The sequence below is a fragment of the Scyliorhinus torazame genome, chromosome 1 (assembly GCF_047496885.1).
Source record: "Scyliorhinus torazame isolate Kashiwa2021f chromosome 1, sScyTor2.1, whole genome shotgun sequence".
Lineage (NCBI taxonomy): Eukaryota > Metazoa > Chordata > Chondrichthyes > Carcharhiniformes > Scyliorhinidae > Scyliorhinus > Scyliorhinus torazame.
The window spans coordinates 99,160,188-99,712,727 of NC_092707.1; the positions used below are offsets into that span (position 1 = coordinate 99,160,188).

At 48.1% G+C, this 552,540-nt stretch overlaps 1 protein-coding gene and 171 non-coding genes across 178 annotated transcripts; 1 reads left to right on the top strand and 171 right to left on the bottom strand.

Moving 5' to 3' along the window:
* Positions 1–19,271: 19,271 nt before the first annotated feature.
* Positions 19,272–19,377, bottom strand: trnal-uaa (transfer RNA leucine (anticodon UAA)). The gene is made up of 2 exons: positions 19,340–19,377; positions 19,272–19,317 (listed from the first exon to the last, which is right to left on the bottom strand). It is a non-coding gene; the product is annotated as a tRNA-Leu (tRNA).
* An 809-nt stretch (positions 19,378–20,186) lies between these two features.
* On the bottom strand, positions 20,187–20,305 carry trnal-caa (transfer RNA leucine (anticodon CAA)). The gene is made up of 2 exons: positions 20,268–20,305; positions 20,187–20,232 (listed from the first exon to the last, which is right to left on the bottom strand). It is a non-coding gene; the product is annotated as a tRNA-Leu (tRNA).
* An 882-nt stretch (positions 20,306–21,187) lies between these two features.
* On the bottom strand, positions 21,188–21,293 carry trnal-uaa (transfer RNA leucine (anticodon UAA)). The gene is made up of 2 exons: positions 21,256–21,293; positions 21,188–21,233 (listed from the first exon to the last, which is right to left on the bottom strand). It is a non-coding gene; the product is annotated as a tRNA-Leu (tRNA).
* Positions 21,294–22,102: 809 nt separating this feature from the next.
* Positions 22,103–22,221, bottom strand: trnal-caa (transfer RNA leucine (anticodon CAA)). Its single transcript has 2 exons — positions 22,184–22,221; positions 22,103–22,148 (listed from the first exon to the last, which is right to left on the bottom strand). It is a non-coding gene; the product is annotated as a tRNA-Leu (tRNA).
* Positions 22,222–23,103: 882 nt separating this feature from the next.
* Positions 23,104–23,209, bottom strand: trnal-uaa (transfer RNA leucine (anticodon UAA)). Its single transcript has 2 exons — positions 23,172–23,209; positions 23,104–23,149 (listed from the first exon to the last, which is right to left on the bottom strand). It is a non-coding gene; the product is annotated as a tRNA-Leu (tRNA).
* An 809-nt stretch (positions 23,210–24,018) lies between these two features.
* On the bottom strand, positions 24,019–24,137 carry trnal-caa (transfer RNA leucine (anticodon CAA)). Its single transcript has 2 exons — positions 24,100–24,137; positions 24,019–24,064 (listed from the first exon to the last, which is right to left on the bottom strand). It is a non-coding gene; the product is annotated as a tRNA-Leu (tRNA).
* An 882-nt stretch (positions 24,138–25,019) lies between these two features.
* Positions 25,020–25,125, bottom strand: trnal-uaa (transfer RNA leucine (anticodon UAA)). The gene is made up of 2 exons: positions 25,088–25,125; positions 25,020–25,065 (listed from the first exon to the last, which is right to left on the bottom strand). It is a non-coding gene; the product is annotated as a tRNA-Leu (tRNA).
* Positions 25,126–25,929: 804 nt separating this feature from the next.
* Positions 25,930–26,048, bottom strand: trnal-caa (transfer RNA leucine (anticodon CAA)). The gene is made up of 2 exons: positions 26,011–26,048; positions 25,930–25,975 (listed from the first exon to the last, which is right to left on the bottom strand). It is a non-coding gene; the product is annotated as a tRNA-Leu (tRNA).
* A 1,040-nt stretch (positions 26,049–27,088) lies between these two features.
* On the bottom strand, positions 27,089–27,194 carry trnal-uaa (transfer RNA leucine (anticodon UAA)). Its single transcript has 2 exons — positions 27,157–27,194; positions 27,089–27,134 (listed from the first exon to the last, which is right to left on the bottom strand). It is a non-coding gene; the product is annotated as a tRNA-Leu (tRNA).
* An 809-nt stretch (positions 27,195–28,003) lies between these two features.
* Positions 28,004–28,122, bottom strand: trnal-caa (transfer RNA leucine (anticodon CAA)). The gene is made up of 2 exons: positions 28,085–28,122; positions 28,004–28,049 (listed from the first exon to the last, which is right to left on the bottom strand). It is a non-coding gene; the product is annotated as a tRNA-Leu (tRNA).
* Positions 28,123–29,004: 882 nt separating this feature from the next.
* Positions 29,005–29,110, bottom strand: trnal-uaa (transfer RNA leucine (anticodon UAA)). Its single transcript has 2 exons — positions 29,073–29,110; positions 29,005–29,050 (listed from the first exon to the last, which is right to left on the bottom strand). It is a non-coding gene; the product is annotated as a tRNA-Leu (tRNA).
* An 809-nt stretch (positions 29,111–29,919) lies between these two features.
* trnal-caa (transfer RNA leucine (anticodon CAA)) lies at positions 29,920–30,038 on the bottom strand. Its single transcript has 2 exons — positions 30,001–30,038; positions 29,920–29,965 (listed from the first exon to the last, which is right to left on the bottom strand). It is a non-coding gene; the product is annotated as a tRNA-Leu (tRNA).
* Positions 30,039–30,920: 882 nt separating this feature from the next.
* On the bottom strand, positions 30,921–31,026 carry trnal-uaa (transfer RNA leucine (anticodon UAA)). The gene is made up of 2 exons: positions 30,989–31,026; positions 30,921–30,966 (listed from the first exon to the last, which is right to left on the bottom strand). It is a non-coding gene; the product is annotated as a tRNA-Leu (tRNA).
* An 809-nt stretch (positions 31,027–31,835) lies between these two features.
* Positions 31,836–31,954, bottom strand: trnal-caa (transfer RNA leucine (anticodon CAA)). The gene is made up of 2 exons: positions 31,917–31,954; positions 31,836–31,881 (listed from the first exon to the last, which is right to left on the bottom strand). It is a non-coding gene; the product is annotated as a tRNA-Leu (tRNA).
* Positions 31,955–32,832: 878 nt separating this feature from the next.
* On the bottom strand, positions 32,833–32,938 carry trnal-uaa (transfer RNA leucine (anticodon UAA)). Its single transcript has 2 exons — positions 32,901–32,938; positions 32,833–32,878 (listed from the first exon to the last, which is right to left on the bottom strand). It is a non-coding gene; the product is annotated as a tRNA-Leu (tRNA).
* An 809-nt stretch (positions 32,939–33,747) lies between these two features.
* Positions 33,748–33,866, bottom strand: trnal-caa (transfer RNA leucine (anticodon CAA)). The gene is made up of 2 exons: positions 33,829–33,866; positions 33,748–33,793 (listed from the first exon to the last, which is right to left on the bottom strand). It is a non-coding gene; the product is annotated as a tRNA-Leu (tRNA).
* An 882-nt stretch (positions 33,867–34,748) lies between these two features.
* Positions 34,749–34,854, bottom strand: trnal-uaa (transfer RNA leucine (anticodon UAA)). Its single transcript has 2 exons — positions 34,817–34,854; positions 34,749–34,794 (listed from the first exon to the last, which is right to left on the bottom strand). It is a non-coding gene; the product is annotated as a tRNA-Leu (tRNA).
* Positions 34,855–35,658: 804 nt separating this feature from the next.
* trnal-caa (transfer RNA leucine (anticodon CAA)) lies at positions 35,659–35,777 on the bottom strand. Its single transcript has 2 exons — positions 35,740–35,777; positions 35,659–35,704 (listed from the first exon to the last, which is right to left on the bottom strand). It is a non-coding gene; the product is annotated as a tRNA-Leu (tRNA).
* Positions 35,778–36,817: 1,040 nt separating this feature from the next.
* Positions 36,818–36,923, bottom strand: trnal-uaa (transfer RNA leucine (anticodon UAA)). The gene is made up of 2 exons: positions 36,886–36,923; positions 36,818–36,863 (listed from the first exon to the last, which is right to left on the bottom strand). It is a non-coding gene; the product is annotated as a tRNA-Leu (tRNA).
* An 809-nt stretch (positions 36,924–37,732) lies between these two features.
* Positions 37,733–37,851, bottom strand: trnal-caa (transfer RNA leucine (anticodon CAA)). Its single transcript has 2 exons — positions 37,814–37,851; positions 37,733–37,778 (listed from the first exon to the last, which is right to left on the bottom strand). It is a non-coding gene; the product is annotated as a tRNA-Leu (tRNA).
* An 882-nt stretch (positions 37,852–38,733) lies between these two features.
* trnal-uaa (transfer RNA leucine (anticodon UAA)) lies at positions 38,734–38,839 on the bottom strand. Its single transcript has 2 exons — positions 38,802–38,839; positions 38,734–38,779 (listed from the first exon to the last, which is right to left on the bottom strand). It is a non-coding gene; the product is annotated as a tRNA-Leu (tRNA).
* An 809-nt stretch (positions 38,840–39,648) lies between these two features.
* trnal-caa (transfer RNA leucine (anticodon CAA)) lies at positions 39,649–39,767 on the bottom strand. The gene is made up of 2 exons: positions 39,730–39,767; positions 39,649–39,694 (listed from the first exon to the last, which is right to left on the bottom strand). It is a non-coding gene; the product is annotated as a tRNA-Leu (tRNA).
* Positions 39,768–40,649: 882 nt separating this feature from the next.
* Positions 40,650–40,755, bottom strand: trnal-uaa (transfer RNA leucine (anticodon UAA)). Its single transcript has 2 exons — positions 40,718–40,755; positions 40,650–40,695 (listed from the first exon to the last, which is right to left on the bottom strand). It is a non-coding gene; the product is annotated as a tRNA-Leu (tRNA).
* An 809-nt stretch (positions 40,756–41,564) lies between these two features.
* On the bottom strand, positions 41,565–41,683 carry trnal-caa (transfer RNA leucine (anticodon CAA)). The gene is made up of 2 exons: positions 41,646–41,683; positions 41,565–41,610 (listed from the first exon to the last, which is right to left on the bottom strand). It is a non-coding gene; the product is annotated as a tRNA-Leu (tRNA).
* Positions 41,684–42,561: 878 nt separating this feature from the next.
* trnal-uaa (transfer RNA leucine (anticodon UAA)) lies at positions 42,562–42,667 on the bottom strand. The gene is made up of 2 exons: positions 42,630–42,667; positions 42,562–42,607 (listed from the first exon to the last, which is right to left on the bottom strand). It is a non-coding gene; the product is annotated as a tRNA-Leu (tRNA).
* An 809-nt stretch (positions 42,668–43,476) lies between these two features.
* On the bottom strand, positions 43,477–43,595 carry trnal-caa (transfer RNA leucine (anticodon CAA)). The gene is made up of 2 exons: positions 43,558–43,595; positions 43,477–43,522 (listed from the first exon to the last, which is right to left on the bottom strand). It is a non-coding gene; the product is annotated as a tRNA-Leu (tRNA).
* An 867-nt stretch (positions 43,596–44,462) lies between these two features.
* trnal-uaa (transfer RNA leucine (anticodon UAA)) lies at positions 44,463–44,568 on the bottom strand. The gene is made up of 2 exons: positions 44,531–44,568; positions 44,463–44,508 (listed from the first exon to the last, which is right to left on the bottom strand). It is a non-coding gene; the product is annotated as a tRNA-Leu (tRNA).
* Positions 44,569–45,377: 809 nt separating this feature from the next.
* On the bottom strand, positions 45,378–45,496 carry trnal-caa (transfer RNA leucine (anticodon CAA)). Its single transcript has 2 exons — positions 45,459–45,496; positions 45,378–45,423 (listed from the first exon to the last, which is right to left on the bottom strand). It is a non-coding gene; the product is annotated as a tRNA-Leu (tRNA).
* An 882-nt stretch (positions 45,497–46,378) lies between these two features.
* trnal-uaa (transfer RNA leucine (anticodon UAA)) lies at positions 46,379–46,484 on the bottom strand. Its single transcript has 2 exons — positions 46,447–46,484; positions 46,379–46,424 (listed from the first exon to the last, which is right to left on the bottom strand). It is a non-coding gene; the product is annotated as a tRNA-Leu (tRNA).
* Positions 46,485–47,293: 809 nt separating this feature from the next.
* Positions 47,294–47,412, bottom strand: trnal-caa (transfer RNA leucine (anticodon CAA)). Its single transcript has 2 exons — positions 47,375–47,412; positions 47,294–47,339 (listed from the first exon to the last, which is right to left on the bottom strand). It is a non-coding gene; the product is annotated as a tRNA-Leu (tRNA).
* Positions 47,413–48,294: 882 nt separating this feature from the next.
* On the bottom strand, positions 48,295–48,400 carry trnal-uaa (transfer RNA leucine (anticodon UAA)). Its single transcript has 2 exons — positions 48,363–48,400; positions 48,295–48,340 (listed from the first exon to the last, which is right to left on the bottom strand). It is a non-coding gene; the product is annotated as a tRNA-Leu (tRNA).
* An 809-nt stretch (positions 48,401–49,209) lies between these two features.
* Positions 49,210–49,328, bottom strand: trnal-caa (transfer RNA leucine (anticodon CAA)). Its single transcript has 2 exons — positions 49,291–49,328; positions 49,210–49,255 (listed from the first exon to the last, which is right to left on the bottom strand). It is a non-coding gene; the product is annotated as a tRNA-Leu (tRNA).
* An 882-nt stretch (positions 49,329–50,210) lies between these two features.
* Positions 50,211–50,316, bottom strand: trnal-uaa (transfer RNA leucine (anticodon UAA)). The gene is made up of 2 exons: positions 50,279–50,316; positions 50,211–50,256 (listed from the first exon to the last, which is right to left on the bottom strand). It is a non-coding gene; the product is annotated as a tRNA-Leu (tRNA).
* Positions 50,317–51,125: 809 nt separating this feature from the next.
* On the bottom strand, positions 51,126–51,244 carry trnal-caa (transfer RNA leucine (anticodon CAA)). The gene is made up of 2 exons: positions 51,207–51,244; positions 51,126–51,171 (listed from the first exon to the last, which is right to left on the bottom strand). It is a non-coding gene; the product is annotated as a tRNA-Leu (tRNA).
* Positions 51,245–52,126: 882 nt separating this feature from the next.
* trnal-uaa (transfer RNA leucine (anticodon UAA)) lies at positions 52,127–52,232 on the bottom strand. Its single transcript has 2 exons — positions 52,195–52,232; positions 52,127–52,172 (listed from the first exon to the last, which is right to left on the bottom strand). It is a non-coding gene; the product is annotated as a tRNA-Leu (tRNA).
* An 809-nt stretch (positions 52,233–53,041) lies between these two features.
* On the bottom strand, positions 53,042–53,160 carry trnal-caa (transfer RNA leucine (anticodon CAA)). Its single transcript has 2 exons — positions 53,123–53,160; positions 53,042–53,087 (listed from the first exon to the last, which is right to left on the bottom strand). It is a non-coding gene; the product is annotated as a tRNA-Leu (tRNA).
* An 882-nt stretch (positions 53,161–54,042) lies between these two features.
* Positions 54,043–54,148, bottom strand: trnal-uaa (transfer RNA leucine (anticodon UAA)). The gene is made up of 2 exons: positions 54,111–54,148; positions 54,043–54,088 (listed from the first exon to the last, which is right to left on the bottom strand). It is a non-coding gene; the product is annotated as a tRNA-Leu (tRNA).
* An 809-nt stretch (positions 54,149–54,957) lies between these two features.
* Positions 54,958–55,076, bottom strand: trnal-caa (transfer RNA leucine (anticodon CAA)). Its single transcript has 2 exons — positions 55,039–55,076; positions 54,958–55,003 (listed from the first exon to the last, which is right to left on the bottom strand). It is a non-coding gene; the product is annotated as a tRNA-Leu (tRNA).
* Positions 55,077–55,958: 882 nt separating this feature from the next.
* Positions 55,959–56,064, bottom strand: trnal-uaa (transfer RNA leucine (anticodon UAA)). Its single transcript has 2 exons — positions 56,027–56,064; positions 55,959–56,004 (listed from the first exon to the last, which is right to left on the bottom strand). It is a non-coding gene; the product is annotated as a tRNA-Leu (tRNA).
* Positions 56,065–56,873: 809 nt separating this feature from the next.
* trnal-caa (transfer RNA leucine (anticodon CAA)) lies at positions 56,874–56,992 on the bottom strand. Its single transcript has 2 exons — positions 56,955–56,992; positions 56,874–56,919 (listed from the first exon to the last, which is right to left on the bottom strand). It is a non-coding gene; the product is annotated as a tRNA-Leu (tRNA).
* Positions 56,993–57,874: 882 nt separating this feature from the next.
* trnal-uaa (transfer RNA leucine (anticodon UAA)) lies at positions 57,875–57,980 on the bottom strand. The gene is made up of 2 exons: positions 57,943–57,980; positions 57,875–57,920 (listed from the first exon to the last, which is right to left on the bottom strand). It is a non-coding gene; the product is annotated as a tRNA-Leu (tRNA).
* Positions 57,981–58,789: 809 nt separating this feature from the next.
* On the bottom strand, positions 58,790–58,908 carry trnal-caa (transfer RNA leucine (anticodon CAA)). Its single transcript has 2 exons — positions 58,871–58,908; positions 58,790–58,835 (listed from the first exon to the last, which is right to left on the bottom strand). It is a non-coding gene; the product is annotated as a tRNA-Leu (tRNA).
* Positions 58,909–59,790: 882 nt separating this feature from the next.
* On the bottom strand, positions 59,791–59,896 carry trnal-uaa (transfer RNA leucine (anticodon UAA)). Its single transcript has 2 exons — positions 59,859–59,896; positions 59,791–59,836 (listed from the first exon to the last, which is right to left on the bottom strand). It is a non-coding gene; the product is annotated as a tRNA-Leu (tRNA).
* An 809-nt stretch (positions 59,897–60,705) lies between these two features.
* Positions 60,706–60,824, bottom strand: trnal-caa (transfer RNA leucine (anticodon CAA)). Its single transcript has 2 exons — positions 60,787–60,824; positions 60,706–60,751 (listed from the first exon to the last, which is right to left on the bottom strand). It is a non-coding gene; the product is annotated as a tRNA-Leu (tRNA).
* An 882-nt stretch (positions 60,825–61,706) lies between these two features.
* Positions 61,707–61,812, bottom strand: trnal-uaa (transfer RNA leucine (anticodon UAA)). Its single transcript has 2 exons — positions 61,775–61,812; positions 61,707–61,752 (listed from the first exon to the last, which is right to left on the bottom strand). It is a non-coding gene; the product is annotated as a tRNA-Leu (tRNA).
* An 809-nt stretch (positions 61,813–62,621) lies between these two features.
* On the bottom strand, positions 62,622–62,740 carry trnal-caa (transfer RNA leucine (anticodon CAA)). The gene is made up of 2 exons: positions 62,703–62,740; positions 62,622–62,667 (listed from the first exon to the last, which is right to left on the bottom strand). It is a non-coding gene; the product is annotated as a tRNA-Leu (tRNA).
* An 882-nt stretch (positions 62,741–63,622) lies between these two features.
* trnal-uaa (transfer RNA leucine (anticodon UAA)) lies at positions 63,623–63,728 on the bottom strand. Its single transcript has 2 exons — positions 63,691–63,728; positions 63,623–63,668 (listed from the first exon to the last, which is right to left on the bottom strand). It is a non-coding gene; the product is annotated as a tRNA-Leu (tRNA).
* Positions 63,729–64,537: 809 nt separating this feature from the next.
* Positions 64,538–64,656, bottom strand: trnal-caa (transfer RNA leucine (anticodon CAA)). Its single transcript has 2 exons — positions 64,619–64,656; positions 64,538–64,583 (listed from the first exon to the last, which is right to left on the bottom strand). It is a non-coding gene; the product is annotated as a tRNA-Leu (tRNA).
* An 882-nt stretch (positions 64,657–65,538) lies between these two features.
* trnal-uaa (transfer RNA leucine (anticodon UAA)) lies at positions 65,539–65,644 on the bottom strand. The gene is made up of 2 exons: positions 65,607–65,644; positions 65,539–65,584 (listed from the first exon to the last, which is right to left on the bottom strand). It is a non-coding gene; the product is annotated as a tRNA-Leu (tRNA).
* An 809-nt stretch (positions 65,645–66,453) lies between these two features.
* On the bottom strand, positions 66,454–66,572 carry trnal-caa (transfer RNA leucine (anticodon CAA)). Its single transcript has 2 exons — positions 66,535–66,572; positions 66,454–66,499 (listed from the first exon to the last, which is right to left on the bottom strand). It is a non-coding gene; the product is annotated as a tRNA-Leu (tRNA).
* An 882-nt stretch (positions 66,573–67,454) lies between these two features.
* trnal-uaa (transfer RNA leucine (anticodon UAA)) lies at positions 67,455–67,560 on the bottom strand. Its single transcript has 2 exons — positions 67,523–67,560; positions 67,455–67,500 (listed from the first exon to the last, which is right to left on the bottom strand). It is a non-coding gene; the product is annotated as a tRNA-Leu (tRNA).
* An 809-nt stretch (positions 67,561–68,369) lies between these two features.
* trnal-caa (transfer RNA leucine (anticodon CAA)) lies at positions 68,370–68,488 on the bottom strand. Its single transcript has 2 exons — positions 68,451–68,488; positions 68,370–68,415 (listed from the first exon to the last, which is right to left on the bottom strand). It is a non-coding gene; the product is annotated as a tRNA-Leu (tRNA).
* Positions 68,489–69,370: 882 nt separating this feature from the next.
* trnal-uaa (transfer RNA leucine (anticodon UAA)) lies at positions 69,371–69,476 on the bottom strand. Its single transcript has 2 exons — positions 69,439–69,476; positions 69,371–69,416 (listed from the first exon to the last, which is right to left on the bottom strand). It is a non-coding gene; the product is annotated as a tRNA-Leu (tRNA).
* An 809-nt stretch (positions 69,477–70,285) lies between these two features.
* On the bottom strand, positions 70,286–70,404 carry trnal-caa (transfer RNA leucine (anticodon CAA)). The gene is made up of 2 exons: positions 70,367–70,404; positions 70,286–70,331 (listed from the first exon to the last, which is right to left on the bottom strand). It is a non-coding gene; the product is annotated as a tRNA-Leu (tRNA).
* Positions 70,405–71,286: 882 nt separating this feature from the next.
* On the bottom strand, positions 71,287–71,392 carry trnal-uaa (transfer RNA leucine (anticodon UAA)). The gene is made up of 2 exons: positions 71,355–71,392; positions 71,287–71,332 (listed from the first exon to the last, which is right to left on the bottom strand). It is a non-coding gene; the product is annotated as a tRNA-Leu (tRNA).
* Positions 71,393–72,201: 809 nt separating this feature from the next.
* trnal-caa (transfer RNA leucine (anticodon CAA)) lies at positions 72,202–72,320 on the bottom strand. Its single transcript has 2 exons — positions 72,283–72,320; positions 72,202–72,247 (listed from the first exon to the last, which is right to left on the bottom strand). It is a non-coding gene; the product is annotated as a tRNA-Leu (tRNA).
* A 1,797-nt stretch (positions 72,321–74,117) lies between these two features.
* On the bottom strand, positions 74,118–74,236 carry trnal-caa (transfer RNA leucine (anticodon CAA)). Its single transcript has 2 exons — positions 74,199–74,236; positions 74,118–74,163 (listed from the first exon to the last, which is right to left on the bottom strand). It is a non-coding gene; the product is annotated as a tRNA-Leu (tRNA).
* An 882-nt stretch (positions 74,237–75,118) lies between these two features.
* On the bottom strand, positions 75,119–75,224 carry trnal-uaa (transfer RNA leucine (anticodon UAA)). Its single transcript has 2 exons — positions 75,187–75,224; positions 75,119–75,164 (listed from the first exon to the last, which is right to left on the bottom strand). It is a non-coding gene; the product is annotated as a tRNA-Leu (tRNA).
* Positions 75,225–76,033: 809 nt separating this feature from the next.
* trnal-caa (transfer RNA leucine (anticodon CAA)) lies at positions 76,034–76,152 on the bottom strand. The gene is made up of 2 exons: positions 76,115–76,152; positions 76,034–76,079 (listed from the first exon to the last, which is right to left on the bottom strand). It is a non-coding gene; the product is annotated as a tRNA-Leu (tRNA).
* A 1,797-nt stretch (positions 76,153–77,949) lies between these two features.
* On the bottom strand, positions 77,950–78,068 carry trnal-caa (transfer RNA leucine (anticodon CAA)). Its single transcript has 2 exons — positions 78,031–78,068; positions 77,950–77,995 (listed from the first exon to the last, which is right to left on the bottom strand). It is a non-coding gene; the product is annotated as a tRNA-Leu (tRNA).
* Positions 78,069–78,950: 882 nt separating this feature from the next.
* Positions 78,951–79,056, bottom strand: trnal-uaa (transfer RNA leucine (anticodon UAA)). The gene is made up of 2 exons: positions 79,019–79,056; positions 78,951–78,996 (listed from the first exon to the last, which is right to left on the bottom strand). It is a non-coding gene; the product is annotated as a tRNA-Leu (tRNA).
* An 809-nt stretch (positions 79,057–79,865) lies between these two features.
* Positions 79,866–79,984, bottom strand: trnal-caa (transfer RNA leucine (anticodon CAA)). The gene is made up of 2 exons: positions 79,947–79,984; positions 79,866–79,911 (listed from the first exon to the last, which is right to left on the bottom strand). It is a non-coding gene; the product is annotated as a tRNA-Leu (tRNA).
* An 882-nt stretch (positions 79,985–80,866) lies between these two features.
* Positions 80,867–80,972, bottom strand: trnal-uaa (transfer RNA leucine (anticodon UAA)). Its single transcript has 2 exons — positions 80,935–80,972; positions 80,867–80,912 (listed from the first exon to the last, which is right to left on the bottom strand). It is a non-coding gene; the product is annotated as a tRNA-Leu (tRNA).
* An 809-nt stretch (positions 80,973–81,781) lies between these two features.
* trnal-caa (transfer RNA leucine (anticodon CAA)) lies at positions 81,782–81,900 on the bottom strand. Its single transcript has 2 exons — positions 81,863–81,900; positions 81,782–81,827 (listed from the first exon to the last, which is right to left on the bottom strand). It is a non-coding gene; the product is annotated as a tRNA-Leu (tRNA).
* An 882-nt stretch (positions 81,901–82,782) lies between these two features.
* Positions 82,783–82,888, bottom strand: trnal-uaa (transfer RNA leucine (anticodon UAA)). The gene is made up of 2 exons: positions 82,851–82,888; positions 82,783–82,828 (listed from the first exon to the last, which is right to left on the bottom strand). It is a non-coding gene; the product is annotated as a tRNA-Leu (tRNA).
* An 809-nt stretch (positions 82,889–83,697) lies between these two features.
* Positions 83,698–83,816, bottom strand: trnal-caa (transfer RNA leucine (anticodon CAA)). Its single transcript has 2 exons — positions 83,779–83,816; positions 83,698–83,743 (listed from the first exon to the last, which is right to left on the bottom strand). It is a non-coding gene; the product is annotated as a tRNA-Leu (tRNA).
* An 882-nt stretch (positions 83,817–84,698) lies between these two features.
* On the bottom strand, positions 84,699–84,804 carry trnal-uaa (transfer RNA leucine (anticodon UAA)). Its single transcript has 2 exons — positions 84,767–84,804; positions 84,699–84,744 (listed from the first exon to the last, which is right to left on the bottom strand). It is a non-coding gene; the product is annotated as a tRNA-Leu (tRNA).
* An 809-nt stretch (positions 84,805–85,613) lies between these two features.
* Positions 85,614–85,732, bottom strand: trnal-caa (transfer RNA leucine (anticodon CAA)). The gene is made up of 2 exons: positions 85,695–85,732; positions 85,614–85,659 (listed from the first exon to the last, which is right to left on the bottom strand). It is a non-coding gene; the product is annotated as a tRNA-Leu (tRNA).
* An 882-nt stretch (positions 85,733–86,614) lies between these two features.
* On the bottom strand, positions 86,615–86,720 carry trnal-uaa (transfer RNA leucine (anticodon UAA)). The gene is made up of 2 exons: positions 86,683–86,720; positions 86,615–86,660 (listed from the first exon to the last, which is right to left on the bottom strand). It is a non-coding gene; the product is annotated as a tRNA-Leu (tRNA).
* An 801-nt stretch (positions 86,721–87,521) lies between these two features.
* On the bottom strand, positions 87,522–87,640 carry trnal-caa (transfer RNA leucine (anticodon CAA)). The gene is made up of 2 exons: positions 87,603–87,640; positions 87,522–87,567 (listed from the first exon to the last, which is right to left on the bottom strand). It is a non-coding gene; the product is annotated as a tRNA-Leu (tRNA).
* Positions 87,641–88,522: 882 nt separating this feature from the next.
* On the bottom strand, positions 88,523–88,628 carry trnal-uaa (transfer RNA leucine (anticodon UAA)). Its single transcript has 2 exons — positions 88,591–88,628; positions 88,523–88,568 (listed from the first exon to the last, which is right to left on the bottom strand). It is a non-coding gene; the product is annotated as a tRNA-Leu (tRNA).
* A 9,965-nt stretch (positions 88,629–98,593) lies between these two features.
* trnal-caa (transfer RNA leucine (anticodon CAA)) lies at positions 98,594–98,712 on the bottom strand. Its single transcript has 2 exons — positions 98,675–98,712; positions 98,594–98,639 (listed from the first exon to the last, which is right to left on the bottom strand). It is a non-coding gene; the product is annotated as a tRNA-Leu (tRNA).
* A 775-nt stretch (positions 98,713–99,487) lies between these two features.
* trnal-caa (transfer RNA leucine (anticodon CAA)) lies at positions 99,488–99,606 on the bottom strand. Its single transcript has 2 exons — positions 99,569–99,606; positions 99,488–99,533 (listed from the first exon to the last, which is right to left on the bottom strand). It is a non-coding gene; the product is annotated as a tRNA-Leu (tRNA).
* Positions 99,607–100,646: 1,040 nt separating this feature from the next.
* Positions 100,647–100,752, bottom strand: trnal-uaa (transfer RNA leucine (anticodon UAA)). Its single transcript has 2 exons — positions 100,715–100,752; positions 100,647–100,692 (listed from the first exon to the last, which is right to left on the bottom strand). It is a non-coding gene; the product is annotated as a tRNA-Leu (tRNA).
* Positions 100,753–101,561: 809 nt separating this feature from the next.
* trnal-caa (transfer RNA leucine (anticodon CAA)) lies at positions 101,562–101,680 on the bottom strand. The gene is made up of 2 exons: positions 101,643–101,680; positions 101,562–101,607 (listed from the first exon to the last, which is right to left on the bottom strand). It is a non-coding gene; the product is annotated as a tRNA-Leu (tRNA).
* An 886-nt stretch (positions 101,681–102,566) lies between these two features.
* On the bottom strand, positions 102,567–102,672 carry trnal-uaa (transfer RNA leucine (anticodon UAA)). The gene is made up of 2 exons: positions 102,635–102,672; positions 102,567–102,612 (listed from the first exon to the last, which is right to left on the bottom strand). It is a non-coding gene; the product is annotated as a tRNA-Leu (tRNA).
* An 803-nt stretch (positions 102,673–103,475) lies between these two features.
* Positions 103,476–103,594, bottom strand: trnal-caa (transfer RNA leucine (anticodon CAA)). Its single transcript has 2 exons — positions 103,557–103,594; positions 103,476–103,521 (listed from the first exon to the last, which is right to left on the bottom strand). It is a non-coding gene; the product is annotated as a tRNA-Leu (tRNA).
* Positions 103,595–104,476: 882 nt separating this feature from the next.
* trnal-uaa (transfer RNA leucine (anticodon UAA)) lies at positions 104,477–104,582 on the bottom strand. The gene is made up of 2 exons: positions 104,545–104,582; positions 104,477–104,522 (listed from the first exon to the last, which is right to left on the bottom strand). It is a non-coding gene; the product is annotated as a tRNA-Leu (tRNA).
* An 809-nt stretch (positions 104,583–105,391) lies between these two features.
* trnal-uaa (transfer RNA leucine (anticodon UAA)) lies at positions 105,392–105,510 on the bottom strand. Its single transcript has 2 exons — positions 105,473–105,510; positions 105,392–105,437 (listed from the first exon to the last, which is right to left on the bottom strand). It is a non-coding gene; the product is annotated as a tRNA-Leu (tRNA).
* An 882-nt stretch (positions 105,511–106,392) lies between these two features.
* On the bottom strand, positions 106,393–106,498 carry trnal-uaa (transfer RNA leucine (anticodon UAA)). The gene is made up of 2 exons: positions 106,461–106,498; positions 106,393–106,438 (listed from the first exon to the last, which is right to left on the bottom strand). It is a non-coding gene; the product is annotated as a tRNA-Leu (tRNA).
* Positions 106,499–107,307: 809 nt separating this feature from the next.
* On the bottom strand, positions 107,308–107,426 carry trnal-caa (transfer RNA leucine (anticodon CAA)). Its single transcript has 2 exons — positions 107,389–107,426; positions 107,308–107,353 (listed from the first exon to the last, which is right to left on the bottom strand). It is a non-coding gene; the product is annotated as a tRNA-Leu (tRNA).
* An 882-nt stretch (positions 107,427–108,308) lies between these two features.
* trnal-uaa (transfer RNA leucine (anticodon UAA)) lies at positions 108,309–108,414 on the bottom strand. Its single transcript has 2 exons — positions 108,377–108,414; positions 108,309–108,354 (listed from the first exon to the last, which is right to left on the bottom strand). It is a non-coding gene; the product is annotated as a tRNA-Leu (tRNA).
* An 809-nt stretch (positions 108,415–109,223) lies between these two features.
* trnal-caa (transfer RNA leucine (anticodon CAA)) lies at positions 109,224–109,342 on the bottom strand. Its single transcript has 2 exons — positions 109,305–109,342; positions 109,224–109,269 (listed from the first exon to the last, which is right to left on the bottom strand). It is a non-coding gene; the product is annotated as a tRNA-Leu (tRNA).
* A 9,150-nt stretch (positions 109,343–118,492) lies between these two features.
* Positions 118,493–118,611, bottom strand: trnal-caa (transfer RNA leucine (anticodon CAA)). Its single transcript has 2 exons — positions 118,574–118,611; positions 118,493–118,538 (listed from the first exon to the last, which is right to left on the bottom strand). It is a non-coding gene; the product is annotated as a tRNA-Leu (tRNA).
* Positions 118,612–119,497: 886 nt separating this feature from the next.
* Positions 119,498–119,603, bottom strand: trnal-uaa (transfer RNA leucine (anticodon UAA)). Its single transcript has 2 exons — positions 119,566–119,603; positions 119,498–119,543 (listed from the first exon to the last, which is right to left on the bottom strand). It is a non-coding gene; the product is annotated as a tRNA-Leu (tRNA).
* An 809-nt stretch (positions 119,604–120,412) lies between these two features.
* Positions 120,413–120,531, bottom strand: trnal-caa (transfer RNA leucine (anticodon CAA)). The gene is made up of 2 exons: positions 120,494–120,531; positions 120,413–120,458 (listed from the first exon to the last, which is right to left on the bottom strand). It is a non-coding gene; the product is annotated as a tRNA-Leu (tRNA).
* An 879-nt stretch (positions 120,532–121,410) lies between these two features.
* trnal-uaa (transfer RNA leucine (anticodon UAA)) lies at positions 121,411–121,516 on the bottom strand. Its single transcript has 2 exons — positions 121,479–121,516; positions 121,411–121,456 (listed from the first exon to the last, which is right to left on the bottom strand). It is a non-coding gene; the product is annotated as a tRNA-Leu (tRNA).
* An 809-nt stretch (positions 121,517–122,325) lies between these two features.
* trnal-caa (transfer RNA leucine (anticodon CAA)) lies at positions 122,326–122,444 on the bottom strand. The gene is made up of 2 exons: positions 122,407–122,444; positions 122,326–122,371 (listed from the first exon to the last, which is right to left on the bottom strand). It is a non-coding gene; the product is annotated as a tRNA-Leu (tRNA).
* An 882-nt stretch (positions 122,445–123,326) lies between these two features.
* Positions 123,327–123,430, bottom strand: trnal-uaa (transfer RNA leucine (anticodon UAA)). Its single transcript has 2 exons — positions 123,393–123,430; positions 123,327–123,372 (listed from the first exon to the last, which is right to left on the bottom strand). It is a non-coding gene; the product is annotated as a tRNA-Leu (tRNA).
* An 809-nt stretch (positions 123,431–124,239) lies between these two features.
* Positions 124,240–124,358, bottom strand: trnal-caa (transfer RNA leucine (anticodon CAA)). The gene is made up of 2 exons: positions 124,321–124,358; positions 124,240–124,285 (listed from the first exon to the last, which is right to left on the bottom strand). It is a non-coding gene; the product is annotated as a tRNA-Leu (tRNA).
* An 882-nt stretch (positions 124,359–125,240) lies between these two features.
* Positions 125,241–125,346, bottom strand: trnal-uaa (transfer RNA leucine (anticodon UAA)). The gene is made up of 2 exons: positions 125,309–125,346; positions 125,241–125,286 (listed from the first exon to the last, which is right to left on the bottom strand). It is a non-coding gene; the product is annotated as a tRNA-Leu (tRNA).
* An 809-nt stretch (positions 125,347–126,155) lies between these two features.
* On the bottom strand, positions 126,156–126,274 carry trnal-caa (transfer RNA leucine (anticodon CAA)). Its single transcript has 2 exons — positions 126,237–126,274; positions 126,156–126,201 (listed from the first exon to the last, which is right to left on the bottom strand). It is a non-coding gene; the product is annotated as a tRNA-Leu (tRNA).
* Positions 126,275–135,424: 9,150 nt separating this feature from the next.
* On the bottom strand, positions 135,425–135,543 carry trnal-caa (transfer RNA leucine (anticodon CAA)). The gene is made up of 2 exons: positions 135,506–135,543; positions 135,425–135,470 (listed from the first exon to the last, which is right to left on the bottom strand). It is a non-coding gene; the product is annotated as a tRNA-Leu (tRNA).
* Positions 135,544–136,422: 879 nt separating this feature from the next.
* Positions 136,423–136,528, bottom strand: trnal-uaa (transfer RNA leucine (anticodon UAA)). The gene is made up of 2 exons: positions 136,491–136,528; positions 136,423–136,468 (listed from the first exon to the last, which is right to left on the bottom strand). It is a non-coding gene; the product is annotated as a tRNA-Leu (tRNA).
* Positions 136,529–137,337: 809 nt separating this feature from the next.
* Positions 137,338–137,456, bottom strand: trnal-caa (transfer RNA leucine (anticodon CAA)). The gene is made up of 2 exons: positions 137,419–137,456; positions 137,338–137,383 (listed from the first exon to the last, which is right to left on the bottom strand). It is a non-coding gene; the product is annotated as a tRNA-Leu (tRNA).
* An 882-nt stretch (positions 137,457–138,338) lies between these two features.
* On the bottom strand, positions 138,339–138,444 carry trnal-uaa (transfer RNA leucine (anticodon UAA)). Its single transcript has 2 exons — positions 138,407–138,444; positions 138,339–138,384 (listed from the first exon to the last, which is right to left on the bottom strand). It is a non-coding gene; the product is annotated as a tRNA-Leu (tRNA).
* An 809-nt stretch (positions 138,445–139,253) lies between these two features.
* Positions 139,254–139,359, bottom strand: trnal-uaa (transfer RNA leucine (anticodon UAA)). Its single transcript has 2 exons — positions 139,322–139,359; positions 139,254–139,299 (listed from the first exon to the last, which is right to left on the bottom strand). It is a non-coding gene; the product is annotated as a tRNA-Leu (tRNA).
* A 2,346-nt stretch (positions 139,360–141,705) lies between these two features.
* On the bottom strand, positions 141,706–141,824 carry trnal-caa (transfer RNA leucine (anticodon CAA)). The gene is made up of 2 exons: positions 141,787–141,824; positions 141,706–141,751 (listed from the first exon to the last, which is right to left on the bottom strand). It is a non-coding gene; the product is annotated as a tRNA-Leu (tRNA).
* Positions 141,825–142,705: 881 nt separating this feature from the next.
* Positions 142,706–142,811, bottom strand: trnal-uaa (transfer RNA leucine (anticodon UAA)). Its single transcript has 2 exons — positions 142,774–142,811; positions 142,706–142,751 (listed from the first exon to the last, which is right to left on the bottom strand). It is a non-coding gene; the product is annotated as a tRNA-Leu (tRNA).
* A 1,802-nt stretch (positions 142,812–144,613) lies between these two features.
* trnal-uaa (transfer RNA leucine (anticodon UAA)) lies at positions 144,614–144,719 on the bottom strand. The gene is made up of 2 exons: positions 144,682–144,719; positions 144,614–144,659 (listed from the first exon to the last, which is right to left on the bottom strand). It is a non-coding gene; the product is annotated as a tRNA-Leu (tRNA).
* An 803-nt stretch (positions 144,720–145,522) lies between these two features.
* On the bottom strand, positions 145,523–145,641 carry trnal-caa (transfer RNA leucine (anticodon CAA)). Its single transcript has 2 exons — positions 145,604–145,641; positions 145,523–145,568 (listed from the first exon to the last, which is right to left on the bottom strand). It is a non-coding gene; the product is annotated as a tRNA-Leu (tRNA).
* An 881-nt stretch (positions 145,642–146,522) lies between these two features.
* trnal-uaa (transfer RNA leucine (anticodon UAA)) lies at positions 146,523–146,628 on the bottom strand. The gene is made up of 2 exons: positions 146,591–146,628; positions 146,523–146,568 (listed from the first exon to the last, which is right to left on the bottom strand). It is a non-coding gene; the product is annotated as a tRNA-Leu (tRNA).
* An 809-nt stretch (positions 146,629–147,437) lies between these two features.
* On the bottom strand, positions 147,438–147,556 carry trnal-caa (transfer RNA leucine (anticodon CAA)). The gene is made up of 2 exons: positions 147,519–147,556; positions 147,438–147,483 (listed from the first exon to the last, which is right to left on the bottom strand). It is a non-coding gene; the product is annotated as a tRNA-Leu (tRNA).
* Positions 147,557–149,353: 1,797 nt separating this feature from the next.
* Positions 149,354–149,472, bottom strand: trnal-caa (transfer RNA leucine (anticodon CAA)). The gene is made up of 2 exons: positions 149,435–149,472; positions 149,354–149,399 (listed from the first exon to the last, which is right to left on the bottom strand). It is a non-coding gene; the product is annotated as a tRNA-Leu (tRNA).
* A 1,797-nt stretch (positions 149,473–151,269) lies between these two features.
* Positions 151,270–151,388, bottom strand: trnal-caa (transfer RNA leucine (anticodon CAA)). The gene is made up of 2 exons: positions 151,351–151,388; positions 151,270–151,315 (listed from the first exon to the last, which is right to left on the bottom strand). It is a non-coding gene; the product is annotated as a tRNA-Leu (tRNA).
* An 867-nt stretch (positions 151,389–152,255) lies between these two features.
* Positions 152,256–152,361, bottom strand: trnal-uaa (transfer RNA leucine (anticodon UAA)). The gene is made up of 2 exons: positions 152,324–152,361; positions 152,256–152,301 (listed from the first exon to the last, which is right to left on the bottom strand). It is a non-coding gene; the product is annotated as a tRNA-Leu (tRNA).
* An 809-nt stretch (positions 152,362–153,170) lies between these two features.
* On the bottom strand, positions 153,171–153,289 carry trnal-caa (transfer RNA leucine (anticodon CAA)). The gene is made up of 2 exons: positions 153,252–153,289; positions 153,171–153,216 (listed from the first exon to the last, which is right to left on the bottom strand). It is a non-coding gene; the product is annotated as a tRNA-Leu (tRNA).
* Positions 153,290–154,171: 882 nt separating this feature from the next.
* trnal-uaa (transfer RNA leucine (anticodon UAA)) lies at positions 154,172–154,277 on the bottom strand. The gene is made up of 2 exons: positions 154,240–154,277; positions 154,172–154,217 (listed from the first exon to the last, which is right to left on the bottom strand). It is a non-coding gene; the product is annotated as a tRNA-Leu (tRNA).
* Positions 154,278–155,086: 809 nt separating this feature from the next.
* Positions 155,087–155,205, bottom strand: trnal-caa (transfer RNA leucine (anticodon CAA)). The gene is made up of 2 exons: positions 155,168–155,205; positions 155,087–155,132 (listed from the first exon to the last, which is right to left on the bottom strand). It is a non-coding gene; the product is annotated as a tRNA-Leu (tRNA).
* A 1,797-nt stretch (positions 155,206–157,002) lies between these two features.
* Positions 157,003–157,121, bottom strand: trnal-caa (transfer RNA leucine (anticodon CAA)). The gene is made up of 2 exons: positions 157,084–157,121; positions 157,003–157,048 (listed from the first exon to the last, which is right to left on the bottom strand). It is a non-coding gene; the product is annotated as a tRNA-Leu (tRNA).
* An 882-nt stretch (positions 157,122–158,003) lies between these two features.
* trnal-uaa (transfer RNA leucine (anticodon UAA)) lies at positions 158,004–158,109 on the bottom strand. The gene is made up of 2 exons: positions 158,072–158,109; positions 158,004–158,049 (listed from the first exon to the last, which is right to left on the bottom strand). It is a non-coding gene; the product is annotated as a tRNA-Leu (tRNA).
* Positions 158,110–158,918: 809 nt separating this feature from the next.
* Positions 158,919–159,037, bottom strand: trnal-caa (transfer RNA leucine (anticodon CAA)). Its single transcript has 2 exons — positions 159,000–159,037; positions 158,919–158,964 (listed from the first exon to the last, which is right to left on the bottom strand). It is a non-coding gene; the product is annotated as a tRNA-Leu (tRNA).
* Positions 159,038–159,919: 882 nt separating this feature from the next.
* Positions 159,920–160,025, bottom strand: trnal-uaa (transfer RNA leucine (anticodon UAA)). Its single transcript has 2 exons — positions 159,988–160,025; positions 159,920–159,965 (listed from the first exon to the last, which is right to left on the bottom strand). It is a non-coding gene; the product is annotated as a tRNA-Leu (tRNA).
* Positions 160,026–160,834: 809 nt separating this feature from the next.
* On the bottom strand, positions 160,835–160,953 carry trnal-caa (transfer RNA leucine (anticodon CAA)). Its single transcript has 2 exons — positions 160,916–160,953; positions 160,835–160,880 (listed from the first exon to the last, which is right to left on the bottom strand). It is a non-coding gene; the product is annotated as a tRNA-Leu (tRNA).
* An 882-nt stretch (positions 160,954–161,835) lies between these two features.
* On the bottom strand, positions 161,836–161,941 carry trnal-uaa (transfer RNA leucine (anticodon UAA)). The gene is made up of 2 exons: positions 161,904–161,941; positions 161,836–161,881 (listed from the first exon to the last, which is right to left on the bottom strand). It is a non-coding gene; the product is annotated as a tRNA-Leu (tRNA).
* An 809-nt stretch (positions 161,942–162,750) lies between these two features.
* Positions 162,751–162,869, bottom strand: trnal-caa (transfer RNA leucine (anticodon CAA)). Its single transcript has 2 exons — positions 162,832–162,869; positions 162,751–162,796 (listed from the first exon to the last, which is right to left on the bottom strand). It is a non-coding gene; the product is annotated as a tRNA-Leu (tRNA).
* Positions 162,870–163,751: 882 nt separating this feature from the next.
* Positions 163,752–163,857, bottom strand: trnal-uaa (transfer RNA leucine (anticodon UAA)). Its single transcript has 2 exons — positions 163,820–163,857; positions 163,752–163,797 (listed from the first exon to the last, which is right to left on the bottom strand). It is a non-coding gene; the product is annotated as a tRNA-Leu (tRNA).
* An 809-nt stretch (positions 163,858–164,666) lies between these two features.
* trnal-caa (transfer RNA leucine (anticodon CAA)) lies at positions 164,667–164,785 on the bottom strand. The gene is made up of 2 exons: positions 164,748–164,785; positions 164,667–164,712 (listed from the first exon to the last, which is right to left on the bottom strand). It is a non-coding gene; the product is annotated as a tRNA-Leu (tRNA).
* An 882-nt stretch (positions 164,786–165,667) lies between these two features.
* On the bottom strand, positions 165,668–165,773 carry trnal-uaa (transfer RNA leucine (anticodon UAA)). Its single transcript has 2 exons — positions 165,736–165,773; positions 165,668–165,713 (listed from the first exon to the last, which is right to left on the bottom strand). It is a non-coding gene; the product is annotated as a tRNA-Leu (tRNA).
* Positions 165,774–166,582: 809 nt separating this feature from the next.
* trnal-caa (transfer RNA leucine (anticodon CAA)) lies at positions 166,583–166,701 on the bottom strand. The gene is made up of 2 exons: positions 166,664–166,701; positions 166,583–166,628 (listed from the first exon to the last, which is right to left on the bottom strand). It is a non-coding gene; the product is annotated as a tRNA-Leu (tRNA).
* Positions 166,702–167,583: 882 nt separating this feature from the next.
* trnal-uaa (transfer RNA leucine (anticodon UAA)) lies at positions 167,584–167,689 on the bottom strand. Its single transcript has 2 exons — positions 167,652–167,689; positions 167,584–167,629 (listed from the first exon to the last, which is right to left on the bottom strand). It is a non-coding gene; the product is annotated as a tRNA-Leu (tRNA).
* An 809-nt stretch (positions 167,690–168,498) lies between these two features.
* On the bottom strand, positions 168,499–168,617 carry trnal-caa (transfer RNA leucine (anticodon CAA)). Its single transcript has 2 exons — positions 168,580–168,617; positions 168,499–168,544 (listed from the first exon to the last, which is right to left on the bottom strand). It is a non-coding gene; the product is annotated as a tRNA-Leu (tRNA).
* An 882-nt stretch (positions 168,618–169,499) lies between these two features.
* trnal-uaa (transfer RNA leucine (anticodon UAA)) lies at positions 169,500–169,605 on the bottom strand. Its single transcript has 2 exons — positions 169,568–169,605; positions 169,500–169,545 (listed from the first exon to the last, which is right to left on the bottom strand). It is a non-coding gene; the product is annotated as a tRNA-Leu (tRNA).
* An 809-nt stretch (positions 169,606–170,414) lies between these two features.
* Positions 170,415–170,533, bottom strand: trnal-caa (transfer RNA leucine (anticodon CAA)). The gene is made up of 2 exons: positions 170,496–170,533; positions 170,415–170,460 (listed from the first exon to the last, which is right to left on the bottom strand). It is a non-coding gene; the product is annotated as a tRNA-Leu (tRNA).
* Positions 170,534–171,415: 882 nt separating this feature from the next.
* trnal-uaa (transfer RNA leucine (anticodon UAA)) lies at positions 171,416–171,521 on the bottom strand. The gene is made up of 2 exons: positions 171,484–171,521; positions 171,416–171,461 (listed from the first exon to the last, which is right to left on the bottom strand). It is a non-coding gene; the product is annotated as a tRNA-Leu (tRNA).
* An 809-nt stretch (positions 171,522–172,330) lies between these two features.
* trnal-caa (transfer RNA leucine (anticodon CAA)) lies at positions 172,331–172,449 on the bottom strand. The gene is made up of 2 exons: positions 172,412–172,449; positions 172,331–172,376 (listed from the first exon to the last, which is right to left on the bottom strand). It is a non-coding gene; the product is annotated as a tRNA-Leu (tRNA).
* An 882-nt stretch (positions 172,450–173,331) lies between these two features.
* trnal-uaa (transfer RNA leucine (anticodon UAA)) lies at positions 173,332–173,437 on the bottom strand. The gene is made up of 2 exons: positions 173,400–173,437; positions 173,332–173,377 (listed from the first exon to the last, which is right to left on the bottom strand). It is a non-coding gene; the product is annotated as a tRNA-Leu (tRNA).
* An 809-nt stretch (positions 173,438–174,246) lies between these two features.
* trnal-caa (transfer RNA leucine (anticodon CAA)) lies at positions 174,247–174,365 on the bottom strand. The gene is made up of 2 exons: positions 174,328–174,365; positions 174,247–174,292 (listed from the first exon to the last, which is right to left on the bottom strand). It is a non-coding gene; the product is annotated as a tRNA-Leu (tRNA).
* Positions 174,366–175,247: 882 nt separating this feature from the next.
* On the bottom strand, positions 175,248–175,353 carry trnal-uaa (transfer RNA leucine (anticodon UAA)). The gene is made up of 2 exons: positions 175,316–175,353; positions 175,248–175,293 (listed from the first exon to the last, which is right to left on the bottom strand). It is a non-coding gene; the product is annotated as a tRNA-Leu (tRNA).
* A 746-nt stretch (positions 175,354–176,099) lies between these two features.
* On the bottom strand, positions 176,100–176,218 carry trnal-caa (transfer RNA leucine (anticodon CAA)). Its single transcript has 2 exons — positions 176,181–176,218; positions 176,100–176,145 (listed from the first exon to the last, which is right to left on the bottom strand). It is a non-coding gene; the product is annotated as a tRNA-Leu (tRNA).
* An 882-nt stretch (positions 176,219–177,100) lies between these two features.
* trnal-uaa (transfer RNA leucine (anticodon UAA)) lies at positions 177,101–177,206 on the bottom strand. The gene is made up of 2 exons: positions 177,169–177,206; positions 177,101–177,146 (listed from the first exon to the last, which is right to left on the bottom strand). It is a non-coding gene; the product is annotated as a tRNA-Leu (tRNA).
* An 810-nt stretch (positions 177,207–178,016) lies between these two features.
* On the bottom strand, positions 178,017–178,135 carry trnal-caa (transfer RNA leucine (anticodon CAA)). Its single transcript has 2 exons — positions 178,098–178,135; positions 178,017–178,062 (listed from the first exon to the last, which is right to left on the bottom strand). It is a non-coding gene; the product is annotated as a tRNA-Leu (tRNA).
* An 882-nt stretch (positions 178,136–179,017) lies between these two features.
* trnal-uaa (transfer RNA leucine (anticodon UAA)) lies at positions 179,018–179,123 on the bottom strand. Its single transcript has 2 exons — positions 179,086–179,123; positions 179,018–179,063 (listed from the first exon to the last, which is right to left on the bottom strand). It is a non-coding gene; the product is annotated as a tRNA-Leu (tRNA).
* An 809-nt stretch (positions 179,124–179,932) lies between these two features.
* Positions 179,933–180,051, bottom strand: trnal-caa (transfer RNA leucine (anticodon CAA)). Its single transcript has 2 exons — positions 180,014–180,051; positions 179,933–179,978 (listed from the first exon to the last, which is right to left on the bottom strand). It is a non-coding gene; the product is annotated as a tRNA-Leu (tRNA).
* Positions 180,052–180,933: 882 nt separating this feature from the next.
* trnal-uaa (transfer RNA leucine (anticodon UAA)) lies at positions 180,934–181,039 on the bottom strand. Its single transcript has 2 exons — positions 181,002–181,039; positions 180,934–180,979 (listed from the first exon to the last, which is right to left on the bottom strand). It is a non-coding gene; the product is annotated as a tRNA-Leu (tRNA).
* A 794-nt stretch (positions 181,040–181,833) lies between these two features.
* trnal-caa (transfer RNA leucine (anticodon CAA)) lies at positions 181,834–181,952 on the bottom strand. The gene is made up of 2 exons: positions 181,915–181,952; positions 181,834–181,879 (listed from the first exon to the last, which is right to left on the bottom strand). It is a non-coding gene; the product is annotated as a tRNA-Leu (tRNA).
* Positions 181,953–182,829: 877 nt separating this feature from the next.
* Positions 182,830–182,935, bottom strand: trnal-uaa (transfer RNA leucine (anticodon UAA)). The gene is made up of 2 exons: positions 182,898–182,935; positions 182,830–182,875 (listed from the first exon to the last, which is right to left on the bottom strand). It is a non-coding gene; the product is annotated as a tRNA-Leu (tRNA).
* An 809-nt stretch (positions 182,936–183,744) lies between these two features.
* On the bottom strand, positions 183,745–183,863 carry trnal-caa (transfer RNA leucine (anticodon CAA)). Its single transcript has 2 exons — positions 183,826–183,863; positions 183,745–183,790 (listed from the first exon to the last, which is right to left on the bottom strand). It is a non-coding gene; the product is annotated as a tRNA-Leu (tRNA).
* An 882-nt stretch (positions 183,864–184,745) lies between these two features.
* On the bottom strand, positions 184,746–184,851 carry trnal-uaa (transfer RNA leucine (anticodon UAA)). Its single transcript has 2 exons — positions 184,814–184,851; positions 184,746–184,791 (listed from the first exon to the last, which is right to left on the bottom strand). It is a non-coding gene; the product is annotated as a tRNA-Leu (tRNA).
* A 753-nt stretch (positions 184,852–185,604) lies between these two features.
* trnal-caa (transfer RNA leucine (anticodon CAA)) lies at positions 185,605–185,723 on the bottom strand. Its single transcript has 2 exons — positions 185,686–185,723; positions 185,605–185,650 (listed from the first exon to the last, which is right to left on the bottom strand). It is a non-coding gene; the product is annotated as a tRNA-Leu (tRNA).
* An 882-nt stretch (positions 185,724–186,605) lies between these two features.
* On the bottom strand, positions 186,606–186,711 carry trnal-uaa (transfer RNA leucine (anticodon UAA)). Its single transcript has 2 exons — positions 186,674–186,711; positions 186,606–186,651 (listed from the first exon to the last, which is right to left on the bottom strand). It is a non-coding gene; the product is annotated as a tRNA-Leu (tRNA).
* Positions 186,712–187,520: 809 nt separating this feature from the next.
* Positions 187,521–187,639, bottom strand: trnal-caa (transfer RNA leucine (anticodon CAA)). Its single transcript has 2 exons — positions 187,602–187,639; positions 187,521–187,566 (listed from the first exon to the last, which is right to left on the bottom strand). It is a non-coding gene; the product is annotated as a tRNA-Leu (tRNA).
* Positions 187,640–188,521: 882 nt separating this feature from the next.
* trnal-uaa (transfer RNA leucine (anticodon UAA)) lies at positions 188,522–188,627 on the bottom strand. The gene is made up of 2 exons: positions 188,590–188,627; positions 188,522–188,567 (listed from the first exon to the last, which is right to left on the bottom strand). It is a non-coding gene; the product is annotated as a tRNA-Leu (tRNA).
* Positions 188,628–189,436: 809 nt separating this feature from the next.
* On the bottom strand, positions 189,437–189,555 carry trnal-caa (transfer RNA leucine (anticodon CAA)). Its single transcript has 2 exons — positions 189,518–189,555; positions 189,437–189,482 (listed from the first exon to the last, which is right to left on the bottom strand). It is a non-coding gene; the product is annotated as a tRNA-Leu (tRNA).
* An 877-nt stretch (positions 189,556–190,432) lies between these two features.
* Positions 190,433–190,538, bottom strand: trnal-uaa (transfer RNA leucine (anticodon UAA)). Its single transcript has 2 exons — positions 190,501–190,538; positions 190,433–190,478 (listed from the first exon to the last, which is right to left on the bottom strand). It is a non-coding gene; the product is annotated as a tRNA-Leu (tRNA).
* Positions 190,539–191,347: 809 nt separating this feature from the next.
* On the bottom strand, positions 191,348–191,466 carry trnal-caa (transfer RNA leucine (anticodon CAA)). Its single transcript has 2 exons — positions 191,429–191,466; positions 191,348–191,393 (listed from the first exon to the last, which is right to left on the bottom strand). It is a non-coding gene; the product is annotated as a tRNA-Leu (tRNA).
* Positions 191,467–192,348: 882 nt separating this feature from the next.
* On the bottom strand, positions 192,349–192,454 carry trnal-uaa (transfer RNA leucine (anticodon UAA)). The gene is made up of 2 exons: positions 192,417–192,454; positions 192,349–192,394 (listed from the first exon to the last, which is right to left on the bottom strand). It is a non-coding gene; the product is annotated as a tRNA-Leu (tRNA).
* An 809-nt stretch (positions 192,455–193,263) lies between these two features.
* On the bottom strand, positions 193,264–193,382 carry trnal-caa (transfer RNA leucine (anticodon CAA)). The gene is made up of 2 exons: positions 193,345–193,382; positions 193,264–193,309 (listed from the first exon to the last, which is right to left on the bottom strand). It is a non-coding gene; the product is annotated as a tRNA-Leu (tRNA).
* An 882-nt stretch (positions 193,383–194,264) lies between these two features.
* On the bottom strand, positions 194,265–194,370 carry trnal-uaa (transfer RNA leucine (anticodon UAA)). Its single transcript has 2 exons — positions 194,333–194,370; positions 194,265–194,310 (listed from the first exon to the last, which is right to left on the bottom strand). It is a non-coding gene; the product is annotated as a tRNA-Leu (tRNA).
* An 809-nt stretch (positions 194,371–195,179) lies between these two features.
* Positions 195,180–195,298, bottom strand: trnal-caa (transfer RNA leucine (anticodon CAA)). Its single transcript has 2 exons — positions 195,261–195,298; positions 195,180–195,225 (listed from the first exon to the last, which is right to left on the bottom strand). It is a non-coding gene; the product is annotated as a tRNA-Leu (tRNA).
* An 882-nt stretch (positions 195,299–196,180) lies between these two features.
* Positions 196,181–196,286, bottom strand: trnal-uaa (transfer RNA leucine (anticodon UAA)). Its single transcript has 2 exons — positions 196,249–196,286; positions 196,181–196,226 (listed from the first exon to the last, which is right to left on the bottom strand). It is a non-coding gene; the product is annotated as a tRNA-Leu (tRNA).
* Positions 196,287–197,095: 809 nt separating this feature from the next.
* On the bottom strand, positions 197,096–197,214 carry trnal-caa (transfer RNA leucine (anticodon CAA)). The gene is made up of 2 exons: positions 197,177–197,214; positions 197,096–197,141 (listed from the first exon to the last, which is right to left on the bottom strand). It is a non-coding gene; the product is annotated as a tRNA-Leu (tRNA).
* An 882-nt stretch (positions 197,215–198,096) lies between these two features.
* trnal-uaa (transfer RNA leucine (anticodon UAA)) lies at positions 198,097–198,202 on the bottom strand. The gene is made up of 2 exons: positions 198,165–198,202; positions 198,097–198,142 (listed from the first exon to the last, which is right to left on the bottom strand). It is a non-coding gene; the product is annotated as a tRNA-Leu (tRNA).
* An 806-nt stretch (positions 198,203–199,008) lies between these two features.
* trnal-caa (transfer RNA leucine (anticodon CAA)) lies at positions 199,009–199,127 on the bottom strand. Its single transcript has 2 exons — positions 199,090–199,127; positions 199,009–199,054 (listed from the first exon to the last, which is right to left on the bottom strand). It is a non-coding gene; the product is annotated as a tRNA-Leu (tRNA).
* Positions 199,128–200,002: 875 nt separating this feature from the next.
* On the bottom strand, positions 200,003–200,108 carry trnal-uaa (transfer RNA leucine (anticodon UAA)). The gene is made up of 2 exons: positions 200,071–200,108; positions 200,003–200,048 (listed from the first exon to the last, which is right to left on the bottom strand). It is a non-coding gene; the product is annotated as a tRNA-Leu (tRNA).
* An 809-nt stretch (positions 200,109–200,917) lies between these two features.
* On the bottom strand, positions 200,918–201,036 carry trnal-caa (transfer RNA leucine (anticodon CAA)). The gene is made up of 2 exons: positions 200,999–201,036; positions 200,918–200,963 (listed from the first exon to the last, which is right to left on the bottom strand). It is a non-coding gene; the product is annotated as a tRNA-Leu (tRNA).
* Positions 201,037–201,918: 882 nt separating this feature from the next.
* Positions 201,919–202,024, bottom strand: trnal-uaa (transfer RNA leucine (anticodon UAA)). Its single transcript has 2 exons — positions 201,987–202,024; positions 201,919–201,964 (listed from the first exon to the last, which is right to left on the bottom strand). It is a non-coding gene; the product is annotated as a tRNA-Leu (tRNA).
* An 809-nt stretch (positions 202,025–202,833) lies between these two features.
* Positions 202,834–202,952, bottom strand: trnal-caa (transfer RNA leucine (anticodon CAA)). The gene is made up of 2 exons: positions 202,915–202,952; positions 202,834–202,879 (listed from the first exon to the last, which is right to left on the bottom strand). It is a non-coding gene; the product is annotated as a tRNA-Leu (tRNA).
* An 882-nt stretch (positions 202,953–203,834) lies between these two features.
* trnal-uaa (transfer RNA leucine (anticodon UAA)) lies at positions 203,835–203,940 on the bottom strand. Its single transcript has 2 exons — positions 203,903–203,940; positions 203,835–203,880 (listed from the first exon to the last, which is right to left on the bottom strand). It is a non-coding gene; the product is annotated as a tRNA-Leu (tRNA).
* Positions 203,941–204,749: 809 nt separating this feature from the next.
* On the bottom strand, positions 204,750–204,868 carry trnal-caa (transfer RNA leucine (anticodon CAA)). Its single transcript has 2 exons — positions 204,831–204,868; positions 204,750–204,795 (listed from the first exon to the last, which is right to left on the bottom strand). It is a non-coding gene; the product is annotated as a tRNA-Leu (tRNA).
* An 882-nt stretch (positions 204,869–205,750) lies between these two features.
* On the bottom strand, positions 205,751–205,856 carry trnal-uaa (transfer RNA leucine (anticodon UAA)). The gene is made up of 2 exons: positions 205,819–205,856; positions 205,751–205,796 (listed from the first exon to the last, which is right to left on the bottom strand). It is a non-coding gene; the product is annotated as a tRNA-Leu (tRNA).
* An 809-nt stretch (positions 205,857–206,665) lies between these two features.
* Positions 206,666–206,784, bottom strand: trnal-caa (transfer RNA leucine (anticodon CAA)). The gene is made up of 2 exons: positions 206,747–206,784; positions 206,666–206,711 (listed from the first exon to the last, which is right to left on the bottom strand). It is a non-coding gene; the product is annotated as a tRNA-Leu (tRNA).
* An 882-nt stretch (positions 206,785–207,666) lies between these two features.
* On the bottom strand, positions 207,667–207,772 carry trnal-uaa (transfer RNA leucine (anticodon UAA)). Its single transcript has 2 exons — positions 207,735–207,772; positions 207,667–207,712 (listed from the first exon to the last, which is right to left on the bottom strand). It is a non-coding gene; the product is annotated as a tRNA-Leu (tRNA).
* Positions 207,773–208,568: 796 nt separating this feature from the next.
* trnal-caa (transfer RNA leucine (anticodon CAA)) lies at positions 208,569–208,687 on the bottom strand. The gene is made up of 2 exons: positions 208,650–208,687; positions 208,569–208,614 (listed from the first exon to the last, which is right to left on the bottom strand). It is a non-coding gene; the product is annotated as a tRNA-Leu (tRNA).
* Positions 208,688–209,569: 882 nt separating this feature from the next.
* trnal-uaa (transfer RNA leucine (anticodon UAA)) lies at positions 209,570–209,675 on the bottom strand. Its single transcript has 2 exons — positions 209,638–209,675; positions 209,570–209,615 (listed from the first exon to the last, which is right to left on the bottom strand). It is a non-coding gene; the product is annotated as a tRNA-Leu (tRNA).
* Positions 209,676–210,484: 809 nt separating this feature from the next.
* On the bottom strand, positions 210,485–210,603 carry trnal-caa (transfer RNA leucine (anticodon CAA)). Its single transcript has 2 exons — positions 210,566–210,603; positions 210,485–210,530 (listed from the first exon to the last, which is right to left on the bottom strand). It is a non-coding gene; the product is annotated as a tRNA-Leu (tRNA).
* Positions 210,604–211,485: 882 nt separating this feature from the next.
* trnal-uaa (transfer RNA leucine (anticodon UAA)) lies at positions 211,486–211,591 on the bottom strand. Its single transcript has 2 exons — positions 211,554–211,591; positions 211,486–211,531 (listed from the first exon to the last, which is right to left on the bottom strand). It is a non-coding gene; the product is annotated as a tRNA-Leu (tRNA).
* An 809-nt stretch (positions 211,592–212,400) lies between these two features.
* Positions 212,401–212,519, bottom strand: trnal-caa (transfer RNA leucine (anticodon CAA)). The gene is made up of 2 exons: positions 212,482–212,519; positions 212,401–212,446 (listed from the first exon to the last, which is right to left on the bottom strand). It is a non-coding gene; the product is annotated as a tRNA-Leu (tRNA).
* An 882-nt stretch (positions 212,520–213,401) lies between these two features.
* On the bottom strand, positions 213,402–213,507 carry trnal-uaa (transfer RNA leucine (anticodon UAA)). The gene is made up of 2 exons: positions 213,470–213,507; positions 213,402–213,447 (listed from the first exon to the last, which is right to left on the bottom strand). It is a non-coding gene; the product is annotated as a tRNA-Leu (tRNA).
* An 809-nt stretch (positions 213,508–214,316) lies between these two features.
* Positions 214,317–214,435, bottom strand: trnal-caa (transfer RNA leucine (anticodon CAA)). Its single transcript has 2 exons — positions 214,398–214,435; positions 214,317–214,362 (listed from the first exon to the last, which is right to left on the bottom strand). It is a non-coding gene; the product is annotated as a tRNA-Leu (tRNA).
* A 4,821-nt stretch (positions 214,436–219,256) lies between these two features.
* Positions 219,257–484,894, top strand: depdc5 (DEP domain containing 5, GATOR1 subcomplex subunit). 7 transcript variants are annotated; one of them, XM_072498598.1, is made up of 42 exons: positions 219,257–219,404; positions 219,662–219,749; positions 228,316–228,362; positions 232,210–232,295; positions 234,539–234,622; positions 235,737–235,786; positions 239,062–239,131; positions 242,111–242,189; positions 243,973–244,034; positions 247,125–247,194; positions 251,261–251,333; positions 261,254–261,357; positions 264,951–265,025; positions 269,772–269,906; positions 286,902–286,963; positions 297,299–297,372; positions 299,923–299,992; positions 301,075–301,111; positions 303,731–303,857; positions 304,605–304,819; positions 308,853–309,056; positions 331,205–331,340; positions 333,446–333,543; positions 341,118–341,174; positions 346,415–346,598; positions 350,890–351,050; positions 359,845–359,965; positions 366,510–366,677; positions 367,749–367,968; positions 377,922–378,055; positions 381,779–381,902; positions 403,943–404,005; positions 409,514–409,689; positions 412,952–413,032; positions 414,462–414,594; positions 415,772–415,880; positions 417,011–417,235; positions 427,510–427,679; positions 436,554–436,725; positions 464,003–464,063; positions 477,448–477,530; positions 484,658–484,894. In XM_072498598.1, the coding sequence occupies exons 1-42, from the start codon at positions 219,347–219,349 to the stop codon at positions 484,666–484,668; spliced, it is 4,557 nt and encodes a 1,518-aa protein (XP_072354699.1). In that variant the 5' UTR covers positions 219,257–219,346; the 3' UTR covers positions 484,669–484,894. The 7 variants fall into 7 exon arrangements, 6 of the variants coding, with proteins under 6 accessions (XP_072354699.1, XP_072354665.1, XP_072354673.1 ...); XM_072498564.1 differs by lacking the exon at positions 484,658–484,894 and adding an exon at positions 479,758–482,222; XM_072498572.1 differs by lacking the exon at positions 484,658–484,894 and adding an exon at positions 479,758–482,222 and having other exon boundaries at positions 346,442–346,598.
* On the bottom strand, positions 221,712–221,830 carry trnal-caa (transfer RNA leucine (anticodon CAA)). The gene is made up of 2 exons: positions 221,793–221,830; positions 221,712–221,757 (listed from the first exon to the last, which is right to left on the bottom strand). It is a non-coding gene; the product is annotated as a tRNA-Leu (tRNA).
* Positions 484,895–552,540: the final 67,646 nt, after the last annotated feature.

Here is a 552,540-nt window from a genome sequence, read left to right on the forward strand (position 1 = left end):
CAGAACATAATTCTGTAGTCGAGGGCCCAAAATGAATCCGAGCACCTCGAACACACTCACTCAAGAAAGGCTACTGGTTAGGGATAAACAGTGGTCCCTCTTTCTCTCTCTCTTGTGAAGTTGCACTAGTGTGGCACTTCTGGGTGACATTTTACCATCAACAGGAGAGAGACTCACACAGGCGTAGGTGGCAGTCAAGGTAACTGGCGTGGCATAAGGACAAACCCATTGGTTAGGCATAAACAGTGAGACTTGTTCCCTCTCTCTTGCAAAGCTATCCCAGTGCGACAATTTCGGGTTGTGGTTTCAATATCTGCAGGAGAGACACTCACAGTTATCTGTGGCACCCAATACCAATCTGTTGTGGAGTAAAGGAAACCCTTTTACAATGCGGTTTCTCCTTGCTGCAAGTAAATTAAATTAACTATTGATATTAACCTGTATTTTGTTGTCTGATTCTTACTCGGAGTGGGATTTTCAACACGGTGCAGACTCAATGGGCCGCATAGCCTCCTTCTGAACTGTAGGTATTCTCTGGTAAGTCTAATGATGACCATGAAACCATTGTCAATTGTTATGAGGACGCATCTGGTTCACTAATGTCCTTTATGGAAGGATAAATCTGCTGTCCTTGCCTGGTCTGGCTGACTTGTGACTCCAGACCCACAGCAATGTAGTTGACTCTTAACTTAACTGTCCTCTCTCAAGCTGCTGTATCAGGCCCCTGTAGCGAGTGTGTCCACAAACCGGCTAAGGTCAGAATATTTCAGGCTGCACCGGGGGACGAGACAGGGGTGTCCCCTGTCCCTGTTGCTGTTTGCGTGGCAATTGAGCCGTTGGCCATTGTGCTCAGGACTTCGGGGGATTGGAGAGGGCTGGTGCGCGGAGGGGAGGAGCACCGGGTCTCCCTCTACGCGGATGACCTGCTGTTGTATATTTTGGACCCGTTAGAGTTGATGGGGGAGGTCATGCAGATCCTGGGGGACTTCGGGAGGTTCTCGAGGGAGAAGTTGAACATGAGGAAGAGTGAGCTGTTTGTGGTCCACGGTAGGGGCCAGGAGGAGAGACTGAGGGAGCTCCCGCTCAGGATAGTGGAGAGGAGCTTTCGGTACTTGGGGATACAAGTGGCCAGGAACTGGGATGCCCTGCACAGGCTCTAGTTAACCCGGCTAGTGGAGTAGATGGAGGGAGAGTTTAAAAGGTGGGATATGCTCCCGTTTTCCATAGCGGGACAGGTGCAGACTGTGAAGATGACGGTTCTCCCCAGGTTCCTCTTCGTATTTCAGTGCCGCCCCATTTTAATCCCCAAGTCCTTCTTTAGCGGGTGAATAGAATTGTTATGGGATTTGTGTGGGCAAATAAAACCCCGCGAGTCAAAAGGGTATTTTTGCCGGGGGGGGGGGTGGCGGACTGGCTCTGCCGAACTTCTGCAGTTATTACTGGTCGGCCAATGTGGCCATGATCAGGAAATGGATGATGGAGGAGGGGGTGGCATGGGGGCGGTTGGAGGCGGCGTCATGTAGAGGCACCAGTCTAGGGGCACTTGTCACGGCTCCGCTGCCATTCTCGCCGGCGCGATACACCACTAGTCCGGTGGTGACGGCGGCACTGAGGATCTGAGGGCAGTGGAGGAGACACAGGGGAGAGGGGGGGCCTCGGTGTGGACCCCGATACGGAATAACCACAGATTTGCTCCGGGTAGGATGGATGGGGGGGTACCAAGGCTGGTATAGGGCAGGTATTAGGAGGATGGGGGACCTGTTTATAGACGGGGTTTTCCCCAGCATGCAGGTGCTGGAGGAGAGGTTCGGCCTGCCCCTGGGGAATGCATTCAGGTACCTTCAGGTTCGGGACTTCCTTAGAAAACAGGTGGGGACATTCCCGCGGCTGCCCCCACGGAGGATCCAGGATAGGGTGGTGTCTGGCACCTGGGTAGGGGAGGGGAAGGTGTCGGACATATATTAGGAGATGCAGGAGGTAGAGCAAGCCTCAGTGGGGGAGTTGAAGGATAAGTGGGAGGAGGAGCTGGGCGAGGAGCTGGATGAGGGCCTGTGGGCCGATGCCCTGGGCAGGGTGAACTCCTCCTCATCAGGTGCCAGGCTCGGGTAAATCCAGTTTAAGGTGGGGCATCGGGCGCATATAACGGCGGCAAGAATGAGTAGGTTTTTTGGGGTGGAGGACAGGTGCCCGAGGTGTGCGGGGAGTCCGGCGAATCATGCCCATATGCTTTCGGCATGCCCGGCGCTTAAAGGATCTGGCAGGGGTTTGCAAGGGTGATGTCCAGGGTTTTGGACGCTCGGGTGAAGGCATGGAGACAAAACCCACCTTGTTCCGTTTTTTTTTTAAAATTCTGTTTGTAAGTAGTTTCATTGTAAGCTTTGGGCTATGTTTATTGTTATTTTTTATTACTATCTGTATTTCTATTTTGTTGTGTAAAAGCGCTCATTGGAAAACATTTTTTTTTTTTTAAACTTAACTGTCCTCTGGAATGGTCGAGCAAACCACTCAGTTCAAGGGCAATTAGAGATGGGCAATAAATGCCGGCCCTGCCAACAACGCCCACATCACAGGAATAAAGTTTTTAAAAAGATGAAGCAGCTTTGCGTTTTCTCACATACCGTTCTCATCAAAATTTTGAGATCCAAAGTAGTAGATCATGAATCTGGTTACACCTTTAATGCTAGAATGGTTTTCATTCAATACATTCAACTTTGGCTGAAGGTTTCTCAATCAAGGTGGTAGATTTGACTGTTACTGAGTTAACAAGTTCAATACATTAAGAACTGAAGGTGGTATGAGCAGCAAGACCTAGGCTTCCAATATTTACAGGAGGGTGAAAACAGCCAACAAATGAGGCTTGGGAGGTAAGCTTCCACGGCACCATGCAAACCCACGGCCTCTACCACCTAGAAGGACAAGGGCAGCAGATGCATGGGAACACCACCATCTGCAAGTTCCCCCCCAGCCTTTACTGTCATTGGGCCAAAATCCTGGAACTCCCTCCCTAACAACGTTGTGGCTGTACCCATGCCACATGGACTGTGACGGTTCAAGAAGGCAGCTCCCCACCACCTTCTCAAAGGCAATTAGGGATGGGCAACAAATGTGGGCCTAGCCAGCGGCGCTCAGATCCCGTCAAAGAATGCATTTTTTTAAAAGCTCAGCAATTGGGGCTTCAGAAAGTGAGAGCTTATCGGGGCTAGAGTTTAATGATTGCTGCAGTGGAGAGAGATGGGGAGATGGTGGTAATGTCACTATGGTGGTGATGTCACTAGATGGTAATCCAGAGGCTTAGCCTAAAGCTCAGAAGAAACAGACCCACGGCAACTGGTGTAATTTAAATTCAGTTGAGAAATGTGGACTACAAAGCTAATCACTAATCTCATAATTTTATAGCCATCATTAAGTGTTGTAAAAACCCATCTGGATCACTTTAGGGAAGGAAATCTGTCGTCCTTACTGCGATCTGACACTAGGCCCACAGCCATGTGGTTGACTTGTGACTGCCAACTGAAATGGCCCCAGCAAGTCACTGAGATGTTCCAAACTGCTTCATGAAAGGATTAAAAAGTAGATGGATCACCCCACATTAACCTAGGTGCCGGAATCCAGCTCTGTCGACCATGCAAAGTCCTCCTTACTAACACCTGGTGCTTTGTGCCAAAATTGGGGCGCTGACTCACAGACTAGTCAAACAACAGTCTGACGTAATCACATTCACAGAATCATACCGTACAGATAACGCCCCAGGCACCATTATCACCATCCCTGGGTATGTCCTGTCCCACCGGCAGGACAGGCCCAGCAGAGCTGGTGGCACAGTGGTATACAGTGGGGAGGGAGTTGCCGTGAGACTCCGCAATCTCGATGCCATGAAGTCTCATAGCACCAGGTCAAACATGGACAAGGAAACCTCCTGCTGATTACACGCACACCCTTCCGCCATGATGAACATCTCATGGAAGAGGCACTGAGGGTGGTGAGGGCACGTCCGGGTGGGGGAGCCTCAATGTCCATCACCAAGAGTGGCTCGATGGCCCCACCACACACTGAGCTGGCCAAGTCCGGAAAGACAAAGTTGCTCGACTGGGTGGTGAGGGAACCAACAAGGGTGGAAAATATCTGCTTGATCTTGTCCTCATTAATCTACCTGTCACAGATGCACCTGTCCATGACAGTATTGTTAGGAGTGAACACCAGGGGACTTCCGGTTGGGGCGATGACCAGCTAAGCCGCACGTTTCGGCACCTTCCGTTTCAACGGACCTTTGGGCTCTTATCGGGAGCCCCAACGGAAATTCTTTACTGCCAAACCCAGTGTGAGGTGACAAAGGAAGAAGCCCCCCCGGGTGTGGATGGAAAGAAGCGATAGTAGTGGCCAGGTTGCGGAGGATCCTCTGGAGCAGCGGCAGAGAAGAGAAGGGAGAAGCAAGATGGCGGCTGAGGGAGCCCAGATGGTATGGGGCCCGGAACAGCAGGAGCTCCTCCGACGATGTGTGGAGGAGCTCAAGAAGGAGGTGCTGGCGCCGATGTTGCTGGCGATTGAGGGATTGAAGGAGACGCAAAAGACCCAGGCGATGGAGCTCCGTGGAGTAAAGGCAAAGGCAGCCGAGAATGAAGACGAGATACAGGGCTTGGTGGTGAAGATGGAGACGCACGAGGCACTACATAAGAGGTGCATAGAAAGGCTGGAAGCCCTGGAAAATAGCTCGAGGAGGAAGCATCTAAGGATTTTGGGTCTTCCCGAAGGGACAGAGGGTGCTGATGTTGGGGCGTATGTGAGTACGATGCTCCATACTTTAATGGGAGCTGAGGCCCCGACGGGCCCCCTGGAAGTGGAGGGAGCATACCGGGTCCTCGTGAGAAGACCAAAGGCAGGGGAAACACCACGAGCAATAGTGGTGAGGTTCCATCGCTACAAGGACAGGGAGATGGTCCTGAGGTGGGCTAAGAGGACACGGAGCAGCAGGTGGGAGAACGCGGTGATCCGCATGTATCGGGATTGGAGTGCGGAGGTGGCGAGAAGGCGGGCGAGTTTCAATCGGGCCAAGGCGGTGCTCCACAGGAGGAAAGTAAAATTTGGAATGCTGCAGCCGGCAAGACTGTGGGTTACACACCAGGGCAAACACCACTACCTCGAGACGGCAGAGGAGGCGTGGACATTTATTCAAGAAGAGAAGTTGGACTAGATTTGAGGAATTGATGTTTGGAAAGAAGTAGCGAGGTGGTGGCAAAGAAATGCAAAGGGGGGAGAGGGGGAGGGTTTATCTGTAAAAATGTTAGACGGGAGAATTTTTCTCTCCCCCCCACCCCCCCCCCCCCGAGGGGGGGGGGGAACACGAAGAAATGTGGGCGCCGGTGGGGAAGGGGACAGGGAAGGGGAGAGGGAGCTGCGCCACTAGGGGCGGGGCCGAGAGGGAAGCGCGGGGTTTTTTCCCGCGCTATGGAAATTGCGGCGGGAAAAGTGGGCGCAGGAAGGAAGGGGGCCTCACACACAGGGAGGCCAAGGGTAAACAGGGGAAGCCGAGGTCAGCCAGAGTTTGCTGACTCCTGGAAGCAATATGGGGGGAGCAATCAAGCTAGAAGGGAATTAAAAAAGGGGATGGCTAGTCAACGATGGGGGGGGGGGGGGTAAAGGGCCCCCCAACCCGGTTGATCACGTGGAACGTGAGAGGGCTGAATGGGCCGATTAAGAGGGCAAGGGTATTTGCACACCTAAAGAGACTGAAGGCGGATGTGGTTATGCTTCAGGAGACGCACCTGAAATTGGCGGATCAAGTCAGATTAAGGAAAGGATGGGTGGGACAGGTATTCCACTCAGGCTTAGATACGAAAAATAGAGGGGTGGCAATACTGGTGGGGAAACGGGTATCGTTTGAGGCTAAGACCATAGTGGTGGACAGTGGGGGCAGGTACGTGATGGTGAGTGGCAGATTGCAAGGTGAGGCGGTGGTGCTGGTGAACGTATATGCCCCGAACTGGGATGACGCGGGTTTTATGAAGCGTATGTTGGGGCGCATCCCGGACCTAGAGATGGGAAATTTGGTAATGGGGGGGGGACTTCAACACGGTGCTGGACCCAGGGCTGGACCGGTCCAGATCTAGGACCGGGAGGAGGCCGGCAGCGGCCAAGGTGCTTAAGGGGTTTATGGAGCAGATGGGAGGAGTAGATCCCTGGAGATTTGCTAGACCGAGGAGTAAAGAGTTTTCCTTCTTCTCCCACATCCATAAGGTATACTCCCGGATAGACTTTTTTGTCCGAGGAAGGGCGCTGATCCCGAAAATGGTAGGAACGGAATATTCGGCTACAGCCGTTTCTGATCACGCCCCACATTGGGTGGATCTGGATCTAGGAGAGGAGAAGGAGCAGCGCCCACTTTAGAAATTAGACATGGGACTGTTGGCGGACGAGGGGGTATGTGGAAGGGTGAGGGAATGTATTGAAAGATACCTAGAGGTCAATGATGATGGAGCGGTCCAGGTGGGAGTAGTATGGGAGGCGCTGAAGGCGGTGGTTAGGGGGGAGCTGATTTCCACAGGGGGAAACAAGAGGGTAAAGAAAGGGAGAGACTGACTGGGGAGATTCTGAGGGTGGATAGGCAATATGCGGAGGCCCCGGATGAAGGGCTATACAGGGAAAGACGGAGACTACAGACGGAGTTTGACCTGCTGACCACGGGTAAGGCGGAGACGCAGTGGAGGAAGGCACAGGGAATACAATACGAATATGGGGAAAAGGCGACCCGATTGCTGGCCCAACAACTTAGGAAGAGGGGGGCGGCGAGAGAGATCGGAGGAGTTAGGGACCGGGCAGGAAGGATGGAGCAGAGAGCGGGGAGGATGAACGGGGTGTTTAAGTCATTTTATGAGAGGCTGTATAAGTCCCAACCCCCGGAGGGGAAAGAGGGAATGATACACTTCCTGGACCAGCTGGAGTTCCTGAGGGTTGAGGAGCAGGAGGTGGCAGGTTTGGGAGCGCAGGTTGAGGTGGAGGAGGTGATTAAAGGAATTGGGAACATGCAGGCAGGAAAAGCCCCGGGACCAGATGGGTTCCCGGTGGAATTTTACAGGAAATATGCGGACCTACTGGCCCCACTCCTGACGAGAACCTTCAATGAGGCTAAGGAAAGGGGGACACTACCCCCGACAATGTCGGAGGCGACGATATCGTTGATCCTGAAACGAGACAAAGACCCGCTGCAGTGCGGGTCATACAGGCCCATCTCCCTCCTAAATGTAGATGCCAAGTTACTGGCCAAAGTGATGGCGACAAGGATAGAGGACTGTGTCCCAGGGGTGGTACATGACGACCAGACAGGGTTTGTTAAAGGGAGGCAATTGAATGCCAATATACGAAGGTTGCTGGGGGTGATGATAATGCCCCCACCGGAGGGGGAGGCGGAGATAGTGGTGGCGATGGATGCAGAGAAGGCATTTGATAGAGTGGAGTGGGACTACCTGTGGGAGGTACTGAAGAGATTTGGATTTGGAGAGGGGTTCATCAGATGGGTTCAGCTTCTGTATGGGGCCCCGGTGGCAAGCGTGGTTACAAACAGGCAATGATCCGACTATTTCCAATTACATAGGGGCACAAGGCAGGGGTGCCCCCTGTCCCCGTTACTGTTCGTGTTGGCAATCGAGCCATTGGCCATAGCGCTGAGGGGCTCTAAGAAGTGGAGGGGGGTGCTCAGAGGAGGAGAGGAACATCGGGTGTCATTATATGCGGGTGATTTGCTGCTATATGTGGCGGACCCAGTGGAGGGGATGCCAGAGATAATGCAGACACTCAGGGAGTTTGGAGAGTTCTCGGGATATAAATTGAATATGGGAAAGAGTGAACTTTTTGTGATGCACCCCGGGGAACAGGGCAGGGGGACAGACGATCTGCCGCTGAGGAGAGTAGCAAGGGATTTTCGATATCTAGGGATCCAGGTGGCCAGGAACTGGGGAACCTTGCATAAACTTAACTTGACCCGACTGGTAGAGCAGATGGAGGAGGACTTTAAGAGGTGGGACATGGTGCCCCTGTCATTGGCGGGCAGAGTACAGGTGGTTAAAATGGTGGTCCTCCCGAGGTTTCTTTTCGTGTTTCAGTGCCTCCCCATACTGATTACAAAGGCCTTTTTCAAGAAAGTGGACAGGAGTATTATGAGCTTTGTGTGGGCTGGAAAGACCCCGAGGGTAAAGAGGGGGTTCCTGCAGCGCAGTAGGGACAGAGGGGGACTGGCACTGCCGAGTCTGAGTGACTATTATTGGGCCGCCAACGTGTCTATGATATGTAAGTGGATGAGGGAAGAAGAAGGGGCGGCGTGGAAAAGGCTGGAGATGGCGTCCTGTAAGGGAATAAGTTTAAAAGCACTGGCGACGGCGCCGTTACCGTTCCCCCCGAAAAAATACACCACAAACCCAGTAGTGGTGGCGACTTTGAAGATTTGGGGGCAGTGGAGACAACATAGGGGAGTGACGGGTGCCTCGGTGTGGTCCCCGATAAGTAACAATCACAGGTTCGTCCCGGGGAGGATAGATGGGGGATTCCAATCTTGGCAGCGAGCAGGAATTGGGAAGTTGAAGGACTTGTTCTTGGACGGGACGTTCGCGAGTTTGGGAGCATTGGTAGAAAAATATGGGTTGCCACCTGGGAATGCCTTCCGATATATGCAAGTGAGGGCATTTGCGAGGCAACAGGTGAGGGAATTTCCGCAGCTCCCGGCGCAAGGGATCCAGGACAGAATGATTTCGGGGGCATGGGTGGGTGATGGTAGGGTGTCAGATATATACAGGGAAATGAGAGACGACGGGGAGACGATGGTAGAGGAGCTGAAGGGTAAATGGGAGGAGGAGCTGGGGGAAGAGATTGAGGAGGGGCTGTGGGCAGATGCCCTAAGTAGGGTAAATTCCTCGTCCTCGTGTGCCAGGCTTAGCCTGATCCAATTCAAGGTTCTACACAGGGCGCATATGACGGGAGCAAGGCTGAGTAGATTTTTTGGAGTGGAGGATAGGTGCGGGAGGTGCGCGGGAAGCCCGGCGAACCACACCCACACGTTTTGGGCATGTCCGGTTTTGCATGGGTTCTGGGTGGATGTGGCAAGAGTGATCTCAAAGGTGGTGGGGGTCCGGGTCGAACCGAGCTGGGGGTTAGCTATATTTGGTGTTGCAGAAGAGCCGGGAGTGCAGGAGGCGAGAGAGGCCGATGTTTTGGCCTTTGCGTCCCTAGTAGCCCGGCGAAGGATTCTACTTATGTGGAAAGAAGCCAAACCCCCAGGCGTGGAGGCCTGGATAAACGACATGGCAGAATTTATAAAATTGGAGCGAATAAAATACGCACTAAGAGGTTCGGCTCAAGGGTTCACCAGGCAGTGGCAACCGTTCCTTGACTATCTCGCAGAGCGATAAGGGAAAACAGGAAAGACAGCAGCAGCAACCCAGGGGGGAGGGGGGAGAGGGGAGGGGGGGGGAGGGTGTATTCGGTGTTTGGGTTTTTTTTTGTTCTTTTCTTTCTTTCCATGCTAGTTGTTTATATTTATTTTTTCAGTATTATTATTTCTCTTTTCTTATTCTTTTTCTGCACTTGTTGTTAGTTTAATATATTGTTTAAATAACGGTCAATGTACATTTTGTTACAAAGTTGTAAAAATGGAAAATTCTTTTTGATCGAAAAACTTTAATAAAATATTTTTTTTTAAAAAAAGGAGTGAACACCATATTATCCTTCTGGAGATGAATCCCCTTCTCTTCACATTGAGGACACCCACCATTGTGCTGTGTGGCACTACCACTGTCATAATATGCACCCATGCACATCATGAGGTTAAAGCAGGCAGTGACAGGTGACTCACCCAATCAACATACAGAACAGAACACGACCAATCATCAGACAGAACACCAGAGGGGGGCTGATGCACAATCAATACTCTCGAGACAAAGAGGAGTCATATCTAATCGGCTTTAATCAGCTAGAACTGTACCCAGCAGCGATGATACAGAAAGTGAAGGCTGCTGGGACGGCATTGATTCTTATACCCCGCCTCTCAGGGCGGGGCTATGTACATTATCCAATGGTAGACCCCCTCGGTCTAGCCAATGGTCATTCACCTCTCATGTACTGCAATACCTGGTATTACCACAGGGGCTTCCAACTATAAAACACATGAGGCATCAGCACCCTGCCTCTTTCCACTGGTGACAACTGTGGTGACAGTCAGGGTGTACAAATCATTCAACACCTTCTACACGTGGATCAGAGCTAGCCTGGTCTAGATAGTTAATGTTAGTTTATTTAGAGTAGTAGAGAGTCAACCCACAGGCAGCTGTGTGCTTCGTTACTGAAGTTCAATAAATCTTATTGAACCAACGCCTACGTTTGGTGTATGCTTGATCATTTCACTGCATCGTGTTGCAGTCCGTGTTACCCCAGGGTGAATAACACGACAACCACCATGTTAAATGGGATAGATTCAGAACAGATCGAACAATTGAAACCGGGAATTCATGAGGTGCTGTGGAAAATCAGCAGAAGCAGAATTGCACTCAACCACTACCATGGCCCAGCATACCCCCACTCTACTATTACCAACAAGCCAGGAGTTAAGTGCAGCATGGTGGCACAGTGGTTAGCACTGCTGCCTCACAGTGCCAGGGACCTGGGCTCGATTCCAACCTTGGGTAACTGTCTGTTTGTACATTCTACTCGTGTCTGCGTGGGTTTCCTCCTGATGCTCTGGTTAGGTGGATTGGTCATGCTAAAATTAGGGTAGAGTTGCAGAATAGGGTGGGGAGTTGGGCCTAGGTAGGGTGGTCTTTCGAAGGGGTGGTGGAGACTCAATGGACTAAATGGCCTTCTTCTGCGCTGTAGGGATTCTATGATCTATGATCAACCCTGGTTCAATGAAGCGTGCAAGAGGGCATGCCAGCTACACCAGACATAACTAAAAATTAGGCTCCAACCTGGTGAAGCTACAACACAGGACTACCTGTGTGCCAAACAGCATAAGCAGCAAGTAATAGCCAGAGCTAAGAGATCCTACAACAAATGCATCGGAACTGAGCTCTGCAATCAAACAACTCACTGGAGAAGGAGGCTCAACAAATATACCCACCCTCAATGATGGAGGAACCCAGCACGCCTGTGCAAAAGATAATGCTGAGGCATTCGCATCAATCTTCAATCAAAAATGCTGAGGATGATCCATCTCAGTCTCCTCCAGAAGTCCCCAACATCACAGATGTCAGTCTTCAGCCAATTTGATTCACTCCACGTGTTCTCAAGAAACGGCTGAAGGCAATGGAAATTGCAAAGGCGATGGGCCCTGACAATATTCCGGCATTAGTACTGAAAACTTGTGCTCCAAAACTTGCCTCACAGATGCATGGGGATGCTATCACTTACAAGTCCCACCCAAATCACTCAGCATCCTGACTTCACCATCATTCCTTCACTGTCACTGGGTCAAAATCCTTGGACTCCCTTTTGGTGTTTTTTTAATTTTTCAATTAAGGGGTAATTTAGCGTGGCCTAACCACCTAGCCTGCACATCTTTGGGTTGTGAGGGTGAGACCCATACAGACACGGGGAGAATGTGCAAACTCCACACAGACAGTGACCCGGGGCCGGGATCGAACCCGGCTCCTCAGTGCAGTGAGGCAGCAGTGTTAACCACTATGCTACTGTAATAATAATAATCTTTATTGTCACAAGTAGGCTTACATTTACACTGCAATGAAATTACTGTGAAAAGTCCCTCGTGACCACATTCCAGCGCCTGTTCGGGTACACGTTGGGAGAATTCAGAATAAACAATTCACCCAACAGCACGTCTTTCAGGACATGTGGGAGGGAACTGGAGCACCCAGAGGAAACCCACGCAAACACAGGGAGAATGTGCAGACTCCGCACTGAAAGTGACCAAAGCCAGGAATCTAACCTGGGACCCTGGAGCTAACCACTGTGCTACCATGCTGCCCTTGGGACTCCAACATTGTGGGCACATCTACATCAAATGGACTGCAGCAGTTCAAAAAGGCGGCTCACCGTCACTTTCTGAAGGGAATTAGGAATGGGGGCAAGGACCTTACAAAATGCCACTTAGTGGAGGCAGCTGGAGATTGAAATGGTCAGCTGCCTCCGTGAATCGCACGCGTGCGAATCCTGGCCGACTCCTGTCTGTCGTCACCCCCCCCCCCACCGCCCCCCCCCCCCCCCCCCCCGCCCCCCCGCGTACATGGGAAATGCTGGTCTTGTGGGGTGGGGCTTTGAGATTGCGGCCATTTCCGGGATCATCTCCAAGACGGAGAATCTCTCCATCATGGTGAAAATCCAGCCTCAGTCTGTTTATGGAGACGGCCTTTATGTCAGAAACCACCAAAAAGCAGCACAAGCTAAAACTGCAATTCCTGCTGCAGAAAAACCTACTCATGTGCTAATGAGAGGAAAACTGAATTGGTGCCCCCAGTTAAAATTTCCATCGTCACATAAAGGCTCCTTGCATTAATTTGAATGGAGAAAATAAAGGACTGTTGGCAAAAGGGACATGAAAGTAATCTGAGCCAATGCTGCCCGTGAGCGCTGGCGGTTGTATCTGGAGAGTCTGAAATATCAGGACACTTAGCTACCCTGATAATTAGCAACACCACAGTTCCAATAGGGCTGTGTGGAAGCTGCAGTGGTGCTAATGTTAAGGGTGGGAAGCAGAGACAGACACAGCTCATTATCACAACGTTACTGTGTTGCACCAAATCAATTGCAATCCTGCAGGGGCCAGGAAGAAAGTTGGAATTGATAAACAGATGCTTTGAATATAGATCTTATTTGATTTCCAGAAGGTTAGAGGAGAAAACAGACAAAACAAATCACTTCTTGTCACAGTGCTGGGGACACGGCATTTGTGCTTATCTGAGGAGGCGAGCAGTCTAAAGGAATTGGCAAATATTTATTGCAACAGCTGGGCCTCAATCCTCTCTGTCCATTCTCCTCTTTTTAAAAAAAGACAAAGCACTGTTTTGTTATGCTGCATCGGATAACACAGGCTGCTACTTGATGCAGTCTTAACTAAAGTATGCTCCAGGCTCTGAAATGAGTTCAACGTGTTTATTGAACTATTAACACAGTTCTCAAATGAGTTCGACTCTCTTCTAATCTAACTGTAGTAACTCAGTCTAACTGTATCAGCTTGCTGACTGTCTTCGATTAATCCAGGGCGGCACGGTGGCGCAGTGGTTAGCACTGCTGCCTCACAGCTCCAGGGATTTGGGTTGAATTCCGGCCTCAGGTGACTGTCTATGTGGAGTTTACACCTTCTTCCCGTGTCTGCGTGAGTTTCCTCCCACAGTCCAAAGATGTGCAGGTTAGGTGGATTGGCCGTGCTAAATTGCACCTTCGTACCCAAAAGATTAGGTGGTGTTACTGGGTTACGGGGTGGAGGCAAGGGCTGAAGTAGGGTGCACTTTCCAAGGACCGGTGAAGACTAGATGGGCCGAATGGCCTCCTTCTGCACTGTAGGGATTCATGATTCATACGCGTTTAATTGATTTAATACCATCCCTCAGAAGGATGGGGTGTGATTGAGGAAGCTGGGCCTGTAGTCTATAGAATCATAGAATCTACGGTATGGAGTTGGGCCCTTCGGCCCAAACTGGTCCATGCCAACTAAAAGCCCATCTAAGCTAACCCAATTTGCCTGCATTTGGCCTATATCCCTCTAAATATTTCCTTTCCATGTATCTGTCTAAATGCCTTTCAAATGTTGTCAATGTCCCTGCCTCAACCACTTCCTCCAGCAGCTCATTCCACATATGTATCACCCTCTGTGTAAAAACATTGCTCCTCAGGCTCCCATTAATTCTTTCCCCTCTCAACTTAAACCTATGTCCTCTAGTTCTCCATTCCCCAACCCTGGGAAAAAGACCGAGTGCATTCAACCTATCATGTCTCCCATGATCTTGAACACCTCCATAAGATCACCCTCAGTCTCCTACACTTCAGAGAAAAAGTCTTAGCCTGTCCAATGTCTCCGTATAACTCAGTCCCTTGTGACCTGGCAAAATCCTTGTAAATCTCTTCTGCACTCTCTCCAGTTTAATAACATCTTTCCTATAGCAAGGCAACCAAAACTGAACACAATACTCCAGGTGCGGCATCACCAAGGTCCTGTACAATTGTAACATAACTTCCTAACTTCTATATTAATGCCCTGACTGATGAAGGTCAGTATGCCAAAAGCCTTCTTCACTGCCCTATCTATCTGTGATCCCGCCTTTATAGAACAATGCACCTGAAATCCAAGATCCCTTTGTTCCACAAGACACCCTAAGGTCCTACCATTCACCGTGAAAGTCCTACCTTGATTTGACTTTCCAATATGCAACACCTCACACTTATCTGTATTGAACTCCATTTGCCATTTCTTGGCCCACTTCATCAAGAACCTGCTGCAATTTTTGATAACCTTCCTCACTATCTACAATACCACCTATTTTAGTCATGATGTGGAGATGCCAGCGTTGGACTGGGGTGAGCACAGTACGAAGTCTTACAACACCAGGTTAAAGTCCAACAGGTTTGTTTCGATGTCACTAGCTTTCGGAGCGCTGCTCCTTCCTCAGGTGAATGAAGAGGTATGTTCCAGAAACATATATATAGACCTATTTTAGTGTCATCCACAAACTTGCTGATCATGCCTTGTACATTCTCATCCAAATCGTTGATATAGATAACAAACAGCAATGGGCTCAGCACTGACCCCTGAGGCACACCATTAGTCACAGGCCTCCAGTCCGACAAGCATCCTTCCACCATTACCCTCTGCTTCCAACCATTAAGCCAATTATATATCCAACTTGCCAGCTCTCCCTGGATTCTAACTAACTTCTAGAGTAGCCTACCGTGTGGAACTTTATCAAAGGCCTTACTGAAGTCCATATAGACTACGTCAACCGCCCTGCCCTCATCAACCTTCCTGGTCACTTAATCAAAGAATTCTAACAAATTTTTAAGGCATGATCTCCCATGCACAAAGCCATGCTAACAAATCAAACCCTGTCTTTCCAAATGCCTGTATATCTTATCCCTCAGAAACCTCTCTTGTAACTTACCCACCACAGATGTAAGGCTTACCGCTCTATAATTCCCACATTTTTCTTTGCAGCCCTTCTTAAATAAGGGCACAACATTTGCTACCCTCCAGTCTTTGGTACCTTACCTCTGGCTAACGATGATTCAAATATCTCAGCCAGGGCTCCTGCAATTTCTTCTATAGCTTCATGCAGTGTTCTTGGATATGCCTGGTCAGGGCCAGGAGATTTATCCACCTTCATACATTTTAATACGTCCATCAGCTCCTCAACTGTAATGCAAACTGTCTCCAATATATCGCCACTAACCTTCCCAGGTTCCCAAGTCTTCATGTCTTTCTCCACAGTAAACACAGAAGAGAAATATTCATTGAGAACCTTGCCCATTTCCCTGCGATTCCATGCATATGTGTCCATCTTGGTCTTTGAGAGGTCCTATTCTCTCTCTACTTATTCTTTTTCCTTTAATATTCTTGAAGAATCCCTTTGGATTCACCTTAAACCACTCAGCCAAAGTTACCTCCTAATTTCCTTCTTAAGGTGAAGGAACCCTTCGGGAGCAGTGACCACAATATGATAGAATTTACCTGCAGTTTGAGACGGAGAAGCTGGAATCAGATGTAACGGTATTACAATTAAATAAGGGTATCTACAAAGACGTGAGGGAGGAGCTGGCCAAGAGTTGATTGGAAAAGGAGCCCAGCAGGGAAGACAGTGGAACAGCAATGGCAGGGGTTTCTGCGGGTTATTCGGGAGGCACAGCAGAAATTCATCCCACGGAGGAGGAAACATGCTAAGGGGAGGACAAGGCACCCATGGTTGATGAGGAAAGTCAAGGCAGCATAAAAGCTCAAGAAAAAGCTTACAAAGTGGCAAGGATTAGTTGGAAGCCAGAGGCTTGGGATTAATTTAAAAGCGAGCAGAGGACAACTAAGAAATCAATAAGGGGAGAGAAGATGAAACATGAGTGCAAGCTAGCTAGTAATATAAAAGAAGATAGGAAGAATTTCTTTCAATATATAAAAGGTAAGAGAGAGGCAAAAATAGACATTGGACCACTGGAAAATGTGGCTGGAGAAGTAATAATAGGAAACAAAGAAATGGCAGACAAATTGAATAGTTACTTTGCATCAGTCTTCACAGTGGAAGACACCAGATGCCAGAGCTCCAGGAGAACTGGGGGGCAGAGGTGAGTGCAGTGACCATTGCTAAGGAGAAGGTTCCAGGGAAACTGAAAGGTTCGATGGTGGATATGTCACCTTGACTGGATGGACTACACCCCAGGGTCCTGAGGAAATTGTGGACGCATTGGTGGTGATCTTTCAGGAATCACTGGAGGCAGGAATGTTCTCAAAAGACTGGAAAGTGGCTAATGTAACACCACTGTTTAAGGAGGGAAGGAGGTAGAAGACGGGAAATTATAGGCCAGTTAGCCTGACTTCGGTCATTGGTAAGATTTTAGAGTCTGTTATTAAAGATGAGATTGCGAAGGACCTGGAAGTGCATGGTAAAGTAGGACTGAGTCAGCACAGCTTCGTCAAAGGGAGGTCATGTCTGACAATCTGTTGCAGTTCTTTGAGGAGGTAATAAGGAAGTTAGACAAAGGAGAACCAGTGGACGTGATTTATTTAGATTTCCAGAAGGCCTTTGACAAGGTGCTGCATAGGAGACTGTTAAATAAGTTAAGAGCCCATGCTGTTAAGGGTAAGATCCTGGCATGGATAGAGGATTGGCTGACTGGCAGAAGGCAGAGAGTTGGGATAAAGGGGGCTTTTTAAGGATGGCAGCCAGTGACTAGTGGTGTGCCTCAGGGGTCTGTGCTGGGACCACAACTTTTCACAATATGTATTAATGATCTGGAAGAAGGTACTGAAGGCACTGCTGCTAAGTTTGCAGATGACACAAATATCTGTAGAGGGACAGTTGTATTGAGGAAGCAAGGGGGCTGCAGAAGGATTTGGACCAGCTAGGAGTGTGGGCAATGAAGTGGCAAATGAAATACATTGTGGAAAAGTTAGGCACTTTAGAAAGCGGAATTTAGGCATAGACTATTTTCTAAATGGGGAAATGCTTAGGAAATCAGAAACACAAAGGGACTTGGGTGTCCTTGTTCACGATTCGCTTAAGGTTAACGTGCAGGTTCAGTCGGCAGTTAAGAAGGCAAATACAATGTTAGCATTCATGTCAAGAAGGCTATAATACAAGACAGGAATGTACTTCTGAGGTTGCATAAGGCTCTGGTCAGACCCCATTTGGAGTATTGTGAGCAGTTTTGGGCCCCGTAGCTAAGGAAGGACGTGCTGGCCTTGGAAAGGGTCTAGAGGAGGTTCACAAGAATGATCCCTGGAAATGAAGAGTTGTCATATGAGGAACGGTTGAGGACTCTGGGTCTGTACTCGTTGGAGTTTAGAAGGATGAGGGGGGATCTTATTGAAACTTACAGGATACTGCGAGGCCTAGATAGAGTGGACGTGGAGAGGATGTTTCCACATAGGAAAAACTAGAACCAGAGGACACCATCTCAGACCAAAGGGACGATCCTTTAAAACAGAGATGAGGAGGAATTTCTTCAGCCAGAGGGTGGTGAATCTGTGGAACTCTTTGCCGCAAAAGGCTGTGGAGGTCAAATCACTGAGTGTCTTTAAGACAGTAAGAAGTCTTACAACACCAGGTTAAAGTCCAACAGGTTTGTTTCGATATCACTAGCTTTCAGAGCGCTGCGACTTCCTCAGGTGAATGAAGAGGTATGTTCCAGAAACATATATACAGACAGATTCAAAGATGCTTGACAATGCTTGGAATACGAGCATTAGCAGGTGATTAAATCTTTAAAGGTGACTAAATCTGTAAAGATTTAATCACCTGCTAATGCTCGTATTCCAAGGATTGTCTGGGATCTTTGAATCTGTCTATATATATGTTTCTGGAACATACTTCTTCATTCACCTGAGGAAGGAGCAGTGCTCCGATATCAAAACAAACCTGTTGGACTTTAACCTGGTGTTGTAAGATTTCTTACTGTGCTCACCCCAGTCCAACGCCGGCATCTCCACATCATGGGCGCGATTCTCCAACCCCCCACCGGGTCGGAGAATCGCCGGGGGCCAGCGTGAATCCCGCCCCCGCCGTGTCGCGAATTCTCCGCCACCAGAGATTCGGCGGGGGCGGGAATCGCGCCACGCCAGTTGGCGGGAATCCCCCGGCGATTCTCCGGTCCGCGATGAACCCACGCCCCTAGAAAGGGACCAGAAATCACCAGGCTTAAATGAGGCAAGGAAACACACTCCTTGAGTCTGGCGCCTTAGACCACTCGGCCATCCTGACAAGTTGCTGCTGTGTCCACAGCTTTTGCACTGTGTGCTGCTTATTCTGTACTCGAACTGGCCTGGAGCACACCCATTTCATTTGTGCACAATCAGGCCACAACCATCAATACATCACACCTGTTTCAACAGGCAGTGGCAAACATTCACCCTTCCCGCACCATAAACAATTTTCAGGCACGCTGCATCTGTACGCCAAGAACATTTTACATCATTTTCAAAAACATCTCACTCACTTTTCCATCGACAGCTTCAACAAACCCAAGCAACGCAGCTGCCATCCAAAACACACCACAATCCAAACATCTTTCCCAATTTACATTTTACACTCTCATTCCCAGACCTTTCTTTCATTCTCAACACATTCAGGCGAGACATCTGTGAAGCCTGCTCCCCACACAATGAACAGCATGTCCTCATCTTGCCGGGTGTAAACTGTGGCTAGTGGCATTCGTCTGAATATTTTGCCTTGAAAGTCCCAACATTCATGGGCCACAATTCTGGCTAATCTGTGCCTCTGATATGGGAGTGACTTGAAATGTCAGCATCTCTGGCTACCTTGCAAGGAATCGCCAAAGTAAGGCAGTTGAATTCAGTTGTGTTTGTTCACAAGATGTCGCATTCTTGGACACTGTTGGCCCGTTGCTGAGAAGCAGCAGTGTGCGCAATGGGATTGAAAGGTAGATTGGTGGAAAGCAATAAGGAATGCAAGGTGGGAACAATGTTCTTTGCTGCCTGTGTAATGTAATCTGCATGTTTGAGCGCAGCAGTGTGATTGGGTGCAGAATGTTTGAGAGAGGCATGTTAGTTTTCAATCTTTGTATGTGAATGATACGGTTTGCATTGTTGATTTGCAAATGACGTTGAAGTCGGAAAAGGTGAATGTCAGGAGTGGGATTTGAACCCACGACCCTTGAAAGGGACCAGAAATCATCAAGTCCTCAACGGCTGCTTAAGTCTGGCGCCTTAGACCACTCGGCCATCCTGACAACTTATTTGTGCAGCTGCTGTTTTCCACTGTGTGCTACGTATTCTGCATTCTAGCTGGCCTGGAGCACACCCAATCCATTTTTGCACAAACAACCACAACCATTAATTCAGCGCAACCGATTGAAGTGGCGGTGTCGATCATTCTCCTTTGCTGCACCGCAAACAATCTTCAGCCACACACCTTTCTTTGATTCCCAAGACATTAACGTGTTATATCTGCAAAGCCCGCTCGTCACACAATGAACAGCATTTCTTCATCCTGGACATTGAAAGAGGTGAACATGCACCCGTGGCCGGTGGCATTGATCGAACCATTTCCACCTGATATTCCCAACCTTCAAAGGCATCAATTCTGGATAATCTGTGCCTGTGATAAGTGAATCTCTTGAAATCTCCAGAGTGCATCTCTGGTGTCCTTGCAAAGAATTGCCAAGTTAGGCATGAATTTAGTTGTCATTGTTCACAAGATGTCACATTCTTGGACATTGTTGATCCATTGCATCTGTTGGTCCATTGCAGCATGGTGCGCCATGGGATAGAAAGGTGGAGTGTTTAAAAGCAATGTGGAATGCTGCAGCGAGGTGGGAACAATGCTTTGCTAAGTGCGCTGCCTGTGAAATGTAATCTGCATGTTGGATTGGAGCATGCGATTGTGTGCATGATATTTGAGAGAGGCATGTTAGGTTTCAAGTTGTGTTTTTTTTATTTGTAAATAAATGAAGTGGTAAAAGGTGGCAAATATCAATGACAGCAGGGTGTTGCGGAGATTGTGAGGCTGGCGGTGGCATATTGGTGCTGAAAAGGACAATGTCAGGAGTGGGGTTTGAACCCACGCCCCTAGAAAGGGACCAAAAATCACCAGGCTTAAACCAGGCAAGGAAACACACTCCTTGAGTCTGGCGCCTTAGACCACTCGGCCATCCTGACAAGTTGCTGCTGTGTCCACAGCTTTTGCACTGTGCGCTGCTTATTCTGTACTCGAACTGGCCTGGAGCACACCCATTTCATTTGTGCACAATCAGGCCACAACCATCAATACATCACACCTGTTTCAACAGGCAGTGGCAAACATTCACCCTTCCCGCACCATAAACAATTTTCAGGCACGCTGCATCTGTACGCCAAGAACATTTTACATCATTTTCAAAAACATCTCACTCACTTTTCCATCGACAGCTTCAACAAACCCAAGCAACACAGCTGCCATCCAAAACACACCACAATCCAAACATCTTTCCCAATTCACATTTTACACTCTCATTCCCAGACCTTTCTTTCATTCTCAACACATTCACGCGAGACATCTGTCAAGCCTGCTCCCCACACAATGAACAGCATGTCCTCATCTTGCCGGGTGTAAACTGTGGCTAGTGGCATTCGTCTGAATATTTTGCCTTGAAAGTCCCAACATTCATGGGCCACAATTCTGGCTAATCTGTGCCTCTGATATGGGAGTGACTTGAAATGTCAGCATCTCTGGCTACCTTGCAAGGAATCGCCAAAGTAAGGCAGTTGAATTCAGTTGTGTTTGTTCACAAGATGTCGCATTCTTGGACACTGTTGGCCCGTTGCTGAGAAGCAGCAGTGTGCGCAATGGGATTGAAAGGTAGATTGGTGGAAAGCAATAAGGAATGCAAGGTGGGAACAATGTTCTTTGCTGCCTGTGTAATGTAATCTGCATGTTTGAGCGCAGCAGTGTGATTGGGTGCAGAATGTTTGAGAGAGGCATGTTAGTTTTCAATCTTTGTATGTGAATGATACGGTTTGCATTGTTGATTTGCAAATGACGTTGAAGTCGGAAAAGGTGAATGTCAGGAGTGGGATTTGAACCCACGACCCTTGAAAGGGACCAGAAATCATCAAGTCCTCAACAGCTGCTTAAGTCTGGCGCCTTAGACCACTCGGCCATCCTGACAACTTATTTGTGCAGCTGCTGTTTTCCACTGTGTGCTACGTATTCTGCATTCTAGCTGGCCTGGAGCACACCCAATCCATTTTTGCACAAACAACCACAACCATTAATTCAGCGCAACCGATTGAAGTGGCGGTGTCGATCATTCTCCTTTGCTGCACCGCAAACAATCTTCAGCCACACACCTTTCTTTGATTCCCAAGACATTAACGTGTTATATCTGCAAAGCCCGCTCGTCACACAATGAACAGCATTTCTTCATCCTGGACATTGAAAGAGGTGAACATGCACCCGTGGCCGGTGGCATTGATCGAACCATTTCCACCTGATATTCCCAACCTTCAAAGGCATCAATTCTGGATAATCTGTGCCTGTGATAAGTGAATCTCTTGAAATCTGCAGAGTGCATCTCTGGTGTCCTTGCAAAGAATTGCCAAGTTAGGCATGAATTTAGTTGTCATTGTTCACAAGATGTCACATTCTTGGACATTGTTGATCCATTGCATCTGTTGGTCCATTGCAGCATGGTGCGCCATGGGATAGAAAGGTGGAGTGTTTAAAAGCAATGTGGAATGCTGCAGCGAGGTGGGAACAATGCTTTGCTCAGTGCGCTGCCTGTGAAATGTAATCTGCATGTTGGATTGGAGCATGCGATTGTGTGCATGATATTTGAGAGAGGCATGTTAGGTTTCAAGTTGTGTTTTTTTTATTTGTAAATAAATGAAGTGGTAAAAGGTGGCAAATATCAATGACAGCAGGGTGTTGCGGAGATTGTGAGGCTGGCGGTGGCATATTGGTGCTGAAAAGGACAATGTCAGGAGTGGGGTTTGAACCCACGCCCCTAGAAAGGGACCAGAAATCACCAGGCTTAAACCAGGCAAGGAAACACACTCCTTGAGTCTGGCGCCTTTGACCACTCGGCCATCCTGACAAGTTGCTGCTGTGTCCACAGCTTTTGCACTGTGCGCTGCTTATTCTGTACTCGAACTGGCCTGGAGCACACCCATTTCATTTGTGCACAATCAGGCCACAACCATCAATACATCACACCTGTTTCAACAGGCAGTGGCAAACATTCACCCTTCCCGCACCATAAACAATTTTCAGGCACGCTGCATCTGTACGCCAAGAACATTTTACATCATTTTCAAAAACATCTCACTCACTTTTCCATCGACAGCTTCAACAAACCCAAGCAACACAGCTGCCATCCAAAACACACCACAATCCAAACATCTTTCCCAATTCACATTTTACACTCTCATTCCCAGACCTTTCTTTCATTCTCAACACATTCACGCGAGACATCTGTGAAGCCTGCTCCCCACACAATGAACAGCATGTCCTCATCTTGCCGGGTGTAAACTGTGGCTAGTGGCATTCGTCTGAATATTTTGCCTTGAAAGTCCCAACATTCATGGGCCACAATTCTGGCTAATCTGTGCCTCTGATATGGGAGTGACTTGAAATGTCAGCATCTCTGGCTACCTTGCAAGGAATCGCCAAAGTAAGGCAGTTGAATTCAGTTGTGTTTGTTCACAAGATGTCGCATTCTTGGACACTGTTGGCCCGTTGCTGAGAAGCAGCAGTGTGCGCAATGGGATTGAAAGGTAGATTGGTGGAAAGCAATAAGGAATGCAAGGTGGGAACAATGTTCTTTGCTGCCTGTGTAATGTAATCTGCATGTTTGAGCGCAGCAGTGTGATTGGGTGCAGAATGTTTGAGAGAGGCATGTTAGTTTTCAATCTTTGTATGTGAATGATACGGTTTGCATTGTTGATTTGCAAATGACGTTGAAGTTGGAAAAGGGGAATGTCAGGAGTGGGATTTGAACCCACGACCCTTGAAAGGGACCAGAAATCATCAAGTCCTCAACGGCAGCTTAAGTCTGGCGCCTTAGACCACTCAGCCATCCTGACAACTTATTTGTGCAGCTGCTGTTTTCCACTGTGTGCTACGTATTCTGCATTCTAGCTGGCCTGGAGCACACCCAATCCATTTTTGCACAAACAACCACAACCATTAATTCAGCGCAACGGATTGAAGTGGCGGTGTCGATCATTCTCCTTTGCTGCACCGCAAACAATCTTCAGCCACACACCTTTCTTTGATTCCCAAGACATTAACGTGTTATATCTGCAAAGCCCGCTCGTCACACAATGAACAGCATTTCTTCATCCTGGACATTGAAAGAGGTGAACATGCACCCGTGGCCGGTGGCATTGATCGAACCATTTCCACCTGATATTCCCAACCTTCAAAGGCATCAATTCTGGATAATCTGTGCCTGTGATAAGTGAATCTCTTGAAATCTCCAGAGTGCATCTCTGGTGTCCTTGCAAAGAATTGCCAAGTTAGGCATGAATTTAGTTGTCATTGTTCACAAGATGTCACATTCATGGACATTGTTGATCCATTGCATCTGTTGGTCCATTGCAGCATGGTGCGCCATGGGATAGAAAGGTGGAGTGGTTGAAAGCAATGTGGAATGCTGCAGCGAGGTGGGAACAATGCTTTGCTAAATGCGCTGCCTGTGAAATGTAATCTGCATGTTGGATTGGAGCATGCGATTGTGTGCATGATATTTGAGAGAGGCATGTTAGGTTTCAAGTTGTGTTGTTTTTATTTGTAAATAAATGAAGTGGTAAAAGGTGGCAAATATCAATGACAGCAGGGTGTTGCGGAGATTGTGAGGCTGGCGGTGGCATATTGGTGCTGAAAAGGACAATGTCAGGAGTGGGATTTGAACCCACGCCCCTAGAAAGGGACCAGAAATCACCAGGCTTAAACGAGGCAAGGAAACACACTCCTTGAGTCTGGCGCCTTAGACCACTCGGCCATCCTGACAAGTTGCTGCTGTGGCCACAGCTTTTGCACTGTGTGCTGCTTATTCTGTACTCGAACTGGCCTGGAGCACACCCATTTCATTTGTGCACAATCAGGCCACAACCATCAATACATCACACCTGTTTCAACAGGCAGTGGCAAACATTCACCCTTCCCGCACCATAAACAATTTTCAGGCACGCTGCATCAGTACGCCAAGAACATTTTACATCATTTTCAAAAACATCTCACTCACTTTTCCATCGACAGCTTCAACAAACCCAAGCAACGCAGCTGCCATCCAAAACACACCACAATCCAAACATCTTTCCCAATTCATATTTTACACTCTCATTCCCAGACCTTTCTTTCATTCTCAACACATTCACGCGTGACATCTGTGAAGCCTGCTCCCCACACAATGAACAGCATGTCCTCATCTTGCCGGGTGTAAACTGTGGCTAGTGGCATTCGTCTGAATATTTTGCCTTGAAAGTCCCAACATTCATGGGCCACAATTCTGGCTAATCTGTGCCTCTGATATGGGAGTGACTTGAAATGTCAGCATCTCTGGCTACCTTGCAAGGAATCGCCAAAGTAAGGCAGTTGAATTCAGTTGTGTTTGTTCACAAGATGTCGCATTCTTGGACACTGTTGGCCCGTTGCTGAGAAGCAGCAGTGTGCGCAATGGGATTGAAAGGTAGATTGGTGGAAAGCAATAAGGAATGCAAGGTGGGAACAATGTTCTTTGCTGCCTGTGTAATGTAATCTGCATGTTTGAGCGCAGCAGTGTGATCGGGTGCAGAATGTTTGAGAGAGGCATGTTAGTTTTCAATCTTTGTATGTGAATGATACGGTTTGCATTGTTGATTTGCAAATGACGTTGAAGTCGGAAAAGGTGAATGTCAGGAGTGGGATTTGAACCCACAACCCATGAAAGGGACCAGAAATCATCAAGTCCTCAACGGCTGCTTAAGTCTGGCGCCTTAGACCACTCGGCCATCTTGACAACTTATTTGTGCAGCTGCTGTTTTCCACTGTGTGCTACGTATTCTGCATTCTAGCTGGCCTGGAGCACACCCAATCCATTTTTGCACAAACAACCACAACCATTAATTCAGCGCAACCGATTGAAGTGGCGGTGTCGATCATTCTCCTTTGCTGCACCGCAAACAATCTTCAGCCACACACCTTTCTTTGATTCCCAAGACATTAACGTGTTATATCTGCAAAGCCCGCTCGTCACACAATGAACAGCATTTCTTCATCCTGGACATTGAAAGAGGTGAACATGCACCCGTGGCCGGTGGCATTGATCGAACCATTTCCACCTGATATTCCCAACCTTCAAAGGCATCAATTCTGGATAATCTGTGCCTGTGATAAGTGAATCTCTTGAAATCTCCAGAGTGCATCTCTGGTGTCCTTGCAAAGAATTGCCAAGTTAGGCATGAATTTAGTTGTCATTGTTCACAAGATGTCACATTCTTGGACATTGTTGATCCATTGCATCTGTTGGTCCATTGCAGCATGGTGCGCCATGGGATAGAAAGGTGGAGTGGATGAAAGCAATGTGGAATGCTGCAGCGAGGTGGGAACAATGCTTTGCTAAATGCGCTGCCTGTGAAATGTAATCTGCATGTTGGATTGGAGCATGCGATTGTGTGCATGATATTTGAGAGAGGCAGGTTTCAAGTTGTGTTGTTTTTATTTGTAAATAAATGAAGTGGTAAAAGGTGGCAAATATCAATGACAGCAGGGTGTTGCGGAGATTGTGAGGCTGGCGGTGGCATATTGGTGCTGAAAAGGACAATGTCAGGAGTGGGATTTGAACCCACGCCCCTAGAAAGGGACCAGAAACCACCAGGCTTAAACGAGGCAAGGAAACACACTCCTTGAGTCTGGCGCCTTAGACCACTCGGCCATCCTGACAAGTTGCTGCTGTGTCCACAGCTTTTGCACTGTGTGCTGCTTATTCTGTACTCGAACTGGCCTGGAGCACACCCATTTCATTTGTGCACAATCAGGCCACAACCATCAATACATCACACCTGTTTCAACAGGCAGTGGCAAACATTCACCCTTCCCGCACCATAAACAATTTTCAGGCACGCTGCATCTGTACGCCAAGAACATTTTACATCATTTTCAAAAACATCTCACTCACTTTTCCATCGACAGCTTCAACAAACCCAAGCAACGCAGCTGCCATCCAAAACACACCACAATCCAAACACCTTTCCCAATTCACATTTTACACTCTCATTCCCAGGCCTTTCTTTCATTCTCAATACATTCACGCGAGACATCTGTGAAGCCTGCTCCCCACACAATGGGGAATGAATTTAGTTGTCATTGTTCACAAGATGTCACATTCTTGGACATTGTTGATCCATTGCATCTGTTGGTCCATTGGAGCATGGTGCGCCATGGGATAGAAAGGTGGAGTGGTTGAAAGCAATGTGGAATGCTGCAGCGAGGTGGGAACAATGCTTTGCTAAGTCCTCATCTTGCCGGGTGTAAACTGTGGCTAGTGGCATTCGTCTGAATATTTTGCCTTGAAAGTCCCAACATTCATGGGCCACAATTCTGGCTAATCTGTGCCTCTGATATGGGGGTGACTTGAAATGTCAGCATCTCTGGCTACCTTGCAAGGAATCGCCAAAGTCAGGCAGTTGAATTCAGTTGTGTTTGTTCACAAGATGTCGCATTCTTGGACACTGTTGGCCCGTTGCTGAGAAGCAGCAGTGTGCGCAATGGGATTGAAAGGTAGATTGGTGGAAAGCAATAAGGAATGCAAGGTGGGAACAATGTTCTTTGCTGCCTGTGTAATGTAATCTGCATGTTTGAGCGCAGCAGTGTGATTGGGTGCAGAATGTTTGAGAGAGGCATGTTAGTTTTCAATCTTTGTATGTGAATGATACGGTTTGCATTGTTGATTTGCAAATAACGTTGAAGTCGGAAAAGGTGTATGTCAGGAGTGGGATCTGAACCCACGACCCTTGAAAGGGACCAGAAATCATCAACTCCTCAACGGCTGCTTAAGTCTGGCGCCTTAGACCACTCGGCCATCCTGACAACTTATTTGCGCAGCTGCTGTTTTCCACTGTGTGCTACGTATTCTGCATTCTAGCTGGCCTGGAGCACACCCAATCCATTTTTGCACAAACAACCACAACCATTAATTCAGCGCAACGGATTGAAGTGGCGGTGTCGATCATTCTCCTTTGCTGCACCGCAAACAATCTTCAGCCACACACCTTTCTTTGATTCCCAAGACATTAACGTGTTATATCTGCAAAGCCCGCTCGTCACACAATGAACAGCATTTCTTCATCCTGGACATTGAAAGAGGTGAACATGCACCCGTGGCCGGTGGCATTGATCGAACCAATTCCACCTGATATTCCCAACCTTCAAAGGCATCAATTCTGGATAATCTGTGCCTGTGATAAGTGAATCTCTTGAAATCTCCAGAGTGCATCTCTGGTGTCCTTGCAAAGAATTGCCAAGTTAGGCATGAATTTAGTTGTCATTGTTCACAAGATGTCACATTCTTGGACATTGTTGATCCATTGCATCTGTTGGTCCATTGCAGCATGGTGCGCCATGGGATAGAAAGGTGGAGTGGTTGAAAGCAATGTGGAATGCTGCAGCGAGGTGGGAACAATGCTTTGCTAAATGCGCTGCCTGTGAAATGTAATCTGCATGTTGGATTGGAGCATGCGATTGTGTGCATGATATTTGAGAGAGGCATGTTAGGTTTCAAGTTGTGTTGTTTTTATTTGTAAATAAATGAAGTGGTAAAAGGTGGCAAATATCAATGACAGCAGGGTGTTGCGGAGATTGTGAGGCTGGCGGTGGCATATTGGTGCTGAAAAGGACAATGTCAGGAGTGGGATTTGAACCCACGCCCCTAGAAAGGGACCAGAAATCACCAGGCTTAAACGAGGCAAGGAAACACACTCCTTGAGTCTGGCGCCTTAGACCACTCGGCCATCCTGACAAGTTGCTGCTGTGTCCACAGCTTTTGCACTGTGTGCTGCTTATTCTGTACTCGAACTGGCCTGGAGCACACCCATTTCATTTGTGCACAATCAGGCCACAACCATCAATACATCACACCTGTTTCAACAGGCAGTGGCAAACATTCACCCTTCCCGCACCATAAACAATTTTCAGGCACGCTGCATCTGTACGCCAAGAACATTTTACATCATTTTCAAAAACATCTCACTCACTTTTCCATCGACAGCTTCAACAAACCCAAGCAACGCAGCTGCCATCCAAAACACACCACAATCCAAACATCTTTCCCAATTCACATTTTACACTCTCATTCCCAGACCTTTCTTTCATTCTCAACACATTCACGCGAGACATCTGTGAAGCCTGCTCCCCACACAATGAACAGCATGTCCTCATCTTGCCGGGTGTAAACTGTGGCTAGTGGCATTCGTCTGAATATTTTGCCTTGAAAGTCCCAACATTCATGGGCCACAATTCTGGCTAATCTGTGCCTCTGATATGGGAGTGACTTGAAATGTCAGCATCTCTGGCTACCTTGCAAGGAATCGCCAAAGTAAGGCAGTTGAATTCAGTTGTGTTTGTTCACAAGATGTCGCATTCTTGGACACTGTTGGCCCGTTGCTGAGAAGCAGCAGTGTGCGCAATGGGATTGAAAGGTAGATTGGTGGAAAGCAATAAGGAATGCAAGGTGGGAACAATGTTCTTTGCTGCCTGTGTAATGTAATCTGCATGTTTGAGCGCAGCAGTGTGATTGGGTGCAGAATGTTTGAGAGAGGCATGTTAGTTTTCAATCTTTGTATGTGAATGATACGGTTTGCATTGTTGATTTGCAAATGACGTTGAAGTCGGAAAAGTTGAATGTCAGGAGTGGGATTTGAACCCACGACCCTTGAAAGGGACCAGAAATCATCAAGTCCTCAACGGCTGCTTAAGTCTGGCGCCTTAGACCACTCGGCCATCTTGACAACTTATTTGTGCAGCTGCTGTTTTCCACTGTGTGCTACGTATTCTGCATTCCAGCTGGCCTGGAGCACACCCAATCCATTTTTGCACAAACAACCACAACCATTAATTCAGCGCAACGGATTGAAGTGGCGGTGTCGATCATTCTCCTTTGCTGCACCGCAAACAATCTTCAGCCACACACCTTTCTTTGATTCCCAAGACATTAACGTGTTATATCTGCAAAGCCCGCTCGTCACACAATGAACAGCATTTCTTCATCCTGGACATTGAAAGAGGTGAACATGCACCCGTGGCCGGTGGCATTGATCGAACCATTTCCACCTGATATTCCCAACCTTCAAAGGCATCAATTCTGGATAATCTGTGCCTGTGATAAGTGAATCTCTTGAAATCTCCAGAGTGCATCTCTGGTGTCCTTGCAAAGAATTGCCAAGTTAGGCATGAATTTAGTTGTCATTGTTCACAAGATGTCACATTCTTGGACATTGTTGATCCATTGCATCTGTTGGTACATTGCAGCATGGTGCGCCATGGGATAGAAAGGTGGAGTGGTTGAAAGCAATGTGGAATGCTGCAGCGAGGTGGGAACAATGCTTTGCTAAATGCGCTGCCTGTGAAATGTAATCTGCATGTTGGATTGGAGCATGCGATTGTGTGCATGATATTTGAGAGAGGCATGTTAGGTTTCAAGTTGTGTTGTTTTTATTTGTAAATAAATGAAGTGGTAAAAGGTGGCAAATATCAATGACAGCAGGGTGTTGCGGAGATTGTGAGGCTGGCGGTGGCATATTGGTGCTGAAAAGGACAATGTCAGGAGTGGGATTTGAACCCACGCCCCTAGAAAGGGACCAGAAATCACCAGGCTTAAACGAGGCAAGGAAACACACTCCTTGAGTCTGGCGCCTTAGACCACTCGGCCATCCTGACAAGTTGCTGCTGTGTCCACAGCTTTTGCACTGTGTGCTGCTTATTCTGTACTCGAACTGGCCTGGAGCACACCCATTTCATTTGTGCACAATCAGGCCACAACCATCAATACATCACACCTGTTTCAACAGGCAGTGGCAAACATTCACCCTTCCCGCACCATAAACAATTTTCAGGCACGCTGCATCTGTACGCCAAGAACATTTTACATCATTTTCAAAAACATCTCACTCACTTTTCCATCGACAGCTTCAACAAACCCAAGCAACGCAGCTGCCATCCAAAACACACCACAATCCAAACATCTTTCCCAATTCACATTTTACACTCTCATTCCCAGACCTTTCTTTCATTCTCAATACATTCACGCGAGACATCTGTGAAGCCTGCTCCCCACACAATGAACAGCATGTCCTCATCTTGCCGGGTGTAAACTGTGGCTCGTGGCATTCGTCTGAATATTTTGCCTTGAAAGTCCCAATATTCATGGGCCACAATTCTGGCTAATCTGTGCCTCTGATATGGGAGTGACTTGAAATGTCAGCATCTCTGGCTACCTTGCAAGGAATCGCCAAAGTAAGGCAGTTGAATTCAGTTGTGTTTGTTCACAAGATGTCGCATTCTTGGACACTGTTGGCCCGTTGCTGAGAAGCAGCAGTGTGTGCAATGGGATTGAAAGGTAGATTGGTGGAAAGCAATAAGGAATGGAAGGTGGGAACAATGTTCTTTGCTGCCTGTGTAATGTAATCTGCATGTTTGAGCGCAGCAGTGTGATTGGGTGCAGAATGTTTGAGAGAGGCATGTTAGTTTTCAATCTTTGTATGTGAATGATACGGTTTGCATTGTTGATTTGCAAATGACGTTGAAGTCGGAAAAGGTGAATGTCAGGAGTGGGATTTGAACCCACGACCCTTGAAAGGGACCAGAAATCATCAAGTCCTCAACGGCTGCTTAAGTCTGGCGCCTTAGACCACTCGGCCATCCTGACAACTTATTTGTGCAGCTGCTGTTTTCCACTGTGTGCTACGTATTCTGCATTCTAGCTGGCCTGGAGCACACCCAATCCATTTTTGCACAAACAACCACAACCATTAATTCAGCGCAACCGATTGAAGTGGCGGTGTCGATCATTCTCCTTTGCTGCACCGCAAACAATCTTCAGCCACACACCTTTCTTTGATTCCCAAGACATTAACGTGTTATATCTGCAAAGCCCGCTCGTCACACAATGAACAGCATTTCTTCATCCTGGACATTGAAAGAGGTGAACATGCACCCGTGGCCGGTGGCATTGATCGAACCATTTCCACCTGATATTCCCAACCTTCAAAGGCATCAATTCTGGATAATCTGTGCCTGTGATAAGTGAATCTCTTGAAATCTCCAGAGTGCATCTCTGGTGTCCTTGCAAAGAATTGCCAAGTTAGGCATGAATTTAGTTGTCATTGTTCACAAGATGTCACATTCTTGGACATTGTTGATCCATTGCATCTGTTGGTCCATTGCAGCATGGTGCGCCATGGGATAGAAAGGTGGAGTGGTTGAAAGCAATGTGGAATGCTGCAGCGAGGTGGGAACAATGCTTTGCTAAATGCGCTGCCTGTGAAATGTAATCTGCATGTTGGATTGGAGCATGCGATTGTGTGCATGATATTTGAGAGCGGCATGTTAGGTTTCAAGTTGTGTTGTTTTTATTTGTAAATAAATGAAGTGGTAAAAGGTGGCAAATATCAATGACAGCAGGGTGTTGCGGAGATTGTGAGGCTGGCGGTGGCATATTGGTGCTGAAAAGGACAATGTCAGGAGTGGGATTTGAACCCACGCCCCTAGAAAGGGACCAGAAATCACCAGGCTTAAACGAGGCAAGGAAACACACTCCTTGAGTCTGGCGCCTTAGACCACTCGGCCATCCTGACAAGTTGCTGCTGTGTCCACAGCTTTTGCACTGTGTGCTGCTTATTCTGTACTCGAACTGGCCTGGAGCACACCCATTTCATTTGTGCACAATCAGGCCACAACCATCAATACATCACACCTGTTTCAACAGGCAGTGGCAAACATTCACCCTTCCCGCACCATAAACAATTTTCAGGCACGCTGCATCTGTACGCCAAGAACATTTTACATCATTTTCAAAAACATCTCACTCACTTTTCCATCGACAGCTTCAACAAACCCAAGCAACGCAGCTGCCATCCAAAACACACCACAATCCAAACATCTTTCCCAATTCACATTTTACACTCTCATTCCCAGACCTTTCTTTCATTCTCAATACATTCACGCGAGACATCTGTGAAGCCTGCTCCCCACACAATGAACAGCATGTCCTCATCTTGCCGGGTGTAAACTGTGGCTCGTGGCATTCGCCTGAATATTTTGCCTTGAAAGTCCCAACATTCATGGGCCACAATTCTGGCTAATCTGTGCCTCTGATATGGGAGTGACTTGAAATGTCAGCATCTCTGGCTACCTTGCAAGGAATCGCCAAAGTAAGGCAGTTGAATTCAGTTGTGTTTGTTCACAAGATGTCGCATTCTTGGACACTGTTGGCCCGTTGCTGAGAAGTAGCAGTGTGCGCAATGGGATTGAAAGGTAGATTGGTGGAAAGCAATAAGGAATGCAAGGTGGGAACAATGTTCTTTGCTGCCTGTGTAATGTAATCTGCATGTTTGAGCGCAGCAGTGTGATTGGGTGCAGAATGTTTCAGGCATGTTAGTTTTCAATCTTTGTCTGTGAATGATACGGTTTGCATTGTTGATTTGCAAATGACGTTGAAGTCGGAAAAGGTGAATGTCAGGAGTGGGATTTGAACCCACGACCCTTGAAAGGGACCAGAAATCATCACGTCCTCAACAGCTGCTTAAGTCTGGCGCCTTAGACCACTCGGCCATCCTGACAACTTATTTGTGCAGCTGCTGTTTTCCACTGTGTGCTACGTATTCTGCATTCTAGCTGGCCTGGAGCACACCCAATCCATTTTTGCACAAACAACCACAACCATTAATTCAGCGCAACGGATTGAAGTGGCGGTGTCGATCATTCTCCTTTGCTGCACCGCAAACAATCTTCAGCCACACACCTTTCTTTGATTCCCAAGACATTAACGTGTTATATCTGCAAAGCCCGCTCGTCACACAATGAACAGCATTTCTTCATCCTGGACATTGAAAGAGGTGAACATGCACCCGTGGCCGGTGGCATTGATCGAACCATTTCCACCTGATATTCCCAACCTTCAAAGGCATCAATTCTGGATAATCTGTGCCTGTGATAAGTGAATCTCTTGAAATCTCCAGAGTGCATCTCTGGTGTCCTTGCAAAGAATTGCCAAGTTAGGCATGAATTTAGTTGTCATTGTTCACAAGATGTCACATTCTTGGACATTGTTGATCCATTGCATCTGTTGGTCCATTGCAGCATGGTGCGCCATGGGATAGAAAGGTGGAGTGGTTGAAAGCAATGTGGAATGCTGCAGCGAGGTGGGAACAATGCTTTGCTAAATGCGCTGCCTGTGAAATGTAATCTGCATGTTGGATTGGAGCATGCGATTGTGTGCATGATATTTGAGAGCGGCATGTTAGGTTTCAAGTTGTGTTGTTTTTATTTGTAAATAAATGAAGTGGTAAAAGGTGGCAAATATCAATGACAGCAGGGTGTTGCGGAGATTGTGAGGCTGGCGGTGGCATATTGGTGCTGAAAAGGACAATGTCAGGAGTGGGATTTGAACCCACGCCCCTAGAAAGGGACCAGAAATCACCAGGCTTAAACAAGGCAAGGAAACACACTCCTTGAGTGTGGCGCCTTAGACCACTCGGCCATCCTGACAAGTTGCTGCTGTGTCCACAGCTTTTGCACTGTGTGCTGCTTATTCTGTACTCGAACTGGCCTGGAGCACACCCATTTCATTTGTGCACAATCAGGCCACAACCATCAATACATCACACCTGTTTCAACAGGCAGTGGCAAACATTCACCCTTCCCGAACCATAAACAATTTTCAGGCACGCTGCATCTGTACGCCAAGAACATTTTACATCATTTTCAAAAACATCTCACTCACTTTTCCATCGACAGCTTCAACAAACCCAAGCAACGCAGCTGCCATCCAAAACACACCACAATCCAAACATCTTTCCCAATTCATATTTTACACTCTCATTCCCAGACCTTTCTTTCATTCTCAACACATTCACGCGTGACATCTGTGAAGCCTGCTCCCCACACAATGAACAGCATGTCCTCATCTTGCCGGGTGTAACCTGTGGCTAGTGGCATTCGTCTGAATATTTTGCCTTGAAAGTCCCAACATTCATGGGCCACAATTCTGGCTAATCTGTGCCTCTGATATGGGAGTGACTTGAAATGTCAGCATCTCTGGCTACCTTGCAAGGAATCGCCAAAGTAAGGCAGTTGAATTCAGTTGTGTTTGTTCACAAGATGTCGCATTCTTGGACACTGTTGGCCCGTTGCTGAGAAGCAGCAGTGTGCGCAATGGGATTGAAAGGTAGATTGGTGGAAAGCAATAAGGAATGCAAGGTGGGAACAATGTTCTTTGCTGCCTGTGTAATGTAATCTGCATGTTTGAGCGCAGCAGTGTGATCGGGTGCAGAATGTTTGAGAGAGGCATGTTAGTTTTCAATCTTTGTATGTGAATGATACGGTTTGCATTGTTGATTTGCAAATGACGTTGAAGTCGGAAAAGGTGAATGTCAGGAGTGGGATTTGAACCCACGACCCATGAAAGGGACCAGAAATCATCAAGTCCTCAACGGCTGCTTAAGTCTGGCGCCTTAGACCACTCGGCCATCTTGACAACTTATTTGTGCAGCTGCTGTTTTCCACTGTGTGCTACGTATTCTGCATTCTAGCTGGCCTGGAGCACACCCAATCCATTTTTGCACAAACAACCACAACCATTAATTCAGCGCAACCGATTGAAGTGGCGGTGTCGATCATTCTCCTTTGCTGCACCGCAAACAATCTTCAGCCACACACCTTTCTTTGATTCCCAAGACATTAACGTGTTATATCTGCAAAGCCCGCTCGTCACACAATGAACAGCATTTCTTCATCCTGGACATTGAAAGAGGTGAACATGCACCCGTGGCCGGTGGCATTGATCGAACCATTTCCACCTGATATTCCCAACCTTCAAAGGCATCAATTCTGGATAATCTGTGCCTGTGATAAGTGAATCTCTTGAAATCTCCAGAGTGCATCTCTGGTGTCCTTGCAAAGAATTGCCAAGTTAGGCATGAATTTAGTTGTCATTGTTCACAAGATGTCACATTCTTGGACATTGTTGATCCATTGCATCTGTTGGTCCATTGCAGCATGGTGCGCCATGGGATAGAAAGGTGGAGTGGATGAAAGCAATGTGGAATGCTGCAGCGAGGTGGGAACAATGCTTTGCTAAATGCGCTGCCTGTGAAATGTAATCTGCATGTTGGATTGGAGCATGCGATTGTGTGCATGATATTTGAGAGAGGCAGGTTTCAAGTTGTGTTGTTTTTATTTGTAAATAAATGAAGTGGTAAAAGGTGGCAAATATCAATGACAGCAGGGTGTTGCGGAGATTGTGAGGCTGGCGGTGGCATATTGGTGCTGAAAAGGACAATGTCAGGAGTGGGATTTGAACCCACGCCCCTAGAAAGGGACCAGAAACCACCAGGCTTAAACGAGGCAAGGAAACACACTCCTTGAGTCTGGCGCCTTAGACCACTCGGCCATCCTGACAAGTTGCTGCTGTGTCCACAGCTTTTGCACTGTGTGCTGCTTATTCTGTACTCGAACTGGCCTGGAGCACACCCATTTCATTTGTGCACAATCAGGCCACAACCATCAATACATCACACCTGTTTCAACAGGCAGTGGCAAACATTCACCCTTCCCGCACCATAAACAATTTTCAGGCACGCTGCATCTGTACGCCAAGAACATTTTACATCATTTTCAAAAACATCTCACTCACTTTTCCATCGACAGCTTCAACAAACCCAAGCAACGCAGCTGCCATCCAAAACACACCACAATCCAAACACCTTTCCCAATTCACATTTTACACTCTCATTCCCAGGCCTTTCTTTCATTCTCAATACATTCACGCGAGACATCTGTGAAGCCTGCTCCCCACACAATGGGGAATGAATTTAGTTGTCATTGTTCACAAGATGTCACATTCTTGGACATTGTTGATCCATTGCATCTGTTGGTCCATTGGAGCATGGTGCGCCATGGGATAGAAAGGTGGAGTGGTTGAAAGCAATGTGGAATGCTGCAGCGAGGTGGGAACAATGCTTTGCTAAGTCCTCATCTTGCCGGGTGTAAACTGTGGCTAGTGGCATTCGTCTGAATATTTTGCCTTGAAAGTCCCAACATTCATGGGTCACAATTCTGGCTAATCTGTGCCTCTGATATGGGGGTGACTTGAAATGTCAGCATCTCTGGCTACCTTGCAAGGAATCGCCAAAGTCAGGCAGTTGAATTCAGTTGTGTTTGTTCACAAGATGTCGCATTCTTGGACACTGTTGGCCCGTTGCTGAGAAGCAGCAGTGTGCGCAATGGGATTGAAAGGTAGATTGGTGGAAAGCAATAAGGAATGCAAGGTGGGAACAATGTTCTTTGCTGCCTGTGTAATGTAATCTGCATGTTTGAGCGCAGCAGTGTGATTGGGTGCAGAATGTTTGAGAGAGGCATGTTAGTTTTCAATCTTTGTATGTGAATGATACGGTTTGCATTGTTGATTTGCAAATAACGTTGAAGTCGGAAAAGGTGTATGTCAGGAGTGGGATCTGAACCCACGACCCTTGAAAGGGACCAGAAATCATCAACTCCTCAACGGCTGCTTAAGTCTGGCGCCTTAGACCACTCGGCCATCCTGACAACTTATTTGCGCAGCTGCTGTTTTCCACTGTGTGCTACGTATTCTGCATTCTAGCTGGCCTGGAGCACACCCAATCCATTTTTGCACAAACAACCACAACCATTAATTCAGCGCAACGGATTGAAGTGGCGGTGTCGATCATTCTCCTTTGCTGCACCGCAAACAATCTTCAGCCACACACCTTTCTTTGATTCCCAAGACATTAACGTGTTATATCTGCAAAGCCCGCTCGTCACACAATGAACAGCATTTCTTCATCCTGGACATTGAAAGAGGTGAACATGCACCCGTGGCCGGTGGCATTGATCGAACCAATTCCACCTGATATTCCCAACCTTCAAAGGCATCAATTCTGGATAATCTGTGCCTGTGATAAGTGAATCTCTTGAAATCTCCAGAGTGCATCTCTGGTGTCCTTGCAAAGAATTGCCAAGTTAGGCATGAATTTAGTTGTCATTGTTCACAAGATGTCACATTCTTGGACATTGTTGATCCATTGCATCTGTTGGTCCATTGCAGCATGGTGCGCCATGGGATAGAAAGGTGGAGTGGTTGAAAGCAATGTGGAATGCTGCAGCGAGGTGGGAACAATGCTTTGCTAAATGCGCTGCCTGTGAAATGTAATCTGCATGTTGGATTGGAGCATGCGATTGTGTGCATGATATTTGAGAGAGGCATGTTAGGTTTCAAGTTGTGTTGTTTTTATTTGTAAATAAATGAAGTGGTAAAAGGTGGCAAATATCAATGACAGCAGGGTGTTGCGGAGATTGTGAGGCTGGCGGTGGCATATTGGTGCTGAAAAGGACAATGTCAGGAGTGGGATTTGAACCCACGCCCCTAGAAAGGGACCAGAAATCACCAGGCTTAAACGAGGCAAGGAAACACACTCCTTGAGTCTGGCGCCTTAGACCACTCGGCCATCCTGACAAGTTGCTGCTGTGTCCACAGCTTTTGCACTGTGTGCTGCTTATTCTGTACTCGAACTGGCCTGGAGCACACCCATTTCATTTGTGCACAATCAGGCCACAACCATCAATACATCACACCTGTTTCAACAGGCAGTGGCAAACATTCACCCTTCCCGCACCATAAACAATTTTCAGGCACGCTGCATCTGTACGCCAAGAACATTTTACATCATTTTCAAAAACATCTCACTCACTTTTCCATCGACAGCTTCAACAAACCCAAGCAACGCAGCTGCCATCCAAAACACACCACAATCCAAACATCTTTCCCAATTCACATTTTACACTCTCATTCCCAGACCTTTCTTTCATTCTCAACACATTCACGCGAGACATCTGTGAAGCCTGCTCCCCACACAATGAACAGCATGTCCTCATCTTGCCGGGTGTAAACTGTGGCTAGTGGCATTCGTCTGAATATTTTGCCTTGAAAGTCCCAACATTCATGGGCCACAATTCTGGCTAATCTGTGCCTCTGATATGGGAGTGACTTGAAATGTCAGCATCTCTGGCTACCTTGCAAGGAATCGCCAAAGTAAGGCAGTTGAATTCAGTTGTGTTTGTTCACAAGATGTCGCATTCTTGGACACTGTTGGCCCGTTGCTGAGAAGCAGCAGTGTGCGCAATGGGATTGAAAGGTAGATTGGTGGAAAGCCATAAGGAATGCAAGGTGGGAACAATGTTCTTTGCTGCCTGTGTAATGTAATCTGCATGTTTGAGCGCAGCAGTGTGATTGGGTGCAGAATGTTTGAGAGAGGCATGTTAGTTTTCAATCTTTGTATGTGAATGATACGGTTTGCATTGTTGATTTGCAAATGACGTTGAAGTCGGAAAAGTTGAATGTCAGGAGTGGGATTTGAACCCACGACCCTTGAAAGGGACCAGAAATCATCAAGTCCTCAACGGCTGCTTAAGTCTGGCGCCTTAGACCACTCGGCCATCTTGACAACTTATTTGTGCAGCTGCTCTTTTCCACTGTGTGCTACGTATTCTGCATTCCAGCTGGCCTGGAGCACACCCAATCCATTTTTGCACAAACAACCACAACCATTAATTCAGCGCAACGGATTGAAGTGGCGGTGTCGATCATTCTCCTTTGCTGCACCGCAAACAATCTTCAGCCACACACCTTTCTTTGATTCCCAAGACATTAACGTGTTATATCTGCAAAGCCCGCTCGTCACACAATGAACAGCATTTCTTCATCCTGGACATTGAAAGAGGTGAACATGCACCCGTGGCCGGTGGCATTGATCGAACCATTTCCACCTGATATTCCCAACCTTCAAAGGCATCAATTCTGGATAATCTGTGCCTGTGATAAGTGAATCTCTTGAAATCTCCAGAGTGCATCTCTGGTGTCCTTGCAAAGAATTGCCAAGTTAGGCATGAATTTAGTTGTCATTGTTCACAAGATGTCACATTCTTGGACATTGTTGATCCATTGCATCTGTTGGTACATTGCAGCATGGTGCGCCATGGGATAGAAAGGTGGAGTGGTTGAAAGCAATGTGGAATGCTGCAGCGAGGTGGGAACAATGCTTTGCTAAATGCGCTGCCTGTGAAATGTAATCTGCATGTTGGATTGGAGCATGCGATTGTGTGCATGATATTTGAGAGAGGCATGTTAGGTTTCAAGTTGTGTTGTTTTTATTTGTAAATAAATGAAGTGGTAAAAGGTGGCAAATATCAATGACAGCAGGGTGTTGCGGAGATTGTGAGGCTGGCGGTGGCATATTGGTGCTGAAAAGGACAATGTCAGGAGTGGGATTTGAACCCACGCCCCTAGAAAGGGACCAGAAATCACCAGGCTTAAACGAGGCAAGGAAACACACTCCTTGAGTCTGGCGCCTTAGACCACTCGGCCATCCTGACAAGTTGCTGCTGTGTCCACAGCTTTTGCACTGTGTGCTGCTTATTCTGTACTCGAACTGGCCTGGAGCACACCCATTTCATTTGTGCACAATCAGGCCACAACCATCAATACATCACACCTGTTTCAACAGGCAGTGGCAAACATTCACCCTTCCCGCACCATAAACAATTTTCAGGCACGCTGCATCTGTACGCCAAGAACATTTTACATCATTTTCAAAAACATCTCACTCACTTTTCCATCGACAGCTTCAACAAACCCAAGCAACGCAGCTGCCATCCAAAACACACCACAATCCAAACATCTTTCCCAATTCACATTTTACACTCTCATTCCCAGACCTTTCTTTCATTCTCAATACATTCACGCGAGACATCTGTGAAGCCTGCTCCCCACACAATGAACAGCATGTCCTCATCTTGCCGGGTGTAAACTGTGGCTCGTGGCATTCGTCTGAATATTTTGCCTTGAAAGTCCCAATATTCATGGGCCACAATTCTGGCTAATCTGTGCCTCTGATATGGGAGTGACTTGAAATGTCAGCATCTCTGGCTACCTTGCAAGGAATCGCCAAAGTAAGGCAGTTGAATTCAGTTGTGTTTGTTCACAAGATGTCGCATTCTTGGACACTGTTGGCCCGTTGCTGAGAAGCAGCAGTGTGTGCAATGGGATTGAAAGGTAGATTGGTGGAAAGCAATAAGGAATGCAAGGTGGGAACAATGTTCTTTGCTGCCTGTGTAATGTAATCTGCATGTTTGAGCGCAGCAGTGTGATTGGGTGCAGAATGTTTGAGAGAGGCATGTTAGTTTTCAATCTTTGTATGTGAATGATACGGTTTGCATTGTTGATTTGCAAATGACGTTGAAGTCGGAAAAGGTGAATGTCAGGAGTGGGATTTGAACCCACGACCCTTGAAAGGGACCAGAAATCATCAAGTCCTCAACGGCTGCTTAAGTCTGGCGCCTTAGACCACTCGGCCATCCTGACAACTTATTTGTGCAGCTGCTGTTTTCCACTGTGTGCTACGTATTCTGCATTCTAGCTGGCCTGGAGCACACCCAATCCATTTTTGCACAAACAACCACAACCATTAATTCAGCGCAACCGATTGAAGTGGCGGTGTCGATCATTCTCCTTTGCTGCACCGCAAACAATCTTCAGCCACACACCTTTCTTTGATTCCCAAGACATTAACGTGTTATATCTGCAAAGCCCGCTCGTCACACAATGAACAGCATTTCTTCATCCTGGACATTGAAAGAGGTGAACATGCACCCGTGGCCGGTGGCATTGATCGAACCATTTCCACCTGATATTCCCAACCTTCAAAGGCATCAATTCTGGATAATCTGTGCCTGTGATAAGTGAATCTCTTGAAATCTCCAGAGTGCATCTCTGGTGTCCTTGCAAAGAATTGCCAAGTTAGGCATGAATTTAGTTGTCATTGTTCACAAGATGTCACATTCTTGGACATTGTTGATCCATTGCATCTGTTGGTCCATTGCAGCATGGTGCGCCATGGGATAGAAAGGTGGAGTGGTTGAAAGCAATGTGGAATGCTGCAGCGAGGTGGGAACAATGCTTTGCTAAATGCGCTGCCTGTGAAATGTAATCTGCATGTTGGATTGGAGCATGCGATTGTGTGCATGATATTTGAGAGCGGCATGTTAGGTTTCAAGTTGTGTTGTTTTTATTTGTAAATAAATGAAGTGGTAAAAGGTGGCAAATATCAATGACAGCAGGGTGTTGCGGAGATTGTGAGGCTGGCGGTGGCATATTGGTGCTGAAAAGGACAATGTCAGGAGTGGGATTTGAACCCACGCCCCTAGAAAGGGACCAGAAATCACCAGGCTTAAACGAGGCAAGGAAACACACTCCTTGAGTCTGGCGCCTTAGACCACTCGGCCATCCTGACAAGTTGCTGCTGTGTCCACAGCTTTTGCACTGTGTGCTGCTTATTCTGTATTCGAACTGGCCTGGAGCACACCCATTTCATTTGTGCACAATCAGGCCACAACCATCAATACATCACACCTGTTTCAACAGGCAGTGGCAAACATTCACCCTTCCCGCACCATAAACAATTTTCAGGCACGCTGCATCTGTACGCCAAGAACATTTTACATCATTTTCAAAAACATCTCACTCACTTTTCCATCGACAGCTTCAACAAACCCAAGCAACGCAGCTGCCATCCAAAACACACCACAATCCAAACATCTTTCCCAATTCACATTTTACACTCTCATTCCCAGACCTTTCTTTCATTCTCAATACATTCACGCGAGACATCTGTGAAGCCTGCTCCCCACACAATGAACAGCATGTCCTCATCTTGCCGGGTGTAAACTGTGGCTCGTGGCATTCGCCTGAATATTTTGCCTTGAAAGTCCCAACATTCATGGGCCACAATTCTGGCTAATCTGTGCCTCTGATATGGGAGTGACTTGAAATGTCAGCATCTCTGGCTACCTTGCAAGGAATCGCCAAAGTAAGGCAGTTGAATTCAGTTGTGTTTGTTCACAAGATGTCGCATTCTTGGACACTGTTGGCCCGTTGCTGAGAAGTAGCAGTGTGCGCAATGGGATTGAAAGGTAGATTGGTGGAAAGCAATAAGGAATGCAAGGTGGGAACAATGTTCTTTGCTGCCTGTGTAATGTAATCTGCATGTTTGAGCGCAGCAGTGTGATTGGGTGCAGAATGTTTGAGGCATGTTAGTTTTCAATCTTTGTCTGTGAATGATACGGTTTGCATTGTTGATTTGCAAATGACGTTGAAGTCGGAAAAGGTGAATGTCAGGAGTGGGATTTGAACCCACGACCCTTGAAAGGGACCAGAAATCATCACGTCCTCAACAGCTGCTTAAGTCTGGCGCCTTAGACCACTCGGCCATCCTGACAACTTATTTGTGCAGCTGCTGTTTTCCACTGTGTGCTACGTATTCTGCATTCTAGCTGGCCTGGAGCACACCCAATCCATTTTTGCACAAACAACCACAACCATTAATTCAGCGCAACGGATTGAAGTGGCGGTGTCGATCATTCTCCTTTGCTGCACCGCAAACAATCTTCAGCCACACACCTTTCTTTGATTCCCAAGACATTAACGTGTTATATCTGCAAAGCCCGCTCGTCACACAATGAACAGCATTTCTTCATCCTGGACATTGAAAGAGGTGAACATGCACCCGTGGCCGGTGGCATTGATCGAACCATTTCCACCTGATATTCCCAACCTTCAAAGGCATCAATTCTGGATAATCTGTGCCTGTGATAAGTGAATCTCTTGAAATCTCCAGAGTGCATCTCTGGTGTCCTTGCAAAGAATTGCCAAGTTAGGCATGAATTTAGTTGTCATTGTTCACAAGATGTCACATTCTTGGACATTGTTGATCCATTGCATCTGTTGGTCCATTGCAGCATGGTGCGCCATGGGATAGAAAGGTGGAGTGGTTGAAAGCAATGTGGAATGCTGCAGCGAGGTGGGAACAATGCTTTGCTAAATGCGCGGCCTGTGAAATGTAATCTGCATGTTGGATTGGAGCATGCGATTGTGTGCATGATATTTGAGAGCGGCATGTTAGGTTTCAAGTTGTGTTGTTTTTATTTGTAAATAAATGAAGTGGTAAAAGGTGGCAAATATCAATGACAGCAGGGTGTTGCGGAGATTGTGAGGCTGGCGGTGGCATATTGGTGCTGAAAAGGACAATGTCAGGAGTGGGATTTGAACCCACGCCCCTAGAAAGGGACCAGAAATCACCAGGCTTAAACAAGGCAAGGAAACACACTCCTTGAGTCTGGCGCCTTAGACCACTCGGCCATCCTGACAAGTTGCTGCTGTGTCCACAGCTTTTGCACTGTGTGCTGCTTATTCTGTACTCGAACTGGCCTGGAGCACACCCATTTCATTTGTGCACAATCAGGCCACAACCATCAATACATCACACCTGTTTCAACAGGCAGTGGCAAACATTCACCCTTCCCGAACCATAAACAATTTTCAGGCACGCTGCATCTGTACGCCAAGAACATTTTACATCATTTTCAAAAACATCTCACTCACTTTTCCATCGACAGCTTCAACAAACCCAAGCAACGCAGCTGCCATCCAAAACACACCACAATCCAAACATCTTTCCCAATTCACATTTTACACTCTCATTCCCAGACCTTTCTTTCATTCTCAATACATTCACGCGAGACATCTGTGAAGCCTGCTCCCCACACAATCAACAGCATGTCCTCATCTTGCCGGGTGTAAACTGTGGCTCGTGGCATTCGTCTGAATATTTTGCCTTGAAAGTCCAAACATTCATGGGCCACAATTCTGACTAATCTGTGCCTCTGATATGGGAGTGACTTGAAATGTCAGCATCTCTGGCTACCTTGCAAGGAATCGCCAAAGTAAGGCAGTTGAATTCAGTTGTGTTTGTTCACAAGATGTCGCATTCTTGGACACTGTTGGCCCGTTGCTGAGAAGCAGCAGTGTGCGCAATGGGATTGAAAGGTAGATTGGTGGAAAGCAATAAGGAATGCAAGGTGGGAACAATGTTCTTTGCTGCCTGTGTAATGTAATCTGCATGTTTGAGCGCAGCAGTGTGATTGGTTGCAGAATGTTAGTTTTCAATCTTTGTATGTGAATGATACGGTTTGCATTGTTGATTTGCAAATGACGTTGAAGTCGGAAAAGGTGAATGTCAGGAGTGGGATTTGAACCCACGACCCTTGAAAGAGACCAGAAATCATCAAGTCCTCAACGGCTGCTTAAGTCTGGCGCCTTAGACCACTCGGCCATCCTGACAACTTATTTGCGCAACTGCTGTTTTCCACTGTGTGCTACGTATTCTGCATTCTAGCTGGCCTGGAGCACACCCAATCCATTTTTGCACAAACAACCACAACCATTAATTCAGCGCAACGGATTGAAGTGGCGGTGTCGATCATTCTCCTTTGCTGCACCGCAAACAATCTTCAGCCACACACCTTTCTTTGATTCCCAAGACATTAACGTGTTATATCTGCAAAGCCCGCTCGTCACACAATGAACAGCATTTCTTCATCCTGGACATTGAAAGAGGTGAACATGCACCCGTGGCCGGTGGCATTGATCGAACCATTTCCACCTGATATTCCCAACCTTCAAAGGCATCAATTCTGGATAATCTGTGCCTGTGATAAGTGAATCTCTTGAAATCTCCAGAGTGCATCTCTGGTGTCCTTGCAAAGAATTGCCAAGTTAGGCATGAATTTAGTTGTCATTGTTCACAAGATGTCACATTCTTGGACATTGTTGATCCATTGCATCTGTTGGTCCATTGCAGCATGGTGCGCCATGGGATAGAAAGGTGGAGTGGTTGAAAGCAATGTGGAATGCTGCAGCGAGGTGGGAACAATGCTTTGCTAAATGCGCTGCCTGTGAAATGTAATCTGCATGTTGGATTGGAGCATGCGATTGTGTGCATGATATTTGAGAGCGGCATGTTAGGTTTCAAGTTGTGTTGTTTTTATTTGTAAATAAATGAAGTGGTAAAAGGTGGCAAATATCAATGACAGCAGGGTGTTGCGGAGATTGTGAGGCTGGCGGTGGCATATTGGTGCTGAAAAGGACAATGTCAGGAGTGGGATTTGAACCCACGCCCCTAGAAAGGGACCAGAAATCACCAGGCTTAAACGAGGCATGGAAACACACTCCTTGAGTCTGGCGCCTTAGACCACTCGGCCATCCTGACAAGTTGCTGCTGTGTCCACAGCTTTTGCACTGTGTGCTGCTTATTCTGTACTCGAACTGGCCTGGAGCACACCCATTTCATTTGTGCACAATCAGGCCACAACCATCAATACATCACACCTGTTTCAACAGGCAGTGGCAAACATTCACCCTTCCCGCACCATAAACAATTTTCAGGCACGCTGCATCTGTACGCCAAGAACATTTTACATCATTTTCAAAAACATCTCACTCACTTTTCCATCGACAGCTTCAACAAACCCAAGCAACGCAGCTGCCATCCAAAACACACCACAATCCAAACATCTTTCCCAATTCACATTTTACACTCTCATTCCCAGACCTTTCTTTCATTCTCAATACATTCACGCGAGACATCTGTGAAGCCTGCTCCCCACACAATCAACAGCATGTCCTCATCTTGCCGGGTGTAAACTGTGGCTCGTGGCATTCGTCTGAATATTTTGCCTTGAAAGTCCCAACATTCATGGGCCACAATTCTGGCTAATCTGTGCCTCTGATATGGGAGTGACTTGAAATGTCAGCATCTCTGGCTACCTTGCAAGGAATCGCCAAAGTAAGGCAGTTGAATTCAGTTGTGTTTGTTCACAAGATGTCGCATTCTTGGACACTGTTGGCCCGTTGCTGAGAAGCAGCAGTGTGCGCAATGGGATTGAAAGGTAGATTGGTGGAAAGCAATAAGGAATGCAAGGTGGGAACAATGTTCTTTGCTGCCTGTGTAATGTAATCTGCATGTTTGAGCGCAGCAGTGTGATTGGGTGCAGAATGTTTGAGAGAGGCATGTTAGTTTTCAGTCTTTGTATGTGAATGATACGGTTTGCATTGTTGATTTGCAAATGACGTTGAAGTCGGAAAAGGTGGATGTCAGGAGTGGGATTTCAACCCACGACCCTTGAAAGGGACCAGAAATCATCAAGTCCTCAACGGCTGCTTAAGTCTGGCGCCTTAGACCACTCGGCCATCCTGACAACTTATTTGTGCAGCTGCTGTTTTCCACTGTGTGCTACGTATTCTGCATTCTAGCTGGCCTGGAGCACACCCAATCCATTTTTGCACAAACAACCACAACCATTAATTCAGCGCAACGGATTGAAGTGGCGGTGTCGATCATTCTCCTTTGCTGCACCGCAAACAATCTTCAGCCACACACCTTTCTTTGATTCCCAAGACATTAACGTGTTATATCTGCAAAGCCCGCTCGTCACACAATGAACAGCATTTCTTCATCCTGGACATTGAAAGAGGTGAACATGCACCCGTGGCCGGTGGCATTGATCGAACCATTTCCACCTGATATTCCCAACCTTCAAAGGCATCAATTCTGGATAATCTGTGCCTGTGATAAGTGAATCTCTTGAAATCTCCAGAGTGCATCTCTGGTGTCCTTGCAAAGAATTGCCAAGTTAGGCATGAATTTAGTTGTCATTGTTCACAAGATGTCACATTCTTGGACATTGTTGATCCATTGCATCTGTTGGTCCATTGCAGCATGGTGCGCCATGGGATAGAAAGGTGGAGTGGTTGAAAGCAATGTGGAATGCTGCAGCGAGGTGGGAACAATGCTTTGCTAAATGCGCTGCCTGTGAAATGTAATCTGCATGTTGGATTGGAGCATGCGATTGTGTGCATGATATTTGAGAGCGGCATGTTAGGTTTCAAGTTGTGTTGTTTTTATTTGTAAATAAATGAAGTGGTAAAAGGTGGCAAATATCAATGACAGCAGGGTGTTGCTGAGATTGTGAGGCTGGCGGTGGCATATTGGTGCTGAAAAGGACAATGTCAGGAGTGGGATTTGAACCCACGCCCCTAGAAAGGGACCAGAAATCACCAGGCTTAAACGAGGCAAGGAAACACACTCCTTGAGTCTGGCACCTTAGACCACTCGGCCATCCTGACAAGTTGCTGCTGTGTCCGCAGTTTTTGCACTGTGTGCTGCTTATTCTGTACTCGAACTGGCCTGGAGCACACCCATTTCATTTGTGCACAATCAGGCCACAACCATCAATACATCACACCTGTTTCAACAGGCAGTGGCAAACATTCACCCTTCCCACACCATAAACAATTTTCAGGCACGCTGCATCTGTACGCCAAGAACATTTTACATCATTTTCAAAAACATCTCACTCACTTTTCCATCGACAGCTTCAACAAACCCAAGCAACGCAGCTGCCATCCAAAACACACCACAATCCAAACATCTTTCCCAATTCACATTTTACACTCTCATTCCCAGACCTTTCTTTCATTCTCAATACATTCACGCGAGACATCTGTGAAGCCTGCTCCCCACACAATCAACAGCATGTCCTCATCTTGCCGGGTGTAAACTGTGGCTCGTGGCATTCGTCTGAATATTTTGCCTTGAAAGTCCCAACATTCATGGGCCACAATTCTGGCTAATCTGTGCCTCTGATATGGGAGTGACTTGAAATGTCAGCATCTCTGGCTACCTTGCAAGGAATCGCCAAAGTAAGGCAGTTGAATTCAGTTGTGTTTGTTCACAAGATGTCGCATTCTTGGACACTGTTGGCCCGTTGCTGAGAAGCAGCAGTGTGCGCAATGGGATTGAAAGGTAGATTGGTGGAAAGCAATAAGGAATGCAAGGTGGGAACAATGTTCTTTGCTGCCTGTGTAATGTAATCTGCATGTTTGAGCGCAGCAGTGTGATTGGGTGCAGAATGTTTGAGAGAGGCATGTTAGTTTTCAATCTTTGTATGTGAATGATACGGTTTGCATTGTTGATTTGCAAATGACGTTGAAGTCGGAAAAGGTGGATGTCAGGAGTGGGATTTCAACCCACGACCCTTGAAAGGGACCAGAAATCATCAAGTCCTCAACGGCTGCTTAAGTCTGGCGCCTTAGACCACTCGGCCATCCTGACAACTTATTTGTGCAGCTGCTGTTTTCCACTGTGTGCTACGTATTCTGCATTCTAGCTGGCCTGGAGCACACCCAATCCATTTTTGCACAAACAACCACAACCATTAATTCAGCGCAACGGATTGAAGTGGCGGTGTCGATCATTCTCCTTTGCTGCACCGCAAACAATCTTCAGCCACACACCTTTCTTTGATTCCCAAGACATTAACGTGTTATATCTGCAAAGCCCGCTCGTCACACAATGAACAGCATTTCTTCATCCTGGACATTGAAAGAGGTGAACATGCACCCGTGGCCGGTGGCATTGATCGAACCATTTCCACCTGATATTCCCAACCTTCAAAGGCATCAATTCTGGATAATCTGTGCCTGTGATAAGTGAATCTCTTGAAATCTCCAGAGTGCATCTCTGGTGTCCTTGCAAAGAATTGCCAAGTTAGGCATGAATTTAGTTGTCATTGTTCACAAGATGTCACATTCTTGGACATTGTTGATCCATTGCATCTGTTGGTCCATTGCAGCATGGTGCGCCATGGGATAGAAAGGTGGAGTGGTTGAAAGCAATGTGGAATGCTGCAGCGAGGTGGGAACAATGCTTTGCTAAATGCGCTGCCTGTGAAATGTAATCTGCATGTTGGATTGGAGCATGCGATTGTGTGCATGATATTTGAGAGCGGCATGTTAGGTTTCAAGTTGTGTTGTTTTTATTTGTAAATAAATGAAGTGGTAAAAGGTGGCAAATATCAATGACAGCAGGGTGTTGCGGAGATTGTGAGGCTGGCGGTGGCATATTGGTGCTGAAAAGGACAATGTCAGGAGTGGGATTTGAACCCACGCCCCTAGAAAGGGACCAGAAATCACCAGGCTTAAACGAGGCAAGGAAACACACTCCTTGAGTCTGGCACCTTAGACCACTCGGCCATCCTGACAAGTTGCTGCTGTGTCCACAGTTTTTGCACTGTGTGCTGCTTATTCTGTACTCGAACTGGCCTGGAGCACACCCATTTCATTTGTGCACAATCAGGCCACAACCATCAATACATCACACCTGTTTCAACAGGCAGTGGCAAACATTCACCCTTCCCACACCATAAACAATTTTCAGGCACGCTGCATCTGTACGCCAAGAACATTTTACATCATTTTCAAAAACATCTCACTCACTTTTCCATCGACAGCTTCAACAAACCCAAGCAACGCAGCTGCCATCCAAAACACACCACAATCCAAACATCTTTCCCAATTCACATTTTACACTCTCATTCCCAGACCTTTCTTTCATTCTCAATACATTCACGCGAGACATCTGTGAAGCCTGCTCCCCACACAATCAACAGCATGTCCTCATCTTGCCGGGTGTAAACTGTGGCTCGTGGCATTCGTCTGAATATTTTGCCTTGAAAGTCCCAACATTCATGGGCCACAATTCTGGCTAATCTGTGCCTCTGATATGGGAGTGACTTGAAATGTCAGCATCTCTGGCTACCTTGCAAGGAATCGCCAAAGTAAGGCAGTTGAATTCAGTTGTGTTTGTTCACAAGATGTCGCATTCTTGGACACTGTTGGCCCGTTGCTGAGAAGCAGCAGTGTGCGCAATGGGATTGAAAGGTAGATTGGTGGAAAGCAATAAGGAATGCAAGGTGGGAACAATGTTCTTTGCTGCCTGTGTAATGTAATCTGCATGTTTGAGCGCAGCAGTGTGATTGGGTGCAGAATGTTTGAGAGAGGCATGTTAGTTTTCAATCTTTGTATGTGAATGATACGGTTTGCATTGTTGATTTGCAAATGACGTTGAAGTCGGAAAAGGTGGATGTCAGGAGTGGGATTTCAACCCACGACCCTTGAAAGGGACCAGAAATCATCAAGTCCTCAACGGGTGCTTAAGTCTGGCGCCTTAGACCACTCGGCCATCCTGACAACTTATTTGTGCAGCTGCTGTTTTCCACTGTGTGCTACGTATTCTGCATTCTAGCTGGCCTGGAGCACACCCAATCCATTTTTGCACAAACAACCACAACCATTAATTCAGCGCAACCGATTGAAGTGGCGGTGTCGATCATTCTCCTTTGCTGCACCGCAAACAATCTTCAGCCACACACCTTTCTTTGATTCCCAAGACATTAACGTGTTATATCTGCAAAGCCCGCTCGTCACACAATGAACAGCATTTCTTCATCCTGGACATTGAAAGAGGTGAACATGCACCCGTGGCCGGTGGCATTGATCGAACCATTTCCACCTGATATTCCCAACCTTCAAAGGCATCAATTCTGGATAATCTGTGCCTGTGATAAGTGAATCTCTTGAAATCTCCAGAGTGCATCTCTGGTGTCCTTGCAAAGAATTGCCAAGTTAGGCATGAATTTAGTTGTCATTGTTCACAAGATGTCACATTCTTGGACATTGTTGATCCATTGCATCTGTTGGTCCATTGCAGCATGGTGCGCCATGGGATAGAAAGGTGGAGTGGTTGAAAGCAATGTGGAATGCTGCAGCGAGGTGGGAACAATGCTTTGCTAAATGCGCTGCCTGTGAAATGTAATCTGCATGTTGGATTGGAGCATGCGATTGTGTGCATGATATTTGAGAGCGGCATGTTAGGTTTCAAGTTGTGTTGTTTTTATTTGTAAATAAATGAAGTGGTAAAAGGTGGCAAATATCAATGACAGCAGGGTGTTGCTGAGATTGTGAGGCTGGCGGTGGCATATTGGTGCTGAAAAGGACAATGTCAGGAGTGGGATTTGAACCCACGCCCCTAGAAAGGGACCAGAAATCACCAGGCTTAAACGAGGCAAGGAAACACACTCCTTGAGTCTGGCGCCTTAGACCACTCGGCCATCCTGACAAGGTGCTGCTGTGTCCGCAGCTTTTGCACTGTGTGCTGCTTATTCTGTACTCGAACTGGCCTGGAGCACACCCATTTCATTTGTGCACAATCAGGCCACAACCATCAATACATCACACCTGTTTCAACAGGCAGTGGCAAACATTCACCCTTCCCGCACCATAAACAATTTTCAGGCACGCTGCATCTGTACGCCAAGAACATTTTACATCATTTTCAAAAACATCTCACTCACTTTTCCATCGACAGCTTCAACAAACCCAAGCAACGCAGCTGCCATCCAAAACACACCACAATCCAAACATCTTTCCCAATTCACATTTTACACTCTCATTCCCAGACCTTTCTTTCATTCTCAACACATTCACGCGAGACATCTGTCAAGCCTGCTCCCCACACAATGAACAGCATGTCCTCATCTTGCCGGGTGTAAACCGTGGCTAGTGGCATTCGTCTGAATATTTTGCCTTGAAAGTCCCAACATTCATGGGCCACAATTCTGGCTAATCTGTGCCTCTGATATGGGAGTGACTTGAAATGTCAGCATCTCTGGCTACCTTGCAAGGAATCGCCAAAGTAAGGCAGTTGAATTCAGTTGTGTTTGTTCACAAGATGTCGCATTCTTGGACACTGTTGGCCCGTTGCTGAGAAGCAGCAGTGTGCGCAATGGGATTGAAAGGTAGATTGGTGGAAAGCAATAAGGAATGCAAGGTGGGAACAATGTTCTTTGCTGCCTGTGTAATGTAATCTGCATGTTTGAGCGCAGCAGTGTGATTGGGTGCAGAATGTTTGAGAGAGGCATGTTAGTTTTCAATCTTTGTATGTGAATGATACGGTTTGCATTGTTGATTTGCAAATGACGTTGAAGTCGGAAAAGGTGAATGTCAGGAGTGGGATTTGAACCCACGACCCTTGAAAGGGACCAGAAATCATCAAGTCCTCAACGGCTGCTTAAGTCTGGCGCCTTAGACCACTCGGCCATCCTGACAACTTATTTGCTCAGCTGCTGTTTTCCACTGTGTGCTACGTATTCTGCATTCTAGCTGGCCTGGAGCTAACCCAATCCATTTTTGCACAAACAACCACAACCATTAATTCAGCGCAACGGATTGAAGTGGCGGTGTCGATCATTCTCCTTTGCTGCACCGCAAACAATCTTCAGCCACACACCTTTCTTTGATTCCCAAGACATTAACGTGTTATATCTGCAAAGCCCGCTCGTCACACAATGAACAGCATTTCTTCATCCTGGACATTGAAAGAGGTGAACATGCACCCGTGGCCGGTGGCATTGATCGAACCATTTCCACCTGATATTCCCAACCTTCAAAGGCATCAATTCTGGATAATCTGTGCCTGTGATAAGTGAATCTCTTGAAATCTCCAGAGTGCATCTCTGGTGTCCTTGCAAAGAATTGCCAAGTTAGGCATGAATTTAGTTGTCATTGTTCACAAGATGTCACATTCTTGGACATTGTTGATCCATTGCATCTGTTGGTCCATTGCAGCATGGTGCGCCATGGGATAGAAAGGTGGAGTGGTTGAAAGCAATGTGGAATGCTGCAGCGAGGTGGGAACAATGCTTTGCTAAATGCGCTGCCTGTGAAATGTAATCTGCATGTTGGATTGGAGCATGCGATTGTGTGCATGATATTTGAGAGAGGCATGTTAGGTTTCAAGTTGTGTTGTTTTTATTTGTAAATAAATGAAGTGGTAAAAGGTGGCAAATATCAATGACAGCAGGGTGTTGCGGAGATTGTGAGGCTGGCGGTGGCATATTGGTGCTGAAAAGGACAATGTCAGGAGTGGGATTTGAACCCACGCCCCTAGAAAGGGACCAGAAATCACCAGGCTTAAACGAGGCAAGGAAACACACTCCTTGAGTCTGGCGCCGTAGACCACTCGGCCATCCTGACAAGTTGCTACTGTGTCCACAGCTTTTGCACTGTGTGCTGCTTATTCGGTACTCGAACTGGCCTGGAGCACACCCATTTCATTTGTGCACAATCAGGCCACAACCATCAATACAGCACACCTGTTTCAACAGGCAGTGGCAAACATTCACCCTTCCCGCACCATAAACAATTTTCAGGCACGCTGCATCTGTACGCCAAGAACATTTTACATCATTTTCAAAAACATCTCACTCACTTTTCCATCGACAGTTTCAACAAACCCAAGCAACGCAGCTGCCATCCAAAACACACCACAATCCAAACATCTTTCCCAATTCACATTTTACACTCTCATTCCCAGACCTTTCTTTCATTCTCAACACATTCACGCGAGACATCTGTGAAGCCTGCTCCCCACACAATGAACAGCATGTCCTCATCTTGCCGGGTGTAAACTGTGGCTAGTGGCATTCGTCTGAATATTTTGCCTTGAAAGTCCCAACATTCATGGGCCACAATTCTGGCTAATCTGTGCCTCTGATATGGGAGTGACTTGAAATGTCAGCATCTCTGGCTACCTTGCAAGGAATCGCCAAAGTAAGGCAGTTGAATTCAGTTGTGTTTGTTCACAAGATGTCGCATTCTTGGACACTGTTGGCCCGTTGCTGAGAAGCAGCAGTGTGCGCAATGGGATTGAAAGGTAGATTGGTGGAAAGCAATAAGGAATGCAAGGTGGGAACAATGTTCTTTGCTGCCTGTGTAATGTAATCTGCATGTTTGAGCGCAGCAGTGTGATTGGGTGCAGAATGTTTGAGAGAGGCATGTTAGTTTTCAATCTTTGTATGTGAATGATACGGTTTGCATTGTTGATTTGCAAATGACGTTGAAGTCGGAAAAGGTGAATGTCAGGAGTGGGATTTGAACCCACGACCCTTGAAAGGGACCAGAAATCATCAAGTCCTCAACGGCTGCTTAAGTCTGGCGCCTTAGACCACTCGGCCATCCTGACAACTTATTTGTGCAGCTGCTGTTTTCCACTGTGTGCTACGTATTCTGCATTCTAGCTGGCCTGGAGCACACCCAATCCATTTTTGCACAAACAACCACAACCATTAATTCAGCGCAACGGATTGAAGTGGCGGTGTCGATCATTCTCCTTTGCTGCACCGCAAACAATCTTCAGCCACACACCTTTCTTTGATTCCCAAGACATTAACGTGTTATATCTGCAAAGCCCGCTCGTCACACAATGAACAGCATTTCTTCATCCTGGACATTGAAAGAGGTGAACATGCACCCGTGGCCGGTGGCATTGATCGAACCATTTCCACCTGATATTCCCAACCTTCAAAGGCATCAATTCTGGATAATCTGTGCCTGTGATAAGTGAATCTCTTGAAATCTCCAGAGTGCATCTCTGGTGTCCTTGCAAAGAATTGCCAAGTTAGGCATGAATTTAGTTGTCATTGTTCACAAGATGTCACATTCTTGGACATTGTTGATCCATTGCATCTGTTGGTCCATTGCAGCATGGTGCGCCATGGGATAGAAAGGTGGAGTGGTTGAAAGCAATGTGGAATGCTGCAGCGAGGTGGGAACAATGCTTTGCTAAGTGCGCTGCCTGTGAAATGTAATCTGCATGTTGGATTGGAGCATGCGATTGTGTGCATGATATTTGAGAGAGGCATGTTAGGTTTCAAGTTGTGTTGTTTTTATTTGTAAATAAATGAAGTGGTAAAAGGTGGCAAATATCAATGACAGCAGGGTGTTGCGGAGATTGTGAGGCTGGCGGTGGCATATTGGTGCTGAAAAGGACAATGTCAGGAGTGGGATTTGAACCCACGCCCCTAGAAAGGGACCAGAAATCACCAGGCTTAAACGAGGCAAGGAAACACACTCCTTGAGTCTGGCGCCTTAGACCACTCGGCCATCCTGACAAGGTGCTGCTGTGTCCGCAGCTTTTGCACTGTGTGCTGCTTATTCTGTACTCGAACTGGCCTGGAGCACACCCATTTCATTTGTGCACAATCAGGCCACAACCATCAATACATCACACCTGTTTCAACAGGCAGTGGCAAACATTCACCCTTCCCACACCATAAACAATTTTCAGGCACGCTGCATCTGTACGCCAAGAACATTTTACATCATTTTCAAAAACATCTCACTCACTTTTCCATCGACAGCTTCAACAAACCCAAGCAACGCAGCTGCCATCCAAAACACACCACAATCCAAACATCTTTCCCAATTCACATTTTACACTCTCATTCCCAGACCTTTCTTTCATTCTCAATACATTCACGCGAGACATCTGTGAAGCCTGCTCCCCACACAATCAACAGCATGTCCTCATCTTGCCGGGTGTAAACTGTGGCTCGTGGCATTCGTCTGAATATTTTGCCTTGAAAGTCCCAACATTCATGGGCCACAATTCTGGCTAATCTGTGCCTCTGATATGGGAGTGACTTGAAATGTCAGCATCTCTGGCTACCTTGCAAGGAATCGCCAAAGTAAGGCAGTTGAATTCAGTTGTGTTTGTTCACAAGATGTCGCATTCTTGGACACTGTTGGCCCGTTGCTGAGAAGCAGCAGTGTGCGCAATGGGATTGAAAGGTAGATTGGTGGAAAGCAATAAGGAATGCAAGGTGGGAACAATGTTCTTTGCTGCCTGTGTAATGTAATCTGCATGTTTGAGCGCAGCAGTGTGATTGGGTGCAGAATGTTTGAGAGAGGCATGTTAGTTTTCAATCTTTGTATGTGAATGATACGGTTTGCATTGTTGATTTGCAAATGACGTTGAAGTCGGAAAAGGTGGATGTCAGGAGTGGGATTTCAACCCACGACCCTTGAAAGGGACCAGAAATCATCAAGTCCTCAACGGCTGCTTAAGTCTGGCGCCTTAGACCACTCGGCCATCCTGACAACTTATTTGTGCAGCTGCTGTTTTCCACTGTGTGCTACGTATTCTGCATTCTAGCTGGCCTGGAGCACACCCAATCCATTTTTGCACAAACAACCACAACCATTAATTCAGCGCAACGGATTGAAGTGGCGGTGTCGATCATTCTCCTTTGCTGCACCGCAAACAATCTTCAGCCACACACCTTTCTTTGATTCCCAAGACATTAACGTGTTATATCTGCAAAGCCCGCTCGTCACACAATGAACAGCATTTCTTCATCCTGGACATTGAAAGAGGTGAACATGCACCCGTGGCCGGTGGCATTGATCGAACCATTTCCACCTGATATTCCCAACCTTCAAAGGCATCAATTCTGGATAATCTGTGCCTGTGATAAGTGAATCTCTTGAAATCTCCAGAGTGCATCTCTGGTGTCCTTGCAAAGAATTGCCAAGTTAGGCATGAATTTAGTTGTCATTGTTCACAAGATGTCACATTCTTGGACATTGTTGATCCATTGCATCTGTTGGTCCATTGCAGCATGGTGCGCCATGGGATAGAAAGGTGGAGTGGTTGAAAGCAATGTGGAATGCTGCAGCGAGGTGGGAACAATGCTTTGCTAAATGCGCTGCCTGTGAAATGTAATCTGCATGTTGGATTGGAGCATGCGATTGTGTGCATGATATTTGAGAGCGGCATGTTAGGTTTCAAGTTGTGTTGTTTTTATTTGTAAATAAATGAAGTGGTAAAAGGTGGCAAATATCAATGACAGCAGGGTGTTGCTGAGATTGTGAGGCTGGCGGTGGCATATTGGTGCTGAAAAGGACAATGTCAGGAGTGGGATTTGAACCCACGCCCCTAGAAAGGGACCAGAAATCACCAGGCTTAAACGAGGCAAGGAAACACACTCCTTGAGTCTGGCACCTTAGACCACTCGGCCATCCTGACAAGTTGCTGCTGTGTCCGCAGTTTTTGCACTGTGTGCTGCTTATTCTGTACTCGAACTGGCCTGGAGCACACCCATTTCATTTGTGCACAATCAGGCCACAACCATCAATACATCACACCTGTTTCAACAGGCAGTGGCAAACATTCACCCTTCCCACACCATAAACAATTTTCAGGCACGCTGCATCTGTACGCCAAGAACATTTTACATCATTTTCAAAAACATCTCACTCACTTTTCCATCGACAGCTTCAACAAACCCAAGCAACGCAGCTGCCATCCAAAACACACCACAATCCAAACATCTTTCCCAATTCACATTTTACACTCTCATTCCCAGACCTTTCTTTCATTCTCAATACATTCACGCGAGACATCTGTGAAGCCTGCTCCCCACACAATCAACAGCATGTCCTCATCTTGCCGGGTGTAAACTGTGGCTAGTGGCATTCGTCTGAATATTTTGCCTTGAAAGTCCCAACATTCATGGGCCACAATTCTGGCTAATCTGTGCCTCTGATATGGGAGTGACTTGAAATGTCAGCATCTCTGGCTACCTTGCAAGGAATCGCCAAAGTAAGGCAGTTGAATTCAGTTGTGTTTGTTCACAAGATGTCGCATTCTTGGACACTGTTGGCCCGTTGCTGAGAAGCAGCAGTGTGCGCAATGGGATTGAAAGGTAGATTGGTGGAAAGCAATAAGGAATGCAAGGTGGGAACAATGTTCTTTGCTGCCTGTGTAATGTAATCTGCATGTTTGAGCGCAGCAGTGTGATTGGGTGCAGAATGTTTGAGAGAGGCATGTTAGTTTTCAATCTTTGTATGTGAATGATACGGTTTGCATTGTTGATTTGCAAATGACGTTGAAGTCGGAAAAGGTGAATGTCAGGAGTGGGATTTGAACCCACGACCCTTGAAAGGGACCAGAAATCATCAAGTCCTCAACGGCTGCTTAAGTCTGGCGCCTTAGACCACTCGGCCATCCTGACAACTTATTTGTGCAGCTGCTGTTTTCCACTGTGTGCTACGTATTCTGCATTCTAGCTGGCCTGGAGCACACCCAATCCATTTTTGCACAAACAACCACAACCATTAATTCAGCGCAACGGATTGAAGTGGCGGTGTCGATCATTCTCCTTTGCTGCACCGCAAACAATCTTCAGCCACACACCTTTCTTTGATTCCCAAGACATTAACGTGTTATATCTGCAAAGCCCGCTCGTCACACAATGAACAGCATTTCTTCATCCTGGACATTGAAAGAGGTGAACATGCACCCGTGGCCGGTGGCATTGATCGAACCATTTCCACCTGATATTCCCAACCTTCAAAGGCATCAATTCTGGATAATCTGTGCCTGTGATAAGTGAATCTCTTGAAATCTCCAGAGTGCATCTCTGGTGTCCTTGCAAAGAATTGCCAAGTTAGGCATGAATTTAGTTGTCATTGTTCACAAGATGTCACATTCTTGGACATTGTTGATCCATTGCATCTGTTGGTCCATTGCAGCATGGTGCGCCATGGGATAGAAAGGTGGAGTGGTTGAAAGCAATGTGGAATGCTGCAGCGAGGTGGGAACAATGCTTTGCTAAATGCGCTGCCTGTGAAATGTAATCTGCATGTTGGATTGGAGCATGCGATTGTGTGCATGATATTTGAGAGAGGCATGTTAGGTTTCAAGTTGTGTTGTTTTTATTTGTAAATAAATGAAGTGGTAAAAGGTGGCAAATATCAATGACAGCAGGGTGTTGCGGAGATTGTGAGGCTGGCGGTGGCATATTGGTGCTGAAAAGGACAATGTCAGGAGTGGGATTTGAACCCACGCCCCTAGAAAGGGACCAGAAATCACCAGGCTTAAACGAGGCAAGGAAACACACTCCTTGAGTCTGGCGCCTTAGACCACTCGGCCATCCTGACAAGGTGCTGCTGTGTCCGCAGCTTTTGCACTGTGTGCTGCTTATTCTGTACTCGAACTGGCCTGGAGCACACCCATTTCATTTGTGCACAATCAGGCCACAACCATCAATACATCACACCTGTTTCAACAGGCAGTGGCAAACATTCACCCTTCCCGCACCATAAACAATTTTCAGGCACGCTGCATCTGTACGCCAAGAACATTTTACATCATTTTCAAAAACATCTCACTCACTTTTCCATCGACAGCTTCAACAAACCCAAGCAACGCAGCTGCCATCCAAAACACACCACAATCCAAACATCTTTCCCAATTCACATTTTACACTCTCATTCCCAGACCTTTCTTTCATTCTCAACACATTCACGCGAGACATCTGTCAAGCCTGCTCCCCACACAATGAACAGCATGTCCTCATCTTGCCAGGTGTAAACCGTGGCTAGTGGCATTCGTCTGAATATTTTGCCTTGAAAGTCCCAACATTCATGGGCCACAATTCTGGCTAATCTGTGCCTCTGATATGGGAGTGACTTGAAATGTCAGCATCTCTGGCTACCTTGCAAGGAATCGCCAAAGTAAGGCAGTTGAATTCAGTTGTGTTTGTTCACAAGATGTCGCATTCTTGGACACTGTTGGCCCGTTGCTGAGAAGCAGCAGTGTGCGCAATGGGATTGAAAGGTAGATTGGTGGAAAGCAATAAGGAATGCAAGGTGGGAACAATGTTCTTTGCTGCCTGTGTAATGTAATCTGCATGTTTGAGCGCAGCAGTGTGATTGGGTGCAGAATGTTTGAGAGAGGCATGTTAGTTTTCAATCTTTGTATGTGAATGATACGGTTTGCATTGTTGATTTGCAAATGACGTTGAAGTCGGAAAAGGTGGATGTCAGGAGTGGGATTTCAACCCACGACCCTTGAAAGGGACCAGAAATCATCAAGTCCTCAACGGCTGCTTAAGTCTGGCGCCTTAGACCACTCGGCCATCCTGACAACTTATTTGTGCAGCTGCTGTTTTCCACTGTGTGCTACGTATTCTGCATTCTAGCTGGCCTGGAGCACACCCAATCCATTTTTGCACAAACAACCACAACCATTAATTCAGCGCAACGGATTGAAGTGGCGGTGTCGATCATTCTCCTTTGCTGCACCGCAAACAATCTTCAGCCACACACCTTTCTTTGATTCCCAAGACATTAACGTGTTATATCTGCAAAGCCCGCTCGTCACACAATGAACAGCATTTCTTCATCCTGGACATTGAAAGAGGTGAACATGCACCCGTGGCCGGTGGCATTGATCGAACCATTTCCACCTGATATTCCCAACCTTCAAAGGCATCAATTCTGGATAATCTGTGCCTGTGATAAGTGAATCTCTTGAAATCTCCAGAGTGCATCTCTGGTGTCCTTGCAAAGAATTGCCAAGTTAGGCATGAATTTAGTTGTCATTGTTCACAAGATGTCACATTCTTGGACATTGTTGATCCATTGCATCTGTTGGTCCATTGCAGCATGGTGCGCCATGGGATAGAAAGGTGGAGTGGTTGAAAGCAATGTGGAATGCTGCAGCGAGGTGGGAACAATGCTTTGCTAAATGCGCTGCCTGTGAAATGTAATCTGCATGTTGGATTGGAGCATGCGATTGTGTGCATGATATTTGAGAGCGGCATGTTAGGTTTCAAGTTGTGTTGTTTTTATTTGTAAATAAATGAAGTGGTAAAAGGTGGCAAATATCAATGACAGCAGGGTGTTGCTGAGATTGTGAGGCTGGCGGTGGCATATTGGTGCTGAAAAGGACAATGTCAGGAGTGGGATTTGAACCCACGCCCCTAGAAAGGGACCAGAAATCACCAGGCTTAAACGAGGCAAGGAAACACACTCCTTGAGTCTGGCACCTTAGACCACTCGGCCATCCTGACAAGTTGCTGCTGTGTCCGCAGTTTTTGCACTGTGTGCTGCTTATTCTGTACTCGAACTGGCCTGGAGCACACCCATTTCATTTGTGCACAATCAGGCCACAACCATCAATACATCACACCTGTTTCAACAGGCAGTGGCAAACATTCACCCTTCCCACACCATAAACAATTTTCAGGCACGCTGCATCTGTACGCCAAGAACATTTTACATCATTTTCAAAAACATCTCACTCACTTTTCCATCGACAGCTTCAACAAACCCAAGCAACGCAGCTGCCATCCAAAACACACCACAATCCAAACATCTTTCCCAATTCACATTTTACACTCTCATTCCCAGACCTTTCTTTCATTCTCAATACATTCACGCGAGACATCTGTGAAGCCTGCTCCCCACACAATCAACAGCATGTCCTCATCTTGCCGGGTGTAAACTGTGGCTAGTGGCATTCGTCTGAATATTTTGCCTTGAAAGTCCCAACATTCATGGGCCACAATTCTGGCTAATCTGTGCCTCTGATATGGGAGTGACTTGAAATGTCAGCATCTCTGGCTACCTTGCAAGGAATCGCCAAAGTAAGGCAGTTGAATTCAGTTGTGTTTGTTCACAAGATGTCGCATTCTTGGACACTGTTGGCCCGTTGCTGAGAAGCAGCAGTGTGCGCAATGGGATTGAAAGGTAGATTGGTGGAAAGCAATAAGGAATGCAAGGTGGGAACAATGTTCTTTGCTGCCTGTGTAATGTAATCTGCATGTTTGAGCGCAGCAGTGTGATTGGGTGCAGAATGTTTGAGAGAGGCATGTTAGTTTTCAATCTTTGTATGTGAATGATACGGTTTGCATTGTTGATTTGCAAATGACGTTGAAGTCGGAAAAGGTGAATGTCAGGAGTGGGATTTGAACCCACGACCCTTGAAAGGGACCAGAAATCATCAAGTCCTCAACGGCTGCTTAAGTCTGGCGCCTTAGACCACTCGGCCATCCTGACAACTTATTTGTGCAGCTGCTGTTTTCCACTGTGTGCTACGTATTCTGCATTCTAGCTGGCCTGGAGCACACCCAATCCATTTTTGCACAAACAACCACAACCATTAATTCAGCGCAACGGATTGAAGTGGCGGTGTCGATCATTCTCCTTTGCTGCACCGCAAACAATCTTCAGCCACACACCTTTCTTTGATTCCCAAGACATTAACGTGTTATATCTGCAAAGCCCGCTCGTCACACAATGAACAGCATTTCTTCATCCTGGACATTGAAAGAGGTGAACATGCACCCGTGGCCGGTGGCATTGATCGAACCATTTCCACCTGATATTCCCAACCTTCAAAGGCATCAATTCTGGATAATCTGTGCCTGTGATAAGTGAATCTCTTGAAATCTCCAGAGTGCATCTCTGGTGTCCTTGCAAAGAATTGCCAAGTTAGGCATGAATTTAGTTGTCATTGTTCACAAGATGTCACATTCTTGGACATTGTTGATCCATTGCATCTGTTGGTCCATTGCAGCATGGTGCGCCATGGGATAGAAAGGTGGAGTGGTTGAAAGCAATGTGGAATGCTGCAGCGAGGTGGGAACAATGCTTTGCTAAATGCGCTGCCTGTGAAATGTAATCTGCATGTTGGATTGGAGCATGCGATTGTGTGCATGATATTTGAGAGAGGCATGTTAGGTTTCAAGTTGTGTTGTTTTTATTTGTAAATAAATGAAGTGGTAAAAGGTGGCAAATATCAATGACAGCAGGGTGTTGCGGAGATTGTGAGGCTGGCGGTGGCATATTGGTGCTGAAAAGGACAATGTCAGGAGTGGGATTTGAACCCACGCCCCTAGAAAGGGACCAGAAATCACCAGGCTTAAACGAGGCAAGGAAACACACTCCTTGAGTCTGGCGCCTTAGACCACTCGGCCATCCTGACAAGGTGCTGCTGTGTCCGCAGCTTTTGCACTGTGTGCTGCTTATTCTGTACTCGAACTGGCCTGGAGCACACCCATTTCATTTGTGCACAATCAGGCCACAACCATCAATACATCACACCTGTTTCAACAGGCAGTGGCAAACATTCACCCTTCCCGCACCATAAACAATTTTCAGGCACGCTGCATCTGTACGCCAAGAACATTTTACATCATTTTCAAAAACATCTCACTCACTTTTCCATCGACAGCTTCAACAAACCCAAGCAACGCAGCTGCCATCCAAAACACACCACAATCCAAACATCTTTCCCAATTCACATTTTACACTCTCATTCCCAGACCTTTCTTTCATTCTCAACACATTCACGCGAGACATCTGTCAAGCCTGCTCCCCACACAATGAACAGCATGTCCTCATCTTGCCAGGTGTAAACCGTGGCTAGTGGCATTCGTCTGAATATTTTGCCTTGAAAGTCCCAACATTCATGGGCCACAATTCTGGCTAATCTGTGCCTCTGATATGGGAGTGACTTGAAATGTCAGCATCTCTGGCTACCTTGCAAGGAATCGCCAAAGTAAGGCAGTTGAATTCAGTTGTGTTTGTTCACAAGATGTCGCATTCTTGGACACTGTTGGCCCGTTGCTGAGAAGCAGCAGTGTGCGCAATGGGATTGAAAGGTAGATTGGTGGAAAGCAATAAGGAATGCAAGGTGGGAACAATGTTCTTTGCTGCCTGTGTAATGTAATCTGCATGTTTGAGCGCAGCAGTGTGATTGGGTGCAGAATGTTTGAGAGAGGCATGTTAGTTTTCAATCTTTGTATGTGAATGATACGGTTTGCATTGTTGATTTGCAAATGACGTTGAAGTCGGAAAAGGTGAATGTCAGGAGTGGGATTTGAACCCACGACCCTTGAAAGGGACCAGAAATCATCAAGTCCTCAACGGCTGCTTAAGTCTGGCGCCTTAGACCACTCGGCCATCCTGACAACTTATTTGTGCAGCTGCTGTTTTCCACTGTGTGCTACGTATTCTGCATTCTAGCTGGCCTGGAGCACACCCAATCCATTTTTGCACAAACAACCACAACCATTAATTCAGCGCAACGGATTGAAGTGGCGGTGTCGATCATTCTCCTTTGCTGCACCGCAAACAATCTTCAGCCACACACCTTTCTTTGATTCCCAAGACATTAACGTGTTATATCTGCAAAGCCCGCTCGTCACACAATGAACAGCATTTCTTCATCCTGGACATTGAAAGAGGTGAACATGCACCCGTGGCCGGTGGCATTGATCGAACCATTTCCACCTGATATTCCCAACCTTCAAAGGCATCAATTCTGGATAATCTGTGCCTGTGATAAGTGAATCTCTTGAAATCTCCAGAGTGCATCTCTGGTGTCCTTGCAAAGAATTGCCAAGTTAGGCATGAATTTAGTTGTCATTGTTCACAAGATGTCACATTCTTGGACATTGTTGATCCATTGCATCTGTTGGTCCATTGCAGCATGGTGCGCCATGGGATAGAAAGGTGGAGTGGTTGAAAGCAATGTGGAATGCTGCAGCGAGGTGGGAACAATGCTTTGCTAAATGCGCTGCCTGTGAAATGTAATCTGCATGTTGGATTGGAGCATGCGATTGTGTGCATGATATTTGAGAGAGGCATGTTAGGTTTCAAGTTGTGTTGTTTTTATTTGTAAATAAATGAAGTGGTAAAAGGTGGCAAATATCAATGACAGCAGGGTGTTGCGGAGATTGTGAGGCTGGCGGTGGCATATTGGTGCTGAAAAGGACAATGTCAGGAGTGGGATTTGAACCCACGCCCCTAGAAAGGGACCAGAAATCACCAGGCTTAAACGAGGCAAGGAAACACACTCCTTGAGTCTGGCGCCTTAGACCACTCGGCCATCCTGACAAGGTGCTGCTGTGTCCGCAGCTTTTGCACTGTGTGCTGCTTATTCTGTACTCGAACTGGCCTGGAGCACACCCATTTCATTTGTGCACAATCAGGCCACAACCATCAATACATCACACCTGTTTCAACAGGCAGTGGCAAACATTCACCCTTCCCGCACCATAAACAATTTTCAGGCACGCTGCATCTGTACGCCAAGAACATTTTACATCATTTTCAAAAACATCTCACTCACTTTTCCATCGACAGCTTCAACAAACCCAAGCAACGCAGCTGCCATCCAAAACACACCACAATCCAAACATCTTTCCCAATTCACATTTTACACTCTCATTCCCAGACCTTTCTTTCATTCTCAACACATTCACGCGAGACATCTGTCAAGCCTGCTCCCCACACAATGAACAGCATGTCCTCATCTTGCCGGGTGTAAACCGTGGCTAGTGGCATTCGTCTGAATATTTTGCCTTGAAAGTCCCAACATTCATGGGCCACAATTCTGGCTAATCTGTGCCTCTGATATGGGAGTGACTTGAAATGTCAGCATCTCTGGCTACCTTGCAAGGAATCGCCAAAGTAAGGCAGTTGAATTCAGTTGTGTTTGTTCACAAGATGTCGCATTCTTGGACACTGTTGGCCCGTTGCTGAGAAGCAGCAGTGTGCGCAATGGGATTGAAAGGTAGATTGGTGGAAAGCAATAAGGAATGCAAGGTGGGAACAATGTTCTTTGCTGCCTGTGTAATGTAATCTGCATGTTTGAGCGCAGCAGTGTGATTGGGTGCAGAATGTTTGAGAGAGGCATGTTAGTTTTCAATCTTTGTATGTGAATGATACGGTTTGCATTGTTGATTTGCAAATGACGTTGAAGTCGGAAAAGGTGAATGTCAGGAGTGGGATTTGAACCCACGACCCTTGAAAGGGACCAGAAATCATCAAGTCCTCAACGGCTGCTTAAGTCTGGCGCCTTAGACCACTCGGCCATCCTGACAACTTATTTGCTCAGCTGCTGTTTTCCACTGTGTGCTACGTATTCTGCATTCTAGCTGGCCTGGAGCTAACCCAATCCATTTTTGCACAAACAACCACAACCATTAATTCAGCGCAACGGATTGAAGTGGCGGTGTCGATCATTCTCCTTTGCTGCACCGCAAACAATCTTCAGCCACACACCTTTCTTTGATTCCCAAGACATTAACGTGTTATATCTGCAAAGCCCGCTCGTCACACAATGAACAGCATTTCTTCATCCTGGACATTGAAAGAGGTGAACATGCACCCGTGGCCGGTGGCATTGATCGAACCATTTCCACCTGATATTCCCAACCTTCAAAGGCATCAATTCTGGATAATCTGTGCCTGTGATAAGTGAATCTCTTGAAATCTCCAGAGTGCATCTCTGGTGTCCTTGCAAAGAATTGCCAAGTTAGGCATGAATTTAGTTGTCATTGTTCACAAGATGTCACATTCTTGGACATTGTTGATCCATTGCATCTGTTGGTCCATTGCAGCATGGTGCGCCATGGGATAGAAAGGTGGAGTGGTTGAAAGCAATGTGGAATGCTGCAGCGAGGTGGGAACAATGCTTTGCTAAATGCGCTGCCTGTGAAATGTAATCTGCATGTTGGATTGGAGCATGCGATTGTGTGCATGATATTTGAGAGAGGCATGTTAGGTTTCAAGTTGTGTTGTTTTTATTTGTAAATAAATGAAGTGGTAAAAGGTGGCAAATATCAATGACAGCAGGGTGTTGCGGAGATTGTGAGGCTGGCGGTGGCATATTGGTGCTGAAAAGGACAATGTCAGGAGTGGGATTTGAACCCACGCCCCTAGAAAGGGACCAGAAATCACCAGGCTTAAACGAGGCAAGGAAACACACTCCTTGAGTCTGGCGCCTTAGACCACTCGGCCATCCTGACAAGTTGCTACTGTGTCCACAGCTTTTGCACTGTGTGCTGCTTATTCGGTACTCGAACTGGCCTGGAGCACACCCATTTCATTTGTGCACAATCAGGCCACAACCATCAATACATCACACCTGTTTCAACAGGCAGTGGCAAACATTCACCCTTCCCGCACCATAAACAATTTTCAGGCACGCTGCATCTGTACGCCAAGAACATTTTACATCATTTTCAAAAACATCTCACTCACTTTTCCATCGACAGCTTCAACAAACCCAAGCAACGCAGCTGCCATCCAAAACACACCACAATCCAAACATCTTTCCCAATTCACATTTTACACTCTCATTCCCAGACCTTTCTTTCATTCTCAACACATTCACGCGAGACATCTGTCAAGCCTGCTCCCCACACAATGAACAGCATGTCCTCATCTTGCCAGGTGTAAACCGTGGCTAGTGGCATTCGTCTGAATATTTTGCCTTGAAAGTCCCAACATTCATGGGCCACAATTCTGGCTAATCTGTGCCTCTGATATGGGAGTGACTTGAAATGTCAGCATCTCTGGCTACCTTGCAAGGAATCGCCAAAGTAAGGCAGTTGAATTCAGTTGTGTTTGTTCACAAGATGTCGCATTCTTGGACACTGTTGGCCCGTTGCTGAGAAGCAGCAGTGTGCGCAATGGGATTGAAAGGTAGATTGGTGGAAAGCAATAAGGAATGCAAGGTGGGAACAATGTTCTTTGCTGCCTGTGTAATGTAATCTGCATGTTTGAGCGCAGCAGTGTGATTGGGTGCAGAATGTTTGAGAGAGGCATGTTAGTTTTCAATCTTTGTATGTGAATGATACGGTTTGCATTGTTGATTTGCAAATGACGTTGAAGTCGGAAAAGGTGAATGTCAGGAGTGGGATTTGAACCCACGACCCTTGAAAGGGACCAGAAATCATCAAGTCCTCAACGGCTGCTTAAGTCTGGCGCCTTAGACCACTCGGCCATCCTGACAACTTATTTGTGCAGCTGCTGTTTTCCACTGTGTGCTACGTATTCTGCATTCTAGCTGGCCTGGAGCACACCCAATCCATTTTTGCACAAACAACCACAACCATTAATTCAGCGCAACGGATTGAAGTGGCGGTGTCGATCATTCTCCTTTGCTGCACCGCAAACAATCTTCAGCCACACACCTTTCTTTGATTCCCAAGACATTAACGTGTTATATCTGCAAAGCCCGCTCGTCACACAATGAACAGCATTTCTTCATCCTGGACATTGAAAGAGGTGAACATGCACCCGTGGCCGGTGGCATTGATCGAACCATTTCCACCTGATATTCCCAACCTTCAAAGGCATCAATTCTGGATAATCTGTGCCTGTGATAAGTGAATCTCTTGAAATCTCCAGAGTGCATCTCTGGTGTCCTTGCAAAGAATTGCCAAGTTAGGCATGAATTTAGTTGTCATTGTTCACAAGATGTCACATTCTTGGACATTGTTGATCCATTGCATCTGTTGGTCCATTGCAGCATGGTGCGCCATGGGATAGAAAGGTGGAGTGGTTGAAAGCAATGTGGAATGCTGCAGCGAGGTGGGAACAATGCTTTGCTAAATGCGCTGCCTGTGAAATGTAATCTGCATGTTGGATTGGAGCATGCGATTGTGTGCATGATATTTGAGAGAGGCATGTTAGGTTTCAAGTTGTGTTGTTTTTATTTGTAAATAAATGAAGTGGTAAAAGGTGGCAAATATCAATGACAGCAGGGTGTTGCGGAGATTGTGAGGCTGGCGGTGGCATATTGGTGCTGAAAAGGACAATGTCAGGAGTGGGATTTGAACCCACGCCCCTAGAAAGGGACCAGAAATCACCAGGCTTAAACGAGGCAAGGAAACACACTCCTTGAGTCTGGCGCCTTAGACCACTCGGCCATCCTGACAAGGTGCTGCTGTGTCCGCAGCTTTTGCACTGTGTGCTGCTTATTCTGTACTCGAACTGGCCTGGAGCACACCCATTTCATTTGTGCACAATCAGGCCACAACCATCAATACATCACACCTGTTTCAACAGGCAGTGGCAAACATTCACCCTTCCCGCACCATAAACAATTTTCAGGCACGCTGCATCTGTACGCCAAGAACATTTTACATCATTTTCAAAAACATCTCACTCACTTTTCCATCGACAGCTTCAACAAACCCAAGCAACGCAGCTGCCATCCAAAACACACCACAATCCAAACATCTTTCCCAATTCACATTTTACACTCTCATTCCCAGACCTTTCTTTCATTCTCAACACATTCACGCGAGACATCTGTCAAGCCTGCTCCCCACACAATGAACAGCATGTCCTCATCTTGCCGGGTGTAAACCGTGGCTAGTGGCATTCGTCTGAATATTTTGCCTTGAAAGTCCCAACATTCATGGGCCACAATTCTGGCTAATCTGTGCCTCTGATATGGGAGTGACTTGAAATGTCAGCATCTCTGGCTACCTTGCAAGGAATCGCCAAAGTAAGGCAGTTGAATTCAGTTGTGTTTGTTCACAAGATGTCGCATTCTTGGACACTGTTGGCCCGTTGCTGAGAAGCAGCAGTGTGCGCAATGGGATTGAAAGGTAGATTGGTGGAAAGCAATAAGGAATGCAAGGTGGGAACAATGTTCTTTGCTGCCTGTGTAATGTAATCTGCATGTTTGAGCGCAGCAGTGTGATTGGGTGCAGAATGTTTGAGAGAGGCATGTTAGTTTTCAATCTTTGTATGTGAATGATACGGTTTGCATTGTTGATTTGCAAATGACGTTGAAGTCGGAAAAGGTGAATGTCAGGAGTGGGATTTGAACCCACGACCCTTGAAAGGGACCAGAAATCATCAAGTCCTCAACGGCTGCTTAAGTCTGGCGCCTTAGACCACTCGGCCATCCTGACAACTTATTTGCTCAGCTGCTGTTTTCCACTGTGTGCTACGTATTCTGCATTCTAGCTGGCCTGGAGCTAACCCAATCCATTTTTGCACAAACAACCACAACCATTAATTCAGCGCAACGGATTGAAGTGGCGGTGTCGATCATTCTCCTTTGCTGCACCGCAAACAATCTTCAGCCACACACCTTTCTTTGATTCCCAAGACATTAACGTGTTATATCTGCAAAGCCCGCTCGTCACACAATGAACAGCATTTCTTCATCCTGGACATTGAAAGAGGTGAACATGCACCCGTGGCCGGTGGCATTGATCGAACCATTTCCACCTGATATTCCCAACCTTCAAAGGCATCAATTCTGGATAATCTGTGCCTGTGATAAGTGAATCTCTTGAAATCTCCAGAGTGCATCTCTGGTGTCCTTGCAAAGAATTGCCAAGTTAGGCATGAATTTAGTTGTCATTGTTCACAAGATGTCACATTCTTGGACATTGTTGATCCATTGCATCTGTTGGTCCATTGCAGCATGGTGCGCCATGGGATAGAAAGGTGGAGTGGTTGAAAGCAATGTGGAATGCTGCAGCGAGGTGGGAACAATGCTTTGCTAAATGCGCTGCCTGTGAAATGTAATCTGCATGTTGGATTGGAGCATGCGATTGTGTGCATGATATTTGAGAGAGGCATGTTAGGTTTCAAGTTGTGTTGTTTTTATTTGTAAATAAATGAAGTGGTAAAAGGTGGCAAATATCAATGACAGCAGGGTGTTGCGGAGATTGTGAGGCTGGCGGTGGCATATTGGTGCTGAAAAGGACAATGTCAGGAGTGGGATTTGAACCCACGCCCCTAGAAAGGGACCAGAAATCACCAGGCTTAAACGAGGCAAGGAAACACACTCCTTGAGTCTGGCGCCGTAGACCACTCGGCCATCCTGACAAGTTGCTACTGTGTCCACAGCTTTTGCACTGTGTGCTGCTTATTCGGTACTCGAACTGGCCTGGAGCACACCCATTTCATTTGTGCACAATCAGGCCACAACCATCAATACATCACACCTGTTTCAACAGGCAGTGGCAAACATTCACCCTTCCCGCACCATAAACAATTTTCAGGCACGCTGCATCTGTACGCCAAGAACATTTTACATCATTTTCAAAAACATCTCACTCACTTTTCCATCGACAGTTTCAACAAACCCAAGCAACGCAGCTGCCATCCAAAACACACCACAATCCAAACATCTTTCCCAATTCACATTTTACACTCTCATTCCCAGACCTTTCTTTCATTCTCAACACATTCACGCGAGACATCTGTGAAGCCTGCTCCCCACACAATGAACAGCATGTCCTCATCTTGCCGGGTGTAAACTGTGGCTAGTGGCATTCGTCTGAATATTTTGCCTTGAAAGTCCCAACATTCATGGGCCACAATTCTGGCTAATCTGTGCCTCTGATATGGGAGTGACTTGAAATGTCAGCATCTCTGGCTACCTTGCAAGGAATCGCCAAAGTAAGGCAGTTGAATTCAGTTGTGTTTGTTCACAAGATGTCGCATTCTTGGACACTGTTGGCCCGTTGCTGAGAAGCAGCAGTGTGCGCAATGGGATTGAAAGGTAGATTGGTGGAAAGCAATAAGGAATGCAAGGTGGGAACAATGTTCTTTGCTGCCTGTGTAATGTAATCTGCATGTTTGAGCGCAGCAGTGTGATTGGGTGCAGAATGTTTGAGAGAGGCATGTTAGTTTTCAATCTTTGTATGTGAATGATACGGTTTGCATTGTTGATTTGCAAATGACGTTGAAGTCGGAAAAGGTGAATGTCAGGAGTGGGATTTGAACCCACGACCCTTGAAAGGGACCAGAAATCATCAAGTCCTCAACGGCTGCTTAAGTCTGGCGCCTTAGACCACTCGGCCATCCTGACAACTTATTTGTGCAGCTGCTGTTTTCCACTGTGTGCTACGTATTCTGCATTCTAGCTGGCCTGGAGCACACCCAATCCATTTTTGCACAAACAACCACAACCATTAATTCAGCGCAACGGATTGAAGTGGCGGTGTCGATCATTCTCCTTTGCTGCACCGCAAACAATCTTCAGCCACACACCTTTCTTTGATTCCCAAGACATTAACGTGTTATATCTGCAAAGCCCGCTCGTCACACAATGAACAGCATTTCTTCATCCTGGACATTGAAAGAGGTGAACATGCACCCGTGGCCGGTGGCATTGATCGAACCATTTCCACCTGATATTCCCAACCTTCAAAGGCATCAATTCTGGATAATCTGTGCCTGTGATAAGTGAATCTCTTGAAATCTCCAGAGTGCATCTCTGGTGTCCTTGCAAAGAATTGCCAAGTTAGGCATGAATTTAGTTGTCATTGTTCACAAGATGTCACATTCTTGGACATTGTTGATCCATTGCATCTGTTGGTCCATTGCAGCATGGTGCGCCATGGGATAGAAAGGTGGAGTGGTTGAAAGCAATGTGGAATGCTGCAGCGAGGTGGGAACAATGCTTTGCTAAGTGCGCTGCCTGTGAAATGTAATCTGCATGTTGGATTGGAGCATGCGATTGTGTGCATGATATTTGAGAGAGGCATGTTAGGTTTCAAGTTGTGTTGTTTTTATTTGTAAATAAATGAAGTGGTAAAAGGTGGCAAATATCAATGACAGCAGGGTGCTGCGGAGATTGTGAGGCTGGCGGTGGCATATTGGTGCTGAAAAGGACAATGTCAGGAGTGGGATTTGAACCCACGCCCCTAGAAAGGGACCAGAAATCACCAGGCTTAAATGAGGCAAGGAAACACACTCCTTGAGTCTGGCGCCTTAGACCACTCGGCCATCCTGACAAGTTGCTGCTGTGTCCACAGCTTTTGCACTGTGTGCTGCTTATTCTGTACTCGAACTGGCCTGGAGCACACCCATTTCATTTGTGCACAATCAGGCCACAACCATCAATACATCACACCTGTTTCAACAGGCAGTGGCAAACATTCACCCTTCCCGCACCATAAACAATTTTCAGGCACGCTGCATCTGTACGCCAAGAACATTTTACATCATTTTCAAAAACATCTCACTCACTTTTCCATCGACAGCTTCAACAAACCCAAGCAACGCAGCTGCCATCCAAAACACACCACAATCCAAACATCTTTCCCAATTTACATTTTACACTCTCATTCCCAGACCTTTCTTTCATTCTCAACACATTCAGGCGAGACATCTGTGAAGCCTGCTCCCCACACAATGAACAGCATGTCCTCATCTTGCCGGGTGTAAACTGTGGCTAGTGGCATTCGTCTGAATATTTTGCCTTGAAAGTCCCAACATTCATGGGCCACAATTCTGGCTAATCTGTGCCTCTGATATGGGAGTGACTTGAAATGTCAGCATCTCTGGCTACCTTGCAAGGAATCGCCAAAGTAAGGCAGTTGAATTCAGTTGTGTTTGTTCACAAGATGTCGCATTCTTGGACACTGTTGGCCCGTTGCTGAGAAGCAGCAGTGTGCACAATGGGATTGAAAGGTAAATTGGTGGAAAGCAATAAGGAATGCAAGGTGGGAACAATGTTCTTTGCTGCCTGTGTAATGTAATCTGCATGTTTGAGCGCAGCAGTGTGATTGGGTGCAGAATGTTTGAGAGAGGCATGTTAGTTTTCAATCTTTGTATGTGAATGATACGGTTTGCATTGTTGATTTGCAAATGACGTTGAAGTCGGAAAAGGTGGATGTCAGGAGTGGGATTTCAACCCACGACACTTGAAAGGGACCAGAAATCATCAAGTCCTCAACGGCTGCTTAAGTCTGGCGCCTTAGACCACTCGGCCATCCTGACAACTTATTTGTGCAGCTGCTGTTTTCCACTGTGTGCTACGTATTCTGCATTCTAGCTGGCCTGGAGCACACCCAATCCATTTTTGCACAAACAACCACAACCATTAATTCAGCGCAACGGATTGAAGTGGCGGTGTCGATCATTCTCCTTTGCTGCACCGCAAACAATCTTCAGCCACACACCTTTCTTTGATTCCCAAGACATTAACGTGTTATATCTGCAAAGCCCGCTCGTCACACAATGAACAGCATTTCTTCATCCTGGACATTGAAAGAGGTGAACATGCACCCGTGGCCGGTGGCATTGATCGAACCATTTCCACCTGATATTCCCAACCTTCAAAGGCATCAATTCTGGATAATCTGTGCCTGTGATAAGTGAATCTCTTGAAATCTCCAGAGTGCATCTCTGGTGTCCTTGCAAAGAATTGCCAAGTTAGGCATGAATTTAGTTGTCATTGTTCACAAGATGTCACATTCTTGGACATTGTTGATCCATTGCATCTGTTGGTCCATTGCAGCATGGTGCGCCATGGGATAGAAAGGTGGAGTGGTTGAAAGCAATGTGGAATGCTGCAGCGAGGTGGGAACAATGCTTTGCTAAATGCGCTGCCTGTGAAATGTAATCTGCATGTTGGATTGGAGCATGCGATTGTGTGCATGATATTTGAGAGAGGCATGTTAGGTTTCAAGTTGTGTTGTTTTTATTTGTAAATAAATGAAGTGGTAAAAGGTGGCAAATATCAATGACAGCAGGGTGTTGCGGAGATTGTGAGGCTGGCGGTGGCATATTGGTGCTGAAAAGGACAATGTCAGGAGTGGGATTTGAACCCACGCCCCTAGAAAGGGACCAGAAATCACCAGGCTTAAACGAGGCAAGGAAACACACTCCTTGAGTCTGGCGCCGTAGACCACTCGGCCATCCTGACAAGTTGCTGCTGTGTCCACAGCTTTTGCACTGTGTGCTGCTTATTCTGTACTCGAACTGGCCTGGAGCACACCCATTTCATTTGTGCACAATCAGGCCACAACCATCAATACATCACACCTGTTTCAACAGGCAGTGGCAAACATTCACCCTTCCCGCACCATAAACAATTTTCAGGCACGCTGCATCTGTACGCCAAGAACATTTTACATCATTTTCAAAAACATCTCACTCACTTTTCCATCGACAGTTTCAACAAACCCAAGCAACGCAGCTGCCATCCAAAACACACCACAATCCAAACATCTTTCCCAATTCACATTTTACACTCTCATTCCCAGACCTTTCTTTCATTCTCAACACATTCACGCGAGACATCTGTGAAGCCTGCTCCCCACACAATGAACAGCATGTCCTCATCTTGCCGGGTGTAAACTGTGGCTAGTGGCATTCGTCTGAATATTTTGCCTTGAAAGTCCCAACATTCATGGGCCACAATTCTGGCTAATCTGTGCCTCTGATATGGGAGTGACTTGAAATGTCAGCATCTCTGGCTACCTTGCAAGGAATCGCCAAAGTAAGGCAGTTGAATTCAGTTGTGTTTGTTCACAAGATGTCGCATTCTTGGACACTGTTGGCCCGTTGCTGAGAAGCAGCAGTGTGCGCAATGGGATTGAAAGGTAGATTGGTGGAAAGCAATAAGGAATGCAAGGTGGGAACAATGTTCTTTGCTGCCTGTGTAATGTAATCTGCATGTTTGAGCGCAGCAGTGTGATTGGGTGCAGAATGTTTGAGAGAGGCATGTTAGTTTTCAATCTTTGTATGTGAATGATACGGTTTGCATTGTTGATTTGCAAATGACGTTGAAGTCGGAAAAGGTGAATGTCAGGAGTGGGATTTGAACCCACGACCCTTGAAAGGGACCAGAAATCATCAAGTCCTCAACGGCTGCTTAAGTCTGGCGCCTTAGACCACTCGGCCATCCTGACAACTTATTTGCTCAGCTGCTGTTTTCCACTGTGTGCTACGTATTCTGCATTCTAGCTGGCCTGGAGCTAACCCAATCCATTTTTGCACAAACAACCACAACCATTAATTCAGCGCAACGGATTGAAGTGGCGGTGTCGATCATTCTCCTTTGCTGCACCGCAAACAATCTTCAGCCACACACCTTTCTTTGATTCCCAAGACATTAACGTGTTATATCTGCAAAGCCCGCTCGTCACACAATGAACAGCATTTCTTCATCCTGGACATTGAAAGAGGTGAACATGCACCCGTGGCCGGTGGCATTGATCGAACCATTTCCACCTGATATTCCCAACCTTCAAAGGCATCAATTCTGGATAATCTGTGCCTGTGATAAGTGAATCTCTTGAAATCTCCAGAGTGCATCTCTGGTGTCCTTGCAAAGAATTGCCAAGTTAGGCATGAATTTAGTTGTCATTGTTCACAAGATGTCACATTCTTGGACATTGTTGATCCATTGCATCTGTTGGTCCATTGCAGCATGGTGCGCCATGGGATAGAAAGGTGGAGTGGTTGAAAGCAATGTGGAATGCTGCAGCGAGGTGGGAACAATGCTTTGCTAAGTGCGCTGCCTGTGAAATGTAATCTGCATGTTGGATTGGAGCATGCGATTGTGTGCATGATATTTGAGAGAGGCATGTTAGGTTTCAAGTTGTGTTGTTTTTATTTGTAAATAAATGAAGTGGTAAAAGGTGGCAAATATCAATGACAGCAGGGTGTTACGGAGATTGTGAGGCTGGCGGTGGCATATTGGTGCTGAAAAGGACAATGTCAGGAGTGGGATTTGAACCCACGCCCCTAGAAAGGGACCAGAAATCACCAGGCTTAAATGAGGCAAGGAAACACACTCCTTGAGTCTGGCGCCTTAGACCACTCGGCCATCCTGACAAGTTGCTGCTGTGTCCACAGCTTTTGCACTGTGTGCTGCTTATTCTGTACTCGAACTGGCCTGGAGCACACCCATTTCATTTGTGCACAATCAGGCCACAACCATCAATACATCACACCTGTTTCAACAGGCAGTGGCAAACATTCACCCTTCCCGCACCATAAACAATTTTCAGGCACGCTGCATCTGTACGCCAAGAACATTTTACATCATTTTCAAAAACATCTCACTCACTTTTCCATCGACAGCTTCAACAAACCCAAGCAACGCAGCTACCATCCAAAACACACCACAATCCAAACATCTTTCCCAATTTACATTTTACACTCTCATTCCCAGACCTTTCTTTCATTCTCAACACATTCAGGCGAGACATCTGTGAAGCCTGCTCCCCACACAATGAACAGCATGTCCTCATCTTGCCGGGTGTAAACTGTGGCTAGTGGCATTCGTCTGAATATTTTGCCTTGAAAGTCCCAACATTCATGGGCCACAATTCTGGCTAATCTGTGCCTCTGATATGGGAGTGACTTGAAATGTCAGCATCTCTGGCTACCTTGCAAGGAATCGCCAAAGTAAGGCAGTTGAATTCAGTTGTGTTTGTTCACAAGATGTCGCATTCTTGGACACTGTTGGCCCGTTGCTGAGAAGCAGCAGTGTGCACAATGGGATTGAAAGGTAAATTGGTGGAAAGCAATAAGGAATGCAAGGTGGGAACAATGTTCTTTGCTGCCTGTGTAATGTAATCTGCATGTTTGAGCGCAGCAGTGTGATTGGGTGCAGAATGTTTGAGAGAGGCATGTTAGTTTTCAATCTTTGTATGTGAATGATACGGTTTGCATTGTTGATTTGCAAATGACGTTGAAGTCGGAAAAGGTGGATGTCAGGAGTGGGATTTCAACCCACGACACTTGAAAGGGACCAGAAATCATCAAGTCCTCAACGGCTGCTTAAGTCTGGCGCCTTAGACCACTCGGCCATCCTGACAACTTATTTGTGCAGCTGCTGTTTTCCACTGTGTGCTACGTATTCTGCATTCTAGCTGGCCTGGAGCACACCCAATCCATTTTTGCACAAACAACCACAACCATTAATTCAGCGCAACGGATTGAAGTGGCGGTGTCGATCATTCTCCTTTGCTGCACCGCAAACAATCTTCAGCCACACACCTTTCTTTGATTCCCAAGACATTAACGTGTTATATCTGCAAAGCCCGCTCGTCACACAATGAACAGCATTTCTTCATCCTGGACATTGAAAGAGGTGAACATGCACCCGTGGCCGGTGGCATTGATCGAACCATTTCCACCTGATATTCCCAACCTTCAAAGGCATCAATTCTGGATAATCTGTGCCTGTGATAAGTGAATCTCTTGAAATCTCCAGAGTGCATCTCTGGTGTCCTTGCAAAGAATTGCCAAGTTAGGCATGAATTTAGTTGTCATTGTTCACAAGATGTCACATTCTTGGACATTGTTGATCCATTGCATCTGTTGGTCCATTGCAGCATGGTGCGCCATGGGATAGAAAGGTGGAGTGGTTGAAAGCAATGTGGAATGCTGCAGCGAGGTGGGAACAATGCTTTGCTAAATGCGCTGCCTGTGAAATGTAATCTGCATGTTGGATTGGAGCATGCGATTGTGTGCATGATATTTGAGAGAGGCATGTTAGGTTTCAAGTTGTGTTGTTTTTATTTGTAAATAAATGAAGTGGTAAAAGGTGGCAAATATCAATGACAGCAGGGTGTTGCGGAGATTGTGAGGCTGGCGGTGGCATATTGGTGCTGAAAAGGACAATGTCAGGAGTGGGATTTGAACCCACGCCCCTAGAAAGGGACCAGAAATCACCAGGCTTAAACGAGGCAAGGAAACACACTCCTTGAGTCTGGCGCCTTAGACCACTCGGCCATCCTGACAAGGTGCTGCTGTGTCCGCAGCTTTTGCACTGTGTGCTGCTTATTCTGTACTCGAACTGGCCTGGAGCACACCCATTTCATTTGTGCACAATCAGGCCACAACCATCAATACATCACACCTGTTTCAACAGGCAGTGGCAAACATTCACCCTTCCCGCACCATAAACAATTTTCAGGCACGCTGCATCTGTACGCCAAGAACATTTTACATCATTTTCAAAAACATCTCACTCACTTTTCCATCGACAGCTTCAACAAACCCAAGCAACGCAGCTGCCATCCAAAACACACCACAATCCAAACATCTTTCCCAATTCACATTTTACACTCTCATTCCCAGACCTTTCTTTCATTCTCAACACATTCACGCGAGACATCTGTCAAGCCTGCTCCCCACACAATGAACAGCATGTCCTCATCTTGCCGGGTGTAAACTGTGGCTAGTGGCATTCGTCTGAATATTTTGCCTTGAAAGTCCCAACATTCATGGGCCACAATTCTGGCTAATCTGTGCCTCTGATATGGGAGTGACTTGAAATGTCAGCATCTCTGGCTACCTTGCAAGGAATCGCCAAAGTAAGGCAGTTGAATTCAGTTGTGTTTGTTCACAAGATGTCGCATTCTTGGACACTGTTGGCCCGTTGCTGAGAAGCAGCAGTGTGCGCAATGGGATTGAAAGGTAGATTGGTGGAAAGCAATAAGGAATGCAAGGTGGGAACAATGTTCTTTGCTGCCTGTGTAATGTAATCTGCATGTTTGAGCGCAGCAGTGTGATTGGGTGCAGAATGTTTGAGAGAGGCATGTTAGTTTTCAATCTTTGTATGTGAATGATACGGTTTGCATTGTTGATTTGCAAATGACGTTGAAGTCGGAAAAGGTGAATGTCAGGAGTGGGATTTGAACCCACGACCCTTGAAAGGGACCAGAAATCATCAAGTCCTCAACGGCTGCTTAAGTCTGGCGCCTTAGACCACTCGGCCATCCTGACAACTTATTTGCTCAGCTGCTGTTTTCCACTGTGTGCTACGTATTCTGCATTCTAGCTGGCCTGGAGCACACCCAATCCATTTTTGCACAAACAACCACAACCATTAATTCAGCGCAACGGATTGAAGTGGCGGTGTCGATCATTCTCCTTTGCTGCACCGCAAACAATCTTCAGCCACACACCTTTCTTTGATTCCCAAGACATTAACGTGTTATATCTGCAAAGCCCGCTCGTCACACAATGAACAGCATTTCTTCATCCTGGACATTGAAAGAGGTGAACATGCACCCGTGGCCGGTGGCATTGATCGAACCATTTCCACCTGATATTCCCAACCTTCAAAGGCATCAATTCTGGATAATCTGTGCCTGTGATAAGTGAATCTCTTGAAATCTCCAGAGTGCATCTCTGGTGTCCTTGCAAAGAATTGCCAAGTTAGGCATGAATTTAGTTGTCATTGTTCACAAGATGTCACATTCTTGGACATTGTTGATCCATTGCATCTGTTGGTCCATTGCAGCATGGTGCGCCATGGGATAGAAAGGTGGAGTGGTTGAAAGCAATGTGGAATGCTGCAGCGAGGTGGGAACAATGCTTTGCTAAATGCGCTGCCTGTGAAATGTAATCTGCATGTTGGATTGGAGCATGCGATTGTGTGCATGATATTTGAGAGAGGCATGTTAGGTTTCAAGTTGTGTTGTTTTTATTTGTAAATAAATGAAGTGGTAAAAGGTGGCAAACATCAATGACAGCAGGGTGTTGCGGAGATTGTGAGGCTGGCGGTGGCATATTGGTGCTGAAAAGGACAATGTCAGGAGTGGGATTTGAACCCACGCCCCTAGAAAGGGACCAGAAATCACCAGGCTTAAACGAGGCAAGGAAACACACTCTTTGAGTCTGGCGCCTTAGACCACTCGGCCATCCTGACAAGTTGCTACTATGTCCACAGCTTTTGCACTGTGTGCTGCTTATTCTGTACTCGAACTGGCCTGGAGCACACCCATTTCATTTGTGCACAATCAGGCCACAACCATCAATACATCACACCTGTTTCAACAGGCAGTGGCAAACATTCACCCTTCCCGCACCATAAACAATTTTCAGGCACGCTGCATCTGTACGCCAAGAACATTTTACATCATTTTCAAAAACATCTCACTCACTTTTCCATCGACAGTTTCAACAAACCCAAGCAACGCAGCTGCCATCCAAAACACACCACAATCCAAACATCTTTCCCAATTCACATTTTACACTCTCATTCCCAGACCTTTCTTTCATTCTCAACACATTCACGCGAGACATCTGTGAAGCCTGCTCCCCACACAATGAACAGCATGTCCTCATCTTGCCGGGTGTAAACTGTGGCTAGTGGCATTCGTCTGAATATTTTGCCTTGAAAGTCCCAACATTCATGGGCCACAATTCTGGCTAATCTGTGCCTCTGATATGGGAGTGACTTGAAATGTCAGCATCTCTGGCTACCTTGCAAGGAATCGCCAAAGTAAGGCAGTTGAATTCAGTTGTGTTTGTTCACAAGATGTCGCATTCTTGGACACTGTTGGCCCGTTGCTGAGAAGCAGCAGTGTGCGCAATGGGATTGAAAGGTAGATTGGTGGAAAGCAATAAGGAATGCAAGGTGGGAACAATGTTCTTTGCTGCCTGTGTAATGTAATCTGCATGTTTGAGCGCAGCAGTGTGATTGGGTGCAGAATGTTTGAGAGAGGCATGTTAGTTTTCAATCTTTGTATGTGAATGATACGGTTTGCATTGTTGATTTGCAAATGACGTTGCAGTCGGAAAAGGTGAATGTCAGGAGTGGGATTTGAACCCACGACCCTTGAAAGGGACCAGAAATCATCAAGTCCTCAACGGCTGCTTAAGTCTGGCGCCTTAGACCACTCGGCCATCCTGACAACTTATTTGTGCAGCTGCTGTTTTCCACTGTGTGCTACGTATTCTGCATTCTAGCTGGCCTGGAGCACACCCAATCCATTTTTGCACAAACAACCACAACCATTAATTCAGCGCAACGGATTGAAGTGGCGGTGTCGATCATTCTCCTTTGCTGCACCGCAAACAATCTTCAGCCACACACCTTTCTTTGATTCCCAAGACATTAACGTGTTATATCTGCAAAGCCCGCTCGTCACACAATGAACAGCATTTCTTCATCCTGGACATTGAAAGAGGTGAACATGCACCCGTGGCCGGTGGCATTGATCGAACCATTTCCACCTGATATTCCCAACCTTCAAAGGCATCAATTCTGGATAATCTGTGCCTGTGATAAGTGAATCTCTTGAAATCTCCAGAGTGCATCTCTGGTGTCCTTGCAAAGAATTGCCAAGTTAGGCATGAATTTAGTTGTCATTGTTCACAAGATGTCACATTCTTGGACATTGTTGATCCATTGCATCTGTTGGTCCATTGCAGCATGGTGCGCCATGGGATAGAAAGGTGGAGTGGTTGAAAGCAATGTGGAATGCTGCAGCGAGGTGGGAACAATGCTTTGCTAAATGCGCTGCCTGTGAAATGTAATCTGCATGTTGGATTGGAGCATGCGATTGTGTGCATGATATTTGAGAGAGGCATGTTAGGTTTCAAGTTGTGTTGTTTTTATTTGTAAATAAATGAAGTGGTAAAAGGTGGCAAATATCAATGACAGCAGGGTGTTGCGGAGATTGTGAGGCTGGCGGTGGCATATTGGTGCTGAAAAGGACAATGTCAGGAGTGGGATTTGAACCCACGCCCCTAGAAAGGGACCAGAAATCACCAGGCTTAAACGAGGCAAGGAAACACACTCCTTGAGTCTGGCGCCTTAGACCACTCGGCCATCCTGACAAGTTGCTGCTGTGTCCGCAGCTTTTGCACTGTGTGCTGCTTATTCTGTACTCGAACTGGCCTGGAGCACACCCATTTCATTTGTGCACAATCAGGCCACAACCATCAATACATCACACCTGTTTCAACAGGCAGTGGCAAACATTCACCCTTCCCGCACCATAAACAATTTTCAGGCACGCTGCATCTGTACGCCAAGAACATTTTACATCATTTTCAAAAACATCTCACTCACTTTTCCATCGACAGCTTCAACAAACCCAAGCAACGCAGCTACCATCCAAAACACACCACAATCCAAACATCTTTCCCAATTCACATTTTACACTCTCATTCCCAGACCTTTCTTTCATTCTCAACACATTCACGCGAGACATCTGTGAAGCCTGCTCCCCACACAATGAACAGCATGTCCTCATCTTGCCGGGTGTAAACTGTGGCTAGTGGCATTCGTCTGAATATTTTGCCTTGAAAGTCCCAACATTCATGGGCCACAATTCTGGCTAATCTGTGCCTCTGATATGGGAGTGACTTGAAATGTCAGCATCTCTGGCTACCTTGCAAGGAATCGCCAAAGTAAGGCAGTTGAATTCAGTTGTGTTTGTTCACAAGATGTCGCATTCTTGGACACTGTTGGCCCGTTGCTGAGAAGCAGCAGTGTGCGCAATGGGATTGAAAGGTAGATTGGTGGAAAGCAATAAGGAATGCAAGGTGGGAACAATGTTCTTTGCTGCCTGTGTAATGTAATCTGCATGTTTGAGCGCAGCAGTGTGATTGGGTGCAGAATGTTTGAGAGAGGCATGTTAGTTTTCAATCTTTGTATGTGAATGATACGGTTTGCATTGTTGATTTGCAAATGACGTTGAAGTCGGAAAAGGTGAATGTCAGGAGTGGGATTTGAACCCACGACCCTTGAAAGGGACCAGAAATCATCAAGTCCTCAACGGCTGCTTAAGTCTGGCGCCTTAGACCACTCGGCCATCCTGACAACTTATTTGTGCAGCTGCTGTTTTCCACTGTGTGCTACGTATTCTGCATTCTAGCTGGCCTGGAGCACACCCAATCCATTTTTGCACAAACAACCACAACCATTAATTCAGCGCAACGGATTGAAGTGGCGGTGTCGATCATTCTCCTTTGCTGCACCGCAAACAATCTTCAGCCACACACCTTTCTTTGATTCCCAAGACATTAACGTGTTATATCTGCAAAGCCCGCTCGTCACACAATGAACAGCATTTCTTCATCCTGGACATTGAAAGAGGTGAACATGCACCCGTGGCCGGTGGCATTGATCGAACCATTTCCACCTGATATTCCCAACCTTCAAAGGCATCAATTCTGGATAATCTGTGCCTGTGATAAGTGAATCTCTTGAAATCTCCAGAGTGCATCTCTGGTGTCCTTGCAAAGAATTGCCAAGTTAGGCATGAATTTAGTTGTCATTGTTCACAAGATGTCACATTCTTGGACATTGTTGATCCATTGCATCTGTTGGTCCATTGCAGCATGGTGCGCCATGGGATAGAAAGGTGGAGTGGTTGAAAGCAATGTGGAATGCTGCAGCGAGGTGGGAACAATGCTTTGCTAAATGCGCTGCCTGTGAAATGTAATCTGCATGTTGGATTGGAGCATGCGATTGTGTGCATGATATTTGAGAGAGGCATGTTAGGTTTCAAGTTGTGTTGTTTTTATTTGTAAATAAATGAAGTGGTAAAAGGTGGCAAATATCAATGACAGCAGGGTGTTGCGGAGATTGTGAGGCTGGCGGTGGCATATTGGTGCTGAAAAGGACAATGTCAGGAGTGGGATTTGAACCCACGCCCCTAGAAAGGGACCAGAAATCACCAGGCTTAAACGAGGCAAGGAAACACACTCCTTGAGTCTGGCGCCTTAGACCACTCGGCCATCCTGACAAGGTGCTGCTGTGTCCGCAGCTTTTGCACTGTGTGCTGCTTATTCTGTACTCGAACTGGCCTGGAGCACACCCATTTCATTTGTGCACAATCAGGCCACAACCATCAATACATCACACCTGTTTCAACAGGCAGTGGCAAACATTCACCCTTCCCGCACCATAAACAATTTTCAGGCACGCTGCATCTGTACGCCAAGAACATTTTACATCATTTTCAAAAACATCTCACTCACTTTTCCATCGACAGCTTCAACAAACCCAAGCAACGCAGCTGCCATCCAAAACACACCACAATCCAAACATCTTTCCCAATTCACATTTTACACTCTCATTCCCAGACCTTTCTTTCATTCTCAACACATTCACGCGAGACATCTGTCAAGCCTGCTCCCCACACAATGAACAGCATGTCCTCATCTTGCCGGGTGTAAACTGTGGCTAGTGGCATTCGTCTGAATATTTTGCCTTGAAAGTCCCAACATTCATGGGCCACAATTCTGGCTAATCTGTGCCTCTGATATGGGAGTGACTTGAAATGTCAGCATCTCTGGCTACCTTGCAAGGAATCGCCAAAGTAAGGCAGTTGAATTCAGTTGTGTTTGTTCACAAGATGTCGCATTCTTGGACACTGTTGGCCCGTTGCTGAGAAGCAGCAGTGTGCGCAATGGGATTGAAAGGTAGATTGGTGGAAAGCAATAAGGAATGCAAGGTGGGAACAATGTTCTTTGCTGCCTGTGTAATGTAATCTGCATGTTTGAGCGCAGCAGTGTGATTGGGTGCAGAATGTTTGAGAGAGGCATGTTAGTTTTCAATCTTTGTATGTGAATGATACGGTTTGCATTGTTGATTTGCAAATGACGTTGAAGTCGGAAAAGGTGAATGTCAGGAGTGGGATTTGAACCCACGACCCTTGAAAGGGACCAGAAATCATCAAGTCCTCAACGGCTGCTTAAGTCTGGCGCCTTAGACCACTCGGCCATCCTGACAACTTATTTGCTCAGCTGCTGTTTTCCACTGTGTGCTACGTATTCTGCATTCTAGCTGGCCTGGAGCTAACCCAATCCATTTTTGCACAAACAACCACAACCATTAATTCAGCGCAACGGATTGAAGTGGCGGTGTCGATCATTCTCCTTTGCTGCACCGCAAACAATCTTCAGCCACACACCTTTCTTTGATTCCCAAGACATTAACGTGTTATATCTGCAAAGCCCGCTCGTCACACAATGAACAGCATTTCTTCATCCTGGACATTGAAAGAGGTGAACATGCACCCGTGGCCGGTGGCATTGATCGAACCATTTCCACCTGATATTCCCAACCTTCAAAGGCATCAATTCTGGATAATCTGTGCCTGTGATAAGTGAATCTCTTGAAATCTCCAGAGTGCATCTCTGGTGTCCTTGCAAAGAATTGCCAAGTTAGGCATGAATTTAGTTGTCATTGTTCACAAGATGTCACATTCTTGGACATTGTTGATCCATTGCATCTGTTGGTCCATTGCAGCATGGTGCGCCATGGGATAGAAAGGTGGAGTGGTTGAAAGCAATGTGGAATGCTGCAGCGAGGTGGGAACAATGCTTTGCTAAATGCGCTGCCTGTGAAATGTAATCTGCATGTTGGATTGGAGCATGCGATTGTGTGCATGATATTTGAGAGAGGCATGTTAGGTTTCAAGTTGTGTTGTTTTTATTTGTAAATAAATGAAGTGGTAAAAGGTGGCAAATATCAATGACAGCAGGGTGTTGCGGAGATTGTGAGGCTGGCGGTGGCATATTGGTGCTGAAAAGGACAATGTCAGGAGTGGGATTTGAACCCACGCCCCTAGAAAGGGACCAGAAATCACCAGGCTTAAACGAGGCAAGGAAACACACTCCTTGAGTCTGGCGCCTTAGACCACTCGGCCATCCTGACAAGTTGCTACTATGTCCACAGCTTTTGCATTGTGTGCTGCTTATTCTGTACTCGAACTGGCCTGGAGCACACCCATTTCATTTGTGCACAATCAGGCCACAACCATCAATACATCACACCTGTTTCAACAGGCAGTGGCAAACATTCACCCTTCCCGCACCATAAACAATTTTCAGGCACGCTGCATCTGTACGCCAAGAACATTTTACATCATTTTCAAAAACATCTCACTCACTTTTCCATCGACAGTTTCAACAAACCCAAGCAACGCAGCTGCCATCCAAAACACACCACAATCCAAACATCTTTCCCAATTCACATTTTACACTCTCATTCCCAGACCTTTCTTTCATTCTCAACACATTCACGCGAGACATCTGTCAAGCCTGCTCCCCACACAATGAACAGCATGTCCTCATCTTGCCGGGTGTAAACTGTGGCTAGTGGCATTCGTCTGAATATTTTGCCTTGAAAGTCCCAACATTCATGGGCCACAATTCTGGCTAATCTGTGCCTCTGATATGGGAGTGACTTGAAATGTCAGCATCTCTGGCTACCTTGCAAGGAATCGCCAAAGTAAGGCAGTTGAATTCAGTTGTGTTTGTTCACAAGATGTCGCATTCTTGGACACTGTTGGCCCGTTGCTGAGAAGCAGCAGTGTGCGCAATGGGATTGAAAGGTAGATTGGTGGAAAGCAATAAGGAATGCAAGGTGGGAACAATGTTCTTTGCTGCCTGTGTAATGTAATCTGCATGTTTGAGCGCAGCAGTGTGATTGGGTGCAGAATGTTTGAGAGAGGCATGTTAGTTTTCAATCTTTGTATGTGAATGATACGGTTTGCATTGTTGATTTGCAAATGACGTTGAAGTCGGAAAAGGTGAATGTCAGGAGTGGGATTTGAACCCACGACCCTTGAAAGGGACCAGAAATCATCAAGTCCTCAACGGCTGCTTAAGTCTGGCGCCTTAGACCACTCGGCCATCCTCACAACTTATTTGTGCAGCTGCTGTTTTCCACTGTGTGCTACGTATTCTGCATTCTAGCTGGCCTGGAGCACACCCAATCCATTTTTGCACAAACAACCACAACCATTAATTCAGCGCAACGGATTGAAGTGGCGGTGTCGATCATTCTCCTTTGCTGCACCGCAAACAATCTTCAGCCACACACCTTTCTTTGATTCCCAAGACATTAAAGTGTTATATCTGCAAAGCCCGCTCGTCACACAATGAACAGCATTTCTTCATCCTGGACATTGAAAGAGGTGAACATGCACCCGTGGCCGGTGGCATTGATCGAACCATTTCCACCTGATATTCCCAACCTTCAAAGGCATCAATTCTGGATAATCTGTGCCTGTGATAAGTGAATCTCTTGAAATCTCCAGAGTGCATCTCTGGTGTCCTTGCAAAGAATTGCCAAGTTAGGCATGAATTTAGTTGTCATTGTTCACAAGATGTCACATTCTTGGACATTGTTGATCCATTGCATCTGTTGGTCCATTGCAGCATGGTGCGCCATGGGATAGAAAGGTGGAGTGGTTGAAAGCAATGTGGAATGCTGCAGCGAGGTGGGAACAATGCTTTGCTAAATGCGCTGCCTGTGAAATGTAATCTGCATGTTGGATTGGAGCATGCGATTGTGTGCATGATATTTGAGAGAGGCATGTTAGGTTTCAAGTTGTGTTGTTTTTATTTGTAAATAAATGAAGTGGTAAAAGGTGGCAAATATCAATGACAGCAGGGTGTTGCGGAGATTGTGAGTGGCATTTTGGTGCTGAAAAGGACAATGTCAGGAGTGGGATTTGAACCCACGCCCCTAGAAAGGGACCAGAAATCACCAGGCTTAAACGAGGCAAGGAAACACACTCCTTGAGTCTGGCGCCTTAGACCACTCGGCCATCCTGACAAGTTGCTACTGTGTCCACAGCTTTTGCACTGTGTGCTGCTTATTCTGTACTCGAACTGGCCTGGAGCACACCCATTTCATTTGTGCACAATCAGGCCACAACCATCAATACATCACACCTGTTTCAACAGGCAGTGGCAAACATTCACCCTTCCCGCACCATAAACAATTTTCAGGCACGCTGCATCTGTACGCCAAGAACATTTTACATCATTTTCAAAAACATCTCACTCACTTTTCCATCGACAGCTTCAACAAACCCAAGCAACGCAGCTGCCATCCAAAACACACCACAATCCAAACATCTTTCCCAATTCACATTTTACACTCTCATTCCCAGACCTTTCTTTCATTCTCAACACATTCACGCGAGACATCTGTGAAGCCTGCTCCCCACACAATGAACAGCATGTCCTCATCTTGCCGGGTGTAAACTGTGGCTAGTGGCATTCGTCTGAATATTTTGCCTTGAAAGTCCCAACATTCATGGGCCACAATTCTGGCTAATCTGTGCCTCTGATATGGGAGTGACTTGAAATGTCAGCATCTCTGGCTACCTTGCAAGGAATCGCCAAAGTAAGGCAGTTGAATTCAGTTGTGTTTGTTCACAAGATGTCGCATTCTTGGACACTGTTGGCCCGTTGCTGAGAAGCAGCAGTGTGCGCAATGGGATTGAAAGGTAGATTGGTGGAAAGCAATAAGGAATGCAAGGTGGGAACAATGTTCTTTGCTGCCTGTGTAATGTAATCTGCATGTTTGAGCGCAGCAGTGTGATTGGGTGCAGAATGTTTGAGAGAGGAATGTTAGTTTTCAATCTTTGTATGTGAATGATACGGTTTGCATTGTTGATTTGCAAATGACGTTGAAGTCGGAAAAGGTGAATGTCAGGAGTGGGATTTGAACCCACTACCCTTGAAAGGGACCAGAAATCATCAAGTCCTCAACGGCTGCTTAAGTCTGGCGCCTTAGACCACTCGGCCATCCTCACAACTTATTGGTGCAGCTGCTGTTTTCCACAGTGTGCTACGTATTCTGCATTCTCGCTGGCCTGGAGCACACCCAATCCATTTTTGCACAAACAACCACAACCATTAATTCAGCGCAACGGATTGAAGTGGCGGTGTCGATCATTCTCCTTTGCTGCACCGCAAACAATCTTCAGCCACACACCTTTCTTTGATTCCCAAGACATTAACGTGTTATATCTGCAAAGCCCGCTCGTCACACAATGAACAGCATTTCTTCATCCTGGACATTGAAAGAGGTGAACATGCACCCGTGGCCGGTGGCATTGATCGAACCATTTCCACCTGATATTCCCAACCTTCAAAGGCATCAATTCTGGATAATCTGTGCCTGTGATAAGTGAATCTCTTGAAATCTCCAGAGTGCATCTCTGATGTCCTTGCAAAGAATTGCCAAGTTAGGCATGAATTTAGTTGTCATTGTTCACAAGATGTCACATTCTTGGACATTGTTGATCCATTGCATCTGTTGGTCCATTGCAGCATGGTGCGCCATGGGATAGAAAGGTGGAGTGGTTGAAAGCAATGTGGAATGCTGCAGCGAGGTGGGAACAATGCTTTGCTAAATGCGCTGCCTGTGAAATGTAATGTAGAGGGTGCCATCTCTGCTACTCCACTACTGGGCCGATATCTGGGGTTTGAGTATCTGTGTGTGTCTCTCTCCAGCTGGCACTGAAACTTCAGAGGCCAGGGGATGCCGCACTGGGACACCTCCACGGAAGAGAGCACTGAATCAAGCCTGCCGTTTATCCCTAACCGGAAGCCTGAGGCTTATATCACACAGATCTCCAGACCCCTACCAATGCCCAGGTGATTCTCTCTCTTGCCGGTGGTGCAACACCCACCCGGTTCCTACTTCGCTGGAGTAGCTTTCCCAAGAGAGAGAATAGGACACTGCTGTTTATTACCTAACCAGCAGCCTGTCCTGAGTGAATCGCTCAAGATGACCCTAGATTCTTGAACCCGGAATTAAGGTGAGGAATATTTTAACAATGACTTGGTCAGAGATCGCTGGTGAGAGATTGAAGAATTTAAACGACTCCAATTATCAGCAAATCAAGGTTTATTGCAAAACCCAGGTCAAAATCATCAAACAGAAGAAATTATAATAAAATCTTAAACTCTAACACAAACTAAGTCTATTCAGAAAGTACTATAACGGACACAACGAAAAATCTTATTGTTACACAGTTTTAGCAATGACACAGAACACAAATCAAGTCCCCTTCCCCAAAGCCTCAACCACTATCAAGGTCAAGGGAGTTTCGCAAGCTGCTGCAGGGTACTTACAGTCAAAGGTGGAGAGGTCAAGCCAAGAGTGGAGAGGTCGAGCCAAGAGCCCCTCAATCCAAACACAGCCCCTTTTATATCCGTTTTACCAGGCTTTTTCCTGTGTTCGGCCAGCCCCTTTTGCATTGAATTGGTAAGGTTTAAAGTTCCCGCTGGTCCCGCCCCCTTTGAGCCGGTCAGAGCTGTCGACTTCCGGGTTTTCCTCCTCCTTTGCGTTGTATCAGTCCAAGTTTAAAGTTCCCGCTGGTCCCGCCCCCTTTGAGCCGGTCAGAGCTGTCGACTTCCGGGTTTTCCTCGCAGGTCCGCTCCTTCCAGCCAGGCAGACCTGCCGCGATTTGAATTTGGCGCCGACTCCGCCCCCTCCTCCCAGTGAGTTCCTGCCGGTGGCTTCTGTCAAGATTGGAGTACCTCCCCCAGGTCCGCCTCCAACTTGGTTTTTTCTACCGTTTATCTTCAAGGGGCTTTTCCAGCGCAATATACTGAGCCCAGACAGTCTGCTTTTTAGGATAACAAGGTTAAGCTCTCTTGTGAAGATTTTCAAAAGTCTTCCAGCTGCTCCGGAGATGGCTGCTATTCTCACCTTGCTATGTTGATGGGGTGTTAATTGGATTCTGCTCTGGTGGAGGCCAGGTCATTTACATCTGCATGGGGCTATGACCATCCCATTGTCCTGCTTGCAGGCAGGCCCCCTGTGTATTCCCGTGCCCCTTTGTCTGTGTTTTGATCTTATCTCGTTGTCTGGCTCCTTCTTCCTTGTAGCTCCTAGGGGGGGGTTTGTAAATACCTATGCCCCTACTCAGCTCAGCGGACCAAGCCTGCTGGGAAATCTGGTTACGTTCTCTTGGCTGAAAAGTCAGTTTACAGTCTCTGGGTTTTATTCTTGGGCAGTCCAAAAAGGGCCGAATTGCCCGAAAACCTTACAGATGCCCCTTCGATACGTCCCTACCTGCTTGGACCGTATCGACACAGGTGAAGGGCAATCATTTCCTTTTGTGTGGACCGTAGGCCCCCCCCCCAACACCATGCGAAACTACAAGTCCCAAGACAGTTCCCTTAATCTAGGCTACCCCTGGTTTCAATGAAAGGGAAAGACAAGACCATACTTAATTCAAACACACAGTAACATACACACATTTCACCGGAACCCCAAACGTAAGGGTCCCTGTACATATATCACAATCAAGTAACTGAAACCCGCGAATCCATACAATTATTTACATGTGACTCTATTTATTACACGACGGCTTCTCTTTTGTGGGCTGCACTCCGCGTCTTCCCAAAAGCCCGTTGAAGGCTCTTCATTTTCCCCAGTCGTCGATACCTGCAGCTGAGGCAACATAAATATAAAACTACGAATACTTGTAATACCACTAACAAGTGGGAGGCTATTCGGATCCAGGCTGGGATCACAATCCATGATCCCATGTTCCACCAGTCAGGGGCTTTGATATCTGTTATTTCGTGATCAATGTTGTGGGTTTTTTGCTCTAAGGAGAAAAAGTGTCTTTGTGAAACTTCCACAGCTTGTAATAATACCTTTAGGTCTTCCTGGACCGGGGGAATATCGTACCCAAAACGGGCCACATATTCTAGTAAGTTAGTAGTGTTTTCCCGTACCGAGAGGTGAACTGAGGAGGGTTGTGGAATGGGCAGTATTCGTTGCTGTGCCACCTGGACCTCTGCCTTGGGTTTAAAACAGAAGCTGCTGTGCAGTATCGGACACCACTGCTGTGGCCCATGTTGATACTGCTGGGCTCCAGTGGTTACACAGTATGTCCCACTTCCTATATATGCCACCTGGGGCTGGACATGGCTCGCTGCCATCGCCTCCATGGTGCAGTTTATAGGTTCTGCCCCAACAGTCCTGAACCCGCACTGAGGTCGCGCCTCAGTGCCCAGGTGCTGAGGGCACAGGATCACCTGCGCTCCTCGGCTCCGACAGCCCGAGAGGTCAATGCCTGCCACAGCTCGCTCCCGCACTATGACATATGGCGGGACCTTTCCAAAACGAATGTGTACCCCCCCACGAATGACCCCCACATTCTCCACTCGGTACAGCGGCACCGGCCGTGCTGAACTTCCCAAGATTGGGATTCTTACGATGACCCCCAAGATTGTGTGGTTTGATCTCCCACAATCAACCGGTACCGGGTATGCCTCTGAGGCTGCACGGAGCTGGCAAGGACTCAAAACCCTGTGGAATGGGTGCAGCGCTGCCAAGTGCCTGTTGCTAATCCACGAGGGGACCTGACCCTGTCTCAGGTCCTCCAGATTACTCCTCCCCTCTCCTAGCAACCAGGCCCCATACAGCCCACACGCTTCATTCTGGGCAGCCTGATCCGATGAATTTCGATCTTCTTTAATTAGCGCGTTAATGGCTTTTGCATGCTCTTCCAATTGCGCGATTATCTCCTTTAGATGGAGGGTCATTGCCACCTCCTCGTGCAAACCCGACCGCACTACTGTGTTCTCATCTCTCAACACTTTTCTCAGCTGGCCTTTTAGCTGATTGATTTGCAAGGCCAGCTCCACAGTATCCATACTGTTGACAATGGATGTCCCCGTATTGAAGGCAGTGAAACCATCATTGACCAGCCCTCTACGTTGCCGGCTGGAGTCCCCATTAAATTCCCCTGCCCCATGATACAAATCTTCCACTTCAATGTCCCCAAAATCCAAATTGTGGAATTTCTGGAACATGTCCTTCAGCAGCGCCTGATACAATAGTTCAGTCTTGCGAGGGCACCACGCAGGTAACTTCACCTCGGTTAGATTTAGCACCACCGAGGCAACCGCGTAATGTACCCCCTGATATAATAGTTTCTTTGTGGGGACGAGCAGCAAACCATTTTCGGGCCCCCGGGTGGTGATTGGACAGTTGTGAGGGTCGATTGGTTGGGCTGTGGGTAGGGGCCTCTTTACCTGAACCAGCAGTTCGGTAGCTCTCACGGTTTCTTCCCCCCCGGGGGTTACACATCCCTTCCCATTATGGTCCCAATTTATCCCATGCCCGGCGTCTTGCCACCACCTCACAAAGGTGATTGATGCCCCTTGTGGACATGCCTTGGCCGACCCCCACAAACATAAATAAATGCCCTGGTCGGAAGCCCACCACTTATCCCAGCAAACGGTGATCCTACCCGGTGACCCCGTGATGGTCCGGTAGGTGTTGTTGTCCAGGCGTTCCCAGTCCGAGGACCGATCCCTCATGTCCAGGCTCAGCTTCCTGAGCCACCACCATCTCCCCAAAGGAACGTCCCCCTCACAGGTTAAACACACCCGCCTGCCCTCAGTCACCCTAACCCGGTCAGTCGCCACCTGTATCTCCTCGCAGAGTACAGAGGCCTCTCCATAGGTGAAGCTCTGGTGGCTGGAGTACCTGGTCGAGTTCGACCCCAGCCACCCAGGCCACCTCCCCAGGTGTGAGTAGCGGGCCTGCTCTGTGGCCACCTGGTTTCCCTGTCCGGTAGTGACAAGAGGGGCTCTGCCGCCAGAGCACCCATAGACAAAGGACTCTTCTGTCTCGCCTCTGCGTAGTTCTCCCGGTCCCACCATCGCCAAGATCAGCAAACTCCACATCGTCGGGTGCCCCATCTGTAAAAGAGACAAAACACATCCTTGCCTCTACAGAACTGCCTACCTTAAAGTGCATGGGTTCTATCCGGCGGCAGCAGCAGCTTCCGCTTTGAAGTTGTGAAATCAACATGAAATTGCCGCAGACTGTCTGTGGATCTGTGTCCACAGCCCGGCTCCACCAGGGTCCTAGTGCCTGCTGCTATCCGGCGGCAGCAGCAGCTCCCGCTTTGAAGTTGCCGCAGCCTGTCTGTGGTTCTGTGTTCACAGCCCGGCTCCACCAGGGTCCTAGTGCCTGCTGCTCCATCATTATACCATTGCACTAGGCGCTTCTGTGATCCCACGATCCTAAATAACCCACACACCACTAAACACTAATTAGAACTAACAGGGGGGAAATGCTATATACAATGCCACCCGTCTCCGGGTGGCCAAATTAAAACTGGGCCCCGCTATACTGGGGCAGTTCACCTGTTTGGACCAACGGCTCGGGCCAGACCGTCCCCTCCCGGGGGTTCGGGCTGCCCCTTGCCTCTCCTTCCCCAACAGGGTTCGGTGATCCCTCAGCGCTCCCTTCTACTCGGGCCCCCTTACTGCGGGACCGGGTTCTAGGGAGGTGTGATGGGGACCATCTTACCGGGGGCTTGGAGACCCGATTGCTCCTTCGTCCCCTGACTGGTTCCCAAGCCCAAGGTGATACCTCCACTTCCTCCGCCTCCTTAGCCTCTATACTAAGGCAGGCTACCTGACCCACAGGTAAGGGCTTGGGAATCGTTACTGTCCCTGGGCTGGGTGCTTGCAGCACTGTCGGTTTCTTTGGGACTGCCCCTTCGGGACAGCACCTTGTCACCGGTTGTGTGACCGTGGAGTCAGGGACCTCCCCCACCGTCGTTAATTCTACGGGGGGTTTCTCCACTACCACCCCCAGTCTTCCCCCCACCTTGCTCTTTCTTGTCCTTATGGGGTGGAACAATTTAAATTGACTGATGTGGCGTTCGCATGGGTCCCACCTTAAGGGATTTAAACTGCAAATAGCCGCTGAGGAAGCCTCCAGAATGGGACCCTGCACCTGGACCGGACCAGGGTCTGGGGCTAGAACTACCCCTGCGCTCCCTTTTTCCTGAGGCTGCTCCCTGGGTAGTCATACGGGTTCTTGTGGTGTGGGTGCGGGCAGGCCCTGGCCCGTTGCCATTGCCACCTGTCCTGAGCCTTGCAAAAGGGCTAAAATTTTACTTACCTCGATGGTTAACGGGGCAGTTGCTCCTGCCGCCGGGGTCTGACTCTCTACTGCGGGAGCCCTCTCCTGCTTGCTAGGGTTTTTACATTCCTTCTTGAAATGCCCGGCCTTCCCACACCCGTAGCATACCGGTTTCTTGTCGGAGGTCCGGGTGCCCTCATGCTTCCACTCTCTCTTAGGGGCTGCTGGCACGATTTCGTGCACCTTACCCTTAAGGGGCTTTTCCTCACTCCTTTCCCCATTGCGATATGCAAGGGTGAGTTTTCTAAGGACCTCTGCCTCATTAAGGTCCGGACTCTGCGGGTCGAACCAGTGTTCGGCCTTTGCCCTAACGTGAGGGAGACAGTTAGCTACGAGGGTCTTCAGCCAGTGGGCTGTTCTCTCATCTAAATTCTGCCTATCCGCGGGAGTCCCACACGCCTCCACATAGACTGTCCACAGCCTGTCTGCGAACATATTTGGCGATTCCCCTAGCTGCTGCTTGGTTTCCCCCACCCTCATGAAAGGGCTACCCAGATTCAAGCCCATTGCCTCCAGAACAGCAGTCCGTGCTGCCACCCATGTGTCAGGTCGTCCCCCATTCCCGGAGGTCACTGCCCTGCATAGTTGGGGATCTAGGGTCATCAGGAGCATCCTTATTTGCTCCCCCTCGTCGCAGTCATTAATGCTGGCTGCCTGCTCCACCTCCATAAAATGAAGCGACGGATCCCCTTTTGGAGTTAGCCTGGGAACGTGGGCCACCATCCCCCTGAGCGCGGATGCCCCATGAGGAATGATAATGTCGCCCTCAACCAGTCCCCTATCTGCCAGCCCCGCCGGGGGACCATACCTTCTCTGCCTGACAGGGCACATCCGCCCTACCTGGGGTTCCTGCTCCTCCTCCCCACTGTCCAGCTCTCCTGCCCCGTTGGGTAGCCCCCCTGTCCCCGGGCTAACTACCCATATAGGAGACGCCGCTATCTGGGGATACACCACTGACCCCCCTTGGACCTGCCCCTGACCGGGCGGTCCAAACCCTACCTGCTGACCCGGCCCCATCACAGGCATCCCAGGCAGCGGTCTGTCCCCATCCCATGGGGACCCACATACGAAACCAGGCGGACACGCTGCCAGCTGGGGGTACCCTGCCGACCCCCCTTGGACTTGCCCCTGAACGTGCAGTCCGATCCCCCCCTGCCGACCCGGACACAATCCCGGTGCCTCAGGAGGCGGTCTATTCCCCTTGGCCTTTGGGGAATCATCCGCTGCGAGGAGCACCTTGCCCCTAGGGAACCCCCCTGGACCTACCAGGTGTATCTGTCCCCTGAACTTGGACAAGGTCTCCTCCAACTCCGTTATTCGTGCCTGGCACGGCCCATGAGCACAGTCCCCTACTTCCTCGCGAGCCACTCGGTACGCTGCCTGGATGTCCCGGTACTTCCCCTCCAGCTTCCTACACTGCTCTGTACTCCGAGCATAGAGTTCCTGGAGCCTCCGTTCCTTTTCTTTACCCTCCACTATCTGGCAGTGGAGATAGTCCTTCTCGCACCGGTTAGACTCGCTTTCCTGTAGGCTGCCCCGTTTAATTTCTGCCAATTCCTCCCGCAGTCGTTCCGCTGCGCTAGCGCTATCCCCTGCGCTGGCCCTCACTTCTCCCAACTCCTGCTCTAATTCTTCGACCCTTTGCTCTGTTTTGACTACCTGCTGGGACAGGCAGACCAGCCAAACTGCCTTCTCCAAGTGCCTTTTGTGCGCCTTACTTTCTGTCCATGCAGCCGCTGCCATTACCGGTTGCTCCGCATTGATTAGTTCTGAGACCCAAGGTTTGGTGAGGTTGACCTTTTGCCACATATACGAGAAGATTCTCTCCTCCATTTTACTTCGTTCCCTCACCCCCTCTGCCAAGTCACATACTCCACGCCACCGGGGTCCTGCCGCGGTCGCCATTGTAGAGGGTGCCATCTCTGCTACTCCACTACTGGGCCGATATCTGGGGTTTGAGTATCTGTGTGTGTCTCTCTCCAGCTGGCACTGAAACTTCAGAGGCCAGGGGATGCCGCACTGGGACACCTCCACGGAAGAGAACACTGAATCAAGCCTGCCGTTTATCCCTAACCGGAAGCCTGAGGCTTATATCACACAGATCTCCAGACCCCTACCAATGCCCAGGTGATTCTCTCTCTTGCCGGTGGTGCAACACCCACCCGGTTCCTACTTCGCTGGAGTAGCTTTCCCAAGAGAGAGAATAGGACACTGTTGTTTATTACCTAACCAGCAGCCTGTCCTGAGTGAATCGCTCAAGATGACCCTAGATTCTTGAACCCGGAATTAAGGTGAGGAATATTTTAACAATGACTTGGTCAGAGATCGCTGGTGAGAGATTGAAGAATTTAAACGACTCCAATTATCAGCAAATCAAGGTTTATTGCAAAACCCAGGTCAAAATCATCAAACAGAAGAAATTATAATAAAATCTTAAACTCTAACACAAACTAAGTCTATTCAGAAAGTACTATAACGGACACAACGAAAAATCTTATTGTTACACAGTTTTAGCAATGACACAGAACACAAATCAAGTCCCCTTCCCCAAAGCCTCAACCACTATCAAGGTCAAGGGAGTTTCGCAAGCTGCTGCAGGGTACTTACAGTCAAAGGTGGAGAGGTCAAGCCAAGAGTGGAGAGGTCGAGCCAAGAGCCCCTCAATCCAAACACAGCCCCTTTTATATCCGTTTTACCAGGCTTTTTCCTGTGTTCGGCCAGCCCCTTTTGCATTGAATTGGTAAGGTTTAAAGTTCCCGCTGGTCCCGCCCCCTTTGAGCCGGTCAGAGCTGTCGACTTCCGGGTTTTCCTCCTCCTTTGCGTTGTATCAGTCCAAGTTTAAAGTTCCCGCTGGTCCCGCCCCCTTTGAGCCGGTCAGAGCTGTCGACTTCCGGGTTTTCCTCCCCCTTTGCGTTGTATCAGTCCAAGTTTAAAGTTCCCGCTGGTCCCGCCCCCTTTGAGCCGGTCAGAGCTGTTCGCTTCCGGGTTTCCTCGCAGGTCCGCTCCTTCCAGCCAGGCAGACCTGCCGCGATTTGAATTTGGCGCCGACTCCGCCCCCTCCTCCCAGTGAGTTCCTGCCGGTGGCTTCTGTCAAGATTGGAGTACCTCCCCCAGGTCCGCCTCCAACTTGGTTTTTTCTACCGTTTATCTTCAAGGGGCTTTTCCAGCGCAATATACTGAGCCCAGACAGTCTGCTTTTTAGGATAACAAGGTTAAGCTCTCTTGTGAAGATTTTCAAAAGTCTTCCAGCTGCTCCGGAGATGGCTGCTATTCTCACCTTGCTATGTTGATGGGGTGTTAATTGGATTCTGCTCTGGTGGAGGCCAGGTCATTTACATCTGCATGGGGCTATGACCATCCCATTGTCCTGCTTGCAGGCAGGCCCCCTGTGTATTCCCGTGCCCCTTTGTCTGTGTTTTGATCTTATCTCGTTGTCTGGCTCCTTCTTCCTTGTAGCTCCTAGGGGGGGGTTTGTAAATACCTATGCCCCTACTCAGCTCAGCGGACCAAGCCTGCTGGGAAATCTGGTTACGTTCTCTTGGCTGAAAAGTCAGTTTACAGTCTCTGGGTTTTATTCTTGGGCAGTCCAAAAAGGGCCGAATTGCCCGAATACCTTACAGTAATCTGCATGTTGGATTGGAGCATGCGATTGTGTGCATGATATTTGAGAGAGGCATGTTAGGTTTCAAGTTGTGTTGTTTTTATTTGTAAATAAATGAAGTGGTAAAAGGTGGCAAATATCAATGACAGCAGGGTGTTGCGGAGATTGTGAGGCTGGCGGTGGCATATTGGTGCTGAAAAGGACAATGTCAGGAGTGGGATTTGAACCCACGCCCCTAGAAAGGGACCAGAAATCACCAGGCTTAAACGAGGCAAGGAAACACACTCCTTGAGTCTGGCGCCTTAGACCACTCGGCCATCCAGACAAGTTGCGGCTGTGTCCACAGCTTTTGCACTGTGTGCTGCTTATTCTGTACTCGAACTGGCCTGGAGCACACCCATTTCATTTGTGCACAATCAGGCCACAACCATCAATACATCACACCTGTTTCAACAGGCAGTGGCAAACATTCACCCTTCCCGCACCATAAACAATTTTCAGGCACGCTGCATCTGTACGCCAAGAACATTTTACATCATTTTCAAAAACATCTCACTCACTTTTCCATCGACAGCTTCAACAAACCCAAGCAACGCAGCTGCCATCCAAAACACACCACAATCCAAACATCTTTCCCAATTCACATTTTACACTCTCATTCCCAGACCTTTCTTTCATTCTCAACACATTCACGCGAGACATCTGTGAAGCCTGCTCCCCACACAATGGGGAATGAATTTAGTTGTCATTGTTCACAAGATGTCACATTCTTGGACATTGTTGATCCATTGCATCTGTTGGTCCATTGCAGCATGGTGCGCCATGGGATAGAAAGGTGGAGTGGTTGAAAGCAATGTGGAATGCTGCAGCGAGGTGGGAACAATGCTTTGCTAAATGCGCTGCCTGTGAAATGTAATCTGCATGTTGGATTGGAGCATGCGATTGTGTGCATGATATTTGAGAGAGGCATGTTAGGTTTCAAGTTGTGTTGTTTTTATTTGTAAATAAATGAAGTGGTAAAAGGTGGCAAATATCAATGACAGCAGGGTGTTGCGGAGATTGTGAGGCTGGCGGTGGCATATTGGTGCTGAAAAGGACAATGTCAGGAGTGGGATTTGAACCCACGCCCCTAGAAAGGGACCAGAAATCACCAGGCTTAAACAAGGCAAGGAAACACACTCCTTGAGTCTGGCGCCTTACACCACTCGGACATCCTGACAAGTTGCTGCTGTGTCCACAGCTTTTGCACTGTGTGCTGCTTATTCTGTACTCGAACTGGCCTGGAGCACACCCATTTCATTTGTGCACAATCAGGCCACAACCATCAATACATCACACCTGTTTCAACAGGCAGTGGCAAACATTCACCCTTCCCGCACCATAAACAATTTTCAGGCACGCTGCATCTGTACGCCAAGAACATTTTACATCATTTTCAAAAACATCTCACTCACTTTTCCATCGACTGCTTCAACAAACCCAAGCAACGCAGCTGCCATCCAAAACACACCACAATCCAAACATCTTTCCCAATTCACATTTTACACTCTCATTCCCAGACCTTTCTTTCATTCTCAACACATTCACGCGAGACATCTGTCAAGCCTGCTCCCCACACAATGGGGAATGAATTTAGTTGTCATTGTTCACAAGATGTCACATTCTTGGACATTGTTGATCCATTGCATCTGTTGGTCCATTGGAGCATGGTGCGCCATGGGATAGAAAGGTGGAGTGGTTGAAAGCAATGTGGAATGCTGCAGCGAGGTGGGAACAATGCTTTGCTAAGTCCTCATCTTGCCGGGTGTAAACTGTGGCTAGTGGCATTCGACTGAATATTTTGCCTTGAAAGTCCCAACATTCATGGGCCACAATTCTGGCTAATCTGTGCCTCTGATATGGGAGTGACTTGAAATGTCAGCATCTCTGGCTACCTTGCAAGGAATCGCCAAAGTAAGGCAGTTGAATTCAGTTGTGTTTGTTCACAAGATGTCGCATTCTTGGACACTGTTGGCCCATTGCTGAGAAGCAGCAGTGTGCGCAATGGGATTGAAAGGTAGATTGGTGGAAAGCAATAAGGAATGCAAGGTGGGAACAATGTTCTTTGCTGCCTGTGTAATGTAATCTGCATGTTTGAGCGCAGCAGTGTGATTGGATGCATCATGTTTGAGAGAGGCATGTTAGTTTTCAATCTTTGTATGTGAATGATACGGTTTGCATTGTTGATTTGCAAATAACGTTGAAGTCGGAAAAGGCGAATGTCAGGAGTGGGATTTGCACCCACGACCCTTGAAAGGGACCAGAAATCATCAAGTCCTCAACGGCTGCTTAAGTCTGGCGCCTTAGACCACTCGGCCATCCTGACAACTTATTTGTGCAGCTGCTGTTTTCCACTGTGTGCTACGTATTCTGCATTCTAGCTGGCCTGGAGCACACCCAATCCATTTTTGCACAAACAACCACAACCATTAATTCAGCGCAACGGATTGAAGTGGCGGTGTCGATCATTCTCCTTTGCTGCACCGCAAACAATCTTCAGCCACACACCTTTCTTTGATTCCCAAGACATTAACGTGTTATATCTGCAAAGCCCGCTCGTCACACAATGAACAGCATTTCTTCATCCTGGACATTGAAAGAGGTGAACATGCACCCGTGGCCGGTGGCATTGATTGAACCATTTCCACCTGATATTCCCAACCTTCAAAGGCATCAATTCTGGATAATCTGTGCCTGTGATAAGTGAATCTCTTGAAATCTCCAGAGTGCATCTCTGGTGTCCTTGCAAAGAATTGCCAAGTTAGGCATGAATTTAGTTGTCATTGTTCACAAGATGTCACATTCTTGGACATTGTTGATCCATTGCATCTGTTGGTCCATTGCAGCATGGTGCGCCATGGGATAGAAAGGTGGAGTGGTTGAAAGCAATGTGGAATGCTGCAGCGAGGTGGGAACAATGCTTTGCTAAATGCGCTGCCTGTGAAATGTAATCTGCATGTTGGATTGGAGCATGCGATTGTGTGCATGATATTTGAGAGAGGCATGTTAGGTTTCAAGTTGTGTTGTTTTTATTTGTAAATAAATGAAGTGGTAAAAGGTGGCAAATATCAATGACAGCAGGGTGTTGCGGAGATTGTGAGGCTGGCGGTGGCATATTGGTGCTGAAAAGGACAATGTCAGGAGGGGGATTTGAACCCACGCCCCTAGAAAGGGACCAGAAATCACCAGGCTTAAACGAGGCAAGGAAACACACTCCTTGAGTCTGGCGCCTTAGACCACTCGGCCATCCTGACAAGTTGCTGCTGTGTCCACAGCTTTTGCACTGTGTGCTGCTTATTCTGTACTCGAACTGGCCTGGAGCACACCCATTTCATTTGTGCACAATCAGGCCACAACCATCAATACATCACACCTGTTTCAACAGGCAGTGGCAAACATTCACCCTTCCCGCACCATAAACAATTTTCAGGCACGCTGCATCTGTACGCCAAGAACATTTTACATCATTTTCAAAAACATCTCACTCACTTTTCCATCGACAGCTTCAACAAACCCAAGCAACGCAGCTGCCATCCAAAACACACCACAATCCAAGCATCTTTCCCAATTCACATTTTACACTCTCATTCCCAGACCTTTCTTTCATTCTCAACACATTCACGCGAGACATCTGTCAAGCCTGCTCCCCACACAATGAACAGCATGTCCTCATCTTGCCGGGTGTAAACTGTGGCTAGTGGCATTCGTCTGAATATTTTGCCTTGAAAGTCCCAACATTCATGGGCCACAATTCTGGCTAATCTGTGCCTCTGATATGGGAGTGACTTGAAATGTCAGCATCTCTGGCTACCTTGCAAGGAATCGCCAAAGTAAGGCAGTTGAATTCAGTTGTGTTTGTTCACAAGATGTCGCATTCTTCAACGGACACTGTTGGCCCGTTGCTGAGAAGCAGCAGTGTGCGCAATGGGATTGAAAGGTAGATTGGTGGAAAGCAATAAGGAATGCAAGGTGGGAACAATGTTCTTTGCTGCCTGTGTAATGTACTCTGCATGTTTGAGCGCAGCAGTGTGATTGGGTGCAGAATGTTTGAGAGAGGCATGTTAGTTTTTAATCTTTGTATGTGAATGATACGGTTTGCATTATTGATTTGCAAATAACGTTGAAGTCGGAAAAGGCGAATGTCAGGAGTGGGATTTGAACCCACGACCCTCGAAAGGGACCAGAAATCATCAAGTCCTTAACGGCTGTTTAAGTCTGGCGCCTTAGACCACGCGGCCATCCTGACAACTTATTTGTGCAGCTGCTGTTTTCCACTGTGTGCTACGTATTCTCCATTCTCGCTGGCCTGGAGCACACCCAATCCATTTTTGCACAAACAACCACAACCATTAATTCAGCGCAACGGATTGAAGTGGCGGTGTCGATCATTCTCCTTTGCTGCACCGCAAACAATCTTCAGCCACACACCTTTCTTTGATTCCCAAGACATTAACGTGTTATATCTGCAAAGCCCGCTCGTCACACAATGAACAGCATTTCTTCATCCTGGACATTGAAAGAGGTGAACATGCACCCGTGGCCGGTGGCATTGATCGAACCATTTCCACCTGATATTCCCAACCTTCAAAGGCATCAATTCTGGATAATCTGTGCCTGTGATAAGTGAATCTCTTGAAATCTCCAGAGTGCATCTCTGGTGTCCTTGCAAAGAATTGCCAAGTTAGGCATGAATTTAGTTGTCATTGTTCACAAGATGTCACATTCTTGGACATTGTTGATCCATTGCATCTGTTGGTCCATTGCAGCATGGTGCGCAATGGGATAGAAAGGTGGAGTGGTTGAAAGCAATGTGGAATGCTGCAGCGAGGTGGGAACAATGCTTTGCTAAGTGCGCTGCCTGTGAAATGTAATCTGCATGTTGGATTGGAGCATGCGATTGTGTGCATGATATTTGTAAGAGGCATGTTAGGTTTCAAGTTGTGTTGTTTTTATTTGTAAATAAATGAAGTGGTAAAAGGTGGCCAATGTCAATAGGGTGTTGCGGAGATTGTGAGGCTGGCGGTGGCATATTGGTGCTGAAAAGGACAATGTCAGGAGTGGGATTTGAACCCACGCCCCTAGAAAGGGACCAGAAATCACCAGGCTTAAACGAGGCAAGGAAACACACTCCTTGAGTCTGGCGCCTTAGACCACTCGGCCATCCTGACAAGTTGCTGCTGTTTCCACAGCTTTTGCACTGTGTGCTGCTTATTCTGTACTCGAATTGGCCTGGAGCACACCCATTTCATTTGTGCACAATCAGGCCACAACCATCAATACATCACACCCGTTTCAACAGGCAGTGGCAAACATTCACCCTTCCCGCACCATAAACAATTTTCAGGCACGCTGCATCTGTACGCCAAGAACATTTTACATCATTTTCAAAAACATCTCACTCACTTTTCCATCGACTGCTTCAACAAACCCAAGCAACGCAGCTGCCATCCAAAACACACCACAATCCAAGCATCTTTCCCAATTCACATTTTACACTCTCATTCCCAGACCTTTCTTTCATTCTCAATACATTCACGCGAGACATCTGTGAAGCCTGCTCCCCACACAATCAACAGCATGTCCTCATCTTGCCGGGTGTAAACTGTGGCTCGTGGCATTCGTCTGAATATTTTGCCTTGAAAGTCCCAACATTCATGGGCCACAATTCTGGCTAATCTGTGCCTCTGATATGGGAGTGACTTGAAATGTCAGCATCTCTGGCTACCTTGCAAGGAATCGCCAAAGTAAGGCAGTTGAATTCAGTTGTGTTTGTTCACAAGATGTCGCATTCTTGGACACTGTTGGCCCGTTGCTGAGAAGCAGCAGTGTGCGCAATGGGATTGATAGGTAGATTGGTGGAAAGCAATAAGGAATGCAAGGTGGGAACAATGTTCTTTGCTGCCTGTGTAATGTACTCTGCATGTTTGAGCGCAGCAGTGTGATTGGATGCAGAATGTTTGAGAGAGGCATGTTAGTTTTCAATCTTTGTATGTGAATGATACGGTTTGCATTGTTGATTTGCAAATAACGTTGAAGTCGGAAAAGGTGTATGTCAGGAGTGGGATTTGAACCCACGACCCTTGAAAGGGACCAGAAATCATCAAGTCCTCAACGGCTGCTTAAGTCTGGCGCCTTAGACCACTCAGCCATCCTGACAACTTATTTGTGCAGCTGCTGTTTTCCACTGTGTGCTACGTATTCTCCATTCTCGCTGGCCTGGAGCACACCCAATCCATTTTTGCACAAACAACCACAACCATTAATTCAGCGCAACGGTTTGAAGTGGCGGTGTCGATCATTCTCCTTTGCTGCACCGCAAACAATCTTCAGCCACACACCTTTCTTTGATTCCCAAGACATTAACGTGTTATATCTGCAAAGCCCGCTCGTCACACAATGAACAGCATTTCTTCATCCTGGACATTGAAAGAGGTGAACATGCACCCGTGGCCGGTGGCATTGATCGAACCATTTCCACCTGATATTCCCAACCTTCAAAGGCATCAATTCTGGATAATCTGTGCCTGTGATAAGTGAATCTCTTGAAATCTCCAGAGTGCATCTCTGGTGTTCTTGCAAAGAATTGCCAAGTTAGGCATGAATTTAGTTGTCATTGTTCACAAGATGTCACATTCTTGGACATTGTTGATCCATTGCATCTGTTGGTCCATTGCAGCATGGTGCGCAATGGGATAGAAAGGTGGAGTGGTTGAAAGCAATGTGGAATGCTGCAGCGAGGTGGGAACAATGCTTTGCTAAGTGCGCTGCCTGTGAAATGTAATCTGCATGTTGGATTGGAGCATGCGATTGTGTGCATGATATTTGAGAGAGGCATGTTAGGTTTCAAGTTGTGTTGTTTTTATTTGTAAATAAATGAAGTGGTAAAAGGTGGCAAATATCAATGACAGCAGGGTGTTGCGGAGATTGTGAGGCTGGCGGTGGCATATTGGTGCTGAAAAGGACAATGTCAGGAGGGGGATTTGAACCCACGCCCCTAGAAAGGGACCAGAAATCACCAGGCTTAAACGAGGCAAGGAAACACACTCTTTAAGTCTGGCGCCTTAGACCACTCGGCCATCCTGACAAGTTGCTGCTGTTTCCACAGCTTTTGCACTGTGTGCTGCTTATTCTGTACTCGAACTGGCCTGGAGCACACCCATTTCATTTGTGCACAATCAGGCCACAACCATCAATACATCACACCTGTTTCAACAGGCAGTGGCAAACATTCACCCGTCCCGCACCATAAACAATTTTCAGGCACGCTGCATCTGTACGCCAAGAACATTTTACATCATTTTCAAAAACATCTCACTCACTTTTCCATCGACAGCTTCAACAAACCCAAGCAACGCAGCTGCCATCCAAAACACACCACAATCCAAGCATCTTTCCCAATTCACATTTTACACTCTCATTCCCAGACCTTTCTTTCATTCTCAACACATTCACGCGAGACATCTGTGAAGCCTGCTCCCCACACAATGAACAGCATGTCCTCATCTTGCCGGGTGTAAACTGTGGCTAGTGGCATTCGTCTGAATATTTTGCATTGAAAGTCCCAACATTCATGGGCCACAATTCTGGCTAATCTGTGCCTCTGACATGGGAGTGACTTGAAATGTCAGCATCTCTGGCTACCTTGCAAGGAATCGCCAAAGTAAGGCAGTTGAATTCAGTTGTGTTTGTTCACAAGATGTCGTATTCTTGGACACTGTTGGCCCGTTGCTGAGAAGCAGCAGTGTGCGCAATGGGATTGAAAGGTAGATTGGTGGAAAGCAATAAGGAATGCAAGGTGTGAACAATGTTCTTTGCTGCCTGTGTAATGTACTCTGCATGTTTGAGCGCAGCAGTGTGATTGGGTGCAGAATGTTTGAGAGAGGCATGTTAGTTTTTAATCTTTGTATGTGAATGATACGGTTTGCATTATTGATTTGCAAATAACGTTGAAGTCGGAAAAGGCGAATGTCAGGAGTGGGGTTTGAACCCACGACCCTCGAAAGGGACCAGAAATCATCAAGTCCTTAACGGCTGTTTAAGTCTGGCGCCTTAGACCACGCGGCCATCCTGACAACTTATTTGTGCAGCTGCTGTTTTCCACTGTGTGCTACGTATTCTCCATTCTCGCTGGCCTGGAGCACACCCAATCCATTTTTGCACAAACAACCACAACCATTAATTCAGCGCAACGGATTGAAGTGGCGGTGTCGATCATTCTCCTTTGCTGCACCGCAAACAATCTTTAGCCACACACCTTTCTTTGATTCCCAAGACATTAACGTGTTATATCTGCAAAGCCCGCTCGTCACACAATGAACAGCATTTCTTCATCCTGGACATTGAAAGAGGTGAACATGCACCCGTGGCCGGTGGCATTGATCGAACCATTTCCACCTGATATTCCCAACCTTCAAAGGCATCAATTCTGGATAATCTGTGCCTGTGATAAGTGAATCTCTTGAAATCTCCAGAGTGCATCTCTGGTGTCCTTGCAAAGAATTGCCAAGTTAGGCATGAATTTAGTTGTCATTGTTCACAAGATGTCACATTCTTGGACATTGTTGATCCATTGCATCTGTTGGTCCATTGCAGCATGGTGCGCAATGGGATAGAAAGGTGGAGTGGTTGAAAGCAATGTGGAATGCTGCAGCGAGGTGGGAACAATGCTTTGCTAAGTGCGCTGCCTGTGAAATGTAATCTGCATGTTGGATTGGAGCATGCGATTGTGTGCATGATATTTGAGAGAGGCATGTTAGGTTTCAAGTTGTGTTGTTTTTATTTGTAAATAAATGAAGTGGTAAAAGGTGGCAAATATCAATGACAGCAGGGTGTTGCGGAGATTGTGAGGCTGGCGGTGGCATATTGGTGCTGAAAAGGACAATGTCAGGAGTGGGATTTGAACCCACGCCCCTAGAAAGGGACCAGAAATCACCAGGCTTAAACGAGGCAAGGAAACACACTCTTTGAGTCTGGCGCCTTAGACCACTCGGCCATCCTGACAAGTTGTTGCTGTTTCCCCAGCTTTTGCACTGTGTGCTGCTTATTCTGTACTCGAACTGGCCTGGAGCACACCCATTTCATTTGTGCACAATCAGGCCACAACCATCAATACATCACACCCGTTTCAACAGGCAGTGGCAAACATTCACCCTTCCCGCACCATAAACAATTTTCAGGCACGCTGCATCTGTACGCCAAGAACATTTTACATCATTTTCAAAAACATCTCACTCACTTTTCCATCGACAGCTTCAACAAACCCAAGCAACGCAGCTGCCATCCAAAACACACCACAATCCAAGCATCTTTCCCAATTCACATTTTACACTCTCATTCCCAGACCTTTCTTTCATTCTCAACACATTCACGCGAGACATCTGTGAAGCCTGCTCCCCACACAATGAACAGCATGTCCTCATCTTGCCGGGTGTAAACTGTGGCTAGTGGCATTTGTCTGAATATTTTGCCTTGAAAGTCCCAACATTCATGGGCCACAATTCTGGCTAATCTGTGCCTCTGATATGGGAGTGACTTGAAATGTCAGCATCTCTGGCTACCTTGCAAGGAATCGCCAAAGTAAGGCAGTTGAATTCAGTTGCGTTTGTTCACAAGATGTCGCATTCTTGGACACTGTTGGCCCGTTGCTGAGAAGCAGCAGTGTGCGCAATGGGATTGAAAGGTAGATTGGTGGAAAGCAATAAGGAATGCAAGGTGGGAACAATGTTCTTTGCTGCCTGTGTAATGTACTCTGCATGTTTGAGCGCAGCAGTGTGATTGGGTGCAGAATGTTTGAGAGAGGCATGTTAGTTTTCAATCTTTGTATGTGAATGATACGGTTTGCATTGTTGATTTGCAAATAACGTTGAAGTCGGAAAAGGTGTATGTCAGGAGTGGGATTTGAACCCACGACCCTCGAAAGGGACCAGAAATCATCAAGTCCTCAACGGCTGCTTAAGTCTGGCGCCTTAGACCACTCGGCCATCCTGACAACTTATTTGTGCAGCTGCTGTTTTCCACTGTGTGCTACGTATTCTCCATTCTCGCTGGCCTGGCGCACACCCAATCCATTTTTGCACAAACAACCACAACCATTAATTCAGCGCAACGGATTGAAGTGGCGGTGTCGATCATTCTCCTTTGCTGCACCGCAAACAATCTTCAGCCACACACCTTTCTTTGATTCCCAAGACATTAACGTGTTATATCTGCAAAGCCCGCTCGTCACACAATGAACAGCATTTCTTCATCCTGGACATTGAAAGAGGTGAACATGCACCCGTGGCCGGTGGCATTGATCGAACCATTTCCACCTGATATTCCCAACCTTCAAAGGCATCAATTCTGGATAATCTGTGCCTGTGATAAGTGAATCTCTTGAAATCTCCAGAGTGCATCTCTGGTGTCCTTGCAAAGAATTGCCAAGTTAGGCATGAATTTAGTTGTCATTGTTCACAAGATGTCACATTCTTGGACATTGTTGATCCATTGCATATGTTGGTCCATTGCAGCATGGTGCGCCATGGGATAGAAAGGTGGAGTGGTTGAAAGCAATGTGGAATGCTGCAGCGAGGTGGGAACAATGCTTTGCTAAATGCGCTGCCTGTGAAATGTAATCTGCATGTTGGATTGGAGCATGCGATTGTGTGCATGATATTTGAGAGAGGCATGTTAGGTTTCAAGTTGTGTTGTTTTTATTTGTAAATAAATGAAGTGGTAAAAGGTGGCAAATATCAATGACAGCAGGGTGTTGCGGAGATTGTGAGGCTGGCGGTGGCATATTGGTGCTGAAAAGGACAATGTCAGGAGTGGGATTTGAACCCACGCCCCTTGAAAGGGACCAGAAATCACCAGGCTTAAACGAGGCAAGGAAACACACTCCTTGAGTCTGGCGCCTTAGACCACTCGGCCATCCTGACAAGTTGCTGCTGTGTCCACAGCTTTTGCACTGTGTGCTGCTTATTCTGTACTCGAATTGGCCTGGAGCACACCCATTTCATTTGTGCACAATCAGGCCACAACCATCAATACATCACACCCGTTTCAACAGGCAGTGGCAAACATTCACCCTTCCCGCACCATAAACAATTTTCAGGCACGCTGCATCTGTACGCCAAGAACATTTTACATCATTTTCAAAAACATCTCACTCACTTTTCCATCGACAGCTTCAACAAACCCAAGCAACGCAGCTGCCATCCAAAACACACCACAATCCAAGCATCTTTCCCAATTCACATTTTACACTCTCATTCCCAGACCTTTCTTTCATTCTCAACACATTCACGCGAGACATCTGTGAAGCCTGCTCCCCACACAATGAACAGCATGTCCTCATCTTGCCGGGTGTAAACTGTGGCTAGTGGCATTTGTCTGAATATTTTGCCTTGAAAGTCCCAACATTCATGGGCCACAATTCTGGCTAATCTGTGCCTCTGATATGGGAGTGACTTGAAATGTCAGCATCTCTGGCTACCTTGCAAGGAATCGCCAAAGTAAGGCAGTTGAATTCAGTTGTGTTTGTTCACAAGATGTCGCATTCTTGGACACTGTTGGACCGTTGCTGAGAAGCAGCAGTGTGCGCAATGGGATTGAAAGGTAGATTGGTGGAAAGCAATAAGGAATGCAAGGTGGGAACAATGTTCTTTGCTGCCTGTGTAATGTACTCTGCATGTTTGAGCGCAGCAGTGTGATTGGGTGCAGAATGTTTGAGAGAGGCATGTTAGTTTTCAATCTTTGTATGTGAATGATACGGTTTGCATTGTTGTAAGGTGTTCGGGCAATTCGGCCTTTTTGGAACTGCCCAAGAATAAAAACTCAGAGACTGTAAACTGACTTTTCAGCCAAGAGAACGGAACCAGTTTTCCCAGCAGGCTTGGTCCGCTGAGCTGAGTAGGGACATAAGTACATAAGTATTTACAAACCCCCCCCCTAGGAGCTACAAGGAAGAAGGAGCCAGACAACGAGATAAGATCAAAACACAGACAAAGGGGCACGGGAATACACAGGGGGCCTGCCTGCAAGCAGGACAATGGGATGGTCATAGCCCCATGCAAATGTAAATGACCTGGCCTCCACCAGAGCAGAATCCAATTAACACCCCATCAACATAGCAAGGTGAGAATAGCAGCCATCTCCGGAGCAGCTGGAAGACACTGAAATTCTTCACAAGAGAGCTTAACCTCGTTATCCTAGAAAACAGACTGTCTGGGTTCAGTATATTGCGCTGGAAAAGCCCCTTGAAGATAAGCGGTAGAAAAAACCAAGTTGGAGGCGGACCTGGGGGAGGTACTCCAATCTTGACAGAAGCTACCGGCAGAAACTCACTGGGAGAAGGGGGCGGAGTCAGCGCCAAATTCAAATCGCGGACGGAAGGAAAAAACCAAGTTGGAGGCGGACCTGGGGGAGGTACTCCAATCTTGACAGAAGCTACCGGCAGAAACTCACTGGAAGGAGGGGGCGGAGTCGGCGCCAAATTCAAATCGCGCAGGTCTGCCTAGCTGGAAGGAGCGGACCTGCGAGGAATACCCGGAAACAAACAGCTCTGACCGGCTCAAAGGGGGCGGGACCAGCGGGAACTTTAAACCTTACCTTTTCAATGCAAAAGGGGCTGGCCGAACACAGGACAAAGCCAGGTAAAACAATATAAAAGGGGCTGTGTTTCGATTGAGGGTCGCTTGGTTCTTGGCTCGACCTCTGCACCCCTGACTTGACCTCTGCAGCCTGTGACCGTAAGTACCCTGCAGCAGCTTGCGAAACTCCCTTGACTTTAATAGTGGTTGAGGCTTTGGGGAAGGGAACTTGTTTTGTGTCTTGTGCTATTGCTAAAACTGTGTAATCATAAGAATTTTCGTTGTGTCCGTTATAGTACTTTCTGAATAGACTTAGTTTGTGTTAGAGTTTAAGATTTTATTATATTTTCTTCTGTTGATGATTTTGACCTGGGTTTTGCAATAAACCTTGATTTGCTGATAATTGGAGTCGTTTAAATTCTTCAATCTTTCACCAGCGATCTCTGACCAAGTCATTGTTAAAATATTCCTCACCTTAATTCCGGGTTCAAGAATCAAGGGTCATCTTGAGCGATTCACTCAGGACAGACTGCTGGTTAGGTAATAAACAGCAGTGTCCTATTCTCTCTCTTGGGAAAGCTACTCTAGCGAAGTAGGAACCGGGTGGGTGTTGCACCACTGGCAAGAGAGAGAATCACCTGGGTATTGGTAGGGGTCTGGAGATCTGTGTGATATAAGCCTCAGGCTGCCGGTTAGGAATAAACGGCAGGCTTGATTCAGTGCTCTCTTCAGTGGAAGTGTCCCAGTGCGACATCCCCTGGCCTCTGAAGTTTCAGTGCCAGCTGGAGAGAGACATACACAGATACTCAAACCCCAGATATCGGCCCAGTAGTGGAGTAGCAGAGATGGCACCCTCTACAATGGCGACCGCGGCAGGACCCCGGTGGTTTGGAGTATGTGACTTGGCAGAGGGGGTGAGGGAACGAAGTAAAATGGAGGAGAGAATCTCCTCGTATTTGTGGCAAAAGGTCAACCTCACCAAACCTTGGGTCTCAGAACTAATCAATGCGGAGCAACCGGTAATGGCAGCGGCTGCATGGACAGAAAGTAAGGCGCACAAAAAGCACTTGGAGAAGGCAGTTTGGCTGGTTTGCCTGTCTCAGCAGGTAGTCAAAACAGAGCAAAGGATCGAAGAGTTAGAGCAGGAGGCTAGCGCAGCGGAACGACTGCGGGAGGAAGTGGCAGAAATGAAACAGGAAAGCGAGTCTAACCGGTGTGAGAAGGACTATCTCCACTGCCAGATAGTGGAGGGTAAAGAAAAGGAACGGAGGCTCCAGGGACTCTATGCTCGGAGTACAGAGCAGTGTAGGAAGCTGGAGGGGAAGTTCCGGGACATCCAGGCAGCGTACCGAGTGGCTCGCGAGGAAGTAGGGGACTGTGCCCATGGGCCGTGCCAGGCACGAATAACGGAGTTGGAGGAGACCTTGTCCAAGTTCAGGGGACAGATACACCTGGTAGGTCCAGGGGGGTTCCCTAGGGGCAAGGTGCTCCTCGCAGCGGATGATTCCCCAAAGGCCAAGGGGAATAGACCGCCTCCTGAGGCACCGGGATTGTGTCCGGGTCGGCAGGGGGGGATCGGACTGCACGTTCAGGAGCAAGTCCAAGGGGGGTCGGCAGGGTACCCCCAGCTGGCGGCGTGTCCGCCTGGTTTCGTATGTGGGTCCCCATGGGATGGGGACAGACCGCTGCCTGGGATGCCGGTGATGGGGCCGGGTCAGCAGGTAGGGTTTGGACCGCCCGGTCAGGGGCAGGTCCAAGGGGGGTCAGTGGTGTATCCCCAGATAGCGGCGTCTCCTATATGGGTAGTTAGCCCGGGGACAGGGGGGCTACCCAACGGGGCAGGAGAGCTGGACAGTGGGGAGGAGGAGCAGGAACCCCAGGTAGGGCAGATGTGCCCTGTCAGACAAAGAAGGTATGGTCCCCCGGCGGGGCTGGCGAATAGGGGACCGGTTGAGGGCGACATTATCATTCCTCATGGGGCATCCGCGCTCAGGGGGATGGTGGCCCACGTTGCCAGGCTAACTCCAAAAGGGGATCCGTCGCTTCATTTTATGGAGGTGGAACAGGCAGCCAGCATCAATGACTGCGACGAAGGGGAGCAAATAAGGATGCTCCTGATGACCCTAGATGCACAGCTATGCAGGACAGTGACCTCTGGGAATGGGGGAAGACCTGACACATGGGCGGCAGCACAGACTGCTGTTCTGGAGGCGATGGGCTTGAATCTGGGGAGCCCTTTCATGAGGGTGGGGGAAACCAAGCAGCAACCAGGGGAATCTCCCACCATGTTCGCAGACAGACTGTGGACTGTCTATATGGAGGCATGCGGGGTTCCCGGGGATAGACGGAATTTAGGGGAAAGAACCGCCCACTGGCTGAAGACCCTAGTTGCCAACTGTCTCCCTCACGTTAGGGCAAAGGCCGAACACTGGTTCGACCCGCAGAGTCCGGACCTTAATGAGGAAGAGGTCCTTAGGAAACTTACCCTCGCATATCGTAATGGGGAGAGGGGTGAGGACAAGCCCCTTAAGGGTAGGGTGCATGAAATCGCGCCAGCAGCCCCTAAGAGAGAGTGGAAGCATGAGGGCACCCGGACCTCCGACAAGAGACCGGTATGCTACGGGTGTGGAAAGACCGGGCATTTCAAGAGGGAGTGTGAGAACCCTAGCAAGCAGGAGAGGGCTCCCGCAGTAGAGAGTCAGACCCCGGCGGCAGGAGCAGCTGCCCCGGGAACCATCGAGATAAGTAAAATTTTAGCCCTTTTGCAAGGCTCAGGACAGGTGGCAATGGCAACGGGTCAGGGCCTGCCCGCACCCACACCACAAGAACCCGTATGACTACCCAGGGAGCAGCCTCAGGAAAAAGGGAGCGCAGGGGTAGTTCTAGCCCCAGACCCTGGTCCGGTCCAGGTGCAGGGTCCCATTCTGGAGGCTGCCTCAGCGGCTATTTGCAGTTTAAATCCCTTAAGGTGGGACCCATGCGAACGCCACATCAGTCAATTTAAATTGTTCCACCCCATAAAGGCAAGAAAGAGCAAGGTGGGGGGAAGACGGGGGGTGGTAGTGGAGAAACCCCCCGTAGAATTAACGACGGTGGGGGAGGTCCCTGACTCCACGATCACACACCCGGTGACAAGGTGCTGTCCCGAAGGGGCAGTCCCAAAGAGACCGACGGTGCTGCAAGCACCCAGCCCAGGGACAGTAACGATTCCCAAGCCCTTACCTGTGGGTCAGGTGGCCTGCCTTAGTATAGAGGCTAAGGAGGCGGAGGAAGTGGAGGTATCACCTTGGGTTTGGGAACCAGTCAGGGGACGAAGGAGCAATCGGGTCTCCAAGCCCCCTCTAAGATGGTCCCCATCACACCTCCCTAGAACCCGGTCCCGCAGTAAGGGGGCCCGAGTAGAAGGGAACGCTGAGGGATCCCCGAACCCTGTTGGGGAAGGAGAGGCAAGGGGCAGCCCGAACCCCCGGGAGGGGACGGTCTGGCCCGAGCCGTTGGACCAAACAGGTGAACTGCCCCAGTTTAGCGGGGCACAGTTTTAATTTGGCCACCCGGAGACGGGTGGCATTGTATATAGCATTCCCCCCCTGTTAGTTCTAATTAGTGTGTAGTGGTGTGTGAATTATTTAGGATCGTGGGAACACAGAAGCGCCTAGTGCAATGGTAAAGTGATGAAGCAGCAGGCACTAGGACCCTGGTGCAGCCGGGCTGTGGACACAGAATCACAGACAGGCTGCGGCAACTTCAAAGCGGGAGCTGCTGCTGCCGCTGGATAGAACCCATGCACTTTAAGGTAGGTAGTTCTGTGGAGGCAAGGATGTGTTTTGTTTTTTACAGATGGGGCACCCGACGATGTGGAGTTTGATGATCTTGGCGATGGTGGGACCGGGAGAACTCCGCAGAGGCGAGACAGAAGAGTCCTTCGACTGACCGGGTTAGGGTGACTGAGGGCAGGCGGGTGTGTTTAACCTGTGAGGGGGACGTTCCTTTGGGGAGATGGTGGTGGCCCAGGAAGCTGAGGCTGGACATGAGGGATCGGTCCTCGGACTGGGAACGCCTGGACACCAACACCTACCGGACCATCACGGGGTCACCGGGTAGGATCACCGTTTGCTGGGATAAGTGGTGGGCTTCTGACCAGGGCATTTATTTGTGTTCATGGGGATCTACCAAGGCATGTCCACAAGGGGCACTAATCACTTTTGTAAGGTGATGGCAGAACCCAGGGAACGGGATGAATTGACCGCACTGGGGAGGGATGTGTAACGCCCAGGGAAGGGATGACTGTAAAAACTACCGAACTGCTGGTTCAGGTAAAGCGACCCCTGCCCACAGCCCAACCAATCGACCCTCACAACTGTCCGATCACCACCAGGGGGGCCTGAGAATGGTTTAGTGTTTGCCCCCACAAAGAAAATGTTGTACAGGGGGTACATTATGCTGTCGCCTCAGTTGGACTAAACCCCTCAGCTGCAGGTATCGACGATGGAGGAAAAATGAAGAGCCTTCATCGGGTCCTGGGGAAGACGCGGAGTGCAGCCCACAAAAGAAAAGTCGTAGTGTAATAAACAGAGTCACATGTAAATATTTGTATGGATCGCGGGTTTCAGTTATTTGATTGTGATATATGTACAGGGACCCTTACGTTTGGGGTTCCGGTGAAATGTGTATATGTTACTGTGTGTTTAAATTAGATATGGTCTTGTCTTTCCCTTTCATTGAAACCAGGGGTAGCCTAGATTAAGGGAACTGTCTTGGGAATTGTAATTTCGCATGTTGTTGGGGGGGGGGCCTACGGTCCACACAAGAGGAAATGTTTGCCCTTCACCTGTGTCAATACGGTCCAAGCAGGTAGGGACGTATCGAAGGGGCATCTGTAAGGTGTTCGGGCAATTCGGCCTTTTTGGAACTGCCCAAGAATAAAAACTCAGAGACTGTAAACTGACTTTTCAGCCAAGAGAACGGAACCAGTTTTCCCAGCAGGCTTGGTCCGCTGAGCTGAGTAGGGACATAAGTACATAAGTATTTACAAACCCCCCCCCTAGGAGCTACAAGGAAGAAGGAGCCAGACAACGAGATAAGATCAAAACACAGACAAAGGGGCACGGGAATACACAGGGGGCCTGCCTGCAAGCAGGACAATGGGATGGTCATAGCCCCATGCAAATGTAAATGACCTGGCCTCCACCAGAGCAGAATCCAATTAACACCTCATCAACATAGCAAGGTGAGAATAGCAGCCATCTCCGGAGCAGCTGGAAGACACTGAAATTCTTCACAAGAGAGCTTAACCTCGTTATCCTAGAAAACAGACTGTCTGGGTTCAGTATATTGCGCTGGAAAAGCCCCTTGAAGATAAGCGGTAGAAAAAACCAAGTTGGAGGCGGACCTGGGGGAGGTACTCCAATCTTGACAGAAGCTACCGGCAGAAACTCACTGGGAGAAGGGGGCGGAGTCAGCGCCAAATTCAAATCGCGGACGGTAGGAAAAAACCAAGTTGGAGGCGGACCTGGGGGAGGTACTCCAATCTTGACAGAAGCTACCGGCAGAAACTCACTGGAAGGAGGGGGCGGAGTCGGCGCCAAATTCAAATCGCGCAGGTCTGCCTAGCTGGAAGGAGCGGACCTGCGAGGAATACCCGGAAACAAACAGCTCTGACCGGCTCAAAGGGGGCGGGACCAGCGGGAACTTTAAACCTTACCTTTTCAATGCAAAAGGGGCTGGCCGAACACAGGACAAAGCCAGGTAAAACAATATAAAAGGGGCTGTGTTTCGATTGAGGGTCGCTTGGTTCTTGGCTCGACCTCTGCACCCCTGACTTGACCTCTGCAGCCTGTGACCGTAAGTACCCTGCAGCAGCTTGCGAAACTCCCTTGACTTTAATAGTGGTTGAGGCTTTGGGGAAGGGAACTTGTTTTGTGTCTTGTGCTATTGCTAAAACTGTGTAATCATAAGAATTTTCGTTGTGTCCGTTATAGTACTTTCTGAATAGACTTAGTTTGTGTTAGAGTTTAAGATTTTATTATATTTTCTTCTGTTGATGATTTTGACCTGGGTTTTGCAATAAACCTTGATTTGCTGATAATTGGAGTCGTTTAAATTCTTCAATCTTTCACCAGCGATCTCTGACCAAGTCATTGTTAAAATATTCCTCACCTTAATTCCGGGTTCAAGAATCAAGGGTCATCTTGAGCGATTCACTCAGGACAGGCTGCTGGTTAGGTAATAAACAGCAGTGTCCTATTCTCTCTCTTGGGAAAGCTACTCCAGCGAAGTAGGAACCGGGTGGGTGTTGCACCACCGGCAAGAGAGAGAATCACCTGGGTATTGGTAGGGGTCTGGAGATCTGTGTGATATAAGCCTCAGGCTGCCGGTTAGGAATAAACGGCAGGCTTGATTCAGTGCTCTCTTCAGTGGAAGTGTCCCAGTGCGACATCCCCTGGCCTCTGAAGTTTCAGTGCCAGCTGGAGAGAGACATACACAGATACTCAAACCCCAGATATCGGCCCAGTAGTGGAGTAGCAGAGATGGCACCCTCTACATTGTTGATTTGCAAATAACGTTGAAGTCGGAAAAGGCGAATGTCAGGAGTGGGATTTGCACCCACGACCCTTGAAAGGGACCAGAAATCATCAAGTCCTCAACGGCTGCTTAAGTCTGGCGCCTTAGACCACGCGGCCATCCTGACAACTTATTTGTGCAGCTGCTGTTTTCCCCTGTGTGCTACGTATTCTGCATTCTCGCTGGCCTGGAGCACACCCAATCCATTTTTGCACAAACAACCACAACCATTAATTCAGCGCAACGGATTGAAGTGGCGGTGTCGATCATTCTCCTTTGCTGCACCGCAAACAATCTTCAGCCACACACCTTTCTTTGATTCCCAAGACATTAACGTGTTATATCTGCAAAGCCCGCTCGTCACACAATGAACAGCATTTCTTCATCCTGGACATTGAAAGAGGTGAACATGCACCCGTGGCCGGTGGCATTGATCGAACCATTTCCACCTGATATTCCCAACCTTCAAAGGCATCAATTCTGGATAATCTGTGCCTGTGATAAGTGAATCTCTTGAAATCTCCAGAGTGCATCTCTGGTGTTCTTGCAAAGAATTGCCAAGTTAGGCATGAATTTAGTTGTCATTGTTCACAAGATGTCACATTCTTGGACATTGTTGATCCATTGCATCTGTTGGTCCATTGCAGCATGGTGCGCAATGGGATAGAAAGGTGGAGTGGTTGAAAGCAATGTGGAATGCTGCAGCGAGGTGGGAACAATGCTTTGCTAAATGCGCTGCCTGTGAAATGTAATCTGCATGTTGGATTGGAGCATGCGATTGTGTGCATGATATTTGAGAGAGGCATGTTAGGTTTCAAGTTGTGTTGTTTTTATTTGTAAATAAATGAAGTGGTAAAAGGTGGCAAATATCAATGACAGCAGGGTGTTGCGGAGATTGTGAGGCTGGCGGTGGCATATTGGTGCTGAAAAGGACAATGTCAGGAGTGGGATTGGAACCCACGCCCCTAGAAAGGGACCAGAAATCACCAGGCTTAAACGAGGCAAGGAAACACACTCCTTGAGTCTGGCGCCTTAGACCACTCGGCCATCCTGACAAGTTGCTGCTGTTTCCACAGCTTTTGCACTGTGTGCTGCTTATTCTGTACTCGAACTGGCCTGGAGCACACCCATTTCATTTGTGCACAATCAGGCCACAACCATCAATACATCACACCTGTTTCAACAGGCAGTGGCAAACATTCACCCTTCCCGCACCATAAACAATTTTCAGGCACGCTGCATCTGTACGCCAAGAACATTTTACATCATTTTCAAAAACATCTCACTCACTTTTCCATCGACAGCTTCAACAAACCCAAGCAACGCAGCTGCCATCCAAAACACACCACAATCCAAGCATCTTTCCCAATTCACATTTTACACTCTCATTCCCAGACCTTTCTTTCATTCTCAACACATTCACGCGAGACATCTGTGAAGCCTGCTCCCCACACAATGAACAGCATGTCCTCATCTTGCCGGGTGTAAACTGTGGCTAGTGGCATTCGTCTGAATATTTTGCCTTGAAAGTCCCAACATTCATGGGCCACAATTCTGGCTAATCTGTGCCTCTGATATGGGAGTGACTTGAAATGTCAGCATCTCTGGCTACCTTGCAAGGAATCGCCAAAGTAAGGCAGTTGAATTCAGTTGTGTTTGTTCACAAGATGTCGCATTCTTCAACGGACACTGTTGGCCCGTTGCTGAGAAGCAGCAGTGTGCGCAATGGGATTGAAAGGTAGATTGGTGGAAAGCAATAAGGAATGCAAGGTGGGAACAATGTTCTTTGCTGCCTGTGTAATGAAATCTGCATGTTTGAGCGCAGCAGTGTGATTGGGTGCAGAATGTTTGAGAGAGGCATGTTAGTTTTCAATCTTTGTATGTGAATGATACGGTTTGCATTGTTGATTTGCAAATAACGTTGAAGTCGGAAAAGGTGTATGTCAGGAGTGGGATTTGAACCCACGACCCTTGAAAGGGACCAGAAATCATCAAGTCCTCAACGGCTGCTTAAGTCTGGCGCCTTAGACCACTCGGCCATCCTGACAACTTATTTGTGCAGCTGCTGTTTTCCACTGTGTGCTACGTATTCTCCATTCTCGCTGGCCTGGAGCACACCCAATCCATTTTTGCACAAACAACCACAACCATTAATTCAGCGCAACGGATTGAAGTGGCGGTGTCGATCATTCTCCTTTGCTGCACCGCAAACAATCTTCAGCCACACACCTTTCTTTGATTCCCAAGACATTAACGTGTTATATCTGCAAAGCCCGCTCGTCACACAATGAACAGCATTTCTTCATCCTGGACATTGAAAGAGGTGAACATGCACCCGTGGCCGGTGGCATTGATCGAACCATTTCCACCTGATATTCCCAACCTTCAAAGGCATCAATTCTGGATAATCTGTGCCTGTGATAAGTGAATCTCTTGAAATCTCCAGAGTGCATCTCTGGTGTTCTTGCAAAGAATTGCCAAGTTAGGCATGAATTTAGTTGTCATTGTTCACAAGATGTCACATTCTTGGACATTGTTGATCCATTGCATCTGTTGGTCCATTGCAGCATGGTGCGCAATGGGATAGAAAGGTGGAGTGGTTGAAAGCAATGTGGAATGCTGCAGCGAGGTGGGAACAATGCTTTGCTAAGTGCGCTGCCTGTGAAATGTAATCTGCATGTTGGATTGGAGCATGCGATTGTGTGCATGATATTTGAGAGAGGCATGTTAGGTTTCAAGTTGTGTTGTTTTTATTTGTAAATAAATGAAGTGGTAAAAGGTGGCAAATATCAATGACAGCAGGGTGTTGCGGAGATTGTGAGGCTGGCGGTGGCATATTGGTGCTGAAAAGGACAATGTCAGGAGTGGGATTTGAACCCACGCCCCTAGAAAGGGACCAGAAATCACCAGGCTTAAACGAGGCAAGGAAACACACTCCTTGAGTCTGGCGCCTTAGACCACTCGGCCATCCTGACAAGTTGCTGCTGTTTCCACAGCTTTTGCACTGTGTGCTGCTTATTCTGTACTCGAACTGGCCTGGAGCACACCCATTTCATTTGTGCACAATCAGGCCACAACCATCAATACATCACACCTGTTTCAACAGGCAGTGGCAAACATTCACCCTTCCCGCACCATAAACAATTTTCAGGCACGCTGCATCTGTACGCCAAGAACATTTTACATCATTTTCAAAAACATCTCACTCACTTTTCCATCGACAGCTTCAACAAACCCAAGCAACGCAGCTGCCATCCAAAACACACCACAATCCAAGCATCTTTCCCAATTCACATTTTACACTCTCATTCCCAGACCTTTCTTTCATTCTCAACACATTCACGCGAGACATCTGTGAAGCCTGCTCCCCACACAATGAACAGCATGTCCTCATCTTGCCGGGTGTAAACTGTGGCTAGTGGCATTCGTCTGAATATTTTGCCTTGAAAGTCCCAACATTCATGGGCCACAATTCTGGCTAATCTGTGCCTCTGATATGGGAGTGACTTGAAATGTCAGCATCTCTGGCTACCTTGCAAGGAATCGCCAAAGTAAGGCAGTTGAATTCAGTTGTGTTTGTTCACAAGATGTCGCATTCTTCAACGGACACTGTTGGCCCGTTGCTGAGAAGCAGCAGTGTGCGCAATGGGATTGAAAGGTAGATTGGTGGAAAGCAACAAGGAATGCAAGGTGGGAACAATGTTCTTTGCTGCCTGTGTAATGTAATCTGCATGTTTGAGCGCAGATTGGGTGCAGAATGTTTGAGAGAGGCATGTTAGTTTTCAATCTTTGTATGTGAATGATACGGTTTGCATTGTTGATTTGCAAATAACGTTGAAGTCGGAAAAGGTGTATGTCAGGAGTGGGATTTGAACCCACGACCCTTGAAAGGGACCAGAAATCATCAAGTCCTCAACGGCTGCTTAAGTCTGGCGCCTTAGACCACTCGGCCATCCTGACAACTTTTTTGTGCAGCTGCTGTTTTCCACTGTGTGCTACGTATTCTCCATTCTCGCTGGCCTGGAGCACACCCAATCCATTTTTGCACAAACAACCACAACCATTAATTCAGCGCAACGGATTGAAGTGGCGGTGTCGATCATTCTCCTTTGCTGCACCGCAAACAATCTTCAGCCACACACCTTTCTTTGATTCCCAAGACATTAACGTGTTATATCTGCAAAGCCCGCTCGTCACACAATGAACAGCATTTCTTCATCCTGGACATTGAAAGAGGTGAACATGCACCCGTGGCCGGTGGCATTGATCGAACCATTTCCACCTGATATTCCCAACCTTCAAAGGCATCAATTCTGGATAATCTGTGCCTGTGATAAGTGAATCTCTTGAAATCTCCAGAGTGCATCTCTGGTGTTCTTGCAAAGAATTGCCAAGTTAGGCATGAATTTAGTTGTCATTGTTCACAAGATGTCACATTCTTGGACATTGTTGATCCATTGCATCTGTTGGTCCATTGCAGCATGGTGCGCAATGGGATAGAAAGGTGGAGTGGTTGAAAGCAATGTGGAATGCTGCAGCGAGGTGGGAACAATGCTTTGCTAAGTGCGCTGCCTGTGAAATGTAATCTGCATGTTGGATTGGAGCATGCGATTGTGTGCATGATATTTGAGAGAGGCATGTTAGGTTTCAAGTTGTGTTGTTTTTATTTGTAAATAAATGAAGTGGTAAAAGGTGGCAAATATCAATGACAGCAGGGTGTTGCGGAGATTGTGAGGCTGGCGGTGGCATATTGGTGCTGAAAAGGACAATGTCAGGAGTGGGATTTGAACCCACGCCCCTAGAAAGGGACCAGAAATCACCAGGCTTAAACGAGGCAAGGAAACACACTCCTTGAGTCTGGCGCCTTAGACCACTCGGCCATCCTGACAAATTGCTGCTGTTTCCGCAGCTTTTGCACTGTGTGCTGCTTATTCTGTACTCGAACTGGCCTGGAGCACACCCATTTCATTTGTGCACAATCAGGCCACAACCATCAATACATCACACCCGTTTCAACAGGCAGTGGCAAACATTCACCCTTCCCGCACCATAAACAATTTTCAGGCACGCTGCATCTGTACGCCAAGAACATATTACATCATTTTCAAAAACATCTCACTCACTTTTCCATCGACAGCTTCAACAAACCCAAGCAACGCAGCTGCCATCCAAAACACACCACAATCCAAGCATCTTTCCCAATTCACATTTTACACTCTCATTCCCAGACCTTTCTTTCATTCTCAACACATTCACGCGAGACATCTGTGAAGCCTGCTCCCCACACAATGAACAGCATGTCCTCATCTTGCCGGGTGTAAACTGTGGCTAGTGGCATTCGTCTGAATATTTTGCCTTGAAAGTCCCAACATTCATGGGCCACAATTCTGGCTAATCTGTGCCTCTGACATGGGAGTGACTTGAAATGTCAGCATCTCTGGCTACCTTGCAAGGAATCGCCAAAGTAAGGCAGTTGAATTCAGTTGTGTTTGTTCACAAGATGTCGTATTCTTGGACACTGTTGGCCCGTTGCTGAGAAGCAGCAGTGTGCGCAATGGGATTGAAAGGTAGATTGGTGGAAAGCAATAAGGAATGCAAGGTGTGAACAATGTTCTTTGCTGCCTGTGTAATGTACTCTGCATGTTTGAGCGCAGCAGTGTGATTGGGTGCATCATGTTTGAGAGAGGCATGTTAGTTTTCAATCTTTGTATGTGAATGATACGGTTTGCATTGTTGATTTGCAAATAACGTTGAAGTCGGAAAAGGCGAATGTCAGGAGTGGGATTTGCACCCACAACCCTTGAAAGGGACCAAAACATCAAGTCCTCAACGGCTGCTTAAGTCTGGCGCCTTAGACCACTCGGCCATCCTGACAACTTATTTGTGCAGCTGCTGTTTTCCACTGTGTGCTACGTATTCTGCATTCTAGCTGGCCTGGAGCACACCCAATCCATTTTTGCACAAACAACCACAACCATTAATTCAGCGCAACGGATTGAAGTGGCGGTGTCGATCATTCTCCTTTGCTGCACCGCAAACAATCTTCAGCCACACACCTTTCTTTGATTCCCAAGACATTAACGTGTTATATCTGCAAAGCCCGCTCGTCACACAATGAACAGCATTTCTTCATCCTGGACATTGAAAGAGGTGAACATGCACCCGTGGCCGGTGGCATTGATCGAACCATTTCCACCTGATATTCCCAACCTTCAAAGGCATCAATTCTGGATAATCTGTGCCTGTGATAAGTGAATCTCTTGAAATCTCCAGAGTGCATCTCTGGTGTTCTTGCAAAGAATTGCCAAGTTAGGCATGAATCTAGTTGTCATTGTTCACAAGATGTCACATTCTTGGACATTGTTGATCCATTGCATCTGTTGGTCCATTGCAGCATGGTGCGCAATGGGATAGAAAGGTGGAGTGGTTGAAAGCAATGTGGAATGCTGCAGCGAGGTGGGAACAATGCTTTGCTAAGTGCGCTGCCTGTGAAATGTAATCTGCATGTTGGATTGGAGCATGCGATTGTGTGCATGATATTTGAGAGAGGCATGTTAGGTTTCAAGTTGTGTTGTTTTTATTTGTAAATAAATGAAGTGGTAAAAGGTGGCAAATATCAATGACAGCAGGGTGTTGCGGAGATTGTGAGGCTGGCGGTGGCATATTGGTGCTGAAAAGGACAATGTCAGGAGTGGGATTTGAACCCACGCCCCTAGAAAGGGACCAGAAATCACCAGGCTTAAACGAGGCAAGGAAACACACTCTTTGAGTCTGGCGCCTTAGACCACTCGGCCATCCTGACAAGTTGCTGCTGTTTCCCCAGCTTTTGCACTGTGTGCTGCTTATTCTGTACTCGAACTGGCCTGGAGCACACCCATTTCATTTGTGCACAATCAGGCCACAACCATCAATACATCACACCCGTTTCAACAGGCAGTGGCAAACATTCACCCTTCCCGCACCATAAACAATTTTCAGGCACGCTGCATCTGTACGCCAAGAACATTTTACATCATTTTCAAAAACATCTCACTCACTTTTCCATCGACAGCTTCAACAAACCCAAGCAACGCAGCTGCCATCCAAAACACACCACAATCCAAGCATCTTTCCCAATTCACATTTTACATTCTCATTCCCAGACCTTTCTTTCATTCTCAACACATTCACGCGAGACATCTGTGAAGCCTGCTCCCCACACAATGAACAGCATGTCCTCATCTTGCCGGGTGTAAACTGTGGCTAGTGGCATTTGTCTGAATATTTTGCCTTGAAAGTCCCAACATTCATGGGCCACAATTCTGGCTAATCTGTGCCTCTGATATGGGAGTGACTTGAAATGTCAGCATCTCTGGCTACCTTGCAAGGAATCGCCAAAGTAAGGCAGTTGAATTCAGTTGCGTTTGTTCACAAGATGTCGCATTCTTGGACACTGTTGGCCCGTTGCTGAGAAGCAGCAGTGTGCGCAATGGGATTGAAAGGTAGATTGGTGGAAAGCAATAAGGAATGCAAGGTGGGAACAATGTTCTTTGCTGCCTGTGTAATGTACTCTGCATGTTTGAGCGCAGCAGTGTGATTGGGTGCAGAATGTTTGAGAGAGGCATGTTAGTTTTCAATCTTTGTATGTGAATGATACGGTTTGCATTGTTGATTTGCAAATAACGTTGAAGTCGGAAAAGGTGTATGTCAGGAGTGGGATTTGAACCCACGACCCTCGAAAGGGACCAGAAATCATCAAGTCCTCAACGGCTGCTTAAGTCTGGCGCCTTAGACCACTCGGCCATCCTGACAACTTATTTGTGCAGCTGCTGTTTTCCACTGTGTGCTACGTATTCTCCATTCTCGCTGGCCTGGCGCACACCCAATCCATTTTTGCACAAACAACCACAACCATTAATTCAGCGCAACGGATTGAAGTGGCGGTGTCGATCATTCTCCTTTGCTGCACCGCAAACAATCTTCAGCCACACACCTTTCTTTGATTCCCAAGACATTAACGTGTTATATCTGCAAAGCCCGCTCGTCACACAATGAACAGCATTTCTTCATCCTGGACATTGAAAGAGGTGAACATGCACCCGTGGCCGGTGGCATTGATCGAACCATTTCCACCTGATATTCCCAACCTTCAAAGGCATCAATTCTGGATAATCTGTGCCTGTGATAAGTGAATCTCTTGAAATCTCCAGAGTGCATCTCTGGTGTCCTTGCAAAGAATTGCCAAGTTAGGCATGAATTTAGTTGTCATTGTTCACAAGATGTCACATTCTTGGACATTGTTGATCCATTGCATATGTTGGTCCATTGCAGCATGGTGCGCCATGGGATAGAAAGGTGGAGTGGTTGAAAGCAATGTGGAATGCTGCAGCGAGGTGGGAACAATGCTTTGCTAAATGCGCTGCCTGTGAAATGTAATCTGCATGTTGGATTGGAGCATGCGATTGTGTGCATGATATTTGAGAGAGGCATGTTAGGTTTCAAGTTGTGTTGTTTTTATTTGTAAATAAATGAAGTGGTAAAAGGTGGCAAATATCAATGACAGCAGGGTGTTGCGGAGATTGTGAGGCTGGCGGTGGCATATTGGTGCTGAAAAGGACAATGTCAGGAGTGGGATTTGAACCCACGCCCCTAGAAAGGGACCAGAAATCACCAGGCTTAAACGAGGCAAGGAAACACACTCCTTGAGTCTGGCGCCTTAGACCACTCGGCCATCCTGACAAGTTGCTGCTGTGTCCACAGCTTTTGCACTGTGTGCTGCTTATTCTGTACTCGAATTGGCCTGGAGCACACCCATTTCATTTGTGCACAATCAGGCCACAACCATCAATACATCACACCCGTTTCAACAGGCAGTGGCAAACATTCACCCTTCCCGCACCATAAACAATTTTCAGGCACGCTGCATCTGTACGCCAAGAACATTTTACATCATTTTCAAAAACATCTCACTCACTTTTCCATCGACAGCTTCAACAAACCCAAGCAACGCAGCTGCCATCCAAAACACACCACAATCCAAGCATCTTTCCCAATTCACATTTTACACTCTCATTCCCAGACCTTTCTTTCATTCTCAACACATTCACGCGAGACATCTGTGAAGCCTGCTCCCCACACAATGAACAGCATGTCCTCATCTTGCCGGGTGTAAACTGTGGCTAGTGGCATTTGTCTGAATATTTTGCCTTGAAAGTCCCAACATTCATGGGCCACAATTCTGGCTAATCTGTGCCTCTGATATGGGAGTGACTTGAAATGTCAGCATCTCTGGCTACCTTGCAAGGAATCGCCAAAGTAAGGCAGTTGAATTCAGTTGTGTTTGTTCACAAGATGTCGCATTCTTGGACACTGTTGGACCGTTGCTGAGAAGCAGCAGTGTGCGCAATGGGATTGAAAGGTAGATTGGTGGAAAGCAATAAGGAATGCAAGGTGGGAACAATGTTCTTTGCTGCCTGTGTAATGTACTCTGCATGTTTGAGCGCAGCAGTGTGATTGGGTGCAGAATGTTTGAGAGAGGCATGTTAGTTTTCAATCTTTGTATGTGAATGATACGGTTTGCATTGTTGTAAGGTGTTCGGGCAATTCGGCCTTTTTGGAACTGCCCAAGAATAAAAACTCAGAGACTGTAAACTGACTTTTCAGCCAAGAGAACGGAACCAGTTTTCCCAGCAGGCTTGGTCCGCTGAGCTGAGTAGGGACATAAGTACATAAGTATTTACAAACCCCCCCCCTAGGAGCTACAAGGAAGAAGGAGCCAGACAACGAGATAAGATCAAAACACAGACAAAGGGGCACGGGAATACACAGGGGGCCTGCCTGCAAGCAGGACAATGGGATGGTCATAGCCCCATGCAAATGTAAATGACCTGGCCTCCACCAGAGCAGAATCCAATTAACACCCCATCAACATAGCAAGGTGAGAATAGCAGCCATCTCCGGAGCAGCTGGAAGACACTGAAATTCTTCACAAGAGAGCTTAACCTCGTTATCCTAGAAAACAGACTGTCTGGGTTCAGTATATTGCGCTGGAAAAGCCCCTTGAAGATAAGCGGTAGAAAAAACCAAGTTGGAGGCGGACCTGGGGGAGGTACTCCAATCTTGACAGAAGCTACCGGCAGAAACTCACTGGGAGAAGGGGGCGGAGTCAGCGCCAAATTCAAATCGCGGACGGAAGGAAAAAACCAAGTTGGAGGCGGACCTGGGGGAGGTACTCCAATCTTGACAGAAGCTACCGGCAGAAACTCACTGGAAGGAGGGGGCGGAGTCGGCGCCAAATTCAAATCGCGCAGGTCTGCCTAGCTGGAAGGAGCGGACCTGCGAGGAATACCCGGAAACAAACAGCTCTGACCGGCTCAAAGGGGGCGGGACCAGCGGGAACTTTAAACCTTACCTTTTCAATGCAAAAGGGGCTGGCCGAACACAGGACAAAGCCAGGTAAAACAATATAAAAGGGGCTGTGTTTCGATTGAGGGTCGCTTGGTTCTTGGCTCGACCTCTGCACCCCTGACTTGACCTCTGCAGCCTGTGACCGTAAGTACCCTGCAGCAGCTTGCGAAACTCCCTTGACTTTAATAGTGGTTGAGGCTTTGGGGAAGGGAACTTGTTTTGTGTCTTGTGCTATTGCTAAAACTGTGTAATCATAAGAATTTTCGTTGTGTCCGTTATAGTACTTTCTGAATAGACTTAGTTTGTGTTAGAGTTTAAGATTTTATTATATTTTCTTCTGTTGATGATTTTGACCTGGGTTTTGCAATAAACCTTGATTTGCTGATAATTGGAGTCGTTTAAATTCTTCAATCTTTCACCAGCGATCTCTGACCAAGTCATTGTTAAAATATTCCTCACCTTAATTCCGGGTTCAAGAATCAAGGGTCATCTTGAGCGATTCACTCAGGACAGACTGCTGGTTAGGTAATAAACAGCAGTGTCCTATTCTCTCTCTTGGGAAAGCTACTCTAGCGAAGTAGGAACCGGGTGGGTGTTGCACCACTGGCAAGAGAGAGAATCACCTGGGTATTGGTAGGGGTCTGGAGATCTGTGTGATATAAGCCTCAGGCTGCCGGTTAGGAATAAACGGCAGGCTTGAATCAGTGCTCTCTTCAGTGGAAGTGTCCCAGTGCGACATCCCCTGGCCTCTGAAGTTTCAGTGCCAGCTGGAGAGAGACATACACAGATACTCAAACCCCAGATATCGGCCCAGTAGTGGAGTAGCAGAGATGGCACCCTCTACAATGGCGACCGCGGCAGGACCCCGGTGGTTTGGAGTATGTGACTTGGCAGAGGGGGTGAGGGAACGAAGTAAAATGGAGGAGAGAATCTCCTCGTATTTGTGGCAAAAGGTCAACCTCACCAAACCTTGGGTCTCAGAACTAATCAATGCGGAGCAACCGGTAATGGCAGCGGCTGCATGGACAGAAAGTAAGGCGCACAAAAAGCACTTGGAGAAGGCAGTTTGGCTGGTTTGCCTGTCTCAGCAGGTAGTCAAAACAGAGCAAAGGATCGAAGAGTTAGAGCAGGAGGCTAGCGCAGCGGAACGACTGCGGGAGGAAGTGGCAGAAATGAAACAGGAAAGCGAGTCTAACCGGTGTGAGAAGGACTATCTCCACTGCCAGATAGTGGAGGGTAAAGAAAAGGAACGGAGGTTCCAGGGACTCTATGCTCGGAGTACAGAGCAGTGTAGGAAGCTGGAGGGGAAGTTCCGGGACATCCAGGCAGCGTACCGAGTGGCTCGCGAGGAAGTAGGGGACTGTGCCCATGGGCCGTGCCAGGCACGAATAACGGAGTTGGAGGAGACCTTGTCCAAGTTCAGGGGACAGATACACCTGGTAGGTCCAGGGGGGTTCCCTAGGGGCAAGGTGCTCCTCGCAGCGGATGATTCCCCAAAGGCCAAGGGGAATAGACCGCCTCCTGAGGCACCGGGATTGTGTCCGGGTCGGCAGGGGGGGATCGGACTGCACGTTCAGGAGCAAGTCCAAGGGGGGTCGGCAGGGTACCCCCAGCTGGCGGCGTGTCCGCCTGGTTTCGTATGTGGGTCCCCATGGGATGGGGACAGACCGCTGCCTGGGATGCCGGTGATGGGGCCGGGTCAGCAGGTAGGGTTTGGACCGCCCGGTCAGGGGCAGGTCCAAGGGGGGTCAGTGGTGTATCCCCAGATAGCGGCGTCTCCTATATGGGTAGTTAGCCCGGGGACAGGGGGGCTACCCAACGGGGCAGGAGAGCTGGACAGTGGGGAGGAGGAGCAGGAACCCCAGGTAGGGCAGATGTGCCCTGTCAGACAAAGAAGGTATGGTCCCCCGGCGGGGCTGGCGAATAGGGGACCGGTTGAGGGCGACATTATCATTCCTCATGGGGCATCCGCGCTCAGGGGGATGGTGGCCCACGTTGCCAGGCTAACTCCAAAAGGGGATCCGTCGCTTCATTTTATGGAGGTGGAACAGGCAGCCAGCATCAATGACTGCGACGAAGGGGAGCAAATAAGGATGCTCCTGATGACCCTAGATGCACAGCTATGCAGGACAGTGACCTCTGGGAATGGGGGAAGACCTGACACATGGGCGGCAGCACAGACTGCTGTTCTGGAGGCGATGGGCTTGAATCTGGGGAGCCCTTTCATGAGGGTGGGGGAAACCAAGCAGCAACCAGGGGAATCTCCCACCATGTTCGCAGACAGACTGTGGACTGTCTATATGGAGGCATGCGGGGTTCCCGGGGATAGACGGAATTTAGGGGAAAGAACCGCCCACTGGCTGAAGACCCTAGTTGCCAACTGTCTCCCTCACGTTAGGGCAAAGGCCGAACACTGGTTCGACCCGCAGAGTCCGGACCTTAATGAGGAAGAGGTCCTTAGGAAACTTACCCTCGCATATCGTAATGGGGAGAGGGGTGAGGACAAGCCCCTTAAGGGTAGGGTGCATGAAATCGCGCCAGCAGCCCCTAAGAGAGAGTGGAAGCATGAGGGCACCCGGACCTCCGACAAGAGACCGGTATGCTACGGGTGTGGAAAGACCGGGCATTTCAAGAGGGAGTGTGAGAACCCTAGCAAGCAGGAGAGGGCTCCCGCAGTAGAGAGTCAGACCCCGGCGGCAGGAGCAGCTGCCCCGGGAACCATCGAGATAAGTAAAATTTTAGCCCTTTTGCAAGGCTCAGGACAGGTGGCAATGGCAACGGGTCAGGGCCTGCCCGCACCCACACCACAAGAACCCGTATGACTACCCAGGGAGCAGCCTCAGGAAAAAGGGAGCGCAGGGGTAGTTCTAGCCCCAGACCCTGGTCCGGTCCAGGTGCAGGGTCCCATTCTGGAGGCTGCCTCAGCGGCTATTTGCAGTTTAAATCCCTTAAGGTGGGACCCATGCGAACGCCACATCAGTCAATTTAAATTGTTCCACCCCATAAAGGCAAGAAAGAGCAAGGTGGGGGGAAGACGGGGGGTGGTAGTGGAGAAACCCCCCGTAGAATTAACGACGGTGGGGGAGGTCCCTGACTCCACGATCACACACCCGGTGACAAGGTGCTGTCCCGAAGGGGCAGTCCCAAAGAGACCGACGGTGCTGCAAGCACCCAGCCCAGGGACAGTAACGATTCCCAAGCCCTTACCTGTGGGTCAGGTGGCCTGCCTTAGTATAGAGGCTAAGGAGGCGGAGGAAGTGGAGGTATCACCTTGGGTTTGGGAACCAGTCAGGGGACGAAGGAGCAATCGGGTCTCCAAGCCCCCTCTAAGATGGTCCCCATCACACCTCCCTAGAACCCGGTCCCGCAGTAAGGGGGCCCGAGTAGAAGGGAACGCTGAGGGATCCCCGAACCCTGTTGGGGAAGGAGAGGCAAGGGGCAGCCCGAACCCCCGGGAGGGGACGGTCTGGCCCGAGCCGTTGGACCAAACAGGTGAACTGCCCCAGTTTAGCGGGGCACAGTTTTAATTTGGCCACCCGGAGACGGGTGGCATTGTATATAGCATTCCCCCCCTGTTAGTTCTAATTAGTGTGTAGTGGTGTGTGAATTATTTAGGATCGTGGGAACACAGAAGCGCCTAGTGCAATGGTAAAGTGATGAAGCAGCAGGCACTAGGACCCTGGTGCAGCCGGGCTGTGGACACAGAATCACAGACAGGCTGCGGCAACTTCAAAGCGGGAGCTGCTGCTGCCGCTGGATAGAACCCATGCACTTTAAGGTAGGTAGTTCTGTGGAGGCAAGGATGTGTTTTGTTTTTTACAGATGGGGCACCCGACGATGTGGAGTTTGATGATCTTGGCGATGGTGGGACCGGGAGAACTCCGCAGAGGCGAGACAGAAGAGTCCTTCGACTGACCGGGTTAGGGTGACTGAGGGCAGGCGGGTGTGTTTAACCTGTGAGGGGGACGTTCCTTTGGGGAGATGGTGGTGGCCCAGGAAGCTGAGGCTGGACATGAGGGATCGGTCCTCGGACTGGGAACGCCTGGACACCAACACCTACCGGACCATCACGGGGTCACCGGGTAGGATCACCGTTTGCTGGGATAAGTGGTGGGCTTCTGACCAGGGCATTTATTTGTGTTCATGGGGATCTACCAAGGCATGTCCACAAGGGGCACTAATCACTTTTGTAAGGTGATGGCAGAACCCAGGGAACGGGATGAATTGACCGCACTGGGGAGGGATGTGTAACGCCCAGGGAAGGGATGACTGTAAAAACTACCGAACTGCTGGTTCAGGTAAAGCGACCCCTGCCCACAGCCCAACCAATCGACCCTCACAACTGTCCGATCACCACCAGGGGGGCCTGAGAATGGTTTAGTGTTTGCCCCCACAAAGAAAATGTTGTACAGGGGGTACATTATGCTGTCGCCTCAGTTGGACTAAACCCCTCAGCTGCAGGTATCGACGATGGAGGAAAAATGAAGAGCCTTCATCGGGTCCTGGGGAAGACGCGGAGTGCAGCCCACAAAAGAAAAGTCGTAGTGTAATAAACAGAGTCACATGTAAATATTTGTATGGATCGCGGGTTTCAGTTATTTGATTGTGATATATGTACAGGGACCCTTACGTTTGGGGTTCCGGTGAAATGTGTATATGTTACTGTGTGTTTAAATTAGATATGGTCTTGTCTTTCCCTTTCATTGAAACCAGGGGTAGCCTAGATTAAGGGAACTGTCTTGGGAATTGTAATTTCGCATGTTGTTGGGGGGGGGGCCTACGGTCCACACAAGAGGAAATGTTTGCCCTTCACCTGTGTCGATACGGTCCAAGCAGGTAGGGACGTATCGAAGGGGCATCTGTAAGGTGTTCGGGCAATTCGGCCTTTTTGGAACTGCCCAAGAATAAAAACTCAGAGACTGTAAACTGACTTTTCAGCCAAGAGAACGGAACCAGTTTTCCCAGCAGGCTTGGTCCGCTGAGCTGAGTAGGGACATAAGTACATAAGTATTTACAAACCCCCCCCCTAGGAGCTACAAGGAAGAAGGAGCCAGACAACGAGATAAGATCAAAACACAGACAAAGGGGCACGGGAATACACAGGGGGCCTGCCTGCAAGCAGTACAATGGGATGGTCATAGCCCCATGCAAATGTAAATGACCTGGCCTCCACCAGAGCAGAATCCAATTAACACCTCATCAACATAGCAAGGTGAGAATAGCAGCCATCTCCGGAGCAGCTGGAAGACACTGAAATTCTTCACAAGAGAGCTTAACCTCGTTATCCTAGAAAACAGACTGTCTGGGTTCAGTATATTGCGCTGGAAAAGCCCCTTGAAGATAAGCGGTAGAAAAAACCAAGTTGGAGGCGGACCTGGGGGAGGTACTCCAATCTTGACAGAAGCTACCGGCAGAAACTCACTGGGAGAAGGGGGCGGAGTCAGCGCCAAATTCAAATCGCGGACGGTAGGAAAAAACCAAGTTGGAGGCGGACCTGGGGGAGGTACTCCAATCTTGACAGAAGCTACCGGCAGAAACTCACTGGAAGGAGGGGGCGGAGTCGGCGCCAAATTCAAATCGCGCAGGTCTGCCTAGCTGGAAGGAGCGGACCTGCGAGGAATACCCGGAAACAAACAGCTCTGACCGGCTCAAAGGGGGCGGGACCAGCGGGAACTTTAAACCTTACCTTTTCAATGCAAAAGGGGCTGGCCGAACACAGGACAAAGCCAGGTAAAACAATATAAAAGGGGCTGTGTTTCGATTGAGGGTCGCTTGGTTCTTGGCTCGACCTCTGCACCCCTGACTTGACCTCTGCAGCCTGTGACCGTAAGTACCCTGCAGCAGCTTGCGAAACTCCCTTGACTTTAATAGTGGTTGAGGCTTTGGGGAAGGGAACTTGTTTTGTGTCTTGTGCTATTGCTAAAACTGTGTAATCATAAGAATTTTCGTTGTGTCCGTTATAGTACTTTCTGAATAGACTTAGTTTGTGTTAGAGTTTAAGATTTTATTATATTTTCTTCTGTTGATGATTTTGACCTGGGTTTTGCAATAAACCTTGATTTGCTGATAATTGGAGTCGTTTAAATTCTTCAATCTTTCACCAGCGATCTCTGACCAAGTCATTGTTAAAATATTCCTCACCTTAATTCCGGGTTCAAGAATCAAGGGTCATCTTGAGCGATTCACTCAGGACAGGCTGCTGGTTAGGTAATAAACAGCAGTGTCCTATTCTCTCTCTTGGGAAAGCTACTCCAGCGAAGTAGGAACCGGGTGGGTGTTGCACCACCGGCAAGAGAGAGAATCACCTGGGTATTGGTAGGGGTCTGGAGATCTGTGTGATATAAGCCTCAGGCTGCCGGTTAGGAATAAACGGCAGGCTTGATTCAGTGCTCTCTTCAGTGGAAGTGTCCCAGTGCGACAACCCCTGGCCTCTGAAGTTTCAGTGCCAGCTGGAGAGAGACATACACAGATACTCAAACCCCAGATATCGGCCCAGTAGTGGAGTAGCAGAGATGTCACCCTCTACATTGTTGATTTGCAAATAACGTTGAAGTCGGAAAAGGCGAATGTCAGGAGTGGGATTTGCACCCACGACCCTTGAAAGGGACCAGAAATCATCAAGTCCTCAACGGCTGCTTAAGTCTGGCGCCTTAGACCACGCGGCCATCCTGACAACTTATTTGTGCAGCTGCTGTTTTCCCCTGTGTGCTACGTATTCTGCATTCTAGCTGGCCTGGAGCACACCCAATCCATTTTTGCACAAACAACCACAACCATTAATTCAGCGCAACGGATTGAAGTGGCGGTGTCGATCATTCTCCTTTGCTGCACCGCAAACAATCTTCAGCCACACACCTTTCTTTGATTCCCAAGACATTAACGTGTTATATCTGCAAAGCCCGCTCGTCACACAATGAACAGCATTTCTTCATCCTGGACATTGAAAGAGGTGAACATGCACCCGTGGCCGGTGGCATTGATCGAACCATTTCCACCTGATATTCCCAACCTTCAAAGGCATCAATTCTGGATAATCTGTGCCTGTGATAAGTGAATCTCTTGAAATCTCCAGAGTGCATCTCTGGTGTTCTTGCAAAGAATTGCCAAGTTAGGCATGAATTTAGTTGTCATTGTTCACAAGATGTCACATTCTTGGACATTGTTGATCCATTGCATCTGTTGGTCCATTGCAGCATGGTGCGCAATGGGATAGAAAGGTGGAGTGGTTGAAAGCAATGTGGAATGCTGCAGCGAGGTGGGAACAATGCTTTGCTAAGTGCGCTGCCTGTGAAATGTAATCTGCATGTTGGATTGGAGCATGCGATTGTGTGCATGATATTTGAGAGAGGCATGTTAGGTTTCAAGTTGTGTTGTTTTTATTTGTAAATAAATGAAGTGGTAAAAGGTGGCAAATATCAATGACAGCAGGGTGTTGCGGAGATTGTGAGGCTGGCGGTGGCATATTGGTGCTGAAAAGGACAATGTCAGGAGTGGGATTTGAACCCACGCCCCTAGAAAGGGACCAGAAATCACCAGGCTTAAACGAGGCAAGGAAACACACTCCTTGAGTCTGGCGCCTTAGACCACTCGGCCATCCTGACAAGTTGCTGCTGTTTCCACAGCTTTTGCACTGTGTGCTGCTTATTCTGTACTCGAACTGGCCTGGAGCACACCCATTTCATTTGTGCACAATCAGGCCACAACCATCAATACATCACACCTGTTTCAACAGGCAGTGGCAAACATTCACCCTTCCCGCACCATAAACAATTTTCAGGCACGCTGCATCTGTACGCCAAGAACATTTTACATCATTTTCAAAAACATCTCACTCACTTTTCCATCGACAGCTTCAACAAACCCAAGCAACGCAGCTGCCATCCAAAACACACCACAATCCAAGCATCTTTCCCAATTCACATTTTACACTCTCATTCCCAGACCTTTCTTTCATTCTCAACACATTCACGCGAGACATCTGTGAAGCCTGCTCCCCACACAATGAACAGCATGTCCTCATCTTGCCGGGTGTAAACTGTGGCTAGTGGCATTCGTCTGAATATTTTGCCTTGAAAGTCCCAACATTCATGGGCCACAATTCTGGCTAATCTGTGCCTCTGATATGGGAGTGACTTGAAATGTCAGCATCTCTGGCTACCTTGCAAGGAATCGCCAAAGTAAGGCAGTTGAATTCAGTTGTGTTTGTTCACAAGATGTCGCATTCTTCAACGGACACTGTTGGCCCGTTGCTGAGAAGCAGCAGTGTGCGCAATGGGATTGAAAGGTAGATTGGTGGAAAGCAACAAGGAATGCAAGGTGGGAACAATGTTCTTTGCTGCCTGTGTAATGTAATCTGCATGTTTGAGCGCAGATTGGGTGCAGAATGTTTGAGAGAGGCATGTTAGTTTTCAATCTTTGTATGTGAATGATACGGTTTGCATTGTTGATTTGCAAATAACGTTGAAGTCGGAAAAGGTGTATGTCAGGAGTGGGATTTGAACCCACGACCCTTGAAAGGGACCAGAAATCATCAAGTCCTCAACGGCTGCTTAAGTCTGGCGCCTTAGACCACTCGGCCATCCTGGCAACTTTTTTGTGCAGCTGCTGCTTTCCACTGTGTGCTACGTATTCTCCATTCTCGCTGGCCTGGAGCACACCCAATCCATTTTTGCACAAACAACCACAACCATTAATTCAGCGCAACGGATTGAAGTGGCGGTGTCGATCATTCTCCTTTGCTGCACCGCAAACAATCTTCAGCCACACACCTTTCTTTGATTCCCAAGACATTAACGTGTTATATCTGCAAAGCCCGCTCGTCACACAATGAACAGCATTTCTTCATCCTGGACATTGAAAGAGGTGAACATGCACCCGTGGCCGGTGGCATTGATCGAACCATTTCCACCTGATATTCCCAACCTTCAAAGGCATCAATTCTGGATAATCTGTGCCTGTGATAAGTGAATCTCTTGAAATCTCCAGAGTGCATCTCTGGTGTTCTTGCAAAGAATTGCCAAGTTAGGCATGAATTTAGTTGTCATTGTTCACAAGATGTCACATTCTTGGACATTGTTGATCCATTGCATCTGTTGGTCCATTGCAGCATGGTGCGCAATGGGATAGAAAGGTGGAGTGGTTGAAAGCAATGTGGAATGCTGCAGCGAGGTGGGAACAATGCTTTGCTAAGTGCGCTGCCTGTGAAATGTAATCTGCATGTTGGATTGGAGCATGCGATTGTGTGCATGATATTTGAGAAAGGCATGTTAGGTTTCAAGTTGTGTTGTTTTTATTTGTAAATAAATGAAGTGGTAAAAGGTGGCAAATATCAATGACAGCAGGGTGTTGCGGAGATTGTGAGGCTGGCGGTGGCATATTGGTGCTGAAAAGGACAATGTCAGGAGTGGGATTTGAACCCACGCCCCTAGAAAGGGACCAGAAATCACCAGGCTTAAACGAGGCAAGGAAACACACTCCTTGAGTCTGGCGCCTTAGACCACTCGGCCATCCTGACAAATTGCTGCTGTTTCCACAGCTTTTGCACTGTGTGCTGCTTATTCTGTACTCGAACTGGCCTGGAGCACACCCATTTCATTTGTGCACAATCAGGCCACAACCATCAATACATCACACCCGTTTCAACAGGCAGTGGCAAACATTCACCCTTCCCGCACCATAAACAATTTTCAGGCACGCTGCATCTGTACGCCAAGAACATTTTACATCATTTTCAAAAACATCTCACTCACTTTTCCATCGACAGCTTCAACAAACCCAAGCAACGCAGCTGCCATCCAAAACACACCACAATCCAAGCATCTTTCCCAATTCACATTTTACACTCTCATTCCCAGACCTTTCTTTCATTCTCAACACATTCACGCGAGACATCTGTGAAGCCTGCTCCCCACACAATGAACAGCATGTCCTCATCTTGCCGGGTGTAAACTGTGGCTAGTGGCATTCGTCTGAATATTTTGCCTTGAAAGTCCCAACATTCATGGGCCACAATTCTGGCTAATCTGTGCCTCTGACATGGGAGTGACTTGAAATGTCAGCATCTCTGGCTACCTTGCAAGGAATCGCCAAAGTAAGGCAGTTGAATTCAGTTGTGTTTGTTCACAAGATGTCGTATTCTTGGACACTGTTGGCCCGTTGCTGAGAAGCAGCAGTGTGCGCAATGGGATTGAAAGGTAGATTGGTGGAAAGCAATAAGGAATGCAAGGTGGGAACAATGTTCTTTGCTGCCTGTGTAATGTACTCTGCATGTTTGAGCGCAGCAGTGTGATTGGGTGCATCATGTTTGAGAGAGGCATGTTAGTTTTCAATCTTTGTATGTGAATGATACGGTTTGCATTGTTGATTTGCAAATAACGTTGAAGTCGGAAAAGGCGAATGTCAGGAGTGGGATTTGCACCCACAACCCTTGAAAGGGACCAGAAATCATCAAGTCCTCAACGGCTGCTTAAGTCTGGCGCCTTAGACCACTCGGCCATCCTGACAACTTATTTGTGCAGCTGCTGTTTTCCACTGTGTGCTACGTATTCTGCATTCTAGCTGGCCTGGAGCACACCCAATCCATTTTTGCACAAACAACCACAACCATTAATTCAGCGCAACGGATTGAAGTGGCGGTGTCGATCATTCTCCTTTGCTGCACCGCAAACAATCTTCAGCCACACACCTTTCTTTGATTCCCAAGACATTAACGTGTTATATCTGCAAAGCCCGCTCGTCACACAATGAACAGCATTTCTTCATCCTGGACATTGAAAGAGGTGAACATGCACCCGTGGCCGGTGGCATTGATCGAACCATTTCCACCTGATATTCCCAACCTTCAAAGGCATCAATTCTGGATAATCTGTGCCTGTGATAAGTGAATCTCTTGAAATCTCCAGAGTGCATCTCTGGTGTTCTTGCAAAGAATTGCCAAGTTAGGCATGAATCTAGTTGTCATTGTTCACAAGATGTCACATTCTTGGACATTGTTGATCCATTGCATCTGTTGGTCCATTGCAGCATGGTGCGCAATGGGATAGAAAGGTGGAGTGGTTGAAAGCAATGTGGAATGCTGCAGCGAGGTGGGAACAATGCTTTGCTAAGTGCGCTGCCTGTGAAATGTAATCTGCATGTTGGATTGGAGCATGTGATTGTGTGCATGATATTTGAGAGAGGCATGTTAGGTTTCAAGTTGTGTTGTTTTTATTTGTAAATAAATGAAGTGGTAAAAAGTGGCAAATATCAATGACAGCAGGGTGTTGCGGAGATTGTGAGGCTGGCGGTGGCATATTGGTGCTGAAAAGGCGAATGTCAGGAGTGGGATTTGAACCCACGACCCTTGAAAGGGACCAGAAATCATCAAGTCCTCAACGGCTGCTTAAGTCTGGCGCCTTAGACCACGCGGCCATCCTGACAACTTATTTGTTCAGCTGCTGTTTTCCACTGTGTGCTACGTATTCTGCATTCTAGCTGGCCTGGAGCACACCCAATCCATTTTTGCACAAACAACCACAACCATTAATTCAGCGCAACGGATTGAAGTGGCGGTGTCGATCATTCTCCTTTGCTGCACCGCAAACAATCTTCAGCCACACACCTTTCTTTGATTCCCAAGACATTAACGTGTTATATCTGCAAAGCCCGCTCGTCACACAATGAACAGCATTTCTTCATCCTGGACATTGAAAGAGGTGAACATGCACCCGTGGCCGGTGGCATTGATCGAACCATTTCCACCTGATATTCCCAACCTTCAAAGGCATCAATTCTGGATAATCTGTGCCTGTGATAAGTGAATCTCTTGAAATCTCCAGAGTGCATCTCTGGTGTTCTTGCAAAGAATTGCCAAGTTAGGCATGAATTTAGTTGTCATTGTTCACAAGATGTCACATTCTTGGACATTGTTGATCCATTGCATCTGTTGGTCCATTGCAGCATGGTGCGCAATGGGATTGTAGAGGGTGCCATCTCTGCTACTCCACTACTGGGCCGATATCTGGGGTTTGAGTATCTGTGCGTGTCTCTCTCCAGCTGGCACTGAAACTTCAGAGGCCAGGGGATGCCGCACTGGGACACCTCCACGGAAGAGAGCACTGAATCAAGCCTGCCGTTTATCCCTAACCGGAAGCCTGAGGCTTATATCACACAGATATCCAGACCCCTACCAATGCCCAGGTGATTCTCTCTCTTGCCGGTGGTGCAACACCCACCCGGTTCCTACTTCGCTGGAGTAGCTTTCCCAAGAGAGAGAATAGGACACTGCTGTTTATTACCTAACCAGCAGCCTGTCCTGAGTGAATCGCTCAAGATGACCCTAGATTCTTGAACCCGGAATTAAGGTGAGGAATATTTTAACAATGACTTGGTCAGAGATCGCTGGTGAGAGATTGAAGAATTTAAACGACTCCAATTATCAGCAAATCAAGGTTTATTGCAAAACCCAGGTCAAAATCATCAAACAGAAGAAATTATAATAAAATCTTAAACTCTAACACAAACTAAGTCTATTCAGAAAGTACTATAACGGACACAACGAAAAATCTTATTGTTACACAGGTTTAGCAATGACACAGAACACAAATCAAGTCCCCTTCCCCAAAGCCTCAACCACTATCAAGGTCAAGGGAGTTTCGCAAGCTGCTGCAGGGTACTTACAGTCACAGGCTGCAGAGGTCAAGTCAAAGGTGGAGAGGTCGAGCCAAGAGCCCTCAATCCACACACAGCCCCTTTTATATCCGTTTTACCTGGCTTTTTCCTGTGTTCGGCCAGCCCCTTTTGCATTGAATTGGTAAGGTTTAAAGTTCCCGCTGGTCCCGCCCCCTTTGAGCCGGTCAGAGCTGTTCGCTTCCGGGTTTTCCTCGCAGGTCCGCTCCTTCCAGCCAGGCAGACCTGCCGCGATTTGAATTTGGCGCCGACTCCGCCCCCTCCACCCAGTGAGTTCCTGCCGGTGGCTTCTGTCAAGATTGGAGTACCTCCCCCAGGTCCGCCTCCAACTTGGTTTTTTCTACCGTTTATCTTCAAGGGGCTTTTCCAGCGCAATATACTGAGCCCAGACAGTCTGCTTTTTAGGATAACAAGGTTAAGCTCTCTTGTGAAGATTTTCAAAAGTCTTCCAGCTGCTCCGGAGATGGCTGCTATTCTCACCTTGCTATGTTGATGGGGTGTTAATTGGATTCTGCTCTGGTGGAGGCCAGGTCATTTACATCTGCATGGGGCTATGACCATCCCATTGTCCTGCTTGCAGGCAGGCCCCCTGTGTATTCCCGTGCCCCTTTGTCTGTGTTTTGATCTTATCTCGTTGTCTGGCTCCTTCTTCCTTGTAGCTCCTAGGGGGGGGTTTGTAAATACCTATGCCCCTACTCAGCTCAGCGGACCAAGCCTGCTGGGAAATCTGGTTACGTTCTCTTGGCTGAAAAGTCAGTTTACAGTCACTGGGTTTTATTCTTGGGCAGTCCAAAAAGGGCCGAATTGCCCGAAAACCTTACAGGATAGAAAGGTGGAGTGGTTGAAAGCAATGTGGAATGCTGCAGCGAGGTGGGAACAATGCTTTGCTAAGTGCGCTGCCTGTGAAATGTAATCTGCATGTTGGATTGGAGCATGCGATTGTGTGCATGATATTTGAGAGAGGCATGTTAGGTTTCAAGTTGTGTTGTTTTTATTTGTAAATAAATGAAGTGGTAAAAGGTGGCAAATATCAATGACAGCAGGGTGTTGCGGAGATTGTGAGTCTGGCGGTGGCATATTGGTGCTGAAATGGACAATGTCAGGAGTGGGATTTGAACCCACGCCCCTAGAAAGGGACCAGAAATCACCAGGCTTAAACGAGGCAAGGAAACACACTCCTTGAGTCTGGCGCCTTAGACCACTAGGCCATCCTGACAAGTTGCTGCGGCGTCCACAGCTTTTGCACTGTGTGCTGCTTATTCTGTACTCGAACTGGCCTGGAGCACACCCATTTCATTTGTGCACAATCAGGCCACAACCATCAATACATCACACCCGTTTCAACAGGCAGTGGCAAACATTCACCCTTCCCGCACCATAAACAATTTTCAGGCACGCTGCATCTGTACGCCAAGAACATTTTACATCATTTTCAAAAACATCTCACTCACTTTTCCATCGACAGCTTCAACAAACCCAAGCAACGCAGCTGCCATCCAAAACACACCACAATCCAAACATCTTTCCCAATTTACATTTTACACTCTCATTCCCAGACCTTTCTTTCATTCTCAACACATTCACGCGAGACATCTGTGAAGCCTGCTCCCACACAATGAACAGCATGTCCTCATCTTGCCGGGTGTAAACTGTGGCTCGTGGCATTCGTCTGAATATTTTGCCTTGAAAGTCCCAACATTCATGGGCCACAATTCTGGCTAATCTGTGCCTCTGATATGGGAGTGACTTGAAATGTCAGCATCTCTGGCTACCTTGCAAGGAATCGCCAAAGTAAGGCAGTTGAATTCAGTTGTGTTTGTTCACAAGATGTCGCATTCTTGGACACTGTTGGCCCGTTGCTGAGAAGCAGCAGTGTGCGCAATGGGATTGAAAGGTAGATTGGTGGAAAGCAATAAGGAATGCAAGGTGGGAACAATGTTCTTTGCTGCCTGTGTAATGTACTCTGCATGTTTGAGCGCAGCAGTGTGATTGGGTGCAGAATGTTTGAGAGAGGCACGTTAGTTTTCAATCTTTGTATGTGAATGATACGGTTTGCATTGTTGATTTGCAAATGACGTTGAAGTCGGGAAAGGTGAATGTCAGGAATGGGATTTGAACCCACGACCCTCGAAAGGGACCAGAGATCATCAAGCCCTCAAGGGCTGCTTAAGTCTGGCGCCTTAGACCACTCGGCCATCCTGACAACTTAGTTGCGCAGCTGCTGTTTTCCACTGTGTGCTACGTATTCTCCATTCTAGCTGGCCTGGAGCACACCCAATCCATTTTTGCACAAACAACCACAACCATTAATTCAGCGCAACGGATTGAAGTGGCGGTGTCGATCATTCTCCTTTGCTGCACCGCAAACAATCTTCAGCCACACACCTTTCTTTGATTCCCAAGACATTAACGTGTTATATCTGCAAAGCCCGCTCGTCACACAATGAACAGCATTTCTTCATCCTGGACATTGAAAGAGGTGAACATGCACCCGTGGCCGGTGGCATTGATCGAACCATTTCCACCTGATATTCCCAACCTTCAAAGGCATCAATTCTGGATAATCTGTGCCTGTGATAAGTGAATCTCTTGAAATCTCCAGAGTGCATCTCTGGTGTCCTTGCAAAGAATTGCCAAGTTGGGCATGAATTTAGTTGTCATTGTTCACAAGATGTCACATTCTTGGACATTGTTGATCCATTGCACTTTTGGTCCATTGCAGCATGGTGCGCAATGGGATAGAAAGGTGGAGTGGTTGAAAGCAATGTGGAATGCTGCAGCGAGGTGGGAACAATGCTTTGCTAAGTGCGCTGCCTGTGAAATGTAATCTGCATGTTGGATTGGAGCATGCGATTGTGTGCATGATATTTGAGAGAGGCATGTTAGGTTTCAAGTTGTGTTGTTTTTATTTGTAAATAAATGAAGTGGTAAAAGGTGGCCAATGTCAATAGGGTGTTGCGGAGATTGTGAGGCTGGCGGTGGCATATTGGTGCTGAAAAGGACAATGTCAGGAGTGGGATTTGAAACCTCGCCCTTGGAAAGAGACCAGAAATCACCAGGCTTAAACGAGGCAAGGAAACACACTCCTTGAGTCTGGCGCCTTAGACCACTCGGCCATCCTGACACGTTGCTGCTGTTTCCACAGCTTTTGCACTGTGTGCTGCTTATTCTGTACTCGAACTGGCCTGGAGCACACCCATTTCATTTGTGCACAATCAGGCCACAACCATCAATACATCACACCTGTTTCAACAGGCAGTGGCAAACATTCACCCTTCCCGCACCATAAACAATTTTCAGGCACCTGCATCTGTACGCCAAGAACATTTTACATCATTTTCAAAAACATCTCACTCACTTTTCCATCGACAGCTTCAACAAACCCAAGCAACGCAGCTGCCATCCAAAACACACCACAATCCAAGCATCTTTCCCAATTCACATTTTACACTCTCATTCCCAGACCTTTCTTTCATTCTCAACACATTCACGCGAGACATCTGTGAAGCCTGCTCCCCACACAATGAACAGCATGTCCTCATCTTGCCGGGTGTAAACTGTGGCTAGTGGCATTCGTCTGAATATTTTGCCTTGAAAGTCCCAACATTCATGGGCCACAATTCTGGCTAATCTGTGCCTCTGATATGGGAGTGACTTGAAATGTCAGCATCTCTGGCTACCTTGCAAGGAATCGCCAAAGTAAGGCAGTTGAATTCAGTTGTGTTTGTTCACAAGATGTCGCATTCTTGGACACTGTTGGCCCGTTGCTGAGAAGCAGCAGTGTGCGCAATGGGATTGAAAGGTAGATTGGTGGAAAGCAATAAGGAATGCAAGGTGGGAACAATGTTCTTTGCTGCCTGTGTAATGTAATCTGCATGTTTGAGCGCAGCAGTGTGATTGGGTGCAGAATGTTTGAGAGAGGCATGTTCGTTTTCAATCTTTGTATGTGAATGATACGGTTTGCATTGTTGATTTGCAAATAACGTTGAAGTCGGAAAAGGTGTATGTCAGGAGTGGGATTTGAACCCACGACCCTTGAAAGGGACCAGAAATCATCAAGTCTTCAACGGCTGCTTAAGTCTGGCGCCTTAGACCACGCGGCCATCCTGACAACTTATTTGCGCAGCTGCTGTTTTCCACTGTGTGCTACGTATTCTCCATTCTCGCTGGCCTGGAGCACACCCAATCCATTTTTGCACAAACAACCACAACCATTAATTCAGCGCAACGGATTGAAGTGGCGGTGTCGATCATTCTCCTTTGCTGCACCGCAAACAATCTTCAGCCACACACCTTTCTTTGATTCCCAAGACATTAACGTGTTATATCTGCAAAGCCCGCTCGTCACACAATGAACAGCATTTCTTCATCCTGGACATTGAAAGAGGTGAACATGCACCCGTGGCCGGTGGCATTGATCGAACCATTTCCACCTGATATTCCCAACCTTCAAAGGCATCAATTCTGGATAATCTGTGCCTGTGATAAGTGAATCTCTTGAAATCTCCAGAGTGCATCTCTGGTGTCCTTGCAAAGAATTGCCAAGTTAGGCATGAATTTAGTTGTCATTGTTCACAAGATGTCACATTCTTGGACATTGTTGATCCATTGCATCTGTTGGTCCATTGCAGCATGGTGCGCAATGGGATAGAAAGGTGGAGTGGTTGAAAGCAATGTGGAATGCTGCAGCGAGGTGGGAACAATGCTTTGCTAAGTGCGCTGCCTGTGAAATGTAATCTGCATGTTGGATTGGAGCATGCGATTGTGTGCATGATATTTGAGAGAGGCATGTTAGGTTTCAAGTTGTGTTGTTTTTATTTGTAAATAAATGAAGTGGTAAAAGGTGGCCAATGTCAATAGGGTGTTGCGGAGATTGTGAGGCTGGCGGTGGCATATTGGTGCTGAAAAGGACAATGTCAGGAGTGGGATTTGAACCCACGCCCCTAGAAAGGGACCAGAAATCACCAGGCTTAAACGAGGCAAGGAAACACACTCCTTGAGTCTGGCGCCTTAGACCACTCGGCCATCCTGACAAGTTGCTGTTGTTTCCACAGCTTGTGCACTGTGTGCTGCTTATTCTGTACTCGAACTGGCCTGGAGCACACCCATTTCATTTGTGCACAATCAGGCCACAACCATCAATACATCACACCTGTTTCAACAGGCAGTGGCAAACATTCACCCTTCCCGCACCATAAACAATTTTCAGGCACCTGCATCTGTACGCCAAGAACATTTTACATCATTTTCAAAAACATCTCACTCACTTTTCCATCGACAGCTTCAACAAACCCAAGCAACGCAGCTGCCATCCAAAACACACCACAATCCAAGCATCTTTCCCAATTCACATTTTACACTCTCATTCCCAGACCTTTCTTTCATTCTCAACACATTCACGCGAGACATCTGTGAAGCCTGCTCCCCACACAATGAACAGCATGTCCTCATCTTGCCGGGTGTAAACTGTGGCTAGTGGCATTCGTCTGAATATTTTGCCTTGAAAGTCCCAACATTCATGGGCCACAATTCTGGCTAATCTGTGCCTCTGATATGGGAGTGACTTGAAATGTCAGCATCTCTGGCTACCTTGCAAGGAATCGCCAAAGTAAGGCAGTTGAATTCAGTTGTGTTTGTTCACAAGATGTCGCATTCTTGGACACTGTTGGCCCGTTGCTGAGAAGCAGCAGTGTGCGCAATGGGATTGAAAGGTAGATTGGTGGAAAGCAATAAGGAATGCAAGGTGGGAACAATGTTCTTTGCTGCCTGTGTCATGTAATCTGCATGTTTGAGCGCAGCAGTGTGATTGGGTGCAGAATGTTTGAGAGAGGCATGTTAGTTTTCAATCTTTGTCTGTGAATGATACGGTTTGCATTGTTGATTTGCAAATAACGTTGAAGTCGGAAAAGGCAAATGTCAGGAGTGGGATTTGCACCCACGACCCTTGAAAGGGACCAGAAATCATCAAGTCTTCAACGGCTGCTTAAGTCTGGCGCCTTAGACCACTCGGCCATCCTGACAACTTATTTGTTCAGCTGATGTTTTCCACTGTGTGCTACGTATTCTCCATTCTCGCTGGCCTGGAGCACACCCAATCCATTTTTGCACAAACAACCACAACCATTAATTCAGCGCAACGGATTGAAGTGGCGGTGTCGATCATTCTCCTTTGCTGCACCGCAAACAATCTTCAGCCACACACCTTTCTTTGATTCCCAAGACATTAACGTGTTATATCTGCAAAGCCCGCTCGTCACACAATGAACAGCATTTCTTCATCCTGGACATTGAAAAAGGTGAACATGCACCCGTGGCCGGTGGCATTGATCGAACCATTTCCACCTGATATTCCCAACCTTCAAAGGCATCAATTCTGGATAATCTGTGCCTGTGATAAGTGAATCTCTTGAAATCTCCAGAGTGCATCTCTGGTGTTCTTGCAAAGAATTGCCAAGTTAGGCATGAATTTAGTTGTCATTGTTCACAAGATGTCACATTCTTGGACATTGTTGATCCATTGCATCTGTTGGTCCATTGCAGCATGGTGCGCAATGGGATAGAAAGGTGGAGTGGTTGAAAGCAATGTGGAATGCTGCAGCGAGGTGGGAACAATGCTTTGCTAAGTGCGCTGCCTGTGAAATGTAATCTGCATGTTGGATTGGAGCATGCGATTGTGTGCATGATATTTGAGAGAGGCATGTTAGGTTTCAAGTTGTGTTGTTTTTATTTGTAAATAAATGAAGTGGTAAAAGGTGGCAAATATCAATGACAGCAGGGTGTTGTGGAGATTGTGAGGCTGGCGGTGGCATATTGGTGCTGAAAAGGACAATGTCAGGAGTGGGATTTGAACCCACGCCCCTAGAAAGGGACCAGAAATCACCAGGCTTAAACGAGGCACGGAAACACACTCCTTGAGTCTGGCGCTTTAGACCACTCGGCCATCCTGACAAGTTGATGCTGTGTCCACAGCGTTTGCACTGTGTGCTGCTTATTCTGTACTCGAACTGGCCTGGAGCACACCAATTTCATTTGTGCACAATCAGGCCACAACCATCAATACATCACACCCGTTTCAACAGGCAGTGGCAAACATTCACCCTTCCCGCACCATAAACAATTTTCAGGCACGCTGCATCTGTACGCCAAGAACATTTTACATCATTTTCAAAAACATCTCACTCACTTTTCCATCGACAGCTTCAACAAACCCAAGCAACGCAGCTGCCATCCAAAACACACCACAATCCAAGCATCTTTCCCAATTCACATTTTACACTCTCATTCCCAGACCTTTCTTTCATTCTCAACACATTCACGCGAGACATCTGTGAAGCCTGCTCCCCACACAATCAACAGCATGTCCTCATCTTGCCGGGTGTAAACTGTGGCTAGTGGCATTCGTCTGAATATTTTGCCTTGAAAGTCCCAACATTCATGGGCCACAATTCTGGCTAATCTGTGCCTCTGATATGGGAGTGACTTGAAATGTCAGCATCTCTGGCTACCTTGCAAGGAATCGCCAAAGTAAGGCAGTTGAATTCAGTTGTGTTTGTTCACAAGATGTCGCATTCTTGGACACTGTTGGCCCGTTGCTGAGAAGCAGCAGTGTGCGCAATGGGATTGAAAGGTAGATTGGTGGAAAGCAATAAGGAATGCAATGTGGGAACAATGTTCTTTGCTGCCTGTGTAATGTACTCTGCATGTTTGAGCGCAGCAGTGTGATTGGGTGCAGAATGTTTGAGAGAGGCATGTTAGTTTTCAATCTTTGTATGTGAATGATACGGTTTGCATTGTTGATTTGCAAATAACGTTGAAGTCGGAAATGGCGAATGTCAGGAGTGGGATTTGCACCCACGACCCTTGAAAGGGACCAGAAATCATCAAGTCCTCAACGGCTGCTTAAGTCTGGCGCCTTAGACCACGCGGCCATCCTGACAACTTATTTGTGCAGCTGCTGTTTTCCACTGTGTGCTACGTATTCTGCATTCTCGCTGGCCTGGAGCACACCCAATCCATTTTTGCACAAACAACCACAACCATTAATTCAGCGCAACGGATTGAAGTGGCGGTGTCGATCATTCTCCTTTGCTGCACCGCAAACAATCTTCAGCCACACACCTTTCTTTGATTCCCAAGACATTAACGTGTTATATCTGCAAAGCCCGCTCGTCACACAATGAACAGCATTTCTTCATCCTGGACATTGAAAGAGGTGAACATGCACCCGTGGCCGGTGGCATTGATCGAACCATTTCCACCTGATATTCCCAACCTTCAAAGGCATCAATTCTGGATAATCTGTGCCTGTGATAAGTGAATCTCTTGAAATCTCCAGAGTGCATCTCTGGTGTCCTTGCAAAGAATTGCCAAGTTAGGCATGAATTTAGTTGTCATTGTTCACAAGATGTCACATTCTTGGACATTGTTGATCCATTGCATCTGTTGGTCCATTGCAGCATGGTGCGCAATGGGATAGAAAGGTGGAGTGGTTGAAAGCAATGTGGAATGCTGCAGCGAGGTGGGAACAATGCTTTGCTAAGTGCGCTGCCTGTGAAATGTAATCTGCATGTTGGATTGGAGCATGCGATTGTGTGCATGATATTTGAGAGAGGCATGTTAGGTTTCAAGTTGTGTTGTTTTTATTTGTAAATAAATGAAGTGGTAAAAGGTGGCAAATATCAATGACAGCAGGGTGTTGCGGAGATTGTGAGGCTGGCGGTGGCATATTGGTGCTGAAAAGGACAATGTCAGGAGTGGGATTTGAACCCACGCCCCTAGAAAGGGACCAGAAATCACCAGGCTTAAACGAGGCAAGGAAACACACTCCTTGAGTCTGGCGCCTTAGACCACTCGGCCATCCTGACAAGTTGCTGCTGTTTCCACAGCTTTTGCACTGTGTGCTGCTTATTCTGTACTCGAACTGGCCTGGAGCACACCCATTTCATTTGTGCACAATCAGGCCACAACCATCAATACATCACACCTGTTTCAACAGGCAGTGGCAAACATTCACCCTTCCCGCACCATAAACAATTTTCAGGCACGCTGCATCTGTACGCCAAGAACATTTTACATCATTTTCAAAAACATCTCACTCACTTTTCCATCGACAGCTTCAACAAACCCAAGCAACGCAGCTGCCATCCAAAACACACCACAATCCAAGCATCTTTCCCAATTCACATTTTACACTCTCATTCCCAGACCTTTCTTTCATTCTCAACACATTCACGCGAGACATCTGTGAAGCCTGCTCCCCACACAATGAACAGCATGTCCTCATCTTGCCGGGTGTAAACTGTGGCTAGTGGCATTCGTCTGAATATTTTGCCTTGAAAGTCCCAACATTCATGGGCCACAATTCTGGCTAATCTGTGCCTCTGATATGGGAGTGACTTGAAATGTCAGCATCTCTGGCTACCTTGCAAGGAATCGCCAAAGTAAGGCAGTTGAATTCAGTTGTGTTTGTTCACAAGATGTCGCATTCTTGGACACTGTTGGCCCGTTGCTGAGAAGCAGCAGTGTGCGCAATGGGATTGATAGGTAGATTGGTGGAAAGCAATAAGGAATGCAAGGTGGGAACAATGTTCTTTGCTGCCTGTGTAATGTACTCTGCATGTTTGAGCGCAGCAGTGTGATTGGGTGCAGAATGTTTGAGAGAGGCATGTTAGTTTTCAATCTTTGTATGTGAATGATACGGTTTGCATTGTTGATTTGCAAATAACGTTGAAGTCGGAAAAGGCGAATGTCAGGAGTGGGATTTGCACCCACGACCCTTGAAAGGGACCAGAAATCATCAAGTCCTCAACGGCTGCTTAAGTCTGGCGCCTTTGACCACTCGGCCAGCCTGACAACTTTTTTGTGCAGCTGCTGTTTTCCACTGTGTGCTACGTATTCTCCATTCTCGCTGGCCTGGAGCACACCCAATCCATTTTTGCACAAACAACCACAACCATTAATTCAGCGCAACGGATTGAAGTGGCGGTGTCGATCATTCTCCTTTGCTGCACCGCAAACAATCTTCAGCCACACACCTTTCTTTGATTCCCAAGACATTAACGTGTTATATCTGCAAAGCCCGCTCGTCACACAATGAACAGCATTTCTTCATCCTGGACATTGAAAGAGGTGAACATGCACCCGTGGCCGGTGGCATTGATCGAACCATTTCCACCTGATATTCCCAACCTTCAAAGGCATCAATTCTGGATAATCTGTGCCTGTGATAAGTGAATCTCTTGAAATCTCCAGAGTGCATCTCTGGTGTTCTTGCAAAGAATTGCCAAGTTAGGCATGAATTTAGTTGTCATTGTTCACAAGATGTCACATTCTTGGACATTGTTGATCCATTGCATCTGTTGGTCCATTGCAGCATGGTGCGCAATGGGATAGAAAGGTGGAGTGGTTGAAAGCAATGTGGAATGCTGCAGCGAGGTGGGAACAATGCTTTGCTAAGTGCGCTGCCTGTGAAATGTAATCTGCATGTTGGATTGGAGCATGCGATTGTGTGCATGATATTTGAGAGAGGCATGTTAGGTTTCAAGTTGTGTTGTTTTTATTTGTAAATAAATGAAGTGGTAAAAGGTGGCAAATATCAATGACAGCAGGGTGTTGCGGAGATTGTGAGGCTGGCGGTGGCATATTGGTGCTGAAAAGGACAATGTCAGGAGTGGGATTTGAACCCACGCCCCTAGAAAGGGACCAGAAATCACCAGGCTTAAACGAGGCAAGGAAACACACTCCTTGAGTCTGGCGCCTTAGACCACTCGGCCATCCTGACAAGTTGCTGCTGTTTCCACAGCTTTTGCACTGTGTGCTGCTTATTCTGTACTCGAACTGGCCTGGAGCACACCCATTTCATTTGTGCACAATCAGGCCACAACCATCAATACATCACACCTGTTTCAACAGGCAGTGGCAAACATTCACCCTTCCCGCACCATAAACAATTTTCAGGCACGCTGCATCTGTACGCCAAGAACATTTTACATCATTTTCAAAAACATCTCACTCACTTTTCCATCGACAGCTTCAACAAACCCAAGCAACGCAGCTGCCATCCAAAACACACCACAATCCAAGCATCTTTCCCAATTCACATTTTACACTCTCATTCCCAGACCTTTCTTTCATTCTCAACACATTCACGCGAGACATCTGTGAAGCCTGCTCCCCACACAATGAACAGCATGTCCTCATCTTGCCGGGTGTAAACTGTGGCTAGTGGCATTCGTCTGAATATTTTGCCTTGAAAGTCCCAACATTCATGGGCCACAATTCTGGCTAATCTGTGCCTCTGATATGGGAGTGACTTGAAATGTCAGCATCTCTGGCTACCTTGCAAGGAATCGCCAAAGTAAGGCAGTTGAATTCAGTTGTGTTTGTTCACAAGATGTCGCATTCTTGGACACTGTTGGCCCGTTGCTGAGAAGCAGCAGTGTGCGCAATGGGATTGAAAGGTAGATTGGTGGAAAGCAATAAGGAATGCAAGGTGGGAACAATGTTCTTTGCTGCCTGTGTAATGTAATCTGCAGTGTGATTGGGTGCAGAATGTTTGAGAGAGGCATGTTAGTTTTCAATCTTTGTATGTGAATGATACGGTTTGCATTGTTGATTTGCAAATGACTTTGAAGTCGGAAAAGGGGAATGTCAGGAGTGGGATTTGAACCCACGACGCTTGAAAGGGACCAGAAATCATCAAGTCCTCAACGGCTGCTTAAGTCTGGCGCCTTAGACCACTCGGCCATCCTGACAACCTATTTGTGCAGCTGCTGTTTTCCACTGTGTGCTACGTATTCTGCATTCTAGCTGGCCTGGAGCACACCCAATCCATTTTTGCACAAACAACCACAACCATTAATTCAGCGCAACGGATTGAAGTGGCGGTGTCGATCATTCTCCTTTGCTGCACCGCAAACAATCTTCAGCCACACACCTTTCTTTGATTCCCAAGACATTAACGTGTTATATCTGCAAAGCCCGCTCGTCACACAATGAAAAGCATGTCTTCATCCTGGACATTGAAAGAGGTGAACATGCACCCGTGGCCGGTGGCATTGATCGAACCATTTCCACCTGATATTCCCAACCTTCAAAGGCATCAATTCTGGATAATCTGTGCCTGTGATAAGTGAATCTCTTGAAATCTCCAGAGTGCATCTCTGGTGTCCTTGCAAAGAATTGCCAAGTTAGGCATGAATTTAGTTGTCATTGTTCACAAGATGTCACATTCTTGGACATTGTTGATCCATTGAATCTGTTGGTCCATTGCAGCATGGTGCGCCATGGAATAGAAAGGTGGAGTGGTTGAAAGCAATGTGGAATGCTGCAGCGAGGTGGGAACAATGCTTTGCTAAGTGCGCTGCCTGTGAAATGTAATCTGCATGTTGGATTGGAGCATGCGATTGTGTGCATGACATTTGAGAGAGGCATGTTAGGTTTCAAGTTGTGTTGTTTTTATTTGTAAATAAATGAAGTGGTAAAAGGTGGCAAATATCAATGACAGCAGGGTGTTGCGGAGATTGTGAGGCTGGCGGTGGCATATTGGTGCTGAAAAGGACAATGTCAGGAGTGGGATTTGAACCCACGCCCCTAGAAAGGGACCAGAAATCACCAGGCTTAAACGAGGCAAGGAAACACACTCCTTGAGTCTGGCGCCTTAGACCACTCGGCCATCCTGACAAGTTGCTGCTGTGTCCACAGCTTTTGCACTGTGTGCTGCTTATTCTGTACTCGAACTGGCCTGGGGCACACCCATTTCATTTGTGCACAATCAGGCCACAACCATCAATACATCACACCTGTTTCAACAGGCAGTGGCAAACATTCACCCTTCCCGCACCATAAACAATTTTCAGGCACGCTGCATCTGTACGCCAAGAACATTTTACATCATTTTCAAAAACATCTCATTCACTTTTCCATCGACAGCTTCAACAAACCCAAGCAACGCAGCTGCCATCCAAAACACACCACAATCCAAACATCTTTCCCAATTTACGTTTTACACTCTCATTCCCAGACCTTTCTTTCATTCTCAACACATTCACGCGAGACATCTGTGAAGCCTGCTCCCCACACAATGAACAGCATGTCCTCATCTTGCCGGGTGTAAACTGTGGCTAGTGGCATTCGTCTGAATATTTTGCCTTGAAAGTCCCAACATTCATGGGCCACAATTCTGGCTAATCTGTGCCTCTGATATGGGAGTGACTTGAAATGTCAGCATCTCTGGCTACCTTGCAAGGAATCGCCAAAGTAAGGCAGTTGAATTCAGTTGTGTTTGTTCACAAGATGTCGCATTCTTGGACACTGTTGGCCCGTTGCTGAGAAGCAGCAGTGTGCGCAATGGGATTGAAAGGTAGATTGGTGGAAAGCAATAAGGAATGCAAGGTGGGAACAATGTTCTTTGCTGCCTGTGTAATGTACTCTGCATGTTTGAGCGCAGCAGTGTGATTGGGTGCAGAATGTTTGAGAGAGGCATGTTAGTTTTCAATCTTTGTATGTGAATGATACGGTTTGCATTGTTGATTTGCAAATGACGTTGAAGTTGGAAAAGGGGAATGTCAGGAGTGGGATTTGAACCCACGACCCTTGAAAGGCACCAGAAATCATCAAGTCCTCAACGGCAGCTTAAGTCTGGCGCCTTAGACCACTCGGCCATCCTGACAACTTATTTGTGTAGCTGCTGTTTTCCACTGTGTGCTACGTATTCTGCATTCTAGCTGGCCTGGAGCACACCCAATCCATTTTTGCACAAACAACCACAACCATTAATTCAGCGCAACGGATTGAAGTGGCGGTGTCGATCATTCTCCTTTGCTGCACCGCAAACAATCTTCAGCCACACACCTTTCTTTGATTCCCAAGACATTAACGTGTTATATCTGCAAAGCCCGCTCGTCACACAATGAACAGCATTTCTTCATCCTGGACATTGAAAGAGGTGAACATGCACCCGTGGCCGGTGGCATTGATCGAACCATTTCCACCTGATATTCCCAACCTTCAAAGGCATCAATTCTGGATAATCTGTGCCTGTGATAAGTGAATCTCTTGAAATCTCCAGAGTGCATCTCTGGTGTCCTTGCAAAGAATTGCCAAGTTAGGCATGAATTTAGTTGTCATTGTTCACAAGATGTCACATTCTTGGACATTGTTGATCCATTGCATCTGTTGGTCCATTGCAGCATGGTGCGCCATGGGATAGAAAGGTGGAGTGGTTGAAAGCAATGTGGAATGCTGCAGCGAGGTGGGAACAATGCTTTGCTAAATGCGCTGCCTGTGAAATGTAATCTGCATGTTGGATTGGAGCATGCGATTGTGTGCATGATATTTGAGAGAGGCATGTTAGGTTTCAAGTTGTGTTGTTTTTATTTGTAAATAAATGAAGTGGTAAAAGGTGGCAAATATCAATGACAGCAGGGTGTTGCGGAGATTGTGAGGCTGGCGGTGGCATATTGGTGCTGAAAAGGACAATGTCAGGAGTGGGATTTGAACCCACGCCCCTAGAAAGGGACCAGAAATCACCAGGCTTAAACGAGGCAAGGAAACACACTCCTTGAGTCTGGCACCTTAGACCACTTGGCCATCCTGACAAGTTGCTGCTGTGTCCACAGCTTTTGCACTGTGTGCTGCTTATTCTGTACTCGAACTGGCCTGGAGCACACCCATTTCATTTGTGCACAATCAGGCCACAACCATCAATACATCACACCTGTTTCAACAGGCAGTGGCAAACATTCACCCTTCCCGCACCATAAACAATTTTCAGGCACGCTGCATCTGTACGCCAAGAACATTTTACATCATTTTCAAAAACATCTCACTCACTTTTCCATCGACAGCTTCAACAAACCCAAGCAACGCAGCTGCCATCCAAAACACACCACAATCCAAACATCTTTCCCAATTCACATTTTACACTCTCATTCCCAGGCCTTTCTTTCATTCTCAATACATTCACGCGAGACATCTGTGAAGCCTGCTCCCCACACAATGAACAGCATGTCCTCATCTTGCCGGGTGTAAACTGTGGCTAGTGGCATTCGTCTGAATATTTTGCCTTGAAAGTCCCAACATTCATGGGCCACAATTCTGGCTAATCTGTGCCTCTGATATGGGAGTGACTTGAAATGTCAGCATCTCTGGCTACCTTGCAAGGAATCGCCAAAGTAAGGCAGTTGAATTCAGTTGTGTTTGTTCACAAGATGTCGCATTCTTGGACACTGTTGGCCCGTTGCTGAGAAGCAGCAGTGTGCGCAATGGGATTGAAAGGTAGATTGGTGGAAAGCAATAAGGAATGCAAGGTGGGAACAATGTTCTTTGCTGCCTGTGTCATGTAATCTGCATGTTTGAGCGCAGCAGTGTGATTGGGTGCAGAATGTTTGAGAGAGGCATGTTAGTTTTCAATCTTTGTATGTGAATGATACGGTTTGCATTGTTGATTTGCAAATGACGTTGAAGTCGGAAAAGGGGAATGACAGGTGTGGGATTTGAACCCACGACCCTTGAAAGGGACCAGAAATCATCAAGTCCTCAACGGCAGCTTAAGTCTGGCGCCTTAGACCACTCGGCCATCCTGACAACTTATTTGTGCAGCTGCTGTTTTCCACTGTGTGCTACGTATTCTGCATTCTAGCTGGCCTGGAGCACACCCAATCCATTTTTGCACAAACAACCACAACCATTAATTCAGCGCAACGGATTGAAGTGGCGGTGTCGATCATTCTCCTTTGCTGCACCGCAAACAATCTTCAGCCACACACCTTTCTTTGATTCCCAAGACATTAACGTGTTATATCTGCAAAGCCCGCTCGTCACACAATGAACAGCATTTCTTCATCCTGGACATTGAAAGAGGTGAACATGCACCCGTGGCCGGTGGCATTGATCGAACCATTTCCACCTGATATTCCCAACCTTCAAAGGCATCAATTCTGGATAATCTGTGCCTGTGATAAGTGAATCTCTTGAAATCTCCAGAGTGCATCTCTGGTGTCCTTGCAAAGAATTGCCAAGTTAGGCATGAATTTAGTTGTCATTGTTCACAAGATGTCACATTCTTGGACATTGTTGATCCATTGCATCTGTTGGTCCATTGCAGCATGGTGCGCCATGGGATAGAAAGGTGGAGTGGTTGAAAGCAATGTGGAATGCTGCAGCGAGGTGGGAACAATGCTTTGCTAAATGCGCTGCCTGTGAAATGTAATCTGCATGTTGGATTGGAGCATGCGATTGTGTGCATGATATTTGAGAGAGGCATGTTAGGTTTCAAGTTGTGTTGTTTTTATTTGTAAATAAATGAAGTGGTAAAAGGTGGCAAATATCAATGACAGCGGGGTGTTGCGGAGATTGTGAGGCTGGCGGTGGCATATTGGTGCTGAAAAGGACAATGTCAGGAGTGGGATTTGAACCCACGTCCCTAGAAAGGGACCAGAAATCACCAGGCTTAAACGAGGCAAGGAAACGCACTCCTTGAGTCTGGCGCCTTAGACCACTCGGCCATCCTGACAAGTTGCTGCTGTGTCCACAGCTTTTGCACTGTGTGCTGCTTATTCTGTACTCGAACTGGCCTGGAGCACACCCATTTCATTTGTGCACAATCAGGCCACAACCATCAATACATCACACCTGTTTCAACAGGTAGTGGCAAACATTCACCCTTCCCGCACCATAAACAATTTTCAGGCACGCTGCATCTGTACGCCAAGAACATTTTACATCATTTTCAAAAACATCTCACTCACTTTTCCATCGACAGCTTCAACAAACCCAAGCAACGCAGCTGCCATCCAAAACACACCACAATCCAAACATCTTTCCCAATTCACATTTTACACTCTCATTCCCAGACCTTTCTTTCATTCTCAACACATTCACGCGAGACATCTGTGAAGCCTGCTCCCCACACAATGAACAGCATGTCCTCATCTTGCCGGGTGTAAACTGTGGCTAGTGGCATTCGTCTGAATATTTTGCCTTGAAAGTCCCAACATTCATGGGCCACAATTCTGGCTAATCTGTGCCTCTGATATGGGAGTGACTTGAAATGTCAGCATCTCTGGCTACCTTGCAAGGAATCGCCAAAGTAAGGCAGTTGAATTCAGTTGTGTTTGTTCACAAGATGTCGCATTCTTGGACACTGTTGGCCCGTTGCTGAGAAGCAGCAGTGTGCGCAATGGGATTGAAAGGTAGATTGGTGGAAAGCAATACGGAATGCAAGGTGGGAACAATGTTCTTTGCTGCCTGTGTAATGTAATCTGCATGTTTGAGCGCAGCAGTGTGATTGGGTGCAGAATGTTTGAGAGAGGCATGTTAGTTTTCAATCTTTGTATGTGAATGATACGGTTTGCAATGTTGATTTGCAAATGACGTTGAAGTCGGAAAAGGGGAATGTCAGGAGTGGGATTTGAACCCAAGACCCTTGAAAGGGACTAGAAATCATCAAGTCCTCAACGGCAGCTTAAGTCTGGCGCCTTAGACCACTCGGCCATCCTGACAACTTATTTGTGCAGCTGCTGTTTTCCACTGTGTGCTACGTATTCTGCATTCTAGCTGGCCTGGAGCACACCCAATCCATTTTTGCACAAACAACCACAACCATTAATTCAGCGCAACGGATTGAAGTGGCGGTGTCGATCATTCTCCTTTGCTGCACCGCAAACAATCTTCAGCCACACACCTTTCTTTGATTCCCAAGACATTAACGTGTTATATCTGCAAAGCCCGCTCGTCACACAATGAACAGCATTTCTTCATCCTGGACATTGAAAGAGGTGAACATGCACCCGTGGCCGGTGGCATTGATCGAACCATTTCCACCTGATATTCCCAACCTTCAAAGGCATCAATTCTGGATAATCTGTGCCTGTGATAAGTGAATCTCTTGAAATCTCCAGAGTGCATCTCTGGTGTCCTTGCAAAGAATTGCCAAGTTAGGCATGAATTTAGTTGTCATTGTTCACAAGATGTCACATTCTTGGACATTGTTGATCCATTGCATCTGTTGGTCCATTGCAGCATGGTGCGCCATGGGACAGAAAGGTGGAGTGGTTGAAAGCAATGTGGAATGCTGCAGCGAGGTGGGAACAATGCTTTGCTAAATGCGCTGCCTGTGAAATGTAATCTGCATGTTGGATTGGAGCATGCGATTGTGTGCATGATATTTGAGAGAGGCATGTTAGGTTTCAAGTTGTGTTGTTTTTATTTGTAAATAAATGAAGTGGTAAAAGGTGGCAAATATCAATGACAGCAGGGTGTTGCGGAGATTGTGAGGCTGGCGGTGGCATATTGGTGCTGAAAAGGACAATGTCAGGAGTGGGATTTGAACCCACGCCCCTAGAAAGGGACCAGAAATCACCAGGCTTAAACGAGGCAAGGAAACACACTCCTTGAGTCTGGCGCCTTAGACCACTCGGCCATCCTGACAAGTTGCTGCTGTGTCCACAGCTTTTGCACTGTGTGCTGCTTATTCTGTACTCGAACTGGCCTGGAGCACACCCATTTCATTTGTGCACAATCAGGCCACAACCATCAATACATCACACCTGTTTCAACAGGCAGTGGCAAACATTCACCCTTCCCGCACCATAAACAATTTTCAGGCACGCTGCATCAGTACGCCAAGAACATTTTACATCATTTTCAAAAACATCTCACTCACTTTTCCATCGACAGCTTCAACAAACCCAAGCAACGCAGCTGCCATCCAAAACACACCACAATCCAAACATCTTTCCCAATTCATATTTTACACTCTCATTCCCAGACCTTTCTTTCATTCTCAACACATTCACGCGAGACATCTGTGAAGCCTGCTCCCCACACAATGAACAGCATGTCCTCATCTTGCCGGGTGTAAACTGTGGCTAGTGGCATTCGTCTGAATATTTTGCCTTGAAAGTCCCAACATTCATGGGCCACAATTCTGGCTAATCTGTGCCTCTGATATGGGAGTGACTTGAAATGTCAGCATCTCTGGCTACCTTGCAAGGAATCGCCAAAGTAAGGCAGTTGAATTCAGTTGTGTTTGTTCACAAGATGTCGCATTCTTGGACACCGTTGGCTCGTTGCTGAGAAGCAGCAGTGTGCGCAATGGGATTGAAAGGTAGATTGGTGGAAAGCAATAAGGAATGCAAGGTGGGAACAATGTTCTTTGCTGCCTGTGTAATGTAATCTGCATGTTTGAGCGCAGCAGTGTGATCGGGTGCAGAATGTTTGAGAGAGGCATGTTAGTTTTCAATCTTTGTATGTGAATGATACGGTTTGCATTGTTGATTTGCAAATGACGTTGAAGTCGGAAAAGGTGAATGTCAGGAGTGGGATTTGAACCCATGACCCTTGAAAGGGACCAGAAATCATCAAGTCCTCAACGGCTGCTTAAGTCTGGCGCCTTAGACCACTCGGCCATCTTGACAACTTATTTGTGCAGCTGCTGTTTTCCACTGTGTGCTACGTATTCTGCATTCTAGCTGGCCTGGAGCACACCCAATCCATTTTTGCACAAACAACCACAACCATTAATTCAGCGCAACGGATTGAAGTGGCGGTGTCGATCATTCTCCTTTGCTGCACCGCAAACAATCTTCAGCCACACACCTTTCTTTGATTCCCAAGACATTAACGTGTTATATCTGCAAAGCCCGCTCGTCACACAATGAACAGCATTTCTTCATCCTGGACATTGAAAGAGGTGAACATGCACCCGTGGCCGGTGGCATTGATCGAACCATTTCCACCTGATATTCCCAACCTTCAAAGGCATCAATTCTGGATAATCTGTGCCTGTGATAAGTGAATCTCTTGAAATCTCCAGAGTGCATCTCTGGAGTCCTTGCAAAGAATTGCCAAGTTAGGCATGAATTTAGTTGTCATTGTTCACAAGATGTCACATTCTTGGACATTGTTGATCCATTGCATCTGTTGGTCCATTGCAGCATGGTGCGCCATGGGATAGAAAGGTGGAGTGGTTGAAAGCAATGTGGAATGCTGCAGCGAGGTGGGAACAATGCTTTGCTAAATGCGCTGCCTGTGAAATGTAATCTGCATGTTGGATTGGAGCATGCGATTGTGTGCATGATATTTGAGAGAGGCATGTTAGGTTTCAAGTTGTGTTGTTTTTATTTGTAAATAAATGAAGTGGTAAAAGGTGGCAAATATCAATGACAGCAGGGTGTTGCGGAGATTGTGAGGCTGGCGGTGGCATATTGGTGCTGAAAAGGACAATGTCAGGAGTGGGATTTGAACCCACGCCCCTAGAAAGGGACCAGAAATCACCAGGCTTAAACGAGGCAAGGAAACACACTCCTTGAGTCTGGCGCCTTAGACCACTCGGCCATCCTGACAAGTTGCTGCTGTGTCCACAGCTTTTGCACTGTGTGCTGCTTATTCTGTACTCGAACTGGCCTGGAGCACACCCATTTCATTTGTGCACAATCAGGCCACAACCATCAATACATCACACCTGTTTCAACAGGCAGTGGCAAACATTCACCCTTCCCGCACCATAAACAATTTTCAGGCACGCTGCATCTGTACGCCAAGAACATTTTACATCATTTTCAAAAACATCTCACTCACTTTTCCATCGACAGCTTCAACAAACCCAAGCAACGCAGCTGCCATCCAAAACACACCACAATCCAAACATCTTTCCCAATTCACATTTTACACTCTCATTCCCAGACCTTTCTTTCATTCTCAACACATTCACGCGAGACATCTGTGAAGCCTGCTCCCCACACAATGAACAGCATGTCCTCATCTTGCCGGGTGTAAACTGTGGCTAGTGGCATTCGTCTGAATATTTTGCCTTGAAAGTCCCAACATTCATGGGCCACAATTCTGGCTAATCTGTGCCTCTGATATGGGAGTGACTTGAAATGTCAGCATCTCTGGCTACCTTGCAAGGAATCGCCAAAGTAAGGCAGTTGAATTCAGTTGTGTTTGTTCACAAGATGTCGCATTCTTGGACACTGTTGGCCCGTTGCTGAGAAGCAGCAGTGTGCGCAATGGGATTGAAAGGTAGATTGGTGGAAAGCAATAAGGAATGCAAGGTGGGAACAATGTTCTTTGCTGCCTGTGTAATGTAATCTGCATGTTTGAGCGCAGCAGTGTGATCGGGTGCAGAATGTTTGAGAGAGGCATGTTAGTTTTCAATCTTTGCATGTGAATGATACGGTTTGCATTGTTGATTTGCAAATGACGTTGAAGTCGGAAAAGGTGAATGTCAGGAGTGGGATTTGAACCCACAACCCTTGAAAGGGACCAGAAATCATCAAGTCCTCAACGGCTGCTTAAGTCTGGCGCCTTAGACCACTCGGCCATCTTGACAACTCATTTGTGCAGCTGCTGTTTTCCACTGTGTGCTACGTATTCTGCATTCTAGCTGGCCTGGAGCACACCCAATCCATTTTTGCACAAACAACCACAACCATTAATTCAGCGCAACGGATTGAAGTGGCGGTGTCAATCATTCTCCTCTGCTGCACCGCAAACAATCTTCAGCCACACACCTTTCTTTGATTCCCAAGACATTAACGTGTTATATCTGCAAAGCCCGCTCGTCACACAATGAACAGCATTTCTTCATCCTGGACATTGAAAGAGGTGAACATGCACCCGTGGCCGGTGGCATTGATCGAACCATTTCCACCTGATATTCCCAACCTTCAAAGGCATCAATTCTGGATAATCTGTGCCTGTGATAAGTGAATCTCTTGAAATCTCCAGAGTGCATCTCTGGTGTCCTTGCAAAGAATTGCCAAGTTAGGCATGAATTTAGTTGTCATTGTTCACAAGATGTCACATTCTTGGACATTGTTGATCCATTGCATCTGTTGGTCCATTGCAGCATGGTGCGCCATGGGATAGAAAGGTGGAGTGGTTGAAAGCAATGTGGAATGCTGCAGCGAGGTGGGAACAATGCTTTGCTAAGTGCGCTGCCTGTGAAATGTAATCTGCATGTTGGATTGGAGCATGCGATTGTGTGCATGATATTTGAGAGAGGCATGTTAGGTTTCAAGTTGTGTTGTTTTTATTTGTAAATAAATGAAGTGGTAAAAGGTGGCAAATATCAATGACAGCAGGGTGCTGCGGAGATTGTGAGGCTGGCGGTGGCATATTGGTGCTGAAAAGGACAATGTCAGGAGTGGGATTTGAACCCACGTCCCTAGAAAGGGACCAGAAATCACCAGGCTTAAACGAGGCAAGGAAACGCACTCCTTGAGTCTGGCGCCTTAGACCACTCGGCCATCCTGACAAGTTGCTGCTGTGTCCACAGCTTTTGCACTGTGTGCTGCTTATTCTGTACTCGAACTGGCCTGGAGCACACCCATTTCATTTGTGCACAATCAGGCCACAACCATCAATACATCACACCTGTTTCAACAGGTAGTGGCAAACATTCACCCTTCCCGCACCATAAACAATTTTCAGGCACGCTGCATCTGTACGCCAAGAACATTTTACATCATTTTCAAAAACATCTCACTCACTTTTCCATCGACAGCTTCAACAAACCCAAGCAACGCAGCTGCCATCCAAAACACACCACAATCCAAACATCTTTCCCAATTCACATTTTACACTCTCATTCCCAGACCTTTCTTTCATTCTCAACACATTCACGCGAGACATCTGTGAAGCCTGCTCCCCACACAATGAACAGCATGTCCTCATCTTGCCGGGTGTAAACTGTGGCTAGTGGCATTCGTCTGAATATTTTGCCTTGAAAGTCCCAACATTCATGGGCCACAATTCTGGCTAATCTGTGCCTCTGATATGGGAGTGACTTGAAATGTCAGCATCTCTGGCTACCTTGCAAGGAATCGCCAAAGTAAGGCAGTTGAATTCAGTTGTGTTTGTTCACAAGATGTCGCATTCTTGGACACTGTTGGCCCGTTGCTGAGAAGCAGCAGTGTGCGCAATGGGATTGAAAGGTAGATTGGTGGAAAGCAATACGGAATGCAAGGTGGGAACAATGTTCTTTGCTGCCTGTGTAATGTAATCTGCATGTTTGAGCGCAGCAGTGTGATTGGGTGCAGAATGTTTGAGAGAGGCATGTTAGTTTTCAATCTTTGTATGTGAATGATACGGTTTGCAATGTTGATTTGCAAATGACGTTGAAGTCGGAAAAGGGGAATGTCAGGAGTGGGATTTGAACCCAAGACCCTTGAAAGGGACTAGAAATCATCAAGTCCTCAACGGCAGCTTAAGTCTGGCGCCTTAGACCACTCGGCCATCCTGACAACTTATTTGTGCAGCTGCTGTTTTCCACTGTGTGCTACGTATTCTGCATTCTAGCTGGCCTGGAGCACACCCAATCCATTTTTGCACAAACAACCACAACCATTAATTCAGCGCAACGGATTGAAGTGGCGGTGTCGATCATTCTCCTTTGCTGCACCGCAAACAATCTTCAGCCACACACCTTTCTTTGATTCCCAAGACATTAACGTGTTATATCTGCAAAGCCCGCTCGTCACACAATGAACAGCATTTCTTCATCCTGGACATTGAAAGAGGTGAACATGCACCCGTGGCCGGTGGCATTGATCGAACCATTTCCACCTGATATTCCCAACCTTCAAAGGCATCAATTCTGGATAATCTGTGCCTGTGATAAGTGAATCTCTTGAAATCTCCAGAGTGCATCTCTGGTGTCCTTGCAAAGAATTGCCAAGTTAGGCATGAATTTAGTTGTCATTGTTCACAAGATGTCACATTCTTGGACATTGTTGATCCATTGCATCTGTTGGTCCATTGCAGCATGGTGCGCCATGGGACAGAAAGGTGGAGTGGTTGAAAGCAATGTGGAATGCTGCAGCGAGGTGGGAACAATGCTTTGCTAAATGCGCTGCCTGTGAAATGTAATCTGCATGTTGGATTGGAGCATGCGATTGTGTGCATGATATTTGAGAGAGGCATGTTAGGTTTCAAGTTGTGTTGTTTTTATTTGTAAATAAATGAAGTGGTAAAAGGTGGCAAATATCAATGACAGCAGGGTGTTGCGGAGATTGTGAGGCTGGCGGTGGCATATTGGTGCTGAAAAGGACAATGTCAGGAGTGGGATTTGAACCCACGCCCCTAGAAAGGGACCAGAAATCACCAGGCTTAAACGAGGCAAGGAAACACACTCCTTGAGTCTGGCGCCTTAGACCACTCGGCCATCCTGACAAGTTGCTGCTGTGTCCACAGCTTTTGCACTGTGTGCTGCTTATTCTGTACTCGAACTGGCCTGGAGCACACCCATTTCATTTGTGCACAATCAGGCCACAACCATCAATACATCACACCTGTTTCAACAGGCAGTGGCAAACATTCACCCTTCCCGCACCATAAACAATTTTCAGGCACGCTGCATCTGTACGCCAAGAACATTTTACATCATTTTCAAAAACATCTCACTCACTTTTCCATCGACAGCTTCAACAAACCCAAGCAACGCAGCTGCCATCCAAAACACACCACAATCCAAACATCTTTCCCAATTCACATTTTACACTCTCATTCCCAGACCTTTCTTTCATTCTCAACACATTCACGCGAGACATCTGTGAAGCCTGCTCCCCACACAATGAACAGCATGTCCTCATCTTGCCGGGTGTAAACTGTGGCTAGTGGCATTCGTCTGAATATTTTGCCTTGAAAGTCCCAACATTCATGGGCCACAATTCTGGCTAATCTGTGCCTCTGATATGGGAGTGACTTGAAATGTCAGCATCTCTGGCTACCTTGCAAGGAATCGCCAAAGTAAGGCAGTTGAATTCAGTTGTGTTTGTTCACAAGATGTCGCATTCTTGGACACTGTTGGCCCGTTGCTGAGAAGCAGCAGTGTGCGCAATGGGATTGAAAGGTAGATTGGTGGAAAGCAATAAGGAATGCAAGGTGGGAACAATGTTCTTTGCTGCCTGTGTAATGTAATCTGCATGTTTGAGCGCAGCAGTGTGATCGGGTGCAGAATGTTTGAGAGAGGCATGTTAGTTTTCAATCTTTGCATGTGAATGATACGGTTTGCATTGTTGATTTGCAAATGACGTTGAAGTCGGAAAAGGTGAATGTCAGGAGTGGGATTTGAACCCACAACCCTTGAAAGGGACCAGAAATCATCAAGTCCTCAACGGCTGCTTAAGTCTGGCGCCTTAGACCACTCGGCCATCTTGACAACTCATTTGTGCAGCTGCTGTTTTCCACTGTGTGCTACGTATTCTGCATTCTAGCTGGCCTGGAGCACACCCAATCCATTTTTGCACAAACAACCACAACCATTAATTCAGCGCAACGGATTGAAGTGGCGGTGTCAATCATTCTCCTCTGCTGCACCGCAAACAATCTTCAGCCACACACCTTTCTTTGATTCCCAAGACATTAACGTGTTATATCTGCAAAGCCCGCTCGTCACACAATGAACAGCATTTCTTCATCCTGGACATTGAAAGAGGTGAACATGCACCCGTGGCCGGTGGCATTGATCGAACCATTTCCACCTGATATTCCCAACCTTCAAAGGCATCAATTCTGGATAATCTGTGCCTGTGATAAGTGAATCTCTTGAAATCTCCAGAGTGCATCTCTGGTGTCCTTGCAAAGAATTGCCAAGTTAGGCATGAATTTAGTTGTCATTGTTCACAAGATGTCACATTCTTGGACATTGTTGATCCATTGCATCTGTTGGTCCATTGCAGCATGGTGCGCCATGGGATAGAAAGGTGGAGTGGTTGAAAGCAATGTGGAATGCTGCAGCGAGGTGGGAACAATGCTTTGCTAAGTGCGCTGCCTGTGAAATGTAATCTGCATGTTGGATTGGAGCATGCGATTGTGTGCATGATATTTGAGAGAGGCATGTTAGGTTTCAAGTTGTGTTGTTTTTATTTGTAAATAAATGAAGTGGTAAAAGGTGGCAAATATCAATGACAGCAGGGTGCTGCGGAGATTGTGAGGCTGGCGGTGGCATATTGGTGCTGAAAAGGACAATGTCAGGAGTGGGATTTGAACCCACGTCCCTAGAAAGGGACCAGAAATCACCAGGCTTAAACGAGGCAAGGAAACGCACTCCTTGAGTCTGGCGCCTTAGACCACTCGGCCATCCTGACAAGTTGCTGCTGTGTCCACAGCTTTTGCACTGTGTGCTGCTTATTCTGTACTCGAACTGGCCTGGAGCACACCCATTTCATTTGTGCACAATCAGGCCACAACCATCAATACATCACACCTGTTTCAACAGGTAGTGGCAAACATTCACCCTTCCCGCACCATAAACAATTTTCAGGCACGCTGCATCTGTACGCCAAGAACATTTTACATCATTTTCAAAAACATCTCACTCACTTTTCCATCGACAGCTTCAACAAACCCAAGCAACGCAGCTGCCATCCAAAACACACCACAATCCAAACATCTTTCCCAATTCACATTTTACACTCTCATTCCCAGACCTTTCTTTCATTCTCAACACATTCACGCGAGACATCTGTGAAGCCTGCTCCCCACACAATGAACAGCATGTCCTCATCTTGCCGGGTGTAAACTGTGGCTAGTGGCATTCGTCTGAATATTTTGCCTTGAAAGTCCCAACATTCATGGGCCACAATTCTGGCTAATCTGTGCCTCTGATATGGGAGTGACTTGAAATGTCAGCATCTCTGGCTACCTTGCAAGGAATCGCCAAAGTAAGGCAGTTGAATTCAGTTGTGTTTGTTCACAAGATGTCGCATTCTTGGACACTGTTGGCCCGTTGCTGAGAAGCAGCAGTGTGCGCAATGGGATTGAAAGGTAGATTGGTGGAAAGCAATACGGAATGCAAGGTGGGAACAATGTTCTTTGCTGCCTGTGTAATGTAATCTGCATGTTTGAGCGCAGCAGTGTGATTGGGTGCAGAATGTTTGAGAGAGGCATGTTAGTTTTCAATCTTTGTATGTGAATGATACGGTTTGCAATGTTGATTTGCAAATGACGTTGAAGTCGGAAAAGGGGAATGTCAGGAGTGGGATTTGAACCCAAGACCCTTGAAAGGGACTAGAAATCATCAAGTCCTCAACGGCAGCTTAAGTCTGGCGCCTTAGACCACTCGGCCATCCTGACAACTTATTTGTGCAGCTGCTGTTTTCCACTGTGTGCTACGTATTCTGCATTCTAGCTGGCCTGGAGCACACCCAATCCATTTTTGCACAAACAACCACAACCATTAATTCAGCGCAACGGATTGAAGTGGCGGTGTCGATCATTCTCCTTTGCTGCACCGCAAACAATCTTCAGCCACACACCTTTCTTTGATTCCCAAGACATTAACGTGTTATATCTGCAAAGCCCGCTCGTCACACAATGAACAGCATTTCTTCATCCTGGACATTGAAAGAGGTGAACATGCACCCGTGGCCGGTGGCATTGATCGAACCATTTCCACCTGATATTCCCAACCTTCAAAGGCATCAATTCTGGATAATCTGTGCCTGTGATAAGTGAATCTCTTGAAATCTCCAGAGTGCATCTCTGGTGTCCTTGCAAAGAATTGCCAAGTTAGGCATGAATTTAGTTGTCATTGTTCACAAGATGTCACATTCTTGGACATTGTTGATCCATTGCATCTGTTGGTCCATTGCAGCATGGTGCGCCATGGGACAGAAAGGTGGAGTGGTTGAAAGCAATGTGGAATGCTGCAGCGAGGTGGGAACAATGCTTTGCTAAATGCGCTGCCTGTGAAATGTAATCTGCATGTTGGATTGGAGCATGCGATTGTGTGCATGATATTTGAGAGAGGCATGTTAGGTTTCAAGTTGTGTTGTTTTTATTTGTAAATAAATGAAGTGGTAAAAGGTGGCAAATATCAATGACAGCAGGGTGTTGCGGAGATTGTGAGGCTGGCGGTGGCATATTGGTGCTGAAAAGGACAATGTCAGGAGTGGGATTTGAACCCACGCCCCTAGAAAGGGACCAGAAATCACCAGGCTTAAACGAGGCAAGGAAACACACTCCTTGAGTCTGGCGCCTTAGACCACTCGGCCATCCTGACAAGTTGCTGCTGTGTCCACAGCTTTTGCACTGTGTGCTGCTTATTCTGTACTCGAACTGGCCTGGAGCACACCCATTTCATTTGTGCACAATCAGGCCACAACCATCAATACATCACACCTGTTTCAACAGGCAGTGGCAAACATTCACCCTTCCCGCACCATAAACAATTTTCAGGCACGCTGCATCAGTACGCCAAGAACATTTTACATCATTTTCAAAAACATCTCACTCACTTTTCCATCGACAGCTTCAACAAACCCAAGCAACGCAGCTGCCATCCAAAACACACCACAATCCAAACATCTTTCCCAATTCATATTTTACACTCTCATTCCCAGACCTTTCTTTCATTCTCAACACATTCACGCGAGACATCTGTGAAGCCTGCTCCCCACACAATGAACAGCATGTCCTCATCTTGCCGGGTGTAAACTGTGGCTAGTGGCATTCGTCTGAATATTTTGCCTTGAAAGTCCCAACATTCATGGGCCACAATTCTGGCTAATCTGTGCCTCTGATATGGGAGTGACTTGAAATGTCAGCATCTCTGGCTACCTTGCAAGGAATCGCCAAAGTAAGGCAGTTGAATTCAGTTGTGTTTGTTCACAAGATGTCGCATTCTTGGACACCGTTGGCTCGTTGCTGAGAAGCAGCAGTGTGCGCAATGGGATTGAAAGGTAGATTGGTGGAAAGCAATAAGGAATGCAAGGTGGGAACAATGTTCTTTGCTGCCTGTGTAATGTAATCTGCATGTTTGATCGCAGCAGTGTGATCGGGTGCAGAATGTTTGAGAGAGGCATGTTAGTTTTCAATCTTTGTATGTGAATGATACGGTTTGCATTGTTGATTTGCAAATGACGTTGAAGTCGGAAAAGGTGAATGTCAGGAGTGGGATTTGAACCCATGACCCTTGAAAGGGACCAGAAATCATCAAGTCCTCAACGGCTGCTTAAGTCTGGCGCCTTAGACCACTCGGCCATCTTGACAACTTATTTGTGCAGCTGCTGTTTTCCACTGTGTGCTACGTATTCTGCATTCTAGCTGGCCTGGAGCACACCCAATCCATTTTTGCACAAACAACCACAACCATTAATTCAGCGCAACGGATTGAAGTGGCGGTGTCGATCATTCTCCTTTGCTGCACCGCAAACAATCTTCAGCCACACACCTTTCTTTGATTCCCAAGACATTAACGTGTTATATCTGCAAAGCCCGCTCGTCACACAATGAACAGCATTTCTTCATCCTGGACATTGAAAGAGGTGAACATGCACCCGTGGCCGGTGGCATTGATCGAACCATTTCCACCTGATATTCCCAACCTTCAAAGGCATCAATTCTGGATAATCTGTGCCTGTGATAAGTGAATCTCTTGAAATCTCCAGAGTGCATCTCTGGAGTCCTTGCAAAGAATTGCCAAGTTAGGCATGAATTTAGTTGTCATTGTTCACAAGATGTCACATTCTTGGACATTGTTGATCCATTGCATCTGTTGGTCCATTGCAGCATGGTGCGCCATGGGATAGAAAGGTGGAGTGGTTGAAAGCAATGTGGAATGCTGCAGCGAGGTGGGAACAATGCTTTGCTAAATGCGCTGCCTGTGAAATGTAATCTGCATGTTGGATTGGAGCATGCGATTGTGTGCATGATATTTGAGAGAGGCATGTTAGGTTTCAAGTTGTGTTGTTTTTATTTGTAAATAAATGAAGTGGTAAAAGGTGGCAAATATCAATGACAGCAGGGTGTTGCGGAGATTGTGAGGCTGGCGGTGGCATATTGGTGCTGAAAAGGACAATGTCAGGAGTGGGATTTGAACCCACTCCCCTAGAAAGGGACCAGAAATCACCAGGCTTAAACGAGGCAAGGAAACACACTCCTTGAGTCTGGCGCCTTAGACCACTCGGCCATCCTGACAAGTTGCTGCTGTGTCCACAGCTTTTGCACTGTGTGCTGCTTATTCTGTACTCGAACTGGCCTGGAGCACACCCATTTCATTTGTGCACAATCAGGCCACAACCATCAATACATCACACCTGTTTCAACAGGCAGTGGCAAACATTCACCCTTCCCGCACCATAAACAATTTTCAGGCACGCTGCATCTGTACGCCAAGAACATTTTACATCATTTTCAAAAACATCTCACTCACTTTTCCATCGACAGCTTCAACAAACCCAAGCAACGCAGCTGCCATCCAAAACACACCACAATCCAAACATCTTTCCCAATTCACATTTTACACTCTCATTCCCAGACCTTTCTTTCATTCTCAACACATTCACGCGAGACATCTGTGAAGCCTGCTCCCCACACAATGAACAGCATGTCCTCATCTTGCCGGGTGTAAACTGTGGCTAGTGGCATTCGTCTGAATATTTTGCCTTGAAAGTCCCAACATTCATGGGCCACAATTCTGGCTAATCTGTGCCTCTGATATGGGAGTGACTTGAAATGTCAGCATCTCTGGCTACCTTGCAAGGAATCGCCAAAGTAAGGCAGTTGAATTCAGTTGTGTTTGTTCACAAGATGTCGCATTCTTGGACACTGTTGGCCCGTTGCTGAGAAGCAGCAGTGTGCGCAATGGGATTGAAAGGTAGATTGGTGGAAAGCAATAAGGAATGCAAGGTGGGAACAATGTTCTTTGCTGCCTGTGTAATGTAATCTGCATGTTTGAGCGCAGCAGTGTGATCGGGTGCAGAATGTTTGAGAGAGGCATGTTAGTTTTCAATCTTTGCATGTGAATGATACGGTTTGCATTGTTGATTTGCAAATGACGTTGAAGTCGGAAAAGGTGAATGTCAGGAGTGGGATTTGAACCCACAACCCTTGAAAGGGACCAGAAATCATCAAGTCCTCAACGGCTGCTTAAGTCTGGCGCCTTAGACCACTCGGCCATCTTGACAACTTAGTTGTGCAGCTGCTGTTTTCCACTGTGTGCTACGTATTCTGCATTCTAGCTGGCCTGGAGCACACCCAATCCATTTTTGCACAAACAACCACAACCATTAATTCAGCGCAACGGATTGAAGTGGCGGTGTCAATCATTCTCCTCTGCTGCACCGCAAACAATCTTCAGCCACACACCTTTCTTTGATTCCCAAGACATTAACGTGTTATATCTGCAAAGCCCGCTCGTCACACAATGAACAGCATTTCTTCATCCTGGACATTGAAAGAGGTGAACATGCACCCGTGGCCGGTGGCATTGATCGAACCATTTCCACCTGATATTCCCAACCTTCAAAGGCATCAATTCTGGATAATCTGTGCCTGTGATAAGTGAATCTCTTGAAATCTCCAGAGTGCATCTCTGGTGTCCTTGCAAAGAATTGCCAAGTTAGGCATGAATTTAGTTGTCATTGTTCACAAGATGTCACATTCTTGGACATTGTTGATCCATTGCATCTGTTGGTCCATTGCAGCATGGTGCGCCATGGGATAGAAAGGTGGAGTGGATGAAAGCAATGTGGAATGCTGCAGCGAGGTGGGAACAATGCTTTGCTAAATGCGCTGCCTGTGAAATGTAATCTGCATGTTGGATTGGAGCATGCGATTGTGTGCATGATATTTGAGAGTGGCATGTTAGGTTTCAAGTTGTGTTGTTTTTATTTGTAAATAAATGAAGTGGTAAAAGGTGGCAAATATCAATGACAGCAGGGTGTTGCGGAGATTGTGAGGCTGGCGGTGGCATATTGGTGCTGAAAAGGACAATGTCAGGAGTGGGATTTGAACCCACATCCCTAGAAAGGGACCAGAAATCACCAGGCTTAAACGAGGCAAGGAAACGCACTATTTGAGTCTGGCGCCTTAGACCACTCGGCCATCCTGACAAGTTGCTGCTGCGTCCACAGCTTTTGCACTGTGTGCTGCTTATTCTGTACTCGAACTGGCCTGGAGCACACCCATTTCATTTGTGCACAATCAGGCCACAACCATCAATACATCACACCTGTTTCAACAGGCAGTGGCAAACATTCACCCTTCCCGCACCATAAACAATTTTCAGGCACGCTGCATCTGTACGCCAAGAACATTTTACATCATTTTCAAAAACATCTCACTCACTTTTCCATCGACAGCTTCAACAAACCCAAGCAACGCAGCTGCCATCCAAAACACACCACAATCCAAACATCTTTCCCAATTCACATTTTACACTCTCATTCCCAGACCTTTCTTTCATTCTCAACACATTCACGCGAGACATCTGTGAAGCCTGCTCCCCACACAATGAACAGCATGTCCTCATCTTGCCGGGTGTAAACTGTGGCTAGTGGCATTCGTCTGAATATTTTGCCTTGAAAGTCCCAACATTCATGGGCCACAATTCTGGCTAATCTGTGCCTCTGATATGGGAGTGACTTGAAATGTCAGCATCTCTGGCTACCTTGCAAGGAATCGCCAAAGTAAGGCAGTTGAATTCAGTTGTGTTTGTTCACAAGATGTCGCATTCTTGGACACTGTTGGCCCGTTGCTGAGAAGCAGCAGTGTGCGCAATGGGATTGAAAGGTAGATTGGTGGAAAGCAATACGGAATGCAAGGTGGGAACAATGTTCTTTGCTGCCTGTGTAATGTAATCTGCATGTTTGAGCGCAGCAGTGTGATTGGGTGCAGAATGTTTGAGAGAGGCATGTTAGTTTTCAATCTTTGGATGTGAATGATACGGTTTGCATTGTTGATTTGCAAATGACGTTGAAGTCGGAAAAGGGGAATGCCAGGAGTGGGATTTGAACCCACGACCCTTGAAAGGCACCAGAAATCATCAAGTCCTCAACGGCAGCTTAAGTCTGGCGCCTTAGACCAGTCGGCCATCCTGACAACTTATTTGTGCAGCTGCTGTTTTCCACTGTGTGCTACGTATTCTGCATTCTAGCTGGCCTGGAGCACACCCAATCCATTTTTGCACAAACAACCACAACCATTAATTCAGCGCAACGGATTGAAGTGGCGGTGTCGATCATTCTCCTTTGCTGCACCGCAAACAATCTTCAGCCACACACCTTTCTTTGATTCCCAAGACATTAACGTGTTATATCTGCAAAGCCCGCTCGTCACACAATGAACAGCATTTCTTCATCCTGGACATTGAAAGAGGTGAACATGCACCCGTGGCCGGTGGCATTGATCGAACCATTTCCACCTGATATTCCCAACCTTCAAAGGCATCAATTCTGGATAATCTGTGCCTGTGATAAGTGAATCTCTTGAAATCTCCAGAGTGCATCTCTGGTGTCCTTGCAAAGAATTGCCAAGTTAGGCATGAATTTAGTTGTCATTGTTCACAAGATGTCACATTCTTGGACATTGTTGATCCATTGCATCTGTTGGTCCATTGCAGCATGGTGCGCCATGGGATAGAAAGGTGGAGTGGTTGAAAGCAATGTGGAATGCTGCAGCGAGGTGGGAACAATGCTTTGCTAAATGCGCTGCCTGTGAAATGTAATCTGCATGTTGGATTGGAGCATGCGATTGTGTGCATGATATTTGAGAGAGGCATGTTAGGTTTCAAGTTGTGTTGTTTTTATTTGTAAATAAATGAAGTGGTAAAAGGTGGCAAATATCAATGACAGCAGGGTGTTGCGGAGATTGTGAGGCTGGCGGTGGCATATTGGTGCTGAAAAGGACAATGTCAGGAGTGGGATTTGAACCCACGCCCCTAGAAAGGGACCAGAAATCACCAGGCTTAAACGAGGCAAGGAAACACACTCCTTGAGTCTGGCGCCTTAGACCACTCGGCCATCCTGACAAGTTGCTGCTGTGTCCACAGCTTTTGCACTGTGTGCTGCTTATTCTGTACTCGAACTGGCCTGGAGCACACCCATTTCATTTGTGCACAATCAGGCCACAACCATCAATACATCACACCTGTTTCAACAGGCAGTGGCAAACATTCACCCTTCCCGCACCATAAACAATTTTCAGGCACGCTGCATCAGTACGCCAAGAACATTTTACATCATTTTCAAAAACATCTCACTCACTTTTCCATCGACAGCTTCAACAAACCCAAGCAACGCAGCTGCCATCCAAAACACACCACAATCCAAACATCTTTCCCAATTCATATTTTACACTCTCATTCCCAGACCTTTCTTTCATTCTCAACACATTCACGCGAGACATCTGTGAAGCCTGCTCCCCACACAATGAACAGCATGTCCTCATCTTGCCGGGTGTAAACTGTGGCTAGTGGCATTCGTCTGAATATTTTGCCTTGAAAGTCCCAACATTCATGGGCCACAATTCTGGCTAATCTGTGCCTCTGATATGGGAGTGACTTGAAATGTCAGCATCTCTGGCTACCTTGCAAGGAATCGCCAAAGTAAGGCAGTTGAATTCAGTTGTGTTTGTTCACAAGATGTCGCATTCTTGGACACCGTTGGCTCGTTGCTGAGAAGCAGCAGTGTGCGCAATGGGATTGAAAGGTAGATTGGTGGAAAGCAATAAGGAATGCAAGGTGGGAACAATGTTCTTTGCTGCCTGTGTAATGTAATCTGCATGTTTGAGCGCAGCAGTGTGATCGGGTGCAGAATGTTTGAGAGAGGCATGTTAGTTTTCAATCTTTGTATGTGAATGATACGGTTTGCATTGTTGATTTGCAAATGACGTTGAAGTCGGAAAAGGTGAATGTCAGGAGTGGGATTTGAACCCACGACCCTTGAAAGGGACCAGAAATCATCAAGTCCTCAACAGCTACTTAAATCTGGCGCCTTAGACCACTCTGCCATCTTGACAACTTATTTGTGCAGCTGCTGTTTTCCACTGTGTGCTACGTATTCTGCATTCTAGCTGGCCTGGAGCACACCCAATCCATTTTTGCACAAACAACCACAACCATTAATTCAGCGCAACGGATTGAAGTGGCGGTGTCGATCATTCTCCTTTGCTGCACCGCAAACAATCTTCAGCCACACACCTTTCTTTGATTCCCAAGACATTAACGTGTTATATCTGCAAAGCCCGCTCGTCACACAATGAACAGCATTTCTTCATCCTGGACATTGAAAGAGGTGAACATGCACCCGTGGCCGGTGGCATTGATCGAACCATTTCCACCTGATATTTCCACCAGTGCATCTCTGGTGTCCTTGCAAAGAATTGCCAAGTTAGGCATGAATTTAGTTGTCATTGTTCACAAGATGTCACATTCTTGGACATTGTTGATCCATTGCATCTGTTGGTCCATTGCAGCATGTGGCGCCATGGGATAGAAAGGTGGAGTGGATGAAAGCAATGTGGAATGCTGCAGCGAGGTGGGAACAATGCTTTGCTAAATGCGCTGCCTGTGAAATGTAATCTGCATGTTGGATTGGAGCATGCGATTGTGTGCATGATATTTGAGAGAGGCATGTTAGGTTTCAAGTTGTGTTGTTTTTATTTGTAAATAAATGAAGTGGTAAAAGGTGGCAAATATCAATGACAGCAGGGTGTTGCGGAGATTGTGAGGCTGGCGGTGGCATATTGGTGCTGAAAAGGACAATGTCAGGAGTGGGATTTGAACCCACGCCCCTAGAAAGGGACCAGAAATCACCAGGCTTAAACGAGGCAAGGAAACACACTCCTTGAGTCTGGCGCCTTAGACCACTCGGCCATCCTGACAAGTTGCTGCTGCGTCCACAGCTTTTGCACTGTGTGCTGCTTATTCTGTACTCGAACTGGCCTGGAGCACACCCATTTCATTTGTGCACAATCAGGCCACAACCATCAATACATCACACCTGTTTCAACAGGCAGTGGCAAACATTCACCCTTCCCGCACCATAAACAATTTTCAGGCACGCTGCATCAGTACGCCAAGAACATTTTACATCATTTTCAAAAACATCTCACTCACTTTTCCATCGACAGCTTCAACAAACCCAAGCAACGCAGCTGCCATCCAAAACACACCACAATCCAAACATCTTTCCCAATTCATATTTTACACTCTCATTCCCAGACCTTTCTTTCATTCTCAACACATTCACGCGAGACATCTGTGAAGCCTGCTCCCCACACAATGAACAGCATGTCCTCATCTTGCCGGGTGTAAACTGTGGCTAGTGGCATTCGTCTGAATATTTTGCCTTGAAAGTCCCAACATTCATGGGCCACAATTCTGGCTAATCTGTGCCTCTGATATGGGAGTGACTTGAAATGTCAGCATCTCTGGCTACCTTGCAAGGAATCGCCAAAGTAAGGCAGTTGAATTCAGTTGTGTTTGTTCACAAGATGTCGCATTCTTGGACACTGTTGGCCCGTTGCTGAGAAGCAGCAGTGTGCGCAATGGGATTGAAAGGTAGATTGGTGGAAAGCAATACGGAATGCAAGGTGGGAACAATGTTCTTTGCTGCCTGTGTAATGTAATCTGCATGTTTGAGCGCAGCAGTGTGATTGGGTGCAGAATGTTTGAGAGAGGCATGTTAGTTTTCAATCTTTGTATGTGAATGATACGGTTTGCATTGTTGATTTGCAAATGACGTTGAAGTCGGAAAAGGGGAATGTCAGGAGTGGGATTTGAACCCACGACCCTTGAAAGGGACCAGAAATCATCAAGTCCTCAACGGCAGCTTAAGTCTGGCGCCTTAGACCACGCGGCCATCCTGACAACTTACTTGCGCAGCTGCTGTTTTCCACTGTGTGCTACGTATTCTGCATTCTAGCTGGCCTGGAGCACACCCAATCCATTTTTGCACAAACAACCACAACCATTAATTCAGCGCAACGGATTGAAGTGGCGGTGTCGATCATTCTCCTTTGCTGCACCGCAAACAATCTTCAGCCACACACCTTTCTTTGATTCCCAAGACATTTAACGTGTTATATCTGCAAAGCCCGCTCGTCACACAATGAACAGCATTTCTTCATCCTGGACATTGAAAGAGGTGAACATGCACCCGTGGCCGGTGGCATTGATCGAACCATTTCCACCTGATATTCCCAACCTTCAAAGGCATCAATTCTGGATAATCTGTGCCTGTGATAAGTGAATCTCTTGAAATCTCCAGAGTGCATCTCTGGTGTCCTTGCAAAGAATTGCCATGTTAGGCATGAATTTAGTTGTCATTGTTCACAAGATGTCACATTCTTGGACATTGTTGATCCATTGCATCTGTTGGTCCATTGCAGCATGGTGCGCCATGGCATAGAAAGGTGGAGTGGTTGAAAGCAATGTGGAATGCTGCAGCGAGGTGGGAACAATGCTTTGCTAAATGCGCTGCCTGTGAAATGTAATCTGCATGTTGGATTGGAGCATGCGATTGTGTGCATGATATTTGAGAGAGGCATGTTAGGTTTCAAGTTGTGTTGTTTTTATTTGTAAATAAATGAAGTGGTAAAAGGTGGCAAATATCAATGACAGCAGGGTGTTGCGGAGATTGTGAGGCTGGCGGTGGCATATTGGTGCTGAAAAGGACAATGTCAGGAGTGGGATTTGAACCTTCGCCCCTAGAAAGGGACCAGAAATGACCAGGCTTAAACGAGGCAAGGAAACACACTCCTTGAGTCTGGCGCCTTAGACCACTCGGCCATCCTGACAAGTTGCTGCTGTGTCCACAGCTTTTGCACTGTGTGCTGCTTATTCTGTACTCGAACTGGCCTGGAGCACACCCATTTCATTTGTGCACAATCAGGCCACAACCATCAATACATCACACCTGTTTCAACAGGCAGTGGCAAACATTCACCCTTCCCGCACCATAAACAATTTTCAGGCACGCTGCATCAGTACGCCAAGAACATTTTACATCATTTTCAAAAACATCTCACTCACTTTTCCATCGACAGCTTCAACAAACCCAAGCAACGCAGCTGCCATCCAAAACACACCACAATCCAAACATCTTTCCCAATTCATATTTTACACTCTCATTCCCAGACCTTTCTTTCATTCTCAACACATTCACGCGAGACATCTGTGAAGCCTGCTCCCCACACAATGAACAGCATGTCCTCATCTTGCCGGGTGTAAACTGTGGCTAGTGGCATTCGTCTGAATATTTTGCCTTGAAAGTCCCAACATTCATGGGCCACAATTCTGGCTAATCTGTGCCTCTGATATGGGAGTGACTTGAAATGTCAGCATCTCTGGCTACCTTGCAAGGAATCGCCAAAGTAAGGCAGTTGAATTCAGTTGTGTTTGTTCACAAGATGTCGCATTCTTGGACACTGTTGGCCCGTTGCTGAGAAGCAGCAGTGTGCGCAATGGGATTGAAAGGTAGATTGGTGGAAAGCAATAAGGAATGCAAGGTGGGAACAATGTTCTTTGCTGCCTGTGTAATGTACTCTGCATGTTTGAGCGCAGCAGTGTGATTGGGTGCAGAATGTTTGAGAGAGGCATGTTAGTTTTCTATCTTTGTATGTGAATGATACAGTTTGCATTGTTGATTTGCAAATAACGTTGAAGTCGGAAAAGGCGAATGTCAGGAGTGGGATTTGCACCCACGACCCTTGAAAGGGACCAGAAATCATCAAGTCTTCAACGGCTGCTTAAGTCTGGCGCCTTAGACCACTCGGCCATCTTGACAACTTATTTGTGTAGCTGCTGTTTTCCACTGTGTGCTACGTATTCTGCATTCTAGCTGGCCTGGAGCACACCCAATCCATTTTTGCACAAACAACCACAACCATTAATTCAGCGCAACGGATTGAAGTGGCGGTGTCAATCATTCTCCTTTGCTGCACCGCAAACAATCTTCAGCCACACACCTTTCTTTGATTCCCAAGACATTAACGTGTTATATCTGCAAAGCCCGCTCGTCACACAATGAACAGCATTTCTTCATCCTGGACATTGAAAGAGGTGAACATGCACCCGTGGCCGGTGGCATTGATCGAACCATTTCCACCTGATATTCCCAACCTTCAAAGGCATCAATTCTGGATAATCTGTGCCTGTGATAAGTGAATCTCTTGAAATCTCCAGAGTGCATCTCTGGTGTCCTTGCAAAGAATTGCCAAGTTAGGCATGAATTTAGTTGTCATTGTTCACAAGATGTCACATTCTTGGACATTGTTGATCCATTGCATCTGTTGGTCCATTGCAGCATGGTGCGCCATGGGATAGAAAGGTGGAGTGGATGAAAGCAATGTGGAATGCTGCAGCGAGGTGGGAACAATGCTTTGCTAAATGCGCTGCCTGTGAAATGTAATCTGCATGTTGGATTGGAGCATGCGATTGTGTGCATGATATTTGAGAGAGGCATGTTAGGTTTCAAGTTGTGTTGTTTTTATTTGTAAATAAATGAAGTGGTAAAAGGTGGCAAATATCAATGACAGCAGGGTGTTGCGGAGATTGTGAGGCTGGCGGTGGCATATTGGTGCTGAAAAGGACAATGTCAGGAGTGGGATTTGAACCCACGTCCCTAGAAAGGGACCAGAAATCACCAGGCTTAAACGAGGCAAGGAAACGCACTCCTTGAGTCTGGCGCCTTAGACCACTCGGCCATCCTGACAAGTTGCTGCTGCATCCACAGCTTTTGCACTGTGTGCTGCTTATTCTGTACTCGAACTGGCCTGGAGCACACCCATTTCATTTGTGCACAATCAGGCCACAACCATCAATACATCACACCTGTTTCAACAGGCAGTGGCAAACATTCACCCTTCCCGCACCATAAACAATTTTCAGGCACGCTGCATCTGTACGCCAAGAACATTTTACATCATTTTCAAAAACATCTCACTCACTTTTCCATCGACAGCTTCAACAAACCCAAGCAACGCAGCTGCCATCCAAAACACACCACAATCCAAACATCTTTCCCAATTCACATTTTACACTCTCATTCCCAGGCCTTTCTTTCATTCTCAATACATTCACGCGAGACATCTGTGAAGCCTGCTCCCCACACAATGAACAGCATGTCCTCATCTTGCCGGGTGTAAACTGTGGCTAGTGGCATTCGTCTGAATATTTTGCCTTGAAAGTCCCAACATTCATGGGCCACAATTCTGGCTAATCTGTGCCTCTGATATGGGAGTGACTTGAAATGTCAGCATCTCTGGCTACCTTGCAAGGAATCGACAAAGTAAGGCAGTTGAATTCAGTTGTGTTTGTTCACAAGATGTCGCATTCTTGGACACTGTTGGCCCGTTGCTGAGAAGCAGCAGTGTGCGCAATGGGATTGAAAGGTAGATTGGTGGAAAGCAATAAGGAATGCAAGGTGGGAACAATGTTCTTTGCTGCCTGTGTCATGTAATCTGCATGTTTGAGCGCAGCAGTGTGATTGGGTGCAGAATGTTTGAGAGAGGCATGTTAGTTTTCAATCTTTGTATGTGAATGATACGGTTTGCATTGTTGATTTGCAAATGACGTTGAAGTCGGAAAAGGGGAATGTCAGGTGTGGGATTTGAACCCACGACCCTTGAAAGGGACCAGAAATCATCAAGTCCTCAACGGCAGCTTAAGTCTGGCGCCTTAGACCACTCGGCCATCCTGACAACTTATTTGTGCAGCTGCTGTTTTCCACTGTGTGCTACGTATTCTGCATTCTAGCTGGCCTGGAGCACACCCAATCCATTTTTGCACAAACAACCACAACCATTAATTCAGCGCAACGGATTGAAGTGGCGGTGTCGATCATTCTCCTTTGCTGCACCGCAAACAATCTTCAGCCACACACCTTTCTTTGATTCCCAAGACATTAACGTGTTATATCTGCAAAGCCCGCTCGTCACACAATGAACAGCATTTCTTCATCCTGGACATTGAAAGAGGTGAACATGCACCCGTGGCCGGTGGCATTGATCGAACCATTTCCACCTGATATTCCCAACCTTCAAAGGCATCAATTCTGGATAATCTGTGCCTGTGATAAGTGAATCTATTGAAATGTCAGCATCTCTGGTGTCCTTGCAAAGAATTGCCAAGTTAGGCATGAATTTAGTTGTCATTGTTCACATTCTTGGATATTGTTGGTCCATTGCATCTGTTGGTCCATTGCAGCATGGTGCGCAATGGGATAGAAAGGTGGAGTGGTAGAAAGCAAAGTGGAATGCTGCAGCGAGGTGGGAACAATGCTTTGCTAAGTGCGTTGCCTGTGAAATGTAATCTGCATGTTGGATTGGAGCATGCGATTGTGTGCATGATATTTGAGAGAGGCATGTTAGGTTTCAAGTTGTGTTGTTTTTATTTGTAAATAAATGAAGTGGTAAAAGGTGGCAAATGTCAATGACAGCAGCGTGTTGCGGAGATTGTGAGGCTGGCGGTGGCATATTGGTGCTGAAAAGGACAATGTCAGGAGTGGGATTTGAACCCACGCCCCTAGAAAGGGACCAGAAATCACCAGGCTTAAACGAGGCAAGGAAACACACTCCTTGAGTCTGGCGCCTTAGACCACTCGGCCATCCTGACAAGTTGCTGCTGTATCCACAGCTTTTGCACTGTGTGCTGCTTATTCTGTACTCGAACTGGCCTGGAGCACACCCATTTCATTTGTGCACAATCAGGCCACAACCATCAATACATCACACCTGTTTCAACAGGCAGTGGCAAACATTCACCTTTCCCGCACCATATATTCAGGCACGCTGCATCTGTACGCCAAGAACATTTTACATCATTTTCAAAAACATCTCACTCACTTTTCCATCGACAGCTTCAACAAACCCAAGCAACGCAGCTGCCATCCAAAACACACCACAATCCAAACATCTTTCCCAATTCACATTTTACACTCTCATTCCCAGACCTTTCTTTCATTCTCAACACATTCACGCGAGACATCTGTGAAGCCTGCTCCCCACACAATGAACAGCATGTCCTCATCTTGCCGGGTGTAAACTGTGGCTAGTGGCATTCGTCTGAATATTTTGCCTTGAAAGTCCCAACATTCATGGGCCACAATTCTGGCTAATCTGTGCCTCTGATATGGGAGTGACTTGAAATGTCAGCATCTCTGGCTACCTTGCAAGGAATCGCCAAAGTAAGGCAGTTGAATTCAGTTGTGTTTGTTCACAAGATGTCGCATTCTTGGACACTGTTGGCCCGTTGCTGAGAAGCAGCAGTGTGCGCAATGGGATTGAAAGGTAGATTGGTGGAAAGCAATACGGAATGCAAGGTGGGAACAATGTTCTTTGCTGCCTGTGTAATGTAATCTGCATGTTTGAGCGCAGCAGTGTGATTGGGTGCAGAATGTTTGAGAGAGGCATGTTAGTTTTCAATCTTTGTATGTGAATGATACGGTTTGCATTGTTGATTTGCAAATGACGTTGAAGTCGGAAAAGGGGAATGCCAGGAGTGGGATTTGAACCCACGACCCTTGAAAGGCACCAGAAATCATCAAGTCCTCAACGGCAGCTTAAGTCTGGCGCCTTAGACCACTCGGCCATCCTGACAACTTATTTGTGCAGCTGCTGTTTTCCACTGTGTGCTACGTATTCTGCATTCTAGCTGGCCTGGAGCACACCCAATCCATTTTTGCACAAACAACCACAACCATTAATTCAGCGCAACGGATTGAAGTGGCGGTGTCGATCATTCTCCTTTGCTGCACCGCAAACAATCTTCAGCCACACACCTTTCTTTGATTCCCAAGACATTAACGTGTTATATCTGCAAAGCCCGCTCGTCACACAATGAACAGCATTTCTTCATCCTGGACATTGAAAGAGGTGAACATGCACCCGTGGCCGGTGGCATTGATCGAACCATTTCCACCTGATATTCCCAACCTTCAAAGGCATCAATTCTGGATAATCTGTGCCTGTGATAAGTGAATCTCTTGAAATCTCCAGAGTGCATCTCTGGTGTCCTTGCAAAGAATTGCCAAGTTAGGCATGAATTTAGTTGTCATTGTTCACAAGATGTCACATTCTTGGACATTGTTGATCCATTGCATCTGTTGGTCCATTGCAGCATGGTGCGCCATGGGATAGAAAGGTGGAGTGGTTGAAAGCAATGTGGAATGCTGCAGCGAGGTGGGAACAATGCTTTGCTAAATGCGCTGCCTGTGAAATGTAATCTGCATGTTGGATTGGAGCATGCGATTGTGTGCATGATATTTGAGAGAGGCATGTTAGGTTTCAAGTTGTGTTGTTTTTATTTGTAAATAAATGAAGTGGTAAAAGGTGGCAAATATCAATGACAGCAGGGTGTTGCGGAGATTGTGAGGCTGGCGGTGGCATATTGGTGCTGAAAAGGACAATGTCAGGAGTGGGATTTGAACCCACGCCCCTAGAAAGGGACCAGAAATCACCAGGCTTAAACGAGGCAAGGAAACACACTCCTTGAGTCTGGCGCCTTAGACCACTCGGCCATCCTGACAAGTTGCTGCTGTGTCCACAGCTTTTGCACTGTGTGCTGCTTATTCTGTACTCGAACTGGCCTGGAGCACACCCATTTCATTTGTGCACAATCAGGCCACAACCATCAATACATCACACCTGTTTCAACAGGCAGTGGCAAACATTCACCCTTCCCGCACCATAAACAATTTTCAGGCACGCTGCATCAGTACGCCAAGAACATTTTACATCATTTTCAAAAACATCTCACTCACTTTTCCATCGACAGCTTCAACAAACCCAAGCAACGCAGCTGCCATCCAAAACACACCACAATCCAAACATCTTTCCCAATTCATATTTTACACTCTCATTCCCAGACCTTTCTTTCATTCTCAACACATTCACGCGAGACATCTGTGAAGCCTGCTCCCCACACAATGAACAGCATGTCCTCATCTTGCCGGGTGTAAACTGTGGCTAGTGGCATTCGTCTGAATATTTTGCCTTGAAAGTCCCAACATTCATGGGCCACAATTCTGGCTAATCTGTGCCTCTGATATGGGAGTGACTTGAAATGTCAGCATCTCTGGCTACCTTGCAAGGAATCGCCAAAGTAAGGCAGTTGAATTCAGTTGTGTTTGTTCACAAGATGTCGCATTCTTGGACACCGTTGGCTCGTTGCTGAGAAGCAGCAGTGTGCGCAATGGGATTGAAAGGTAGATTGGTGGAAAGCAATAAGGAATGCAAGGTGGGAACAATGTTCTTTGCTGCCTGTGTAATGTAATCTGCATGTTTGAGCGCAGCAGTGTGATCGGGTGCAGAATGTTTGAGAGAGGCATGTTAGTTTTCAATCTTTGTATGTGAATGATACGGTTTGCATTGTTGATTTGCAAATGACGTTGAAGTCGGAAAAGGTGAATGTCAGGAGTGGGATTTGAACCCACGACCCTTGAAAGGGACCAGAAATCATCAAGTCCTCAACGGCTACTTAAATCTGGCGCCTTAGACCACTCTGCCATCTTGACAACTTATTTGTGCAGCTGCTGTTTTCCACTGTGTGCTACGTATTCTGCATTCTAGCTGGCCTGGAGCACACCCAATCCATTTTTGCACAAACAACCACAACCATTAATTCAGCGCAACGGATTGAAGTGGCGGTGTCGATCATTCTCCTTTGCTGCACCGCAAACAATCTTCAGCCACACACCTTTCTTTGATTCCCAAGACATTAACGTGTTATATCTGCAAAGCCCGCTCGTCACACAATGAACAGCATTTCTTCATCCTGGACATTGAAAGAGGTGAACATGCACCCGTGGCCGGTGGCATTGATCGAACCATTTCCACCTGATATTTCCACCAGTGCATCTCTGGTGTCCTTGCAAAGAATTGCCAAGTTAGGCATGAATTTAGTTGTCATTGTTCACAAGATGTCACATTCTTGGACATTGTTGATCCATTGCATCTGTTGGTCCATTGCAGCATGTGGCGCCATGGGATAGAAAGGTGGAGTGGATGAAAGCAATGTGGAATGCTGCAGCGAGGTGGGAACAATGCTTTGCTAAATGCGCTGCCTGTGAAATGTAATCTGCATGTTGGATTGGAGCATGCGATTGTGTGCATGATATTTGAGAGAGGCATGTTAGGTTTCAAGTTGTGTTGTTTTTATTTGTAAATAAATGAAGTGGTAAAAGGTGGCAAATATCAATGACAAATATCAGCAGGGTGTTGCGGAGATTGTGAGGCTGGCGGTGGCATATTGGTGCTGAAAAGGACAATGTCAGGAGTGGGATTTGAACCCACGCCCCTAGAAAGGGACCAGAAATCACCAGGCTTAAACGAGGCAAGGAAACACACTCCTTGAGTCTGGCGCCTTAGACCACTCGGCCATCCTGACAAGTTGCTGCTGCGTCCACAGCTTTTGCACTGTGTGCTGCTTATTCTGTACTCGAACTGGCCTGGAGCACACCCATTTCATTTGTGCACAATCAGGCCACAACCATCAATACATCACACCTGTTTCAACAGGCAGTGGCAAACATTCACCCTTCCCGCACCATAAACAATTTTCAGGCACGCTGCATCAGTACGCCAAGAACATTTTACATCATTTTCAAAAACATCTCACTCACTTTTCCATCGACAGCTTCAACAAACCCAAGCAACGCAGCTGCCATCCAAAACACACCACAATCCAAACATCTTTCCCAATTCATATTTTACACTCTCATTCCCAGACCTTTCTTTCATTCTCAACACATTCACGCGAGACATCTGTGAAGCCTGCTCCCCACACAATGAACAGCATGTCCTCATCTTGCCGGGTGTAAACTGTGGCTAGTGGCATTCGTCTGAATATTTTGCCTTGAAAGTCCCAACATTCATGGGCCACAATTCTGGCTAATCTGTGCCTCTGATATGGGAGTGACTTGAAATGTCAGCATCTCTGGCTACCTTGCAAGGAATCGCCAAAGTAAGGCAGTTGAATTCAGTTGTGTTTGTTCACAAGATGTCGCATTCTTGGACACCGTTGGCTCGTTGCTGAGAAGCAGCAGTGTGCGCAATGGGATTGAAAGGTAGATTGGTGGAAAGCAATAAGGAATGCAAGGTGGGAACAATGTTCTTTGCTGCCTGTGTAATGTAATCTGCATGTTTGAGCGCAGCAGTGTGATTGGGTGCAGAATGTTTGAGAGAGGCATGTTAGTTTTCAATCTTTGTATGTGAATGATACGGTTTGCATTGTTGATTTGCAAATGACGTTGAAGTCGGAAAAGGTGAATGTCAGGAGTGGGATTTGAACCCATGACCCTTGAAAGGGACCAGAAATCATCAAGTCCTCAACGGCTGCTTAAGTCTGGCGCCTTAGACCACTCGGCCATCTTGACAACTTATTTGCGCAGCTGCTGTTTTCCACTGTGTGCTACGTATTCTGCATTCTAGCTGGCCTGGAGCACACCCAATCCATTTTTGCACAAACAACCACAACCATTAATTCAGCGCAACGGATTGAAGTGGCGGTGTCGATCATTCTCCTTTGCTGCACCGCAAACAATCTTCAGCCACACACCTTTCTTTGATTCCCAAGACATTAACGTGTTATATCTGCAAAGCCCGCTCGTCACACAATGAACAGCATTTCTTCATCCTGGACATTGAAAGAGGTGAACATGCACCCGTGGCCGGTGGCATTGATCGAACCATTTCCACCTGATATTCCCAACCTTCAAAGGCATCAATTCTGGATAATCTGTGCCTGTGATAAGTGAATCTCTTGAAATCTCCAGAGTGCATCTCTGGAGTCCTTGCAAAGAATTGCCAAGTTAGGCATGAATTTAGTTGTCATTGTTCACAAGATGTCACATTCTTGGACATTGTTGATCCATTGCATCTGTTGGTCCATTGCAGCATGTGGCGCCATGGGATAGAAAGGTGGAGTGGATGAAAGCAATGTGGAATGCTGCAGCGAGGTGGGAACAATGCTTTGCTAAATGCGCTGCCTGTGAAATGTAATCTGCATGTTGGATTGGAGCATGCGATTGTGTGCATGATATTTGAGAGAGGCATGTTAGGTTTCAAGTTGTGTTGTTTTTATTTGTAAATAAATGAAGTGGTAAAAGGTGGCAAATATCAATGACAGCAGGGTGTTGCGGAGATTGTGAGGCTGGCGGTGGCATATTGGTGCTGAAAAGGACAATGTCAGGAGTGGGATTTGAACCCACGCCCCTAGAAAGGGACCAGAAATCACCAGGCTTAAACGAGGCAAGGAAACACACTCCTTGAGTCTGGCGCCTTAGACCACTCGGCCATCCTGACAAGTTGCTGCTGCGTCCACAGCTTTTGCACTGTGTGCTGCTTATTCTGTACTCGAACTGGCCTGGAGCACACCCATTTCATTTGTGCACAATCAGGCCACAACCATCAATACATCACACCTGTTTCAACAGGCAGTGGCAAACATTCACCCTTCCCGCACCATAAACAATTTTCAGGCACGCTGCATCAGTACGCCAAGAACATTTTACATCATTTTCAAAAACATCTCACTCACTTTTCCATCGACAGCTTCAACAAACCCAAGCAACGCAGCTGCCATCCAAAACACACCACAATCCAAACATCTTTCCCAATTCATATTTTACACTCTCATTCCCAGACCTTTCTTTCATTCTCAACACATTCACGCGAGACATCTGTGAAGCCTGCTCCCCACACAATGAACAGCATGTCCTCATCTTGCCGGGTGTAAACTGTGGCTAGTGGCATTCGTCTGAATATTTTGCCTTGAAAGTCCCAACATTCATGGGCCACAATTCTGGCTAATCTGTGCCTCTGATATGGGAGTGACTTGAAATGTCAGCATCTCTGGCTACCTTGCAAGGAATCGCCAAAGTAAGGCAGTTGAATTCAGTTGTGTTTGTTCACAAGATGTCGCATTCTTGGACACTGTTGGCCCGTTGCTGAGAAGCAGCAGTGTGCGCAATGGGATTGAAAGGTAGATTGGTGGAAAGCAATAAGGAATGCAAGGTGGGAACAATGTTCTTTGCTGCCTGTGTAATGTACTCTGCATGTTTGAGCGCAGCAGTGTGATTGGGTGCAGAATGTTTGAGAGAGGCATGTTAGTTTTCTATCTTTGTATGTGAATGATACAGTTTGCATTGTTGATTTGCAAATAACGTTGAAGTCGGAAAAGGCAAATGTCAGGAGTGGGATTTGCACCCACGACCCTTGAAAGGGACCAGAAATCATCAAGTCTTCAACGGCTGCTTAAGTCTGGCGCCTTAGACCACTCGGCCATCTTGACAACTTATTTGTGTAGCTGCTGTTTTCCACTGTGTGCTACGTATTCTGCATTCTAGCTGGCCTGCAGCACACCCAATCCATTTTTGCACAAACAACCACAACCATTAATTCAGCGCAACGGATTGAAGTGGCGGTGTCAATCATTCTCCTTTGCTGCACCGCAAACAATCTTCAGCCACACACCTTTCTTTGATTCCCAAGACATTAACGTGTTATATCTGCAAAGCCCGCTCGTCACACAATGAACAGCATTTCTTCATCCTGGACATTGAAAGAGGTGAACATGCACCCGTGGCCGGTGGCATTGATCGAACCATTTCCACCTGATATTCCCAACCTTCAAAGGCATCAATTCTGGATAATCTGTGCCTGTGATAAGTGAATCTCTTGAAATCTCCAGAGTGCATCTCTGGTGTCCTTGCAAAGAATTGCCAAGTTAGGCATGAATTTAGTTGTCATTGTTCACAAGATGTCACATTCTTGGACATTGTTGGTCCATTGCATCTGTTGGTCCATTGCAGCATGGTGCGCAATGGGATAGAAAGGTGGAGTGGTAGAAAGCAAAGTGGAATGCTGCAGCGAGGTGGGAACAATGCTTTGCTAAGTGCGTTGCCTGTGAAATGTAATCTGCATGTTGGATTGGAGCATGCGATTGTGTGCATGATATTTGAGAGAGGCATGTTAGGTTTCAAGTTGTGTTGTTTTTATTTGTAAATAAATGAAGTGGTAAAAGGTGGCAAATGTCAATGACAGCAGCGTGTTGCGGAGATTGTGAGGCTGGCGGTGGCATATTGGTGCTGAAAAGGACAATGTCAGGAGTGGGATTTGAACCCACGCCCCTAGAAAGGGACCAGAAATCACCAGGCTTAAACGAGGCAAGGAAACACACTCCTTGAGTCTGGCGCCTTAGACCACTCGGCCATCCTGACAAGTTGCTGCTGTATCCACAGCTTTTGCACTGTGTGCTGCTTATTCTGTACTCGAACTGGCCTGGAGCACACCCATTTCATTTGTGCACAATCAGGCCACAACCATCAATACATCACACCTGTTTCAACAGGCAGTGGCAAACATTCACCTTTCCCGCACCATATATTCAGGCACGCTGCATCTGTACGCCAAGAACATTTTACATCATTTTCAAAAACATCTCACTCACTTTTCCATCGACAGCTTCAACAAACCCAAGCAACGCAGCTGCCATCCAAAACACACCACAATCCAAACATCTTTCCCAATTCACATTTTACACTCTCATTCCCAGACCTTTCTTTCATTCTCAACACATTCACGCGAGACATCTGTGAAGCCTGCTCCCCACACAATGAACAGCATGTCCTCATCTTGCCGGGTGTAAACTGTGGCTAGTGGCATTCGTCTGAATATTTTGCCTTGAAAGTCCCAACATTCATGGGCCACAATTCTGGCTAATCTGTGCCTCTGATATGGGAGTGACTTGAAATGTCAGCATCTCTGGCTACCTTGCAAGGAATCGCCAAAGTAAGGCAGTTGAATTCAGTTGTGTTTGTTCACAAGATGTCGCATTCTTGGACACTGTTGGCCCGTTGCTGAGAAGCAGCAGTGTGCGCAATGGGATTGAAAGGTAGATTGGTGGAAAGCAATAAGGAATGCAAGGTGGGAACAATGTTCTTTGCTGCCTGTGTCATGTAATCTGCATGTTTGAGCGCAGCAGTGTGATTGGGTGCAGAATGTTTGAGAGAGGCATGTTAGTTTTCAATCTTTGTATGTGAATGATACGGTTTGCATTGTTGATTTGCAAATGACGTTGAAGTCGGAAAAGGGGAATGTCAGGTGTGGGATTTGAACCCACGACCCTTGAAAGGGACCAGAAATCATCAAGTCCTCAACGGCAGCTTAAGTCTGGCGCCTTAGACCACTCGGCCATCCTGACAACTTATTTGTGCAGCTGCTGTTTTCCACTGTGTGCTACGTATTCTGCATTCTAGCTGGCCTGGAGCACACCCAATCCATTTTTGCACAAACAACCACAACCATTAATTCAGCGCAACGGATTGAAGTGGCGGTGTCGATCATTCTCCTTTGCTGCACCGCAAACAATCTTCAGCCACACACCTTTCTTTGATTCCCAAGACATTAACGTGTTATATCTGCAAAGCCCGCTCGTCACACAATGAACAGCATTTCTTCATCCTGGACATTGAAAGAGGTGAACATGCACCCGTGGCCGGTGGCATTGATCGAACCATTTCCACCTGATATTCCCAACCTTCAAAGGCATCAATTCTGGATAATCTGTGCCTGTGATAAGTGAATCTCTTGAAATCTCCAGAGTGCATCTCTGGTGTCCTTGCAAAGAATTGCCAAGTTAGGCATGAATTTAGTTGTCATTGTTCACAAGATGTCACATTCTTGGACATTGTTGATCCATTGCATCTGTTGGTCCATTGCAGCATGGTGCGCCATGGGATAGAAAGGTGGAGTGGTTGAAAGCAATGTGGAATGCTGCAGCGAGGTGGGAACAATGCTTTGCTAAATGCGCTGCCTGTGAAATGTAATCTGCATGTTGGATTGGAGCATGCGATTGTGTGCATGATATTTGAGAGAGGCATGTTAGGTTTCAAGTTGTGTTGTTTTTATTTGTAAATAAATGAAGTGGTAAAAGGTGGCAAATATCAATGACAGCAGGGTGTTGCGGAGATTGTGAGGCTGGCGGTGGCATATTGGTGCTGAAAAGGACAATGTCAGGAGTGGGATTTGAACCCACGCCCCTAGAAAGGGACCAGAAATCACCAGGCTTAAACGAGGCAAGGAAACGCACTCCTTGAGTCTGGCGCCTTAGACCACTCGGCCATCCTGACAAGTTGCTGCTTTGTCCACAGCTTTTGCACTGTGTGCTGCTTATTCTGTACTCGAACTGGCCTGGAGCACACCCATTTCATTTGTGCACAATCAGGCCACAACCATCAATACATCACACCTGTTTCAACAGGCAGTGGCAAACATTCACCCTTCCCGCACCATAAACAATTTTCAGGCACGCTGCATCAGTACGCCAAGAACATTTTACATCATTTTCAAAAACATCTCACTCACTTTTCCATCGACAGCTTCAACAAACCCAAGCAACGCAGCTGCCATCCAAAACACACCACAATCCAAACATCTTTCCCAATTCATATTTTACACTCTCATTCCCAGACCTTTCTTTCATTCTCAACACATTCACGCGAGACATCTGTGAAGCCTGCTCCCCACACAATGAACAGCATGTCCTCATCTTGCCGGGTGTAAACTGTGGCTAGTGGCATTCGTCTGAATATTTTGCCTTGAAAGTCCCAACATTCATGGGCCACAATTCTGGCTAATCTGTGCCTCTGATATGGGAGTGACTTGAAATGTCAGCATCTCTGGCTACCTTGCAAGGAATCGCCAAAGTAAGGCAGTTGAATTCAGTTGTGTTTGTTCACAAGATGTCGCATTCTTGGACACTGTTGGCCCGTTGCTGAGAAGCAGCAGTGTGCGCAATGGGATTGAAAGGTAGATTGGTGGAAAGCAATAAGGAATGCAAGGTGGGAACAATGTTCTTTGCTGCCTGTGTAATGTAATCTGCATGTTTGAGCGCAGCAGTTTGATCGGGTGCAGAATGTTTGAGAGAGGCATGTTAGTTTTCAATCTTTGTATGTGAATGATACGGTTTGCATTGTTGATTTGCAAATGACGTTGAAGTCGGAAAAGGTGAATGTCAGGAGTGGGATTTGAACCCACGACCCTTGAAAGGGACCAGAAATCATCAAGTCCTCAACGGCTGCTTAAGTCTGGCGCCTTAGACCACTCGGCCATCTTGACAACTTATTTGTGCAGCTGCTGTTTTCCACTGTGTGCTACGTATTCTGCATTCTAGCTGGCCTGGAGCACACCCAATCCATTTTTGCACAAACAACCACAACCATTAATTCAGCGCAACGGATTGAAGTGGCGGTGTCGATCATTCTCCTTTACTGCACCGCAAACAATCTTCAGCCACACACCTTTCTTTGATTCCCAAGACATTAACGTGTTATATCTGCAAAGCCCGCTCGTCACACAATGAACAGCATTTCTTCATCCTGGACATTGAAAGAGGTGAACATGCACCCGTGGCCGGTGGCATTGATCGAACCATTTCCACCTGATATTCCCAACCTTCAAAGGCATCAATTCTGGATAATCTGTGCCTGTGATAAGTGAATCTCTTGAAATCTCCAGAGTGCATCTCTGGTGTCCTTGCAAAGAATTGCCAAGTTAGGCATGAATTTAGTTGTCATTGTTCACAAGATGTCACATTCTTGGACATTGTTGATCCATTGCATCTGTTGGTCCATTGCAGCATGGTGCGCCATGGGATAGAAAGGTGGAGTGGATGAAAGCAATGTGGAATGCTGCAGCGAGGTGGGAACAATGCTTTGCTAAATGCGCTGCCTGTGAAATGTAATCTGCATGTTGGATTGGAGCATGCGATTGTGTGCATGATATTTGAGAGAGGCATGTTAGGTTTCAAGTTGTGTTGTTTTTATTTGTAAATAAATGAAGTGGTAAAAGGTGGCAAATATCAATGACAGCAGGGTGTTGCGGAGATTGTGAGGCTGGCGGTGGCATATTGGTGCTGAAAAGGACAATGTCAGGAGTGGGATTTGAACCCACGTCCCTAGAAAGGGACCAGAAATCACCAGGCTTAAACGAGGCAAGGAAACGCACTCCTTGAGTCTGGCGCCTTAGACCACTCGGCCATCCTGACAAGTTGCTGCTGCATCCACAGCTTTTGCACTGTGTGCTGCTTATTCTGTACTCGAACTGGCCTGGAGCACACCCATTTCATTTGTGCACAATCAGGCCACAACCATCAATACATCACACCTGTTTCAACAGGCAGTGGCAAACATTCACCCTTCCCGCACCATAAACAATTTTCAGGCACGCTGCATCTGTACGCCAAGAACATTTTACATCATTTTCAAAAACATCTCACTCACTTTTCCATCGACAGCTTCAACAAACCCAAGCAACGCAGCTGCCATCCAAAACACACCACAATCCAAACATCTTTCCCAATTCACATTTTACACTCTCATTCCCAGGCCTTTCTTTCATTCTCAATACATTCACGCGAGACATCTGTGAAGCCTGCTCCCCACACAATGAACAGCATGTCCTCACCTTGCCGGGTGTAAACTGTGGCTAGTGGCATTCGTCTGAATATTTTGCCTTGAAAGTCCCAACATTCATGGGCCACAATTCTGGCTAATCTGTGCCTCTGATATGGGAGTGACTTGAAATGTCAGCATCTCTGGCTACCTTGCAAGGAATCGCCAAAGTAAGGCAGTTGAATTCAGTTGTGTTTGTTCACAAGATGTCGCATTCTTGGACACTGTTGGCCCGTTGCTGAGAAGCAGCAGTGTGCGCAATGGGATTGAAAGGTAGATTGGTGGAAAGCAATACGGAATGCAAGGTGGGAACAATGTTCTTTGCTGCCTGTGTAATGTAATCTGCATGTTTGAGCGCAGCAGTGTGATTGGGTGCAGAATGTTTGAGAGAGGCATGTTAGTTTTCAATCTTTGTATGTGAATGATACGGTTTGCATTGTTGATTTGCAAATGACGTTGAAGTCGGAAAAGGGGAATGTCAGGAGTGGGATTTGAACCCACGACCCTTGAAAGGGACCAGAAATCATCAAGTCCTCAACGGCAGCTTAAGTCTGGCGCCTTAGACCACTCGGCCATCCTGACAACTTATTTGTGCAGCTGCTGTTTTCCACTGTGTGCTACGTATTCTGCATTCTAGCTGGCCTGGAGCACACCCAATCCATTTTTGCACAAACAACCACAACCATTAATTCAGCGCAACGGATTGAAGTGGCGGTGTCGATCATTCTCCTTTGCTGCACCGCAAACAATCTTCAGCCACACACCTTTCTTTGATTCCCAAGACATTAACGTGTTATATCTGCAAAGCCCGCTCGTCACACAATGAACAGCATTTCTTCATCCTGGACATTGAAAGAGGTGAACATGCACCCGTGGCCGGTGGCATTGATCGAACCATTTCCACCTGATATTCCCAACCTTCAAAGGCATCAATTCTGGATAATCTGTGCCTGTGATAAGTGAATCTCTTGAAATCTCCAGAGTGCATCTCTGGTGTCCTTGCAAAGAATTGCCAAGTTAGGCATGAATTTAGTTGTCATTGTTCACAAGATGTCACATTCTTGGACATTGTTGATCCATTGCATCTGTTGGTCCATTGCAGCATGGTGCGCCATGGGATAGAAAGGTGGAGTGGTTGAAAGCAATGTGGAATGCTGCAGCGAGGTGGGAACAATGCTTTGCTAAATGCGCTGCCTGTGAAATGTAATCTGCATGTTGGATTGGAGCATGCGATTGTGTGCATGATATTTGAGAGAGGCATGTTAGGTTTCAAGTTGTGTTGTTTTTATTTGTAAATAAATGAAGTGGTAAAAGGTGGCAAATATCAATGACAGCAGGGTGTTGCGGAGATTGTGAGGCTGGCGGTGGCATATTGGTGCTGAAAAGGACAATGTCAGGAGTGGGATTTGAACCCACGTCCCTAGAAAGGGACCAGAAATCACCAGGCTTAAACGAGGCAAGGAAACGCACTCCTTGAGTCGGGCGCCTTAGACCACTCGGCCATCCTGACAAGTTGCTGCTGCGTCCACAGCTTTTGCACTGTGTGCTGCTTATTCTGTACTCGAACTGGCCTGGAGCACACCCATTTCATTTGTGCACAATCAGGCCACAACCATCAATACATCACACCTGTTTCAACAGGCAGTGGCAAACATTCACCCTTCCCGCACCATAAACAATTTTCAGGCACGCTGCATCTGTACGCCAAGAACATTTTACATCATTTTCAAAAACATCTCACTCACTTTTCCATCGACAGCTTCAACAAACCCAAGCAACGCAGCTGCCATCCAAAACACACCACAATCCAAACATCTTTCCCAATTCACATTTTACACTCTCATTCCCAGGCCTTTCTTTCATTCTCAATACATTCACGCGAGACATCTGTGAAGCCTGCTCCCCACACAATGAACAGCATGTCCTCATCTTGCCGGGTGTAAACTGTGGCTAGTGGCATTCGTCTGAATATTTTGCCTTGAAAGTCCCAACATTCATGGGCCACAATTCTGGCTAATCTGTGCCTCTGATATGGGAGTGACTTGAAATGTCAGCATCTCTGGCTACCTTGCAAGGAATCGCCAAAGTAAGGCAGTTGAATTCAGTTGTGTTTGTTCACAAGATGTCGCATTCTTGGACACTGTTGGCCCGTTGCTGAGAAGCAGCAGTGTGCGCAATGGGATTGAAAGGTAGATTGGTGGAAAGCAATACGGAATGCAAGGTGGGAACAATGTTCTTTGCTGCCTGTGTAATGTAATCTGCATGTTTGAGCGCAGCAGTGTGATTGGGTGCAGAATGTTTGAGAGAGGCATGTTAGTTTTCAATCTTTGTATGTGAATGATACGGTTTGCATTGTTGATTTGCAAATGACGTTGAAGTCGGAAAAGGGGAATGTCAGGAGTGGGATTTGAACCCACGACCCTTGAAAGGGACCAGAAACCATCAAGTCCTCAACGGCAGCTTAAGTCTGGCGCCTTAGACCACTCGGCCATCCTGACAACTTATTTGTGCAGCTGCTGTTTTCCACTGTGTGCTACGTATTCTGCATTCTAGCTGGCCTGGAGCACACCCAATCCATTTTTGCACAAACAACCACAACCATTAATTCAGCGCAACGGATTGAAGTGGCGGTGTCGATCATTCTCCTTTACTGCACCGCAAACAATCTTCAGCCACACACCTTTCTTTGATTCCCAAGACATTAACGTGTTATATCTGCAAAGCCCGCTCGTCACACAATGAACAGCATTTCTTCATCCTGGACATTGAAAGAGGTGAACATGCACCCGTGGCCGGTGGCATTGATCGAACCATTTCCACCTGATATTCCCAACCTTCAAAGGCATCAATTCTGGATAATCTGTGCCTGTGATAAGTGAATCTCTTGAAATCTCCAGAGTGCATCTCTGGTGTCCTTGCAAAGAATTGCCAAGTTAGGCATGAATTTAGTTGTCATTGTTCACAAGATGTCACATTCTTGGACATTGTTGATCCATTGCATCTGTTGGTCCATTGCAGCATGGTGCGCCATGGGATAGAAAGGTGGAGTGGATGAAAGCAATGTGGAATGCTGCAGCGAGGTGGGAACAATGCTTTGCTAAATGCGCTGCCTGTGAAATGTAATCTGCATGTTGGATTGGAGCATGCGATTGTGTGCATGATATTTGAGAGAGGCATGTTAGGTTTCAAGTTGTGTTGTTTTTATTTGTAAATAAATGAAGTGGTAAAAGGTGGCAAATATCAATGACAGCAGGGTGTTGCGGAGATTGTGAGGCTGGCGGTGGCATATTGGTGCTGAAAAGGACAATGTCAGGAGTGGGATTTGAACCCACGTCCCTAGAAAGGGACCAGAAATCACCAGGCTTAAACGAGGCAAGGAAACGCACTCCTTGAGTCTGGCGCCTTAGACCACTCGGCCATCCTGACAAGTTGCTGCTGCGTCCACAGCTTTTGCACTGTGTGCTGCTTATTCTGTACTCGAACTGGCCTGGAGCACACCCATTTCATTTGTGCACAATCAGGCCACAACCATCAATACATCACACCTGTTTCAACAGGCAGTGGCAAACATTCACCCTTCCCGCACCATAAACAATTTTCAGGCACGCTGCATCTGTACGCCAAGAACATTTTACATCATTTTCAAAAACATCTCACTCACTTTTCCATCGACAGCTTCAACAAACCCAAGCAACGCAGCTGCCATCCAAAACACACCACAATCCAAACATCTTTCCCAATTCACATTTTACACTCTCATTCCCAGGCCTTTCTTTCATTCTCAATACATTCACGCGAGACATCTGTGAAGCCTGCTCCCCACACAATGAACAGCATGTCCTCATCTTGCCGGGTGTAAACTGTGGCTAGTGGCATTCGTCTGAATATTTTGCCTTGAAAGTCCCAACATTCATGGGCCACAATTCTGGCTAATCTGTGCCTCTGATATGGGAGTGACTTGAAATGTCAGCATCTCTGGCTACCTTGCAAGGAATCGCCAAAGTAAGGCAGTTGAATTCAGTTGTGTTTGTTCACAAGATGTCGCATTCTTGGACACTGTTGGCCCGTTGCTGAGAAGCAGCAGTGTGCGCAATGGGATTGAAAGGTAGATTGGTGGAAAGCAATACGGAATGCAAGGTGGGAACAATGTTCTTTGCTGCCTGTGTAATGTAATCTGCATGTTTGAGCGCAGCAGTGTGATTGGGTGCAGAATGTTTGAGAGAGGCATGTTAGTTTTCAATCTTTGTATGTGAATGATACGGTTTGCATTGTTGATTTGCAAATGACGTTGAAGTCGGAAAAGGGGAATGTCAGGAGTGGGATTTGAACCCACGACCCTTGAAAGGGACCAGAAATCATCAAGTCCTCAACGGCAGCTTAAGTCTGGCGCCTTAGACCACTCGGCCATCCTGACAACTTATTTGTGCAGTTGCTGTTTTCCACTGTGTGCTACGTATTCTGCATTCTAGCTGGCCTGGAGCACACCCAATCCATTTTTGCACAAACAACCACAACCATTAATTCAGCGCAACGGATTGAAGTGGCGGTGTCGATCATTCTCCTTTGCTGCACCGCAAACAATCTTCAGCCACACACCTTTCTTTGATTCCCAAGACATTAACGTGTTATATCTGCAAAGCCCGCTCGTCACACAATGAACAGCATTTCTTCATCCTGGACATTGAAAGAGGTGAACATGCACCCGTGGCCGGTGGCATTGATCGAACCATTTCCACCTGATATTCCCAACCTTCAAAGGCATCAATTCTGGATAATCTGTGCCTGTGATAAGTGAATCTCTTGAAATCTCCAGAGTGCATCTCTGGTGTCCTTGCAAAGAATTGCCAAGTTAGGCATGAATTTAGTTGTCATTGTTCACAAGATGTCACATTCTTGGACATTGTTGATCCATTGCATCTGTTGGTCCATTGCAGCATGGTGCGCCATGGGATAGAAAGGTGGAGTGGTTGAAAGCAATGTGGAATGCTGCAGCGAGGTGGGAACAATGCTTTGCTAAATGCGCTGCCTGTGAAATGTAATCTGCATGTTGGATTGGAGCATGCGATTGTGTGCATGATATTTGAGAGAGGCATGTTAGGTTTCAAGTTGTGTTTTTATTTGTAAATAAATGAAGTGGTAAAAGGTGGCAAATATCAATGACAGCAGGGTGTTGCGGAGATTGTGAGGCTGGCGGTGGCATATTGGTGCTGAAAAGGACAATGTCAGGAGTGGGATTTGAACCCACGCCCCTAGAAAGGGACCAGAAATCACCAGGCTTAAACGAGGCAAGGAAACACACTCCTTGAGTCTGGCGCCTTAGACCACTCGGCCATCCTGACAAGTTGCTGCTGTGTCCACAGCTTTTGCACTGTGTGCTGCTTATTCTGTACTCGAACTGGCCTGGAGCACACCCATTTCATTTGTGCACAATCAGGCCACAACCATCAATACATCACACCTGTTTCAACAGGCAGTGGCAAACATTCACCCTTCCCGCACCATAAACAATTTTCAGGCACGCTGCATCTGTACGCCAAGAACATTTTACATCATTTTCAAAAACATCTCACTCACTTTTCCATCGACAGCTTCAACAAACCCAAGCAACGCAGCTGCCATCCAAAACACACCACAATCCAAACATCTTTCCCAATTCACATTTTACACTCTCATTCCCAGACCTTTCTTTCATTCTCAACACATTCACGCGAGACATCTGTGAAGCCTGCTCCCCACACAATGAACAGCATGTCCTCATCTTGCCGGGTGTAAACTGTGGCTAGTGGCATTCGTCTGAATATTTTGCCTTGAAAGTCCCAACATTCATGGGCCACAATTCTGGCTAATCTGTGCCTCTGATATGGGAGTGACTTGAAATGTCAGCATCTCTGGCTACCTTGCAAGGAATCGCCAAAGTAAGGCAGTTGAATTCAGTTGTGTTTGTTCACAAGATGTCGCATTCTTGGACACTGTTGGCCCGTTGCTGAGAAGCAGCAGTGTGCGCAATGGGATTGAAAGGTCGATTGGTGGAAAGCATTAAGGAATGCAAGGTGGGAACAATGTTCTTTGCTGCCTGTGTAATGTAATCTGCATGTTTGAGCGCAGCAGTGTGATTGGGTGCAGAATGTTTGAGAGAGGCATGTTAGTTTTCAATCTTTGTATGTGAATGATACGGTTTGCATTGTTGATTTGCAAATGACGTTGAAGTCGGAAAAGTCAGGAGTGGGATTTGAACCCACGACCCTGGAAAGGGACCAGAAATCATCAAGTCCTCAACGACTGCTTAAGTCTGGCGCCTTAGACCACTCGGCCATCCTGACAACTTATTTGTGCAGCTGCTGTTTTCCACTGTGTGCTACGTATTCTGCATTCTAGCTGGCCTGGAGCACACCCAATCCATTTTTGCACAAACAACCACAACCATTAATTCAGCGCAACGGATTGAAGTGGCGGTGTCGATCATTCTCCTTTGCTGCACCGCAAACAATCTTCAGCCACACACCTTTCTTTGATTCCCAAGACATTAACGTGTTATATCTGCAAAGCCCGCTCGTCACACAATGAACAGCATTTCTTCATCCTGGACATTGAAAGAGGTGAACATGCACCCGTGGCCGGTGGCATTGATCGAACCATTTCCACCTGATATTCCCAACCTTCAAAGGCATCAATTCTGGATAATCTGTGCCTGTGATAAGTGAATCTCTTGAAATCTCCAGAGTGCATCTCTGGTGTCCTTGCAAAGAATTGCCAAGTTAGGCATGAATTTAGTTGTCATTGTTCACAAGATGTCACATTCTTGGACATTGTTGATCCATTGCATCTGTTGGTCCATTGCAGCATGGTGCGCCATGGGATAGAAAGGTGGAGTGGTTGAAAGCAATGTGGAATGCTGCAGCGAGGTGGGAACAATGCTTTGCTAAATGCGCTGCCTGTGAAATGTAATCTGCATGTTGGATTGGAGCATGCGATTGTGTGCATGATATTTGAGAGAGGAATGTTAGGTTTCAAGTTGTGTTGTTTTTATTTGTAAATAAATGAAGTGGTAAAAGGTGGCAAATATCAATGACAGCAGGGTGTTGCGGAGATTGTGAGGCTGGCGGTGGCATATTGGTGCTGAAAAGGACAATGTCAGGAGTGGGATTTGAACCCACGCCCCTAGAAAGGGACCAGAAATCACCAGGCTTAAACGAGGCAAGGAAACACACTCCTTGAGTCTGGCGCCTTAGACCACTCGGCCATCCTGACAAGTTGCTGCTGTGTCCACAGCTTTTGCACTGTGTGCTGCTTATTCTGTACTCGAACTGGCCTGGAGCACACCCATTTCATTTGTGCACAATCAGGCCACAACCATCAATACATCACACCTGTTTCAACAGGCAGTGGCAAACATTCACCCTTCCCGCACCATAAACAATTTTCAGGCACGCTGCATCTGTACGCCAAGAACATTTTACATCATTTTCAAAAACATCTCACTCACTTTTCCATCGACAGCTTCAACAAACCCAAGCAACGCAGCTGCCATCCAAAACACACCACAATCCAAACATCTTTCCCAATTCACATTTTACACTCTCATTCCCAGACCTTTCTTTCATTCTCAACACATTCACGCGAGACATCTGTGAAGCCTGCTCCCCACACAATGAACAGCATGTCCTCATCTTGCCGGGTGTAAACTGTGGCTCGTGGCATTCTTCTGAATATTTTGCCTTGAAAGTCCCAACATTCATGGGCCACAATTCTGGCTAATCTGTGCCTCTGATATGGGAGTGGCTTGAAATGTCAGCATCTCTGGCTACCTTGCAAGGAATCGCCAAAGTAAGGCAGTTGAATTCAATTGTGTTTGTTCACAAGATGTCGCATTCTTGGACACTGTTGGCCCGTTGCTGAGAAGCAGCAGTGTGCGCAATGGGATTGAAAGGTAGATTGGTGGAAAGCAATAAGGAATGCAAGGTGGGAACAATGTTCTTTGCTGCCTGTGTAATGTAATCTGCATGTTTGAGCGCAGCAGTGTGATTGGGTGCAGAATGTTTGAGAGAGGCATGTTAGTTTTCAATCTTTGTATGTGAATGATACGGTTTGCATTGTTGATTTGCAAATGACGTTGAAGTCGGAAAAGGTGAATGTCAGGAGTGGGATTTGAACCCACGACCCTTGAAAGGGACCAGAAATCATCAAGTCCTCAACGGCTGCTTAAGTCTGGCGCCTTAGACCACTCGGCCATCCTGACAACTTATTTGTGCAGCTGCTGTTTTCCACTGTGTGCTACGTATTCTGCATTCTAGCTGGCCTGGAGCACACCCAATCCATTTTTGCACAAACAACCACAACCATTAATTCAGCGCAACGGATTGAAGTGGCGGTGTCGATCATTCTCCTTTGCTGCACCGCAAACAATCTTCAGCCACACACCTTTCTTTGATTCCCAAGACATTAACGTGTTATATCTGCAAAGCCCGCTCGTCACACAATGAACAGCATTTCTTCATCCTGGACATTGAAAGAGGTGAACATGCACCCGTGGCCGGTGGCATTGATCGAACCATTTCCACCTGATATTCCCAACCTTCAAAGGCATCAATTCTGGATAATCTGTGCCTGTGATAAGTGAATCTCTTGAAATCTCCAGAGTGCATCTCTGGTGTCCTTGCAAAGAATTGCCAAGTTAGGCATGAATTTAGTCGTCATTGTTCACAGGATGTCACATTCTTGGACATTGTTGATCCATTGCATCTGTTGGTCCATTGCAGCATGGTGCGCCATGGGATAGAAAGGTGGAGTGGTTGAAAGCAATGTGGAATGCTGCAGCGAGGTGGGAACAATGCTTTGCTAAATGCGCTGCCTGTGAAATGTAATCTGCATGTTGGATTGGAGCATGCGATTGTGTGCATGATATTTGAGAGAGGCATGTTAGGTTTCAAGTTGTGTTGTTTTTATTTGTAAATAAATGAAGTGGTAAAAGGTGGCAAATATCAATGACAGCAGGGTGTTGCGGAGATTGTGAGGCTGGCGGTGGCATATTAGTGCTGAAAAGGACAATGTCAGGAGTGGGATTTGAACCCACGCCCCTAGAAAGGGACCAGAAATCACCAGGCTTAAACGAGGCAAGGAAACACACTCCTTGAGTCTGGCGCCTTAGACCACTCGGCCATCCTGACAAGTTGCTACTGTGTCCACAGCTTTTGCACTGTGTGCTGCTTATTCTGTACTCGAACTGGCCTGGAGCACACACATTTCATTTGTGCACAATCAGGCCACAACCATCAATACATCACACCTGTTTCAACAGGCAATGGCAAACATTCACCCTTCCCGCACCATAAACAATTTTCAGGCACGCTGCATCTGTACGCCAAGAACATTTTACATCATTTTCAAAAACATCTCACTCACTTTTCCATCGACAGCTTCAACAAACCCAAGCAACGCAGCTGCCATCCAAAACACACCACAATCCAAACATCTTTCCCAATTCACATTTTACACTCTCATTCCCAGACCTTTCTTTCATTCTCAACACATTCACGCGAGACATCTGTGAAGCCTGCTCCCCACACAATGAACAGCATGTCCTCATCTTGCCGGGTGTAAACTGTGGCTAGTGGCATTCGTCTGAATATTTTGCCTTGAAAGTCCCAACATTCATGGGCCACAATTCTGGCTAATCTGTGCCTCTGATATGGGAGTGACTTGAAATGTCAGCATCTCTGGCTACCTTGCAAGGAATCGCCAAAGTAAGGCAGTTGAATTCAGTTGTGTTTGTTCACAAGATGTCGCATTCTTGGACACTGTTGGCCCGTTGCTGAGAAGCAGCAGTGTGCGCAATGGGATTGAAAGGTAGATTGGTGGAAAGCAATAAGGAATGCAAGGTGGGAACAATGTTCTTTGCTGCCTGTGTAATGTAATCTGCATGTTTGAGCGCAGCAGTGTGATTGGGTGCAGAATGTTTGAGAGAGGCATGTTAGTTTTCAATCTTTGTATGTGAATGATACGGTTTGCATTGTTGATTTGCAAATGACGTTGAAGTCGGAAAAGGTGAATGTCAGGAGTGGGATTTGAACCCACGACCCTTGAAAGGGACCAGAAATCATCAAGTCCTCAACGGCTGCTTAAGTCTGGCGCCTTAGACCACTCGGCCATCCTGACAACTTATTTCTGCAGCTGCTGTTTTCCACTGTGTGCTACGTATTCTGCATTCTAGCTGGCCTGGAGCACACCCAATCCATTTTTGCACAAACAACCACAACCATTAATTCAGCGCAACGGATTGAAGTGGCGGTGTCGATCATTCTCCTTTGCTGCACCGCAAACAATCTTCAGCCACACACCTTTCTTTGATTCCCAAGACATTAACGTGTTATATCTGCAAAGCCCGCTCGTCACACAATGAACAGCATTTCTTCATCCTGGACATTGAAAGAGGTGAACATGCACCCGTGGCCGGTGGCATTGATCGAACCATTTCCACCTGATATTCCCAACCTTCAAAGGCATCAATTCTGGATAATCTGTGCCTGTGATAAGTGAATCTCTTGAAATCTCCAGAGTGCATCTCTGGTGTCCTTGCAAAGAATTGCCAAGTTAGGCATGAATTTAGTCGTCATTGTTCACAAGATGTCACATTCTTGGACATTGTTGATCCATTGCATCTGTTGGTCCATTGCAGCATGGTGCGCCATGGGATAGAAAGGTGGAGTGGTTGAAAGCAATGTGGAATGCTGCAGCGAGGTGGGAACAATGCTTTGCTAAATGCGCTGCCTGTGAAATGTAATCTGCATGTTGGATTGGAGCATGCGATTGTGTGCATGATATTTGAGAGCGGCATGTTAGGTTTCAAGTTGTGTTGTTTTTATTTGTAAATAAATGAAGTGGTAAAAGGTGGCAAATATCAATGACAGCAGGGTGTTGCGGAGATTGTGAGGCTGGCGGTGGCATATTGGTGCTGAAAAGGACAATGTCAGGAGTGGGATTTGAACCCACGCCCCTAGAAAGGGACCAGAAATCACCAGGCTTAAACGAGGCAAGGAAACACACTCCTTGAGTCTGGCGCCTTAGACCACTCGGCCATCCTGACAAGTTGCTGCTGTGTCCACAGCTTTTGCACTGTGTGCTGCTTATTCTGTACTCGAACTGGCCTGGAGCACACCCATTTCATTTGTGCACAATCAGGCCACAACCATCAATACATCACACCTGTTTCAACAGGCAGTGGCAAACATTCACCCTTCCCGCACCATAAACAATTTTCAGGCACGCTGCATCTGTACGCCAAGAACATTTTACATCATTTTCAAAAACATCTCACTCACTTTTCCATCGACAGCTTCAACAAACCCAAGCAACGCAGCTGCCATCCAAAACACACCACAATCCAAACATCTTTCCCAATTCACATTTTACACTCTCATTCCCAGACCTTTCTTTCATTCTCAACACATTCACGTGAGACATCTGTGAAGCCTGCTCCCCACACAATGAACAGCATGTCCTCATCTTGCCGGGTGTAAACTGTGGCTAGTGGCATTCGTCTGAATATTTTGCCTTGAAAGTCCCAACATTCATGGGCCACAATTCTGGCTAATCTGTGCCTCTGATATGGGAGTGACTTGAAATGTCAGCATCTCTGGCTACCTTGCAAGGAATCGCCAAAGTAAGGCAGTTGAATTCAGTTGTGTTTGTTCACAAGATGTCGCATTCTTGGACACTGTTGGCCCGTTGCTGAGAAGCAGCAGTGTGCGCAATGGGATTGAAAGGTAGATTGGTGGAAAGCAATAAGGAATGCAAGGTGGGAACAATGTTCTTTGCTGCCTGTGTAATGTAATCTGCATGTTTGAGCGCAGCAGTGTGATTGGGTGCAGAATGTTTGAGAGAGGCATGTTAGTTTTCAATCTTTGTATGTGAATGATACGGTTTGCATTGTTGATTTGCAAATGACGTTGAAGTCGGAAAAGGCGAAGGTCAGGAGTGGGATTTGAACCCACGACCCTTGAAAGGGACCAGAAATCATCAAGTCCTCAACGGCTGCTTAAGTCTGGCGCCTTAGACCACTCGGCCATCCTGACAACTTATTTGTGCAGCTGCTGTTTTCCACTGTGTGCTACGTATTCTGCATTCTAGCTGGCCTGGAGCACACCCAATCCATTTTTGCACAAACAACCACAACCATTAATTCAGCGCAACGGATTGAAGTGGCGGTGTCGATCATTCTCCTTTGCTGCACCGCAAACAATCTTCAGCCACACACCTTTCTTTGATTCCCAAGACATTAACGTGTTATATCTGCAAAGCCCGCTCGTCACACAATGAACAGCATTTCTTCATCCTGGACATTGAAAGAGGTGAACATGCACCCGTGGCCGGTGGCATTGATCGAACCATTTCCACCTGATATTCCCAACCTTCAAAGGCATCAATTCTGGATAATCTGTGCCTGTGATAAGTGAATCTCTTGAAATCTCCAGAGTGCATCTCTGGTGTCCTTGCAAAGAATTGCCAAGTTAGGCATGAATTTAGTTGTCATTGTTCACAAGATGTCACATTCTTGGACATTGTTGATCCATTGCATCTGTTGGTCCATTGCAGCATGGTGCGCCATGGGATAGAAAGGTGGAGTGGTTGAAAGCAATGTGGAATGCTGCAGCGAGGTGGGAACAATGCTTTGCTAAATGCGCTGCCTGTGAAATGTAATCTGCATGTTGGATTGGAGCATGCGATTGTGTGCATGATATTTGAGAGCGGCATGTTAGGTTTCAAGTTGTGTTGTTTTTATTTGTAAATAAATGAAGTGGTAAAAGGTGGCAAATATCAATGACAGCAGGGTGTTGCGGAGATTGTGAGGCTGGCGGTGGCATATTGGTGCTGAAAAGGACAATGTCAGGAGTGGGATTTGAACCCACGCCCCTAGAAAGGGACCAGAAATCACCAGGCTTAAACGAGGCAAGGAAACACACTCCTTGAGTCTGGCGCCTTAGACCACTCGGCCATCCTGACAAGTTGCTGCTGTGTCCACAGCTTTTGCACTGTGTGCTGCTTATTCTGTACTCGAACTGGCCTGGAGCACACCCATTTCATTTGTGCACAATCAGGCCACAACCATCAATACATCACACCTGTTTCAACAGGCAGTGGCAAACATTCACCCTTCCCGCACCATAAACAATTTTCAGGCACGCTGCATCTGTACGCCAAGAACATTTTACATCATTTTCAAAAACATCTCACTCACTTTTCCATCGACAGCTTCAACAAACCCAAGCAACGCAGCTGCCATCCAAAACACACCACAATCCAAACATCTTTCCCAATTCACATTTTACACTCTCATTCCCAGACCTTTCTTTCATTCTCAATACATTCACGCGAGACATCTGTGAAGCCTGCTCCCCACACAATGAACAGCATGTCCTCATCTTGCCGGGTGTAAACTGTGGCTCGTGGCATTCGTCTGAATATTTTGCCTTGAAAGTCCCAACATTCATGGGCCACAATTCTGGCTAATCTGTGCCTCTGATATGGGAGTGACTTGAAATGTCAGCATCTCTGGCTACCTTGCAAGGAATCGCCAAAGTAAGGCAGTTGAATTCAGTTGTGTTTGTTCACAAGATGTCGCATTCTTGGACACTGTTGGCCCGTTGCTGAGAAGCAGCAGTGTGCGCAATGGGATTGAAAGGTAGATTGGTGGAAAGCAATAAGGAATGCAAGGTGGGAACAATGTTCTTTGCTGCCTGTGTAATGTAATCTGCATGTTTGAGCGCAGCAGTGTGATTGGGTGCAGAATGTTTGAGAGAGGCATGTTAGTTTTCAATCTTTGTATGTGAATGATACGGTTTGCATTGTTGATTTGCAAATGACGTTGAAGTCGGAAAAGGTGAAGGTCAGGAGTGGGATTTGAACCCACGCCCCTTGAAAGGGACCAGAAATCATCAAGTCCTCAACGGCTGCTTAAGTCTGGCGCCTTAGACCACTCGGCCATCCTGACAACTTATTTGTGCAGCTGCTGTTTTCCACTGTGTGCTACGTATTCTGCATTCTAGCTGGCCTGGAGCACACCCAATCCATTTTTGCACAAACAACCACAACCATTAATTCAGCGCAACGGATTGAAGTGGCGGTGTCGATCATTCTCCTTTGCTGCACCGCAAACAATCTTCAGCCACACACCTTTCTTTGATTCCCAAGACATTAACGTGTTATATCTGCAAAGCCCGCTCGTCACACAATGAACAGCATTTCTTCATCCTGGACATTGAAAGAGGTGAACATGCACCCGTGGCCGGTGGCATTGATCGAACCATTTCCACCTGATATTCCCAACCTTCAAAGGCATCAATTCTGGATAATCTGTGCCTGTGATAAGTGAATCTCTTGAAATCTCCAGAGTGCATCTCTGGTGTCCTTGCAAAGAATTGCCAAGTTAGGCATGAATTTAGTCGTCATTGTTCACAGGATGTCACATTCTTGGACATTGTTGATCCATTGCATCTGTTGGTCCATTGCAGCATGGTGCGCCATGGGATAGAAAGGTGGAGTGGTTGAAAGCAATGTGGAATGCTGCAGCGAGGTGGGAACAATGCTTTGCTAAATGCGCTGCCTGTGAAATGTAATCTGCATGTTGGATTGGAGCATGCGATTGTGTGCATGATATTTGAGAGCGGCATGTTAGGTTTCAAGTTGTCTTGTTTTTATTTGTAAATAAATGAAGTGGTAAAAGGTGGCAAATATCAGTTGCGGAGATTGTGAGGCTGGCGGTGGCATATTGGTGCTGAAAAGGACAATGTCAGGAGTGGGATTTGAACCCACGCCCCTAGAAAGGGACCAGAAATCACCAGGCTTAAACGAGGCAAGGAAACACACTCTTTGAGTCTGGCGCCTTAGACCACTCGGGCATTCTGACAAGTTGCTGCTGCGTTCACAGCTTTTGCACTGTGTGCTGCTTATTCTGTACTCGAACTGGCCTGGAGCACACCCATTTCATTTGTGCACAATCAGGCCACAACCATCAATACATCACACCTGTTTCAACAGGCAGTGGCAAACATTCACCCTTCCCGCACCATAAACAATTTTCAGGCACGCTGCATCTGTACGCCAAGAACATTTTACATCATTTTCAAAAACATCTCACTCACTTTTCCATCGACAGCTTCAACAAACCCAAGCAACGCAGCTGCCATCCAAAACACACCACAATCCAAACATCTTTCCCAATTCACATTTTACACTCTCATTCCCAGACCTTTCTTTCATTCTCAATACATTCACGCGAGACATCTGTGAAGCCTGCTCCCCACACAATGAACAGCATGTCCTCATCTTGCCGGGTGTAAACTGTGGCTCGTGGCATTCGTCTGAATATTTTGCCTTGAAAGTCCCAACATTCATGGGCCACAATTCTGGCTGATCTGTGCCTCTGATATGGGAGTGACTTGAAATGTCAGCATCTCTGGCTACCTTGCAAGGAATCGCCAAAGTAAGGCAGTTGAATTCAGTTGTGTTTGTTCACAAGATGTCGCATTCTTGGACACTGTTGGCCCGTTGCTGAGAAGCAGCAGTGTGCGCAATGGGATTGAAAGGTAGATTGGTGGAAAGCAATAAGGAATGCAAGGTGGGAACAATGTTCTTTGCTGCCTGTGTAATGTAATCTGCATGTTTGAGCGCAGTAGTGTGATTGGGTGCAGAATGTTTGAGAGAGGCATGTTAGTTTTCAATCTTTGTATGTGAATGATACGGTTTGCATTGTTGATTTGCAAATGACGTTGAAGTCGGAAAAGGTGAATGTCAGGAGTGGGATTTGAACCCACGACCCTTGAAAGGGACCAGAAATCATCAAGTCCTCAACGGCTGCTTAAGTCTGGCGCCTTAGACCAATCGGCCATCCTGACAACTTATTTGTGCAGCTGCTGTTTTCCACTGTGTGCTACGTATTCTGCATTCTAGCTGGCCTGGAGCACACCCAATCCATTTTTGCACAAACAACCACAACCATTAATTCAGCGCAACGGATTGAAGTGGCGGTGTCGATCATTCTCCTTTGCTGCACCGCAAACAATCTTCAGCCACACACCTTTCTTTGATTCCCAAGACATTAACGTGTTATATCTGCAAAGCCCGCTCGTCACACAATGAACAGCATTTCTTCATCCTGGACATTGAAAGAGGTGAACATGCACCCGTGGCCGGTGGCATTGATCGAACCATTTCCACCTGATATTCCCAACCTTCAAAGGCATCAATTCTGGATAATCTGTGCCTGTGATAAGTGAATCTCTTGAAATCTCCAGAGTGCATCTCTGGTGTCCTTGCAAAGAATTGCCAAGTTAGGCATGAATTTAGTTGTCATTGTTCACAAGATGTCACATTCTTGGACATTGTTGATCCATTGCATCTGTTGGTCCATTGCAGCATGGTGCGCCATGGGATAGAAAGGTGGAGTGGTTGAAAGCAATGTGGAATGCTGCAGCGAGGTGGGAACAATGCTTTGCTAAATGCGCTGCCTGTGAAATGTAATCTGCATGTTGGATTGGAGCATGCGATTGTGTGCATGATATTTGAGAGCGGCATGTTAGGTTTCAAGTTGTGTTGTTTTTATTTGTAAATTAATGAAGTGGTAAAAGGTGGCAAATATCAATGACAGCAGGGTGTTGCGGAGATTGTGAGGCTGGCGGTGGCATATTGGTGCTGAAAAGGACAATGTCAGGAGTGGGATTTGAACCCACGCCCCTAGAAAGGGACCAGAAATCACCAGGCTTAAACGAGGCAAGGAAACACACTCCTTGAGTCTGGCGCCTTAGACCACTCGGCCATCCTGACAAGTTGCTGCTGTGTCCACAGCTTTTGCACTGTGTGCTGCTTATTCTGTACTCGAACTGGCCTGGAGCACACCCATTTCATTTGTGCACAATCAGGCCACAACCATCAATACATCACACCTGTTTCAACAGGCAGTGGCAAACATTCACCCTTCCCGCACCATAAACAATTTTCAGGCACGCTGCATCTGTACGCCAAGAACATTTTACATCATTTTCAAAAACATCTCACTCACTTTTCCATCGACAGCTTCAACAAACCCAAGCAACGCAGCTGCCATCCAAAACACACCACAATCCAAACATCTTTCCCAATTCACATTTTACACTCTCATTCCCAGACCTTTCTTTCATTCTCAACACATTCACGTGAGACATCTGTGAAGCCTGCTCCCCACACAATGAACAGCATGTCCTCATCTTGCCGGGTGTAAACTGTGGCTAGTGGCATTCGTCTGAATATTTTGCCTTGAAAGTCCCAACATTCATGGGCCACAATTCTGGCTAATCTGTGCCTCTGATATGGGAGTGACTTGAAATGTCAGCATCTCTGGCTACCTTGCAAGGAATCGCCAAAGTAAGGCAGTTGAATTCAGTTGTGTTTGTTCACAAGATGTCGCATTCTTGGACACTGTTGGCCCGTTGCTGAGAAGCAGCAGTGTGCGCAATGGGATTGAAAGGTAGATTGGTGGAAAGCAATAAGGAATGCAAGGTGGGAACAATGTTCTTTGCTGCCTGTGTAATGTAATCTGCATGTTTGAGCGCAGTAGTGTGATTGGGTGCAGAATGTTTGAGAGAGGCATGTTAGTTTTCAATCTTTGTATGTGAATGATACGGTTTGCATTGTTGATTTGCAAATGACGTTGAAGTCGGAAAAGGTGAATGTCAGGAGTGGGATTTGAACCCACGACCCTTGAAAGGGACCAGAAATCATCAAGTCCTCAACGGCTGCTTAAGTCTGGCGCCTTAGACCAATCGGCCATCCTGACAACTTATTTGTGCAGCTGCTGTTTTCCACTGTGTGCTACGTATTCTGCATTCTAGCTGGCCTGGAGCACACCCAATCCATTTTTGCACAAACAACCACAACCATTAATTCAGCGCAACGGATTGAAGTGGCGGTGTCGATCATTCTCCTTTGCTGCACCGCAAACAATCTTCAGCCACACACCTTTCTTTGATTCCCAAGACATTAACGTGTTATATCTGCAAAGCCCGCTCGTCACACAATGAACAGCATTTCTTCATCCTGGACATTGAAAGAGGTGAACATGCACCCGTGGCCGGTGGCATTGATCGAACCATTTCCACCTGATACTCCCAACCTTCAAAGGCATCAATTCTGGATAATCTGTGCCTGTGATAAGTGAATCTCTTGAAATCTCCAGAGTGCATCTCTGGTGTCCTTGCAAAGAATTGCCAAGTTAGGCATGAATTTAGTTGTCATTGTTCACAAGATGTCACATTCTTGGACATTGTTGATCCATTGCATCTGTTGGTCCATTGCAGCATGGTGCGCCATGGGATAGAAAGGTGGAGTGGTTGAAAGCAATGTGGAATGCTGCAGCGAGGTGGGAACAATGCTTTGCTAAATGCGCTGCCTGTGAAATGTAATCTGCATGTTGGATTGGAGCATGCGATTGTGTGCATGATATTTGAGAGCGGCATGTTAGGTTTCAAGTTGTGTTGTTTTTATTTGTAAATTAATGAAGTGGTAAAAGGTGGCAAATATCAATGACAGCAGGGTGTTGCGGAGATTGTGAGGCTGGCGGTGGCATATTGGTGCTGAAAAGGACAATGTCAGGAGTGGGATTTGAACCCACGCCCCTAGAAAGGGACCAGAAATCACCAGGCTTAAACGAGGCAAGGAAACACACTCCTTGAGTCTGGCGCCTTAGACCACTCGGCCATCCTGACAAGTTGCTGCTGTGTCCACAGCTTTTGCACTGTGTGCTGCTTATTCTGTACTCGAACTGGCCTGGAGCACACCCATTTCATTTGTGCACAATCAGGCCACAACCATCAATACATCACACCTGTTTCAACAGGCAGTGGCAAACATTCACCCTTCCCGCACCATAAACAATTTTCAGGCACGCTGCATCTGTACGCCAAGAACATTTTACATCATTTTCAAAAACATCTCACTCACTTTTCCATCGACAGCTTCAACAAACCCAAGCAACGCAGCTGCCATCCAAAACACACCACAATCCAAACATCTTTCCCAATTCACATTTTACACTCTCATTCCCAGACCTTTCTTTCATTCTCAACACATTCACGCGAGACATCTGTGAAGCCTGCTCCCCACACAATGAACAGCATGTCCTCATCTTGCCGGGTGTAAACTGTGGCTCGTGGCATTCGTCTGAATATTTTGCCTTGAAAGTCCCAACATTCATGGGCCACAATTCTGGCTAATCTGTGCCTCTGATATGGGAGTGACTTGAAATGTCAGCATCTCTGGCTACCTTGCAAGGAATCGCCAAAGTAAGGCAGTTGAATTCAGTTGTGTTTGTTCACAAGATGTCGCATTCTTGGACACTGTTGGCCCGTTGCTGAGAAGCAGCAGTGTGCGCAATGGGATTGAAAGGTAGATTGGTGGAAAGCAATAAGGAATGCAAGGTGGGAACAATGTTCTTTGCTGCCTGTGTAATGTAATCTGCATGTTTGAGCGCAGCAGTGTGATTGGGTGCAGAATGTTTGAGAGAGGCATGTTAGTTTTCAATCTTTGTATGTGAATGATACGGTTTGCATTGTTGATTTGCAAATGACGTTGAAGTCGGAAAAGGTGAATGTCAGGAGTGGGATTTGAACCCACGACCCTTGAAAGGGACCAAAAATCATCAAGTCCTCAACGGCTGCTTAAGTCTGGCGCCTTAGACCACTCGGCCATCCTGACAACTTATTTGTGCAGCTGCTGTTTTCCACTGTGTGCTACGTATTCTGCATTCTAGCTGGCCTGGAGCACACCCAATCCATTTTTGCACAAACAACCACAACCATTAATTCAGCGCAACGGATTGAAGTGGCGGTGTCGATCATTCTCCTTTGCTGCACCGCAAACAATCTTCAGCCACACACCTTTCTTTGATTCCCAAGACATTAACGTGTTATATCTGCAAAGCCCGCTCGTCACACAATGAACAGCATTTCTTCATCCTGGACATTGAAAGAGGTGAACATGCACCCGTGGCCGGTGGCATTGATCGAACCATTTCCACCTGATATTCCCAACCTTCAAAGGCATCAATTCTGGATAATCTGTGCCTGTGATAAGTGAATCTCTTGAAATCTCCAGAGTGCATCTCTGGTGTCCTTGCAAAGAATTGCCAAGTTAGGCATGAATTTAGTTGTCATTGTTCACAAGATGTCACATTCTTGGACATTGTTGATCCATTGCATCTGTTGGTCCATTGCAGCATGGTGCGCCATGGGATAGAAAGGTGGAGTGGTTGAAAGCAATGTGGAATGCTGCAGCGAGGTGGGAACAATGCTTTGCTAAATGCGCTGCCTGTGAAATGTAATCTGCATGTTGGATTGGAGCATGCGATTGTGTGCATGATATTTGAGAGCGGCATGTTAGGTTTCAAGTTGTGTTGTTTTTATTTGTAAATTAATGAAGTGGTAAAAGGTGGCAAATATCAATGACAGCAGGGTGTTGCGGAGATTGTGAGGCTGGCGGTGGCATATTGGTGCTGAAAAGGACAATGTCAGGAGTGGGATTTGAACCCACGCCCCTAGAAAGGGACCAGAAATCACCAGGCTTAAACGAGGCAAGGAAACACACTCCTTGAGTCTGGCGCCTTAGACCACTCGGCCATCCTGACAAGTTGCTGCTGTGTCCACAGCTTTTGCACTGTGTGCTGCTTATTCTGTACTCGAACTGGCCTGGAGCACACCCATTTCATTTGTGCACAATCAGGCCACAACCATCAATACATCACACCTGTTTCAACAGGCAGTGGCAAACATTCACCCTTCCCGCACCATAAACAATTTTCAGGCACGCTGCATCTGTACGCCAAGAACATTTTACATCATTTTCAAAAACATCTCACTCACTTTTCCATCGACAGCTTCAACAAACCCAAGCAACGCAGCTGCCATCCAAAACACACCACAATCCAAACATCTTTCCCAATTCACATTTTACACTCTCATTCCCAGACCTTTCTTTCATTCTCAATACATTCACGCGAGACATCTGTGAAGCCTGCTCCCCACACAATCAACAGCATGTCCTCATCTTGCCGGGTGTAAACTGTGGCTCGTGGCATTCGTCTGAATATTTTGCCTTGAAAGTCCCAACATTCATGGGCCACAATTCTGGCTAATCTGTGCCTCTGATATGGGAGTGACTTGAAATGTCAGCATCTCTGGCTACCTTGCAAGGAATCGCAAAAGTAAGGCAGTTGAATTCAGTTGTGTTTGTTCACAAGATGTCGCATTCTTGGACACTGTTGGCCCGTTGCTGAGAAGCAGCAGTGTGCGCAATGGGATTGAAAGGTAGATTGGTGGAAAGCAATAAGGAATGCAAATGTTCTTTGCTGCCTGTGTAATGTAATCTGCATGTTTGAGCGCAGCAGTGTGATTGGGTGCAGAATGTTTGAGAGAGGCATGTTAGTTTTCAATCTTTGTATGTGAATGATACGGCTTGCATTGTTGATTTGCAAATAACGTTGAAGTCGGAAAAGGTGAATGTCGGGAGTGGGATTTGAACCCATGGGAGATAAGGGTGCTGGTCCATTTGGCCATGTTGTTTGGGGACAAATTGGCACGGTCTACGTCTCTAAAGACTGCTGCAAAGTGGATCCACAGGCATCCAGCAAACGCTGTGGGGTGCTTGGATTTCTTTTGTCGACATTTGTTGATGCCATCTACGGGTTCACCCCGATTATACCCGCTCGCCTATAGGACCGCGGTATGCATTTCTGCAAGGGTGCCTCCTCCTACATTCTGTGGGTCGGGAAGGGCTGCTGCGGATCTAAACTTTAAGCCATGAGCTTTACATGCTCTCCCTCATCCAGGGCGTACATGTTCGCCTGACGTCTAGCTGTGGCAAAGAACTGGTGGGGGTCTGAGGTGGGGAGGAACGGTGTGATTTTATCACACGCGTCCCGTAATTGGGTCACTGTTAAGGGGGTGGAATATAGAAATTCCACATCATCTGGTGTGGCTGTGCGGCGGGTGGTTACTGGGTTCATTGGAGCGTGAACTATCTGCTGTGTGGGGGGTTGGGGCACTTTTCTCTTTTGTGGCTTTCCGTGCGCACACGTTCCCTGAACATATCTCTGCGCTCTTTCATTCAGTTCTTCCCAATCAGGGCCGTCTTCCTGATCTAATTTTTCCCCAAAGGTTTCCTGAAAACCTTTTTGAGCAGAAAGCAGTGATTGCAGCTCTGCAATCTGCTTCCGGCACTTTGCGTGGTCTAGCGTGCTTTGTCTTTGTTCTGTGGTAGCAGCATGGAGTGCTCTTAATGCTGCCTTAATGCTGCCTTCTGTAACGCTTCTACCTGTTTTTCTGTTTCCTCACGTACCAGGACTGCACGTTGCTTGTCCTTATAGGCCTTTTCGTATTGAGACTGGAAGCTGCTTAAATGCGGCAGACTAGACTGGTGAGCCCTTTTGGCGTCACCCACCTCTCCATCTTTTGCTGCCAATTTCCTCCTCAATTCCATATTCTCCTTTTCTACCTCGCTTACATCAACCTTACTCATCCGATGTATGCCCTCAACTTCTTTCCGGAGCGTCCTAACGACCTCCTCTGTGCTTCGCAATTGTGCCAAGCAGAACACGATTGCCATCGACTTGCGAGCTTTTTCTAAGCTCTTTTTGTGGATCTCGCTCAGGTTCTCCCACCAAGTATGTCCTTTACTCCCGGGACCTGATTTCTCATTATCACAGAAATCATTCCAAAGGGGCCATCCTTTCCCCTTGAGATATTTCCTGATTTCTTCCTCCCAAATGGGACATTGTCCCACTCTTTTGCTGCTGGTCGCTGCGACCGCAAATTCCCCAGGATTCATGAGGTGCTGCATTGCCTGCATTGCCATCCTTCCTATCCGAATGCTTCTTTTAAATTTGGAACAGGGGAGCTAAGGTGGTGCTGTAAATATGGGTACGGCTTTCGCTACTTTCCGATATACAAACTTCCGACAGTTTTGACGCAACAAAAATCTATCAGTTTGACCTTATAGCCCTGTTAGTTACGCATGCATACATACACTTCCGAATTATGACAATTGATCAGAACTGCTTGATCACTTGTGGTTTTCTGTTTCCAATTGGATCTCCAATTCAAATTCTTGGGTTCTCCCGGACTGATTTTCCACTTCTAGATCGGGTCCCGTCAGGATGTCGCCAAATAATGTTGCTAACGTTAGCCTTAGTTTTATTGCTCTGTTCTATCACCTTTGCTCTTGAGTCACCAGGTATCTTTCTGATACCACCACATGGTTCAAGTCCGAGTAATGATCAATAATCCAACACACCGCTTATTAAGAGTTAAATCAATGCACATTAATTATATACAGTAATCAATACTTATGCATAAATTCTACATCTAAGCTACTTCCTACAACTAACAGGCCAATACTTAACTTGGAAATGGCCCACCAGGTCAGGGAAACAAATGGCCTTTTGTTCGGGTTCTGAGCCTGCGGGATTCGAAGCTGGTACAGATTGATAGCTAGGAGCGCCTATCTCGTAGCGAGCTTTTAAGTAAGACTTACGATTTGAGCGTCTGTTGAAGAGTGCAGAAGGCTAGCAGAAGGGTGCGGAAGGGTGGCAGAAGGGTGCGAAAGGGTGGATTTGAACTTGGACTCTATTCTTATAGTCCCCAGGGGCTTCCCGCCTTTTGGGGCGGACCCTGTACCTGGTTCCAAGTGATTGGACTTTGTCCCAATCATTTGGTTCGATATTCTCCAATGCTGGACGGATTCCTTGATCGATGGGCGGTCTTGAGGTGGTCGTTCACCTCCCTTTGTGTAGGCTTCTGTTGGCGCTGAAGAGTCTGGGTTGGCTTTGTGTGTCTAAATTGTTGCACATTGTTCCCGGGGATTGCTCATTAGTATTCAGATGGCTGGTGTTTTGTTGTGCTGATGGCTACAGGTATTGATCTTGTCTGGCCTTCCCAGAGGTGAATACACAGTCTACCTGCAGCTGCTTGTTTTAGTCCTGTTGGCTGATTTTCCCATCAGCCTTTGCCATTCACCATTTTAAATCGGGGTTAGCCATTCTAAATCAGGAGTGAGCCATTTTAACTGGCTACACCGGGGTGTAGACAAGTTGGAAGTCGTACCTCCGGAGCTTGAGCAGAATGCGCTGGAGGCGAGGGGTCATCTCGTTGAGGTCCTTCTGAATGATGCCAACAAGGGGGCGATGGTCGGTCTCCACAGTGAACTGCGAAAGACCATACACATAGTCGTGGAATTTGTTGATGCCGGTCAACAAACCGAGGCACTCCTTTGCAATCTGCGCATAGCGCTGTTCTGTGGAGGTCATGGCCCGTGAGGCATAGGCGACCGGGGCCCATGATGCAGTGTCATCCCGTTGCAGGAGTACCACCCCAATGCCGGACTGGCTGGCATCAGTCGAGATCTTTGTGTCCCAAGTAGTGTCGAAGGACGCCAATACCGGGGCGGTGGTGAGCTTGATCTTCCAAGTATCCGCCAAAGCACGCAGGAAATCATCCTGGGACCCCCCCGGGAGTTGCCGTCTCGTGGCCAGGAAGTGCCTGGCGAACACCTGATTAACAGTCTTGATGTACTGTCCTTCCAGTGGTGCCATCGCTTCCGTGTAAGTGGAAGCGTCCCGAATGAGGAGGAAAACTTGTGGGCTCACCCGTGAGTGGAGTATTTAGAGCTTCTGTGGGTCTGAGATGGCCTCTGTGGATGCTCCGAGATATCTTTCAAAGCAGGCTAGACAGTGCTCGAAAGTGGCTGTGGCGTCGGCTGCTTGAGGGTTCAGCTCCAGGCGATCCGGCTTGAGTAAGACGTTTATCTTCAAAATTCTAGCACAATAAATTGATGTACCATCAATGACTACGAGACGAAATGGTGAACTATTGAGGCTTTATTGTGCTAGATGTTAAGCCTTCAGCAGCTGGAACCAGAATGGAGGCAGCGCAGGAGAGTGTACACTTTCATACAGAGCTTGCTGGGTGGAGCCAGCAGACCAGGATTTACTGTAATGACTGTAGTGCAATGGCAGTACCGTAATACACGTAGTGTATGACCAGTGGTGTTTACCACGTGGGTGTTGCGGTTTCCTACTGCAGTACAAAGATGTGCAGTTTAGGTGGATTGGCCATGATAAAATTGCCTTTTAAGTTGTGTAGGTTAGACGAGGTTGTGAGGACAGGACAGGTGAACAAGGGAGTGAGCGTGGGTTGGGTTGGTCTATTCAGAGGGTCGGTGTATACTTGATGGGCCGAATGGCCTCCTGATGCACTGTACACTCTATGATTCTTTAATAGATGTATATTTCATAAATATCTATATATGTGTTTGTGGATTGATAGATCATACTATATTCAGTGTTTATAGATGGGTTTGTGCAGGTAGCAGCATTAATCATTGCAGCCTTGTGTGGTTCAGGGAACTCTTTCCCCCCGGAGGCTATTCACTGTTGCACCAGGAGGTGTTACCGATTAAATCTCCGGAGTGACAGTTCAGCAGTTGGAAAGTTTTCAGCCGGAGCTGCGATGGCGTGAGCCCGGGATGTTGTTTTGGCCTCACCATGAGAACTCACCGCGCTTATAAGCTGTGGATCCACAAGAAGGGATTCGGCAACAGCGGTGAGTCCCGGAGACAGGGCCCGGGCGGGGGGACCTCACTGTGTGAGCGGCCGGACGGGGCCTCACTGTGTGAGCGGCCGGACCCTGACTCTGTAGCCGGGGCTGGGACATCGCCTGCCCCATGTCCGCTGCGCATTCCCCCGCTGCCTCATCTCCACTGACAGGAGCAGAAAACACTGCCCCCCCCCCCCCCCCCGCCAATAATTAAGCTAACATAAGTTGCTGTCTTCATACTTCCTGTTTCTTGATTTCCTTAGACTACGAGCTGATGGTGAACCCTAAGGTCTTCCCTCAGGTGAAGCTGGGTGACATTGTGGAGATTGCACATATCAATGATGAGTACAGGTCAGCAACATTTGGAATAAACTGCTTTCTGTTGTTGCATGCTGCTCCTTATGATGTCCAGAACCGTTTAATGTTTTGTGTGCTTTTTAATTTATTTTTTATTTTTTAATTCTTCCAATCCACCTACCCTGCACATCTTTTTGGGTTGTGGCGGTAAGACCCACGCAGACACTGGGAGAATGTGCAAACTCTACAGGGACCGTGATCGGGGCTGGAATCAAACCCGGGTCCTCAGTGCTGTGAGGCGCTTTTCAATTTAATTTTCAATTACCATACTTGTGTAAACCACTGCTGCCTCATATTGCCAGGTTTTATTCTGACCTAGGGTGACTACCTGTGTGGAATTTGCCCGTTCACCCCTTGTCTGTGAGAGTTTCCTCCCACAGTCCAATGGGTAGGTGGATTGGCCATGCTAATTTGCCCCTTAGCGTCCAAAGATGTGCAGGTTAGGTGGATTGGCCGTGATCAATGTGTGTGGTTCTGGGTATAGAGCAGGAGAATGGATCTAGATGGGGTGCACTTTCGGAGTGTTGGTGCAGACTCGATGGGCTGAATGCCTCCTTGTGCACTGTAGGGATTCTATGAATTCTGTCATATTATGGTAGATAAACAACTGCATCTCTGCAGTTTAGCTTGCAGTGATTTAGATCTATGTTGGAAATTTGGTGTGCTTGTGAAGGAAAGTCAGAAAGATATATGGGTCCAGTGCACTGCTGATGTCGCCTAGTCATGTCACCTCGTCTCAGCTGTGGTATCCAGGGAGAGTGCTAATGAGCAGGATTGAGGTGGGAATGAACAGACATAAGGTGTTTCGGGATGTGATCCTTCGCGGAAGTGCAGCATTGGCAAGAACAAGAGTTTGATCGTCTGACTGCCTCGGTTGTAAAATGTAATTGGGGGAGGGAATGATTTGATAAGAGGATAAAATAACTTGAAAATGGGAGGATGAGAAGTATATAGATATTCCAATAGAATCATTCTACGGACACGAGGACTGGTCCAAAGTGGCTGACATAGTGAGGAGGTGACTCGAGGAACTCATAGAAATGAGTTTTGCAATACCAGAGACAAATATGTGGGTGAATTCAACACATAGACACATGAAGGTTTGTTAAGGTTTCTATGAACCTGAACATCCTGGTGACCAACACTGAGATTACAGTGGGTATTTTGTCATAGGAGATACGTTACAGCAAGTATGGGGAGGAAGTGGTATTGTCACTAGACGTATACTCCAAAACCCAGGGGTAAAATCTGATGGGGGGGGGATGGGATGGGATGGGGGGGGGGGGATGGGATGGATGGGGGGGGGGGGGGGGGGGGGACACAATACGAGTAATTAGTTAAATAGAACAGAAAAAAAAACCCCGCCATTTACTAACCAGAGCATCATTTCCATTGACAATCTGTGTTTCAAACACCATCAGTAAACATGACTAACAATTGGGTTCAATGTATCACATGATTTTGAGTCAACGATGCCCCTTTAACTGACGGACACTAAAGTGTGTAATTTTATTCAGCTCTTTTATACATAAAGTCGTAATGTAGTAACTTATTTCTGAGAAAGATAGATTACATTGCCAACAGTGCCACATGGTTCAGTTTTCCACTCTACCGAGGTACAGGTATCATACTGTACCATCGAGTCTGCACCGGCTCTTGGAAAGAGCACCGTACCCAAGGTCAACACCTCCACCCTATCCCCATAACCCAGTAACCCCACCCAACACTAAGGGCAATTTTGGGCACTAAGGGCAATTTATCATGGCCAATCCACCTAACCTGCACATCTTTGGACTGTGGGAGGAAACTGGAGCACCCGGAGGAAACCCACGCACACACAGGGAGGATGTGCAGACTCCGCACAGACAGTGACCCAAGCCGGAATCGAACCTGGGACCCTGGAGCTGTGAAGCAATTGTGCTATCCACAATGCTACCGTGCTGCCCAAAAGGACAATGTCAGGAGTGGGATTTGAACCCATGCCCCGAGAAAGGGACCAGAAATCACCAGGCTTAAATGTGGCAAGGAAACACACTCCTTGAGTCTGGCGCCTTAGACCACTCGGCCATCCTGACAAGTTGCTTAAGTCTCAGTCATGCTCCTACTACCAGAAAGAAAAAACTTATAATTGAAGTGTCCTCCACAAAAGGTCACAAGTGTCTATTTAAAATGTTCATGTAACAGAATTCCAATCTGTCAGGGGATTCAGCTGGTGGTTTAACTCTCCAAAATGTAGCTGTGATGACCTATTGTAGTGATGGGCAAACTAGGACAGTGAGTGAGCCACATGAGTGGCACTCCTTCATCTCATGGGACTGCAAGATTGAAATTAGGCTTGTTGACGAACCATGACACCCTGCCCCCCCCCCCAAATAAGATTCAATACATTTAATGCATGCCAAATATTTCATTAAAATTTTTTTTTAAAAAAATTAAGGTATATGAAATTTTTTATAAAAATAACATAGACAATTACATCAATATGGTATAATAAACATTCCCCCCCCCCCATCTCAATCTTCACACCCCCCAACCATAAAACAACAATCCACCCCCTCCCCCCTTGGAATACTGCATCTGCTGACATTTTAATTTTCCCCGAGAAAGTCGCCGAACAGCTACCACCCCTGGGTGAACCCGACCGTTGACCCTCTTAAGGTGAACTTTATTTTCTCGAGACTGAGAAATACTGCCATGTCACTAACCCAGGTCTCTACACGCGGGGGTGGGGGGGCTTCGAGTCCCTCCATATTAATAAGATCTGTCTCCGGGCTACCAGGGAGGCCAGGACGTCAGCCTCTTTCGCCCCCTGAACTCCCGGCTCTTCCGACACACCAAATATCGCTACCTCTGGACTCGGCACCACCCGTGTTTTTAGGACCGTGGACATTGCCTTAGCAAAACCCTGCCAAAACCCTCTAAGATTCGGGCATGACCAAGACACGTGGATATGAGTTGCTGGGCTTCCCGCGCACCTCGCACACCTATCTTCTGCCCCCAAAAACCTGCTCATCCTAGCCGCTGTCATGTGTGCCCGGTGGACTACCTTCAATTGTATCAGGCTGAGCCTGGCACTTAAGGAGGTATTAACCCTGCTTAGGGCATCCGCCCATAGACCCGCCTCTATCTGTCCTCCCACTTGCCCTTAAGCTCCTCCCCCAGAGTTTCCTCCATCTCCGAAAGCTCCTGGTAAATATCTGAAACCTTCCCCTCTCCCACACAGGTACTGGAGACTACTCTTTCCTGTATCCCCCGTGGCGGCAGCAGCGGAAAGGCCGGCACCTGTTTTCTCAGGAAGTCTCGCACCTGCAAATACCTGAACACGTTCCCTGCTGGCAATTCAAATTTATCCTCCAAGGCTTTCAAGCTGGGAAAGCTCCCATCTATAAATAGATCCCCCATCCTTCTAATTCCTGCCCTTTGCCAACTTCGGAACCCACCATCTAGCCTACCCGGTACAAACCGATGATTATTATAAATCGGGTCCAAACCGATGCTCCCTCCACTCTCTTGTATCTCCTCCATTGCCCCCAGATTCTCAGAGCTGCCCCCACCACCAGACTTGTAGAGTATCGTGCCGACGAGAACGGACGAGGTGCCGTTATCAGTGCTCCCAAACTGGTGTCTTTGCATGACGCCGCCTCCATCCGTTCCCATGCCGATCCCTCCCCCATGACCCACTTCCTAATCATGGCTATACTAGCCACCCAGTAGTAATTGCAGAAGTTCAGCAGCACCAACCCATCCTCCCCCCCGGCTGCGCTCCAGCAACACTTTCTTCACTCGCGGGGTTTTACCCGCCCACACAAAGCCCAAAATAACCTTATTCACCCGCTTGAAAAAGGCCTTTGGGATGAAGATGGGGAGGCACTGAAAGACAAACAGAAATCTGGGGAGGACCGTCATTTTCACAGACTGTACCTTCCCGCCAGTGATAGCGGGAGCATGCCCCATCTCGTAAAGTCCCCTTCCATTTGATCTACCAACCGGGATAGGTTTAACTTGTGCAGTACCTCCCATTCCCGGGCCACCTGGATTCCCAGACGTTGAAAGCTCTCCCCTACCATTCTAAGCGGCAGCTCTTCCAGTCGCTTCTCCTGTCCTGCCTGGATCGCGAACATCTCGCTTTTCCCTATGTTCAATTTATACCCTGAAAAATTGCCAAATTCTCCCAGGATTCGCATTACTTCCCCCCCATCACCTCCAACGGATCTGAAATATACAATAGAAGGTCATCTGCGTAAAGCGAGACCTGGTGCTCCACCCGCCCCCGAACTAGCCCTTTCCAGTTCCTAGAGGCTCTTAACACCATGGCCAATGGTTCTATGGCCAGAGCAAACAGTAACGGGGAGAGGGGGCACCCTTGCCTCGTCCCTCGGTGTAGTTGAAAGTAACCTGACCTCGGCCAGTTCGTACGCACAGTCGCTACTGGTGCCTGATAGAGCAATCGCACCCAGTCAATAAAGCCCTCACCAAAGCCAAACCTTCCCAGCGCCTCCCACAAGTAATTCCACTCCACCCGATCAAAAGCCTTCTCCGGTGCATCGCTACCACCACCTCCTCTCCTTCTGAGGGCATCATAATAACATTTAAAAGCCTTCAAACATTGGCCTTGAGTTGCCTGACCCTTGCAAATCCTGTCTGGTCTTCCCCTATCACCCCCGGGACACAGTCCTCTATCCTTGTGGCCAGTATCTTAGCCAGCAGTTTGGCGTCCACATTCAGTAGAGAAATTGGCCTGGATGACCCGCATTTCTCCGGATCCTTCTCCCATTTTAGGATCAATGAAATCGAGGCCTGCGACATTGTTGGAGGGAGGACTCCCTTCTCTCTTGCTTCGTTAAATGTCCTCACCAGCTGTGGGCTCAATATCTCTGAAAACGTCTTATAGAATTCCACCGGGTAGCCGTCAGGCCCCGGGGCCTTGCCCGACTGCATGCCCTCCAGCCCCTTTATTATTTCCTCAATCTCAATTGGGGCTCCCAGCCCTTCCAGCAGACCCTCATCTACCCTCGGAAATCTCAACTGATCCAAAAACTGCCTCATCCGCTCCACCCCAGCCAGGGGTTCCCATTAATATAATTTACTATAGAAGTCCTTAAACACCTCGTTCACCTCCGCTGGGTCCAGGACAATATTCCCGCCTCTACTCTTTACTTTACCTATCTCCCTGGCCGCCTCCCTTTTCCTCAGCTGGTGCGCCAACATTCTGCTTGCCTTTTCCCCGTTCTCATAAATCGCCCCCCTTGCATCCCTCAACTGTTCCACCACTTTCCCTGTGGGCAACAGCCGAAACTCCGCCTGTAACCTCCGCCGCTCCCTCAGTAGCCCCGCGTCCGGGGCCTCCGAGCATCACCTGTCCACCTGGAGTATCTCCTCCACTAATTTATCCCTCTCAGCCCATTCCGCCTTTTCTCTGTGGGCCCGTATCGAGGTTAATTCCCCTCTGACCACTGCCTTCAGAGCTTCCCAAACCGTCGCTGCGGAGACCACCCCGTATCATTTGTTTCCAGGTAGTTCTGGATGGACTTGTTAACCCGCCCACAGATCGCTTTGTCCGCTAGCAACCCCACATCCAGTCTCCACAGCAGATGTTGCCCTCTGTCCACTCTAACCCATAGATCCACCCAATGTGAGGCATGGTCCGACACTACGATTGCCGAGTACTCAGTATCCACCACCTCCTGTATTAGCGCCCTGCTCAGAACAAAAAATTTGATGCGAGAGTATACCTTGTGGACATGTGAGAAAAAGGAAACCTCCTTCGCCCTTGGCCGTGCAAACCTCCATGGGTCTACTCACCCCTTCTGTTCCATAAACCCCTTGAATTCTTTTGCCGCAGCCGGCCTCCTCCCTGTCCTGGATTTTGACCGGTCCAATTCCGGATCAATGACCGTGTTAAAGTCTCCTCCCATGATCAGGTTTTGTGACTCTAAGTCTGGGATCTTAGCTGAAACCCGCCTCATAATTTCCACATCGTCCCAATTCGGAGCATATATGTTCACGAGTACCACCTGCATCCCCTCCAGCTTCCCACTCACCATTGTGTATCTACCCCCCCTTGTCTGACACGATTCTCCCCGCCTCGAATGCCACTCGTTTGTTGACCAATATCGCTACCCCTCTGGTTTTTGAGTCCAGCCCTGAGTGGAATACTTGGCTGACCTACCCCTTTCTCAATCTCGTCTGGTCTGTAACCTTTAGGTGCGTCTCTTGTAGCATTGCCACGTCCGCCTTCAGCCCCCTCAAATGCGCAAACCCGCAAGCCCTCTTGACTTGACCGGCTCATTCAAGCCCCCCTCCCGCCCCCACTGCCGACTAGCCATCACCCTTTTTAGGCCAGCCTCCAGCTCGCGTCCTCCGCCTCCTCGAGCCCCCCTCGGGCAGTCGCCGTTCCCGACCTCCCATTTGTCCCCTAGTAACAGTTCCTCCCCTGTTAGCAAAGCAGCTCCCTCCGCCCTCTCCCTGTCTCCCCCCCCCCCCAGCAACAACACTAGAAACCCAATCCCCCAATACAAGCTCCAGCTTAACACCTGCTCACCTCCCACTGCGCTTCCGAGAGTCAGCTGACCCATGCTGACTTGATAGCGCCTGCCCCTGGCACCAAGCAGTCTGTCTCCCCATTGTTCTCTCCCCTCTCCCCCCACTTGGACAAACATTTTAAAAGCTTCACATTCCCCAGTAAACAAACATCAGAAAAAACAGTGAAGAAACTGCCCCTTTAGAAAAATAATCACCCAAAAAGCAGAACCAACCCCAAAGCCCATCCCCCCTCTAACCAGCGCCCTGCAAGAGAAAGTTACCTTTAGCCATCCAAACAGCCCCTTATTACACATAGCACTACTTATATTTATACAACCCAGCACAACAAATCCCCGCCACAGTATTTCTCCAAGGCCTCAGTGTCTTTTAATTCACTTCCAGCCTCTTGTTTAATAAAAGTCCATACTTCGTCTGGTGTTTCAAAGTAGAAGTCCCGTTCCTCATGTGTGATCCACAGACGGGCTGGGTACAGCATCCCAAACTTCACCCCCTTCTTAAAGAGGGCCGTTTTTGCCCGATTAAACCCAGTTCGCCTCTTGGCCAGATCCACACCCAGGTCCTGATAAATGCGCAGCTCACGGTTCTCCCACTTGCTGCTCCGTTCCTTCTTGGCCCACCGCAGAACGTGTTCCTTGTCCAGGAAACCGTGTAAACGTGCCACCATGGCCCTCGGCGGCTCGTTCGCTCGGGGCTTCTTCGCGAGGGCTCTGTGCGCTCTATCCACTTCCAGGGGCCGAGGGAACGCCTCAGCCCCCATCAACTTCTCCAACATGTCCGTCACATAAATCCTTGCATCTGATCCCTCACTGCCTTCAGGGAGGCCGACAATTCTAAGATTCTGCCTGCTGGACCTGTTCTCCAGGTCCTCCAGCTTCTCCTGCATTCTTTTCTGGCGGTCGTTCATCATCTCCACCTTGGTCTTCAGCACGGTTATGTACTCCTCGTGCTCGAACACCTTTTTCTCCACCTCCAGGATCGCTGTCTCATGGGTCTCTTGATTCTGCACAACTTGATCAATCGAAGTCTTAATCGTCCAGCGTGTCCTTCTTCAGCTTGGCGAAGCAATCTTCAAAAAACTTCACCAGCAGCTCCGTCGACCACTGTGCCATCTCGCCGCAGCCCTGCTTCTCCGCCATGCTTTCCCGCTTTACTAGCTCTGCTCGCGTCTTCTTTTTGTAGGACTTTGTCTTCTCATACAGCCACTCCTGGTCCAATTCTCCATACACCGGAGGGGGATTTCTCCTTACTCTCTCACTCTTCACCGATTTATCCCATAAAATCCGAAAAAAAACCGGGGGAAAATAGTCCAAAGGTCTGTCACAGGCGGGAGCTATCAAATGTGCGACCTACTCCTCCAAGGCCGCCACCGGAAGTCCCGCCAAATATTTCATAATGAGTCATAGAAAATGCTTAATCATTTATATATTAATGGAACTATCAACTTCAAATGGTAAAAACAAAATAATTCTTTGCACTTTGGAGCACGGCTCTCACAGTCAATGTTGTGAGCAATCAGCACGCACCTCACTTCACTCACCCTTGCTTTACGTGTGAATCACTTCAGTCATACTGGTAGGAATAAACCTACATGGATGGGACTCAACAGAATGTGGCGACCCTCTGTGTGTGAGCAGCAGTCAACAAAATGTCTTGTGAGCTGCACTCAAACTAGATGGGCTGCATGTGGCCCCCAGACTACAGATTGCCCACCACTGACCTATTGCATTAACTGAACTTCCCTCTGTGTTTTCTGCCTCGTAATCACTCTTTAATGAGATTTGCTGGCCAATATTTAAAGCTGGGCCAATATCACTCGCACAGATGATCCGGTCAGTCTTGCGTTGCTGCTCGTGGGAGCTTGTTGTGCATAAATTGACTGCTGCATCCCCTACATGATTGGAGAGATAGCCTGAAGATGTGAAAGGAGCTAGAAAAATGCATTTCTTTTCTCTTTCTCTTTTCATTCTTTCTTGTGCATGGAGCGTGCTAATTATTATATTGTCTCTATTATTTGCAGCCCTCTTCTTCTTCAGGTGAAGTCTTTGAAAGAAGACCTGCAAAAAGGTAACACTGAATTGTTTTGCGCTGCGGCTGATAGGTATTAGGGGCTGGATTCTCCCAGCCCGCCCGTCGCAAGAAGGCCACGGGTGAGCCACGTAGAATGGAAAAGTCCATTCACCTCCCGCGGGATTCTCCGGTCACCGGGCGAATGCGGCCGGAGAATTTTGCCTAATTTTTATTCTTTCAGGGGATGTGGTCAGAATTTTTATTTCCCATCTGTAATTGCCCTTGAGAAGGTGGTGGTGAGTCACTGACTTGAACCGCTACAGTCCCTGTGGTGTAGGTATAGCCACAGTGCTGTTATAGAGAGAGTTCCAAGATTTTGTCAAGGTGGGATATGGCATGAAGGGGAATTCCAGGTGGTGGTGTTCCCATGTGTCTGCTGCCCTTGTCCTTCTAGGTGGTGGAGGTTGATGAGTTGCTGTTGTGCATCTTGTAGATGGTACACATGGCTGCCACTGTGCGTGAGTGATGCAGGAAGTGGATGTTGGAGGTGGTTGAGTTGAGTTTGAATCAACTCTTTTACAGATGGGATAAAACCTTTCTCAGTTTTTGGGGAATCTTAATAGAACACAAAACTGCTCTTAATTTAGCAGATTTGGTTTCGGTGGATGATGTCACCCAAAATGCTGTATCCGATGGAGGGAAGCATTGGTTTGAAACATTATAGAAGGAAAGCCTTATATTTTATACAGTGCCTTACCAATGGCAAGAGGAGCAACTAGTTTTGGTGGTATTGGCTGAGGGAGGAATGTTAGTCAAGACACAAGGAGAGCTCCCTTCTCCTGTTCAAATGTCGTTGGGTATCTACTCTTAAAACATGTTGGTTTGCCTCTGGCCCTGCCTCTGACCTCGCCTGGTGCTTGAGGAAATTAAAACGCTTACAAAGGTCGTGGTACAGATTGGTACTAGCGACATAGGCAGGTAGAGTGACGAGGTCCTGGAGCAGGAGGTCAGGGAGTTAGGTAGAAGTTTAAAAAAACAGGACCTCTAGGGTTGTAATCTCAGGATTACTCCCTGTGCCACATGCCAGTGAGGCTAGAAATATGAAGATAGTACAGCTAAACACGTGGCTAAATAGCTGGTGTAGGAGGGAGGGTTTCATATATTTGGACCATTAGGATCTTTTCGAAGGCAAGTTGGATCTACACAAGAAGGACGGATTGCATCTAAACTGGAGGGACACCAATGTCCTGGCCGCAAGGTTTAAGAGTATCACACGGGAGGGTTTAAACTAGTGTAGCAGTGGGTGGGAACTGGAGCAATAGGTCAGAAGGTGAAATGACTGAGGAGGGAATAGGCCAGTAAGACTCCAATGTTGTAAAACACAGTAGGTTTGGTGGTCTGAAGTACATTTGTTTCAATGTGAGAAGTATAACGGGAAAGGCAGATGAACTTCAGAGCTTGAATTAGTTCTTGGAACTATGATGTTGTTGCCATTACAGAGACTTGGTTGAGGGAAGGGACAGGATTAGCAGCTAAATGTTTCAGGATTTAGATGTTTCGGGCAGGGTAGAGGAGGATGTAAAAGGGGCGGGGGAGTTGCACTACTGGTTGAGGAGAATATCACAGCTGTACTGCGGGAGGACACCTCAGAGGGCTCATGCAGTGAGGCAATATGGGAGCATTTTGAGAACAGTGACCATAATTCAGTAAGTTTTAAGGTACTGTTGGATAAAGATAAGAATAGTGCTCAGGTGAAGGTGCGAAATTGGGGAAAGGGCAATTATAACAATATTAGGCAGGAACTGAAGAATCTAGATTGGGCCGAATGTTTGAGGGTAAATCAACATCTGGCATGTGGGAGGCTATCAAATGTCAGTTGATAGGAATTCAGGACTGGCATGTTCCTGTGAGGAAGAAGAATAAGTATGACAAGTTTCGGGAACTTTGGATAATGAGGGATATTGTGAGCCGAATCCAAATGAAAAAGGAAGCATTTGTAATGGTTGGAAGGCTGGGAACAGAAAAATCCCATGAGGATTATAAGGAAAGTAGGAAGGAACTTGCGCTAGGAGTCAAGAGGGCTAAAAGGGGTCACGAAAAGTCATTGGCAAAGAGGATTAAGGAAAATCCCAAAGTTTTTTACACATATAAAGAGCAAGAGGGTAGTCAAGGTTGGCCCACTCAGGAACAGGGGATGGAATCTATGCATGAAACCAGAGGAAATGGGTGAGGTACTGAATGAGTACTTTGCATCAGTATTCACCAAAGAGAAGGACTTGGTGGATGATAAGTCTGGGAAAGGGTGTGTCGATAGTCTGGGTCACATTGAGATCAAAAAGGAGGCGGCGTTGAGCGTCTTGAAAAACATTAAGGTAGATAAGTCCCCAGGGCCTGATGGGATCTACCCCAGAATATTGAGGGAGGCAAGGGAGGAAATTACTGGGGCCTTGACAGAAATCTTTGTATCCTCACTGGCTACAGGTGAGGTCCCAGAGGACTGGAGAATAGCTAATGTTGTTCCTTTGTTTGAGAATGGTAGCAAGGATAATCCAGGAAATTACATGATTGATGAAGGTAGGGCAGTGGATGTTGTCTGCATGGACTTCAGTAAGGCCTTTGACAAGGTCCCTCATAGTAGACTGGTGCAATATGTGAAGTCACACAGGATCAGATGTGAGCTGGCAAGATGGATACAGAACTGGCTCAACCATAGAAGACAGAGGGTAGCAGTGGAAGGGTGCTTTTCTGATTGGAGGCCTGTGTTCTGCAGGGATCAGTGCTTGGACCTTTGCTGTTTGTAATATATGTAAATGATTTGGAGGAAAATGGAACTGGTCTGATTTGTAAGTTTGTGGATGACATAAAGGTTGATGGAATTGCAGATAGTGATGAAGACTGTCAGACGATACAGCAGGATATAGATCGGTTGGAGGCTTGGGCGAAGAGATGGCAGATGGAGTTTAATCTGGACAAATGTGATGTAATGCATTTTGGAAGGTAAAATACAGGTGGGAAATATACAGTAAATGGCAGAACCCTTCGGAGTATTGACAGGCAGAGAGATCTGGGGGTAGAGGTCCACAGATCACTGAGATTGGCAATGCAGGGAGATCATAGTCAAGAAGGCATACGGCATGCTTGCCTTCATCGGCCGGAGCATTGAGTATAAATATTGGCAAGTTATGCTGCAGCTGTGTAGAACCTTAGTTAGACCACACTTGGAATATAGTGTTCAATTCTGGTCACCACACTACCAGTAGGATGTGGAGGCTTTGGAGAGGGTACAGAAGAGATTTACCAGGATGTTGCTTGGTATGGAGGCATTAGTTATGAGGAGAGGTTGGATAAACTCGGTTTGTTCTCACTGGAACGACTGAGATTGAGGGGCGACTTGATAGAAGACTACAAAATTATGAGGGGCATGGACAGAGTGGATAGTCAGAAGCTTTTTCCCAGGGTGGAAGAGTCAATTACTAGGGGACATGGATTTATGGTGCGAGGGCAAAGTTTAGAGGCGATGTGAGAGTGAAGTTGTTTGCACAGAGGGTAGCGGATGCCTGGAACTCGCTGCCGGAGGATGTGATGGAAGTAGGTGTGATAGTGACGTTTTAAAGGGCATCTTGACAAATACATGAAAAGGATGGGAATTGAGGGATATGGACCCCGGAAGTGTAGAAGGTTTTAGTTTTGACGGGCAGCATGGTCGACGCAGGCTTAGAGGACCTGTTCCTGTGCCGTACTTTTCTTTGTTCTTTGAATGGATCAACGGTGGAGAAATTTGGGACCATGTTGCTGAAAAATCCATGTTTATATTAAAAATATATGTGCATCAACTTGAATCAATATATGTGGCCCATTGTGAAATAAGTTTAATTGCATATTTTTCTCTTGACGTTTGCCTCAGAAACTATTAGTGTGGACCAGACTGTGGCCCAGGTGTTTAAACTCCGAGCTTACCAAGATGTCTATGTTAATATTGTGGATCCAAAGGTAAGTGTTGTGTTTTGTTTTATTTCCTCCACCCTGGATCCTCTTTATTGTTTTCCGACTTGCTTAAGCTCTTTCTCCAGGCTTTCTGCCAAAGTAGTAGTGGGAGATTAAGAAAAACTGTGCAGAAATTCTCCCTACTTTTGATGACATCAGATTTTTAACTAAACAGCCAGCTTTTCTTGCAGTTCTTTGAATCAATCTTCACCTTCTCCTCTTTAAAAAAAAAAAATCAGAAAATGCTGGAAAACTCAGCAGGTCTGACATCATTTGTGAAGAGAGAAACCGAGTTAATGTTTTAACGTCCAATATGATGCTTCTACAGATGATGAAATTTGACTTTAATAAAATATCTGGAATTAAAAGTCTAATGATGACCGTGAAACCATTGTTGATTGTCATAGTAATCCATCTGGTTCACTAATGTCCTTTAGGGAAGGAAATCTGCTGTCCTTACCTGGTCGCCAAGATGTGGAGATGCCGGCGTTAGACTGGGGTGAGCATAGTAAGAAGCCTTACAACACCAGGTTAAAGTCCAACAGGTTTGTTTCAAATCACTAGCTTTCAGAGCACTGCTGATTCACCTGAGGAAGGAGCAGTGCTCCGAAAGCTAGTGTTTTGAAACAAACCTGTTGGACTTTAACCTGGTGTTGTAAGATTTCTTACTGTGCTTGCCTGGTCTGGCCGACATGTGACTCTCAAATGTCCTCTGCAATGGAGGGTGATTAGAGATGGGCAATAAATACTGGCCCACCCACCAATGCCACACCCCGTATTTTAAGTTTAAAAAAAAAAATAGGACATGTTAAGTTGAAGGCAATCCATTGCCCATAATTTGCCGGTGTTTGTCTTTCAGAATTCCTCTGGTAACTTGTATAATGTAAATCATGTGGGAGTGTCTGTCATTTGTGAGTGTTTGTGTTAGAGGATCTAAGCTGGTTGGTGAAGCAGAAACCAAGACACAACAACATATCTTTGTTAAGAGAGTTTGGTGACTTACAGTTCCTCACACACACAGTGTTCCAACTATCACCTATTTGTGCTGTAAGGGCCCTTCCTGTTAATTCTCTTACTTCCCATTTCTTTATTTTTGCCGTTATATTTTTGATCCGTGGATACTTACTAGACATAATTCAAGCAGAGGAAGTGGAGAAACTCAAAATTTACAAAAGAATACACTGTGCTAGCCTTCAGACAGCAGAACTCAGACATTTTGGCACCCGGCAGATCGTTGGGACTCGGTTCGATTGGTTGGCTGGTGGCCAATGTATTGGCCAAAAGGCTGTATTCTGCCCGGTAACAGGCGGTGATTGGATTCTATCCAAGTGGGAGGGTTTTCAGAGAACTAAGGAAAACACAGTGGGGTTCTGGACACTCCGAGGAAAGGAGCTGCTCTGCTCCATCAAAGCTGCATAGCCGCTGTATTTCTGAAACTGCAGAGACCTGAATGAATCTCCAGTGAAAATCATTACAGACTGAAAGCAAAATCTTCGAACTCAGAGCCTAGGTTGAAGGAAGGCGTGCTAGAAGAAAACCATCTGAAACTAAGACTCTTATCTTTTTTATTTTATTCCCTCTGTGTTTGTTTGTCGTGTGGGCAGAGGGTGGGGGAGAGTTTAAGAGGGGGGGTGTTAGGAATTAGATAATTAACCTGTTGTATTTACTGCATTGAAAAAAAATTTTTTAGAGTACCCAATCCTTTTTTCCAATGAAGAGGCAATTTAATTGGTGGCTAATTCACCTACCCTGCACATCTTTGGGTTGTGGGAGTGAGACCCACGCAGTCACTGGGAGAATGTGTAAACTCAGCAGGGACAGTAACCTGGGGCTGGGATCGAACCCGGATCCTTGGTGGTGTGAGGCAGCAGTGCTAACTACTGCGCCACCGTGCCACCCCAGTATTTGCTGCATTTTTAATTATAGTTATTGTTAAAATTAATTGCTTAAATTTACAGACCTAGTGACTAGTTAGTGGGCAGCCAAGGGCTGTTCTGACTCTGGGTCAAGTGGGGCTGGAATTGATGCTCTCTAACCCAGGAGGTCACAACAGGCTCAAAGTACTTAATTAAGCAACTTTTAACTGTGTATCCCACCAATATAGTTAACCTAGAATTAATCTTTATGACAAGGTTTCACTGGATTTAGACAAATTCCATTTGTCATTATCAGTTTTCGGAAACTAGGTGTTTATTTGCAAATGTGCAACAGGTATAAATATTTCCCTGTGCTTTCTGAATATACAACAGGATGTTGCCCTCGATTTGGTGGAGCTTACCTTCAAGGACCAATACATTGGGCGCAGTGACATGTGGCGATTAAAGAAAAACCTGGTAGGTTGTAGATCTTTCATTACACTTCATTGTTGCCTCAGACCGCTCCAGAATTACTATTTTGGTGCGATAATCATATCATCCCTCAAACCTCGGTCCACCAGTTCCAAGCACCATAGGAACAGAAGGAGTCCATTCAGTCCATTAAATCTGTTCCCCATTTCAGTTGGATCTCAGCTGATCTGTATCTTGACTCCAAGGTAGCTGCCTTTAACCCTTCAGAGAATTTTACAGCAAAAGTCTTATCAATCTCCATTTTGAATTTTGCAATTTATGCCCCTTCCCCTCCTGCAAATCTCAGCAGATTCCCATTCTTGTCTGTGTGAAGAAATTATTCTTGCACCACCCCCTCCACCGACGAGCTCTAATGTTACAGTTCTGCCTACTTGTTCTAGACAGTATCTGTGGGGTGAATTCTACAGCCCCTTGGTGATGTATTTGAAGGTGATGGGTGTGTGTGGGAAGGGCATCATGTAAAATAAAAGTGAGTGGCCAGTCCACCACCTTCGTGCCTACCGCTGAGCTGAACTCTCAAATTCCAGGAGGAGGGGAATCTGCCCTTGGGATGATTGAGGCCCTTAAATTGCCCATTTTAGGCTTATTAAGAGCCTCCACCGCCATAAAATGGTGGGTGGGGGAGGGGAGGCAGAAGGAAAGTGGCCAGCCTGCTACTTTCCCATCTCTGGGTAAAAGGTGGGAAAGAAGAGGGATACTGGTGGTAGCACCCCATTTGCCCATCAGGAGCACTTGCTGAAGGTGGCACCTACCTTTTGTGCTCCCACCCCAACCCAACCTTTGGAATCCCCTCACCCACTCCCAGTCTAACCAATACGATGTTCCTTAGGTGAATTCCTGTGGCTGTAAGCACAGGGCCATTCTGGATTGAGGCGTAGCTACTGTTGCTTGCACACTTCCAGGTCACTTGTAATGATGCTCATGCATCTTGCTAATCCACGCTGCAGTTGACACTGGAAGAGTGTATTGGAAGCAGTGCTCCACCCTGTCCATCTCCAACCAATTGTAACAAAATTAGGGGATGGGATCAGGTTGATTCATGTTTATAAAGCGGAATGATTGTTTCTTTGATTTTGTAAGACTTGTCTATCTCTTCCAGGTTAACACCTGTGCTTATGTTACACAGAAGGTGGAATATGCTGGAATAAGGTCAGATTTGTAGTTCTGTTTTATTTCCAATCTAGAGAATAGATCCAGTGTCGGTAGTGGCATTGTCGGTGGTTGGGGTATTGTTTTGCCCTCCATTTTGCGTTCTCCATGCCCTCGGAATAAATACTGCTGGGCTCCTGACGTTGGCCGGAGTAAAGTAACAAAGTGTTGAAGTGGCCGTCCTCGGTGGGGGGGGGGGGGGGGGCTCGCTCATGCCACTTTATAGCCAGCTCCTGATACGTTTGGCACTGTCTCAGACGCGGGTAAGCAGCCATTGTGATTTGGGAAGAGCAAGCAAGGAAATTGCTGCCAAACCTTTATGAATCACTGGTTAGATCTTAGCTAGAATGTGGTGTACAATTTTTGGCCACACTTTTGGGAAGGATATCAAGGCCTTTGCGATGGTGCAGAAGAAATTTACTAAAATAACACCCGGGATGAGAGCCTGGAGAAGCTGGGCTTCTCCTTCAAGCAAGGAAGGTTATGACGAGATTTAACAGAGGCATGAAAAAGTAGGATGGATTATGAAAGATTAAATAAGGAAGCTGTGTTTCGACAGCTGAAGAGTCAGTAACCGGAGTTATAGTTACTGGTGAAAGAACCTGAGGGGAGATGAGATTCTTTACCCACAAGAACATGCATTTGTATAGCACCTTTAACCTAATAAAACACCCCAAGTGCTTCACAGGAGCACTTTATAAAACAGAATCACATATGGGGATATTAGGACACATGACCAAATGTTTGGTCAAAGGTTTTAAGACTAATTTTAAAGGAGGAAAGAGGGATAAAGAGGGAGAGGGGTTTCAGGAGGGAATTCCAGAGTTTACAATCAAGGCAGCTGAAAGCACCAATGCTGGAAAGATTAAAATCAGAGATGCTCAGGAGTGCCGATATCTCGGAGAATTATATAGCTGAAGTATGTTACAGACAGAGGGAGGGATGAGGCCGCAGAGACATTTGAAAACAAGGATGAATATGTTCAAATCGAGGTATTGTTTAACTGGGGGCCAGCGTAAGTCAGTGAGCACAGAGATGATGAACGAATGGGATGGTGCACATTCAGACCCAAGCAGCAGAGTTCTATGTGACGTCAAGTTGACAAGAGGATAAGAAATGGGCATTCGGTCCAGAGTGCATTGGAATAGTCAAGTCTGGAGATTTCAAAGGCTTGGATGGGGAAGTTGGGAGCAAATCAGCTATGATGGGGCAGAGCGAGATGGAGTAAGGAGGTGGAAGTAGGTGATTGAAGTGATGATGCAGATATGTGGTCAGAAGATAATCTTTGGGTCAGAGATGACACCAAGGTTGTGAACAAGCTGATTTAACCTCTGACAGTTATTACCATCCTGGACCAGACCCCAACAATGGCTAGGATATTGGATACAAACCCCTATATTTTATTTTAATTTTGTAAGACTGTGTGGAAAGATACCTCGCTCCAGTGATTTCATGCAAAATAGGGATATGGCACATTAAAACAAACTTTATTGCTAACACAGTATCAAAATATCTTCAACATCACACAAAATAACTTACAATTACCCCTTAAACAATGCTAATCAATACAATGACACAATAACCCTTGACTGCTATCTTTACTTCCACTCAAACAACAGAACCATCTCAGATCACTATCCACTTTTAAATTCAGTTAGCAGACCCAGGCATACTTGCTTAAGAGATGATCTTTGAGACTGTTTTAAGAGATAGATGTGAATCCTGTCAGAACAATGCAGGATCTCTAGCAGAAGTCTTCAGAAACTGTCTTCATGGTTTGACTTCCAGGAGCCAACTCCACTGCCTGTTTTCCTGCAAAATGCCTGATGCCCCAGATCCTCCAATTAGTTACATCATCTTACCAGGTTGAAACACAATGTTTCTAATTAAATACTCCACAGGGAACTCTCTTAATCCAAGCAAAAATCCATTAGCCCAAGTTTTTACGGTGCTTTAATTGTACCTCTGGCTCACAAGAAGCCTGGCTATCTTACAAACAGGATTTCTAAGGAACACTACTGCAGCAGTCATACACACGAACCCAGGCTTTTAACCCTTACTGCACCAGACATATATTACAATATATCTGAAGTTCCTACATTCATCACACAGTTGCCAGGAAGAGTGAAAATGTCAGTGGCGAGAGAATGGAGCTTTTGGCAGGGACTGAAGACACAAAAAAGTCTTTGGTATTTCCAGTATTCATTTGAAGTTAATTTCTGCTCATCCAGGGCCGATTGGGACAAGTTTGCTGATAGTTTAGGGGTGGTGGAGAGGTAGGGCTGCGTGCCGTCAGTCTAGGTGAAACCAGATGCGTTTTTGGATGATATCACTGAGGGGGCATTGAGAAGTTGGGGTGGGGAGGGGGTATGGCGAGAAAAGATTGGGGAATAGGTCGGGTGGCACCAGAGATAATGGTGAGGGAACAGAACCTATGAACATACGAATAAGCAGCAAGAGTAGGCCATTCAGCCCCTCAAACCTGCTCCGCCATTCAATAATGGCTGATCTGTAGGTGCTTCTCAGACATCACGTTCTTTGGATCTGGATTGCACTGCCTAAAAGGGTAGAAAGCAGATTCAATTTTAACACAGTGGCGGCACGGTGACACCAGTGGTTAGCACTGCTGCCTCACAGCTCTTGGGATTGGGTTCAATTTCGACTTTGGACAACTGTATGTGTGGAGTTTGCATGCTCTCCCCGTGTCTGCGTGGATTTCCTCTGGGTGCTCTGGTTTCCTTCCACAGTCCATAGATGTGCAAGTTAGGTGGATTTGCCATGCTAAAATTGTCTCTTAATGTCTCAAAGGTTGGGTTATGGAAATAGGGTGGGGGCATGGGCTTAGGTAGGGTGCTCTTTCAGAGGGTCGATGGGCCGAATGGCCTCCTGCACTGTAGGGATTCTATGAATCTATGGGAAGAGAATTAGTTCAGTACTTTAAGGGAATGAAAGACACAGGGCTATAGGAAATGAGCGGAAAAGTGCTGCTCCAATAAAGAGCTAGCACAGATATATTAGGACTGAATGGCCTCCCTTGAGTCCTGCTGCTGTATTGTTCCATGACCAGAATATTATGGGAAAGGGTAATGTTGGATTGTGCTCTCGAGAAAGAAAAATATTGATTTTGCAGAGTTATATTTGAGAAATGTTTGCCCCCTGCCTTTCATTGAATCCTGGCCGAGAATATCTACTTTTTCTTTCTATTTTGCTGCAGTGCTTCTTGAGTTTCAGTTATACTGATTACGATGTTAGTGATGTTTGTTTAATGCTTTTAGGGCACAAGCGAGTGAACTCTGGGTCAAAGGTGAAAAGGTTACTTGTGGATACATCAGTGAAGATAGCAGGGTAAGAATTTCTTCGTGACTGTGTTACATTCCCCTGCCCATATGCGCTGTACTCATTTGTAGAAGCCCCCATTGTCGCTCAAATTTTAAAATTCAATCTTGGGACCGGGGCATCACTGGCAAGACTAGAAATAATTGTCCATCTGTAGTTGCCCTGAGAAAATGATGGTACTATGCCTTCTTAGTGCTTCGAGGTTCAATGCAACTGAGTGGCTTACTCAGCGACATAGGTGGCAGTTACAAGTCAACCACGGTGATATGGGATTGGGGTCATATCTGGGCCAGACTGGCTATGGACTTCAGGTTTCCTTCCTAAGAGTCACGTGGACAAATGTGGCTTCATTAAGGAAAGTCAGCACAGATTTGTTAAATTGTGTTTAACTAATTTCCTGGGGTTCTTTGATGAGGTAACCGAGAAGTGTGATGAGGGAATGCTGTTGATGTGGTGTACATGGACTTCCAAAGGCTTTTGATACAGTGGCACACAACAGGCTTGTCAGCAAAGTTAGTGCTCATGGAATAAAACAACATGGATATGAATTGGTTGGGTGGCAGGAAACAGATTAGTGGTGACGGTTTCTCGGATCAGCGGAAAGTTTATGGTGCCTCCCCCGGGATCTTGATTGTATATTAATGACCTAGAGTTCAAAATTTGAGGGTATCAAGAAACCTGGAAATATTTGTAAAGAGCAGAGTGCTAAACATCAAATGACATAGACATGCTGATGGAATGGTAGACAAGTGGCAAATTAAGTTTAATGCAGAGGAATGTGAAGTGCTTCATTTTGGTAGGAAGAACAAGGAGAAACAATATAAAGTAAAGGGCACAATTCTGAAGGGGGTGCAGGAATAGAGGAATCGGCGATACATTTGCACGAATAGTTGGAGTCAGAGCAGGTTGAGAGAGTGGTGAATAAAATTTCTAGCATCCTGGGCTTTATCAATCAAGGCAAAGAGTACAAAAGCAAGGAAGTTAGGAACATGTATAAAACATTGATTTAATTTCAACAGGGGTATTGTGTTCAGTTCTGGGCGCCACACTTTAGGAAGGATGTGCAGGCAGAATTTGCAGGAATAGTTCCAGTGGTGGCTAGCACTGCTGTCTCTCAGCCCCAGGGACCCGGTTTCGATTCCAACCTTGGGTGACTGTCTGTGTGGAGTTCGCACATTCTCCCCGTGCCGAGTGGAATTCCGCCAGGTGGTCTGGTTTCCTCCCACAGTCCAAAGATGTGCAGGTTAGGTGGATCCGCCATGCTAAGTTGCCCCTTTGTGTCCAAATATTTGCAGGTTAGATGGGGTTACAGAGGTAGGGCAGGGAGTGGGACTAGGTAGGGTGCCGACTCAATGGATCGAACGGCCTCCTTCAATACTGTCTGGATTCTATGGGTGAGGAACTTCAGTTATGTGGATGGATTTGAGAAGCTGGGCTTGTTCTCCTTGGAGAAGATTAAGGTGAGATTTGAAAGAGAGATTCAAAATCATGAAGGGACTGGGCAAGGTAAATCGGAAGCAAATCGTTCTGCTGATGGAAATATTTTTCCACTTAAGGGACAATTTAGCATGGCCAATCCATCTAACCTGCATATCTTTGGGTTGTGGGGTTAGACCCACGCAGACATTGGACGAATGTCCAAACTCCATAAGGACAGTGACCCGGGGCCGGGATTGAACCCGAGTCCTCGGCGCTGTGAGGCAGCAGTGCTAACCACTGCGCCACTGTGCCACACCTAAGCAGGCACTAATTTGAGGTGATCACCAAAAGAAGCAATGGTGACATGAGGAAGATCTTTTTTGACACAGTGACTAATTAGGATCGGGAATGCACTTACTGAGATTATTGGAGACAGATTCAATCAAGTCCTTTAATAAAAAATTGGATAATTATTTAGAGAAAATGTTTGAAGGGTTAAGCAGGTTAGGTTGGGTTACGGGATAGGGCAGGGAAGAGAGCCTGGGTAGGGTGCTCTTTCAGAGGGTCAGTGCAGACTCAATGGGCCAAATGGCTTCTCTCTGCACTGTTGGGATTTTATGTCTATGTCTAAGATGTGTGAATGGGATAACATGGGGTGTGTGGCACGGGGGGGTGTTGCACTAGGTTAATTGCTTTTGCAGAGAGCTGATTCCGACATGATGGGCTGAGTGATCTCCTCTGTGCTGTAACCATTCTATGAAAAATATCATGAATGAATCAGTTGGGCCCCAGCTATGCTCCAGCTGAGGTCCACTCCCTAAGCAGAGTCTGAAATTAAACCTAGAGCCATGTGCCTCTTGTGCTTCATTCTCACATCATGTGTTGCAGTCAGCCACTGTGCCTCTGCGAAAACTGTGTTTAAAATCCTAATCCTGTGTGTCACTCACTGTTTGTGGAACGTTTGCAGCATTTGACCTTGCAGGCTGATTGGAACTATAATTGACCTATGCCAAAGTCTGGCCTTTTCTGTGAGAAGTCGGCTTGCATCTTTGAATTTGTCTATATACATGTTTCTGGAGCCCACCTCTTCATTCACCTGAGGAAGAAGCAGTGCTCCTAAAGTTAGTGATTCAAAACAAACCTGTTGGACTTTAACCTGTTGTTGTAAGACTTCTTACTGTGCTCACCCCAGTCCAACGCCGGCATCTCCACATCATGGCCATTTCTGGTTCCGTGTTTGGGAGCATCATCAAGAGTTGTTCCTCAGTGTGATATGGTTTGAGGGAATTGCAAGCTGGGATTTGGGAGCGAAGAATGCAAATCCCAACATAATCCAAAGGGAGACATTCAAGGACAGGAAGGCAGGACTAAAGGAGCTGGATTGAGGCTATTACCAAATTTACAGGTGTAAGAATTGGAGATCACGGCAGGAGATTTCCCAGTTGAGATTATATAATGATGGGAAAGGAGTGTTTTGAGTCTCTGACTTTGCGCACAGTGATAATTAGAAGATTATGAGTGCAAGAAAATGCTTACATTGTGACTAACATTATTGGTGTCCTTTTGAAGGTGGTATTCCGATCTGCCTCTGCCATGGTCTATATTTTCATCCAGATGAGCTGTGAGATGTGGGACTTTGACATCTATGGTAAGACGGTGTTTAAAGAACGGGAACAAATTTTAGCATAATTGAAAACAGAAGTCACGTTCTATGGCAGTACTTGCCGTGGCTGGAATTCTATTTCAAAGAAGTCCGTGAACCAAGGATTTTAATGTTCATGAATATGACAGACAGAGATCTTTGCAGTTTACATGGTTGGAGTGTGTTAATTTTTCACGCGCGCACACGCACCATCGCGCTGGTGAGCTTTGCTGGGAGAACTAGAGGAGTCAACCTGGCAAATGAACAACTCAAATCAAAATCGATTGGTTCAGTCTGTATTCTGATTCTGGCTTCTCATTCCTGAAAAGCTCAGTTGCTTTCAAATACTGAGGTAATATCGGTTCTCTGACAGGTATTACTGCTTCCTGTGTGCTTTGGCTGAATCTGAAACTGAACTAGATTATTTGCTTGGAAAACTGTTGCTTGTTCTGCAGTATGTGCATTGTGAGAAGAAATGGGCTTCCACCCCTTCCTCTTTCAATAAATATTCAGATATTTAAAACACCGAACTCTGTTTCCTGAATTCCGTTGAATTATTTTAAAAATCTTATGTAGCCAAATAATTACAGGATAATACTTTGCATTTGAGTATCATGAGATTGAAGATGTGGGAACAGAAGTAGGCTGTTCGGCTCATCGAGTCTGTTCTGCCATTCAATGAGATCATGGCTGATCTGATAGAATCCTTTTTGTCACAAGTAGGCTTACATTAACACTGCAATTAAGTTACCATGAAAAGCCCCTAGTCGTCACGCCCCGGAGCCTGTTCAGGTACACAGAGGGAGAATTCAGAATGTCCAATTCACCGAACAAGCACGTCTTTCGGGACTTGTGGGAGGAAACCGGAGCACCCGGAGGAAACCCACGCAGACATGGGAAGAACGTGCAGACTCTATACAGACAGTGACCCAAGCCGGGAATCGAACCTGGGACCCTGGGGCTGTGAAGCAACGGTGCTAACCACTGTGCTACTGTGCTGCCCACGTTGAATCCTTAACTCCACTTTCCCGCTTTATCTCCATAACCCTTGATTCCCTTACTGATTAAAAATCTGTATCTCCGCCTTGAACATATCAAACGACATAGCCTCTAAACCATCTGTCATAAAGAATTCCACAGAATCACTATCTGAGAGAAGAACTTCCTCCTCACCACTGTTTTACATGAGTGACCTCTGACATTATGGTCCTGTAGTTTAAAACCAGAATGATATCTTTCTCCTCCTCTTTGAAATGTTCCCAAGCTCATCATTATACAGAACCTGGTTGGGCTGTGGGTTGGACTGACGTATTAACAGTAAAGGTATTGGGCCATAGAGTGAGTTCAGCAGAGGTTTACCAGATGGGGTTGCCCTCTCAGGAGAGATTCAGGGGTCTAAGCCTAAGTTTAGGCGCCGAACAAGAGGTTGGCCTGAGCTGAGGAGGAATTTCTTCACACACAGGTTGTCGAATATTTGGAATTCTCTACCCCAGAGGGGTGTGGCGGCTCAGTCATTGAGTATATTCAAGATGGAAATCGATAGATTTCTAGGTATTAAAGGCATCAAAGAAGAACGTGTGGGGAAGGTGGCGTTGAGGTTGAAGTTCGGCATGATCTGATTGAATGGGAAAGGCTCTAGGGCCTGAATGGTCTACTCCGCTTATTTACTGTGTTCAACTTGTTTTACTATCTCTACCAGTGAATGAGGAAAGACAGTGAGCAGATTGCAGATATTTCTCCTCCTGTTTTACTGTTCTCTGACCACCCTCTGTGTTTCTTTCTCAATTAGGTGATTTGTACTTTGAGAAGGCTGTAAATGGTTTCCTTGCTGACCTATTTGCCAAATGGAAGGTAAAAAAATATTAAGGAATAGAGCTGAAAGTGGAAGATGGAATTAGTTTTGCATGTAGTACATATACAAAATGCCCATGTTTTTCTGCAATACACATGTATTAGAGAACAGACAGCGAATTGGCACTATATGTTAATGAACCATTTCATACCTGAATGTTCATCCTTTTTTTCTCTTTCGAAGTTCGGAATTGTTGATGGGTTCTAGCCCCACAATGTTGCCAGCCCCTGGTCCCTGCCTCCTATCACCCTGATAGTGTGAATCAGCAGGATTTCTTGCAGCAGAGCCTGGTTATGCCCTCACCGTAGTTGCCAATATGCGACGTACAGTTGGTGGGTGTATAAAATGGGCAGCCAGTCCTTTGTTGCCTTATTGGTCACTGGGATGTGCTCAGGGTTGTGGGGATTTGCATTCTTCGCTCCCAAATCCCAGCTTGCAATTCCCTCTCTTACCTATTGGTCACTGGGATGTGCTCAGTCACTGTTTGTTCTTCCACAGAGGCCTTGCTGAAACCTGGTACCTCAACTGCACGTAAACCATAACTTCAAATTCCTGACAGTTTCTGCAACCCACCACAGTAACCTTTATTCTATCGAGTTGATGGATTCTGAAACAAAATCAAAATGCTGCAGGTGCTGGAAATTGGAAATAAAAAATGCTGGAAATAGAAAATGCTGGAAATTTTCAGTTCAGTTCAAGCAGCATCTTTGGAGAGAGAAACGGTTAATGTAATCAAAATTCAAAAGTTTATTTTAATGAGTAGGGAAAGGTCCAGTGGAAATTAGAAACTTGGGGGTGTTGTCAGTAAAAGAACAGTACTGGAGAAATTATTGGGATTTAAAGGCGACAATTCCCCTGGACTCAATTGTTTGCCCTCTCGGGTTTTAAAAGAGACAGCTACAGAGACAATGGATGCGTTGCCTCGGAACTTAAGACAATTCCTTAGATTCTGGGAAAGAGGGAGAGAGAAAACACGTCCTGAAAGGAGGGAGCGAGAAAACAGAAATCTATTGACCAGATGTGGGTAATCGGGAAAATGCTGGGATCTATTTTTAGGGACAAGGTAACAGTGTGCTTAGAAAATCTTTTTTTTTTTTAAATTTAGAGGGCCCAATTATTTTTGTTTCCCAATTAAGAGGCAATTTGGTGTGGCCAATTCACCCACCCTGCACACCTTTGGGTTGTGGGGGTGAGACCCACGCAGACACGGGGAAAATGTGCTTAGAAAATCATAATATGATTAGGCAGAGTAAACATACAGTTATGAAAGGGAAGGTGTATTTGACAAAATCTGTTGAAGGGCTTTTTGAGGTTGTAACCAGTGGTGAGTATAAGGGGGATAGCAGTGGATATGGTGTATTTGGATTTTTGAAAGAGATTTGATAAGATGCCACTCGAGCGATTGTTACGCAAAATTAGGGCTCATGATATTGGGATTATATATTGGCATGGGTTGGTGTACTGGCAACAAAATGGACATAGGGATAAACGGGTCATTTTCCAAGGCTGTAAGTAGCAGGTTTCTACAAGGATCAGTGCTTGGCCTCAAATATGCATGAATAACTCAGATAAGGAGATCAAACGTAATGTATCCAAGCTTCCTAACGATACAAAGTCAGGGCTGGGGAGAGGAAGGTGTAGGAGGATGCAATAGACTGCAGAGGGATAGCGACAGGTTGGATGAGTGGGCAAGAACATGCTAGTTGGAATACAATGTGGGCAAGTGTGAAGATATCCACGCTGGAAGGAAAAATAGAAAAGCAATTTTTTAAAAAATGCTGCGGAACTGGGAAATGTTTACATTCAAAGGGACCAGGATTTCATTGTATAAGAAGGTTACCATGCAAGTGCAGCAAGCAATTAGTAAAACAAATGATATGTCAGCTTTTATTATAAAGGGATTAGAGTACAAGAATTGCCTTGCCGCAATTGTATTGAGCTTGGTGAGACCACACCTCGTGTACTGTGGGGCCGGTTTAGCTCAGTTGGCTAGACGGCTGGTTCGTGATGCAGAGCAAGGCCTACAGCGTGGGTTCAATTCCTGGTTGAAGTACTGGCTGAGGTTACTAATGAAGGCCCCACCTTCTCAACCTTGCCCCTCGCCTGAGGTGTGGTGATCCTCAAGTTAAATCACCATCAGTCAGCTCTCCCCCTCAAAGGGGAAAGCAGCCTATGGTCATCTGGGTGTATGGTGACTTTACCTTGGTAGTTTTGGATTCCTTACCTAAGGAATGATATACTGGCCTTGGCGCAAGTGCTGTGAAAGTTCACTCGACTGACTGTTGGGTCGAAGGGTTTGTCCAGTGAGGAGACATTGGGGAAACTGAGCTAATATTCCCAGGTATTTAGCAGAATGAGAGATGATCACATTGAAACCTATAAAATTGTTATAGGTTGTTAGGATGTTAGGATGTTTACCTGCCTGGAGAGTCGCGAATTAAGAGGCACAATCTCAAAATAAGGAGTCAGCCATTTGAAAGGTTGTTAATCTTTGAAATTCTTTATGCAGCGAGCTACGGTTGTGCAATTGAATAGGTTCAAGACAAAATAAAGAGAGGCTGGTTCGGCTGCGGTTGTTATGACTCTGTGGCTTATATTTTTGGGTACTAAGGAAATAATGGGATACGGCTATTAACATGGAATTGAGAGGGCAGTACGGTGGCGCAGTGGTTAGCCCTGGGACTACTGCGCTGAGGACCCGGGTTCGAATCTCGGCCCTGGGTCACTGTCCGTGTGGAGTTTGCACATTCTCCCCGTCTTTGCGTGGGTTTCACCCCCACAACCCTAAAAGATGTGCAGGTTAGGTTGATTGGCCATGCTAAATTGCCCCTCAATTGAAAAAATAATAATTGGGTGCTCTAAATTTAAAATAAAACATGGAATCTCAGCCATGATCATATTGAATGGAGCAGCATGCTCTAGGGGCTGAATGGTCTACACCTGCTTCTGTTTCTTAAATTCAGTAACATTACTATATTGGGCAGCTCCTCACTGAGTATGCTTAATGATGTAGCAGGCTAAATGAAAATATTAAAAAGTATTCCTTGCTATGCAGATATATGCTACACTTTTCCCTCTTTAAATTTCAGGATAAGAATTGCAGCCATGAGGTGACAGTGGTTTTGTTTTCCAGAACCTTCTATGATGGCAAGTCAATAGGTGAGTTGGTCCTTTGGTTAGTGGCACTGTGAGGCTCCGATTTACAAAATGACCAAAGATGGCATCAACATGCTTTTTCTAATTTTAAAAGTCGTTTAGCCCAGAAATTCACACTAGTGGCACATTGGTTATCATTTGCCGCAACGTTGGAAGTGAACTGCAGAGAAATCCATAATTGGTTCAAGCGCAAAATTAAATTTGCATCCAATTCTATTAAACCGTTCCACTGTGTGAAGCCTAAGCCCTTGATCGATGTTGCCGTGTTTGCAGTTCATTATTTAGCCTTGCTATTATGAAAATGAATGTTGTGGGTAAATTCAGCCAGAAGTTATAGAATCTGTAATAATTTTTTCATAGCCATCAACTAGAGCACATTGAGCAGAAAGGCATTTGCTTTTCTTTTTGCTGCCATGATTTACAGCAGTCTGCTGTATGCCTCAACTTTGTGATTTCAAGCCCTACATGCAGTACCTGAACACAAAATCCATGTTGATACTGAAGGGGAATCAGTTTCTGAGGTGTTGTCTTTTTGAGGTCCCATTGCCTGTTATGGTGTGCATAGAGATTCAGCAACACTATTGAAGAAGGGTAGTTCTCCCATGTTCAAGTTGAGATAAGGGGAGACTAGGGAAGAAAACAGGAAAACATAGAGAGGAAATTCATGTTTTCCTTGCTAGGTTGGAATTTTAAGGTCCAGCAATAGAACTGTGGAGGTTTATAGCACAGGAGGAGGAAATTCAGCAGATTGTGTCTGTGCTAATCCTTTTTAGGATCAACAGTCCAAGGTAATGCCATGAACATGCTCTATCCCCATAGCCCTGTATCCTTCCCTGCTTCAAGTATTTATCCAATTTTCTCTTTTAAAAAATACACTAGTCTCTGCCTTCGTCATTTTGTGACAAAGCATTCAACTCCACTAACCTGGGGTGAAAATAAATTTCTCCTACATTTCCTCACTTCCTTAGTGGTCATTTCAAATTAAATTTTTTTTTTAAAGAGTACCCAATTGTTTTTTTTCCAATTAAGAGGCAATTTAGCATGGCCAATCCACCTAACCTGCACATCTTTGGGTTATGGGGTGAAACTCATGCAGACACGGGGAGAATGTGCAAATCCCACACAGCCAGTGACCCAGGGCCGGGATTCGATCCCGGGTCCTCAGCACTGCAGTCCCAGTGTGAACCACTGCATCACATGCCGCCTGTCATTTCAAATTCATTACCTCTTGTTGCTTGTTCTCCACAGATCTGGGGCGCGATTCTCCGACCCCCCACCGGGTCGGAGAATCGCCGGGGGCCGGCGTGAATCCCGCCCCCGCCATGTCCCGAATTCTCCACCACCGGAGATTCGGCGGGGGTGGGAATCGCGCCGCGCCGGTCGGCGGAAATCCCCCGGTGATTCTCCGGTCCGCGATGGGCCGAAGTCCCGCCACTGTCAATCCACGCCAGCCGGTGTGGATTGAACCACCTTTCGAACGGCGGGACTAGGTGGCGGGGGGAGCTCCGGGGTCCTGGGGGGGGCGCAGGGCGATCTGGCCCCGGGGGGTGCCCCCACGGTGGCCATGCCCGTGATCGGGGCCCACCGATCCGCGGGCGGGCCTGTGCCGTGGGGGCACTCTTTTCCTTCCGCTTTCGCATGGTCTCCACTATTGCGGAGGCGGAAGAGACCCCCTCCACTGCGCATGCACGGGTATGCCGTGAGCGGCCGCTGACGCTCCCGCGCATGCGCCGCACGGCAAAGTCATTTCCGCGCCAGCTGGCGGGGCACCAAAGGCCTTTCCCGCCAGCTGGCGGGGCTGAAATCAGTCCGGCGCGGGCCTAGCCCCTGAAGGTGAGGGCTCAGCCCCTCAAGATGTGGAGAATTCTGCACCTTTGGGGCGGCGCGATGCCGGACTGATTCACACCGTTTTTGGCGCCGGTCGGCGGACATCGCGCCGATTACGGAGAATCCCGCCCCAGGTCTTTTATCATTTGCTGTCTCAAAACTTTCAATATTTCAAAAACTTATAATAAATCTCCCCTCACATTCTCTACTGACTAGCACTTTTTTATGAGTCATCTTATCAAATGTTTTCTGACAATACATATAATTTGCATATATTGCATTCCAATTAGCAGATCTGCCACTTCTTCAAAAAGCTCTGCTGTATTTAAATTTCTACTGGCCCTCAGTGATTACCCCATACATTTCTAGATGCCAATAATTATATCTTGAATTATAGATTCCAAAAGCATGCCCACAGTCCTGACCGCAAAGGGCTGTCAGCCAGTCAGAGATCAGAGGAGGGCACCCCACCTAAAGCCTAGTACCGATACTGGATCCCAGGCCACGTGTGAGTGATGGCGGGAAGGGGATCACAAGATGTGGTTCTCAATGGATGGAGAGGGAGGGGAATCGGCAGCAAGGATAAGGAAATTGGCTCTCAGCAGCCCCCCCCTCCCTCCCAGGTTCCTCGATCTGGAAGCAACCTCGACTGTTGTTCCTCACCTTGCTTCCTGTTAGGACTCCATGTCATTCTCCCAGTTTCTGCATCCCCACTGCATCTGTTCTGACAATGCTACTTTCCACAACGGAGTTTCAGATATGTCTTTTCCTCAACTGAGGATTCCCCCCCCCCCATTGTGGTTTGGCCATTTCCTCTACATCTGCTCTCACCCCTTCCCCTCCTTCCGTGAACCATGACAGGGTGGTTCTTGTCCTCACATTCCACGCTGCCGTGCTCTATTTTAGAGGATCATCCTCCTTCCACCAATTCCAACATAATTCCACCACCAAACATATCTTCCCCTCCTCTCCCCCATCAGAATTCTGTAGGGGAGCCCTGATTCACTCCTCTATCATCCCAAATCCATCATCCCCTTCCCATAGCACCTTCCCCTTCCCATGCAGTCGCAGGAGGTGTAACACATGCTTCTTTCTTCCTTCCTCACTGTCCAAGGCCCCAAACACCTCCAAGGTTAAACATTGATTTATTTGTACTTTTTTCCATGTAGTCTACTGTATTCGTTGTTCACAATGTGGTCATCCTGTACATTTGCGGAACACCTCTGCTCAGTCCACACGCAGAATTCTGACCTTCCAGTCTCTGACCATTTTAGTTCACCACCTTGCTCTCATGCTCACATTTCTGTCCTTGGCCTCCTGCAGTGTTCCAGTGAAGCCGAACGCAAACTGGAGGAACATCATCTCATCTGATTAGGCACTTTACAGCCTCCTGATCTCAACATTGAGTTCAGCAACTTCCGACTCTGCCCTCCATTTCGATCTGACCTTTATCCTGCTATTGACACCTACTCTCGACTTCTGCTTTGTTCTTTTACGACAACCATTGCCACCTTCCTTTGCCTTTCATGACATCTTTGTTATTTAATCTTACCCCGCCCTCTAACCTATCCCCGACCGTCCCGTTTGTTCCACCTGACCCCCCTTTACCTCTTTTCAGTTTCAAAGAAGTCATATTCTTTGAATTCCTCCCACAGTCCAAAGATGTGCAAGTTAGATGGATTGGCCATGCTAAATTGCCCTTCCAAAAAGATGGGGTTACCGGGATAGGGTGGAGGTGTGGGCTTGGGTAGGGTGCTCTTTCCAAGGGCCGGTGCAGACTCGATGGGCCAAATGGCCTGCTTCTGCACTGTAAATTCTATGATCTATGATATTGGACTCAACACATTAGCTCTGTTTCTCTCTCTACAGATGCTGCCAGGTCTGCTGAGTATTTCCAGCATTTTCTGTTTTATATTGAATTGGACACCTTGCATTGTAACAGTTCAAAAGCGACCTGCATCTTTGACCAAACTTTTGGCCATTAATATCTTCTCATGTAGTTTGGCTTCAAATTGTGCTTCGGAATGCTCCTGGTAAAGCACCTTGGAGAGTTCTATTACGTTGAAGGTACTAAATGCATGCAAGTTGTTGGTGTTATAGGGCAGAAAGGACACAGATTTTCTTTTGGGGGGATATTCATAGTTTGTCCTGCTTTGCCCCACCTGTGATTGTGACTGCATGCTCCTGACAATGCTCTGACGAGGTAGAACTTATACTCACAGGCCAATTGCGTTTGTTACAGATGAGTTTCCTGAGAGTCACCGACCCTCCATTCAGCAAGACCACGAGGGACGATTCTATGAAGACTTTTATCAGTGAGTTTGTTGTTTTTCCTTCCCTTCCACACACTCCAGGTACATACGATTTGCTGAATGGGAGCTGAGCTCTCAGCTGCTGTTTATGGGAAGAGGCGGTCTTCAAGTTGAATTGACTGAGGTCAGAACATCTGACTGAAGAGCAAATGAGTCCTTTCTATCTATTGTGGGTGTGAAATGTTGAGATATTTAAGCAATTGGCCTGGAAGGTGTTTTGGCTGAACTCCCAAGATGTTGCTACCGAGTCCCAGAGAGAGACGAGCAACTGCGATGATGTTTTAGGGTGGCACGGTGGCACAATGATGATTAGCGCGGCATGGTGGCACAATGATGATTAGCGCGGCACGGTGGCACAATGATGATTAGCGCGGCACGATGGCACAATGATGATTAGCGCGGCACGGTGGCACAATGATGATTAGCACGGCACGGGGGCACAATGATGATTAGCGCGGCACGGTGGCACAATGATGATTAGCGCGGCACGGTGGCACAATGATGATTAGCGCGGCACGGTGGCACAATGATGATTAGCGCGACACGGTGGCACAATGATGATTAGCGCGGCACGGTGGCACAATGATGATTAGCGCTGCTGCCTCACCGCGCCATGAGACCTCTCATCTTCCACTCAGATTGTCATATTTGATCTGGAGGCTTAACTCGCCCATATCGAAGAACTCCTGCAAATAAATGGATAAGGTGGAATAAGAAAATGAAAATAACATATAGTGGTCCCCCTTGTTTATGGTACTTTCCTTGCAACTGCCAGACTGAGCTGGTCATGTCAATTGTGGATCTCCCAGTTCAGAAAGCACACTGGATTTGCGATGGATGAGTTCAGCTGGATCTCCAGTCTGACCAGAGCTGCATGGGCAAATACTTTTTCCACGATGCTCAGCAGGAGATTCCTCAGTAGTTGGTGCATCACTGTAGTGCCCTTGTTCTTGTAATGTCTCCGTGTTTGTGTCACACAGATCCTGGGGCATTGCCACAGATCCTGGGGCATTGCCGTCTCCCTGCAGACGAGATGGAGAAGTTAGTGCAGATGCAGGAGTGCTTGTTTCTTGTGCTTCATGAGTTCAAAAAATATACCATCAGCACCTGGAGTTTTGTGAGTCAATAGCTTTGCTCAGCTCCTCCATTATGGGTAGCTCTGCAATGACAGTTGGGCTGTCTATGGTCTCCAGAGCTTCCTCAGTGATGGTGTTCTCCCTAAAGTACAACTCGAGGTAGAATTCCATCCATCTATTTCAATTGGTGATGACCTCCCAGCCTTTGTATCCAAAGAACAATACAGCACAGGAACTGGCCCTTCGGCCCTCCAAGCCTGTACCGGTCATGATACCAACCTTGGCCAAAGCCCTCTGCACTTCCTTGTGCCATATCCTTCTACACCTATCCTATCCATGTATTTGTCAAGATGCCTTTTGAACGCCTTTAATGTATCTGCTTCCACAACTTCCCCTGGCAGTGTGTTCTAGGTGCTCACCATCCTCTGCGTAAAAAACCTGTCTCGCATAACTCCTCTAAACATTGCCCCACTGACCTTAAACCTATGCCCCCTGGTGACAGACCCCTTCACCCTGGGAAAGAGTGCCTACCCACCCACTCCATCCATGCCTCTCTTAATCTTGTAGACCTCTATCAGGTCACCCCTCAACTTCCGTCTTTCTAATGAGAACAGTCCGTATCTATTCAGCCTCTCTGCATAATTAACACCCTCCAGACCAGGCAACATCCTGGTAAACCTCCTCTGCACCCTCTCAAAAACCTGCACATCCTTCTGGCGACCAGAATTTTGCGCAATATTCCAAGTGGGGCCTTATCAAGGTTCTGTACAACTGTAGCATGACTTGCCAGTTTTTATACTCCATGCCCCGTCCAATGAAGGCAAGCATTCCATATGCTTTCTTGACTACCTTGTCCACTTGTGTTGCCACCTTCATTGGAGTTGCTTTCTTTGCTGAGCGACCTGTTGCCTTTTTGCTCCCTTCAACATTTCTCTAACATTCCCTGTCCCGAAGGACATCTGGAGATTCTGGCAAATGTGTAACCAGTAGTCATTGGCACAGCAGTCTGTTGGACTTTATATGGAGTGGCTCTTAGTGTGTTTAGAGTGTTCTCGCTCGGATCTCACTTGTAATTAATGAGAGCGAACCGCTTGCCTTCAGAACAGTGATGTTAGCCTTGGACCGGTTAACGCTTTTCCACTCTTGCTTCTCATGTTGAGAGAGTGGTGTTGTAGTTGCTGTCTTGAAGTATGTTTTATTTTGCTTCTGCACTCTGGGAATGGCAGAGAATGACTGTTCCCTTGAGTTGAAAACCTGTTGATTTTAGGAGGTTGGGAATATGACTCCCGTGGCTGCCCGGTAGCACAGTGGTTAGCACTATGGCTTCACAGCACCAGGGTCCCAGGCTCGATTCCCAGCTTGGGTCACTGTGCGGAGTCTGCACGTTCTCCCCATGTCTGCGTGGATTTCCTCCGGATGCTCCGGTTTCCTCCCACAAGTCCCAAAAGACGTGCTATTAGGTAATTTGGACATTCTGAATTCTCCCTCTGTGTACCCGAACAGGCGCCGGAATGTGGCGATTAGGGGCGACAATAACTTCATTGCAGTGTTAATGTAAGCCTACTTGTGATAAAGATTATTATTATTGATACGAGAACAGTAATTCTGCATTGTACGAATAAACCTTGAGGTTGTATTCTACCCCTGGTGCGCACCATGGAGCGATCTCCATCACAATCTGCACTGCGGGTACCTGTTGAGAATCTTGTCTAGAGAGTCTTGTCTGTTGATGATCAGATCCAGCTGATCTTTGATATCTCCAGGACATCGTGTGGCATGGTTTTCTCTGAAAGGAGATGTTTGTTACATAAAACTCATGCTCATGTGATCAATGTCCATTCTCATTTATCTTTCCCAGGCTGTGATGCCTGAGGTAGGCGTGCCATGCTTCATGATCTGTGCTCACTGTTACATTGAAGTGCCCCAGGAGATAAAGATGTCCTGACTTAGGGTATCCACTGATAGCAGTTCCAAGCTCCTCAGAAGACTGGTCTTTTGTCATGAAACACAGCATTGGAGCATCGATGCTCATGAAGTTAACGGGCCTCATTTGAGTTGATAGGTATATGGAGAAACACATTCTGAACCACTTGTGGGATGGAGGAGGGGTGGGGTGGGGTTTATATCATCGAGATTATGGATAGAGAGGATCGAGAGTTCTGCACCGTGCTAACTCGATTCCCCTGAACTCTTCCCACCAGATGATTGTGCAATGCTTTTCTTTCAGCAGTCCTCTCTCGACAAACCTGGTTTCTTGTAGCAATGTTTCATAAATGTATGTGGAGATGCTGGCGTTGGACTGGGGTGAGCACAGTACGAAGTCTTACAACACCAGTCCAACAGGTTTGTTTCTATGTCACTAGCTTTCGGAGCGCTGCTCCTTCCTCAGGTGAATGAAGAGGTCTGTTCCAGAAACACATATATAGACAAATTCAAAGATGCCAAACAATGCTTGGAATGCGACCATTAGCAGGTGATTAAATCTTTACAGATCCAGAGATGGGGTAACCCCAGGTTAAAGAGTTGTGAATTGTACCAAGCCAGGACAGTTGGTAGGATTTCGCAGGCCAGATGGTGGGGGATGAATGTAATGCGACATGAATCCCAGGTCCCGGTTGAGGCCACACTCATGTGTGCGGAACTTGGCTATAAGTTTCTGCTCGGCGATTCTGCGTTGTCGCGGGTCCTGAAGGCCGCCTTGGAGAACGCTTACCCGGAGATCAGAGGCTGAATGCCCTTGACTGCTGAAGTGTTCCCCGACTGGAAGGGAACATTCCTGCCTGGCGATTGTTGCACGATGTCCGTTCATTCGTTGTCGCAGCGTCTGAGGAAGGAGCAGCGCTCCGAAAGCTAGTGACATCGAAACAAACCTGTTGGACTTTAACCTGGTGTTGTAAGACTTCGTACTGTGCTCATAAATGTATAGTCACTGTAATGTTTAGCAGTTTCCATATCAGTCCCAGTTGTGCATGTGTTAATGATCAGCTGCAATCTCTGTCTCAGTCCCAGCTGGCCAATCAAAGAGTTGGCATCTTCTTTCCTTTCAATTATTTGGCTGGTGCGTTGGATTCTGCCCACTTGTTGAGCGGAGACTCTAAGCTCCAAGCACCCAGTGAAGCAGCTGGAACATGGCAGTGTCAGCACCTTACCAGTCAGGCTGTCCAAATTGAATTGGCCTGTGGCTGACCAGTGGGATATGATGGTCCCTCTCACCATCGGAGACAGGTCGCAATATCTACGCCAGCAGAATTGGGCTTAACGCCCGTAACTACAGTCTCCCATGATGTGTTAATGTTGAGCAGTGACACAATGCAGTGCAGTGTCCTCTCCAGGGCCCAAGCCTGGGCAGAATCTATGGAGACCCTTGGCTGCCCAAACATCCTGTCAGTGACAAACTTAATGCTTTGCATTCCTTTGGACTCAACTGCAGAGGCTGAGAGAGGAGTAAATGGGTGACATTAGCGAAATCCAATGGATAATGGAAATCTGAAGCTTCGGAAACATGCAGAAGGTCTACCATCACCTGTGAAGGGAGAGACACTGAATTAACATTCCAGATTGAGTTTGATAGTTGGAAAGTATGGTTATTTAGCCATGCGGAAAACGTGCAGGGAATTGGCCTTAAATTTATAGAGCTGGCATGCCTAACGCAAATGGTAGAACAGACCTGATGGTTTGATTGACTGACTCCAGTTCCTATTTCCAGTATGGTTCCTGACATTGGTGCTCACCAATAACATTCTATCAAGATCCATACATTTGGGAACAGGGAATTTTCAAGTTATTTTCTCCTCCTATTTTCTTCCCCAGTTCTTCCTCTATGTATCCCCTGGTGTCCCTACTCGGTGGGGTAATTTTCTGTCAGTACTGGTCATCCTCTAGTACGTTATGTACCCTTTCTGATAAAAAGTATTTTAAAATAGTTTGGTCCTGCTTTCTCTTCTCCTGGCCACTGAATTGTGTTGTGTTACTTCGACCATTCTTGTGTAAATGTTAATTCCCTCCAAATCAACACCCTGGGGGTTACTCATGACCAGAACTGAAATGGGCCGACAATATAAATACTGTGGCTACAAGACAGGACAGAGACCGGGAATCCTGCAGAGGGTAACTCACCTCCTGACTCCCCAAAGCCTGTCCACCATCTACAAGGCACAAGTCAGGAGTGTGATGACATGCTCTCCACTTGCCTGGATGAGTGCAGCTCTAACAACACTCAACACCATCCAGGTCAAAGCATTCAATCCCACCACCACCGATGCACAATGGCAGCAGTGTGTACCATCTACAAGATGCACTGCAGTAACTCACCAAGGCTCCTTCCAAACCCATGCTCTCTACCATCTCGAAGAACAAGAGCCGCAAACACATGGGAACATCGGCATCTAGAAGTTTCCCTCCAGGTCACTCATCATACTGACTTGGAAATATATCACCGTTCTTTCACTGTCAATGGGTCAAAATCCTGGAACTCCCTCCCTAACAGCACTGTGGGTGTACTTACACCACATGGACTATAGCGGTTCAAAAAGACAGCTCACCACCACCTTCTCAAAGGCAATTAGGCGTGGGTGATAAATGCTGGCCTAGCCATTGTCGTCCACATCCCTTAAACAAATACATTAAAAAACAAAAAAGGTGAGCTTTTTGACCTTTGGGGGTATTTATACATGAACCTGATAATGTGCAAGCCAGTTGCCAGCAAAGTTATGGTGTAGCTTTTTTCTTGTCCCCCTCCAGCTGGGGATGCTGAACCCATTTATTTATTTTTCTTTTAAAAAAAAATTGAGTACCCAAATATTTTTTCCAATTAAGGGGCAATTTAGCGTGGCCAATCCACCTACCCTCCACATGTTTGGGTTGTGGGGGTGAGACCCACGCAGACACTGGGAGAATGTGCAAACTCCACACGGACAGGGGGCCGGTTTCGAACCCGGGCCCTTGGCGCTGTGAGGCAGCAGTGCTAACCACTGCACCACCCACTGAACCCATTTATAACACGCAAAGCAACCCTAACTGGGCACAATGCTTTTTTTTTTCAATTTTGTCATTTTTATTGAAGATTAAATACTAAAATTTCAATGTTTTGACACCACTTGCAAAGGTAACAACATAACAGTGTGCGTTCTTATTCATTCACGACAGTTTCTATTAAAACACTGCCAGAGTTTATTTTACACACGATGGTCCCTATGGGATGAAGTTGCATTAGTTCTAAAGTATTTATGGTAGTGAATAAATACAGTTGAAACAATTTCTGAAATATATAGAAAGCAAGCACTGTTTCATCTTCAAAGCTGTTAGAATTCAACAGCAAATGATGGTTTTAGGGCTCTCTTTTTGCTGTTCAACTAGGGTACATCTGATACAAAACATTACTAAGCAAAGAATGCTTTGCATCCAAAATTAAGGACAGTACAAGTTAGAAAATATGGTATTTACCATTTTTAGTCTTAATACAAGCTGCAACATATTTATCAGTTAAGCAGCAGCAACTATGTAAATCACATCTAACCTTATAAAAATGAACAATTTGAGTGATTTAATTTTTCTTTCAACCACAACAATAATAGTTTCAGAACTATTTCCTGGTCAAATTTAGTGCTAAATACAGCACTGATGGAGCCAAACAAAAAAAAAAAATTAAAGTGAAACCTACGAGCAGTCCAAATTTTTTGCACCTTGTCTCAAAAATTCACATCTGTGCATTAGCTTAATACCTTAACTGTACTGTCAACGCCTTAATGTTTTTTCTTTTTAATAAAGAGTAAGAAAAGCATACAACTTTGATTGATGCTGTCAGAATATCTGGTAAAACAGAATCTGGCAATTTTTGCTCTACAAGAGATCTTGAACAGTACTACAGTTCACTTGTTACAAAATATAAATTCCGAAAGGCAAAATAAAGCAGCACTAAAGGAAAATGAATGCTGTTGAATGTAACTGGGCACAATGCTAACTCAGCACCAACTCAAATCAATCCAACTCGATGCCAATATGCTTTTAAAAATGGTGGATAAATTAGCACAATGCGACTGAACTGGCAGCAAAAATTAAACTTCTTACTCCTCACTGTTCCAAGTGGCAGTTTCTCCAGTATCTCATTCACCTGGTCAGAGCACCCAGTTATTTTTTTTCCAATTAAGTGCCAATTTAGCGTGGACAATCCACCTAACCTGAACATTTTTGGGTGTGGGGGTGAAAACCTATATGTGGGTAATGTGCAAACTCCACACGGACAGTGACCTGGGGCCAGGATTGAACCCGGGTCCTCAGCGCCACATGCAGCAGTGCTAACCACTGCACCACCATGTCGCCCTTCAGATGTGAATCTAAACCATGCCAACAGGTTATTTGACTTCGGATTGTTGTAGTTGAACCTTATTCTGGACTCGCCCACTGTCCACCTTACCTTCTGGAGGTTTTTAGGTCTGCTAGTGCTCTTGGGAGGAGTTTAAACTAATTCTGCAGGGGGAAGGGACAGAAAAACAATGAAGTCCGAGGGAATACAGCAGTAGTAAGTTTCAAGAGAGTGAGACGAGGCTGACTGGCCTCTACTGTAATGCCCAGAGTATTACAGGTAAAATGGATGTGTTAAGGGCGAGGGTGGAATTATGATACAGTAGCCATCACGGAGACGTGGTTAAGGTACGGGCAGGATTGGCAGCTTAGCATCCCGGGAGACAGAATCTTCAGGTGGGACAAGGGAGGGACCAAAAGAGGGGGAGGCATTGCACTATTAATTAAAGGAGCCAATTACTGCAGTAAGGAGAGATAATATCTTGGGGGTGGTGTTAAATGAAGCTTTGTGGGTAGAATTTAGGAATAAAAAAGGCGCAGCCACATTGCAAGGTGTTTATTATAGACCCCCACATAACGGGAAATTGAGGAGCAGATATCTGCACAATTTGTAGAAGTGTGTAAAAATAATAATAGGGTAATTATAGTGGGTGATTTCAACTTTCCCAACATTAACTGGGATAGTCATTGTATTAAGGGCTTAGATGGAGCAGAGTTTGTAAAATATATACAAGAGAACTTTTTAGCTCAATAAGTGGATGGTGCAGTGCTGGACCTAATTCTGGGGAATGAAGCCGGACATAGAACATACAGTGCAGAAGGAGACCATTCGGCCCATCGAGTCTACACCGACCTACTTAAGCCCTCACTTCCACCCTATCCCCGTAACCCAGTAACCCCTCCCAACCCTTTTGGACACTAAGGGCAATTTAGCATGGCCAATCCACCTAACCTGCACGTCTTTGGACTGTGGGAGCAAACCGGAGCACCTGGAGGAAACCCATGCAGACACAGGGAGAACGTGCAGACTCCGCACAGACAGTGACCCAGCGGGGAATCGTACCTGGGACCCTGGCGTTGTGAAGCCACAGTGCTATCCACTGTGCTACCGTGCTGCCCTATTTTGATGATTGATGTGATGGTGGGGGAGCATTTTAGTGATAACGACCACACCATGGTACAATTTACGTTTTTTATGGCCAAGGAAATAGACAAATTGCAGTAAATGTCTTGAATTTGCAGAGAGCAGACTTTAGTAAAATAAGGCAGGATCTGGTCAAGGTAGATTGGAACAAGTTACTGATGGGGAGATCTACAGAAGAGCAGCGGGGGGTGTTCAAAGAGGAAATGGGGAGGATGCAGGCCCAAAATGTTCCCTCAAGGGTAACAGGAAGGAGTAACAAGCCCAGAGAACCATGGATGACCAGAGATATTCAGGATACAATAAGAAGGAAGAGAGAGGTTTTCAATAAGTACAGGAGGGCAAATCACACAGAGGCATTAGTGGAGTACAGAATGTGCAGGATGGAGCTTAAGAAAGCAATTAGAAGAGCAAAGAGAGAATATGAGAAATCTCTAGCTGGTAAAAGTAGGGAAAATCCCAAGATATTCTATAGGTATACCAATGGGAAGAGGATAACTAAGGAAAAAGTAGGGCCCATTAGGGGCCAAGAGGGGAATCCGTGGGTGGAGCCAGAGGACATTGGTCGAGTGTCCCAGGTTCGATTCCCGGCTTGGGCCACTGTCTGTGCGGAGTCTGCACGTTCTCCCCGTGTCTGCGTGGGTTTTCTCCGGGTGCTCCGGTTTCCACCCACAGTCCAGAGACGTGCAGGTTAGGTGGATTGGCCGTGCTAAATTGCCCTTAGTGTCCAAAAGAGAATGAGGAGGCAGATATTGAACTCTGGGAGAGGGACTGAAAGATTATTGAGCAAGTTGTCATGGGGAGGGACAAGGTGTTGGAGGTGTTGGCAGGCTTAAAAGTGGAGAAATCTCCAGGTCCGGACGAATTGTGTCCCAGGTTGCTGTGGGAGGCGAGGAAGGAGATTACAGGCAAATGGGATTAGGATTGGCAGATCAGGTGCCTTTCAGGTGGCGGTGAAGACACGATGGGCCGAAGGGCCTTTTCTGCACTGTATTTTTTGGTGATCCTGTGATAGTTCCAGCACAAGTGCAAGGTTTGGAGTAACGTGGTGTAACCCACTGAACCAAGACAGTGAGAACAATTATGCTCAGTAAGGAACATGGTTTAACATGCGGGACATGGTTTAACTTGGATCTTTGAATTACTACATGAAACAGATGACGGAAGACAAGACTACAGTGTGTATAAATATTGTCCTGCTAACTGGCTAATCGCTCTTTATGCTTTGATATGTTTCTAATTGGACCCAGCTATATATGCTGTTTATTTCCTCAGGAGCATTGGTACTTTTTGGATAATATATCCATTTAGTCATGGCCTAAATTTGTAAATGACCTCCAAAATCAGCAAGCTGAAATCTGGACTGACAATATTCCCTTGTTTTCCGCCAACTTTTATATTCCCAGAGTGGTTGCCCAGAATGAAAGACGGGAAGAGTGGACTTCACTACTTACAACAATTAAAAAGCTATTCATTCAGTATCCTGTGCTGGTGCGGTTGCAGGAAGCAGGTATTTCTTTTTTTTTTTTTAAATTTAGATTACCCAATTAATTTTTCCAATTAAGGGGCAGTTTAGCATGGCCAATCCACCTACCCTGCACATCTTTGGGTTGTGGGGGCGAAGCCTATGCAAACACGGGGAGAATGTGCAGTGACCCAGAGCCGGGATCAAACCTGGGACCTCGGTGTCGTGAGGCAGCAGGGCTAACTGTGCCACCATGCTGCCCAGGGAGCAAGTATTCTGACAGTAACTTTATGAAAGTGGGGACAGATGTATTGTAGATGAATAACTGCTGCAAAATGTTCCCAAACACATTTAACATCGGGTCACAGCAACACACAGAAGGTGGAGGAGACATTCACCCTGGTTGTAAGAAATGTACTGTAATGGCTGGACAGTCACTGAAAGAATGTACTTCATGTTGATTAAAGCATGACTGTTTACTGTGGTGTCTTTGTGTTAAGGCATGAAAATTACTTTCAGTGTCCACTCTCTGCTGGAAAATTCATGTGTACTGTTAAACGCCCTAGGCTAGGGCGTGGTCAATTCCAGCTTCATTTGACCCGGAGTCCCAACACACTTGAAATGAATAGCTATTTCTTAGAAAACAAACCCAAAGCCTTTGACCCTTAACTGCTCAATAACTGCAATCACCAGGTTTGTAAATTTAAACACAATTACATTTATCAACAACAATAACTATAACTAAATATGCAGCAATTACAACAGGATAACTATTATCTAATTCCTACCCCCCCCCTCTTAAACTCGCCCCACCCTCTATACATACACACAAAAGACAGACAAACGTAGAGGGGAGAAGAGGGATGTAAAAATAATGAAAGTGAAAAGATAAGAATCTTTGTTTCAGATGGTTGTTTCTAGCACACCTTTCTTCAATCTAGGCTTTAAATTCAAGGTTTTCACTGTAGATTCATGCAGCTTCTGTGTGCAGCCATACAGCTTTTCTAGAGAAAGCACGAGGGAGAGTATCCAGGACTCCAACTGTCTTTCCCCTGGCTCTCAGAAAACCATCTCACTTGGGCAGGATCCAATCACCGCCTGTTACCGGGCAGAATACCGCCTTTTGACCAATTCGTTGGCCACCAGCCAACCGATCAAACCAAGTCCCATCGATCTCTCGGTGCCGAAAAGCCTGAGTTCTGCTGTCTGAAGGCTAGCACGGTGTTCTGTTTTGTAACTTTTGAATTCCTCACTTCCCCTGCTTGACTTAAAGGTATATTTCCATGAAGCATCCTTGGATCAAAATCCAATAACAGCAAAAATAAAGAAAGGGGAAATAAGGGAATCAACAGGATGAACCCTTATAGTACTGACACTACGTTGGAACAGAGGAAATAGGAGCAGGCCATTCTTCATTTTACCGCATGATCCCCATATCCCTTCATATCTTTAGTATCTAGAAATCTATCAATCCCTGTCTTGAATCTACTGCAGAGAAGGCTCACAAAGCTGACTCCTGGGACGAAGAAATTGTCGTATGAGGAACAGTTGCCAGATTGGGCCTAAATTCATTGATATGTAGAAGAATGTGAAGTGGCACGGTAGCACAGTGGTTAGCACTGTTGCTTCACAGCTCCAGGGTCCCAGGTTTGATTCACGGCTTAGGTCACTGTCTGTGTGCAGTTTGCACGTTTTCCCTGTGTCTGCGTGAGTTTCTTCCGGGTGCTCCGGTTTCCTCCCACAAGTCCCGAAAGACATGCAGTTAGGTAATTTGGACATTCTGAATTCTCCCTCTGGGTACCCAAATAGGCACCGGAATGTTGGGACTAGGGGCTTTTCACAGTAACTTCACTGCAGTGTTAATGTAAGCCGATTTGTGACAATAAAGATTATTTTAAAAAAAAAATCTTTGGTGGAATTCTCCGGTCCCCCAGCCCAGTGTTTCCTGACGGCTACCATTTGGCGGGATTCTCTTTTCCCGCCACTTAGCAATGAGATTCACCATTGAAGACACCCCACAGTCTGGGAAACCTGCGGGCAGGAGACGCGCTGCCAGTGGGAAAAGAGAATCCCAATGGTCGGAAAATTCCGGCTCTTGTTGAAACTTCTAAGATTCGGAAGGTGTGATACAGGGGAGATGCTGAGAGGATGATTTCCTCTCTTGAGGGAATCTTGAACTTGGGGACGCAGTAAAAATAAAGGATCTCCCATTTCATGAGGAGGATTTTTTCTTCTTGGGGTCATTAATCTGTAGAGTTTTCCCCAGAGAATAATGGGGGCTGGGTCACTGGATATTTTTAAGACTGAGTTAGATAAGTGTTTGACCGACAAGAAAGTAAAAGGTATAGGGGGTAGACAAGAATGTAGAGGCTACAATCAAAATGCCATGATATTAAATGGCAGAGCAGGCATGAAGAGTCTTCTCTTACTCCAGATTTGTATCTTCGTGAGTTACTTAGAGAGAGCGTGTTTTTACAGCACAGAAAGAGGCCCTTCAGCTCATCATGTCCATGCTGGCCATCAAGCACCTATCTATTCTAACCCCGTTTTCCAGCACTTAGTCTGTAGCCTTGTATGCTATGGCATTTCAAGTGCTCCTCTGAATACTATTTAAATAGTGTGAGGGTTACTACCTGTACCATCCTTTCAGGCAGTGAGTTCCAGATTCCCACTGCCCTCTGGGTGAAAAATGTTTTCCTTAAATCCCCTCTTAAACCCCCTGTCCTCTTAACTTAAATCTATACCCCCTGGTTCATAGAATCATAGAATTTACAGTGCAGAAGGAGGCCATTCGGCCCATCGAGTCTGCACCGGCTCTTGGAAAGAGCACCCTACCCAAGGTCCACACCTCCACCCTATCCCCATAACCCAGTAACCCCACCCAACACTAAGGGCAATTTTGGACACTATGGGCAATTTAGCATGGCCAATCCACCTAACCCGCACATCTTTTGACTGTGGGAGGAAACCGGAGCACCCGGAGGAAACCCACGCACACACGGGGAGGATGTGCAGACTCCGCACAGACAGTGACCCAAGCCGGAATCGAACCTGGGACCCTGGAGCTGTGAAGCATTTGTGCTATCCACAATGCTACCGTTACTCACCCCTCCGCTAAGGGAAAAGGTTCCTTCCTTTCCATGCTATCTGTGCCCCTCATAATTTTATACACCTTCTCTGCCTTCTCTGCTCCAAGTTAAGCAAAGTCGCCATAGTCCCAGATGACCATAGTCTGCTTTCCCTTTTGAGGGAGGGGGCACTGACTGGTGGAGATTTAACCTGAGGATCACCACACCTCAGGCGAAGGGCAAGGCTGAGAAGGTGAGGTCTTCTTGAATAACCTCAGCCGGCACGGGCATTGAACCTGTGGTGTTGGCTTCGCTCAACATCACAAACTAGCCGTCGAGCCAACTGATTTCTCAGAAATCGGTGCTCTTGTCACAATCGCAACTAAAAGTAAAGTTGGGTTTCCACCCAGTCACTGCATGTGTGATAAATATTATTAACGCCAATATCAAAGGATGTAGAGTGTACAGCGACCAGTTACTACTGTAGAGTGAATGGTCGCTAATAGAACTGCAACATATTCAAAGCTTTGCATTGTACAAACTGTGCTGCTGCTTTTCTTCCTTCCTTAGATGGGTTTCCACGTGGACAGAATGCTACAGCGGCCCAAGGAAACTATTTGGAGGCCATCAATCTCTCCTTTAATGGTACGTACCCGTGTGCCATTTGATTCCTGTTTAGGGGATTGAAGAGTGACGTTGACTAGCTTTGTCCTCACAACACTGACAGCTCTGGCTCTGATCCTGGAAGACCAGGAAGGTCCAGTTCAAATCTTGGCCTGTGCAACTGGCTGACCACAGCCAGGACACCACAACTGATTTCAGTGCCCGCGGGCTGACGAGGGGGAATGAGTCAGCCGATTGCTGTCCAGCATCTTCAACTGGATGGAGTAGGAGGAGTAGATTTGGACACTGCCGTAATTCCAACTGTTTCCCCCAGATTCCTGCTTTTAAATAGCTCTCTCAACTTCCCCCTCGAAGCTCATGTATGTGAGATACAAGAAGGCTGCTGTCACCCATGGTGCTGTACTCCATATGAATTGGAGAGAAAACAATATTCTATTATTCTCAATCTGTTTGCGATGATGGCAACTAAGATGAAAAAATCCTTTCCTATGAAATTTAAGGTTTAACACTGCCTTAAATTGAGCATGTAACCAAGAGTTAATCTTGGCTATTATGGATTCTTTAAGTAGGCTTGTTACTCTGGGAACAAGAGTGAAGAGTGGCTTTAATAGAGGTAGTATTGGTCAGAGTAGCATTTCCAATTTCTGAGATGTAATCTATAAAGGAACTGAACACATTGGGAAGGGAGATGAGATATCACTTGTAATTGTCTATTCTCCTGTTCTTCCCACTCAGTTTGAGTGTTCCTGCTGTCATGTACCATCATTAAGAAGCAGTGTGCAGGGTATTTGGTATTTTCTGAGAAGGTAAAGCAGTTTATGCCCTGACACTGTGCAGCACCGTTACAGTTATTATTGTGCTTACTTGGCCTGCGTTTGGAAAAGTCAGGGTTTTGGAATCAGGCCTAACTGATTTTAAGGGAATTGGAGAGCAGGAACGTGGAGTTGAGTTTCAATAGTTGAATGGTGGTGTAAACCTGAGGGGCCACATAGCTGCCTACTTCACCTGTTTCTTTTGGGTTTATTTTGTACTATAGATAGAATTAGCTTTCTGGATAATGGGCGCGATTCTCCTCTCCCACGCCGGTTGGGAGAATCGCCTGCCGCCGAAATTTCCGGGGCCGCTGGTCCGACGCCCTCCCGCGATTCTCCCGAGCGGCGGGAACGGGCCAGTCGAGTTTCGCGGGCCGCAGGCCGGAGAATCGCCGGAGATACCAAAAATGGCGATTCTCTGGCACCCCTGCGATTCTGAGGCCCGGATGGGCCGAGCGGCCAGGCCAAAACTGCGGGTTCCCTCCAGCGCCGTCCACACCTGGTCGCTACAGTCGTGGGCGGTGCGTGAACGCTGGTGGGCGGCCTGTGGGGGGGCGAGGGGGGGATCCTGCACCGGGGGGTACCTTAAATGTGGGGTGGCCCGCGATCGGTGCCCACCGATCATCGGGCCGTCCTCTCTGAAGGAGGACCTCCTTCCTTCCGCTGCCCCGCAAGATCCGCCCCCCATCTTCTTGCGGGGCGGATGTGGACAGGACGGCAACCACGCATGCGCGGGTTGGTGCCGGCCAACCCGCGCATGCGCGGATGGCGTCCGTTATGCGGCGCCGGCCGCGTCATTTAATCGGCGCCGCTTTTGCGCGGGCGACAAGGCCTGGCGCGCGTAGATGACACGGCCCCGATACTGGCCCATTGTCAGGGCCCTGAATCGGTCGCGACCGGGGCCATTCCGCGCCGTCGTGAACCTCAACGGCGTTCACGACGGCGCGGCCACTTCGGCGTGGGGGTGGAGAATCGCGCCCTTTGTTCTTCAAAAATAGTTTGACTCCGTCTGAGTATTTCAGAGCCAACTTCACCAGCGCGTCCTACCTCAATGACATCTTGTCCCTTGAATCTCCTTAAGTTCTGTCATTCCCTATCCCTTCCTTTCAGTCAGAAAACCAACTTTTCCTAGTATTCTGCTTAGTTTAACACAAAAAGTAGTTCAACCTTCTCTTCACAGCACTAGCTGCTTGTGTTTTTCTCTCCCCCTCTGTTTCTGTATCCAACAACAGCTGCCCCTATTTATTTGTAGAAGTGTGAAAACTGTTATTTAATTTTCAATAGGTTTCTGTTTGGGTTTCTTTCCCACTGACAACCAGATCATAAGAACCTGTGACCGAGCAGAGGTTTAGTGTGACCCCCATCTCTCCAATCCAGAAAATTGTGTTTTTAAAAAAATATATATATTTATTAAAGTTTTTTAACACAATTTTTCTCCCTTACAAACAATAACCCCCCCCACCCTCGTAACAAAAAAAACGTGAAATCGCGCAGAGCAAGATATATACATGGCAAAATGATATATTTACACAGCTTTGTACACTGACCCTCACCCGTACGTGCCAGTTTCCCCAACCCTTCATGTTATCTCTTGCTCATCCACCCTCCCAGGCAGTCTCCCCCCCCCCCCCCCCCCCCCCCCCCCAAGGTTGCTGTTCCTCTAATGCTCCGCGAGATAGTCTAGGAACGGTTGCCACCGCCTGTAGAACCCCTGCGCAGACCCTCTCAAGGCGAACTTAATCCTCTCCAACTTTATGAACCCAGCCATATCATTTATCCAGGCCTCCAGGCTGGGGGGCTTCGCCTCCTTCCACATTAGCAAGATCCTTCGCCGGGCTACTAGGGACGCAAAGGCCAGAATGCCGGCCTCTTTCGCCTCCTGCACTCCCGGTTCGTCCACTACTCCAAATATTGCTAGCCCCCAGCTTGGCTTGATCCGGACTTTCACCACCTGAGATATTGCTCCCGCCACTCCTCTCCAGAACCCCTCCAGTGCCGGGCATGACCAAAACATAAGGACATGGTTCGTCGGGCTCCCTGAGCACCTTCCACATATGTCCTCCACCCCAAAGAACCTACTCAACCTCGCCCCCGTCAAGTGCGCTCTGTGGACCACCTTAAATTGTATCAGGCTGAGCCTGGCACACGAGGAGGAGGAATTAACCCTACCTAGGGCATCAGCCCACAGACCTTCCTCGATCTCCTCCTCCAGCTCCTCCTCCCATTTACCCTTCAACTCTTCTACCAGCGCTTCCCCCTCTTCTTTCAACTCCTGGTGTATTTCCGACACCTTGCCCTCCCCGACCCATACACCCAAGATCACCCCATCTTGAACTTCTTGTGCCGGGAGCAACGGGAATTCCCTCACCTGTCGCCTCACAAAAGCCCTCACCTGCATAAAGCTAAAGGCATTTCCCGGGGGCAGAAAATTGTGTTTTACCTTAGGAACACGGGACTTCGGAGCAGGAGTAGGCCATTCAGTCTTTTGAGCCAACTGCACTATTTCTTAAGGTCATGGCTGATCTGGTTGTGCCCCCATAAACTTTGATCCCCACGTCTATCAAAATTTATTCTAACTCAGCATTGAATAAATTCAATGACATCACTGCTTTCTGGGGAAGAGAATTCCAAAGACTAATGATCCTCAGAGAAAAGATTTCTCTTCATCTCCATCTTAAAAGGGAGACCTCTTATTCTTAAACTCTGCCCCCTAGTTCTAGTCTCCTTCACACAAGGAAACGTCCTGTTGGTATTCGTCCTATCAGATCCCCTCAGGATCTTTATATCTTTCAATAAGATCACCTCTCATTCTTCTAAATTCCAATGGATGCACACTCAGCCTGTGAAATCTTTCTTCATCAGATAAGCCGTTCATCCAAGGAATGAGTCAAATGAATCTTCTCTGAATTGCTTCCAATTAAATCCTTTTTACAATAAGACGACCAAAACTGTACACCGAACTCCAAATGTGGTCTCAACAAGGCCCTGTGCAGCTGCACTGATAACTTTCCCACTTTTCTATTCCATTCCTCTTGCAATAAATGTGAATGTTTCATTTGCCTTCCTAATTACTTGCTGAACCTGCACACTAGCTGTTTGATGTTACCAAGACACCCAGAACCCTCTGTACCCCTGAGTTCTGCAATCTCTCTCTTTTTAAATAATCTACTGACTTTTCTGTTCTCCCTGCCAAAGTGAACAAGTTCACGTTTTCCCACATTATATTTCATCTGCCAACAGCTATTGACATGGCTATTGGTTGGCCCTGTGACAATCCACACCTATGCCAGGAAGATTTGGCAGGAGTAAACAGTCACCAGAAACCACTCACTCGCCATAGACTTTACTGCTTGCTCACCTGGCTGTCAATGAAGGTCACCGTCACCCGACTGTGCAGCCACCCAACATCAGATGGTTCGCCAAGACCTTCCAGGCTGCAGCTGTGGTGCAGTCCAAACAATGGTTCACATTGTCGATGAGTGTCTGCTGATTAAACCTGAAGACAACTTAAAAGAACTCCATTTAGCCATTGACAAGGCTATTGGTTGGCCCTGTGACAATCCACACAATAAATAAATAAGAATATAAGAAATAGGAGCAGATAAGCTCACAGTTGATCATGGGTCCACTTTACGGCCTTACCTGTTGATTTCCTGTGAGGCCAATAATCTGTCTATCTCAGCCTTTTAATATATTCAACGATGGAGCATCCACAACCCTCCAGAGCAGAGAATTCCAAAGATTCACAATCCTATTGGTGAAGAAATTTCTCCTCATCTCGTGAGCCCAGACTGAAATTTGAACTGGATTTTGAACCTGGATCCTGGAACATAGTGTGTTAGCCCATTGAGCACTCTCAAAGACGCAAACCAACTTAATGTGTGGGCATATATTAGGCTTGGTCTCTTGCAAATAATTTTTGGGTGTTTATACAAATATTTCTTTCTTTCTTTAGTGTTTGACAAGCATTACATAAACAGAAACTTTGACCGCACCGGCCAGATGTCTGTGGTTATCACGCCTGGGGTGGGAGTATTTGAGGTTGACCGGTTGTTGATGATTCTTACCAAACAACGGATGATCGACAATGGTAAGCTTTGATAATTTGTGTAATCTTGTAATATTCACTTGCACAGTCATGTTTGGAGGTTGTGTTTGGGGAGATATGTTGACTGGACAGAAATTGAAGTTAATAGACAACACATTAGATCACTACACTCGCTGTGTGAGGAAAGATGAAGAGAAGAAGCAAAGTGACATCAACTTAATCTAAGGTGGTGTGTATTATGCTCGATCAGGGTAACGTGTGAAAGGAGGAGACTGGGTAGAGCGATACACAATTGTTGCACCAATTGTTGCAATTGTTGCACAATTGAGGGCTACGGATGCAGTTTGAGAACCAAAATAGTGTCCGATGTGCACACACTCACTCCACTGCGAGTCTTGCTGGGCGCCACCTTGGTTGGCAGGACTCACAGCTGACATCTGCTGGAAGTGCAAATAATGATGCCCATCTGCTTTGACAGGCATTGTCTCTTTTTGGAGCAGCCTTTTCAGACTTCCCAAGATTTGTGCACAAGCCAGTTGCTGCCATTCATGGATGCCCCAGTAAGCCTTGCACTTGGAATAATCAAGACTGGGAGAATGAGCAGAGGCCACGCAAATCAGGTCAAGCTGCTAGAAGAGGAGGAAAGGAGATGGCAATCTAGGCAGCCCTTTTCTGTCCAAGCAATGCGTGAAAAGCAACTTGGGGTCAGACATGTGAGACAAATGCGAGGGGTTCACAGATGTATTTGTTCCCAAGATCCAGACGAACCGATTGGCTGAACTCCATCTCTATCTTTCTCTAACCCACTGGGTAGGTTCCCCACTCCCACAACCCGAACCTTGGAACTAATTTATTTCTCTAGTTTCTCTCCTACCTGAGATCATCTTGTCCATGAGACTCATTTCCTGCTCTCTCGACCCTACACTCACAAAACTATAGGTTGTCGAACTTCCCTTCCTCGCTCCCATGTCAGATGACAATTTTTCTCTCTGTTGTGGTTTAGTCTCTTTCTCCTTCAAATATGTTTTTGCCATCTTTCTCTTCGTAAAACCATCCCCTCCATCCTTGCAAACAATCACCTCATCTCTAACCTTCCTCTCTAACCTTCCTCTCCAAACTCCTTGAATATGTTGTCGCCCCCAAACTCATGCCCATCTTTCCCAGAACTTGATTTTTGAATATTTCCAGCCATAACTGAAACATTCAAGCCACAAATGATATCCCTGTGACTGTGACAAAGGTCAACTTTCCCTCTTCATCCTTCCTTCTTGAACCATGCTCCATTAGCGCCTCTCCATTATCCACCCAACGGAGTGGAACTCCATTAGTCTGCTTCCATTATTATCTACCTAATTGTAGCCAGAGAATCTCCATCTGTAGCTACCCTTCCCATTCCTGCACACTTACCTCTGATGTTCCCTTAGGATTTATCCATGGACTGCTCTACATGCTGTCCCTCGACAGCATCATCCAAAAACAGTGTTAGTGTTCACCTGTACGCTGACGATACTCAGCTCCACCTGACCACTTCCTAGTTACCGACTAGCTACCGACTCCATTCCTCTCCCTGGCAGCTATCTGAATCAAAATGAAACTGTTTGTAGGGTCATACTTGATGCCAAGATGAACTTTCAACCACAAGATCCATGCCATCATTAGAGCTGCCTGTTCACAACTTCCGTACCAGCACCCACCTGGATGTCTGCCTCAGTTCCCTGCTGCTGAAACTGTCATCCTTTCCTTTGTTACCTCTAGACCTGACTATAGTTACACAATCCTGGCTGCCCTCCGCACTTTAGCCTCCATGAATTTGCTGCCACTCCCACAGGGGAAGCACCTCAGCAATGCTCATAATCTGTTGGAGGGCAGATTGCTGGACTGTTGTGACACCCTGCATGCTCCTTTAAACACTGACATCCATAGCCAAGATGGCAGCAGTCCAAGTCTGCACAGCAGGATGCTGACCCTACCTGACTTCCTGCAGTGGGAGCTGTTTGTACTGCAGTGGAAATTTTTTTTAAAAAATATGTTTTATTGAAATTTTTTTCCCAAACAACAATTTTTCCCCTCTTACAAAGCAAACGCAACAATAACAATACAGAAATTTTTAACAATACACAAGTAACAAAACCCCTTTATCTTTGACCTAAACTAAACTAACCCCCCCCCCCCCCCCCCCCTCCCCCCCACTTTCCCCTGGGTTGCTGCTGCTGGTCATCTGTCTTCCCTCTAACGTTCCCCTAGGTAGTCGAGAAATGGCTGTCACCGCCTGGTGAACCCTTGAGCCGATCCTCTCAGGGCAAACTTTATCTGCTCCAGTTTAATGAAACCCGCCATATCATTTACCCAGGCCTCCAGTCCGGGGGGTTTCGCCTCTTTCCACATGAGTAGGATCCTGTGCCGGGCTACTAGGGACGCAAAGGCCACAACGTCGGCCTCTTTCGCCTCCTGCACTCCCGGCTCTTCCGCAACTCCAAATAGAGCTAACCCCCAGCCTGGTTTGACCCGGGCCTTCACCACCTGCGAAATCACTCCCGTCACTCCCTTCCAATACCCTTCCAGTACCGGGCACGCCCAAAACATATGTGCGTGGTTTGCCGGGCTCCCGCCACACCTCCCACATTTGTCCTCCACTCCAAAGAACCTGCTCAATCTTGCTCCCGTTATGTGTGCTCTATGTAGCACCTTAAATTGAATCAGGCTAAGCCTGGCGCATGAGGAAGAGGAATTTACCCTGCTTAGGGCATCAGCCCACATACCCTCCTCTATCTCCTCCCCTAGTTCTACTTCCCACTTTCCTTTTAGTTCGCCCACCGACTCCTCCCCCTCTTCCCTCATCTCTCGGTAAATCTCTGACACCTTGCCCTCTCTGACCCACACCCCTGAAAGCACCCTGTCCTGTATCCCCTGTGTCGGGAGCAACGGAAATTCCCTCACCTGTTGTCTGGTAAACGCCCTCACCTGCATATATCTCAAGAAATTTCCCCGGGGCAACTTATACTTTTCCTCCAATGCTCCCAAGCTCGCAAAAGTCCCATCTATAAATAAATCTCCCACCCTCCTAATTCCCAACTGGTACCAGCTCTGAAATCCTCCATCCATTCTTCCTGGGGCGAACCTATGGTTGTTCCTGATTGGGGACCCCACCAGGGCTCCCCGCACCCCTCTCTGTCGCCTCCACTGTCCCCAGATATTCAATGTTGCCGCCACCACCGGGTTCGTGGTAAACTTTTTAGGTGAGATCGGTAGTGGCGCCGTCACCAGCGCCTCTAAACTCGTCCCTTTACAGGACTTTCTCTCCAGTCTTTTCCACGCCGCTCCCTCACCCTCCATCATCCATTTACGTATCATTGCCACATTGGCGGCCCAATAGTAATCGCCCAAGTTCGGTAGTGCCAATCCTCCTCTGTCCCTACTACGCTGACGGAACCCCCTCCTTACTCTCGGAACTTTCCCTGCCCACACGAAGCTCGTGATGCTCCTGTCTATTTTATTAAAAAAGGTCTTGGTGATTAGTATAGGGAGACATTGAAATACAAATAAGAACCTCGGGAGGACCATCATCTTAATTGCTTGCACCCTGCCCGCCAGCGATAGAGGCTGCATGCCCCACCTCTTGAAGTCCTCCTCCATTTGTTCGACCAACCGTGTCAGATTAAGTCTGTGCAAGGTTCCCCAGCTCCTAGCGATCTGAATCCCCAGGTATCGGAAGTTTCTTTCCACTTTCCTTAGAGGCAAGCCTTCTATCTCTCTACTCTGGTCCCCTGGATGTATCACAAATAATTCACTCTTCCCCATGTTTAGCCTATACCCCGAGAAATCCCCGAACCCCCTCAAAATTCGCATAACCTCTATCATCCCCCCCGCTGGGTCCGACACGTATAACAATAGGTCATCCGCGTATAACGAGACTCGGTGTTCTTCTCCCCCTCTAATCACCCCTCTCCATTTTCTGGAGTCTCTCAACGCCATGGCCAGAGGTTCAATTGCCAACGCGAACAACAATGGAGACAGCGGGCATCCCTGTCTTGTTCCCCTATATAGTCGGAAATACTCCGATCTATGTCGACCTGTAACTACACTTGCCGTTGGAGCCCCATAAAGAAGTCTAACCCAGCTAATAAACCCGTTCCCAAACCCAAACCTCCTTAACACTTCCCATAAATACTCCCACTCCACCCTATCAAATGCCTTCTCTGCGTCCATTGCCGCCACTATCTCTGCCTCCCCCTCCACTGGGGGCATCATTATCACCCCTAATAGTCGTCGCACGTTAACATTCAGTTGTCTCCCTTTTACGAACCCTGTCTGGTCTTCGTGCACCACCCCCGGGACACAGTCCTCTATCCTCGATGCCAGTACCTTTGCCAACAATTTGGCGTCCACGTTCAATAATGAAATGGGTCTATAGGACCCGCACTGCAACGGATCTTTATCCCTCTTCAAAATTAACGATATCGTCGCCTCCGACATCGTCGGGGGTAGAGTCCCCCCTTTCCTGGCCTCATTGAACATCCTCACCATCAACGGGGCCAACAAGTCCACATATTTTCTGTAATACTCCACCGGGAACCCGTCTGGTCCTGGGGCTTTCCCTGCTTGCATGCTTCCCAGTCCCTTAATAACCTCGTCCACCCCAATCGGTGCCCCCAGGCCTACCACCCCCCGCTCCTCCACTTTCGGGAACCTCAATTGGTCCAGGAACTGCCGCATCTCCTCCTCTCCCTCTGGGGGTTGAGACCTATACAGTTCCTCATAGAAGGTCTTGAACACCTCATTTATCTTTCCTGCCCTTCGCACCGTGTCTCCCCTTTCGTCTCTAATTCCTCCTATCTCCCTCGCTGCTGCCCTCTTTCGCAATTGATGAGCCAACAGGCGACTAGCCTTTTCCCCATATTCATACCTCCTCCCCTGTGCCTTCCTCCACAGTACCTCCGCCTTTCTGGTGGTCAGAAGGTCAAATTCCGTCTGGGGTCGTCTCCTCTCCCTGTACAATTCCTCCTCCGGGGTCTCTGCAAATTCCCTATCCACCCTTAAAATCTCCCCCAGTAATCTTTCCCTTTCCTTGGCCTCTGTTTTCCTTTTGTGGGCCCCAATGGAGATCAGCTCTCCTCTGACCACCGCTTTTAGTGCTTCCCAGACCACTCCCACAGGGACCTCGCCGTCGTCATTGACCTCCAGGTATCTCTCAATACACCCCCGCACTCTTGCACACACTCCCTCATCCGCCATCAGTCCCACATCTAATCGCCAGAGTGTTCTCTGCTCCCTTTCCTCTCCTAATTCCAGGTCCACCTAATGTGGGGCATGATCCGAAACCGCTATGGCTGAGTACTCAGCTTCTTCCACCCTAGAGATCAACGACCTTCCCAAAACAAAAAAATCTATCCGGGAGTACACTTTATGGACATGGGAGAAGAAGGAAAACTCCCTAGCCCTAGGTCTAAGAAATCGCCATGGATCCACTCCCCCCATTTGGTCCATAAACCCCTTAAGTACCTTGGCCGCTGCCGGCCTTCTTCCGGTCCTTGAGCTGGATCTATCTCGCCCCGGGTCCAGCACCGTATTAAAGTCCCCTCCTAAAATCAAGTTTCCTACCTCCAGGTCCGGGATACGCCCCAGCATCCGTCTCATAAATCCCGCATCGTCCCAGTTTGGGGCATACACATTAACCAACACAACCTCCATTCCCTCCAGCCTGCCACTCACCATTACATATCTACCTCCGCTATCTGTTACGATGTTCTTTGCTTCAAATGCTACCCGTTTCCCCACCAAAATGGCCACCCCTCTATTCTTTGCGTCCAGTCCTGAGTGGAACACCTGTCCCACCCATCCTTTCCTTAGCCTAACTTGGTCCCGCCACCTTTAGGTGCGTCTCTTGGAGCATAACCATGTCTGCCCTTAGTCCTTTTAAATGCGTGAGCACTCGGGCCCTTTTTATCGGTCCGTTCACGCCTCTCACGTTCCACGTGATCAGCCTCACTAGGGGGCTACCTGCCCCCCTCCCGTGTCGACGAGCCATTACCTTCTCTAGGCCAGTCCCATATCCTGCCTCCGCGCTCCCGCTCGCTCCCCCAGCGTCGCACACCATCCCCGCCCACCCACTCTTTAGCCATTTCCTTTTGGATTTCCGCAGCAGCAACCCAGTTGTCCCCCCCCCCCTCCCCCTCCCTCCCCCCCCCCCCTCCCCGCTAGATCTCTTTCTAGCATGATTGCTCCCCCCATATTACTTCCGTAAGTCAGCTGACCCCGGCTACTCCTGCTCACTCCTCGACCCCCCCGTGTGGGGAACTCCCATCCGCCTTGCGCCTGTCTTCCCGCCTTATTCTTTCTGGCGCGGGAACATCCCTTTACCTGACCCGCCTCTTATGGCGCAGCTCCCTTTCCCCTCCCCCTCCCCTTCCCCATTCTCCAACTATGTCCCGTCTTTCCCCCCTCACCGGCGCCCACATTTCCCCAATGTCTCCCCCCTTCCCAATTTACTTCTCAATTAACTTCAACCATAACATTAACAATAACATTTCCTGCAGCATCAGTCCCTCAGTTCCGATCCAATTTCTCTTCTTTGATGAAGGTCCATGCTTCCTCCGCCGTCTCAAAATAATGGTGTCTCTCCTGATACGTGACCCATAGTCTTGCCGGCTGCAACATCCCGAACTTCACCTTCCTTTTATGCAACACCTCTTTGGCTCGGTTGAAGCTCGCCCTCCTTCTCGCCACCTCCGCACTCCAATCCTGGTATACCCGTACCACTGCATTCTCCCATCTGCTACTCCGCACCTTTTTAGCCCATCTCAGGACCTCTTCTCTATCCTTAAGGCGGTAAAATCGCACGATTATTGCCCTGGGTGGTTCTCCCGCTTTTGGTCTTCTCGCCGGAATCCGATTTGCCCACTCCACCTCCAAGGGGCCCGTAGGGGCCTCAGCACCCATCAGTGAGCTCAGCATCGTACTTGCGTACGCTCCACAGTCCACTCCTTCCACACCCTCAGGGAGACACAGTATCCGAAGGTTCTTCCTTCGCGCTCCATTTTCTAGGGCTTCGATCCTTTCAGTACACTTTTTATGAAGTGCCTCGTGCGTCTGTGTCTTAACCGCCAGGCCCAGGATCTCGTCCTCAATATCTGTCACCTTCTGCTCCACCACGCGGAGCTCTGTCTCCTGGGTCTTTAATGTCTCCTTGAGCCCCTCAATTGCCTGTAGCAACGGGGTCAGCACCTCCCTCTTCAGCAGCTCCACGCACCGTCTCACAATTTCATCCTGCTCAGGCCCCCATGTCGCCTGCGCTTTCTCCGCCGCCATCTTGTACTTCTCTCTTTCTGACCCTTTGGTCGACGATTCCTCGCGCTGCAGGCGCCGCCGCCGGTTTTTTCCTCCTTCGTTTGGGGGGGACTCCCTTCTCACACACCCCACACCGGGTTGCGTCGTCGAAAAATTCCCGGTTGGGGCTCTTAAAAGAGCCCGAAGGTCCGTCGGAGCTGGAGCCGCCGAAGCGTGCGGCTAGCTAGGCATCACCGCAACCGGAAGTCCCTTCAGTGGCCTTGATGAGGTCTTTTCACAGTTGTTCCCTCTGCTGCTAGAATTCACCTTTGATACAGGCCCTCAGGTCAGCTTGCAGCTTTAAGCTTGCCCTTCCCCCGCCTGCATGCTGGAAGAGGCCCTGTTTATCCTGCAGTTGCAGCCAAATCTTTTACTGTTTCTGCCGTGTCTGGCAACCCAGAGACATACCCTTCCTGGGGGAAACTGTCGGGGGAATATTGCAGCCTTCTTCCCACACCGGGAAATGTCAAACAAATGCCGTGGGGGCCCTGTAAAAGAGCCCAAAAGTCCGTTCCAAGCAGGAGCTGCCGAATATGCGACCTAGCTCTGCATAGCCGCACACGGAAGTCACTGCAGTGGAAATTGAGACATTGACCATCAGATGCTGCATCACGATTGGGTGCACAAGTGTGCGAGTTAAGGAAGGGCACTAAGCTCTGCATAAAACCTCGCATGAAGTTCGTGCTGGACTCGGCATTGAACACAGGCTTTCCGGCAGGATTCCCAATGCACCAAGCAGTTCATTATTCTCATCCATCAACATTCGTTCTGTCAGCTTCCAAATCAAATTCCTCATCCGAGACCTCTGCTGCTAAAAGAGAGAGTGAGCAGTTTAGAGCTACACTCTCGAGTCTAGAAGAATTGAAATATACAAGATGATAAAAGTTATTGACAAAGTAGACGTAGAGCGAATATTTCCTCTTCTGCGGTAATCTTGAACAAAAGGTTATAGTTTTAGGATAAGGGGATGCAGATTTAAAACTGAGATGAGGAGAAATTGCTTCTTTCAAAGGGTTGCGAATCTATGGAATTCACTATCCCAGAGTGCAGTGGATGCAGGGACGTTTAAGGAGGAGATAGACAGATTTTAAAATTGGCAATGGGTAAGGCGGCACAGTGGTTCAGTGGTTAGCACTGCTGGCTCAAGCCGCCAAGTACCCAGGTTCGATGCCGGTCCCGGGTCACTGTCCGTGTGGAGTTTGCACATTCTCCCCGTGTCTGTGTGGGATTCATCCCCACAACACACAAAGATGTGCAGGGTAGGTGAATTGGCCATGCTAAATTGCCCCTTAATTGGAAAAAAAATCATCGGGTACTCTAAATTTAAAAAAAAGTAATGGGTTGAAGGGTTGTGGAAAATGGGCAGCAAAGTGGAGTTGAGGCCGAGATGGGATCAGCCATGATTGTATTGAATGGTGGAGCAGGCTCGAGGGACTGAATTGCCTAATCCTGCTCCTAGTTCAGATGTTCTATGCTAGCCTTGCCCCTGTGCTGGCTTGTCCTGATCCTGCCTCTATGCTATACTCTGAATTACGCGCAGTGTCATTACCTGAACTGGTTGCTGAGTGTCAGATAAAGTTTCATTGTGGCATCATCAACAATGTCTTCTTGTGACTTCCGGTTGCGGCTATGCCTAGGTAGGTCGCACGTTCGGCAGCTCCCGCCGGGAATGGACTTTTGGCCTCTCTAGAGGGGCCCCAACGGCAATTGTTCGATGGCTTCCAGTGTGGGAAGGTGACAGCAAGGTCCCCCCGACATTATATGGATTGGACCAGGAGTGGAGTGGTGAGAAAAGTGATCTTGGAGCAGGCGAAAGTGAGAGGGAGAAAAAACAAGATGGCGGCGGGTGGAGACCAAGCAGCATGGGCGCAGTGGTCGCAGGAGCAGCAGGGGTTTCTTAAACGCTGCTTTGAGGAGCTGAAAACCGAAATGCTGGCGCCAATGAAGGCGGCGATTGAGAAGCTTGTGGAGACCCAGAAGGCCCAAGGGGCGGCGATCCGGGAGGTGCGGCAAAAAGCCTCGGAGAACGAGGACGAGATCTTGGGCCTGGCGGTGAAGGTCGAGGCGCACGAGCTGCTGCGCAAGAGGTGGGCGGGATGATTTGAGGACCTGGAGAATAGCTCGAGGAGGAAGAATCTTCAGATTCTGGGTCTCCCCGAAGGAGTGGAGGGGCCCGATGGTGGGGCATATGTGAGCACGATGCTCAATTCGCTGATGGGCGCGGAGCCTTCCCGAGGCCTCTGGAGCTAGATGGGGCTCACCGGGTCCTAGCAAGGAGACCCAAGGCCAACGAGCCGCCAAGGGCTGTAGTGGTGAGGTTTCACCGCTTTATGGACAGAGAGTGTGTCCTGAGATGGGCCAAGAAAGAGCGGAGCAGCAGGTGGGAGAACACAGAGATCCGAATCTACCAGGACTGGAGTGCAGAGGTGGCTAAGAAGAGAGCTGGTTTTAACCGGGCTAAGGCAGTGCTCCATCGAAAGGGGGTAAAGTTCGGTATGCTGCAGCCAGCGCGATTGTGGGTCACGTTCCAGGATCAGCACCACGATTTCGAAACGCCTGATGAGGCATGGAGCTTTATACGGACTGAAAAGTTGGACTCCAATTGGGGGTTTGTTGGGGGGGGTGATGTTTACTGTGTATATGGTGTTTATTACGTTTAGGGAATGTTCTTTCAGTTTGGGTGCTGGATGGGGATGGGTGAAGGGATTTGATGGGGAGACTGTGGGAGAGTGTGGGCGTCGGTGTTGGAGGGGCAGACCCCCATGAAGGAAGAGGGGGAGTGGAAGCCCGGGGATGGGGAATTGGGGTAAGGCCTTAAAAGGAGCTGCGCCAGAGGGGGCGGGGCCGGATCAGGAAAGCGCGGGCTTTTTCCCGCGCTAGGGAAGGCCGGGGGTGGGGGCCGGGGGGAGATAGGCAGTGCTGGAGAGGAGCGCACACTGACTGCCAGGGAGGGGGAGGGGGGGGGAGGATTCTCACACTGGGGGGGGCGATGAAATGGCGGGAGAGGCCGGGGGTCAGCAGGAGTCAGCTGACTTATGGGAGTGTTATGGGGGGAGCAAAAGAGCTAGATGTGGATCTAGCGGGGGGGAGAGGGGGGGATATCGGGTTGCTGCTGCATTGGCCAAAGGGGAGCTGGAAGTAGGAGAGGTGGTCGGGGCGGGGGTCCGCAGTCTGGGGGACTGGAGGGTGCGGGAGGCGTGGGCACATGGCTGGCCTAGAAAAGGAGTAGGCTAGTCGGCGGGGGTGATGAGCAACCCGCAATCCGGCTGATAACCTGGAATGTGAGGGGCCTGAACGGGCCGGTCAAGAGGGCCCAGGTGTTCGCGCACTTAAAGGGACTGAAGGCAGACGTGGTTATGCTCCAGGAGACACATTTGAAGGTGGCAGATCAGGTTAGGCTGAGAAAGGGATGGGTAGGACAGGTACTCCATTCAGGGCTGGATGCGAAAAACAGAGGGGTTGCAATACTGGTGGGGAAGCGGGTGTCGTTTGAGGCACTGAATATTGTAGTGGATAATGGAGGTCGATATGTGATGGTGAGCGGTAGGTTGCAGGGGGTGCGGGTGGTACTGGTAAATGTATATGCCCCGAACTGAGATGATGCCGGATTTATGAAATACATGCTGGGTCGGATTCCGGACCTGGAGGTAGGAAGCTTGATAATGGGGGGGGGATTTCAACACGGTGCTGGACCCAGCACTGGATCGCTCTAGGTCCAGGACGGGTAAGAGGCCGGCTGCGGCCAAGTTGCTTAAGGGGTTTATGGACCAGATGGGGGGAGTGGATCCATGGAGGTTTGTCAGGTCCCTGGCCAGGGAATTTTCATTCTTTTCCCACATCCATAGAGCCTACTCCCGGATAGATTTTTTTATTTTGAGCAGGGCGCTAATCCCGAAAGTGGAGGGAACGGAGTATTCGGCCATAGCCATCTCAGACCACGCCCCACACTGGGTGGAGCTGGAGTTAGGAGAGGAGAGGGACCAGCGCCCGCTCTGGCGTCTTGATGTGGGATTATTGGCGGATGAGGAGGTGTGCGGGCGGGTGCGGAGTGCATTGAAAGATATTTGGAGGCCAATGACAATGGGGAGGTGCAGTTGGGGGTTGTCTGGGAGGCGCTGAAGGCGGTGGTCAGGGGAGAGTTAATCTCCATTAGGGCCCACAGGAAGAAGAGAGAGGGTAGAGAGAGGGCGACGTTGGTGGGGGAGATCTTAAGGGTGGACAGGAGATATGCAGAGGCCCCCGAGTAGGGACTACTCAGGGAGCGGCGGAACCTCCAGACGGAGTTCGACCTGTTGACCACAGGGAAAGCAGAGGCACAGTGGAGGAAAGCGCAGGAGGCGACGTATGAGTATGGGAGAAGGCGAGTCGGATGCTGCCATACCAGCTTCGAAAGAGGGAGGCAGCGAGGGAGATAGGTGGAGTTAAGGATAGCGGGGGGAATACGGTGTGGAGTGCGGTGAGAATAAACAAGGTATTTAGGGACTTCTATGGGGATCTGTACAGATCTGAGCGCCCGGCGGGGGAAGAGGGGATGTGACGATTTTTGGATCAGCTGAGGTTCCCGAGGGTGGAGGAGGAGGAGGAGGTGGCTGGTTTAGGGGCGCCAATTGGGCTGGAGGAGCTGGTTAAAGGATTGGGGAGCATGCAGGCGGGGAAGGCCCCGGGGCCAGATGGGTTCCCGGTCGAGTTTTACAGGAAATACGTGGACCTGCTAGGCCCGTTGCTACTGAGGACTTTCAATAAGGCAAGGGAGGGGGGGACCTTGCCCTCGACAATGTCCGAGGCGCAGATCTCTCTGATCCTGAAGCGGGACAAGGACCCACTGCAATGTGGGTTGTATAGACCGATCTTGCTCCTCAATGTGGATGCTAAGTTGCTGGCAAAAGTGCTGGCTACGAGAATTGAGGACTGTGTCCCGGGGCTGATTCATGAGGACCAGATGGGATTTGTAAAGGGCAGGCAGCTAAACACTAATGTGCGGAGGCTCCTCAATGTGATTATGATGCCCTCGGTGGAGAGAGAAGCGGAGGTAGTGGCAGCCATGGACGCGGAGAAGGCCTTCGACCGGGTGGAGTGGGAGTATCTTTGGGAAGTGCTGCGGAGGTTTGGGTTCGGGGAGGGGTTCATCAACTGGGTCAGGTTACTATATAGAGCCCCGGTGGCGAGTGTGGCTACGAATCGGCGGAGGTCGGAGTACTTTCGGCTGTACCGAGGGACGAGTCAGGGGTGCCCCCTGTCCCCCTTGTTGTTTGCATTGACAATTGAGCCTCTGGCCATGGCACTAAGGGAGTCCAGGAAATGGAGGGGACTGGTCCGAGGGGGAGAGGAACATCGGGTGTCGCTGTATGCGGACGACCTGTTGCTGTATGTGGCAGATCCAGTGGAGGGGATGGCGGAGGTCATGCGGATCCTAAGGGAGTTTGGGGACTTCTCTGGGTATAAGCTCAATGTAGGGAAAAGTGAGCTCTTTGTGGTGCATCCAGGGGACCAGGGAAAGGGGATAGACGACCTGCTGTTGAAGAGGGCGGAAAGGAGCTTTCGGTACTTAGGGATCCAGGCGGCTGGGAGTTGGGGGGCCCTGCACAAACTCAATTTGACGCGGTTGGTGGAGCAGATGGAGGAGGATTTCAAAAGATGGGATGTGCTGCCACTCTCGCTAGCGGGCAGGGTGCAGTCGGTTAAAATGATGGTCCTCCCGAGGTTTCTCTTTGTGTTCCAGTGCCTTCCCATTATGATTCCCAAGGCCTTTTTCAAACGGGTAGGTAGGAGCATCATGGGTTTCGTGTGGGCAAACAAGACCCCGAGGGTAAAGAGGGTGTTTTTGGAGCATAGTAGGGACAGGGAGGGCTGGCTCTGCCGAATTTGTGCGACTATTATTGGGCAGCCAATGTGGCGATGATCCGTAAGTGGGTAATGGAGGGAGAGGGGGCGGTGTGGAAGAGGTTGGAGATGGCGTCCTGTGTGGGCACGAGCCTGAGGGCGCTGGCGATGGCACCGCTGCCGCTCTCGCTGTCAAGGTGCACCGCGAGTCCGGTGGTGGCAGTGACGTTGAAGATCTGGGGGCAGTGGAGACGACACAGGGGCGAGGTGGGAGCCTCGGTTTGGTCCCCAATTCGGGAGAACCATCGGTTCGTCCCGGGAAGGATGGATGGGGGGTTTCGGAGCTGGCATCGGGCAGGGATTAGAAGAATGGGGGACCTGTTTATAGATGGGACGTTTGCGAGCCTAAGGGTGCTGGAGGAGAAGTTTGGGTTACCCCCGGGAAATGCTTTCAGGTATATGCAAATGAGGCGTCTGTGAGGCGGCAGGTGAAGGAATTTCCGCTGCTCCCGGCACAGGGGACTCAGGACAGGGTGATTTCGGGTGTATGGGTTGGAGAAGGCAGGGTTTCGGCGATCTACCAGGAGCTGAAAGAAGTGGAGGAGGCCTCGGTAGAGGAGTTAAAGGGCAAGTGGGAGTAGGAGCTTGGGGAGGAGATAGATGAGGGTCTGTGGGCTGATGCCCTGAGTGGGGTTAATTCTTCCTCCTCTTGTGCCAGGCTTAGCCTAATACAATTCAAGGTTACTCACAGAGCGCATATGACAGGGACGAGGTTGAGTAGGTTCTTTGGGGTGGAGGACAGATGTGGGAGGTGCTCGGGAAGCCCGGCGAATCACGTCCACATGTTCTGGTCGTGCCCGGCACTGGATGGGTTGTGGAGGGGTTTCGCGAGGACGATGTCCAAGGTGGTGAAAGTCCAGGTCAAGCCGAGTTGGGGGTTGGCACTATTTGGGGTAACGGACGAGCCGGGAGTGCAGGAGGCAAAAGAGGCCGGTATCCTGGCCTTTGCGTCCCTGGTAGCCCGGTGGAGGATCTTGCTATTATGGAAGGACGCGAAGCCCCCCAGTGTGGAAGCCTGGATAAATGACATGGCAGTGTTCATTAAGCTGGAGATGATAAAGTCTGCCTTACGAGGGTCTGTGCAGGGGTTCTTCAGGCGGTGGCAACCGTTCCTAGACTATCTCGCGGAGCGTTAGGAGGAGGTCATCAGCAGCAACCCAAGGGTGGGAGGGGGAGGGGGGGTCTCTTTCGGGGGGGGGGGAATTCGGGTGGGTGGGGGGGGCTTCCCTATGGGAACCTTTGAATGTCATATGGGGGGGTTACTGTATATGGGGAAACCCAAAGTATAAGTTTTGTATAATATTTGACTGTTGTGTTTGTGTTTCTTTCCTTTTGTTACTGGGGGGGGGGTTTGTTAAAAATTTTGTTGGAAAATCTGAATAAACATATTTTTTTTTAAAAACAATGTCGTCTTGTTCTTCCTCCACTGCCTGGTCAGGCTGTTACTGGAAAGGAGAAATGTTCCAAGAGGATGATTATGTTTGGGGGGTAGAGAGAGAAAGTAAGTGGTGAACCACCTGCAACTTGTAAACCATAAGAGGTAATGGTATTTGAGGAGGATCAAGTATGAGGACACTATCAACTTCAATTGATCCAGCTCTGCTGCGAGCCACTGGCTCAGCGATGGCTGCTCAAATAAAGGTGAGCACAGAAGGGGATTAGACTTTTGTGTGTAACTGTTCCCACTCTGGCTACTGCATGCTGCCTCTGGTTGGGCACCACCTTGTCCTGCAAGACAGAGATGTGTGCCAGTGAGTGTGGTGGAACCTGTTTGGGCGATGTGGCTGCCATGGTTGAAGAGCTGGCAGTGGATACAAGCTGTGAGGTGTGGGTATGAGCCTTGCAGTGATGTTAAGTGTGTGAGGGTGCAGTTGAGCATTGAATGTTGGGTATGATTGCTGATTGACAGAGGTTGTAGGTACATGGGTGATGGGGCTGTGGTGAACTGAGTCTTGGGTGAGGCTAGTAGTGCAGTTGATGGGATATAGATTTGAAGATTCTTTCACGGAGCTTGACCATTTATATGAGGCATTGAACTTTTGCAGTACTGCATCTGGGTCCTCAGGGCTAGACTCGTACGTTAACTCCCACGGCTACCTGAGTATATGTTTGGAGGGTCTCCTGGTCCCCAGTGGATTAAGATGTTCCTCTTTCTTTCCATCTCCTTCATCGAGGTCTCCAGGCAGCATTGGAAAACCTTGGAACCTGCTTTCAACCATGTTGTGCCTGGTCAGATTAACTTCCTGTATGATTACTAACCACTCCAGCAGACGCCACTCTAACAGCCACAATACCGTTGAAACATGCAGGCTAGCTTTAAATGGCCTTAGGACATTATAATTCCCCCCACAGCTGATGTGTCCATTCAGTGAACAGCTTGATTAACACTGGCTGTATGAAACCATCACCCGAATGAGCAGGCAGCGGAAAGCTCAATCTATGCGAACAGGTTAATTGCACATCATGATTCCTGCAGCCGTTTTCAATTTAGTTCCCTACAAGTCGTCCCCAACTTTATTATATTCAGTTTTTCGTTTAGCCTGTCCAATCATGGTCTCATTGTGAATCATTGAAGGGAGAGAGAGTGAACAGTCTTCAGGTCCCACCAATACTGTTCTGAAACTGGCCTCTTGATCAACATGGCCTGTACAATCTTCCTGATTTCTCTGTGGGGAATGAGTGTTGTCAGGCAGCTGCCCAGGATTTATTCATAAAAGTAAAGTCTTTAACCTGATGTGTTCCTGTTTAAAGGTGTTAAGTCTCTCTTGGATTTTGAAAGGAATAACTGAAGGATTATTTAGTGTTGTAATATTTTCAGGGTTATCTTTGAAGTAAGGGGGTGTTAAGAGATCCAATGTTTATTTAAGAGGTTAAGTTGAGTTAATGGAATAAACATTGTTTTGTGTTTAAAAACCCACGTGTCCATAATTGTAATCCCACACCTAGGGAACAAGCCGCGTGCTCGGAAAAGCAACAATAGCATTAAAGGGAGAGGTTGGTTGAACCCCATGATACATTTTGGGGTTCTGAAAACGCTTAATTCTGAAAACACTTTTCAGAACCCAAAAATGTATCATGGAGTTCAACCAACCTCTCCCTTTAATGCTATTGTTGCTTTTCCGAGCACACGGCTTGTTCCCTAGGTGTGGGATTACAATTATGGACACGTGGGTTTTTAAACACAAAACAATGTTTATTCCATGAACGCAACTTAACCTCTTAAATAAACATTGGATCTCTTAACACCCCCTTACTTCAAAGATAACCCTGAAAATATTACAACACTAAATAATCCTTCAGTTATTCCTTTCAACATCCAAGAGAGACTTAACACCTTTACACAGGAACACATCAGGTTAAAGACTTTACTTTTATGAGTTTAAATCACCCAAATGATCCAGAGATAGTCTTTCATGGCAGAGATCACAGCAGATCCAGCTCACTGCAAACACAGACACACACCCAAGCTCTTTTCAAATTGAAACTAAACTGCAAAATGGCTGATCTAAAACCAAGCTCCACCCACACTCTGACATCACTGCATTTCTTAAAGGTGAATTGCTTAAACATCCATTTTTTAAAGGTACCCTCACATGACACGTGTGAAACATTCCTGCCTCCATGAAAACAGTAAGTGCCCTGTTTGGAGGCGGGACGTACGATTTTCAGACACCTCTACCGTTATCACCAGGATGGAGAGGTTCTCTGTTGTGACAAACAAAATTCAGGCCTAGGGCTCTCAGACTAAGAGTGGAGAACCTGGGCACCTCTTTTTTTAAAGAAAAACTGTTAGTTCCCAATGACTTTTTAAAAATGTTTTTTTCTTTAACGTAGGTATTGGTGGTGACCTGGTGTGTATGGGTGAGCAGCCCCTTCACGCTGTGCCATTGTTTAAGGTAAGTGAAGCTGCATGACTCAACCATGTAACTGTGGGTACAGACTGAAAGCTGTTTAAAGTGACACACATGATCAAAATGGCACAGAAATCTGAAGTTTTAAAATTTTGTATGACGTATTCTGCCTGATCGTGCAGCAAAACAGTGGTTCACAATTGGAAAACCGTCACTGACTCAGTTTAGAGATGAGAGCAGTTGATTTCTGGTGATGAGGGAGCGGGTGTTGAGGGTGTGTAAATCTGCCACCGAGGGCCGAAATACTTTCCACTCTTGGTAATTTTGCCAATTTCCTGATGGATTGGGTGGTCCCAGCTGAGCAAACATTGAGACCACCCAATGCTTTTTGCTGGGAAGGTGTGCAGGTTCAGCAATTAACTGACAGCAAGTCGGGCCTCAGCCTTGGCTCTGGTCGACGTGTTAAGTAAATGTGATGTTCACAGAGACACCGTACGCTTTACATCAGGCAAATGGAAACTACTTATCTGAAGAGTTTGTCAGTGACGGGAACAGCCATTCAGCCCGTCAAGCCTGTTCTGCTCGTCAGTTGGATCGTGGCTGATCTTTGCTTTAATTTAATCTTCCAGGGGCAGCATGTGGCACAGTGGTTAGCACTGCAGTCTACGCCGCTGAGGACCCGGGTTCGAATCATGGCCCTGGGTCTGAATCATGGACCTGGGTCACTGTCCGTGTGGAGTTTGCACATTCTCCCCATGTCTGAATGGGTTTCACCCCCACAACCCAAAGATGTTTAGGTTAGGTGGATTGGCCACGCTAAATTGCCCCTTAATCGGAAAAAAAATAATTGGGTACTCTAAAACATTTTTTTTTTTTTTAATTTATTGTTCCCACCGTGGTTGCATCATCCTTGATACCCTGCCTGAACAAAAATTTCTCCATCTCCATTTTCAAACTTTCACTGAATCTTCAGCCTCAACAGCTTCTTGGAGGTGAGGATTCCAGATTCCCACCACTTTTTTTTGTGAAGTGCTGCCGGACATCACACCTGAGTGGCCGACCTCAAATTTTAAGATTATGTCCCCTTGATCTGGGTTTTTCCCCCCCACCAGAAATGATTTCTCGCTACCTGGCATATCAAATCCTTAAGCAAGTCAATTTGGTCACCCTCCTATACTTGAGGGAATACATCTGCAACCTGTCCTGAAAATAACTCTTTTCACACTTTCATCACTCGAATTAAATAACGATGTGCTCCCTCCAAGGCCAACATCTTCTTCCTGAGGTTCAGTATCTGGAACTGCACAGGCAACAGACGACCCAGAATAAATTCAGTTTATGAAACAACCTGATGAGAACTAGTTCAGCTTTACCAGCAGAAAAAATGGTTGCATCATTAATGGACTGATAAACAAGCACAATATGCTCAAGGCGAAAGACATTGATGCACAGGTCTTGTTCAGTTGGCTGACCGAGGAATCTTTGGGTGCATCATCCCGATGCCAAGGGAGCAGCTGTCTTCTAGCTCTCTGATAATGTGTCTACAAGAAACAAACTTGGATCGATCACGCCCTGACAGAATGGAGTGTAAAGACACTGTTTAATTCTCTGTCTTGAGCAGTTGGTGTTGGGGAGGAACATCCCCATAGTCAGAGGAATAGGCAGGGATTTGCCTCTGGGAATCCTCCAGCATTCTTGGAAGACGTGGGAGCAGTATGAAGATCCTGCATTTAAATAATCAGTCAAGTCTTACTTTGTGAGTTACAACTTGGACGTGTTGCAAATGATGTATTTTAGACTGAGATACCATTCAGATAAGACTCTTCAGTGCTTTAAAGGTGTTAAATAGATGCAAATGCTGATTTGAATGTTAGATGGCAACAGTTTCATCTTAAGATGCGTATTGAGAACTAAGAAGACTTGCCACTCCTCCACAATAAGCTTTCATAACAAAATTAACATGAAACTACTTAACCTGAATTTCACAGGCAATTATAATGGTGTGTTGTCTGTTTGCATCTATTGCATATGGTAGTTTTCAGCTCAGCCAAAGCCCATAAATCTAATGTGTGTTTTTGGATGATATATCTGTTTACTGTTAGCATTGCTTTTGATGAAGACGCATGTCAAAAGCTGGATTGATATTAATGACATGGAAATTAATTTACTCACTGAGCTTCTTCAGAACAGTGCATCGTTGATTCTCCAGGCTGGTTTAGCACAGGGCTAAATCACTGGCTTTGTAAGCAGACCAAGGCAGGCCAGCAGCACGGTTCAATTCCTGTACCAGCCTCCCTGAACAGGCGCCGGAATGTGGCGACTAGGGGCTTTTCACAGTAACTTCATTTGAAGCCTACTTGTGACAATAAACGATTTTCATTTCATTTTCAAACTAGTACTTGATCAGAAATGGATACTTGAATGGCTCTGAATTTTTAGTCGATGAAGGCAGGCAGTGCGTAGCTGAGCCATTCACACGGGAGTATATTATCACAACACCCTGAGTAAGCGCGTGGTAAATTCCAGCCTCACTAATCCCAGAGTCACAACACGGGTGAATTAACCAATAATTCTTATAAAATACCCAAAGGGGACGATTCAACGATAGGGAGGCAAAGTGTTTGCGCCATCGTGAACTCCGTCGCGTTTCACGACGGCGCGAATAGGGCCAGGGCACGACCTATTCTGGCCCCCACAGGCGCTGTAGCAGTTCACGCCGCTCCAGCGTCCTTACGCGGTGACAAATGGGGGCTGCGCCAACCTGCGTGTGCGCAGTTGGCGCAGCCCAATCCTACGCATGCGCAGTTGGGCCGCGCCATCCTGCACATGCACGAGGAACGTCTTACGCACGCCGGCCCCTCACCAACATGGGGCTGGTGTGCTGGGGCCGCGCGCGGAAGGAGGTAGGCCCGGAGGGGGAGAGGCCGGCCCGTCGATCGGTGGGCCCCGATCGCGGGCCATACCCCATCGGAGGCCACCCCGGTGAAGGAACCTCCCTCCCTCCCCGACAGGCCGCCCCCCCCGGCAGCGACCAGGGGTGGGCGGCACCGGTGGGAACCTGTCGTATCGTAGTGGCCGCTCGGCCCATCCGGCCGGAGAATCGCCGCTCGCCGGTTATCCGAGCGGCCCGGTGCGAATCGCGCGCCGCTGGTTTCCGGGGGGGCGTGTGAGAGAATCGGGTGCGGGGGTCGGGGCGGCGTGGCGTGATTAGCGCGGTGCCCCGGTGATTCTCCCACCCGGCGTGGGGGGGGGGGGGGGGGAGGGGGGGGGGGGTCGAGAATAGCACCCAAAGCCTTTGGCCCTTGATTACCCTAATAATTACAGCCACCAGGTTTGTAAGTTTAAACACAACTACTGTTTATTTGTAAACAGAACTATAATGAAATACGCAGCAAATACAGTTGGTTAACAATTAATACCTGGGGCAGCATGGTGGCACAGTGGTTAGCACTGCAGCATACGGCACTGAGGATCTGGGTTCGATCCCAGCCCCGGGTCACTGTCTCTGTGGAGTTTGCACATTCTCCCCGTGTCTGCGTGGGTCTCGCCCCCACAACCCAAAGATGTGCAAGGTAGGTGGATTGGCCACGCTAAATTGACCCTTAATTGGAAACAAATAATTGGGTACTCTAAATTTATTTTAAAAACAATTAATGCCTAACTCCCACTTTAACTGGCCCCCTCACCCTTTTTATTTGTATATAAATATTCTATATATACATATACGCACACACACAAAAAAACACAAGACAGACAAACACAAGAGTAGTGGAATGGGGTAAAAAAAAACACAAGTGAAAGGGAAGAGTCTTTGCCTCAGATGATGGTTCTTTGCACTCACAGCAAGTTTGTAGATTAAGGTCTTTGTTTTTGCAGCCTGTAGTGGTCACCCTGATAGTTTAAGAAATACCGTACTCAAAACTTTCCTGGAAAGGCAGCGTCCTTTTCTTCAAATGTTTTGCTTTCAGCTCGTGATTTGTCATCAGGCCTCTAGTCTCAAGAATCCAACACCCACAAGCCTATTGGAGAGAAAGATGGATCTCACAGCAGGTTTTCTGGAGAGTGTTTAGTTGGATCGTTTTACCCCCGTGCTGCCGAGATCGAAACTGAAACATCCTTTGGTCTCTGAACCATTTCAGTGGGTTAAGATCCAATCATCACCTGCTCCCGGGCAAAGTACAGCTTTTTGGGCCAATTGATTAGCCACCAGCCGAATCAATTAAATGAAGTCCGAGCCCATCTCTGTCACTGGTGCCGACCAGTCTACAACTCCAATTTAAACCAACACAGCCTTCTGCTTGAATTAAAGACACAGGCCACTTTGCCTTAAAGACACCTGTCCATTGATCATCCATGGATCAAGAATGTAACAGCAAAAATCAATGAAAGGGGAAATAAGGGAATAAACAAGAAGGAGCTTTACAATATACTGAACGATTTAACCTCAACTGGGGCTGGGGAAATGATTGCGACACTTGGCTATCCAGTGACGTCTGCTCAACTGCCCTGCACCACCTCTGTGGCTATCGGTCAGACCAAGATTGGGCTTGTTGTGCCCCTTTGTCACATGACCAAGTCGGCTAACAATAACCAGCAGCAACCTACATTTACATAGCACTTTTAACATGGCAAAAGCATTATCAGACAAAAACAGTGACAACGGAACAAAGAAGCAGATATGGGAAAATGATGTTGAAGTTAGGCTTTAAGGAGGCAAGAGAAATGGAGACATGCAGGGAGGTGATTCCTGAGCTCGGGAGCGAGGCAACTGAACATCTGATTGTAAATAGCTGGATGGAGGAAATTTGAAATGCATAAGAGACCAATAATGGAGGATCGCAGAGATCTTTGAGGGTTGTAGGGCTGGAGCAGGTGACTCGCATGTCAAAAGCTGGATTGATATTAATGACATGGAAATTAATTTACTCACTGAGCTTCTTCAGAACAGTGCATCGTTGATTCTCCAGGCTGGTTTAGCACAGGGCTAAATCACTGGCTTTGTAAGCAGATCAAGGCAGGCCAGCAGCACGGTTCAATTCCTGTACCAGCCTCCCTGAACAGGCGCCGGAATGTGGCGACTAGGGGCTTTTCTGGAGCTGGGGAGGGGTTAGAATTTTAAAAATGAGGCATTGATGCTGGGTTGTTTGCTTTTTGTTGAACTATATTGGATTGCGCCTTCAGAACAGGGGGAGTTAATGGGGAAAGACTGTCAGAAAAATACTTGACTTAAAAAGCAAAATACAACAGATTCTGGAATCTGAAATAAAAACAAAGTGCTGGAAATACTCAGATCTGGCAGAATCTGTGAAGGGAAACAGATTTTTTAAAAATGTTACGGACCCAATTATTTTTTCCAATTAAGGGGCTCTTTAGTGTGGCTAATCCACCTACCCTGCACATCTTTGGGTTGTGAGCATGGAACCCACTCAAACACGGGGGGAATGTGCAAACTCCACATGGACAGTGACCCAGGGCTGCGATCAAACCTGGGACCTCGGTGCCATGAGGCATCAGAGCTAAACCACTGCGCCACCGTGCCGCCCCTGAGAGAAACAGATTTAACGTTTTCAATCAGATATAATTTTCAGGTAGTGCAGCCCTAGTCCAGTGTTTGCGATGCTTCCGCCGCCCCAGCCAAGTGTTTTGCGGTGCCACCCCAGCCGAGTGTTTGCGGTGCCACCCCAGCCAAGTGTTTGCGGTGCCACCCCAGCCGAGTGTTTGTGGTGCCACCCCAGCCAAGTGTTTGCGGTGCCACCCCAGCCAAGTGTTTGTGGTGCCGCCCCAGCCGAGTGTTTGCGGTGCCACCCCAGCCGAGTGTTTGCGGTGCCACCCCAGCTGAGTGTTTGCGGTGCCACCCCAGCTGAGTGTTTGTGGTGCTGCCCCAGCTGAGTGTTTGCGGTGCCACCCCAGCTGAGTGTTTGCTGTGCCACCCCAGCTGAGTGTTTGCGGTGCCACCCCAGCCGAGTGTTTGCGGTGCCACCCCAGCCAAGTGTTTGCGGTGCCGCCCCAGCTGAGTGTTTGCGGTGCCACCCCAGCCAAGTGTTTTGCGGTGCCACCCCAGCCAAGTGTTTGTGGTGCCACCCCAGCCAAGTGTTTGTGGTGCCACCCCAGCCAAGTGTTTGCGGTGCCACCCCAGCCAAGTGTTTGCGGTGCCACCCCAGCCAAGTGTTTGCGGTGCCACCCCAGCCGAGTGTTTGTGGTGCCACCCCAGCCAAGTGTTTGCGGTGCCACCCCAGCCAAGTGTTTGTGGTGCCGCCCCAGCCGAGTGTTTGCGGTGCCACCCCAGCCGAGTGTTTGCGGTGCCACCCCAGCTGAGTGTTTGCGGTGCCACCCCAGCTGAGTGTTTGCGGTGCTGCCCCAGCTGAGTGTTTGCGGTGCCACCCCAGCTGAGTGTTTGCTGTGCCACCCCAGCTGAGTGTTTGCGGTGCCACCCCAGCTGAGTGCTTGCGGTGCCGCCCCAGCTGAGTGTTTGCGGCGCCGCCACAGCCGAGTGTTTTTGGTGCCGCCCCAGCCGAGCGTTTGCTGCACCACCACCGTCCCAGCCGAGCGTTTGCGGTGCTGCCCCAGCCGCGCGTTTGTGGCGCCGCCACAGCCGAGTGTTTGCGGCGCCGCCACAGCCAAGTGTTTTTGGTGCCGCCCCAGCCGAGCGTTTCCGGCGCCACCACCGTCCCAGCCGAGCGTTTGCGGTGCCGCCCCAACCGCGCGTTTGTGGCGCCGCCACAGCCGAGTGTTTGCAGTGCCGCCACAGCCGAGTGCTTGCGGTGCCGCCCCAGCCGAGTGTTTGCGGTGCCGCCACAGCCGAGTGCTTGCGGTGCCACCCCAGCCGAGTGTTTGCGGTGCCACCCCAGCCGAGTGTTTGCGGTGCCGCCCCAGCCGAGTGTTTGCGGTGCCGCCCCAGCCGAGTGTTTGCGGTGCCGCCCCAGCCGAGTGTTTGCGGTGCCACCACAGCCGAGTGTTTGCGGTGCCGCCACAGCCGAGTGTTTGCGGTGCCGCCACAGCCGAGTGTTTGCGGTGCCGCCACAGCTGAGTGTTTGCGGTGCCACCCCAGCCGAGTGTTTGCGGTGCCGCCCCAGCCGAGTGTTTGCGGTGCCGCCCCAGCCGAGTGTTTGCGGTGCCGCCCCAGCCGAGAGTTTGCGGTGCCGCCCCAGCCGAGTGTTTGCGGTGCCGCCACAGCCGAGTGTTTGCGGTGCCGCCACAGCCGAGTGTTTGCGGTGCCGCCCCAGCCGAGTGTTTGCGGTGCCGCCCCAGCCGAGTGTTTGCGGTGCCGCCACAGCCGAATGTTTGCGGTGCCACCCCAGCCGAGTGTTTGCGGTGCCACCCCAGCCGAGTGCTTGCGGTGCCGCCCCAGCCGAGTGTTTGCGGTGCCACCCCAGCCGACTGTTTGCGGCCCCGCCCCAGCCGAGTGTTTGCAGTGCCACCCCAGCCGAGTGTTTGCGGTGCCACCCCAGCCGTGCGTTTGCGGCGCCACCACCGCCCCAGCCGAGTGATTGTGGTGCCACCCCAGCCGAGTGTTTGCGGTGCCGCCCCAGCCGAGTGCGGTGCCACCCCAGCCGAGCGTTTGCGGCACCGCCCCAGCCGAGCGTTTTGCGGTGCCGCCCCAACCGAGCACTTGCGGTGCCACCCCAGCCGAGCGTTTGCGGCACCGCCCCAGCTGAGCGTTTGCGGTGCCACCCCAGCCGAGTGTTTGCGGTGCCACCCCAGCCGAGTGTTTGCGGTGCCGCCCCAGCCGAGCGTTTGCGGCGCCGCCCCAGCCGAGCGTTTGCGGCGCCGCCACCACCCTAGCCGAGTATTTGTGGTGCCACCTCTTATTACTTCTTTCTTCTGTTGGTTATCTTGGAGAGAAATTCATTATGCTTCATTGGTTGGCTTCCACCAAGAGCATGATGTGGGGGGTCTTCATGCCAAGTGCAAATATGTCCAAGTATAGTGCATTCAGCTATTACACAACCCTTCATTTTTATGCACAAGGAACGGTGCACTTGCTTTTGGCCATATTTGTGATTAGCACAGGAATGGGCTCGTGTCTCCAGTCTTCCCGATCTTGTTAATTACTGCAGGTACAGGTCACAAATCATATTTCATCAGCTGCACCAGATGTTCAACCTGTTGCACCCATCCCCATAAAGAAATTGAAGTTTGTAGTAATGTTGCTTGAATTTGAGTGGCATTGTTTTATTTTTGTATGAATTCCCTTTATGAGAACTCCGAGTGATTTGCATTTTGTTTAAACAGTGTGGTCGGTATTGATGCCTAAAGCACAACAATGTCTTTTCAACCGTGTAGTAAAGCAAAACTTAGTTTACCAATTCAATCCCATTAAGAGTTTTATTATCCTCACTAAAATTTATGGTTTGTGTCGTCATGGCATGGAAATTATATGGAGTCGAAGTACAAGATGGAGTTAGAAACCTGAAGATTGGGAGATGTGACCGTTCCCATTAGATACAGTGCATTGTGTTTTTTTACGAGGAACCCATTTAATAGAGAATGATAAATTACACTCTTGAGCACCAACTCAGAAAGTCATATTTCAGAATTAGTGGGAAATGACAACCTTAAGTAATGAGGATTTTCATGCAGGGCTGTTTATTGAAGTACAACAGATATTTGCAGGACCTGGAAAAAAAAGCAGTCCCCATTTAGAAGTTTCCAAGCTTTGTGTTACTCAGTCTCACGCATCTCGTACTCCCACTTGAATTTACCCATGTATCCACATCCACCACCTTCCTGTCAGTCCGTTTCATATATTAAACCTGGAAAATGCTGGAAATACAGGTCATGCGACATCTGCGGAAAGAGAAATGGATAAATTAATTTTTTACGCAATGTCCTTTCGTCAGAACTCACGATCGTAGAATCCCTACCGTGCAAACGGAAGCCATTTAGCCCATCGAGTCTGCACAAACTCTCCAAGGGAGCTCGCTTCCTAGACCCATTTGGCCACCCTATCCCCATAACCTGCACATCTTTGGACACTTAAGGGGCAATTTATCATGGCCAATCCACCTAACCTGCACATCTTTGGACTGTTGAGGAAACCGGAGCACCCGGAGGAAACCCACGAAGACAGGGGGAGAAAGTGAAAACTCCACACAGACAGTGACCCAAGGTTGGAATTGAACCCGGTTCCTGGTGCTATGAGGCAGCAGTGCTGACCACTTCTACAGTCCCACCCATGTTATGACCTTGAATCGGTTGCTTGGCGTGTAAGCTGCCATCCACTGCATGTTCAATTGGTTCCGCTTCAACTCATTGTAACTAATGGCTGCATCCGCATCTTGCAATCTTCATTTCATTTTGTATTTGAACTGATGAGCCTCATGCCTTCTGGCTAGCAGAGCACAGACTGTTTAAGATGGTTATTACCCTGGGTGTAAACTCATTCAATCTGAATTGTCTGTACACCTGCCACGTGCCAAGAAGCAAACGTATATGTTTATGGTATCTCTCTGTTCCAAAGTTCCATTTGACCCTGTTTTTGAAGTGTGACCCGGGAACGCTGCTGAGTGTAATACACCATAAACTGCATAAAGTGGTTTCCTTTTTTAAATTCATTAGCTGGATGTGGGCATCACTGGCAAGGGCAAAGTTCATTGCCTAACCCTACTTGCTCTTGAGAAGCTGGAGGTGAACTGTCACCTAGAAATGCTGCAGGTGTGTACTCTAGGTACTGCCCCAGATCTATTTGGAAGGATGTTCCAGTATTTTGGACCAATGACAGTGAAGGAATGGCAATTTGTTTCCAAGTCAGAATGATGTGTGCCTTGGAGGGGAACCTTGTAGGCAGTAGTACAGAACAAACCTATCATTTGGTGCAAGAGCAGGCACTTCTGTCCCTCATGTCTGCTCTGCCCCCACCAACAAGCAGCAAGCGAATAGAATATGTGAGGCCAATTTAAGCCTCACCTGCCCATTGGTAACAGCTGAGACTGGGTGCATTGCTGGTTTTACACCCTCCCCCACTTCACTCTCCACTGTACAGTGATATTGGTTGGTGTGCAAATCGAGTGTTCCACCCGATCCTGTGGATTTCCTGCCTGGCACATTAGGTTAAAATTATTATTTTTTGTTGTAAATTTTGAGTACCCAATTATTTTTTCCAATTCAGGGCAGTTTAGCATGGCAAATCCTGCACATCATTTTGATTGTGGGGTGAGACCCACGCAGACACGGGGAGATTGTGCAAACTCCACACGGACAGTGACCCAGGGCTGGGATCGAACCCGGGTCCTCGCCGCCATGACCCAGCAGTGATAACCGCTGTGCCGCCGTGCTGCCTGAAAATTATTCTTCAATATTTTAAAAATCTATTAAGTTTCTTCAGAAATATCATGGTGTGTCATTAATGTAAAATATTTTTAAATTTCCTCTTTTTAACAGCTGCACAATCGAAATGTCCCTGGAGATTCTCGTCTGGGTGACGATTACAATATTCCCCACTGGATAAACCACAGGTTGGTAGTGGTTTCCTAGTTTCCTCTGTTAGTGATGTAGATGTGCTGTGATTGAAGTTGTAGGTTTGCTACAGAGTGAACACTGAGTGCCGTGGCTCACTGGCAGCACTCACATCTTTGAGTCAGAGGGTGTGGGTTCACTCCAGAGATTTGAGCACGTAATCCAGGTCGACACTTCACCGTCGTATGGAGGGAGTGTTGCACTGTCGGAATTGCCGTCTAGAATGAGAGGTCATGGATATAAGTTGCAAGAATGGTAGATTTAAAACTGAGATATGGAGGAACTACTTCTCGCAGAGGGTGGCAAATTTATGGGATCGCTGCCCCATAGTGGGGCGGAATCTGAGTCATTAACTGGTTTCAAGAAGGGGATAGATATAAAAAAAACAGGTTAAAGGGATATGGTCAACAGGTGGAGAAGTCGATTTGAGACCAGGATGAGATCAGCCATGATCTGATTCAATGGCCGAGCAGGCTCGAAGGGCCGAATCGCCTACTTCAGCTCCTAATTCCTATGTTCCTTTCAAAAGACAGGTTAGACAATGGGCCAGTCTGCATTTAGGATGGGCGTAAATGCCTCATGGCACTATGCAAATGAGAGCATGCAGTTTTCCGCTGTCCGGACCAACAAAATGAGAAAACGAGAAGGCAGAAAGCGAGAACATGCATTTATATAACATCGTTCATAACCTCAAGACATCCCAAAGAATTTTGCCAACTTCACTAAAACAGATAACCTGGTCATTATCACATTTCTGTTTGTGGGAGTGTGCTGTAAATTTGCTGTTATATTTCCCACATTGCAACCAACTTCAAAGATGCATTGGTTGTAAAATGCTTTGGGATGTCTTGAGGTTATGAAAGGTGCTATATCAATGCAAGCTCTTGTTTTCCCACCTTCTCGCTTTCCCACCTGACCTTTTTTGGACACTAAGGGCAATTTAGCATGGCCAATCCACCTAACCTGCACATCTTTTGGACTGAGGGCGAAAACTGGCACACCTGGAAGAAACCCACGCAGACACTGGGAGAACGTGCAGACTCCGCACAGACAATGACCCAAGCCGGGAATCGAACCTGGAACCCTGGAGCTGTGAAGCAACAGTGCTAAATGTAATTGTTAAAAATATTGGGAGAGCTCTATAAGCACCAACAGGGAATCCAGTCAAATGTGTTGCTAGGCTCCAGATCCTCAACTCTAGTGGACAATACCCACTGGTCCCACTTCCTCCTGGATCAGACCCCTGCTTCATTACAACTGAGGGGATCTTGAAAGAAATACATTCACTAAACTGATAGAGGCAGACATAAAGGGTAAAGAAGTGTGGTGACAAGGGAGGACAGACGTTATATGTGTAGTGGAGAGAATTTCAGAGACTGCTTTTATGTTAGCTTTGTTTTAACTGGAGTTTGACGAGAACATAATCCGAATCAATTCCACCTGTTTACACTGCTCATTATTGGTCATTCAAGCTGCACTAGATTTAAGAGGAATAAATGCTGGGATGCTGGTCTCTGAATTAAATCATGCCCAAGTATAAAAGCAGCCAATGTGGGCGGCATGGTACCACAGTGGTTAGCACTGTTGCTTCACAGCGCCAGGGACCTGGATTCGATTCCCGGCTGGGTCACTGTCTGCAGAGTCTGCACGTTCTCCCTGTGTTTGGGTGGGTTTCCTCCGGGTGCTCCGGTTTCCTACCACAAGTCCCAAAAGATGTGCTGTTAGGTAATTTGGACATTCTGAATTCTCCCTCAGTGTACCCGAACAGGCAACTAGGGAATTTTCACAGTAACTTCATTGCAGTGTTAATGTAAGCCTACTTGTGACACTAATGAAGATTATTATTAAAGTAAGGACAAATGTAACAGAATCACCCAGAAGGAGAAGTGTATCAGAGTAACACGGGACGAATGGGAGAAAATCAGAATCGAAAAGAAAGACTTGCATTTATATTGTGCCTTTTACACCGACCGGACATCTCAAAGTACATTACAGCTAATAAGTCATTTTTGAAGTGTAGATGCTGCTGTAATGCATGAAATTAGTGGATTAGAAAGTGGGGTAGAAAGAGTTGTAGAATTGGAGGCCTGATTTTTATTTTTGTGCATGGACTTCTCCAGGAGGTGATCAGCTTGTCCATAAGTCACATGGGTGCACCCAACCCTCAAACCCCCGCCAAATCTTTTTGCGGCATTCTTTCTGCTCTCTGTCCTGCCACAATTGCTAACCATTGCAATCTATCCATTCTTCCGTTGGCATGGATGGTTGTAACATGCCGCAAGACCAGAGGTAGAGAGAGTGGATAGAGCTGATAAACCCAATCACAATTTGTAATGAAGAACTCAATCCGCTTAGCCATTTGTAACATATATGAATAGCAAATTACTGTGGATGTTGGAATCTGAACCAAAGACAGAAAATGCTGGAAAATCTCAGCAGGTCTGTGTAACATTAAGCAAAAATATGTTTTTATTTGGTGTTTTAAACCAACACCCACATTTTGGGAAAATTCCTGTTGGACTGAAGTGGCCTCATTGTTTTATTTGCAGCTTCTACACGTCCAAGAGTCAGTTATATTATAATAGTTTCACTCCTCGTATTAAACTTGCAGCAAGAAAGGTGAGTTGATATCTGGCTGAAGATGCACTGTAGTAGCATTTGAAAAATTAGCTATTAGCTTCTGCCTCCTATTACAGTCTGCCGTTATTCATCCAAAGTAATATGTTAGTTTTTTGTGTATATGATGCATAGCATTTTTTTTTGTGCAATTATTTCTAATTTAGTGACAATAGAATGTTCCTCAGAAGACCATCGGGTGGAACCAGCATTTAATATAACTGAATGCCTACAGACTGGAAGGTTCCAGATGGTGCGTCACGGTGGCGCAGTGGTTAGTACTGCTGCCTCACGGCACCGAGGATCCGGGTTCGATCTCGGCCCTGGATCACTGTCCCTGTGGAGTTTGCACATTCTCCCCGTGTCTGCATGGGTCTCACTTCCACAACCCAAAGATGTGCGGGGTAGGTGGATTGAACACGCTAAATTGCCCCTTAATTGGAAAAAAATGAATTGGGCACTTTAAAAATTAAAGAAAAAAGAAGGTTCCAGATTTGTTTTATTGGTTCCAAGCTGAGTTAGCTGATCTGAGTTAGAACAATGGATTGCTCCACTGCGAAGGAAAGAGAAAATGCAGCCAGGTTTGCTGACTGCCATTCGGCACTTGCTTGTGGAAAGTGTATGGTTCCTGGAGTCTGATTGAGTTTTAATCATCGTGGTGACTGCAGATGGGCCATTGGTATAAAAGGGTGGTTGAAGATATGGCTTTGGGTTATTCTAGTCCAGCGTTTTAAAAAGGATTAATCTCATTTTACATTCACCAGCCAAAAGCTATTTAAGTGTGATTGCGTCCATTAGCTTCCCATTTGCAGTTGGTATAATTACACTATCCCCCAGTCTAACTGTTCAGTCTCAGCCTTTGCCCTGGTCCGTCCTATAAGAAGGATATGTCCAACCCAACTTTTTTGCTTCATTTCCGAGGATGACAGTTTATCTTTTGATCTGTGTTTTGCTTTGAAGAGGAGGTTTGCTGAATGTGAAATTCAATTCCCAGTATTTTATGCAGCTCTTGGATTTTGATTTCTTGTATTGAGGTCACTTCACTGAAATCTGCAGACTGTCTTGCATCTACTCTGTTTTTCTAGGCTCCAGCAGAGAAAGGCAAGAATAATAAAGATAACAGTAAGTGTTTGCATTGTGTCCTACTCTTCCATGGTCATGGAGACAGCAAGCCCTTTGTTGACGTTGATATTGGGCTCCCACCAATGACTATCGGTCAAAATTATAGATGTTGTTACGTTGGAGGTTTTTTGGCTCCCTGTGGGAGGACTTGCTGGAGAGTGTCTTTCAGTTTTCAACCTGTCAATAACACTCTTGCCTTTTAAGTCAAGAAGGGGATTGAATGATGCTGCAGGCATTCATTAACAGCAGGAAAAAAAAACTTCGCAGGAGCACATATTGAGGCTAGAGTTGGCAATTCTGCTGGGGTGGATGCCGGGAGGTATCGTTCCTGGCTCGAAACACACACACACTTTCACCTTTGACCCATTCTCCCACACTGTTTGGATGGGGAATAGACTCTGTTTAACTGGATTCATCTTTACTCTTTGTGATGGCTCTTTTAATCGCCAGCTCCAAACTTTTACCATTGATAAATGGATGTAGATTATTGGGGCATAACAAAAAGTGTTTTTCTCTAGGGCTGCTTCCACCAGTATCCTGGAGTTCAATCTTCCAATTGCTGAAACCCCAGGCAATTCCTGGAGAGTTGGAAACCCAAGCTGAGGCTCAACTTTTTCAAGGTTTTGTATGTCTGATTTGTCACCTCCTGCTGGAAAGGTACACACACACATAGGCATCAAACGAGGACTGGGTGGGATTTGATTGTGGTGCCACCCCATATTGACAAATGGCATGCTAACATTGATTGTCACAATGAATTCTAACCATTTGGGCGAGGAACAAGGAGGCTACCAACATCTGAGCATTGATAGTTCACAAAAATCTGCACCCTCAGCAGAGGAAAGGCAAAAAGTAGATCTTCAAATTAATTTATTGGAAGGAACATTTGATTTTTTTTAATTGTCACAGAATCCACTTCCCTCAGCCCCTACAGAATATCCTTGTACCAGCGTAGCAACTGTCTCCATTTCCTGCTCTGCCGTCCCAGTGGCTTCTTGAGCGTGAGATTGACATTTTAGTACCATTTTGTGCTGAGTGTTTGTACCCTCTGGGAATTGGGTTTGAATCTGTCCAGACTCATTTCACTGACAACACTTGCAGCCAGCGAAATGAAGAGACACAGAGAGCAGTGTGCTGACCAACAACGCCACCCAGTGCCCAATATCGATGTGTATTCTGATCTAATCATCACCTTTATTGTGATGTATCTGAATTAACAGTCACTTGGGGAGTGAGTTTCAAAACTCCCGTTTACTTCAGGGAATATCCTTGGCCACAAGCAGAAAATTCAAACTTGTCTGAGAAGGCAGTTTATCACTTACGATTATAATATAACTTCATTGTATTTTCCAGCACGTGCTATAAAATATGTATGCAGGTGAGAGGTATTGTAGTTGTAGTTTTTTTTTCTGGGTCCTGTATATATGCTTCATGTCGTTAATATATGGCAAACACAAGATTGGTGGTTTGCGATCTCGATATTCACCATTGATTTAAGATCATAGTTTGATGACCACTGGATGAATGTGTATGTAATAGAACCATTTAAACATAGTCTCTGATTCGAGGTAGTGTAGCTACTTTTATATTGTGCAGTAATTATCAAGTGGCAGCAGGTCTCTCTGCACCTGTGTCACATAACAACTCAGTTGTAATCCTGCTGGGATTAATTTTAGTGCAGTCTTTCTAACCACAGACTTTGCAAAGCTGCTGATGCTGGAAATCTGAAATAAATAACCCAAAATGTTGGAAACATTCTGGAGTTCAGCCAATCCCGGCAAAGAGACAAAGGTGGGATTAACCTTTTGAGGTTGGTTGTGACAAAAGCTTTTTGACCTGAAATGTTGACCCTGCCGTTCCCTCCTCACACATGCTGCCTGACTGAGTGCTCCTAGTTTTCACTGCTTTTATTACATTATGTTGTGCCATAGCTGACTGTAAGACTGCATGAGAGGCTGACACCTACAGCACATGTCTCATAAGCATAAATTATAGCTTCAGAGTGTGCTGCTGAAACCCATAAGTTTGGCACCCTCCTGCACTCTCTTGTGATCTCACTTTCTCCTGCTTTCTTTCTTTGTGCTTTCCTTCGCTTTCTCTCACTCACTTACTTTCACTCTTGCTCCAATTTGGTCTTGTTCACGTTCGCTCTCACTCTCACTCTCATTCACTCTCACTCTCGTGCGCTCTCACTCTCGTTCGCTCTCACTTTGTCTTGCTATTGCTCTCTCAGTGGCTGCCTTTTTGGTGAGGAATCGGGGTGAATTTCATTCTTTTTCATCAAAGTGAAAGTATTTAGATTGGGAGTATTTCCTTCAAATGACTTTGAATCTTATTCATCCGAGACAATAATACAGAACTTTAATAACATTCACACCTGAACTCATTGTTACATAATTCAGATTTTATCTTGATGGTCAGACTAAAAATATAAGAACTCCGTGCAGAGCTGAAACTTCCTGTCAGTTCTGTGACTTGGTACCACAGGGCATTCTGTAGGTCTCTTAAGGACTTACTTGTAATGCTGGCAATGATACTGAGAAGATTCAGAGTTCCCAGAACCCCAAAAGGACACTGAATATTTGTCATTTATTAATTTGTGCATTTCTTCATCTTTAGCCATTGGGGCCAGCAGCCCAAAGGAATCCGAGAACAGTCTCCCTATCCAGGTGGATTATGATGCGTATGATGCTCAGGTATTCCGTTTGCCTGGACCATCTCGAGTCCAGCGGCCGACCTCCTTCAGGTGAGTTTTGCAATTATTGCTCAAAACTTTTGAGGTCCAAGATGTACTCTTGAAAGTTTTGCAGTTCCTCTGTCATAGAGTGGCGAGCAACTATTTGCTGCTTCTAGCCTTTTGCCAGTGTTGATCTGAAACAAATTCTTGCATTTATCCAGCAATCTCAAAGCAGTGAAATGACAGGAATTAGGATAGAAGCATCACGGGTGACTCATCCACTGATGGTTACTTCCTTTGTAACAACCTTGACTTGGACATTCACCACAATGATTTACCGAGGACAGGAACGGAGCTGGGTGGGGATTATGAATGATGTGGTTTGAATTACATGCTGAAAACCAGTTCCATCACTATGCTGTTACATTTCTTTGTGCTCTGTCTGTTAGTAGGTTATAAAATGACCATTCTTCAGGGCAGCACAGTGGCGCAGTAGTTAGCACTTCAGGCCTTACGACGCCGTGGACCCGGGTTCGATCCCGACCCCGGGTCACTGTCTGTGTGGAGTTTGCACATTCTCTCCGTGTCTGCGTAGATCTCACCCCACAACCCAAAAAGATATGCAAAGTATGTGAATTGGCCACGCTAAATTGACCCTTAATTGGAAAAAAAATAATTGGATACTCTAAAATGAAAAAAATGATAAAGTAAAATTACTATTCTTCGAGCTCTTTCATTCCTTACATGTTACAGATGATGGTATGCACCCCCTGAACAATACTGTACAGTGATCTCCATTTATTGTCTCTGCCATAGACCTGTTCGAGAAAGCCACACCAGGAAAAGTTCCAGTTCCTATGATATTTCAAACAGTCCACCCCACCACAGAGGGACACTGCCCCTGGAGGAAGTCAGGAGCCAAGCCTCTGATGACAGCTCTCTTGGAAAGATTTCAAATATTCTTCTGATCCCACGGCCTCATCTTCACCAGTATGAAGTTAGCAGCTCTCTCGGATACACAAGCACCAGGGGTAAGGAAGAGGCTTTGATTTCACTACTTTTTTTGTATGTCTTTTGCATGGGTCCTTATCTGTTGGACTCAAGTTGTAAGATGATGGAGCAGTGGGGGCGGCCTCAGACTTTTCCACGACCCTTTCCAGTTTTGACTTTCTGCTCAAGAGTCCCAGATCCGAAAGCCTGGACTGAGGTGCAGTCCAATGCTAAACAGTTCTGGGATCTGCTCTCTGGGTACTTGGGAATTGTGGAACTCGCTGTTTGTTGTTGAGCAAATCTGCCACTCCTCCTGTCACAATGTTACTGGACATACATGCGAGGAACAGGAGTAGGTCAGTTAGCCCCTCGAGCCTGCTCCACCATTCAATAAGATCATGGCTGATCTGATTGTCACCTCAAACCCACGTTCCTGCCTGCCCATGATGACCTTTCACCCCGCTTTGCTTACCAAGAATCTATCCACCTCTGCCATAAAAATTATTCAAAGATTCTGCTTCCACTACATTTTCTGGAAGAGATTTCCAAAGACTCACGACCCTCTGAGAGAATTTTCTTTTTTGCCTCATCTCTGTATTAAATGGTGACCCCTTATTTTTAAGCAGTGACCCCTAGTTCTAGATTCTCCTGCAAGGGGAAACATCTTTTCCACATCCACCCTGTCGATACCCTTTGGATCTTATTTTTCCATCAAGTTGCCTCTTACTCCAAATGTGACCTCTCGTGGGAAAGAACTATTGAAATTTTAAGTATATGGGAATAAGGGGGTAAAGTCATACCTGGCGCAAATGAAGAGGCTGTTGGAAGCCAATCATCTGGACATCACTGCAGGAGTTCCTCAGGGTAGTGCCCTCGGCCTAACCATCTTCTTGAATGACCTTCCTTCCATCATAGGGTCAAAAGTGGGGATGTTTGCAGATGACTGCACAATGTTCAGCACCATTCGCGATTCCTCAGATACTGACGCAGTCCATGTCCAAATGCAGCAAGACCTGGACAATATCCAGGCTTCGACTGATAAGTGGCAAGTAATATTCATGCCACACAAGTGCCAGGCAATGACCATCGTCAACAAGCGAGAATCCAACCGTCACCCTCGAGTACATGGTCTGGAAAATCTTGCTTCTAATTCAGTCACTTTCTGGTGAGGAAACAGGGACAAACACCTGCAGACCAGAGGGTCAATGGCATTACCATCGCTGAATCCAACATCCTAGGGGTTACCATTGATCAGAAACTGAACTGGACTCGCCATATAAATACTGTGGCTACAGAGCAGGTGAGAGGTGAGGAATCCTGCTGTGAGTAACTCACCTCCTGGCTCTCCAAAGCCTGTCCACCACCTACAAGACACAAATCAGGAGTGTGATGGGATACTCTCCACTTGCTTGGATGAGTGCAGCTTCAACAACACTAAAGAAGCTCAACACCACCCAGGACAAAGCATCCACTTGAATGGTGCCCCTTCCACAAGCATTCACTCCCTCCACCACCGATGAACAGTAGCAGCAATGTGTATCATCTGCAAGATGCATTGCAGACTCCTTAGGCAGCACCTTCCATACCTATGACCACTACCAAATAGGAGTGCAAGGCAGCTGATACATGGGGACGCCACCGCCTGGAAGTTCCCCTCCAAGCCGCATGCAGCACTGACTTGGACATATATCGCCATTCATTCACTCTCGTTGGGTCAAAACTCCCTCCCTAACAGCACTAGACAGCAGCGGTTCAAGAAAGCACCCCACCACTCTTGAGGACAATTGTGGATAGGCAATAAATGCTGGCCTAGTAGGCGATGCTCCTCCGATCATGTGAATTAATGTATTAAAAATTAAGCCTGTGTGGGGGGGATACCACCCAGAAAAGACCACAGGCACATTCAAACAAATGTTGTTGATGGCTTACTCGTCAGTCATGAGAGTTTTTCAGTTACAGTCCCAGTTAAGAATAAAGTCTATACTTTGTAGCCTATGGAACCTAGAAGGTTTCCCTAGACCCGTGAAGGCCCATGACACTAGCAGGTGCTGTCCAGCATCCTCACCAAAAAGTCTGCGTATTAATGGCCACTGGATCTTCAAACTTATTGGAGAGCTCTCACTCCCTCCCTCAGATAAACCTAACAAACATTGATCCTCTGGTCTGCAGGTGTTCCTGTTTCCACATCAGAAAATCCTCCTTCCCCCCCCCCCCCCCCCCCAGATGATCATCACATGTTTTTCATGAATTTAGGAGGATGAATGTACCAATTCAGTGTCTGTATCTAATTGTTTGCATGGTAATTGCAAAGAACTCAGTCGGACAGGCTTTCTTGAGTTTTAAGCAAGTGAAGCGATTGTTTTTATTGCTGAAAACCACCCAGGTAAAGATAAACAATGCCCCACTGCCACAACACGTGCACGCACAAAGAGGCAGTAGGAGATGGCTGGAGAGGGATGACAGAAGGGGGATACCGGGGAAGGAGGGTTGGCAGTGAGGCGGGAGTGGGGGATGGTTGAAGGGGAGATGGTGATTAGGTAATGGGGGGGGCGGTGCGGTTGGCGGTGAGGCAGGAGTGGGGTTGGCGGTGAGGCAGGAGGGGTGTTCGGCAGTGAGGCAGTTCGGGTACACCGAGGGAGAATTCAGAATGTGCAAATTACCTAATAGCACGTCTTTTGGGACATGTGGGAGGAAATCGGAGCACCCGTAGGAAACCCACACAGACACGGGGAGAACATGAAGACTACGCACAGACTGTGCCCCAAGTGGGGAATCGAGTCTGGTGCTGTGAAACCACAGTGCTAAACACTATGCTGCCGGGTTTGACGGTGAGGCGGCGAAGGGGTTTAATGGTGAGGCGGGAGAGGGTTTAGTGGTGAATAGCGATGAGGCGGAGGGGGGATGGCAGCGAGGGCGGATGGCAGCGAGGCCGGAGGGGGGATGGCAGCGAGGCCGGAGGGGGGATGGCAGCGAGGCCGGAGGGGGGGTGGCAGCGAGGCCGGAGGGGGGGACGGCGACGAGGCGGTGGGGGGATGGAGGCGAGGCTGGAGGGGGGGGGGGGCAGCAGCGAGGCGGAGGGGGAACGGCAGCGAGGCCAGAGGGGGGGGGTGGCGGCGAGTCCGGAGGGGGGATGGTGGCGAGGTCGGAGGAGGGGATGGCGGTGAGACAGAGGGGAGGATGTTGGCGAGGCGGAGGGCGATGGTGGTGAGGCGGAGGGGGGACGTCGGTGAGGCCGGAGGGGGGGGACGGCGGCGAGGTGGTGGGGGGATAGCGGCCGGCCGGAGGGGGAATGGCGGCGAAGCCGAAAGGGGGGATGGCGGCGAGGGTGGGGGGGTTGGGGGGGGGGGGTGGCGGCGAGGCCGAAAGGGGGACGGCAGAGGGGGGAATGGCGGAGGGGGGTATGGTGGGGAGGCCGGAGAGGGGGCGGGGAGGCCGGAGAGGGGGGATGGGGGTGGCGGCGAGGGCGGGGGGTGATGGCGGCGAGGCCGAAGGGGGGATGGTGGCGAGGCCGAAAGGGGGATGGCGGTGAGGACGGAGTGGGAGGTGGCGGCGAGGGCGGGGGGGATGGCGGCGATGGCGGAGGGGGCGTGGCGGCGAGGCCAGAGGGGGGATGGCGGCGAGGCCGGATGGGGGGCCGGCGGCGAGGCCGGAGGGGGGGGGGGATAGCGGCAAGGCCGAAAGGGGGATGGCGGCGAGGCCGGATGGGGGGACGGTGGCGAGGAAGGTGTTGGGGGGTGGGGGGGCGGCAATGAGGCGGGAGTATCGATTACAGTGAGGGGGGGAAGGGGAATGGCAATGAGATGTCTTCGCGAACAATTAAAATCTGAAGAGAAGCAATAATGGGCAGAAACCCGCAGATTGGGCTGAATTGCCAGTTTTACTTGCTAACTGGCTCCACGGTGGTTGGTGCAGATAAATCAGCTTCTTTATGTGCTGGAGAGAGATTATTGACTTGCACACTGCCGAGTATTGGTCTCCAGTTCAGCAGTTTCCTGACTGGAGGGCTAGATTAATATTGCCTAGCTAATTGCCCACAATCTTTTATTTTTGTTGATTCTGAGCTCAACTTTGCAGATATCCTGGAGCGAATGATTGACTCGCAGCAGAGAGATTCCAGTGCCCCAGGGCGCTTTCACGTGGGCAGCGCTGAGTCCATGCTCCATATTCGCCCCGGTGGGTACACCCCTCAGCGGGCACTCATTAATCCGTTTGCACCATCCCGGATGCCAATGAAGCTAACATCAAACAGGAGAAGGTGGATGCATACATTCCCAGTGGGTAAGTAAGATGGACTGGCAAATCGTTGGACATGACAAGTCATTGAAGGTGAATATGTTGCTCGGGTTTGGTACCGAGTGAATGATGTAGACCAATAAGATTCAAAGTGCGATCCCTGCTGAATCTGGAGCCCGAGACTCTCAACTGAACCGCAGGTTAATTCATGTAGAGGCTAGACAGGAGAGGGAAGGACAGTCTTCACTGCAATACTGTTCACACTCAACTCCCTCAAGGAAGGAAGTTATGCGTGGAGTCAGAGGAAGTGTATGAGATCCTTAATGAGTACTTTGCATTGGTATTCACCAAGGAGAGGGTCATGGCTGATGTTGAGGTTAGGGATGGGTGTATGAATACTCTAGGACATGTCAGCATAATTAAGAAGTGTTGGATATCTGAAAACACATTAAGGTAGTCAAGTCCCCTGGGTTGGATGGGATATATCCCAGGTTACTGTGGGAGGCAAGAGAGGAAATAGCTGGGGCCTTAACAGATATCTTTACATCCTCTTTGACCACAGGACAGCATCCAGAGGACTGGAGAAGAGCCAATGTTGTCCCTTTGTTTAAGAAGGGAAGTAGGGATAATCCAGCTAATTATAGGCCGGTGAGCCTGACGTCAGTGGTGGGGAAGCTGTTGGAGAAGATACTGAGGGACAGGATTTATTCACAATTGGAAGCGAATAGACTTGTTAGTGATAGGCAACATGGTTTTGTGCGGGGAAGGTCATGTCTTACCAACTTGATAGAGGTTTTTTGAGGAGGTGACAAAATTAATTGATGAGGGAAGGCTGTGGATGTTGTTGTCTACATGGACTTTAGTAAGGAGTTTCACAAGGTCCCTCATGGCAGACTGCTACAAAAGGTAAAGTCGCATGGGATTCCGGGTGTGCTGGCAGATGGATAAAGAACTGGCTTGGGCAACAGGAGACAGAGAGTAGCAGTGGAAGGGAGTTTTTCAGAATGGAGATCTGTAACTAGTGGTGTTCCATAGGGATCAGTGTTGTTTGTATAGGAGGAAAATGTCGATGGTCCGATTAGCAAGTTTGCAGATGACATTATAGGTGGAATTGCAGATAGTGAAGGGGACTATCAGAGAATACAGCAGAATATAGATAGATAGGAGAGTCGGGCAGAGAAATGGCAGATGGAGTTCAATCCTGGCAAATGCGAGGTGATGCAATTTGGAAGATCAAATTGAGCTGTGAATTACACAGTAAAGAACAGAACCCTTAGGAGCATTTACATACAGAGGGATCTGGGCGTTCAGGTCGATAGTTCCATGAAAGTGGCAATGCAGGTGGATAAGGTGGTCACAAAGGCATATGGCATGCTTGCCTTCACTGGCCAGGGCAATGAGTACATTAGTTGGCAGATCATGTTACTAAATTGTTTCCAAATGGGTATAAAACTTTGTTAGGCCACATTTGGAATTTTGCGTGCAGTTCTAGCTGCCACACTACCAGAAGGACGTGGATGCTTTGGAGAGAGTGCAAAGAAGATTTACCAGGATGTTGCCTGGTCTGGAGGGTGTTAGCTCTGAGGAGAGGTTGAATAACTAGGATTGTTTTCGTTGGAAAGACAGAGGCTGAGGGGAGACCTGATTGAGGTCTACAAAATTACGAGAATATAGACAGCGTGAATAGTTTGAGACTTTTTCTTGGAGTGAAAGACTCAATTACAAAGGGCAAAGGTTCAAGGTGAGAGGGGGAAAGCTATGGGGAGATGTGCGGGGAAAGTTTTTCACGCAGAGGGTGGTGGGTGCCTGGAACGCGTTGTCGGTGGAAGTGGTGGAGGCAGGCACGATAGCAACGTTTAAGACGTATCTTGATAAACTCATGAATGGGTGGGGAATGTAGGGATACAGACCATTTGGGCAATAAGCAGTAGGTCTAAATAAGGCATTTAGATCGGTGCAGGCTGGTGGGCTGAAGGGCCTGTTCCTGTGCTGTAATGTTTTTTGTTCTTGTATTGACCATTACTGTCTAGGCTGCGCATAGATACACCTATGAGATCCAGTATTAGAACACACCACTACATTATCCCATGGATGTATATTGTCACAGGAATATGAGAGGAGGTAGAGTTAGCAAAGGTCATACAGTCCCTCAAAAGTTATTCCTCCATTCTGGGACATTTATTTATGCAGCTCAATAGACAAAGTGCAGCTTTCCACCAGAATGGATGTGATTGGGGAATTTCCCCCATCAGTCACTCCCGGAAACTGCATTGCTGTCAATTGCTGGTATTGATTGGACCACATCAGTTGTTCTGTAACTATCCTCCACTGACTGTATTTTGCTGGGGAAATCCTGTTGTACTCCGGGTGTGGTGATGAAATTCTTTTTTTTAATATAAATGTTTTTATTAAGGATTTTTTATGTTATACAAAACAAAGGTAATTGTGAACATACGTTGAAAACAACAGAAAAGAAAAAGAAAAAAAAAACTATATATATATATACATACACACATTAGTTGCAGCTTCTTGCTTTGTGTTCTCCAGTGGGTGCATATTCCCAGCCGGGTCCCCAATCTTCCTCTACCCCTTTTCTTCATGTGGAAGAGCAGAGGGTTAAAACTGCGAGATTAGCAGCAGAAATGGCAGATGATTATGAATGAGTTCATAAATCAAAGTTTGGTTTCTGACATCAGTTTCAGCCTGTGAAGGATAGAAACTGGGGACATGAGAAATACTCAAGTGGTAAAGGTAATGGGAGATAATAAGGAGAGTGTAATTCAGATTAAAAAAGAAATCCAGGAGGGTGGAAAAGAAATTAAAAGTTTCAAATGTTTTCACTGTAATAAACTAGGCCATGTAAAGTCACAGTGTTGGTGGTTGAAGAAAAGCACTGGGAAGGCTGATGTGGTAAAACAGGAGAAGACAGTCGGGTTTGTTAAAATGGTAAAAGAAAGCCCAAGTGAAGCGAAGGAGGTGCAAAAGATTGTACAGCCTGATCAAGAGGTGATTGATAAGAAGGTGCGAGATGTATTTAAAGAATTTACTTGTGTGGGTAAAGTTTACTCATGTGTATCAGGAGGAGCAGGTAAAGAAGTTACAATTTTAAGAGATACGGGAGCTAGTCAATCTTTGATGGCAAGAGATGAGGAGTTATGTAGTTTGGGAAGAATGTTGCCAGAAAAGATGGTGATATGTGGAATTCAGGGTGAGAGGAGTAGTGTTCCATTATATAAGGTGAGGTTGGAAAGTCCAGTGAAGAGTGGTGAAGTGGTAGTAGGAGTAATAGAGAAACTATTTTGTCCAGGAATACAGTTTATCTTGGGTAATGATATAGCTGGATCGCAGGTGGGAGTGATGCCTACTGTGGTTAATAAGCCAGTGGAAAATCAGACAACTGAAGTGTTGAACGACAAATATCTTGGGATGTTTCTGGATTGTGTAGTAACAAGGTCGCAAAGTCACAGGTTAAGACTAGAGGAGAAATCAAAGAGTGAAGATGACATTGAAGTGCAATTATCAGAAGCAATTTTTGATCAGATGGTTGAAAATGAACAAGAACAGGCGGAGGATGAGGCGGATATTTTTAGTTCAAGAAAATTGGTGGAGTTACAACAGAAAGATGTAGAAATGAAACGGGTCTGTATCCCTCTATTTCCATCCTATTTATGGATTTGTCAAGATGCCCCTTAAAAGTCACTGTCGTCCCTGCTTCCACCACCTCCTCCGACAGCGAGTTCCAGGCACCCACTACCCTCTGTATAAAAAAAACTTGCCTCGTACATCTCCTCTAAACCTTGCCCCTCGCACCTTAAACCTATGCCCCCTAGTAATTGACCCCTCTACCCTGCGGAAAAGCCTCTGACTAGCCACTCTGCCTATCCCCTCGTAATTTTGTAGACCTCTATCAGGTCGTCCCTCAACCTTCGTCGTTCCAGTGAGAACAAACCGGGTTTATTCAACTGCTCCTTATAGCTAATTCCCTGCATACCAGGCAACATCCAGGTAAATCTCTTCTGCACCCTCTCTAAAGCCTCCACATCCTTCTGGTAGTGTGGCGACCAGAATTGAACACTATACTCCAAGTGTGGCCGAACTAAGGTTCTATACAGCTGCAACATGACTTGCTAATTCTTATACTCAGTGCCCCGGCCAATGAAGGCAAGCATGCCGTATGCCTTCTTGACTACCTTCTCCACCTGTGTTTCCCCTTTCAGTGACCTGTGGACCTGTACACATGGATCTCTCACTTTCAATACTCTTGAGGGTTCTACCATTCATTGGATATTCCCTACCTGCATTAGACCTTCCAAAAATGCATTACCTCACATTTGTCCAGATTAAACTCCATCTGCCATCTCTCCGCCCAAGTCTCCAAACGATCTAAATCCTGTTGTATCCTCTGACAGCCCTCATCGCTATCCGCAATTCCACCAACCTTTGTGTCGTCTGCAAACTTACTAATCGGACCAGTTACATTTTCCTCCAAATCACTACGAACAGCAAAGGTCCCAGCACTGATCCCTGCGGAACACCACTAGTCACAGCCCTCCAATTAGAAAAGCACCCTTCCATTGCTACTCTCTGCCTTCTATGACCTAGCCAGTTCTGTATCCACCTTGCCAGCTCACCCCTGATCCCGTGTGACTTCACCTTTTGTACCAGTCTACCATGAGGGACCTTGTCAAAGGCCTTACTGAAATCCATATAGACAACATCCACTGCCCTATCTGCATCAGTCATCTTTGTGACCTCTTCGAAAAACTCTATCATTTAGTGAGACACGACCTCCCCTTCACAAAACCATGCTGCCTCTCACTAATACATCCATTTGCTTCCAGTAATTTCCCTACCACTGAAGTAAGGCTCACCGGCCTGTAGTTCCCTGGTTTATCCTTGCTACCCTTCTTAGACAAAGGGTTGATGAAAAAATGGAGACCTTTACATATGCAGGCGGATGAAAAGTGGGCAGAAGTTCATCAAGTAGTATAGCCGGTAGGGTATAGAAAGGAGGTGTTGCGAGTTGCACATGAGGTACCAGTAGGAGGTCATTTGGGAATAAGGAAAACTCAAGCTAATATCCAAAAACATTTTTATTGGCCTGGACTACATAAAGATGTAGTTAAATTTTGTCAATCATGTCACACATGTCAAGTGATATGGAAACCTCAAGCAGCGATAAAACCAGCGCCCTTAATACCCATTCCAGCATTTGAGGAACCTTTTTTAAGGGTCCTAATTGATTGCGAAGGACCGCTTCCTGAAACAAAAAGTGGGAATCAATATTTTTTGACTATAATGGATGTGTCTACTAGGTTTCCAGAGGCCATTCCAGTATGTAATATTACAGCTAAAAATATTGTGGACGAGTTACTTCAATTCTTTACTAGATATGGACGACCCACAGAAATACAATCGGATCAAGGATCAAATTTTACCTCGAGGTTATTCAAAGACGTTATGGATCGCTTAGGAAGAAAACAATTTAAATCAACTGCGTACCATCCACAATCGCAGGGAGTATTCGAAAGGTGGCATAAGACATTAAAGACAATGTTGAGGGCTTATTGTCATGATTATCCAGAGGATTGGGATAAAGGAATTCCATTCGTACTGTTTGCAATTAGGGATGCACCTAATGAGTCAACCAAATTCAGTCCTTTTGAACTAATGTTTGGTCATGAGGTAAGAGGATCACTTAAATTGATTAAGGAAAAATTGGTGAGTGAGAAATCGGAACTTACATTATTGGAGTATGTGTTAAATTTTAGGGAACAATTAAATAGAGCAGGTGAATTGGCTAGACAACATTTGAAAGTTGCACAAAATGTGATGAAACTGGTAGCGGACAAGAAATCCAAAGTTTGTAGTTTTGCCAGTGGAGATAAAATTTTAGTATTGTTACCAGTGTAGGTGAACCTTTAAAAGCAAGGTTTTGTGGACCGTATCAAATTGAAAGGAAATTAAGTGAGGTGAATTATGTGGTAAAAACACCAGATAGAAGGAAGACCCACCGAGTGTGTCATGTGAATATGCGAAAAAGGTACTTTGAAAAGGAAGGAGAGAAAAAGGAGGAGGTTTTAATGATTCTAACTCAAAGTGACAAACTAAATTCAGATGACTGTGACTTTGACATACCTCAAATTAAATTGGAAAACGAGGATGTTCTTAAAAATTTGAATAAATTGTTGAGTTACCTTCCAGAGGAAAAACAGCTGACCTGAAAGAGTTATTGATATCACATGGGCAAGTTTGTGGAGATAAATTGGGAAGTACTAAAATGGCTATACATGATGTAGATGTGGGAAAGGCTGTTCCAATCAAACAACATCCATACAGACTTAACCCTTTAAAATTGGCACAGGTTAACAAAGAGATTGAGAGTATGCTTAAAAATGGCATAATTGAAGTGGGTTGCAGCCAATGGAGCTCACCCGTAGTGATGGTACCTAAACCGGACGGTACCAAACGGTTGTGTGTGGACTATAGAAAGCTTAATGCAGTTACAAGAACAGACTCTTATCCTGTCCCACGTTTGGAGGATTGCATTGAGAAAGTGGGACAATCAGCTTTTATTTCCAAACTGGATTTACTTAAAGGTTACTGGCAGGTACCTTTATCCAAAAGGACGAAGGAGATTTCAGCTTTTGTGACTCCAGATGGTATATATCAATTCAAAGTTATGCCATTTGGCATGAAAAACGCCCCAGCAACATTTCAGTGGTTAACTAACAAAGTCGTTTCAGGATTACCCAATTGTGCGGTATACATCGATGATCTGGTAATGTTCGACCAGACATGGAAAGAACATTTAAAACATCTGGGGCTGGATTCTCCCCTACCCGGCGGGGCGGAGGGTCCCAGTGCCGAGGAGTAGCGTGAACCGCTCCGGCGTCGGGCCGCCCCAAAGGTGCGGAATCCTTCAGGGGCTAGGCCGGCCCCGGAGTGGTTTGCGCCGCGCCGGCGGAGAAGGGGCTTGGCAGCACATCAACCGGCGCCGAAGGGCCTCCGCCGTCCGGCGCGTGTTCACGCATGTGCAGGAGCGCCAGCGTGTCCTGGCGTCATTCCAGCGCATGCGCAGGGGGGTTCATCTCCGCGTCGGCCATCGCGGAGGACCACAGCAACCGAAGCGGAAAAATAGAGTGCCCCCACGGCACAGGCCCGCCCGCAGAGGCTGCTCGTGCAGCCAGGCATCGCCGGCAAATGCCTGTTGTAATTTACGCCAGCGGGACCGGCCGAAAACCAGCGGACACTCGGCCCATCCCGGGCCAGAGAATCGCCGGGGGGGGCCGCTGACCGGCACAACGCAATTATCGCCCCCGCCAAATCTCCGGCGCCGGAAAATTCGGCAGCACACGGGGGTGGGATTCACCCGCCCCCCCTGCCGATTCTCCGACCTGGCGGGGTTAGGAGAATCCCGCCCCTGATGGAGTTATTCGATCGACTTCAGGAGGCGGGTTTGGTGGTAAACCTAGCCAAAAGTGAATTTGGAAAAGCCCAAGTCACTTTCCTTGGCCATACAATCGGACAGGGTCGAATGGTCACACGGGATGTGAAACCAACAGTTATTGAGGAGTTCCCGATACCCTCAAGACGAAGGGAAATAATGCGATTTCTTGGCATGAGTGGATTTGATCAAACAGTTGTGCAAAAGTTTTGTAGCGTGATTGCTTCACCGATGGACTTGAAGAAACGTTAAAAATGTCAGTGGACAGCGGACTTTAAACAGGCATTTGACTGCCTGAAAGCTGTGATAACCAATGCTCCTGTATTGGAAAATTACAAGGGACTCTGTGATCAGATTGAACTAAAGTATCTGACTTTGAAGAGAAATGCCGAGGCGTAGAGAAATGGACGGATCGTGCAGAGACCTTCTTGTTCAAAGAGCCTGTCAATCGAGAAGGATTTCAGTTGAAGGAAGAAGAACAAAAAAAAAAATGGACTATATTATTATACATGTTTGTGTGTGGTGTTTTCTGAAACGAAAAAGTATATTTACTGTGCATTTCATAAAGGATAGTGAAAAGGTGAAAAATTAAATCATCTTGAAGATGATGGGTTATTTTGGGGGGGGGGGAAGGTGTCATGAGAATGTCACTTTAAGAACTGTTTGGCTGCTCATGCAGTGATGTCATAGTGTGTGTGTAGCTGAGCTCTGGCTCTGTTTTTTAGTTTCACTTTGAGAAAAGCTTGGGTGTGTCTGTGTTTTTTACCAGCGTAAAGACGAACCTGATCAGTTCTGGGGGACCACATAAAGAGCACAAAATGGAAATAACTCGAGGGCTGTTCCTCTGTTGCCACATCATATAAAGCCCAGGATCTGTACCACTGCACATTCTCTGTTCTGTGATTTGCTTCTGCTGTCGATACCTTAGAATCATAGAATCGTACAATACAGTACAGGCCCTTCGTCCCATCAAGCCTGCACCGACAAAAATATAATTCCACTTCCCAGCACTTGGCTCATAGCCTTGAATGTTATGGCATTCCAAATGCTCATCCAAGTACTTTTTAGAGATTGAGAGGTTTCCTGTCTCTACTACCCTCCCAGGCAGTGCATTCCAGACCCCCACCACCCTCTGGGTGAAAAAGGTTGGTGACCTTCTCGGGTTCACCAACAGGACCAGAGGGAACACTGCCCACAGATATTGCAGATTCTCAGATGAGACATTAGGCTTTCCAATTTGCTCTCTCTAAGTATCCCATAATGCTTTTTGGGGAAGAGAAAGCATGTTCTCCTGATGTTCCGGCCAATAATTTATCTTTCATCCAACAGTCAAAACCAAGTGGCAACATTTATCTCAAAACTGTGAACTTTGTGATGAATGTAGAAATTTCAGATATATATATTGTATTATATCTGTATGACTCAGTGAGGGTTAAACACCTAGATTAGTTTGTGTATGTGACTGCTGCAGTGATGTTTTAAAAATAAATCCTTGTTTGAAAGACAGCCAGGCTTTGTGGCGACATAGGTGCATTTAAGATGTCGTAAAAGTAAGATCATGATTCTTTCCAACCATGTATGTCGTTTATCGAAATAGGACAAATGGAATTTTGTTTATAGAAAGAAGGTTGCTTGGGAGTAGATCATTTGAAACATTGTTTTTAGTCTTAATCAGATGTTCATAACCCAGTTAGTGGGATTAGGATGATGTAACTCAGTTAGTGGGATAGGGATGATGTAGTTAATGGGAAGAGCCAGAGGCTGGAGCAGTCAAGTGTGGAGTTTTCAGTTTTAGTTTTTTTGGCTGGAAGGCGAGCTAAGGATCAATTTATGCAGAATACAGCCTGAGATTGTGCATTATTCTGACGGGGTCAGGTCTCTCTCTTCAAGAAGTCTCAATAGATCTCAATCCAATGTTTGGCAATTAATCCTGTGTTTGCTACCTCTCATTAAAAGTGGATTTTGAACAGAGATGGATTTGCTTGATTGGAGATAAAAAGGTTGCAGATAGGAATTAAAATGTTTCATTTTATAGTTAAGCATTGTTTAACTGGTAATTGAAAGCTATTTCTTATGTGATGTTCAAGTTAGTAATACTGTGTCAGTTCTAAAGTTTGTTTTAATATACCGTATCCCTATTAGTGAGTGAAATCACTCCTGGAGCAAAGTATTCTTTTCTCAGAGTCATACAAATTAAATAAAATAGTGGGATTTCTGTCCAGTATCCTAGCAACCGCTGGGGTCTGGCTCAGGATCATTATATCTTATGACAGCTAATTTTAATCAGTGTTTCCAAGGTTACAGTAATTCACTTACTGTAAAGAGTTGTCCCATGTCCTGAATTTGTGAAAGGTGCTACATAAATGTACGTCTCTTTTTCTTTTAAAAAAAATATTTTATTCAAGGCATTTTCATACAAACAAAAGCAAAAGAACATCCAAACAACATTATCAACAACCACTACCCCTCCCCGCTCCCCTAATACCGCCACCTTCTCCCATCCCGCCTCCCCCATTTTAACCCCTATTTCCCCCCTCCCTCAGCTGACCCCTTGAACCTCCTTAACAAAATCAATAAACGGCTTCCACCTCCGAGTGAACCCATCCGCCGACCCCTCAAGAAGAACTTAACCTTCTCCTACCTCAGGAATTCCGCCAGGTCGCTCACCCACACATCCGCTTTCGGCGGCTCCTGTCCCATCACCCAAGCAAGATCCGTCTCTCGGCTGCCAGGGAGGCAAAGACCAAAGCGTCGGCTTCTCCAGCCCCTGGACTCCAGGTCTTCTGATACCCCAAATATCATCACCTCTGGACTCGGCACCACCTCCACCTGCCGCACCTTTTGGACACGCTCAGAACATGTGGATGTAATTGACGGGCGTCCCCGCACACTGCCCACACCTATCCTCCACGACCTCAAAGAACCTTCATATCCTTGCTACCGTTATATGCACCCTATGTTGTCCTTTAAACTGAATGAGGCTTAACTTCGCACACGGCGAGGATGCATTCACTTTCCGCAGAGCCTTTGTCCACGCCTGGGCCTCCACCTCCACTCCCAGCTCCTCCTCCCACTTATGTTTTATGTCCCCCACCAGGGCCCCCTCCCAGTCCATCAACTCCTTGTAGACCTCGGACACCTATCACGTCCCTCAACAGCACCTTGTCCTGCAATCCCAGGGGTGGCAGCCCAGGAAAGGAAGGCACCTCTCTCCTTACAAAATCCTGGACCTGCAGATACCTAAACTGTTCCGCCTGGGCAGCTGGTTCTCTTCCTACAGGTCCTCCAACTTCACAAATTTGCCCCCTATGAACAGATTGCCAAATCGATCGATCTCTGCTTTCTGCTACCCCCGAAACCCCACATATTCCCTCCCCCCGGCGCAAACCTGTGGTTGTTGCAGATTGGTACCCACACCGAGGCACCGTCCAGCCCCAAATGCTGCCTCCACTGCCCCCACACCCTTGGGGCCGACACCACCACTGGGCTCATGGAGTACCTGGCCGGCTAGAACTGCAAAAGCGCTGACAACAAAGCCCTCAAACCCATTCCCCTATCTGATGCCGCCTCCATCCGACCCCTCCCACACGACCCATTTCCTAACCGGAACGATATTCGCCGCACGGTAGTAGTTCATTATGTTTAACAGCACCAGAACCCCCCTGGCCCTTCACAATGCCGCCTCCATCCGACCCCAAGTCGACCCCTTCCACACAATCCATTTTCTAACCGTAGCGATATTCGCCGTGCAGTAGTAGTTCATCATGTTCAGCAGCACCCCCCTCGCCCTCGCTCCTAACCCGCAGGGTCTTGCCCGCTCACACAAACCCAGAGATCAGCGCATTAACCTTCTTGAAAAATGACATCAGGATGAAAATTGGGAGGTTCTGGAACACAAACAGAGACTTGGCAGCACCGTCATTTTTACAATCTGCATCCACCCCGCACATTCCATTTCTTAAAATCCACTTTTATCTGCTCCACCAGCCGAGCCAGGTTCAACTTGTGCAGCTGTGCCCAACCCTGAGTCACCTGGATAGCTAAAGCTTGCTCACACCCTGAACGGCAGCTCCCCCACCTCCTCTCCTGCCCTCTAGTCTCAATCGGGAACAGCTTGCTCTTCCCCATATTAACATTGTACCCTGAAAACCAGCCAAATTCCTCCAAAATCCTCATAATGTGCCCGATACTGCTCGTCCGCACACTTGCTACCAGGGCCTTGTACAGCAACTGGTTCCAATCCACAAACCCCTTTCCGAACCTCCAGCAGATGCTCCCTCTTCTCCCAATCGAATGCCTTCTCTGCATCCATCGCCACCACTACCTCCACCTCCTGCCCCTCCAAAGGCACCATGATTGCATTTAGCAGCCTCCTCGTGTTTGCCATCAACTGCCTCCTCTTCAGAAACCCCGTTTGGTCCTCGCTTATCACCCCTGGGGCGCCATTGACATCCACATTCAGTAACAATATCGGGCGGTACGACCCACACTGCTCCAGATCCTTGTCCTTTTTTAATATCGGGGAGATCAAAGCCTGCGACTATGTAGGGGGGATTTCCCCCCACTCCCTTGCCTCATAAGACGCCCTTACCGACAGTGACTCCACAGTAAACCCCTCCAGCCCCGGGGTCTTCCCTGTCTGCATCACCCCCATACTGTCCATCACCTCCCTCAACCCAATTGGGAGCTCCAATCCCTGAACCAGTTCCTCCTCTGCCTCAAATACGTCATTCACCCCCTCTGGGTCCACCAACACCGTACCCTTATCATCCCTTACTCTGCCAATCCACCTATGTCTCTTTTTCAGTTGTTCCAAATACAAACGAAAATGTGCAGGCTAAGTTGATTGGACGTGACAAAATGTTCACAAACTGCTCTGGGGCGAGCCAAGCATAGGTGGCAGCATTCTGGGATGCCTGACTGACAGGCAACAGCAGTGGCATTGGCAGATTGGGAGAATGAATGCTGTTTGAATGCTGTTATTCTGAGAGACGGCAGCCAGCTCCTGCTCCATGAAGCTCCTGCCATTATCACAGAGCAGCGCTTAATCTTCGTAACTGCTGGAACACAGCTTGCTGGACCACTATCGATGTCTACATGCCCTATTGAGCACTGAAATCCAAACTCATGAAGGCAACAGTCTGTGCCTGCATGGCAACCTCCACCTGCTGTACAGTGGAAGCTCAGACATCAGCCAACAGATGCTCCCTCAGCAGTGAGCCTGGCAGTGTTACCGTGCAGTTTGCCAGCACTTCCATGGTGGAACGGATGGATTCCAAACTCTGCTCGATGCCCTCTGTCATCTTGAGCTGGACTTCGCCATGTTTCTCGAGTAGAGGCTATCTGGTGGGCTTACCAATGCACCAAGCATCTCTGGGAGTGAATCATTGAAGTGGAGTACGGGAAACTAACAAAGAGATCCTCATCTGAGTCCCCTGTTGCATCCTCTTTTTGGAGTTGATCGTCCGGTTTTACATGGCTCTTTGGGAGCTGTGCAGCCATTAGAGACACCGGGTTGGGGGGTGGAGTTGGGGGGGGGGGGGCGGCGGGAGAGGTGACAGGGAGGTGGTGTGGCATGCCAAGGGGTGGCATGGTTGGGGTAGACCTGACGGGGTGATGAGAAGGGCGGCAGGGGACGCATGGCACGGGATGCCAGTGGCATGATGGGTGGTGTATATGGGTGTGATGTAGTATAAGGATATTCGGTTGCGTCCTGAGTGTCAGGGTATGCTGCTAGATGAGTTATGGTGGTGTGGGACATTGAACAGGATTTTGACCCACTGGCAGTGAAGGAACAGCGATATATTTCCAAGTCAAGGTGGTGAGTTGGTTTCATGGAATCCTCGAGGTGGTGGTGTTCTCATGTATCTGCTGCCCTTTTCCTTCTAGGTGGTTGTGGGTTTGGAAGGTGCTGCCTAAGGATCCTTGGTGAGTTTCTGCAGTGCATCTTGTAAATGGCACACACTTCTGCCGCTCTTTGTCAGTGGTGAAGAGAGTAAATGTTTGTGGAAGGGTTAACAATGAAGCAAGCTGCTTTGCCCTGGATGATGTTGAGCTTCTTGAGTGTTGTTGGAGCTACACTCATCCAGGCAAGTGAAGAATATAGCATTACACTCCCGACTTCTGTCTTGTAGATGATGGCCAGGCTTTGAGAACTCAGGAAGTGAATTGCTGTAGGATTCCTAGCCGTTGACCTGTTCTTGTAAGAAAATAAGAAAATTTAGCTTGTAACTGGAAGCTTGATCATTGAAAAAAGAGGGCAGTTCATTCCTTTTCCTGACCAAATTTCTGCTTTGATAGTTTGGCACCCAACTCTTTCACTCAGGTATATTGTGAATTAAAAAAATGTGAATGCATGATTTATTAATCAGTAGCTTTAATTCATGACAGTTTCAAAGTGCCAGTATTTTAGACAACCCCAATGTCCTATATGGCCAGTATTTCCTCTCAGCTGTGTGGTCACACAGTAATCAAAAAGTTCCTGCTCTACCTCTGTTCCATCACTGCCCCCCCAAAATGTCAAGGGGTTGTGGACTTATAGCCTGCACACAATTAAAACACATGGAGGGTTAATTGATGATAGCCCTCCAGTCAGTTCTATAATGAGGGAATTGTCTGGTGATTTGCAATTAATGTTCTCGTTCAGCATTGACAAATATTCAGTCTTGCTGTACATTTAATTCAGAGCCATTCCCCTGAATTGAAAAATGAATTTTGCCGTTGTTTGTAAATTTGGGTTTCCTCTTCGGGATGATGAAAGGAGCCATCGAATATAAGACCATAAGACATAGGAGCAGAATTAGGCCACTCAGCCCATCGAGTCTGCTCCGCCATTCAATCATGGCTGATATTTTTCTCATTCTCATTTTCCTGCCTTCTCCCCATAACCCCTGATCCCCTTATTAATCAAGAACCTATCTATCTCTATCTTAAAGACACTCAGTGATTTGGCCTCTACAGCCTTCAGCGACAAAGAGTTCCACAGATTCACCACCGTCTAGCTGAAGAAATTCCTCCTCATCTCTGTTTTAAAGGTTCGTCCCTTTGGTCTGAGATTGTGCCCTCTGGTTCTAGTTTTTCCTACAAGTGGAAACATTCTCTCCACGGCCACTCTATTCAGGCCTCGCAGTATCTTGTAAGTTTCAATAAAATACCCCCTCATTCTTCTAAACCCCAACGAGTACAGACCCAGGGTCCTCAACCGTTCCCCATACGACAAGCTCTTCATTTCAGAGATCATTCTTGTGAACCACCTCTGGACCCTTTCCAAGGCCAGCACATCCTTCCTTAGATAAGGGGCCCAAAACTGCTCACAATATTCCAAATGGGGGCTGGCCAGAGCCTTATATAGCCTCAGAAGTACATCCCTGGTCTTGATTTCTAGACCTCTCAACATGAATACTCACATTGCATTTGCTTTCCCAACTGCCGACTGAACCTGCATGTTAACCGTAAGAAAATCTTGAACAAGGACTCCCAAGTCCCTTCATTTTTCTGATTTCCTAAGCATTTCCCCATTTACAAAATAGTCTATGCCTCCATTTCTCCTTCCAAAGTGCATGACCTCACACTTTTCCACATTGTATTTCATTGCCCACTCTCCTAGCCTGTCCAAATCCTTCTGCAGCCCCCCCTGCTTCCTCAATAATACATGTCCCTCTACAGATCTTTGTATCATCTGCAAACTTAGCAACAGTGCCTTCAGTCCCTTCTTCCAGATCATTAATGTATATTGTGAAATGTTGTGGTCCCAGCACAGACCCCTGAGGCATACCACTAGTCACTGGCTGCCATCCTGAAAAAGACCCCTTTATCCCCACTCACTGCCTTCTGCCAATCAGCCAATCCTCTATCATGCCAGGATCTTACCCTTAACACCATGTGCTCTTAACAACTCATTTAACAGTCTCCTATGCGACACCTTGTCAAAGGCCTTCTGGAAATCTAAATAAATCGCGTCCACTGGTTTTCCTTTGTCTAATTTCCTTGTTACCTCCTCAAGGAACTCTTAACAGATTTGTCAGACATGACCTCCCTTTGACGAAGCTGTACTGACTCAGTCCTATTTTATCATGCACTTCCAAGTACTCCGCGATCTCATCTTTAATAATGGACTCTGAAATCTTACCAATGAACGAAGTCAGGCTAACCGGCCTAGAATTTCCCATCTTCTGCTCCCTCCCTTCTTAAATGGTGGTGTTACATTAGCCACTTTCCAGTCCTCTGGGACCCTTCCTGCCTCCAGTGATTCCTGAAAGATCATCACCAATGCCCCCACAATCTCCTCAGCTATCTCTTTTAGAACCCTGGGGTGTAGTCCATCCGGTCCAGGTGACTTATCCACCTTCAGACCTTTCAGTTTGCCCAGAACCTTCTCCTTAGTAATGGTCACTGCACTCACCTCTGCCCCCTGATTCTCCTGGAGCTCTGGCATCCCACTGGTGTCTTCCACTGTGAAGACTGATGCAAAGTAACTATTCAGTTCCTCTGCCCTTTCTTTGTTTCCTATTATTACTTCTCCAGCCTCATTTTCCAGTGGTCCAATGTCTATTTTTGCCTCTCTCTTACATTTTATATATTGGAAAAAAAAACCTCTTCCTATCTTCTTTTATGTTACTAGCTAGCTTGCACTCATATTTCACCTTCTCTCCCCTTATTGCTTTTTTAGTTGTCCTCGGCTCACTTTTAAGGGATTCCCAATCCTCTGGCTTCCCACTAATTCTTGTCACTTTGTATGCTTTTTCTTTTGCTATTATGCTGTCCTTGACTTCCCTCATCAGCTGTTGATGCCTTTTCCTCCCCTTAGCATGTTTCCTCCTCCTTGGGATGAATTTCTGTTGTGCCTCCTGGATAACCCCCAAAAACACCTGCCATTGCTCTTCCACTGTCTTCCCTGCTAGGCTCCTTTTCCAATCAACTCTGGCCAGCTCCTCCCTCGTGTCTTTGTAGTTACCCTTATTTAATTGTAATACCGTTACATCTGATTCTAGCTGATCTCAAACTGCGGGGTAAATTCTATCATATTATGGTCACTGCTAAGGGTTCCTTCACCTTCCCTAATCAAATCTGCCTCATTACACATCACCAAATCCAGAATTGCCTGTTCCCTAGTAGGCTCTGTCACTAGCTGCTCCAAAAAACCATCTCTTAGACATTCCACAAATTATTTTTCTTGGGATCCACTACAAACCTGGGGCGAAATTCTCCTACCCGCCCCGCCACATTTCTGCGCTGACCGGTCGGCGGGAGTCTCCGTAACGCCGGCCGGTCAATGGGGTTTCCCATTGTGGGGCAGCCCCACGCCGTCTGGAAACCCCTGGGCACCGGCAGAACGGAGACTCCCGCCGGCGGAGAATGACGCCCCTGATTTTCCCAGTCCACCTGCACATTGAAGTCCCTCATGGTTATTGTAATATTGCCTTTTTTACATGCTTTCTCTATCTCCTGATTTATTTTCTGCCCTACATCCTGGCTACTGTTAGGGGCCTGTGCATAACTCCCACCAGGGTCTTTTTACGTTCGCGATTCCTCAACTCTGCCCACAGAGATTCTATGCCTTCTGATTCTATATTGCTTCTTGCTGTCAATTTAACTTCATTCCTTACTAACAATGCTACCCCTCCCCCTTTGCCCATCTGCCTGTCCTTTCGGTAGGACACATATCCTTGTATGTTTATATCCCAGCCCTGATCCCTTGCAGCCAAATCTCTGCGATGCCCACACCATCGTACCGGACAATTTCAATATGCGCAACAAGCTCATTTATCTTTGTCCGTATATTGCGCGCATTAAGGTACAACGCCCTCCACCCTCAGTCCTGTATTGACCACCTCCCTTCGCACACTTGTCTCTAGCAAACCTCCCAGGTTTATTCATAACGATTTCCTGCATTGTGGTGTTGGGTTTTTTTTTTTGAAAATCTTTTTATTGGCTTTTCTCATAATTATAAACAGTTGTTGATTATATACATTACATTTTTCTTGCCCGCGCTAATTTGCTTTATTTTACAGAGAGGTTTGTTTTGTCCTTCATTTGACTAACTGTACGTACATTTTGATGCCCTCTGGATCGGTCCATGATATCCCCCCTTCCTCCTCCCCCCCCCCCCCCCCCCCCCCCCCCCCATTGGTTTCAGCACCCTTCCTCTTCTCTTGTGGGACAGGATTCTCCCAACGGGACTCCTAAGTGCCGACGCCGGAGTAAATACCGGCGTGTTTAACTCCGGCGTCAGCGCCCATTCCCAGACCCCTATTCTCCCCCCTCCGTGGGGCTAGCAGGGACGTTGCGCGATTTACGGGGGCGGGGCCTCGGCGTGGCGTCAGAGACCCGGCGCCGTGTAAAAGACGAGGTGCCTTGGGTCCCGTGCATGCGCAATTGGGCCGGTGCCAACTAGCACATGCGCGTGGCCGTCCTCCCCAGGCCGCCCTGCACAAAAATGGTGATGGATCAAGGCTCGCCGGCGGAAGCAAGGAGGCCCGCCGACAGACAGGCCGTCCAGCCGATAGGTTTGTCCCGATTGCGTACCAGGCCACTCCGGAGGGCCCCCCGGGAACGGAGCCCACCCAACCCCCCCCCCCCGTCCCCAGAGGCCGCCTCCCAAGCCTTCGCGACAGGTACCCGCCGGCAGCGACCAGGTGTGGCCGGCGCCGGCGGGACTAGGCCGTTTACGCGCGGCCGCTCAGCCCATCCTGGCCGGAGACTCGCCGTTTGCGGCGATTCGCCGAGCAGCACAGCGCGATTCGCGCGGCGCTGGTTTCGGGGGGGTGGGAGAATCGCGGAGGTCGGGGCGGCGTGGCGCAATTCGCACGGCGTCCCGGCGATTGTCCCATCCGGCGGGGCAGAATACCGCCCGTTCTTTCCCCATTCCCCCTCCGGGTTGCGCAGTCCATTGGTTCTTCATCTTTTTTTCCCCTGGCTTACTCCTCATTGCTGGCCTCGAACAGGTTTTGGAACAGGCCGACGAACTGCCCCCAAGTATCCAGGAAGCCTTCTTCTGACCCTTGGATGGCGTATTTAATCTTCTCCAGGTGGAGAAATTTCGAGAGGTCAGCGAGCCAGTCTGCAGCTGTGGGTGGTGCTGCCGATCGCCAGCCGAGCAGGATTCTCCGGCGTGCGATTAGGGAAGCGAAAGCAAGGGCGTTGGCCCCCTTCCCCATGTGTAACTCTGGTTGCTCCGATACCCCGAAGATTGCCACTATTGGGCATGGCTTCACCCTCATCCCCACAACTTTGGGCATTGCCTCAGAGAAGGCTGTCCAGAACCCAGCAAGCTTGGGGCAAGCCCAAAACATGTGGGTGTGGTTGGCCGGGCCCCTCTGGCACCGTTCCCATTTGTCCTCCACCTCCGGGAAGAACCTGCACATTCTGGTTCTGGTCAGGTGTGCTCTGTGCACCACTTTGAGCTGCATTAGGCTTAGCCTTGCGCAGGAGGAGGTGGAACTCACCCTGCTCAGTGCTTCGCTCCAGAGTCCCCATCCTACCTCTGTCCCCAGTTCGTCCTCCCATTTTTGTCTGGTCCCGTCCAGTGGAGTCCGGGCTCTGTCCAGTAGCTGTCTGTATATTTTCCCACATAGCCCCCCCTTCTTGCTGCTTGTGCCTATCAGGTCCTCTAGTAGTGAGCTTTCTGGGGCCCTGGGGTACCCCACTGTCTCTTTGCGAAGGAAGTGTTTATTTGGAGATGTCTCAATTCCTGTCCTCTTGCTAGTTTCCACTTCCTCGTCAGTTCGTCCAGTGTCGCCAGTCTGCACCCTACGTAGAAGTCCCCGACCGTCAGTGTGCCCCCGTCCCGCCTCCATCTTTTGAAGGTGGTATTTAGCATGGCTGGGGGGAAGCTGTGATTGCCGCAGATGGAGGCCATAAGGGACATTTTGGTTATCCCGAAGTGCTGTCTCAACTGGGTCCACGTTTTCAGCATGGCCGCTACCACTCATCTCGTTGTGTACCTTGTTGAGGAGGATGGGAGTGCTGCTGTGGCCAGGGCCCGGAGAGTTGTTCATTTACAGGATGCCTCCTCCATTTGTACCCAATTTGTGTTGGGTTCTTGTACCCATCCCCTCACTTTTTCTGCCGTTGCTGCCCAGTGGTAGTATTGTAGGTTCGGTAGAGCCAGGCCCCCTCTGACTTTCCCTCTTTGCAGTGTCGGTTTGGGAATTCTTGGGTTCTTGCCCCCCCACACAAACGGCATGATTAGCCTGTCTATGTTTTGGAAAAAGGCCTTGGGGATGCAGATCGGTATGGATCTAAACAGGAAGAGGAACCTTGGCAGTACGTTCATCTTGATCGTCTGCACTCTTCCCGCCAGGGAGAGTGGGAGTGAGCACCACCGTTGAAGGTCTTTTCTTACTTCCTCCACTAGGCTGGTCAGGTTCCACTTGTGGATCTATGTCCAGTCTCTGGCTATCTGGATCCCCAGGTAGCGGAATCTTTTCTGGGCCATTTCGAACGGGAGCCCCTTCAGCTCTGTCCCTCCCCCTTTTGGGTTCACTGGGAATGTCTCGCTTTTGCCCAGGTTAGGTTTGTAGCCTGAGAAGGCTCCAAACTCTTTCAGTATTTGCAGTATTGCCTTCAGTCCCTCCTGTAGCTTCGAGACATAGAGGAGCAGGTCATCTGCATAGAGTGAGACTCTGTGCTCTCTGTCTCCTCTCCGGATTCCCTTCCAGCTTTTTTGCGTCCAGCGGGGCTATCGCCAGGGGTTCGATCGCTCGCGCAAACAAGAGTGGGGCAGGGGGCAGCCCTGTCTTGTTCCTCTCTGCAGCTGGAAGTATTCAGAGCTGGTGGTGTTAGTTCGGACACTCGCTTTGGGAGAGTTGTACAGGAGCCTCACCCAGGCGGTGAATCCCTCTCCTAGCCCAAACCGCCGCCTGATGTTCGCTGTGAGCTGCCTACCCTTCACAAAGCCAGTTTGGTCCTCTGCGACCACCTCTGGCACGCAGCCCTCCAGCCTTTTGGCCAGGACTGTTGCGAGTATTTTCGCATCCATGTTCAGCAGTGAAATGGGTCTGTATGATCCACATTCCGTCAGGTCTTTTTTGGGTATCAGAGAAATTGTGGCCTGCGCTGGCGTGGGGAGGCAGGGTGAGTCCACGAACATGTCCCTTAGGTGTGGGGCCAGGACTGTTGCGAACCTTTTGTAGAAGTCCGCTGGGAACCCGTTGAGTCCCGGTGCCTTCCCCGCCTGCATGGAGCTGATGCTCTCCATGATTTCTCCCAGGTCTATTGGTGCTTCCAGCTCCCCCGGTCTGTCTTCCCTCACCACTGGTAGTTCCAGTCTGTCTAGGAATTGTTTCATTCCCGCATCCCCGTCGGGGCTGGTAGAAGGTCTCGAATGCCCGATTGACCTCCTTTGGCTCTGTTGCCAGTCTGGCATTGCTATCCTTAGCCTGCGCTATTTCCCTCGTGGCTGCCTGCTTTCTCAGCTGGCGAGCCAATAGGTGGCCAGCCTTGTCTCCGTGTTCGTAGAAGGGCCTCCGTGTCTGGTGGAGTTGGTACACTGCTTTCCTAGTCGATAGCAGATTAAAGTCCATTTACAGCTTTTCCCTCTCCTTCAGCAGCTCTGAGGTCGGGGCCTCAGAGTACTTTCTATTGACTTCCAGAATGGAGTCCACTAGCTGTTGCCTGACCACCTTCTCTTCCCTATCTCTACTTGCCTTGTAGGCTATGATCTCTCCTCTGATCACAGCCTTCAGTGCCTCCCAAAACGTGGAGGGTGAGACCTTCCCGTCTTGGTTGTTACTAACGTAATCGCCTATGGCCTGCGATATTTTTTGGCAGAAAGCCTAATCGGCCAGGGGGACCGTGTCCAGCCTCCATGTGGGGCGCTGGGCCCAGCCTGTCTCCAACCTCACATCCATATAGTGTCGAAAATAACAATCGCGGAGTAGTCCGTTCCAGTGATCCCTGGAAGCACCGATTTCCCCACTGCAAAGAAGTCGATACGGGTGTATACCTTGTGCACCTGCGAAAAGAACGAGAACTCCTTTTCTCCCGGGTGCAGGAACCTCCATGGGTCCACTGCCCCCATCTGTTCCATGAAGGCCCCTAGCTCCCTAGCCATGCCAGACGTTTTCCCCGTTCTGGGGTTTGATCGGCCGGTCAGTGGGTCCAGCACGCAGTTAAAGTCGCCCCCCCCATAATCAGTCGGTGTGTGTCAAGGTTGGGGATTTCCGCCATGGTCTTCTTATGAATTCTGAGTCGTCCCAGTTGGGAGCATACACATTTACCAGTACGACAGGTGCCCCTTCCAGGACACCACTGACCATGATGTACCTTCCCCCTGGGTCTGTAACTGTCTTGGTTCCCGTAAACCTCGTCCTTTTGCTAATGAATATTGCTACCCCCCTAGCCCTCATCGCAAGGTGGTGTTGTTGAGGGATGAACAATGGTGAGGGTACCAGAAGGAGTTGCCACTGGTATTGAGACTATCCTGCAAAGTCTTTAATGTCCATTGGAAAGCAGAGACAGTTACTTGGTTTCATCTCTCAAGCCAGTAAACGTCAGGACCCGTCACGGTACAATGAGTCCAAAGTAGAAGCAGACACAAGCCTGAATTGGCACGCGGACTTCCTTGAATCTGGGGCGAGAATGCCACCACCAGAGCCGAATTAGCACTTTAAACTGGATAAAATAATTTCCTCCTTTATGATGTACATTTAGCAGAGTTTTTGTGTGTGTCGCGCGCGCGCGTGTGTGTGTGCGTAGGGTTGCCTTGGTGCTAGGAGTGATCATACAGTCTACATTCTCTTTGTAGGTCCCTCTGGGGAGGCGATCCAGATCCATCACCAGACCAGACAGCATATGGCAGAGCTTCAGGGGAGCAGCATGCGAGACCCCACACACTCCTCTGCAGAACTGTTGGAGCTGGCTTACCATGAAGCGACTGGCAGGTTGGCATGCACGATACCGTTTGCAAATAATTCACGAAAACTAACCCATGTTGTGGTGCATCAGGAAATAGAAATGTAACACGGACCCAGCCTGCTTGCAATTCTTGTTCTGTTATCCTTTTTGCATGGTATCATTTGTCGGAATTTATCACAAAGGCAGTTTACTGGATTGTTGTGCAATGCAATAACTTGCATGTTATGTAGCAGCTGATCATCCTCCAGGTTTCTTGAAATGTGTCAAAAGTTACGAATGAGATGTGAATTGTAGACAGTGATTGTAAAGTAGGAAACAGCAGTTAGATTGCACACTGCAAACTCACACAAACACCAAATTGGATAAAGGGCCAGTTAACCTAGTTTTGCTGATGATATTTAAAAGAGGAATGTTGGTCAGGTCACCAGGATAGTGATTATGTTTGTCCACTTTAGAGGGCAGATAGAAGTTCAGTTGAATGTCTAATTTCAAAGAAAATAGCCGTCAAAATGCAGCATTCCCTCAGTACCGCACTGGAGTGTCAGCCTCCATTATAGGCTACAAACTTGAGGTGTCATCCACAAAGCTTTACAAAGCGACCCTCCCGGTAAAGTGATCCTCCACCCGGCAACGGGGCCCTTTACCCAGCAATGGGACGTGCCTGATTCTTCAAGTGTATCCCAGGTACAACCATAGCTGATTATAAATGATGCAGCTCTGGAAAGACTTTGCTTTTCAGTCAACCTGCATTGTTTTAACAGCTATGAATCCAAGTTCACCGAAAATGACGAACACTTGTGTTTACAAATGGCCGTTTGAGGGGAGAGTGCAGCATCTCCTGTCGCTGTTCTTTGATCCCTGCTTAGACCTAGAAGACCAGGCAGGCTTCATTTGCAGGCAGGCATACAGAGTTTGTTGTCATTTGTACTACTGCCTAAACTGATGAGGATGTCCATTTTTCCTCATTTGTGATGTAATTGGAGTAGACTTTAATGTTGTTGCAGTGTGAGAGCTACAGAAGATGTCTGTCCCACACGGTGTGGGACCAGTGAACAGAAATACGACAACAAAGGGTGTGTGAGCGCCACAGCCAGAACACTGACCTCCCCATCTAATACCTTTTCATAGAATAATAGAACCCTTACAGAACCGAAGGAGACCATTTGGCCCATCGAGTCTGCACCGACCTTCTGAAAGAGCACCCTACCTAGGCTCTATTCCCATAACCCCAACTAACCTTTGGACACTAAGGGGCAATTTAGCATGACTAATCCACCTAACCTGCACATCTTTGGACTGTGGGAGGAAACCGGAGCACCCGGAGGAAACCTACGCAGGCACAGGAAGAATGTGCAAACTGCACACAGACAGTCACCCAAGGTGGGAATTGAACTCGGGTCCCTGGCGCTGTGAGACAGCAGTGCTAACCACCGTGCCACTCATTAAGCCTGTGCGCCTCTATCCTCAGCTGCAGTCTTCAGGGGTTTTTAACCATGTATACAATTAAAAAAAAAAATTTAGAGTACCCAATTATTTTTTTTCCAATTAAGGGGCAATTTAGTGTCACCAATCCATCTAACCTGCACACCTTTGAGTTGTGGGGATGAAACCCACACAGACACGGGGAGAATGTGCAAACTCCACACAGACGGTGACCCAGGGCCGGGATCGAACCCGGGTCCTCAGCGCCGTAGGCAGCAGTGCTAACCACTGTGCCACCATGCCGCCCCAACCATGTATATAATTAGTCTAAGCTTTGATAGCCCATCACTTCTAAAGTTGGTCTAATTTTGAAGTATTAACTTTGACAGTAGAGAGTACAACACCTCATGTTTTCTCTTTCTCTCTCCGCCTCACTATTCCTAGGATTACAGTGTGATCAATGTGATGTGTAAGATCCTGAATCTTGGCTGAAAAACCAGTGAGCGTGTGCTGTCTTGTCAATTTTGTCCTTCAACTCTCCAGGAATTTCTAATCGCAACCTGCCTTCCACCTGGCAAGGCTTTTTTGACATTGATTCAAATTAAAAAGTGAGAGTAAAATGATGATTTTGAATGTGCCATTCAATAGCATTAGCGAGTCCCTGCTACCTATTGTAATGCATCTCTGGCATTTATCTCTTTGCCCCTAGACGGAGCACAGCCAGGCAGGCTGTTGACAACCTATCTTTCCTGGGGGGTACAGGAGTGGAGGAGTTTGCCACGAGCCCTGCGAGCAGCCACAGTGCAGGTGAGACTATGAAGGGCCTGAGTTTGTCCTCTTTATGTTCCATTTGATGCTCATTTAAGTATTAGATTCACCTTTTCACAGCTGCTGACCTCGAGCGCTGAGCTCAGACATGGTAATACAGAGCCGGGCATCTGATAATACCCACAATGCATTTCAACAAGCTGGACAGAAATAGGTTTCGGGCCTCTTGGCCATTTGATGAGGTTATGGCTGATCTGTATCCGAACGCGCCACGCCTGTGTTTGCCTCATATTCCCATAATACTTCTTACTTACCAAAAATCTGGCATTCTTCAGTTTTAAGTTTCAACAGTTCATCTGACATAAGTTGCCGTTTGTGGAAGAGAATTCCAAACCTCTGCCACCCCTTCTGTGTGTAGAAGTGTTTCCTAAGGAACTAGTTCTAACGTTTGGACTCTGCCCCCATTACACTAGACTCTGCAATCTGCAGAAATAATTTCTTTCTATCCAGCCTAACTGTTCCTCTTGCTATCATGAAATCTTTGATCAAATCAGCTCCAACTTGTCTAAATTCCAGAGAATGCAACCCTAGTTTGTGTTGTGCTCTCATGATTTAACTTTTGGCGTCCAGGTCTCATTCTGGTAAATCTACGCTGCACTGCCTTCAAGGCCAATATATCCTTCCTAGGACGTGCTGCCCAGAGCTGGTCACAGTATTTCAGGTGTGTTCTAATCAGGTCTTTGTACACCTGGGACACGGCTGCTATCCCCCCCCCCCCTTAGATACAAAGGCCAGTATTCTGTTGATCATCTGATTTTCTACATAATGACGTTTTAATGATCTTGGTGCCTCATTTCCTGGGACCTCCATTGTTTTTAGAAAGTACTCTGTCCTGTTCTTTTTTTGGTTGCAGTGGGTGACCTCATATTTGCAGCTATTGAAATCCATTCATTAGAGAAGCAGTGCGACAATTCAGAGACAGTGGAAGGGTCATGAGAGGTCGTGCTGGGTGCCATCAATGTATTTGCAGATCCTGACCTTGTGTTTTCAGATGATGTTGCTGAGGGGCAATATGTGGACGAGACTTGGGTTGGTGCCAAGAACGAATCCTGTGGGGGGGGGTGGGAATGGGAGTAGAGATGGTTGCAAGAGATTCTCTGGCTCTGATTGGGTGGACAGAGATGGAACAGGATGCAGTTGGGTAACGGTGGTGAGAGTTGGTGGAAAATAGTGTGATGGCCTGCTGCAGACCATAGAATCCCGACAGTGCAGAAGGAGGCCATTCGGCCTATCGAGTCTGCACCAACTCTCTGAAAGATCACCCTACCTAGGCCCACTCCCCCACCCTATCCCTCTAATCCCACAAAACGTCTTTGGACTGTGGGAGGGAACTTGATTCCCCGGAGGAAACCCATGCAGACACGAGAACGTGCAAACTCCACACATACAGTTACCGGAATTGACTGGGTGAGAAGAATGAGGAAAGGATAGGTTACCATGGTTCTCGTCACACTGGATGCCGTTTGTAACTCTGATTGGAGCTGCTTTGACACTCTGGTGGGACAGAAACCTGGATAATATAATAATGATCTTTATTGTCACAAGGAGGCTTACAAGGAGGGCAGCACGGTAGCACAAGTGGATAGCACTGTGGCTTCACAGTGCCAGGGTCCCAGGTTTGATTCCCTGCTGGGTCACTGTCTGTGCGGAGTCTGCATGTTCTCCCCGTGTCTACGTGGGTTTCCTCCGGGTGCTCCGGTTTCCTCCCTCAATCCAAAGACGTGCAGGTTAGGTGGATTGGCCATGATAAATTGTCCTTAGTGACCAGAAAGGTTAGAAGGGGTTATTGAGTTGCGGGGATAGGGTGGAAGTGAGGGCTTGAAGTCGGTCGGTGCAGACTCGATGGGCTGAATGGCCTCCTTCTGCACTGTATGTTCTATGTTCTATATTAACACTACAATGAAGTTACTGTGAAAAGCCCCTAGTCGCCACATTCCACCGCCTGTTCGAGTATACCGAGGGAGAATTCAGAATGTGCAATTCACCTAACAGCGCGTCTTTTGGTATTTGTGGGAGGAAACCCATGCAGTCACGGGGAGAACATGCAGACTGCACAGTGGCCCAAGCTGGGAATCGAACCTGGGACCCTGGTGCTGTGAAGCAATGGTGCTAACCACTGTGCTACTGTGACGCCCATAGGAAGGATTCAGACCTGGCGTTGCAGGAAGGATGGGCCCAAATTTGGGAGACAACAACACGGTCAATGTCTTTGGAGAGGAGAGGGATGCTTTACTTAAATTGCAAGACATCAGGAAAGCTCTGAGTTTGTACCCATCCTGTACTGTGTTATTAGATCTTGCAATGCCCCTTCATCGGGGTGGGGGAGCGCCAGTGTTCCTGCACCTGCTCGCCACATATGTGGGCACTGCTGGAAGTGTAAAGATGTCGACTGAGGCCCTCTTCCACCGTCAAATTGCCTGCCAAGACACCACTGTTTTGCCTCATAGCTTGAGAATGGCCACTTGAGGGGATTTGCAAATAGACACAAGGACAAAATCCAATTAAACAAAGCAGAGGAAAACACTTGAGCTGGGTGAAGAGGAAAGTGGTTTGTTTGGGAATAGCAATAAATATTTTAAAAAGCAACAAGAATCTTTTGGATCTCTCACTCGTGCGTTTACACACTTGTTGTGCTTCACCCTCGCCTGCCTTTCATCCTCTGATGTTACCCTTTGGGTTCTTCATAATGGGAAGCTATACTAAAACTAAAAAGACAAAAGTCCAGCTGGAAACCAGAAACAAAAGTAGAAAAAGATTGAAAAGACCCAGCAACTCGAACAGAATCCAAAAAGAAAGAGAAAAAGTCTTGTCAACCACACGCTAGCACGGCACTTCTGTGACCTCCCCCTCTACCCCTATATTTTAAGATAATTGGAATCCATGAAGGTTAGGCATCCCATCCTGTCACACACTGAGTACATTCAGGGACATGGGAGATCTGAGAGCAGTGTTAAATGTATTCCTGAACCGAATTGAAGAGCAAAGTAACACGTTTTGCTGGTGAAACTCAGCAGGTCTGCTAGCATCTATCAGGAGAGTAGCAGGGTTAATGCTTTGAGACCATAGACTCTTTGTCAGTTCTGAAACATTAACTCGGTTTATCTCCTGATAAGATGCTGCCAGACCAGCTGAGTTTTCCCATCATCCTCTGTTCTTGTTTCAGATTGCAGCACCCGCAGTATTTTGCCTTTTTAAGGTAATGCTGGTGATGGCTGGTAATCAACCAGAGCGGTTTGACTGGGCTATCGCTGATCATGGGTTGATTAAATAGTTAGCTTTGATCTACCAGGGCTTGAGGAGAGGGAGCGACTGGTCAAGCTACATTTCGACAAATGTGTCCTGAAACCTGCAAGAGAGGGAAAATAGCACCTGAAAGTGGGGTCCCCTTCGCCCCATTCTGGTTCCCGGTCTGCATATTCAATCTTTTGAGACAAAATTTTTATACTTTTTTTTTTTTCCTTTTCCCCCCCTGTTCTACTAAAGTCGTGGGGATGAATTGTTCAGGTTTTAGGCGTTTGTCCAGTGAAAAGTGACTGTTTTGCAGGTTCGCTTGATGAGAGCCACCTGAGGTGTGACTTCTCAGCACATCCTCGTCATCGGAAAAGCAAAATTCTTTATAAGTAGTCCCTGATTCCCTTAAGTTGTGATGCAAAAGTCCATAATATTCAATCATTTTTGCACCTTTGACATTGATCCCTGGCTCACTGCTCCCCATTGACATATCTCTAATCTCTATTTCTGGCCCCTTGCAACACTGTGTTTCAATGGACTGTGTGTGTTTATTTTTTTTTGCCCATTTTTCCCCGCAGGAGTGATCAGAGCTGAGCCTGTTGCCTGGGTTGCTGTAGCCAGCGAATTCTGGATGGCCTCACTGTGGCATTATGTCTCAGAATCTCAGACTCTCTGCTCCAAACCTTCGGCTTCAGCAAACCTCCTGGTGTAACAGGTGTTTACAGCAACTTTAAACGTTGTCAGTTGAATGTACTGGAATACTCTCCCCTTGCCTGATTGAGTACAGCTCCAATAGTGCTCAAGAAGCTCAACACCATCCAGGTTTAAACAGCCTGCTTGATTGGTATCCCTTCCTCAAACATTTACTCCCTCTGACGACCAGTGGCAGCTGTGTACCATCTACAAATGCATGCAACTCACCAAGATACCTTAGGCAGCACTGTCCAAACCCACGACCACTACCATCTAGAAGAACAAGGGCATCAGATACATGGGAACCACCATCCGGAGGTTTTCCTTCAAGTCACACACCATCCTTTTTTAAAAAATATTTTTTATTCTCCTTTTTGACATTTTCTCCCACATTTACACCCACCAACAATAAACAATAATCAGTAACAAATATGTCAATCCCAACATCAATAACAACGATCCCATCCTCCCACCAAACCCCAAACATTAGACCGCATGTTCACACAAACAAATTACAAAAAGGAATTAGGGATCGCCCATAGTCACCATCAACACATACAGCTCCCCTCCCCCCAACCCTCCCACCCAGCCCCCCTCCCCCCAACCCTCCCACCCACCCGCCCCAACTAATGTTCGATGTTATCCAGTTCTTGAAAGTGCAAAATGAATAATGCCCAGGAATTGTAGAACCCCTCCATTCTTCCCCTCAGTTCAAACTTAACCTTCTCAAGAGTCAAGAATTCCAACAGGTCCCCCCGCCACGCCAGGGCACAGGGTGGAGAGGTTGCTCTCCAACCTATCAGGATCCGCCTTCGGGCGATCAACGAGGCGAAGGCTACAACATCTGCCTCCGCACCCGTTTCCAACGCTGGCTGGTCCGACACCCGGAATATGGCCTCCCGGGGGCCCAGGTCCAGTTTCACGTGCACCACTTTAGAAATTACCCTAAAAACCTCCTTCCAGTAATCCTCTAGCTTTGGACAGGACCAAAACATATGAACGTGATTAGCCCCCCCCCCCCGGCAACGTTCACACACATCTTCTACTCCTTCAAAGAATCGGCTCACCATCGCCCTAGTGAGGTGTGCTCTGTATACCACCTTCAGCTGTATCAGCCCCAACCTCGCGCATGAGGTGGGGGCATTCACTCTCCGGAGCACCTCACACCAGAACCCTTCCTCCATATCCTCTCCCAACTCTTCCTCCCACTTTGCCTTGATCGCTTCCAACAGCACCTTCTCCTCTTCCAAAATAACTCCGTAAACCGCAGACACTACCCACTTCTCCAGTCCCCCTGTCGTCAGCACCTCCTCCAACAATGTGGAGGCCGGCTCCACCGGGAAGCTCTATATCTCCTTTCTGGTAAAATCTCGAACCTGCATGTATCTAAACATTTCTCCCTGCTCCAGCCCATACGTCGCTTCCAGTTTCTTCAATCCTCCAAACGAACCCTAAGAAACAAATCTTTCAGTGTCTTAATCCCCTTCTCCTCCAATTTCCGAAAATTTCCATCGCACTTCCCTGGCTCAAATCTGTGGTTCCCCCGAATCGGCATTTCCCGTGACCCTGCCCCCAACCCGAAGTGTTGGCGAAACTGCCTCCAAATTCTCAATGAAGCTATTATTACCGGACTCCCTGAGTATTTCCCTGGGGCCATCAGGAGCAGCGCTGTTGCTAGTGCTTTCAATCCCGACCCCCTGCACAAACCCTCCTCCATTCTGACCCACTGGGAATCAATCCCTCTGACCCAGCTCCGCACCTTCTCTGCATTCGCTGCCCAGTAGTAATACATCAGGTTCGGAAGACCCAAACCTGCCTTCCCCTCTGTAGCAGCACCTTTCTAACTTTGACCACCTTCCCTCCCCATATGAACAAAGTAATCCTTCCCTCAGTCTCCCCGAAAAAAGCCTTTGGCAGGAAAATCGGCAGGCATTGAAAAATCAACAGAAATCGCAGCAACACATTCATTTTAACCGCCTGTACCCGACCCGCCAGTGACAGAGGGAGACCATCCCACCTTGCCAGATCAGCTTTCACACCCCCCACCAAACTAGAAATGTTGCACCTCTGGAGCCCCCCAAGCCGGACGCCATCCTGACTTGGAAATCCCATAGAATCCTTACAGTGCAGAAGCAGGCCATTCGGCCCATCAAGTCTGCACCAATGCTCTGAAAGAGCTTCCTACCGATGCGCACTCTCCCGCCCTGTCCCCATAACCCCACCCAACCTGCACATCTCTGGACTGTGAGAGGAAACCCACGTAGGCATGAGGAGAATGTGCAAACTCCACACAGTCATCCAAGGCCGGCATCAAACCCAAGTCCCTGGCATGTGAGGCAGCAGTGCTAACCACCGTGCCACCCTTCTTTCAATTCTGCTGGATCAAAATCCTGGAATACAGCACTGTGGGTGTACCTACACCTCAGGGACTGCAGTGGTTCCAGAAGACAGCTCACCACCATCTTCTCAAGCAGAAATTAGAGATCGACAATAAATGCTGGTTGAGCCAGCAAGGCCCACATCCCATAAATGACTATTTTAAAAAAAATATTCTGTAAAGGGTTGTAATAACCCTACTCTGGTACATAGTGCACAGGGTGGGAGGGCAATGTAGTAGGAAGATGATGTCAGTGTGATACTTGTGTAGTAGTGGGTCAGTGATCAGTGCGGCGAGGAGAGAGTTCATTTCAAAAAGCGCGAGGCGAGATTTGGTTTCAAAAAGCACGAGGAGAGGTGAGAGTTCATTTCAAAAAGCGCGGGGAGAGAGAAGGGAGCTCATTTTTTTAAAGCGTGGAGAGGAGAGTTAATTTCAAAAAGTGCGGGGCGAGAGTTAATTTCAAAAAGTGCGGGAAGAGAGTTAATTTTGAATAGCGGGGAGAACGGAGAGAGTTCATTTAAAATCTCATCCCGACGACAGTGATCTCTTGGACTCGTTTCGATTGCCACAAGGGGTTGTCTTTCAGGACTTGTGGGAGGAAAACAGCACCCAGAAGAAACCCACGCAGACACAGGGAGAACGTGCAGACTCCGCACAGACATTGACCCAAGCCGAGAATCGAACCTGGGACCCTGGAGCGGTGAAGCAACAGTGCTAACCACTGTGCTATTGTGCCGCCCACGTTCTACTGAGAGGAAAATGATTAATATAAAACAGGTGCCGGTTCAGTGCCAGAGACCAGAGAAGCACCGAACCTGCCTGTTAAATGTAAATGGAGCCTCTTTACTTGTCGTAGCAAACGAGCCGTATGCAGTTTGGGACTCTTTTGAGCAGAGTGATATGTCTGACCAAGGAGTCAAATTTTATCAACAGAGATGGGAAGGGAAGAAGATTCATTCATAACATTGTTTCAAACCAGAATCATCTGGTTTCACACGCACTTCATGATATAAAGTGACAGCTGATGGTTTTGGGAAGATGGGACTTTGTGAGGTTCTTTTTTGGGGTCTCATTTAGTTGGATATCTGTGAGAACTAACCAATCTGTTGATGCCTGCTGGTCAGTGAGAGGAAAGCTTGCAGTGCCATTTTTGGTGAGGTTCGAAGCACGCAGTATTACACATTCGCTGCCCTCGGGCTCTGCGCCACCACCTTGAGATCCAAACGGCTGATCATGTCTGTTTTTGTTCCAGGGACTCCACTTAATCAGGCTTCATCCTACGAAGACCCTTCTTCTGGCCGTGATCCAAGTGAGTTATTGACTCAATCGCGCCAAACCAAAGAGGAGAAAAGGCAAATAATGCAAATGTGGAGAACGGTGAAAGTATACAACAGGCCAACCATATATAACGGAGAGAAGATAGGTTAGCTCTCTGGGAGAGACCACTCAGAATGCTGAGAGAACTTTGATTTGTCTCTCTTCATTCAGGTGCTGTTGTGTATTTACAGCATTTTCAGTTTTTATAAACAGTGAGCTAGAGATCTATTTTCATCTCTTTCCCTCCTCCAAATCTTTTATTTATATAAATTTAGTGTACCCAACTAATATTTGCCAATTAAGTGGCAATTTAACATCTTTTGTGTTGTGGGGGCGAAACCCACTGACCTTGGCGTTGTGAGGCAGTAATGCTAACCACTGCACCACCGTGCTGCCCCTCTCCTCCAAATTTTAATAGAATCATACAATCAAAAAATTTGCAGTGCAGAAGGAGGCCATTCGGCCCATCGGGTCTGCACTGGCCCTTGAAAAGAGCACCCTACACAAGCCCACGCTTCCACCCTTTCCCCATAACCCAGTAACCCGACCCAACCTTTTGGACACTAAGGGCAATTTAGCATGGCAAATCCACCTAACCTGCACATCTTTGGACTGTGGGAGGAAACCGGAGCACCCGGAGGAAACTCACGCAGACACGGGAGAAGTGCAAACTCCACAGTCATCTGAGGCCGGAATTGAACCTGGGCCCTGGAGCTGTGAGGTAACAGTGCTAACCACTGCGTCATCATGCCGCCCATAATAGCTAAAGAATTAAGTCATTTTCATATATCTTAACCTGTGGACTGGGTTGTAGAACTGTCCCACACACTGATGCAGTGCATCTTTTTACAAGATGCTTTACTATTTTGTTTTCTTCTTTTTGTCCTCCTTTTTTTTTTCTCTCCATTGGTCAAGTCTAACCCTTCACCCAAGAATGCGGGCTCACAGTTTTTTCTGCACCGCCCATGTAGTGTCTCGCGTTAGTCACCGTCAGAAGTCAGGAGAGAGACAGGCAGCAGCGACGATCTGTCTGACTCTCCTCTGCTGTGGGGAGTTGGAAGTGGTCTTCACACAGCGTCTCCCCGCTCAACGTAGCCGAGGTCACCAGGGGATCGGAGATTAGCCATCGTCTACCCTTATCCACTGTTCCAATTCATGGGAGCACCTTCACCATGTCCACACCCAGAGCCACACCCCATCCCAATCTGTGTGTTTTATTTAGTAGAATATAAGTTTGTCTTTTTACTGTCAGAATTTGTTTATAATTGACTAACTATAAAAATATTATTTAATGTTGTAATATTTCCCCTGTGCGTTGCAGCTGAAATCACATTAAGCTACTTATCGCTTTGTGTGGGGTGATAACAAGTATGCACTTTAGCAAAGCATAGATGGGTAACCGGCTTGCCTTCAAAACCTTTGCTGCTGCCAGAACCTCTGAATCCTGTAACAATTAATTTAATGTTTATGTTGGGCCCGTGTTGTGTTGATAGCATTAGGAACATATGACTTTGGAGCCAGCCATTCAGCCCCTCGAACTTGCTCCGCTGCTATCCAATGCAATCATGGCTGATCTAGTTGTGTCTCAACTCTACCTTCCTGTCATGAACCTTGACTCCTCTGCCTATCAAAAATCCGAGTAACTCTGCCTTGTGAAACTTCAATGACCCACAGCCTCCACCATTCTCTAAGGAATTGAATTACACACACTAATGACCCTTTGAGAGAAAAAAAATCTCATCTCCATCTTAAAACGGTAGACCTCTTATTCTTAAACTGCGGCCCCTGATTCTAGCCTCTCCCACAGAGGAAACATCCGCTCGATATCCATCCTCTCAATACCCATCCTCTCAAGTCCTTGCAGCGTCTTACATGTTTCAATAAGATCACCTCTCATTCTTCTAAACTCCAATGGGTAAAGACCCAACCTTTCCTCGTAAGATAAGCACCTCATTCGACGACTGAGTTGAGCGGACCTTCTCGGAACGGCTTCTGATGAAATTATCGCAATTCACGCATTATTAGGATGCTATGTATTATAACGTGCTATAAACAAAAGCTTGCAACCTCCCATCAATTGGAAGTTGGTATGTCCCCTTTTTGACTCTGATTTTGATACCATTGCTTTATGTTGCCTAGTTTATTTTAACCTGCAGCTCGCCCTCCTGACAGAGCCCTTCTGTTCCAGACATGCTTTCTGCTTGCCAATTAGCTTTGAGACTTAATTTTTGCAGTTGGGATTCTTTTACGTGTAATTCTAGTTATAGATACCCAAAAGCAGCCATAGAATCTGCAGTGCAGAAGGAGGCCATTCGGCCCATCGAGTCTGCATGGGCCCTTGGAAAGACCACCCTACTTAAGCACACGCCTCTACCCTATCCCAGTAACCCCCACCTAACCTTTTTTTTACACTAAGGGGCAATTTAGCATGGTCAATCCACCTAACCTGCACATCTTTGGACGTGGGAGGATTGGGGAGAAAGTTCAAACTCCACACAGTCACCCAAGGCTGGAATTGAACCCGGGACCCTGGAGCTGTGAGGCAGCAGTGCTAACCACTGTGCCGCCCTCCATAGTCCAGAGCTACTCTGGATGGCAACTGGTTACAGGACTGGAATAATGCCACCTGGCCTCAGCTTTGAATTGCAGTGCAGCCCTGTTCACACTGATCCAATGATTCGAGCCAACCCCCTGATGAAAAAGGCACCAGCTGCTATATGAAAATGAATGAATGAAAATCGCTTATTGTCACAAGTAGGCTTCAAATGAAGTTACTGTGAAAAGCCCCTGGTCGCCACATTCCGGCGCCTGTTACGGGCTGCTGGCCTGCCTTGGTCTGCTTTCAAAGCCAGCGACTTAGCCCTGTGCTAAACAGCCCCAGCCCCTATAGCACAAAGCCACACACAGCAGTGGTCCCATTTCATTATGAGTCGACACTGAGTTAGTTGAGCTCATCCCAGGTCTAAGGTACTGATGTTAGAGTTGGGCACATAGTTGCTTAGCTTGGGATGGAGGCCAGAATTCCCATTCTTGCTGGAAAACTGGGATATTTGGCTCAACAATACCTTATCCATGGGAAGAATGGAGAAAGAAGGAAGAAATGAAGCAAAAGTTGATCTGCTGCATGGACAGTTTCCAAATAAATTAGTTTAACATTTGTTCATTGCCTGCAAGATAAAATGTCTGGTCAGTTGAATTTTGCTTATTTAATCTAATTTAAAAAAAATTAATATCACTAAAATATGTGCATGTTTCTGCTAATTGATGTTATACTGATGTTTTAGTGTTATGTGTAAAGATGCACCGTTCTCTCAATGGTCTGCCAAGTAAACTGGTGTAACCCATGTCTCGCTCTCAGTTTGTGTTCCAACTGTGGACCGGGACGTTCGCTCCAGATAGACACACCTTTAACTTTGAATCAAATCACTTCTTTATTGAACATAATCTTAAAATTCCAATGCTTATCACCACCACAAGAGAGGTTCTATCATACACTGTATCAAAACTCCATTGCCGAAAGCTGTTACACACAATTTCAAAGCTCTTTACTACAAAGTATCAGAACTCACGGCTTGGGCGTAAATACCACCCGTTAAGAGGCGAGGTGATCAGACGCCCTCTTGGTGGATCCTAATGTCCTCTCTGGGCTCCAGACCCAAGGCACAGCTTCTTACAGTGGTTATTCCTGCAGCTTATCGCTTCAAAAGTCTCTCTGTCTCTCCTTTTTGTACAGATCCCACCCACGTTTCCAATCCTCACAAGACAGCATGAATCAATCAATCTTTTCTGGTCACGAATGTTCAAAGAGTTGTGACTCAGGGATTGTATTTCTTCTCAGGAGCGCAACACACACACGGGTCTGTGTACAAACACTGTCTGTCCGAGGCATAGTGACAGCCATTGTCCAATCAGTTCCTGTGCTCACTCCCTGACTGCACATCCTGTTCTTCACTGCAGACCCCTCCTGTTTATGTTGCTTATGCTAATACAGAGTTAGCTTTTTTAACCAACTGGCTTTGCTGGTGTCTTTACGAATCCCCATCAGGCTACACAATCAAGGCAGCAGCTAGGCAGGGGCGGGGGCAGCCTACAAATAGTTTTATATTTTAGGGTTAGTGAAGGGGGAAAAAAATGACTGGGGCTCTAAATTAGCGACTGCTGCTAAGCAGTTTGCATGTGTATCTGTCAGGTCAGGGCAGGACCAGCCTTGCTCCCTCTGGCTGTCCAGACTTGCTGGCTAGGAGCAGGCATCTGGGTGAGGTACTGGAGGGAAGCTCCAGCCCCTGTGACAACACCTTGTCGAAAAGAGAGGAAAGAATCCAAAGGATTAACAAGTGTACATTACTAACTGCATCTAATCTAACTAATTAAAGTTAAAAGTAACAACCATCTGATGTACTAACAAAGTCGTAATTGTAGTGCAACAGGTTTGATCTGATCTGAGCAATACCTGTTATCGCCACAGCCAAATAGCGGGTGTAATCCTGTGCAACACAGGACGTGGTGCCTTGTCTCTGTGGCTATTTCGATTTGCACTTTAACATTTGTATATCTGATACCTCTTGACTACCGCAGCTACAATCCCTCGCACGTACCCTTACATTGAACGAGCTTGGAAAGGTTTCTGTCTGATCCCTGGTGTAGCAGTAGGAGAAAAAACGTATTTACGCCCATTGGTGTTGAAAGTTGCAGGATTTGATGCTGGAGTTACTTGATTTTCCACTTTGATTGCTGCTTTTTTTTTGTGCCTGTTTTCCCTGCTCTGAATCTCATTGGCATGGTATGTGATTGTGACCCATCTCCTGTACAAAATGTGTGTTAGATGTGTCGTACACAGTGAAACCTTAGTTACCTTAATGATCCCCAATCCTGCTACTTATTAACAATGGATGAAGAAATGTGATTGGCAACCAAATAATCTCTTCTATTGTTTGCACACTTTGCAATTAATTTATATGCTTAACAATTACTAAAGTAACATCTTTTTGTGTTTTGATGTTGCTGTCAAATTATGCACAGTGATATATATGCATGTTGAATTTGGATAGCAAGAATCTTTAATTTTTTTTAACAGCTAATAATTTTTTTTTCTCTCTTCTCACTCTTCCTACTTCCCTTTGTGTTCAATCAATGGCTTTAACTTTCACCCCCACCCCCCTTCCTCCCTTTCTCTTTTCCCCTCTTCCCTATTTCTGGAATTCGGTGTCCGTATGATTTTCTGACGCGCTGAAGTTCTGATGCTGTCTGCTCCTCCTGTAGTGCCCAGTTTCTGTTGCACAGTGGGTGTTGACTGGAAGTCTCTCACCACACCTGCCTGTTTACCACTCACCACAGACTACTTTCCCGACCGGCAAAGCCTCCAGAATGACTACACAGAGGGCTGCTATGACCTCCTGCCAGAAACTGACATTGACAGGTATGTTAAATCCTCCTCGCCCGTTTTGTTTAAATTGACAGGACACGAAGGTGGGCCGAGACCAAGCATGAGATTGTGTGCAATGTGCGCCTTCTATTGAGGGTGGGACAGACAAAACAGATCCAGTCAAACCAACTGCCTTTATATCATATCCCAGCCTGCTTTTCAATTCCAGCTCCTCATTCCAGTGGACAATATCTAGATCAGAATTCTCTGGCCGTTGTGATTCTCAGTTCCCGCTGGCAGCGCACTTGCGCCTGTGAGTTTCCTGGCTCCGTGGGGTGGTTTTAATGCAAAATCCCTTCAACAGGCAGCGGGATTAGAGAATCCAGCGAATGGTGCACCGCTTGTCAGGATGGCTGAGTCGCCAAAGGCACCAGATTCAAGGAGTGTTTCCTTGCTTGTTTATGTCTGGTGATTTCTGGTTCCTTTCCACTGGCATGGATTCAAATCCCACTCCTGACATTCCCCTTTGGAGGGCAACACGGTGGCACAGTGGTTAGTCTTGCTGCCTCACAGCTCCAGGGACCTGGGTTCAGTTCCGGCCTTGGGTGACTGTGTGGACACACACTTCCTGTATCTGCGTGGGGTTCCTCCCAAAGTCCAAAAGATGGCCTAGGTAGGGTGCTCTTTTGGAGAGTCGGTGCAGACTCGATGGGCCGAATGGCCTCCTGCACTGTAGGGATTCTATGAGGAGAAACATGTGGCTGGGGGACCTGAGAATCCAGCCCCTGATTTATATTTAAAATAAACCATAGCGGCTGCTGTTAACCAAGGACAATTGATGTGACCTGATGTGCATCTGTTCACAATTGTGGGGGAGTGGGCTTTGTGTTTGAAAAGTTTCTGAACTCCATGGGCGTGATTCTCCACTCCCACGCCGGTTGGGAGAATCGCCTGGGCCGTCAAAATTTCCGGGGACGCCGGTCCAATACCCTCCCGCGATTCTCCCAAGCGGCGGGAACGGCCCGGTCGAGTTTCGCAGGCTGGAGAATCGCCGGAGACACCGAAAATGGCGATTCTCCGGCACCCCCGCTATTCTGAGGCCCGGATGGGCCGAGCGGCCAGGCCAAAACGGCGGGTTCCCTCCGGCGCCGTCCACACCTGGTCGCTGCAGTTGTGGGCGGTGCGTGAACGCTGGGGGGGCGGCCTTTGGGGGGGGCGAGGGGGGATCCTGCACCGGGCTTCACCTGGAATGTGGGGTGGCCCGCGATCGGTGCCCACCGATCGTCGGGCCATCCTCTCTGAAGGAGGACCTCCTTCCTTCCGCGGCGCCGCAAGATCCGTCCCCCATCTTCTTGTGGGACGGACTTAGAGAGGACGGCAACCACGCATGCGCGGATGACGTCCGTTATGCGGCGCCGGCCGCGTCATCTATGCGGCGCCGCTTTTACGCGGGCGACAAGGCCTGGCGCGTGTAGATGATGTGGCCCCGATACTGGCCCATTGTCAGGGCCTGAATCGGTCGGGACCGGGGCTGTCACGACGGCGTTCACGACGGCGCGGCCACTTCGGCGTGGGAGTGGAGAATCCCGCCCCATATTCCTAACACTCCGATTGACCAATGAGACTCTCGGGTACTTCCAGCAGGTGGCAGTGTTGGACAATCATTTAACCCGCCCTGCAAATGTAGCAGTGATTCGAAGCAGAATTTCTGAATCCTGAGCTTGCCCTGGAATTGCCCAAGTTTATTTTCACCTGTGCATCTTTAACAATGTTCAGCTTGGATGTTTCACAGCATAATGGGCGACAATGTAAAAGGATGCAAATTGAGAGAGGGCTGATAATTCACCAGGTTTGCTTGTGACTTTTGAAATGATGTTTATTCTGGCAAGAGCAGGTCCGGCCATTCGTAAAGTCAACCTGTCATAAATCTGCCTTTGAATGCTGAAATCTCTCATGATTCCAAGTCTACGTTTTGCTTCATCAGCTGTGCCCGTTTAAACTCTGTGTCTCAGAATTCCCCAGAATCAACAAGCCTTATTGGTTAAGTTTCTCTCCTGCCCTTTCCCTTCTGTCTCGGCTGCCCAATCTGTTCCATGTCCCCCTCTTAAGTTGGCCACATTTTACGTTGTGATGGGATTCACTAGAACTTTGACTTCAGCAAATGATGCACTGCGACGCAAGGGTGTGTTGGGCTTAAAATAACAGCATGGCCCAGCTAATGCTGGGGTTGGGGGGGCAAATTCAGACTGGCTTACCCCTGACCTTTAAACACTTGCGTGTCAGTGATCTTGCCAGAAGAGTTGCCAAGTCTGGCAGTGTGTGGAAATCAAACACCCCTGTGGGAGACTCCGTTTTCCCTTGCCACTGTCATAATCCAGAGGCCTGGTTGCTGATTGCACCCTGGAACTTTATACTGGAAGGTTGTGTTCCTCCTGTGATTGAATCAGTACAAAAATATTCGCAGCATTCATAACATTTACTCTAACCCTTTTCAGCTTGGATTGTGAATCGCTGAAGATGCATTTATTGCCGAATCTTCACTGACACTTCGAATCCAGACATTTTCCAATTATCTATAAAGTATTGGGAGTTCTTCATTAATTCACCATGAAATTGTTCTATTATTCAAGGGGTGTGGGCACCGCTGGCTGGGCCTGTATTTATTGCCCATCTCTAATTGCTCGTGAGGTGGCGGTGGTAAACTGCCTTCTTGAACAGCTGCAATCCTTAGACATAGACATAGAATTTACAGTGCAGAAGGAGGCCATTCGGCCCATCGAGTCTGCACCGGCTCTTGGAAAGAGCACCCTACCGAAGGTCCAAACCTCCACCCTATCCCCATAACCCAGTAACCCCACCTAATCCCCATAACCCAGTAACCCCACCCTACGGGCAATTTTGGACACTATGGGCAATTTAGCATGGCCAATCCACCTAACCCGCACATCTTTGGACTGTGGGAGGAAACCGGAGAACCCGGAGGAAACCCACGCACACACGGGGAGAACGTGCAGACTCCGCACAGTCAGTGACCCAGCCGGGAATCGAACCTGGGACCCTGGAGCTGTGAAGCAACTGTGGCAAAATGGTGGGTCAGTCACTCCTGTGATGCCTCTCTTAGTCGCTGAGCCAGGTTCACTGTGGTTGAGTGGTAGGACTCTCACATCTGGGTCAAAAGATCCTAGTTCAGGAACAAGCTCCAAGAAGTCCAGGCTGACACTCCATGCAGTGCTGAGGGAGTGCTGTATTGTTAGAGGTGCCGACTTCCACACAAGATGCTCAGCCAGAGAATGTGAAATGTGCTATACTGCAAGTCTGTCTCCTCCGATTGTAGCAGGGCTGATGCAGATTGTTTCATTACTCCTGAACTCAGCCAGGAACACTCCTGGGCTTTGCTTCACAGAGACCCATAGGTCAGCATGACTCAAGTCAGTCAATATGTGGTGGATTTCCTACCGAACACTCTCACCTCCATCTTTGGGATGAAACCCTTCAGATTGGGGAGTGGGCTGTGGCCACTCTGGGGGCGGCACTCTGGCTGGCTGGGGGGAGTGGGCCGCTCTGGCTTGCGGAAGTTGGGTGGGCCGCTCTGGTTGGGGGGTTAGTGGGCTGCTCTGGCAGGGGGAGGCGGGAGTGAGCCACTCTGGTTGGGGGGGGGGGGGGGGCGGGGGCTGTGCTGCGCTGGAGGGAGGGGGAGTGGGTCATGTTGCGCTGGGAGGAGGGGAGTACACCATGCCGCGCTGGGGGGGGCGGAGTTTGGGCCGTGCTTTGGGGGGGGGGGGAGCGTGCTGCGCTGGGAGGAGGGGAGTACACCATGCCACGCTGGGGGGGTAGTTTGGGCCGTGCTGGGGGGGGTGTGGAGCGTGCTGCGCTGGGAGGACAGTAGTGGACCATGCTGCGCTGGGAGGGAGTTTGGGGCGGGGGGGGGTGGGTGCTGCGCTGTGGGGGGGGGGGGGCGGTTTGGGATGTGCTGCGCTGGCGCCTGTCAAATGAAACAAAATATGGTAAAAGTATGAAGTGAAAATAATCAGGTATGTTGGTAAAATATAAATGAAAGCAAACTCGTTCACTGTAATTTTATGAAAATTGACAATATGGTTAGTGTTTAGAATAAACAAATAAACTTAGGATGAACTGATGACTTAAATATTAATTCCAAAGACTAGGCAGATTTACACATGGGTTATCATTTGGGACATGCACTCCAGGGTGACACACAGGCTGCACCGCAAAACAATTGGCTCTTTCGCAGGGTTGTGAATGGGTTGGATTAATTATTATTGTTGGTCGAAAGCTGAGCTCCGTATTGAAGCACCTCTGACATCTTTATTCTGCTCATTCGCAGGAGAGATGAGGACGGGCCTGTAATGACAGCCCAGCAGGTGTTTGAGGAATTCATCTGCCAGCGCCTCATGCAGGGCTATCAGATCATTGTCCTGACCAAGAACAAGCTGTCCAACGCTGCAGCCTCTGCCCCCCTCAGCAGCAGTCCCCTCTACACCCGGGGTAAGGAGTCGCACAGGTTGGTTGCGGAGCTGAAATTTTGTGTAGTAATTGAGGTCTAGAATGTAATGGTTCAGTTTTGAGTCATTGAGGTGTACAGGACGGCTTCTAATCACACCAGTTAGTTAATTGTTTGACATATTTCCTCTTGGCACTGGAGATCCTCACTGCGCCCCTTTGGAGGAGGGCAGGCAGTGGTGGAACTTTCACTTTCTGGGATCTCTACCATACGGCCACTGCAAGTGCCCCTGTGGGAGTGCAGCATTGGGCTGAGCTATGATGCCCTCCACTAAAGCCTTCAATGCCTCTGCATACACATAAAGGATGTCTGTTGGACAGAGGGTACAGGAGGTGACTTGCAACCTTGCCCCGATCTTCATAGGGAAAGGAGGAGTTCGGAACAAAAAAGGATAAGGTTGGAGGAGGAAAACATTTTGCAATTTGTTGATGTTGCTGGTACCATCACCAGCAACCGCCTCTAATCAGAGCCGCTATGTTAAAATCCCGGACCAGACCCCAACATTTGTTAGGCTTTCAGACAAGAACCCCAAACATTTATTTTCATTTCTAAAACTGTGAGGAAAGGATACCTCGCTCCAGGAGTGATTCCACTAACCAATTGGTATCTTTTATAGTAAAACACACTTTATTCTTAACACAGCATTAAACACATTAACATCACAGAACATAGATTCCAGTTAACAGTTGAACAATTCGTAAAAATCAAAGGATTTGTAACATCTAACTGATACCTTTTCTACCTCTAATCAAGCAAACCCCATCACCAGTCAAAAGCCACATATAAATAAAGTTAGCAAACACAAGGATACTTGCTTTCCTTGGAATAGAGATTTCTTGGAAAAACTGCTTGGAGAGAATGCGAGAGAGTGAGTGAGAGAGAAACATTGGTGCAAATTTTCCCCTTTTTCACGCAGCAACGAACAGCTCCTCAAACACAGCTGCAAACACCCCCCACCTTGCCTTGAAGCCCTCCGCTGAACCCCTTAATTCGTACTTGATCTTTTCCAGCCAAAGAAAGTCATACAAATCCCCCAGCCAAGCTGCCCCCCTCCGGGGTGGTGTTGTTGACCGCCACTCCAATAGAATTCTTTGCCAGGCAATCGGAGGGGTGAAGCCACAACATCGGCCCTCCTCCCCCCTATCAGCTCCAACTTCTCCAGTATCCCAAATATCGCCACCAAAGGGTCCAGCTCCACCTCCTCCCCACTATCTTTGTTAGCGTCGGAACACTCCCGCCCAAAATCTCTCCAACTTTTCGCAACCCCAGAACATATGAGCATGATTCGCCGGTCCTTGCCCACACTTCTCACACTCGTCTGCCACCCCCTGGAAGAACCCACTCATCCTCACCCAAGTCATATGTACCCTGTGTACCACCTTGAAATGTATCAGGCTCATCCTTGAGCACGAGGAGCTCACATTTACCCTTCGTAGTGTCTCATTCCATACTCCCCAGTTTATGTCCCCTCTCACTCCCCCTCCCACGTCTCCTTAATCTTCATCACCCGCTCACCTCCCTGCTCACCCAATCACCCGTATATGTCTCCAATCCTGCCCTTCCCTTCCACATCCGGACGCAGCAGTCACTCCAGCAGGGTGGATCTCAGCAACCTGGGGAACTCTTTCCAAACCTTTCGCATGAAGGCCCTTACCTGCAGGTACCTAAACTCACATCCTCTCGGGAGCTCTACCCTCTCCTTCAGTTCCTCTATACTGGCTAACCTTTCTTCCAGGTACAAATCCCTCACCTCAACCAGCCCCACTTCTCTCCACTTCCTGTACATGGCATTTATCTCTCTCTCCCCCGGCTCAAAACCATGGTTTTCGCACAATGGCGTTAACACCGACATCCCCCCATCCTAAAATACCTCCTCAGCTGGTTCCAGACCTTCACCATGGACTGCACCACCGGGCTCTCCAAGTATTTCCTTGGCGCCATTGACAATGCCGCCATCATTCTTCCTCCATCCTAACCCATTCTGCCCCTTCTCCTTCCCACCACCACCCCACCTTCTGCACGTTCACCGCCTAGTAGTAATGTAGCAGGTTCGGTAAGCCAACCCTCCCTTCTGCCTCTGTCTCTGTAACAGGGCCCTCTTATCCTTGGCACCTTTCCAGCCCATACAAAGTCCGAGATAATCATACCAGTTTTCGAAAGAAGGCTTCGGTACAAAGTTCACAAGTGTCTGGAATATGAACAGGAACCTCGGCAGAATGTTCATCTTCACCACTTGGACCCTTCCTGCCAGAGTCAAGGGCAGTGTGTTCCACCTCTTCAGATCCTGCCTAACCTCCTCCACCAGTTTTGTTAAATTCCATTTATGTAGCATCGCCCATTCCCTCATTACCTGAATCCCCAGGTAGCTACACCTGTCTGTGGCCACCTTGAATGGCAACCCCCCTAGATTGGCTCACTGACACAATTCGTTCATCGGGAGCACTTCACATTTCCCTACATTTAACTTCTATCCCGAGAACGGCGCAAACTTCCCCAACAGGCCCATGATCCTCTCCATGCTCTCCAACGGGTCCGAAACATACAAAAGTAGGTCGTCTGCATACAGCAACATCCGATGCTCCCTTCGTCCCCTCGTAAACCCGCGCCACTCTGCCGACCCCCCAAGAGCCATTGCTGGAGGCTCTATAGCCAGCACAAATAACAGCGGCAACAGCAGGCACCCCTGCCTTGTTTCCCTGTGCAGTTCAAAGTTCCGTGAACCCATGATATTGGTCCGCACACTCACCATCGGTGCCACGTATAACAGGCGCACCCATGCCACAAACTTCGGCTCAAACCGAACCTTCCCAGGACCTCACTTGGGTACCGTCACTCCACACATTCAAATGCCTTCTCCGCGTTCATGGACACCACTACCTCCGGTACCTGGGCTCTCGACGGGGTCATGATTACTTTTAACTGCCCCCTTAGGTTACTAGAAAGCTGTCTGCCCTTTAATAATAATATTAATAATTATCTTTGTTGGCACAAGTAGGCTTACATTAACACTGCAATAAAGTTACTGTGACAAGCCCCTAGTCGCCAAACTCCAGCGCCTGTTTGGGTACACAGAGGGAGAATTCAGAATGTCCAAATTACCAAACAGCACATCTTTCGAGGGTACTGGGAGGAAACCGGAGCACCCGGAGGAAACCTACGCAGACACTGGGAGAACGTGCAGACTCCGCACAGACAGTGACCCAAGCCGGGAATCAAACCTGGGACCCTGTCGCTGTGAAGCCACAATGCTAACCACTGTGCTACCGTGCTGCCCACAACAAACCTGTTTGGTCCTCTGAGACCACCCCCGGGGCACAACCTTCCATCCTTCCCGCCACCAACTTAGCCAGCCCTTTCAGATCCGTATTTAATAGCGATATGGGGCCTATATGACCCACATTCCAACAGGTCCTTCCCCCTTTTTGGTATCAATGTTATTGTTACCTGCATCATCGTCTCCGACAGCTCCCCCTTCTCCAGTGCCTCATTAAATGCCCCCAAGAGATGCCCCCAAGACTGTCGCGGACTCCTTCCAAAATTCCACTGGGTAACCATCGAGCCCCTGGGCCTTCCCCAACTTCATACCCCTTATACCGTCCAATAGCTCCCACATCCCCAGGGGCTCCTCTAGCGCCTGCCTCTTTTCTTCCTCCAACTGTGGATACCCCAGTTTGCCTAAGAAACGTCCCATGAACCCTCTTCACCCCCATGTCCGCCTTTTACAGCTCCTCGTATTAATTCCTAAACACCTTGTTTATCTTCCCTGGCTCCGACACCACATCTCCTGCCCTAGTCCGTATCTTCAAGATTTCCCTGGACGCGGCCTGCCTCGGTAGCTGATGCGCAAATATTCAACTCGCTTTCTCCCCGTATTCGTACTGCATCCCTCTTGCCCTACGCAGCTGTCCTACTACCCTCCCCGCCGTCAACCAATCAATTTGCCCCTGTAATTTGTTCCTCCTCGCCAGTCCCTCCATGGTGGGCGCCATCGATACTCCCTGTCTACCTCCACTATCTCGTTTATTAGCCGTTCATATTCCTCACTCCTTTCCCTATCTGCATGTGCCTTGAACGAGATAATCTCCCCTTGGACCATCGCTTTTAGTGCTTCCCAAAATGTGGCCACCGCACTTCCCCTTTTTGGTTGAGTCTACATCACCTTTAATCACAGCCCGCACTTTGTCACAAAACCCTCTATCTGCCAACAACCCCGAATCGAACCTCCATCCCGGCCTCTGCTCCCTTCCCGATCTAAGCTGAATCTCCAGCCAGTGTGGCATATGGTCTGAGATTACTATCGCCGAGTATTCTGCCCCCTCCACCCCAACCAAAACCTCCTGGCTCACCACAAAAAAAGTCGATTCCTGAATACACCTTATACACATGTGAGATAAAGGAATACTCCCTTCCCCCTGGGTTCTTGAAGCGCCATGGGTCCACCCATCTTTTTCATAAACCCACCCAGCTCCTTTTCCATTCATATTCTATCCATTGACCCGGGGCTCGACCTATCTACCCTCGGCTCTAGGCCACAATTAAAATCTCATCCCATAATCAACTGGTGTGTGACCAAGCCTGGGATCGCTGCCGGCAACCCCCTCATAAAACCTACATCGTCCCAATTCAGTGCCACCAGTACACCAGTACCACCGGAGTCCCTTCTAATACCCCACTCACCATTACAGATCTTCCACCGGGGTCCCTGACTTCCTTCGCGCTCACAAGTCCCGTTTTCTTACCCATCAAAATTGCCACCATCCCCACGACTTTGAATCAAACCCTGAGTGGAAAACCTGACCCACCCATCCCTTCCTCAGCCTAATCTGGTCCTTCATGCAGAGGTGCGTCTCCTGCAGAAAGACCACCTCCGCTTTTAAACTCGTTAGGTGCGCAAAGATCCAAGATCTTTTCACCGGTCCATTGAGCCTTCGCACGATCCATTGTATCAGCCTTACCGGGGACTTATGCCTCCATTCCCCGCTACCATCCGCCATCTTCACCTTTCGGCTCTACCCACGTTAATTTCACCCTGCATCTGGCGCATCCGTGGTAGCCCTGCCCCTTTCTCTGCCCCGACAATGTTTTTTTTACCCAATTCAGTTTTTCCACTTAAGGGGCAATTTAACGTGTCCAATCCACCTACCCTGTACACCTTTGGGTTGGGGGGGTTGAAACACACACAAACACGGGGAGAATGTGCAAAGTCCACATGGACAGTGACCCAGAGCCGGGATCGAAGCTGGGACCTCAGCGCCGTGAGGTAGCAGTGCTAACCACTGCTCCAACGTGCTACCCCGCCCCAAACATGTTTCTTCTCCAACCTAGCCGTGTCGTATTACCCCACCCTCCTCACGGCCACCTCTCTCTGCCTTTTCCCTCACCTCACTTCCGTTCACCAGCATTACCACCCAGCATGGCAACTCCTGCCCAAAGGCCCCTCATACTGACCCCCACCCTCACCGCTTTGTTCTGTGAAGAAGGCTCCATGCGGACTGCACCCTACCCCACCCAAACAAAGACTCCTCTCCAACCTCCCCCAAGGACAAACAAAAAGAAAAAACACAGCCACAGGCAGCAGGAGGGGGGTGGAGACAGCTGTCCCCGTACAAACTTTTCACCCCAATTATTCTTTGTCGACCCAATAGAAAAAATAAGAAAAACCCTCCACATCGGAGGAAAAGATTAAAAAAAACCTTACCCTCCCTCCAATCCCCACCCTACCCGTATTCTCAATTACTTCAAAGTGCCACCACCTCGGTCACCCAAAATTGTTCAGTTCTCCGCCAGTTTATGCTCCTTGATAAAGTCATAGGCCGCTTCTGGGGTCTCAAAATAGTATTCCTGGCCTTTGCAAGTCACCCATAGTTTCGCCGGGTTGATCTCCCCAAACCTGATCCGCTGTCGATACAGCACCGCCTTGGCTTTGTTGAACCCCGCACACTGTTTTGCCAGGTCAGCTCCAGTGTCTGGTATATTCGGACCTTGTTCCCTCCCATTCGCAGTTGCGCTTCTCCCTGGCCCATTGCAGAATCTTCTCCTTCTCCACGAACTTGTTGAGCCTCACGATCACCGCCCGTGGCGGCTCCCCTGCTCTAGGCTTCTGCCTCAGAGACCTGTGCACTCTGTTCACCTCCGGGGCCTTGTCCAGCACCCTCTCCGCCACCAGCCCCGCCAGCATCCTCAAAACTTACCTTGTGGCACTCGTACCTTCTACTTCTTCAGGCAGGGCAAATATCCGCAGATTCTGCCTTCTCAACCTATTTTCCTGTGTTGCTCTTTTTAGCCTTAGTCTATTTGCTCTGTTTACGTCACCTTTGCTCATGAGTCGCCAGGTATCTTTATGATACCGCCACGTGGTTCAAGTTCAGGTTATGATTAATAATACAGCACACCGCTTAGTAAGGATTAAAACAACAGTCATTTATTATATACAACAAGCAATATTAATACCCTAATACTACTATTTATATAATAAACCTATCACTACTGGCCAATACTTAACTTAGGAAGAGCCCACCAGGTCAGGGAAACGAATGGCTTGTCCAATCAAATCTGGCCCGCGGGATTCAAAAGGCTGCTATAGGTCGGTGGCTAGGTGTCTCTACCGGATAGCGATCGCTGATTCAAACTTACTATTACCGGTGGCTGGTCTCGCGAAGGTCTCGAGCAGGCGAAGATGAGAGAGAGAGAGATCTGAACTTGGACCTTCACTTTTATAGGGCCCAGGGGCTTCCCGCCTCCCGGGGCGGCCCTTGACCCTGAGTCCCAAGTGATTGGATTCTGTCCCCAATCTCTAGGGTCGATGTGTCCAATGGTGAGGCGATTCCTCGATCGGGGGGGTGGTCGCTCACCTGTCTTTGTTTCGGCCACTGCAGGCGCCGACAGGTCTGGCCCGGTATTCAATTGCTAATATGTTGCAATTGTTCTCGGGGATAGCCAATTTAACTGTGGATGTCTGAATAGATTGGTTGCAAACAGTCCTGAATGCAACTGTGAATACCTGGGTTGATGGGTTGTTGATAGCCCTGTGTATCGATCTGGGCTACCTTCCCAGAGCCGAATATGCAAAACTGTCTGCAGCTGCCTGCTTGTGTCTTCTTGGCTGCTTTTCCCAGCAGTCTTTCGGGTTAGCCGTTTTAAACTGGGTTTTGGCCAGATTAATCGGAACGCAGCCATTTTACATGGCTACACCTGCTCCTCCACCTTTGCTCTCAACGTCTTGCAAAGGTCTCCTAGGAACCTCACCTCCGCCTCCAGTGCCACCACCCGATCTCTGTGGTCCAACATCATCTTCTCAATCTCTCGGATCTGAGACCCCTGTGCCTCCAAGCATTTGTCCATCCTCTCCATTGAGCCCCTCAGGGGTGCCACAGCCCCTTCGAGTGACTTCGAACGATCCTCCTGCATCGCCTTCCTTTGATGGTGGAACGCTTCCTTGATGAAGGCTATCAACTGTTCCATCTGGAGCTTTGCTACTTATACTGACCCTTCCCCCTCCGCCATATTTCCACTAGCTGCTGCGCCACAGGTCCCTTCCAACTCCTTGGCCAAGTCCTTCACCTTCTGCTGGGTTTGATAACCAGCACACATACCACTCTCAGGGGGAACTTCTCCTCCGACCTTTGGTTACACTTTTCTGTCGAGGTTACACACGATTTGGGGTAAAAAGAGCTCTTTTGTACGCCTTCAAGCAGGAGCTACCCTGTGTGCGACGGTGCGGACGACCCAGTGGCACTTTCTGGGGGTGACCAAGCTACTTGACATTGACCAATCATGGGTAGCCCTGTCTAGCCATTGCTAAGGTAATTGGTTTTGCCGCCTCACCTGACTTCAGTTGATGATGGTGGGTAGGATCTTTGTTCTATTTCGGCCGCATAGGGTGAGCATCAAGCCCCTCCCAGGTGTGGTCTAACACTGCATCTTATAACCTAAACTCAGTCACTCGCCCTTGCTGCTTGCGTGCAGCATTCTTGGTCCCAACACCGGCATCCCCTGTGGCTCCAAATCAAAGCCAAATTGTGGATGTTTGCAGCCATTAGGGACCGAAAACCAATCCAACCTGAAATATGTTGGGCAGGGATGACCGAAAGGGATTTGGGAAAGGTGAGTATGTGAATTAGGTCAGAGATCAGCCATGATCTCAGTGAACGGTGAAACAGGCATGAGAAGGGCAGCACGATGGCGTTACCACTGCGACCTCACGGTGCCGAGGTTCCAGGTTCGATCCCGGCTCTGGGTCACTGTCCGTGTGGAGTTTGCACATTCTCCCCGTGTTTGTGTGGGTTTCGCCCCCAAAGATGTGCAGGCTCGGTGGATTGGCCACACTAAATTGCCCCTTAATTGGACAAAAATGAATTGGGTACTCTAAATTTAAAAAAAAAAGAAAAAGGCATGAGACGCTAAATGATCGACAACTCTTCCTATTCCATTATTGGCCATTATCTGAGGGTAAAAGGAAAGTGTATAATATACCGATCTCCCTGCCCTCATGACAAGATGGAGGGCGAGTGCAGAGCTAAGCTGTGAGTTGCAGATCAGTGCATAGACCAATAGGAAAACCAATTCTTCAATTATGTATGGCCACTATAAGCCTCTGGGATCTGGGTCTGTAGTAGATCCCATTGCATAGATCCCACAACTCAGCCAGCAAGACATTGGAATTTCTGCAATGAGTTAACACTGACTGCACTATATTTGAGTGATCCTTGCAGATGAAGTTTACTTATGAAATGCCTTATTCCTGCATCTTAGTGACTGGTGTGATGTCTGTGTCTATAGGTCTGGTGTCTAGGAACAAGCTGGAGGAGGAGGAGACTGCGTATTGGCTGAGCATGGGACGCACCTTTCATAAGGTCTGCTTAAAAGACAAGATCATAACCGTCACCCGTTACCTACCCAAGTAAGTGTCCAGCGAGTGGTTCAACTCTACCATTCATAGGGCTGGTGTTTGGATCATTTTTTCAAGATGGGGGAGGGGGGGGCAGCACGGTGGTGCAGTGGATTAGCCCTGCTGCCTCACAGGCCGAGGTCCCAGGTTCGATCCCAGCTCTGGGTCACTGTCCGTGTGAAGTTTGCACATTCTCCCCGTGTTTGCATGGGTTTCGCCCCCACAACCCAAAGATGTGCAGGCTCGGTGAATTGGCCACACAAAATTGCCCCTTAATTGGAAAAAATGAATTGGGTATTCTAAATTTTTTTATTTTCAAGATGGGGACGGATGTTTTGATGTTATTTTGTGCCTTTCTTCAAAGTAAAAGGAGAACACAGGTTTGAAAATGGGAGTGTACCCCGGGTTTTCCGACTCCAGGTTGCACAGTGATGGTACCATTTGTGTGTCGCAGACGTCCTTGACTTTAAAGCCAGTTTGACTGGCAAAGATGAGTGGCCTCTTTCTGTGCCGTAACTTTTCTATGGTTCGATTAAGTCCTCTGCAGCAGAAACCTTGACTGAGCATTCACCAAGATCAAATAAGGTCATGACAGCGTCAGATAAGGTCATGACAGCGTCAAATAAGGTCATGACAGCGTCATTGCTCTTAAATGTCAAAACTGTAAAATATTTGCATTGTGAGCATAATAAATTGCATTTATGTAGCAACTTTCATGACCTCGGGATACGCTCAAGCAGTTTACAACCTAAGAACTATCTTTGAAGTATATTCTATGTTCTATACACTATTATCATGCAGCTCTGTGGCCTCCCGTATTTTTTTGCTCTTTGGTTGCACTGCACCCTCACACAAGAGCTCATGGTGTTGGCTGGTGATGTATTAGCATGAACAGTGGATAAACTAATGAACAGCAAACAGAAAGCCAGGGTTAGTTGGTCATCTTCAGTTTGGCAAACTGTTAACTACCAGAGGGATCTGTGTTGGGGCCCCAACTGTTTACAATCTATATGAATGATTTTGCAGGAATGGCACTTTTGTCGCCAAATTTGCTGATTGATGAAATAAAGGTGGGCAGGAAAGGAAGTTGTAAAAAGAGGACGCAGAGAGCTTACAAAGGCATATTAGATAGGGAAAGTGAGTGGACAAAGATTTGACAGATGAAGTATGATGTGGGGAAAATGTGAAGTTGTCCACTTTGGCAGGAATAATAGAAAAGCAGAGTATTATTTAAATGGAGAGAGACTGCAGATTGTTGTGGTCCGGGTTTCACTGTCCACAAATCACAACACGTTAACATGCAGGTACAGGAAGTAATTGGGAAGGCAAATGGAAAGTTGCTCTTTTATTGCAAGGTTAATGGGATATAAAAGTTGGAAAGTCTTGCTACAAATGTATCAGGAATTGCAGGAGAGATGTACTTGCAGTTGGTTCAGAGAAGGTTCACAAGATTCATTCCTGGGATGATGGGGTTGCCTTATGAGCAACTGTTGAGCAGATTAGGCCTATATTCGTTGCTTTAGAAGAATGATAAGTGGGGGAATCTAGAACTAATAGCCACAGTTTAAAAAAATAATCAGGCGGTCCTTTGCTACCAAGGCAGTAGCTCGTGTTGGGAAATTTTCTGATTCAACAGACCGGTCTCCATATAAAACAGCCCTTTAGTTTCACTCCAGGTAGCCAAGGGTGAACATAGAACATACAGTGCAGAAGGAGGCCATTCGGCCAATCAGGTCTGCACCGACCCACTTAAACCCTCACTTCCACCTATCACCATAACCCAATAACCCTTCCTAACCTTTTTGGACACTAAGGGCAATTTATCATGGCCAATCCACTTAACCTGCACGTCTTTGGACTGTGGGAGGAAACCGGAGCACCCAGAGGAAACCCACGCAGACACGGGGAGAACGTGCAGACTCCGCACAGACTGACCCAAGCTGGAATCGAACCTGAGACCCTGGAGCTGTGAAGCCACAGTGCTAGCCACGTGTGCTACCGTGAGATAGAGTTTGGCCATGGTTCCCAAAAACTGATCCAGGGTGGCCAGGTGGCAATGTGTGCTGTTAGAAGGCCACTGTCCTAGTTGATTGGTTACATTTTAGGCCCTCTATCCTCACCTCTCACATCCCTTCACTTTATAACCCAATACCCATGTCACCTCTGTGCCAGCTCATGCCCTACACCGACTCCCATAATCTCTTGGCACCTCCATGCTAACTCAGCCCTTCCATGCTCATTCACCCTGCCTACACTATGTATGGAACCACTGAATCCTCTGAGAGCCCAAACTGCTATAAAAGAATTATATGAGTTTATTTGTTTACACAGGTGCAGGGAAGCATTGACTTTGCGTGATCGACATCTTTGAGGTTATAAAAAGTTGTTTTTCCCTAGTTCTCTTTTGTCAATGTCTCAATGTTTATTTGCAGAAGGTTAAGGTGTGAATTGCTTAAACATTGTGTTTTTGGTCCTTTAATGGTCTGATTAATTGACCCTTTTACAGTTGTTGGAACACCAGTTTTTTTTTTCTTCAAATAATTATTAATGGGTTTTTAAAAAATTAATTTACGGGATGTGGGCATTGCTGGTTAGGCCAGCATTTATTGCCCATCCCTAGTTGCCCTTCAGAAGGTGGTGGTGAGTTGCCTTCTTGAACCGCTGCAGTTCTTGAGGTGTAGGTACACCCACTATGCTGTTAGGGAGGGAGTTCCAGGATGTTACCCCAGCGACAGTGAAGGAGCAGCGATATATTTCCAAGTCAGGGTGGTCAGTGACTTGGAGGGGAACCTCCAGGTGATGGGGTTCCCAGGTATCTGCTGCCTTTTCACTTCTAGATGATAGTGGTCGTGGGTTTGGAAGATGTTACCTGAGGAACCTTGGTGAGTTACTGCAGTGCATCTTGAAGATGGTACATTTGGCTGCCACTATTCGTCGGTGGTGGAGGGTTTGAATGTTTGTGGAAGGAAGAGCAATCAAGTGGGCTGCTTTGTCCTGGATGGTGTCGAGCTTCTTGAGTGTTGTTGGAGCTACACTAATCCAGGCAAGTGGGGAGTATTCCATTCCACTCCTGATGTGTACCTTGAAGATGGTGGACAGGCTTTGGGGGTCAGGAGGTGAGTTACTCGCCATAGGATTCCTAGTCACACATGCCATTGCTACTATAGGATTAATTCTGCACACCGTGTACACTGGATGAATGGACGTAATGTCATGGGAGTGTCCCTTTAAGAAATGTTTTGTCTTATCACATGGCTTCAGTGACGTTATTGTGTGGGTGGAGCTGGGCTGTGGCTCTGAGTTTTACTTTCGCATTGATTTGGGGCTGTTGTGTGGTTCTGAATTTTTTGCTTTCATTTTCACATTTGGTTGCTGTATTCAGGCAGACAAGTATCTTGAAGTCTCTCTGCATTTTAAAAGCTGTTTCCAGATTACGTGATAACTTGAAAAGACATAACTGTTTTCTGGAAGAAAATTCAAACTTGCTGTTTTGGAAAGGACACAAGAGCATCCAATCCAGGTCTTGAGTGCCGTGTGCTGTGCCACAACTTTGAAAAGGCGTTTCTGGTTTATATGATCTTGTTACTAAATTGCAACAGCTTAAAGGGGGAATTTATTAAGGGTTATACATAGAGTACTGTAGCTTTGTGGGGTATTTATGTTTGTAGTTGATAAAAATGCCTACTGTGTGTGTTTATAAAAATGTTAACTAAATTCGGAGAATAAACTTCGTTGTTGATTAAAAGTGCTTTAGGCCTCTGTTGCATGACACCTGAAAGGCAGGTCCTTGTGCTCATCGTAACCACATAAGATAAAGATGCATGGCATTAAAGGGAAAGTAGTAGCATGGATAGAGGATTGGTTAATTAATAGAAAGCAAAGAGTGGGGATTAATGGGTGTTTCTCTGGTTGGCAATCAGTAGCTGGTGGTGTCCCTCAGGGATCAGTGTTGGGCCCACAATTGTTCACAATTTACATAGATGATTTGGAGTTGGGGACCAAGGGCAATGTGTCCAAGTTTGCAGACGACACTAAGATGAGTGGTAAAGCAAAAAGTGCAGAGGATACTGGAAGTCTGCAGAGGGATTTGGATGGGCTAAGTGAATGGGCTAGGGTCTGGCAGATGGAATACAATGTTGACAAATGTGAGGTTATCCATTTTGGGAGGAATAACAGCAAAATGGATTATTATTTAAATGATAAAATATTAAAACATGCTGCTGTGCAGAGAGACCTGGGTGTGCTAGTGCATGAGTTGCAAAAAGTTGGTTTACAGGTGCAACAGGTGATTAAGAAGGCGAATGGAATTTTGTCCTTCATTGCTAGAGGGATGGAGTTTAACACTAGGGAGGTTATGCTGCAATTGTACAAGGTGTTAGTGAGGCCATACCTGGAGTATTGTGTTCAGTTTTGGTCTCCTTACTTGAGAAAGGACGTACTGGCACTAGAGGAGATTCACTAGGTTAATCCCAGCGCTGAAGGGGTTGGATTACGAGGAGAGGTTGAGTAGACTGGGACTGTACTCGTTAGAAATTAGAAGGATGAGGGGGGATCTTATCGAAACATATAAAATTATGAAGAGAATAGATAGGATAGATGCGGACAGGTTGTTTCCACTGGCAGGTGAAAGCAGAACTAGGGGGCATAGCCTCAAAATAAGGGGAAGTAGGTATAGGACTGAGTTCAGGAGGAACTTCTTCACCCAAAGGGTTGTGAATCTATGGAATTCCTTGCCCAGTGAAGCAGTAGAGGCTCCTTCATTAAATGTTTTTAAGATGAAGATAGATAGTTTTTTGAAGAATAAAGGGATTAAGGGTTATGGTATTCGGGCCGGAAAGTGGAGCTGAGTCCACAAAAGATCAGCCATGATCTCATTGAATGGCGGAGCAGGCTTGAGGGGCCAGATGGCCTACTCCTGCTCCTAGTTCTTGTGTTCTTATGTAACCAAAATTAATAAACAGTTGTAAGTCAGGTGAACTCCATGATGTACTTTGGAGTTTTCTAAACCCTGGCCCATAACAGTAAAAAGGCCATGACTTGTGACTTGGCTTGGAGGCTATGAGGGGCCAATAGGAGTGATAAGGGGCATTGAGTTGCATGGCGGGGTGCGGAATAGGTAAACATTTTCAAAGGTTCTTTTCAAAAGGCTCCCGAATCCAGACTTTGGATCATGATATCTCTGATGGAGGAACTACAAGACATGAAAAAGCTGCCCAACTCAATGAAATTTGCAGGGGGCCAGGAGATTGCCTGGCTCACAATGGGCTGGCCAGGTCAGGAATGCAAGATGCAGCCTGGCTCCTCGCACCCTCATCCTGTGACACTGAAAATTGGGTATGGCAAGAATGGGGGCAAGAATCCTGGAATCCGCCCCCGCCTGCCATTTTAAAACGATTCCAGAGACCTTTTAACTCTGTTAAAATCCAGGTCAAGGAGTCTCACATTTAAGATGGAGATGAGGAGGATTTTCTTCTCTGAGGGTTAACCTTTGGGATTCTCTTCCACAGAGAACAGGGGAGGCTGAGTCATTGAATACTTTCAAGGCTGAGTTTAGACAGAATTTTGATTGGCAAGGGAGTCGAGGCTTGAGGTGAATAGGCAGGGAAGTGGAGTTAAGGCCACAGTCAGATCAACCAAGATCTTCTCAAATGACGGACCATGCCCAATGGGCCGAATGGCCTTCAACTCCATTTTATTGTGACCTTATGATTTATTTAAAAGTAAAACCACAACATCTTAAAGGTTTTGGTTCAAGCCCCACTCAACACTGGAGCACATAATCCATACCGACACTTGGGTGTATCACTGAGGAAGCACTTGTCAGAGGTGCAGCTTGTCAGAAGCCCCTCCTTTTTTCCAATGCAGTTGGGCTTAAACAATCCGATGATGCTATCTGTGGTAGAGTATGGAGATGCCTTAATGCCCTGACTGTTCTTCCCTCAGTTAACAGCGACACAACATTTGTTGTTTTGGGGTCCTGTTGGACCCTTGATGAGGGATGTGGCTGCATAAATGCAATCGTTTTTTTCAGCAGGGTGTAATTTTGGAAGAAGCTGACAGGAGATGTGGCCCAGAGGGCAGAGACTTTCCCCCATAGACATGCACTAATTTCAACAGTTGTTTTGGACCAGATTCCATGATCCTGAGTGGGGACTCGGAGTTAGTGAGAAGTGGGTCCTGGCTAGATATGGAGAGTGGGGCAGTATTGCTTGCTGAGCCACCCTGACAGCTACAGGGGCAACTGGAAATCAGATCAACCCATGCTTTAGTAGAAATCCTGTGTCTGAAAAATAATGCTTTTGAGTTCTTGAAATGTGTGATTTCTAGGACGGAAATGAGTTTGGAAAGTGTGGAGTCAAAAACAAATGATGGCTTTCATCGTATATATTTGACACAGTTTCTAAAAGCACATTGTCCTCCTCCCCTTACATTTTGGGACTGCTTCATGATGGGGAGGCTGGGGGGGCGGAAAGGATTGCAGAAAATTGGAAGAGTGAAAACTTTGCACACAGCAGCTGTGTTCTGATTCTTAACAGCTGCTTTTTCTCTTGGTTAGGTATCCTTATGAGTCTGCTCAGATCCAATACAGTTACAGCCTCTGCTCGCCACATTCCAGCATCGAGTTTGTGTCCTGCTGGGTGGAGTTCTCCCATGAGCGGCTGGAGGAGTACAAATGGAATTACCTGGATCAGTACATCTGCTCTTCGGGCTCCGAGGATTTCAGGTACGTGTCTCCGCCGTCCTGCCAGCACCCCATCTCTAAACTCTCGTGAAGGCTCTGACTTCTTTCTCCAATCCATTGGGATAAGAGCAACACTGACACTGTGCCACTGCCGCACCAAACCACACAGGAGCTAAGAATACAGCTCACATGAGTCTTAGGCTCGCAGTGACATACAACTGGATAGAGGTGCCCTGGAGCATATTGTACATGCCTACTGCAGATTTACTCTGGGAGGGTTTCAAGTTCTATCAGCTATGTTCAAGATCCTGTGCGACTGGGGAGTCAGCTGGTGACTGGAACCAGGCCAGGAGCGGAAATCTCAATAAGATGGGAGAGCTTTGCTTCTGTCCTTGGTGTCTGCTGTATAAAGACTCCACCTTGCTTCGGATGTGATTATGCCAACATTCTCCTGGCCCTGGCACCCCCAAAAAATTTGAGTCCATTGCAACTCGATGGCCTTGTACCCTGTCTTTGTATCCTCAATACCGGCGTCCTCCAATTCTGACCCCTTGACCATCCTCATTTTAATTGCTCCAGTCTGGGCGAGCATACGTTGTGTCTTGACTTTGAGCTCTGGAATTCCCTCCCTAAATCTCTCTGCCTCTCTCTTCTCCTCTGAGACATTCCTTAAACACTTACCTCTTTGACTAGGCTTTTGGTCACCTGTCCTAAAATCAGCTTGTGCGTAAAATTGTCAAATTTTGTCCGATAACTCGCCAATTAAGCATCCGAGGTTATTTTTTGCTCTGTTAAAGGTGTGCAAATGTAAGTTATCGTTTTACTGAGGAGGGGCTGCATGGTGGCATAGTGGTTAGCACTGCTGTCCCACGGTGCTGAGGACCCAGGTTCATTCCAGGTCCTGGGTCACTGTCAATGTGGAGTTTGCACATTCTCTCTGTGTCTGTGTGGGTCTCACCCCCACAACCCAGATATGTGCAGGGTAGGTGAATGGACCGCACTAAATTGTCCCTTAATTAGAAAAAAAAGATTTAGGCACTTTAAATTTTTTTTTTTAATTGTTGTACTGAGGAAGAACCTGATCTCACATTGTTTTGGATTCATGCTTCACAGCCTGATCGAATCCCTGAAGTTCTGGCGAACAAGGTTCTTGTTGTTGCCGGCCTGTGTAACAGCAACAAAACGGATCATGGAGGGAGAGACCCGCTGTGACGTTTACGGGGAGAAGCTACGCTCTGACCAGGAGGAGTGGCAGCTGCTGGATGGCTTCATTCGGTTTGTGGAGGGTTTGAACCGAATCCGTAGAAGGCATCGGTCGGACAGAATCATACGGGTGAGACTGCCTCTTCTCTTTTCAGTGGAGCACAGTTTATTGGCAACTAGTAACTTGGGCAGTGGAGTTACCCAACAAAGGGGACCCATGTTAATGTTAAGCAGCTGCCTGTCTTTCATGTTGTATTGCTTTGTTGAGCCCGTTTTGTCAGATCTTTGCTGACACGCTAGACTAAAGAGCCAATTGCCCCTTTTTGTAAGAACGCAGGAGATTTACATTGTCCACCTTGCCTTAGACATATTGTGCCAGCTAATGTGTAACATTGGTTACACCAGAGGAAGAGCTACACCCCATGAGAGTCTTCGTCGGAAAGCTAGTATCAAGACTAAAGAGTCCCACAGATAGTTTGCTTTGTTCCTCTTGTAATTTGGAAGGAAATAAATAGTGATCAACTAATGGACCGGATTTTGTGGAAAAACGGTGCCCGAATGATCAGTGTGCCACCAACCTGTGGTGAAGAAGAGATGCCCCATGAATCGTGAACCAGTAACTGCCTAATTGGAACCCCTTTTGTCATTAGTTTGTGAAAACAGCATCTCTCTCTCTCAACCTCCTGTCCCGAGTTTCATGAAGTTGCTGCATTTGCACATTAATAGCCCATTAAATTTGGCACAGTTAAGTCTTGTAATTGACAATGTAAGTACTCGGGACAATAAGTACTCTGAACAATGGGATCACTCTTGCCTGGAAAGTGAACAATTAAAAGCATGTAGTCTCATTCCTTCAGGTTGTGAATTATTAGGGTTTTTTTTTAATTAAAAATTTTACTTTTAAAATGTTATTCTTTCCATCTTTTTACTTCCTCTCTCAATCCAACCTTTCTTTTTATTTCCCATTCTAACTGATTTCACATTTATTTCACCCACTCTAAACCTTATCGGTTTGCCCTTTGTTTATTTCCCCTCCTTTCATCTCCTTGATTCAGGATAGATTGTGCATGCAGCACGGTAGCACAGTGGTTAACACCATTGCTTCACAGCCCCAGGTCCCAGGTTCGATTCCCAGCTTGGGTCACTGTATGCATGATTCCTCCGGTTTCCTCCCACAAGTCCCGAAAGACGTGATGTTAGGGAATTTGGACATTCTGAATTCTCCCTCCGTGTACCCGAACAGCCGCCGGAGTGTGGCAACTAGCGGCTTTTCACAGTAACTTCATTGCAGTCTTAATGTAAGCCTACTTGTGACAAAATATTATTATTATGTTGTATTTCACCAAGGTCCCAGCTGCCTGGTAGTCCTCATGGTGCCTTTATCAACATAAGATCATCACAAATATCATAGAATCATAGAATTTACAGTGCAGAAGGAGGCCCTTCAGCCCATCGAGACTACACCTGCCCCTGAAAGACCACCCTAGCTAAGCCCACCCCTCCACCCTAACCCGTAACCCCACCTAATGTTTGGACACTATGGGGCAATTTAGCGAGACCAATCCACCTAACTTCGCATCTTTGGATTGTGGGAGGAAACCTACACAGACTCCGCACAGCCAGTGACTGACCCAATCTGGGAATCAAACTCAGGTGCCTGGCACTGTGAAGCAACAGTGATAACCACTGTGCTACCTTGTCACCCTAAATATGAGCAGCAGTAGGACATTCAACCCTTCAAGCTTGCTCTGCCATTAAATCAGTTCAGTTCAACTCTATCCTCCAAAACTATGTCCATATTCCTTTGATTTCCTTAATATGCAAAAATCTATCGATCTCTGTCTCAAATATACTGTGATTGAGCATCCAGAGCTCTCGGGGTAGAGAATTCCAAAGATTCTTAACCCTTTGAGTGAAGCAATTTCTCCTGATCTCAGTCTTAAATACCCAACGCCTTATTCTGATATTCTGACCGCGTGTTACAGATTCCTGAGGTGCTCTCCCTTGTCAAACCCCTTCAGAATTTATATGGTACAGTAGAACAACCTATTATTAGTCTCCTCATCCCAGGAATCAGTCTAATAACCTATAATGCACTCCCTCTAAGGTAAGTATGTCCTTCCTTGGGTAAGGAGACCAAACCTGCACATAGTTCTCCAGATGTGATCTCTCACACACACTATATGATCTTCTAACAAAATAGGGCCAGCGGCATTTTTGAAACACCCTGATGTAGTTGGATTTCCACACCACCAACCTTCTACATTGTGGACAGGGGGATAGATATTGTGTTGCGAATATTGGGGAGGCGATGACGTAGTGCCATCATCACTGGACTAGTAACCCAGAGAACCAGGCTCTGGGACCCGGATTCGAATTCCACCAGGCCAAGTGGCAAAATTTGAATTTTAAAACAATCTGCAATTAAAAGTCTAATAATGACCATTGTCGATTGTCGTAAAACCCATCTCGTTCACTAATGTCCTTTAGGGAATGAAATCTGCCGCCCTTACTTGGTCTGGCCCACATGTGACTCCAGACCCACTGCCATGACTCTTAACTACCCTCTCAAGGGCAATTATGGGTGAACAATAAATGCTGGCACAGCCTGCGATGCCCACATCCCATAGATAAATGTACAAAAATATGATGAACTTCCAGTCACACAGCCGCACCATCACTAAGACTCTCTCTTCATCTCTGATGCCGCTTGACTCCAACACTGCCACTGCTTCAGTTCATCTGCTGATGAAATCCCACCTCACCCAAACACATTCCTCGCCAGCCTCCCATGGCAACACGGTGGCACAGTGGTTAGCACGGCTGCCTGACCAGTGCCAGGGACTGGGGTTCAATTATGCCATGGGTGACTGTCTGTGTGGAGTTTGCACGTTCTCGCTGTGTCTACGTAGGTTTCCTCCAGGTGCTCCAGGTTCCTCCCACAGTCCAAAGATGTGCAGGTTAGGTGGATTAGTCATGATCAGTGCATGGGGTTTCAGGGACAGGGCGGGAGTGTGTGCCTAGGGAGGGTGCTCTTTCAGAGGGACGGTGCCAAATGACCGCCTTCATTGTAGGGATTCTATGGATTCTGCCCTCCATAAACCTGAGGTTGTCCAAAGCTCTACTGCTCGTGGCCAATGTTGCATCAAATCATATTTGCCTATCCCTCCTGTGCTCGCTGTCCTACATTGGCCCTTGGTTAAGCAACACCTTGATTGTAAAATTTTCATCCTTATTCTCCAATCACATCATGGACTCACCTCTCCCTATCTCTATAATCTCCTCTAGCCTCGCAACCCTTTGAGATATCTGCATTCATCCGATTCTTGCTCTATGAGCAACCCCTATTTTAATCTCCCCGCCATTGGTGGCCATGCCTTTAGTTACCTACGTCCTGGAAATCCCTTCGTAAACCCATCCAGCCCCTGCTCTGTACCTCGTTTACCTCCTTTAAAACACTCTTTGAAAACTTCATATTGAATATGGATTTGACTAATATTTCCTTATGTGGTTCATATTAAATTTTGGTCCCAAGAAACATCTTGGGGTGGCTTTAATTGTGTTAGGGGCACAATACGAATACAAGTTGCTATTGAGTAATTTTAGCTAGCCAGGCCAATTGGATTTTACAATGCCTTCAGCCAGTTGTGCTTCCCCATGTCACTGCAGCAATGAAGAGTAAACGCAATTAGCTGGTTCATAAGTTCATAAGATTCTGGAGTGGAAATAGGCCATTCGGCCCATCGAGACTGCTCTGCCATTCTATCATGGCTGATGAGTTCCTCATCTGTTACCTGCAATGCTACAGACCAAGAACTGGATTGCAAAATCAGCCAGAGCATCTCCTCCCTGGAACACATGGTCTAGTAGACAATTTAGCCTGCCAAGCCTAAACACCTTTTTTTTTAATTTAGAGTAGCCAATTATTTTTTTTTCCAATTAAGGGGCAATTTAGCGTGGCCAATCCATCTATTCTGCACATCCACGCAGACACGGGGAGACTGCAAACTCCACGAGGACAGTGACCCAGGGCCGGGATTTGGACCTGGGTCCTCAGCGCTGTAGTCCCAGTTCTAACCACTGCGCCACATGCCACCCTGGCTAAACACCTCAAATGTGATCATGGCTGATTGCATCATGGCCTCAACTCCTCTGCCTTGGGGGCAGTATGATGGCGCAGTGATTAGCACTCTTGCCTCATGGCACCGAGGTTAGTTGTGAGGAATTGAGTGTCTCCTTAAACAACTGCCACTGCTCGTCAGCTGTCCCACCTTTTAGCCTTCCTGCCCGGTATACTCGAGCCAAATCTGTCCTCTTGCCTATGTAATTTCCTTTGTTTAATTCCAGAACACTAGTGTGGGACTCCACTTTCTCACCCCAAACTGAACCTTGAATTCTACCATACTGTGGTCACCACTCCCTAGAGGATCCTTACCTATGAGGTCATTAATTAATCCCTCCTCATTACAGAATACCAATTCGAGAGGAACCTCCTCCCTGGTTGGTTCCTCAACATACTGTTCCAGGAAGCAATCTCTAATACATTCAATGAACTCTGCCTCCAGGCGACACTGCCAATTTGATTCCTCCAATCTATGAGCATATTAAAATCACCCATTATTATTGCCGTACCTTTCTTGCAAGCCCCGAGTATTTCCTGGTTTATACTGTGCCCCACTGCAGAACTACTGTTTGGGGACCTATAGATTACTCCTACCAAGGACTTTTTCCCCTTGCTATTTCTCATTTCTACCTAGACTGATTCCACATTTGATATCCAGTGCTTGTGTCATTTCTCATTACAGCATTGATCACTTTCCTCACCAGCAGGGCTCTTCTTCCTTTAAGCCTATCTTTCCGAACTACTGCATGCCCTTGGATATTCAATTCCCAGACCCTGTTTGTTTAACTGTTAAATTTCCCTACACTTCTTGGTGTATAAAGACATTCACCTGGTCTGTCCCTCACTTTTATTTTCTGGTAACCATCCATCACATTGCTAGCCTGCGCTCTTATCGCCTCCTTTAAATTGGGTTTTCTAGTTTCCCCTACAACCCAAACCCTCCCCCACCTCCCATTTAGTTTAAAGCCCTATTTACAGCCCGAGTTACCAATTCGCTCGGACTCTGGTCCCAGCATGATTCCGATGAAGACCGCCCCTTCGGAACAGCTCCCTCCTTCCCCAGTACTGGTGTCAATGTCCCCTGAATTCAAACCCATTTCTCCCACCCCAATCTTTGAGCCACGCATTTACCTCCTTAATCAAATTGACTCTGTGCCAATTGGCTCGTGATTCAGGTACTAATCCAGAGATTATTACCTTTTTGGTTCTGCTTTTTAATTTAGCTCCTAGCTGTTATTACTCCTTTGCAGAACCTCTGTCCTTGTTCTCCCTATGTCGTTGTTCGCAACGTGAACCACGACAATTGGATCTTTACCCTCCCACTCCCAAGTTCCTCTGCAGCCCAGATAAACCCGAGCACCAAGTAGGTAATACAACCTTCAGGATTCTCGATCCTGGTCACAGAACAGTGTCAATGCCCCTAACTATACTATCCCCAATTACGACTACATTTCTTTTCTCTTCTCCCACTTGAATGGCTCCCTGTACCACAGTGCTGTGGTTATTTTTGTCATCCCGCCAGCAGTCTCCATTCCCGTCCACACACTGAGCAAGAACTTCAAACCTGTTGGACAGGGATAAAGGTTAAGGCTCCTGCAACCTTACCTCCTGGATCCCTTTACCTGCCTCATCGCAGTCTTACCCTCCTGTCTCTGACCACCGTGTCCAGGTACCTCTCCCCCTCCCTGAGGTGTCCGAAGTTCAGGCTCCAACTCATCAACTCTGAGCTGGAGTTCCTCAAACAACCGACACTTACTGCAGACGTGGACACTGGGAACCACAATGGGTCCCACCAGTTCCCACATCATGCAGAAACAACACGTCACCTGACTCTCCATCTCTATTTTATTTAATTATTTTTAATTTGGTTTTTAAACTCTAATTTTTTATTCTATAGACTGGTTTTTTAATAATCTCTCCTTATTACCTCTGTCTGAAAGCAATTTATAAACTTTAATAAAGTGGGTTTTCAAATTTATTACAGCTTCCCTATTAGCCAATCAAATCACAGTCTTCCTATGATGTTACTTTCAGTTCTTTTTCCCCCAGTCGGAACTCTTGTCAGTTTCAGAGAGAGAGAGAGTGATCGAGAGAGAGCGATCGAGAGAACTTACTGCCTTACCTTTCCGAGCTGCTCTCTGTTCATTTACCCATCAGCTGCGCTCCTCTCCGCCACTGAAATTGAAGATCTCCGATCCCTAGTCAGAATTTAAACTTCCCTACCTTCCCGAGCTGCTCTCTGTTAGTTTACCGATCTGCTGCTCTCCTCTCCGCTGCTGAAATGGTTGGTAGTATTGTTAAGGGGAACGCCTACGGGAATGTGTTCAGTTTGTTTGTGTCCATGTCTTAGTCCAAAGAACAAAGAACAAAGAAATGTACAGCACAGGAACAGGCCCTTCGGCCCTCCAAGCCCGTGCCGACCATACTGCCCGACTAAACTACAATCTTCTACACTTCCTGGGTCCGTATCCTTCTATTCCCATCCTATTCATATATTTGTCAAGATGCCCCTTAAATGTCCCTATCGTCCCTGCTTCCACTACCTCCTCCGGTAGTGAGTTCCAGGCACCCACTACCCTCTGCGTAAAAAACTTGCCTCGTACATCTACTCTAAACCTTGCCCCTCTCACCTTAAACCTATGCCCCCTAGTAATTGACCCCTCTACCCTGGGGAAAAGCCTCTGACTATCCACTCTGTCTATGCCCCTCATAATTTTGTATACCTCTATCAGGTCGCCCCTCAACCTCCTTCGTTCCAGAGAGAACAAACCGAGTTTATTCAATCGCTCCTCATAGCTTATGCCCTCCATACCAGGCAACATTCTGGTAAATCTCTTCTGCACCCTCTCTAAAGCCTCCACATCCTTCTGGTAGTGTGGCGACCAGAATTGAACACTATACTCCAAGTGTGGCCTAACTAAGGTTCTATACAGCTGCAACATGACTTGCCAATTCTTATACTCAATGCCCCGGCCAATGAAGGCAAGCATGCCGTATGCCTTCTTGACTACCTTCTCCACCTGTGTTGCCCCTTTCAATGACCTGTGGACCTGTACTCCTAGATCTCTTTGACTTTCAATACTCTTGAGGGTTCTACCATTCACTGTATATTCCCTACCTGCATTAGCCCTTCCAAAATGCATTACCTCACATTTGTCCGGATTAAACTCCATCTGCCATCTCTCCGCCCAAGTCTCCAGACAATCTAAATCCTGCTGTATCCTCAGACAGTCCTCATCGCTATCCGCAATTCCACCAACCTTTGTGTCGTCTGCAAACTTACTAATCAGACCAGTTACATTTTCCTCCAAATCATTTATATATACTACAAAGAGCAAAGGTCCCAGCACTGATCCCTGTGGAACACCACTGGTCACAGCCCTCCAATTAGAAAAGCATCCCTCCATTGCTACCCTCTGCCTTCTGTGGCCTAGCCAGTTCTGTATCCACCTTGCCAGTTCACCCCTGATCCCGTGTGACTTCACCTTTTGTACTAGTCTACCATGAGGGACCTTGTCAAAGGCCTTACTGAAGTCCATATAGACAACATCTACTGCCCTACCTGCATCAATCATCTTAGTGACCTCCTCGAAAAACTCTATCAAGTTAGTGAGACACGACCTCCCCTTCACAAAACCGTGCTGCCTCTCACTAATACGTCCATTTGCTTCCAAATGGGAGTAGATCCTGTCTCGAAGAATTCTCTCCAGTAATTTCCCTACCACTGAAGTAAGGCTCACCGGCCTGTAGTTCCCGGGATTATCCTTGCTACCCTTCTTAAACAGAGGAACAACATTGGCTATTCTCCAGTCCTCCGGGACATCCCCTGAAGACAGCGAGGATCCAAAGATTTCTGTCAAGGCCTCAGCAATTTCCTCTCCAGCCTCCTTCAGTATTCTGGGGTAGATCCCATCAGGCCCTGGGGACTTATCTACCTTAATATTTTTTAAGACACCCAACACCTCGTCTTTTTGGATCACAATGTGACCCAGGCTATCTACACCCCCTTCTCCAGACTCAACATCTACCAATTCCTTCTCTTTGGTGAATACTGATGCAAAGTATTCATTTAGTACCTCGCCCATTTCCTCTGGCTCCACACATAGATTCCCTTGCCTATCCTTCAGTGGGCCAACCCTTTCCCTGGCTACCCTCTTGCTTTTTATGTACGTGTAAAAAGCCTTGGGATTTTCCTTAACCCTATTTGCCAATGACTTTTCATGACCCCTTCTAGCCCTCCTGACTCCTTGCTTAAGTTCCTTCCTACTTTCCTTATATGCCACACAGGCTTCGTCTGTTCCCAGCCTTTTAGCCCTGACAAATGCCTCCTTTTTCTTTTTGACGAGGCCTACAATATCACTCGTCATCCAAGGTTCCCGAAAATTGCCGTATTTATCTTTCTTCCTCACAGGAACATGCCTGTCCTGTATTCCTTTCAACTGACACTTGAAAGCCTCCCACATGTCAGATGTTGATTTGCCCTCAAACATCCGCCCCCAATCTATGTTCTTCAGTTCCCGCCTAATATTGTCATAATTAGCCTTCCCCCAATTTAGCACATTCATCCTCGGACCACTCTTATCCTTGTCCACCAGTACTTTAAAACTTACTGAATTGTGGTCACTGTTACCAAAATGCTCCCCTACTGAAACATCTACCACCTGGCCGGGCTCATTCCCCAATACCAGGTCCAGTACTGCCCCTTCCCTAGTTGGACTGTTTACATATTGTTTTAAGAAGCCCTCCTGGATGCTCCTTACAAACTCCGCCCCGTCTAAGCCCCTGGCACTAAGTGAGTCCCAGTCAATATTGGGGAAGTTGAAGTCTCCCATCACCACAACCCTGTTGTTTTTACTCTTTTCCAAAATCTGTCTACCTATCTGCTCCTCTATCTCCCGCTGGCTGTTGGGAGGCCTGTAGTATACCCCCAACATTGTGACTGCACCCTTCTTATTCCTGATCTCTACCCATATAGCCTCACTGCCCTCTGAGGTGTCCTCTCGCAGTATAGCTGTGATATTCTCCCGAACAAGTAGCGCAACTCCGCCTCCCCTTTTACATCCCCCTCTATCCCGCCTGAAACATCTAAATCCTGGAACGTTTAGCTGCCAATCCTGCCCTTCCCTCAACCAGGTCTCTGTAATGGGTGGTTGTGAGATGTGGTTGCTCGAGATGCTCAGTTGAAACATTAGCATACAGGTTAACCTGCAGATTTGTAGCCAGGTGGTGGAGTATGACCCATTCCCTTTGGAATGTTGGGATGAGGACATTACATTGTCTAACACCACGTTAGGTAAATAATAGCTCCAGGGAATAGCAGTTTCCCTACATGAAGTCTTCAAAGTGTTCTCTCTAGCTTTGTCAGATAAATCAGATTATTAGTTTTAGTCTGGTATGATGTTAAGGAGTCAGGAGAGTATAGTGGGCACTGTAATCTGCAGTGTTTTAATGCTGTAGTGGGGATAATTCCAGGCCTTTTATCTCAGCCATGGCGAGTATAAGAGCACCGATCTAAAACCTAAAGAGAGATGAGGTGCTCAGGGAAGTGAGATTTTGAAGTGAACAGAAGTATTAAATGGCTTTGATTTATTGTGATAGGTGGTCCTACCTGATTGAAATTTTCCGATGAAGGATCGAACAATAAATGATCTGTTTGTTTCTGTTTTTTCTACCTGCTCATTGTTCGGCCTCGAGGTGAGGAAACATCCTTATGGATGTTCAACACTGTTGAAGAGTGAGAGTAATTTTGATCTTGGTTGGGAGATACCAGAATAAGACTTCTGAATCAGACTTCTGGAATATTCCTGTCACCCTTTCATTTCCTATTTATTTATTTATTGATTGAGATTGATTATCAAAGGAAGAGGCTGATTTGTCATCCGGTGGATGGTTGGCTTTCAGCCACTCATGAATGTGACGCTTTATTGAACTCATGCAGATTTTTTCAATTCATGTTTCAGAAGGGGGCTCCCATTAAAGGACTGCAGGTGACGGGGCCCCTCTCAAACTATCCCACTGAACCAGCCGGCCCACCTCTCGGGAAGAAGGGAACGTCCGCTTTGTCAGCTTTGCTGGAGATGGAGGCCAACCAGAGGTGAGCCCTCCTTTGCTTTGAGTGGCGTGTTCCCTGGTTGCACAATGATTGCAGTCAATCACCGTGGTTTCTTCTGTGGCATAAATGCCGTTATATCGCGCTTGCCCCCTCGCTCACTCCTCTCCTCCCTCCTTTCCTCATTCCCCTGCTCACCTCAGAGACAAAACTGCCCCTATACATTCTGAGATGGGGAAGGAGCCTTCAGCCTTTGCTTCAGAGCCCTGCTACTTGGACTGGGAACTGAGCTGAGTGAAAATGGCCCCATCTTTATCACCATTCCATTTGCACTGAGGATAAAGTGTTTCAAAAAGGTCAGGCTTCATTCAGTTGCAGTTCAGAACTAATTCTGGGAGATTTGCTTCATTACACAGTCTCTAATGGATTTATCAACTGAGGTTATTCTTCCATATAAATAACCAAAAGAGAAAATGCTGCAAAATCTCAGCAGGTCTGGCAGCATCTGTCGGGAGAGAAAAGTGCTAATGTTCGAGTCCAAATGACCCTTTGTCAAAGGTGATTATTCTTCCCCCTGAATTGTGCAATGGTCTCAATCCACATTTTATACTTGGATTAATCCTGATGTGATCGTTTAAAATTTCAAATTGATTCCCACTCATTTAATTCCAAATTTTAACTCTGTTGGGGATTTGGGATCTCCTGACCCCATGGATTGGATGGACCACTGACCCCATGGTTCCGAGGGACCGCTGCCCACATGGATCTGAGGCACCACTTCCCGCATGGATCTGATAGACCATTGACCCCATGGATCCGAGGGACCACTGCCCGCATAAATCCGATGGACCACTGACCCCATGGATCAGAGGGACCACTGCCCGCATGGATCCGATGGACCACTGACCCCATGGATCCGATGGACCACTGCCCGCATGGATCCAATGGACCACTGACCCCATGGATCCGAGGGACCACTGCCCGCATGGATCCGAGGGACCACTGCCCGCATGGATCCGATAGACCACTGCCCACATGGATCCATGCGGAAGGACAGTGCAAACATAGAGAGGGAGTTTCTGCACAGTGATTAGGTTATGAAACTGAGCCTGTGTCATTTGTTACGATCCCAGTTAATGATACTGCTGGACAGTCAGATCCCAGAATGGAACCTGGCTTGATGGATCCTAACTTTTAAAAAAAATGTAGCGTACTCAATTCATTTTTTTCCAATTAAGGGGCAATTTGGCATGACAAATCCACCTACCCTGCACATCTTTGGGTTGTGGGGGCGAAACCCACGCAGACACGAGGAAAATGTGCAAAGTCCACACGGACAGTGACCCAGGGCTGGGATCGAACCTGGGACCTCGGCGCCGTTAGACAGCAATGCTAACCACTGGACCACCATGGTGCCTGGATCCTAACTTTTAATAATAATAATCTTTATTAGTGTCACAAGTAGGCTTACATTAACACTGCAATGAAGTTACTCTGAAAATCACCTAATCGCCACACTTTGGCGCCTATTCAGGTACACAGAGGGAGAATTGAGAATGTCCAATTCACCTAACAAGCACGTCTTTCAGGGCTTGTGGGAGGAAACTGGAGCACCCGGAGGAAGCTCACGCAGACACTGGGAGAACGTGTACAGACAGTGACCCAAGCCAGAAATCGAACCCGGGTCCCTGGCGCTATGAAGCAACAGTACTAGCAGGATTTCGATAAAGGAATAAAACATTTATTATGATTTGCTATTGTACACTGTTCCTTCACTCCTTTTTCACAGAAGTACACAGATTTGTAAGGATAACACAAGTTATAAAATCCACCTTGTACTCTTAAATTTCACAGTAGGTGCGCAGTCCATGTAAACCAATAGGTGAAATGTAGTCAGCTACCCCACACTCTGTAACCGAATGACAGATGCCCACCCAATACAACTTCTGCGGATTTATCCTAAATCTATGCCCCCCCCCCCCCCCCAAGATGCTTGTCACACCGTGAGCCAACATGCCACACTGAAACTCTGTATTCTGCACAAGGCTTTTCAAATTCCACTCTCTAAGAACATGCTTTGGAATCTTCTCCCAAACAATGTTTTCTCTTGGATGTCTTCACCAAGGATCCACTTCCAGGACTTCAGCCTCTCCTTCCAGTATTCCTCTGCCCTGGAGCAGCACGTTCATGCAAACTCTGCCTTTCACAGACTATCTCAGGTACCCAGCCATGCCCACAAAACACCACTGCTTCACAAGCCCGTGGTAGGAATTGCCAATCTTCTCATTACCTCAGATCTTTGGCTTCTTGCAAGCCGTCGTCCCAGGTTTGCACCTTACAGCCCTGTCTTTAATTCGGAGATTTAATCTGCTCCTTACTTTAACTTAATTGAACAGGATCTTGTTCAGATTCCTGTTCTTTATTCCTTTGATTCTGCAGACTTCCTGGAACTCTGTGTCCCATTCCCTGGTTTCTAAAGAACTTTCTGTTCTTTAGCTTGAGGCCTACCCTCTTCATGTCTTCCCTGTTCTGGCAATTTCTGTGACAGCTGCTTTTTTCTGGGTTATCTGGTTCCAGCTGATTCAAGTGCTCTTGCTGTTTCGGTGTTGTTACCCTGGTTGGCAAGTAACAGCCTAGTTTCTTTAAACCTTGTGTTTGTTTTAATGTCATAAAACCCTCATTACAATGCAAGCATCCGAACCAAACTGACGTTATTAACCCTTTCTTACCACACAAATATAGAAACACAAAATTAAGCTTACTTAAAGCTATACCTTATTTCTAATACCCATAAAAACAAATATGGATAACTTAAAATTCTATTTCTTGACACATTTTAATGGAGGTTCCTGAACTAGGCTAATTGTGCTTCAAAAATACCCTAAAAACTCTAGTCCCAAAGCAACACAAAGTGTTTTTAAGGTGATTATGAAACCTAATGACGGTTTTTCAAAGTCTTTCATGGGGTGTGGGTGTCGCTGACCAGGTTAACATTTTTATTTCCCATGCATAATTGCCCCTTGAGAAGGTGGTGGTGAGCCGCCATGTGGTGTAGGTACACACACAATGCTGTTAGGGAGGGAGTTCCAGGATTTTGACTCGGCAACAGTGAAAGAATGGCAGATAAAATTCCAAGTCGGGATGGTGCGTGACCTGGAGGGGAACTTGCAGGTGGTGGTGTTCCCATGTGTCTGCTGTCCTTGTCCTTCTAGTTGATTTGGAAGGTGATGTTCAAGGAACCTTGGTGAGTTCCTGCAGTGCATCTGATAGATGGTACACATGGCTGTCACTGTGGTGGAGGGAGTGAAAGTTTGTGGATGGTGTGCTAATCAAGTGGCTGGATGGTGTCAAGTTTCTTGAGTGTTATTGGAACTGCCCTCATCCAGGCAAGTGGACAGTATTCCATTACATTCCTAACTTATGCCTTGTAGATGGTGGACGGGCTTTGATGAGTCAGTAGCTGAGTTATCTGCAGCAGAATTCCCAGCCTCTGACATGCTCTTGTAGCCACAGTATTTATATAACTGGTCCAGTTCAGTTTCTGGTCCCCAGGTTGACGGTCCTTTAATTAAACTCCCCTTTTAACTGCACGATGAGGAGAAGTGAGAAATTCAGACCCTGATGTTGATGGGATCCCGATTGAAGCTGGAGCTAATCCTGCCACTGACCATCTGAGTATCGGCCACAAGGTTCAGTTTATCACTGCTGTCATGTTACCTTCTGTTTTTCAAATATAAGAATAATATATTTCTCTTCCAATGCATGTAGGAGCTTTGAGGAGCAGCAGGCTGCAGTCCATTCTGGGAAAGGTGCTGGCCAAGCCTCTGACAGCACCCCACATTCTGGGACAAACGTTGCCATCACTCCCAGCTATGTCGACAGTCCGAGGAAGGTAAAATGAGCTCTTGTGTTTAAAACCTCTGCAGTCTTTTAACGTATTTGAGTCATGAGTTTTGTTTCTGGTGTATTTGCTGTTCTGAGCATCCTACTAGACCCCATGTATTCAGTGCCGAGTTAAACCAGGTAGAAAAACATTCATGTTTGTGCCTCGGGATAAACTGGGTGTTACCACTAGGACATTTTTTATATATTGATATCAATGTGCTGCTAGGGCTTTGACACTTAAAGCTCTGTGCTTGAATGCTGCTGCTTCAAGCCCCAAGGACACGGGCTTAGTTCTGGCCTTGGGTGACTGTGAGTACGCAATTTCTCCCATGGCTGCGTGGGTTTCCTCCAGATGCTCTGATTTCCTCCCACAATCCAAAAATGTGCTGGTTAGGTGGATTGGCCATACTAAAATTGCCCCTTTGTGTCCAGGGATGTGTAGGTTAGGTCGGGTTATGGGGAAAGGGCTGGGGTAATGGCCTAGATATGGTGCTCTTTCAGAGGGTTGTTGTAGATTCGATGTGCCAAATGCCGGCCTCCTGCACTGTGGGGATTCTATAGTTATGACAAACGTGTAGTAATATTCATTCCCCTCTCTGTTTGCTCTTATCATTGCCACAGCAGTCCTGTAACTTACCAGTACTTCATCCTAGGTTTATGTAGCTACCTGTGAGCTGTCTTACCCAGGCTGCTGTGTTCACTGTGCATTTCACCACAGTTCAGAAGTGCTTGGTCTACAAATTGCATCCCTCCTCCATGGTGGCCTTATAGTGAGAAGGAAAGGTTTAAAATTGTGAGGAGAATTTCAATTCTCTTGTTCAATTCAAATTGAACCACATTTCTAGTTTTAAAAACTAAAGCAAAAAGTCACAGATGCTGGAAATCTGCAGGAAAAATTGAAAATGATGGGCACACACATCAGGTCAAGCAACATCTGTAGAGACAAAGTGTTAATGTCCTGATTTTACCTCATGTAAAACTCATCCACTTGCACAGTTAAAATCAGGTCCAGTAATTCAAGTTGCTGACCTTCACTAGATATCTCTGCTTTAATGGGATGGGTTAAGACAGCTGGTTGTGGATTAGAAGTGTGCATCTAGTGTGCAGCATCTTTTTTCACATTTATAATAAGCAGCACCAACTTAGTTTTATAGAGCAACAACTTGTATTTTGTGTAGTGCCCATTATTTAATGAAACATCCCAAGGTAATTAGAGGGGCATGACACTGAGCAACATAAGGAGATAACAGATCAGACAACCAACAACTTAGACAATGAGGTTTATGTGTGTCTTAAAGGAGTAAAACATGGGGACGATGCTGGATTCATGAAACGGATGTTGGGGCGTATTCCGGACCTGGAGGTAGGGAGCTTGATAATGGGTGGGGATTTTAACACAGTGCTGGACCCAGCAGTAGATCGTTCCAGATCTAGGACGGGGAGGAGGCCGGCTGCGGCCAAGGTGCTCGGGGTTTATGGATCAGATGGGGGGAGTAGATCCGTGGAGATTTGCCAGACCTTTTTTCTCCCACGTACTTTCTCCCGGCCTACTCCCGGATAGATTTTTTTGTTTTGGGCAGGGCACTGATCCCGAAAATGGAGGGAACGGAGTATTCGGCCATAGCCATTTCAGACCATGCCCCGCACTGGGTGGAACTGGAGTTAGGGGAAGAGAGGGACCAGCGCCCGTTGTGGAGGTTGGATGTGGGACTGCTGGCAGACGAGGAAGTGTGCGGGAGAGTGCGGGGGTGTATCGAAAGGTATCTGGAGGCCAACGACAACGGGGAGGTGCAGGTGGGAGTAGTATGGGAGGCGCTGAAGGCGGTGGCCAGGGGAGAGTTAATCTCCATCAGGGCTCACAGGGTGAAGAGCGAGGGCAGGGAAAGGGAGAGGTTAGTGGGGGAGATTTTAAGGGTGGACAGGAGCTATGCAGAGGCTCCAGATGAGGGACTACTCCGGGAGAGACGAGGTCTCCAGACGGAGTTCGACCTGTTGACCACAGGGAAGGCAGAGGCACAGTGGAGGAAGGCATAGGGGGCGATATATGAACATGGGGAGAAGGCGAGCCGGATGCTGGCACACCATCTCCGTAATAGGATGGCAGCGAAGGAAATAGGTGGAGTCAAAGATGGCAGGGGAACTACGGTGCGGAGTGTTGGGAAAGTGAATGAGGCTTTTAAGGCCTTTTACGAGGAACTGTATAGGTCCTAGCCCCTAGGGGGAAAAGAGGGGATGCGGCGATTCTTGGATCAGTTGAGGTTCCCAAGGGTGGAGGTGCAGGAGGTGGCTGGTCTGGGGGCGCCAATTGGGGTGGAGGAGCTGGTGAAAGGACTGGAGAGCATGCAGGCAGGGAAGGCCCCGGGGCCGGATGGGTTCCCGGTGGAGTTCTACAGGAAGTATGTAGACCTGTTAGCCCCGTTGCTGGTAAGGACCTTCAATGAATCAAGGGAGGGGGGGGACCCTGCCCCCGACAATGTCGGAGGCGACGATCTCTTTGATCTTAAAGCGGGATAAGGACCCACTGCAATGTGGGTCATATAGACTGATCTCGCTCCTTAATGTAGATGCTAAGGTGCTGGCAAAAATGTTGGCCATGAGGATTGAGGACTGTGTTCCGGGGGTGATTCACGAGGACCAGACGGGATTCGTAAAGGGTAGGCAGTTAAACACTAATGTGCGAAGGCTCTTAAATTTGATAATGATGCCATCGGTGGAGGGAGAAGCGGAGATAGTGACAGCCATGGACATGGAGAAAGCCTTTGATCGGGTAGAGTGGGAGTATCTCTGGGAAGTGTTGAGGAGGTTTGGGTTCGGGGGAGGGTTTATTAGTTGGGTTAAGCTCCTGTATAAAGCCCCGGTGGATAGTGTGGTCACGAATCGGCGGAGGTCGGAGTATTTCCGGCTGTATCGAGGGACGAGGCAGGGGTGCCCCCTGTCCCCTCTGCTGTTTGCATTAGCAAATGAACCTTTGGCCATGGCGTTACGGGAGTCGGGGAAATGGAAGGGGATAGTTCGAGGGGGAGAGGAACATAGAGTGTCGTTGTATGCAGACGACCTGTTGCTGTATGTGATGGATCCAGTGGAGGGGATGGTTGAGGTAATGCAGATCCTACGGGAGTTTGGAGACTTTTCGGGCTATAAGCTCAATGTGGGAAAGAGTGAGCTCTTTGTGATCCATCCGGGGGACCAGGGAAGAGGGATAGAGGACCTACCGTTGAGGAGGGCGGAAAGGAGCTTTCGATATTTGGGGATTCAGGTAGCTAGGAGTTGGGGGGCACTGCATAAACTCAATTTGACGCGATTGATGAAACAGATGGAGGAGGATTTTAAAAGGTGGGACATGTTGCCACTCTCGCTGGCGGGTAGGGTACAGTCGGTTAAAATGGTGGTCCTCCCGAGATTTCTTTTTGTATTCCAATGCCTCCCAATTGTGATTACTAGGGCCTTTTTTAAGAGGGTAAACAGGAGCATTACAGGATTTGTGTGGGCGAGCAAGACCCCGCGGGTAAGGAGGGGGTTCTTGGAGCGTAGCAGAGATAGAGGAGGGTTGGCATTGCCGAATCTGGGTGGTTATTATTGGGCAGCCAATGTGGCAATGATCCGTAAGTGGGTGATGGAGGGAGAGGGGGAGGCGTGGAAGAGGTTGGAGATGGCGTCCTGCAAAGGAACGAGCCTGGGGGCGCTGGTGACGGCACCGCTGCCGCTCTGGCCGACAAGGTATACCACGAGCCCGGTGGTGGCGGCAACGCTAAAGATCTGGGGGCAGTGGAGACGACACAGGGGTGCGACGGGAGCCTCGGTGTGGCCCCCGTTCAGAGACAACCATCGGTTTGTCCCAGGAAGGATGGACAGGGGATTTCAGAGCTGGCATCGGGTAGGGATTAGAAGAATGGGGGACCTGTTCATTGACGGGACGTTTGCGAGCTTAGGGGTGCTGGAGGAGAAGTTTGGGCTACCCCCGGGAAACGCTTTCAGGTACATGCAAGTGAGGGCGTTTGTGAGGCAGCAGGTGAGGGAATCTCCGCTACTCCCGGCACAGGGGATTCAAGATAGGGTGATCTCGGGCGTATGGGTCGGGGAGGGTGATCTCAGGCGTATGGGTCGGGGAGGGCAAGGTTTTCGCCGATATACCAGAAGATGAAAGAAGAGGGGGAGGCTTTGGTAGAGGAGCTGAAGGGTAAATGGGAGGAGGAGTTGGGGGTCGGAGATTGAGGAGAGGCTATGGGCTGATGCCCTAAGTAGGGTTAATTCCTCTTCCTCGTGTGCCAGGCTCAGCCTGCTACAATTTAAGGTGATTCATAGAGCGCATATGACGGGGGCGAGGCTGAGTAGGTTCTTTGGGGTAGAGGACAGATGTGGGAGGTGCTCAGGAAGTCCGGCGAACCATGTCCATATGTTTTGGTCATGCCCGGCACTGGAGGGGTTCTGGACGGGAGTGGCGGGAACAATATCTAAGGTGGTGAAAGTCCGGGTCAAGCCAAGCTGGGGGCTAGCACTATTTGGAGTAGTGGACGAGCCTTGAGTGCAGGAGGCGAAAGAGGCCGGTATTCTGGCCTTTGCGTCCCTAGTAGCCCGGCGAAGGATCTTGCTAATGTGGAAGGAGGCGAAGCCCCCAGCGTGGAGGCCTGGATAAATGATATGGCAGGGTTTATCAAGTTAGTGAGGATAAAGTCTGCCTTGAGAGGGTCTGCGCAGGGGTTCTACAGGCGGTGGCAACCGTTCCTAGATCATCTCGCGGAGCGTTAGATGAAGGTCGGACAGCAGCAACAGCAACCCAGAGGGGGGGGGGGGGGGGGGGGGGGGGCATCGTTCGTGGGGGAGAGGGAGGGAAGGGGGGGTTCCTGTGGGGGGGCATGTGAGCAAGAAAGCACATGAATGATCCGGAAACTGACATGTACGGGAAGAGTATGGGAAGAATCCAATGTATAAAGTTCTGTATCTTATTTGAGATTATGGAGATAGGAAGGGACAAAGCCATGGAAGGATTTGTAAACAAAGTTGTGAATTTAAAAATAAAGATGTTGCTTGACCGAGAGGCAGTGCTGGTCAGCGAGCACAGGGTAAAGGGGATTTGTGGGAGTTAGGACACGGACAGCAGAGTTTTAGTTGACCTCAAGTTCACAGAGGGAGACCGGCCAGGTGTGCATTGAAATGGCCAAGTTTAGAGGTGACAAAGGCTCAGTAAAAAAGACTCTTGCAGGAAGGGAAACAAACTGAATGTGACATTGTTACGGACGCCTGGTCAGATTCTAACAGTGACTAAGATACTGGACCAAAACGGCAATGTTTTTAAAAAAAAAATTTGTGTGTGGAAAGACCGATTCGCTCCAGGAATGATTGCATGACAAATAGGGCTTGGTTATTTTTACAAACAAAACTTTATTAAAACAAAAGGAAAACAATATTTAAACTTTTAAACTTCAAACCTAACAAAAACATCTTGCATGTATCTCTTAACCCTGACCCACGATTTCCCATTAAACAGCACGTAAAATGAACATACAGCTTTAAAATTCACTTATGCAGGCAGGCAACAATGATACTTGCATTTACAGAATATATTCCTGTTGCTAGTGTAGTTCCTTCAGACCTCTTTTTGAAAGCCTGTCTCTGTGGCAGCTTTTCATGACTTCTCCCGGTGGCCTTCCAAATCCCTCTGGCCCCACCTGTTGGTACAGGATTCTTTTCTCTCTTTGAGCTCTGCCCAGCCCCTCAAACAATGGTTCTGTCCTGGGGTGTCCAGACTTGAACTCATCACCGCCAGCTGGGCTTTTGATTGCCCACTCCCGTTTATACAAGAACAGGGCCATGCTATGAATATGCAATTAACCTCCAATTTACAGACAAAAGAGGCCATCAGACTATGTAATGTGTTAATGGCTGGTCAGATCAGAGTGTCCTGGAGGTCAATGCATCTTGAGTGAATCACCCCGGCTGAACAGGTATCCTGTTTATTCCCATTAACAGGTTTAGATCTGAATGGGATAATGTAACTTGGGCCAGGTGTGGGTATATACCTCTGACTCCGTGCTAGCAGTTTCACCCTCAGTCTGTTAACCCCTAAACTGCCCACTACATCTTCAATCCCATTTTCGGATCCAATTTCCTAACATCTCCCTATTGGAACAGATATCCAGCCACAAAATATTAAGTCAGGTGACCAAAATCTTGGTCAAAGTGGTAGGTTAAAAGAGGAAAACATGTTCGAGAGGCAGAGAAACCGGGGGAAAGAGTTCCAGCACTTTAGGGTCAAGCAACTGAAAGCACAGCCACCAATGGTGGAGCAATTATATTTGGGGATGTGCAGGAGACCAGGGTTGGAGGATCGCAGTGACCTGAATGATACAGAACTGGAGGAGGGTATTGAGTTCGAGAGGGTAAGGCCATGGAGGGACTTATAAGGAGAGAATTTTAAAATTGAGGTCGGGATTTAGGTGTAGGTCAGCAAGCGCAAAGTTTTATTTCAGCTTGTAGCAGATGTTTTATTCTGACCCCGATATGCTTTTAAAAATCTGCATGAAATAACTTGGTGCAGGACTCGAAATAATAGTGTACAACGTAACAGGTTTACAGTGTTGCCCCCTTAGCCAAGCTCAGTTTAACCTTTCAGGTAAGATGTTTAGCTGAGGCCCTGTCTACTGTCTCAGGGAGCCCGCAAAAGATCCCAAGGGAGTATTTGAGGAAAGGTAGCAAAGCTCTCCCTGATGTCTGCCAACATTCATCCCTCAAGCAACATCACTAAATCAGATTATCTGATCGTTATTATGTTGGTGCTTTGTGGGATCTTGCTAATTTGCAAACTGTCTGCAGCATCTCCTACACTACACTCATAAATTCTTTATTGGCTGTAAAGTGTAAGGTTGCACTGAGGTCGTGAAAGATGCTATATAAGTGCAAGTCATTCATCCTTTTCGGCATAGTTAGAGAATTTCTTTGGCCGATAGCAGCAGTCCCTCTGCCCTGTGTCATGTGAGAGTACCTTTTAAGACATGGATGTTTAAGCAATGTACCTTTAAGAAAACAGTGATGTCAGAGAGTGGGTGGAGCTGAGGTCAGGTCAGCCATTTTGCAGTTTTTAGTTTTGCAGTTTGAAAAGAGCTTGGTGTGTGTCTGTGTTTGCAGTGAGCTGGATCTCTGCCATGAAAGACCATCTCTGGATCATTTGGGTGATTTAAACTCATAATTGTAAAACCTTTAACCTGATGTGATTTTGTTTAAAGGTGTTAAGTCTCTTGGAAGTTTGAAGGAACATTTTAATGAATTATTTACTGTTGCAATATTTTATCTTTGAAGTAAGGGATGTTAAGAGATCCAATATTTATTGAAGATGTTAAGTTGAGTTCATGGAATAAACAAGTGTTTTGTGTTTAAAAACCCACATGTCCATAATTGTAATCCTACACCTAGGAAAAAGCCGTGTGCTCGGAAAAGCAACAAATCCATTAAAGGGAGAGGTTGGTTGAACTCCATGATACATTTTGGGGTTCTGAAAACGCCTCGCCCATAACACCTGCCATATTCCGGGTCTCAAATCTGGGAGAAGCCTTCAGCACACCAACTTCAGTGGTTTTACCCGCTGTTCAATCTTCAACTTCTAGTATCTGTAGCTGTATTTATACAATAGTCTTCTGTTAGCATCACAGGTGCCATTTCCTGGATCTGTCAGTTCTGGATTTCATAGAGGAGCTAAGTGAGGTGATGGATTACCCCAGCCAGATCCAGTCCAATCTAACAAACAGGTCCTGCGCTTGGAGATCCTTTATTTCATTTTTATTTTGTAATAAGTGAAGTTACCTGGAGTTAGACTTTGTGGGCATAGTCTCCAACTTGCTGGTAGTTTTTCAGTATTAAACTGCAAAATGTTACTGCGGTGTCTGCAGTATCCCTGTATTACGGTTGTGGACCAGGCCCAACAGTTGCTAGGATACCAGACAGAAAAAACAATATTTTATTTTAATTTGTAAAACTGTGAGGAAAGGAAACTTCGCTCCATCGGTATATTAAAACAAACTTTATTACTAACACAGTATTAAAATAACCTCAACATCATAAAGAAAAATAGCTTACAGTTACCAGTCAAACATGGTGACACAGTGGTTAGCACTGCTGTCTCACAGCACCAGGGACCTAGATTCGATTCCAGCCTTGGGTGACTGTGTGTGGAGTTTGAACGATCTCCCTGTGTCTGCTTGGGTTTCCTCCGGAAGCTAGGGTTTCATTCCACAGTCCAAAGATGTGCAGATTAGGTGGATTGGCCATGCTAAGTTATCCCTTGGCGTCCAAAGGTTAGGTGGGGTTGCAGGGGTGGTGGGGGGGGGGGGGGGGGGGGGGGTGTTTATAGGCCAAGGTAAGGTGCTCTTTCAGAGGGTTTGTGCAGACACGATGGGCCAAATCGCATCCTCCTGTACTGTAGGAAAACTTTCTGCAAAGAGATGTCTTGGATAAACCACTTTTGAGAAACTGTTTCTTCAGGAGCCCAGTTTACAGATTCTTGCCGTCAAACTATCATAATCTGCCAGCCTTTTCAGAAACTGCTTTTCTGTTCACAGGCAAAATCTTTATAACTAAACTGCTTTGAGGGAAGCAGCTAGTCAGTTCACAGATAGATGTAAACTGAACTTAACGCCTGACTGCTTCAGCCCCTGGTTCCTCCCATTAACTACATCATCTAACCAAGGTCAAACACAATGGGCAGGATTCTCCGATCTCCGATGTCGAAATTGCATTCGGCGATCGGCCGGAGAATCGGGAGGGGTGGTGCCGCTTTTGCCATGCTCCGCCCCCTCCAAAACGGCGTACTCCAGAGTACGGCGCACGCCGTCGGGATGGCCTCAGGACGTTACCTGAGGCCTTCCCCCGATGCTCCGCTACCGATGGGCCGAGTTCCCGACCGCGTCAGTCGCATGTGGTATTTATTTTCGGGAACACGGCTTGGCGGCTGCGGTCGAAGTTCAACGCCGCCACAGTCGGGGGGTGGGGGGGGGGGATCCGTGGGCAAGGGGGGCTTTGGCGGGGGCTGGTGGCACTGGTGGGTGGTGGTCTGGGGTGGCGAGCCTGGCCAAAGGGGGGAACTATTTGGCAGGCCGGGTCTGCACGCGGCCGGCGCCATGTTGCATGGCATGGCCGCTGTAGGCCGCCTCTGTGCACCTGCGGGGCCACAGACCCGGCAATTCTCCGGCCTTATCCGCAGCTAGAGCCGGGTGTTCTCCGCTGCGTGCCTGCTAGCACCCCTACCAGATGTGGAATCAGTAGCCATTTTGGGCTGTTTCTTCGGTGGTAAAACGTCACTGTTCCAACACCGCCATCAGCACTTTGTGCTGGATTCTCCGATTCTGAGACTATGTCTCTAATTATCTCCTCCCAGGGAATCGTCTTCATATAAACAACATTAGCCCAACTTTTACAATGCTTTAATTGCACCTCTTGTAGCCACCATGTCTGTCCTTTAAACGAGGACTTAAAAAAACTACTGCAGCAGTCATGCACACACGAACCCCCCAGGCTTTTAACCCTTACACATAATACAATATATATCTGAAATTCTTACATTCATTACACCTGAGTAATCCACCAATCGCCTGGCTGAGGAGATTTCCATACACATTTGCTCCGTTACCTGTTACAAACTTAAGGAGGAGATCATTATAATCATTCCAGTGACTGCCTCACGCTGGACCACAAAAGCCTTGTGCAGGGTTCATCTATCTCCGGAAACAGGCACTGAGCTGTAGAGCCCTCACTCCTTGTTCCATTGTGAGGAAGTATCATTTGCTTGATGTTTCCAAGTGACACCACATCAGTGGTCTTCTCCCAATCTCTAAATGGTTTGTTTTATTTAGAAGCAAGACCTGGAAAATCCTTTCCAAGCTGGTTGTCGGATAACTGGACTTTACCTCCAATGTGCCGCCAGTGAAAGTTAAAACTCTTTTGACTCATGCAGTGACCATTTCTTGGGCCAACCAACATTTTCTGGATGTCAGGTAGACGTTATGCTTCATCAGAGTGGGGATAGATTCTCAGTGGCCCAGTATATCCCAAATGACTTATTATTTTCCCCCAGCCCCCAGGCTTAATGACAACTTTTGATTCACAAGTAGGGAGCTTGTGCCCAAGAATATAAGCAATTTGCTGTTCTCTTGTGCTCGTTGGAAAGGAATAGAAAGGTAATGATGCATCCCTGTTTTTTAAAAATCTGGTGTACTGAGTAAATATGGTAAACTTTGTGTTATCCATCAGAATTCTCTCTAAACCTGAATTTCTGATTTTCCCCTAATACGAATCATCGCTTCACTTCAAGCAGAAGCAATTACAAAGTTAAATGGAAATTTTTGTTTTGGTACTTTAATTTATGTTCTGTTCTTTACTTCTTCAGTATTTGTTCATGCTGCTGCAAGTATTGCTCTGTATTCCATTGTAGATGGAACTCTCTGTTAACCGGTATTTTTGATTAAAAGGCACCATCCATTCCGCGTGCATGCCGGATAATGAAGATTTTACTGAGGAACATTGTGGAACAGTAGCTGCCAAACCTAAAATCGGTGCAAAATGTTATGTAGCACATGCTTCTGTTACGACACATCAAGGAATCCAGCTCTCAGTGAAGTGCTGTTCTTTGGAATCTACCAAGTTTCAATTTTTTTTTTTGAATGAAACACACAGGGAGCTTCAATCAGGTCTGTTCATGGGGTTTAAAGGAATCAAAGTCACTATGTCGTACCACGTACATGCATAGCAATAAAGGAAACATGTGTAGATAGGCAAGGAGTCAGCCATTCTTCCCTATTGAGCCGAGTTTGACCATTAAATGAGATCATGACTGATCTGCACCCTTGACTCCAGTTCCTTGCCTTTGGCCATGTCCCCTGATAGCCCAATCTCATCATCATCTACCCACCTCAATCCTAAAAATTTCAATTGTCCCCCCAGGGTCAATTCCAAATAATCACTAACCGTTGTGGAAAAATTGCTTCTGATTTTACTCTGGACCTTATGGTTATTCATGAAGGCCCCGCCTTCTCAACCTCTCCCCTCGCTTGAGGTGTGGTGACCCTCAGGTTATTAATCCTCTGATTAAATCACCACCAAGCTCTCCACTTCAAAGCTGGTCATCTGGGACTATGGCGACTTTACCTTACTTACTGGTCTGGAATATTCTTTTATCACTCTTGATGCTAAAAGTGACCAGGAAGATGCATTTAGTTAAAAGCATCTGAATAATTAGAGGCCCATTTTGAACATGGACTCTTTCCTCCCATTTACGACTCTCAATTGGCACTGTCACTAGTCCAGCTGTTTTATTTATAAGCTTATTCTAGCAGAATCAGCATGAATTGATTGCATTCTCAGTCGGTGTTAATTCTTTCTGATGCCCAGGCTGCGCCCTGCCTCAAAGGGAGTCATTACTGTCACAGCACAATTAACCACATTATGACAGTGAATTTATCGTCATTGTGTCTGCAGTGTATTGTTTTCGATTCTCTGCCACAGGCTTTTTGCCACTCAATCTGAAAAAGTGGAGAGGTGAGCTCACTCCATTGACAGAAAGACAACATCCTGACTGATTTTATTGTGATTAGTTTGCTGTGTATTTTGCCAATAAATGTAATTTCAAAAGGGCAGGACCCTCGAGTGACCTGGGCAGCACAGTAGCACAAGTGAATAGCACTGTGGCTTCACAGCGCCAGGGTCCCAGTTTCGATTCCCTGCTGGGTCACTGTCTGTGCAGAGTCTGCACGTTCTCCCCGTGTCTGCATGGGTTTCCTCCGGGTGCTCCGGTTTCCTCCCACTGTCCGAAGACGTGCAGGGTAGGTGGATTGGCCATGATAAATTGCCCTGTAGTGACCAAAAAGGTTAGGATGCGTTATTGGGTTACGGGGATAGGGTGGAAGTGAGGGCTTAAGTGGGTCGGTGCAGACTCGATGGGCCGAATGGCCCCCTTCTGCACTGTATGTTTTATGACTCGTCAATGGGTGTCTATCAACTGGCAATTCTCTGTCCTCTCTCCACTGAAGGAGCATGGCTCTATTTACCAGGCTTCTCCGTGGAAGCTATCATCTAATGAAATGGTTATTTGCTGCCTTGCTGTTTGTAATGTGCATTAATGTTGGGGGGGTATAATCAACAAGTTCACAAATGACAGGAGAATTGGTGATGTGGTAAATAGCGAGGAGGAAAGCCTTAGATTACAGGACGGTATAGATGGGCTAGTCAGATGGGCAGAACAGTGGCAAATGAAATTTAACCCTGAAAACTGAGAGATTATACATTTTGGGAGGGCTAACAAGGCAAGGGAATACACAATGAACGGTAGGACTCTAGGAAAGACAGAGAACTGTAAGGGGGTTTACTCCACACATAGTGGTCTCAGCTACCACTCTTGGACATGTGTATCTCTCCTGCAGGTGGTGGAAACGGTGGAAGTGTCACACTGGGACAACTTCGCAGGAGAGAGAGAAAATGAGCCACTGTTTATGCCTGACCAGTGAACCCACTTGAGTGAGAGTTTTTGAGTCGCCCGAGCCCCTAGACTAGAGTTCTAGACTCTGGGATTATGTTCTAATTCTGTGATTTACCAGAATGAAAATAGAGAGACGAGTTGGTTTGGATGGGCCTCAGGAGGTGTTGATCGCTTTCCCATCGAGATGATTTTGCAAGACACAGCCTGGGCCCAAACCTGTTGGATTTCGCATACAACTTGGGAGCCTATAATGTGTACTGTCCATAGATGTTGTTATGGGTAGCATGGTACTTTGGTTTCGAGCCAGGATTAGCAGGGCCCATTGATGCATAACTAGCAGGCTAGTTTTGGCAATGCCCCATTGTCCTTTGTCAGCTCAAACAACTCCCAGATGGATTTGATAAGGCTGTGCACCTCTTTGTCTGTCGATGTCTCGTTTGCAGCCATTTTAAGTCCATGTGTCTTGAAACACAGAATTTTAAGTTTGTCTGTATTTCAGCCAGCGTCCATGGAAAGGTGGATTTTCCTCATTTTACAGGACAAGGGGGGACCTTGGGGTGCATGTCCAAAGATCCCTGAAGGCAGCAGGGCAGGTAAATAAAGTGGTTAAGAAGGCTTATTGAGGGCAGCACGTTGGTGCAGTGGTTAGCACTGCTGCCTCACGGTGCCGAGGTCCCAGATTCGATCCCGGCTCTGGGTCACTGTCCGTGTGGAGATTACACATTCTCCCCCTGTTTGCGTGGGTTTCGCCCTCACAACCCAAAGATGTGCAGGGTAGGTGGATTGACCATGCTAAATTACCCCTTAATTGGAAAAAATGAATTGGGTACTCTAAAAGTTTTTAAAAAAAGGCATATTGGATACTTGCCTTTATTAGCTGAGGCATAGAATATAAGAGCAGGAATGGAGCTATATAAAACGCTTGTTAGGCCACAGCGAGAGTACTGTGTGCAATTCTGGTCATCACACAAAAGGATGTGATTGCATTAGAAAGGGTGCAGAGGAGATTCTCCAGGATATTGCCTGGGCTGGAGCATTGCAGCTATGAAGAGATGTTGGGGTTGTTCTTCTTAGAGCAGAGAAGGCTGACGGGGGACCTGATTTAGGTGTCCAAAATTATAAAGGCCATGGATAGGAAGAACCTTTTCCCCTTTGAGGGATCAATAACCAGGGGGCATAGGTTTAAGATAAGAGGCAGGAGGTTTAGAGGGGTTTTGAGAGAAAATGTTTTCACCCAGAGGGTGGTGGGAATCTGGAACTCGGGGCGGGATTCTCCCATTCGGCGGCAGAGTGTCCACGCCGTCGGAAACAGGCCGCTGGAAGTACCGATTCTGGCCCCTACAGGGGGCCAGCACGGCGCTGAAGCGGTTCACACCGCCCCAGCCTCCCATCCCGGCTCGAAATGTGCGCCGCGGGATCCGCGCATGCGCAGTAGCACCGGCGCCATCGCGCGTATGCGTGGTGGCCTCCCTCAACATGCTGGCCCCGACGCAACATGGCGCAGGAGTTCAGGGGCCGGCATGGAAGAAAACAGGCCCAGGGTGCATGGGGCTGGCCCGCCGATCGGTGGGCCCCGATCGCGGGTCAGGCCCCATCGGAGGCTCCCCCCCCCCCACAGGCCGCCCCCCGACCCTGCGCGCAGAGTTCCCGCCAGCTACGACCAGGCATGGACGGCACGGGCGGCACTCTGCCCTTTTAGAGCGGCCGCTGTGCCCATCCGGGCCGGAGTATCGGCGTACCGGCCGCGTACAGCAGCCCGTGACCGGCGCCACGCCAAACGCGCTGGCGCCAATGGCGCAGATTCTCCCCACCGTGGTGAATCACATGCAGGCGTTTCACGACGGCGCGAACAGGGCCCGGTCACGACCTATTCTGGCCCCCACAGGGGGCCAGCACGGCGTTGGAGCGGTTCACGCCGCTCCAGCATCCTTACGCAATGCCAAATGGGCGCCGCCCCAACCCGCGCATGCGCAGTTGGGCCGCGCCATCCTGCGCATGCACGGGGAACGTCTTACACACGCCGGCCCCTCACCAACATGGCGGCAGTGTTCTGGGGCCGCGCGCGGAAGGAGGTAGGCCCCGGGGAGGGGAGAGGCCGGCCCGCAGTTCGGTGGGCCCCGATCGCGGGCCAGACCCCATCGGGGGCCACCCTGGTGAAGGAGCCCCCTCCCTCCCCCACAGGCCGCCCCCCCAGCGTTCCCGCAGAGTTCCCACCGGCAGCGACCAGGGGTGGACGGCGCTGTCGGGAACCTGTCGTGTCGTACCGGCCGCTCGGTCCATCCGGGCTGGAGAATCGCCGCTCGCCGGTTCTCCGAGCGGCCCGGTGCGAATGGCACGCTGCTGGTCTCCAGGGGGTGGGAGAATCGCTTGCGGGGGTCGGGGCGGCGTGGCGCGATTCACATTGCGCCCCGGCGATTCTCCCACCCGGCGTGTGGGGTGGAGAATAGCGCCCAGTGGATTTTTGTACCTGGCCCTCTTTCTCTGTGTTGTGATTCACTGAGCTAATTTTCTGTACATTTTTACGAACCATAACTTTTGAGTGTTGCGAAATGCCAATGTCTTTTGTGTAGGGGAGAAGGAAGGTTGAATGGGGAAAGTAATTGTGTGTCAGCCGCCTACCACTGAATCATGAGGCTCAGGAATCCAGTCCAATTCAAGGGCTTCAGCACAACAATCAAGGCTGGCAATCTAGTGCAGTACTGGACTGGTAGAAAGCCACACTGTTGGGAAGTGCTATCTTTTGGCTGAGACATTAATGCATGGCCCCACCTATCTGATCGGGTGTATGTAAAAGCTTCAATGGCACTATGTGGAAGCAGAGTGAGGCAGTTATTCCCGTTGTCCTGACCAATATTTATCCCTCAGTCAATGTGACAAAACTAGATTGTCTGGTCATTATCATAATTCTGTGTGTGGGAGCTTGCTGTGCACAAGTTGGCTGCCGCATTTCCTGCGCGACCATGCTTCAAAAGTACTTAATTGGCCATAAAACGCTTTAGCGATGGCTGATGGCCAGGAGGTATGGTAGAGGTGAAGATTGAGAGAAAGAGGTTGGTGTAAGTGAGATAAAGAAAAGGACCTGGTGAAGGGGAGGGGTTGATGAGTGTGGTGATGTGCATCAATGTAAATACATGTAGGCTAGCTAGACACTAGAGGGAGCACCAGAGACATCACACACACACTCAACCAATAGATCAGTTAGATAGGACACAACCAATGGACATTCACGATACACACAGAGGTGACACAACCACAGGAGGGCATTACACCAACCCATATACAAAGGACACCACACACATGATCTGCCTCTTTCCAATGGAGACAGTCAGTGAGGAGACACAGGGTTGATTCATTATCACTCCCACCACGTTGATTGCAGCAACTGGTTAGTCAGTCTGGGTAGCTAGAGTAGGATTAGCAGTAGTGTTGAACCCGAGTTGTTGCTCTTATTAGCCTTAGTTTTCTTAGCCCAAATTATGTCACCTTTGCTCACGAGTCGCCAGGTATCTTTCTGATACCGCCACGTGGTTCAAGCTGTAGTTATGATTAATAAGATAGCACACCGCTTAGTAAGATTAAATCAACGGTCATTTATTATGTACAGCAATAAATACTTACACAATAATCCTACTTTCTATATCACTACCTACCACTACTGGCCAATACTTAACTTTTGGAAATGGCCCACCAGGTCAGGGAAACGAATGGCTTATCGAATTGGGTCTGGCCTGCGGGATTCAAAAGGCTGATACAGGTCGATGGCTAGGAGTCTCTATCGGGTAGCGATCGCTGGAGTCAAACTTACGGTTGCTGGTCGATGGTTCTTGCGAAGGTTGCGAGCAGGAGAAGAAGGGAGTGAAGGGTCGATCTGAACTTGGCCCCTATCTTTTATAGGTCCCAGGGGCCTCCCGCCTCTCGGGGGGGACCTTGACCCTGGTCCCAAGTGATTGGACTTGTTCCCAAACACTGGGTTCGATATGCTCCAATAATGGGGCGATTCCTTGATCGGGGGGTGGTCGTTCACCTTTCTTTGTCTCGGCCACTGCTGGCGCCGAGAGGTCTGGATCGGCATTCAATTGCTAATATGTTGCAATTGTTCCCGGGGATAGCCGATTAAACTGCAGATGTCTGGGTTGATGTGCTGCTAATGGTCGCAGGTATCGATCTGGGCCGACTTCCTCCAGAGCCGAACACGCTGTTCTGTCTGCAGCTGTCCGTTTGTGCCCTGTTGGCTGCTTTTCCCATCAGCCTTTTCGGTTAGCCATTTTACATCGGGTTCTGGCCAAATTAATCGGGAATCAGCCATTTTAGGTGGCTACTGGTTAATAGAAGTGTAAATAGTTTAATAAACGTGTTGAAGTTATCTCCACGTCTGAACCTTCCTTTGTCAAGTGCACCACAAGGAAGCCGCTTATGTTACACCTTCAACATAACAAATCATGGTACCAGCAGTGAACTGTTTAAATCCATATAGCCATACCTCAGCATACAGTGACAACCAGTAACGATACCCAGGCAAGATGTTCGAGATCCGGGTTCCGCAGCAGCTCCAGTGCCACGGCGATCTCTGCGAAAACTGGCGTGTATTCCGGCAAATGTTTGAAATCTTCCTGGTAGCAGCCGACCTACAAGACGTGGCTGATGCTGAAAAGACAGAGCTTCTGCTCACCATCGATATGTCAGGAATAAAAGGATGACTAGGGTAAGAGTAGGGCCAGTCAAGGACAGTAGTGGGAAGTTGTGCTTGTAGTCCGAGGAAATAGGAGAGGTGCTAAATGAATATTTTTCGCAGGATTCTCACAGGAAAAAGACAATGTTGTCGAGGAGAATACTGAGATTCAGGCTACTGGACTAGAAGGGCTTGAGGTTCATAAGGAGGAGGTGTTAGCAATTCTGGAAAGTGTGAAAATAGATAAGTACCCTGGGCCGGATGGGATTTATCCTAGGATTCTCTGAAGGATCCCTGAAAGCTAGGGAGGAGATTGCTGAGCCTTTGGCTTTGATCTTTAAGTCATCTTTGTCTACAGGAATAGTGCCAGAAGACTGGAGGATAGCAAATGTTGACCCCTTGTTCAAGAAGGGGAGTAGAGACAACCCCGGTAACTATAGACCAGTGAGCCTTACTTCTGTTGTGGGCAAAATCTTGGAAAGGCTTATAAGAGATAGGGTTATAAGAGATATAATCATCTGGAAAGGAATAATTTGATTAGAGATAGTCAAGTTTTGTGAAGGGTAGGTCGTGCCTCACAAACCTTATTGAGTTCTTTGAGAAGGTGACCAAACAGGTGGATGAGGGGAAAGCAGTTGTTGTGGTGTATATGGATTTCAGTAAAGCGTTTGATAAGGTTCCCCACGGTAGGCTACTGCAGAAAATACGGGGGCATGGGATTCAGGGTGATTTATCAGTTTGGATCAGAAATTGGCTAGCTGGAAGAAAACAAAGGGTGGTGGTTGATGGGAGGTGTTCAGACTGGAGTCCAGTTACTAGTGGTGTACCACAAGGATCTGTTTTGGGGCCACTGCTGTTTGTCATTTTTATAAATGACCTGGAGGAGGGCGTAGAACGACGGGTGAGTAAATTTGCAGATGACACTAAAGTCGGTGGAGTTGTGGACAGTGCGGAAGGATGTTACAAGTTACAGAGGGACATAGATAAGCTGCAGCGCTGGGCTGAGAGGAGGCAAATGAAGTTTAATGCAGAAAAGTGTGAGGTGATTCATTTTGGAAGGAATAATAGGAAGACAGAGTACTGGGCTAATGGTAACATTCTTGGCAGTGTGGATGAGCAGAAAGTTCTCGGTGTCCATGTACATAGATCCCTGAAAGTTGCCACCCAGGTTGAGAGGGTTGTTAAGATAGCGTATGGCGTGTTAGCTTTTATTGGTAGAGGGATTGAGTTTTGGAGCCATGAGGTCATGTTGCAGCTGTACAAAACTCTGGTGCGGCTGCATTTGCAGTATTGCGTGCAATTCTGGTCGCCGCATTATAGGAAGGATGTGGAAGCATTGGAAAGCGTGCAGAGGAGATTTACCAGAATGTTGCCTGGTATGGAGGGCGTAGGTAACTGCTTGTTGCAGAGTTCTTCGGAGGTTAATTTCATTTCCTGGTTCAATTTGAGGCATTTTAAAGGGGAAACGTCCCAAATCAAAGAAAAAATCTTTTAAAGCCGTAAAACAACCTTCCTTCACCTGGAATGACAGCACAATGCCTCAAATTGAACCAGGAAATGAAATTAACCTCCGAAGAACTCTGCAACAAGCAGTTCCCTACGCCCAAACCGATGATTCCGACCTTGAATACTTCAAAACCGACCTTTACATTTTCTCTGGACCTCGCGAGCCCAATGCCAGCTCCGACGCAAACAGTGATGATATGGTCCCAGAAGACAACGACTCAGACGAACCTTTCACCTTGCGGAGGCTACCCCAGTTCCAAATCCGAACCGCAACTAGACGTGTTGCACATTGACGACCCCGACGACTAATTCTTCGCATTTGAGGATCTTCAGCCCAGCAGATATGACATCCCAACTCATGAGTGCAGGATGGTGCTGCAGCCTGAAACTAAGAGACAGAGAGCAGTACCATCCCACAGAGAGCGGCCTGCTGCCACACAGAGCGTGGTCCACGCACCGCTCAGGGTTCCTGACTCTACGAAAGAAGACACGCAAGACTCCACACCGCAGTCCTTGCATGAACAAGAAGTGACTCCAGTGTCACAAGCCTCCACAGTGAGCTCGTGGACAGACTCCACGATCGAAGAAACGCAAGACTCCAGAGCGCAGTCCTTGCACACACAAGACGCGACTCCAGTGTCACAAGCCTCCGCAGCGAGCTCGTGGACAGCCTCCACGATAGAAGCAACTCAAGACTCCGATGCGTAGCCCTTGCAGGAACAAGACCATGAGGGTCTAGCAACCTCCTCTGACCAACTAGCGGCAGACGATGCAATTCTGCCATGCTCAAGTAAACAGCAAGAAGACTATGACAGTCTACCACGCTCCAGTGCACAGCAGGACGACCATGGCGGTCTATCATGCTACAGTGAAGAACAAAGCGACGATGACAGTCCAAGCCCAAATGAAGGACAACAGCAAGACAATGACAGTCCATCCACATTGTTTGCGCCACCAGATGAAGACTCTGACAATTTACCCAACCCAAGTGAACAACAAGCAGCTACTGAGGCTCTACCCACGGTATGTGAGACGGGTGACGACAGCATCCCACTTCCCATGCAAGATGTGCAAATTGACAGACCTCAGCTCATGTGTACAGAGGCACTCGGCGATCACTGTGAGACCACTGGTGACACCACGATACTTCCACCCTCATTCGCTCGAACCTCTCCACAAGTCAATGCATTCCTGCATGTTCCGACTCCAGACGTGCAGCTTCAAGAAATCTCAGCTGACTCCAGTGAACCTGCTAAGACTCCAGACGGGGAGCATCAACAAACCAACACTGACTCAGTTAAAACACACCAGACTCCAGATGGGGAGCAACCAAACGCCGACTCTGATTCACGTAAACCGGACTTTACTCCAGACAGGGAGTTCCGCAACCTTGGTGATGGCACGCTCAGGGTGACAGCAGATGCCACAACGACAGGAGATGGATCACTTAACAATTACACTGTGTCAGTAATAACAAGCAGCGGCTACAGTCCAAGAGGAATACACCAATATTCACCACAGCTATATCCACACATTTTTTCCACACCAGCAGTGCAGCCAATGACAGCTCATGCTGGACAAACCCAGTATTCAGGCATGCAGCAATCTATGCAGCATATTCTCAAACAGGCCAGCAGTACGGATTGCCCACTAATGGAATCAAGACCGAAGGAGGACTACTGCAAGCGCAATCTGCACTACAGACTGGATGCCTTAGTTACAGCCCAGGATTTGCTACACCCCAGCCTGGCCAGACGGCATATTCCTATCAGGTGCAAGGTTCTAGTTTCACACCATCACCAGGTATTTATGCGAGCAGCAATTCTGTTTCCAATTCGACAAGCTTCAACGGTTCTCAGCAGGATCACCCTTCCTGCACAGCATGTGGCCAGAACCAGTATGTAGTCTTATCCAACTTCTACATATGGCACATCCATGACCTCGAATGATACTGTTGATGGTACCTCTTCAACGTCAACACCTTATCAGCTACAAGATGCCATCCGACAGCACCATCACAAACATCGAAAAAGAAAGGGACTCCGAATCAGACAGCGAAGTGATTTGACCACTTCTTGGTTCCTGTGGCACAGGGACGTTGATGACGTTCATAACCAAGAGAGACATTTGACCATGATGATTGATGATTTTTGGACTCACACGAATGATTTCGACTTATTGTTTAATCACTGTTCCCATGACTTGTATATACCTTAACCTATCTACCTGTTTTTTGTTCAATTTTCTTAAAGTGTACAGAAAATATGTAACATATAAAAAAGGGGGGATGTGGTGATGTGCATCAATGTAAATACATGTAGACTAGCTAGACATTAGAGGGAGCACCAGCGACATCACACACACTCAACCTATAGATCAGTTAGATAGGACACGACCAATGGACATTCACGATACACAAGGAGGTGACACGACCACAGGAGGGCATTATACCAACCCATATATAAAGGACACCACACACATGATCTGCCTCTTTCCAGTGGAGACAGTCAGTGAGTAGAGACACAGGGATGATTCAATATTACACCCACCACGTGGATTGCAGCAACTGGTTAGTCAGCCTGGGTAGCTATAGTAGGATTAGCAGTAGTGTCGAACCCGAGTAATAGAAGTGTAAATAGTTTAATAAACGTGTTGAAGTTATCCCCACGTCTGAACCTTCCTTTGTCAAGTGCACCACAAGGAAGCCCCTCATGTTACACCTAGAACATAACAAATCAATGAGTAAACAGCGGAGGACAGAAAACAAAAATAAACATGGAGCAGGAAAAAATAAAATACCATTGAAAGAAATGAATTAGCAAACATTAGAAATAAAAGGTCAGATGGGATGCTGAAATCATTCTGCAATAAAATTGTTTGCCTCCACAGGAATACAATTTGTGTTCTGTTGCATAGGTCAGTGTTTGAAAATTCTAACAACGAGAACCTCTCCAATGTGCTTTCACCCTTCAGTGAAAATGGTGAATCTGATTGCGGATCTTCCTGTACAGCAGCTTGGGATATTTAACTGCATTAACGATTCTAGATAAATGCAAGTCATTGTTATTTATGGACTAAATTGCCCATCACAGAGACTTTTAAGTAGCCATTTATCAGTATGGCAATGGTGTCTAAACTGGCTGCAAACTCTACTGAATAAAAACCCCATTGCAGTTGAAGTAGAATCATATGTTTAATATGCCTGCGTAAGTTTTTCTTTAATTTTCCTGCAATCATTCCAATTCTGTGCACCGCAGTTTCCCAGGGCCTTCTAATCTCTGCATTTACATGTGTCTAGTATTGATGTTCCTGTGGTGTTTTTGGTGCAGTATGTTGCATATTTCCTGTCTTATGTTACTGTGATTACTCTGGCCTTTTGTGTGGTGAACTCTGCTTTTTACATCTCTGCTCCCAGGATGGGGTCTTCTTTCTGGAGTTTGTGCGAAGCCCCTGTACAGCAGCGACCAACCAACCTCCGGTCAGTCTTGTGTTGGTGTTTGAAATCTCTTCTTTCATACATCCCATTATTCCCTGCTAAATTAATACTAACTGCAGCTTATAGACTTTGGGGAAGGCAATTATCTCTTCCTGCTGGGATTTGTTTTGTCATTTTCTGTTCTTTTAGATCCTCCTCCGAAAGACATAGTCTGCCGTGGGGTGCGGTTCCTGGTCACCATCAGCACGCCACCCAAGTGATCCTACCTGTATGACTCTAGGTAGTATTGCTATGCTGTTTAGTCGAGAGCTCAACTTACTGACATTCTCAAACTCTCTCCCCTAGGGATCGCTGGGAGGAGGTAGAACTCTGCATGTTTTAAAAAAAGATTTCTTTTGCCCAGCATTGTGTGCTAACATCACTTGACCTACAGTCAACCATGGTTAGTACTGCTACCTCACAGCACCAGGGACCGAGTTCAATTCAAGCCTTGGGTAACTGTGTGGAGTTTCCACTTTCTCCCCATGTCTGTGTGGGGTGTGGCCATGGATTATGTATTCTTTCGAAGGGTCGGTGAAGACTCGATTGGCAGAATGGCCTCCTTCTGCACTGTAGGGGGTCTATTATTCTAACTCGGCTCAAAACTGCACAGGAATGGAACTAACAAACCCCCCAAAAGGTGCAAATAACTTCAAGCTCTACTCGACACCACTACTCAGAAGCTAATTAGAATATAATGTCTGCATGCAGAAGGAGGCCATTCGGCCCATCGAGTCTGCACCGACTCTCTGAAAGAGCACCCTACCTAGGCCCACTTCCCCGCGACCCCACCTAACCTTTGGACACTAAGGGCAATTTAGCATGGCCAGTCCACCTAACCTGCACATCTTCGGACTGTGGGAGGAAAGTGGAGCACCCGGAGGAAACCCACGCAGACATGGGGAGAAAGTGCAAATTCCACACTGTCACCCAAGATTGGAATTGAACCCGGATCCCTGGAGCTGGAGGCAGCAGTGCTAACCACTGTGCCATCGTGCTGCCTTTAAGTCTTTAGGTAGCTAGAACAAAATCTCTTTAGTTTTTTTTTCCATTCTTTATTCTGAAGCTAGTGAAACATTGTTGCTGCTTTCCCTGGTCCATGTGTCATGGGGATTATGAGGAAAACATAGCTTCTTCCAGCAGCACACATTCTCCAGGCTCATTAATGGACCAATGCAGGCAGGCAGTGGAGGATATGAATTGAAGGGGAGAATTGTTGGGAAACTTCAAAGGGACGGTTGGAAGTTCGACAGACTGCCCTGTATCCCACCCCATAACTATAGCCAGCAAGAACTAGCCACTGCTTCCTTCCTGGGCTGCAGCATGCAAAAGGAGGGAGAGCTCCAGCAGTCCTGAGGCATTCTAACAGATTTACTTTTGTAGTGCAGATGATGGATGAAAGAACAACACTGAATAACAGCCTGAAAAATATCCCAGACCATTTGCGCAGTAAATATATTCCTCACTAAAATATTTCCTCGGTGACCTTTTGAATACTACCGAAAGGTTTTATTGGCGTGTTTTTATTTATTTTCTGCCATCTGGCCAAATGGACATTGCATAGATTTTGTCTATTGATTTCCCTGCCTGGTTTCTTGGAAGATGTTAACACCCACTGTCTTAAGTCTCCAATCAGGAAAGGTGGGCTGGTCAACCAAATGGATCCAGCGCAGCCAAGCCTCAGCCTGTCCTTGTGTTGTCCATTGGCTGTGAATGTACTATTGCCAGGTTTGCGGATGACACAAAAATAGGTGGGAAGGCAAATTCTGAGGATGACCCAAAGGGTCTACAGAGGGATAGAGACAGGTTAACTGAGGTGGGCAAAAACTTGGCGGATGGAGTATAATGTCGGAAATGTGCAGTTATGCACTTAAATAGGAAGAATAAAGGTGCTGAATATTATTTAAATGGAGACAGACTGCAGAAAGCTGCAGGCCAGGGATTTGGGAGTTCTCATGCAAAAATCACAAAAAGCTAGCATGCAAGCTCAGGTAAGGGCAGCACAGTGGCGCAGTGGTTAGTATTGCTGCCTCTCGGCGCCGAGGTCCCAGGTTTGATCCGTGTGGAGTTTGCACATTCTCCCCGTGTTTGCGTGGGTTTCGCCCCCACAACCTAAAGGTGTGCAGGATAGGTGGATTGGCCACGCTAAATTGCCCCTTAATTGGAAAAAATTAATTGGGTACTGTTAAAAAAAAAAAATTTAAATGCAAGTTCAGGTAATAGGGAAGGCAAATGGATGTTGGCCTTTATTTCAAAGGGAATGGAGTATAAGAAATAGGCAAGTCTTGCTAAAACTATACAAGGCACTAGTTAGATCACACCAGGAATACTGTTAACACTTTTGATCCCCTCATCTAAGGAAAGCTACGCTTGCATTTGAGGCAGGGCAGAGAAAGATCACTCAGTTGATCCTGGGAAAAGAGGGATTTTCTTATGAGGAGAGATTGAGTAGGTTGGGCCTGTACTCCTTCGGAGTTTAGAAAAATGAGAGGTGACCTTGTTGAGACAAATAGGATTCTCAGAGGCTTGTCAGGGTAGATGCCGAGAGGTTGTTTCCCCTCTGAGAGGGTAGTGAATCTGTGGAATTCTTTCCCGCAGAGGGCTGTAGAAGCTGGGTCGTTATGTATGTTCAAGGCTGAGATACAGATTTTTAATCAGCGAGGGAATCAAGGGCTATGGGGGTAAGGCGGGAAAGTGGAGTTGAGGATTATCATTTCAGATCAGTCATGACCTCATTGAATGATGGAACAGACTCGATGGGCCAAATGACCTACTTCTTCTCCTACATCTTATTGATTTTGGGAAGTAGCCTTCCTTGATTTATTTTCACCCCTCCATAGCCGGAAACAGTCAGCACAGACTGAAGATTGAATCTGGACCCACCATTTTGTACCTCCTGGTGTTCTCGCTCATTGAACCGTGAGGGATAGCTTTCCTAAACTTCTGGTGTTGTGTTTTCTTACTCATAGAACCACACCAAACAAAGGGGCCCGTTTGACCCAATGCTCCTGTGCCAGCTGTTTGAAAGAGCTGGCCAATTAATTCCACTCCCCATCGCTCTTTCCCTTTAGTTCTGCCAATTTTTCCCCTGCCAAGCATTTATGTAAATCCCTTTTGAAGGTTATTGCTGATATATCACGCTGACAGTTTTTATCTTTGCCTCACTGATTAAAGCTATAGTATTCTTACAATGTTCTGCTCTTGCAACTTTGAAATGGTCATTTAGAGCTATATTACATTCGTAAGGCGCTGCCCTTCTACTGCATGCCACTCATTTATTTATAATATTTCCTGATTTTGTTTCATCCTTGCTTTCCGACAGTTGCTATTGCCAGCTGCCTGTAGTTCCCTCAAAACATACTCGTCACCCATTTCCAGACTGCATTAACCACGAGGCTGACAGGCCTGATGGTCTGTTTGTGCCTGCCAGATTTCCCCCCTCTCAGTAAAGGTGGCTATGGGCTGCCACAGGTGAGCACATAGGGCAAGGAGGAAAACCTGATTTCCTTAAAAAAAAAAAGAATCTTCAGTATTACCATTCGAGCACTGAAACACTTCTCCCAACTCAGACAGAAATTTGGCCCCAAGAGTCTTCTAAGCTATATAAGGGGGTGGGCAAAATTTGGCAGATGGAGTATAATTTTCAACGTGTTCGGTTGTCCACTTTGGCAGTAAGAATAGAAAGACAGAATATTATTCAAGTGGAGAGAGAGACTGCAAAAATCTGTGGTATGGAGGGATCTGGCTGTCACCATACATGAGTCACGAGACATTAACATTCAAACACAGCAAGAAATTAGAAAGGCAAATGGAATGTTGGCCGTTATTGAAAGGGGATTGGAAAATAAAAGTCTTGCTACAACAGTACAGGGCATTGGTGAGACTGCACGTGTTTTGGTCTCCTTATTTAAGCAACAATATACTTGGAAGTGCAAGCAGTTCAGAGAAGGTTCATTCAGCTGATTCCTCGGCTGAAGGGGTTGTCTTTTCAGGAAAGGTTGGCCAGGTTGGGCCTATACTCATTGGAGTTTAAAAGAGGGAGAGTTGATCTTATGAAACATGTAACGTTCTGAGGGGCTTAACATTGTAGATACTGAGAGGATGCTTCCTCACCTGGCGGGGGCAGAGATGATGAGGAATTTCTTCCCCAGGATTGTCGTTATTCTTTGGAATTCTCAACCCTGGAGTGCGGTGGAGGCTGGATCTTTGAATATATTCCAGAATGAGTTAGATTTTTGATCCACAAGTAAGTTGAGGCTTATGGGGGTAAGGCTGGAAAGTGGAGTTAGGTTACAATCAGACCACAATCTTATTAAATGGAGGCGCACACTCAAGGGGCCAAATGGCCTATACCTGCTCCTATTTCTGATGTTCTTGTGCAGGATCAGCTCTCTCAAGATGCCTGAGCATCAGTGCCTCAGGAACCTGGGCTATCACAGCAGGACACTACCTCCTGGAACAGTGGAACAGCTGGGCGTGTGTTGGTAATGGTTGAGAAGGCAGCGTCATTCAGTTGGCGAGACTGCTATTTCTCTTCCTTCGGAGCGCTTGCCTCACTGCAGCCCCTCTGGTCACACAACAGGATTTCTGGTACAAGCTGAAAAATCCCAAGTGCAGCTAAACGTGCTGAAATCTGCCCTGATCCTTTAAACAGAAATCCCTCCTTTGACGTGATGGACATGCCACCCCATCCTCCCTCCCTAATTTACCAGGGGAATGCAGAGGTGGGATGTCAATCAGTTTGCTCTGCTAAAGAGCAACAGCTGGGTGGAGGGATGTCCAGAGAGATGGGTCAATGTCCAGAAATCGATGGTGAAACTGAAGTGGGAAGCATCTTCCCATAATTCTCCCTCTTGAATGAAAACCTTTTGTGTGGATGTGCTTTGAGAAGCCACCTTGTCCCTCCAGCCAATGACTGCTCACATGGGATACAAGTTGTCTTCTATTTGAAGTACCAAGCTTATGTCTTTGTCCCTGGAATGGAACTGACGCTGTGTAGAGCAAAATCACTGGGCCAAGAGGATCTAGAGTTGACTGGAACTGGGCTGTGTGGTCTAACCCAAAAATATTTCATCTTTCCTTTTACTACCATACTAAACCTATTTGAAGGAACTCCTTGCAAAGAGCTTTATCTTGTGGAAATTTGTAACAAAATTACAACCAATTCAGTTTCTAATGGTGAACTCTGTCTAACAGCTTTTTAACCTGCCTTGTGTAGACTAATGGACAACCTGGCGTTGCTAATTCTCAGTGCCATTCTATCCTGATTCAGCACCCTGTTTTGAGCAGTGGTAAATTTATTCCGGGCTATTTCTGTTCAGTGTACGCTGCTTCTGCATTTCCCTGAATGGAAGTCCTGATTGTGGATGTGTGACTCTATTGAGCCGGGTTTTCAAACCGTGTCATTACACTTTTTCCAGTTGGGGTACCCCAGTGCCATTTTTTAATTTTAAATGGTACAAATGTTCCTTATATTTGTATTTATCTGGATTTTAAAAATCATGCACACAGGTCCAAGGAGAGCAGGTGCCGACTGGCACTGACTATTTGGATTACAGCCCAGCTTCAGGAGCCACAGCACTAACTGCGGACAAATCAAGCACATCGGGTAATGCCCAGACCTCTGCCATGGGTGCCACTCAGGGGACAGGGGACCAGCCTCCTGCCCCTGCCACTTTAGAGGGCAGGTAAGGTTGTCACAAATTGGACAAGTATTGATCGAGGTGTGTTTCACCACCAAATAGTGCTCTCTTTATGCAGAATCTTCAGTGTTTTCTTATATTTATTTTTCCCAATATGACTGTGCTGTATTGTGAGAATGGGATCTGCATTAGAATGTGTAGGGTATTCATTTACTATAGCCCAGGACTTCAGATCTTCAGAGGCCGGATGTACCCCACAAGATGTGCTATGGGAACCCTCTGAAGTCCCAATACACTGACTCTGTGAGAGCTGTATGGGAAGTTTGAACTTCCGGCGCGCAATTCCCCTGTTCCCCGGGACCCTCCGAAGAAGTTTTCAACTCTGAGTATAAGTTGGAGAGTTCAGACAGTTCTGATTTACTTGAATGTTACCTGACTAATGTTACTTGGCGTACATAACAGGAAATGTAAGAATGAAAAACCTTAGTCTAACTCCAGGCTAACTATGACAATTGACTCCCTCACCCCAGCTATCCCAGAATACCCACTCTGCTCCATTACTATCCCGTAAAACCCACACTGCTCCATTGCTACCTTGTAATGGGCAGCATGGTAGCACAGTGGTTAGCACTGCTGCTTCACAGCACCTGGGACCCGGGTTCGCTGTACCATAATACGCACTCTGCCCCATCGCTATCCCATAATATCTATTCTGCTCCATCGCTACCCCATCATACCCACTCTGCCCTGTCAGTGCCCCGTCAGTACCCCATAATATCCACTCTGCTACATCGCTACCCATAATACCCACTCTGCCCTGGCGCTACCCCGTAATACCCACTCAACAATTGGAAGGTCCGGGATAAAATGAGGAAAGTCATCAGTTTATAAATAATGTGATTGATGTTTATGTGTCAATTGCTGCATCTGCAAGAAATAAACTGAATTTATTTATTCTTTCACGGTATGTGGATATCACTGGCTAGGCCAGCATTTGTTGCCCTTCCCTAATTGCCCTTGAGAAGGTGGCATCGAGCTGCCTTCTTACTGCTGCAGTCCATGTGGGGTAGGTACACCCACAGTGCTGTTGGGGAGGGAGTTCCAGGAGGTTGATCCAGTGACAGCGAAGGAACGTTGATATATTCCCAAGTCAGGGTGATGAGTGACCTGGAGGGGAACTTGCAGATGGTGCTATTCCCAGGTATCTGCTGCCCTTTCCCTTTGAGGTGGTAGCCTCAAAGAAGGCTTGGATTTGTAGGGTCAAACAAAAAGATGGGTGTGTTAATCACGGGTTTGGAATTCTGCTGAGGAACATTTAAACAATGCATTGTTCGCACCCTGCAGGTATTATACCCAATATAAGTTCTTGAAGAGAAGGACTGACTGCGTTAAGATTCTCTACTTCGCTGCTGTACATTGCTAAGTACAGCAAGGCTATAATATTAGCAATGTCATTTGTATATATGGAAAAATAACCAAAAATATTTAGCTAAATTTTTGCAATAAATTAGGCACTAGATTGCTCATCTCACTAAGTGTGGGAAATCGGAAAATGTGATGCAAGTTCAGCACGAGGTGCTTTCTGAGGTTGGGGCTGAAGCACATTTCTGGGGCAGGACAGAAAGAATGTTTTATGTGACATTAGATTCTTTTGGACCTTCCCTTGGAGTGTCAACACTGGCTGAAATGGAGAGTGGTGAATCGACCAGAATTAATATTCATCACCACATTTGTGAACGAGACTAAGGAAAATGGAAAGGTTGATTCCGTCCTGTCTCTTCCTGGACCATTCCCAATATACACCTGCTTTAGGAGGATGGGGCAGGGCTGTGGTGCACAGCCTGCAGAGACTTTTAAAGGGGGAAAAGGTCTTCCATTTTAAATAAATAAAAACAGGAAATGGTTGGAAAAACTCAGATCAAGCAATACCTGTGAAGAGACAGAGTTGACTTTTCGGTTTGATGATGACCCTCAGCAGGTCATACGTACAAACTTAGGAATAAGGAGCAGGAGGCAATTTGGCCCCCCGAGCCTGCTCCACCATTCAATAAGATCATGGCTGATCAGATTTCAATATCAATTCCACATTCCTTCCTACTCTTGGTAACCTTGTTAATCAAGAATCTATCGTGCGCTGCCTTACAAATATACAAATATTCTGCTTCCACCGCCTTTTGAGAAAGAGTTCCAGCGACTCACGACCCTCTGAGAGAAAAAGAATTCTCCTCATCTCTGCTGTAAGTGAATGACCCCTTTTTTAAACAGTTCGATGGGCGCGATTCTCCGAGCCCCGCGCCAGGCTGGAGAATCAGCGCAACCGCGCCCCGACGCCGGTGCGCGATTCTCTGAGGTGTGGAGAATCGGCGCCATTTTCGCCGGCGCATTTGACGCGCCGCGGGCAGCTGGAATCGGCGGGGCCGCCGATTTTCCGGCCCGGATGTCCGAGTGGCCACGTGGAAAAAGCAGAGTCCCACCGGCGCCGTTCACCCCTGGTCGCTGCCGGCGGGAACTCACTGGCCCACGATCGGGGCCCACCGATCAGCCCCCCCCCCCCCCCCCCCCCCCCGCGTCTACCTTGTTGCGCTGCCGGCCCCTGAACCCCTACGCCATGTTGCGTCGGGGACTGTGCACTGAAGAAGTCCCCCGTGCATGCGCAGGTTGGAGCAGCCCAACTGCACATGCGCGGGTTGGCATGGCACCCATTTGGCGCCGGGAAGGGAGGCTGGAGCGATGTTCACAATGGCGCGAACACATTGTCTCCATTTTGGAGATTCGCCTGCTAGATTCTGCTACTAGAGGAAACATCCTTTCTACATTCCCCCATCAAGTCCCCTCAGGATCTTGAATGTTTCAATCAAATCGTCTTTTACTTTTCTAAGTTCCAGATCGTAACTAACAAATCCTTTTGGTCAGAGAGTGGTTCGAAAGTGGAATCCATTGTGGTTGAGGCAATAGGCTTCGATTTTTTCAAAGGGAAACTAGATGAGCTTGGGAGAGAAAAGGGAATAGAAAAACATGCTGAAAGAATTGAGATGGAGTGGTTGGTATCGGAAGAGATTTGTGTGCAATATAAACAACAGCACTGACTAGTTAGGTCTATTGTCAATCCTGTGCTGCTAATTTGATGTAAATATCCTAAATTGCATCACATAAGCCGCAGGGAGTTGAAAGCTCCTCGGAAACTTTTTTTTGATCACATAGTATTGTACAATGTGACTCCTTATTGTGAATCAACATATCCAGCTGAACTTGCTCACAGGCTCACGAACATCTATAATATTTAATGTCTTTTGTTACATTGCAACAGCCAGCTGTCCTCTGGGATCGCAAATTCACTGACCTCCTCATCATCACTAGCAGAAATCCTGGAAACAATGAAGCACCCCACGTGAGTGTTAAATTTGCCATCTTTGTCCTGTGCGTGTGTTTACGAGAGTGACTGCACTTGTACACCTGAGGGGCGGGACCTCCTCTAAGATTGTCTATTATATTTTATGAAGTTTATTTACCAGAAATGTATTGGGTGTAATAGTTCAGTTTTTCGTAATAGTATATGAATGCAAGGGCTTCACCCACCTTTCTCGGTGAGAATGAGGATGAAATAGTTGAGACCCGCAAGAAATCATTTAGGAGGAGAGCAGACCTGATTAAGAGTTGCCTTTCATGTAAACACTGCACTGCCAAATTTGTCAGGGTGGACTGGAAAGGGTTTCCTCTCACTTTGTAGTGCATTAGATGTCGGCCACACAGTGCTGGCTCATGCCTAACACAAGCACCAATCACCACTGTTGGTTGAGAATGCATAAACTGCCAGTGGTCTGCCACTGGATCGACCAGCTTTTCACAGACTAGGGAGAAGTTCCATAGTACAAAAGCAAAATACCGTAGACGCTGGGAATCTGAAACAAAAACAAAAAATGCAGGAAATGTGCAGCAGACCTGACAGCATCTGTGGCGAGGGAAACAAAGTTAACTCTTCAGGCTGAGATGATCTTTCATTAGAACTGAACTCAACGTTAAATGTTAAGTTACATAGTGTTGACGTGCACCAGGTGATACATTGGGCTGGAACACAGGATAGCTATTGCGCTTTGAAACCAGCATCAACTAAATGTACCTGTGCACCCTTAGATCAGTTCCTGATCGATAGCAAGTCCACAGCACAAAGCAGCCCATAAAATAGCAATTTTAGTGTGGAAAATGGCCCAGGAGCTTCAGAAGGATTGGGAGAACAAACATTGAGCCAAGGAAAATAGATTTTCGAAGCACAACCAAAGGCTTGGATCAAGAACTGGGAATTGAGAAGGATATTGAAGGGAATTGTATTCAAAAAGGCCCCTTCTTAAAAATGGTACAGAAACAATATTTGCCCTGTAACTGTACCGTGTGAGCAGCAGCTTTGCAGCTCCTTGAGTTTAGTGCGCCTCAGACATACCACTTACAGCTCTCGCATAGCTGATCTAGAGCTCTGCGCTCAGTTCTGACTAAGTGGCCAAGGGTGGTGAGGAGCACATTTGATTGAAAGAAGTTTGACATTGAATAGCGAGTCCACAAAAATCCCAAATCTATTCAGAATCGGGCACGAATGGTAGAGAGGTCACTTCAAAATACACGATTTTACCATGTGTTGTTGAAACGTACAGCATTGTGTTGGATTACTCTAATGTTGGAAGTGTACCTGACCTCAGGGTTTGCTATTTGTGTGATCAATTAATATGACACTATGTTAATACACCGTGTTAATTAATAAGACAGTGCAAACCATGCTCTGAAGTTATGGGGACATCTAATAGTTTCTGCTTGTTCTCCACTCCCAGTACTGGTATTCAGCTGCTTCCAGAACAGAGGGGGCTGCACCCCAATTGCTTCATCAGCGCAGAGGTGGTCCACTGGCTTATCAGCAATGTCGAAGGTGTTCAGACTCAGCCTATGGCCATTGACATCATGCAGGTAGAGTACACAGGCAACAATACCACCACACTGCGAACCCGACACAGTTTGTTTCTGACAATTTGAAGTCCCTTGTTTTGTGTTGAATCAGCTAGCCTCAGCCGCAGCTGTGTACGGCCCACGTTGCCTCAGCTCCTCCTCGTCTGAGAAGGGTAGTTCAGCTCAGCTCTCAGCTACATGGTCACTATCCCATGACACCATATGTGTCTGTGTGGCTAGGAGGCATGATCAGACATGGCTTTGATGCCTTGTCATCCTTGGCCAACTAGCTAGATTCTCAAATTAAGAATGGAGCGAAATGACAAAGGGCGAGTGTCACCATTGAGGTCCTCACAAATGTTTGCGCCTTGGAGAGGTGGGGAGGGAATTGATTAATAACCAGAAAATGCAACTTCCCTGAAAGCTGCAATGAGGTGCAAACATCGCCAAACCAAGCATTTGAATGAACGTTAGCACTGATGGGGAAGTGGTCGATATCAGTAGTGCTAAATAGACTCACATTGGATTGGCAAGCTGTTTTTTGAAGTCAATGGAAAAGTATATAAAACTAGCGATGGAGTAAAATGGATTGCTGATTCACACTGATTGAAGCAGTTTTATACCTTTTCAATCCCTCCCACTTGCTATTTTTGACTACTTTAGTGTTTCACTTTAAATATCCTGATTTTCATCTCACGCTGTTTCTATTTTTAAAGTCCCTGGAGTTTTTAAGCTACCTGTTTTCCAGAATTAGTCCCTCACAACAGTATTGTAACAACCTTTGTAAATCTGGACTTTTAAAAAAGCTTTTGGAGCGCTGTTCATCAAATCTCCTGTCCTTGCGAAACTCCCCAGATCCTTGATGTTCCAGCATCTCTGCCAAAGCAGACATTCAGAGGCCGACGCAGTGAGGGGTTGGCTCGGCCTCCCTCTGCATTCTTTTCATGTGTGGTGAGAATCAGCTTCCCCAAAAGACCCAGCCAAGATCTGAAACCCAGTGTGTGTGTGTGTGTGTGTGTGTGTGTGTGTGTGTGTGTGTGTGTGTACGTGCGCGGGTGTGCAGACCATCCTTTGATCCATCATGTTGACACAGGGACACTTGCGCGACCCCTGGGCTCTGCTGGGTTTGCTGATCTTGGCACAGATTTAACTACAGGACTGTAAAACTGACCATCCCTTCCTGTGTACCTTTTTACAGAAAATGCTAGATGAGCAACTTATTGTCCATGCTTTTGGGGAGTCGATGCGGGTGTTCGTGTACGGCTTCTACCTGTACAGGCTTGTCATAGACAAAGACACCGAGAAAGGTAAAGTTGCACTTGAGAAAAAAAATGGTAACTGGCTTGTTAATGATGGCCTCTGCTTAAAGAATCATAGGACTTGTATTCCTCTCAAACCTTTCACATTACCACCCCACCCCCACAGACCACATGACAACTATCCTCTCTTCCCTTCAAGGTGAGAAAGCAGTGGGTGCAGGTAATGTCTTCTATAGAATCCCTACAGTGCCAAAGGAGACCATTTGACCCATCGATCTGCACTGATTCTCTGAAACAGGACCTTACCTAGACCCACTTGCCCCGCCCTATCTCCGTAACCCTATAACCCCACCTAACTGACACATCTTTGGACACAAAGGGATAATTTAGCATGGCCAATCTACCTAACATGCACATCTTTGGGCTGGGTGAGGAAACTGGAGCACCCGGAGGAAACCCACGCAGACTACAGAAACACTTGAAGCTTGATCCATGCTCGGGTTTTTAGAGAGCAGCCAGATGTGGTGCAGACAGTTCACCTGGGATACCTGATTTGTCCTTTTCCATCACATGATCTCCATGAGAAAAAGGAGACTTTATAGGAATAACTTTGTCTGTCAGGTCTCCAAATTCCTGTTGGTATTGCAAATTGGATTTTCTTTTTTTTAATAAATTTAAAGTAGCCAATTCTTTTTCTTTTTCAATTAAGGTGTAATTTAGCGAAGCCAATCCATCTAACCAGCACATATAAAACCCACGCAGACATGGAGAGAATGTGCAAACTCCACACAGGACAGTGACCCAGGGCTGGGATTCAAACCTGGGTCCTCAGCGCCGCAGTCCCAGTGCTAACCACTGCGCCACACGCCACCCGACTTTCTTTTTTAATATATATTACTTTTGGGGGAAGTCGATACCTGGTACCAGAAGTGCCATTCATCAAATGAGACGTTAGATCGAGGTTTCGCCTGCCCTTTCAGATGGATGCGAAGTGATCCAATGGCACATTTATTTGTTTCTCTATCTGCATAAGTTCCTAAAGTTTCTCCTGTTTCTGTGGGGTATAACTGCAGCCTTGGGCCATGTATTGTTGATTAGAAGAATGATTAATTCCTGTATCGGATGTCTGCTTGTTAAACTGCTTCAAAGTGACACTCTTCCCATTCTCCTGCTTGCAGGCAATTTGCAGTCTTCCACTATCTGGTATACGTCAACAATGGACGACCTGGCTGCATTCCAGCGCAAGTGGTTCGAGGTGGCTTTCCTCACCGAAGAACGGCTTCACGTTGACATTCCTGCCTTCCTGTTACCGTGGTTACCCAGTCGGCCAGCGTCCTATGCAAGTAGGCACAGTTCCTTCAGCCGCAGTTTTGGAGGACGAAGTCAAGCCGCAGCCTTACTAGGTAGATGCACACCACAGGCAGCAGGGGAACGGTCTCCAAGGGAATGAGTTCATGTGGACAGCAGCCATGCGCCCACCCCCTCCCCCCAACATTCTCCACGTCAGCTGCTCAGGCTATTTATTTGTCTGTGTTTATCTATTCTGTGTCTGCTTCACAAGGTTAAAAACCCCTGGTTTCATCTTAACTTTCTTAATCTAGAACCCATATGACCTCATTCAGTTTTTAATGTTCATAGTGACCTCACGTACATGACGATGCTTGGAATACATAAGGTGCTTGGTTTGTTTATAGAATGAGAAATCTGAGGAGGGAGCTGTACTTCCTGTTCAAATTATGTCTCCAGTTCTCCTCGTCTTTGTTACAGAAATGAAAAATAAAAATCGCTTATTGTCACAAGTAGGCTTCAAATGAAGTTACTGTGAAAAGCCCCTAGTTGCCACATTCCGGCACCTATTCGGGGAGGCTGGTATGGGAATAAAGTATTCCCGTATAAAAAGTATTACCAACATGGATTTTATTCTATTTTTTTTGCCAACTCACCAAAGCAGATCCTTCTGGCTTCCCTTTCTTTCTCTGCTTAGCAGTGGTGCTGCCAACGTCCCAGAGTTCAAAGAGGGCAGAGGCTATTGTTTCAAACCAGGGCCATCAGACTCTAGATGAGCCTCGGTATCTTTTTTTAAAATATAAATTTAGAGTACCCAATTCATTTTTTCCAAATAAGGGGTCAATTTAGCGTGTTCAATCCACCTACCTTGCACATCTTTGGGTTGTGGGGGCGAAACCCACGCAAACACGGGGAGAATGTGCAAACTCCATACGGACAGTGACCCAGAGCCGGGATCGAACCTGGGACCTCGGCGCCATGAAACTGCAGTGCTACCACTGCGCCACCGTGCTGCCCTACAGTATCTTTTTTTAAATAATAATCTTTATTGTTACAACTAGGCTTGCATTGCAATGCAGTTACTGTAAAAAGCCCCTAGTCGCCACATTCCGGCGCCTGTTCGGGTACACAGAAGGAGAATTCAGAATGTCCAAATTACCAAACAGCATGCCTATCGGGACTTGTAGGAAGAAACCGAAATCCACGCAGACATGGGGAGAACGTGCAGACTCCGCACAGACACTGACCCAAGCGGGAATCGAACCTGGTACTCTGGCGCTGTGAAGCAACTGTGCTTAACCGCCTTGTGCGCCAGTATGCAGCAGAGCTTTCTATCATCCAATGGTTCCTCATCAGTGTAAAACAGGCTAAAGTTCAGATGTTCATTGACATGAAATGCAGTGGCTTCCTCCCCATACATTACCCGACTGCAGTGGCTGCGAAGGACAGAGGTGCTTTGAACCAAGAACAGCAGACCTTCCCTCAGGCTTTCCTTCACATTCAAAGGAACCAAGCATCTTGTATTCACTTTGTTAATGAAAACATCAACAATACTTTTTGTTTTAAATTCGTTCTAGGGATGTGGGCATCGCTGACTATTTTTGGTTACCCTGAGAAGGTGACAGTGGACCTTCTCTGCAGTCCATGTGGTAGCTTGAAGCAGCAGAGTGCTTTGCAAGGCTGCTTCAGGACGCAGTTAAGAGTCGGCCATGTTGGTATGGGTCTGCAGTCACATCGAAACCGGGCCCAACGTGGATGGCAGGTTTCCTTCCCTCCAGGACATTAGTCAACCAGTTGAGTTTTTAACCACAATCTGATAGCTCCATTGTTAAACTGATAACAGCGTTTCATAATCTCAAACTGCCACGGTGGGATATAAAGTCGAGTTCCTTAGCAAATGTGTTCAAACCTCTGGGTCTGTCAATAAGATTAATCATTGCACTACTGTGCCATATATAAAACTACTGAGCCAGGTTAGTGCAGGGTCGAGGTTAGGGTTTTGGCACATGCAGCTTTCAGTCAGTCACCTTGCTCCACCCCTATCTACACCCGAATTTCAAGATTAGAACAGAGGTCACTTTGATGGGCTGTAATGAGCACAGTGATCTTAACGATCAATCGCTTGATAGTACAGAACTTGAATATTGCTGAGAAGAGAGGCATGTTGTTGAAGCTTTTCGTCTTTCACTCACCAGGACCAAAAGCAAGAATGCTAAATTTGAGACTCACAACTATCTATAGGAGAAATTAGCCAGTCGACTCTGATTGGCCAAGGCACTGCCATGGAGAAAGCAATGGGGAACTACAGGCACCCCAAGCTAAGAAATGTGATATTTTTGTATGTGTCCTGAAATTGGGGCTAATTCATGTGATTAGGATAGTGTAGAAACTTAACTCTTAAACTACCAGCTCCGAGAGGCAAACAAGCTTTTGGTTCATTGTGAGATTGGAACAAAAACTAATATTGCAGTTTAAAGCCAGGTAAAAATCAGGAGTAATGTTAATGTTTAATAACATTTCAATTTAACAATGAAAAGTATTTTTAAATTAAGTATTTTTTGCCCTGCCTTCCTTCTCTTTTTGTTTTAATTTTGGTTAGAATGTTTTTCCATCCAGTTTAATCTGATAATTCTCATTAAAGTTTTGGATATGGGAGCAACTTTGAAGGAAGTTCCCTTTCATAGTCTGAGGAGAGGTTTAATCCTGTCATAGGTATGATGGATTGACTAACTGTTTAAAAAAAAATACAGGCCATCAAAGCTGGGAGTACTGCTGCTTCCAGGCCCAGGGGTGTCTGGATAATTAAACTAATTCATGGTGCAGGAAATGTTTATTCAGATAAATCTTTGAAAACAGAGTGAATCTTGACTAAATTGAATGAAGCCAATGGACTGGAAGTGGCGGTTTTAATTTTGCAATACCTCCGAGCTCATGACTGAAACTGCAGCAAATGGAGCTTCCTGAGTACAGAAAAGTGTAATGAGTGGAAGATAGTTACATAACAGATTATGTATGCAAAATCAATTGGAGTGATTTACAGCAGAAAAGCCTCCAGTCGTGAGTGACAAGGAAATTACCCAATCATCTCCGTCCTGACGGGGGCTCTATGCAGAAAGTGAAGGTGTGACTTGAAGTTGAGTGGGAATAAATAACCATCCAGAATCCTAAAACCCAGGCCCTTGTTCTCCACACAACGAGGCATATTATAAGTTATTTCATTCATAATTGAGGGTGCAACTTGTTCACCTGCCTGTTGAAGCAGACCTTACAGAATTGACAAATTTCTTCCAACAATTTCCAACCAGTAAGCTTTACTAACCACAAGCACCCAAGGAATGCCTATTCTGACAAAACTCTGCATTGTTTCCATGATGATGTAGCCTCCAGCTGCTATAATCCATTGTAGCTGTTTGATACCCAGCCTTCAAGCTAATGTACTGTATCCATTCTCTTTTATGGCTCCTGGTTAGTAGCTAATGTCCATTTAAGCTTTTGCTTAATCCAACCCTGTCCACATGATCTCATTGGTTCCTCTCTTGGGTGTCATTGGCCGATTCGATATGCTGAACCTGTGATGTGGAACTGCATGTACAAATAGAGCTCAGGAACAAGCTCAAACAACACACTTTGATCGAAACTCCTTATCACCCCTCCAACCCCTCAGTAACCTGTCCCTTTAGATTATCCTGCATGATCTCCTTCGTCCTTTCCTCTTCGATATGGTAAATCTGTGGGTACGGTGACTCGGTAACTTAATTCTGGAAAGACTTTAAAGATCTTGGGAGATGGTGTTCCCCTGACCTGGTGCTAAATACCTTAGGCTGGGAAGTCCCCACCACTCTGAATTGAGTGTGCTAATTTTGACCGCGGTGAGGGATTGGAGAGGGGAAACCCAAACATACTCCCTGTAAATGATCACCATCCAGGGACCCATACTGGAGAGTGTGGGTGTTTTGTGAGGAGAGAACCAGGTTTGTTTCCTCAACCAAACTTGCTGGCAACTGCGTAGAAAGGCCACATGCCAAAAGATTCACCAAGGCCATTGCATTTGTTGAACCATTCGTTCCAATTTATTGTTGTCCAGGGAAAAGGGGTAAAGAATTGAAGATGGAAATATGTTGTGATTGTTATTACGATATTAAGCATTGAATGTTTCCATTCCTGTCAGTACAGTTTGATCTGTTGATATCTCATGTGTCCTTATTTAGGTTGGTTTGCTTACCTCCCTTTGGATTACCACAGCCCCATGTGCCTTTTACAGGTGTGACCACATACAAGGGGGGTGGGATGCTTGACTGAAGACTTGCAGCTGAGAGACTAACTCCTGCTTTTCCTCCCTATACCTAATGTGCAGGAAAACCCAGCCCCTATCGTAATGTCTGAGTTCAGCAGACCTATGGGAGGGGAGGATTGTGTGGGAACATGAGCACAGGCTCATTTCCCACTGCTCTGTCAGACATTGGGAAGGCTGCAAAATTGTAGTAATTGTCTAGCACATTATTGCATGTTACATTTTTAAAGCTGTGACATTTGTGACTAAAGGGCTGTCCCAGTCCACAGTTAAGAGGCCTGGTAATTGTCAAGATCAGGCCTCTTATCCCTGTATACTATTTTTCTCTCTCTGGTAATCTCTCAAAATGAGAGGACACTTGCCACAGAGTCCATCCCATTGCAAGAACCTGCCCATGGTGTTTTTTAACTGGGGAAGGCTGTTGTTCTGCAGTGGTTCTGGCTGATCAGGAGACCTGTATACTAAACAATAATGTAAAATTCTTCAAATTTCACCAGGCAGGAGAAAACATGACCCAAAATATTCCCACGGTAAACCTCAATAGATTGTTCAGAAGTCACCATTTGTGGGGGGGGGGGGGGAGTCTCAGCATTGGGTTACTGTTGAATTTAAAATGCATTGTTTAAGGTTTTCCCTGATAAATTAAAAATATTGATCCCTGCAGGTGGGAAGAAAGGGGTAAAGTAAAAGAGAGGTTAATATTCCAAGACACACCAAATACGGTTTTCCCTTTCAGTATGGATTGTATTGTTTGTAATTCTGAATTCCAACACAAAGTGACAGCTCCATAGAATTGAGCAAAGAAAATGCTGGGAAAACTTAGCAAGTGCGGCAGAATCTGTGGCGAGAGGGCCAGAGTTAACGTTTCCGCTTGATGATCTTTCATCATAGGATGCAAAAGGAGGTCATTCGGCCCACCGAGTCTGCACCAACTCTCTGAAACAGCACCTGACCTGGGCCCACTCCCCCGCCCTAGCCCCAAATACCCAACTAACCTTCTTTAAACACTAGGGCAATTTTCAGCATGGCCAATCCACCTAACCTGCACATCCTGGACTGTGGGGTGAAACCGGAGCACCCGGAAACCAAAACAATTCCGATTTTTAGAATCTGAAATATTTTGATTTTGTATTGGCTCCACTCAGTTACTTTGCAGAATATAATCTAACTTGGGTTTATGCCGACTTTGCTCCTCAAAGCCATTTGGTAATGTAGGAAACACAACCGCTATTTACACACCGCAAGATCCCACAAGCTATAATGTGTTTTGACCAGATCTGTTTCTAGTTGACGGTTGTGGGAGAAATTCCCTTGCTGTTCTTAGAAATTTTGCCAATGGAGAATCTTCCTGGTCCCCCTCAGACAGAAGGCAACAACATGCATTTATTTAGCACCTTTGACTTCATAAAACAAGGCACCTCGGTTGAACATCCAAGAAACCTGTTTCTTTTGATGCATTTTATACAGACATGTGAATTAGGAGAGGGAGTAGACCGTCCAGTGTCTTCAGCCTGTTCCGCCATTTGATAAGATCATAACTGACCTGATTGTAACCTCCACTTTCCTGTCTTGCCTCCTAAACCATAGACTCCTTTGTCAGTCTATCCAGCAGCCTTTTAAATATATTCAGTGGTCCAGCCTCCACTGCGTTCTGGGGAAGTTAATGCCACAGATGTAAATCCCACTCAATTTGGTCAGAGTCTAGGTGCTCTAGGAGGCTGCGGTGATTTGCAGGAGAGTGGAATTAAAACATCAGAGGAAAAATGCACCTCAGTGGCCCCAGGAGCAGCAGACTGGGACCGGTCCCTATACCATGAGTTCCAGTTAAAATCAGCAGGCTAGTTAGGTCAAAGAATTGGATATAACCTGCAGTTATTAATGGGGACTTTTAATATAAAACGGTATTTGACACTGGGTGATACAGTTTCACAGTGATTAGCAAAGATGCCTCACAGCGACAAGGACCCGGGTTCCATTCCGACCTCGGGTGACTGTGTGGAGTTTGCATATTCTCCCCGTGTCTGCGTGGGTTTCCTCCGGGTGCCCCAGTTTCCTCCCACTGTCCAAAGATGTGCAGATTAGGTGGATTGGCCATTGTAAATTGAACCTCAGTGTCCAAAAGTTTAGGTGTGCTCTTTCAAAAGGCCAGCGGTGACTCGATGGGCCGAATGGCCTCCTTCTGCACTGGAAGAATTCTATGATCTGGTTGGCAGCACAGGCTTTGTGTTTGAGAGACTGGGATACCACAAAAACACAAAACACCTTTGTAATTTTCCTAGAGTTGTAGAGCTTTACAGCACGGAAAGAGGGCCTTTGACCCATTGTGTCTGCACCAGCCATCCAGCACCTACCTATTCTAACCCCATTTTCCAGTACTTGGTCCATAGTCTTGTATGCTATGGTATTTCAAGCGCTCATCTAAATACTTCTTAAATGTTGTGGAGGTTCCTTCCTCTACCATCCTTTCAGACAGTGAGGTCCAGATTCCAGCCATCCTCGAATGAATAAGTTTTTCCTCAGATCCCTGCTAAATTTACCTTAAATTTATGCCCCTTGCTTATTGACCCCTCCGCTAAGGGGAAAAGTTTATATGTGGAAGAAGAGAAAACTGCTTTGATTATTGTGAATGAGATTTAGTTTGAAAGGCAGCTACATGTCGATAGTTGATTTTAGAATTTGCTTCCCGCTCTTAGTAATGTGTTGAGCTTTCTTCCATTTGTAGACTGATGTTAAAACCCAGCTCAGACAGGACAGCACGGTGATGCAGTGGTTAGCACTGCTGCCTCACGGCGCCGACGTCCCAGGTTCGATCCTGGCTCTGGGTCACTGTCTGTGTGGAGTTTGCACATTCTCCCCGTGTTTGCGTGGGTTTCGCCCCCACAACCCAAAGATGTGCAGGGTAGGTGGATTGGCCACACTAAATTGCCCTTAATTGGAAAAAAGGAATTGGGTACTCAAAATTTACAAAAGAAACCCCAGCTCAGACTAATGGAATGTAGCAGCTAGTAAATGGAGGCATTACCTCATATAAAACAACACTATATATGCCAGAAGATACTTGGTCTGTGCTGAATTAACTGATTTCAGCCCAAACTCTACAATTGACCCCTGTGTTCTTGAATAGAGGGGAAAACATTACAAATTGGTCTTTGGGAGCCCAAGTGTCCAATTGCTGTATTGGATGAGGGCAGAATCAAATCTCCAATTCTTATGATAAAATACATGCCATACTTGGAAGTAATGGGGAGGATTGATGAGGGTAATGCAGTGGATATTGTCAACATGAATCTTAGTAAGAAATTTGACAAGATTCCAAATGCCAGACTGGTCAGAAAAGTGAGAGCTCATGGGATACAAGGATAGGTGGCAACTTGGATCTAAAATTGGTTCAGCGACAGAAGCAAAAGGCAATGGTCGATGGATGTTTTTGCTATTAGAAAAAAAGTTTCCAGTGGTGTTCCACAGGGCTTAGTGTTGGGGCCCTTGCTGTTTGTTGTATATATTAATAATTTAGACTTAAATGTGGGAGGCTTGATTGGGAAATTTGCTGATGACATAAAAATTGGCTGTGTAGTTGATAGTGAAGAGGATAGCTGTCAACTCCAGAATGATATCAATGCTGTGGTTGAGTGGTACAGAAGCGGGAAATAGAATTCAATCCGGAGAAGTGTGAGGTAATGCATCTGGGAGGGCAAACAAAGCAAGAGCATACTCAAGAAACGGGAAGATATTGAGAGGAGTTCAGGAAGTGAGACACCTTGGAGTGCATGTCCACAGATCCTTTAAGATGGCAGGACAAATAGGCAAGGTGGTAAAGAAAGCATATAGAATACTTTCATTTATTGGGTGAGGTATTGAATACACAAGCCGGATGTAATGATGGAATTGTATAAAACGCTAATTAGGCCACAGCTGGGGTTTTGTGTACAGTTCTGGTAACCACATTACAGGAAGAACATAATTGCTCTGGAGAGAGTGTGGAGGGGATTTACAAGAATGTTGCCAGGGCTTGAAAATTGCAGCTATAAGGAGATATTGGATAGGCTGGGGTTATATCCCATAGAACAGAGGAAGCTATGGGGTGACCTAATTGAGGTGCACAAAATTTGAGGGGTCTAGACGAAGGCAAGGTTGTTTACCCTGGCTGAAGGGTCAATTACCAGGGATAATAGATTTAAGGTGATTGGTAGAAGGATTAGAGGGTACATAAGGAAAATAATTTTCACCGAGAGGGTGGTGGGTGTCTGGAATTCACTGCCTAAGTTGATGGTCAAGGCTGAAGCACTCAACTCATTTAAAAAGGTTCCTGGATCTGCACCTGAAGTGCTGTAAACCCATGTATGAAGATCAGCCTCCATTACAGCTGTTAGAAAGGGTCTTCGGAATGCAAGCCTGATCTGTCAGCAGTCAGTGAAGCAGAGCTCCCAGTACAAAATGGCTCTTACAATTTACAGCTGGCATAACAAATTGCAGCTTTGTGTAGTTGGGGATGAGTTTACTGGAGTGATAATGATCAGTTCTATTATATCCTTTTTTTATTCCATGTTGTACCCAGTAATTATCTGCACAGTGCTGAGGAGACATTCTCTGGTTTGCACTTTCTTTCCTAAGCTGTTTTTCTTTCTTTGCCTTTTCTTTTTGATTGTGACCTACAGAGAATCTGAGCAAGCTGGTCTCAGCCTTCCGCCAGTGAGGATCAAAAGACAATTTGTTCAAAAGCAGCTTATGACATGTTACGATGTTAAAGATGCTTTATAAACCTAAGTTTGTGTCAGTGACAGGTGCCTTCCTGGGATCGGTGGTCTTATTCTCTCTCAAACACAATCTTCCTCTGATGGGAGTTGAGACGTTCAGTCCAAGAGTTACACAAACAGTAATGAAAACCAGGAGAGTCACAGTCGCACACCCTCACTGTCTGAGCTAGATATCTAGGTCCAGTGCACATTAGTTTCTTGAATCCCTCTGAAGACCAGCATGTTAACACTTGATCAGATAATATTTGATTTGCATCAACAAGCTGCTTTGTTCTAAACTAAGGTAAGGGTGCGGGGCAAACCGGTATGATCAGAGTCACTTATTTCAAAAGCTGCAAGAACGTAGGCCACCACTTGTACTCTGGTGTTTCTTGTTTTAAGTAAAATAATCGCTCTGTGTTCTCTCTGACTGCCCAGATAGGATCATTCCATCAGTAGACCCTCTCATACAACAGTCTTTTCAAATAACCCAGACAAATAAGCAAAGTGCCTGACTATTTAGACTAGACGTTGGAAGTGTACTCCAATTAGGGATTTGATAAGTCAGACTTGAGGAAACACTTTCCCCTGGTGTTGGTGGACCCAAATAAGAGAGCAAAATCTTAAAATTCGAGCTGGTCCATTGGAAATACCAATCTGTATAGCTGTTAATCTGTAGCTGAGCTTTCTTTACTGGAGCTGTTTTTCTCGATTTCTTTTGGTATTCCCATCTAACAAAAATCTCATCTTGAAAATTTCAATTGATCCCAGTTTTGGCGGCCTTTTGCTGAAGGGAGTTCCAGATTTCTTCTAAGCTTTTGTGTAAGAATAAATGCTTCCTGATTTCCCACCTAAATGGCTTTACTCTCTGGCTGGATTCTCCAGTCCATCAGCTGAGTGTTTCTCGGTGGTGCGCCGTTCGCTGGTGGCGGGATTATCTGGGGTGAATCCCCGCTGGCGGGATTCTCCGTTCCGCCAGCAGCGCACCCCCGCTCGTGATTTCCCGAAGGCGTGGGGTGGCCAATGGGAAACTCCATTGGCTGGCGGTGGGCACAGAGAATGCCACTGCCAGCGACGGTGCGCCGCCGAGAAACACGTGTCTGGGGAGGCAGAGAATTCACCCCTCGGTTTCCGCCGCTCGTCAATGGGATTTCCCATTGAAGACACCCGGGCCACTGGGAAATCCATGGGCAGTGGAGGGCTGCCAGCAGGAAAAGAGAATCCCAACGACCAGAGAATTCAGACTCTAATTTCAAGATTATGCCTCTTTGATTTCCCCACACTGCTTTTCCTGCGGTATGTAGTGAGATTTTAGTCTCATTTTAATTTGTTCCTGCTGCTTCCTCTTGACCCCCTTCCTCTATAGCTGCTACAGTCCCTGAGCAGAAGACGGTGACCCTGGATGTGGATGTGAATAACCGCTCAGACCGTGTTGAATGGTGCAGTTGCTATTACCATGGGAACTACTCGATAAACACTGCATTTGAAGTCAAGTTGCACTGGATGGCTGTAACATCAGCTGTTCTCTTCGAAATGGTAGGTGAGATCAGACTATTGAGTCACATGGCAGGAAGGGCTGAAAACTGCAGTCTGTCCGAAGATACAAATGTAAAAGCAGCATTTCTTAGTCAGCACCACTTCCTAACACCCAGCTGCAATCCAAATGTAAACTTTGTGGGACCCATTAAGTTAGGCAAAGAGGAAATGTATTCTTCAAATTCATTTTTGGCTTTTATTTTGTCAGCAAGGCCGTCATACGTTGCCCATCCCGAGTTCCCCTCGAGAAGGCGTTAGTGAACAAACAGGGTTCTTGGATTTCTGAGGAGGAATCCTTCGTATTGCAACAAAAATATCAGAGCTATAGTTTACCAAACATTTGTTCACCCAACCCTGAAGCATGCAGATTATATGGGCGAGAGATATAAATAAAATTGAAGTGATCCAAAGAGTTGCCGCACGATTCTACACCAATTAGTATGGGGCATCCACCAGCGTCACATCCTGATCAAGATCACTACAGAGAGGAAGGAGAAAAATAGACTGACCACCTTCTATAAAATATGGAATGGGTTGGTGGGAATTGACAGAAATAAGTGCTTGGTGCTTCCCAGTAATGATAATACATGAAGCAGCCATCCCCACAAACTGCAAAGATCCTTTGATTCCAAGACAGATGTATCAACAACCTTTTTTCACAAGAACAATCTCACAGTGGAACAAGCTGCCAAAGGAAATTTTCAGAGGTGCGGTGCAGACTTGATGGGCTGTGCTGTAGGAATTCCATGTTTCTATGAAACGCAGCCCCATCTCTTGAAATGATTATAGATTATTTCCATTTGTTATGGGTCAGGGTTTAGAGAATCCCAAAGTGTATCATGGAGTTCACCTGACCCACAACTTTTAATAGATTGTGGTATGGGGAGCACACGGCCCACTCTACAAGTGTGGTACTTCAGAAATGGAAAAGTTCTTTTTTTAAGCAAAACAGTGTTTATTCTATGAACTCAAGTTAACCTTTCTAAAACAAACAGTGAACATCTTAGCAACCAGTAAATCAAATACACCCTCCAAAGAATACAACACTAAGTAACCTGTATGCTGTCCTTTTACACCCAAAAGACTTAACAAACCTTTAAACACAAGCACATCACAGTTTACAGTCACGCCTGAAAACATTTATAATTCTTCTGAATTCATCAAATGATTAAGAGATAGTCCTTCATGAAATGAAAATGAAAATCGCTTATTGTCACAAATAGGCTTCAATGAAGTTACTGTGAAAAGCCCCTAGTCGCCACATTCCGGCGCCTGTTCGGGGAGGCTGTTACGGGAATTGAACCGTGCTGCTGGCCTGCCTTGGTCTGCTTTCAAAGCCAGCGATTTAGCCCTGTGCTAAACAGCCCCATGTTCCCTCCAGCCTTTGCTGTCCTCCGTTTTACGTCGGGAGTTGGCCAACCCAGGTGGCTACACCCCCTCCTTGTGATCCCAATTCATTCCCTGACCTGGCGAGCATTCTTCTATGGCCTCTACACTGACCATAACCATGCAAAAAAAATTTAAACTGACAATTCTGAGGGGCGCTATGTCAAACAGGGACATGCATTACAAAACAAGAAAATCGGAACCTCTAACTATCCTTAATAAACTACACTCACTTAAACAGTCACACTAACTTCCTAAACCATACAAACAAAATCATAGTATTATGCACATTTTTCTGGCTTGGCAGTCAAGCTCAGGATCGTACAATTGCTCATGAACATTTATTTATTTACAACAAATTGCAAACGAATGCTCTTTATTATAGATCGCCAGTGTGCTAAACTAGCCCCTGCTAAACCAGCCCCTCATGGCAGAGAGCTCAACAATACAGCTGCTTTGGCTGACTTCAGCTCCAACACTGAAACACGAAACCAAATGACACAGACACACCCAAGCTTTTCTCAAAGTGAAACTAAAAAGCAGAACAGAACTCAGCTCCACCCACTCTCTGACATCACTGCAGCAACATGAGCAGTCAAACATTTCTTAAAGCGACATTCTCATGACACATTTCTAAGTTTTCATTTTCTGGGCTCCTATCGCAGCAGCTCATGCCTGGTTTAGCTAGTGCCACTCATATAAATGTTGGCAGAATACAGATCTTAGGCTGTGATGCCAACACAACTAAAGCAGGTGAGCTACTTTCTGGAGCTGCTACAGTGCACTTTTTTATTCTGCGACAGGCGTGAACATTGCTGGCTCGGTCAGCATTTCTATTGCTCACCACTTACCCTTGAGAAGGTAGTGAAGAGCCACCGCCTTGAACTGCTGCAGTCCACGTGGTGTAGGTACACCCACAATGCTGTTAGGGAGGGATCTCTATGTTTTTGACCTGGAGGAAGTGAATGGATGCAGTATATTTTCACGTCGAGTCAGTGTGTGGCTTGGGGTAAGTTTGCTTATTCTTCTAGATGCTAGAGATTGTGAGTTTGGAAGGTGCTGTCTAAAGGAGCCTTGCTGCAGTGCATCTTGTCGATGGTACACACTGCTGCCTTGTGCATCCAGTGGTGGGGGGAGTGGATGTTTAAGGTGGCGAATGGGACGCTGATCAATGGACGGATTTCTTGTGGATGGTTTGGGGTTTTTACCAGCCATTGATCTTGCCGAGCACAGTCAGATTTATTCTTGGTTTGCAGCCACAGTGAGAGACCCACATGTCAGGACACATTGCCAAGAGCATAGGCGTTGGTATAAGAGTAGGTATAATAACAAACCAGTCCCACGCTCATTGGTGTGAGAGGATGGCTGATTTGATAGAGAAAATACTGATATATTCTGAGGTGGCAGAAAGAAAACTTGCAGTCCAGAAGGTACTTTTGGTGCCTAATACTAGTAAACTATAAAATGAGAAATGTTTACCAGTAGTTTTTATTTGTGACATCATTGACAACAATCAGAAAATAGCAAGTATTACCCTTTAATGGGAGGATGAAAAGGATTTTGATGTAAAATAATTATTTTTGAAATCTGAATACTTTCTGCCATTATCAACCAAGAATTCTTAAGCATGTGGAAAAATACCACGAGACAGCATAGTTTTAGCACTGTTTGCCTCAAAGCACCAGGGACCCAGGTTAGATTCCGGCCTTGGGTCACTGTGTGGCGTTTGCACTTTCTCCTCGTGTCTGCATGGGTTTCCTCTGGGTGCCCCGGTTTCCTCTCTCAGTCCAAAGATGTGCAGGTTAGGTGGGGTTATGGGGATAGGGTGGGGGAGTGGGCCTAGGTCGAGTGCTCTTTCAGAGGGTCGGTGCAGACTCGATGGGCCGAATGACCTCCTGCAATCTAGGGATTTTATGGATTCTGTAAAAGAAAAATCTATTTAATTTTGTGGGTCAACCTCATTTTCCAATATCCTTCAACCCATACTCTATATAGACTTGTGCCCTTTTCACTCTTGCCCCCACTTGCATACTTTCCACTGTTGCGCTCTTACTCGCTTTCTCCTTCCCTCCTTTCTATCCATCACCATGTCATCCCTTTTCCCCTAATTTCTTCTCCCTATTTTCATATTCTATTTCTCTCCATTTCCAGAAGCCTCCCCTGACATACTTCTGTTTCCTTTTCCTCGACATCAATGTCATTTATTAAAATTTCAATTTTCATAACACTAAAATGTGAACACAGCTGAAAGTCTAAATGAGCTTAGTCAGCGCAGCCAACTGAGGGAGATCAGATGTGTTTGAACATACATGAAGGTAGCAAGTTAATGGCTGCTACTTTCAAAATGGCCCCTGATTGTTGTGTGATGATATAATTATGTCAGTTTGCTTCAGTTGACTCTGGTTACATTTTACCTGCATTAGCTCCAAAGCAGATCTCTTTCCTTCATTTATGTTCTTATTCTAACAATGTTTCACTGAATTTAAACTCACAAACCCAGTCTCAGAGTCAGTAATCCACTTTACCTGGTGGGGAGGAGGTTGCAGAAGCGAGTGCATCTTCCACCGGTTGCTGACAGCGGCTCAAGGTGACTGGGCACCAGCTTGCAAGGAATGAGAGATGGGCGATAAAAGCCAGCCTTGTCGTGATGTCCAGCTCCTGAGATTGAATTCTCAAGTTTTGCTGCAGGACTAGAGGTGGCATTTCATTCTGGACGCTTGTCGTTTGGTAGCCAGTCCTCGTCTTGCCACAAAAACAGAAAATACTGGACAATCTCAGCAGCTCTGACAGCATCTGTGGAGAGAAAAGGGAGCTAACGTTTCGAGTCTGGATGACTTCCTTTTTCAAACATCTCACCCAATATCGATCTCCTCCCCTCACTATACACACCTCCCAGGTCCATCTCCGTTTTTGTATCAGTGCATGTTTATCTGTATTTTTCTCTCATTCTTCCTGAGCTGCAAACACATCCTCTCGCCACAATCTTCCTCCTCTGTGCATCCAGAACTACTCAAGGAGAGAAGAGCAAGTTTATGTCACTCCTTCAATCACCTCTGATGGCCCACAGTGTTCAACAGCGAGTACAGCGTTTTTCTGAAGTGTTGTCAATCTGGATTTCTTCCTTAACATTGCTGTTGAGGCTGGGGTTCAGTTGAAGAATTCAAAACTGAGATTTGTTTTGTTCCATCTGGGTTTGAAGGGATATGGAGCTGGAGCTGGTCAGGCACAGATCAGCCGTGATCTGATGGATTGACAGTGCAAACTCGGGGCTGAGTGCATTTGTGTTGCCATCGCCTTCCTTTCTGTAGCTCGCTGCTTTGGGTTTTCACCCAAGTAAAGCAAGTAACGACATCCTGGAACATGTTTCAAAAATAAATATTAAAATCTCAATTCACTGCGAGATGGGAATTATAAACCCTGAAAACAGTGGGAAGCAAACATGTAAAAATAAATAACCCCTTTCCATTCTACAGAGATGGGATGGCAATGGATTGATCACATGCTCCCTGAAGGTTTTTTGCTCATTTGCATACTTTATGACCAGGAGTGCTTCAGGATTTTTTTTTCTCTTTGCAGCTTTAATGTTGGGCAGTTGAGTTTCCCATGCATTGAGGAACCTGCCAGTGAAATGGATGTGAGGAACGGATGCAACAGATAAGTGCTTTTCCTGCACAACTTGTGGGCTAGGAGGAGCAGGAGTGTTTCTCCCACCTCCATGCAAGTCTGTTATATTCCCGCAGTGATGCAGCACCAACCTCTCCTGAGGGACCACTAAGCATCTTTCTCAAACATCTCCCCTTCCCCTGGATTAATATCGGGGCTAAAATTTCACTTCTGAATGTAGCTGGTATTCAAGATGTCGGTACGTAGCCATCCTGAATGTGGAAACTTATATTGATTCCTGTGATAGTTGGCAGGGGGGGTGGGCACGGGAGCAATAGGTCAGAAGGTGAGAGCGTTGAGGGAGAACTAGGGAATATGGACAGTGTGGCTCTGAGGCAGAGCAGACGGGGAGAAGTTGCTGAACACAGCGGGTCTGGTGGCCTGAAGTGCATATGTTTTAATGCAAGGAGCATTACGGGTAAGGCAGATGAACTTAGAGCTTGGATTAGTACTTGGAACTATGATGTTGTTGCCATTACAGAGACCTGGTTGAGGGAAGGGCAGGATTGGCAGCTAAACGTTCCAGGATTTAGATGTTTCAGGCGGGATAGAGGGGGATGTAAAAGGGGAGGCGGAGTTGCGCTACTTGTTCAGGAGAGTATCACAGCTATACAGCGAGAGGACACCTCAGAGGGCAGTGAGGCTATATGGGTAGAGATCAGGAATAAGAAGGGTGCAGTCACAATGTTGGGGGTATACTACAGGCCTCCCAACAGCCAGCGGGAGATAGAGGAGCAGATAGGTAGACAGATTTTGGAAAAGAGTAAAAACAACAGGGTTGTGGTGATGGGAGACTTCAACTTCCCCAATATTGACTGGGACTCACTTAGTGCCAGGGGCTTAGACGGGGCAGAGTTTGTAAGGAGCATCCAGGAGGGCTTCTTAAAACAATATGTAAACAGTCCAACTAGGGAAGAGGCGGTACTGGACCTGGTATTGGGGAATGAGCCCGGCCAGGTGGTAGATGTTTCAGTAGGGGAGCATTTCGGTAACAGTGACCACAATTCAGTAAGTTTTAAAGTACTGGTGGACAAGGATAAGAGTGGTCCGAGGATGAATGTGCTAAATTGGGGGAAGGCTAATTATAACAATATTAGGCGGGAACTGAAGAGCATAGATTGGGGGCGGATGTTTGAGGGCAAATCAACATCTGACATGTGGGAGGCTTTCAAGTGTCAGTTGATAGGAATACAGGACAGGCATGTTCCTGTGAGGAAGAAAGACAAATACGGCAATTTTCGGGAACCTTGGATGACGAATGATATTGTAGGCCTCGTCAAAAAGAAAAAGGAGGCATTTGTCAGGGCTAAAAGGCTGGGAACAGACGAAGCCTGTGTGGCATATAAGGAAAGTAGGAAGGAACTTAAGCAGGGAGTCAGGAGGGCTAGAAGGGGTCATGAAAAGTCATTGGCAAATAGGGTTAAGGAAAATCCCAAGGCTTTTTACACTTACATAAAAAGCAAGAGGGTAGCCAGGGAAAGGGTTGGCCCACTGAAGGATAGGCAAGGGAATCTATGTGTGGAGCCAGAGGAAATGGGCGAGGTACTAAATGAATACTTTGCATCAGTATTCACCAAAGAGAAGGAATTGGTAGATGTTGAGTCTGGAGAAGGGGGTGTAGATAGCCTGGGTCACATTGTGATCCAAAAAGATGAGGTGTTGGGTGTCTTAAAAAATATTAAGGTAGATAAGTCCCCAGGGCCGGATGGGATCTACCCCAGAATACTGAAGGAGGCTGGAGAGGAAATTGCTGAGGCCTTGACAGAAATCTTTGGATCCTCGCTGTCTTCAGGGGATGTCCCGGAGGACTGGAGAATAGCCAATGTTGTTCCTCTGTTTAAGAAGGGTGGCAGGGATAATCCCGGGAACTACAGGCCGGTGAGCCTTACTTCAGTGGTAGGGAAATTACTGGAGAGAATTCTTCGAGACAGGATCTACTCCCATTTGGAAGCAAATGGACGTATTAGTGAGAGGCAGCACGGTTTTGTGAAGGGGAGGTCGTGTCTCACTAACTTGATCGAGTTTTTCGAGGAGGTCACTAAGATGATTGATGCAGGTAGGGCAGTAGATGTTGTCTATATGGACTTCAGTAAGGCCTTTGACAAGGTCCCTCATGGTAGACTAGTACAAAAGGTGAAGTCACACGGGATCAGGGGTGAACTGGCAAGGTGGATACAGAACTGGCTAGGCCATAGAAGGCAGAGGGTAGCAATGGAGGGATGCTTTTCTAATTGGAGGGCTGTGACCAGTGGTGTTCCACAGGGATCAGTGCTGGGACCTTTGCTCTTTGTAGTATATATAAATGATTTGGAGGAAAATGTAACTGGTCTGATTAGTAAGTTTGCAGACGACACAAAGGTTGGTGGAATTGCGGATAGCGATGAGGACTGTCTGAGGATACAGCAGGATTTAGATTGTCTGGAGACTTGGGCGGAGAGATGGCAGATGGAGTTTAACCTGGACAAATGTGAGGTAATGCATTTTGGAAGGGCTAATGCAGGTAGGGAATATACAGTGAATGGTAGAACCCTCAAGAGTATTGAAAGTCAAAGAGATCTAGGAGTACAGGTCCACAGATCACTGAAAGGGGCTACACAGGTGGAGAAGGTAGTCAAGAAGGCATACGGCATGCTTGCCTTCATTGGCCGGGGCATTGAGTATAAGAATTGGCAAGTCATGTTGCAGCTGTATAGAACCTTAGTTAGGCCACACTTGGAGTATAGTGTTCAATTCTGGTCGCCACACTACCAGAAGGATGTGGAGGCTTTAGAGAGGGTGCAGAAGAGATTTACCAGAATGTTGCCTGGTATGGAGGGCATAAGCTATGAGGAGCGATTGAATAAACTCGGTTTGTTCTCACTGGAACGAAGGAGGTTGAGGGGCGACCTGATAGAGGTATACAAAATTATGAGGGGCATAGACAGAGTGGATAGTCAGAGGCTTTTCCCCAGGGTAGAGGGGTCAATTACTAGGGGGCATAGGTTTAAGGTGAGAGGGGCAAAGTTTAGAGTAGATGTACGAGGCAAGTTTTTTATGCAGAGGGTAGTGGGTGCCTGGAACTCACTACCGGAGGAGGTAGTGGAGGCAGGGACGATAGGGACATTTAAGGGGCATCTTGACAAATATATGAATAGGATGGGAATAGAAGGATACGGACCCAGGAAGTGTAGAAGATTGTAGTTTAGTCGGGCAGTATGGTCGGCACGGGCTTGGAGGGCCGAAGGGCCTGTTCCTGTGCTGTACATTTCTTTGTTCTTTGTTTGTTTGTCACTGATGCATTGAAGGTTTATGCATTGTTCTATTGATGATTTTGTATTTTTAAAATATCCGATATTATTTGCTTTTAATATTTCTCAGAGGATATTTGTTCACGGGCATGCCAGGAAGTTTTTTTATCAGCCCTTCTTCTGACAGCGTGGGAGGAAGTGCTCTCATAAACAGCAAATCCTGCCATGTTGTCAATGGCCAGCCTCACTGTTGGTCATTTTCCAAAACAATTCTGGTAACTGGGCACAGATGGGTGCTGGGAATTGTTGAACAGCAGGGGGGAGGTTGAGCAGTAGGGGGGAGATATCCTCTCCCACAGTACGCAAGGACGATCCTGGCTTTGTGCCAGCTTGTGCCAATTGGAGCAACAATCAAGAGTGCAAAAAAAACTTTGGCAAAAGCAGGCAGCAGAGGTAGGAATCTGCCTGGTCCTCTGATGACTAGCTGCAAGGATGTTTATGCCTGGATTGCATGTTGAATTAAAATTGGGCTCCGTTGCTGTACCTGCTTTGGATAAACAGTAGGTTGATTAACCATTCATTTAATTTACCCCTCTAGGTGCAAGGCTGGCACAGGAAGGCCACCTCTTGTGGGTTTCTCTTGGTACCTGTCCTGGAAGGTCCATTTGCTCTACCCAGCTACCTGTATGGAGATCCACTGCGAACTCAGCTTTTCATCCCCCTTAATATTGGCAGCTTGGTGAAGGAAGGTGCTGAGCATCTCTTTGATGGTAAGTGTCTCTCTGCCCTACCATGGGAAGAATCATGAGTGAACTTATCCGCACAATGAACCGTCAGTGGGATTCAATGAAACATGATGGTGAGCGGGTGGAACTGTCTGTTCACTTGAACCTAGTTATACAGTAATTGGAGTGGCTTTGGACTGTGCTGCTCACTGGGTCCATGTGGACTGACTGGTGGCAAATTGATAAGAGTGTCATCCACATTAAAGAGGAGTTGGACCTCTTTGTTAGCTACACTGGTGCTTGGGCATTGAAATAAGCCTGGGTGAGAGAACTGATAAAAGTAACCACTTATTTATTTAAGATTTTCAAATTTCTTGTGTTGCTGTTTCTACCATTTCAATGTTTGAGGGGAGGGGGAGATCAGTTTTTATTTATTTATTCATTTACCAATGTGGGCTTCGCTGCCTAAGCCAGCATTTATTGCCCATCCCTAATTGCCCTTGAGAAGGTGGTGATGAGCCGTCTTCTTATTAGGTTCATGATTAATAAGGGGATCAGGGGTTATGGGAAGAAGGCAGGAGAATGGGATGAGAAAATATCAGCCATGATCGAATGCCGGAGCAGACTCGATGGGCCGTGTGGGCTAATTTTGCTCCTATGTCTTATGGTCTTCTTGAACCGCTCAGTCCCCGAGGGAGTTCTAGCATTTTTATCCAGTGACAGTGGTGATATATTTCCAAGTCAGGATGGTGAGTGGCTTGTAGGGGAACTTGCAGGTGGTGGTGTTCTCATGTATCTGCTGCTCTTATCCTTCTAGATAGTAGAGGTTTCAGGTTTGGAAGATGCTGTTGAAGTATTTGCACTGTTATTTATTGGAGGTCAGTAGAACTATAGAACCATGGAAGGGTTAGACTATAAGACCATAAGACATAGGAGCGGAAGTAAGGCCATTCGGCCCATCGAGTCCACTCCACCATTCAATCATGGCTGATTTCAACTCCATTTACCCGCTCTCTCTCCATAGCCCTTAATTCCTCGAGAAATCAAGAATTTATCAACTTCTGTCTTAAAGACACTCAACGTCCCGGCCTCCACCGCCCTCTGTGGCAATGAATTCCACAGACCCACCACTCTCTGGCTGAAGAAATTTCTCCTCATCTCTGTTCTAAAGTGACTCCCTTTTATTCTAAGGCTGTGCCCCCGGGACCTAGGCTCCCCTGCTAATGGAAACAACTTTGGTTGCGGTGCAGGAAGAGGCCATTCAGGTCATCGTGTCTACGCCGCACAAAAATAAACCGGCCGCACATTTTAATCCCATTTGCTAGCACCTGGTCTGTCGCTTTGCAGGTTGCAGCACTTCAGATGCAGATCCAAGTGCCTTTTAAATAGGTTGAGCGTTTCAGCCTCAACCCCGAACTGAAGCAGTGAATTTAAGATGCTCAACATCCTCTGGGTAAAAAAGATTTCCCTCATGACCCCTTTAATCTTATTACCAATCACCTTACATCTATGCCCCTGGTAATTGACCCCTCAGTGAGAGTAAACAGACTTTTACTGCCTAGGCCCCTCATGATTTTGTACACCTCAATTAGATCCCTCCTTAGACTTCTCTTTCTCTGCTCTAAGGAAAACAAACCTAGCCTTTCCAATCTCTCCTCATAACTGCAATTTTCAAACGCTGGCAACATTCTTGTAAATCACCTCTGCACTCCCTCCAGAGCAATTCTGTCCTTCCTGTAATGTAGTGACTGTGTCTGTGCACAAAACTCCAACTGTGGCCTAATGAGCATTTTATATAGTCCCAGCATCACATCTAAAATAAAAGTATAATACTGCGCATGCTGGAAATCTGAAATAAAAACAGAAAATGCTGGATAAACTCAGCAGGTCTGACAGCATCGGTGAAGAAAGAAGCGAGTTAACCTTTCGAGTCTTGTATGACTCTTCAGAGCCCCGAAGAAGAGTCATATGGAATCAAAATGTTAGGCACGATCTACCAGTTGTGTTGCGCCTGAACGGGTGGGTGAGGTGGCCGGCAGATGCGTCCCCCGGGCTTCCCGACACCACGATGAGCAGGACCCAGTTTCACACAGCTAAGTGGGTTTAAGAACCCACTTAACTGTGCTGACGCGCGGATCTAACCTGCTCCCCCATCTATCGGCCTCCCCAGGGTGACCCCAGCTGGTCGCCGACTAGTACTGGTCCATGCACCTGGTGGGTCTCCCAGGACATTGGAGGCCCTCTGACTCTCCCCCTGGCACTGGGCACCTTGGCACTGCTAGGCTGGCTCCCCAGTGATGAAAATAATTCTAAGTGTGGATTATCCCAGAGAGGAACTCCCCAGGGCCCAAAGAAGTGATTAAGAATGGTTAGAAAGCGGTGGGGAAATCAATGACCGAGCTGGGAAAAAACTCCCAGCCAAACCCGCCTGAAATGACACTTCAAAACCTTTCCGGTAGATCCCGCCCATTAACTCTGCTTCTCTCCCACCACTGATGCTGCCAGACCTGTTACGTTTATCTGGCATTTTTTGTTTTTATTTCATCATTACATCCTTGCTTTTGTATTCAATATCTCTCCCAATAAAGGAAAACATTCCATATACTTTTTTAAAAAGTATTTTAATTAGATTTATAAGGTTTTACTAATATCGCAATAAAAAATCGCCATCAATGCAAAACTGCATAGCACGGAATAAGAATTATTGCAAACACAGGAACAGACAAGACAGAATTAACTTAGAACAGTGTCCCCACCATGTTAGTCCAAAAATATAAGACCTGTCTGTACCAATGCAGGAAACAAGATAGAGATACATCATACCGAGCACTACAAACTAAGAAAATCCACAAGAACCCCAGCACTAAGTAGATTTGTACCCCACAAGGCAACCCCCATCCAGGCCCAGGACAGAACTGAGATTATGAAGAGAGGACCCAGGGCAGCAAGTCCAAGTTATTCTCAGATCCAGGGTCTCTCATAGTATACGAAGAAGAAGGAAAGAGGAAAGACCGAAGCTACCAGAACCGATCCTCCGGATTCCAAGTCCCGAACTCGTCACAACACTCGTGACGTGTCCACCAACCAAAAGGCCACTCAACCGCCAAACCAACAATACATTTTCAAGAGGAATAACAGGATAACTACGAGGTCCAGAACTTGAGTAAAGATATCCTTCAGACACAGCCAAACAGAGAGCTCCATCCCAGGGTGAAGGGCGCAGTCAAGATGTTCCCCCAAAAGTGGTGTCTTGGGAGGGAGGGCCGACCCACCTACCCCCGGCACCATGGAACCCATCCCACTACCCAGGGAAAAAGCAAGTACCACCGTAAAACGAGCATGATTTTACGTGGACCCATTCCTAAGCATCCAGAACATGGACACCACAGAAGACTCGCCTCTGTAGTCTCTCAGAAGAGAAAAAAAAGAACAAGAACCACCAGAGCTAATTACTCGGATGACTGGAAATCGGCATCCAACCCAGACCCGCAACTTCCCGAGCAACCGCCTGAAGCGTGCCAACAAGGAGAGCCAGAGATCTCGTTGAATGGCAGAGTCGGCTTGAGGGGCTAAATTGCCTTCTCCTCCAAATTCTTATGTTCTGCACTACACGTCAGCCATCTGACAATCCCCCACTAGACCCGACTACTCCCCTCACTCTCCCACCCACATACCCGGTCATTCACTTTCCCACCCACCCATTCATTCATTCATCTTTGCGCTCACCCAACTCATTAAACGACTTGAGGGGCGTCATTCTCCGACCCCCCGCCGGGTCGGAGAATGGCCGTTGGCCGCCGTGAATCCCGCCCCCGCCGAAGTCTACGGTACCGGAGATTGGGCGGGGGCGGGAATCGGGCCGCTCCAGGTTGGCGGGACCCCCCGCTCAATTCTCCGGCCCGAATGGGCCAAAGTCCCGCCCAAAAATTGCCTGTCCCGCCGGCGTAAATCAAAGCTGGTATTTACCGGTGGGACCAGGCGGCGTGGGCCCATTCGGTCCCATTACCGGTGGGACCAGGCGCGATCGGGGCCCACCGATCCGCGGGCGGGCCTGTGCCGTGGGGGCACTCTTTCCCTTCCGCCGCCGCCACGGCCTCCACCTTGGCGGAGGCGGAAGAGACTCTCCCCGCTGCGCATGCGCGGGAAACTGTCAGCGGCCGCTGACGCTCCCGCGCATGCGCCGCATTTCCGCGCCAACTGGCGGGGCAACAAACGCCATTTCCGCCAGCTGGCGGGGCGGAAATCCCTCCGGCGTCGGCCTAGCCCCGACATTGAGGGGCTGGGCCGCCAAAGATGCAGAGCATTCCGCACCTTTGGGGCGGCGCGATGCCCGTCTGATTGGCGCCGTTTCTGGCGCCAGTCGGTGGACATCGCGCCGTTGGGGGAGAATTTCGCCCGAGATCTTTAAATACCTAATTTTGTTTTTAGAGTACCCAATTTTTTTTCCCAATTAAGGGGCAATTTAGAGTGGCCAATTCACCTAATCTGCATTTCTTTGGGTTGTGTGGGTGAAACCCACGCAGACACGGGGAGAACGTGTAAATTCCACACAGACAGTAACCCGCGACTGGGATCGAACAGTTGGAAATCATACTGCCGCGCAAATTCCATCCATTCATAGCAGTCAAAACAAGGACTATTATCCCTCATGACCACATTTGGAATGCTGTGTCACGCAAAGATTTATTTGACATTTTTAATAACACATCTTGCCGTTGAATTTGACAATGCACTTTCTCCGGGTAGTTCGAGAAATAGTCTATGATCAGAAGGTACTCCTTCCCATTGAAATGGAAAAGGTCCATGCCAACTATCATGGGAGTGCCCTTTAAGAAATGTTTTTGTCTTATCACATGGCTTCAGTGATGTCATTGTGTGGGTGGAGCTCGGTTGTGGCTCTGTGAGTTTTATTTTCGCTTTGATTGGTTTTGAACTGCACAGGTTGACATAAATATCTCTCTATCTTCATTTTAAAAGCTGTTTCCAGACTACTTGATAACTTAAAAGAGATAATTGCTTTCTGGAAGGAATTCAAACCTGCTGTTTGGAAAGGGGAACAGAGTATCCATAACACCAATCTTATAACAGTAAGAATGCCGTGTGCTGCGCCACACCTTTGAAAAGGGGGTTCTGGCTTTGCTTGGATTTGTTATTGAATCGGAACAGTTAAGGGGGCATTCATTAAGGTTATACATAGATTACTGTAGCTGTGTGGTGTCTTTATGTTTGTAGTTGATAAAAATTCTTACTGTGTATGTTTATGCGAATGTTAACTAAATTTGTAGAATAAAGCTTGTTTTTTGATTAAAAGCGCCTAAGAACTCTGGTGAATAGCACCTGAAAGGCAGGCTCTTCTGCTCGTTGTAGCCAAATTCATAGATCATAGAATAGCTAAATTCAATAAGCAGTTGTAGGTCAGGTGAACTCCATAATATACTTTGGTGTTTTTCTAAACCCTGGCCCATAACACAACCTCTGCCACTGAGTAGTGACTGTCACGCCCATCTGCATAGGTTCCTTGCTCTGGAATCTTTGGCATGTTTCACAGTTCTCCACCATCAACTCAATGTCCCGGTTAATCCCAGACCAATAGACTGCCTCCTTGGTTCTCCTCTTGCATTTTTCCATCCCTAAGTGCCCTTCATGAACTAATCTGCTGATTTCACAACAGAAATCCGTTAACGTCACTTAATTCTGCGTGAATATTGTAGAAACGTGAACATGATCCTTCATGGATGTACTTTAACATGTTCTGCAACATTGGGTCCTTCTTAGTTTCTTCGCTAATGACTTTGACTTGTTGTCAGATCTGACAGAGGTTCTGTCACCATGTTTACATGGACCTCATCCAAGTGGGGTGATTCCTCCGTGCCGGTAGCTCTGGAAAACCTGTCAGCCACGATAAGATGTTTACCCTACGTATACACCAACTCAACATCGTACCGCTGAATTTCATAAACATTCATTGCAGTCTTGGCGACATCTCACTATGATTTGTTTTTATGATGGCGACCAGTGGCCTGTGGTCAGTCTCCACAATGAAGGTTGGAAGCCCATAGACACAATCATGGAACTTCGTTAGCCCATTAATGAGCCCAAGGCACGCTTTTTCGATTTGTGCACATCATTGTTCAGTGTCGTACATCGCCCTGGATGCATATGCCACTGGCAGCCTTCCAGATTCTGCTGGAGCAGGACCGTCCCTAAACCATCCTGTGATGCATCGTTTGAGATGATTGTGTTCTTGTTGGGTCAAAAACGTGAGAACTGGTGCCGTGGTGAGCGAAACATGCTTGCTGGACCACTGGAATGCTGCAGCCTTCTTTATGGTCTCCCTCAGATGTGCTGCCAAGTTGGGGATGAACAAGCCCACAAAATTTATCATGCCTCAGCAAGTAGCGCCCGCAATGGAGGTTGGATGTAGGGCTATTGGCGGACGAAGCGGTGTGCGAGAGGCTGCGGAAGTGCATGCTGAACTACTTGCAGGTAAACGATACGGGGGAGATCTCAGCAGCGGTGGTCTGGGAAGCGCTGAAGGCAGTGGTGAGAGGAGAGCTGATCTCAATCCGGGCTCACAGGGACAGGACGGATAGGTCAGAAACGGACCGACTGGTAAAAGAGATTCTACAAGTGGATAGGAGATATGCGGAGGCTTCAGAGGCAGGGCAACTAAGGGAACGCCGGAGGCTACAGGCAGAATTTGGTTTGTTAACCACTGGGAGGGCAGTGGACCAGCTCAGAAAGGTGAAGGGGGTGATTTAAGAGCACGGTGAGAAGGCCAGCAGGATGCTTGCACAGCAGCTCAGAAAGTGGGAGGCAGCTCGAAAAATAGGGAAAGTTATTGACGCCGATGGAACTTAGTTGGGGACTCGGCGGGGGTGAGCAAGACCTTTCGGGAGTTTTATAGCAGGTTGTACAGGTCGGATCCCCCTGCGGGGCCGGAGGGAATAGAGGCACTTTTTGGATGGGCTGACCTTCCCAAAAGTGGATGGGGAGCTGGTAGAAGGGCTGGGGGCCCCGATCTGGCTGGGGGAGATAGTGGAGGGTCTGAAGGCCATGCAGTCGGGCAAGGCCCCGGGACCGGACAGGTACCCAGCCGAATTCTATAAAAAGTTCTCTGGAATATTGGGGCCGGTGCTGATGAAGGTCTTTAACGAGGCCAAGGAAAGGGGGGCTCTGCCCCAGACGATGTCACAGGCCATGATCTCGCTCATTCTGAAAAGGGACAAGGACCCCGAGCTAAGTGGGTCTTACAGGCCGATTTCCTTGCTGAACGTAGATGCCAAACCTCTGGCCAAAATGTTGTCCTCCAGGATTGAGGACTGTGTACCGGACGTTATAGTGGTGGATCAGACTGGGTTCGTTAAGGGCAGGCAGCTGGTGGCCAATGTAAGAAGGCTGCTAAACGTGGTTATGATGCCCCCAGAAGGTAGGGAAGTGGAGGTGGTTGTTGCGATGGACGCGGAAAAAGCCTTTGACCGGGTCGAGTGGGATTACTTATGGGAGGTGCTGGAGCGGTTCGGGTTTGGAGGCATGTTGACTGGGTTAGGTTGCTGTACCGGACTCCGGTTGCAACTGTACGGACAAACAGGACGGTTTTGGACTATTTTATTCTGCACCGGGGGACGAGACAGGGATGCCCCCTCTCCCCACTGCTGTTTGCGCTGGCGATAGTGCCGCTGGCAATTGCTCTGAGGGCCTCGAGGGGCTGGAAGGGGTTGTTCCGGGGGGGAGGGGGGGGGGGGAGGTGAGCACAGGGTCTCTCTGTATGCGGATGACCTACTTTTGTACGTCTCAGACCCAATGGAGGGGATGGAAGAAATTATGGGAATTTTAGGGGAATTTGGCCGGTTTTCGGGGTATAAGCTCAATATGGGGAAGAGCGGGATGTTTGTGGTCCAGGCGAGGGGTCAGGAGAGGCGACTGGGGGAACTGCCGTTCAGAGTGGTAGGGGACAGTTTCAGGTACCTGGGTATCCAAGTGGCGAGGGATTGGGACCGGCTACATAAATTGAACTTGGCCCGGCTGGTGGATCAGATGAAGGAGGATTTCTGGAGATGGGATGCGCTCCCGTTATCTCTGGCGGGCAGAGTGCAGTCGGTAAAAATGATGGTCCTCCCGAGATTCCTATTCATCTTCCAATGCCTCCCCATCTTCATCCCGCGGTCCTTTTTTAAGAGGATCAATAAGATTATCGTGGGCTTTGTGTGGGGGGGCAAGTCCCCGCGTGTGAAGAGGGCAATGCTCGAGCAGAGTTGGGGGGATGGAGGGCTGGCGCTGCCGAATTTCAGCGCATGGAGGCGGCTTCTTGTAAGGGCACAGGTCTGGGGGCGTTGGTAACGGCGCCTCTGCCATTCCCGCCGGTGCGGTACTCCACCAGTCCAGTGGTGATGGCGGCCCTGAGAGTTTGGGGGTATTGGAGGAGACATGTGGGAGCAGAGGGGGCTTCTGTGTGGTCCCCCATCTGCGATAACCACCGTTTTTCCCCGGGGAGGATGGACGTGGGGTTCCGCATTTGGCGGAGAGCGGGGATTGAGAGGATGGGGGGCTTGTTCATAGAAGGAAGTTTCCCGAGTATGAGGCCGCTGGAGGAGAAATTTGCATTGGCGGGGGGAAATGAATTCCGATATTTATAGGTACGGGACTTTTTGCGGAAGCAGGTACCAACCTTCTCGCTCCTGCCACTGAGGGGGGTTCAGGATAGGGTGTTTTCTAGAGGGTGGATAGGAGAGGGGAGCGTCTCGGACAGATATAAAGAGCTTATGGGATCGGAGGAGACGCAGACCAAGGAGCTGAAGCAAAAGTGGGAGGAGGAGCTGGGGGTAGAGATAGAGGAGGGCCTTTGGGCGGACGTGTTGGGTAGGGTCAACGCGACCGCAACGTGTGCCAGGCTCAGCCTAATCCAATTTAAAGTTGTTCACCGGGCTCACATGACAGTGACCCGGATGAGCAGATTCTTTGGGGTGGAGGACAGGTGTGCGAAGTGCGCAGGGGGGGCCAGTGAATCATGTCCACATGTTCTGGGCATGTCCAAAATTGAGGGGGTTTTGGCAGGGGTTTGCCGACGCCATGTCCACGGTATTAAATACGAGGGTGGCAATGAGTCCAGAGGTGGCGATTTTTGGGGTATCGCAGGATCCAGGAGGAGAAGGAGGTGGAAATTCTGGCCTTTGCTTCCCTGGTAGCCCGGAGGTGCATATTACTCGCATGGAAGGACTCAGCCCCCGAAATCGGAGACCTGGCTTTCAGACATGGCTGGCTTCCTCTGCCTGGAGAAAATTAATTTCGCCATGAGAGGGTTACTTTTAGGGTTCGCCCAGAGGTGGCAACCATTCGTCGACTTCCTCGCAGAGAATTAATCGCGTCAGCAGAAGGGAGGGGGGTGTGGGTTAGGTTAGCGTAGTTTATGGGGGTAAGCAATGGTAGGACATGTGGGAGAGGGAGGCGGTATTTGCACTATGTTTATATTTTTCTTGTTCTGTACATTGTTGATTTTGTTGCTGTTACAATGCCAAAGAAATACCTCAATAAAATGTTTATTTAATTTTTTTTAAAAATCATGCCTAGCATTCTTAAAATGCCTTTTTTATCCGTAGGGCATGGCATCTACAGAATCGCTCTCATCTTGTCTTGATCGGGTGAACCCCTTGTGCGGACAGCTTGTTTCCCAGGAAGGTGATACTATGCACCCCGGCTTGACATTTCGCCCTGTTTAATTTCAGACTTTTTTATGATACTCTTTAGGACCCTAAGCAGGCGCTTATCATGTTCTTCCCGAGTCGACCCCCAAATAATAAATGTCATCCACATACGCACTGACCCCGGGATTCCTTCAACTATGTGCTCCAAGGCACGATAAAATATCTCTGCAGCCGAGATGATGCCAAATGGCATTCGTAAAAAAATAATGCCTCCTGGAGAGTGTGTTGAATGTGCACATTTTGGTGCTTTCTTTATCTAGCTTCAATTGTCAGAAGCTTTGTGACGCGTCCAATTTGCTGAAACAGGTTGCTCCTGCCATTTCACATGTTATCTCCTCCCTTTTTGGTATAGCATAGTGTTCCCCTTTTAATATTGAGATTCAAATCCTTCGGATCCATGCAGATTCTTAGGACCCCATTACACTTCTTTACACAGACCATGAAATTAGCCCAGTTGGTACGATCTTCAATACATTTAATGACACCCAAGGCAGTCATTCTCTCTAACACTGCCGTTATTCCTTAATGGCGCTGGCACACATCACGGCGCATGAATCACAGCTTTGCATCTTCCTTCAGTTGAAGCTTTTACATGTATGGTAACGTACCAAAACCTTGAAACGTTTCTGGGAAATCATTCAGTATGAAGTCTCCTGATGGAAGAGAGCCCATTGCAGCATTGTCTGCACTGTAGACTCGTCAGACGAGCTGCAGCTCCTCACAGGCCTCAACTCCAATTAAAGATTTCAACTTGTACTTTTTGGCTTCGACATCGACATCAAGCTCACATGCTCCTAACGACAAGATTTTGTACCATTATAATCCTTTAATAATACCGTTCTGGGAACAATTTTTGGCTGAATTTGCAGCTTTCTTACATCAGACTGATTGATGAGGTTGGCCCTCGCATCAGTGTCAAGCTTGACCGTTATCACTGAACCATTTATCTTTAATGGCACCGTCCATTTATCTTTACAATTATCTGCCTTCAATTCGTGATTGCAGATTGATACAAATACATTTCTGTTTTATATAACTTGAGTCTCCTTGGATCGGGTCGGCAGCTCAAAATAGCCTCCCGCACTGGGAGCACGTCTCTTATCCAGCTGTGTCACCACACTAATGGCGTCTGCCGCCTCTACTGTCTTTGCGCCAAAACTACGGAGATTCGAAGTCTCGAGCTGCTTTGCAGCAAGCTCACTAGCAAAACATATTTGAATGGCACTTTCAAGTTACAGGTCTGTTTCCCGCAGTATCCGCTAGCGCACTTTATTATTGGAGATTCCAGAAATTATCTGGTCTCCTACCTTCGATGACTAGAATGTGCTGGAGTCACTTCCGGTTGCGGCTATACCTAGGTAGGTCGCACGTTCGGCAGCTCCCGCCGAGAACGGACTTTTGGGCTCTCTAGAGGAGCCCTAACGGCAATTGTTCGACGGCTTCCAGTGTGGGAAGGTGACAGCAAGGCGCCCCCCCCGGCAGTATATGGATTGGACCAGGAGTTGAGCAGTGAAAAAAGTGATCTTGGAGCAGCGAAAAGTGAGAGGGAGGAAAAACAAGATGGCGGCGGGTGGAGACCAAGCAGCATGGGCGCAGTGGTCACAGGACAGCAGGGGTTTCTTAGACGCTGCTTTGAGGAGCTGAAGACCAAAATGCTGGCGCCAATGAAGGCGGCGATTGAGAAGCTAGTGGAGACCCAGAAGGCCCAAGGGACGGCGATTCGAGAGGTGCACCAAAAAGCCTCGGAGAACGAGGACGAGATCTTGGGCCTGGCAGTGAAGGTGGAGGCGCTGCACAAGAGGTGGGCGGAAAGATTTGAGGACCTGGAGAATAGGTCGAGGAGGAAGAATCTTCTGATTCTGTGTCTCCCTGAGGGAGTGGAGGGGCCCGATGTCGGGGCATATGTGAGCACGATGCTCAATTCGCTGATGGGTGCGGGAGCCTTCCCGAGGCCTCTGGAGCTAGATGGGGCTCACCGGGTCCTAGCAAGGAGACCCAAGGCCAACGAGCCGCCAAGGGCTGTAGTGGTGAGGTTTCACCGCTTTATGGACAGAGAGTGTGTCCTGAGATGGGCCAAGAAAGAGCGGAGCAGCAGGTGGGAGAACACAGAGATCCGAATCTACCAGGACTGGAGTGCAGAGGTGGCTAAGAAAAGAGCTGGTTTTAATCGGGCCAAGGCGGTGCTCCATCGAAAGGGGGTAAAGTTCGGTATGCTGCAGCCAGCGCGACTGTGGGTCACGTTCCAGGATCGACACCACTACTTCGAAACGCCTGATGAGGCATGGAGCTTTATACGGACTGAAAAGTTGGACTCAGATTGAGGGTTTGGTGTGGGGGGATGTTTGTTGTGTTTGCTATGTTTGGGGAATGTTCTTTTTGTCAGGGTGCTGGGTGGGGATGGGTGAAGGGACTTGATGGGGAGACTGTGGGAGAGTGTGTGCGTCGGTGCTGGAGGGGCAGACCCCCACGAGGGAAGAGGGGGAGTGGAGGCCCGGGGACGGGAATTGGGGTAGGGCCGCAAAGGGAGCTGCGCCAGAGGGGGCGGGGCCAGCTCAGGAAAGCGCGGGCTTTTTCCCGCGCTGGACAGGGACGGGGGTGGGGTGCTGGAGGGGGACACCCATTGACTACCAGGGAGGGGAAGGGGGGATTCTCACACTGGAGGGGTTGACGGCATGGCGGGAGAGGCCGGGGTCAGCAGGAGTCAGCTGACTTACGGGAGTGTTATGGGGGGAGCAAAAGGGCTAGATGTGGATCTAGCGGGGGTAGGGGGGGGATAGGGTTGCTGCTGCATTGGCCAAAGGGGAGCTGGAAGTAGGAGAGGTGGGCGGGGCGGGGGTTCGCCGTCTGGGGGACTGGAGGGTGCGGGAGGCGCGGACACGTGACTGGTCTAGAAAAGGGGATGGCTAGACAGCGGGGGGCGGGGGGGTGCGAGCAGCCCCCCAATCCGGCTGATAACTTGGAATATGCGGGGCCTGAACGGGCCGATCAAGAGGGCCCGGGTGTTCGCGCACTTAAAGGGACTGAAGGCAGACGTGGTTATGCTTCAGGAGACGAATTTGAAGGTGGCAGATCAGGTTAGGCTGAGAAAGGGATGGGTAGGACATGTGTTCCATTCGGGACTGAATGCGAAGAACAGAGGGGCTGCGATACTAGTGGGGAAGCGGGTGTCATTTGAGGCAATGAATACTGTAGTGGAGGTCGATATGTGATGGTGAGCGGTAGGCTGCAGGGGGTGCGGGTGGTACTGGTAAATGTATATGCTCCGAATTGGGATGATGCCGGATTTATGAAGCGCATGCTAGGTCGGATTCCGGACCTGGAGGTAGGAAGCTTGATAATGGGGGGGGGGGGGGGAGGATCTCAACACGATGCTGGACACAGCATTGGATCGCTCTCGGTCCAGGACGGGTAAGAGTCCGGCTGCGGCCAAGGTGCTTAGGGGATTTATGGACCAGATGGGAGGAGTGGACCCATGGAGGTTTGTCAGGCCCCAGGTCAGGGAATTTTCATTCTTTTCCCACGTCCATAGAGCCTACTCCCGGATAGATTTTTTTGTTCTGAGCAGGGTGCTAGTCCCGAAAGTGGAGGGAACGGAGTACTCGGTACTCGGCCATAGCCATCTCAGACCACGCCCCGCACTGGGTGGAGCTGGAGTTGGGGGAGGAGAGAGATCAGTGCCCGTTGTGGCGCCTGGATGTGGGACTGTTGGCGGATGAGGAGGTGTGTGGGTGGGTGCGGGGGTGCATTGAAAGATATTTGGAGGCCAACGACAATGGGGAGGTGCAGGTGGGGGTAGTCTGGGAGGCGCTGAAGGCGGTGGTTAGGGGAGAGCTAATCTCCATTAGGGCCCATAGGGAGAAGAGAGAGGGGAGGGAGAGGTTGGTGGGGGAGATTTTAAGGGTGGATAGGAGATATGCAGAGGCCCCCGAGGAGGGGATACTCGGGGAGCGATGGAATCTCCAGACTGAGTTTGACCTGTTGACCACAGGGAAAGCAGAGGCACATCGGAGGAAAGCGCAAGGGGCGATGTATGAGTATGGGGAGACGTTTGCGAGCCTAGGGGCACTGGAGGAGAAGTTCGAGTTACCCCCGGGTAATGCCTTTAGATATATGCAGGTGAGGGCTTTTGTGAGGTGACAGGTGAGGGAACTCCCGTTGCTCCCGGCACAAGAAGTTCAAGATAGGGTGATCTCGGGTGTATGGGTCGGGGAGGGCAAGGTGTCGGAAATGCACCAGGAGTTGAAAGAAGAGGGGGAAGCGCTGGTAGAAGAGTTGAAGGGTAAATGGGAGGAGGAGCTGGGGGAGGTGATCGAGGAAGGTCTGTGGGCTGATGCCCTCGGTAGGGTTCATTCCTCCTCGTGTGCCAGGCTCAGCCTGATACAATTTAAGGTGGTCCACAGAGCGCACTTGACGGGGCAGCACGGTAGCATAGTGGTTAGCTCAATTGCTTCACAGCTCCAGGGTCCCAGGTTCGATTCCTGGCTTGGGTCACTGTCTGTGCGGAGTCTGCACGTTCTCCCCGTGTGTGCGTGGGTTTCCTCCGGGTGCTCCGGTTTCCTCCCACAGTCCAAAGATGTGCAGGTTAGGTGGATTGGCTATGCTAAATTGCCCTTAGAGTCCAAAATTGCCCTTAGTGTTGGGTGGGGTTACTGGGTTATGGGGATAGGGTGGAGGTGTGGGCTTGGGTAGGGTGCTCTTTCAAAGAGCCGGTGCAGACTCAATGGGCTGAATGGCCTCCTTCTGGACTGTAAATTCTATGATCTTGAATGGGGGCGAGGTTGAGTAGGTTCTTTGGGGTGGAGGACAGATGTGGAAGGTGCTCAGGGAGCCCGGCGAACCATGTCCATATGTTTTGGTCATGCCCGGCACTGGAGGGGTTCTGGAGAGGAGTGGCGGGAGCAATATCTCAGGTGGTGAAAGTCCGGGTCAAGCCCAGCTGGGGGCTAGCAATATTTGGAGTAGTGGGCGAACCGAGAGTGCAGGAGGCGAAAGAGGCCGGCATTCTGGCCTTTGCGTCCCTGGTAACCTGGCGAAGGATCTTGCTAATGTGGAAGGAGGCGAAGCCCCCCAGCCTGGAGGCCTGGATAAATGATATGGCTGGGTTCATAAAGTTGGAGAGGATTAAGTTCGCCCTGAGAGGGTCTGCGCAGGGGTTCTACAGGCGGTGGCAACATCTCGCGGAGCGTTAGAGGAAGATCGGTCAGCAGCAGCAGCAACCTTGGGGGGGGGGAAGGGGGGGGGACTGCCTGGGAGGGTAGATGAGCAAGAGATAACATGAAGGGTTGGGGAAACTGGCACGTACGGGTGAGGGCCAGTGTACAAAGCTGTGTAAATATATCATTTTGCCATGTATATATCTTGCTCTGCGCGATTTCTCGTTTTTTTTTTTTGTTACGGGGGGGGGGGGGGGGGTTATTGTTTGTAAGGGAGAAAAATTGTGTTAAAAAACTTTAATAAATATATATATTTTTTAAAGTATGGGGAGAAGGCGAGTCGGATGCTGGCACACCAGCTTCGTAAGAGGGAGGCAGCGAGGGAGATAGGTGGAATTAAGGATAGAGAGGGGGAATACGGTGCGGAGTGCGGTGTGAATAAATGAGGTATTTAGGGACTTCTATGGGGATTTGTACAGATCTGAGCCCCCAGCGGGGGAAGAGGGAAAGCGACGATTCTTGGATCAGCTGGGGTTCCCGAGGGTGGAGGAGCAGGAGGTGGCTGGTTTAGGGGCGCCAATAGGGCTGGAGGAGCTGGTTAAAGGATTAGGGAGCATGCAGGCGGGGGAGGCCCCGGGGCCGGACGGGTTCCCGGTCGAGTTTTATAGGAAATATGCGATCTGCTAGGCCCGTTGCTAGAGAGGACTTTCAATGAGGCTAGGGAGGGGGGGACCTTGCCCCCGACAATGTCCGGGGCGCTGATCTTTCTGATCCTGAAGCGGGACAAGGACCCATTGCAGTGTGGGTCGTATAGACCGATCTCACTCCTTAATGTGGATGCTAAGTTGCTGGCAAAAGTGCTGGCTACGAGAATTGAGGACTGTGTCCCGGGGGTGATTCATGAGGACCAGACGGGGTTTGTAAAGGGCAGACAGCTAAATACTAATGTGCGGAGGCTCCTCAACGTGATTATGATGCCCTCGGTGGTGGGAGAAGCGGAGGTAGTGGTAGCTGTGGACGCGGAGAAGGCTTTCAACCGGGTGGAGTGGGAGTATCTTTGGGAAGTGTTGCGGAGGTTTGGGTTCGAGGAGGGGTTTATCGGCTGGGTCAGATTGTTATATAGAGCCCCAGTGGCAAGCGTGGCTACGAATTGGCGGAAGTCGGAGTACTTGCGGCTGTACCGAGGGACGAGGCAGGGGTGTCCCCTGTCCCCCTTGCTTTTTGCACTGTCAATTGAGCCCTTGGCCATGGCACTAAGGGAGTCCAGGAAATGGAGGGGACTGGTCCGTGGGGGAGAGGAACATAGGGTGTCGCTATATGCGGACGACCTGTTGCTGTATGTGGCAGACCCAGTGGAGGGGATGGCGGAGGTCATGCGGATCCTAAGGGAGTTTGGGGACTTCTCGGGGTATAAATTGAATGTAGGGAAAAGTGGGCTCTTTGTGGTGCATCCAGGGGACCAGAGAAGGGGGATAGACGACCTGACGCTGAATAGGGTGGAAAGGAGCTTTCGCTACTTAGGGATCCAGGTGGCTGGGAGTTGGGGGGGCCCTGCACAAACTCAATTTGACGCGGTTGGTGGAGCAGATGGAGGAGGATTTTAAAAGATGGGATGTGCTGCCACTCTCGCTGGCGGGCGGGGTGCAGTCGGTTAAAATGGTGGTCCTCCCGAGGTTTCTCTTTGTGTTCCAGTGCCTTCCCATTATGATTCCCAAGGCCTTTTTCAAACGGGTAAGCAGGAGCATCATGGGTTTCATGTGGGCAAATAAGATCCCGAGAGTAAAGAGGGTGTTTCTGGAGCGGGGTAGGGACAGGGGGGGCTGGCTCTGCCGAATTTGTGCGGATACTATTGGGCAGCCAATGTAGCGATGATCCGTAAGTGGGTAATGGAGGGAGAGGGGGCGGCGTGGAAGAGGTTGGAGATGGCGTCCTGTGTGGGCATGAGCCTGAGGGCGCTGGTGACGGCACCGCTGCCGCTCTCGCCGACAAGGTACACCACGAGCCCGGTGGTGGCGGCAACGCTGAAGATCTGGGGGCAGTGGAGGCGACACAGGGGCGAGGTGGGTGCCTCGGTTGGGTCCCCGATTCGGGAGAATCATCGGTTCGTCCCGGGAAGGATGGATGGGGGATTTCGGAGCTGGCATCGGGCAGGGATTAGGAGAATAGGGGACCTGTTCATAGATGGGACGTTTGCGACCCTAAGGGCGCTGGAGGAGAAGTTTGGGTTACCCCCGGGGAATGCTTTTAGATATATGCAAATGAGGGTGTCTGTGAGGCGGCAGGTGAAGGAATCCCCGCTGCTCCCGGCACAGGGGACTCAGGACAGGGTGATTTCGGGTGTATGGGTTGGAGAGGGCAGGGTCTCGGCGATCTACCAGGAGCTGAAAGAAGAGGAGGAGGCCGCGGTAGAGGAGCTAAGGGGAAAGTGGGAGGAGGGGCTTGGGGAGGAGATAGATGAGGGTCTGTGGGCTGATGCCCTGAGTAGGGTTAATTCTTCCTCCTCTTGCGCCAGGCTCAGCCTAATACAATTCAAGGTTGTTCACAGAGCGCATATGACTGGGGCGAGGATGAGTAGGTTCTTTGGGGTGGAGGACTGGTGTGGGAGGTGCTCGGGGAGTCCGGCAAATCACGTCCACATGTTCTGGTCGTGCCCGGCACTGGAGGGGTTTTGGAGGGGTCTTGCGAGGACTATGTCCAAGGTGATGAAAGTCCAGGTCAAGCCGAGTTGGGGGTTGGCATTATTTGGGGTAACGGACGAGCCAGGAGTGCAGGAGGCAAAAGAGGCCGGTATCCTGGCCTTTGCGTCCCTGGTAGCCCGGCGGAGGAACTTGTTATTATGGAAGGACGTGAAGCCCCCCAGTGTGGAAGCCTGGATAAATGACATGGCAGAGTTCATTAAGCTGGAGAGGATGAAGTTTGCCTTACGAGGGTCTGTGCAGGGGTTCTTCAGGCGGTGGCAACCGTTCCTAGACTATCTAAAAGGAGGTCAGCAGCAGCAGCAACCCTAGGGTGGGGGGGGGGGGAGTGGGGGGGGGTTTCTGATGGGGGGGGCGGGGGGGGGGCTTCCCCTATGAGTACAGTTAAATGTCATATGGGGGGGCTTTTGTACATGGGGAAACCCAATGTAAATGTTTTGTACAATGTTAATTGTTGTGTTTGCATTTCTTTTATCTTCTGTTATTGGGGGGGGGGGGGGGTTTGTCAAAACTTTTGTTGGAAAACTTGAATAAACATATTTTTTTTAAAAATAGAATGTGCTGGAGTTGCACGTCTGCGCTTTCAATTGCAAGCCAGTGAGGAAGCTATCAAATGCCTCTCCCATGTTCTGGGTGTGTGTATGGAGTACATAGTGCTCAAAGGTTTTGTTTTTTATAGGGGAGCAATGCTGATTTAATTGTTTAAGGACTTTTTCGAAGCTTTTGCTATCAGCCTCATTTTGAAATGCAAAAGTATTGAAGATCTCAATTGCTTGGGGGCCTGCTACAGTTAGCAGCAACGCGATATGCCTCTCATTGGGCTGTGCCTGCAGACCAAAGGCTGCAACATAACGTTTAAACTGCTACTTAAACATCCTTCAATTTTCGTCTACATTGCCGGTAAACCGAAGCTGTTGAGGTGCCTTGATACTTTCCAATCCAGGCTTCGAAGTTTTAGTGCGTGTTAAGCACAAGATACCAGTAGCTTGCAAGGTTAATCGCAAAGATCTGTTTCCTTTCTGTCCTGCAGAGTTATCTTCAGTAGTTCAGATTTTGTTTTTGTACAGAACCTTCAAGTTCTTGTTAAATCATCAAACCTGGTACCATGTCATGTTCTGTAGATTGGCAGAAGTGGTTGATGAACTGCAGAACATGTAGCTTAAAATAATTTATTGTAGATTTCATTGAAATTTATTGCGTGATAAGATAACTAGGATGAAATTTTTTTATTTTAATTAGAGTACCCAATTCAGGGTTTTTTTTCCAATTAAGGGGCAATTTAGCGTGTCCAATCCACGTACCTTGCACATCTTTGTGTTGGGGCAAAACCCACACAAACACGGGGAGAATGTGCAAACTCCACACGGACAGTGACCCAGAGCTGGGATTGAACCTGCGACCTCGGCGCCGTTAGACTGCAGTGCTAACCACTGCACCACCGTGCTGCCCCATAACTAGGATAAATTAAATGATTAACGACTAACACTAAACAACTATTGTGGAACTACCGCAAATGCATCTATCTCATCACAGGTGTGTCCTCTCCGTCCCCTGACTTTCCGATGCGTGTTGGAATTATCCTGGCGAGCTTCCAGCGCCCAGGACCCGGGTTCAATTCAGATCTTGGGTGACTGTGTGGAATTTGCACGGTCTCCCCGTGTCTGCATGGGTTTCCTCTAGATACTCTGGTTTCTTCCCACAGTCTAAGGATGTACAGGTTAGGTGTATTGGCTAAACCAAATTGCCTTTCTAAGTGGCCAAAGGTTAGGTGAGGTTCCGGGGCTAGGGCAGGGAATTGGGCCTAGATAGGGTCTTCTTTCAGAGGGTCGGTGCTGACTCAATGGGTCAAATGGCCTCTTGCCATTTGTAATGTAGTGATTCTATGTGTAATATCGTCAGGTGGAGAAAACGTTGCTGGCAGCAACAGTGTGGCATCGCTCCCAGCATTGCTGCTGAACAGAAGATCTAGGTCATGGAAATGTGTTCACGTCATTCACGAGTCTGTGTGGGAATGTGTTCGTTCAGTCACACCTATAAAAGCAGCCACTCAATCTACAACCTATAAAGATCCCACACAATGAATCACAGTCTTTAATGTCATTAAAGTTTAATTCACATCAGACATTCTACAAATTGATAAAATTTAGAGAGTACATATGAGTTTTGTTTTCGGTGTGAAATGAATGAAGATGTTTTAGCCCTGCGTTGTAGGTGACACTTTCTGTACATGTTTAGACACTTGGCAATAGAAAGTGATCCCATGTGGTTTAGTGACAGAGTGTTGCTGGAACAATTGTCCAGTTTTTGATGAATTTATTCAGCGTTGAATACCAGGCTGTATAGGTTACACCATGTACTTCCACCCTCTCAACTGTTCCAAATTTCATCATTTTATGCTCAATAAATAATCTCCATATTCTGAGCTTGGTTCAAATTTGCTTTGTGCTGGTGTGCTTTGTGCTGATCAAGGCAAAAAAATTGGTGCTGAGAGTTGGAGCACATTTTCCAGTTGATGTATTCTCAGGCTGAACACTCAGGATAGTTTTTTCCCATCTCACTATTGTTATGGGCAAGGGTTTAAAAACTCCAAAGTGTATTATGGAATTCATCTGACCTATAACTTTTTGTTGAATTTGGCTAGTATGAGCACAAGAGCCTTCACTTGAGGTGTGATCCAACAGTCTTCCCAGACACTTCAATCAAAACAAGCTTTATTCTCAGAACTGAGTTAACATTTATATAAACATACGGCAATTACAAACATAAAGACACCCACAGCCACAGCAATCTATGTATAACACTTAATGCATTTCCCTTTAACTGTTCCAATTTAAAAACAAAATCCCAAAAACCCCTTTTCAAGGGCACATTTAGGGAAAGCCAGTCTCACTTGAATGAGACACCCATCTCACCAGCAGGGTTGAACCTTTCCGGAAAGCAAACTATATCCTAAAAGCCACCACCAAGGTGATTTTTACTGGAACAGATATTTAAAATGTAACTGGAAAGAGACAGGCCAAAACACTTCTTTCTCATGTCTGTGTCAACAGCAGTCAAATGTGAAAGCAAAACCAAAAGAGCTCGCAGCCACAGCCCAGCTCCACCCACACAATGACATCACTGAAGCCATGTGATAAGGCAAAACCTTTGTTAAAGGGACATTCCCAGGACACTATTTTAGGCCATTCTTTTCATTTACTAATATCTTCCTTCGATTTTCAAACCATCCAACATTGATATTCTCTTCCTTCTTCCCCTTCCTTGAAGTCTTCCCTTCATGATGTTTCTCCTAGGTCCATTTCCTATTAAAATGTGTCCTCCTCAGTCTCTCTGCCTTCTCTTAATTTTGTTTGACAAATGTCTTTGTTCGTTCACTCTCCCCAACACTTTATCATGTTATTTTTTCTGTACAATTCATTCTTTCCATTCTCCTCCAAACCCATATTTCAAAGTTATTTAGTGACCTGGTATCCAAGTCCTCTTTTCAGATCCATACAAAACAACTTGACGTTCAAAGACATTACCATCACTAACTCCCCCACTATCTACATTCTGGGGGTTACTATTGACCAGAAACTGAACTGGACTCGCCATATAAATACTGTGGCTACAAGAGCAGGCCAGAGGCTAGGAATACTGCAGCAAGGAACTCACTTCCCAACTCCCCAAAGCCTGTCCGCCATCTACAAGACACAAGTCAGGAGTGTAATGGAATATTCTTCACTTGCCTGGATGAGTGCAGCTCCAACAACACTGAAGAAACTCAACATCACCCAAGACAAAGCAGCCCCTTCCACAGACATTCACTCCCTCCACCACCGATGAACATGGCAGCTGTGTACAGCATCTGCAAGATACATTCCAGCATTTTCTCTTTTGGTACAAGATGCACTGCAGGAACGCACCAAGGTTCCTTAGGCAGAACCTTCCAAACCCACGACCACTACCATCTAGAAAGACGAGGGCAGCAGATACATGGGAACACCACCACCTAGCATACACTATCCTGACTTGGAAATATATTGGCGTTCCTTCACTGTCACTGGGACAAAATCCTGGAACTCCCTCCCTAACTGCACTATGTGTACCTGTACCACATGGACTGCAGCGGTTCAAGAAGGCAGCTCACCACCATCTTCTCAAGGGCAATTAGGAATGGGCAATAAATACTGGCCTAGCGGGAAGATAGTGCAACTTCCACACAGTCATCCAAGGCTGGAATTGAACCCGGGTCCCTGGCGCTGAAACAGTATTGCTAATCACTGTGCCATTGTGCTGCCTATTGGCAAGTTTAATTGTTCAAGTTGATAGCCAGGAAGTGTGATGAATGTAGGAATTTCAGATGTATATTGTAATGTATGCATCTGGCGCAGTAATGTTTAAAAGCCTGGGTTAGTGTGTGAATGTCCTCTGCAATAAATTTTTTTTTTAAATCCTGGTTTACATATTCGGGCAGACACTGGGGCTCAGAAGAGATAATTAAAGCATCGTAAAAACGGGATAATTCATTCCAACCAGGTATGCTGTTTACCAAAATAGGGCTAATGAAATTTTGTTTATAAAAAGAAGGTTCCCTGGGGAGTAGGTAATTAGAGACACTGTGTTTAGCCTTAGTCATAACCCAGTTAGTGGGACAGAAATTATGTAGTTAATGGGAGGAGCTGGGGCTGAAGCAGTCAGGTGTGGAGTTTTCAGTTTTAGTTTAGATTTTGCTGTGAGCAGAATAGGAGTTTTTTTGCCAAATGCTGGGAAGTTGAACAGTAGTTGAGACGGGCAGGAATCTGCAGGCAGTTTCCTGAAGGCTCTCTCTCTCCTCTTTTCTTTCCAGCCTCCTATCTCCTCTCCCTCGTTCTCTCTCTCTCTCTCTCTCTGCCTCCCTCCCTCCCTCCCTCCCCAAGATATCTCCATACAGCAAGTGTTCCTGTGTTTGCTAATTATTCAAAAGTGGGTTTTGACCTGAGGAGGGTTTGGCTTGATTGGAGATAAAGAAGATCTTCGTTAGAAGTTAAAATATTTCCATTTATTGTTATGCAATATTTCAACAATTGTAATGTTAAAGTTAGTTTAATGCTATGTTAATAATATATTTATTTTAATATACCATATCCCTAATTTGTGTGGAGTCACTCCTGGCCCTGGATCGTAATAGGAGTGAGATCTATGGACTGGCAGAATTGGGTAAAAGAATGGAAAGTAAGAAAGTGAGAATTATAGTATTGGGCCTGAGAATAACTCTTGCATTTCGAAAATGATTACATACCGGAGAAAGAATGTATGACCACGTGTGTGAGAACTCGGTGGTAGTGCAAAAAGATGTTGAAGTGCAAGTAGAGGCCAAAGCTAGAAGAGATTACTCAATAAAAGGACTGTTGCAGGACAGACTCGAGATGGGACGAGAAGCAGAAGTCTTCATAAACCTGAGGTTTTGGTGGCTGCCAGTTAACCAGAGGATCAACTAATAAGGGAGGCGAAAAAAAAGGAATTAGATAGTTGGAAAGAGTTTATAGTTTATTCTGAAGTATCAGAGAGGAGACAGCCAACCTTGTCGCATACGTGGATTTGTGTGCAAAAGGTACCAGCAGAAGGCTGAAGTAAGACTCGTTGCTTGGCGTTTTGAAGAGACTGGGAGGTCCAGTTGTTAAGAGTGGATTCTCCCACAGTGGGAAAAAATAATCCTGAAAGTCTGTATAGCTCTGTTGGCCCATATGTGTAGAATTGTATATTAACTGACATAAAAAGTACATTTTTGCAGGGTGAAAATTTTCAGAGACAAATGTTTCTGAAGCTGCCTGCAGAGGCAAGCAATGCAGAAAGGAAACGAAGCAAATATATTCATGGCCTGAATGATGCCTTGAGGGTGTTTATATTTTTTGTGTGATCTGTTTTCTTGAATGTGGGCCGTGTTCAACTAAAAACAGATGCCTCAGGTTTTATTGGGATGGGAAAAGGGCAACTTTCAAGCATCACCATGATGCATGTTGATGATTTCTTATGGGGTGGTATTGAGGCATTTGAGAAATATTAAGATTGAAATGGAATTTAAGATTGAAAATTCGGCTTCCGGGTATTTGAAATATTTTGGTTTAGAAGACATTAAGCAGAACAGATCTGGAGTAACTTTTTCAACAATCCTATTAAGAGAGTGTTACTCCAACCGTGCTCGGTCATCACAGCAACATGATGACACATCTGAAGAAGAAACAGAGCAGTTGTGAAGCTTGATTGGTCAGCTGAATTGTTTGTGCTCAGACAAGACCGGATGCTAATTTTGATGTATTGCAACAAAATGCTACACTGAATCACCCTAAAGCCATAGAATTTCTACAGTGCAGAAGGAGGCCATTCATCCCATGGCACCTGCACCAACCCTCTGAAAGAGCACTCTACCTGGGCCCACTCCCTTGCCCTATCCCAACACTTGATCTGCACATCTTTGGACACTAAGGGGCAATTTTAGCATGGCCAATCCACCTAACCTACACATCTTTGGACTATTGCCCCCAGAGGAAACCCATACCAACATGGTGAGTACCTGCCGATTCCACAGAGTCTCCCAAGTTTGGAATTGAACTCAGGTCGCTGGCGCTGTGATGCAGCAGTGCTAACCGCTGTGCCATTGTGTCACCCTAGGATGTTTTTAAGAGCAAATAGAACATTTAAAAATTAGTTATGGAAAAAATGTATACTTAGCATCCTTGTGTAATCCAAATCATATTTAGTGAAGCTTCTCATACCAATCGCCTTGATAGTTCTTTGAGTGAAGCTGGTTTTGTAATATTTTGGTGGGTGTGTTGCTCTTTTTAACCTTAGTCTATTTGCTCTGATTACGTCACCTTTGCTCATGAGTCGCCAGGTATCTTTATGATACCGCCACGTGGTTCAAGTTCAGGTTATGATTAATAACACAGCACACCGCTTAGTAAGGATTAAAACAACGGTCATTTATTATATACAACAAGCAATATTAATACCCTAATACTACTTTCTATATAATAAACCTATCACTACTGGCCAATACTTAACTTAGGAAGAGCCCACCAGGTCAGGGAAACGAATGGCTTGTCCAATCAGATCTGGCCCGCGAGATTCAAAAGGCTGCTACAGGTCGGTGGCTAGGTGTCTCTACCGGATAGCGATCGCTGATTCAAACTTACTGTCGCCGGTTGCTGTTCTTGCGAAGGTCCCGAGCAGGCGAAGAGGAGCGAGAGAGAGATCTGAACTTGGACCCCCACTTTTATAGGGCCCAGGGGCTTCCCGCCTCCCGGGGCGGCCCTTGACCCTGAGTCCCAAGTGATTGGATCTGTCCCCAATCTCTGGGGTCGATGTGTCCAATGGTGAGGTGATTCCTCGATCGGGGGGTGGTCGCTCACCTGTCTTTGTTTCAGCCACTGCAGGCACCGACAGGTCTGGCCCGGTACTCAATTGCTAATATGTTGCAATTGTTCCCGGGGGTAGCTGATTTAATTGTGGATGTCTGAATAGATGGGCTGCAAACAGTCCTGAATGCAACTGCAAATACCTGGGTTGATGGGCTGTTGATAGCCCTGAGTATCGATCTGGGCTAACTTCCCAGAGCCGAATATGCAAAACTGTCTGCAGCTGCCTGCTTGTGTCTTCTTGGCTGCTTTTCCCAGCAGTCTTTCGGGTTAGCCATTTTAAACTGGGTTTTGGCCAGATTAATCGGCTACAGGTGAAAATGGGAAATGGTGCACTTTAGCCAGGGAAGCTAGGAAAATAAAAAGGTTTGTTCAGAGTGCTTTAACTGCAGAAACACTCTCTTGTGGAAGCAGTGGAAATGGGATTCTATTTGTCATACACTTTAGAGGAAATTCAAATTAAGGGGGTATACTGAAAATAGTTTGATTGGTTGATTTATTGTCACATGTACCAAAGTACAGTGAAAAGTATTTTTCTGCGGCCAAGGAAACTCTCGCAGTAGACAAAAAAAGTAGATAGTTGCAGTGAATGCGAAAAAGTACTCAGTACATCAACAAGTAAATAATTAGTTGCAGTATGGAACAAGGGCAAAAAACAAAGCAAATACGACATAATCAAGAGCAGCATAGGGCGATGTGAATAGTGTTTTTACAGGGAATAGATCAGTCCGAGGGGGAGTCGTTGAGGAGTCTGGTATCTGTGGAAAGAAGCTGTTCCTAAGTCTGGATGTATGGGTCTTCAGACTTCTGTATCTTCTGCCTGATGGAAGGGTCTGGAAGAGGGCAAAACCTAGGTGCGAGGGGTTTCTGACAATGCTGTCTGCCTTCCTGAGGCAGCAGGAGAATCAATGGACGGGTGGCAAACTTGTGTGATGCATTGCCCATTAAATGTTAAATAAATTGCTTGGGGGGCGGGGGCGGGGGGGGGGGGGGGGGACATACACTCTACAAAATGTTGAAGTGCAAAAAGATAAGGACTGACCTAGCTGATGTTAAAGAAATGTTAGAAAAAAAAGAAAATCTCCAAGACCAAATGGGTTAATGCACGTCATCAATCATTAAGCATATAAACAAGGAGCAGGAGTAGGCCATTCAGCCCCTCGAACCTGCTCCACCATTTAGAAAGATCATGGCTATCTGATAGTTACATCAAATTTGCATCCTGCCTACCCCGATAACCTATCACCCCCTTGTTAATCAAGAATCTATCTAGCTCTGCCTTAAAAATATTCAGACTCTGCTTCCAGTGCCTTTTCACAGTACAAAGTCTTACAACACCAGGTTAAAGTCCAACAGGTTTGTTTCGATGTCACTTTTCAGGAAGAGATTTCCACAGACTCACGACCCTCTGAGAAAACATTTAGCCTCATCTCCGTTTTAAACAGATGACCCATTATTTTTAAACCGTGACCCTTCGTTCTAGATTCTCCCACAAGAGGAAACATCCTCTCCACATCCACCCTTTCTAGATTACTGTTTCACAAAAAGGTCTTGTACCAAAAGATTATCGGGAGGACCTGGAAACGAGGTGTCTTATAATGTACGGCTGTATAGAAAACATGGAAAACCTTTTCTTATTTTGTTTTGTTTTGAAGTATTGTGTGTGAATATGATTTATTACGTTTTATTCACGAAAGAGAAAAAAAGTTTGTTAATTATATAAATTAAGATTAAGTGTTGTACAGCTGGGGAGCATGCAAGAGATTAAAAAAAGGTAGAAAATACTGGACAATCTCAGCAGGTTTGACAGCATCTGTGGAGAGAAAAGGGAGCTAACCTTTCGAGTCTGGATGACCAATTGTCAAAGCTGATGGATAAATACTTGAGCACACATAAAGAGACACTTAATCGATTCACCCCAAAATAATATATGAAGAGACATTGGATTTGACGTGGAGGGTGCTGCATGTCGCAGTCGTGCACAATTATAGATTAAGTCGGTTCACGGACTCCCAGGCTGCTTGTATTTTCTATAGCCTTGATGTGCGGAGTTGTTGTCCCTGTACTGCTATTTGAGGGGGCTGCTCAACAACAGATATAAAGAGTTATGGGATCGTGTGGGTCAAAGTCATTGCGGTGACCGATCAGCCATGATCGTATCAAATGGCAGAGCAGGTTCGTTGGACTCAATGGCCTACTTCTGTTCCTATGCATCATCAGGATACAATGGAAATACTGGAATCACCAGGATTTATTGGGAATACTGGGATCAATAGGACACTTTGGGGATAGTGGTACGCCAGGTCAGATGAAGTGACCAATTCACTCAGTATGCCCGAGCAGTGCTGAGACAGTTGTGCCTGTTTAACCAGCCTGTTTTGTTTGTGTTGTTCCAGGGTTCGAGCCCGAGACATACTGGGATCGAATGCAGCTGCTGCAGGAAGCCATTCTTGCCAGGTACAGTCTTCAGGATACCTGTGGGAGCAGCATTGTTACATACGTAAGGGTTTTAATTGGGGAATAATTTGATTTTAAGCATAAATCTGATTAAAACATTTCGGGAGTGCCTTTTTCATTGTCCACGTGAGCAAACCGCAATAGTTAAAACTGTGAACCCACAGGTGTCAAGAGTTTTAAATAAAAGCAGTTTTTGTTTTTGGTGAGAATCTACTCATTTCTTTTCCTCCCCTACTACTTATCCATCTTCAAATTATTCCCTCTATCTGCCCCACCCTCTGCAATAAGACACCACCAATTCCTCAGCTTGAAGATAGACAGGCAGTGCCACTCCGTAACCACCAGAGGGTGCATGAGCTTGTCATGTTACAAATGTCAATGTATTCATTCTCGATGTTATCCCATCCAGATGTAAAAGGTCTCACTCACTGCATTACTGTTTGAAGTTCAATTTTCTCATTCTGCAGCTGATTTACCCTAGATAAACTTCCATTTTGTGCCAGGTTCGTGTCAATGGCTTGGTAAGGACACACACGTGCAATGGTTAGCACTGTTGCTTCACAGCGCCAGGGTCCCAGGTTCAATTCCAGGCTTGGGTCACTGTCGGTGCAGAGTCTGTACGTTCTCCCTGTGTCTGCGTGGGTTTCCTCCGGGTGCTCCGGTTTCCTCCCACAAGTCCCTAAAGATGTGTTGTTAGGTAATTTGGACACTCTGAATTCTCCCTCGGTGTGCCCGAGCAGGTACTGGAATGTGGCGACTAGGGGCTTTTCACAGTAACTCCATTGCAGTATTAATGTAAGCCTACTTGTGACAATAAAGATTATTATTAGTACCCTGACCGACTACTTTTGAGCAGTCAGTTGTGAAGTGTTTCTATTGCACGATGATGTGTGGGGTCGATTTTTAAAACATGGGCAGCTCCCTCATGACCTGTTTTGCAAGGTCACAGGTGCAGTGCAGACCTCACCCAGCTAGCCAAATGAAATCCCACCCGGGCTTTTCTTCTCCTGCCCACCACAGGCCTGTTGGCGGGCGGGAGGGGAAAATAATATCACTGCAGTGAAGTGTCAGTTTCCCAAAGGGATAAAAGTAGGTTACGACCATCGTCTCCCATACCCCCCACCCCAATCTCTCCTCTCCCCCCCCCACCCAAAACTGACTTTCTCCCAAGCCGTTGTTCCAGCTTTTGGGGTCAATCTCTAGCCTGGAGCAGTCTTAGGATGCAGACATTGAACAATCTGTGTGCACGAAGCAAGGATCCACTGAGGACCCAGCGGGGCTGGCGAATCACAGGCTGATAGATGGTAGGACGGTGTGTTTCTGTGCATTTTTAATGAGGCATGAGGTGGACAATCCCATGCGAACACAAGCCATTGGAGCCAGCAGGATAAAAGGCGCTTTTCCTATCTGCCGCCACACTAAGCCAACGGAGGGGAGTATCCCCCCCCGCCGTCTTTCAAAGTATTTTAAAAAGTGAAATGAAGTTGGGATTTGAAACAGTGATGTCACTGAGAGCATTATGGCCAGAGCTTGAACTAAAGCACTGTCGCAGTGTTGTGACCTTGGCTCGCTTGGAAATGGTGTGAGACATGTGTCCATTGGATGACTAAGAAAATTGGATTATAAATGTACTGGGCAATTTAAGGGTTAAATGCCTGGGGTTAGAATGTGGTCTGACTGCTATGGTCATGTTTTAAGATAAGGCCATAAGCTATAGAAGCAGAATTAGGCCATTCGGCCCATCGGGTCTGCTCCGCCATTCAATCATGACTGATATGTTTCTTATCCCCATTCTTCTGCCTTCTCCCTTAATCCCTGATCCCCTTATTCATCAAGAACACCAGATTTGTGCATGAGGTGCCGTTACCTACAGGGCTACAGACCAAGAGCTGGAAGATGGAATTAGACAGAATAGTTATTTCTTAGAACATAAGAACTAGGAGCAGAAGTAGGCAGTTTAGCCTCTGGAGCCTCATCAATCGTTCAATATGATCATGGCTGATCTCATCAAACCTTATCTCCACCGTCCTGCTTGTTCTCTGTAACCCTTCAATCCATCACTAAATAAAAATCTGTCTAACTCCTCCTTAAATTTACTCACTGTCCCAGCATCCACCGCACTCTGAGGTAGCGAATTCCACAGATTCACAACCCTTTGTTATAAGTAGTTTCTCCTCATCTCTGTTTTAAATTTGCTATCCCTTATGCTGAGACTATGACCTCTCGTTTTAGAATGCACCGCAAGAGGAAGCATCCGCTCCACGTCTACTTTATCCATACCTTTTAGCAGCTTGTATACCTCAATTTGATTCCCCTTCATTCTTCTAAACTCCAGAGAGTATAGGCCTAAACTGCTCAATCTCTCTTCATATGACAAACACCCACCACTCATCTCTGGAATTAATCTAGTGAACCTCTTCTGAACTGCCTCCAATGCCACTACATCACTAAGGGGATCAAAACTGCACAATACTCCAGGTTTTGTCTCACCAATGCCTTGTATAGTTGCAACAACACTTCCTTACCTTTATACTGTATTCCGTTAGCTATAAATGCCAATATTCCATTTGCTTTCTTTATTACCTGCCGTACCTGCATGCTAGTTTCCTGTGACTCATGAACGAGGACACCCAGATCCCTCTGCACCAAAGCTCCCTGAAGTCTCTCCCCATTTCGATAATATGTTGCCTTTCCATTTTTCCAACCAAAATGGATGACCTCACACACGTTAAACTCCAAATGTCACATTTTGGCCCACTCACCGAACATTTATATCCATTTATAAATTTCTTATTTCCTCAGTACAACTTAGTGTCCCACCTATTTTAGTGTAATCTGCAAATTTAGCAATAGAATCTTCTAGCCCTGTATCCAAGTTGTTAATACATATTGTAAATAGTTGGGACCCAAGGACCGAACCCTGTGACACCCCACTAGTTACATATTGCCATCCAGAAAAAGACCCATTTATCCCGACTCTCTGTGTTGTGTCAGTCAGCCAGTCTTCTACCCAATCTAATAAATTGCCCCAAACCTCATGTGATCTCACCTTGTATATTAACCTTCTATGCGGCACCTTATCAAATTCCTTCCGGAAAACCAGATATACTACATCTACAGGATCCCCAATATCCACTTTGCTTGTCATATCTTCAAAGAACTCTAGCAAATTAGTCAAACATGATTTACCCTTCATAAAATCATGCTGACTCTGATGGATTGTGTTTTGACTTTACAAATGTCCTGATATTCCTTAATAATAGATTTGAACAATTTTCCAACAATAGATGTTCAACGATCTGGTCTATAGATCTGCCTCCCTCCCTTTTTGAGTAAGGGCGTTACGTTAGCATTTTTCCAATCCACTGGAACCTTTCCTGTGTCCAAGGAATTTTGGAATATTATAACCATTTGATCCACTATCTCTGCTGTCACTTCCTTTAACACACTCGGATCTAGGCGATCAGGCCCGGGGGACTTGTCTGCCTTCAATCCTAATAGTTTGTTGAGTACTGTTTCCATATTGATGCTGATTGTTCTAAGTTCCACCCTTTCCATTACCTCTGAATTACCCAATCCTATAGGGATGGTTCTCGTGTCACCACCGTGAAAACTGAGGCACAATGTTGATTTAACATTTCCGCCATTTGTGTTCCCTACTATTAATTCTCCATTTTCATCTTCCAAGGGACCAATATTCACTTTAGCGACTCTCTTCCCGTTTATGTATCCTTTTTGATATTTTGCGCTGGCTTTCTTTTGTAATTTACCTTCGCTCTTTTTATAACTTTTTTAGTAACCCTTTGTTTATGTTTGAAAGTTTCCCAATCTTCCAGCCTGCCACTGGCATTTGTAATATGATATACCTTAGTTTTTGTCTTAATAATGTCCTTAAACTCCTTGCATAGCCATGGATGTTTTTTTACCCCCTTACCATCTTTATTCCTCTCTTACTGAGAGAATTGAGTATCTCCTTAAACAACTGCCACTGCTATCCTACCTTTTAGCCTTCCTGTCCACTCTACTCGGGCCAAATCTATCCTCATGCCCATGTAGTTACCTTTGTTACCTTTTCGGGCAGCACGGTAGCACAGTGGTTAGCACAGTTACTTCACAGCTCCAGGGTCCCAGGTTCAATTCCCGGCTTGGGTCACTGTCTGTGTGGAGTCTGCACGTCCTCCCCATAACTGCGTGGGTTTCCTCCGGATGCTCCGGTTTCCTCCCACAGTCCCACAAAGATGTGCAGGTTAGGTGGATTGGCCATGCTAAATTGCCCTTAGTGTCCAAAAAGGTTATGTGGGGTTACAGGGATAGGGTGGAGGCATGGGCTTAAGTAGTGTGCTCTTTCAAGGGCCGGTGTAGTCTTGATGGGTCAAATGGCCTCCTTCTGCACTGTAAATTCTATGATTATTTAATTCCAGAATGCTAATGTGGGACTCCACTTTCTCCCCCCAAACTGAATTTTGAATTCTATAATAATTATAATCTTTATTATCACAAGTAGGCTTACATTAACACTGTGTTGCTAACTTTTGGTTGGTTCAATTGGCTCTGTTTTATAACCTTTGCTCTCGAGTCGCCAGATACCGCCACAAGGTTCAAGTAATGATCAATAACTCAATACACCAATTAGTAAGATTCAAATCAAAGCACATTTATTATACACAGTAATCACTACTCATGCACAAATTCTACTTCTAAGCTACTTCTACAACTAACAGGCCTATACTTAGCTTCGGACTGGCCCACCAGGTCAGGGGAACAAATGGCCTTTCATTCGGGTTCTGAGTATGCGGGATTCGAAGTTGGTACGGACTGGTAGCTAGGAGCGCCTATCTCGTAGCGAGCGTTGACTTAAGACTTACTGGATATCGGCGGCAGCTGAACCAGTCACTGTCAAGGGTTGGTTCGCGTTGCTGAGTGACTCGGTCAAGAGGAACCATTTGAACTTGGGGGCTTAACTTTATAGTCCCCAGGGGCTTCCCGCCTTTTGGGGCGGATCCTGTACCTGGTTCCAAGTGATTGGACCTCGTTCCAATCGCTTGGTTCGATTTCTCCAATACTGGAGCGGTTCCCTGATCGATGGGCGGTCTTGAGGTGTCCGTTAACCTCTTTTGTGTTGGCTCCTGCTGGCGCCGGGGAGTCTGGCTTGGCTTTGTTTATCCCAAATGTTTCGATTGTACCTGGGGACCGCTCATTAATATGTAGCTGGCTGCTACATTATTATGCAGATGGCTGCTTGTATCGATGCTGTCTGGGCTTTTGCAGAGTTTAATACACAGTAACTTGCACCTGCTAGTTTCTGCCTGTGTTGGCTGAATTTCCCTGCAGCCTTTGCTGTCCTCCATTTTACGTCGGGAGTTGACCAACCCAGGTGGCTACCACTGCAATTAAGTTACTGTGAAAAGCCCCTAGTCGCCACATTCATCACTATTCCCTAGAGGATCCTTAACTATGAGGTAATCAATTAATCTCCCTTCATTACACAATACCAAATCCAGAGTAGCCTGCTCCCTGGTTGGTCCCACAACATATTCAAATCCCAGACCTGGTCTCCTTGTAATCATGTCTCCGTAATCACCACCAGATCATGACCGAGATTCTCAGAGCGTCCGCACCGCAATCGCACCCGGCGCGGGGGCGGAGAATGGGGCGCCGGAGAATCGCTGTCAGTCGCGTGCCGCGGTCAACGCACTGCTGGTCGAAGGCTGTTGAAAGAGGCCCCCGCAGCGATTCTTCCTGGACGACTGGCCGAGTTCCCAGCGGCGTGGTTCACGTATGGTTCCACCCGGCGGGAGCTCGGAGTCGAGGCTGCAGTGGTCGTTCTGGTAGGGGGGCGGGGGGATCCGTCACCGGGGAGGGGGGGGGCCTCCACGACAGCCAGGCCCGCGATTGGAGCCAACGATCGGCGGGCTCGCGCCATCTGGGGGGGTGGGCCTACTTCTTTGGCGCCGGCCACTGTGTGGGCCCGCCATGTTGCCCGGGGCCGCCGCGCGTATGCGCGAACCTGCGGCCGGAAATTCAGGCCCCGTATTAGCAGCCAGAGCTGCATGGAGCACTCCAGGGCTCTGCTAACTGCCTTAAAAACGGAGAATCTAGAAAAAAGTCCAGAGTGACCCGCACCCGTTTTCTCGCAGCGTACGGACATAGCCCCATTATTGGAGAATCGCGCCCACTATCCTTTTGTCTCCATTTGGGCCGTTAACTCATTAATTTTATTCCAATTCTTCATGCATTTGGATGCTTTTAAATTTGTTCTATTGTCAAATTTCCCTACCCATTTATAATTCCTTGTTGCAAAAGTAAGCTTTATTATTGTGTTCCGTAGGCTTACATTAAAACTGCAATGAAGTTACTGTGAAAATCCCCTAGTCACCACACTCCGGCGCCTGTTCGAGTACGTTGAGGGAGAATTCAGAATGTCCAATTCATCTAATAATCACGTCTTTCGGGACTTGTGGGGGGAAACCCACGTAGACACGGGGAGAATGTGCAGACTTCACACAGACAGTGACCCAAGCCGGGAATCACACCCGGGTCCCTGGTGCTGTGCTGCAACAGTGTTAATCACTGTACTACCGTGCCCCCATTCTGTCTCTCACTTTTATTTTCTGTTAACCATCTGCCACATCGCCAACTTGTGCTCCTACCTCCTCCTTTATTTTGATTTTCTATTTTTCCGTGCAACTGAACCCTCCCCCCACCTATTCAGTTTAAAGCCCTGTCTGCAGCCCTAGTTATGCAATTCATCAATACTCTGGTCCCAGCATGAAAACCGTCCCATTGGAACAGGTCCCTCCTTCCCCAGTACTGGTGCCAATGTCTCATGAATTCGAACCCATTTCTCCCACACCAATCTTTAAGCCACAGATTTCCCTCCCTGTACTTTTTGTTTTAGAATTTACAGTGAAGGAGGAGGCCATTTGGCCCATCGAGTCTGCACCAGCGCGTGGAAAGAGCACCCTACTTAAGACCACTCCTCCACCCTTTTCCAGTAATCCCACCTGACCTTTTGGACACTAAGGGGCAATTTAGCATGGCCAATCCACCTAACCTGCACATCTTTGGACGGTGGGAGGAAACCAGAACACCCGGAGGAAACCCACGCAAACACGGGGAGAACGTGCAAACTCCACATGGACAGTCACCCGAGGCCGGAATTGAACCTGGAACCCTGGAGCTGTGATGCAGCAGTGCTAGCCACTGTGCCGCCCCTGTGTCAATTATCTTGTTTTAAAAAAAAAACGTTCTGCAGGGCCTGGGTGATTTTATCAGCCAGCAGGAGAAATTGACAAAGGAATGTGTTTTTCAGTCTGGGCTAATACATAGCAGTGTGCCCTGGGGAGTTAATGTGCTTTCAGTCGCTGGAAAGCTAATTTGTTTTTAGCTTGTGGAGATTATGTCAGTGCTGGTGGGGCTAAGAGAGTTTTGGAGAAAGGCTTTTAGAACTGAAATCTGATCTGGGGACCTTTTTTTTTAGACCACAAGTAAAGGCAGTTCTCCTTCCCTGTAGGAGAGTTTTAATAGAAAAGTAATATTTTAAAAGCAGAGCAGTCTTGTCTAAAGCCAAGCAAGAGGCTGAAACAACTCCGATGAAGCAGCTATTTGAAGATATTCAACCAGAGTCTGAAAGGATTCTAACCAGAGGCAGAATCTATTCTGTAAAGCAAGGATTACTGACGGATCCCCCGCTCCCCACCAGGACGGCCACCGCAGCCGCGACTTCGAGCTCCCGCCGAGTGGACCCATACATGTACCACACCGGCAGGAACTCGGCCGGTCGTCCACGGAGAATCGCCGCGGGGGCCTCTTTAAGCTAGATTGAGAACTGTATGTTTCTTTGTTGTTTAATGGAAAATTGAGTAGTAGCGTTAAGAGGTAATTGTAAGCTGTTCTTCTTCAGATGTGACCAAATTGTCACAGAGAGTGACAAAGTATTGGAGGTTTTGCCAGGCTTAAAAGTGGACAAATCTCCAGGTCCAGATGAAGTATGTCCCAGGATGTTGTGGAAAGCAAAGGAGGAGATTTCAGGGGTTCTGACCCAATTTTTTAATTCCTCTCTGGCCTCAGGGGAGGTGCCAGAGGACTGAATAACAGCTAATGTGGTCCTACTATTTAAGAAAGGTTGGAGAGATAAGCCAGAGAACTACAGACCAGTGAGTCTCATGTCAATGGTAGGGAAACTATTGGAGAAAATTCTGAAGGAGAGAATCTATCTCCATTTGGAGAGTCAAGGTTTGATCAGGAATAGTCAGCATGGCTTTGTCGGAGGGGGGCCAATCCTAGCAAATTTGATTGAATTTTTTGAGGAAGTGACCAGGTGTGTAAATGAGGGTAGTGCAGTTGATGTAGTGTATATAGATTTCAGTGAAGCCTTTGACAAGGTCCCACGTGGGAGACTTATAAAGAAGGCAAATGCACATGGGATACAGGGTAATTTGATAATGAACATATAGACGGATGGTCAAATGGGCAGAAAAGTGGCAGATGGAATTTAACCCTGAAAAGTGTTTTGAAGCAGTAATGTGACAAGGAAGTATTCAATGAGTGGCCTGACACTGAGAAGTTCTGAGGAACAAACGGACCTTGGGGTGTTTGTCCATAGATCTCTGAAGGCAGAAGGGCAGGTTAATAGGGTGGTGAAAAAGGTATATGGGACACTTGCTTTTATCAGTCAAGGCATAGGTTAAAAAAGCAGGGAGTTATGTTGGAGTTGTATGGAATTTTGGTGAGTACTATGTGCAATTCTGGTCGCCACATTATAGGAAGGACGCGATTGCACTGGAGGGATGTGCAGAGGCGATTCACCGGAATGTTGCCTGGGATGGACCATTTCAGTTAGGAAGAGAGATTGGATAGGCTTGGATTGTTTTCGCTGGAGCAGAGAAGTCTGAGAGGCGACCTGATCGAGATGTACAGGATTATGAGGGGCATGGACAGGGTGGATAGGGAGCAGCTGTTCTCTTTAGTTGAAGGGTCAGTTACGATGGGACACAAGTTCAAGGTCAGGGGCAGGAAGTTTAGGGGCATTTGAGGAAAAAACTTTTTACCCAGAGAGGTGACGATCTGGAATGCACTGCCTGGGAGGGTGGTAGAGGCAGGTTGCGTCATATCCTTTAAAAAGTACCTGGATGAGCACTTGACACATCATAACAGTGCAATGGGCCAAATACTGGCAAATGGGATAAGGTAGGCAGGTCAGGTGTTTTTCATGCTTCGGTGCAGACTCGAAAGGCCTATGTTATTCTGTGAAGTTAAAAGTTTAATATTGTGTTTATATTAAAAATTTTGTTATAGAAATACCAAAGCCCTATTTTTTTCAGGCAATCACTCCTGGGGCAAGTCATTCTTTCCACACTGTCTTAAAATAAACTAATATTGGTGTTTTGATCGAGTATCCTAGCCACTATTGGGGTCTGGACAGTCTATTGTCATCAACTCACCTTCACAATGGCTGTTGTTGGATTGCAGCTGGTAAAAAGCCAAGTCCTTCAACTTGATATTTAATATTAACAGCAATCCATTTTCTTAAAGTGCATTTATATAGCACCTTTACCATCCCAAGCAAAGACCACAGAGTAAAGAGTCATTGTTTCATGTGAGTCCAGAATCAAAAGTCCAATGGTGTATGCCTTCACAGAAGGTGGCAGGTTGAAAACTGATGCTGGATAATTCACGTTTCCTGTAGGGATGACTTCTATGTTGAGATAGTCAAGCAAGATGTAGACAATGGTATAGAAGTTCAGATGTCCCAGTAGAAACATTGCGGGTGGGGCAGACGTTCAAACCTGGACACAACCCCTTTTCAGATCTGCAGTTTGGTAGATGACAGACTGATTTGCAGTACAGCAAGACACTAAGTGGTTCTTCCAGCTTGTGGGGGAGGGGGCATGTTACGTGACCCCAACTCTCCACTTTAGCCTTTGTCTGGGTTCCTCAGATTGTTAATTTTCTACCATTAAGAATTTGAAAGGAAGGTTGCAGGGTACTTTGTCCTAGCACACGACTCAGCTCCTGGTGGCCAGACTTGGTTTATGAAAGGAGAATGGCCTTTGCATAATTTCCTTTTAATATGGTCTGTATAGTCCATACTGGTCATTAGTGTCTCTTCAGAAATAACAAGGTGCAACTTCCTTTGATACTGCCAGATTATCTTCTGTTATTCAAAGGTCACAGCCAGACATGGCTTCAGTCATTTTAAAAGGTTAGTGGCCTGTTTGAAAATTATAGAAATTGGGCATGATGATATATATATATATCTGTAATATTTCAGAACAAATGTAGTGAGAGTTCTTAGCCTCATTACAGCAGGTACTTACATTCAGATGCCAGTGAGTTAAGCTCACTGCGGGTGGGGAAGCATGGTGTACAGGGTCATGCTTCCCCTGGCCAGAGAGGAATACAGATGCCTGTGTTTAAACTCAGTGCTGTCAACGTTCACCATTCAACACTGTCAATCTGGTGTAACAGTTGGGGTTGCGAAAAATTGGGAAGATTCTGGGCGGGAGTGTTCGCGGTGTTAGCCAGGATAGTGATGGAGGGGGTGGACCCAGACCCTTTAGTGGCGATATTTGGGGTTTCAGAGAAGCCGGAGCTCATGGAGAGGAGGAAGGCCGATGCCTTGGCCTTCGCCTCTCTGATTGCACGTCAGCAAATTTTGCTGGAGTGGCGGTCGGCATCGCCACCGGGGGTAGCAGCATGGTTGGGTGACCTCTGCGACTTCCTGTGATTAGAGAAGATAAAGTATGAGTTAAGGGGCTCTTCAGGGGAGTTTGAGGAAAGGTGGGGGATGTTTGTGACCGTGTTTGAGGGGCTGTTCGTCGCCGGGGAGGAGGGGTGAAAAAGAGGAAAATTCTGTACAGACTGTATAGTTGATTGTTGGGAAGTATGTTTCCAAAGAACAAAGAAAAGTACAGCACAAGAACAGGCCCTTCGATCCTCCAAGCCTCCACCGACCATGCTGCCCGTCCAAACTAAAATCTTCTACACTTCCGAGGTCCGTTTCCCTCTATTCCCATCCTATTCATGTATTTGTCAAGATGCCCCTTAAACGTCACTATCGTCCCTGATTCCACCACCTCCGGTTGCGAGTTTCAGGCACCCACTACCCTCTGTGTAAAAAAAACTTGCCTCGCACATCTCCTCTAAACTTTGCCCCTCGCACCTTAAACCTATGCCCCCTAGTAATTGACCCCTTTACCCTGGGAAAAAGTCTCTGACTATCCACTCTGTCTATGCCCCTCATAATTTTGTAGACCTCTGTCAGATCGCCCCTCAACCTTCTTCGTTCCAGTGAGAACAAACCAAGTTTATTCAACCTCTCCTCATAGCTAATGCCCTCCATACCAGGCAACATCCTGGTAAATCTCTTCTGCACCCTCTCTAATGCCTCCACATCCTTCTGGTAGTGTGGCGACCAGAATTGAACACTATACTCCAAGTGTGGCCTAACTAAGGTTCTATACAGCTGCAACATGACTTGCCAATTTTTATACTCAAAGCCCCGGCCAATGAAGGCAAGCATGCCGTTTGCCTTCTTGACTACCTTCTCCACCTGTGTTGTCCCTTTCCCTGGGTGTTTATTCGCTGTAACCTGTTTTGATACATGTTTGTTATAAAATGCATTTTTTTAAAAGAAAATCTGGTGTAACAGGGCCACAAGATGATGGGGTGAATCATAGAAAAGTTACAGTGCAGAAGGAGGCCATTCGGCCCATCTTGTCAGTGCCAGCCCGACGACACCCAGGTGCTCTTTCTAATCCCACCTTCCTGCACTCGATCCATAACCCTGTAGTTCAGAGCACTTAAGGTGCAGATCCAGGTACCTTTTAAATAGTTCAGGGTCTCTGCCTCCACCACCAACTCGGGCTGTGAATTCCAGACTCCCACTACCCTCTGCATAAAAATGTTTTTCCTCGTGTCCCCTCTACACCTTCTGCCACTTATCTTGAATCTCTGTCCCCTGGTTTGAGAATTCCCCACCAGGGGTAACAATTTTAACCTGTCCACCCTATCTCTTCCCTTCATAATTTTGTTCACCTCAACTAAGTCACCCCTCAGCCTTCTTTGTTTCAAGGAAAATAACTGCAACCTATCCAATCTCAACTCGTAGCCGCACTTTTCTAATCCTGGCAATATTCTTGTAAACCTCCTCTGCACTCTCTCCAGAGCAATAACGTCCTTCCTGTAATGTGGCGACCAGAACTGCACACAATATTCCAGCCGTGGCCTCACCAGTGTTTTATACAATTCTAACATTATATATGCTTACTTTTATATTCTACACCTCTGCCATTGTAGGAGAGCATTCCATATGCTTTCTTAACAACCTAGTCTACTTGAACTACTGCCTGTAGGGACCTGTGTAGCTCTACACCAAGATCTCTCACTTCATTTACTCCTCATAATATATTCCCATTTATTGTGTATTCCCTGCAACTGTTTGACCTCCCTAAATGCACAACCTCTCACTTCTCTGTGTTAAATTCCATCTGCCACTTTATCATCCACTCTACCAATCCATCTATATCATTTTTAAGGTTATAGCTATCCTCTACACTGTCCACCACTCGGCCAATGTTTGTGTCATCTGCAAATTTCCCAATCATGCTCTCTATATTCGCATCCAAATCATTAATATATAACACAAACAGTAAGGGTCCCAACACCAAGCCATGTGGAACACCACTTCAAACAACTTTCCAATTGCAATGGCAGCCATCGACCGTTTTATTTCCTGTTATTAAGCCAACTTTTTATCCAGTTTGCCACATTGCCCTGTATCCCATGGGCTTTCACTTTCTTGAAGTGCAACGGTTGGGGGTAAGTTGCTGACGATGCCTAAATTGGTGAACTCTAGATAATGTAACAAAAACAAAGTGCTGGGAAAACGCAGCAGGTGTGGCAACATCTGTCGAGAGAGAACCAGAGTTAATGTTTCGAGTCCAATGCCACCCTCCTTCAGAACTGGAATTCTTCAGATAATGTAAACCTTGTGGGATTGGCAACATCCCAGAATTATCTTCCAGTCTCTCGGAATTAATCTTCTGATGCTGTAAGTAATCCAGTAGCTCAATCATGGGCAAAATTTAAAGCATAGTTTTACTTTGTCTACCCCGCCCACCCCCTCGCCAACTCACACCAGCTTCTCTCCTCTTATCACCCCCTCCCCCCCCCACAGCACCCTAATGCACTCATGCTGCCCTCCCCTCCTAGCAATAGCATTGGGTATTGCAGTGTCCTTACTGTCACCCGCACCCTGATCAGTGAAGTCAGGACCTACCAGTCTAGTCTGTGGGGGTTCGGCTGCACATTCCCAGAGGCCAGGCTGCCCCAGAGGCCAGGTTTTCTGCTTACATTCATCTTTCTTATCTCCCTGTTGCAGGTTTGGTTTTGTCCAAGACAAGTACACGGCCTCGGCCTTTAACTTCCCAGCAGAGAATAAACCGCAATACATTCATGTCACAGGTGAGTTCTGGGTTTGGAGTGTAGGTATATTCATGTATTGCTCAGACTGACTGTGTAAGAGTGCCAGTACCACAGGTACTGAACCCCTAACAGATGGGAAATATGCTTTCTCACCCATCTAGAAGCTGTTCCACAGGACATCAAAAGCCTCCTGCATGAGTCGGATCTGCTCAGAATGAACGATTCTCCATTTTGTATATGGAAAATTGAAGGGCTTTCTCTTTGCATTTTAAAAGTAACCTTTTTTAAAAATCCTTCGTTTTTCACTCTAGTTTTCTTTGTTTCCTGCTCTGTACTCCTCAGCTATGAGGGTATGTAGTCATTCTCTGTCACTAATCCCTGGGATGTATACAGTGGGGTCTCGGTCCTCAACTCCCCTGCAGAGAATCTGCTGGTGTCTCCTCAGACACCCAACTGTCCAGTGGGGACTCTGCTGCTGTGAAGGCTCACAGACTCCAACCAGTAGTACGGTTTGATCAATAACAGGAGAAAATTAATAGCATTATCTTTGTGAAAATGACTGCTAAATATTCCAAAATAGCCCAAGATTTCCTTCCCCAGCACCATTCTCCCGAGCAACACACGACTTGTGCAATGAAATTACATTGTTAGCATAAAGTTAACTCCTTAGTAAGCAGCTCCTTTATCTTCTTAAACATGAACTGCTTTTAATATCTCCAGTTGCCAATAATAAATTACAGCACAAGAGTAAAATACCGTGGCTGCTGGAATTCTGGAAATGCCCTACAGGTCAGGCAGCATGTGTAGAGAGAAAAAATTTCAGCTTGACGTCCTTTTATCAGAACCAGAAGATGTTAGAAGTGGACTGCTTTTAAGCAAGATCTAGAAAAGCAGTGGAGAAAGGGGGCAGGGGAAGCGCAAAAGGGAAGTTCAGCAACAGAGTAGAGGATTATGGTACAGAGGGGTCTGGGTGTCCAGGAACATGAATCACAAAACGTTTGCACGCAGACACAGCAAGTAAGTTGAATGCTGTTGTTGGGGAATGGAATTGTAATTTTCTTATTTAGCTGATGTTGTGCATCGCTGACTGGGCCAGCATTTATTGCCCATCCCTAATTGTCCTTGAACCAAGTCGTTTGTTAGGCCATTTCCGGGGACATTCGAGAGTTGTTGTGGGTCTGCAGTAGGCCAGACCGGGTGAGGACCACAGGTTTCCTTCCCTAAAGGGACATTAATGAGCCAGATGGGTTTTTACCAGAATGAAAATGAAATGAAATGAATCGACAATGGTTTCATGGTCATCATTCGACCTTTTGTTGCATTGAATTCAAATTTCACAAACTCGGGTGGGATTTGAAACCCCAGTCCCCAGAGCAGTCCCCAGGATCTCTGGATTACTAGTCCAGTCACAATCCCACTACGCCACTGCCCCCCCCCCCGGAATAAAAAGCATGGAGGTTTTGCTGCAACTATATAGGGTGTTGACAAGGAAAAAGATCCTGGAGTACCGTGCACACTTATGCTCTCCTTTGTTAAGAAGTTATATAGTTGCATTGGAAGCAGTTCAGAAAAGGTTCACTTGACTGATTCCTGGGCGGAAGGAGCGATGACAAACAGCTGAGTGGGTCGGGCCCATACTCCTTGGAGTTTGAAAGAATGAAAGATAATTTATTGAAACATACAAGATCCCGAGGGCAATTCCAGCGTGGATACGAAGAGGATGTTTCCTCTTGAGGTCGAGTCGAGAACTAGGAGACAACAGTTTAAAAATTAGGCGTTTTCCATTTAAGCCTGTTGCCGAGGCCAACATGGCCTTCAGTAGCTGAATGGTCGCCTTCTGTGCTGTAACCATTCTGTGATTCAAATAGGGTGTAAATGGTCACAGCACAGTAACAGTGGAAAATCTGTGAAGCAGCGTGAGTTGCCACAAACTTGGAATGTGGCGCAAGGAAGGCAGGCAATCCGCAGGGGTGCAGACTCTTCCGACCAAGCATGAACCAAAGGGTGATCTCCACCCGGAACACTAGCCCATACCTACACTCCCGTTGGCCCTGTGTGGGCCATTCTGCATTAGCAGCATCTGCTATACTAATATTCCAAAATAAAAAGAGAAACTCTCAGATTTTGTTGACTGGATCATACACAATGTCAGGACCACAATGAAAAGTGTGAGTTTAACCTGTGGTTTGCCCCCAATGTGGGCAGTATTCCATCTGTTCAGGCAATCTGTTAACTCCAACTTGATGTTTTACTTTGCTTACCCCAGGTACTGTATTTCTTCAGTTGCCATATTCCAAACGCAAGTTCACCAGCAGCCAGCAGAGACGGCGGAGGAACTCCACCAGTTCCAGCACCCAGAGCCTTTTCGGTGAGGAGAAGATTGGCTACAATTGGGCCTACAACACCATGCTGACCAAAACCTGGCGATCCAGTGCCACTGGTGACGAGAAGTTTGCTGATCGCCTGCTCAAGGACTTTAACGACTTCTGCTGCAACAGGGAAAACCGTCTGGTCAGCTTCTGGGAGAGCTGCCTGGAGAAAATGCATTCCAGTGCACCCTGAGAGGGAGAGGTGGAACAAAATGGCTGGGAAAAGCAGGGAACACCGTGAGGCTCTGTGTAAAAGCAGATCTCCAGCTGATGGCACAAACATCTATTCTTTGCCGATTGGAAGCACGTTCAATATCCATCATTTGCTTGGGTCAAGTTGTAATTCTGCATGACGCTAGTCTGCAGTGTAACATGCATTCCAGTTGGTGCATGAGATTCCCCAAATGATGCTTACGTCCCAGTCAGCCTTAGCTATACATATGGTCACGTTGACTATGAATCTAGAGATGATCGCCATTTCAGTGACCCTGATAAAAGCCCGGCGCAGGATAGCTGCTGAATCTGATCGGGCGGAGTAGGAGTGAGTTCCTGTGAGTGAGTCTCAGCAATGAATGATTTGAAAGGAATTGCGGAGGAATCCAAGCGAAAGAAACTACGTTTGCTGACGTTTCTCCAATACTCATTATCCAGTCAGATCTCTCCATTAACAAACTTCTCTGTGTGTGGCTCTTGCTAATTTCGAACCTCAGTGGTATGAGCTCATTAGAATGACTGACCTCAGCCCCGACACTTTGTAACTTTGTGCCTCTGCCTGGAACTGTACTCAAATGTCAAGTCCAGATAACGATTAACTTAGTTCTCGTATTCATTATTTATTTAAGCTATTGTGCAGTGAATACTTTTCAGTTTTGCTTAGGAGGAAATGGAAGGGAGGCTTCATGTCGAGCAGAAGCTTCCAATGGAATTTAGAAATCTCTGCATGCTATTGCCCAGTCCCAGGCAGCCTTGCCCAGCACAGACCAGATCACAAGCAGTACAGTTGTGACCGGCTTCTGAATTCTAACACATCTGTAGCATACAAGCCCCTACATGGGACACTTATGCACTGTCAGCCATATCATATCTTTTATTCAGTGGTTCCTCCTGGCATTTTACTTTTCCATTACTTTCTTCTGCTCTCCTTCCCTTCCCCAATATGCACACTACCCCAGGGTCTGTATTCTCAGTTCATTTGGAAGCGGTGGGGGTCAGGGGAGAAGGTGCTGAGTAAGGGGAGTCTGCACGTGAGAGGATAAGAGGAACATTCGAGCCTCTGCTCTACTAATCAAATCTCAGTCACTTCTATTGAATGAACCCCAAAATTGAGCTCAAACTTTGAAGTCCCTTCAATTTATTTGTTAATTTACATAGTTTGTGTAATATAATAGATATATCATATATTCATCTATACTCTCGGTCAACCTAGTTACTCAAATGGTAAACCAGGGCCACTGGCGCAAGAAGTGTGCATCCCTCCTGCACCGGTGTCCCGCTGGGTGTACAGACACTGTCCCTCCTGCACCGGTATCCCTCTGAGTGTACAAACACTGTCCTTCCTGCATGAGGGTCCCTCTGGGTGTACAAACACTGTTCCTCCTGCACCGGGGTCCCTCTGAGTGTACAAACACTGTCCTTCCTACATGAGGGTCCCTCTGGGTGTACAGACACTGTCCCTCCTGCACCGAGGTCCCTCTTCACCAGGGTCCCTCCGAGTATACAAACCTTGTCCCTCTATTTGGGGGTCCCTCTGAATGTGTAAATCCAACCCCTCTTGCCTGATGTTCCTCTATGTCCAACGGCAGGTGCGTTCCATACACTCTATTGAGACAGCATGGCCTGGAAAACTGCTGTTGTTGAAGCTTGAGGCACAGGCGTGGCACAACATTTATTGAGCACATTTTTCACACAGTATCTTGGTGTAATTCCTGGATAACTTGCCATATTAGAACCCGGAGACTATGGGAATTTGTTTAATGTTGTGCAATTATTGTGTGATGCTCTTAATTCCTCTCCTCAAAATATCACCACTTCCAGTGACTGATCTGTAAACTCCAATACTCCTAGTGTTTGACTGTACCTCTGGAGCTATTGTCAGTGGTACAGGCATTGTCTCCACTTAGACTGCTTCTGGGCCTGTCCATCTAACTGACAAATACACTATTAACATATCCTCAGCTTTATCTTCAAAATTTATATTTGCAAATAAAAAGCAAAAAAAAGACCCTTCAGCTTTATTTTTTTTCAAACAATTTTTGTAATTTTGTGTTGAAATATGTTGGTCTGTGCAATGGTCAAGAACAAGATAAAGTAATTCATGGATAGATTTCCAGTCTCAATAAATATTCAATTATGGTTTTTTTCACTTTGAGATGTTAACTGTCAAAACAATTAAAGCAACGGGGAGAGGCAGCCTCGGCGAGATCTCCACTTCTACAGTTTTTGGCTAGGCCGGAGAAATGACCTTTTACCAGGGAGGCAGTGGCATAGTGGTATTGTCACTGATTCAGTAAACCAGAGTAATGCTCTCAGGACCCAGGTTCAAATCGCGCCACTGCAGATGGTAAAATTTGAATTCAATAAAAATCTGGAATTATAAGTCTAATGATGACCATGAAACCATTGTCGAAAAAAAATCTATCTGGTTCACTAATGTCCTTTAGGGAAGGAAATCTGTCATCCTTACCTGGTCTGGCCGACATGTGACTCCAGACCCACAGCAACATGGTTATTGGCCCTCGAGGGCAATTAGGGACAGGCAATAAATGCTGGCACAGCCTGCGACGCTCATGTCCCATGAACGAATATTAAAAAAAGGGACTTTGGGACACACCTTCAGAAAGGGAGCAAATGGGGAAGAAAGAAACTTGAGTCTCCGCAAACCCACAGCGGCTCATTCTGTATCTGGAAGGACCCTAAGCTTGCACGAGATGGGCATTTTGACTAATTGAAGGAGCAGCTTTGACATTTTAAAACACAAATTAGACATTTAACAGGCAGGCGCAGGATTTGAATCCCGCACTTGCAAGAGGCAGTTTGATTACTGCTGCTGTGTGAACCATCAGGTTTGGTAGAAGCAGAAAATGCTGTGTTAAGAACGGCTCTCACATCAAGCACAGCTGCAGGTACGGTGTCTGCCAGGAGGATGAAAGCCTTGTATCGCCAGAACCCGCTGGGGAGCATAATATTAATCTTTATTAGTGTCACAAGTAGGCTTACATTAACACTGCAATGAAGTTACTGTGAAAATCCCCTAGTCGCCATGGCCGTGCACCTTTTTTTGGGGGAAAAAACTGGGCTGTTCTATAGAAGCAGGCGATCAGCTGAGAATATGAGGTGAACAAATTAAACAAAGCCCAAATATAATTAAGTTAAGTATAGATTGTACCACATAGCTGCTGTGCCCCGAGGGTTCCCCTTTACTTCCCCCTCAAGAATCCCATGAACAAATAAAAAATAATGTTAGTTGACAGGGCAGCACGGTGGTGCAGTGGTTAGCATTGCTGCCTACGGCACTGAGGACACGGGTTCGAATTCCGGCCCTGGGCCACTGTCCCGTGTGGCATTTGCACATTCTCCCCGTACCAGCCTCCCCGAACAGGCGCCGGAATGTGGCGACTAGGGGCTTTTCACAGTAACTTCATTTGAAGCCTACTTGTGACAATAAGCGATTTTCATTTTTCTGTATGGATTTCACCCCCGCAACCCAAACATGTGCAGGATAAGTAGACTGGCCAAGCTAAATTGCCCCTTAATTGGAAAAAATAATTGGATACTTTAAATTTATTTTAATAGTGGAGAATTCAGTGATGGTAATGCCATTCAATGTCAAAGCCGATGGTTGGAATTGTTCATGTTGAAGATGGTCATTGCCTGGCACTTGAGGCATGAATGTTACTTGCCACTTATTAGCCCAAGCCTGGATGTTGTCCAGGTCGTGCTGCATCTGGACATAGACTGCTTCAGTGTCTGACAAATCGTTAATGGTATTGAATATTGTTCACTGAAGACTGCACATCCCCACTTCTGACCTTATGATAGATGGAAGGTCATCGATGAAACAGCTGAAGAAGCTGGCTGGTCCTCGGACACTACCCTCGGGAGCTCCTGCAGTGATGTCCTGGAGCTGAGATGATTGAATTCCAATCACCACAACCATCTTTCTTTGTGCTAGGTATGACTCCAAGCAGTGGAGAAATTCCCCCCCCCCCCCCCCCCCCCAATTCCCATTGAGTCCAGTTTTGCTCTGTCTCCTTGATACCACACTCGGTCAACAGTGGCTTTGATGTCAAGGTCAGTCGCTCTCACCTCACTTCTGGCATTCAGCTCTTTTGTCCATGTTTGAACCAAGGCTGTAATGAGGTCAGGAACTGAGTGACCCTGGTGGAACCCAAACTGAGTGTCATCGAGCATGAGTGGACTGTTTCAGTGCTCTGGCAGGGCAGAAGCTTGATTTGAGAGGTTCAAACATGGAGGTCTGGGAAAGATGGTTTTGAGTTAGGAGGTGAGAACACATTCAAGGACTTTGGAGAGGAAAGGGTGATACCGTGTGTTACAGATAAAGCTGAGAGAGCAAAGAAACCCCTGTTTCCTTCCCTTAATGTCCATAATCAGTGTGTTTTTCAAATGTAAGATGTGTTTCTTAATCCCCAAGTGTGGTCAATCTTAATAAACATAGAACATACAGTGCAGAAGGAGGCCATTCAGCCCATCGAGTCTGCACCGACCCACTAAAGCCCTCACTTCCACCCTATCCCCATAACCCAATAACCCCTGCTAACCTTTTTTTTGGACACTAAGGGCAATTTTAGCATGGCCAATCCACCTAACCTGCACGTCTTTGGACTGGGAGGAAACCGGAGGAAACCCACGCAGACACGGGGAGAACATGCAGGCTCCACACAGACAGTGACCCAGCGATGAATCGAACCTGGGACCCTGGCGCTTTGAAGCCACAGTGCTAGCCACTTGTGCTACCGTGCTGACCCTACAGCTGTAATTTTTCATGGGTTTGAATAAAGAACATTGTTTATTCAAGTATTTATCACAAAAGCTTAATGTTAAAATCATGTACTCACCACACATACCAGGAAAATACAGTTAAAGAGGATAGTGCGCTTTTACAAGCTACAAATAAAGGAATAGTTTGTAAGTCATGTGATTGGCCCAGTGCAGACTCGGTGAAAAAAGAGTTTATTTCCATTCTTGTATGCGCCTAGGTGAATTCAATAATCAAAGCCTTGGCAAGGGGTGGATTTTTCAGCAGGTCACAAAGTTATAATATAACCTTTTTTGTCACAAGTAGGCTTGCATTAACACTACAATGAAGTTACTGTGAAAATCCCCTAGTCGACACAATACAGCGCCTGTTCGGGAACACTGAGGGAGAATTCAGAATGCCCAATTCACCTAACAAGCATGTCTTTTGGTTCTTGTGGGAGGAAACCGGAGCACCTGGAGGAAACCCATGCAGACACGGGGAGAACGTGCACACAGTGACCCAAGCCAGAATCGAACTTGGGACCCTGGCGCTAAGAAGCAACAGTGCTAACCACTGTGTTACCATGTCGCCAGTTAGTTACTTGTAGTCAATACTAGGAGGTTGGTGAACCTGAGAACGTTGCGGCCTCCAGTCCTTGATGTTGTTGTCTTGCAGTTATTGCTGTGTTGTCTGCAAACTGACTTGTTTCTCACTGGTGCTTACAGTAAGATTGATTATCTGAAGACAATTTTAATCAGCACTGACACCTCACTCGGTTTTGATTCTAGCCATGGGTGTCTGGCTGTGTGGAGTTTGCAGGTTCTCCCTGCATATACGTGGATTTCTTCCATTGCTTCAGTTTCCTCCCACAGTCCAAAGGTGCTCGGGTTAGGTGGATTGGCTGTGCTAAATTGCCATAGGGATTCTGTGATTAAAGGTGACCACATGATCTTAAGAACATATGGATTCAGAACAGGAGTAGGCCCTTCAGCCCCTCGAGCCTGCTCCATTATCCAACAAGATCATGGCTGATCTGATTATGGCCTCAGCTCCATATTCTGCTTACACTCCTCCCGATAACTATTGACTCCCTTGTTGGTCAAGAATCTACCTCTGTCTTTAAGTTATTCAATGGCCCTGCCTCCACCACTCTCCAGGGAAGGGAGTTCCACAGAATCATGACTTTCAGATAAATAAATTCTTCTCATCTCCGTCTTAAATGGGAGGTCCCATATTTTTTAACTGTGTCCCCTAGTTCTAGGGCGCGATTTTCCGCTCCCGCGACTAAGTGCCCACGCCGCCGTGAACGGCGTTGAGTTTCACGACGGCACAAAGCGGCCCCGATCGCGATCGATTCAGGGCCCGAAAATGGGCTAGGAACGGGGCCGCGAGGAACTCTTGGGGCGTGGCGCGAAAGCAGCGCCGGAAGCACGCGACGCCCGAATGATGCGGCGCTGCGCCATAAATGGCGTGATCCGCGCATGGAAGGACCCAGGAGGAGAGATGGCTGAGCCCCGACGAGCCGCACCGAGGTTCCGGGACACGGACCTGGACACCCCCCTCGATGAGGTTGAAAACCGAACGGCCACCCTCTGCCCAAGACGTGGGCATCGTCAGCCGTCCAGCACGGTGAGGCGCGGTTGGCGTGAAGTTGGCACCACTGTGAGTGCTGTGGGGCACACCCCCCCCCCCTCCCCGGTCCGGGGAGCAGTGTAGGAAGAAGCTGCATGACCTCGGGCTGCCAGGGTAAGTTCCATGAGGGTGCCCCCGGGTCACAACCAACCTCCCCCCCCGGGCACGAGGGGGGGAAGTGGGGTGGGGAGGTGGTTCAGGGTGCACAATGTTGTACTCGACCCACATGAGCACCGGGACCCTCCCTGGAGAGATGCCATGGCGTGGCTCCAACTGTCTCCCCACCTAGCATTAATATAGCTTATATCTGCACGCCCTGATGATACCCGCCAAATTGTGAACCGTTATCCAACCCCCCCCTCCGCCCCCCCCAGGACAAGACAGCTCACAACCAACGTGAGCGTATGAGAACCGGAGGGGGTTCTCCTGTGCTGCACCCCCTAGACGTTCACGAGCAGAGGGTCCTGGACCGCCACCCGGGAGGTCACGACATGCTAGGTCGTAGGCGCAAAAGCAAGTGAGACAACCCTGCATGTCCTCACCCCCCCCCCCAACCCGTCATCGCTCCCCTCACACTCTGGCCACTGCACCCTCGATCCCCTCCCCCCTCACACTCTGGCCACTGCACCCTCGATCCCCTCCCCCCTCACAGTCTGGCCACTGCACCCCCGATCCCCTCCCCCCCTCACACATTGCCCCCACCACCACCATACACCTGGCCCAGCGTGTGTAACGAACCCCGTATCGTTGTGTTCCTCAGGGCCAGCCGCCAAACGTCCAGGGTCGTCTCGGCGAAGATACAGCCGACCATCTCCAACCTCAAGCGCACCCAGGGACGCACGCCAGAGGGTGGCAGTCGGTCGGACGGGAAGGCCATCCTCTCAGTATGGGACGATGGACGGGGACGCACATACGACAGACAGAGACAATACTGAGGGGCACAGGACGGACAGTGACGATGACGCACAGAGAACGGCCACAGTCCACGGATTCACCTGGAGGACAACATGACATGGGCCGCATGCACCTTGCGCCGGGCCATGAGGGGGACCAGTACACACTAGACTTCCTAACGGACGATGACCTCGAGCTAGCGGCACTGCTGTCTCCCACACCATCCACCATCGCAGAGACACTCACATCGGTTGGGCAGATAAGTGATGAGGCTCCCGGGTCACGGTCTGGTGCGCACCACACAGCTGAGCTGGTACAGCAGGTGGAGTTTGGAGCAGCCGAGGGGCTGGACGGTCGGAGGGCAGCCCAGGCCCAGCAAACAGCTGCCACCCAGACGGTTCCCGGGTTCCTGGATGTACTTGACCCACCCGGACAACCGATGCATGTGGACACCGAGGGACTGAATAACGGGATGAGGGCCATCTTCCAGGACCTGCACACGCAGCTGGAGGAGTCTATCCGCGTCCAGGAGCAGGGAGTGGTGCCGCTCATCGCAGCCACCCAGGCCGACACCGCACGGGTGGTGTCCGCGGTGGAGGCAATGGGTGAAACGGTTTTGGCCATTGGTCAGGTTCTGCAAGGCGTTGGGCTTACCGTGCACGCGTCATCCATGGCCCAGGAGAGGGCTGCCCTCTCACAGGTAGCCATGCGCCAGAGCCGACACGACATTGCCGCCGCTCTTCGGGCCCTGGCCGAGTCTCACCATGCCATGGCCCGGTCCCAGCAGGCGATGGCACAGTCCCAGCAGTCAGTTGCGGAGAGCATAGACCGCCTGCCGCACGTGATGGATGGCGTCGCGCACTCACAGGTCGAGATCGCACAGTCCCTGGCAGGAATGTCGCACTCCCTGGGCTCCGTCTCTGTGAACATTCGGACCGTGGTCGATACCGCTGCAGGCCTCCAGGACTGGCAGTGCCAGGTGTCGGTGGTGCGATGGGGCATGTCTCCGATCGCACCTCCGTCCCACAGTGAGGCCCGGGGGCCACCGGGCTCCCCGAGGGAGGAGGCGGTTCTTTGGCACATCACGGTACCTCCAGCAAGGGACGTCCCGAAACACTCGGCCTCCCCCCGTTCCGTCCCTGGCGCATCTGGTGGGCAGCGGGCAGGACAGGGTGACACCACGCCATCCAGCACGCCCGCTGAGCAGCCCGGCCCATCGAAGCCGGGCCGCCACAGGAAACGCGTGCCGACGGGGAGCCATGTCGCAGGGCGTGATTCTCAGCAATCCGCCTCCACTCCTGCTGTACCATCTGGGGAGACACCTAGACGTAGTGATAGGGCCCGTAAGGCAAAGACGTTAGGCACATAGTAAGTTGGCACGGGTGCAGGGCACAGTTTAGTTGTAGGGGGTAGGGCATCTGTATGTAAATGTCACAATTAAACTCACTGTTGCACTTAGCTTGTAAGACTCTGTGCTATGTCCGGTGCCAGGGGGCTCATGAGTGTGACTGAGTGACGCTGTGGTTAATGAGCGGTTCAACGTCGGTGCCGGATGTGCTGTTCCCTTCCCCGCTGCCTCCCAAAATCGGACACCGTAGTCCTCGGTACTCAGACGGCAGCTACCCCACACGGGCACGTGATGAAATGTCCGTTATGAAGGCTGTGACCACCAGAGTGTATGGCTCAGCTATAGCCATGAGTCAGACCTTGGCTGGCGAATCTGAGCTCACAGCTCATCGCAGAGCGGGCTGTCATCATTCAACATGACACTGATCACAACCGCTTACACAATCATCAATCTGAGTCTACGCTGCTGGATGGCCACCTGCAGAGCTGCGGCTCCAACCACGGCAGTGAACATCGCTGTCTGGTTGGCATACATGGTGACCTGCAGGAGGGTGGTGGGGGGCAGATAAGCGACATGTTACACGGAGGTTCTGTCACACCTCGCCAGCCGGGTTGCATGGGATACCTGTGTGCCCCGGTGGCCTGGTCGCACTGCAGATACGCAGCCAGCCTAACACCTGGTCACTGTCTACGTCCAACGGTCAGTTCACACTGTCCTCCTCACCAGTGTGCCAGTCGCCTGTGTCCATCAGCCAAACGACAACCTGCGGCCCTGTCCTCGTCACCGTCCTGCCATATCAGGGTGGCTGATATGTGGCATCCGCGGATGGACGACACCCTGCACACTCTCCCTCACCTCCCCACCACCTCCACTCCCTCCCTCACCTCCCTCCCACCTCCACTCCCACCCTCACCTCCCTCCCACCTCCACTCCCTCCCTCACCCCCCTTCCACCTCCACACTCTCCCTCCCCCCTCCACACTCTCCCTCACCCCACTCCCACCTCCACACTCCGTCCTCCTCCCACCTCCACACTCTCTCCCCCTCCCACCTCCACACTCTACCTCCCCCTCCCACCTCCATACTCTCCCTCACCCCCTCCCACCTCCACACTCTCCCTCACCCTCCTTCCACCTCCACTCCCTCCCTCACCCCCCTCCCACCTCCACTCCCTCCCTCACCTCCCCTCCCACCTCCACTTCCTCCCTCACCCCCCTCCCACCTCCACTCCCTCCCTCACCCCCTCTCACCTCCACTCCCTTCCTCAACCCACCTCCACACTCTCCCTCCCCCCCTCCCACCTCCATACTCTCCCTCACCCCCCCTCCCACCTGTCATGATATTCAAACATACATCATAACACATACATAATGATTGACAGACCAACGGACCAATTAACACACATAACACGACAGCCAATCACAGACAAGAGCAGACACAGTATAAGACAAGAAACACGACACTACCTGGGCAGTCCATCTGGAGACAGCACAGGGCCAGGACCTCATAGCAAGACACTCACACAGTCACAACGTGCTGAGTACCAAGTCTGATGTATAAATAGATGGAATAAAACTGTGTTGTACCAATCGCAACCGTGTTGGTTCGCCTGTACCTCAGAGCACCCAACACCTCACCACCTCCACACTCTCCCTCACACCCTCCCACCTCCACACTCTCCCTCACCCCCCTCCCACCTCCACTCCCTCCCTCACCCCCTCCCACCTCCACTCCCTCCCTCACCCCCTCCCACCTACACTCCCTCCCTCACCCCCTCCCACCTCCACTCCTTCCCTCACCCCCCTCCCACCTCCACTCACTCCCCCTCCCACCTCCACTCCCTCCCTCAAACCCCCTCCCACCTCCACACTCTCCCTCACCCCCCCCCCCCCCCTCACCCGCAGCATTCTCGGGGAAGCCGACCCGGTCTGCAGGAGCTCCGGAACAGTCCGCTCACTTCCTCACTGCTCAGCGTCAGCCAGCACGACTGGCTGGTGACTTTATTTACCAGGTGTGAATGGCGACGGCGTGAACTGGGGTCACGCTGTCGGGACTTCGGCCCATCCGGGCCGGAGAATAGCGGGGGTAGCGGAGAATCGCCATTTTGGGTGTCTCGGGCGATTCTCCGGCCTGCGCTGTACAGAACTCGACGGGGCCGATCTCACCGCTTGGGTGAATCGAGGGTGGGCATCGGACCGGCGTTGCGTGGAAAATTGGCGCGCCAGGCGATTCTCCCAACCTGAGCGGAGTGGAGAATCGCGCCCCTAGTCTCTCCGACGAGGGTAAACATCCTGTCAGAATTCAGGTCAAGGCTCACTCAGGATCTTATATGTTTCAATAAGATCACTTCACAGAAGAATATCATACAATTCCTACAGTGCCGAAGGAGGCCGTGTGGCCCATCGAGTCTGCACTGACCCTCTGAAAGCGCACCCTGCCTAAGCCCACTCCCCCAAACCCGTCGCCCCACCTAACCTTTGGACATGAAGGGGCAATTTAACATGGCCAATCCGGATGCCCCTGTGTCATCTGGCTCTGCCAGCCCTGGCGGCTCCCCAATATTGGCACCATGGTGTTGATACCCTCAGCGATGCCCCTCTGTGAGTGGGCCATGCTCTGCAGTGCCTTGCCAATGTCCACCTGTGTCTGGGACACGGTGTCCTCAGCGACTGGAACATGCATTGAAACGCCTCAGCAATGCCCACCTGAGACTGGGACTTGCTCCACTGCGCCCTGGCAAGGCCCACCTGAGACTGGAACATGTCCCCCAGTGACAAGGACAAGCTCTGCAGCGCCTTGGAAAAGCCCACCTGCATCATGGACATGTCCCCCAGTGACAGGCTACCGAGGCTCACAGACATGGCCGTCACTGACTGAGCAACGCCTTGGACACCACTACTCATGCTGCTGATGGCATGCAGGCTCTCCACTGCGGTTGCCACACCAGCAGTGATAGCCTCGGTGCCACGCAGCCACACATTGCCAGCGTTATCACCTGTGCCTGCAGGCTTTGGGACTCCTCCAATCAGCTGTGGACCTGCTGGAGCATCTGAATATCAAGGCCGCACCCTATCGACTGCATCAGCTCCGGGAAAACCTGGTCCAGAGGCTCAGAATCTGACTGGGACTCGGCTAGATCCTGGGATCAAGCAGACCTCCGACTGCTGTGTCTTCTAGACATTCCTGCCTCCACCTGATGTGCATCAGCAGCTGTATGGTGCTCACCAGGTTGTGCCCCAGAAGCCTGACCACCCAAGGTGTATGTTTCTGCGCTGGTGGAGGGTGGGGGTGACAGCCATGCCGTGATAATGGTGACATTCCCGGAGCTCTCGTCTGAGTTACTCATGTGGGAGGCAGCAGAGGGGACCACCCCAGATGGGCTGGTACCATCAAATGGAGATCCGGTGTGGTCAGTGGGGGGAAGGATCAACATGCTGGCATAAACATGTGACAAGTCATCTGGGTGGGGGCCAGTGGATTCTCACCTCTGTGGCGCAGGCCAATCGCGCGTCAGTGACCGATCTGTCCCCAGCCATCCCCGCGACCTCCAGGGCTCATTCCTCATAGGGGGTGAGGACCCTGAGGTCTGGCATCCCGCTGCCCATCTGGACGCTCTCCCGTCCTTTGTGGGACAACTTCTCCCGTGGGGGCACAAATAACATCGTGAGACGCATGCTTCATGCATCGCTGAGCATGGGTGGGCTGGGACAAAGTATGGTGCTGAGCGGGGCAATGCCATGTGCCTGGTCGTTGGGCGGGGTGACATGTGGGCAGCTGCCAACTTACCCATGCGGCCCGGTAGAGGTTGTTGAGCTTCTTGCAGCACTGAGTGATGATACTGGTGATATTCCCTACGATGACGACCACTGCTACTTCCTCCCAGGCTGCACTGGCTGCCCTGTAGCTGACCATCCAAACCCCCTCAGGGAATAGGGTATCCTGTGGGGACCCCGACACGTCCAACAGTCAGGTCAGGTTGGCATCTCTGAATCGCGGAGCTTCTCTGCGGTGGCATGGCTGCTTGCTGTGTGGGGTTTGCTCTGTAGAACAACTGTAATAAATATCCCTACATTCTATTCCATTCCCCTTACAATAAACACTAACATTCCATTGCCTTACTTGTCACTTGCAGCATCTGCATACTAGCATTTCCTAATTAATTTACCAGATCCCTCAGTATCATTGAGTTCTGCAATCTCTCTCTTTAAACAATATGTTGCTTTTCTATTCTTCTTGCCAAAGTCGACAAATTCACATTTCCCCAAATTATACTCCATTTGCCCATTTCTACCCATTCACTTAATCTCCTGGAATCCCTTTGCAGATTCCTTATGCCCTCTTTACACTTTACCTGATGATTGTAATTGTTTTAAATGTCTCCCTCCATTTCACCTCCTAATTCACAATTATTTCTGGGGTGTTACTGATATCCTCTCCAGTGAAGACAGATGTAAAATAAATGATCAATGCTTCCATTGTCCACATAAGTGACTCAAAGTTAGAAGCCATTGCTAGACAATGCGGAATGGATTGTGGTCATTCACACCTAGTTATGATGAACTGGTTTCTCTACAGAATGTTGTAATATACCTTTAAGGGATAGCAGTATGACATCATGGAAGGGAGGTGTGTCATGTGATCCAGTCTTTGGTTCACTTGTGCCTTTGAGCACAGCACACACAGAAACACACTGCTGCTGACGTCTTCAAGCTTTCTACCTATATATAAAATGTTCTTGTGCGTATTCTAAATAAATGAAACCATAGTGAGCTTACACAATCCCTCATGCATGATTGGTGTTAATATTGATGTGGAGATGCCGGCGTTGGACTGGGCTGAGCACAGTAAGAAGTCTTACAACACCAGGTTAAAGTCCAACAGGTTTGTTTCGATGTCACTAGCTTTCGGAGCGCTGCTCCTTCCTCAGGTGAAGCCATTCACCTGAGGAAGGAGCAGCGCTCCGAAAGCTAGTGACATCGAAACAAACCTGTTGGACTTTAACCTGGTGTTGTAAGACTTCTTACGGTGTTAATATTAGCAAAGCAACACAGCACAGCTCTCTTGGTTCAGTTTTCGTTTCGGAGACACTGGATATGGAAGTCCATGGATTTTGAAGTCCACAAAGATTAGGTGTGAATTCCACAAATAGATTTATTTTTGGTCTGTCGACTCAAGGGAGATGCCCATGGTTACTCAATTCAGAACCTTCTGGAAACTTGAGGTACTTCTGAGTCTGTATGGAATTGCAAAAGTCATCTGACCCTCAGCAGCCCTTTAAATATCAAATTTAAAACAAAAGGCTGTTCCAGAAAATTCTACACTGAATACAGTCCATGTTTCAAGTTATGAACGTGACATGATTTTACTGGGTGTGCTAGTAGAAGGAGCTATATTTTGTATCTAATCTATTCTGTACCTGCCTTGGGAGAGTTTGGTGGAAGAGGGTAAACGGAGGGTACACAGAAAATGCTGGAAACGCCCAGCAGGTCAGCATCCATCTACCGAGAAAGAAACAGGTTTTAAAAAAAAATATATTTTATTGAGGCATTTAAATATATATATATACACATCAAACACAACTATAAAAAAGAAAGCAAACAGGAATGTAAATAATCGAAACAAATAAACATCTAACATCGCACCTCCCCCCCCCCCCGCCCCCCCCCCCCCCCCCTCCCCTCCCCCGGCCACAACCCCACTGCTGACATCTTAACTATTTTCGAAGAAGTCGATGAACGGCTGCCATCTCTGGGCAAACCCCTCCACAGACCCTCTCAAGGTGAACTTTATCTTCTCCAGCCTGAGGAACTCTGCCAGGTCACTCACCCAAACCCCCGCTTTCGGGGGCCCCCGAGTCCCGCCATTCCAATAAGATCCATCTCCGGGCTACCAGGGAGGCAATGGCCAGGACATCAGCCTCTCTTGCCCCCGGACTTACGGGTCCTCTGACACTCTAAAGATTGCCACTTCTGGACTCGGGACCACCTTCACCTTCACGCCCTCCGACATAACATCGGCGAACCCCTCCAAGAATCCCCCAATCGTCGGACAGGCCCAAAACATGTGGACATGATTCGCGGGCCCACCCTCGCACCGTCCACACCTATCCTCCACCCCTTCAAAAACCTGCTCGTCCTGACCATAGTCATAAGTGCCCTGTGAACCTCTTTAAACTGAATAAGGCTAAACCTAGCTCACAACGAGGATGCATTCACTCTCCTCAAAGCTTCCTCCCACAACCCAGCCTCCAACCCCCTCCCCAGCTCTTCCTCCCACTTACGCTTCACTATCCCTATCGGGGCTCCCTCCCAATCCATTAGCTCTTTATAGATTTTTGACACTCTGCCCTCACCCATCGTTGTTGTTGACACCACTTTGTCCCGGATCCCCAGGGGCGGCGGGTGGGGCAAGGTTGGCACCTGCTTCCTCACAAAATTCTGTAAATACCGGAACCCATTCCTGTGGTCAATTCAAATTCCTCCACCAACCCCTCCACGCTCGAGAAGCTGCCCCGACGAGAAGATCCCCAAATCGCTCAATCCCTGCCTGTTGCCACCCTTAAAACCCCCGTCCAGCAACCCCCCCACCCCAGAGCAAACCCATGGTTCCCGCAGATCGGTGCCCAAACCGAGGCCCCCTCCAGCCTCAGGTGCAGCCGCCACTGTCCCCACACCCTCAGGGCCGCCGCCACCACTGGGCCGCTGAGAACGGCAGAGGCACCATCAACAGTGCCCCCAAACTCAAGTCCTTACAAGAGGATGTCTCCATCCGCTCCCATGCCGACCCCTCCCCCACTACTCACTTTCTGACCATGGCTATTTTCGCCACCCAATAATAATTCATCAAATTTGGAAGAGCTAACCCGCTCCCCCCCCCCCTCCAGCAGCACCTTCTTCACCCGCGGGGCTTTACCCGCCCAAACAAAGCCCGATATCAGTGCATTCAGCCTCCGGAAAAAAAACTTTAGAATGAAGATCGGAAGATTCTGGAACACAAATAAGAACCTTGGGAGACGGGAGAACTGTCACCTTCACCAATTGCACCCGTCGCGCCAACGACAGCGGGAGCACATCCCACATCCTAAAATACCCCTTAATTTGCCCCACCAGCATAGCCAGATTCAGCTTGTGCAGCTGCTCCCACCCCCGCGCCACCTGAATGCCCAAAAAACGAAAACTCACCCCCACTACGCTAAACGGCAACTCGCCCAACCACCTCTCCTGCCCCCTCGCCTGGATCGGGAAAACCTCACTCTTCGCCATATTCAGTTTGTACCCTGACAACTGACCAAATTCCTCCAATGTGCCCATAATTCCCCAATAACTTCTGAATGGTTTGATATATACAGCAGTAAATCATCCACATACAGCGAGATCCTATGCTCCACTCACTCCCCCCTCCGCACTATCCCCTGCCAATCCCTTGACACTCTAAGCGCCATTTATCGCCAAGGCAAAGAGCAATGGGGAGAGTGGTTTATCCCTGCCTCGTCCCCTGGTGCAACCTGAAATACTCCAAGTTCACCCGGTTCGTTCGCACACTCGCTGTCGGCGCCTGGTACAATAACAGGACCCAATCCACAAACCCCTGCCCAAACACAAACTGCCCCAGCACCTCCCACAAATAGTCCCACTCCACCCTGTCGAAGGCCTCTGCATCCATGGCGACCACCACTTCCACACTTCGTCCCTCCGGGGGCATCATTAGAACATTTAACAACCGCCTGATGTTAGCCGACATATGCCTCCCCTCAACAAACCCCATCTGGTCCTCCCCTATCACCCCCGGCACACAGTCCTCAATCCGTGAGGCCAGGATCTTGGCCAGCCACATTTAGTAATGAAATTGACTGTGGTACAACCCACACTGTTCCAGATCCTTATCCCTCTTTAAAATTAAGGAGATAACATAGAGGGGAGCACCCCCTGCTCCCTTGCCTCATTGAACGCCCTTACCAGCAGGGGCCCCAAGTTCCCCCGAAAACCTTTCATAAAATTCCGCTGGGAACCTGACCGGGCCTGGGGCCTTCCCCGCCAGCATCGCCCCCCAACCCTCCAACATCTCCACCAGCCCAATGGGGGCCCCCAGACCCTCCACCAGATCCTCCTCCACCTTAGGGAACTCTAGCCCATCCAAGAAACGCCTCATTCCCTCCACCCCAGCCGGGGGTTCTGACTCATATAGTCTCTTATAAAAGTCCCCGAACACCCCATTCACCACCACCGGGTCCAATACCGTATTCCCCATCCTATCCCTCACCTGTCCGATCTCCCTCGCCGTCTCCTGCTTCCTCAATTGATGTGCCAACATCCTACTCGCCTTTTCCCCGTATTTATAGACTGCCCCCTCCGGCCCTCCTTAACTGCCCTACCGCCTTACCCCTGGATATCAGTCCAAACTCCATTTGGAGTTTCTGTCGCTCCCTCAACAACCCAGCCTCCAGAATACCTCCTATCAACCTCCAGAATCTTATCCACTCACCTCGCCCTCTTGTCTCTGTGCGCCCGTATTGAAATAAACTCCGCCGTTCAGCCGTGTGGCGGCTGAAGCCTCCCCCGTGTCGTTCAGCTCCCATACACCCAAATAGCATCCCTCACCCGTTCACAAACCTCCTCATCAGCCAACAGTCACACATCCAACCTCCAGTGCGGGCGCTGCCCCCCCACCCCCGATCCACTTGCAAGTCCACCCAATGCAGCGCATGGTCTGAAACTACAATCGCTGAGTACTCCGAGCGGACCACCCCGATAAAAACGTCCTGTTCATCACAAAATAGTCGATCCGGGAGTGCACCCTATATACATGGGAGAAAAACGAAAATTAATTCGCCCTTGGCCAACCAAACCTCCACGGGTCCACTCCTCCCATACACTCCATACACTCTTTCAATGACCTCACCACCACTGATACCCTCCCAGACCCCAGACTCGACCAATCCAATTGCACTCAAGAACCGTTAGAAACCCCCCCCCCATTATCGGCTGGTGCAATTCCAGGTCCGGGATCTTCCCTCATAAACTCTATATCATCCTAGTTTGGGGCGTAAACATTCACCAACACCACCGGCATCCCCTCCAATTTCCCTCTTACCAGATCAAATCTCCCCCTGGAAACCGGCACTATCTCCCCACATCAAACGTTACTTATTTATCAAGACCACCACCCCCTTCGTCTTCAAATCCAACCATGAATGAAAGACCTGATCAACCCACCCTTTCCTTAGCCTGGTTTGATCATCGATCTTCAGGTGCGTTTACAGCAAGAATGCCACAATCCGCCCTTAAGCTTCTCAAATGCACGAGCACGCGGAGCCTCTTGACCGGCCGATTCAACCTTCTCACATTCCATGTGATCAGCCTGGCCGGGGGACTCCCCCCGCCCTCCACTAATCAACCATAACCCCTCCTGGGCCAGCCTCCGGCCCGCGTCCTGCACCCCACCAGGCCCGCCCTCGGATGTCCACCGTCATCAACCCACCCACATATCGTACTTCAAAAGTTCCTCCCCTGTCAGCAGTCTCCCCCCCCACCACACTCAGAACAACAATTCCCACCCCCATCAATGCACTAACCATCTGCTCACCCTACACTGCGCTTCCATGAACTAACCCGACAAGCTAGCCTGGCAGTCCCCGCCCATGGTGCCTAGCATCCTACCCTCCACTGATTCCCCTCCCCCCACCCCGCTCACACACTACCTTGGTACAAATAACAATATCAACAATCAAAGATAGAGAAAAAAAACCAGAAGAACAAAGGACAATAGCTCCTAGAGAAGAAACAGGACTCAGGACCCTCCCCCATCCCCTCAAAAACAGCCCCGAGTGGAAAACAAAATCCTCCCAACGAAGGTTCCCCCCAAACCGCCTCCTCCCAGGGAGACAGGAACGTTACAGCCATAACATTCACATAAGCAAAAACAAACAAACCCCCAAAGGAAAAAAAAAAGATGGGGGACAAACCCCAAACCCGACCACCCCGGCCAGAGGGACAGGGAGAACCAACCTCCCCAAACACCTCCTCCACAGTTCAATGTCCTCCCTCTCCTGCCAGTCCATTGTCTCTGCGAACTCCATCGCTTCCTCCGGTGTCCCAAAATAATATTCCCGACCATTGTAGGGCACCCAGAGGCAGGCTGGGTACAGCATGCCGAACTTCACCCCCTTCTTCGAGAGGGCAACCTTCACTCTGTTAAAGCCCGCTCTCGTCTTGGCCAGCTCCGCGCAAGGTTCTGGTACATCCGAAGTTTATCATAGATTATCATAGAAGTTACAGAGCAGAAGGAGGCCATTCGGCCCATCGAGTCTGCACCGGCTCTTGGAAAGAGCACCCTACCCAAGGTCAACACCGCCACCCTATCCCCATAACCCAGTAACCCCACCCAACACTAAGGGCAATTTTGGACACTAAGGGCAATTTATCATGGCCAATCCACCTAACCTGCACATCTTTGGACTGTGGGAGGAAACCGGAGCACCCGGAGGAAACCCACGCAGACACGGGGAGGATGTGCAGACTCCGCACAGACAGTGGCCCAAGCCGGAATCGAACCTGGGACCCTGGAGCTGTGAAGCAATTGTGCTATCCACAAGGCTACCGTGCTGCCCATTGTTCATTGCTCTCTCAGGTACACCGCCTCGTATGCCTGGCCCACCTCAAGCTCCGTTCTTTATTCAGGAACCGATGCAACTGCACCACCATCACCCTCGGCGGCTTGTTACCCTGTGGCTTCCTCATCAGTGCCCCACTTCCAGGGGCCGTTCGAAGACCCCCTACCCCAGCATTGTAAAATTATATGAAATTCTATGAAATGTCTCCAGCATTTTGGCTGCATATGAGCTGTGTCCACTCCATCAATGCCCTCTGGCAACCCCACAATCGTCAGGTTCTGTCGCCGGGAGCGGCTCTCAAGATCTTCCACCTTCTCCTGAAGCCGCTTCTGGATCTCTCAACATTTCAGCCGCCAATGAAGTAAGCTGCTCCTCATGCTCCCCCACCGTCACCTCCACCTTCTGGATCATCTGGCTTTGAGTCTCCAACCTCAGCTCCATGCGGTCGATCCCTGCCTTAAGCGGGTCCACCATCTTTGCCAGGTCATCCAGAGATTCCTTTCTCTGCTGGCTGACCTTCTCATTCAAGAAGTCCACCAGCTGCTCCATCGACCATTGAGATGGTAGGGCTGACGCCTTGCCCTCCGTCATCTTTCCCCGTGAAATGCTTCTCGCTCCGACAACACCTTTCGCCCAAAACCACTTCTGGTCCACAAATCCATCCACCGGTGGAATATACTCTTCCTCCACCATTCCTGCACTTTTTTCCATCAAAACATCCACCCGTGGGCAGCATGGTGGCACAGTGGTTAGCATTGCTGCCTCACTTGCCTAGGTCCCAGGTTCAATCCCGGCCCTGGTTCACTGTGGAGTTTGCACATTCTCCCCATGTTTGCGTGGGTTTTGCCCCCACAACTCAAAGATGTGCAGAGTAGGTGGATTGGCTATGCTAAATTGCCCCTTAATTGGAAAAAATTAATTGGGTACTCTAACTTTATAATTTTTTTAAAAATCCACCCATTAATTGGGGAAAAGGCCCAAAAACACCGTCACAAGTGGGAGCTGCCAAATGTGCGACCACTCACACCATGGCTGCCACCGGAGGTCAGAATGAAACAGAGTTAATGGTTCAGGTCAGTGACCATTTGTCATTTGGCCTGCTGAGGATTTCAAACATTTTCTGGTTATATTTCAGATTCTCAGATTCCATGGTATTGTATCTTTGTATCAGTGTGGAGAGGTTGCTACTCTGTATTTAATGTGTGCTGAATTTATTCATGGGAGTATTTGATGGGATACTGTAGAGAGAATGTTACTCTGTATCTAACCCCATTTTGTACCTGACCTGGGCAAGCTTGATATCTGCAACTGCTGGAGTCTTGGGGCCTGTGCGAAGTGCGGGGTTAGTTTAGGCTGACCTGGGCTGGGCATAGCTGGACAGAGATGGTCTGCTCTGGATGGGGTTGGGCTGGGCTGGAATGCACTGGTGTGGGCTGGGTTAGGCTGGTCTGGGTGGGGTTGAGTTAGGATCAGTTGGTCTGCTTTGGGTGGGGTCAGGCTGGTCTAGCCTGGACTGAGTGGAGTTGGACTGGTCTGGGCGGAATCAGACTGGCCTGGCTGAGCTGGACCAGGCTGGGCAGGGTAGGGGGCTGCTGGCACAGTCCAGACTGGACCAGGCTGGTGGGCTGGGCTAAGCTGGACCAGGTTGGGCTGTGCTGGGCCAAGGTGGGCTGGGCTGGGCCAGGCTTGTCTGAGTCCAGCAGGTCTGGGTCAGGCTGGTGGGCTGGGCTGGGCCAGGCTGGGCCGGGTAAGTCTCGTCTGGGTCAGGCTAGTGGGCTGGGCTGGGCAGGGTGGGGTGGGGTGGGGTTGTGTCAGGCTGGACCGGGTGGGGTGAGCTTTGTCAGGCTCGACAGGGTGGGGTGGGGCTGTGTCAGGTTGGGCAGTGTGGGATGGGGTGGGGCTGTGTCAGGCTGGGCAGGGTGGGGTGGGGCTGTGTCAGGCTAGGCAGGCAGGGGTGGGGCTGGGCAGGGTGGGGTGGGGCTGTGTCAGGCTGGGCAAGGTGGGGTGGGGCTGTGTCAGGCTGGCCAGGGTGGGGTGGGGCTGTGACAGGCTGGGCAGGGTGGGGTGGGGCTGTGTCAGGCTGGCCAGGGTGGGGTGGGGCTGTGACAGGCTGGGGTGGGGCTGTGTCAGGGTGGGGTGGGGCTGTGACAGGCTGGGCAGGGTGGGGTGGGGCGGTGTCAGGTTGTGCAGGGTGGGGTGGGGCTGTGTCAGGTTGGCCACGGTAGGGTGGGGCTGTGACAGGCTGGGCAGGGTGGGGTGGGGCTGTGTCAGGCTAGGCAGGGTGGGGTGGGGCTGTGTCAGGCTGGCCAGGGTGGGGTGGGGCTGTGTCAGGGTGGGCTGGGCAGGGTGGGGTGGGGCTGTGACAGGCTGGGCAGGGTGGGGCTGTGTCAGGCTGGGCAGGGTGGGGTGGGGTGGGGCTGTGTCAGGCTGGGCAGGGTGGGGTGGGGCTGTGTCAGGCTGGGCAGGGTGGGGTGGGGTGGGGCTGTGACAGGCTGGGCAGGGTGGGGTGGGGCGGCGTCAAGCAGGGTGGGGTGGGGCTGTGTCAGGCTGGGCAGGGTGGGGTGGGGTGGGGTGGGGCTGTGTCAGGCTGGGCAGGGTGGGGTGGGGTGGGGCTGTGTCAGGCTGGGCAGGGTGGGGTGGGGCTGTGTCAGGCTGGGCAGGGTGGGGTGGGGCTGTGTCAGGCTGGGCAGTGTGGGGTGGGGTGGGGCTGTGCAGGGTGGGCAGGGTGGGGTGGGGCTGTGTCAGGCTGGGTGGGGTGGGGCTGTGTCAGGCTGGGCAGTGTGGGGTGGGGTGGGGCTGTGCAGGGTGGGGTGGGGTGGGGTTGTGTCAGGCTGGGCTGGGCAGGGTGGGGTTGGGCTGTGTCAGGCTGGGCAGGGTGGGGTGGGCTGTTTCAGGCTGGGCAGGGTGGGGCTGTGTCGGGCAGGGTGGGGTGGGGCTGTGACAGGCTGGGCAGGGTGGTGTGGGGCTGTGTCAGGCTGGGCAGGGTGGGGTGTGGTGGGGCTGTGTCAGGCTGGGCAGGGTAGGGTGGGGCTGTGTCAGGCTGGGCAGGGTGAGGTGGGGCTGTGTCAGGCTGGGCAGGGTGGGTGGGGCTGTGTCAGGCTGGGCAGGGTGGGGTGGGGCTGTGTCAGGCTGGGCAGGGTGGGGTGGGGCTGTGTCAGGCTGGGCAGGGTGGGGTGGGGCTGTGTCAGGCTGGGGTGGGGCTCTGTCATGCTGGGCAGGGTGGGGTGGGGCTGTGTCAGGCTGGGCAGGGTGTGGTGGGGCTGTGATAGGCTGGGCAGGGTGGGGTGGGGCTGTGTCTGGCTGGGCAGGGTGGGGTGGGGCTGTGTCAGGCTGGGCAGGGTGTGGTGGGGCTGTGTCAGGCTGGGCAGGGTGGGGTGGGGCTGTGTCAGGCTGGGCAGGGTGGGGTGGGGCTGTGACAGGCTGGGTGGGGTGGGGCTGTGTCTGGCTGGGCAGGGTGGGCTGGGGCTGTGTCAGGCTGGGCAGGGTGGGTGGGGCTGTGTCAGGCTGGGCAGGGTGGGGTGGGGCTGTGTCTGGCTGGGCAGGGTGGGTGGGGCTGTGTCAGGCTGGGGAGGGTGGGGTGGGGCTGTGTCAGGCTGGGCAGGGTGGGGTGGGGCTGTGTCAGGCTGGGCAGGGTGGGGTGGGGTGGGGCTGTGTCAGGCTGGGCAGGGTGGGATGGGGCTGTGTCAGGCTGGGCAGGGTGGGGTGGGGCTGTGTCAGGCTGGGGTGGGGTGGGGCTGTGCCTGGCTGGGCAGGGTGGGTGGGGCTATGTCAGGCTGGGGTGGGGCTGTGTCTGGCTGGGCAGGGTGGGGTGGGGCTGTGTCAGGCTGGGCAGGGTGGGGTGGGGCTGTGTCAGGCTGGGCAGGGTGGGGTGGGGCTGTGTCAGGCTGGGCAGGGTGGGGTGGGGCTGTGTCAGGCTGGGCTGGGTGGGGTGGGGCTGTGTCAGGCTGGGGTGGGGCTGTGACAGGCTGGGCAGGGTGGGGTGGGGCTGTGTCAGGCTGGGGAGGGTGGGGTGGGGCTGTGTCAGGCTGGGGTGGGGCTGTGACAGGCTGGGCAGGGTGGGGTGGGGCTGTGTCAGGCTGCGCAGGGTGGGGTGGAGCTGTGACAGGCTGGGTGGGGTGGGGCTGTGACAGGCTGGGCAGGGTGGGGTGGGGCTGTGTCAGGCTGGGGATGGTGGGGTGGGGCTGTGTCAGGCTGGGGTGGGGCTGTGACAGGCTGGGCAGGGTGGGGTGGGGCTGTGTCAGGCTGAGCAGGGTGGGATGTGGCTGTGTCAGGCTGGGGAGGGTGGGTGGGGCTATGTCAGGCTGGGGTGGGGTGGGGCTGCGTCTGGCTGGGCAGGGTGGGGTGGGGCTATGTCAGGCTGGGGTGGGGCTGTGTCTGGCTGGGCAGGGTGGGGTGGGGCTGTGTCACGCTGGGCAGGGTGGGGAAGGGCTGTGTCAGGCTGGGGAGGGTGGGGTGGGGCTGTGTCAGGCTGGGCAGGGTGGGGTGGGGCTGTGTCAGGCTGGGCTGGGTGGGGTTGTGACAGGCTGGGCAGGGTGGGGTGGGGCTGGGCAGGGTGGGGTGGGGCTGTGACAGGCTGGGCAGGGTTGGGTGGGGTGGGGCTGTGTCAGGCTGGGCAGGGTGGGGTGGGGCTGTGTCAGGCTGGGCAGGGTGGGGTGGGCTGTGTCAGGCTGGGCAGGGTGGGGTGGGGTGGGCTGTGGCAGGCTGGGGTGGGGTTGTGTCAGGCTGGGCAGGGTGGAGTGTGGCTGTGTCAGGCTGGGCAGGGTGGGGTGGGGCTGTGTCAGGCTGGGCAGGGTGGAGTGTGGCTGTGTCAGGCTGGGCAGGGTGGGTTGGGGCTGTGTCAGGCTGGGCAGGGTGGGGTGGGGTTGTGTCAGGCTGGGCAGGGTGGAGTGTGGCTGTGTCAGGCTGGGCAGGGTGGGGTGGGGCTGTGACAGGCTGGGCAGGGTGGAGTGTGGCTGTGTCAGGCTGGGCAGGGTGGGGTGGGGCTGTGTCAGGCTGGGCAGGGTGGGGTGGGGCTGTGACAGGCTGGGCAGGGTGGGGTGGGGCTGTGTCAGGCTGGGCAGGGTGGGGTGGGGTTGTGTCAGGCTGGGGTGGGGCTGTGACAGGCTGGGTGGGGTGGGGCTGTGACAGGCTGGGTGGGGTGGGGCTGTGACAGGCTGGGCAGGGTGGGGTGGGGCTGTGTCAGGCTGGGGTGGGGCTGTGACAGGCTGGGCAGGGTGGGGTGGGGCTGTGTCAGGCTGGGCAGGGTGGGGTGGGGCTGTGTCAGGCTGGGCAGGGTGGGGTGGGGCTGTGACAGGCTGGGCAGGGTGGGGTGGGGCTGGGCATGGTTGGGTGGGGCTGTGACAGGCTGGGCAGGGTGGAGTGTGGCTGTGTCAGGCTGGGCAGGGTGGGGTGGGGCTGTGTCAGGCAGGGCAGGGTGGGGTGGGGCTGTGACAGGCTGGGCAGGGTGGGGTGGGGCTGTGTCAGGCTGGGCAGGGTGGGGTGGGGCTGTGTCAGGCTGGGCAGGGTGGGGTGGGGCTGTGTCAGGCTGGGCAGGGTGGGGTGGGGCTGTGTCAGGCTGGGCAGGGTGGGGTGGGGCTGTGTCAGGCTGGGCAGGGTGGGGTGGGGCTGTGTCAGGCTGGGCAGGGTGGGGTGGGGCTGTGTCAGGCTGGGCAGGGTGGGGTGGGGCTGTGACAGGCTGGGCAGGGTGGGGCAGTTCAAGGTGCAGAGATTGTTTAAAGCGGCTGTGAGGTGATAACGAGGGGGTTTCTGTGGTTCTCTCTTGTATTGCCCACAGTCTGGAATCTGCCTCCGCTTCAAATCCTGACATTATCTGTAAGTCAGTAAAATAAACTAATCTTTGGGATATAAAAATTTCCGAGAAGTGGAGATTAGTTCCAGGAAACACTGAGGATCAGTTGGGTAATGTTGTGGAAAGTCCTTTTCCCGGGTTTTCTCCGCGTGGTGACCGCTCGAAGGGGCCGGAGCCCCGGGATCAGCTTCCTGTGACTGGCTGGCGCCGGGGTTTGAGCTTCACAAATCCGAGCCCGGCTCCCATTCTTCTTCCAGAAACTGTTGTGAGTGAAGGATGGAGGGAGCTTGGGGAAGATCAGGAGGTCCCAACACCGCCCAGCAACTGAGAGCCGCCATCAGAGAATTACTACAACTCCGGCAGTTCAGGACAGCAACAAGATTACTGGAGGTAGGATGGTGACTGACCCCTCACACTGACCCCACTCACACAGACCCCTCACACAGACCCCACTCACACAGACCCCTCACACAGACCCCACTCACACAGACCCCTCACACAGACCACTTGCACTGACCCCACTCACACAGACCCCTCACACAAACCCCACTCACACAGACCCCTCACACAGACCCCACTCACACAGACCCCTCACACAAACCCCACTCACACAGACCCCTCACACTGACCCCACTCACACAGACCCCTCACACAAACCCCACTCACACAGACCCCTCACACTGACCCCACTCACACAGACCCCTTACACTGACCCCACTCACACAGACCCCTCACACAGACCCCTCACACTGACCCCTCCACAGACCCCACTCACACTGGCCCCACTCACACTGACCCTTGACACAAACCCCACTCACACAGACCCCTCACACTGATCCCACTCACACTGACCCCTCACACTGACCCCTCACACAGACCCCACTCACACTGACCCCACTCACACAGACCCCTCACACAGACTCCTCACACTGACCCCACTCACACAGACCCCTCACACTGACCCCACTCACACTGACCCCTCACACTGACCCCACTCACACTGACCCCACTCACACTGACCCCTCTCACACTGACCCCTCTCACACAGACCCCTCACACTGACCCCTCCACAGACCCCACTCACACTGGCCCCACTCACACTGACCCTTGACACAAACCCCACTCACACAGACCCCTCACACTGATCCCACTCACACTGACCCCTCACACTGACCCCACTCACACTGACCCCTCACACTGACCCCACTCACACTGACCCCACTCACACTGACCCCACTCACACAGACCCCTCACACTGACCCCTCACACAGACCCCACTCACACAGACCCCACTCACACTGACCCCACTCACACAGACCCCTCACACTGACCCCTCACACTGACCCCTCACACAGACCCCACTCACACTGACCGTTGACACAGACCCCATTCAAGCAGACCCCTCACACTGGCCCCACTCACACTGACCCCTCACACTGACCCCACTCACACTGACCCCACTCACACAGACCCCTCACACAGACTCCTCACACTGACCCCACTCACACAGACCCCTCACACAGACTCCTCACACTGACCCCACTCACACAGACCCCTCACACTGACCCCACTCACACTGACCCCTCACACTGACCCCACTCACACTGACCCCTCACACAGACCCCACTCACACTGACCCCACTCACACTGACCCCACTCACACTGACCCAACTCACACAGACCCCTCACACAGACCCCTCACACTGACCCCACTCACACAGACCCCACTCACACAGACCCCACTCACACAGACCCCACTCACACAGACCCCACTCACACTGACCCCACTCACACTGACCCCTCACACTGACCCCTCACACTGACCCCTCACACAGACCCCACTCACACTGACCGTTGACACAGACCCCATTCAAGCAGACCCCTCACACTGGCCCCACTCACACTGACCCTTGACACAGACCCCACTCACACTGACCCCACTCACACTGACCCCACTCACACTGACCCCACTCACACTGACCCCTCACACAGACCCCTCACACTGACCCCACTCACACTGACCCCTCACACAGACCCCACTCACACTGACCCCACTCACACAGACCCCTCACACTGACCCCACTCACACAGACCCCTCACACTGACCCCTCACACAGACCCCTCACACAGACTCCTCACACTGACCCCTCACACAGACCCCACTCACACTGACCCCACTCACACAGACCCCTCACACTGACCCCACTCACACAGACCCCTCACACAGACCCCTCACACAGACTCCTCACACAGACCCCTCACACTGACCCCACTCACACTGACCCCACTCACACAGACCCCTCACACTGACCCCACTCACACAGACCCCTCACACTGACCCCACTCACACAGACACCTCACACTGACCCCACTCACACAGACCCCTCACACAGACCCCTCACACAGACTCCTCACACTGACCCCTCACACAGACCCCACTCACACTGACCCCACTCACACTGACCCCACTCACACTGAGCCCACTCACACAGACCCCTCACACTGACCCCACTCACACAGACCCCTCACACAGACCCCTCACACAGACTCCTCACACAGACCCCTTACACTGACCCCACTCACACAGACCCCACTCACACTGACCCCACTCACACTGACCCCACTCACACTGACCCCACTCACACTGACCCCACTCACACAGACCCCTCACACTGACCCCACTCACACAGACCCCTCACACAGACCCCTCACACAGACCCCTCACACTGACCCCTCACACAGACCCCACTCACACTGACCCTTGACACAGACCCCATTCAAACAGACCCCTCACACTGGCCCCACTCACACTGACCCTTGACACAGACCCCACTCACACAGACCCCTCACACTGACCCCACTCACACTGACCCCTCACACAAACCCCACTCACACAGACCCCTCACACTGACCCCACTCACACAGACGCCTCACACTGACCCCTCACACTGACCCCTCACACTGACCCCTCACACAGACCCCACTCACACTGACCCTTGACACAGACCCCACTCACACAGACCCCTCGCACTGACCCCACTCACACTGACCCCTCACACAGACCCCACTCACACAGACCCCTCACACTAACCCCACTCACACTGACCCCTCACACTGGCCCCACTCACACTGACCCTTGACACAGACCCCACTCACACTGACCCCTCACACTGACCCCACTCACACTGACCCCTCACACTGGCCCCACTCACACTGACCCTTGACACAGACCCCACTCACACAGACCCCTCACACTGACCCCACTCACACTGACCCCTCACACAGACCCCATTCAAACAGGCCCCTCACACTGACCCCACTCTCACAGACCCGTCACACTGACCCCACTCACACTGACCCCTCACACTGGCCTCACTCACACTGACCCTTGACACAGACCCCACTCACACAGACCCCTCACACTGACCCCACTCACACTGACCCCTCACACAGACCCCATTCAAACAGACCCCTCACACTGACCCCACTCACACAGACCCGTCACACTGACCCCACTCACACTGACCCCTCACACTGGCCCCACTCACACTGACCCCTCACACAGACCCCACTCTCACAGACCCCTCACACTGACCCCACTCACACTGACCCCTCACACTGGCCCCACTCACACTGACCCTTGACACAGACCCCACTCACACTGACCCCTCACACTGGCCCCACTCACACTGACCCTTGACACAGACCCCACTCACACAGACCCATCACACTGACCCCACTCACACTGACCCCTCACACAGACCCCATTCAAACAGACCCCTCACACAGACCCCACTCACACTGACCCTTGACACAGACCCCACTCACACTGACCCTTGACACAGACCCCACTCACACTGACCCCTCACACTGACCCCTCACACTGACCACAAACACTGACCCCTCACACAGACACCACTCACACTGACCCCTCACACAGACCCCACTCACACTGATCCCTCACACAGACCCCACTCACACTGGCCCCTCTCACACTGACCCCACTCACACTGACCCCTCACACTGACCCCCTCACACAGACCCCACTCACACTGACCCTTGACACAGACCCCACTCACACAGACCCCTCACACTGACCCCACTCACACTGACCCCACTCACACTGACCCCTCACACAGACCCCACTCACACAGACCCCACTCACACTGACCCCTCACACAGACCGCACTCACACTGGCCCCTCACACTGACCCCACTCACACTGACCCCTCACACTGACCCCACTCACACTGACCCCTCACACTGACCCTTCACACTGACCCCACTCACACTGACCCCTCACACTGACCACAAACACTGACCCCTCACACTGATCACAATCAATGACCCCTCACACTGACCCCTCACACTGACCCCTCACACTGACCCCTCACACTGACCCCTCACACTGACCCCTCACACTGACCCCTCACACTGACCCCTCACACTGACCCCTCACACTGACCCCTCACACTGACCACAAACACTGACCCCTCACACTGACCCCTCTCACTGACCACAAACACTGACCCCTCTCACACTGACCACAAACACTGACCCCTCACACTGACCACAAACACTGACCCCTCTCACACTGACCCCTCACACTGACCCCTCTCACACTGACCCCTCTCACACTGACCCCTCTCACACTGACCCCTCTCACACTGACCCCTCTCACACTGACCCCTCTCACACTGACCCCTCTCACACTGACCCCTCTCACACTGACCCCTCTCACACTGACCCCTCTCACACTGACCCCTCTCACACTGACCACAAACACTGACCCCTCACACTGACCCTTCTCACTGACCACAAACACTGACCCGTCTCACACTGACCACAAACACTGACCCCTCTCACACTGACCACAAACACTGACCCCTCACACTGACCCCTCTCACTGACCACAAACACTGACCCGTCTCACACTGACCACAAACACTGACCCCTCTCACACTGACCACAAACACTGACCTCTCACACTGACCCCTCTCACACTGACCCCTCTCACACTGACCCCTCTCACACTGACCCCTCTCACACTGACCCCTCTCACACTGACCCCTCTCACACTGACCCCTCTCACACTGACCCCTCTCACACTGACCACAAACACTGACCCCTCACACTGACCCCTCTCACTGACCACAAACACTGACCCCTCTCACACTGACCCCTCTCACTGACCACAAATCCTGACCCCTCTCAGACTGACCACAAACACTGACCTTTCTCACTGATGACAAACACTGACCCCTCACACTGACTCTCACATTGACCCCTCTCACACTGACCACAAACACTGACCCCTCTCACACTAACCCTCACAATGACCCTCACACTGACCCCTCTCACTGACCACAAACACTGGCCCCTCTCACACTGACCACAAACACTGACCCCTCTCACATGACCCCTATCTCACTGACCCCTATCTCACTGACCCCTATCTCACTGACCCCTCTCACACTGACCCCTCTCACACTGACCCCTCTCACACTGACCCCTCTCACACTGACCCCTCACACTGACCCCTCACACTGACCCCTCACACTGACCCCTCACACTGACCCCTCACACTGCCTTCTCACACAGACCCCTCTCACACTGACCCCTCCCATTGACCACAAACTCTGACCCCTCACACTGACCCCTCACACTGACCACAAACACTGACCTTTCTCACTGACCCCTCACACTGACCCCTCACACTCACCCCTCACACTCACCCCTCAAACTGACACCTCTTACACTGACCCCACACACTGACCCCACACACTGACCCCTCACACTGCCTTCTCACACAGACCCCTCTCACACTGACCCCTCCCATTGACCACAAACTCTGACCCCTCACACTGACCCCTCACACTGACCACAAACACTGACCTTTCTCACTGACCCCTCACACTGACCCCTCACACTCACCCCTCAAACTGACACCTCACACTGACCCCTCTCATGCTGACCCGTCTCACACTGACCACAAACACTGACCCCTCTCACACTGACCACAAACACTGACCCCTCTCACTGACCACAAATCCTGACCCCTCTCAGACTGACCACAAACACTGACCTTTCTCACTGATGACAAACACTGACCCCTCACACTGACTCTCACATTGACCCCTCTCACACTGACCACAAACACTGGCCCCTCTCACACTGACCCCTCTCACACTGACCCCTCTCACACTGACCCCTCTCACACTGACCCCTCTCACACTGACCCCTCTCACACTGACCCCTCTCACACTGACCCCTCTCACACTGACCCCTCTCACACTGACCCCTCTCACACTGACCCCTCTCACACTGACCCCTCTCACACTGACCCCTCTCACACTGACCCCTCTCACACTGACCCCTCTCACACTGACCCCTCTCACACTGACCCCTCTCACACTGACCCCTCTCACACTGACCCCTCTCACACTGACCCCTCACACTGACCCCTCACACTGCCCTCTCACACAGACCCCTCTCACACTGACCCCTCCCATTGACCACAAACTCTGACCCCTCACACTGACCCCTCACACTGACCACAAACACTGACCTTTCTCACTGACCCCTCACACTGACCCCTCACAGTCACCCCTCAAACTGACACCTCACACTGACCCCTCTCACGCTGACCCGTCTCACACTGACCACAAACACTGACCCCTCACACTGACCTCTCACACTGACCACAAACACTGACCTTTCTCACTGACCCCTCACACTGACCCCTCACACTCACCCCTCAAACTGACACCTCACACTGACCCCTCTCACGCTGACCCGTCTCACACTGACCACAAACACTGACCCCTCACACTGACCTCTCACACTGACCACAAACACTGACCTTTCTCACTGACCCCTCACACTGACCCCTCACACTGACCCCTCTCACTGACCCCTCACACTGACCCCTCACACTGACCCCTCACACTCACCCCTCAAACTGACACCTCACACTGACCCCTCTCACTGACACCTCTCACACTGACCCCACACACTGACCCATACACTGATCCACACACAGACGCTTCTCACGCTGACCACAAACACTGACCTTTCTCACTGACCACAAACACTGACCCCTCACACTGACCACAAACACTGACCCCTCATGCTGACCCCTCACACTGACCCTCACACTGACCTCTCACACTGACCCCTCTCACACTGACCCCTCCCATTGACCACAAACTCTGACTCCTCACACTGACCCCTCACACTGACCCCGCACACTGACCCCTCACACTGACCCCGCACACTGACCCCTCACACTGACCCCTCACACTGACCCCTCACACTGACCCCCACACTGACCCCTCACACTGACACCTCTTACACTGACCCCACACACTGACCCCACACACTGACCCCTCACACTGACCCATCTCACACTGACCCCTCACACTGACCCCTCACACTGACCACAAACACTGACCTTTCTCACTGACCACAAACACTGACCCCTCAAACTGACCCCTCACACTGACCACAAACACTTGACCGCTCACACTGACCCCTCTCACACTGACCCCTCTCACCCTAACCCCTCTCACACTGACCCCTCTCACACTGACCCCTCTCACACTGACCCCTCTCACACTGACCCCTCTCATACTGACCCCTCTCATACTGACCCCTCTCATACTGACCCCTCTCACACTGACCTCTCTCACACTGACCCCTCTCACACTGACCCCTCACACTGACCCCTCACACTGACCCCTCACACTGACCCCTCACACTGGCCCCTCACACTGACCACAAACACTGACCTTTCTCACTGACCACAAACACTGACCCCTCACACTGACCCCTCACACTGACCCTTCTCACACTGACCCCTCTCACACTGACCCCTCTCACACTGACCCCTCTCACACTGACCCCTCTCACACTGACCCCTCTCACACTGACCCCTCTCACACTGACCCCTCTCACACTGACCCCTCTCACACTGACCCCTCTCACACTGACCCCTCTCACACTGACCCCTCTCACACTGACCCCTCTCACACTGACCCCTCTCACACTGACCCCTCTCACACTGACCCCTCTCACACTGACCCCTCTCACACTGACCCCTCTCACACTGACCCCTCTCACACTGACCCCTCTCACACTGACCCCTCTCACACTGACCCCTCTCACACTGACCCCTCTCACACTGACCCCTCTCACACTGACCCCTCTCACACTGACCCCTCTCACACTGACCCCTCTCACACTGACCCCTCTCACACTGACCCCTCTCACACTGACCCCTCTCACACTGACCCCTCACACCGGCCATAACACTGACCCCTCACACTGGCCCCTCACACTGACCATGAACACAGGCCCCTCACGCTGACTCCTCACACCGACCATAAACACTGATCCCTCACACTGACCATAACCATTGACCCCTCACACCGGCCATAACACTGACACCTCACACAGGCCCCTCACACTGACCCCTCACACTGACCATAAACACAGACCCCTCACACTGGCCCTTCACACTGGCCCTTCACACTGGCCCCTCACACTGACCCCGCACACTGACCATAAACACCGACTCCTCACACTGACCCCTCACACTGACCATAACAACTGACCATAAACACAGACCCCTTCACACTGGCCCTTCACACTGGCCCCTCACACTGGCCCCTCACACTGGCCCCTCACACTGGCCCCTCACACTGGCCCCTCACACTGGCCCCTCACACTGGCCCCTCACACTGGCCCCTCACACTGGCCCCTCACACTGGCCCCTCACACTGGCCCCTCACACTGGCCCCTCACACTGGCCCCTCACACTGGCCCCTCACACTGACCATAAACACTGACCCCTCACACTGACCCCTCACACTGACCCCTCACACTGACCCCTCACACTGACCCCTCACACTGACCCCTCACACTGACCCCTCACACTGACCCCTCACACTGACCCCTCACACTGGCCCCTCACACTGGCCCCTCACACTGGCCCCTCACACTGGCCCCTCACACTGACCTTTCTCACTGACCACAAACACTGACCCCTCACACTGACCTCTCACACTGACCACAAACACTGACCTTTCTCACTGACCCCTCACACTGACCCCTCACACTGACCCCTCACACTCACCCCTCAAACTGACACCTCACACTGACCCCTCTCACTGACACCTCTCACACTGACCCCACACACTGACCCACACACTGACCCACACACAGACCCCTCTCACGCTTACCCGTCTCACACTGACCACAAACACTGACCTTTCTCACTGACCACAAACACTGACCCCTCACACTGACCCCTCAAACTGACACAAACACTTGACCTCTCACACTGACCCCTCTCACACTGACCCCTCTCACACTGACCCCTCTCATACTGACCCCTCTCATACTGACCCCTCTCACACTGACCCCTCTCACACTGACCCCTCTCACACTGACCCCTCACACTGGCCCCTCACACTGACCACAAACACTGACCTTTCTCACTGACCACAAACACTGACCCCTCACACTGACCCCTCACACTGACCCCTCACACTGACCCCTCTCACACTGACCCCTCTCACACTGACCCCTCTCACACTGACCCCTCTCACACTGACCCCTCTCACACTGACCCCTCTCACACTGACCCCTCTCACACTGACCCCTCTCACACTGACCCCTCTCACACTGACCCCTCTCACACTGACCCCTCTCACACTGACCCCTCTCACACTGACCCCTCTCACACTGACCCCTCTCACACTGACCCCTCTCACACTGACCCCTCTACAACTGACCCCTCTACAACTGACCCCTCTCACACTGACCCCTCTCACACTGACCCCTCTCACACTGACCCCTCTCACACTGACCCCTCTCACACTGACCCCTCTCACACTGACCCCTCTCACACTGACCCCTCTCACACTGACCCCTCTCACACTGACCCCTCTCACACTGACCCCTCTCACACTGACCCCTCTCACACTGACCCCTCTCACACTGACCCCTCTCACACTGACCCCTCTCACACTGACCCCTCTCACACTGACCCCTCTCACACTGACCCCTCTCACACTGACCCCTCTCACACTGACCCCTCTCACACTGACCCCTCTCACACTGACCCCTCTCACACTGACCCCTCTCACACTGACCCCTCTCACACTGACCCCTCTCACACTGACCCCTCTCACACTGACCCCTCTCACACTGACCCCTCTCACACTGACCCCTCTCACACTGACCCCTCTCACACTGACCCCTCTCACACTGACCCCTCTCACACTGACCCCTCTCACACTGACCCCTCTCACACTGACCCCTCTCACACTGACCCCTCTCACACTGACCCCTCTCACACTGACCCCTCTCACACTGACCCCTCTCACACTGACCCCTCTCACACTGACCCCTCTCACACTGACCCCTCTCACACTGACCCCTCTCACACTGACCCCTCTCACACTGACCCCTCTCACACTGACCCCTCTCACACTGACCCCTCTCACACTGACCCCTCTCACACTGACCCCTCTCACACTGACCCCTCTCACACTGACCCCTCTCACACTGACCCCTCTCACACTGACCCCTCTCACACTGACCCCTCTCACACTGACCCCTCTCACACTGACCCCTCTCACACTGACCCCTCTCACACTGACCCCTCTCACACTGACCCCTCTCACACTGACCCCTCTCACACTGACCCCTCTCACACTGACCCCTCTCACACTGACCCCTCTCACACTGACCCCTCTCACACTGACCCCTCTCACACTGACCCCTCTCACACGGACCCCTCTCACACGGACCCCTCTCACACGGACCCCTCTCACACGGACCCCTCTCACACGGACCCCTCTCACACGGACCCCTCTCACACGGACCCCTCTCACACGGACCCCTCTCACACGGACCCCTCTCACACGGACCCCTCTCACACGGACCCCTCTCACACGGACCCCTCTCACACGGACCCCTCTCACACGGACCCCTCTCACACGGACCCCTCTCACACGGACCCCTCTCACACGGACCCCTCTCACACGGACCCCTCTCACACGGACCCCTCTCACACGGACCCCTCTCACACGGACCCCTCTCACACGGACCCCTCTCACACTGACCCCTCTCACACTGACCCCTCTCACACTGACCCCTCTCATACTGACCCCTCTCACACTGACCCCTCTCACACTGACCCCTCACACTGACCCCTCACACTGGCCCCTCACACTGACCACAAACACTGACCTTTCTCACTGACCACAAACACTGACCCCTCACACTGACCCCTCTCACACTGACCCCTCTCACACTGACCCCTCTCACACTGACCCCTCTCACACTGACCCCTCTCACACTGACCCCTCTCACACTGACCCCTCTCACACTGACCCCTCTCACACTGACCCCTCTCACACTGACCCCTCACACTGACCCCTCACACCGACCATAAACACTGACCCCTCACACCGGCCATAACACTGACCCCTCACACTGGCCCCTCACATTGACTCTCACACTGACCATGAACACAGGCCCCTCACACTGACTCCTCACACCGACCATAAACACTGATCCCTCACACTGACCATAACCACTGACCCCTCACACCGGCCATAACACTGACACCTCACACAGGCCCCTCACACTGACCCCTCACACTGACCATAAACACAGACCCCTCACACTGGCCCTTCACACTGGCGCTTCACACTGGCCCCTCACACTGACCCCGCACACTGACCATAAACACCGACTCCTCACACTGACCCCTCACACTGACCCCTCACACTGACCCCTCACACTGGCCCCTCACACTGACCACAAACACTGACCTTTCTCACTGACCACAAACACTGACCTCTCACACTGACCCCTCTCACACTGACCCCTCTCACACTGACCCCTCTCACACTGACCCCTCTCACACTGACCCCTCTCACACTGACCCCTCTCACACTGACCCCTCTCACACTGACCCCTCTCACACTGACCCCTCACACTGACCCCTCACACCGACCATAAACACTGACCCCTCACACCGGCCATAACACTGACCCCTCACACTGGCCCCTCACACTGACTCTCACACTGACCATGAACACAGACCCCTCACACTGACCCCTCACACTGACTCCTCACACCGACCATAAACACTGATCCCTCACACAGACCATAACCACTGACCCCTCACACCGGCCATAACACTGACACCTCACACAGGCCCCTCACACTGACCCCTCACACTGACCATAAACACAGACCCCTCACACTGGCCCCTCACACTGGCCCCTCACACTGGCCCCTCACACTGGCCCCTCACACTGACCCCGCACACTGACCATAAAAACAGACCCCTCACACTGGCCCCTCACACTGACCAATAACACTGACTCCTCACACTGACTCCTCACACTGATCCCTCACACTGACCATAACCACTGACCATGAACACAGACCCCTCACACTGGCCCTCCACACTGGCCCCTCACACTGACCATAAACACCGACTCCTCACACTGACCCCTCACACTGACCATAACCACTGACCATGAACACAGACCCCTCACACTGGCCCTCCACACTGACCATAAACACCGACTCCTCACACTGACCCCTCACACTGACCATAAAAACCAACCCTACACACTGACCCCTCATCCTGACCGTAAACATCGACTCCTCACACCGACCCCTCACACTGACCATGAACACAGACCCCTCACACTGACTCCTCACACCGACCATAAACACTGATCCCTCACACTGATCATAACCACTGACCCCTCACACCAGCCATAACACTGACCCCTCACACTGACCATGAACACAGACTCCTCACACTGACTCTCACACTGACCCCTCACACTGACCATAAACACCGACTCCTCGCACTGAGCCCTCACACTGACCATAATTACCACCCCTCACACTGACCATAAAAACTGACCCCTCACACTGACCACTCACCCTGACCATAAACACCGACCCCTCACACTGACCCCTCACACTGACCATGAACACAGACCCCTCACACTGACTCCTCACACCGACCATAAACACTGATCCCTCACACTGACCATAACCACTGACCCCTCACACCGGCCATAACACTGACCCCTCACACTGGCCCCTCACACTGACCTCTCACCCTGATCATAAACACTGACCCCTCACACCGGCCATAACACTGACCCCTCACACTGACCTCTCATATTGATCCACCCTATACCGACCACTCACACTGACCAATAAAAATGAGTGCATTCACTATCTCTGTCGCCATCTGTTTTAAAACCCACAGGATGTAGGCCATCAGGTCCAGTGCATTTGGTGACTTTCAGACCCATAATTTTCTCCAACATTTCATGATTTTTATTAATTACTTCATGTTCTTCATTTTCATTAAAACCCTTGTTCCCTGCACTTTCTGAAATGTTTATTTGTGTCTTTTACCGGGAAGACCGATACAAAGTATTTTTTAATGTCTCTGCTATTTCTGTATTCCTCATTGTAATTTCACTTCCTTCTGTCTCTGATGAATGGACATTTATTTTCACTAATCTCCTTTTTATTTTACGTGAAAGCTCTTGACAGTCAATTTTATATTTCTTTCTATTTTGCCCTCATTCAATGTTCTCCCTGTTGATCACTTCCTTGGCCATCCATTGCTTATTTTCCAAAAGACTTCCTACTTTTCTTGGCAGCATTGTAAGTATTTTATTTCAATCTTCTACTTCTCCAGTAGCCAATAGACAATTTTGTATTGCTTTTCCACTGGAGCTTTTCATTCCTCAATGGAATGGATATTTTAAAAAAATATATGTTTATTAAGAATTTTTAAACAAAATTTTCAACCAAACAAACAAACCCCCCCCCCCCCCCTGCCCGTAACAAAAAAGAAAGAAAGCTCGCATAGCAAGACATGAACATGGCAAGTCAATATGATACAGAACGTTGTACAATGGATTCCTCCCGTACATATCAGTTTTCCGGATCCTTCATGTATTATCTTGTTCAGATGCCCCCCAGAAAAAAACATCCCATCAATGAACAGGTCCCCCATTCTTCTAATCCCTGCCCGATGCCAGCTCCGAAACCCCCCGTCCATCCTTCCTGGGACAAACCGATGGCTATCTCTGATCGGGGACCATACCGAGGCTCCCATCGCACCCCTCTGCCGTCTCCACTGCCCCCAGATCTTTAGCGTTGCCGCCACCACCGGGCTCGTGGTGTACCTTGTCGGCGAGAGCGGCAGCGGTGCCGTCACCAGCGCCCCCAGGCTCGTTCCTTTGCAGGACGCCATCTCCAACCTCTTCCATGCCGCCCCCTCTCCCTCCATCACCCACTTACGGATCATCGCCACGTTGGCTGCCCAGTAGTAGCCACCCAGATTCGGCAACGCGAGCCCTCCTCTATCCCTACTACGCTCCAGAAACCCCCTCCTTACCCTCGGGGTCTTACTCGCCCACACAAAGCCCATGATGCTCCTGCCTACCCTCTAAAAAAAGGCCTTGGTGATCATAATTGGAAGGCATTGAAATACAAAAAGAAACCTCGGGAGGACTACCAATTTAATCGACTGTACCCTGCCCGCTAGCGAGAGTGGCAACATGTCCCACCGTTTAAAGTCCTCCTCCATCTGCTCCACCAGCCTCATCAAGTTAAGTATGTGCAGGGGCCCCCAGCTCGTAGCTACCTGGATCCCCAAGTATCGAAAGCTCCTTTCCGCCCTCCTCAACGGTAGGTCGTCTATCCCTCTTCCCTGATCCTCCGGATGCACCACAAAGAGCTCACTCTTCCCTACATTGAGCTTGTAGCCCGAGAAGTCCCCAAACTCCCTTAGGATCTGCATGACCTCCACCATCCCCTCCACTGGGTCCGCCACATACAGCAACAGGTCGTCTGCGTACAGCGACACTCGATGCTCCTCTCCTCCTCGGACCACCCCCCTCCATTTCCCAGACTCCCTTAATGCCATGACCAAAGGTTCAATTGCTAGTGCAAACAACAAGGGGGCCAGGGGGCACCCCTGCCTCGTCCCTCGATACAGCCGGAAATAGTCCGACCACCGCCGATTCATAACCACACTCGCCACCAGGGCTCTATATAGGAGCTTAACCCAACTGATAAACCCCTCTCCAAACCCAAACCTCCGCAACACCTCCCAGAGATACTCCCACTCTACCCGATCAAAGGCTTTCTCCGCGTCCATAGCTGCCACTATCTCCGCCTCTCCCTCCATCGATGGCATCATTATCACGTTTAGGAGCCTTCGCACATTGGTATTTAGCTGCCTACCCTTTACAAATCCCGTCTGGTCCTCGTGAATCACCCCCGGGACGCAGTCCTCAATCCTCGTAGCCAACATTTTTGCCAGCAACTTAGCATCTACATTGAGGAGCGAGATCGGCCTATACGACCCACATTGCTGTGGGTCCTTATCCCGCTTCAGGATCAAAGAGATCGTCGCCTCCGACATTGTCGGGGGCAGGGTTCCCCCCTCCCTTGCTTCATTGAAGGTCCTTACCAGCAACGGGGCTAACAGGTCTACATACTTCCTATAGAACTCCACCGGGAACCCATCCGGTCCCGGGGCTTTCCCTGCCTGCATGCTCCCCAGTCCTTTAACCAGCTCCTCCACCCCAGTTGGCGCCCCCAAACCAGCCACCTCCTGCTCCTCTACCCTCGGGAACCCCAGTTGGTTCAAGAATCGTCACATCCCCTCTTTTCCCCCTGGGGGCTGGGACCTATACAGCTCCTCGTAAAAGGCCTTGAATGCCTCATTCACTTTCACCGCACTCCGCACGGTAGTTCCCCTGCCATCCTTGACTCCACCTATTTCCCTCGCTGCCATCCTCTTACGGAACTGATGTGCCAGCATCCGACTCGCCTTCTCCCCATATTCATACATCGCCCCCTGTGCCTTCCTCCACTGTGCCTCTGCCTTCCCTATGGTCAACAGGTCGAACTCCGTCTGGAGACTTCGTCTCTCCCTGAGTAGTCCCACAACAGGGGCCTCTGCATATCTCCTGTCCACTCTTAAAATCTACCCCACTAACCTCTCCCTTTCCCTGACCTCTCTCTTCTCCCTATGAGCCCTGATGGAGATTAACTCTCCCCTGGCCACTGCCTTCAGCGCCTCCCATACTACTCCCACCTGCACCTCCCCGTTGTCGTTGGCCTCCAGGTACCTTTCGATGCACCCCCGCACCCTCCCACACACTTCCTCGTCTGCCAGCAGTCCCACATCCAACAGCCACAGCGGGCGTTGGTCCCTCTCCTCCCCCAGCTCTAGCTCCACCCAATGCGGGGCATGGTCTGAAATGGATTTGGCCGAATACTCCGTTCCCTCCACTTTCGGGATCAATGCCCTGTCCAGAACAAAAAAATCTATCCGGGTGTAGGCCTTATGTACATGGGAGAAAAAAGAAAATTCTCTGGCCAAAGGCCTGGCAAATCTCCACGGATCTACTCCCCCCATCTGATCCATAAACCCCCTGAGCACCTTGGCCGCAGCCGGCCTCTTCCCCGTCCTAGATCTGGAATGATCTAATGCTGGGTCCAACACCGTGTTGAAATCCCCACCCATTATCAAGTTTCCTACCTCCAAGTCCGGAATACGCCCCAACATCCGTTTCATGAATCCAGCATTGTCCCAATTCGGGGCGTATACATTTACCAATACTACCCCCGTCCCCTGCAACCTACTGCTCACCATCACGTATCGGCCTCCATTGTCCGCTACTATGTTCTTGGCCTCAAACGACACCCGCTTCCCCACCAGTATTGCCACCCCTCTATTCTTCGCATCCAGCCCCGAATGGAACACCTGTCCTACCCATCCCTTCCTTAACCTGACCTGATCTGCCACCTTCAGATGCGTCTCCTGAAGCATGACCACGTCTGCCTTCAGTCCCTTTAAGTGTGCGAACACTAGGGCCCTCTTAACCGGCCCATTTAGGCCTCTCACATTCCACGTGATCAGCCGGATTGGGGGGCTACCCCCCCCCCACGACTAGCCATCTCCTATCTTAGACCAGTCCCGTGCCCGCGTCTCCCGCACCCTCCAGTCCCCCAGGCGGGGAACCCCCGCCCCGACCACCTCTTCCATTTTCAGTTCCCCCTCGGACAGTGCAGCAGCAACCCTATTGTCCCCCCCTTTCCTTCCCCCACCCCCCCGCTAGATCCGAATCTAGCTCTTTTGCTCCCCCTATACTACTTCCGTAAGTCAGCTGACCCCTGCTGACCCCGGCTTCCCCCGCCTTCCCGTTGATCCCCCCGTGTGGAAATCCCTCCTCCTTCTTACGTTCCTCCACCGCCCCCCCCCCCCCCTCCCTAACGCGGGAAAAAGCCCACGCTTTCCTGAGCCAGCCCCGCCCCCTATGGCGCAGCTCCTATTGCGGCCTTATCCCAATTCCCCCATCCCCGAGTCTCACCTCCCTCCAGCACCGACGCCCACATTCCCCACTGTCTCATTAAAAAAAAAACTCTTCCCCCATCCCCATCCACCATCCCACCCGTGAAACATTCTTTACCCATATTTACAACCCTGTATACAGTCAACATTTCCCCCACAACCACAGTCCCTCAGTTCGAGTCCAATTTTTCCGTTTGGATAAAGGTCCAAGCCTCTTCTGGCGTTTCGAAATAGTGGTGTCGGTCCTGATACGTGACCCACAGTCGCGCAGGCTGCAGCATTCCGAGTCTCACCCTTTTTTTATGCAGCACCGCCTTGGCCTGGTTGAAGCCAGTTCTCCTCTTTGTCACCTCCACGCTCCAATCCTGGTAGACTCGGATCACCGCATTCTCCCATCTACTGCTCCGCTCCTTCTTGGCCCATCTCAGGACACTCTCTCTGTCCGCGAAGCGATGGAACCTCGCCACTATCGCCCTTGGCGGCTCGCCAGCCTTGGGTCTCCTCGCCAGGACCCGGTGAACCCCTTCTAGCTCCAGGGGGCTCGGAGAGACCTCCGCACCCATCAGCGAATGGCGAATGGCTGCTCACATACGCCCCGGCATCAGCCCCCTCCACTCCTTCGGGGAGACCCAGAATCCGGAGATTCTTCCTCCTCGACCTGTTCTCCAGGACCTCGAATCTCTCGGCCCACCTCTTGTGCACCGCCTCGTGCGCCTCCATCTTTACCGCCAAGCCCAGGATCTCATCCTCGTTCTCGTTAGTTTTATCCCTCACCTCATGGAGCTCCACCGCCTGGGCCTTCTGGGTCTCCTTCAGCCCCTCGATCGCCAACAGCGTTGGCGCCAGCACCTCCTTTTTAAGCTCCTCCACGCAGCGCCTGAGGAACTCCTGCTGGTCCGGCCCCCATGCTGCTCGATCTCCGTCTTCCGCCATCTTGTTTTTTCCCCCTCGTTTCTGCCGCCGCTCCAAAGCCTCTTTTTCCGCCGCTCCACTGCTAATCCCCGCCATACGACGGAAGGGGGACCTTACATCACCTTCTCACACGGGATTCGATCAAAAAAATTTCCGTTGGGGCTCCTCCGGAGAGCCCAAATGTCTGTTATAGCGGGAGCTGCCGAAATGTGCGGCTTAGCTCCGCATCGCCGCAACCGGAAGTCAGTGGAATGGATATTTGATGGTAATTATGGATTAGCTCCTTATAAATGTTTCTTTACAGTCATATCTTTTAATCTAAGTGCCTACTCTACCTCAGCCTACTCACGTCTGATACCACCACAATTGGCTTTGTTTAAATCAAAGATCATGGTTTTATATATAATCATAGAACTCTAAAACTTGACATGAAAGTCCATCATATTATGATCACTCTTCCCCAGAGAATCGTTTACTTTAAGATTACTAATTGGTCCTGCATCAATACGCAAAGTTAGATCTGTTCCCTAAATAGACTGTTTCCTAGTTGGATTCAATTGTAGAAAATTATCTCAAATGCATTCTGTGAACTTATATCCAAAGTGGCCTTTTGCCAATTTGGTTTGCACAGTAAATCTGAAGATTAAAATTTCCCATAATTATTGCATTATCCTTGTTACATGGTCCTCTAATTTCCTGACTGACACTCTGTCCCACACAGTGATCACAGTTAAGGGGCCAACAAACTACTTACATCAGTGTTTCCTGTCGTTTGCTGTTTCGGAGCTCCACCCATGTTCTACATCCTGATTTTCCAGTCAAGATCCCTACTCCCTTTAGTTCATTTCTTATGATTTGGGCTACCCACCTTTCTGTACGTCCAATACCCTGGAATATCTTTTTCCAATTTTGGTCACTCTGAACCTCACCTGAGTAATGGTTCCTCGATCAAACCCATTTATTTTTCTCTGTGCCATTTATTCACCCATCTTAATTCAAATATTTCATGCATTCACATCTGTCGCAGCTTTATTTTAATTTGTTTCCCTGATGTGGCATTGGTTAGTAATGTCCTAATACCATTGTTAAACTCTCTTCCAATCACAGGATTCTCCTGTCGCTGCTCATTGCTCGATCCTCTGATATGGGATCCACCTTGTGGTCTTTCCCTGGGCATCCCTTGGGACTTAAATGTTAGATTTTACAACACAGAAAGAGGTCCTCCAGCCATTCGTGTCTACGCTGGCCATCAAGCACCTATCTGTTCTAATCCCATTTTCCAGCCCTTGGTCGGTAGCCTTGTATGCTGTGGCATTTCAAGTGAGTGTTCCTGCCTCTACCACCCTTTCAAGCAGTGAGTTCCAGATTCCTACCACCCTCTAGGTAAAGCTTTTCCTCAAATTCCCGCTAAATCTCCTGCCCCTAACCTTAAATCTATATCCCCTGGTTATTGACCTCTCAACTAGGAGGAAAGGTTTCTTCCTATCTACTCTATCTATGTCCTACTATACACCTCAATCAGGTCCTCCCCTCAGCCTTCTCTTCTCTAAGGAGAACAACCCCAGCCTAACCAGCCTCTCTTCATTGCTGAAATGCTCCAGCCCAGGCAACATCCTCTGCACCCTTGTGCAATCCCATCCTTCCCATCACGTGGCAACCAGAACTGCACACAGTACTTTAGCTGTGGCCTAACAAACATTTTATACAGCTTCATCATAATCTCCCTGCTCTTATATTCTATGCCTCGGTTAATAAAGGCAAGTATCCCATATGTCTTCTTAACCACCTCATCGACCAGCCCTGCTGCCTTCAGGGATCTATGCATATGCATCCCAAGATCCCTTTGGTCCTCTGTACTTCCCAGCGTCCTACCATTCATTGTGTATTCCCTTGCCTGGTTAGTCCTCCAAAAAGCATCACCTCATACTTTTCAGGGTTAAATTCCATGTGCCATTGTTCTGACCACCTGACCAGCCAGTCCATAGCCGTCCTGAAATCTAAGATTTTCCTCCTCACTATTTACCGCATAACCAATTTTTCTTTATGTCTCTGGATGCAGTCCCCTCGGTAAGAGCTGGTACAGTGCCTGGTGACATCCCAGAAATCCCTAGAACCTTGTTCGACCCTTTTCGTGGGATGTGGGAAAGCTTTGTTGGAATCCCTAATTGTACTTGAACTGCGGGGTTTATCCACACCATTTCGGAGGGAAGTTAAAAGAGTCAGCTACATTGCTGTGGGTCAGGGGTCACATGTAGACCAGACCAGGTAAGAGTGGTATAGTGACACATAGTTAGCGCTGCTGCCTCACAGCGCAGGGAACTGAGTTCAATTCCGGCCTTGGGTGACTGTGGAGATTGCAGGTTCTCCCAGTATCTGCGTGCGTTTCCTCTTTCGGAGGGTCAGTGCAAACCCAATGGACCAAATGGCCTCCTTCTGCACTGTAGGGTAGGGATTCTATAGATTCTATTTCCTTCCCTGAAGGGCAGTAGTAAACTAGATGGGTTTCTACAGCAATCAATTGTCACAATTATTGAGACTAGCTTATATTCCAGATTTATTAATTAAATTTAAATTCCACCGTAGTGAGGTTTGAACTCAATTCTTCAGGGTATTAGGTCTGCTACTAGTTCAGTGATGTTACCACCATCCCATCATTCCCCCCTATCTGCCAACTCAACAGATGTTGCCTTAAGGAGAGAGAGTCCAGAAGCCAGGTGTACCATAGATAAATAGAGAGCTGGGATCAAAGTCAAATAAAGAAATTTCTGGTACTTCAGAAAAGAAAAAAATCGACATTTGCTTCCAGAATATCCCAAAGCACTTTTTAGCCAATGGCGTATCAATACAGTTATTGCGTAATTATGGAAATTTGGCAGCCAAGTTGGTCAGCAATGTGATAATGCCCAAATAATCTGTTTGTATTCATAGCGATTGAGGGAGGAATATTGGCCTAGACTCTGGGGATGATACCACTGCTTTTCTTTGAATACAGTAAAAAGTCTTACAACATCAGGTTAACGTCCAACAGGTTTGTTTGGAATCACTAGCTTTCGAAGCACAGTTCCTTCATCAGGTGAGTGAAGAGGTGGCTTCCACAAACACATTTATAGATAAAGTCAGCGATGCAAGATAATACTTTGAATGCAAGTCTTTGCAGGTAATTAAGTCTTTACAGGTCCAGATGGAGCAACTGGAGAGAGGGATAATCACAGGTTAAAGAGGTACAAATTGTCTCAAGCCTGGGCAGTTGGTAGGATTTCACAAGCCCAGGCCAGCTGGTGGGGGGTGAATGTAGTGCGACATGAATCCAAGGTCCCAATTGAGGCCTTACTCATGCGTGCGGAACTTGGCTATACGTTTCTGCTCGGTGATTCTGCATTGTCACGTGTCCCGAAGGCCGCCTTGGAGAACACTTATCCAAAGATCAGAGGCTGAATGCCCTTGACTGCTGAAGTGTTCCCTGACTGGAAGGGAATATTCCTGCCTCGTGATTGTCGCACCGTTTGGACCTGTAAAGACTTAATTACCTGCAAAGACTCGCATTCAAAGTGTCATCTTGCATCGTTGAATTTGTTTATATGTGTGTTTGTTCAACCCACCTCTTCACTCACCCAATGAAGGAGCTGCCCTCCGAAAGCTAGTGATTCCAAACAAACCTGCTGGACTTTAACCTGGTGTTGTAAGACTTCTTACTGCGCCCACCCCAGTCCAACGCTGACATCGCCACTTCTTTGAATAATAATGTCATCTGTATGTCCATGTGAGGCAGCAAACAAGGCCTTAGGCTCAAGGTGCCATTAGACCGATGCCTTCCTTGATAAAAGTGTTAGATGATCAGCCAAGATAATGTGCTTCTTGCACAGTGTAAAGTCAGGATAAATATAAATAATGAGGAGCTATCTAATCAGTCCCTCACTCCCTATCTCACCCCCATAATCCTGCAACTGGTTCCTTTTCGGGTATATTTCCAATTCCATTTTGAAAGACACTGGATTGTAGAGCCAACAGTGAAGATTATTTTTTTTTTAAAAGGTGAGTATGGCACTAAAACAGTATTTCAACACCGCCAAGCTGCCAGGCGCTGATGGTTTACATCCCAGGACCAAAACCAGAGGTTTTGAGTATAGTTCTGCAGCAAAGTTGTTCCCGAAGCTCGAGGTTACCAATTGAGTGTAACCCAGTCCTCATCTGACATCTACATATACAAACTGTTCAGCGGGGGGCATTTGATAATGAAGAAGAGTGATCGACTTCTATCTTGCCTCCCTCGCCCCCGATCATGTTCCCACATCTGTGGAATGGGATGGGGCAATTGAGGTTCATTGTACCAAACCTAACAAATAATAATAAAATAATAATAATACTGTGAGTTATAGAGAACACAACAGTTGATACATCACGAACCATGTTAAATGGGCGCAGTGAAAAGAAAAAGCTCAGAGTGAAAGAGAAGAAGGAGAATCTCCACAGGTTGTTCCGAGGGGTTACACTGGCCAGATCTTCCATGCTTGACTATATTCTTTCCTGGTACTAACATGCAGACGAGCACAATTAACTGGCCGTACATGGAAAGGGCATGAACAGTGAGAGAACAGATCTGTACCAACTGGGAGGAAGGTAGTGGAACGTTTGTAAAATATGGAATGATATCAAGGTAAGTTAAAACCGGAATAAAAAATATATAAAAAAGTAAAAATCGCTTATTGTCACAAGTAGGCTTCAATGAATTTAGCTCACTGGGCTAAATAACTGGCTTTTAAAGCAGACCAAGGCAGGCCAGCAGCACGGTTCAATTCCCGTACCAGCCTCCCCGAACAGGTGCCGGAATGTGGTGACTAGGGGCTTTTCACAGTAACTTCATTGAAGCCTACTTGTGAGAACAAGCGATTTTAATTTCATTTCATGAAGTTACTGTGAAAAGCTCCTAGTCGCCACATTCCGGAGCCTGTTCGGGGAGGCTGTTACGGGAATTGAACCATGCTGCTGGCCTGCCTTGGTCTGCTTTCAAAGCCAGCGACTTAGCCCTGTGCTAAACAGCCCCTGTATATTACTGTAATGTAATCCAGGAGAGTAGGGGCATGAGGATACAATTTTGGAATAATACATTCACACAAAGACTTTGGTTGTGGAGAGTAGCTGCAAATTTCAGGTATTTTTCAAAACAAGTTAGATGAAATAAAGAGAGAGTTTGGATTCCGGAGGGGTGGGATTGATTGGGATGTTTAGATGCTGTAGGGGTGGGTTTCATTGGGAGAGTTTGGATTCCGGAGGGGTGGGATTCATTGGGAGAGTTTGGATTCAAGAGGGGTGGGATTCATTGGAGTGTTTGGATTCTGGAGGGGTGGGATTCATTGGGAGAGTTTGGATTCCAGAGGGGTGGTATTCATTGGGGAGTTTGGACTCTGGATGGAAGGGAATCATTGGGGAGTTTGGATTCCGGAGGGGTGGGATTCTTGGGGGAGTTTGGATTCCGGAGGGGTGGGATTCTTGGGGGAGTTTGGATTCCGGAGGGGTGGGATTCATTGGGGGAGTTTGGATTCTGGCGGGGTGGGAGTGATTGGGTGAGTTTGGATTCCAGAGGGGCGGGGGATTCATTGGGGAAGTTTAGATTCCAGAGGGATGGGGTTCATTGGGGTGTTTGGATTCCGGAGGGGTGGGATTAATTGGAGGAGTTTGGATTTCGGAGGGGTGGGATAATTGGGGGAGTTTGCATTCCAGAGGGGTGGGGTTCATTGGGAGAGTTTGGATTCCGGAGGGGTGGGATTCATTGGGGAGTTTGGACTCTGGATGGAAGGGAATCATTGGAGAGTTTGGATTCCGGAGGGGTGGGATTCATTGGGGGAGTTTGGATTCCGGAGGGGTGGGATTCATTGGGGGAGTTTGGATTCCGGAGGGGTGGGATTCATTGGGGGAGTTTGGATTCTGGAGGGGTGGGATTCATTGGGAGAGTTGAGATTCTGGAGGGATGAGGTTCTTGGGAGAGTTTGGATACCGGAGGGGTGGGATCATTGGGAGAGATTGGATTCTGGAGGTGTTTTTCATTTGGATAGTTTGGATTCTGGAGGGGTGGGATTCATTGGGGGAGTTTGGATTCTGGCGGGGTGGGAGTGATTGGGTGAGTTTGGATTCCAGAGGGGCGGGGGATTCATTGGGGAAGTTTAGATTCCAGAGGGATGGGGTTCATTGGGGTGTTTGGATTCCGGAGGGGTGGGATTCATTGGGGGAGTTTGGGTTCTGGAGGGGTGGGATTCATTGGGGAGTTTGGATTCTGGAGGGGTGGGGTTCATGTGGGAGTTTGGATTCAGAAGGGATGGGGTTCACGGGGGAGTTTGGATTCTGGAGGGGTGGGATTCATTGGGGGAGTTTGGATTCCGGAGGGGTGGGATTCATTGGGGTGTTTGGATTCTGGCGGGGTGGGATTAATTGGAGGAGTTTGGATTTCGGAGGGGTGGGATAATTGGGGGAGTTTGGATTCCAGAGGGGTGGGATTCATTGGGAGAGTTTGGATTCCGGAGGGGTGGGATTCATTGGGGGAGTTTGGATTCCGGAGGGGTGGGATTCATTGGGGGAGTTTGGATTCTGGAGGGGTGGGATTCATTGGGAGAGATTGGATACCGGAGGGGTGGGATTCATTGGGAGAGATTGGATTCTGGAGGTGTTTTTCATTTGGATAGTTTGGATTCTGGAGGGGTGGGATTCATTGGGGGAGTTTGGATTCTGGCGGGGTGGGAGTGATTGGGTGAGTTTGGATTCCAGAGGGGCGGGGGATTCATTGGGGAAGTTTAGATTCCAGAGGGATGGGGTTCATTGGGGTGTTTGGATTCCGGAGGGGTGGGATTCATTGGGGAGTTTGGATTCTGGAGGGGTGGGATTCATTGGGGGAGTTTGGATTCTGGGGGGGGTGGGATTCTTTGGGGAGTTTGGATTCTGGAGGGGTGGGGTTCATGTGGGAGTTTGGATTCTGAAGGGGTGGGGTTCATGTGGGAGTTTGGATTCTGAAGGGGTGGGGTTCACGGGGGAGTTTGGATTCTGGAGGGGTGGGATTCATTGGGAGAGTTTGGATTCCTGAAGGGTGGGATTAATTGGGGAGTTTGGATTCTGTAGGGGTGGGATTCATTGGGGAGTTTGGATTCTGGAGGGGTGGGATTCATTGGGGTGTTTGGATTCCGGAGGGGTGGGATTCATTGGGGGAGTTTGGATTCCGGAGGGGTGGGGTTCATTGGGAGAGTTTGGATTCTGGGGGGGTGGGGTTCATTGGGGTGTTTGGATTCTGGAGGGGTGGGATTCATTGAGGGAGTTTGGATTCTGGGGGGGGGGTACATTGGGAGAGTTTGGATTCTGGGGGGGGGGGGGTCGGGTTCATTGGGGTGTTTGGATTCCAGAGGGATGGGGTTCTTGGGGGAGTTTGGTTTCTGGAGGGATGGGATTCATTGGGAGAGTTTGGATTCCGGAGGGATAGGATTCATTGGGAGAGTTTGGATTCCGGAGGGATGGGATTCATTGGGAGAGTTTGGATTCCGGAGGGATAGGATTCATTGGGGGAGTTTGGATTCTGGAGGGGTGGGATTCATTGGAAGAGTTTGGATTCTGGAGGGATGGGATTCATTGGGAGTGTTTGGATTCCGGAGGGCTGGGAATCATTGGGAGAGTTTGGATTCCGGAGGGCTGGGAATCATTGGGAGAGTTTGGATTCCGGAGGGCTGGGAATCATTGGGAGAGTTTGGATTCCGGAGGGGTGGGATTCATTGGGGAAGTTTGTATTCCGGGGAGGTGGGATTAATTGGGGGAGTTTGGATTCGGGAGGGGTGGGATAATTGTGGGAGTTTGCATTCCAGAGGGGTGGGGTTCATTGGGAGAGTTTGGATTTCGGAGGGGTGGGATTCATTGGGGAGTTTGGACTCTGGATGGAAGGGAATCATTGGGGAGTTTGGATTCCGGAGGGGTGGGATTCATTGTGGGAGTTTGGACTCTGGATGGAAGGGAATCATTGGGGAGTTTGGATTCCGGAGGGGTGGGATTCATTGGGGGAGTTTGGATTCTGGAGGGGTGGGATTCATTGGGAGAGTTGAGATTCTGGAGGGATGAGGTTCTTGGGAGAGTTTGGATACCGGAGGGGTGGGATTCATTGGGAGAGATTGGATTCTGGAGGTGTTTTTCATTTGGAGAGTTTGGATTCTGGAGGGGTGGGATTCATTGGGGGAGTTTGGATTCCGGCGGGGTGGGAGTGATTGGGTGAGTTTGGATTCCAGAGGGGCGGGGGATTCATTGGGGGAGTTTAGATTCCAGAGGGATGGGGTTCATTGGGGTGTTTGGATTCCGGAGGGGTGGGATTCATTGGGGGAGTTTGGGTTCTGGAGGGGTGGGATTCATTGGGGAGTTTGGATTCTGGAGGGCTGGGATTCATGTGGGAGTTTGGATTCTGAAGGGGTGGGGTTCACGGGGGAGTTTGGATTCTGGAGGGGTGGGATTCATTGGGGTGTTTGGATTCCGGAGGGGTGGGATTCATTGAGGGAGTTTGGATTCTGGGGGGGTGGGGTTCATTGGGAGAGTTTGGATTCTGGGGGGGTGGGGTTCATTGGGGTGTTTGGATCCTGGAGGGGTGGGATTCATTGGGAGAGTTTGGATTCTGGAGGGGTGGGATTCATTGAGGGAGTTTGGATTCTGGGGGGGGTCGGGTTCATTGGGGTGTTTGGATTCCAGAGGGATGGGGTTCTTGGGGGAGTTTAGTTTCTGGAGGGATGGGATTCATTGGGAGAGTTTGGATTCCGGAGGGATAGGATTCATTGGGAGAGTTTGGATTCCGGAGGGCTGGGAATCATTGGGAGAGTTTGGATTCCGGAGGGCTGGGATTCATTAGGGGAGTTTGGATTCCGGAGGGGTGGGGTTCATAGGGGAGTTTGGATTCCGGAGGGGTGGGATTCATTGGGAGAGTTTGGATTCTGGAGGGGTGGGATTCATTGGAAGAGTTTGGATTCCGGAGGGGTCGGAATCATTGGGAGAGTTTGGAATCCGGAGGGATGGGATTCATTGGGAGAGTTTTGATTCTGGAGGGGTGGGATTCTTTGGGGAGTTTGGATTCCGGAGGGGTGGGGTTCATGGGGCAGTTTGGATTCCGGAGGGGTGGGGTTCATTGGGAGAGTTTGGATTCTGTGGGGGGGGGGGTTCATTGGGAGAGTTTGGATTCTGGGGGGGGTCAGGTTCATTGGGGTGTTTGGATTCCAGAGGGATGGGGTTCTTGGGGGAGTTTGGTTTCTGGAGGGATGTGATTCATTGGGAGAGTTTGGATTCTGGAGGGATAGGATTCATTGGGAGAGTTTGGATTCTGGAGGGATGGGATTCATTGGGAGAGTTTGGATTCTGGAGGGATGGGATTCATTGGGAGAGTTTGGATTCTGGAGGGATGGGATTCATTGGGGGAGTTTGGATTCTGGAGGGGTGGGATTCATTGGGAGAGTTTGGATTCTGGAGGGATGGGATTCATTGGGAGTGTTTGGATTCTGGAGGGGTGGGATTCATTAGGGGAGTTTGGATTCCGGAGGGGTGGGGTTCATAGGGGAGTTTGGATTCCGGAGGGGTGGGATTCATTGGGAGAGTTTGGATTCTGGAGGGGTGGGATTCATTGGAAGAGTTTGGATTCTGGAGGGGTGGGGTTCACGGGGGAGTTTGGTATCTGAAGGGGTGGGGTTCACGGGGGAGTTTGGATTCTGGAGGGGTGGGATTCATTGGGAGAGTTTGAATTCCTGAAGGGTGGGATTCATTGGGGAGTTTGGATTCTGAAGGGGTGGGATTCATTGGGGTGTTTGGATTCTGGAGGGGTGGGATTCATTGGGGAGTTTGGATTCTGAAGGGGTGGGATTCATTGGGGTGTTTGGATTCCGGAGGGGTGGGATTCATTGTGGGAGTTTGGATTCTGGAGGGGTGGGATTCATTGGGAGAGTTTGGATTCTGGAGGGGTGGGATTCATTGAGGGAGTTTGGATTCTGGGGGGGTGGGGTTCATTGAGGTGTTTGGATTCTGGAGGGGTGGGATTCATTGAGGGAGTTTGGATTCTGGGGGGGGGGGGTACATTGGGAGAGTTTGGATTCTGGGGGGGGGGGGTCGGGTTCATTGGGGTGTTTGGATTCCAGAGGGATGGGGTTCTTGGGGGAGTTTGGTTTCTGGAGGGATGGGATTCATTGGGAGAGTTTGGATTCCGGAGGGATAGGATTCATTGGGAGAGTTTGGATTCCGGAGGGATGGGATTCATTGGGAGAGTTTGGATTCCGGAGGGATAGGATTCATTGGGGGAGTTTGGATTCTGGAGGGGTGGGATTCATTGGAAGAGTTTGGATTCTGGAGGGATGGGATTCATTGGGAGTGTTTGGATTCCGGAGGGCTGGGAATCATTGGGAGAGTTTGGATTCCGGAGGGCTGGGAATCATTGGGAGAGTTTGGATTCCGGAGGGCTGGGAATCATTGGGAGAGTTTGGATTCCGGAGGGGTGGGATTCATTGGGGAAGTTTGTATTCCGGGGAGGTGGGATTAATTGGGGGAGTTTGGATTCGGGAGGGGTGGGATAATTGTGGGAGTTTGCATTCCAGAGGGGTGGGGTTCATTGGGAGAGTTTGGATACCGGAGGGGTGGGATTCATTGGGAGAGATTGGATTCTGGAGGTGTTTTTCATTTGGATAGTTTGGATTCTGGAGGGGTGGGATTCATTGGGGGAGTTTGGATTCTGGCGGGGTGGGAGTGATTGGGTGAGTTTGGATTCCAGAGGGGCGGGGGATTCATTGGGGAAGTTTAGATTCCAGAGGGATGGGGTTCATTGGGGTGGTTGCATTCCGGAGGGGTGGGATTCATTGGGGAGTTTGGATTCTGGAGGGGTGGGATTCATTGGGGGAGTTTGGATTCTGGGGGGGGTGGGATTCTTTGGGGAGTTTGGATTCTGGAGGGGTGGGGTTCATGTGGGAGTTTGGATTCTGAAGGGGTGGGGTTCATGTGGGAGTTTGGATTCTGAAGGGGTGGGGTTCACGGGGGAGTTTGGATTCTGGAGGGGTGGGATTCATTGGGAGAGTTTGGATTCCTGAAGGGTGGGATTAATTGGGGAGTTTGGATTCTGTAGGGGTGGGATTCATTGGGGAGTTTGGATTCTGGAGGGGTGGGATTCATTGGGGTGTTTGGATTCCGGAGGGGTGGGATTCATTGGGGGAGTTTGGATTCCGGAGGGGTGGGGTTCATTGGGAGAGTTTGGATTCTGGGGGGGTGGGGTTCATTGGGGTGTTTGGATTCTGGAGGGGTGGGATTCATTGAGGGAGTTTGGATTCTGGGGGGGGGGTACATTGGGAGAGTTTGGATTCTGGGGGGTGGGGGGGTCGGGTTCATTGGGGTGTTTGGATTCCAGAGGGATGGGGTTCTTGGGGGAGTTTGGTTTCTGGAGGGATGGGATTCATTGGGAGAGTTTGGATTCCGGAGGGATAGGATTCATTGGGAGAGTTTGGATTCCGGAGGGATGGGATTCATTGGGAGAGTTTGGATTCCGGAGGGATAGGATTCATTGGGGGAGTTTGGATTCTGGAGGGGTGGGATTCATTGGAAGAGTTTGGATTCTGGAGGGATGGGATTCATTGGGAGTGTTTGGATTCCGGAGGGCTGGGAATCATTGGGAGAGTTTGGATTCCGGAGGGCTGGGAATCATTGGGAGAGTTTGGATTCCGGAGGGCTGGGAATCATTGGGAGAGTTTGGATTCCGGAGGGGTGGGATTCATTGGGGAAGTTTGTATTCCGGGGAGGTGGGATTAATTGGGGGAGTTTGGATTCGGGAGGGGTGGGATAATTGTGGGAGTTTGCATTCCAGAGGGGTGGGGTTCATTGGGAGAGTTTGGATTTCGGAGGGGTGGGATTCATTGGGGAGTTTGGACTCTGGATGGAAGGGAATCATTGGGGAGTTTGGATTCCGGAGGGGTGGGATTCATTGTGGGAGTTTGGACTCTGGATGGAAGGGAATCATTGGGGAGTTTGGATTCCGGAGGGGTGGGATTCATTGGGGGAGTTTGGATTCTGGAGGGGTGGGATTCATTGGGAGAGTTGAGATTCTGGAGGGATGAGGTTCTTGGGAGAGTTTGGATACCGGAGGGGTGGGATTCATTGGGAGAGATTGGATTCTGGAGGTGTTTTTCATTTGGAGAGTTTGGATTCTGGAGGGGTGGGATTCATTGGGGGAGTTTGGATTCCGGCGGGGTGGGAGTGATTGGGTGAGTTTGGATTCCAGAGGGGCGGGGGATTCATTGGGGGAGTTTAGATTCCAGAGGGATGGGGTTCATTGGGGTGTTTGGATTCCGGAGGGGTGGGATTCATTGGGGGAGTTTGGGTTCTGGAGGGGTGGGATTCATTGGGGAGTTTGGATTCTGGAGGGCTGGGATTCATGTGGGAGTTTGGATTCTGAAGGGGTGGGGTTCACGGGGGAGTTTGGATTCTGGAGGGGTGGGATTCATTGGGGTGTTTGGATTCCGGAGGGGTGGGATTCATTGAGGGAGTTTGGATTCTGGGGGGGTGGGGTTCATTGGGAGAGTTTGGATTCTGGGGGGGTGGGGTTCATTGGGGTGTTTGGATCCTGGAGGGGTGGGATTCATTGGGAGAGTTTGGATTCTGGAGGGGTGGGATTCATTGAGGGAGTTTGGATTCTGGGGGGGGTCGGGTTCATTGGGGTGTTTGGATTCCAGAGGGATGGGGTTCTTGGGGGAGTTTAGTTTCTGGAGGGATGGGATTCATTGGGAGAGTTTGGATTCCGGAGGGATAGGATTCATTGGGAGAGTTTGGATTCCGGAGGGCTGGGAATCATTGGGAGAGTTTGGATTCCGGAGGGCTGGGATTCATTAGGGGAGTTTGGATTCCGGAGGGGTGGGGTTCATAGGGGAGTTTGGATTCCGGAGGGGTGGGATTCATTGGGAGAGTTTGGATTCTGGAGGGGTGGGATTCATTGGAAGAGTTTGGATTCCGGAGGGGTCGGAATCATTGGGAGAGTTTGGAATCCGGAGGGATGGGATTCATTGGGAGAGTTTTGATTCTGGAGGGGTGGGATTCTTTGGGGAGTTTGGATTCCGGAGGGGTGGGGTTCATGGGGCAGTTTGGATTCCGGAGGGGTGGGGTTCATTGGGAGAGTTTGGATTCTGTGGGGGGGGGGTTCATTGGGAGAGTTTGGATTCTGGGGGGGGTCAGGTTCATTGGGGTGTTTGGATTCCAGAGGGATGGGGTTCTTGGGGGAGTTTGGTTTCTGGAGGGATGTGATTCATTGGGAGAGTTTGGATTCTGGAGGGATAGGATTCATTGGGAGAGTTTGGATTCTGGAGGGATGGGATTCATTGGGAGAGTTTGGATTCTGGAGGGATGGGATTCATTGGGAGAGTTTGGATTCTGGAGGGATGGGATTCATTGGGGGAGTTTGGATTCTGGAGGGGTGGGATTCATTGGGAGAGTTTGGATTCTGGAGGGATGGGATTCATTGGGAGTGTTTGGATTCTGGAGGGGTGGGATTCATTAGGGGAGTTTGGATTCCGGAGGGGTGGGGTTCATAGGGGAGTTTGGATTCCGGAGGGGTGGGATTCATTGGGAGAGTTTGGATTCTGGAGGGGTGGGATTCATTGGAAGAGTTTGGATTCTGGAGGGGTGGGGTTCACGGGGGAGTTTGGTATCTGAAGGGGTGGGGTTCACGGGGGAGTTTGGATTCTGGAGGGGTGGGATTCATTGGGAGAGTTTGAATTCCTGAAGGGTGGGATTCATTGGGGAGTTTGGATTCTGAAGGGGTGGGATTCATTGGGGTGTTTGGATTCTGGAGGGGTGGGATTCATTGGGGAGTTTGGATTCTGAAGGGGTGGGATTCATTGGGGTGTTTGGATTCCGGAGGGGTGGGATTCATTGTGGGAGTTTGGATTCTGGAGGGGTGGGATTCATTGGGAGAGTTTGGATTCTGGAGGGGTGGGATTCATTGAGGGAGTTTGGATTCTGGGGGGGTGGGGTTCATTGAGGTGTTTGGATTCTGGAGGGGTGGGATTCATTGAGGGAGTTTGGATTCTGGGGGGGGGGGTACATTGGGAGAGTTTGGATTCTGGGGGGGGGGGGTCGGGTTCATTGGGGTGTTTGGATTCCAGAGGGATGGGGTTCTTGGGGGAGTTTGGTTTCTGGAGGGATGGGATTCATTGGGAGAGTTTGGATTCCGGAGGGATAGGATTCATTGGGAGAGTTTGGATTCCGGAGGGATGGGATTCATTGGGAGAGTTTGGATTCCGGAGGGATAGGATTCATTGGGGGAGTTTGGATTCTGGAGGGGTGGGATTCATTGGAAGAGTTTGGATTCTGGAGGGATGGGATTCATTGGGAGTGTTTGGATTCCGGAGGGCTGGGAATCATTGGGAGAGTTTGGATTCCGGAGGGCTGGGAATCATTGGGAGAGTTTGGATTCCGGAGGGCTGGGAATCATTGGGAGAGTTTGGATTCCGGAGGGGTGGGATTCATTGGGGAAGTTTGTATTCCGGGGAGGTGGGATTAATTGGGGGAGTTTGGATTCGGGAGGGGTGGGATAATTGTGGGAGTTTGCATTCCAGAGGGGTGGGGTTCATTGGGAGAGTTTGGATTCCGGAGGGGTGGGATTCATTGGGGTGTTTGGACTCTGGATGGAAGGGAATCATTGGGGAGTTTGGATTCCGGAGGGGTGGGATTCATTGTGGGAGTTTGGACTCTGGATGGAAGGGAATCATTGGGGAGTTTGGATTCCGGAGGGGTGGGATTCATTGGGGGAGTTTGGATTCTGGAGGGGTGGGATTCATTGGGAGAGTTGAGATTCTGGAGGGATGAGGTTCTTGGGAGAGTTTGGATACCGGAGGGGTGGGATTCATTGGGAGAGATTGGATTCTGGAGGTGTTTTTCATTTGGAGAGTTTGGATTCTGGAGGGGTGGGATTCATTGGGGGAGTTTGGATTCCGGCGGGGTGGGAGTGATTGGGTGAGTTTGGATTCCAGAGGGGCGGGGGATTCATTGGGGGAGTTTAGATTCCAGAGGGATGGGGTTCATTGGGGTGTTTGGATTCCGGAGGGGTGGGATTCATTGGGGGAGTTTGGGTTCTGGAGGGGTGGGATTCATTGGGGAGTTTGGATTCTGGAGGGCTGGGATTCATGTGGGAGTTTGGATTCTGAAGGGGTGGGGTTCACGGGGGAGTTTGGATTCTGGAGGGGTGGGATTCATTGGGGTGTTTGGATTCCGGAGGGGTGGGATTCATTGAGGGAGTTTGGATTCTGGGGGGGTGGGGTTCATTGGGAGAGTTTGGATTCTGGGGGGGGTGGGGTTCATTGGGGTGTTTGGATCCTGGAGGGGTGGGATTCATTGGGAGAGTTTGGATTCTGGAGGGGTGGGATTCATTGAGGGAGTTTGGATTCTGGGGGGGGTCGGGTTCATTGGGGTGTTTGGATTCCAGAGGGATGGGGTTCTTGGGGGAGTTTAGTTTCTGGAGGGATGGGATTCATTGGGAGAGTTTGGATTCCGGAGGGATAGGATTCATTGGGAGAGTTTGGATTCCGGAGGGCTGGGAATCATTGGGAGAGTTTGGATTCCGGAGGGCTGGGATTCATTAGGGGAGTTTGGATTCCGGAGGGGTGGGGTTCATAGGGGAGTTTGGATTCCGGAGGGGTGGGATTCATTGGGAGAGTTTGGATTCTGGAGGGGTGGGATTCATTGGAAGAGTTTGGATTCCGGAGGGGTCGGAATCATTGGGAGAGTTTGGAATCCGGAGGGATGGGATTCATTGGGGGAGTTTGGATTCCGGAGGGATGGGATACATTGGGAGAGTTTTGATTCTGGAGGGGTGGGATTCTTTGGGGAGTTTGGATTCCGGAGGGGTGGGGTTCATGGGGCAGTTTGGATTCCGGAGGGGTGGGGTTCATTGGGAGAGTTTGGATTCTGTGGGGGGGGGGTTCATTGGGAGAGTTTGGATTCTGGGGGGGGTCAGGTTCATTGGGGTGTTTGGATTCCAGAGGGATGGGGTTCTTGGGGGAGTTTGGTTTCTGGAGGGATGTGATTCATTGGGAGAGTTTGGATTCTGGAGGGATAGGATTCATTGGGAGAGTTTGGATTCTGGAGGGATGGGATTCATTGGGAGAGTTTGGATTCTGGAGGGATGGGATTCATTGGGAGAGTTTGGATTCTGGAGGGATGGGATTCATTGGGGGAGTTTGGATTCTGGAGGGGTGGGATTCATTGGGAGAGTTTGGATTCTGGAGGGATGGGATTCATTGGGAGTGTTTGGATTCTGGAGGGGTGGGATTCATTAGGGGAGTTTGGATTCCGGAGGGGTGGGGTTCATAGGGGAGTTTGGATTCCGGAGGGGTGGGATTCATTGGGAGAGTTTGGATTCTGGAGGGGTGGGATTCATTGGAAGAGTTTGGATTCTGGAGGGGTGGGGTTCACGGGGGAGTTTGGTATCTGAAGGGGTGGGGTTCACGGGGGAGTTTGGATTCTGGAGGGGTGGGATTCATTGGGAGAGTTTGAATTCCTGAAGGGTGGGATTCATTGGGGAGTTTGGATTCTGAAGGGGTGGGATTCATTGGGGTGTTTGGATTCTGGAGGGGTGGGATTCATTGGGGAGTTTGGATTCTGAAGGGGTGGGATTCATTGGGGTGTTTGGATTCCGGAGGGGTGGGATTCATTGTGGGAGTTTGGATTCTGGAGGGGTGGGATTCATTGGGAGAGTTTGGATTCTGGAGGGGTGGGATTCATTGAGGGAGTTTGGATTCTGTGGGGGGGGGTTCATTGGGAGAGTTTGGATTCTGGGGGGGGGGTCGGGTTCATTGGGGTGTTTGGATTCCAGAGGGATGGGGTTCTTGGGGGAGGTTGGTTTCTGGAGGGATGGGATTCATTGGGAGAGTTTGGATTCCGGAGGGATAGGATTCATTGGGAGAGTTTGGATTCTGGAGGGATGGGATTCATTGGGAGTGTTTGGATTCCGGAGGGCTGGGAATCATTGGGAGAGTTTGGATTCCGGAGAGGTGGGGTTCATAGGGGTGTTTGGATTCCGGAGGGGTGGGATTCATTGGGAGAGTTTGGATTCTGGAGGGGTGGGATTCATTAGGGGAGTTTGGATTCCGAGGGGTGGGGTTCATAGGGGAGTTTGGATTCCGGAGGGGTGGGATTCATTGGGAGAGTTTGGATTCTGGAGGGGTGGGATTCATTGGAAGAGTTTGGATTCCGGAGGAATGGGATTCATTGGGAGTGTTTGGATTCCGGAGGGCTGGGAATCATTGGGAGAGTTTGGATTCCGGAGGGGTGGGATTCATTAGGGGAGTTTGGATTCCGGAGGGGTGGGGTTCATTGGGAGAGTTTGGATTCCGGAGGGATGGGATTCATTGGGAGAGTTTGGATTCTGGAGGGGTGGGATTCATTGGGAGAATTTGGATTCAGGAGGGATGGGATTCATGGGGGAGTTTGGATTCCGGAGGGGTGGGGTTCATGGGCAGTTTGGATTCTGGAGGGGTGGGATTCATTGGGGGAGCTTGGATTCTGGAGGGTTGGGATTCATTGGGGGAGTTTGGACTCTGGAGGGGTGGGATTCATTGGGGGAGTTTGGACTCTGGAGGGGCGGGATTCATTGAGGGAGTTTGGATTCTGGAGGGGTGGGATTCATTGGGGGAGTTTGGACTCTGGAGGGGTGGGGTTCATTGGGGGAGTTTGGATTCTGGAGGGGTGGGATTCATTGGGGGAGTTTGGATTCTGGAGGGGTGGGGTTCATTGGGGGAGTTTGGATTCTGGAGGGGTGGGGTTCATTGGGGGAGTTTGGATTCTGGAGGGGTGGGATTCATTGGGGGAGTTTGGACTCTGGAGGGGTGGGGTTCATTGGGATACCATGATTAGTTAACAACCCCATTACTGTATTGTTGCAGCTGATAACTAGCAGGAAGATTGAAAGTGAATTTAATGAAGCAAGTCTTTATGCAGCTTGCAGTTCTCATGCACCAGAGCAATAAGCTTCAGTGGGTACTCAAGGAACATCTATTAATGGGAAAGTTAAGTTGTTGTTGAGGTGATCTTAATTGGAGTGTGAGAAATGTAATTATGTCAATTGTGTCAATTCTAACTATATAGATCTAGCTAACCAAAAATCAAGGGAAGCTGAACAACTGAAGCAGAATCATTTGTGAGGAGGAGGTTCAACATTTTCAAAGGAAGTACTTAACTTATATCTGGTGGTCTCCTGGTGGATGTTGGTTTTCTCTACATTGTTGGGAGTAAACGTACCTGTCCATAACCTGCTGTATAAAACACACGAGCTGACTGGTCAAAAAAATGGGAATTACAGCTATGTTTGGGAGAGGATACTTCTGGCAGCCACAGTTTAATAGTGTGGTACATGTCAAATCAGGAATGCCCTCTTTGGGGTGTCTGTGAAATGTACCTGGGGTGGGGTTTCACAGGCTGCAGGTGAGCCAGAGTTCCATTCATGTGCAACTTTTTAAATGAGAACTTTAAGGCTGCAAAGAAAATCTGATTTTCTGCCCTCATGAAATTCTAATGTGGAGGTACAGTAAATTATGGTGTTTCCCAGAAAAGGGTCACACTGGGGAGTAGCAGTTGTCCTCTGAACACAGTGACACCTTCATTATTGTGTCCCAGTTATCCACCAAAATCTCTACGGGCTTCCCCCCCACTGTTAAACGATGCAGCCATACGATCCCCAGTCTGACATGAATCCATATCAAAGAGTCAGCTAAGAGAAATGAATTCTGCTGTTCTCGTCAGTCCCTGTGCTGGCGGGGTGTGGGGTGGGGTGGGTGGGGGGGGGGGGGGGGGGCGGGGGGGATCACTGTCCCATGTACACAGGGCTAGTGTTTGGAAAGTGGCAGTTAACATTTGGGAGGTGGGGTGGGAAGCGTTCCCCATGATATAGCAGATAATGGATGTTTCACTGTCGGAGGTTTCAGAAACAGAGTGGAGCCCAGTGCGGAGGAGAGATGGAAGGATTTCTGTCCAGTAACTGGCAGTTGTTTCATGTCAGACCTGCAGGATTGAAGAGAAAGGGGATGTCAGATCACTGTGGTATGAAGTCCATTATATGAAACTGAAGGAACAGCTCGGAAAGGACAGCCTGACCTCTGTGCAACGATTCCGCTGCAGAAAGAGGTACACTACTAGATAATTAAGCTGCCCCAGTCCCACAATGTGTTTGAACTGGTCAGAGAAGGTGCTGTATGCTGGGACTCAGTACAGTACAATGTGATCATGGCATTGGCCATAAGTACACAATTGAAAGCACATAAACCGGTTATTTGGTCAATGCCGGTGTTAATGTTCCATGCAGCCTCCTCCCGATTTACTTCAACTACCCTTTTCAGCATAAATAGCCTCCAATTCCTATCTCCCACATATATTACGATCCCGACCAGACCTCAACAGTGGCTAGGATGGATAGAAACCCCGATACTTTATTGTAATTTTGGAAGACTGAGGAAGGGATACCTCACTCCAGGAGTGATTTCACGGAGAAATAGGAATACAGTATATTAAAACAAAAGTTATTACTAACACAGTATTAAAATCTTTAATATCACACCAGAAAATAGCTTACGAAAGGCGGCACGGTGGCGTAGTGGTTAGCACTGCTGCCTCACGGCGCTGAGGATGTCGAGTTTGCACATTCTCTCCGTGTCTGCATGGGTCTCACCCCACAACCCAAAAATCTGCCTGGTAGGTGGATTGGCCACGCTAAATTGCCCCTTAATTGGAAAAAATGAATTGAGAATTCGAAATTTTTTTTAAAAAGAAAGCTGGTTGCCAACATCCACGGCACCTTTCCAAACGTCTTGTGCCAATCTGGGATAATGGTCATTGCCAAGCCAGAGACCTATGCAGCTACCACCTCAGTTCCCATCCCTCAATAACATACAAGGCCTTTGAACAACTCCTGCTAAAGGGGCGGTATGATGGTGGTTATCATTGTTGCCTCAGCACCACGGACCCGAGTTCGATTCCGACCTCGGGTCACTATCTGTGTGGAGTTTGCACGTTCTCCCCGTGTCTGTGTGGGTTTCCTCCGGGTGCTCCGATTTCCTCCCATAGTCCAAAAATGTACAGGTTGGATGGTTTGGCCATGGTAAATTGCCCTTTAGTGTCCAACGTTTTGGTGGGGTTACAGGGATAGGGCCGGGGGAGTGGGCCTAGGTTGAGAGCTCTTTCCAAGGGCTGGTGCAGACTCGGTGGGCAAAGCGGCCTGCTTCTGCACTGTAGGGATTCTATTCTATGTCAACAGACTGAGTCCCACCCTGAAAGCAGCAGCGGCCCCCTAACAGTGGGGATTTCACATCGGACTTGCTCAAAGCTGTTGAAGCCTGACCCAGTGCAGCACACATGTATACTGCTAAAACTTTGTAAAATCATCTACAAATTCAGCAACTTGACAGTTCAGTCTGCACCTTGAAGGTTACATCAGCTGCCTAGACACGACTAACAATGGGCTCCGGAGAGATCGGTCCTCGTACTGGCTCTGTTCAATTTTGTACACCAGTGACCTCCCTCCCACAAATTTACATTGGTGACTTGGCTCTGGCACGCTAAGAACCTCACGTCATTGAGAAAACACTTATTGAAGATCAATGTTCTCTGGAAGCCTTCTTGAGAAAATTGAGACTTCAACCACGCCACACTATAGGGAGGATGTGATTGCACTAGAAAAAGGGTGCAGAGGAGATTCACCAGGATGTTGGGCTGGAATGTTTCAGCTATGAAGATAGCTCCAAGGAAAACAACCCCAGCCTGAGAAGGCTGAGGGGGGACATGAGTTGAGTGTACAAAATTATGAAGGACATAGATAGAAAGAAACCTTTCCCCTTAGTTAAAGAGTAAATAATCAGAGGGCATAGATTTAATGTAATGTCAGTAGATTTAGAGGGGATTTGAGGAAAAGTTTTTTCACCCAGAGGGCAGTGAGAATCTGGAACTCACTGTCTGAAAGGGGAGTGGAGGTGAAACCCCGCACAACATTTGGGAAGTATTTAGATGAGCACTTCAAAACGTCATAGCATACAAGGCTACAGACCTTGGAAATTGGGATCAGAATAGATTGGTGCATGATGGCCAGCAGACACGATGTGCTGAAGTGCCTCTTTCTGTGGTGTAAAACTCAATGGCTCGAACACTACTAGACTGCTTTTAAAAAATTAATTTAAAGGATGTGAGCATCGCTGACTGAAACAGCATTTTTTGCCCATCCCTAACTACCCTCCATATCAGAGGGCATTTGAGAGTCAACCACATTGCTGTGGAGTCATATGTAGGCCAGGTAAGGATAGATTTCCTTCCCGAAAGGACATTAGTGAGCTAAATGGATTTTCATGACCATCGACAATGATTTCATGGTCATCATTAGACTTAATTCCATTTTTGTTTTGTTGAATTCAGATTTCACCATCTGCTGTGGTGGGATCTTGCCCTGGGTCTATGGTATAATAATCCAGTGACAATACCACTGCACTACCGCCTCCCTGATGTTGCTGCAGCCTTCCATCTGAACAATTCAAAGGCCAGGAGAAAACTTCATGTCTAGACCTATGACTGACCACTCATACATGACCCAATGCCAAAATATCTTGGCATTGTTCTTGCGTGTAGATTGACCGATCGCCAAAGCCTCCAGGATATCCAAAACAGGGACAAGTCATGAGTGAATCCCCAAAACTGGTGGGTATCTCCTGGGGCAGCAGATCCAACATGGTATGTACTGTGTCACTCGCCTGGTCTACCCAGAGCATTCACTCTACACCAGAATCCTGCTGCTCAATCTGGCCCAGGTGCCACCTCATAAAACAGTGGAGATGGCCGCCAAGAGGATTATTTCTGGGACATTGAGACCCGAGTGAGCTCTTGTACGAGGATATATTGAATCTCCTGATATCTGCAGGAAAAACATCTTCCTTGGAGAACACTACTGATGGACAGTTAACGCACTCCCATCGACACAGGACCTCAGGGGAAAAAAACACCCTCTCATCTAAAATCCTGTAGTCCCTATCGGAACATACTCCACATCTGGCAAATTGACGACTGCCCCACCTCTCGATGGCGCACTTCCTGGTTGAGTGCAAACATCACCAGCCACAATCTGATAGCTGACCTGAGTGGTGAAGTCCCAGGCTTCAAACATCCACAGAAACTGTGTGAGGATGGGCTAAAGAAGATGTGGCCACTTGCTCCACAAGTGAAACATGAGGGGCAGCTCAAAATGTGACCTTCGCTGTCCATGTCAGACCATCGCCCATATAATGAACGTCTATCCTGGGGGATCCATTTCTGGTGGCACCACAGCCATTTGCACTGCATCAGCTGAGGCCGTTTAATGGATTGTTAACCTCAACATCAAACAATAACTGCTTCCCCAGCCAAATTACTAATTAAAACAAACTACCTCATGTGATAGTGAGTTTTGCGTTTTGACTTGGTTTTATCAATTTTCAGAGCTTCTCAGAAATGTATTTTTTAATTCTTTGGTATCATGGGATGTGGGCGTCACTGAACAGGCCGACATTTGTTGCCCATCCCTAATTGCCCTTTTAAAGGAATGGAATGGTTTGGTGCTCCATTTCACAGTTAAGAATCAACCAAATTGTCTGGAGTCACATGTAGGCCAGATCAGGTAAAGGCGAGAAATTTCCTTGCCTAAAGGTCATTAGTGAATCTGAATAGATTTTCATGCCAATCAACATCTATTCCGGATTTTTATGGATTTCAAATTTCTGCTATGTTGGATTCAAACTCGGGACCCCGAAGTGTTACCCTGGGTCTCTGGTACAGTGACAATACCACTACGCCGCCCCATCTCCTACCATGCAAATGGCTGCAGGAGCCAGAAAAGGAGGTTCCTTTGAACTGCCCCCTCTATATATCTTGTGGAGATAAGCAAACTCAACATAGACCAGGGCCTAAATAAATAGTGTATATTGCTGGCCTGAATGATTCAGTGCACGGATGTGCATTACTCACTGAGTTGAGGCACTTTAGTATGGACCTGTATTTGTACATTGTGACACCGAGGAGAGAGTGGACACTGGGTGATCTCAGGATGCCAGTGGGTTTAATAACTATATTCTATACGTCTTCTAGGAATCCTCCACCCCGCCATCTCTGTCCAGAGGAAATCAAGACAAGGAATCTACCAGCAGAGGCGAGGCAGTTCCTGAGAGCGTGGGCTGAAGGAAACAACATCAGCCCCAGTGTGAGCGAGAGGGTAAAGGAAGAAAGACTTTGTAGAGGGCCCTTCCCGAACTCAGGGCATCGCAAAGCACTTTACAGCCCCTGAAATACTTCTGAAGTGTAGTGACTGCTGTAATGTAGGAAATGCAGCAACTAGCTAATGCACAGGAAGGTCCCACAAATAGCAATGTAATAAGGAGCAGATAATCATTTTCTAAATTATGTCGGCTGAAAGATAAGTATTGCGTAAGACACGGAGAGGATGGGGAGCGAGAACTCTGCTGCTGTTCTGCAGTCTTTTACATCCACCAGGGAGGGTGTGTCCATGGGGGGGGGGGGGGGGGGGGCAGCGAGAACTCTGCTGCTGTTCTGCAGTCTTTTACATCCACCAGGGAGGGGGTGTCCATGGGGGCGGGGGGGGGGCGGGGGGGTGCGGGGGGACAGCGAGAACTCTGCTGCTGTTCGGCAGTCTTTTACATCCACCAATCCAGCGGGAGGGGTGTCCATGGGGGTGGGGGTGGGGGCAGCGAGAACTCTGCTGCTGTTCGGCAGTCTTTTACATCCACCAGGGAGTGGGTGTCCATGGGGGGGGCGGGGGGGCAGCGAGAACTCTGCTGCTGTTCTGCAGTCTTTTACATCCACCAGGGAGGCTGTGTCCATGGGGGGGGGGGGGGGCAGCGAGAACTCTGCTGCTGTTCTGCAGTCTTTTACATCCACCAGGGAGGGGGTGTCCATGGGGGGGGGGGGGGGGGGCAGCGAGAACTCTACTGCTGTTCGGCAGTCTTTTACATCCACCAGGGAGTGGGTGTCCATGGGGGGGGCGGGGGGGCAGCGAGAACTCTGCTGCTGTTCTGCAGTCTTTTACATCCACCAGGTAGGGCGTGTCCATGGGGGGAGGGGGGGGGGCAACGAGAACTCTGCTGCTGTTCTGCAGTCTTTTACATCCACCAGGGAGGGGGTGTCCATGGGGGGGGGGGGGGGGCAATGAGAACTCTGCTGCTGTTCTGCAGTCTTTTACATCCACCAATCCAGCGGGAGAGTGTCCATGGAGGGGGGGGGGCAGCGAGAACTCTGCTGCTGTTCGGCAGTCTTTTACATCCGCCAATCCACCAGGGAGGGGGTGTCCATGGGGGCGGGGGTGGGGGGGGGCAGCGAGAACTCTGCTGCTGTTCTGCAGTCTTTTACATTCACCAATCCAGCGGGAGGGGTGTCCATGGGGGTGGGGGGGGCAGCGAGTACTCTGCTGCTGTTCGGCAGCCTTTTACATCCACCAGGGAGGGGGTGTCCATGGGGGGGGCGGGGGACAGCGAGAACTCTGCTGCTGTTCTGCAGTCTATTACATCCACCAGGGAGAGGGTGTCCATGGGGGGGGCGGTGGGGGGGCAAGAAGTCTGCTGCTGTTCTGCAGTCTTTTACATCCACCAGGGAGGGGGTGTCCATGGGGGGAGGGGAGGGCAACGAGCACTCTGCTGCTGTTCTGCAGTCTTTTACATCCGCCAGGGAGTGGGTGTCCATGGGGGTGCGAGGGGAAAGCGAGAACTCTGCTGCTGTTCTGCAGCCTTTTACATCCGCCAGGGAGGGGGGCAGCGAGAACTCTGCTGCTGTTCGGCAGTCTTTTACATCCACCAGGGAGTGGGTGTCCATGGTTTAATGTCTCATCAGAAATACACAACCTCCGCCTGGGTTCATGTCCCTAGAGTGGATCTTGAGCCCATAGCTTTCTGATTCAGATGCGAGAGGTCCTAGCCACTGAAGCACAAAAAACACTGACTTGAGTATTATCAGTAAGCTCCCTGTGTAAGACCCTGTCTGCTGGGGCTGCAAGAGCTGCCAGGCAATTAGAGCGGGACATCTTCCCACTGAGCGGTGGAAGTCCCACTCAGCCTCATATCACTGCAGGGCACCCTTTTTTGCAATCAATCAACTTCTCGACTTAGCGGGTGGGGGAGAACATTGCCTTGAACATTCACCGCCTGGTGTCGGGGGCATGTGCCCTGTGTACACTCTGCTGGTGGATGGATCCACTCCCAGGAGTTGGGTATCTGAATATATTGATGGTGGGTTGTGAGGTGCAGTCCCATTTCCCATGGGTGGTGACTGGGTAATATCCACAACTGTATATTTCCTCTTTTACAGGAGCAGCTAATCAAGGAAACTGGCCTCGGAAAACAACAAATTTACAACTGGTTCGCAAACTACAGGCGGCGACAGAAGAGAATCAGCAGCCAGCAAGAGCGAGATTTTACACGCACTACAATCTGTCACAAGAGAGCTCGTAAATTGCTCCGGAGGTGTCCGCAAGAATTCAGTTCAGGTAATACAATCCAGTGACAGAAAGTGGTTTCCCCATCGCTCCCAGTGAAACCAAGAGTTTGGTTCAGCAAGAGAGAGACCATTCAGTCAGTTAGCTGTGCTGGCTCTTTAAAAGAACTGCCAAACTTAGTACCCCACTGGGCAATAACTCACCAACAATAACGCATTAAACTGGAGCATAAGCATAGTTGGCTGAATACCTGATCAGCCCCTTTACCCATCACTCCGAACTGACCGATCACAGGTCCTGCAAAAATAGAAGCATAGGAAATAGGAGCAGGAGGAGGCCATTCGACTTTTCGAGCCTGCTCCGCCATTCATTATGATCATCCAACTCAGTCTGATCCTGCCTTCCCATGCCACCCCTCAATATCCTTTGATCCCCATCGCCACAAGTGCTATATCCAACTGCTTCTTGAAAATGTACAATGTTTTGGCCTCACCTGCTTTCTGTGACATTATAGAACCTTACAGTACAGAAGGCGGTCATCCATCCTGTTTTGCCTGTACCAGTGTTTTGCCCAATATAGTCCCACATCTCAGCTTTTCTCCCAACACTGCAAAATAGTTCTTCCAAGAACATATCCAGTTGCCATTTAAGAGATCCAATGGAACCTGCTTCTATCCATTACTTACAGCCAAGTGCTATGCTGCGAGAATCAATCCTGTCTGGTCTTTTAGGTTCAAGCTGGCTTCTTGTAAGACACTTTATATAGCTACTAACCCACAAGAAGCTCTCACACCAAAAAGTGTTCCAACTATTTTGATTTAACATAAAGAACCAATTAAACAAAATCAAATGAACTACGGGACAAATTAAAGAGACAGTCTCTTAAAGGGGAAACGGCCTTAAACAAAATCGAATCACAAATGAAACTTAAAACATTAAACCAAACTGTGATTAGCTGTCAGTATTTATAGGATAATCAATGTCACAGGTTTAACCACCAATTCCCTTAACAAGATCATTGCCATAGACAGTGACTAGTACATTCATAGATTCCCCTCTTTTCCTTCAGTTTTGAAAGAAAAAAAAATTAAAGAACATTCTTTTGAATCTAATCAAAAATAAATGATCTCACGTTTTCCCAACTATGACTCCCATAATTCCTTTTCCAAATAAGCCATTGGTGAAAGAAACAGAAATTAGTTTTTTGTTTTCATCGTTATAACATAAGACACCCCTCTTCCAATACATTTAGTAATTTCTTAGCACAGGCACTTCCTTTTGTAAAACAGTCTGATAGCTGGTGATTTGTGTTAACCCATTGTATTTCAGAGATTTCCTTTCTCTCTAACACTTCTTTTATGCCGGCTAGGTCTATTCTTAGCCTTTTCTCAGCCTTTTGTTGAATGAATGTGGTCCCAAAGAGGCCAGTTGTTAACTTAACACTCTATGGGTAAGTTTTTCCTCACATTGCTCCTTATATAAAGTTGTGACAATATATTTGGCAAGTAAACCGCCATATCCAGGGCTCCTACCAATACCAATGTTTCTGCAGCTAATATGCTTTTTACGACTCTTTATATTCATGGCCTCCCAAACCAATGGACAATGGAATCATAGAATTCCTACATTGCTGAAGGAGGCCATTCAGCCCATTGAGTCTGCACCGACCCCCCCACCCTTTCCTATCCCTGTAACCCCACCTAACCTGCACATTGTTGGACTGTGGGAGGAAACCGGAGCACCCGGAGGAGATCCATGCAGACACTGGGACAACATGCAAACTCCGCACAGTCACCCAAGGTAGAAATTGAACCTGGCGTGTGAGGCAGCAGTGCTAGCCACTGTGCTGCACGGTTTCTCATTTTTTCCCCTCCAGAAATATGATGAACTCTGATGTGCTAGAGTACCCATCTGGAAGATAGACATGTGCAGCAACACTTAAACTGACCAGCCTCATATCTTCTGGCTCACCCAAGGCTGGGAACGTAAGCATCTTTCTAAATGTAACTTTTGTGTTCTATTTGCTGTCAGACCGTCCTCAATGCAAGCATGTTTCATCGTGCTACTTAGCTTAACAATGGTTCCCAACCTCTTTCTTTATGGGGACCACTGATCATCATCAAAAGCTTTCCCGGACCACTCCGTACGCAAGCTGTTTTAAACATTTTATGCCTTGCCTATGGCTGACGGGAGTCGAACTTGTATAATATATCAAGAAAGATATTAAAAACTCAGCTATTTTCGGATAGTTTATGATGCACAATCACATTTACACTGCACTCATCACAGTACATTTGCCTCAAATAGGCCTGACAGTGAAGAAAGATAATGCTTACCCCTTAATGAGAAGGTTGGTGTTGTTTCGTAGACGTCAGACGCTGGATGTCAGGTTCCAGGGATGACAGTCTCAATTGGAAATCTTATTCAACGTTAAAAGTTTAATCTGATACTTGGTCTTTAATGAGACAGGGCCTGAAAATCTAGTTCGCAAAAGGTAGATTACAGGAAAACTGCAGCAGGCACTTTACTGCCTTGTGGGACAGTTCTTGGTATTCCGAGGCAACTTGAAGCCAAAGATCAGTCAGGTAGTTCTGAGAGAATTTCAGCTTTAAAGCACCGTCACAGGACAGTTCCACAAGGCTGTCCTGTGAGGTCAGGCCTGTGAGGATGTCATCATTAAGGCTCGCAACTAGATTATGTATCCAGTTGAACTGTATCAGGAACGGGGAAGTACTCGAATAGCTGTGCTTTCAAACTTTGCAGGTGTTCCCTGATGGCATGCTTTACACTGTTTGGAAGCTGAATTCCTGCCATGGCCAAAAAACTGACAGCTTCGCAAACAAGTCGTAATTTTATTGGTCAAGACAGGGGCAACAAGGTAGCACAGTGGTGAGCACTATTGCTTCACAGCTCCATGGTCCCAGTTTCAATTCCCAGCTGGGGTCACTGTCTGAACAGAGTCTGCACGTCCTCCCCATGTCTGCATGGGTTTCCTCCGGGTATCCCGGATTCCTCCCATAGTCCAAAGATGTGCAGGTTAGGTGGATTGGCCATGCTAAATTGCCCCTTAATATCCAAAAAGGTTAGGTGGGGTTTCGCGGATGGGGTGGAGGCGTGGGCTTAAGTAGGGTGCCCTTTCCAAGGGCCGGTGCAGACTTGATAGGCCGAATGGCCTCCTCCTGCTCTGTAAATTCTATATTTCTAAGTCATTTGGCCCACATTTTCGTTTTCGTGATCATCGTTTCTATTTTGTCCTGCACATGAAAAATTGTAACTGATTTTCCCCTGAGGACTCGAGTTCAGCCCATTTACGGTGACTGGAAATATCTGCCAGATATGCCATTGTGAGAGTTCACACTTCTTTAAAATATAAATTTAAAGTACCCAATTCCTTTTTTACCCAATTAAGGGGCAATTTAGTATGGCCAATTCTCCTACCCTGCACATCTTTGGGTTGTGGGGATGAGACCCACGTAGACACGGGGAGAATGTGCAAACTCCACACGGACAGTGACCCGGGGCCAGGATCGACCCGGATCCTCGGCGCCGTGAGAGAGTTCACACTCTGAGTCAAGCAAAAGAAATTCTCATTTCATCATGCAACTTGAAAAGACGTGCAAGTACCTT

What these genes read in the sequence shown, in the direction of transcription:
- depdc5 (XM_072498564.1), top strand. Translation starts at nt 219,347, where the DNA reads ATGAGAACTCACCGCGCTTATAAGCTGTGGATCCACAAGAAGGGATTC. An exon ending in ATGTCGACAGTCCGAGGAAG is followed by an intron (nt 381,903 to 403,942) that starts GTAAAATGAGCT and finishes CTCTGCTCCCAG; the next exon opens with GATGGGGTCTTCTTTCTGGA. An exon ending in CAGGAAGCCATTCTTGCCAG is followed by an intron (nt 464,064 to 477,447) that starts GTACAGTCTTCA and finishes TCCCTGTTGCAG; the next exon opens with GTTTGGTTTTGTCCAAGACA.